This window comes from Xenopus laevis, chromosome 6S, assembly GCF_017654675.1.
Source record: "Xenopus laevis strain J_2021 chromosome 6S, Xenopus_laevis_v10.1, whole genome shotgun sequence".
Taxonomy (NCBI): Eukaryota; Metazoa; Chordata; class Amphibia; order Anura; family Pipidae; genus Xenopus; species Xenopus laevis.
Window position 1 is genome coordinate 15,126,679 of NC_054382.1, and position 576,716 is coordinate 15,703,394.

Consider the following 576,716-nt stretch of genomic DNA (forward strand, 5'->3'; position numbering starts at 1 on the left):
GCCCTTTAAATACTCAAATTCAACAATTCGCTACCTAAAACCTGCCGAATTGCTGTTTTAATCAATGGAAGATGTCCTGGGATCAATTTGGAGTTGTTTGCACTCTTCCTGACATTCGATTGTTTTTCGGAGAAAAAACTCCAATCAAGTTTTTAAAACGCCAATCGAATTTGATTGCAATTTGATTCAAGTTTTCGGGTCGATCCTATTCACCCGAGTTTTACAAATTAGATTTTTTCTTTTATAGATTTTAATTGATCGAATTCAGAGTTCATGGGAGCTTATGGGAGTTTTCCTTCCTGACATTCGAGTTTTTTCAGAGAAAAAAACTCCAATCGAGTATTTGAAAACTCCAATCGAATTTGATTGCAATTTAATTCGAGTTTTCGGGTCGATCCTATTGACCCGAGTTTTACAAATTCGATTTTTTAATACATTTCGATTGGTCGAATTTCGAGTTCATGGGAGATTATGGGAACTCGAAATTCGACCTTTGATAAATCTGCCCCTAAGTGTGATCTGCTGACAAATAATGAAAGCAAATGGAATTCTAAGCCATATGCCAAGATACCTTCCAAAATTTTTTCCATGGGTTTGAAAGGTATTTGTAAATGTCATTGCCATAAAGCGTATGTGTTTTGTAGTTGCACCTTTCTGTCTTCTGATTCTGGCTCTTATGCATATGGAAATTAGGGGCGGGAGGGAAATCACGTGACATTTTGTCACAAAACAGGGAAATAAAAAATGTTTTCCCTTCCCATCCCTAATTTGCATATGCAAATTCGGATTCGGTTCGGTATTCGGCCGAATCTTTCACGAAGGATTCGGGGGTTCGGCCGAATCCAAAATAGTGGATTCGGTGCATCCCTACAATGAATACAAAAAAGGTATAAATACACAGAGATGAAGTGCCACTTGGTGTTTCCATCTGTCAGAGGGAATATTCACCAAAGAAATCTTTGCCTTGAGCTCAGTATCACCCTTGTTGGAGCCCAACTCCATCACTTAATGATACACTGAGCCGAGGATCCCTGGATATTGTACTTACAGTCCATGGAAATACCTTCATGAATGTGTCCAAGCACTGGATGTAACGTGTTATTAGTTATTTCTCCCTAAATTTGTATTATTGTTTATATAAAGACCTAACCCAGCTGTGCCACCCATACACCCTCTGTGCATAAACCATGTAGAGTAATTACAGAATAACAGCCATTCAGCACAGTGTGTGAGTAAAGCCTTTTTATACAAATATATGACTTCATGTTGTTTTTGGTGTTACCTTTTATAAGATCCAAATCCTTGAATTCTGGGAGGAGGAAACTTGACTCAACTTATCTGCTAATCAATTAAATCTAGTCTAGGTGGCCATACAAGCCCCGATATAATCTTACAAAACTACATTTCATACGATATTCGGTGCATGTATGAGCAGAAGACTTGGATATCGGTCAGCTCATCCATCAGCCCAGGCTGAAATTTTGGTTGGATACCTTTGAAGGCACCCGAACATCGGCCATTGTTAGTGCTGAATCGTCAGATACAGGTAGAATTCTATTGTTTATACCTGTATAGCTGATGATTCAGCTCTACACACGTGTGTATTGATATGAACGATCTTTCTTGGAGAGATCTTTTCCAGGAAAGATCGTAATTGTAACGTCTATGGCCTCCTTTATTTGCATTGATTGTGGCTGTAAAAAATTGGGTGGGTCCCCAAAGGGACCCCTTCACGCCCTCGAACTGCTGTGCTCTTAAAGGGCATGTAAAGGCAAAAAAATAAAATCCCATTTTTACTTTCTTTAATGAAAAAGAAACCTATCTCCAATATACTTTAATAAAAAAAATGTGTACCTTTTTATAAGAAACCTGACTGTATGCAGTGAAATTCTCCCTTTATTTACTGCTGTGGATAGGAATTGTCAGACGGTCCCTAACTGCTCTGCAGGGAAACAATTATACTTATGAACAGCAGGGGGAGCCCCCGCCTTACTTCCCAGCCATGCAGAACTCAAGCAGCTTTGTTTGTTTCCCTGTTTTGATAATTTATGACGATCCGTATGACTGAGCATGTGCACAGTCTTGGTCTTGCAAAGATGTTTAACAAAGTTACAAGATGGTGCCCCCCTGTGGCCAACTTTGAAAGCATAAATCATTTGTTTGATTAGGCTTGTGGTGCAGTAAGTTCATGTTTATGTCTAGTATACAAAATACAGCATATCTAGCCTTATTCTATTTTATTTTACTTTCCCTTTAAATAGGAGCGTGCCTATCCATGTGGCACACAACAGCTTATGGAGATAACTGAAAGTATCTGTGAGCGTTTAGGGTATATTTCCATAGAGCCGAGAAAGAACTTGCGTCATCTCTTTGTGTTTTCTTTCCCTCCAACCTCCTGGCGCCCTGTAATTATTGCTGCTCTAGTGAGATTTTACTACACACTTTACTGCAGCTTTGTGCTGCCAACATCAAAACCACTTGGCTCAAGAACATGTTCCAACGTACAACCTGAATATCTGCCTCCAGCTTCATCATTCTGCCTCTGATGCTGGGGGGGCCTCATCCGCAGCGGGGTGCACAGAGATAATAAAAGAGTTCATAAATGATATGATTATAAGGCACTTTGTGTTGTGATTTTACCCTGAGCATTTAAATGCTGTGTCATAAACCAATTCCGCAGAACATATGTTGGTTTTTAGTACAGACCTTATTTTAAAGGGACAGGACTATATCAACATGGGTAAATGGTAGGGATGCACCAAATCCTGGATTAGGTTCGGGATTCGGCCAGGATTTGGCCATTTTCAGCAGGATTCGGATTTTGTTGAATCCTTGTGCCTGGCCGAACCGAATCCGAATCCTAATTTGCATATGTAAATTGGGGGTGGGTAAGGAAATCACATGGCTTTTCGTCACAAAAGAAGATTTTTTTTCCACTTTTTTCTTTCCTGCGCCTATTTTGCATATGTATTTGGCCGACAATTTCACCAAGGATTCAGGGATTCGACCGAATCCCAAATAGTGGATTCGGTGCATCTCTAGTAAATAGGTATGTTTCTTTATTTAATTAAAATTGGTTTGGTTTCACACTACCTCCGCTGTAATATGATGCTTTAGTTTAAATAGAGATATTGAGCTCCGTATAAACAACCCTCTCATATCACTGCCCTTGCTGTGACTGTTTTGGTATACAGATAAGCAGACGTGCATTAGGGTAACGGCACAAGGAGAGGTTCATCAGCAACTTGAAATGGTCCCTTGGGCGAATAAACACCCAGAAATAAATGTTCAGTGAAGAGAACTGCCCCAGCCACTGGAGTAATGTCAATTCAGGGTGTGGGAAAAGCTGATGAGGGTCTGTGTTGGGTCACAGTTCTGACGGTCAATTCTGTACAGTTGGAGAGATAGGAAAACTGTTCTGATATTGCTCAGCTCAAGAAAGAGATCCTCAGAAACCTCAGATGGTCCTTCCTGGGCAGAGCAACATCAGAACAGTTTTCTGTTTTCCTTCTGAGCGTATCTCTCCTCAACTGTACAGTCATTGGAACTGACCAGCAGGTGGCACTGTTGTTACAAAATTCATTATATTAGCAGTTAATAAACAGCCTAATAGCTCTTAAACAGAAAAAAACAATGTCAATGTAAGTGCAAAACCTTTAAGAAAAGCACCATGAGCGATTTTTTTTTTTAAAGTTTATATATCCCCTTATAAGCAGTACGCTCTTCATATTCATGTTGCTATTTTGTCTCCAAGTTCCAGATTAGAGAGAGGGAAGCCACTACTTAGATGTGTAAGAGTATTTATAGCTCATAATATTGATAGCTGTCCCAGAGGGAACTGAAATGCCAAGGCTGCAGGAGGCTATAAACAGTAATTACATTTAAATATTGATCGGAGGAGTTAGCTGCATTTGTTAATGGACAGTATACATAGAACAGACTGTAGGTGCTAAACAACACCAGTGTTTGCCATAGTAACGATTCAGCAATTAGTTTTGGTCAGTCTACTGCTATTTAGATATGCATTTTGCCTACAGGATACATTGTGAGGGCTGCATCAACTGACCAATTCAGTCTGTACAGGATTTTCAAACCTCTGCAATAAAAATCTGCCCTATTTTAGTCAAGAGTCTTGATTGCTCCCTCCACAAACTGATAAGCAGCTTATATCTCCCCTTTGTTCAGTGCAGCAGTAGCTCATTATATCTCCGATAAGGGTGGTGGCACATGGGATATTAGTAGCTCAGCGACAAATCTTCTCTACTGCGGGCGACTAATCTCCCCAAATGCCTTCCCGTTGGCAAGAATACGAATCACCGGCGGGATGGCATACGAATTGCTTCGGATTTCTGAAGTCCCCCAAAGTTGCTTCACAAGGAAACTTCGGGCAACTTTGGAAATCCAAAGTGTTTTGTATGCCATCCTGCCGGTGATTCGTATTCTTGCAGATGGGAAGGCATTTGGGTTTGGGAAAAACTTTGTATCGAATTCGCTATTCCTTCGATTCGTAAGATTCGAATTTGGCCGAATTCGGACATATTCGATCAAAAAAAAACAAACTTTGACTTAATTTCGGTTGGTCTTTTTGAATTCGAATTTCCAAGTTTTTTCAATTCGAAATTTGACCCTTGATTAATATGCCCCTAGAACTTGCAGCCAAAAACAGTTGTTCTATACTCACTGGGCTGATTTAAGGTCACCATATAAGTTATGTTTTTACTCTCCTTAATGACCAATTTTAGTGTGATCTGGAAGATTAGAAAATTTTCATCAGTCACAGTGAAATGTATCTTTATAGTTGATGGACATTTCGTACATTTATACAATTGTTTGAAGATAAGCTTGGTCTTACGCTAACAAAAAGATCTTTCAAAAATCTTAACATCGAAGTCCAACTATAAGTAAATGGATCTCTTGGTGAGTTTGAACCATGACATTTATGAGCTGCACACTTGCCCAGTGGTTGCCCTGCTCAGTTTAACAAAATGTAGGGTCATTAACTCAATCACCTGTATCTATGAACTTAGCAAACGCTCATGACTCTAGCGTTTAAAACACATATAAAACCATGGAGCCATAGAGTCAAGGCTAACTCTCTCGCCCATACCTGATTATGATTCAAATAGTCTACATTTCTTGGGGCATAATCCATGCTTACAACTATAGGAAGTAAAAATGAGTCATGGTTTTATTTTTTTTTTAACTTTTTGTTCAAGACTGTAGAATTAATCAGTTATATTAGGCTATTGATTATCTGTTCCTTCAATAACATTTTTGAGCATTAATCTAAACTATTTGCCATGGTATAGTGCAGGGGTCCCCAACCTCAGGGTCGGACTGCTGTCCAGGGGCCAGCGGGAATGCGCTCTCTGCGCCATGCTCTTGGTGTGCATGCAAAGACGGTGCCGCTCAGCACGCATACGCAGACTGCACTGTGCGGTGTCGAAAAATACTTTTTTTGGTAAACTCCGAATGTCAGGAGAGGGGGGTCTGGCCCGGCGGGGGCCCATGAGGGTCAGGGTTTTTTCCCAGTGTTACGCCGGGCCAATCCGACCCTGCCCAACCATTTTTTTACCCATGAGTCACATTCAAATGTAAAAAGAGTCAGGGAGCAATCAAGCATGAAAAAGTCTCTTGTGGTGCCAAATAAGGACTCTGATTGGCTATTTGGTGGCCCCTATGTGGACTGGCAGCCTACAGGAGGCTCTACTTGGCACTATACTTTTATGCAATTAAAACTTGCCTCCAAGCCTGGAAGTCAAAAATAAGCACCTGCTTTGAGGCCACTGGGAGCAACATCCACGGGGTTGGAGAGCGACATGTTGCTTGTGAGCTACTGGTTGGGGATCACTGGTACAGTGGGTCCTCTAGACTATTTCTCCGCTGCATATGTACATTTATATCTAATAGTAGCAGCTGCCATTTCCATTTTGGCTTTGACAGGGGCAATTTCCAAAGATTTGCAAAAATCATCCAAAGTACATCCCATTAATGGCGCTGTTGTACTGTAACTAAAGAGAAATGTTACACAACAATCTAGCAGCAACACCCCTAGAAATATGTGCTTTGTGCACTATTTAGTCACTATTTAAGTGCAGAACCCACTTAATAATGGCATTTTCCATTTTTGTTGATCTTTCAACAACCACAGCACATTTCCAGGCATAATCTTGTTTAATTCCTAAACATTGTGCAATTAACTAAATCAGGTCAAAGGAATAAAATCAAAAAAAACAACACATTCCACTCTCGGGCCGACAGTAAAATTCAAAATCTACTTTATTCCACAATGATATTATAAACGGACTGAGGGGAAAACACAATATGTAATGTGTCTGTCGGCAGCTAGAAGTGACAGTTTTCCATTAACACCTCCTTTATTGAGGGATGGAGCAACCCCAGGGTGAAAGAAGTGTGCAAAACAACTGTAACTTAGTGAGAGAAAAACGATATAATGGATGGCAGCGCTGAAGAAGATGGCAACAGTGACTAGACTTATATTTCCTGGTGGGTGATACTTCTGACTACAAACAGATGCTCTGGGAGACAAGAATCGTCAACAAAACGGATCAGGGCTTTGAGCTAAACTAGAAACACTAAGGTGGTTATTTATCAAAATCCAAATTTTTTTGATTTAGTCCGACCAAACTAAAATCCACGGTTTACCCCCACGAAAAAAACCCCCCGCAACTTTTTCGAATCGTCACACGGAAAAAATCTGATTTTTTTTTTTTTTTTTGGATCTGACGCCCAAAAAGTCCTATTTTTTGTGAAATTGGAGGAAAAGCCAAAAATGTTTAGATAATCATACGAAACCCTGCACAGAACTATAATATCTTCATATTGCAAATAGGACCTCTGCCATTGACTTCTACACGACCTTGAAAGGTTGAAGATGGAGTATTTTCGGATTCTGACTTTGATTTTGATTTTTTTGATTTTTCTTTTTTTTCACAAAAAAAAATCTGATTTTATTGTAAAAAAAACCTACATTTTTTGAGTTTTAAGCATTCAAACTTAATAAATAACCCTCTAAGAGTAAGGTGGGCAATATACTTCACTGCAAAACACATTGGAAAGAGGAAATTGTCAGCACCCACAATCCGTTGACTATAGGGATATTGCCCCCAGTGGGAGCAAACCCTAGTGCTCTTTCTTATTAGGCCTATAAGCCTATATAACAGCTATATAATTTAGCATTTACTACACTGAGGGGCAGATTTATCAAAGGTCGAGGTGAATTTTTAAATTAAAAAAAATTTAATTTCTAGCTATTTTTGTGTACCTCGACTAGGGAATAGTCCAAATTCGATTACAATTTTGAAAAAAATGTGAAAATTCGAATATCAAAAGTTATCATATAATGTCTCTTTAAAAATTCGACTTCGACCATTCGCAATCTAAAACCTCGGCATGTTTTAGATGGCACATTTTTAAAGAGACAGTACATGATAAATTTCAAAATTTTTAAATTCAAATCGAATTTGGACTATTCCCTAGTCGAAGTACACAAAAAATAGCTCTTTTTTTCATTCGAAAATTCACCTCGACCTTTGATAAATCTGCCCCTTGATGTCTGCTGCAGGCTTTCTCCTGAACACTACTTCTTATAAATAGAGGAAGCAGCACTGATCTTAACTGAGAAATGGGCACTAGGAAGTTCACTGAGTTGGACATGCACTTCGGGAAATATATTGCCTCTGCCATCCCAGCACTGGATTTTTCTGAGCACTTTTTCTTTACAGAAATCTGTTTTTCCATCTGTGCAACTGATCCTATTGCTTTTCTCTTTAGCAGAGGAAATCCGGCTGCTGACCACAGATCAGACCACTGACCAGATTATATGCAGCAATGCTTGCAATTAAAAGGCATAGGAAAAAGGTTAAAGGGACACCACCACCTTGGTGCCCTAGGGTTTATCAGTATATAAATATAAAATCCTTAATATTGATTAAAAAAAAAGCAAATTCTCTTTTATCTGTTTTCTCCTGCAAAAGCTTTCTTCCGGCATGGGTGGCAGAACCTGGGGAGGGGGTTCATAATCCCCCCAAATGTTCTGCCCCATGTGACATCAGTTTTAGATCTACAAAGGCTATGGATGCAATGTACTTAAAGGAACCGTTCAGTGTAAAAATAAAAACTGGGTGCAATAAAAAAATGTTTCTAATATAGTTAGTTAGCCAAAAATGTAATGTTTAAAGGCTGGAGTTAGTGGATGTCTAACAGAACAGAACACTACTTCCTGCTGTTCAGCTCTCTAACTCTGAGTTAGTCAGCGACTTGAAGGGGGGCCACATGGGACATAACTGTTCAGTGAGTTTGCAATTGATCCTCAGCATTCAGCTCAGATTCAAAAGTAAACTGTTATGATCCATGTGCCCCCTCAAGTCTCTGATTGGTTACTGCCTGGTGGAAACCAAGAGAGCTGAAAAGCAGGAAGTAGTTGTCTGCCTATTAAGTTAGACATCCAGTCACTCCAGCCTTTTTACATTACATTTTTGGCTAACTAACTGTATTAGAAACATTTTTTATTTTGTACAGCCTGTCTATTTACTCAGTTTTTATTTTTACACTGAACAATTTCTTTAAAGTTGTTTATCCAAACACAACCATACGAACGTGAAAAGGGCCATTTTTAATGAAATCTGGAGCCTTTTTGCCAATTGTTTTCTCTGCGTGCTCAAGCTGGCATAATATAGAATGTATTAATATTTACGGATGCACCGAATCCACTATTTTGGATTCCAAACCAACAAATCCTTTGCGAAAGATTCGGCCGAATACCTAACCAAATCTGAATCCTAATTTGCATATGCAAATTAGGTGTGGGAAGGGGAAAACATTATATACTTCCTTGTTTTGTGACAAAAAGTCACTCTATTTCCCTCATATGCAAATTAGGAATTGGATTCAGTTCAGTCGGGCAGAAGGATTCGGCCAAATCTGAATCCTGCTGAAAGAGCCCGAATCCTGGCCAAATCCTGGATTCGGTGCATCGCTATTAATATTAAATAATACTAAGAATAAGGGCCAATTCACCAAGCTCGAGTGAAGGATTCGAAGTAAAAAAACGTCGAATTACAAAGTGTTTTTTGGGCTACTTCGACCATCGAATGGGTTACTTCGACCTTCGACTTCGAATTGAAGGAGTCGAACTAAAAATCGTTCGACTATTCGATAGTCGAAGTACTGTCTCTTTAAGAAAAAACTTCGACCCCCTAGTTCGCCACCTAAAAGCTACCGAACCCAATGTTAGCCTATGGGGAAGGTCCCCAATAAGCTTGCCTAATTTTTTTTTGGTCGAAGGATAATCCTTCGATCGTTGGATTAAAATCCTTCGAATCGTTCGATTCAAAGGATTTAATCGATCGAACGATTTTTGCGCAAAATCCTTCGACTTCGATATTCGAAGTGTTTTTTGGGCTACTTCGACCATCGAATGGGCTACTTCGATCGAACGATTTTTGCGCAAAATCCTTCGACTTCGATATTCAAAGTGTTTTTTGGGCTACTTCGACCATCGAATGGGCTACTTTGACCTTCGACTTCGAATCGAAGGAGTCGAACTAAAAATCGTTCGACTATTCGATAGTCGAAGTACTGTCTCTTTAAGAAAAACTTCGACCCCCTAGTTCGCCACCTAAAAGCTACCGAACCCAATGTTAGCCTATGGGGACTGTCCCCAATAGGCTTGCCTAAGTTTTTTTTGGTCGAAGGATAATCCTTCGATCGTTGGATTAAAATACTTTGAATCGTTCGATTCAAAGGATTTAATCGATCAAACGATTTTTGCGCAAAATCCTTCGACTTCGATATTCGAAGTCGAAGGATTTTAATTCCCAGTTGAATATCGAGGGTTAATCGACCCTTGATGAATTCGCCCCTAAATGTATATATAATGATTAAAATTAAATTAAATATGGATGCAAAGGAGCTTTGTGTATCATCACAAGGGTTTAAGCATTCACTGCATTGGATTTTCACACTCAGGATTGTTTGCAGTGCAGCTATACATTAGCTAAAAGATCCCCTAGATTCTTAACTGTCATCATCTAGAAAATGCTGTTTATTCATACCAAGATAGGAGATTGTTAACATGGAAAATGGGCTTCACGTGCACTGTAAAGAGCCTATATTTCCACTGTGAGCTGTTTTATAGGAATTTACTGCTTTTATCTGTTGGAGGAAAAGCCAGACGGGGCCCTGGGGATCACTCTGCAGAGGAAATAAAGGATAAGTCATTGGGAATATGACTGAATTTGCCATTCACGGCAATGACAGATGAAAAAAATAGGGGCTTCTGCTTCAAAGAGATTTTCCTTTCTATACTGGATACATGTCATTAAAAGAATAAATGTATATTAGGTCTTTCATCTTCTTTTAAGGAATGTTTACATTCTAATAATGACAAATGGCTGCAGCCTATTCATTCTTATTGAAGCATGACCTTCGCAGTATTTGAACTAGGTTGCCTCAGCAAATGTGCTGATGGTGTATCATTGTATGTTTGTATATTTGCAATATTTGACATCACATATGTCCAACTGGAAGCCCTCGGGCAGATATGTTCCTCCCAGACAGTTATTATTATCCCTGGTATGCTCAAGATCACCCTTGCCCTCTTTCTATGATGTCATAGCCCACAGCATAGACAATCGTGGAGAATACTGATCTACATTATCCCAGTGGGAGCATTCAGACAGCTTTGCTGTGCCAATATAATACCTCTTGAAGTTGTGTAATCTCATTTGACATGGTGTGCTAGGTGCATTTAAGCCTGCTTACACTTGCACTTCATGCACAATGTGAGGCCGCAAGGGACAAAATCAGGCACTTTGGTGCTGTGTCTAAATATTGTACTGTCCTGCATTACCCAATCCACTAACAAGGCAGTTTTCTACATAGGGGTGCAACAAATTCATGGGAGGAGGGAGTCATTCTTCCACTGAATAGAGCATTGGTAAGGCCCCATCTAGAATATGCTGTACAGTTTAGGTCTCCATCGCTCAAACAGGACATTATTGTATTAGAGAGGGTACAGAGTAGGGCAACTAAGCTGAGAAAAGGTATGGAAAATCTTAGCTATGAGGAAAGACTGGCCAAGTTAGAGATGTACACACTGGAGAAGAGGCGCTTAAAGGAGAATGAAAGCTACCGAAGCAGTTCATTGCCAATAGATTAGCCACAAAAGTGCAAACTATAACACTATATTTATTCTGCAGAATGCTTTACCATACTTAAGTAAACAGCTCTATGAGCTCTCTCTGTTTGTTTGGGATAGCAGCTGCCATATTAGCTTGGTGTGACATCACTTGCTTGCCGAGTCTCTCCCTGTTCACTCATGGCTATGGGCTCAGATTACAGCAGGGAGGGGGAGAGAGAGAAAGAGGAGCACACTGAGCATGCTCAAGCCCCAGCCCTGGAGCTTTATGCTGAAAACAGGAAGTCTGATACAGAAGCCCATGAGTACACAATAGAAGGAAAGAAATGTGGTGTTTGTTCTGATAGAGGACTCAGAGCAGCATTACTTTCTGATAAAGCTTACATGGTTTTAGTCTTTCCTTCTCCTTTAAAGGGGTGGTTCACCTTCAAACAACGAGTTGTTTTCAGATAGATCACCAGAAATAACGACTTTTTCCAATGACTTTCTATTTTCTATGTGTGACCGTTTTTCTAATATTGAAGTGTAAATTGTCAGTTTTCACCTTCTGAAGCAGTTCCCCCCCCCAACCCTGTAAACTGTTATAAATGGATACATTTAATTGATACATTTCTTACCTTTGTCCCTGCTGAGCGAGATTCCCTGAGTTTCATTACAGGCAGCTGTTAGAATTGATACAACAGTTGCTAATACTCCAGAGATGCTGCTGAGAAATGGATCAACTCAATGTTGAAAAATTGTAACAGTTTAGAGTCTGCACCTGAATTACTGAGCTGCCAGACTGAAACACCAGAAACAGCAACATTCAACTTTAAACTTAGATTTTGGAAAAACAATAAAAAAAAATAAATAATGGAAAGTAATTGAAAAAAAGTATTCATTTCTTTGGAACAATCTAAAAACAACTCAATTGAAAAAAGTGTTTGGAAGGTGAACGACCTCTTTAAGTGGTGATAAGAGGATATATAAGAGGATCATATAATAATCTCTCTAATGCTTTATTTACTAGTAGGTCCGGCTGACGCAAAGTCACCCATTCCAATTAGAAGAAAGGAGGTTCTGGCTAAATATTCGGAAGGGTTTTTTTTTTACAGTGAGGAAGATGTGGAATTGTCTCCCTGAATCAGTGGTACAGGCTGATACATTAGATAGGTATAAGAAGGGGTTGGATGGTGTTTAGCAAGTGAGGGAATACAGGGTTATGGAAGATAGCTCATAGTACAAGTTGATCCAGGGACTGGTCAGATTGCCGTCAGGAGTCAGGAAGGAATTTTCCCCCCTCTGAGGCAAATTGGAGAGGCTTCAGATGAGGTGTTTTTTTTTTGCCTTCCTCTGGATCAAGTAGCAGTTAGGCAGGTTAAAATAAAGTTAAAAGGTTGAACTTGATGGACGTGTGTATTTTTTCTACCTAATTTTCTATGTTACTATGAGAACAGCTTCCCAGGCGGAATGATTAAAACACACCTCACTGAGCTGTATGTGGTGCAAAGGCCAGGTAATCCCAAATATGCAGTGCTTTACTCGCTGTTCATCGATGACCCCCTGTGTGTGTGCGCACCATTTCTATAAATCATTACTAAGGGCTCTTACTCACTGGCGTTCTGACCTGCGCTCCCCTGCGTTCCGTTTTTTGGCGTTCAGCCGCAGGGGAGCGCAGGAATAGACGCATGTCATTATTTCAAATGGGGCTGTACTCACTCAGGCGCGTGTAGGCGCCGAACGCAGGAAAAATGCAGCATGTTGCGTCTCAACCTGCGTTCGGCGCCTACACGCGCCTGAGTGAGTACAGCCCCATTTGAAATAATGACATGCGTCTATTCCTGCGCTCCCCTGCGGCTGAACGCCAAAAAACGGAACGCAAGGGAGCGCAGGTCAGAACGCCAGTGAGTAAGAGCCCTAAGTCATGTACCAAACTGTGGACACATATTAACCCCTGGCTGTTACTCAGGTATCTATTCCAGGGAAGGGATTATGCAAATGTTTGCTGACACCTGCCCTGCTGGTTTAAGATCCAAAGGATTAATGAGAATCTTTTCAATACTCTCTTCTAAATCCCAGGCATCTGAAGGGAGAATGTTATCTGCAATGTATAGCACCCACTGGATGCCGAGCTGCAGTGGCACGGAGACAGGGTTACAGACAGCAGATGTGGTGCCAAATGGTTAGAATTTCAGGAGCAGCTGAATGACGACACTCAGCATTTCTACAGTGTTAAAAAAACTGGTGTGAGGCTTAATGCGCCACCTGCTTTATCTCACCCTCATATCAGTGTGTTCGTATAGGAACAGTAACACCAACAAATGGAAATTTTTTAATGGAATGACAATACAATGTAGTGTTGCCTTGGCCTGGTACAACTGGTGTGTTTGCTTCAGAAACTCTACTATAGTTTATATAAACAAGCTGCTGTGTAGCCATGGGGGCAACCATTCAAGCACAGGATACACAGTAGATAACAGATAAGTACTACTATAGTTTATATAAACAAGCTGCTGTGTAGCCATGGGGGTAGCCATTCAAGCATAGGATACACAGTAGATAACAGATAAGTACTACTATAGTTTATATAAACAAGCTGCTGTGTAGCCATGGTTGCAGCCATTCAAGCACAGGATACTCCACAGATAACAGATACGTACTACTATAGTTTATATAAACATGCTGCTGTGTAGCCATAGGGGCAGCCATTCAAGCACAGGTTACACAGTAGATAACAGATAAGTACTACTATAGTTTATATAAAAATGCTGCTGTGTAGCCATGGGGACAGCCATTCAAGCACAGGATACACAGTAGATACCAGATAAGTACTACTATAGTTTATATAAACAAGCTGCTGTGTAGCCATGGAGGCAGTCATTCAAGCACAGGATACACAGTAGATAACAGATAAGTACTACTATAGTTTATATAAACAAGCTGCTGTGTAGCCATGGAGGCAGCCATTTAAGCACAGGATACACAGTAGATAATAGATAAGCTCTGTAAAATCCCATTGTATACTACAGAGCGTATCTGTTATCTGCTGTGTATCCTGTGTCTTTTCTCCTTTTCCATCTCTGCAGCTGGATTTAATTTTTTATTATTTATGGTTTTTGAGTTATTTAGCTTTTTTAGTCAGCAACTCTACAGTAAGGGCCTGGATTGCCGTAGTAACCAAGTATTGATTTGAATAAGAGACTGAAATATGAATAGGAGAGGCCTGAATAGAAAGGTGAGTAATAAAAAGTAGGAATAACAATAAATGTGTAGCTTTACAGAGCATATGTTTTTTTATATGGGGTCAGTGACCCCCCATTTGAATGCTGGAAAGAATCAGAAGAAGATAGCAAATAATTCAAAAACTATGAAAAATAAATAATGAAGACCAATATATAATTGGCCATTCTATAACATACTAAAAGTTAACTTAAAATTAATAAAATTTACCTTTGGAAAAAAGTTAATGTAAAGGTGAAGCACCCCTTTAATGTCCATGTTTCTGGTATTTCAATCTGGTAGCTCAGTGATCCAGGAGCATCTGAATTGTTACAATTTGTTCCATTTAGTTGATACATTTCTCAGCAATATCTGTGGAATATTAGCAACTATTGTATCAATTCCAACAGCTGCCTTTAAAGAGGAACTCCACAAAAAAATAACTTAAGCTTTTTGAAAAGTAAACATAATTTCAAGCAACTTTGCAATATACATTAATTAAAAAATATGACTTTTCGTGATTTTTAATGGTTTCTGACAGTTCCCTAAGCTTTGCCCCCTGCTTTTCTGCTGATCTGTCTGACTTGTTACAACATCAGTGTTTTTAGTCCCTCCTTCCCTGCCAGGATTGCAAATGATGCAGAAAGAGAAGAACTGTTAAACAGCTTGATTTCAGCATAGAAAATGGCAGTTATTCGTACTTTTTTGTGTTATGTGGGCAGTGTCGGACTGGGATGGCAGGGGCCAACCAGAAAGCCTTAGACCTTGGGCCCACCAGAAAACCTTAGACAGTGGACCTTTCCAAACTATTATTTCTCCTCTACCAACGCAACCACTTTATTCACCTAGTCTTTTATATATACTTACAATACTCTCCCATTATTAAGCATATGTCCCAAGAAAGAAATAGGGAATGACCATGACCAAATGTTTAGAAACAAGAGGGCCCACTAACACCTGGGCCCACCAGGAGTTTCCCTGGTTTCCGGGTTGGGCCAGTCCAACACTGTATGTGGGCCTCTTTATCAAATTTTGGTTTTGAAGCCAGAGTTCCCCTGCTCAGCAGGAACAAACATAACAAATGTATCGTTTAAATTGATCAATTTAGAACAGTTACAGCGTTGGCGAGTCAGGGTCCAAATTACCCTAGCAACCGTGCATTGATTTGAATAAGAGACTGCAGTATGAATCGAAGAGGATCTGAAAAAGAAGAGGAGTAATAACAAGTAGCAATAACAATACATTTGTAGCCTTACAGAGCATGTGTCTTTTAGATGAGTCAGTGACTCCCATTTGAAATCAGGAAAGAGTCAGAAGAAGGCAAATAATAACAACAACAAAAAAATCAATGAAGGCCAATTAAAAAGTTGCTTAAATGAAAACCAAACCCTTTTTATTAAAATCCCCTACCCACATAGACCCCCCCTCCCTGCTCCCCCCAAGCCTAGGTGTTACCCTGGGTAAATGCCCCCAACTCTTTACGTACCCTTGTTGCAGATTAAGGACATCAGAGCCATGGGAGCCATCTTCTTCTCTTCAGTAATCTTCCAGTCTTCTTCCGGCGATTCGGTAATTTACATGGCTTTCGGCAGTTGTTTTTGCGCAGTTGTTTGAGACAGGAAGATTGCGGCAACTGCGCATGTGCCGACACATCGATCTCTTCCCGAAGATTACCCATTTTCATAATAATGTACTTTTCTAGTAGTATGTTCCAAGTAACTTTCCAGCATACTTTCTTTATATATGTCAAAGGCTTCAAAGTTTTTTGTAGGTGTAACTGCTGCTGAAAGCTGTGTCTGTTTGCATCTGGCTGCTGCCACTTTGTAGCAATTGTCTGCTGATTAAAGGAAAACTATACCCCCCAAATAATGTAGGTCTCTATAAAGAGATATTGCATACAACAGGTCATATGTAAAACACTGCTTCATATAAATAACCCATTTTCATAATATACTTTTCTAGTAGTATGTGCCATTGGGTAATCATAAATAGAAAATTGCCATTTTAAAAAATAAGGGCCTGCCCCTGGGATCGTACAATTCACGGTGCACACAAACAAATCAAATAAACAGAACTCTGTCTGTTAATTGGCTCATGTGACCTAACGCATGGTTTATTTGATTTGTTTGTGAGCACAGTGAATCGTACGATCCCAGGGGCCGGCCCTTATTTTTTAAAATGCCAATTTTCTATTTATGATTACCCAATGGCACATACTACTAGAGAAGTATATTGTTATAAAAATGGGTTATTTATATGAAGCAGTGTTTTACATGAGCTGTTTTATGCAATATCTCTTTATAGAGACCTACATTGTTTGAGGGCTATAGTTTTCCTTTAATCAGCAGACAATTGCTACAAAGTGGCAGCAGCCAGATGCAAACAGACACAGCTTTCAGCAGCAGTTACACCCACAAAGAACTTTGAAGCCTTTGACATATATAAAGAAAGTATGCTGGAAAGTTACTTGGAATTTAATTTTCTTTCATAATGCAAAAATCTTTTGGGTAGAGTTCCCCTTTAGTCTAAATGCACATATTTCAGCTTTACATTACATTATTCACATGGGCAGAATAAATAACTTCACATCATATTAAATACAGCCATTAGTAATATTAGCGCGCGGACTCGTGAGGTAACATCTGTACCACACAATAACTATTCCCCCGCCCGCACTGATCCTTTCAACAGCTAAAACCATTCCCGCATAGAACTGACCAATCGCAAAGAGATTTTGGATGTTGTGTCCAGGCACAACACTTAGTTCGTAAACGTGATAGGCTTAGCCGGCTGTCTGTTAATAATCAGAGCTTCCGGATTGGTGAAAGCGCGTTTACCCTCACTTGGGAGTTTGGGTGTGTTGGCGGCGGTCAGACAAGCTTGCCGGAGGATTGTGGGAGGAGCCGCGCGTTCACATGCAGGGGAGAGGGAGGAGGCGGTAGCAGCAGCAGGCCCTGCATACACCGGAGGGCACGGAGTGGAATACCGGAACCCTGGATTAACTGTGTCAGGACTGGGTCGCCCCCGGGGTGGGATTTTGGCGCAGGATGAAGGTGACGGTGAGCTTCGGGAGGACGCGGGTCGTGGTTCCCTGCGGGGACGGCAACCTTAAAGTTTCCAGCCTCATCCAGCAAGCGGTGACCAGGTACAAGAAGGCCATCGCTAAGGTACGTGAAGCCGGGAACTGTGGGAAATCCATAAGGATCCCCTAACTCTGCACTGAGGGGCGCTCGGGCTGCACTTCACTAGTATCTCTCTGTGTTACCGCCTTTACTCAAGAACTGCTGGACTGCCTCAACTTCTACACTGCCCCCCAGGACACATAATGGGGTGTTCCTTCTATTGGAGTAACCCATTATTCGTCCTTGAATGGGGGGTGTACAACTTCTGGCACCCGACCAGTTGTTGAAGTAGAAATTCCACAGCTGACTTTAAACACGAGCAAGGTTGGACTGGTGGCTACTTATTGTTCCATGTGTGTATATATGGGCTTTGCTCTGTGACTCCTTGCCCCCCCTGTCTGAGCTGCATGGTTTCTCCCATGTGGGTAGATTTCAGGGGTGATGCTTGAGCTCTGCAATTTCTAAATAAACACCTAGTCTAGTGTAGTATTCCTCTGTGAGTGTGTGATCTCTGCCACCCTTTTGGCAAAGGCTCAGTAAGGAGGTGTAGCTTTCCCTGACTTGCCAATCATTCAGAGGAACTCATTCTTTATTCCCAATGGGAATTCATTTGTGGGACTAGTTACTCAGCTTAGTGGGTGCACTTAATGAAAAATGTCAACTTTAGCATTTTGGGTGATCAAATGTAAACTTAAGTCCTATAGAGAGAGAATGGCTGATTGTTACTTTGCCGCTGCCATTTTCTGCTAAGAAATGTGATTAAAGGGATAATTATAATGCACATGTGCTGTGGCTCTCTTTGATACTCTGTTGCTTCTGTAAGATTTGTCCAAATGTTTCCTGAACAAGGAATGTCCATCCTTCCACCTTTCAGCTGTTGTAGAACAATTGTCGCAAGTACAGAACCTTTGCTAGAGGAGATAGAAACATTGTGTCGTTTGATTGAACGTAGTAAACTCCTTTTTAAAGGGCCTGTATTATTTCTGTAGCAGAGTTCCCTCTATTTGGGGGCAGTTTGATCTGCTGTGGGATCTTTTAAAAGTTGGTGGCACATGCAAAGCCTTGTAAGTGTTTTGTGTAGGTGTTATTAGGGGGGGTCTGTGCACTTTAATAGATGTTGAACGCCAACTTCCAGCCCCCCTCTGATCCCTTTGCCCTACCTCTGTTGCGGTTATTGCTGTAACATAAATCACAAAACTGTTTCTAAAATCCTAATGTACCATAACCTTTAGTTTGTAAATGCTTAAGGTGGCCATAGACGCAAAGATCCGCTCGTTTGGTGACTTTGCCAAACGAACGGATCTTTCCCCGATATGCCATTAACGAGCATGGCTATATCGGGGGTAATTTGATAGTTCGGCCGAATGATCCGATTACGATGTGCAATGGGCTCCTTAAGGTGTGTGTCGACATCTTTTGTCCGAAAAGGTGGCCATAGACACACAGATCCTATTGTACGAATCGAGGATTTGTACGATTTTCGGATCGTGTGTGGGGAGTGCCGACCGCTTTCGTCCGGCGGAGATCGGTCGTTTGGTCGATCGGTCAGGTTTGATTTTGACTCGACCGATCCCGCCGGAGCCCATTGCACATTGTAATCGAATCGTTCGGCCGAACAATCAAATTACCCCCGAAATAGCCATGCTCGTTAATGGCATATCGGGGAAAGATCCGCTCGTTTAGCGATGTCACCAAACAAGCGGATCTTTGCGTCTATGGCCACCATTAAGCTGGCCATAGACGCAAAGATCCGATCGTACGAATCAACGTACGATCGGACTTTCCCATCTCCCGACCCTCCACTAACCATTCAGATCAAAGTGTTACTATTCCAATCAAATAAAATAGTAAAAGAACACATCAGCCAATGTTCTGCCCCTGACAGCAATTGTACGATATTTATGTCCGACAAAGCTAGTGACAGTCTCCCACTGAAAATCGTACAATCGGCAATACACGCAGAGATATTATCAGCAGCCGACAGAAACTTTCTAACCTGTCCGATCGACCAAACGACCGATCTCTGCCGGACGAAAAATGTCAGACTCTCCACACATGGTCCGGAAATCGTACAAATCCACGATTCATACAATCGGATCTTTGCGTCTATGGCCAGCTTTAGGGTCTGGCCACACAAGCAGATTCTGGGAGATTAGTAGATTCAAAGAACGGAGCACCGAGAAGGCCAGTTAAAAATCTTTAAAAAGATTTATCAAAAATTCATTTAAAATCTCCATAATTACAGCAGCAAAACACACACTTAGGCTGCCTGCTTGACGCGTTTCGTGGCTCCATGCCACTTCATCAGCGACAGATCTCCTCTTCTTCGGGGCGTCAATCTCCCCGAACTGCCTTCCCCACTGCCCTACGCCGGCTAAAATGAAAATCGCCTGGTGGAAGGCACATGCGGTGCTTCTTTTTCCGAAGTCGCCCGAAGTTTCCTTGTGAGGCAACTTCAGGAAAACTAAGCGCTGAGTGTACCTTCCCCCAGGCAATGGTCATTTTAGCCGGCGGAGGGCAGGGGGAAGGCAGTTCGGGGAGATCGTCGCCCCGAAGAAGAGATTTGTCGCTGGGGCGACTAATCTCCCCAAATCTGCTCGTGTGGCTTGACCCTAATTTGTGGGGCGCTCTAATCCCATTGTACTCTGTAAACTCTTGTTTGTTATCGACCATTTTATTCCCTGTTTGTTATAACTAAGGCAAAGCACTGTGTATCTTGGCGCTATATAAATAAATGATGATGATGGTTATGAATCTGCTGGTGGATACCAAATGCACCTTGTTTGTCAATGGACCAAACACATGTGACAGAACAGACTCTAAAGCTGGCCATAGACGAAAAGATCCAAATTGTACCAATCCTCGATTCGTACTATTTTTGGACCGTCTGTGCAGTGTCCCGACATCTATCGTGCCACGCTGATCGGTCGTTCAGTCAATCGGACAGGATAAAAGATTTCTGTCGGCTGCTGATAATTTCTCTGCATGTTTTGCCCATCTGAAGATCTTCAGTGTCGGACATAACTTTTGTACGATTTCTGTAGGGGCAGAACATCGGCTGATCTGTTCTTTTCTACTTTATTTGATCTGAAAGGTTAGTGGCAGGTCGGGAGATGGGGAAGTCCGATAGGTCCGATTGTCGAGGAATCGAACAATCTGATCTTTGCATCTATGGCCACTTAGTGCAGGAGTACCCACACTTACTAATGCAAGGTCTCCTTTTAGATGGGGTATTTACTAAACTCCGAATCCCAAAAACTCTAAAAAAAAAAAAAAAAAAAAAAATAGCTGTGTTGTTTTTTTTTTGTTTTTTTTTTAGTATAAAATCCAAATTTTTTGTGACAAAAAAAATTTTTTTTTGGAATTTATTAAACCCAGAGGATGGAAAAGTCCAAATGTGAAAACCCAGCATCTCAGACTTGTTGAGGTTGCATATAAGTCAATGGGAGAAGTCCCAATGATCTTTTGATGTGTGCTGGGTTTCGTGCAAGACCCCGAAGTTTTCGGGAAAAATCCTGATTTTTTTTTTTTCCTGCAAACAAAATTTTAATAAATAAGCCAAAAAAACCTGTGCGTATATGGTTAGTTTTTTTTTTCCAGAAAATATTGAGGTAATTTCAAACTTTGATAAATAACCCCCTTAGTGATGATGTCCCATTATGATCTGCCTCCATAAAAGCATTGTTGGCATTCTGTTTCATGGAAAATATTACTGAAATTCTCATTTATGAGAAAATTTACATTGTTCTATTTAACAAATAACTATTTCTTATGTAACCATAACATAAGTATTTGAATGAAAAGCATGAACAGGAGGGTGATTTAGACAAGCTGTTTGTTGAGATCTACTGATCACCAGCTAAAGGTCTATTGGTAAATCCCTATCTACCTTTTGGGCACTTTTATTTATTAAAGTTCGAATGCCAAAACCTCGACAAATTTGAGTTTTTCAACACTAAAATCCGAATTTTTATATGATTTATTATACCCCGAGGATGGAAAAAGTCAGAACCCAAAAATCCGGCATCTCCGACCTGCAGAGGTTGTATATAAGTCAACGGGAGTTGTCCCGAAGATATCCAGATCTTTGATAGTTTTCTGGCAAAAATCTGATTCGGACTTTGATAAAAATGTGCCCTCTGCATTGGTTTGATGATCTGATGATGACAATGATTGTTTTGTGCATTTTATCAGCTGGTGACTTGCTGGCAAAAACCTGATGAGACTGAGCAGAGACTTAGCACTGAGTGTATTTGTGTATGTGTCTTTATTATAATTCTGGTCAGATATTTTTCATGGGTGAGGCCTGGGTGCTGGCTGTGGGCATGGTGAAAGAAGGCAAAGAAGCTCTGATCTGCTGAATGAGGTTGCAGGAAATGTAGGAGAATGAGCCCACTGGTATGAGCTTCACACCTATCTGCATATTCCACTGTATACTGGTCACGGGACTGGGTGAATTCATGTCTTGTTTATGTTTGGCCGAGCTGGAATGTAGCTGGTCAGGAAGAAGTCATTTAGGCTCATGTTGTCTGTTCACCCTGAAACTTCTGTTATGGAGGAAACATAAAGTGCAGCGATTGTGGTGCAGCGTGATTGCTTCCATACTTATATAACAAGCTGGAACAAACTGAAACCAGGATTCTGTCTGGGGATCTGGATGAAGCCGGTGATTTCTGGCAATATTCAGCCAACTGAACCTGAACCAAATATTTACTGTAGTTTTTCTATACAGGAAGCCGGGGTTATTAGTTATAGTTATTTCACTCGCAATCTCTGAGGTCTGATTTGGTTCAGGATTTGGCAGGAATTTTGATTAAACTCAACTTTTCTCGACGCGTTGTGTGTGTGTGTGTATATATCATTTTTGCCCTGAAACCTCTTAAAGGGGTTGATCACCTTTAAATTAACGTTTAGTATAGGAATGCACCGAATCCAGGATTCGGTTCGGGATTCGTCCGAATCCTTGTGCCTGGCCAAACCGAATCCTAATTTGCATATGTAAATTAGGGGCGGGTAGGGAAATCACAGGACTTTATCGCAAAAGAAACATTTTTTCCACTTATCTTTCCTGCCCATAATTTGCATATGCAAATTAGGATTCAATTCGGTGTTTTCGGCCCAATCTTTCACCGGGGATTCAGCCGAATCCCAAATAGTAGATTCAGTGCATCCCTAGTTTAGTATGATGTAGAGAGAGATATTCCGAGACAATTTGCAACTGGTTTTCATTTTTTATTACTTGTGTTTTTTTGTTATTTAGCTTTTTATTCAGCAGCTCTCCAGTTTGCAATTTCAGTAATCTGGTTACTAGGGTGCAAAGTAATGTAGTTATTTAAATTATAGACTGGAGTATGAATAGGAGAGAACCTGGATAGAAAGATTAGTAATCAAAAGTAGCAATTACAATCAATTTGTAGCTTTACAGAGCACTTGTTTGTTTTTTTTATGAGGGTCAGTGCCCCCCCGTTTGAAAGCTGGAAAGAGTCAGCAGAAGAAGGCAAATAATTAAGAAATCTATAAGAAAAAATAAACAAAGACCAATTGCAAAATTGCTTAACATTTGGAATATATAAAAAATATATATATATATATATATATATATATATATATATCTATCATACTAAAAGTTAACTTAAAGGTAAACCGACCCTTTAATTCTACATTTTAGGGCTAGTCCACACGGGGAGATAGCGACGCGTTTGCGGTCGCGGCGACAAAGCGCCGCGACAGTCGCCGCGACCGGCGCAGGCGACAGTTTTGTATGGGCGCCTATGTAAAAACGCCTGTGCTAACCACACGAGGCGATGCGCTTTTCAACAGTCGCCTGAAAAAGCCTGGCGAGGCATTTTCAGGCGACTGTTGAAAAGCGCATCGCCTCGTGTGGTTAGCACAGGCGTTTTTACATAGGCGCCCATACAAAACTGTCGCCTGCGCCGGTCGCGGCGCTTTGTCGCCGCGACCGCAAACGTGTCGCTATCTCCCCGTGTGGAATAGCCCTTATTGTTAAATACAGTTTCTGTTTGTAAACAGTTGAATGTAGTAGTACAGGATAAATTACAATTGGTACAGGCAGGGTTTTGATTACAGCTAGGGATCCATACACTTATTCTCACCCTTGATCTCTTCCTGCATAATCATTGGGACTACTTTTGTATAATCTTATGCTACCCCAGGAACATCATAGAGAAAACACTTGCATTTGGGTTGACTGTTTAAAAACAGTTTCCCAAATGATTCCTGTTTCTGTGGCCCTACTGCTATGCACTTATGGGCAGTGTGCACATAACCGTTCATTCCTCAATGTAGAATTAAATGTTCGATTGGGCTCACGCAGGAATTTGTCTTTGTGTGTAGATTCTATTCCCTAAATTATGTCAAGTGCATAACAAGTATCCACGTGCTTTGGCATTTGTGCCGGCCAGAATGACTGATTTCTGATATTTGTTTGCTTATGCCGCTAATTATCAACAAGCTGAGAATAACCCTCTGTATAAAAATTCAATTAAATTTTTGTGTGTGCAAGTGTTTGACTGTGGATGATTTTCTACCATTGGCTTAAAGGAGTGGTTCACCTTTAAGTTAACTTTTAGAATGGCTAATTATAAGCAACTTTTCAATTGGCCTTCATTTTTTCTTTTTGATTTGATTTTTGGTTTTTGCATTATTTGCCTTCTTCGGACTCTTTCCAGCTTTTAAATGGGATCACTGACCCCCATCTAAAAACAAATGCTCTGTAAAGGTGGCCATACACGGATAGATCCGCTCGTTTGGCGATGCTCCTCTTTCTATTCAGGCCTCTCCTATTCATCTTCCAGATTCTTATTCAAATGAATGAATGGTTACTAGGGTAATTTGGACCCTAGCAACCATATTGCTGAAACGGCAAACTGGAGAGCTGCTGAATATAAATCTAAATAACCCAAACATCACAAAGAATAAAAAAGAAAAACCAACTGCAAATTGTCTGAGAATATCACTCTCTACATCATACTAAAAGGGAATTCAAAGGTGAACAAACCATTTAATTTTGTGCGATATTAAATTATTTACCATCAATTGTTACACTGAATGGTGAGGCAAGCTTGAAGCTTTATTAGGGCTGAGCCACATGGCGGTATTCCAGGTAGTTTGTTTCCCCGCACAATTAATAGCTACATAGGAATTGCTCCATACTGTTTTCAGTGGTCACCTGGAACTTTGGGTGGACTTTTGGGTCGCTTGGAAATGGGGACAACTCTGAAATCAAGAGGGTGATTGTGACTTGTGCCTGCACTTTAGGCTGGAACTACTTTCTGGCAGGCTGTTATTTCTCCTACTTAATGTAACTGAATCAGTCTCAGTGAGACTTAGCTTTTACTATTGAGTGTTGTTTTTAGATCTACCAGGAAGCTGTTATCAAGGTGGCCATAGACACACAGATCCTATCCTACGAATCGAGGATTCATCCGATTTTCGGATCGTGTGTGGGGAGTGCCGACAGCTTTAGTCCAGCAGAGATCGGTCGTTTGGTCGATCGGTCAGGTTTGATTTTGACCCGACCAATCCCGCCGGAGCCCATGGCACATCGTAATCTGATAGTTCGGCTTTACGGCCGAACAATCAGATTACCCCCTATATAGCCATGCTCGTTAATGGCATATCGGGGAAAGATGCGCTCGTTTGGCGATGTCGCGGATCTTTGCGTCTATGGCCCGCTTTAGGGAGCTGCTATCTGGTTACCTTCCCATTGTTCTGTTGTTTGGCTGCTGGGAGGGGGGAGTGATTGAAGTTTATCACAATTCACACGACTGGGGGCAGCTGGGAAATTGACAATATGTCTAGCCCCATGTCAGATTTCAAAATTGAATATAAAAAAAATCTGTATGCTCTTTTGAGAAATGGATTTTAGTGCAGAATTCTGCTGGAGCAGCACTATTAACTGATGCATTTGGAAAAAAAACATGTTTTCCCATGACAGTATCACTTTAAGGGTAAAGACACATGGAACTACTTGTAGGAGCTACTTGTCATGGCTACAAAACACCAGAAAAACCCTGCCGTAGACAATGCTGAGAATTTTCTTTGATAAAACACACACAGAGACATTATCAGGACATTATCAGCATTGTCTGTTTTTGTTCTGCTACCAGTAGCTCCGTTTGTCTCCACCCTAAACACGTGAGCACTATATATAAATAAAGGCTAATGATAATGTAAATGGCTATTCCATGAGTCCCTTGTATGTCTCCCAACTCAAGCTTCGGCTCTACCATTAATGATTCAGGTGAAGTGTCCCACAGGAGCAACTATTGATGGGTAATCATCATTGGAGCAGACGAGAGGCTTAATTAACTTTAAGAGAGAGCATCGGTTTTCATTTTGCCCTGTCCTGCAGAAAAGCGTTGTGTTCAGCTGAAGTGAACGGTTTGGATGGCTGATACGCCCCATGGATGCCGAATGGGAGGACACGTAATAAATCACTAAACTGGCTTATCTTGCCATGTAAACAGGCTTATGCAGAACGATTGAACATTAATTCTAGTTAAAAATATAAACTTCTGTTCGTTGCTTTTCATGAGATTGAGTTGTGGGCATTATGTCTTACTATTGATCTAACGGTATATAATACACAAAAGCCATGAATATCCTGTAAATTATATCTTTATAAACGGTGAGTTCTGATGTCATCAGTTATAAACGGTGAGTTCTGATGTCATTTCTGTCACATGACTCACTGAAATTTGTGTATTATAATAAATAAAGTACCCCCAGTTGTAAAATATGAGGATATTAGAAGTTACCTCGGAGTTCCATGACCCGTATAAAAACACTCGGCCTTCGGCCTCGTGTTTTTATATGGTCATGAAACTCCTCGGTAACTTATAATATCCTTATATTTTACAAGAGGGGGTACTTTATTCACTATATTATATTGTGTAGCCGTATTGTTTACCGTGTCAATGAGCTGATTGCTGTGATTTATATCTCAGAGCAGTTCCTGGTTGAACTTTGCACAGAAATCATGGACAGGACCATAGGGCTTCCCCGCTTCCAAAAATAGCACCTTCCACTTCATATGCAGATACTGGAACATATTTATGACTTAAGGCAGATTGCTCTGTTCATACTCGCATAGGGCTTATCTTGGCTGGGATTTTATTTTCCTTCTAGTCTCATAGCACTGCTGTAAGTTAGATAAATCCTTACTTTGTGGGCCAGTAACTGTGTCTGCACAAAACATCATCATTTAGCAAGTTTAGACTTTGGTTCTGTGTTTATTTAGAAATCCATAGAATTAAAGTGTAATTGTGCAGTATAGCGTGGCCATACACAGGCAGATAAAGCTGCCGATATCGGTCGTTTGGACAAATTTGACATCTTATCTGCCCGTGTATGGGTGCTTCCGACGGGTCTTCCCAATCGATATCTGGCCACGATATCGATCGGGAAGGTTTGATTTTTAACCGACCGACCCGTCGGAGCCCCTTGGAGTATTGTCATCTAATTACCCCCGATATAGCCATGCTGTTAGTGGCATATCCGGGAAAGATCGATATCTTTTGGCGATGTCGCCAAACGAGCGGATTTTTGAGTCTATGGCCAGCTTAAGTACTATAGAAAAGTTAGAATTCTGAGGTTGCCTATGTGCATCGCATATGTGGCCCATGCACAGCCATTGCACTGCATTCCTCTGTCTCTTCTAGGACTAACTATAGTCTCTCTCTCTCTCTCTCTCTCTCTCTCTCTCTCTCTCTCTCTCTCTCTCTCTCTCTCTCTCTCTCTCTCTCTCTCTCTCTCTCTCTCTCTCTCTCTCTCTCTCTCTCTCTCTCTCTCTCTCTCTCTCTCTCTCTCTCTCTCTCTCTCTCTCTCTCTCTCTCTCTCTCTCTCTCTGCTGCAGGCCAAGTTGTTTAATAATGGTCATATAATACAGTCATATGAAAAAGTTTGGTAACCCCTCTTCATTCTTTGCAGTTTTATTTATCATTGGCTGAGCAACTTCCTTTTAATACATAACATGCCTTATGCAAACTGTAGTATTTCAGCAGTGACATAAAGTTTATTGGATTAACAGAAATTATGCAATATGCATCATAACAAAATTAGACAGGTGCGTCTGTTTGTGGCATACAGATGTTCTTTGTGCAAACTGTGCTTAAATGTAGAACAATGTACAGATACACCATCTGCAGAAAGATTTCTTGCAGGTCTTTGTATAGGTGATCTTTGGGTTGTCTGTAACCATTCTCACAATCCTCCACATATGCCGCTCCTCTATTTTTTTTGGCCTGCCAGACCTGGGTTTTACAGCAACTGTGCCCGTGGCCTTCCATTTCCTGATTACATTCCATACAGTTGAAACTGACCGTTTAAACCTCTGAGAGAGATTTTTGTAGCCTTTCCCTAAACCATGATATTGAACAATTTTTGTTTTCAGATCTTTTGGGGTTAGTCCACATGAGGAGATTCTGGGAGGTTTAGTTGCCTGGCCTCTTCTTCTGGGCAACCATCTCCCCGAACTACCTTCACGTGTCTTCCCATCCGCTATAATGAAAAGTCTATGCTAATGCACACGTGGCTCTGCATTTTCCGAAGTCGCCCAAGGTCGCCTCACGAGGAAACCCTTGTTTGCTGGGTCTCAAGCTAGGGAACTGTTTACGTGCACATTTGTGATTTTCTTCCAGTTGTAACAATTTACTTAATCATTTTGCTGCATTTGTTGCGATACTCTCTCATTGGCTGCTTGTGAGGAATTGTATAATAAGTATATTATGTAGCCTTCAACTGACTGCCTGGTATTGGGTAATACATAAATGACCTTTCCATTTCCAGAACAATTGTATTATGGGGAATATTGTACAGAGTATGGTTCTTGGCCTTGTAATATTCCTGGTTGCTGCTTCTACTTCTCTTTGGTTTCCACCCAGCCTGTTACATTATACAGATACTGACACAGTTTCAAAGTAGAAACATCTTAAAAAGCAGAATGTAAATATTGATGGAGACTTTACTAACTAAAGGGAATACAATTCCCAGATTGCATTGACTATAAATTCATATAATTGGCTAATTCATTAGTACAGGTTCATGCCCTGTGCTAGTAGCATTTTCTCTGCTTTCAAAAGCAGCTTGAGCCACTAGGTGTATTTTTTGTTTCTTATTCTTAAAAGCAGGTTTAACCAGATTGGTAAAAATTTTTTTTTTTTTTTTTTTTTTTTTTGTTCTAGAGGAGCATTTTATCCTCTTTTATCTCTGGGGAAAACCCCTACATATTTTCCTACAGTAAAGAAATTAAAGCCAGAATGATCTTTTCAAAATTGATACAAAAATTGGCACACTTAAAACAATCTAGGCTGTAAGTTATTCAGCACTGTAACTTTTTTTAAAGCCTTACTCCCAATTTTAATAAAACTCTGTTTGTCCTGACCCCTTCATTGCCTCCAGGTCACATGCTCGCTTTTAAACCGCAATGTGTTATTACGTTTCTTTCTCGCATACACCATTTAAAGCTGCTATAGGTTACAATAATTGGAAAATAGTGGTCTTGCTGTTGTACAAAATTTAAGTGTTAGTATGATGTAGTGAGTGATATTCTGAGTCAATTCGCAATTGGTTTTCATTTTTTATTTGTGGTTTTTGAGTTATTTAGTTTTTAATTCAGCAGCGCTAGCAATCTGGTTGCTAGGGGCCAAATTATCCTAGCAACCTTAGTGATTTACATAAGAGGCTGGAATATGAATAAGAGAGGCCTGAATAGAAAGATGAGTAATAAAAAGTAGCAATAACAATACATTTGTAGCATTAGGATTAGGTGATGCTGGTATATTCGGGTAGATTTAGTCACCTGGCCTCTAATCGACTCTTCTTTAGGACGACTAATCTCCCCGAACTGCTTCCGCCTGCTAGAATGAGAAAACGCTTGCCCCATGGCACTCGCGGCGCTTCGTTTTCCGAAGTTGCCTGAAGTTTCCTTGTTTCAGTCTGGCAGCTCAGTGATCCAGGAGCATCTGAACTGTTACAATTTACTGATACATTTCTCAGCAGTATCTGTGGAATATTAGCAACTATTGTATCAATTCTAACAGCTGCCAGTAATAAGAAATGTATCAACTAAATGAATCCATTTACAGTTAGTCGGCGACCCCCCCCCCCCCCGAGCTGCTTTAGAAGGTGAAAAATTAAACTTCAATATTAGAAAAACGATCACAAATAGAAAATAGAAAGTACTTGGGAAAAAGTCTTTATTTCAGGTGAACAAACTGAAACCAACTGAACTGAAAAAAAAAAGCAATGGAAGGTGAACAACCCCTTTAATTGAATATAGTCTTAAAATAAACCCTTCTTTTAAAAGCTGATGATAGACTGTGGGGTATTAGGAATCTTTATTGTTCCCATGATAAAAGACGCATACTCCTTACTCCAAATGCTTTTCATGTGGATCCATATCCCTGGCTCTATATATGGTATCAGAAGGCCCTGCAATTCACTGGTGAGCCCTGTAAGGGGTTATTATCATGACAATTGGAATATAAGCAGCAACGCTGGGTTTTCTAACCAGGAATCCTTCTGCTTTGCATACAAATGAGAGAGGGATGCCTCTTTTTTGTAAATGCTTTTTCATGGGATAATAGATGAGTACCAGTAGGTACAAAGACGTACAAAATTACTGGTCCCAGCGCGTCCCAGTAGGTAGTCTTCCATTACAAATCAGGGGGTTTACTGAAAAGTCTAGGTCACCATCCAAACATAGTGCCTCACTAGCACTCCCAAACAGCTTACGGGTTCCAGGAAAAATGCTCTGCTTGCGGACCTGCGAAAATTGCTCAGCATTATGTAGCTTGCAGGTCTGGTTTAACTTGTGTTGTGCAAACGTGCCCAGCATATGCAAATAAGGACTTTGAATGAGGATTTGTCTTCCGTATTCCTGTGCTGCGTGTTTTCTTTGGGAGTTTTTTTTTACCGTACCCAACATATATCACCGTTTTTTTTCCTTAATAAAGAATTAAATTCGTTTTTATTTTGTGTTAGATTGTAAGCTTTGCAGGAGCAAGGAACGATGTAAGTTTTGTAATATTTATTTGTAAAGCCATGTCATATGTCTATATGCCACAAAATAGTAATTTTCTTATTTTATTACATCTTTCCTAATGTCACGTAAATCATAGCTTTATGTAAAATTGTTTAACCTCAATATTTCTGTATGATGTTACAGGGATTTTGTGGCACTGATGGAAGCTGCAGGTTGTTAACTTAGCACTTATATAAGTAATTGTTCCATATTATATTAATTATGAGCACAAGAAATTGCTTGACATGAGTAAATCCATAGATAATTAAATATTTGTTAAATAGTGAGGTCTTGGCCATACACAATAAGATTTGCTTGTTTTCAGTGAGGTCACCAAAAGTGCCCCCCCCCCTGATATTCCCACCAAAGGCCCTAGGGCAGGTTTCGTTAAAATTGTAGTTCAGCACTGGTTTAAATGGACACATCCACATACCATGCTCCCTCTACTATTCATCCACATCACTTGTATTGATATATACTGATCCATATATAAAACACAAAAAAAATCAATGTATACTGGCCCTTTAATGGAGAAGGAAAGCTACCAAAGCATTTTATTGCCAATAGATTAGCCACAACAGTGCAAGCTATTCTTAACACATATTTATTCTGCAGAATGCTTTACCATACCTGAATAAACAGCTCTAGCAGCTCGCTCGGTTTGTTTAGGATAGCAGCTGCCGTATTAGCTTGGTGTGACATCACTTCCTGCCTGAGTCTCTCCCTGCTCACTCATAGCTCTGGGCTCAGATTACAGCAGGGAGGGGAGGAGGGCGGGGAGAGGAGCAAACTGAGCATGCTCAAGCCCTAGCCCTGGAGGTTTATGCTGAAAACAGGAAGTCTGATACAGAAGCCCATGAGTACACAATAAAAAGGAAAGAAATGCTGTGTTTCTTTTGACAGAGGACTCGGAGCAGCATTACTTTGAGGGTTTACTGGTGTATTTCTATAGACCTTTGTGATAAAAAAATATATATATAAATATATATACTGAATAAACACTACTGTATGGGCTTTCTTTTAAAGCAGCGTGACCTGGATGTTCAGGACAAGCAATAAATACTCTTCAAGCCATGCACCATATGACAACAGTTTAGAAAATGAAAATGTTTTAACATTTATTAAAAGCCAACCTAAGCATTTAGGTCCAACAATGATAACATTTCTAAGTAATTCCTATTATTATTTTTTTACTGGAAATCCATTTGGGAGCTGTGATGATGCACGGGGTGGGATAGGAAGGATGCTTTATCTGGCAGCCACTTAAATTAAATGTCTATTTATTGTTCCGCTGAATTTTCTTGGATAATTGCTGTATTTCAGAGTTTGCCATATAACAGTTCCTTTTAATATTTCTTAATGGAAGAGCACAGTTCTAACACTGGATGTTAAATGCTTTAATTGTTTGTGATGTTCAGAATGAAGAAGCCTGAGAAATGATGCAAACAGTTTTTATAACTGCCACCTAATTAGTTTGTTCAGTGCAGTTGTTTATAGGCTTCCATTGTCGTGTTGTGGTTTCTTTACTCCTGCCTTTCTGCTGCGCAAAAACCCATGATTGTCGCCATAGGTAGGAAATGATATTGGGGCTGCTGTAATGTGAGGGGCTTGTCAGCGTATCTACTGTGAGTGACCTTTGTGATTGTACAGCTATGGGACCTGTTATCCAGAATGCTTGGGACCTGGGGTTTTTCGGATAACAGATCGTTCCGGGAATTTGAATCCACATACCTTAAAGGGGAAGGAAACCTCGTCGGCGCTAACCCCCCTCCCCCCCTCCCGTGTGTTGCCCCCCCTCCCTCCTCCGCCCATTCCTACCCCTCCCGCGGGGCAAATGCCCCTAACTTGTTACATACCCTTCTGCGCAGGTCCAGTCCAGGGAGTTCACAGCCGACATCTTCTTCCACGCAATCTTCTTCCTCCTTTGACCGGCGTTTTGGCGCATGCGCAGTAGGAGCATTTCGCTGGTACGGATCTTCTGCGCATGCGCCAAAAGTCATGCGCAGTAGATCGTACCGGCGAAATGATCCTACTGCGCATGCGCCGGTCAAAGGAGGAAGAAGATCGCATTTGCCCCGCGGGAGGGGTAGGCCAGGAGGGAGGGGGGGCAATACACGGGAGGGGGGGTGGGGGGTTAGCGCCGAGTAGGTTTCCTTCCCCTTTAAGTCTACTAAAAAACATTAAGGGGCCCATTCACTAAGCTCGAGTGAAGGAATAGAGGAAAATAAAATCGATTTTCGAATGTTTTTTTTTGGCTACTTCGACCATCGAATTGGCTACTTCGACCTTCGAATCGAACGATTCAAACTAAAAATCGTTCGACTATTCGACCATTCGATAATCGAAGTACTGTCTCTTTAAAAATTTCTTTGACCCCCCTAGTTCGCCACCTAAAACCTACCAAGGCCAATGTTAGCCTATGGGGAAGGTCCCCATAGGCTTCCTAACAATTTTCTGATCGAAAGATATTCCTTCGATCGATGGATTAAAATCGCTTGATTCGAAGGATTTAATCGTTCGATCGAAGGATCATTCCTTCGATCGTTCGATCAAACGAATTGCGCAAAATCCTTCGACTTCGATAATCGAAGTCGAAGGATTTTAATTCGGCAGTCGAATATCGAGGGTTAATTAACCCTCGATATTTGGCCCTAAGTAAATGTGCCCCTAAGTAAACCCAATAGGCTGGTTTTGCCTCCAATAAGGATTAATTATATCTTAGTTTAGATATAGTGCAAGCTGCTGTTTAAAAGGAAAATTTTGGATAAAATGGAGTTTATGGGAGATGACCTCTCCATAATTTGGAGCTTTCTGGATAACGGGTAGTAAGTAACTGACACTTTTCTAAAATTGCTACTGTGTAAACCCCCAAAACCCAATTTCTTGTGGGGAAAGCGCTTCTGTACAAATTGTCCTAACTGCAGCCTAAAATTCCTTGCCCACCTTATAGGGATTGCTTAGGAATTCTGGATGCTTAGTGCTCCTGTATAGAGAAGCGGTTGCCTCTAAAATAAAGGAGGCCATACACAGGCTGATAAAAGCTGCCAACAGACCTGTGAAGAAAGGTCCTATGGGTAACAACAGCATTTTTAGAAAAGTGTCTGTATGCCTTTAATTGAATTCACATCTCTGTAATATCAGGGAGACACTAGCCAAGTAATCGTTGAGATAACTGCCCTGTTGTATCAATGGATCCTTATCTGTCTTGCTATCTGCCAGCATCACAGAACAGTAGTCTGTTTGCTTTCCCAACTCTGGGATTTCATGCTCATACTTTACTGTGTGTACTGTACTATACTGTTCTCTGTGCAATTTGCTTTCACAACTGATCTACCTGTATTTTACCTCCTAAAGCTGTCCATACATGGCTTATTACCGCCCATTCCTTATTTTTAGTTACATTCCTGCTGTGATTAAAACATATACATCGCTTCACGATGCTCAGATAACAAAATATCCTGAATGCCAGAACACTACCCTTAAACTCTGCCGAAAAGTCTCTAAAGATGCTTTGTAGTAGGGCACCATATTGCTTCATTCACCCTAGCAGTCGCTGAAATTGCACTTCATCTTAAAGGAATTGTTCAGGTTAAAAATAAAAACTGGGTAAATAGATAGGCTGTGCAAAATAAAAAATGTTTCTAATATAGTTAGTTAGCCAAAAATGTAATGTATAAAGGCTGGAGTGACTGGATGTCTAACATAATAGCCAGAACACTACTTCCTGCTTTGCAGCTCTCTTGGTTTTTACTGATTGGTTACTGCCTGGCAACCAATCGGTGACTTGAGGGGGGGGGGCACACATGACTCATAACTGTTGCTTTTGAATCTGAGCTGAATGCTGAGGATCAATTACAAACTCACTGAACAGTTATGTCCCATGTGGCCCCCCCCCTTCAAGTCATTGACTAAAGGTGGCCATACACGGATAGATCCGCTCGTTTGGCGATGTCGCCAAACGAGCGGATCTCCCTCCGATATGCCCACCTTGAGGTGGGCAATATCGGGCTGATCCGATCGTGGGCCCTAGGGCCCAACGATCGGATCCTAGCGTTCGCCAAACGGGCGGTCGGATCGCGGGACCACATCAACGAACAGATGCGGCCGCGATCCGACGGGATTTTTAACCCCATCCGATCGAGATCTGGCCGACTTTCGGCCAGATCTCGATCAGGGAAGCCCGTCGGGGGCCCCCATACACGGGCCAATAAGCTGCCGACTTGGTCTGTCGGCAGCTTTTATCGGCCCGTGTATGGCCACCTTAACTCAGAGTTAGAGCTGAAAAGCAGGAAGTAGTGTTCCTTTCTGTTCTGTTATTACACATCTGCTCACTCCAGCCTTTATACTTTACATTCTTGGATAACTAACTATATTAGAAACATTTTTTCACGGCCTATCTGTTAACCCAGTTTTTATTTTTACCCTGAACTGTTCCTTTAAACCTGAAAATAATGAGCTTCTTGATCCTTTCTGGGAGTAGACTTGACCATCACTCATTGTTGGGGCTTTTCCGACTGTGCAGCAGTTCCATTGGATTATGTTAGTCTGTTTGGTTAGAAAACCTAGTCTTCTAGTACCTCTCATTGGCATCTTAAGGGCATTGATGAGCTACAACCACCAAAGTTCCCATGTTTGCCTGGTCAGGTACCATGTTGTACTCACTTGGGTACTTTTATACATAGTAATATAGTAAGTTCGGTTGAAAAAAACACGTTCAACCTTTTCAATTTTTTCTAACCTGCCTAAAGTGGGTCCACAGTCGCAAGATTTTCTGCTGGGTCCCTGGCATCCCTGTCTGACACTGAATCTTTTTATTCTATATAACCTGCCTAACTGCCAGTTGATCCAGAGGAAGGCAATAAAAACCCCATTTGAAGCCTCTCCAATTTGCATCAGAGGGGGAAAGAAATTCCTTCTTGTACTATGACCTATCTCCCATATCCCTGTATTCCCTCACTTGCTAAACACCATCCAACCCCTTCTTAAAGCTATCTAATGTATCAGCCTGTACCACTGATTCAGGGAGACAATTCCACATCTTCTCTCACTGTAAAAAAACCCCTTCTGAATATTTAGACAGAACCTCTTTTCATCTAAACGGAACCTTTGTATGTTTTCATGGAATATTTATCTAGAATACTGAATGATGGAACTTGTGCTAATTGGCTCATTTTGTCTTACGCTTGTATAAGAATTTTGGAAACAAGCATATGAAAGACAATGATCATTAGTCCATCAATATAGTGGTTCCCATAAGCCAAACTGTCTGGCTGTTGGACTATAAAGCTCCATTAATATTTCTGACACTTCTTTTGTAAAACGTGAGCGGTTGGAAGACTTCCTGTGGAAACAAGGTGGATGAAAGGAGCCGTGTCTATTTCCCAACAAATAAACATATTGTTACAATTAATCTAACCAGCAGGCCTTGTATCATCTGGAGTTGATCATCCTTTCATCTCTTAAAAAGGGAAATACAAATATCTGTGTAGGCACAATTGTGTGTTACAGTAGTTCATTCTAATAAAACCCTGTATTAAGCTCTAGTATCACAATAAACTGGAAGTTGTGTACAGGTGTGGGTCCTGCTATCCAGAATGCTCGGGACAGGGGGATTTCCCGTAATTTGGATCCACTAGAGAATCGCGCAAACGTTAAATAAATCCAATAGACTGATTTTCTTTCCATAAGGATTAATTATATCTTAGTTGGGATCAAGTACAATGTACTGTTTATTATTACAGAGAAAAAGGAAAACATTTTTTAAAAGTCTATGGGAGATGGCCTTTTCATAATTCAGGGCTTTCTGGAAAACTGGTCCCATACTTATATTTATATTTTAAAACAATCTCCTTGTCCTGTGCCTGCCTGGCAAGAGCAAAGTAGTTTTGTATCAGATACATTTTTGTTGTATAATTGTGCAGACATCCATGTATTATGTCTCGGCTGCTTTTTATCAGAAATCCAGTACAGGTATGGGATCCTTTATCTGGAATCCATTATGCGGAAACGAGCCATCCAGAAAATGTCAAATTATAGAAAGTCTGTTGCCCATAAGACTCCATTTTATCCAAATAATCCAAAGTTTTAAAAATGATTTCGCTTTTCTCTGTAATAATAAAACTGTACCTTGTACTTGATTCAAACTAAGATATAATAAATCCTTATTGGAGGCAAAACCAGCCTATTGGGTTTATTTAATGGTTACATGATTTTCTAGTAGACTTAAGGTATGAAGATCCAAATTATGGAAAGATTCATTATTCGGAACACCCCAGGTTCTGAGCATTCTGTATAACCGGTCCCATACCATAAATTCTGTGCAAAAATGTGACCTACAGCCCTTTACACTTGAGCCCCAATGACTATATAGTAACTTTTTTTTTATTTTTTATATAAGATATATAAGTGCTTTTGTAGGAGATTGTTTACTAGGTTAGACTAGCAGTATTTAAATGCATACAAAATATGAAAGGTTTATGTTCATGTTTTGTGTTACTGTCCCTTTAATACTATTTCAGAAAGAAGGAGGTTGCACCTGTTGGGGCACAATGAGCAGCACAATGAGCAGCTGCCTGTGGTGTTACTGGGTGTATAGTGAGTGGAAAATACACATTATGTCCTGTCAGCATATTCCTTTGTTCTTATTTCATTGCCTTAATAACTACAACCTTGTTGTTCTTCCCCCGCTTTGTTTGTGAGCCTCTGTAATCCTGTACTAATATCAAATGCATACGGGATCATGTACCTCCAAAATGTGCAATACAAGGATACTTGTTATGTATCTAAAGCTGCCCATAGATATAAAGATTTTTAAAAGATCCGATCGTCATCTTGAGACCAATCGTATGAATTGTCCATCAACTAAAAAGACCATTTCAGGCGATATTGCCAGGAAAACAAAGGGGAGCTGCCTGCCTGTCCCTGCAGACATAGATAGATTGCACTGGGGCCGATAAAGATTTTTTTACCTGGCCGATCAATTTTCTGACAGATGTCGGCCGAAAAAGCTGCTGTGTAGCCATGGGGGCAGCCATTCAAGCACAGGATACACAGTAGATAACAGATAAGTACTACTATAGTTTATATAAACAAGCTGCTGTGTAGCCATGGGGGCAGCCATTCAAGCACAGGATACACAGTAGATAACAGATAAGTACTACTATAGTTTATATAAACAAGCTGCTGTGTAGCCATGGGGGCAGCTATTCAAGCACAGGATACACAGTAGATAACAGATAAGTACTACTATAGTTTATATAAACAAGCTGCTGTGTAGCCATGGGGGCAGCTATTCAAGCACAGGATACACAGTAGATAACAGATAAGTACTACTATAGTTTATATAAACAAGCTGCTGTGTAGCCATGGGGGCAGCCATTCAAGCACAGGATACACAGTAGATAACAGATAAGTACTACTATAGTTTATATAAACAAGCTGCTGTGTAGCCATGGGGGCAGCCATTCAAGCACAGGATACACAGTAGATAACAGATAAGTACTACTATAGTTTAGATAAACATGCTGCTGTGTAGCCATGGGGGCAGCCATTCAAGCACAGGCAGTCATGCAGTCAGCTCTGAGCCTTTGCTTTATTGGATGCCAATTAGAGCTATTTAGAGGAATGTTAGTGTATATGTGAGTGTGAGAGAAAAAAAGCTTCTGATTGTGAAAGGCCTGAATGAAATCCTCTGCCGAGTGTACATAAAAGTACTGCTACTCATCCATGAAGCACCGCTCCCTCTGTACATATACCAAAAACATAAAATAATTTTTCTATTTTTTAGGATCTGTTTTTTGGATCGGTTATCCAGGATCCTGTTATCCATAAAGTTCTGAATTACGGGAAGTCCATATCCCATAGGCTGAATTCTAATGAAATAATTACATTTTAAATAAAATGATTTTTTCCCCCTCTGTAATAATGAAGCTGTACTTTGTACCCTGTGTTTGATTCCAGCTTAGAAGGCAGAGCAATCCTATTGGGTTTATTTTAAAGTGGACCTGTCACCCAGACACAAAAATCTGTATAATAAAAATCCTTTTCAAATTAAACATGAAATCCAATTTATATTTTTTATTAAAGCATTCATAGCTGTTGTAAACTCATTTAAAAATCTCAGCTGTCAATCAAATATTGTCTGCCCCTCCTCTATGCCATGGGCATAGAGGAGGGGCAGACGATTGCTTTCACTTTCCATTCAGCACTTCCTACATGTCACTGCTCTCCCCACATTCCCCCCAATCTCTTCACCATTTAATTGTGTAACCAGGACATGGGGATGGACATCAGGTCCCCCATTCTGGTGCACAAACAAAATTCTGAGATGATACAAGGCTTGTCTTAATAACAGTGTCCACAAAATGGCTGCTGCCTGTTTGCAATCATTTTGAATTCCCAGACTGAAGGAAACAAGATTCATATACTTTATATAGTGTAATTTAAGTTCATTTTGCTTGACTAATGTGATAAAATAGGATTTTTAATAATTCTTTTGGGTGACGGGTCCCCTTTAATGTTTTGTTTCAGTAGACCTGTATTAAAGAGATCCAAAATACGGAAAGACCCCTTATCTGGAAAACCCCATGTCGCAAGCATTCTGGATAACCAGTCCCATACCTGTACTGTCGATTTATAATATGTGGCCAATTCCACAAGAATTAGTGTTTTTAATTCTAGCTGGTCGAGTCTTGTTTTTTTCCTACTCCCAGGTGTCCCCTCATTGTGTGTCTTTATTCTGAACTAGGGGTGCACTGAATCCATTATTTTGGATTTGGCCAAACCACCGAATCCTTCGCGAAAGATTCGGTCGAATGCCGAACTGAAAAGGCTGAATTCTGGATTCGGTGCATCCCTATTCTGAAAAGTATATACAAAGGGAAATTAATTTCTTTACTGCAAACCAGATATGCAATATTTTGTATATTTATCCACATTTTTTTTTTTTTGGTGAAAAAGTTAAAAGAAGTCTCAATGTGTTACTCATGCCGGGGTGACTTCTAGGTTAGCACCACATCACCCCTATATCCCCTGAAGCTGTTTGTACAGCAGGGACAACTGTGTTGCCACAATATGATCAGTGGTTTGACTCTGTAAATAAAGCCGGATTTGTTCCCAATAGCATTAGGCCAACCCTGAAGCTGGTATTTGGTTTCTTTTTTACACATATATTTACTGAAGGATATAAATTGCATGCATACTTTTGTACACATTCAGTTCTTCCCATCCGACGTCATGCAGCAGTCAATTGCAGCCTAAGTGCAATTTAATTTTCAGCCAAACATGCATTCCTCTCTTTCTCCTCATAGGCTACAGTCATTTGTGTTCATTTGTGTGGCCTATTTAATGCCTCAATAAGCAATAACCATGTTTAGCTCTTAAAGAGAAATAGATAATTTGTGCAGTGAACTAGTGCCGGATTATTCCCTTCCTAATTGGCGTCACTGTGGCTTTTAGAATTGAGATTTTGTCTCTTAAAATAGGGGTCCCCTTACCCCTTTGTGTTACTTGGCTCGTATACACAAATACAAGGATAATGTTTTAAATATCTCAAGTTTGCCAGTCAGCAGGTAGCATTCATATACATATATGGGATCAGTTATCTGGAAACCCGTTCTGCAGAAAGCTCCCAATTACAAAAAGGCCATCTCCCATAGACTCCATTTTATCCAGATAATCCTAAGTATTATAAGTGATTTCCTTTTTCCTTGTAATAACAAAACAGTAGCTTGTACTTGATCCAAACTGAGATATAATGAATCCTTATCGGAGGCAAACCCAGCCTATTGGATTTACTTAGTGTTTACACGATTAAGGTATGAAGATCCAAATTACAGAAAGATCCATTATCCGGAAAACCCCAGGTCCTGAGCATTCTGGATAACCAGTCCCATACCTGTATTTTCAACATTTGAACACACATCTGATTGGTTGTTATGGGTTACTAGAAGGGGGGGAACACTTTAGACTTTATTCTATTCACCTATATTATTATTATTACTATTCTTATAATATTATTTGTCTTTTCCACCCATGTGAACTATTAGTTTACTGAGCAATGCATAGCTATTCACATATGAACGTCCTTGCCTATATTTTAGAGGGTTTTTTTAAAAATATTTTTTGTTCAAAACCCTCTGGGAACTTTATTTTAATCAGGCACTCTGGCTTTTAGGTGAGCCCTACATTTTGCTTTCATGATGGGAGTTTTAATGGGGGCATACTGCTACCCATTTTCAGTTTATGTGATGTTCATAGTTTTTAACATGCACCCCCTGCTTTTTTGTCCTGGTGAGGGCTGGACTGAATTGCTCCCCTTATGCTTCTCTGTTCAATTCTTTTTTTCTCAGTGTAACTGGAGTGATAGAACTGAGCAGAGAAGGCACAGGAGAAGCTTCCTTCCCTTTGCAGCAGAGGCACAGAAGTGCTCAGAGCATTTTAAGCAATTTTACATTTAGTGAATATTAGGGATGCACTGAATCCAGGTCCGGACTGGGAATTAAAATAGGCCCTGGCATTTCAGCTACACAGAGGCCCAATCAGCCCACATAGAGGCCCAAACACCCCCCCACCAGCCCACTAAATACTGACTTTCTATGGGACCTTATAGCAGCCCCTCTGGCATTTGCCAGAACCCACAGATTGCCAGTCCGGGCCTGACTGAATCTACTATCTGGGATTCGGCCGAATCCCCAAATCCTTGGTGAAAGATTAGGCCGAATATCGAACTGAATCAGAATCCTAATTTGCATTTGCGAGTTAGGGGCAGAAAAGGAAAAAGTGGAAAAAATTCTTCTTTTGTGACGAAAAGTTCTGTGATTTCCCTACCCACCCCTGATTTATGTAAATTTGGATTTGGTTCGGCCAGGCACAAGCATTTGCCCAAATCGTTTCGGTCCCACCTGGGGACCTTTTTCAAGGATCCTTGAAAAAGGTCCCCAGGTGGGACCGAAACGTCGGATTATGATGTAATAATAAAGCTAATTTTTTTTCACATCAATATAGTGAGTGCTGATCCTTCTTATTCTATTTATCCTGAATTTGATCATGCACCATGAACCAGTTTAATGATCAGAGCGCTGGTACTGCGGGACTATATATATATATATATATATATATATATATATATATATATATATATATATATATATATATATATATATATATATATATATATATATATATATATATGTCCCCTTTAATGTGTACATTTGTTTATATGTGGTATAAACTTGACTTTTCGATGAATGTTATGTGACCTGGCTTTCCTGTTCTCCCAGTTTATTTGCACATTTGCCTTGACAAACATTTGTCATACACCAACACTGACATTGATAAAAAGTCCATTGACTTAACAGGGTCCTTTTGCCTCGTAAATCAGGTGTGTAAGCTGTGACTCTTGAACTAAACCTCATACCACACTCAAGCAGTGGAACCCCAATTCTAAGCTGTGTGTGTATATATTGCCGCAAATTATTTATAAATTACTGCAGAATAATCTAAGGGGCTGAGTTACTAAACTGCGACTTCTTTAGGGTCAGGCTATTTGATGCCAAAAATCCGAAAAAGTCATGCGGGAAAAAACCCCGCAACTTTTCTAGTATTTATTATGCAACAAAAACTGCGTCAATTCCGACTGCAAATACTCCAGCTAAAACCTGTGCGAATCATGTAGAAATTAATGGCAGATGTCTCTTCTACAACTGGAAGATCTTTTTTTGCTTCGTGGTTTGAGGTTTTTGGCTGTTTTTGACTCTGGCTTTTGTGCAACAATATGAAAAAGTCGTAGTTATTGTCTGACAACTCAGAAAAGTTGTGTTATTTGCTTCTTTTTCTGCTCATCTCTTTCAATAAATGACTGACCGTCGAGGAAATTCGTTTGTTCGTAGTTTTTTTTATTTATTAAACAAATAAATAAAATTGATGCACTTTGCCCATAACAGCAAAAACGGTGTGCCGTAATGAATATAATGAAAGTAGTGATAAAGGTAAGGAGATATACAGGTATGGGACCTGTTATCCAGAATGCTCGAGACCTGGGGTTTTCCGGATAACCGATCTTTCCGTAATTTGGGTCTTCAAGCTTTAAGTCTACTAGAAAATCATATAAACATTAAATAAGCCCAATAGGCTGGTTTTGCTTCCAATAAGGATTAATTATATCTTAGTTGAGATCCCTTAAGCCTATGAGTAAGTGCCCCAACAGGCACGAAACGCGTCAGGCCTTCACCTGTATGTCCCAATAAATGGATTGAATTTTTAAGTATACTTCGGTCACTATTTTTGGAGAAATATCTGACAACTTTTGATTTCGATTATTTAATAAAGTCCGAATGCCAAAAACATGAAAAATTTGATTTCTTTTTTACTATGACATCCAAATTTTTAGTGAAAAAAAACAAATTCTTCGGGATTTATTATACCCCGAGGATGGAAAAAGTCAGAATCTGAAAATCCGGCATCTCAGACCTGCCGAGGTTGTATAAAAGTCAATGGGAGGTGTCCTGAAGATATTCTGATCTGTGCTGGGTTTTGTGCAATAATCCAAAGATTTCATGGTTTTCAGGCGTAAAATCCAAAAAATTTGTACAATCTGAATTTTTTTAAAGATTTTTTTTCCCACACAGGAAATTTTCGGCAATATATATTGTTAAATAAGGGAAATAACCAGATTTGGTCGGAGTATATTTCAGAAATAAATGAGATTTTCGGATTTTGATAAATAACCCCCCTATGTGTGGAGCTGCGATGCAGAGCATGACCCTATAGTCAGGACACCTCTAATTTGCTCATCATGCTGAATTGTGCAGAGCTCTAAGCAGCTTGTACATATGGCGGTAGTTAGAGCTGCCCAAAAGAAGCTGACACAGTCTCCTGCTAAGCAAAACCACACAATATGGCTAGCCCATCCATTGTGATATTAGCCACGCTCAGCTTGGCACACCGTTTCATTCCAGTCCTTTTTCTGCCCGAGAGAAGCCTATCCTGATTGATTTAGGCAAAGGGATTTAAGGGAAAGACGCTAGAATGCAACATTATGGTTTTAATTAGTATTTCAGATGATTGTGGTACGTTTTTTTTTCAGTACAGGTATGGGACCTGTTATACAGACTTTGGGTTTTCTGGATAACAGATCTGTCTGTAATTTGGATCTTCACACCTTAAGTCTACTGTAAAATCATGTAGATTAAACTAAATAAACCCAATAGACTGGATTTGCTTCCAAAAACAATTAATTATATAGTTGGGATCAAGTACAAGGTACTGTTTTATTATTATTATTATTATTATTATTATTATAGAGGAAAAAAGGAAAATGTAGTTTTAAAAATTTTAATTACTAGCCTAAAATAGAGCCTATGGCCTTCCCACTTTCTGGATAACGTGTTTCCGGATAATACCTGCAAAATGCGGAACCAGAGGTGCATCAACATAAGCTACTTTACGAACTTTGCCAATTCTGGTTGCCTGATCTGCATCAGTTATGGATATAATCTCAATGTCCGGAGTTATAGTAACAAGGCAGTGGGTTGAATGTCAGGCTGCAGTATAAACAGGGGAGGGTCAGAGTAGAATGATAAGTGATAATAAATTGGACAGGTACAGTATATATTAACTGGAAGTCCATTATCCTTAAAGGGATGCTTTTATGGGAAACCATTTTTTTTAAACGCATCAGTTATTAGTGCTGATCCAGAAGATCTCAAGAGAGCAAACAGATTTCTTTATTATATTTAATTTTGAAATCTGACATGGGGCTAGACATATTGTCAGTTTCCCAGGAGCTTGCAGTCATGAGACTTGTGCTCTGATAAGCTTCAGTCACTCTTCACTGCTTCACTGCAAGTTTGAGTGATATTAACCCCCCCAGCAGCTCACCAAGAGAACAATAGGAAGGGAACCAGGTAACGACTTCCTGATAGTTATAAGAACAGCACTCTGTAGTAAAATCTAGGTCGCACTGTGACACCTGAAGTGCTGGCTCTTTCTGAAAGCACGTGACCAGGCAAAATGACCTGAAATGCCGTCTACACACCAATACCGATGACAATAAAAGAAAGACCATAACAAAGACCCTTTCTTGTACCGTTAGATGTTTGGTTGCCCCTAACCAACTTTTTTTTTAGAACAGGTAAACTTTTAATAGGATAAAAAAAAAACCTTTCTGTGTGGTTTTTCTCCTATAGCATATTTGAAATAAATGTGGTTTTGAGCATTTGGAATGATGCCAGCATAGCACGTAAGCTCACCGAATGTTTTAAAGGGAAACTACCTCTGGGAAAGAAGGTTTTCTGAGAATATACTTTTCATCAACCATTATATACCAGCTCTGTGACACCATGGCACGATACGATTTTTTTCCCTAAACGCAGCAGTTAGTAGTGCTGAAGACCTAGACATATTGATGGGACTAGACATATTGTCAGTTTCCCAGCTGCCCCCAGTCATGTGACTTGTGCTCTGATAAACTTCAGTCACTCTTTACTGCTGTGCTGCAAGTTGGAGTGATATTACCCTTCTCCCTTCCCTCCCAGCAACCTAACAGCAGTACAATTGGAAAGTAACCAGATAGCAGCTCCCTAACACAAGATAACAGCTCCCTGGTAGATCTAAGAACAGCACTCAATAGTAAAATCCAGGTCCCACTGCGACACATTGTTACATTGAGTAGGAGAAACAACAGCCTGCCAGAAAGAAGTTTCATTCTAAAGTGCTGGCTCTTCCTGAAAGCACATGACCAGGCAAAATGACCCGAGATGGAGCCCACACACCAATATTACAACTAAAGAAAAGTACACTTGCTGGTTCAGGAATGAAACGTTATATTGTAGAGTGAATTATTTTCAGTGTAAACAGTGTAATTTAGAAATACAAACTACACCATGAAAATCATGACCGAATCCCAGAATCCCTTTAAAGGAATAGTTTCACCCTTCAGGTTTCATATTGCTATTCATAGCAAATCCCCTCCCCCTTACAACACAGGGGTCCACAGGCTTGCACAGCTTTGTGCTCATAGTGCATTGTGCAGAGTTGAACCCCTGGCTAGTGTTGCAGTTTCAGTGCAGTTATGGAGGCATGAGAGTGTCTGAAAGCAATTCATGGACACATTATGGGGTAATTGTATTCTCAGCAGGCGGTATATACCGTAGTCTGCAGTTTTAAAGAAACTGTAAGCTACTAGACCTGCAGTATTGTTATCCCATTGAAGGCATCTTTTCTTAGGACATTGGCCTTACCACTCAGTCCTAATAATGAACATTCAGCATTCATGAATGGGAGAACTGAACCGTAAAAATTAATATGGCTAAAAATGCCAAATTTATTGAACTTATTGCACCAGCTTAAAGTTTCAGCTTGTCAATAGCAGCAATGATCCAGGACTTCAAACTTGTCACAGGGGGTCACCATCTTGCAAAGTGTCTGTGACACTCACATGCTCAGTGGGCTCTGATTGGCTGTTGAGAAGCTAAGCTTAGGGCTCGTCACTAATTATCCAGCAGAAAATGAGCTTCCCCTGTAATATAAGCTGATGCTACAGGGCTGATTATTAAATTCTGATGCTAATTGCACTGGTTTCTGTGCTGTCATGTAGTAATTATCTGTATTAATTACTAATCAGCCTTATATTGTGACATTTCTATTCTATGTGTACTGTATATTGTGAGTGGATCCCTAAGCTCAGTAAGTGACAGCAGCACAGAGCATGTGCAGTGAATCCGCAGAAAAGAAGATGGGGAGCTACTGGGGCATCTTTGGAGACACAGATCTTTACTGCTAAAAGGCTGTGGTTGCCTTGGGCTGATACAGAAGCCCAAAACATAATGTACACAATTTCTAGTCTACTGCTTTAGTTATTGTTTAGTTCTCCTTTAAACACCCTATTATATGCCAGATCTGCTCATTTGGCAAGGTTGCCAAACATGCAGATCTGGGCATGATTTGGCTACCCACACACTGGACCAAATCGGACCAGTATTTGCATCATACAGAGGGGCTTACGGGCCCTTTTGATGAGAACCACAATGCAGTCCTCACATGGACATGTAAGCCCCTCTGCACGATGCAAATCAAACCTGCCCAGTCTGGACAAATATACAGGCCGGCCGGTTTTGTAGTCTGAAAGGACCAAGTTTCTGCTTTATGAGCTTGTGTATGGGCACCTTTACACCCTCAAAGTAATGCTGCTCTGAGTCCTCTGTCAAAATAAACACAGCATTTCTTTCCTTCCTTTGTGAACACATGGGCTTCTGTATCAGACTTCCTTCTTTCAGTTTAAGCCTCCAGGGCTGGGGCTTGAGCATGCTCAGTTTGCTCCTCTCTCCCCACTCCATTTTACCTTCTCCCCTCCCTGCTGTAATCTGAGCCCAGAGCTATGAGTCAGCAGGGAGAGACTCGCTCAGGAAGTGATCACACCAAGCTAATATGGCAGCTGCTATCCTAAACAAACAAAGAGCTTCTACAGCTGTTTACTCAGGTATGGTAAAGCATTCTGCAGAAGAAATATAGTTATAACTTGCACTATTGTGGCTAATCTATTGGCAATAAACTGCTTCGGTAGCTTTCCTTCTCCTTTAAGAGGAGCCTGGCTGCCAAACAAGATAGTTGCACATCTGTATTTGGTAAATTTACAATATGAATTGTAAGCAGCCCATTGCTTGTCTGATATTTTTGCTGTGGTTGGACAAAGTCATCATAGCAGTTTAACGTGGCCATAGACGTTACAATTACGATCTTTCCTGGAAAAGATGTTTCCACACGTGTAGAGCTGAATCGTCAGATATACAGATAGAAACAATAGAATTCCACCTGTATCTGACATCAGCTGATGTTTGGGTGCCTTCATTGTGGGACAGTCAAAATTTTCCAGCCCGATCGATGAGACTACTGATATCCAAGTCTTCTGCTGATATCGGTTGACCTGTCTCCCGACATACACGCACCAAATATTGTATGAACATTTGTTTCGTACAATATTATTGTTGCGTCTGTGGCAAGCTTAAGGGTATGCTTGTCGTTTTCTGACTCTGGTAGGTGCCACTAAAAAGCATATGGAATGATCTTTATTGCTTGGTGTCCTGGGCAACTTTTATTGAATGGTTAAAAGCCTGATTAGTTGCTGTATTGATTAGTGCAAAATCCATATTTCTCTGTATAAAGAATAACATCACGCACAACCCTGGTTGAGTGTGACAAACAGAACAGATGCAATATAATGGAGCTGATAAGAGATAATCCAGAGGATAAAGCAGTGTAATTATTCCCAGACAGCGGCACTAAACTGAACACAACACGTGCGGCTTCTCACACTTCTCAGGTGAGGCCTCTCCTGGGTTTGTTATGGGTCCGGACGCAGAGAAATGAACCTTCAATGTTTTATTTTGCTGTGCAGAAGAAAACATCGGGCAGTGGCTTATTATGCCACGTTTAGGGTTGCCACCTTTTTAGAAAAATTTTACCGGCCAATGCTGGGGGTGCGAACTAGGGGCGGACTGTGGTGCAAAAGGGGCGGAGCCACAGGGGGTCATGCCCACAAAAGGGAGGGGCCAAGTCACGCAAGGGCAAGATGACAAAGGAAAGATAGGTTTCCACCGGAGAGCAACGGCTTTTGTTAAGGGTATTTGAAATTACTGGCAGCTACATTGCCGGTAAATTTGTAATACTGATCCCAGCCCTGGCAGGCAGGCCCGGACTGGCAATCGGTGGGTTCTGGCAAATGCCAGAGGGGCTGCTATAAGATGCCATAGAAAGTCAGTATTTAGTTGGCTGGTGGGGGCTGTTTGCGCCTCTATGTGGGCTGATTGGGCCTCTGTGTACTTGAAATGCCAGGGCCCATTTTAATTCTCAGTCCAGACCTGCTGGCAGGTGTTTTACCCGCTAGGGTGGCAACCCTAGCCATGTTTCATCATTAACCTGCAGGAGGTACTGTAACCTATACACAGGGTTCAATGTTTTCTTTACACTTTCCATATGTGTAATTTACGGATGATTTATGGAATTCCCACCCTCTCCTATTCCCTTTTCCCAAAATTGTAGCGTAGCATACCTCCCAACTGTCCCGTTTTTAGAGGGACAGTCCCTCTTTTGACAGCTCAACCTGCAGTCCCTCGTTTGTACTGGAAAGTCCAGATTTTTCTCTTCACTGAACTGGCAGAAAAAGAAACAATGTTTAAGCAAATGAGTAATTGTAACAATATAAGATAATGGGAAGTTAGACTCACAACTTAAAGGGCAATTCACCTTCATTAGTAAAACTGTAATTGGAAAGAAACACAGAAATATGTTCAAACTTTCATAACCTGCCAAAGTTTGTAAAATGAACATGTAATTAGGGGGTGTGGCCACAAAAATGGTCGTACTGCGCACAGCAACTTTTTTGTCCCTCTTTTTATTTCCAAAATGTTGGGAGGTATGGAGTAGGGATTTGTCTGTCTTCATTAACCATGCAGCTTTATAAAACACCAATAGATCGCATTGTATAACGCATCTGATATAGCGACTGTACAAACCAAACATTCAGATTTTTTCCTTTTTTCTGTCTATTTTGCGATGACTGGATTTTGTCCAGCATTAGTATTTACAGTTGTGCCTGTAGTCTGTTTTATTCCCTTCTAAGATACAACAAGCATTTCAGCATTGTGTGTGATGATTTGCCCATCAGATATCTCTAGTTTAGGAGATTATTAGGAGCTCTGGGAGATAGCTAGGCTCTATGAATTAATAACCTTTTAGGGCTAGTCCACACGAGGAAATTCAGGGAGATTTTGTCGCCTGGCGACTAATCGCCTCGTCTTTTGAGCGACTATCTCCCCGAACTGCCTCGGCGTTTCCCCCCCATAGGTTACAATGCAAAGTCGCCTGCGCTAATGCACACGCGGCGATGCGTTTTCAATAGTCGCCCAAAGTTCGGCGCCAAAATCTCCCCGAATCTCCTCGTGTGGCCTTACCCTTAAAGTACCAGTAACACCAAAAACTGAAAGTGTATCAAAGTAATTCAAATATAATGTAGTGTTGCCCTGCACTAGTTTTTTTTTTCAGAAACATGAATATATTTATATATGAACATAGTACTACTATAGTTTATATAAACAAGTTGCTGTGTAGCCATGGGGGCAGCCATTCAAGCACAGGATACACAGTAGATAACAGATAAGTACTACTATAGTTTATATAAACAGGCTGCTGTGTAGCCATGGGGGCAGCCATTCAAGCACAGGATACACAGTAGATAACAGATAAGTACTACTATAGTTTATATAAAAAGGCTGCTGTGTAGCCATGGGGGCAGCCATTCAAGCACAGGATACACAGTAGATAACAGATAAGTACAACTATAGTTTATATAAGCAAGCTGCTCTGTAGCCATGGGGGCAGCCATTCAAGCACAGGATACACAGTAGATAACAGATAAATACTACTATAGTTAATATAAACAAGTTGCTGTGTAGCCATGGGTGCAGCTATTTAAGCACAAGATACACAGTAGATAACAAATAAACCTTGTAGTATACAATGATGATGCCACTGATATTTAGTTAAACACTGATAACAGTAGGGCAGGTTTAAAAATCTTATTGGACAAGGAGCACAAAGGTGCAAAGAGTTTCTTTTGGCCAGTTGTATCTGCCCATTTTGGCACAATACATGGGTGGCCACATCAGACCCAGATCTGCTTATTTGGCAAATGAGCAGATCTGGCTGTGTGTGGCCCACTACCCCATAATTAGCAGCTGTATCTATTAATGAAGTCAAGTGAACATGCAGAATGTGCTTGTACATTACAACTGCTCTCTGATGAGGAGCCAAAGGCTGACTTTACAGCTTATATTGCAAGATTCCTTCCAGTGAAGCTTATTGCTCTCTCTAATTGACAGTGGGCCAGGTTGCTAATGTGAATATTAAAATGGGTCATACTTAAAAATGAAGAGACCCCCTCCCCACCCACACACATCCCACTAAAATATTCATTAGCTACACTTTGCAAAGTCTTCTCCAGCAGAGTGGGCATGGCTGATGGAAAGCTGATATAAAGCCAAATGCTCTTTCCGCTTACATTTTCTTCCAAAACTCTGCAGATGGGATGAATAGCGCTCTGTGCCAGTATAGTCGGCATATTAGTGCTTTCATTTGACAGCCTGCTGTTTACTTATTATTCAAAGGTGAAATTTATTCTGACAGACCACGATTCCATGACATATAGAAAGTAGCTTGCTTTTCAGTATTTGAAAGCAATTTAGAGGGCATGCAGCTGGCAAAGACTTTTATTATGCCACATATTGATTAGAAAGTCCATTCACTTTTAGAATAACCCCACTCAGCAGAACGGCATCAGTAAGACCAGTGTAAACTAGAATTTAACAGTCATAGTAGCAGCCTCTGTCTGTTTAAGGACAAGGGCTGGCGGTCACTCAACTTGTGCCTAGCCTTAAATCATATGTAATACTTAGAATTCCAAGTAGTGTAGTTCAAGTTATATACCCTCTTGGCTTGGCCATGTCACAGCAGGAGATTCTTTGGTAAACGGTACAAAATGCAGTGTAGGCAATACTCCATGCTGGGGTAGAGAATGACATGTTTAATTGTGGAATCTACCAACGGAAGGCTGGACATCAGAGAACTTGTATATGAATATAAAGCAGTTGATTTCTCTTTGGCCATAGACGCACAGATAATATCATACGAAACAAATTTTTCTTACGATGTTCGGTCCATGTATGATGAGAAAAGAGCCAAACAATTTTGGCAGAAGACTTGGATATCAGTCAGCTCGTCGATCGGGCTGGCAAGAAAATGTTGATTAGGTGCCTTTGAAGGACTGTCGAAGGAGGACTTTATCAACCAGCTGATGTGTGTCTTGTCTAACATGGCTTTCAAAAAAACTTTACTGCTCAACTGCTGCAGTCTATATAGGCCTGTCAAAAAGGGCCAAGTGCTGGAATATAGCCCCCGACTCCAAAGGGCACTCAATTCAAAAATTCAAAGATATATTTCCAGTCAATTCTCAAAGTTAAAAAATCACTTTTTATTCATCATAAATATTAAAAAAGTAGGCATACAGACCAACCGATACTCCGCCCTACGCGTTTCGCACCCACAGGCACTTATTCATAGGCCTATGAATAAGTGCCTGTGGGTATGCCTGTATGCCTACTTTTTTAATATTTATGATGAATAAAAAGTGATTTTTTAACTTTGAGAATTGACTGGTAACATGGCTTTCAAACCTGCACAGTTGTTCAGCAATGCACTTCTGTCGGCCCCATACAAGGCCATATAAACGGCTGACTCGGCAGCTTCTGGAGGCCATACATGGGCAGATTTGCGTCCTTTAGACTGATTCGGCAGCTTATTTCCCAGTGTATGGGGCCCTCTGATGGACCTCCCCAACTGATATCTGTCTAAAAATTGATCGGGCAGACAATTAAATCTTCTCAATCAAGGGCCGCATCCAGTGTTGGACTGGGATGCCAGGGGCCCACCAGAAAACCCTAGACCGGGGTCCACCAGAAAACTTTAGACCATGGGCCTACTTTCCAAACTATTATTCCTCTCGTCATTTAACCTCTTTATTCTCCTAGTTTTTTATATCTCCTTACTATACTCTAGTCTTTCAACATTAAGCCTATTTTTAAGAAACAGGGAATGACCATGAAATAGACTAAATGGTTAGAAGCAAGGGCCCACTGACACCTGGGCCCACCGGGAGTTTTCCTGGTATCACGGTTGTCCAGTCCGACACTGGCTGCATCGGTTAGTTGATTTGGTTCTCATCCCGGCAGCTGGTGTTCCAGTCATGGAAATCTGATTGTTTTGCCCTAGGGCCAAATGCTCAGATTAACCCGATTTCACCCTCCTTTGGTGGCCATATCAGGGGAAAGAGCCACTGCTTTGGTGCCATTGCCATATACCATATATATGTATATACCATTGCCATATACCATCTTGGTATATGGCTAGTTTTGACAGAGGGAAATTGCCTCTTGTTCATTAAGAGGGGGTTAAAAAAAAAACAAAAAACTTCCTACCTCCTAGCATTTCTTATGTGTGTGTGTGTATGTATATATATATATATATATATATATATATATATATATATATATATATATAAACTTCCTACCTCCTAGCATTTCTTATGTGTGTGTGTGTGTGTATATATATATATATATATATATATATATATATATATATATATATATATATATATATATATATATATATATATATATATATATATATATTTCTGAACAATATTGACCCACACACCCTAAATTGTTCGGAATATCTGGTAAGAGTGCATACACTGGATATATATAGATATATATATATATATATATATATATATATATATATATATATATATATATATATATATATATATATATATATATATATATATATATATATATATATATATATATATATATATTCTGAACAATATTGACCCACACACCCTAAATTGTTCGGAATATCTGGTAAGAGTGCATACACTGGATATATATAGATATATATAGATATATAGATATATAGATATATATATATATATATATATATAAATTCTGTTGGTGTCCGCACTGAATTCTTTGAGACAGAGGTGCACAATCAATATGCTTGATACAGAATGATGAAGGATCAGCTCACTCCTTGTGAATGAAGTGTTTTTATTCATAACACAGCATTGTATCCAACGTTTAAGTCCCTCCTGGATAAATCCCAGGAGGGACCGCAACGTTGGATACAGTGCTGTGTTACGAATAAAAACACTTCATTCACAAGAATATATATATATATATATATATATATATATATATATATATATATATATATATATATATATATATATATATATATATATATATATATATATATATATATATATATATAACAAGGGAAAGTTGTGCTCACCACTAATTTTTAAAACCATTAGGCGAGGGTGCAATGAGACTGTGACCACAAAATACATATAGTCAAATACAAGATTCCTCTGCACTCAACCCATTATCAATATATTTAAGACAGAGACATTTTGTGCATACTGTATACACAACCCCATGGGACTTAACCCCCTGCCCAAATGGTTCAAACGCAGGGGGTTAAGTCCCATGGGGTTGTGTATACAGATTTACTTGGTTGTGGACATATCAGCACACTTCACTCACTTTATTCTATTGTTGTAATTTTGTGCATACTGCTACTGAAAAATGCCTTACCCTTTAAATAAAACAGGGATTGTTTGTCCATATATTGCAATATATTTAAGCTGGCCAACTACGTCAAAGTCATCCCATTTGTCTAAATCTATATCTATATCATCTATATCTATATATATTGAAATTTTATTGATTACCCCAAAGACAGGCCTCGGTTTGTCACATAATCATAAAGGAGAACTAAACAATAACAATTTAAGAAAACTAAGAACAATTTAAGAAAATGAATAATCCGCACTGCTAAAAAATACTCAATATATTTCTGATTCCATAGCAGCCAAATATCAGTTTCTGTTATTGCCTCCCATGTATAGCCTTCCGCAAGGAAAACCAATCCTGCATTGTTTCTTGTGAATTTGTCTCTTGGGGATATGTCCTTGTTGGAAAGAATTGTCGCTGTGTCGTACTCCAGTAAGCTTGCTCTCACTGCCGATCTAATGTACAACAGAAGTGAAAGTGCCAGCAGCACATGTTTCTTTATGGGAAAGGGAAAATTCAAGCCCGTCTGCAATCAAGCCATAAGCGTCAGCTGTATTTCTTCCTTAAAGTTCAAGGGTATGCCTTTGGGCAGTGTTCTTCAACACAATTTTGGCTCTTGCTTCCAAATACTGCAGCTCTCCGTGAACTTCTGCTCTGATCTCTGTTAGTATGAAACGTAGCACAGTCCTTCTAATTGTATTCTCTTGAAAAGTCATTCCAAGCACTGCATATCTATTTGCTCTAAAGTTAACTGATTACTGGAGTTGTTTTTCCAATCCAGGGTGGAAAAGCCTGTTGTTTCTTATGTTGATTATTATAAAAAGTTATTGTAATATAATCCAGTTAGTATTTTGTTTCATTATGACTAAAATGGCAATAGACATTACAATTACAAAAGATCATTTGTTTTCTATACTAACTGTTAGTGCTGAATCATCAGAAACAGGTAGAATTCTATTGTTTATACCTGTATAACTGAGGATTCAGCCCAGTTGGCGATCAATGGCTCCTAATCAAAATTTTCCAGCCAGCCCAATTGATGAACCAAGCGATCTCAAAGCCTTCTGCCAATATCGGTCGGCTTGTCTCCCGTTAATAATCGTTTTGTATGATATTCAGTGCATCTATGATCACCCTTATCCGGGGACTTATCTGGGGACTTTTCCAGGGACTTGACTTCTCTGGGCATTTTCCCAGGGAAAATCTCATATATCCATCTTTTTCAAATACGGGAAGATTGGTATTTTTTCTTAAAGTTTTGCCATGGATTTTAACTAGGGGTGCACCAAATCCAGGATTCGGCCTTTTTCAGCAGGATTCGGATTCGAACCCTTCTGGCGGGCCTACCGAATCCTAATTTGCATGTGCAAATTAGTGGTCGGGAGGGAAATCACATGACTTTTTGTCACAAAACAAGTAAGTAAAAAATGTTTTCCCCTTCCCACCCCTAATTTGCATATGTTAATGCAAAATAGGGTTTGGATTCAGTTTGGAATTCGGCCGAATCTTTCACGAAGGATTCCGGGGGTTCGGAGAAATCATTCGTGAAAGATTCCAAAATTCGGTGCATCCCTAATTTTAACGCTAATTGCTAATAGTATAAGCTGCATTTTGTGTGATGTCCTTATCTGTACCCCATTCCAGTGCACTGATTAATGCCTCTGATTTTCGTTAAGGGTCATATGGTCAGTATTAATTGTGTGTTGGTGGCAATAAACTGCAAAGGAATCTGGAGTACAATGTTTTTTTTATTAGGATAATGGTACACATGGCATTTTCTCTGTTGGCATATAAATGACCTGTGTGCTATTAGCTTTAACCTCAGGGGACCCATATCAATGCACTTTATTGGTTGCTGCATAAGAACATTTCACTTAAGGTAGTCAAGGAGATTATAAATGGGATGGAGACCCAGCTTAAGGGTTTGAGCAAATAACTAAACACATGGAATCATTGTAGTTTCTTTTCAATGACTTCTAAAAAATCTTGTAGTTTCAACAAACCGGTAAGCTAAATTGTGGTATAACGCATTAAAGCACTGCAAACATTTTGCTGTAGCCTGGCCTGACCCAGATATGGTTGCCACCTCACCTGTATGACGTATTCTTGGCGCCATTGTTATTAATCGGGAGAAAAGGTCCCAGCAGACCCTTTCCCATGACTGTACTTCTACTGCTTATTTTTTTTTTTCTTTAACAAAAAGCAAAATAACTCAAGAACCACAATAATAAAACATGAAGACCCATTGCAATTGCAAACTGTCTCAGAATATCACTCTGTACATAATACTAAGGGCAGGGGCACACGGGCAGATTCGGGGAGATTGTCGCCTGGCGACTAATTGCCTCTTCTGCGGGGCGACCATCTCCCCGAACTGCCTTCAGCCTGCTATAATGAGAAAACGCCAATGCACTCGCATCGCTTCGGTTTCCAAAGTCACCCGAAGTTTCCTCGTGAGGCGACTTTGGAAATCGAAGCACTGTGAGTGCGTTGGTGCTGCCGTTTTCTCATTATAGCAGGCGGAAGGCAGTTCGGGGAGATTGTCGCCCCGCAGAAGAGGCGATTAGTCGCCAGGCGACTAAATCTCCCCTAACTGCCCGCGTGCCGCTGCCCTAAGGGCAGTGGCAGACGTGGCTACTGGGGAAGATTTGTTTGCCCATGAAAAATCGACTCTTTTTCGGGCGACTAATCTCCCCTTAAATGCCTTCCTCGGATCACTTTGGCTTTCCGAAGTCGCCTGAAGTTCCTTGGGAGGCAACTTCAGAAAACGAAGCGTTCCGAGTGCCATCCCGCCGGTGATTCACATTCTAGCCAGCGGGAAGGCATTTAGGGGAAATTAGTTGCCCGAAGAAGAGGTGATTTGTCACTGGGCGACTAATCCCCCCCCCCAGTAGCCTCATGTGCCACTGCCCTAAAAGTTAATTTAAGGGCATATTTGGGGGAGAGTAAGTCGCCTGGAGGCTAATCACCTTGTCTTTGCGGCGAATATCTCCCCGAACGCATTCCCTCTATCTTGATCCGGCTATAATGAAAAGTCGCCTGCGGCATGGCACACGCGGCACTTTTTTCTGAAGTTGCCTCATGAGGAAACTTTGGGCGACTTCGGAATATGAAACTCCGCGTGTGCCATGCTGCAGGCGACCTTTTATTATAGCCGGCACAAGACAGAGGGAAGGTGTTCGAGGAGATTAGTCGCCGTAAAGACGAGCCGATTAGTCGCCAGGCGACTACATCTCCCCGAATTGCCAGTGGTGTCCTTACCCTAAAGATGAACAACTCCTTTATTTTAATTGCAGTTGAAAGCAGCATTTATCTTTTTTTCAGTTTTTTTTTTTGGTATCTGTTTGTTTTCTGAATATTTTTTCTTTTTTGTGCATTTGCTACGAGGGTCTGCCATGTTTCATGATAAGCAGTGGACTTTCATCTGTCCAGTTACTAAAGTGCAAACACTGCTAACCAGACTCTAGATAAGAGAAACTATACTTTTATTTATATGGTGGGAAAGAGAACGTGGGCTGTAACCGGGATGATATTAGGGAAAATTCCCTCCACACAAAACAAATGACAGGTGAAGGTCAAGCTTGACTAAAATGTTAGTCATGTGTTAGTGCATAGACCTAAGTAAGGTTAATGGCAGGGTTAATGGGGTTTCATGGTCTGCTCAGTACAGATTGGGGTGAGCATTTAGGTGGCTTGTACTGTGAGCTACTCAAACATCGCTTCAGCAAGCCTGCAGCCAAAATAAATGTTACACACATAAAGAGTAGTAGCGATTGTTTCTACATCAGATGATATGGCCATTTACATACCAATGTCATCATGTATGATTGGATAGTTTCTTGGACAAGCATAAAATCCAAGGCTATTGTGATACTAAAATCTACAAGTGGAGGCACATTTATCAACTGTCAAATTTTGAAATAATTTCGAAATATATAGATACGCGAAATTCAATTGTGGGGATAAAAAAAATTGAATATCTAAAACGCAAACGAATATTACTGACCCGAAAACTCCAATCGAATTCGACTAAACTCAAATCGAGTTTTAACATGTTAAAATTGCTCCCTTGACCTCTCCCATTGATTTACACATGAACTCGGCAGGTTTTAGGTGGCAAATAGTCAAATTCAAATATTTAAAGGGCCCGGGTTTGATAAATCTCAACATTTTAATTAAAATTCGAATTGAGGATTATTCACAATTCTAATTAGAGAGTTTTGACCATAAAAATATTTTGAATATGCAAATTTGAATTTTCAATTCTGCCCCTAAGTGTATGAGTAAATATAGTTTATGTGAGTGTATGGAGGGGTTAGTATGTTTGTATGAATGCTGGGTTTCATTTAGAGGGTTTGAACTTAATGGACTTTGGTCTTGTTCTTCTGTGTCCCAACACCCTCTTTGGATCTGTACTCGTGCAACAGAGCCCTACAAATAACTATGCAGGCAATCTTTCCATTCTCATATTTCTCTTTGGGCCCTTGCTATAAAATCATATTTATTTACTCTGCGTGTTTGAGGATTTTGAATCGGTTCACTGGCTGCTCTGGAATGTAGGCTGGAATAGAAACCATAAAATGAATGTTGTGTGTAGCTGTAGTCCTTTCTGTTTCTGGAACTCTGCTTTATGTTATGGATATGTGCCGATTAGCCTAGGTACGGTGTACTAGCTTGTGTTGATCTCTTGTATTCATTCATGTCCATTGCCCCTCTATGGTATTTGACCTTTTACAAAGACTGTAACAGAACTGAGGGATATTTTTTCTCAGTTCTCATCAGATGCCAAACTGGATACGGCAGTGAAGGTGTTGGAAAAGGCATGACCTTATACTGTATGAAATGTACATTTCTGGTCTGTAGTAGGAGGTCAATTCTGTCCTCGGGCTGCTGGTAGGGGGCTTGATGGGATATTTCTGTAGGGGGGGGGGCCCTGAGACCTCCCAGCTAAATTCAACACTTGGCTTAATTCACTCTGCCCTGTTGCCAGCAGTAGAGATCTGGAATTAATTCATTTTAGGTCAATGCTTTCCAAGTGTTAGTGGACTGATTATTTACTAACACACATGTTTGGATGACATAATTTTATTAGTATCTGACACCCAAAGAGGGCAGTGCAGCTTTTGAGCAGGCGAAAGGCCATAAGGGTCCTTACACAGTGGCGTTTTGAGCTGTGATCCCTCACGTTCCGGTTTCATGCGTTCAGCCGCAAGGAAGCGCAGGATTAAACGCATGCCATTACTGTCAAGGGGGCTGTACTCACACAGATGCATGTAAGCGCCGAACGCAAGTTGAGACGCAGCATGTTGCATTTTACCTGCGTTTGGCGTTTACATGCGCCTGTGTGAGTACAGTCCCATTGACAGTAATGCCATGTGTTTAATCCTGCGCTTCCCTGTGGCTAATTGCATGAAACCGGAACGCAGGGGAGCGCAGCTCAAAACGCCTGCATATAAGGGCCCTAAAAAATGTTTTGGAGGCCACATTCAATCCAAAGGCCTCCAGTTGGAAAGCCCTGACCTAGGGGATAAAATGTCACTGGGAAATATCTTCAGTCGTGTTTTAATAGAACACTTGTTTGGTGACAGCCATCAAAATCTCATGGGGGCAAAATTCAGCCTGAACCCCAGGGGGACACAATGTGGCTGCCATGCTGTAACCACATGTGGATACTATGGGCCAGTTCATATTCATACCAGGACTGGGGACGAGACTTGTGGAGGAATGTAATAACGGGAATAACTATTTGCAATGCGAAAATGTATGCCTTTGCGCCAACAAATCTTCCTGCAAATTTTATAATTTGCGCCAGTGTGCAGCGCATTTAATAAAAGTTCTTTCTGGAAAAAGTTATGTTGAAGTACTGAAATAAGTGAAACGTGTGCCTTATTGTCCAGTAGACAGACTGTAAAGCCCAGTGGCAAATCTTCGTACAGGTATCGGATCCATTATCCAAAAACCCATTATCTAGAAAGCTTTGAATTATGGGAAGGTCATATCCCGTAGACTCCATTTTATCAAAAAAATCCAGATTTTTTAAAAATGATTTCCCTTTTCTCCGTAATAGTAAAACAGTAGCTTGTATGAAGATCCAAATTATGGAAAGATCCGTTACCTGGAAAGCCCCAGGGCTCAAACACTCTGGATAACTGGTCCCATACCTATATACCAACCTACTTTGGAACCCCTATACATAAGGAGTTGAATGTGCATTGCAATGTAAAAAAGGATGTACCCATTCTTGGTTTTGGTAATGTATACGGACCCTCAATATAGGACAGTTTGTTCTGATATGTGTGCGGCTTCCAAGTATTCTTTGTGCAGACACTTACCCCCATATGTAATAAAAGGCACTAAGTTTGCCGTGGGGCAGTAACCCATAACAACCAATAAGATGTTTGCTATTAAACAGGTGACCGGTAAATTCTACCTGCTGGTTGTTATGGGTTACTGCTCCTGGGCAAACTTAGTAGCTTCAATTACATAACCCTCTAACCCCCAAATGTAATATTAAGCGTTATCGCAGCACGCATTCGCACTTTTGCAGGTATATTTGCGCTATGCGGAATGCAATATTTTTCGCACAGATATATTACATAAGCACAAAACAGTAGCAAATGCAAAAATCGCAATGAAAGATGTTTTCACTGGAAAAAAACTAATAACCATATATATGCTGACATATACCTTTACCACATATAACTTGACCACATTTTTAAATTACATGAAGAATAGCGAAAAAACGTACGCAATGCGAACGGTGGAATTGCTCCACGAATATCTTTCTGCAAAAGTTGTACATACACCTTCTTCTCACAACACTGACCACAAAGTCACGTGAACACAATTACATTGCGATTAGATTGCGAATAACATTTGCACTGAACAGCGGCTACAGACACGACTCTTTAAAAAACCAAGCGCAATATAAGCAATTTGCAATAAGAAGTTTTATTACATTGATAGCGCAACAGCGCAATAAAATTTTTTTTGCAAAGTGGAGGGAAACGGCAGAAACAGTCGCAAATGTAGCAGAACAGTCGCAACGTGAATTATAACTTACCCACTCTCGCGTGCAAACTACTCGCAATTCGCTTTGCGAACAGTTTATGCGATTGCACGTGATATTACATTCCCCCTGTAAATCTCTAATGCAGATGTACTGACGAGGGATGTAGGTGCACTTACAGACATTTCCAGTTTCGATTAAGGAAACCACTCAAGCTTGTAATGCATTGTCTGCTGTAATTATTCTTTAATAGATGATGCGTGTAGGGATACAGTTTAAATCTGAATAAAATCCCTCCTTCATTAGAACAGCGCAATTAGCGCGCCATGTTAATGAAAGGCTTTGTGCTGGTTTTGTGGTCGGACATTTAATGACAAATACAAGAGAAATATTGGAGCAAGGCTATAATACGTGCTGAAACTAGCAATACTAATAAAGCATTTTCTTGTATTAAATATACACCCAAGAAATGTTGCACTTAACTTTTGTAAATAACCTGTTTTTCCTGCTACTCTTGATTCTGAAGGGCTAACCCTCAGTTCTTATTTATGTTTAATACAGGATTAAGTGAGAAATTTAGCCACAAAGAACGTTTCATTAATGAATTTTGGGGCATATGCTATCTTTATAGTAAGGACTGTGCACAGGTCCACTTCAAAATACTACATTTAAATTAGAAACATGCAAATCTTCTTACTTAAAACATTTATTAGTGCAGTTTAACCACAGAAAAAATTCATATAAATACATTCAAAAACACACCACAGTGCAGTGTCTCCTCCCCCCGGTCTGCCTACCTTGTGTTAGCTACTCCCTCCTGACGCGTTTCGTGCTATTGGGCACTTCATCAGAGCTGGTGGGTAATTGAGGCTACCTGGAGGCCCAGTAGGATCTGTTAGTGCATTTTGTGCTACTTTTGTGAGTCTCTACACCCTCTTGACCTCCTCCATTCCATAAATAGTGTATTTTTGTATTTTAATGATGCTTCCATGTTTGAGAGCAGCTGGCATGTAGTTGGTTGGGTTGAGGCTAAAGGTTTGATGTGTTGGCTCTGGAAGTGAGTCTAAACAGATTGGGTTGCTGTTCTGGTTTGGGTCCAGTCTGTTGGACCTACCCAGGTCTCTATCAGGGGAGAAGATCCTAGAGTTTGGTTACACTTAGATCTACTAAAGAAACCAATGTGAATTAAGGCACCTCTAGTAATGTGCTCACTTCCTCGGAGATACAGAGTGATACTATGGGATGGCAGAGATTCTGTTTGTTATAATCTGTGACTCAGCAACCCGTTATCCAGAAAACTCAGAATTACAGAAAGGCCGTCTCCCGTAGACTCCATTTCGATCAAAGTAATCCAATTTTTTAAGAACGATTCTTCTCTGTAATAATAAAACAACACCTTGTACTTGATCCCAACCAAGATATAATTAATCCTGATTGGAAGCAAAACCAGCCTATTGGGTTTATTTAATGTTTACATTAATTTATAGTAGACTTAAGGTATGAAGATCCAAATTACAGAAAGATCCATTATCCAGCAAGCCCCGTGTCCTAAGCATTCTGGATAACAAGTCTCGTACCTGTATTATTATTATGAGTAGCATTTTTGGTTGTTGAATTGCCCCTGTTTGGCATAACAGTTAAATTCTTAGTATATGCAATAGGAATTGGCACCCTGAATTACATGTGTGATAGTTCCCAAAGAGTTCTCAGAAATTAAGAGCAAAGATACTCTGAATCATTTAGAATAAGAACAGAATCTGATAACACATTACCGTGGAATGGAAGGTTTCTAATTAGTAGAGACTAGGGTTGGGATAGACGACCTTTTTCTGTCCAGCAGATACATACATGTTTCATGATGGTTCCTGAAGATATTCAGGCAGTAGGTAATTGAAATAAATGTTCATCCTTCTAAAATGAAAGCCTTGCTTCTTCGTGTGGTCTCTCTCTCAGCCTAATTATACATGCTAACTTCGTTCCAACCAGGCATTTGTTCTAGTCTAAACACAGCCTTGAGGCACAGTTGGCATCCCCTTAATCAGTTAATTAGATGTCTTAAAGCCCCGCTTTAAAAGTCAATTTTCTCATCTTTATAGGTGCCACATACGACTTATTCTACGTCTACTCTCATCGCTTTAGGGCAGAGACACACACAGGGAGATTGTCGCCCGGCGACTAATCGCCTCTTCTTCGGGCGACTAATCTCCCCTAAAACGCATTCCCGCCGGCTAGAATCTATATCACCGACGGGATGGCACTCCGAGCGCTATGTATTCCGTAGTTGCTTCACGAGGAAACTTTGGGCGACTTTGGAAAACGAAGTGCTCTGAGTGCCATCCCGCCGGTGATTTACATTCTAGCCGGCGGGAAGGCTTTTCGGGGAGATTAGTCACCCGAAGAAGGCCGATTAATCGGCGGGCGACTAAATCTCCCTGAATCTTCCCGTGTGTCTCTGCCCTTAATAAACAAACCCCCATGACTGGCTTTGGAGTAAATGTAAACATAGTTTAATGAGCCTGTTATGATCCAAGGTGTAAGGTCGGATTTCCATAAATTGAAAGTAGTGTGTCTTTGAATAACTCTTCTCTACTCTGGTGGGTCTGTCTTTTTGAAACAATGTAGCCCCAGCCATTTAATAGAAGCAGGCAGAAATGACTTCTGTTACTTTGTTTCAAGGGACGCAGCCATCAAACAAAAATGGAAACACAGATGTTGCTTTCAATTACAATGATATTTACATTTAGCTTTAATACCACTGAACATTTTAACAAATGTTTATTGGAAAGTTGCTAAAATGACCCCTTCTTCCATTAGGCTAAACGTTATTTTTAGGTTTACATCTCCTTTAAGGCTGTACTGTATATACATAGTCACTGATACCAGTTAGTATTTAATTATTATAGGATAAAATTGGTATTAATGGAATACAGCAAATGGAATTTGTGGGCTTGAGAGATACGCAGGATAGAAATTGAAATATGAACAAGTGATGAGGTTCTCCTAAAAGCACATCCCTACAGATAAAGCGTGGGATTAATAAGTAGCTTCATTCTGATATAGCTGGAAAGAAATCACTCGGTGAGTCACCCTAACAAACTGAACCCACTATTGCTACAGCCAGAAACTGAAAATGACCCACGGCAGCCAAATGATTAAGCAAGGCTGAAGGTTAGGTAAATGTTTAGACAATTACTTGTGTGGGAGGTTCAAGCAATTAGTGTTTAGTGTAATTATGTTTTAAGGGATTGTTCACTTAACCCGTTTATAGACTGGCCTACTACTAGGAACTTTTAAATTGGTCTTCAAGTACAGGTATGGGACCCGTTATCCAGAAAGCTCCAAATTATAGAGAGGCTGTCTCCCATAGACTCTATTATAATGAAATAATACACATTTTTAAAAATGATTCCCTTTTTCTCTGTGATAATAAAACAGTAGCTTGAACTTGATCCCAACTAAGATAAAATTAATCCTTATTGGAGGCAAAACCAGCCTATTGGGGTGATTTAATATTTACATGATTTTCTAGTAGACTTAAAGTATGACGATCCAAATTACAGTAAGATCCAGAAAACCCCAGATTCCAAGTATTCTGGATAAAGTGTTTGAATTTGACTTTCTTTTCGGCTCGTTACCAATTGGGGGCACTGCCCCTGGCAAAAAAAACAAAAAAAAAACCCCATAAAAACTAAACTGGACTGTAGCACCGAAAAATCTGCTGCAATTTTAATTTGGAGAACTGCCGAACAAAAAAATCTTATTAAAAGACTACAAAAAAAAATTCTAAAGGTGAACAAATCCCTTTAAAAGTGATATTTTTCCCGCTGAAGGCATGGTATAAATTGATATTGAAATTCATATGGCATCAAAGCAGCCAGACTTTGCCAGATTAGTATTAGTAGAATGCTCGGGACCTTTGGTTTTCTGGATAACAGATTTTTCTGTCATTTGGGTCTTCATACTAGAAAATCGTGTAAACATTAAATAAACCCAACAGGCCCGTTTTGCTTCCAATAAGGATTAATTATATCTTAGTTGGGACTATGTATAAGGTAATGTTTTATTTTTACAGAGAAAAAGGAAATCATTTTTAAAAGTTTGGATTATTTACATAAAATGGAGTCTATGGGAGACAGCCTTTCAATAATTCAGAGCTGTCTGGGTAACAGGTTTCTGTATAACAAATCCCATACCTGTAGCTGTTATTAGTGATACCTTAATTTTAAGAGCACTGGCACTCAGGCCATTGCAAGTGGGAACACAGCAAAATGATTGGAATTGCCCCTCCATAGAGTTTTATAGTATCACCTGGACCTTGTCTGTAGAGTGGCAGGTCAGGTGATTATCATTGAGATTACACCAGCAGGGAGCAGGGAATGAATGCAGGTGTTCCATTGCTCTCAAGCATTTTACCCTTTCTCATGATAGTTTCAACTGAAGTCTTGGCTGGAGAAGAGCGGATTGCTGCTACATTATGTCAGTTGTGAATATATAAAGTCATCATCATTTTAATCTATCTGTCATCTGTCATCTATCTAGCTAGCCCTATCTTATCGAATCTTAAATAGTTTCCCTTTAAGGGCAGAGACATACTTATCTCCCTTAACTGCCTTCCCGCTGACTAGAATGTAAATCGCATGCGGGATGGCACTCGGAGCGCTTCGTTTTCTAAAGTCGCCCGAAGTTTCCTTGTGAGGCAACTTCGGGAAAATAAAGCGATCCAAGTGCCATCCCGCCTGTGATTTATATACGAGCTGGCTGGAAGGCAGGGGAAGGCAGTTCGGGGAGATTAGTCGCCCCGAAAAAGATGAGATTTATTGCCGGGCGACTAATCTCCCTGAATCTGAGTGTGTGTCTCTGCCCTTAAGAAGAAGAAAAGCTACAGAGGCAGTTTATTGCCAATAGGTTAGCCGCAATGGTTCAAGCTAGAACACTATTTATTCTGTAGAATGTGTTACCATACCTGAATAAATAGCTCCAGGTTTTATCAGGTTGATAGCAGCTGACATATTAGCTTGGTGTGACATCACTTTCTGACTGAGTCTCTCCCTGCTCTCATAGCTCTGGCTCAGATTACAGCAGGGGGTGGAGGGGGTAAAAGGCAGGGGGAGGGGGAGAGAGGAGCAAACTGAGCATGCTCAAGCCCTAGCCCTGGAGGTTTATGCTGAAAACAGGAAGTCTGATACAGAAGCCCATGAGTACACAATAGAAGCTGTGTTTCTTTTTACAGAGGAAACATTACTTTGAGGATTTACTGGTGTATTTATATAGATCTGTCTCATAAAAGTTGACTTAATTTTAACCTTTAAGGCATGTCACATAAACAAAGTCCCAACTGACCGATCTGTACATAACTTGCCTTCAGGCCTGGGTGTTTTTCATGGGAAAAAGCATTATCCGTCCAATCCATGCAAGTGCCACGGAGATAACGCTTTACAAAATGGGATTGTGAAGGGACGTGCCGGTTATCCTTCAGGAATGACATGACACACGGGCAGATTAAGGGATTAGTTATTATTGCAGTTGAGCATGATGCCTGCGAGAAGGGTGAATTTACCCGGCTTGTCAGTGCCGCGGAGCATTGATTTACACTTCAATCGTGATGGGAACTCCTTTCAGCAAATGCTTTTGTACAATTGATTGGAGCAGAACATTTAACAGTAGAAGCCTGGCTTTAAAACTGCTTTGTACCTCCAGGCTTCCTAATTTGTTCTTGGGAAATATTTATTTACTGCTTTCCTTACTATACAGACAATATAGCTGCATTTTCTGTCTCTTTCTAAGAACCCCCCTGTGTAATCCATATATATTATACTGCTGCCAAATAGGTATTATTCTCATTTCCTTAGTAATTGGGCTCTTGTCTTGTTGCTGACTGGGGAAATCTGGCTCGAGGCCCTCCAGCTGTGAGCCAGTGGGCTTCATATTCAGCTGCCATTAAGTTTCTGTTTATAGTCCGTGAATGATACTGTGACCTCATGATCTCTCTCTTTTTTATTGTGTATAATGGGCAGTTTATACAGTTACTGCTGTACAGTCTCTTCAAGGGCTTGTTCCTTCTGTAACATACAAAAATGTCATGTAAAAGCGAACTTCCCCCTTAACATACACTTTTCTGTTATGACCAAAGCCTTTAAGCATTCTGCAAAGCTTTTTCAGGTGACATTTATATGCTTCTGTGCAATACCATAATGCCAGCACAATATTGCTCCGGCAGGACAGTATATATTGCAAAGTTGCTTGAAATTGTTTACTTTTCAGAAAGCTTAAGTTATGTTTTTGTGGAGTTCCCCTTTAATATAAATCATTGTAAAGTGACAAGTAACTTGCTAGTGCTGTGTGAATTAATGATGATGATACGGTCTGCCTTTTGCATATATCTGCAGTCCTGACTGCTCCCTCCAAATTTCAAATCCCCCTTGACGGCTCCTGGTTACATAGTAAAACTAAGTTAGCTTGAAAAAAGACACACATCTATCAAGTTCAAGCTTAAGTCTATATATAACCTGCCTAACTGCTGATTCAGGAGTGCCCGTACGTTGCTAATGTGAGGTCTACTTTTAGTGATGTTGTCCAATTATGATCTACATCCATAAAAGCATTAGTGTTCTCTTGCATGGAAAATAATACATAAATATGATATTGATTTATAAGATAATTTATATTATATTTAAAGGAGAAGGAAAGCTACCACAGCAGCTTATTGACAATAAATTAGCCACAATAGTGCAAGCTATAACATTGTATTTATTCTGCAGAATTCTTTACCATACTTGAGAGAGCTCTAGAAGCTCTCTCTGTTTAGCATAGCAGCTGCCATATTAGCTGGGTGTGGCATCACTTCCTGCCTGAGTCTCTCCCTGCTCACTCATAACGCTGGGCTCAGATTACAGCAGGGAGTGGAGGAGGGAGGTGGAAAAGGGAGTGACAGAGGGAGAGTAGAAAACTGAGCATGCTCAAGCCCAAGCCCTGGAGGTTTATGCTGAAAACAGGAAGTCTGATACAGAAGCCCATGAGTACACAATAGAAGGAAAGAAATTAGGGGTTTTTTTGACAGAGGACTCAGAGCAGCATTACTTTGAGGGTTTACTGGTATATTTATATAGACCTTTCTGATGAAGCTTACTTAATTTTAGGCTTTCCTTTAAAGGAACAGTAACATCAAAAAATAAGTGTTTTAAAGTAATGAAAATATAATGTAGTGTTGCCCTGCACTGGTAAAACTTCTGTGTTTGCTTAAGAAACACTATTATTGTTTACATAAATAAGCTGCTGTGTAGCAATGGGGGCAGCCATTCAAAGGAGAAAAGACTCAGATTACACAGTAGGTAGCAGATAAGCTCTGTCTGTCTAATGGTGTTATCTATTATCCATTAGTTAACCTGTGCCATATAGCCGTTTTTCAATTTCCGCCATTGCTACACAGCAGCTTGCTTATATGAACTATAGTAGTGTTTCTGAAGCAAACAGAACAGTTTTACCAGTGCAGGGCAACACTACATGATATTTTCATTACTTAAAAACACTTTCATTTTTTGGTGTTACTGTTCCTTTAACAAACACCTATTTGTAAACTTAACATAATAAATATCTGACTAAATATCATGAAACAGGAGGTAGAGTCCTGCGCGGGTCCATTTTTTGGGACCCGAACCCGACCCGTACCCGCAACCTGCAATCCGCAACCCGCACCCGCAACCCGCATTCTTACCCGCTTGGACCCGCAACCCGACCCGACCCGAAAGTACCTTCTCTGCAACCCGGACCCGCGACCCGCTGACCATCAAGAATCAGGAAGTGCTGTCATTATAAACCGGAAGTGACATCATCGGAAGTAGATATGATCAGGAAAAAGGGAGTAAAACCGGAAGTGCTGTCATTGTGTACCGGAAATGACATCATCGGAAGTGGACGTGACCAGAAAAAAGGAGCAAATATTGATATTGAGAAGACCCGCAGCCCGACCCGCAACCCCGCAGAACCGCCGACCCGCGGGTATACCCGCACCTTGAACTTCAATGAAAAACCCGCATGGTACTGCAGGTTTTTGCAGGTAACCCGCGGGTACCCGCGGGTACCCGACCCGCTGCAGGACTCTAACAGGAGGGTGATTTTGACATGATGTTTGTTGACAGTGTCTTGAGATCTACTGATCACCAGCTAAAGGTTTACTGGTAGATCCCCATCTACCTTTTGGGCACCCATGTGCTAGTTGATCTAGAGAAAGGCAAAAAAAAAAACCTCATCTGAAGCCTCTCCAAATTGCCTCAGAGGTGGAAAAAAATATTTCTTGACTCAAGATGGCAATAGGACTAGTCCCTGGATCAACTTGTACTATGAGCTATCTTCCATAACTCTGTATTCCCTCACTTGCAAAACACCATCCAACCCCTTCTTAAAGCCATTGTTGCCCATAGTTTACTTTGTTATGCAGACAGGCTTTCCCATTTGGGATCTGACAGGGGATTCTTATGTTAGTGTACTAAACTCTGCAGGAATGGAGCAGTACCCCAAGCCCAGTACCACACAGAGCCTGGCAGCTTATTTTGGCTCATTATGCACGTGTGTCTGTGTGATGAAGTTGCTTTGGATGATCCTAACAAGCACTCCCTATGTGCATGGGTGTCGCCCAACTTTTCCCCCCAATGGGAGTGTGGCCTCTAGATGCTTGCACCACTGGTGGGGTAAGCAATTTCATGTGACAGGTGCCCTTTAAACAGAGCCCCCAGTCTCTATGTTAGAGTCCTGCAGCGGGTCAGGTACTCACGGGTTACCCACAAAAACCTGCGGGTTGCGGATAGAAGTTCCGGGTGCAAGTATAGACACGGGTCGGCGGGGTTAGCGGGTAGCTGGTCAGGCCGCGGTCTTCCGATGATGGTCACTTCTGGTTTACAATGACCGCACTTCCTGTTTTACTCCGTTTTTTCTGATCACGCCTACTTCCAATGATGTCACTTCCAGTTTACAATGACAGCACTTCCTGATTCTTGATGGTCAGCGGGTCGCGGGTCTGGGTTGCGGAAAAGGTACTTACGGGTCGGTTAGCAGGTCCAAGCGGGTAGCAATGTGGGTTGCGGGTACGGGTCGGCTATGGGTTCCAAAAAATGGACCAGCGCTGGACTCTACTCTATGTTGTCCTGTCAATGACCTGACAAATAACAGGTTGAAAATACTAAAAATATAAAAAATACAAATAATAATAAAAAAAAAAAAATACAAAGGCTAACTGAAGAAAGCTGTTACTGTGTTATGACACTACCCTTGTACTTTCCAGCTTGGCACTCTGTAGAATAAAGACTTTGATGCTTGTGAATGAAAGATGAATTGAAGTTATGATGCATCAGAGTGGGAATCCCGATTTCTGCATGGTGCCTCGGAACTCTAGCCATTCCACATGCATGTGATGCAACACAGTCTGTTTTCTATCTTTATGAATAGAAGTGTGTTTGGTTTTTGGCAGGGATTCCTACAATGGAAAGCTATTTCACTTTTCTGCCAAGGCACGCTCCCCCAGGGGCTAGAAAATAGGAAGTCAACAGTGTTTCCAAAAAATCAAAAGGTCACATCTCTCCAGTCTTAGCAACAAAGAATTATGCCCCTGGGGTTGGGTGGGGTCTGACCCTGTGGGACTAATGCAGAAGATTTACCCTCAGCCCACAGGCTTCTATTTGGACAGTACTGATGTCCATTTTGTGGCCTGTATCTGTTTAAGTGAATTGTTCAGTATAAAAATAAAAACGGTGTAAATAGGCAGACTGTGCAAAATAAAAAATGTTCGTAATATAGTTAGTTAGCCTAAAATGTAATGTATAAAGGCTGGAGTGACTGAATGTCTAACATAATATCTAGAACACTACTTCCTGCTTTTCAGCTCCCTTGGTTTCCTCTGATTGGTTACTAGGCAGTAACCAATCAGTGACTTTAGGGGGGCCACATGTGTCATACCTGTTGCTTTTGAATCTGAGCTGAATGCTGAGGATCAATTGCAAACTCACTGAACAGTTATGTCCCATGTGGCCTCCCTTCAAGTCGCTGACTAACTCAGAGTTAGAGAGCTGAAAAACAGGAAGTAGTGTTCTGTTATGTTAGACATTCGGTCACTCCAGCCTTTATACATTATATTTTTGGCTAACTAACTATATTAGAAACATTTTTTATTTTGCCCAGCTTATCTATTTACCCAGTTTTTATTTTTACACTGAACTGTTCCTTTAAGAGTTCTCAGTGTCCCATGCTAGAACGTAATACTCGCCTATCCAGGGTATAATAGATTTCACCTTTTATCTTCTGCTCCTGGTTCCAGCACACACTGATGAAGATTCCACTTTTTATCAAATACTAGGAAGATGGGGTTTCCAGGAGTTTCAAGCCTTGTAGTATGTGCCACCACCTTAAAGGAGTAGGATAATATTTTACATTATGTTTTGGGTTTCTTTAAGGTAACTGTAGCTCTTTAGCAGTGAAGATCTTATTTTCGACTGATTTACAACACATGTTCCAGGCTGCTTTGTTATAAGCCTCAAACTCCGAGCTCACTGACCATGTGCAGTCTCACTGACACTCTTAAAGGGATACTGTCATGGGAAAACATGTTTTTTTCCCAAAACGCATCAGTTAATAGTGCTACTACAGCAGACTTCGGCACTGAAATCCAATTCTCAAAAGAGCAAACAGATTTTTTTTTATATTCAATTTTGAAATCTGACATGGGGCTAGACATATTGTCAATTTCCCAGCTGCCCCTGGTCACTTGACTTGTGCCTGCACTTTAGGATGGAACTACTTCCTGGCAGGCTGTTATTTCTCCTACTTAATGCAACTGAATCAGTTTCCGTGGGACTTGGATTTTACTATTGAGTGTTGTTCTTAGATCTACCAGGCAGTGGTTATCTTGTGTTAGGGAGCTGCTATCTGTTTACCTTTCCATTGTTCTTTTGTTAGGCAGCTTGGGGGGGGGGAAGGGTGGTGATATCACTCCAACTTTCATTACAGCAGTAAAGAGTGACTGAAGTTTATCAGAGCACAAGTCACATGACTGGGGGCAGCAGGGAAACTGACAATATGTCTAGCCCCCATGTCAGATTTCAAAATTGAATATAAACAAATCGGTTTGCTCTTTTGAAAAATGGATTTCAGCCCAGAATTCTGCTGTAGCAGCACTATTAACTGAAAAAACATGTTTTCCCATGACAGTATCCCTTTAAAATCCAGCCCTCAGGCTGGTACAGTATTTAACCTGTGTCCTCACACTCTGTGCTTATAACTCAGAAGGAACGATTAGGCTGCATTTTTTCAGGGCTGCTGGTTGGGTTTCTCTGATTTTTTTTTTTTTTTTTGAGTCCTTTGGAATTCCTTATTTTGTTAACTTCAGCCTTGCTCCCTAGAAGTTTGCTTTCTTTGGGTTTCTTTCCCTCTTCTCTGGATTGTTATGGTTAATTGTGGGTCCTTCTTGTCTGATCTTGTTAATTCACACATTTCTATAGCACAAGAAGGAAACTTCTGGCTCTGGGACAGTAAATTATTACTGTATTATTATAGTAATGTTCAACAGGGTTCAACAATGTGCAATAAAACTTCGGTTCCTGAGCAAATTGTTTTTCCAGGTGTTCTGTGCCTCTCTGTGTATTCTCTCCAGCTTGGCATCTGTATTTGATGGCCTCTAATAAACAGGCACTACATGGCCCTTCACTTTTCATTTGCTCTAATGAACAAACTTACTTTGGGAAAAGTTAATGAAAGTGTAAGCCAATACCTGGCATTTGGACAGAAATAATATTAGTTTTCCCTGGCCAAATGTTATTCTTTTCAATTAAACCTGATGAATGCGCTCATTTAAAGGCACAGTAACATAAAAAATGAAAGTGTTTTTAATATGGATGCACCGAATCCACTTTTTTGGATTCGGCCAAACACCCGAATCCTTTGCGAAAGATCCGAATACCGAACCGAATCCGAACCCTAATTTGCATATGCAAATTAGGGGCGGGAAGGGGAAAACATTTTTTTTTACTTCCTTGTTTTCTGACAAAAAGTCACGCAATTTCCCTCCCGACCCTAATTTGCATATGCAAATTAGGATTCGGTTGATAAAGGCCGAATCCCGAACTTAATCCTGGATTCGGATAGAAGGATTCGGCCGAACCCGAATCCTGCCGAATCCTGCTGATAAAGGCCGCATCCCTAGTTTTTAAGTAAAGAATAAATTATATACTGTTGCCCTGCACTGGTAAAACCGGGGTATTTGAGATGCACCTACACTCCAATATTACAACTAAAGGTGGCCATACACGGGCCGATATCGGTCGTTTGGACCGATTTGACAGCTTATCTTCCCGTGTATGGGGGGCTTCCGACGGGTCTTCCCGATCGATATCTGGCCACGATATCGATCGGGAAGGTTGGATTTTTACCCGACCGACCCGTCGGAGCCGCTTAGCGCATCGTAATTCGATCATTCGCCCATACGGCCGAACGTTCGAATTACCCCCGATATAGCCATGCAGTTTAGTGGCATATCGGGGAAAGATCCGCTCGTTTGGCGATGTCGACCAAACGAGCGGATCTTGGAGTCTATGGCCACCTTAAAAAAATACACTTGCTGGTTCAGGAATTACATTTTATATTATAGGGTGAATTATTTGCAGTGTAATTTAGAAATATAAACTACACCATAAAAATCATGACAGAATCCCTTTAAACATTGACTTTGGGAGTCTGTCAACTTGTGGTTAATCTCCCTGATGTCTCAGGCCAGTAAATCGGGATTGTTTTATTGGGAATGGATTCTAAATGCTAAGGCAGCCTCTTGGATAGCTGGAAGATGTTTATTTAGTGCCACAGATCCAGTAACGTACCAACTCTGTCACCAATCTATCACCAGGTATATCTCAATTACAACTGTAACAAGAACACACAGCTTGTGGGATTATATAAGCATTAATGTGAACACCCAGTATAATGTGGTGATTGGCTCAGAGAACCTCTAACCCTTTGCTGTGTTCCTTTCTCAGGATCCTGGATATTGGATACAAGTTCATCGTTTGGAACATGGTGACGGGGGCATTTTGGATCTTGACGATATTCTATGCGATGTGGCTGATGACAAAGATAGGGTAAGTGGCGTTTATTCCCTTGCCATGCAGTTTGTGTCTGTAGTGGATACATACAATTGATCGTTTTCTGGGAAAATCTTTAATTTAAATGAACTGGAGAGAGTGTGTGACATGCAACTAAACAGTTTAGAGGGATAGAAGAGGGTAGACTGTCAAGGTTGGGGTTGTTCTCTCTGGATAATAAGAGGGGACATGATTATACTTTACAAGTAAATAACAGGGGACATTTTTATCCGTAAAGTAGTTCACCGTACCTGAAGCCACCCCTTCAGACTAGAGAAAAAGAACTTCAACGAAGGTGGTTCCTCACAGTGAGGATAGTGAGGTTGGGGAATGCACTGCCGGGTGATGTTGAGATGTTCGGTTCAATTAATGCCTTTAAAGGAGAACTAAACCCCCCACTTATAAAAACCCCTACCTAGAACCCTACACAGTTCCCCCTCCCTGCAAAGGTGTTAACACCAATAAGTGCCCCTAATCCTTTACTCGCCTATAGGTGCAGAGTAAGCACATCGGAGCTCATGGGCGACATTTTCCGGTTCTTCTGTATTCTTCGGTTCCTCTTCCTTCCCTTCGGCAATTTCCGAAGAGCCGGGAAATGTCGCCCATGAGCTCCGCGGTGTTTACTCTTTACTTATAGGCGAGTAAAGGATTAGGGCAATTATTGGTGTTAACACCTATGCAGGGAGGGGGAATTATGTAGGGTTCTATGTAGGGGTTTTATTAGTGGGGGTTGAGTTCTCCTTTAATAGAGGCTTGGATGATTTCTTAGACAAGCATAATATCCAAGGCTATTGTGATGCTAAAATCTACAATTAGTAAAGATATTGTTATGTGCAGTTAATGTGAGTGTAATGGAGGGGTCGGTGTAAGTGTGTGCATATATGGATGCTGGTTTTCATTTGCTCTTTTGATATACAGATTCCAGTGCAGAATTCTGCAGGAGAATCACTATTAACTGATGCATTTTGAAAATATTTTTTTTCCCCCATGACAGTATCCCTTTCCTTGCGAGGAAACTTTTTGTGACCTCCTAAAAAACAAAGTGACGTGTGTGTGTTTTCCCACCAGCGAGTTACATATTCACCAGTGGGAAAGTGGTTCAGGATTAGTCAACTGCGGTTGTGCAGATTTATTGTGGGCAATTAAATCTCCCCATTGGCCATTACCCTAACATTTTGTCCTGCTGCAAACAGCTCAACCATGCAGTTTATCAGTTGCTGCTGTTGCTAATTAGAGAAGGTAAAATCTGTCGGTGGAAAATACACGTAAAAGGCTGAGTCAAATAGTGTCCGTTCCCCTTTAAGAGGCAGAAGTTCATGTAGTAGCATTAGAAATCCTGATGTTCTGACAGGTCATGTGATTCAGCGGTTGGTTTATGGGCTGGAATGTGCAGTTGTTGTTGGAGTAGGTGTTGGCACAAGTCGGATTTCAGGCATGGGAACCGCTGCTGATGGATGAATCATTCACCTGACCCAGTTTGTTCTCCTGTTCTCCTTTTTTTTTTTTTTTACTTATTTGAAACAAGGTTGAACAAGTCCAAACGCTAAATAATAAATATTTAGTTTTTTTGAGTCAGAATTCCAAGGAGCTGCGTGCTCCTGTATATGCTGAACGACCTGCGCTGGAATGTCTGTATGGGCTCTGTCGCATGCTAAATAACAGCCGTATCATAACAACATGCGATATAAGCTGCTCAGCTACACGAGGAAATGGTTATTTAAACTCCACCAGGGACTTGAGATTGTAGCTCAATCAGGTACAGATACAATGACTTTATTGACGTGCTGAGAGTCACATGGCACATCACCTGGGTTCTGGGGTGCTCACCCACTGCATACCTCCCAACTGTCCCGATTTTGTCGGGACAGTCCTGATTTTGACAGATCAGCCCACAGTCCCGCATTTGTACTGAAAAGTCCCGACTTTCTCTGCACTGAACAGCCACAAAAAGATACAACGTTTCTAACTTAATGGACTTTTGGCAGATAGCCCAGAATATGTGGCAGGTGCACTTAGATAATTTTGTAACAATTTAAGATAAGCAAAGAATCAACTGTAACGATTTAAGATAAGCAGGTGTCTTGGGGAAACTATGATTTACAGCTTAAGGGTGGTGGCAGAGGAGGCTACTGGGGGAGATTAGTCGCCTCTTCTTCGGGTGACTAAGATCCCCTAAATGCCTTCCCGCTGGTGATTTCGCTGGTCGGCTGAAGTTTCCTCGTGAGACAATTTGGAACGCTTCGTTTTCCTGAAGTCGCCTGAAATTGTCTCATGAGGAAACTTTGGAAAATGAAGCGTTCTGAGTGCCATCCTGCCGGCGATTTACATTCTAGCTGGCAGGAAGGCATTTAGGGGAGAGATTAGACGCCCCAAGGGCAATTCACCTTCATTAGCAAAACTGTAATAACGCAAAAAACACAGAAATGTGATCAAACTCTCATAACCTGTCAAATTTTGTAAAATGAACATGATAATTAGGGGGGGTTGGCCACAAAACGCACAGTTTCCCAGCTGCCCCCAATCATGTGCTCTGATGAAATTCAGTCACTCTTTGCTGCTGTACTGCAAGTTGGAGTAATATCAACCCCTCCCTTCCCCCCAGCAGCCTAACAACAGAACAATGGGAATGTAACCAGGTAGCAGCTCCCTAACAAGATAACAGCTGCCTGGTAGATCTAAGAACAACACACACAATAGTAAAATCCAGGTCCCACTGAGACACATTCAGTTACATTGAGTAGGAGAAACAACAGCCTGCCAGAAAGCAGTTCCATCCTAAAGTGCTGGCTCTTTCTGAAAGCACATGACCAGACAAAATGACCTGAGATGCACCTACACACCAATATTATAACTAAAAAAATACACTTGCTGGTTCAGGAATTAAATTTTATGTTGTAGAGTGAATTATTTGCAGTTTAAACGGGGTAATTCAGAAATAAAAAAGACATCATAAAAATCATGACAGAATCCCTTTAAGGATTAAAATGTTATTGATTAGGACTTGGATAGTAGCCTAACACATTTTATGCCTTATGGAGCTGCTGTGCAGCCTATGAATAAATGCTTTATTGACTCAAAAATGTTCCCTATTTTTTTACAAACAAAGCTTACACATACCGTTTATATTGATTGTACTTTTTATAGTGACTAGAATGTGGCATCCGATTAAATAAGGGAACATACAAAAACAGGACAAGCAGCATTTACCTTTGTCTGAGCACCCATATTTGATTTTGGCTGTACCCCAAAAGCCCTCTTAAAGGAAAACTATACCCCCTAAATGAATACTTAAAGGGATACTGTCATGGGAAAAAAAAATTTTTGAAAACGAATCAGTTAATAGTGCTGCTTCAGCTGAATTCCTCAGTGAAATCCATTTCTCAAAAGAGCAAACAGATTTTTTTATATTCAATTTTGAAATCTGACATGGGGCTAGACATTTTGTCAATTTCCCAGCTGCCCCTGGTCAAGTGACTTTTGAAAAGAATGTTTTCCCCACGACAGTATCCCTTTAAGCGACAGTTTACCTCATATTAAGTGGCATATTAAAGAATCTTACCAAACTGGAATATATATCTTAGTAAATATTGCCCTTTTACATCTCTTGCCTTGAGCCACCATTTCGTGATGGTCTGTGTGCTGCCTCAGAGATCATCTGACCAGAAATACTGCAGTTCTAACTGTAACAGGAAGAAGTGAGGAAGCAAAAGACACAACTCTGTTAATTGGCTCATGTGACCTAACATGTATGGTTTGTTGGTATGGTTGTGTGCACAATGAATCGTACGATCCCAGGGGACGGCCCTTATTTTTAAAAAACATTTTCTATTTATGATTACCCAATGGCACATACTACTAAAAAAGTATATTATTATGAAAATGGTTTATTTACATGAAGCAGGATTTTACATATGAGCTGTTTTATTCAATTTCTTTTTATAGAGACCTACATTGTTTGAGGGGTATAGTTTTCCTTTAGCATGTTTGTCATATTCTGTGGCCATTTACGCAAATAAAGTTCTGTCTTGCATAAAAAAGGGCATTAACTCAAGGGATGAAAACATAATTATGCCTCTTTATAGGTCCCTGGTGAGGCCTCATCTGGAGTAAGAGGGATATAAATGAGCTGGAGAGAGTGCAGAGACTAAGTGCAACTAAACTGGTTAGAGGGAGGGAAGAGTTAAATTATGAGGGGAGACTGTCAAGGTTGGGGTTGTTTTCTCTGGGGAAAAAAGGCGCTTGTGAGGGGACATGATTACACTTTACAAGTACATTAGAGGACATTATAGACAAATAGCAGGGGACCTTTTTACCCATAAAGTGGATCACCGTACCAGAGGCCTCCCCTTCAGACTAGAAGAAAAGAACTTTCATTTGAAGCAACGTGGAGGGTTCTTCACAGTCAGGACAGTGAGGTTGTGGAATGCACTGCCGGGTGATGTTGTGATGCTGATTCAGTTAATGACTATAAGAGGGACTTGGATGATTTTTTGGACGGACATAATATCAAAGGCTATTGTGATACTAAACTCTATAGTTCGTATAGATATGGGTTTATGTGAGAGTATGGAGGCTGGGTTTTTATTTTGAGGGGTTGAGCTTGATGGATTTTGTCTTTTTTTCAACCCGATTTAACTATGTAACTATGTCAGTGTGTCCTGGCACTAACCTCTGTACATGCCCTAAGGACAGTGAACACATGGAGATTCGGGGAGATTTGGTCACCCGTCGACAAATCGCCTTTTCTGGCACTCAGAATGCTTCATTTTCCGCCCTTATGAGGAAACTTCGTGCGAATTCGGAAAATGAAGTGCTCCAAGTGCCATCCCAACGGCAATTTCGATTCTAGCTGGTGAGAAGGCAGTTCGGGTAGAGTAGTCGCCCGATGAAGAGGCGATTTGCCGCCGGGCGATTAAACTCCTCGAATCTCCACGTGTGTCTCTTCCCTAAAACTGCTGCCTGTGAAACTCCAGACCGATGTGCCGCAGTTAAAGTGCTTTCCCCAATCCTTATGAACACATAGCGTGGGGGGCTTCCCAGGCAGCTGCTCTGGTTCTAACTAAAACACAGCAATAGGTTTAGAGCAGAAGGAGGTTTTGTTTCCTCAATTCCTTCTGAAATAATTTCCCGCACGTCCCCATAGCTTTGGCCGGCTGCTGGCACAAAACCCCATTCTATTTAAGTGCTCGCAGCTTCTTTTCAGAGAAGAAACCTTGTCAAGTAAAGTGAAGCGCTATTGTTGTGACTCAAGCACGTCTTTGGCCAATTTCCTATGCACAAAGGAGATTGAGTAATGCAATTAAGTTCCCCGACAGACTCGAAACGAGCAGAGAGCAGATCTTGCTTCATGTGGCATCCGGCAAGACCTGTAAGTCTGGATTGGTGAGGCAGCTCACGGCACGTCGCTGGGAACGCCAGGAACCTTTCCACTGAGTATTCATACACACTTGTGCAGACACTGGAATTGTGCCCTTTTGTGCCTACACAATATCCAGTGCCGCACAATAATGCACCAATTGTTGCCTAGGAATTCTGGGATCATGGCTTGTGCACAGGCAGCACAACTGGCGTCAAGGGAAATTAATCATCGCTTTCCTACAGGCCAAATACACTCAGGGTGAATGGAAATGCTTCATTCGTAGTACAGAATAAGCGAATATAACTGTATCATACACAGTCATACACATACAGGTCTGAGATCATCCCTTTAACTATAAATGGGGCCCAGAAAAGTCATCCCCATAGTTTTCTTATATCAACAAGCAGTTTCTCATATTTAATTAATTTCCCTTTTTTTTTTTTTCACCCTAGTCGTCTTCATCTTGATGGTAGGAACAGCCAAAAAAATTCAGCAGGGACTGCATTCCGCTTTGGCCAATTGCTTAAAGTGGACCTGTCACCCAGACACACAAATCTGTATAGTAAAAGTCCTTTCCAAATTAAACATGAAATACAAATTCTTTTTTTTTTTATTAAAGCATTCATAGCTGTTGTAAACTCGTTTAAAAATCTCAGCTGTCAATCAAAAATTGTCTGCCCCTCCTCTATGCCTTTAGACAATTACTTTCACTTTCCATTCAGCACTTCCTAGATGTCACTGCTCTCCCCACATTCCCTCTCTCTCTTTACCATTTAATTGTGTAGCCAGGGCATGGGGATGGACATCAGGTCCCCCATTCTGGTGCACAAACAAGATTCTGAGATGATACAAGACTTGTCTTAATAACAGTGTCCACAAAATGGCTCCTGCCTGCTTGTTATAATTATGAATTCCCAGACTGAAGGAAACAAGATTCAAATAATTTATACAGCGTAATTAAAGTTAATTTTGCTTGACTAATGTGATAAAATAGGATTTGGAATCATTTTTTAGATATTATTATTTTAATACTTGACAAATGAAACCTTTTAAAAATTCCAGTGTGCGCTGCTAACTTCCAATGGATATTTGAATAATTGATACAGCAGCAGCACCTGGTACCATATACACTTCCTGAGGACAGCTTATAATCTTTTTTTCACTATGGAAGTCCTGTGAGTGTGCCGAAACGTTGAAATAAAATTTTCCATTTTTTTCATCTCTAGGCCTTGGAGTGCGGTTTTATTTTATATATATATATATATATATATATATATATATATATATATATAATCACCAAAAGTTTTTATTATACTTGAATAATAATTTTGTATACTAATGTTATCTTGGAAAATATATGTATTTATGACTTTTTTTTATATTTTTGCATTTGTGAGTGCTATCATTGACAGCACACAGTTTATCTCTCTTGAGACACAGGTCTAACATTGTTTTTTAAGGTGTGCAGCCTACATATGTGTGTGTGTGTGTATATGTATATATGTATGTATATGTATATGTATATATATATATATATATATATATATATGTGTGTGTGTGTGTATATATATATATATGTGTGTGTGTATATATATATATATATATATATATATATATATATATATATATATATATATATATATATATATATATATATATATATATATGTATGTGTATATATATATATATATAATATATATATATATATATATATATATATATATGTATGTGTATATATATATATATATATATATATACACACACACACAATACGGAGGGGCCCAAAACCCGCAGCCCAATACGGAGGGGCCCACCCGCAGCCCAAAACCCGCAGCCCAATACGGAGGGGCCCACCCGCAGTGCCCCAAACTGTATTTTTCTGGATGTTGTTAGTTATATGGGTTAGTTATAGGTTGTTAGTCAATCAAGTAGTGCAGCACGTGAATAATGGAAGATCAGATCCTGTTGTATAAGGGAATTACATGGATACGGCAGGTTACACAAGGTTATCCTTGCACACACAGACTGATCCATAATTCAGTAACAGAGCCACATTCACTATTCCATTGCAGGATCTCATTACAGGGAAAACCTACTCCCGCTGATCAAAATATTGATGTTTGCCTTATTTATTCCCAGAGTCGCATTTCAGCAGCCCCGGCCTCAGCTTTATGCATTCATGTACCTGCAAGGAAATACGACGCCACCCCCCCTCCCCGAACCAAATCTGCAGAACGTAGTCAAAAAGGACCCAAGCACTTTCTCTATATTTGGACTGTGAATTTTGTATTATTCACAAGGGCCATCATTACAGACTGTAAAAAAAACCTGGCAAGATGTCTGAACATTGCATTGTAAACTTTCATGGTGGTCCCTCCCTGTGTGGCTTATTTCATTTATTAACAAGGCAATTTATTAGATTTGAGCCTGTCCTGTTCTTTGGTCAGTTCATGGCAATCTATAGAATAAGCTTATGGTCTATGCAGCCGGCCTATTGAGCCAGCATTCATTCCATGTCATTCACAGCTGAGTGCAGCATATCCATATTCTACAGCAGTCTATTTATAGTGCGTGTGTGTTTCAAAAATGCAGGGTTACTGTGGCCTTACATCTTCTAGAAGGGAATTTAATACAGTTCTATCACTCTGCTGCTTGGCAGGTGGCCTTTTAAAGGAACAGTGTAAAAATAAAAACTAGGTAAATAGATAGGTTGTGCAAAATAAAAAATGTTTCTAATAAAGTCAGTTAGCCAAAAATTTAATGTATAAAGGCTGGAGAGACTGGATGTCTAACAGAACAGAACAGAACACTACTTCCTGCTTTGCAGCGCTCTAACTCTGAGTTAATCAGCGACTTGAAGGGGGGGGGCACATGGGACTTAACTGTTCAGTGAGTTTGCAATTGATCCTCAGCATGCAGCTCAGATTCAAAAGCAACAGTTATGACTCATGTGCCCCCCCCCAAGTCTCTGATTGGTTACTGCCCGGTAACCAATCAGTAGAAGCCAAGAAAGCTGAAAAGCAGGAAGTAGTGTTCTGTTATGTTACACATCTGGTCCCTCCAGCCTTTATACATTACATATTTGGCTAACTAACTATATTAGAACCATTTTTATTTTGCACAGCCTATCTATTTACCCAGTTTTTATTTTTACACTGAACAATTACTTTCTTTCGGCTCTCATGCAGGGAAATTCTGTTCCTTTTAAGGTCTGAGTTGGTACATTCTCTCCAGGATTTACTTTCTTCTTAGTTTCATAGGACTTTCTATGCCCCAAATCAGGCTGATCCCTTTGCCAATCATGCAGAATCCGCCTCAGAAGAGGACTACGTGCTGCACAACTTCATTGTCTAACCTAACCAATGGATATTTGCCCTATTTTGCCAGGCCCAGACTGGCAATCTGTGGGTTTTGGCAAATGCCAGAGGGGCTGCTATACATTGCCATAGAGACACTATTTTTTGGGCTGGTGGGGGGCTGTTTGAGCCTCTGTGTACCTGAAACACCAGGGCCTATTTTGATTCCCAGTCCAACCCTGCCAACGAATCGGCATTTAGATAGATGAACCTGACTGGGAGCTACAGGAGGAGCTGTGATTGGCTGCTGTATCATATGAACCACATTTTCCAAAAAGGAATGGTCGCCTATAGTGATGCAAGCAACATCCCCAATCTAATGCAGCCCATCTATTGTTTTGTTTTAGTGTAAAATTATGGATTTTGGGACTTTACGTCTATCTGGTTTCCATAGCGGTTGGTGCTTTGAATGTCTGTATAGCAAAGGTTGCCAAACCAGCAAGTATTTGCCACCCATGTGCAGGGCCAAATCGGACCAATCCAATGGTTGGCTTCCAGGCCCCATGCCTATGCAGATCCTTCAGGAAACGACTTCAACAACTCTCCAATGTGATTCTCATCATAAACCTGCCAGATATATGGACCCAAATTGCATATTGGCTTGACAGGAATGATAAAGCTGCATTTTGCCCTGGACTGATTAAGAAGGAACCCTTGGGAAAAAGATTTCCTACCGAGTGGGATGCTTGGATTGTTAGTGCAACTGATGGAGGACTGTGTGTTAGAATTTCCTGTTTTTTTTAATTAAATTTTTTGCTGTTCTCATATCTGGGACCCTAGCATAGACCCCAGCCTTTCTGTCTCAGGCAGTGTCTCTGTAGATTGCCCCAGGATATAATGTGTTATTTCACCCTAACCTCAGGCTGCCAGATCTTGGCATAGAGTATGAGACTTGTGCTCTTCTCTGCCCACCAAATGCTTTCCCTTCCAAACCCAGTCGGCTGCTTATCCAACTCAGCAAGGAAGTGGCTCTTACAGAATGTGCTTTGTCTGCTCAACACAGACTGGGAATGAAGGGGACATAAAGAATGTAGAGAATGGAAATCACCCAGCTCAAGGTCTGGGGAGGAAAATAAAAATCAAGAAAAAGTCTCTTCTAGCTGGGAAAGCGTAAGTGCAATGTTCAGTTTCAGGTCCCATGTTGTAAAGAAATCATTAAATATGCAAGTGAATGGGGCCATCTTATTTAGAGGATTCCCCTAGCTCAGTGATCCCCAACCAGTAGCTCGTAAGCAACATGTTGCTCCCCAACCCCTTGGATGTCGCTCTCAGTGTCCTCAAAGCAGGGGCTTATTTTTGAATTCCATGCTTCCAGGCGAGTTTTCATTGCATAAAAACGAAATGCCAAGTAGGGATGAACCGAATCCAGGATTCGGTTCAGGAATTCGGCCACAGTTCACTCTTTTTCAGCAGGATTCGGCAGAATCCTTCTGCCTAGCTGAATCCGAATCCTTATTTGCATATGCAAATTAGGGACGGGAAGGAAATTCGCACCCCTAATTTACATATGCAAATTAGGATTCATATTCTGTTCAGTATTCAGTAGAATCTTTCGCAAAGGATTCTGGGGTTCGACCGAATCCAAAATAGTGGATTCAGTGCATCCCTAGTGCCAAGTAAAGCCTCTTGTAGGCTACCAGTCCACATAGGTGCTACCAAATAGCCAACCACAGCCCTTATTTGGCACCCTAAGGGACTTTTTCATGCTTGTGTTGCTCCCCAAATCTTTTTACATTTGAATGTGGCTCACGGGTAAAAAAGGTTGGGGACCCCTGCCCTAGCTGCTAGCAACCTAGTTCAATAGTATCTAGAGCAGTGATCCCCAATCAGTGGCTTGTGATCAACATATTGTCACCAACCCCTTGGATGTTGCTCCCAGTGGCCTCAAAGCAGGTGATTATTTTTGAATTCCAGGCTTGGAGGCAAGTTTTAGTTGCATAAAAAACAGGTTTATGGCAGCAGTAGGCTGATAATCACAATCTTTATTTGGTATCCTCCCCAAGAACTTTTTTCATGATTGTGTTGCTCCCTAACTTTACATTTGAATGTGCCTCATGGGTAAAAAAAAAAAAAAAAAAAAAGTGGGACCCCTGCCTAAATAAGTGCATGAATAGACTTCTGTGTTTGCTTTCTGACTAACTGCTGCTGTAACTCACTACAAAGGTGTGCTTAGGAATTACATTTCTCCCCAGCTGTCATAAAACTGTAGGAATTAGACCCATCAATTTGTTCTTTGTGGCTCTACCAGCAGCTGTTGCCATTGTCAGATTGGGACCATGTAGGCCCGGCAGTGACACATGTAATTCAGATATTATTGAGATCACGGCTGTGCCTTTAAAAGAACAGTTCGGTGTAAAAATAAAAACTGGGTAAATAAATAGGCTGTGCAAAATAAAAAAATGTTACAAATGTAGTTAGCCAATGTATAAAGGCTGGAGTGACTGGATGTCTAACATAATAGCCAGAACACTACTTCCTGCTTTTCAGCTCTCTTGCTTTTGCACTGATTGGTTACCAGGCAATAACCAATGAGAGGCTTAAGGAGGGTGGCTGTTGCTTTTGAATCTGAGCTGAATGCTGCGGATCAATTACAAACTCCCTGAACAGTTATGTCCCATGTGGCCCCCCTTAAAGTCACTGACTAACTCAGAGTTAGAGAGCTGAAAAGTAGGAAGTAGTGTTCTGGCTATTTGGTTAGACATCCAGTTAGAGATGGGCGAATACGTTCGGCAGGCACAACTTCACGTAAAAAAAAAACTCAACAAAAATTTTTTTGCATCAATCGTGGGCATATAATTGTTGCACATCTAAATTATTCGGACACCCATTGGCTTTAATACATTTTGACAAAATAGTCGCGCATGCAAAAATTTCCGCTCGCGTTGACGCCCATTGACTTCAATGTGTTTCCTGGAATTTTTCGCCCTTTCGTGAATCTTTCGGTAAATGCACGAATTTTCCGGCAAACGAATCAGCACAGATTCACCCATCACTACATCCAGTCACTCCAGCCTTTGTACATTACATTTTTGGCTAACTAACTATATTAGAAACATTGTTTATTTTGCACAGCCTATCTATTTACCCAGTTTATATTTTTACACTGAACTGTTCCTTTAAACTTAAAGGGAACTTTGCAGGTCCTCTTAAAAAAAAAAAAATATCCAGAAAATAAAATGGGAGAATGCAGGATATATTTGTGGGACTTGCAAAAAAAAAAAAGATGTTGTAATATTGTAACTAAAAATTGGCGCTTTTATTGTGCACCATTGGTTTATCCCAAAAATTAATTGCTGCCATATTTAGAGCTAAATCCCACCCCTCTCATAGGAAGCACTGTGCTCTCACACAAACCAAGGTCTCGTCTGCATGCTAGGTTACAACAGCCAATGATTGGAGAGAGCTGTAACTTACTCCCACAATTCCTCCTGGCAGAACCTGACGTTCTTTTGTTGGGTATAGCCCCATGCTCTGATAATGGCTATTGAGCACCTATTACCCTCATCAGTGGCAGATAGGATTGTTAGACTCTAATTACTGCAGTTTTAATTGTTGTAATTCGGTTCTGACGGATGGCTGCTTAAACACATCTCACTGTGCTGCATGGCTCTGTCTTTGCTAAGCTTTGGAATAGGGATATTGCTGCATTGAGTTACTTCTTGTTATAAGACCATTACCCCAAATTTTATAAATCCCCACAGTACCCCATGGTATGGCACACTGCAATATTTGCAATATCCACAAGAGTGTGAGCCAGATGTGCAGCATGGGTTTCTTTTACACGGACATTAACTCCATGACCCTTCTGCTGTTGGCTTCTATAAATTCCAGCAGGCTCAGTTATCTGTTGCCAAATGCTTTTACTGCAGTTTGGAACAGCATATGATTCCTAACGTGTGTCCTTACACTTTCCTCTTCAATACCAGTTTATAATGCGCCTCTAGTAACAATATTGAGCCTTGCATGCCCTCTAGTGGGCTCTTGTTGTATTGCTATGCACCACCGAGGACGGTCTGAAACGTTGCCAAATGTTTGGGGTCATGTCCTAATAAAGGCATTTTAAGAAAAGAAACTACTGTCTCGTGCTGTCAATAATTGATGTGGATTGATATGCACCACAGTCACATTTTATTCTCCTAAACCTTCACTGATACACAGATTGCAGCTTCCAAAACCTACTGCCTCCTATAGTCTTAACATTTTTCTAAATGCTAGAAATGAATACCTGAGGCTGATGAAATCCTCTGATGTACAGACGGATGATTACGCATATGCTTATTTATCAAAATGTGAAGTTACGTCAAGACAGACCCTTCACCAGCGAAAATTCGTTGGTATGGGCATTTTCTAAGCAAACTTTCACTAGCGCTACTTTCTGCCTAGCGACACTTCGTTAACACACTCACAATTTAAGTAGGGCGGGTACATATAGGTCGTATATATGTCTTTATTAAAGATGTTGGTGCAAATGCTTGAAGTGGCCACTTATTATTACACATGTCCAAGGAAGCAAAAGAGATCCTCTAATGTCCTAGACGTAAGCCCACCCTAAAACAAATGTGACATGCCCCTCAAATGATTAAAAAATGAATAAACACACACATTTTTAACAGTAATAACTTTTAAACACATTAAAATATGAAAAAGGTATTTTTTTTTTTTTTATAACTTTTTGGCATACAGGATATGATGTCACTGACATAAGATTGAGGAGGATGTAGCTTCATCGGATCAGTTCGCCAGGTCTAAGGTGGAGAAGAAAACTAGCGAAAAGGTTAACCTAGTGGAAAATTCGCACTTGATTAATTTGTGGAGTAACAATCATTTGCCCGAGCGAAAATTCGCCTGGTGAAAGAGCGTGAAACTTCTTTCACTAGTGAATGGTCCTCTATGCCTTTTAGTAAATTGGCAATGTCCCTTCGAATTGCTGTTTTGGCGAATTTTCGCTGGCGTCAGCCTTCAGTAAATTTGCCCCATTCTATTAATCCTTATGGGCTATAGGCAGTGGGAGACTTATTTCCCTACGGTTTCATGTAGAGACTAAAGGTGACCATACACAGGCCGATAAAAGCTGCCGACAGACCGAGTCGGCAACTTATTGGCCCGTGTATGGGGCCACCTGACGGGCTTCCCGATCGAGATCTGGCCGATTTTCGACATCGACAAATGAGTGGATCTCTCTGTCTCATACACAGAGAGATCCGCTCGTTTAGCGATGTCGCCAAACAAGTGGATCTCTCCCCGATATGCCCACCTTGAGGTGGGCAATATCGGGCTGATCCGATCGTGGGCCCTAGTGCCCAACGATCTGATCCTAACAAATTGTAACGGGCGGTCGGATCGGGGGATTCAACGGGATTTTTAGTCCCATCCGATTGATCTCGATCGGGGAAGCCCGTCGGAGGGCCCCATACACGGGCCAATAAGTTGCCGACTCGGTCTGTCTTCAGCTTTTATCGGCCCGTGTATGGCCACCTTTAGCTGTGTATAGACGGTGCAGCGTTTGTCTTCCTTACTGAATTATTCGTTTCTTTTTCTTTGATTTTTCCCAGCCGTCTTTACTTATACACGCGTTGCTAACTCTGTTCATGTCGGCAACCTGCTGAACCCAATACAATATGTAATACTGTGCCAAGTGAATTGTCCCACACACTTGTGATATTTCAGGATTGAGACTGTATCAACCCTGTATTACTGTCAGCCAAATTTCACACCCACCTTCCTGCATTTATGTGCTGTTATGGGGTGCCACAGTCTAATTATCATAATGGGGATCCATTAGTTTCTATTTGAATACCAGCCAAGAGCAGATATCTGTGGCTCCTAAGCTTCCCCATCAGTCTCCTGGCAGTATAATTATTATAGGAATATAAACGAGCCCGTGTTTCATCTTTCTGCCCTTTCTTCCCCTTTTCATTTTATTGTAGAGAAATAATCCTTCAATCTAAACAAATAAATATAAATAGCAAGTTCTCACTGGGCAGGAGTGAATGCAACCTTTCATTTGGTAATTGTGAATATAAAACTAAAATAAGATGTTGGGTTTCTGTGCATATGCAGCGGGTCTGTTTGGCATCCCAAAGTGGCAGCTTTCCCTTCTCTTTGTGTGGCAAAGGTGCAACGTTTGGGCAGAGCCCTGGATACCTGCTGATTCTGGTATCAGTTTAAAGGAATACTGTCATGGGAATTTTTTTTTTTTTTTCCAAAACGCATCAGTTAATAGTGCTGCTCCAGGAGAATTGCACTGAAAATCAGTTTCTCAAAAGAGCAAATAGATTGTTTTATATTTAATTTTGAAATCTGACATATTGTCAGTTTCCCAGCTGCCCCCAGTCATGTGACTTGTGCTCTGATAAACTTCAGTCACTCTTTACTACTGTACTGTAAGTTAGTGATATTGCCCCCTCCCTTCCCCCCCCAGCAGCCTAACAGAACAATGGGAAGGTAACCAGATAACAGATCCCTAACACAAGATAACAGCTGCCTGGTAGATCTAAGAACAGCACTCAATAGTAAAATCCAGGTCCCACTGAGACACATTCAGTTACATTGAGTAGGAGAAACCACAGCCTGCCAGAAAGCAGTTCCATCCATTATAAAGTGCTGGCTCTTTCTGAAAGCACATGACCAGGCAAAATGACCTGAGATGCACATACACCTCAATATTACAACTAAATACACTTGCTGGTTCAGAAATTAAATTTTATATTGTAGAGGGAATTATTTATAATATAATTCATAGTTGGCCGGCCATCCATGCACAGAACATTTTAATTTGTATAGGAAACATAATAACCAGCTACAGAACAATTCAGATCTTTATATAGGACCATAGTAGAACACATGACCCACACATCTCATCTTCAGAGTGAGCCCCCCCCAGGGGTTCGGAAGCCACTGAGTTTGGGTGAAGGCACGGGCTGTTCCAAATATCTTCTATATCATCTGTGCCTTTGTTTAGAGCTGGCCATACATTAAAAGGAACAGGAACACCAATAAATGAACTGCTGAAACTGTCATGTTGCCAAACAAGTGGCACTTTCTCCAAGTTTCCCTGCAATAGCTCTGAGGTCACAACAATGGTAAGCGTCAGCCACTGGGGCAAGGATTGCATCCACTCAATGAACCTGCCTCATCAATATCTCGCTGATTTTCCTCCATATGTTGGTTGGACTGCATTTTTACCATGTCTGTGCTGTTGTTTTCTGTTCCTTACATTGAGATTGTACATGCGTCTATTACGAACAGCTGCTTGGTACAAAGGGATATTTAGTAATTAAGGAAATGAGCACTTTAATGTTCCTATGAGAGCTCTTTAGCAATGTCACTTTAAATAAATGTCCTCTTGAATCCCTGCCTCCCAGAAAATGGCAAGGGGGATATTTCTTCTTTAACTGTAAATTGAGTGTATTTGAAATATTAAAGGATAATTAAACCCCCCTACTATAAGCCCCCCTAAGCTTCCAGGCATTGCCCCCTCCCTTCACCTTCCCAGCGATGTGCTTTTAAAAATTCTGACCATTAAAGGAACAGTAACACCAAAATTGAGTGTTTTAAAGTATTGAAAATATCCTGTACTGTTGCTCTGCACTGGTAAAACTGATGTGTTTGCTTCAGAAACACTACTATAGTTCATATAAACAAGCTGCTGTGTAGCCATGGGGGCAGCCATTCAAGCACATGATACACAGTAGATAACAGATAAGTACTACTATAGTTTATATAAACAAGCTGCTGTGTAGCCATGGGAGCAGCCTTTCAAGCACAGGATACACAGTAGATAACAGATAAGTACTACTATAGTTTATATAAACAAGCTGCTGTGTAGCCATGGGGGCAGCCATTCAAGCACAGGATACACAGTAGATAACAGATAAGAACTACTATAGTTTATATAAACAAGCTGCTGTGTAGTCATGGGGGCAGCCATTCAAGCACAGGATACACAGTAGATAACAGGTAAGTACTACTATAGTTTATATAAACAAGCTGCTGTGTAGCCATGGGGGCAGCCATTCTGTTATCTACTGTGTATCCTGTGCTTGAATGGCTGCCCCCGTGGCTACACAGCAGCTTGTTTATATAAACTATAGTAGTACTTATCTGTTATCTACTGTGTATCCTGTGCTTGAATGGCTGCCCATTGCTACATCGCAGCTTATTTATATAAATAATAGTAGTACTTATCTGTTATCTACTGTGTATCCTGTGCTTGAATGGCTGCCCCCGTGGCTACACAGCAGCTTGTTTATATAAACTATAGTAGTACTTATCTGTTATCTACTGTGTATCCTGTGCTTGAATGGCTGCCCCCATGACTACACAGCAGCTTGTTTATATAAACTATAGTAGTTCTTATCTGTTATCTACTGTGTATCCTGTGCTTGAATGGCTGCCCCCATGACTACACAGCAGCTTGTTTATATAAACTATAGTAGTTCTTATCTGTTATCTACTGTGTAGCCTGTGCTTGAATGGCTGCCCCCATGGCTACACAGCAGCTTGTTTATATGAACTATAGTAGTGTTTCTGAAGCAAACACATCAGTTTTACCAGTGTAGGGCAACACTGTATATATTTGTACTACTTTAAAATAGGGATGCACCGAATCCAGGATTCGGTTTGGGATTCAGCCTTTTTCAGCAGCATTGGGGTTCAGCAGAATCCTTCCGCCCGGCCGAACCAAATCAGAATCCGAATTTGCATATGCAAATTAGGTGCTGGAATTGAAATTGCATGCCTTTTTGTAAGAAAACAAGGAAGCACAAAATGTTTTCCCTTTTCCACCCCTAATTTGCATATGCATATTCAATTTTGGATTTGGTTCGGTATTCAGCCAAATCTTTTGCGAAGGATGCACTGAATCCAAAATAGTGGATTAGGTGCATCCCTACTTTAAAGCACTTTAATTTTTTGATGTTACTGTTCCTTTAAATGCCGAGAAGCACAGCGGAGCTCCCGGTTACCATCTTGCGGATCTTCATTTAGTCTTTGGGTCTCTAAGCTGTCGCAAATCGGCGTTGGAACCCGAAGAGTACACGAAGATCCGAAAGATGGCGACTGGGAGATCCGCTGCGCTTCTCTAAATGTTACAGGTGAGAATTTTTTAAAGGGGCTTTTTTTTTTTTTTTTTTTTACACTAAAGCGCATTGTGGGGAGGGAGTGGGGGCAATGCCTGGAAGCTTGGTGGGGGGGGGGTTAGTTCTCCCATAATGGCCCCATGTGACATCCCTGATGAGATTGTGCTAAGGCTGCCTGTGATTGGCTTCTCATTAAAGTATCTCCTCGTCTCGTTGCATTTGTGTTTCGAGAGCTTGGCAATACAAGCAATAAAGACTGGGTGCCAAGGATTCCCCGTAGCTACTGGAACTGGTTCTCTCACAACATGGACATCAATTACAGACACGTATCATTCAGGATCCTGTTTAAAATCTTCACATCCGTTATTATCATTATGAATAAATAAAAGTTGTCCGCATTGGCACAGTGTACATAAGCTACTGACGCGTTTCGTGCCTCATTTCCAGGCACTTCCTGGAAGGAAGGATGTGAAATTGTGACGATTTTAAACAGGATCCTAAATGATACGTGTCCGTCATTGATGTCCATGTTGTGAGAGAGTTTAAGGAATCCATAGCCAGGATGTGGGATTAGCGGTCACATGAACAGTCTGGACGAATGGGGGAACTCCACACTCTCAATAGGGAAGTTTGGAGATACTGGAACTGGTTCAATTGTATCTAGAGCAGTGGTCCCCCACCAGTGGCTCACAAGCAACATCTTACTCACCAACCCTATGGCCTCAAAGCAGGTGCTTATTTTTGAATTTCTGGCTTGGAGGCAAGTTTTGGTTATTTAAGAACCATGTGTACAGCCAAACAGTCTCCTGTAGACTGCCAGTCCACACAGAGGCTACCAAACAGCCAATCACAGCCCTTAGTTGGCATCCCCTGGGACTTTCTTCATGCTTGTTTTGCTACCCAACTTTTATTATATTTCACCGTGGCATATGGGTAAAAAAAGGTTGGGGACTTCTGATGTAGAGCCTTCACCATTGGTTGCTATTGCCTCTGGGGCTGCAGACTGGCAGTTAGACATGGCACTTTGTATGTTATGTCTCATAGAAACCATTTAGCCTTAAGGAAGCATCATGGTCATTCCCACACCAGCATACGATTGTGCAAATGACAAGATATGAGCACAATATACAATGCCTTTAGCCCTACATTTACAGTGTATTTTCCCTTTAATTAATCTGTCCGTCATGCTCGTTTTTGGAAGGGACATATTAATAGGAAGCGTGTTTTCTCTACAGTAACTTATGCCATGCTTTATTGCTTCCGACTCTGCTGAAACTTTCTGTTCGTAGCTGGAGGGTCAACAGGAATTATTAAAACCTATCCATATACTGCAAACAATACTGACAGCTCGGCTGCTTACTCTTCGCTCTCAAGTGCAGTTTTAAATGATTAATCTCCGCCTGTCTCTTGCCTGCGTGTTTCTACGAAGCCTGCGTGTGGAGCTCTTGCAATTTTCATGCAGCATCTGTTATGCAAATGGAATGCGCTAACGAGGGCTAATACCACCTAGGAAAGATTACGTCGGGGAGTTACCTGGGTCGCCTTCCTAGCTCGTCCTACACATTTGCTCTTCCCTTGTATTCGGCTCAATTCTCTGGTTGTGCATAATTAATAGAGGGAACGAGAATATTCAGCCAGGAATAGGTCATCATTACCAGATGCATAGCTCTTATTATTAGGAAACTTTTGGAAGCGCCTTTTAGTCGCAGCTTGAAAACATGACACTCCCTGCGGAACGAGGTACAACTGCTTCCTTGAGTGGAACGAGTAACCCCATGGAGGTTCATTGTTTTGCCAGAACATGGGCAGGATCATGCACAGAAAAACCTGACTTATTCAGTCTAATGAGGTGCATCGAGGACTATAGTCCTTCCATTACTTTGTTGAGTTACAGTAGATCACGTACAGATATATATATATATATATAATTCTAATTACCAGTAGGTCTTTCCAGCTGACACAAGGTCACTCATTCCGATTAGAAGAAATTAGGTTCCGCCTAAATATTTGGAAGGGGTTTGTTACAGTGAGAGCTGTGAAGATGTGGAATTGTCTCCCTGAATCAGGGGTACAGGCTGATACATAAGATAGCTTTAAGAAGGGGTTGGATGGTGTTTAGCAAGTGAGGGAATACAGGGATATGGGAGATAGCTCATAGTACAAGTTGATCCAGGGACTGGTCCCATTGCCATTTTGGAGTCAGGAAGGCATTCCCCCCCCCCCTGAAGCAAATTGGAGAGGCTTCCAATGGGGTTTTTCGCCTTCCTCTGGATCAACTGGCAGTTAGGCAGGTTATATATAGACTTAAAAGTTTGAACTTGATGGACGTATGTCTTTTTTTCAACCTAACTTACTATGTAACTATGTTACAACCAGACAAGACAACCGCTTATGTTTTAGGCTACAATTACTTGGGGATGCGCGAGTCTTTTGTTGAGGGATACTTTTATCTAATAGTTGAATTTCGCTAGTTCTTTGCCTTTCATCCTCTGACTTCATTTGTTTAGCATTCATGTTGGTTGTGCTGACTCCTTGCATTGTAATCTTCCCAATGTAAAAGGTTCAGCGCTAGAGAGTTCAAATTAGGAAAGAGAATACCGTATGATGGCATCTTTAAAAGACCTGAGGAGCTGGTAAAGGCTGTTGGTATGGGCCGGAAGGGCATTTCATGGGTGCATTTTGTAGCAAATATTCTGCTGAAGGACAGTTCAGATCTAGGGCATGATGGGACCTTGTGGCATTTGAACAAAGGCATTAGTTGGGCAAATCTCCCAAAATTTGAAAAATGAAAGAGGGACCAAAACAACTGTCGAGTGGTAAATATTTTATACCACGCCTGTTTTATGGCCACACCACCTAATTACCATTTCCATTTTCCAAAAGTTGTTGGGTTATGAAAGTTTGAACATATTTCTGGAAGTTTCAGGGCAATGTTTTTTTGTGTTATAACAGTGTTTCTAACGAAGATTAAATTGTCCTTTACGCTGCTAGTCTCCGTTCTCCCAAGTGACTTGCTTATCTTAAATAGTTACAATTGTATCTTCGCTGATCTTAACTTCTTACAAATGTATCTAAGTTCAGGTGCTGAGTGTTCTGGGCTCACTGCCAAAAAGCCACTTGTTTTAATTAAAAGGGGAACTATTGCAAAAACGACAATTGAATATTCTCTTCATCACACTGAAAGAAGAGACTTTCTAAATACAATCAGTTAAAAAAATTCTGCATTGTTTCTGAAATAATCAAGTTTATCTTCACTATTCCTCTCTCAGCATCTGTTTTTCCTCATTCTGTCTTCAGTCAGGAGTTGGGAGAATGATCCAATATATCTTATAGGGGGGTTCCTTTTGCCTAGAAGATATATTTTAATCAATTTTCATTTACTTCAGTATGAGGAAGTTTATATTAAATTTTCATTTTCGCAATAGTTACCCTTAAGGGTCAGGGCACACAGGCAGATTCAGGGAGATTAGTCGGCGACAAAACTCCTCTTCTTCGGGCGACTAATCTCCCTGAACTGCCTTCCCGCTGGCTAAAATGTAAATCGCCGGTGGGATGGCAGCGATTCGTATTCCGAAGTTGCCTCATGAGGAAACTTCGGGCGACTTCGGAAAACGTAGCGCCGCCTGTGAATTGCCGCCTGTGATTTTCATTTTTGCCGGCGGAGGGCAGGGGGAACGCAGTTTGGGGAGATTGTCACCCGGGACAGGTCGGTGGTGCGTCTAATCTCCCCGAATCTGCTCGTGTGGATTGACCCTTAAAGGCACAGCAGTGGGAGTGGTCTAGGGCTCAAAGGCTGAACATACGGGCAACGAGCAGATCACAGTACGTCATCCCAATTAGTGATGTGCCGCCGGAACCTGCGAGACCCGCGGGTTTGGGCCAACATCGCACTCCTCTTCATGCCACCTTCATATGTCGGCTTCCGGCTTTATAGCCGTGTGCCTGTTCGCCCCACCCCTTTTGTGACATCATCGGCGGGGCGAGTCGTTGCGGGTCTATAAAAGGAAGTTGGATGTGGCGGTCGCGGGCTGAGGGAGGGCAGGTTAGGGCCGGGTGCGGGTTGGGAAAGTCCCGACCTGCACATCACTAATCCCTTTCTGTAGTGTGTCGGCCCATTCCCTGATCATTCATCTGTGCCAAACAACTCCCTTTGACCCGTGCAGTCATTTCAGGGGCACCCGTTCGATGCATCGCTTCTCATTATGACGGCACCCTAAATTGGACCAGTTTTCAGGTGATGAATGGTCTGTCGGGAAGGCAGACAATATTGTCGCTGAAGAAGTGATTATAGATTCAGAAGTTGTTAGACCATTTAGGGAGTTTAATTAAAAGCTGGCACGCTTACAGAAAATAACATTTAACGTGAATAGGAAGGAGTACGTGCAAATCATAGAAAGTGGCCTGTAATTGTTCCATCTCTAGGAGATATAATAAAGCCGAGAAGCTTACCTACTCACTGCCAGCCCAGCAACTGCCAGCCCAGCAACTGCCAGCCACACACATCCTAGTCACACCTATATATCTGTATCTAGATGTACATATTATAACATTCTGTGCCTTACAGTATCACTGCTTGGCATTGTACAAAGTGCCAATATCTGGACTGACAGTTTTGCTCTCAAGCCAAAGAATCCAAGCCAAAATAATCCTTTCTAACTACATCACAAGAACAAATCAATACAAGGTTTATTTAAATTTACTCTGGTCCACTACTGGCCTAATAGGTTTCTCTACTTAAACACATAAACAGTCACAATGACCAGAAAGTGTATTAAAGGGGAACTAAAGCTTTGGAAAGAATAAGGCTAGATCAGAGCCCTGATCTAAAATAACAGTGTAGACAATTATATGGAGGCATAGGTAAATATTCCAATTGTCTAAGAAGAAAAGCTGACCGCTTTGCTCTCCAAATAGTGCCAGACTCCTATCATGGATTAAAGGAACAGTAACACCAATAAATGAAAGCGTTTTAGTGTGTTTGCTTCAGAAACTTAACTATAGTTTATATAAACAAGCTGCTGTGTAGCCATGGGGACAGACATTCTGAATGTATCTGTTATCTACTGAGTATCCTGTATCTGTTATCTACTGAGTAATCCTGCTTAAATGGCTGCCCCCATGGCTACACAGCAGCTTGTTTATATAAACTATAGTAGTACTAATCTGTTATCTACTGTGTATCCTGTGCTTGAATGGCTGCCCCCATGGCTACACAGCAGCTTGTTTATATAAACTATAGTAGTACTAATCTGTTATCTACTGTGTATCCTGTGCTTGAATGGCTGCCCCCATGGCTACACAGCAGCTTGTTTATATAAACTATAGTAGTACTTATCTGTTATCTACTGTGTATCCTGTGATTGTTAACAAAGCACCTTTTAAGAGAGTAAAAAGGTAGTACTGCCAGTTCATCAGTATTTACAGTGCCCATACAAAAGCAGGTACCGTCCATTGAGTATGTGGCGTATTGGTTTTGGCACAGGACCAAAATAAAATACTCTGGGTCAATGACAACTATTTAATTATTTTGACCTAGAACCATGCAGACTGCCCTCAACAGGTTTCCATCACCATGTACAATGAGTAGGTTTTGCCATAGGTTTTTGACCCATACAATAACTGGCTGGTCTGGGATCTTACTAGACCTGATCAGAACCCACTGATACATACCTGCCTAGTCAGTGAAGTAATATGGTGGTCAATATAGACCAAAATGGCCTGATGCTGTACTCGCCTATATAATTTCGCAGCTAACTCCATAAATGTATATGTCTGTACTCACACTGCTCATTCAGCTGCTCAGCAAACACTATCTGCTCCAGTTTGTGTCCAGTTATTGTATAATTGCCTTGGATCATTGTGATTTCCGCCCAACAACATCAAGTCAATGCCCCCCACGGGTTCCTCGCTGTGATAGCTCAGGAGTATTGCTCTAAAATAAAAATAACTCCATATCCATCCCTCAGCAATCTTATATGTCTGCCTTATAATTATAATGTCTTATGTGCTTCTGGATCTGCAAAATTCTGAGAAAAACCAATATATTTGCTCTTCTTGTGCCGCTGCACGTTCCCCATTGCCCGGTGATTACCTGGAAATACACGGTGGGGGGGAATGGTCTATCATTTTAGCCGTGACATTAGATTAATCCTCTAACAACTCTACAGGTTGTGGTATTAAAAGGAAATTGCTGCAATTTTTGAGCAAGGAGCGGTGGCCCATCGTTATTAACGGAGAACTCTCCATTTAGGTCTGTACAAGGATCAAGGGTGTCCTCCTAGCTTGCAGTCTATATGATGTGGTTACTATGGGAACCTTATCCTATACCTGCAGCCCTTGGCATGTTAAAAATCACCTAAAGCAGGGATGTACAATATGCAACCATCTGGTTTTTTTTACTGAGCTGCAGGGGATGCGAACCTTGTTTTCCTCCTTCTTCTCATTTTAGCTGTTCTTTCATGCTTTTCTGTCTGTATTGTATCTATATTTGTAACTCATGCATGGAGTCCTTCCAGCCAACGTATGGTTGATAAGCTTTGAATTGCACAACAGTGTTTATATCTATCTATCTATCTATCTATCTATCTATCTATCTATCTATCTATCTATCTATCTATCTATCTATCTATCTATCTACATAGTATTCTCTCCCTAGACTCTAGGGTCTGGCACAGAATGCTGGGACTTGCAGTTCTTCTCTAGGACAGTGGCTTTGGCCTCATTGTAGGCAATTACAACTCCCTGTTGCACAGAAGACATTGCTTTCTTACACCTCAGTCTAATACTTGCACTTGACACTTTCTTTAAAGGGATACTGTCATGGGAAAACATGTTTTTTTGAAAACACATCAGTTAATAGTGCTGCTCCAGCAGAATTCTGCACTGAAATCCATTTCTCAAAAGCGCAAACAGATTTTTTTATATTCAATTTTGAAATCTGATATGGGGCTAGACATATTGTCAATTTCCCAGCTGCCTCCAGTCATGTGACTTGTGCTCTGATAAACTTCAATCATTCTTTACTGCTGTACTGCAAGTTGGAGTGATATTGCCACCCCCCCCCAGCAGCAGGGAAGGTAACGAGATAACAGCTCCCTAACACAAGATAACAGCTGCCTGGTAGATCTAAGGACAGCACTAAATGGTAAAAGCCAAGTCCCACTGAGACACATTCAGTTACATTAAGTAGGAGAAATAACAGCCTGCCAGAAAGTAATTCCATCCTAAAGTGCAGACACAAGTCACATGACTGGGACAGCTGGGAAACTGACAAAATGTCTAGCCCCATGTCAGATTTCAAAATTGAATATAAAAAAATCTGTTTGCTCTTTTGAGAAATGGATTTCAGTGCAGAATTCTGCTGGAGCAGCACTATTAACTGATGCGTTTTGGAAAAAAACATGTTTTTCCATGACAGTATCCCTTTAATGGGACTTTAATTGGCTGCTATGGGTTATTCGTCCTGAGCAAACTTAGTACCTTTTATTACATATGGGGGATATAGAATTTAAAAGGTGAGAATTCCTTTTTCTCATGGGCACCCCAATTTCTATATACATGATTCTTTGGTTCAGTGGTGCTGCCATATGAAATGTATATGTAAAAGTAAAATCTCTTGGTGAGAAAAAAAAAAAATATAATATATATAATAAGTAGCCATCATGTATTGCATATCCTGTAAATCAGGGCTGCCACTGTCAACAAACAGCTTGTCTATATCATCCTCCTGTTTCATGCTTTTCATTCATATATTGATGTTAATATTACATAAGAAATAGTTGTTTATTAAATACAGGTATGGAACCTGTTATCCAGAATGCTTGGGACTTAATAAGTCCTAAGACCTTATAATTAGTATACCTTATGTAGGTCTGTTACATTATTAAGAAAATATATTGTGGGCGACACTTAAACTATACTATAACAATTATTGAACCTCTACTACTATACTACTACAATACTCTGTCTCTTGTTGTCTTTGAACCGGGAACCAAACTAATTTGATATTTCAACTCTAAACCTATTTGTGGTTGTTTATTTCCAATTGATAGACTCATGATCTCCACTAGAGGTCGCTGCTGCTCTGCAGATCCGTCACAGGGTTTTGCTCTCTGTTATGTAAATCTACATCTATTCTGTTCCGAATAAAGTAACAGCTCATCACCATCATCATCACCGTCACGGAATGCTGTAAGATTTACTTTAAACGCAAATTTGTGTAAATCCTCTTACGTTTGCTATTCTGTCACATTGCTGGGTCTATAGGAAAAATAAATGTCTCATATCCCCCTCCCGATTATTATTATTATTTATTTTTTTTAAAACTTTGATTTATCAATTAAAAGCAAATTTTTTGCCTTGATGGAAGATGTTGTAAATAAGGCTGATGGAAAATGTAAAAAATGCAAAGTAACAGATGTTTCTTTTCTGCAATTTAATTAATTTGCATCCCGTAGCGGAATCTCAAATAACACTGATTGGCTTCCGCGCGCGGATTCTCAAATATGCATCAATCTTTGGTTTAAACCTAACGGAGGTTTCCTTTTATGTCTACGGCTGCCTGTGTCTAGTCTGCAACATAGTCGTATTTTTTAATCCACTTAAAGTTGTATTTTTAGAGCGGAAGGATTTTTTTGTGCATCGGATTACTTTTGATCCATGATAGTATTATTGTGCTGACAATAAGTCGGGAGCTTGGGGAAATATAAAGATGTTGGCATGTCTTGGCAGCTCCAGCCCCTACTAAGGCCATGTCATATAGAGCTGTAGGCTCCTCTGCTTCCAGCTTGTCTATTTTTTGCCGGCTCAAAGAAGCAGATACCCCATCACAATTGATTTGAATTGGATCTGCCTACATGCTCTCACCCACAGCTGATCGGAAGCTGAAGATCAGCCCAAATACACAAAAGAAGGCATCTTGGGGCCAACCTCTGCTGCATCTGACTACATAGAAGCAGCTCAGAGGAGTAGAGGAGCTTTACACTCGGTATGCCCATGGTCTAAAGGTGCCCATACACGGGCAGATTTAAGATGCCGATTCAGGTCCTTTAGATTCAGCATCTTATCTGTCCATTGTTATGGCTACTTTTTATTACAACTCTTTCTATTCAGTCCATCTCGGGGTCACCGACTCTGTAACTGTCCTAAATTGAAACATTTAGAGGCCCATTTATCGAATTACGAATTCATGTGAATTTTTTTTATCCAATTTGGAATTCATGTGAATTTTTTTTATCCAATTTGGAATTCATGTGAATTTTTTTATTGAATTTTGAATATACTCCCAATTCGACTGGGAGGATATTTAAGAAACAATGTGAATGCTTAATGGTTCCAATACGAAAATTTTAATCATATTCCATTTGTATGAATCAAGTTTTTCTCCCCCTAAAAAACCTTGAATGTCAGGAAGGCTATTCAATTCTCCAAATGGCTTAACGGACCTCTGCCATTGACTTGTACATGAACTCGGCAGGTTTTAGGTGGCGAATATTCAAATTTAGACGGTTTCCATGAGTGAGGTGTGATAAATCTCATATTCAAATAGGGGGATTAAAATTCAGATGTGTGAATTTTGAAACTCAAAAATTCGAATTCAAATTTCCTTTTCGACCCTTGATAAATCTGCCCCCCCAGTCAATACATGTTTTTCTTGGCACTAATGAGCAGAATCCCTGAGTGTCATTAAAGGCAGCTGTTAGAATTGATACAATAGTTGCTGATATTCCACAGATACTGCTGAGAAATGTATCAACTAAACGTATCAACTAAACGTATCAACTAAACGTATCAACTAAACGTATCAACTAAACGTATCAACTAAACGTATCAACTAAACGTATCAACTAAACGTATCAACTAAACGTATCAACTAAACGTATCAACTAAACGTATCAACTAAACGTATCAACTAAACGTATCAACTAAACGTATCAACTAAACGTATCAACTAAACGTATCAACTAAACGTATCAACTAAACGTATCAACTAAACGTATCAACTAAACGTATCAACTAAACGTATCAACTAAACGTATCAACTAAACGTATCAACTAAACGTATCAACTAAACGTATCAACTAAACGTATCAACTAAACGTATCAACTAAACGTATCAACTAAACGTATCAACTAAACGTATCAACTAAACGTATCAACTAAACGTATCAACTAAACGGACCAAATTGAAACTGTTCAGAATCTGCTCCTGGATCAATGAGCTGCCAGACTCAAACATCAAACTTAACAATTTGGGAAAACAGTAATATAAAAAAAAAAAAAAGGAAAGCAATAGAAAAAAAGTCTTCCTTCTTGGTAAACAACATCTAAAACCAACTGAACTGAGAAACGTGTTTGTAAGCTGACCCACTCCTTTAATTGTTCCCCCCTCCACCCCAGCTGGTTATATTCTCGGTGGCCTGACACTTTGTTGCTTCCAGGACCCATTTTTTTTCGGTGTTTTTCTGCAGATTATTAATAAACATTTTGCTCACAGTCGGAATCCGTGAATGGATAAGGTGCTAAAATGCCCTTGGTTATTGGGTTTTCTAGCTTTGGAATTTAAAAGGATCATTAATGTGTCGTCCAAGGTTTTTTAATTTCACATTCAATAAAATCTTTTACAATTGAAATTACTTTTTTATGGCTTCAGGGCAATTATCTCCTAAGTTTCTCTCCTTGTGTCTCGTGTCTATTTTGCTGTCGCCTCCACTCATCTCTCACCCTCTCCAAGTTTTTAACGAGTTTTTATTGCTCTTTTATTAGCCCGTGGTAATTCAGAGCTATCGGAAAGATTAAGACCTGATTCCCGACCTTCATTTATTTTCCGCAGCCGTCTATAGACGAGTAAAATAATTGTTTGAATTTGGGTAAACCCTGCACCAAGATCAATATTCTCCCTCCTCCCGCATCTCCAGACTCATTCCTATGAGATTAATTAGGCGCATTGTCATTTGTGCTTCATTCCACTTCAACTTGTGGACTTGCTTTTGCCAATGCTTTTCCCATTTAGAAAACCGATCAGAGCTGAATATTTTATGCCTGATTTCTATGACAATGATAGATAGCCTTATAGTGTACATTTACCCCGTATCACTTGAATAGAAATGCCCGCTAAAGAAAATATTCCCCCCAAATTACTATCAGCTGTTAATTGTCTTTTAAAAATACAGTTTTAGGGTCAGTAACCCCCCCAAAAAATATCAGAGTTCCTATAGACTCCATTTTATCCAGATAATTAAAGTTTGGAAAAAGTATTTCCTTCTTTTCTGTAATAATAAATAAGTACCGTGTACTTAATCAAAATAAAACAAAATTCATTGTCTGTTGGGATTATTTAATGCCAGCACTTCACAATGGAACTGCTTTCAGATAAACTAATGTTTCTCATACTGTAACTGAAGCAGTTGCAGTGGGACTTAGATTTTTAGTATTGAGTGCTGTTCTCATATCTGACAGGCAGTGATTATCTTGATACCTTCCCATTGTTCTGCCGATAGGCTGCTGGAGGGGGGTGATACCTCTCCAATTTGTAAGTATAAAGAGGATTTTTTTTTTTTTGCATAATGAAAGATGATGCTGTTCTCCTTACCTTTCCAGTAGGCATTGATTACCACATTTCAGTGTTTTTAAAATGGTTTGAGCTGTTGAAAGTTCCAGCTGTCTGTTTATAGTCTCTGCACTACTGGTTCTGACTCCTGAAATGATGCAGTAGAAGCCGGCTGATTAACAGGCCTGGATGGAGCCTGGAACCAGACAACAGAAAGGGATAAACAAGCGGTGCGTTCGGTAGCAATTACACTTACAAATAAACAAAGCAGCAATTAGTGAGTAAGTGGCCTGTTCTGCTTTGGGCCTGATCACGGAATACACGGCGTGATGGTAACTTTCACTAATTAGGATTCATTTAAAGTCGAGCTACACAAATGGCCGCCCAAAGTGGGCTGTAACTTAATCAGACGTAATCATTATAGCATTGTGCTTCTCATAGGCACTTGGCGAGGATGGAGCTCTTTAAAGCCTGTTATTGCCATTCGGAATCAGGATATTGCTCCTAAGTACTCACTCGCCCTCTATCAGATCTGTTATTTCTTGTGATCTACTCGTGTTTAATGAAATGAGGGAGAGAGAGCGCGAGAGAGAGAAAATGAATCCTTAGCCTTATTGGGGGCAAAATAAGTTTTTAGCATACTTAAGGGTGTTCTTTATGTAATTTGGATCTCCATACCTTATCTGGAAAACCCCAGGTCCAGAGCATTCTGGATAACGGGTCCCATATCTGTACAAGTAAACCTTATTTTACCTTCAAAGGAGAACTAAACTCCCCTCCTAAAGAGAGTCCCCATCGTATAGCCCATTCACCCCCCCCAGGTTCCTCCCTGCATAGTCCACTATTTAAAAAATTGTTGCAGAAAGTTCCACCGACTTTCTCATGCAGAGTAGTACAGCGGAGCTCATGGGCATCTTCTTTTGGTATCTTTGGATCCTTTTCTTCCCTTTGGCTATTTACGGAGCGTTCCGGCGTATGGAAACGACGGTCCTTTAGTGAACGTATCTGAAGATGGCTCCCGCGAGCTCCGCTGAGTTACTTTGCATGGGACGGTCTGTGCGACTTTTTGCCTAGATCACTGAGCTGCCAGACTGAGACAGGAACAATAAACTGCAATTTTGGGAAAACACTGGACACTAAAAAATAAAACATGGAAAGCAATCTATAAGTGTCTATTTCTGGGGAACAATCTTAAAACAACTGAAGTGAACGAAGCGTTTGGAAAGTGAACAACCCCTTTAAAGGAGAGCTAAACCCTAAAAATGAATAGGGCTTAAAATACCATATTTTATATAGTGAACTTATTGCACGAGGCTAAAGTTTCAGCTTGTCAATAGCAGCAATGATCCAGGACTTCAAACTTGTCACAGGGGGTCACCATCTTGGAAAGTGTCTGTGACACTCACATGCTCAGTGGGCTCTGATTGGCTGTTGAGAAGCTAAGCTTAGGGCTCGTCACTAATTATCCAGCAGAAAATGAGCTTCCCCTGTAATAAAAGCTGATGCTACAGGTTTGCTGATTATTAAATTCTGATGCTAATTGCACTGGTTTCTGTGCTGCCATGTAGTAATTATCTGCATTAATTACTAATCAGCCTGATATTGTGACAATTCTATTCTATGTGTACTGTATATTGTGAGTGGGTCCCTAAGCTCAGTAAGTGACAGCAGCACAGAGCATGTGCAGTGAATCAGCAGAAAAGAAGATGGGGAGCTACTGGGGCATCTTTGGAGACACAGATCTTTACTGCTAAAGGGCTGTGGTTGCCTTGGGCTGGTACAGAAGCACAAAACATAATGTACAACATTTCTAGCTACTTCTTTAGTTACACTTTAGTTCTCCGTTAAATGTTTTGTAGTTTTGTATGAGACACAGATATTAGCTTTATTCTCTCTTGGCCGCGATGGAGAGCTTTGCTTTTATTTCTCATACCCAACACACACCATTTAGTATAACCTGTTTTCTGAACACTCTTCCAGTCTCCGAAGCCAATAAATCCTGGGGAAGCTTATGGCCATTAAACAACATTAACTCTATTCCCACTGCTAAATTACATTTTACAATCTGTGTCAATGTATTTTGAATGGAAACGGGAGATGATTAATGTTTTATCAGATACGGCGCAAGCAGAGAAGTCTCGGCCTCGCCAGCTGAAACACAATCCTGGCGCTTTGTAGCTAATCAAAGAAAATGAATCCAGAAAACATGGGAATAACCTAGCACCACTTTTGACTTTTTTTTTAGTTGCAAAGTGCCAGATGCATCACATGCAACAGAGAACTGCAGCGCAGGCTTGTGATTGGGCAGTGGGGTATAAGCTAATATTCTGCTACAGGCAAGCATCTCCCATTGACTTAAACAGCAATTCAGCAGGTTTTAGATGGCGGATAGTCGAACTCGAGTTCTTAAAGGGATACTGTCATGGGAAAACGTTTTTTTTTTTTTTTCAAAACACATCAGTTAATAGTGTGTCTCCAGCAGAATTCTGCACTGAAATCCATTTTTCAAAAGAGCAAACAGATATTTTTATATTTAATTTTGAAATCTGACATGAGGCTAGACATATTGTCAGTTTCCCAGCTGCCCCAGTCATGTGACTTGTGCTCTGATAAACTTCAATCACTTTTTACTTCTACTGCAAGTTGGAGTGATAAGACCCCCTACCTCCCCCACAGCAGCTTAATGTTTCTTATTGTGAAAAGCTCTATCCCCGCAGGTTATGTATCTGTTTAGCTAGATTAGCTAGTTTTGTTTAATCTTTTATCCTGCCATTTCCCAGAGCCAGATAATATTCCTATGCCCTGATCTCATACACATGTGCAGGTGATATCCTGTATAGATAGATCTTTGTTCTGCTGTTTGCTATGATTCCCCGCAACTCCCAGCTGCACATAGTAAAGTATAAACAAGCTGCCGCTGACAACCTATTAGAGCGCTCACATTTTTTCCGCCTAGAGCACCGAGGCCTTAATTGAAGCAGCTTTTTAAAACCTGATCCCAAAAGTGCCAGTGCAAGCGAGTAAGCCCCTTTGAGCCAACGAGATGAATTTTAAGATGAGCTGCCGCCTCTTAATAATCATAAACTGTGCTTCCCGCTGAAATACGGTAATGCTGCGCAACAGAAGGGCCTTTGGAAGCGGCACAAACGCAACAAAGTAGCTGATGTAGTGAAACTGCTGAGCCAGGATAAATGTGAGACCTCTCCAGGCAGCATTGCTGTAAATGTATATGAGCCCCATTGTTATATGTGAATTGTAAGACGATTACAGAAAGGAGTAATGGCCTAAAACATTGCACCTTTTCTGATCAAAGCCATGAGAAGCTAATAAAGGCTTTTAAAATATAAATTCCTTAATGGTGCTGTCTTCTACATTTTTTCTAGTTATACAGGAGCCACGGGAAGCCACCAGGAAAAATGAAACTGTAGATTTCCATAATGGGACGTGTTATCCAGAATGCTCGGTATCTGGGGCTTTCTGGATAACTGATCTTTCCATAATTTGGATCTTCATACCTTAAGTCTACTAGAAAATCATGTAAACATTAAATAAACCCAATAGGCTGGTTCTGCTTCCAATAAGGATTAATTATATCTCAAGTACAAGATACTGTTTTATTATTACAGAGAAAAAGGAAATCCTGTACTATTACATTTTAGGTATCAGTTTGGGGGAGGGAGGGAGAGGGGAAGGAGGGGAGGGACGGACGAGGGAGTACCAGTCTCTTACTGGATCCCATCCAAGACTAGAAGGGACATTTATCAAAGGTCGAATTTTGAATTCATGTGGGTTTTTAAAAACTCCCCTAAACTCCCATAAATTCTAAATTTCATCAAAATGTATTCATAAAATCGAATTTTTTGATTCGAGTTTTTTCTCCGTCGGGAAGGCTGCAAACAACTCCAAATTGATCCCTGGACCTCTCCCATTGACTTAAACAGCAATTCGGCAGGTTTTAGTTGGCGGATAGTCGAATTTGAGTTGAATAAATCTCAAAAATCGAATTAGAAAAACTCAAATCAAAATTTCTATAACTCCCTAGTCGAAGTTTCGACCATAAAAAAAAATTGAAAATTCGAATTTTCAATAATAATTCTGCCCCTATGTATTGAATGCACAGAGCTGGAATCTGGCAGTTTTAGGAGAATGTTGCAGTTTTTGAAAGTTTCAACACATTTCTGGGGTTTTTATGTGTTATTAAAGTTTTGCTAATGAAGGCGAATTGCCAGCTGCAGTTCACAGTTTCCCCAAGAGACCTGCTCATCTTAAATAGTTACAATTGCTTCTTTGCTTATCTTAAATTTACAAATGTATCGAAGTGCAGCTGCCACATATTCTGGGCTCTCTGCCAAAAGCCAATCCAGTTTTGGAAACATTTAGAATCTCTTTTATTGTTACAGAGAAAAGGGAGAATAATATTTAAAAAAATTGGATTATTTGATTATAATGGAGTCTATGGCAGACGGCCTTTCTGTAGTTCAGAGCTTATTGGATAACGGGTTTCTGGATAACTGATCCCATACCTGTTTATGAAATACAGTATTACTAAACCGTATTGTATCCATAAACATACCTCCCAACTGTCCCTTTTTCGGAGGGACAGTCCCTCTTTTGACAGCTCAACCCGCAGTCCCTCATTTGTACTGGAAAAGTCCCTCTTTTCTCCGCACTGAACAGCCAGAAAAAGAAACAAAGTTTCTCACTTAATTGGCTTTTAGCAGAGAGCCCAGAACAGTTAACAGGTGCAAATAAGATACTTTGTAACAATTTTGAGACACAAAAACACAGTTTAGATAAGGAGAAATGTTTTCAAACTTTTATAACCTGCCAAATTTTGTAAAACGAACATGGTAATTAGGGGGTGTGGTCAAAAATTGCTCCGCTACGTGCGGAAAATTTTTTTTTGTCCCTCTTTTTACTTCCAAAATGTTGGGAGGTATGCATACAGAATATTGGAATATGCTGTTGAACTCCAGATTTTAGCCTGTCACCGGTATAGCCGTATTCTTTTTTCCTAGCCATGGGAAAAGTATAAATTGCTGGAAAATTACAGATAATATTTAACTGTCTTTGTGAAGTTCATTTCCTGCCAGGCAATAAAAGCCTCACTTATGTACATGCAGAAATATCCTGCTCTTATAATAAGATTTCAGCAAAAAATCTGATCATTATGGTCTTTGTTTAGGAGAGGGAATGCGCCCGTCCTGTTGTCCCGGATGCAATCATTCTGTCTGTTTCAGGATGCGACTTTAGTTTGCGTTCGTGAAGAATAACTTTAATTAGATCAAAGCCGGCAACTGGAAAGGCATTCGTTCGGCTCTATATCAACGTGCGCTTTATTATTTGCCATCACAAATGTTTTTACCATTGTCTTTATTGTTATTAGCATGTATTAACTGCACTTAATAAAGTATTTTACATAACCCATGCTAAATACTTCATCTCATTATCTCTATGTGCGTCGTTCCTAGTCATGCATATTTTAATTCTGCGATGCGAGAAGATTTTATGGAGAGCCGCTATTTACATTTTAATTTCCAGCTTACAGTCTTTGTTCCTCTTCTTTCGTCGTATATGCCATTTGCAAGTGCTTTATGGAGACGTTGCTGTTCTTTCAGAGGCACTTTAATGAGGCAGGAAATAAGCAAATAATGGTTTGTTAAAGAAAACTGATTGTGATGAAGAATATATCTTGGCAGCCAGTCTAAGGCAGGGATTCTTTTCCTTTCATCGAGGCCTGCCCTGCAAAGCGACTTTTACTTTCAATAAAAAACGTATCCGTCCCATTGAAAAATGTAATGAATAGCTGTGATCTCCAGATAGGGTTCAAAAAGCCTTGCAAGTATATAGCATTGGAACTGTATTTGGCATACTGTGTATTGTATCTGAGGAACTCTGTGCTACACTTTAGGGTCTGGCCACACGAGCAGATTTGGGGAGTTTTAGTCGCCTGGCAACTAATCGCCTCTTCTTCTGGTTGACAATCTCCCCGAACTGCCTTCCGCCGGATAAAATGAAAAATCGCCTGCAGCAATGCACTTGCAGCACTTCGATTTCCGAAGCCGTCTGAAGTTTCCGTGGAGGGCAGGGGGAAGGCAGTTGGGTGAGATTGAGGAAGAGGAGATTTGTCAATGGGGCGACTAATCTCCTAAATCTGCTTGTGTGGCCAGACCCTAAAGCTCCCCATAGACGCGATGATTCTTCTTGCCGAACGACCAATTTTAGGGAAGTCCAACCAATCCTTCGAAATTATCGTGCGGTTAGTGGGATTCGAACGATCGCACATCTTACGATTTTTTGGCCGACATCTGTCAGGAAATTGATCGGACAGGTCAAAAAATCTTTGTCGGTCCAGTGCAATCTATCTATGTTTCCAGGGCCAAGCAGGCAGCTCCCCTTTGTTTTCCTGCCAAATTGGTCTTTTTAGTTGATGGTAAATTCGTACGATCGTTCCGAGAAAATCGTGGTCTCACGGTGAGGATCTGATCTTTTAAAAATCTCAACATCTATGGCCAGCTAGAGTCTGTCTCATCAGATATACTCACCCAATGGCAAAGTGATCAGTTAATGGCAACTTTGGAAAAACGGGCGTATGCCTAGACATTAATTGGTGCTCGTTCATTCGAGAACCTTCTGTATGGTAGCTTTATCTTCTTAAAGGGTTAATGTCTCTAAAGCAACCTGTGCATTGTCTTCAATTGCCAGATACTTCTCAAGTGTGTAAAAGACTCCTAGTTCACTCATTCAGGTCATCATAACCGGTCCTATACCTGCACAAAAAATTGTCAATGTGCTTACAATGATCAGAAAATCAGTTTAAGGGATGTGACCAAGGTTTGTTTATGTAGAAAGCCTGTGTGTGTGCGAGAGGCATCTTCGTGCAATATCATATTTCCTCTGTTAATTGCAAGCAGATTTTTGCAGTATTTAAACCCAGTTCTTAAAGTGCTAATTGGTGCCAGAGACTGATCAGCGCAGAGGAGCTGTAAAGCTTATGAACCCCAAGCACATTTCCAATAAATGTTTATATTCTGCACGTTGCCTAGATTGATGGCAATAAAGATGCTTAACAAGAGGGCACGGTTTTATTCCCACTTTTGCTAGCGAGCAGAGCCATTTTGAAAAATTGCATGTTTTTGTAATTGAAATAATTGGGCTAATGCATTTAAGTCGAGACAACTCTCTTTTAATTGGGAGCTTCGTTGACTTAACACAGTGCATCATCTTTATACAACACACAGCAGATAGACCACTTACACCGCATTGTTTGTGATCTCCTGAAAATTTTAGGTTGGGAATAGTTTTGTATGGGTAATTAAGTGGCCACTACTTAGTCAGGGCACACAGTCAGATACGGGGAGATTAGTTGCCTGGCAATAAAACTCCTCTTCTTCGGGCGACTAATCTCCCTGAACTGCTGCCCCTGCCGGCGGGATGGCCCTTGGAGCGATTTGTTTTCCAAAGTCGCCTGAAGTTTCCTTGTGAGGCAACTTTGGGCGACTTCGGAAAATGAATCGGTCCGAGTGCCATTTTAGCCGGCGGGAAGGTAGCGGAGGCAGTTAGGGGAGATTAGTCGCCCCGAAGAAGAGGAGTTTTATTGCCGGGCAACTAATCTCCCCGAATCTACCTGTGTGCCCTGATCCTTAAGGCCAAAGGGTAGATGGGGATCTACCAGGAGACCTTTAGATGGTGATCAGTAAATCTCAAGACACTCGACAAACATCTTGACTAAATTACTCTTCTGTTTTATTCTTTTCATTCAGATATTTATTCTGTTAAGGTTACATAAGAAATAGTTGTTTTTTAAATATAGTAATGTAAATTCTCTTATAGAATCAATAAAATGTAAGTAATATTTTCCATGGAACAGAATGCCAACTTTTATGGATGTAGCTCATAATGGGACAACATTACTAAATGTAGACCTCGTATTGGTAAAGTATGGGCACTCCTGTGTTAAGGTTAAAATTTTGTATATTTTTTAATGTACTGTTGTGACCAATTTTTTTTATTTGGTCTTCATTTTTTTTACAGTTTTAGAATATAAGGGGGAAATTTACTAAAGAGCGAATTTTAACCTTGGAATGCTCTGCCACACTTTGCAGATAAAGTTTTGCCAGCGAAAATTCATCAGCGCGACCATTTATACGCAAAGTTTCATAGCATTAATTTATTCGAGTGAAACTTTAAAACACTTACGCTTTCAATTTGAATAGGACGGCTACATATAGGTCATATATATGTATTAGGAAGCAAAATAAAAACAAAAGAGATCTCTAATGCCCTAGACATGAGCCCAACGTAAAACAAATGGTTACAAAATTTTTTTTAAGAAAATATATTTAACAGGTACAACTTTTAAACATAATCCCACTTTAAAATATTAAACCCCAGCGTTTTATCTTTTTTTTATGACGGGATATAATGTCACTGACATAAGATAGATGAGGATGTAACTTCATCTTATCAGTTCTCCAGGTATAACCTTGCGAAGCAGACTGGCGAAAACGGTAACGTAGTTGAAAAATTCGAACTTTGATGAATTGTTTGCCTGGCGAAAGAGCGCGAAACCTCGTCAGCGATGAGCTGACTATATTTATTCTGCAGAATGCTTTACCATACCTGAGTTAACAGCTCTAGAAGCTCTCGCTCTGTTTGTTTAGGATAGCAGCTGCCATATTAGCTTGGTATGACATCACTTCTTACCTCAATCATAGATCTGGGCTCAGATTACACCAGGGAGGGGAGGGGGGAAAGGTAGGGGTAGAGAGAGAGAGAGAGGAGCAAACTGAGCATGCTCAAGCCCTAGCCCTGGAGGTTTATGCTGAAAACAGGAAGTCTGATACAGAAGCCCATGAGTACACAATAGAAGGAAAGAAATGTTGTTTCTTTTGGCAAAGGGCTCAGAGCAAAATTACTTTGAGGTTTTACTGGTGTATTTATAGAACTTTTTGATAAAGCTTACTTAATTTTAGGCTTTCCTTCTCCTTTAATAAAAAAAAATTATTTGGGTTTCATGTTTAATTTTAAAAGGACTTATATTATACAGCTTTTTTACGTCTGGATAAGTCCCCTTTAAGAAGCATTATTTGAGGCTGCCTGTGCACTACTGCCTCTCGTCCTCTGCATGTTGTTCCATCCTCGTTTCAGCTAGTTCTTTCCATTTATATCTATGTACATATTGTTATAGCAGGGACACAATTTACTGCTGTGAGCAGAACATGTAATTAATTTGCGGTGGCTGTGAGTGCAACTTGCTCATACTGAAAACACGGCCCGCTTGTCGCCATGTACGTCCGCATGTGATACGAATTCCAATGAGTGCAATCCCTATTCATAAACCAAATGAGAAAGCCGAGAACAGCTGTTCAGTTGGGAGACCAAATTACCGGCAAAGGACACTAAGGTAAATGCAGCAGCCAAGCCGGCACCGCAAACCCAACAAATGAGTAATAATGAGAGGCAGCAGCTCTGGAGAGAGACAGCTAATACATCTCCATCTACTCACACTCCAGGGATGCGACTTTACTTGCTGCTGCACTTTTTACAGAAAGATTCCTTGTAGGTCCAGGGATATGTTTCCTCTCTAACTATATGAATGCTGGTAGGTGTCAGATTTATTATTATTAGGGAAGGTCTATTTATAGTCAATAATACATGCAGATATGGATTCTTAACTGGAAACCATTTATCTCTAGGTCTGTGATGAATAATTGTAGCACATGTTGCCATATTTGTTGCTCTGATGAGTAAAAACTATTCCAAAAACACATGCCAGTAAACACATTTTCTCAATGAATGTCAGTAAGTTGATTTAATACATTTAGAATTATGCATCTCTCAGATCTCCCATTATTTAGTATTGCCTAAAGGTGGTCATACATTGCCAGATTTAATCTGCCAATTCTGGCTTCTTAGACCAGTTCGGTAGTTTATCTCCCTGTCTATGGAGACCTCTGACTGGCCCACCTACCATTGGCCAGATGTTTATTGGGCAGGTTTGATTTTCCTGAAGGATCAGAAACCGCATCAGCTGGTTGATGGGGGGGTCATCTCTCTGACAGTGCAGAGCGTCGGACTGGGCCAGCGGGACACCGGGAAAAAACCCAGTGGGCCCCAGCCCTCGTGGACCCTGCTGGCCCAGACCCGGTAGACATAGGCAGCGCTCCTGTTTCCTCTCCCCTCCCCCGATCGCGTAAACATGAAGCAGGTACACGTCGGCAGGTACACGTAACTAGGGCAGAGTAGGCTGCTAGTGCTCCATGTAATTATGTTGCACACATGATGGTTCCGGGTCACAAAGCGTGGAAGGAAGTTCATATTGGTGCTGTTCTGCAGGATTGTAAGTGCCAGGCAGTCCTTCCCTCCCCCCCCCCGATCGCCAATACACACAAAGCAGGTACGCACTGGCGCGGGCAGAGGGACAGTGGGAGCCTGGTGACTGAGGTAGCGGGGGCCCTGCCACTGGGGGTCCTTCTACTGGCGGGGCCCTGACGTGTCAGTCCCGGTGGCCGATGATCCCCCCCCCCAGTCCGACCCTGACAGTACATATACCCTAGGGCCTACAATCGATTTATAGACTTCATTCCTTCACCTTAGTTACAATTCATACAATACATATAAACTATATATTGACCTTAGACATCCAAAGTTTGTGATACTATTAACTCTTAAAGGTATGCAAGTCTAAAGTTCAAGGAAAGGTATACAACTATTTGTATGCCCATAAATAGCCTCCTTGTGGTGTAGAGAAATGCAAATTGTTAAAATGTCATAATACCCATCTATTGAAGTAACCCTTATCCTTGTCAGTCGTGAGTGCCATTTTGGAATTATTCGTTGTTACCTCTCACTGCCTCACCTTATCCTATCCCTGCACAGAGTTCTTTGATATTTAAATAGGAAAACATGCAGACCAGTTTCAAAGCTGCTTCAGATTTGTGCAACGGTTTGTCAACTTACCCTTTGTTTTTCAAGTGTACACGGTTCAGGGCCTGGCATAGAATATAACACAGCCGTAACTATTCAGACATTATTTGGTCCTGCTGAAGGTAAAAAATAAAATAAATCACCTCTCCTTTGGATGGCACTTGATTTTTGTTTTTGTCCGTTCCACCCCCCCCCCCCCATTGTTCTTATCCCTGTATATAGACTTATACCCCGTGCGGCATGCTTTTAGGGTCAGGGAACACGTTCAGATTTGGGGAGATTAGTCGCCCAGTGACAAATCTCCTCTTCTTTGGGTGACTAATCTCCCCAAACTGCCTCCCCGCTGGGTAGATAGCCGGCGGGATGGTGCTCGGACCGTTTCATTTTCCGAAGTTGCCCAAAGTTTCCTCGTGAGGCGACTTCGGAAAACGAAGCACTCAGAGTGCCATCCCGCCAGCAATTTAGATTCTAGCCGACGGGAAGGCTTTTCTGGGAGATTAGTCACCCCGAAGAAGAGGAGATTTGTCGCCGGGCGACTAAATCTTAGCGTGTGCCCTGACCCTAAAGATGAAATGTTTTGGTTTATCTGTGTCCCGGCAATTCTGTATTTACTCCCATGTAGAGTATAAAATAGATTTGTGTTTGTGCCTATTATCTTTTTTGTTTGTTCATCTTTGATTCTATGAATAGAGTCTATTGCAGCCCATTGATGTGCCACTTATTCCGCCAGTGTCTGCCCCCACGTTTCTGCTTTACCCACTTTTGAGTGACTTATCTATCTACTAACTGGTCATGTTTTATGCCAAGTGTTGAAACGTTCGGCTTAATTCAAGATTTAACCTTTCAATTTTTCCTCCATATTTTCATTCTCACTTCCTGAGATTAGTCATAACTGCAAAGCCATTAAACCCTATTCTGGGAATTGTGTATTATATACAAACCTTAAGGCTCTTTTCCTCTTAATTAATAGTTGCCATTTTCTCTGATGACCCCCTGATCCGCTAGCTTAATTAATATGGTTACAAAGTACTTATCCGAAATGCAATCGTTTAGTTGCTTCTTTTTAACGATCTTGACAAGAGGAACGTTTGCCAAAATATATTAACAGCGCCAATTTTTTTGGCTGTTGTTAAACATGAAAGCTTTTTCTGGCATATGCATTGATTTTAAGAAGAATGGATGTAGGTGCTATTGGAATGCCAGCTAACATCTAACCCTAGATTAGGCTCTACAGAATTTGTTGTTAGATTTTTAAACCTTTAGGGCTTATGTAGGACTCACCCGGGCTTGAATTTTACCATAAATGATCAGACCAAGTTGAATCTCATCTTGTCAGGTAAGTTTCCTACCCTCTTCATTGGTTTTATATGTTTGACTGTAAGATTCTCCCCTTAGGTTCCTAGCGTGTTGGGATGTTTATAAAGGGAATAATGTACATACCATTGTACTCCCTATTGAAGAATATAATGACATTTAGTTCTATGACCACAGCTCCTCTTCTAATGCTGTTCTAATTGGTTTGGCCAACAGCCTTACCAAAAGAAAAGCCTCTATACTGTTTATAGCTCTTTGTGTGGTATCTGTTTACTTGTAATAATGGTGTGTATGCAGCCATCTCTGGTTAATTTGCCTGGTCATGTGCACTTCATGATGGAACTGCTTTCAGGCAGGCTATTGTTTCTCCTAATCAGTGTAACTGGAGGAGTCGCAGTGGGACTTAGATCTAAGATCTGCACTCAATAGTAAAAATCTACCAGGTCTTGTGTCGGTAGGGTTGCCACCTAGCTGGTATGTTACTGGCCTTGCCGGTAAAAATGATGGTTGATCCCGGTGTTATTAATAGGGAAAAAAAGATAAATATATAGGAAGACCGATATTTTTTTCCAGAAAAGGTGGCAACCCTATGTGTCGGGGAGCTATTACCTGGTTACCTTCCCATTGTTCTGTTGTTAGGCTGCTGGGGAGGAAGGTAGGGGGTGATATCACTCCAAATTGCAGTACAGCAGTAAAGAGGAACTGGAGTTTATCGGAGCACAATTCACATGACTTGGGGGCACCTGGGAAACTGACAATATGTCTAGCCCCATGTCAGATTTCAGAATTAAATATAAAAAAAATCTGTTTGCTCTTTTGAAAAACTGATTTCAGTGCAGAATTCTGCTTGAGCAGCACTATTAACTGATGTGTTTTGAAAAAAACATGTTTTTCCATGACAGTATCCCTTTAAATTAGGGTGGTGGCAGACAGGGAGATTAGTCGCCCAGCAACAAATCTTCTCTACTGCGGCGTCTAACTTTCCAAAATGCCTTCCCACTGGCAAGAATGCGAATTGCTGGCGGGATGGCATACAAATTTCTTTGTTTTCTGAAGTTTATTAGAAGTTGCCTCATGAGGAAACTTCAGGTGACTTTGGAAATCCGAAGTGATACGTATGCCATCCCATCGGCGATTCACATTCTTGCCACGTGAAGGTATTTCGGGAGATTAGTCGCCCGAAGTAGAGAAGATCTGGGTGACTAATCTTCTCGTCTGCCACCACCTTAAAGGAGACAAACTGTGACAATATGACAAGGTAGGAAAAAGTCAAAAGAGTGCTGAAGGGAAGATTGTTAGGTTTTCAAGAGTTGGGGCAGCAGATGGAACATATCTTATCAGCTATCCCTGATTTCAGAGGTTTTTGATCCTTCATCTTAGGTAATATTTGTTGGCAAGCCACATGTACAGACTTTTTTCACTAGTGGTGTGTTTTATTGGGCCAAGCTCTGTTGTGTTGTAATAAAGATGTGCTTGTGCCTTTTACAAACATAAAATTTGCTCGAACCCATTCAAAACTGTATTGACTCTATTGAAACACTTTCAAATTTAGTTCATTATATCCCTCAGCACAATCCGTTTTTGAACTACAAAGCTTTTACTTGCCGGATCTTATGTTTATCCTTGAAAAAGCATGAGAACATCACAAAATAGCATAGAGATGAAAAACATCAATTATTATCATTAAAAGTCCTCGTCTTGGAAATAAAGTGAAACGCCAAACAAAATATTTGCTGTACTTTTTAATGGATTACTTTGCACCCATCTCTTATCTATTCATCACTGTACCATGTGGTTCCTCTTGGCAAAATGTATCTGATTTTGGGTTGTAGAATCCAGGCTATTTTTAACTTCAAATGGGGGGCCTTTACATTGAAACATTTTATCCAGAAGAATTTCAGAGAGCAATTTTTAAAAGAGTATCGGCGAGTATTTCCATTATCTTGTGAGCTGGAATTTATTTAATCATCCTTGTCAGTTGATGGAGTGAGCAATATTAAACAGATAGTCATTTGTGTAGAAAAGATAAGTTTGTTGAATGTCAAGGACAAGTGGAGTCTATTCCTTTGTTCTAGTGAAGGTCTGAAATGATGAGTGGAACGTTGGGGAATCGACCAATGTTTGAAGTTTTTCATGTCTGTCTTTGGATGGATTTCTTTCTAAATCACATTCCCCTTTGCTTTGGTATGCAAATAAGGGAGCATATCCGCACACTCTGAAATGATAGCGAGCACTTGGAAAATTCTTCTGCTTGAACATCGATGGTGCCAGTCAGGACTATAGCAATGTGGAGCAAATCCATGCTTTCTTCCTAAAGGTGGCCATACACGGGCCAATAAAAGCCGCCGACAGACCGTGTCGGCAGCTTATTGGCCCATATATGGCCAGATCTCGATCGGATGGGATGAAAAATCCCGTCGGATCGCGGCCGCATCTATTCGTTGATGCGGTCCGGCGATCCGACCGCCCATTACTATTCGTTAGGATCCGATTGTTGGGCCCTAGGGCCCACGATCGGATCAGCCCGATATTGCCCACCTCAAGGTGGGCATATCGGGGAGAGATCCGCTCGTTTGGCGACATCGCCAAACGAGCGGATCTCTCCGTGTATAGCCACCTTAAGGGTGGTGGCAGACGGGGAGATTAGTCGCCCAGCGACAAATTTTCTTTACTTGAGGCAACTAATCTCCCTGAAATGCCTTCCCGTCTGCAAGAATACGAAGGTAGGATGGCATAAGAAACGCTTCAGAATTTCAAAGTCGGCAGAAGTTTCCTCACGAGTCAATTTGCCAGGCTATTCATTTCGATTAGTCACTTGAAGTAGAGAAGGTTTGTCGCTGGGCGACTAATCTCCACCTAATCTCCCCGTCTGCCACCACCCTAATGGGCTGAGGTGGTGTGTTTTATCTCATTTACTTTTATAATACCATTTTTTGTGGTTGAGGCTTAATGCTAATAAAAGCTGCTGACTAGGAGTAGGCTGCATATTGGCCCATGTATGGACCCAACAGGTCTAGATCAATCTCTGAATGAAGATCTGCTAGATGTCAATCAGTCAGATTTGGAAATTCTGTTGCACAAGGAGCATATCAACACATTGGTGTCTCTATACGTTTTATCTGTTTGAGGGATCGGCACAATTTGCCTCAGCATGTAGGTTGCCAGATCCACCCCAAATACCTCACCAAACCAGATGATCTGCCTGCCTGCTTTAAGCTGGCCATAGACGCAAAGATCCAAACGTTTGAATCCTCGAACGATCGGACTTCCTCATCTCCAGACCTGCCACTAACCTTTCAGGTCAAATAAAGTAGTAAAAGAACAGATCAGCCAATGTTCTGCCACTACAGCAATGGTACGAAATTTATGTCCGAGAAAAGCTGGTGACAGTCTCCCTCTGATATCGTCCGATCGGCAATACATGCAGAGATATTATCGGCAGCCAACAGAAATCTTTTAACCTGTCCGATTGACGATCGATCTCCATGGGATTGAAAATGGAAATGCACGGTCCAAAAATCGCACAAATTGAGAATTTGTACGATCGGATCTTTTAGTCTATGGCCAGCTTTAAGCTGACTGTAAGGGGCCCATTCATTAAGTTCGAGTGAAGGAATAGGAGAAAAAAAACTTCGAATTTCGAAGTGTGTTTTTGGCTACTTCGACCATCGAATGGGCTACTTCGACCTTCGACTACGACTTCGAATCGAATGATTCGAACTAAAAATCGATCGACTATTCGACCATTCAATAGTCGAAGTACTGTCTCTTTAAGAAAAAACTTCGACCCCCTAGTTCGCCACCTAAAAGCTACCGAGCTCAATGTTAGCCTATGGGGAAGGTCCCCATAGGCTTGCCTACCTTTTTTTGGTCGAAGGATAATCCTTCGATCGTTGGATTAAAATCCGTTGAATCGTTCGATTCGAAGGATTTAATCGTTCGATCGAACGATTATTCCTTTGATCGTACGATCGAAGTATTTGCGCAAAATCCTTCGACTTCGATATTCGAAAGTCGAAGGATTTTCATTCCCCAGTCGAATATCGAGGGTTAATTAACTCTCGATATTCAACCCTTGATGAATTTGCCCCTAAGTAAACAGTGTCTGTGGGCTTGGTCACTATTGTTTATTGGCTTGTGTGTTGATCCAAGTTGATGGCCTCCATGGCTGATTTCAGATGGTGTATGTCAGATTTTGGCGGAATGGTTATGGACTGCATTGTTCTGTATGTGGCTCTGACCATGTAATTGTATGATATGCTTTTTGATGACCAAATTTAATGCTTCAAGTGTGAGGATTCTACTTTTTTGATGGAATAAGCAGGTGGGGAGACAAGACCTTCAACATCTGGTTCCTCTACTGTCCCAGAAAGAGGACCTGGTGATATGATGGCTCATCTAGTTCAAGGAAACATTATTATCAAAAGTAAATTCTGCCCCATGCCCCTGTTGGCTTTACTGTATTTATAGTTTATGTTCATTTATGATCACATCAAAAATCTATAAATATTCCGAATGACGGCAATAGAAGGGGTGTGGGATATGATATTGCTTTCACACCGTGAATTGTCTGTTCCTGTCTGATGGGTGACAGAAAAACAAACCAGTCTCAAAGCAACGTCTGTATTGCTATGAGCTGATGATTTTGCTGCATCAGCGTACAGCCATTGCCTCATGATGTTAATTACCGCCGTAGATCTTCCTCGCAACAGAAGGGGCCAAATGGGAGGCTTTTGAAACCTCCCCAGCTCCCTTAAGTTTTGCAAAATGTTTTTAATGATCTTTTTTTGGAAGGCTGTAAACAGTGAGCCCGTCGATTTGCATTTGCCATCAACTGAACAAAGAGCTGTTTTGTGCCATCTGGTGGACTCGAATTTAACACGATATAGACTTAGTGCTACAGATGGTTTAACTTCCCTGCCAGTCTCAAAATAACGTCTCTTTTTAAGACAATTCTGGATTTTCCTCAGAAACATGTTTTTGTCTAAATCACTCCATAGTTAACACTTTAAGAGCCTTCATTGATCCTTTTGTATCAGAAAGGCTAAGGAAAAGATTTAGGTAACTTTATTGTAGCAGGCTCTCAAGCAATTCTAACTGTATTCATAGAAAAATTTATCATTAAAAATTAACAGATCATTACAATGTGTTTACAGGCACATATACACCTTAGTTCTGTACAGTGCATTGGACGCTTGCCCATAGATCACAGATTCTATTATTGGTCACCTTTATTTAAAGGAGAACTAAAGCTTAACTAAAGCAGTAGACTAGAAATGTTGTACATTATGTTTTGTGCTTCTGTACCAGCCCAAGGCAACCACAGCCCTTTAGCAGTAAAGATCGGTGTCTCCAAAGATGCCCCAGTAGCTCCCCATCTTCTTTTCTGCTGATTCACTGCACATGCTCTGTGCTGCTGTCACTTACTGAGCTTAGGGACCCACTCACAATATACAGTACACATAGAATAGAAATGTCACAATATAAGGCTGATTAGTAATTAATACAGATAATTACTACATGGCAGCACAGAAACCAGTGCAATTAGCATCAGAATTTAATAATCAGCAAACCTGTAGCATCAGCTTATATTACAGATCAACCTGATTTTCTGCTGGATAATTAGCGACGACCCCTAAGCTTAGCTTCTCAACAGCTGCTCAGAGCCCACTGAGCATGTGAGTGTCACAGACACTTTCCAAGATGGTGACCCCCTGTGACAAGTTTGAAGTCCTGGATCATTGCTGCTATTGACAAGCTGAAACTTTAGCCTCGTGCAATAAGTTCAGTATATAAAATGTCATTTTTAATCATATTCATTTTTAGTTCTCCTTTAAACATAAGTGATCCTGTTTTGTAAGTATTCCCCTAATATATAGGCTGGGAGCACAGAGCACCATTACTATGTTATGCCGGTATTGGACCTGTTATCCAGAATGCTCGTGACCTGGGGTTTTTCTGATAACGGGTCTTTCTGTACTATGGATTATTGTAATTTGGATTATTTGATTATAATACACAAAAGCCATGAATATCCTGTAAATTATATCCTTATAAACGGTGAGTAGTGATGTCATCAGTTATAAACAGTGAGTAGTGATGTCATTTCTGTCACATGACTCACTAAAATTTGTGTATTATAATAAATAAAGTACCCCCAGTTGTAAAATATGAGGATATTAGAAGTTACCTCGAAGTTCCATGACCTGTATAAAAACACTCGGCCTTCGGCCTCGTGTTTTTATATGGTCATGAAACTCCTCGGTAACTAATAATATCCTTATATTTTACAAGAGGGGGTACTTTATTCACTATATAATGGAGTCTATGAGAGATGGCCTTTCTGTAATTCAGAGTTTTCTGGATAATGGGTTTCCGGATAACGGATCCCATATCTGTTAATAGAGGTGTGTGGTCCCTATACGACCACATACATGACCACTGTGGTACAGGTATGGGGTCGGTTATCTGGAAACTCATTATCCAGAAAACTCTGAATTACGAAAAGGCCGTCTCCCATAGACTCCATTATAATCAAATAATCCAAATTTTTACAAATAATTTCCTTTTTCTGTTTAATAATAGAACCGTAGCTTGGACTTGATCCCAACTAAGATATAATTAATCCTTATTGGAAGCAGAACCAGTCTATTGGGTTTATTTAGGGGCATATTTATCAAAGGTTGAATTTGAAAAACGTCGAAATTCGAATTAAAAAAGACCAATTGAAATGAAGACAAAGTTTTTTCTTTTGGCCGAATAGGTCCGTTTTCGATCGAATAGGTCTGTATTTGGTCAAATTCGGATTGTACCAATCGTTTCCCAAAAAAACTTTGATTTTACAAATTCCACCAATTGACTCCACATAGGTTCTAGGAGGTCCCTCGTAGACTAAAACAACATTTTGGCAGGTTTTAATTGGTGAATGGAATTGTTAAAGAGACAGTATATGATAAATTTCGATATTCAAATTTTCTAAATTTTTTTCAAATTCGTATTGAATTTGGGCTATTCCCTAGTCGAAGTACCCAAAAAATAGCTCGAAATTCGAATTTTTGAATTTCGAAAATTCACCTCGATCTTTAATAAATACGTTTACATGATTTTCTAGTAGACTTACGGTATCAACAGAAAGATCCATTATCCAGAAACCCCCAGGTCCCGAGCATTCTGGATAACAGGTCCCATACCTGTACCACAAGCAGGGCAAGAAAAAGGCAGATCCCACCAGTATGGCTAAGGGCTATTCCACACGGGGAGATAGCGACGCGTTTGCGGTCGCGGCGACAAAGCGCCTGCGACAGTCGCCGCGACCGGCGCAGGCGACAGTTTTGTATGGGCGCCTATGTAAAAACGCCTGTGCTAACTACACGAGGCGATGCGCTTATCAACAGTCGCCTGAAAATGCCTCGCCAGGCTTTTTCAGGCGACTGTTGAAAAGCGCATCGCCTCGTGTGGTTAGCACAGGCGTTTTTACATAGGCGCCCATACAAATCTGTCGCCTGCGGCGACTGTCGCGGCGCTTTGTCGCCGCGACTGCAAACGCGTCGCTATCTCCCCGTGTGGACTAGCCCTAAGAGCTAATTATAATTTTAGACTGTAATCCATGTTTTTTTTTTTCTCTCTCTCTATAAGGACTAATTTAAGCAAAGATACATTTATTTGTATTTTTGTGTTTCTTTTTATGTGGCTAGTACATTTTCATTGCAACTCTAGTGTTTTTTTTTGTGTGTAAATGTGCTTTAGTTTTGGCCATAAACTATAAAACATGTCTCCCTGGCAATCTATTTCAAACAGCACAGATGAAAAGCATGTGACAACATTCTGTAAAGTCTGGCTGTGTATTTATGTTGTTCTGCTCTGCATTATGCCCCATAGAGGCTACAAAACAAGAACAGATATACTGTTTTTCTTCGTGGCACCAGCAAGAAAATTGGGCACAGCAGATATTTGCAGAAAATGGAACAAGAGTTTTATCATTGCAAGATTATTCTTTTGTTTGCTGCTACTTTTTTTTATGTGAGTTAGATATTCGTTTCCTGTAAAACATTATTCAGTAGGGTTAATAAATGCTCCTCTTTTCCAAGGCTGTATAGCTGGTATCACAATACCAATATTTCCCTAATCTGCCTTTATGGTTTTTGGAAAGTGGGCAGAATCCGGACTTGGATGGAACAAACAGATGAGAAACCCCTTGCAGGTTGTAATCCAACTTGGGACCCTGATCCTGCAAGGCTGACCACTGAGCCACTATATTGTCTCCATAGCAAAATATAATGTACTTTACTTTTAAAGTACATTGTCTGAATAAAGTAGCAGTTGTTGCATGTGGGCTTGCTGTGAGCACGGTTATGTTAAAAGGAGCTTCTCTTTACTGTTTAATTGTGCATCGAGGGCATGGGGTTGGACATCGGGTCCCCCATTTTGGTGCACAAACAAGATTCTGAGATGATGCAAGGCTTGCCTTAAAGGGATCCTGTCATCGGAAAACATGTTTTTTTTCAAAACGCATCAGTTAATAGTGCTACTCCAGCAGAATTTTGCTCTGAAATCCATTTCTCAAAAGAGCAAACAGATTTTTTTTATATTAAATTTTGAAATCTGACATGGGGCTAGACATTTTGTCAATTTCCCAGCTGCCCCTGGTCATGTGACTTGTGCCTGCACTTTAGGAGAGAAATGCTTTCTGGCAGGCTACTGTTTTTCCTTCTCAATGTAACTGAATGTGTCTCAGTGGGACATGGGTTTTTACTATTGAGTGTTGTTCTTAGATCTACCAGGCAGCTGTTATCTTGTGTTAGGGAGCTGTTATCTGGTTACCTTCCCATTGTTCTTTTGGTTGGCTGCTGGGGGGGGAAAGGGAGGGGGTGATATCACTCCAACTTGCAGTACATCAGTAAAGAGTGATTGAAGTTTATCAGAGCACAAGTCACATGACTTGGGGCAGCTGGGAAATTGACAATATGTCTAACCCCATGTCAGATTTCAAAATTGAATATAAAAAAATCTGTTTGCTCTTTTGAGAAATGGATTCTAGCTCAAAATTCTGCTGGAGCAGCACTATTAACCGATTCATTTTGAAAAAAAATGTTTTTTCCCATGACAGTATCCCTTTAATAACAGTGTCCACAAAATGGCTCCTGCCTGCTTGCTATAATTATGAATTCCCAGATTGAAGGAAACAAGATTCAAATAATTTATATAGTGTAATTAAAGTTCATTTTGCTTGACTAATGTGATAAAATAGGATTTTGAATAATATTTTTTGGCTGACAGGTCCCCTTTAATCGGACATAATTCTGCAGCAAGACATTTGTATTCACTAAGTCCAGATTGTCCTTTCGGTTCTTTATGCACAGATTGTTGTAGATGAAGGCTTGTGAAATTGTTCTATTTCGAGCATGTCCTGGAATGTTGTACTTACACAGTTTATAATGTATATGACAAGTTTTGACTTTGTGGCCTGGTCTTTGTCTGTCTGTTATACTGCTCTTACAAGAAAATAAATGATCATATTAAAGCAATTTTAACCAGTTTTGCAGTCCAGCTGCTTCTTCTCATTCCGAGACATTGACACAGCAATTATTTCTCTGCAGCAAACTGCGATGCTACTAGGGAACTCGGCTTGAGTTGAAAAATGGTTATTATGGAAGCAAGCTTTAGAATGACTGTGTTTGACTTCACGTCCTTTACTGTTTTTTGTATGGACGTTTATTACAGAAGAGCAATTGCTTATTTCTAGTGTAAAGTCTTCCGTACTGTGGCCAAAGCAGCAAGTCCAGTTGAAGGACGGTTTATTGTATGTTCTTCATGGCAATGACAACTTCTGTCCTTAATTGTAACGACAAAACACTAGGAACATGGTTTCTCTCACATCAGTTTAGCCAGAATCTTGGTGTTTATGGAAAAACAACTGAAAACATGGTTAAAGTCAGACATTGCATGTGTGGCCCCATCTGAAGAATATGAGGAGGCCATCATTTAAGGCTCGTGTGCAACCATTAACTGCTTATTTAATTGGGCAAAAGTAGTTAGTGTCCTACTAATTCCAAGTCTAGTAGGGATAGTATCACATGGAGCAACCTAGTATAATGTTGATATGAGAAAACTGGTCAACAAAGCCCATTACGCTGTCCCAAAACCTTTATCTTTATGTAGACAATACATTTCCTTTGTCAATTAATAATTTACTTAACTCCTATATCTCTGTGCTGTTTGCAGGTTGAATGTGTTTTTCAAATACAGCCTGCCAGTGCTACCACTGCTATCACTGCATGAGCATCCTATCCCTTCTGTCTCCCACTACATGACTTCAGCATCCTATCACTTCTGTCTCCCACTACATGACTTCAGCATCCTATCACTTCTGTCTCCCACTACATGACTTCAACATCCTATCACTACTGTCTCCCAGTTCATGACTTTAGCATCCTATCACTGCTGTCTCCCAGTACATGACTTCAGCATCCTATCACTGCTGTCTCCCAGTTCATGACTTTAGCATCCTATCACTGCTGTCTCCCAGTTCATGACTTTAGCATCCTATCACTGCTGTCTCCCAGTACATGACTTCAGCATCCTATCACTGCTGTCTCCCAGTTCATGACTTTAGCATCCTATCACTGCTGTCTCCCAGTTCATGACTTTAGCATCCTATCACTGCTGTCTCCCAGTTCATGACTTTAGCATCCTATCACTGCTGTCTCCCAGTACATGACTTCAGCATCCTATCACTACTGTTTCCCACTACATGACTTCAGCATCCTATCACTACTGTCTCCCACTACGACTTTAGCATCCTATCACTACTGTCTCCCACTACATGACTTCAGCATCCTATCACTGCTGTCTCCCAGTACATGACTTTAGCATCCTATCACTACTGTCTCCCACTACATGACTTTAGCATCCTATCACTACTGTCTCCACTACATGACTTCAGCATCCTATCACTACTGTCTCCCACTACATGACTTTAGCATCCTATCACTGCTGTCTCCCAGTACATGACTTTAGCATCCTATCACTGCTGTCTCCCACTACATGACTTCAGCATCCTATCACTGCTGTCTCCCACTACATGACTTCAGCATGCTATCACTACCGTCTCCCACTACATGACTTCAGCAGCTTATCATTACGGTCAGTAGTCTTGTATAGAGCTCTGTAAAATTTGAAAAGCTCTATCAAATGTGAAATTTTCTTTGTTGCAGCAACTCTTTACAGATCTCTTCCCAGATTGCATATTCTATTTCTGAAATCTGACCATTTTATTTCAAAATGAGCTTGAGATGTTTTATTTGGACATTTAAGTACTAAAGGCGGAAATCAACGTTTGGAATAAAAACATATGGATGTTGATAATTCTGTATTGTTAAACAGTCTTGTTTTTATTTCTTTCAACAGCTTGTGGCGATCTATGATGAGCAGGATCCCCATCATGGGGGAGATGGCACCAGCGCTAGTTCTACTGGCACTCAGAGCCCAGAAATATTTGGGAGTGAGCTTGGAACCAATAGCATGTCTGCCTTCCAGCCTTACCAAGCAGCAAGTGAGATTGAAGTCACCCCTTCTGTCCTGCGAGCAAGTAAGCTTTGTAGATTGTGTATAGTGTTCAGCTGATAGGGGGACAATATCTACAACATCTACGGGGTTTGTTTGCATTTGAGCCGTGTGGAGTTGAAGAAAATGTTCTCTTGTTGTTTGCGCATGTCTGATGCTTCTTGGATTGTCTTTCCGAACACCATTAGTATGATGAATGATCTGTTAGAAGTCTTTTGTGTGTACCTATTTTATTATTTAGGGATGCACCGAATCCAGGATTCGGCCTTTTTCAGCAGGATTCGGATTTGGGCAAAACCTTCTGCCCGGCCGAACCGAATCCTAAATTGCATGTGCAAATTAGGGGCTGGGAGGGAAATTACGTGACTTTTTGTCAATAAACAAGGAAGTAAAAAATGTTTTCCCTTTCTCACCCTAATTTAGATATGCAAATTAGGATTCGGTTCGGTATTCGGCCAAATCTTTTGTTAAGGATTCGGGGGTTCGGCCGAATCCAAAATAGTGGATTAGGTGCATCCCTATCACCTGGAAGAGCCCTATGGAAACCCATAAAATCTGTTTATAAACAGAAAAAGCTAATGACTTCAGTGACCAGTTTAATTTGCATTAAATGTTCTGCAAATAAAGACCAAATCCTCTTTCAGCTGTGTATGGCAGCTGTGTGTTTTCCAGTCCCTTGGCATTTCTATGTAAAACACCTTTAGATTGTTGCCAAATTTACATTGCTAAATATAAACATATTGTCCCCAGATATATATCCTTAAAGGTAACTGAATCCATCACAAATGCTGGGTAATACCAACACATAGAGATCAATTCTGACGCATCACAGGCCGTACCCGTGTTCATGTCCGTATGTACGCATAACTGTTAATGGAAGCAGAGATGCATCTGCTCCCTTGCCATTTGAAATAGCCATTTTTAAATTTGCAAGTCTTTCAGTTTCTTGTGTCCCTGAAGTATATCTGTTTGTAACTAGATGTTGATGTATATTTCTGGGTAGGTTGTGCACAGCTGATGATTTTTCAAGCAAACTAATATTCATTCCCCGCTGAAATGGGAACCAGAGACGCAGGTGAAAATTGTCCAATCTAATGAGCAATTTGGCAGTTCACATGGGATGTTGGGCAGAGACCAATCAACACTGGCTCTACTGACTGGTACACCAAGTGCTCTTTGTGCCTCTAATGAATTGAAATCATGTAAAGTGCCTACAAACAGAATCCCACTCAAGTCATGCGCATGTTTTTTTCTGTTTTCCATAGTGGAGCTTTAAAAAGTCTATGCACCTTTTTGGACTATGCATTACATTTAAGCCTATTTTGATAAAATCTATTTGGAAATGTACAGATATGAGGAGGCTTTACAGACAACAGGCAGTAAATGAATGTGGCCCCAGCTTCTTGTGATATAATTTAGGCTAAACATTGCTGCATGCAGCAGGATCTTTGAGAATGCCACTTTTATGTATCTAACGGCTACGGGGTGGTTTTTGAGCTCATTCTGCCACAGGCAGTGTGTACAAGCCATATTTTAGTATTGTGTCTGGGATAGATCACTTTTTAAAGACTATGGGGCAAATTCACTAAACGCCGAAGCGCCTAACGCTAGCGTGAATTCCCCAGCGTTGGGCATTTTCGTTAATTCGCTAGTGTTACTGCGCACCCTTACACCTGGCGAATTTGCGCAACAGACGTAACTACGCAAATTCACTAACGTGCGAATGATTCTGACCGCTACCTTTTACGCCAGACTTCCTTCGCCACCTCAGACCAGGCGAAGTGCAATAGGGATTGCTTCAAAAAAAGTAAAAAAATCTTCTAAGTCCCAAAAAACGCTTGCATTTTTTATGGGTGATAGGCTGAAAAAGAGCGAAAAAATTTTTGGGGCTCCCCTCCTTCCCCCCTACATTTCCTAACTCATGGCAACTTAACTATACAGTGGGCACATGTGTAGGGCAAAATAAAAATTATATTTGCTGCTTTGAAGGTTTCCCAGGCTTGTGTAGTGCTGCTACATATACCTCCATTGTAACTTGAATTTGGCGCCGTATGCAAATGAACCATCGTTGGCGTAACTTCGCTTTGCTTGGCGAATTAACGCTAGCGCAACTTCGCAACCTTACTCTACCCATGAATTTGCAAAAAATACGCCTGGCAAAGTGCGGCAAAGCGCGGCGAAGTGGACGCTGGCGCAATAACGAATCTTAGTGAATGTCCCACTATGACGGTTAGAGAATAAAATTATTTATGCAGATTCCCCCTGAAGCCCCTTGACTTGGATTGATTCTGTTCTCAAGCGAGCTTGGTCATATCACCTTGACCTTTAGGAAGAACCACCCTATTGGTTATTTGAGCAGTTCATTGTTTTTCTGTGCTGTGAAGAGGTATCTCTATGCTTTCACAATGGTAACACCCTTTATGCCTATAAATTCTTGTGTTGTATGTTCCCAAGTTTATAAAAACACTGATTTACATGTTCAGGGTTCTGACTCTTCGTGAGTTCAGAATCCACAGAGCTTGTGTCAAATAAACAGTATCTTTTCACCACAAGTGGCCTCCTGTTCTTGAAGTTCCACAACAAAGGAGAGGATCAGACTCGTCCAGATATTCATGTTTTCACCTGTTTTCCAGCACTATCAGGAACAAGAGAGTTAGAAGAAAACATTGTAAATGGTGTTACCCACATTAAGGGTCAGGCAACACGAGCAGATTCGGGAAGATTAGTTGCCCCAACTACAAATCTACTCTTCTTAGTGGCGACAATCTCCCCGAACTGCCTTCCCCCCGCCCTCCACCGGCTAAAATGAAAATCGCGTGCGGCAATGCACACGTGGCGCTTCGTTTTCCGAAGTCGCTCGAGGTTTCCTCGTGAGATTGTTTCCCTGAAGAAGAGGAGATTTGTCGCTGGGGCGACTAATCTCCCCGAATCTGCCCCTGTGGCCAGACCCTTATGTGATTGGACAAGGTTGCACAAGGTTGTTTAGATTGTTAAAAGCAAAATGTGTGTGTTTTTCTGTAGAATTGTATCACACGTTAGACCTTAAGGGCTGTGACACTCCATGAGATACTTGAAAGCTAAGGAAGCCATTACAACTTGAAGGATCTGTGCTAGATGAAGATTCAATTGCCTTCGTTATTTACAGAATATCAGACTTGGGCTGGGCAGGTGGGCTTCACAGGAAGGGGAATAGTTTCCAGTTGCAGAAGGAGATGGTATGCGGTTGGACAGGTCCTGGAGAGCCCCAATGTTCCATTGTTTATCTTTTTTTTTTCTGTGCTACAATTCATTGGCAGTTTGACTGTTGGTTCTTTTTCCTTTTTGTCCCCTATTTTTTTCTCTTCTACATCTGTTGCCTGATTACTGTAGGTTTTTTTTCATATAGGCCAGTCTGGAGTAGCCCATCTTGGAGGTCAATTGCAGCAAGACTAGGGATGGCAAGAACATTTTATAGACCGTCTTAGATATTCTTGAAACTATGGCTAAATGGCTGTCCTGGCCAAATATTGGGCCTCAAATAGGAGCTTTTCTTAAATAAGCCTCACAACCACAAATTAGAATGTAAATGTTTCTTTTAGGCTCACAGCTTCCATCTCTCCCTATTACTGCTCAGTAGTAGGAGTTCCTGGCAAAGACTTACAAGGAGAACAACACTAAAGGCTCATGCTCACCCATTACTTTAATCAGAACCTATATTAAGACAAGTCGTTCATTTTTCTGTTTTGTTTCTTCTGCTTGTGCCTCCTTACCAGTGTTTCAGTTTGTGACCAATAACACACAATGTGAAACAATTCAGATGCTTATAAGATTTTTATAAATCGTAAGAAATACAGTTTTTATGTTTATATAGCTTTACCTTAACCAGTTTCTTGGCCCTTCCTTGTGGACCCACGTAATGCTTCACAACAAGCTTTACAGCGAAGTGATATTCTAGGGCACTGAGGAATGGCTTTTAACTTGCTCTCTTGCGGCACCTGCTAAATATAATATTTACTTGGATGTGAGGAGCTCGGTCTTGTGATAAATTGACTGTCTGCTGTGTGCTCTGAGCATTTTTTTAAGGAATTCATCTTTTTATTGTGATCGATTTCTTTCGGGGGGTTGTTGAAAGGCCAGTATATTACATTTATGGAATTACTGAAAGACCTTAAAATGTTCTTTGCCATTGTGCAGTTGTTTGGAGGACTGTTTATTACTTTTATTGAGTTGTCTACATAACGGGGTTGCTAGGAAAGGAAGTAGATCTGAGCTGCACATTGGCAGAGCTGCCAAACCCCCAAATTTTCAAGAGTTACCAGATTTTGGGCTCCATCCCCCAGTATCCTGTCACTTTTAAGCATTCCCCATAGATCCGTTGCTTGTATACAACAAACATGCGCTTTTTACAATATCGGAGTACGGTAATATAAATATGAGATATATTGATGATTGCTGCTGAACAATTTACACTTTGAGCCGATATAGGTTTCCATGAAGCTTTCCATTTGACAGCATATATTCCATTTATGTTACAGCCCCCCTTTAGCATGCCATTCCTCCAAGCTCTCCCTCTTTTAATATGCAGGATTTCTGGCACCAAATGCCTTGGTATCAAGTCTCATCCACTGGTGTCAGCGGCAACCAGTTGATGAAAATCTTGTTAACCGCTGTGATCTCCAGAAGGGTTTTCGTTCCTCCTACCCTTGCCAGGAATAGCTCTTTGTGCTTCCTTTCCCAATCTGGGTGCTCGTCCATCTCAAATCCATTGTCAGTATCACCAGGCGATGGGTAACACCAGCCAATGGGTATCTGTTAGTGTAGTGTTCAACTCTTTGTTTTAAAGACCAAAACCATGTTTATATAGAACTGGGATGATGATTAAACCGTGAATTTTGGTTACCAATTCTACAGCACCTTGTAGCCCTCGCAAGAGCAGAGGTCCCCAACCTTTCTTACCAGTGAGCCACATTCAAATGTAAAGAGAGTTGGGAAGCAACGTAAACATGCAAAAGTCCCTGGGGGTGCCGGGCCTGTGAATGGCTACTTTGTAGCTGGCAGCCTACAGGAGACTCTATTTGGCAGTACACCTGTTTTTTATCCAACCAAAACTTGCCTCCAAGCCTGGAATTCAAAAATATACACCTGTGTTGAGGCCACCAAGAGTAACACCCAAGAGATTGATGAGCAACATGTTGCTGGCAAGCCACTAATTGGGGATCACTGCTCGTTAGAATGACTGGTGAACTTTTCTTTTAAATTGAAAGTAACCTCATCATATATTGGCTATTTACAACTCTTTTCTTGCAGTCCCTCTACAATCACTTCTCTTGAGTCCTGTGTTTCAAACACTTCTTAAAATAAGAAGGCAAGGGTTAATGGGTAAATCTTGGAGATCTTCCTCATCAGGCATATTATACACTACTTTACAGTCATTTATAGCAAACGAGGGTCTGCAATAATTTAATAAACATGGGTTAGAGAAAAAAATGAGATAAGAGGTCCCTCCGCATAAGAGCTTACAATATAAAGGAAACATCTCTCAATAAAATAAAAACTCCAGCTGTTGTTTAGCAAATAGGGAAGGTGCCTAAATGTAGCATATACTCATATGTGGTATATGTGGTTAAGGGCACAATAAGGGCAATGACCAATATGGAAATTCCAGTTGTTTTGTCTCTGGGAGACGAAAATGCTTTGGATAGTAATTGTCTGAAATTGTGGGTGAAACTGTGCATGTTGGGTTACTAGCTTGGAGTGCCACGGTTCTGAGGAAAAATTAACCTGACTCCAAGTTGCTTCTGCCAAATCAAATCAATATGGATGCCAGAGTAGCAACGTTTTTGGAATGCCATCATCCTTTAGGCTAAAGGTGACCCAAGGATAGGGCACAGGAGATATAGCTGTAGCTTCTCTTCGCCGCTGCTTACCCATCTGGAACGTCCATGGGATATCTGAATAATTTTTGCCATCTGTTGAGAAGGTACCATGTATGAGCAGACAACCTGGCAACTTGGTTGGAAGTGGCCGAATCGGCAACCTTACAGCTTACATCTGCCAGTGTATGGCCAGCTTAACTTGAACTTGTTTAAAAGACAAATAATATAGACATGCAACAAACATGGAACGGGCAAAGTACCAAATCCATAAAGAATTTGCACACAAAATCCGTTGTCTAGACCTTGAGTCCCCAACATTTTTTACCCATGAGCAACATTAATATGTAAAAAGTTGAGGAGCAACGCAAGCATGAAAAATTTTCTTGGGAGTGCCAAATAAGGTCTTTGATTGGCCATTTGGTAGCCTTTTTGTATACTGGCAGCCGGAGTCTCTGTTTGGAAGTACACCTGGTTTTTAAGCAACCAAAACTTGCCTGGAATTCAAAAATAAGCACCTCTTTTAAGGCCACTGGGAGCAACATCCAAGGGTTCGGATGAGTAGCATGTTGCTCGCGGGCCACTGTTTGGGGATCACTGGTTTAGACCTTAAAGGTCACATGAGTTTGGATTTGATTTGTCCAGGCCATATGGGTAAATTTCATCTAGAACTTTCTGGTGTTTGTTTTCATGTGATGATCATGCTTTGAGCAGATGTTAGTCTGCATGTGTTTTCATTGCCACTAAAAGTAGAATGGACGAAACTACTTTCATGCAATAGCCCTAAGGTCACCTCATCAAGAATGTCACCTAGTCACCAAAGCTCATCATTATTTTATGTGACTCTAAATGAAATACAGAAAATTTATAACTAAGGCTTCCAGCATCTTTCCATTTGGTAACATTTGACCATGTTCATTAGGCACGTTCTAAAGGAACCGAACGATCACCTTGATTAGACTCCACACTTGCATCAGTTGTGTCAGAGAAGAGACATTGATTGAATACCTGCCGGAGGGATCCGTGCCTCCTGGTCCCTTCCATCTGTCTTCCCAGAAATACCATTGGATATCTTCATCAAACAGAAACTTTGCATGGCGACAATTGACAGTGTCTTAGTATGCACTACTGTAACATTTAATTTAAAATGACTATAAATGATATTAAAAAAAAAAAAAAAACCTGAAGTTGAGTATCATAGGCCAGTGGAATAAACTCAAGCAAGTGTTTTTTAATCTGCTGTCATTCTGCTCTGTGCCTTTTGGCTGATTGCTCTGGATAACATGCCCTTAGGCTGCCCCCGGGCTCTTTCTAATAGGATTTTTGCAAAACACCTCAATGCAGTCTGTTCGATCCCCATTGTTCCATTTTACATTAGCAGCTGCTAAGGCTTTTAGACATCTCCTAGTTTTTAAGTTTCCAATTAACAGTTTGGTGTCATTTCTTAGTCGTCATCTCTTGTACTGGTGGCACGCCCTAGAGGCGCCCAAAGAAGTGGATCACAGGGGCCAGCCTTAATGGCAGTTGGCGTATGACTGGAGCTGAGCGCTAAGGGATGCGCCTGCAGCACAGGAACAGGGTCACTATTTTTTCTCTTGGTTTTACTATGCCCGCTTACACCCACATAGGTACATATTGAACAAAACATTTATTCTAGCAATAGAAAAGGCAAGTCAAATTATTTTTTCAGTTTAATCCAGGAGTGCCAATACTTTACTAATACAAGGCCTAGTTTTAGGGGCAGATTTATCAAGGGTGTAATTGAAAATTCTTATTTCGAGATTTATCATACTCCGGTCCTTTAAGAATTCGAATTAGACTATTCACCACCTAAAACCTGCCGAATTGCTTTTTAAGTCAATGGGAGTGGTCGAAGGATCAATTTGGAGATGTTTGCAGCCTCCCTTCAGAGAAAAAACTTGAATCGCGTTTGATCGAATTCAATTCAAATTGTCTGGTCGTTTCAATTCGTCCGAGTTTGAAGAATTCAATTTTAATGACAATTCTGATTGGTTGAATTTCGAATTTATGGGAGTTTTAAAAAAAAAAAAACTCACATGAATTCGAAATTCGACCTTTGATAAATGTGCCTCGCCGTGATGTTGTTCCATTATGATCTACATCACGGGTGTCCAACCCGCGGCCCATGGGCAGCATGTGGCCCAGTATGGATATGAATGCGGCCCAGCTTTTGAACACCCGCAGTCCAGGAAAGGTCATGTCGCAATGTCACGTACAGAGAGCGTATGTAGATGGTCGCTAATTTTGCGCATGTGTGGTTTCAATTTTAAATGGGGTGCACGGTGTGTGGCTTTCTAGAGCAGGAACTGTGGTTAATAAGGGAGCGTTCGGTTACTTACTTAATTCTTCAGCGGCATCCCCCGCTATGCTTTACAACTGGATTAATAATGGTAACCATATTCAATATTCTATTTTTTCTAGCTCTCGCTATTCGTACCCGTCTTCTATGCGGCTTCCTAGAGTAGAAAAATAGAAAAATCAACCTAGCTGCAATCCGACATTCAGCTTAAAGGAGAAACAAACCCTTAATAAAAAAAACCCTACCCCCCTACCCTACATAGACCCCCCTCCCCCCCAGCCTAGCTGTCCCTCCACCTGGGCAAATGCACCTAAAGGTGGCCATAGACGCACAGATAATATCGTACAAAATGAATTTTTGTCCGATATTCGGTGCATGTATGGTGTAAAAAGAGCAGACCAATATCGGCAGAAGACTTGGATATCGGTCGGCTCGTCGATCGGGCTGGACGGAAAATTTTGATCGGGTGCCTTTGAAGGCACCCAAACTTCGGCCATTGTTAGTGCTGAATCGTCAAATACAGGTAGAATTCTATTGTTTCTACCTGTATATCTGACTATTCAGCTCTACAGATGTGTTTTGAAACGTACGATCTTTCTTGGAAAGCTCTTTTCCAAGAAAGATCGTAAGTGTTACGGCCACCTTTACTCTTTACTTACTCCTCCTTGCAGATTCTGACCAGTGGAGTTCACGGGCCCCATCTTCAGCCACTTTAGTAATCTTCTGAATGAGGCCGGCGCTTCTGCAATTTTAGTAAGTTTCGACGCATGCGCAGTTGTGGCGAAACAAAGAATTGCTCCAAATTTGCATGCGCTGATATGTTACTAAAGAGAAGAAGATGGCACCCCTGAACTCCACTGGACTGAATCTGCACGGAGGGGTAAGTAAAGAGTTAGGGGCATTTGCCCAGGGGCAGCTAGGCTGGGAGGGAGGGGGTTCTATGTAGGGTAGGTGGTAGGGCTTTTTTTTTATTAAGGGTTTGTTTATCCTATAAGGAAAAATTTTAGCAAGTCTCTTTACTGGACTTTTATAGGTCCTATCATACCAGAGACACATATTTTCATGTCATCACTTTTTGGCAACACCTACATTTGTGAGCAACCTTTTTAAAGCGTAAAATTAGAACCAAATTATCTGATGAGCAACTACTGTGAATTGCAACTACTTCCATTCAACTAGATATTGATACATTAGATTCTAAATGTCAGAAATCCCACTAGGTTTATGCTGCCCTCTTTTCTTTTACTTTTACAATTAAAAAAAAAAAAAAGCGTGGCCCCAGAATATTTTTCTTCTTCCAATATGGCCCAGGAAAAGCCAAAAGGTTGGACACCCCTGATCTACATCCATAAAAGCATTGTTAGCATTATCTTCCATGGAGAATATTACTTAAATACTGATTATATCAATAGTTATTAAATATTGTTATGTTTAACAAGCAACTATTTCTTATGTAACTTTAATGTTATAAATATCGGAATTAAAATCATGAAACAGGAGGGTAATTTAGACAAGCTGTTTGTTGACAGTGTCTTGAGATCTACTGATCACCAACTAAAGGTCTACTGGAAGATCCCTATGTAACTTTATGCACCGCTGGTTTAATCCATCACTGGACCATGAGTAGTTTTTTGTCTCTTGAATTGGAATGTTAAAAGATTGAGATGCTTTCTGTGTACCTTTAAAAGCACCAATATAATAAAAGCATCCTTAATATATGATAAATGACTTCAATTTCCTGGTCTCCACTGCACTCACCAATTTGGTTTGACTGCCGTTTCTTTTTCCGTATCACTGCGCTTCCTTCACAGACCATATTATGACCTATAGTCTTAGTAGAACAAAGTAATTTGTAGAATAACTGTTTTGGCTGGCCCAGTTCCCACTCGCATAATTACTATACTGTGGGTGTCATTTTTCTATCTTATCTTTGTACAAACCAGGAAAATGTGGCATTTATCAGCTGCATTTGCCTAGGAAACGGCATATAATTACCGGCATTATTTTGGTAAGCAGAATGAAATGTTCAAGGAATAAAATTCCTTTCCAGGAAATGAGACTTTTAGTTGTGTGGAGCCGCAGCATGGAGATAACCTTGTCAGATCTTATTGGAAATAATGCAGGCTCATATTGGTCTATGAAAACCGGCCTCTGTGTCGGAATGATAACCTTTCCCCACTGGAAGAGAAAATCTTTAAAAAGTGAATACAAATCTATATTAGTTGCTTGTGTTCCTTCTGCACAGCTTTGTTTTGCAAAGGTCAAATCCATTGTTGTGTAAATTAGGGAGCAGTGCAGGTCTGTCCATAGGTGTTGACTTGTTTCAGTTGCTGTCCTTGAGTTAGGGATGCACTCAATCCATCATTTCAGGATTTCCCATAGTTACATTCAAGGGCAAATGGCGGCCTATCATCTTTTGAAAAGAATAGGTCTTATACATCACACTAACAGTTATCATTGTGTTTTGCTAGTTGCCATATATAAAGGTTGTAGGAGAATTCAGATCTGGCAAAACGGGCTGAGATTTTGAGGAGTCCCAGAATGGGTTTGAAATTTTATGAACACCTACCATAAGTGCAACGAAAGCTCAAATCATACGGGTTGATTTTATTATCTCAGTTACACTTATGGAATGGGGCTGATTTTCACAACTAGCAGCTGTATGCAAATCAAAGGGGAATTATCAGGAAAATGAAAATTCATTATAAGCTTCATCATACCGAAATAAGAATTTTTGTAAATACAATCTATTAAATATTCTGCATCTTTTCTGAAATAATCAAGTTTATCTTCACTATGCCTCTCTCAGCATCTGTTTCTCTTTATTCTGTCTTCTTTCAGTAGTTGGGTGTCAGATTGACAGTTGGATCCAATATATCTTATAGGGGGCTCCCTTTCCTAGCAGATGGATTCGAGCTCACTCAAATAACTGATTCCAGTTCTGATTTGAATGACAGTTAGATCCAATATATCTTTTAGGGGTCTTCATTTGCCTAGAAGATGTATTAGAGCTCACTCTATTAAACTCACCAGACATCCTGTCTCTCTACATGCAGGATTTGTGCAAAAGGCAGTTATTTTGTTAGATTTTGTTTGTACTGGAATCAGTTATTTGAATGAGCTCTACTTCATCTGTTAGGAAAGGAAGCCCCCCCCCCTATAAGATATATTGGATCTAACTGTCAATGAATATCTGACACCCAACTGCTGCATGAAGACAGAATGAAGAGAAACAGATGATGAGAGGGAAACACTGAAGAGTTACTAGATTATTTCAGAAACAATACAGAATTTTTAATTGATTGCATCTAGAAAGTTTCTTATTTCAGTATGATGACGCTCATATTAAATTTTCCTTTTCACAATAGTTCCCCTTTAAAAGCCACTTGCATACTCAAGTTGATATACATAAAATGGGGCATATCTATCAGCATTTTTATTTGAAACCTTTTGTCATAAATCCATTATGGTTTTAGTGTTTCTGGAATTTCAAACTGCCATAGATGATCAGTGACATTTGTCCGGGGCAAATTTATTATGCTGTGTAAATAACGGCAGGATAATACACCGCACATCACTACGCTTCCCCATGTAAAAAAAATGTGTAAAAAACAGTGTAAAATTTGTGTTTTTTCTTATGTGACTTCTGCCGGAAGCAATATGAAATAATGGAGTTTAATTTGGTGTAAAATTACACTCACCGTCAGCATTTATTTACAGATTTTTACACTCGTTTTTCATCGAATTGCATAATGAACTTGCCCCTAAGAGTTTAGATAAGAACTATTGCGGTAGAAAACAGAGGACGGCTCAGAATGCTACTTCATTGGCACAGCTGGCCCATAGCTCAGATACAGAAATTGGGCAAACATGGGGCATTGTATCCTTGTCCTCTTCTCCAGAAGGAATTTAGTAAATCTCCCCTCTGAATCTGTGAGCGCCTGTAGATTTATGGAAAATGGTAAAACACTGTATATCCGTGTACAAGCAGAAGGTGATCAGACTGACAAATATTCCCTTATTGTGTACTCTTGGAACCCCATCAACATCTTGAATGAAGGAAATCTTTTTTTGAAGGACACCGCAACGTGTTATAATTTGGACACAATAATTTGCATATACACTTGAGAGTTTGCATTCTCATGCTGCAATCAATGGAGTGTGTCTTCACCCGAGCAGCCACAACAGTTCCGGGTGGAGACAGGAGAGGAGGATAATGCCTATGAGAGGCTTTTTGACCCACGTAGTTCAGCAGGCTGATTACAGCCCCCGTTATGGCATTAGCCTAAAGGTGGCCATAGACGCACAGATAAAATTTTACGAAACAAATTTTCGTATGATATTATATCCCGTGTATGGTGGGAAAAGAGCCGACCATATCGGCAGAAGACTTGGATGTTGGTCAGCTCGTCGATCGGACTGGATGGAAAATATTGATTGGGCACCTTTGAAGGCACCTGAACATCGCCCTTTGTTAGTGATGAATCATCAGATACAGGTAGAACTATAGTTTCTACCTGTATATCTGACGATTCAGCTCTACACGTGTGTATTATAACAATCTTTCTTGAAAAAGATCTTTCCAAGAAAGATTGTAATTGTTACGTCTATGGGCCTCCTTAAGGCGAGATACGCAAACTTCGTTATATAGAGATATGATTTATCCCTTGTGGAAGTGGATTTAATTATACATTGAAATTGTCAGCTATGATAAGGAACACATCTGTAAAAGATGTGGCGCCTAAAGGTTTAACAGCCCCCCCCCCTTCCTCAAATTTCATTCCACCGACTGAATCTTACAATGTTAGCTTAATATAATTTTCTTCATTGAATACTCCACTCCTTGCACTGAGCTAATGTTGCTCTGTAAAAGCAAAGACTAAAAGGCCAAATTAAATTAAGAAGCATCAGTAAAATGGGAAGCTCCCTTATACCCACAAATACTGCCCTAGTTCTGGTTAGGGACCTTGCCAGTCTAGACGATGGTGTAGTCATCTTGTTCCTCAGAAATATCTCTGTGTAATATTACCTGGGCAGCTGTCTTCTGTCATTGGGATTCTACTAAAAAGGAGGGTTTTTTTAATTTTTTTAATGTTTTTTTAAGGAGAAGCATAGAGTACCTAGGAAGGATTTTTTTCACTCCAGCGCTTTGAAGCTAGAGGGCCTGGTAGGGGGGTCCTGACTGATGCCCTCTAGCTGACACACTTAATGATGTTAAAATGAGCCATCTAATTTAAAAAACAAAAAAATGGTTCATTGTGCACTAGGTATCCCACATTTTTTTACAGGGAAACCACCCCCTTGTATCTATATTTTTGTACTTCAAAATATAGTGTGCCTAAAGGTGGTCATAGATGCACTAATTATATCGTACAAATGGAATTTTCATAAGATTTTCGGTGTGTGTATGGTGGGAGACGAGCCGACCGATATCGGCAGAAGACTTGGCTATTGGTCGGCTCGTCGATCAGGCCAGCCGGAAAATTTGGATTGGGTTCTTTTGAAGGCATTCAAAAATTGCCCATTGTTAGTACTGAATCATCAGATACCGGTAGAATTTCTACTTGAATATCTGACTGTGTATTGAAACAAACAATCTTTCCTGGAAAGATCGTTTCCAGGAAAGATCATAATTGTAACATCTATTGCCACCTTTAGCCTTTCAGAAGAGTTCCCCTGGGTTAGCCTCAATTCTGATGGAAATAGTGTCCACATGCAAAGAAACGAGGACCCATATGGTCAAGCCATTTGCTCTTTTTGATGCGTTTTCTGAAGATAAGTATGATGCACACAAACGGAAAGACACTGTTAATTTAGCCTCCAGTTAAGTTATACTTACCCATTAGTTCAAAAAATATGGTCAAATTGCCCCGTGTGTTATTAACTTAAAGGGATACTGTCATTTTTCCCAAATTAATCAGTTTATAGTGCAAGTCACATGACCAGGGGCAGCTGGGAAACCGACAAAATGTCTAGCCCCATGTCAGATTTCAAAATTGAATATAAAAAAATCTGTTTGCTCTTTTGAGAAATGGATTAGAGTGCAACATTTTGCTGGAGTAGCACTGTTAAATGATGCGTTTTGAAAAAAACATCTTCCGATGACAGGATCCCTTTAAAGCAATATGTGGACATCCCTCAAGGGTGATGTTTAGCTAATTCGCTGGCTAAACCAGTTGCAATGTGAATTGCCAAATTTTCCTATGAGCATGCTGCGTATAGGGAAGTGATGATCTCCAGATTGGAGCATCTACATCGGTAAGTTTTCAGCAAGTAAACAAAAACACTCACAACTTTCACTAATTAACATTGCTATTTGGATTATTCCAAACCTTTCTAACATTCAGAGTCAAATCAATATTTACAGAGCATTAGTGCCTCGGAGAATCTGAAACCTCGTGATTAGAGTTCATCACCGTTTTATCCGCTCTTCAAAGAAAGCACAGACATCAAACGTAATTAGCCTTCATTCAGGAATCAGTGACATTGCCTTATTCCCACGCGCGCGCCTTCTTGGGCTTTAATAATTAAAGATCCTTTCTTTGATATCTTTCTTAATTTCTTTTGCACCGTTTTCCTCTTGGAATCTCTGAAATGTGAGACACAGGGAATAGTGATAAAAATGTCTTCGTACAACACAGCCAGACATTTAAGCGGTCTGCTGCATTAATTAGTGTTTGGAAGATTAACTTGTCATGAGCTGAAATGGATCTGGGGAAAAAAAATATACAATGTAAATTGCTTTATTGGTGGATCTTTTGCTCGGTTCTATTTCAAACAAAATTCAGCTTTAACAATGGCCAATGTTAAGGTGCCTTCAAAGTTGCCCGATCAAAATTTTCTGGCCAGCCTGATCAACAAGCCGTTATCCAAGTCTTCGGTCGGCTCGTCTCCCACCATACACTAAATATTAGTTTCGTACAGTATTATCAATGCGTCTATGGCCACCTTAAAGGGATACTATCATGGGAAGAAATTTTTTTTCAAAATTAATCAGTTAATAGTGTTGCTCCAGTAGAATTCTGCACTGAAATCCATTTTGTCAATTTCCCAGCTGCCCCTGGTCATGTGACTTATGCCTGCACTTTAGGAGAGAAATGCTTTCTGGCAGGCTGCTGTTTTTCCTTCTCAATGTAACTGAATGTGTCTCAGTGGGACATGGCTTTTTACTATTGAGTGTTGTTCTTAGATCTACCAGGCAGCTGTTATCTTGTGTTAGGGAGCTGTTATCTGGTTACCTTCCCATTGTTCTTTTGTTTGGCTGCTGGGGGGGAAAAGGGAGGGGGTGATATCACTCCAACTTGCAGTACAGCAGTAAAGAGTGATTAAAGTTTATCAGAGCACAAGTCACATGACTTGGGGCAGCTGGGAAATTGACAATATGTCTAGCCCCATGTCAGATTTCAAAATTGAATATAAAAAAAAATCTATTTGCTCTTTTGAGAAATGGATTTTAGTGCAGAATTCTGCTGGAGCAGCACTATTAACTGATTAATTTTGAATTTTTTTTCCCATGACAGTATCCCTTTAAGTGTGAGTTGGATGTTTATAACTCACGGACTCCCTGTACACAGTACTGCTCTTCTCAAGATGCATGCATAGTACACATAGAAATATGAAATGGAGTTTTGGTCTAGCTTTCCTTTAGACTTGATGGAAAAGATGGACAACTATGAGACATGAAGGGCAGTACAGGATGTGAGAACTGTGGAATAAGTACTTCTTTTAATGGAGCTGAAGATTGCCGAAAAAAAGGGACGTTTATAAGAAAGGAGGACAGAATGCTTGATTGAGTGTAGGCCTCATAGACAAGGTGTGTAGCATTTAGGCTTTGAGTTCAAGCCTGATTGAGGAACATGTGGTTAGGGCTTATTGGTTATATATCACTGAGTTCATAACAAGGTTATAGATATTTGAAAACATTGCAACGTCAGCCATTCAGCAGTATATCTGAGACCAGGGGTGTAACTACAGAGAAAGCAGACCCTGCAGGGGGGGGGCAGGGGATATAGGGGGCCCAATGAATCCCAAATTATGAGCAATTTCAACATTTCATGCTTGATCTCACCCTTTTAATTCTTCAAATTGGGTTTTGTAATCTCACCTTCGTTAGACTTCAGACTGATACAACTCTGCTTGGTAGGGTAGGGCAACCACTGGAAACCTAACTAAAGCTCCCCATAGACGCGACGATTCTTCTTGTTGAACGACCGATTTTAGGGAAGTCCGACCAATCCTTTGAAATTATCATGCGGTTAGTGGGATTCGAACGATCGTACATCTTACGATTTTTCGGCCGACATCTGTCAGGAAATTGATCGGCCAGGTCAAAAAATCTTTGTCGGTCCAGTGCAATCTATCTGTTTGCAGGGCCAAGCAGGCAGCTCCCCTTTGTTTTCCTGGCAAATTGGTCTTTTTAGTTGATGGTCAATTCGTACGATCGTTCTGAGAAGATCGTGGTCTCGCGATCAGGATCTGATCTTTTAAAAATCTCAACATCTATGGCCAGCTTTAGAATTACTTTACCCAGAATAAATATCACTGATCAAATGCTGTCAGTTTCATTCTGTGTATAAATTAAGATGTAATGAGTGAAAATATCCATTTCAACCCCAAAGACATTGATAGGTTTATAACCAACATAAATGGCATGTTTTGATGGCTTTGCTTGTTTTCTTTTGTTTAAAAGGACAAGTAAACTAGGCTTACTTTTGTTATGTCCATCTGAATCAGATGGAATTAATGGTTCCTGCCCTACATAAGAAATCATGGATATCTCATTGTTATTTTTGGTAAGAAAAAAACCCAACAAATTGGTTTGAAGCATCCCATAACGACACAGTGATATTGGCATGTTGTGTCTTAATGACATTCTGTTAAAGATTGTGAAGACTGAATCATGTCATGCAATGTGCTAGGCTCCACTCTTGTATAAGTTGCAGTTGTCCAGAGAAACGATGTTGTATGAACCCAGTAAGTTTATAGCTTCCTGTTTTTTAAGGGCGTAAACTGGTGTTTTGTGGTCAGGTAAGACCATGGTGATGTAGAGTAGAACCCAGCGCATAATAATCATTTTCTGGTCATTTCACATCTGCAGAACTTAATCTTCTTCAATAATTTGCTGCAAGTGTGCAAGCCTGCATTGTTTGTTTGTTTTTTGACACAAAATAGACATTGGCTTCTTGAATGTGGCATTTATTCAATCATTCTTCTTAGACTGTAGAAAACTTTAAAACCCCAGAATGAGAAAAATACAATGGCTACTTTATGAAGGAACAGGCTGCTTTTCTTTCAGGGCATTAAACTGGTTTTGCTGGATTGTCATATGTAATAGATTATATCTGATTATCTCCTGTGACATTCTCATAAATACTATATTTGCTGTCTTTGTGGATTTTTCCATCTGTGTAGAAGCGCAGCATATAACATTGCAGATGCGGAAATTAGCAAGCTGTAAACTGTCGTGCCCATAAGTTTTTCTCTGCCTAAGGTCAGTTGATGCAAAGAAATACTAAACTGCCAAGATTACATATTTCTATTAAGATGGACCTTATTAGGACACCCTACATCTGTGTTCACCAGGAGCCTAATAAATGGATGTTCTACTGAAATCATCTTCTGCTTGAAAGACTATAAAAATACTTATTTTTCTTGAGGAATGAGCAGGATTTTGGTTAAGGCCAATTGCACACATGAAGTTTATCACCCTAAAATACTGATGAGTATCAAGTAGTTTTTGTCTGCATATGCAATAAGCGGATTCTCTTAGATTTACCAGCTATTTCTCCAGCTTTGTTTAGTGGACCATCCTTGGTTCAGTGAGGTTACAAAAATGTCAGAAATACCATTAATCTGGGAATGGTAATAGTTCTTCATAACGAACCACTTCCTACCACCCACTGCGATCATTCAAGTGAAAAATAGATTCAAAAGATGTTGGAGCTAAGGGAATACCTGGAAGGTACTAAATACCATCACACCCTTTACACATTGTGATGATGTATTTTTTCCGGACACTAATCTGGTCCTGAGTGCAGTTGCCATGTTTTACACACAATGTATTTTTCCCATGATTCCAGTGTATCTGTGGTAACCAGGGGTACTTGCTAAATCCATCTGGTTTCATTTCTAGTGTAAGTGCAACAGTGATGCTTCACCTGTGATGTTTGCTTTATTGGTGGTTTGCTTTATCAGTGGCGTTTGCGTCATTGGTAGCGTTTTACTTTATCGGTGGCGTTTGCTTCATTAGGGTGTTTTACTTCATTAGTGCTGTTTTACTTCATCGGTGGCTTTTTTTTCGTCTGTGGTGTTTTACGTCATCTGTGGTGCTTTGCTTCATCTGTGGCGTTTTGATTCATCTGTGGCGTTTTGATTCATCTGTGGCGTTTTGCTTCATCGGTGGCGTTTTGCTTCATCGGTGGCGTTTTGCTTCATCGGTGGCGTTTTGCTTCATCGTTGGCGCCTGCTTCATCGTTGGCGCCTGCTTCATCGTTGGCGCCTGCTTCATCGTTGGCGCCTGCTTCAGCGGTTGAGTTTTGCTTCATCGGTGGCGTTTTGCTTCATCGGTGGCGTCTTGCTTCATCGGTGGCGTCTTGCTTCATCGGTGGCGTCTTGCTTCATCGGTGGCGTCTTGCTTCATCGTGGCGTTTTGGATATTAACACAAGAACCTTTTAATTCAGTGGAACTGACTGAAACCAGTTTAGTGGACCCAACTGCACTTTAGTTGTAAATTACCCATATAGTTCTTTCATTACCCCTCCCATAATGATGTTTTATTTGACTGCCAACTCCTATATCGCCTGCTGAATGACTGGATCTCAACTGTGAGGAAACTGGAGGTGCCAATTGGTTGGGCACCATAACCATTTGCTCAGGCTAGTGCAACGCTTCTATAAAATAAACTAAGTGGACCAGGTTACAAAATTAAAGTTCATTGAACACCGAGGTGTACTGAACCTATGCCCACCATACTTTCCATTACATTGCCCCAGGCTGCTGTGTTTTTGTGTTTTTATTTTTTTTAGAAGTGGTTCATTGGCACAGGGGAAAAGGTTAGTGTTTTTTTTTATGAAGGTAACTGCCTAACTCAGGGGTCCCCAACCTTTTTCACCTGTGAGCAACATTCAGATGTAAAAAGCGTTGGGGAGCAAAACAAGCATGAAACATTTTCTTGAGTGGTGTGACATAAGGGTTCTATTTGGCTACTGGTAGCCCCTATGTGAACTGGCAGCCTACAAGAGACTCTGTTTTGCAGTACATATGGTTTTTATACAACCAAAACTTGCCTCCAAGCCTGGAATTCAAAAATAAGCTCCTGCTTTGTGACCACTGGGAGCAACATCCAAGGGATTGAAGAGCAACATGTTGCTCATGAGCTACTGGTTGGGGATCACTGGCTTAACTAATCCTCTCCAGGGGTTTTACCGGGTTAAATGAAATGCTTTGTACATGAATTACTAGCTGCAACCTGTCATTTTCTGGGAATTAGCTGTGTATGTGATTGGTCTATCTCAGCTCTCCTTTGCCTTTATTTACCTTGCCATAGAGACCTAAGTGCAGAGGAATAATTTGTGCTTCCGAGAGGGAAGCTCTTCTGCTTTTGAACCTGTGATGGCTTTTTTAGTCCTAATACAGTTCTGAGCTCCTGTAGACTATTAGCGATCAATTTTTCTAAGGCGCTGGATATTTCGTCTTGGTGGTTGACAGTTCGATCCTTGAAGAAGTAATAATCTCTTCTGGACCCTCCGTTTTATCCTCAGACTACAGAGGCTGCACCTGTCAGCTTGAAAAATGAATTATGGCCTAAATATTACTTTTCTGTTTACTGTACCTGAGCAAACTCTTGGCCAAGGAAATAATACAGTAGATCAGTCTGAAAATGGGTTATGGACAGCTGTGATATGTCTGTATGGCCTCCCCAATAATCCTGAGCTTTCCGTGTGAGTTATTGCTTAAGCTCATTATTTCATCTTTCCCCTGTTATTATGGTCAGTTCGAATACCGAGTGCATGGGACAAGGTGCACCTGGTTATATTCATTAAAAGGAAAAAATCTGTGTTTTTGTTTCCCTAATGGTTTTTTTGTTGCTTTTAACCACAATATTATTCCTGGAATTCTTGTAAAACAATGCACTTAATAAGATCCATATATGGGTTACTGATGCTTATATTCTACCTGCACTCTAATTATATGGTCAAACCGGAGCAGGGGCTTTTCTACTGGGCTTCAGGTGGTGCAGAATTGTTGAGCAATAAAGTTAAAGGGGATATAAACCCCGAAAGTTTCCTTAATGATAGCAAATGTAATTCTAGTCTAAAAACTTTCCAATATACACTCATCGAAAAATTTCTGTTGTTTTAAAGTTATTTGTACAGTTGAAAGTCTGATTTTTTTCACCCGGAAATCCGGACAGGACATCGAAGTGACTGATATTGCGATCAGCCAATCGATGATCGCCACATCACCAGTCCCGCCCCTAATGTCAACCGCCCCACATCACTGGCCTACCCCTAATGTTTTAAGCCCTTCCCCCTATGTCACTGTCCCGCCCCTGCCTGTTTTCAAAGAAAAAAAAAAAAAAGATGGCAACCCTACTCCAAAAATTGGAATTCAAAAACAAACACCTGATTTGAGGCCACTGGAAGCGTCATCCAAGGGGTTGGTGAGCAACATGCTGCTTAAAAGCCACTAGATGGTGATCACTGTTCTTGATCAAGGGTCCCCAACCTTTTTTACCCATGAGCCACACTGAAATGTAAAAGGTTGTAAAAGAGTTGGAGAGCAATACAAGCATGGAAAAAGTTCTTGATGGTCCAAATAAGGACTTTGATTGAGTATTTAATAGCCCCTATATGGACTGGCAGCCTACAGGAGACTTTGTTTGGCAGTACACCTGATGTTACCAAATATAACCAAAACTTGCCTCTAAGCCAGGAATAAAAATAATCACCTGCTTTGAGACCACTGGAAGCAACATCCAAGGGATTGGTGAGCAACATGTTGCTTAAAAGCCACTGTTTGGGGACCACTGCTCTAGATGGTGCTAGAGTGCAATTGTTTCAGTACATTACTTCTGAAGGACTAAGGCCATTGCACTCTAGCACCATCTCTAGGCAGGATTTAGTAGTAAAAAATTACACGGTGAGACAAAATATGAAATCTCGATGGCTTTGTCAGTTTAATTTATCAATCTTAAATGTATTCCCCCCCCCTTCTAATTTTTTTTCTATTTTCTTTTCAATGACAGATATGCCACTTCATGTACGGCGAAGTAGTGATCCGGCCCTTGTTGGCATTACCACATCTGTCAGTGATTCCAACTTCACAGCGGAGGATCCTTCCCGTAAAAACCCTTCGCGCTGGTCCACCACAGCAGGTTTCACTAAGAAGAACTCTTCAGCGGCCAAGGGTGCAAATGATACAAAGGTATTCTTCTATATTTATAGAACGGAACCCGCAGTTTATAGTATTTATACAGCCTTGTTGTGTGCCAATTGTAGTTGGAGGTGTCATCATATCTTACGTTTCTGAAGATTCTCATTCATCCAGGTCATGTTATATCTGTAGAAATAAGTCAAATCAACTGGACTTGCTGAGTTTTCTTTTCTTTCTTGAAGACATTTCACCAGTCATCCAACTGGCTTTCTCAATTCATTGAATTGAGAAAGCCAGTTGGATGACTGGTGAAATGTTTTCAAGAAAAAAAAAAAACACAGCAAGTCCAGTTGATTTGATTTATTTCTGCAGATATGTCTTATCTTATGTAATGTTGTCAGCTTTAGCCTTGCAGGGTGTCCTTACATCAAGAGGCACATTTATCAAAGGTCGAATTTCGAGTTCATGGGCGTTTTTAAAAAGTGCCATAAACTCCCATGAACTCGAAATTCGACCAATCTAAATTTGTTGGAAAAAAATCTAATTTTATAGGATCAACCTGAAAATTCAAATCAAATTCAAATCGAATTCGATTTGAGTTTTAATAACTTGATTCAAGTTTCTTCTCCAAAAACACTCGAATATCAGGAAGGCTGCAAACAACTCCAAATTGATTCCAGGACTTCTTCCATTGACTAAAACAGCAATTCAGCAGGTTTTAGGGGGACGAATAGTCGAATTTGAGTTCTTAAAGGGTCAGAGTATGATAAATCTGGAAAATCGAATTTGAATTTTTTAAAAAAAACTGGAGTCAAATGGCAACCATCCAGCAATTCTCTTTACTCCGCATAACACAGGTGGACTAATTAAAGCCAAACTCTAATTGGTTGGTTAATTTCTGCACCAAGCAAGGCCCTGCATGATAAGATCCCTACACATGGTTGACCAAATCGTATCGCTCTCATTGATGATCCCCTGGCTGATGTAGTCTTTTCCTGATGGGGTCTGTTGAATATATTCCCAATCCCTGGCCATTTATTGGGTGGTTTGCAACCACACACAGACTCGGCTGCCACCTAGTAAATTAAAGGGATCCTGTCATCAGAATACATGTTTTTTTCAAAATGCATCAGTTAATAGTGTTACTCCAGCAGAATTCTGCACTGAAATCCATTTCTCAAAAGAGCTAACAGATTTTTTTATATTCAATTTTGAACTCTGACATGGGGCTAGACATTTTGTCAATTTGCCAGCTGCCCCTGGTCATGTGACTGGGAAATTGACAATATGTCTAGCCCCATGTCAGATTTCAAAATTGAATATAAAAAAATCTGTTTGCTCTTTTGAGAAATGGATTTCAGTGCAGAATTCTGCTGGAGCAGCACTATTAACTGATTCATTTTGAAAATGTTTTTTTTCCCATGACAGTATCCCTTTAACCCCAGAATATTCTATTGCCCAATGTAGGAAAATAGCCTTCCTTATAAATACAATATTTTCCTTTAAATTTCTGCTCTGTGCTCACCCCCAAATTATGACTTCTCATCAAGTAAAGCATTTATATCCAATGATGATGCATCATTATACTATACATTCTACTCCATTCTATTGGTTGTGTGTTGCTCCCATTTGTCTGTCTGTAAAGCTGGGGCACTTTGGTTGCTTCAAGACATTTCATTAAGTCATTTATTTAGCTAAGCGCTGACATTGCCCTTTAAAGAAGAAAAGATTATCGAGCACTGGAAATAATAGCCTCAGTCTGACATTAAGAAGGCTTTATCTTTAATGGTTTTCACCTTTCTTTCCCCCAAATCCTCCAAAATCATTTTAATTTTGTTAATGCTTGAAGTTTTGCTGTCCACCAAGTGTCTCTTAAATTGTGATCTCTCCGGGGCGGTTCAGTTGTATGTTTTATCTGTGCGTTCCCGTTAAGGTTGCTAAGTTTCCTTGAGGTGAAAATCTCCTCGCTCTTCCACTTAGCGCAGCCCCCTAGTAAGTGACAGATCTGCTGCAGTATCACATCCGCTCTGTTCCGCTCCTTTGTAGTGAACTGGTAGCTGTGACTGCCTATAAATTCAAGCAATAAGCACAGAGCCGAATCCAGACAGGCCTCGCAGTGGGACGCTGAGTTCCTGAAAGAAAGCCATTTTCATTCTCCGGCTCTACATGAAGCCTATTTGCTGTGAAAGTTTTTCGCCCTTCGCTCCACTCTCTGCTTGAGTTTACAATCATTTCATATTTCTTTTTCCCTTGAATATCTTTTCCGCATAGAGAATAAAGTACAGGGATTGTGGCGTTTAAAGGGGAAGATTTCTGAGCCAAAAAATGTAGCCTTTCCAGTGTTAAAAATAAAATTATTTTTTCATCTGCTGTTTCTTCTGATGTTCAGACAAAAAAGCAGTGCAGGCGGGGAAACAAATATACATTTTCAGCTTTGTCTGATTTATTATTACCATATATTGCTGGCTGTGTTTTGGGACCAATGTCACCTTGAAAATCCGTTACATTGTCTGCTGCATACTATTGTTTGAAATGATTGATTTTACACTTATAAAGCACATTCTACAGTAGGGATGCACTGAATCCACTATTTTGGATTCGGCAAACCTCCGAATCCTTCCCAAAAGATTTGGCCGAATACCGAACAGAATCTGAATCCTAATTTGTATATGCAAATTAGGGGTGGGAAGGGGAAAAACATTTTTACTTCCTTGTTTTGTGACAGTCATGTGATTTCCCTCCCCGCCCCTAGTTTGCATATGCAAATTAGGATTCGGATTCGGTTCGGCTGGGCCGAATCCGAATCCTGCTGAAAAAGGCTGAATCCTGGATTTGGTGCATCCCTATTCTACAGTACTTTACATAGAAAGTTGTATTCATCAAACATACAAATTACATACAATTAATGATCAGTACAAGAGATTAAGATGCTCCTGCTTAATAGAGCTTACAGTATTCACAACATTTCTCATATTGTCAGGACGATAGGGCATGAATCCGCCAATAGATGTAGCTAAAAAAAGGAGAGTTTTGCAGATTTCATTGTTTACTTCTCATGTATATTTCTTCCTATAGTTCGCATCATGCTAAGGTGGGTTCTCCTGAATATCTCTGCTACTTTTGGGGGGCCTTTTACCAGTAACATAACTAGAGGGGGACAGGCCCTGGCTCGGGACATGCAGCCGGCCCCCTCCCCCCTCCGTACACCATTTTCTGTCGCCGGAGTCAGTGGCGCTCGAGCTGCCGGGGGGACTTGAGGGGATGCGGGCCCTGGCCCAATCACACCCCCTGCTCCCCCGGTAGTTACACCACTGCCTTTTACATAGTTACATAGTAAGTTAGGTTAAAAAAAGACACACATTTATCAAGTTCAACCTTTTAAGTCTATATATAACCTGCCTAACTGGTAGTTGATCCAGATGAAGGAAAAAAACCATCTGAAGCCTCTCCAATTTGCCTCAGAGGGGGAAAATTTCCTTCCTGACTCCAAAATGGCAATGGGACCAGTCCCTGGATCAACTTGTACTATGAGCTATCTCCCATAACCCTGTATTCCCTCACTTGCTAAACACCATCCAACCCCTTCTTAAAGCTATCTAATGTATCAGCCTGTACCACTGATTCAGGGAGACAATTCCACATCTTCACAGCTCTCACTGTAACAAACCCCTTCCGAATATTTAGGCGGAACCTCCTTTTCTTCTAATCGGAATGGATGACCTTTTGTCAGCTGGAAAGACCTACTGGTAAATAAAGCATTAGAGACATTATAATATGATCCCCTTATATATTTATACATAGTTATCATATCAGAAGGAAAGGCTTGGTGCAGTTGGGGGTGCCAAATGTTAGGCACCCCCAAGTGATTGTATTGACTTATCTGAAACCCCGGGCTGGTGCTCCTATTAGCAGAAAACTGCACCGGCTTGATTCAGACCTAATTTTCCATTTCCGAAGATTTGTTGTATTGAGTGTCATCGCACAGTCTTTCTGATGTGTGCTTGCCCAACCGATTATTGCGTAGTTGTCTTCTGGGTTTGGTTTGTGTTGGTTGAGATTGCCTCTTTTTGGTCTACATTTTAGTGTTCTGCAAATATTCTTTATGGGAAAAGCATATAGCTCCCTCAATGCATGTCTATCTGAGGAGTGCAGAGGACAATCAGCTAGCAAAGCCTTTTAGATTATTTGCTTATTTGTATTAGCCATACAGTCCCCTAGACCAGTCCCAATAAAAAGTGCTTATTGTGTCATATTCTGTCCACAACCCTTGTATAGAGATGTCTTTGTATTTTTCTCTAACAGAGACAGCCGAACATGATGACCTATTCATATTTATACTTCTATAAAATTCTGTTATCACATTGTTAGACCAAATTACTGCCACTTGAGTTGCCACCGAGGATCTACTCAGGGCCCTCCAGCTCTCATCACCGAGCAGAAATGCCTGTAGGCTGAGTACTCCATATGCAGAGGAGAACCTTCTGGATATTACCTTTAAGGGGCCGTCACCCAGAGTATACACTTATGTGTCTATCAGAACTTTTAATTTTTTTTTCAATAGGTAGTTTTTTTTGCATTAGTCTGTATGTTTTAAAAACCAGAACATAGAGTATAGCTTCCCCTCAATAATATATTTTTCTTTTTCTTAAAACAGAAAGATGAGAACTACAGAAGTCTCCCCAGGGATACCAGTAACTGGTCTAAACAGTTTCAGAGAGATAATGCCCGCTCTTCACTGAGTGCCAGTCACCCTCTGGTGGACAAGTGGCTAGAGAGGCAGGAGCAGGTAACAGACCACGTTTCTTTGCTAATTCTGGCTTATTGTAGGACTAAAATATTGGTATATTTAAGAAGTTATGGAATTAGGCAAGAGACTATGTAGACTTGTTCACCCTAGTATAATTAAAGGAGAACTAAAGCTTAACTAAAGAAGTAGCTAGAAATGTTGTATATTATGTTTTGTGCTTCTGTACCAGCCCAAGACAACCACAGCCCTTTAGCAGTGTCTCCAAAGATGCCCCAGTAGCTTCCCATCTTCTTTTCTGCTGATTCACTGCACATGCTCTGTGCTGCTGTCACTTACTGAGCTTAGGGACCCACTCATAATATACAGTACACATAGAATAGAAATGTCACAATATAAGGCTGATTAATAATTAATACAGATAATTACTACATGGCAGCACAGAAACCAGTGCAATTAGCATCAGAATTTAATAATCAGCAAACCTGTAGCATCAGCTTATATTACAGCCAGGGAAGCTCATTTTCTGCTGGATAATTAGTGACGAGCCCTAAGCTTAGCTTCAACAGCTGCTCAGAGCCCACTGAGCATGTCAGTGTCACAGACACTTTCCAAGATGGTGACCCCCTGTGACAAGTTTGAAGTCCTGGATCATTGCTGCTATTGACAAGCTGAAACTTTAGCCTCGTGCAATAAGTTCAGTGTATAGAATATGGCATTTCTAGCCATTTAAATTTTTAGGGTTTGGTTCTCCTTTAAAATGGAAGTAAACTCTGCCAATCTGCATCATATATATCCCCATAGCTACGTTAAAAGCTAATTATTATACAGATAAGATTTCCCTAAACTAGAGGACTTACCAATGTCATCTGCTTAACGTTTGCTGTCCCACATTGACAGGAGTTGGCACAGTCCGAAGATGTCACATTCTATAATCTGTTCATCCAGAAAGCCTACTTTATTTGGTTCCTAAAATCCAGATTATGGGATCATGATACTGTTAAAGGAAAACATGTAATATCTCTTTATTATAAACCTTGCAATAGAGCAGGTGTCTCCTCCAGGACTAAGTTTAGACTACTCTCCTCTGCATTAATGCTAGGCTTATTCTTTCGGAATTATGTACAAATAACGTGTCTTGTTAGAGGTGGTGTACTATTTAAAGTTGGAGTATTTTACTGGTATTTTATTTTTGTATTTACTCCAAGGTTCTGCAAAATACAGGGACGGGTAGGAATTTGGCCTGAGGCAAATAAGGCTTCAGAAGGGGGTCTTTGCCTTCCTCTGGATCAGGTTTCGTTTCGTCAGGTTTTTTATTACTATTTGTATTACTATTTTACTGTATAAACTGCTACAATACAAAAATCATAGTTAAAGGGATACTGTCATGGGAAAATTTTTTTTTTTTCAAAATGAATCAGTTAATAGTGCTGCTCCAGCAGAATTCTGCACTGAATCCATTTCTCAAAAGAGCAAACAGATTTTTTTATATTCAATTTTGAAATCTGACATCGGGCTAGAAATATTGTCAATTTCCCAGCTGCCCCAAGTCATGTGACTTGTGCTCTGATAAACTTCAATCACTCTTTACTGCTGTACTGCAGGTTGGAGTGATATCACCCCCTCCCTTTTCCCCCCAGCAGCCAAACAAAAAGAACAATGGGAAGGTAACCAGATAACAGCTCCCGTACACAAGATAACAGCTGCCTGGTAGATCTAAGAACAACACTCAATAGTAAAAACCCATGTCCCACTGAGACACATTCAGTTATATTGAGAAGGAAAAACAGCAGCCTGCCAGAAAGCATTTCTCTCCTAAAGTGCAGGCACAAGTCACATGACTGGGGGCAGCTGGGAAATTGACTATGTCTAGCCCCATGTCAGATTTCAAAATTGAATATAAAAAAATCTGTTTGCTCTTTTGAGAAATGGATTTCAGTCCAGAAGTCTGCTGGAGCAGCACTATTAACTGATTCATTTTGAATTTTTTTTTCCCATGACAATATCTCTTTAAATGTTACCAAGGCATATGGATATGGTTAGAAAATAACCATGTGTAAGGCAGGATAGGCTATTTTGTCAGTGGTAGTGATGTACTGGTTGGCACCCATGGGTCCTGGGTATCCGCCTGACATACCACCACCAGATGACGGTGTTAGAATTCTGTTGGCATTTCTAGACCAGTGTGATACTTGTTTGGACTTTAAAAAGAAAAAAATATATCTAATTTAAGTGGATATCCACCCCAAAACAAGTTATTCAGCACTCATTTATTTTTTTCAGTGATTGTAAAGGTATTTCTAAATATAACTTCAATTTTTAATTTTGTTCATGAAGGGAAAGATTGTAGCAGTTGTAGAGGTAGAATCAAAAAATTATTATTCTGTTTTTATAATCTGATTCAAAAATCACTTGCCAATATTACCAACACTTTAAGCTTAGCCATCAAAATGTTCAAACCTGCCTGCTTGGCTAACTGACTAATGGTATAACTATATTTTAGGGATGCACCGAATCCACTATTTTGCTGAACTGAATGCGAATCCTAATTTGCACACATAGGGGTGGGAAGGGAAATTTTTTTTTTACTTTTTTGTTTTGTGACAAAAAGTCATGCAATTTCCCTGCTCAGCTCTAATTTGCATATGCAAATTCGGATTCGGCCAGGCAGAAGTATTTGGCAAATCCTGCTGAAAATGGCTGAATCCTGGCCGAATCCCGAACCGAATCCTGGTTTTGGTGCATCCCTACTTTATTTATCGGAATATTTATCGGACTGCTCAAAACCCATTTGCAGTTGGTGCCAGGTTCAGTCAGGTACTTTTTTAGTGGGTCACTTTCAGGAGGTGTCCAGACCTTTGCTTTTGGTCTTCCCGGTCCTTCATGTCAACATATCTGTTATTCTTCTGGCAGTTTGCCATCATTCTTTTTATACTTGTGCCTGCCTTGCCTGATAGAGCCCTGCACATGTCCATTCGGGCACTAGTGAGCCTGACCTAAGGTTGCCATCTGTCCGGTTTTGACACTTTTTTTTTTGTGTATGGCTGTCCAGGTCAAAACTGCCTATGATTGGCCGATCACCACATCATAGCTCTGCCCCTGACATCATGACTGGCCCCCATTGTATTGAGTTTCCGCCCCCCTGCACACAGTTCCACTGGGCAGAAGGTGGCAACCCTAGCCTGACCTGGTCCCCTACACGGACCTGCAACCCAATCTGCCCCCCCCATAATAAGTTTACCTACCACTCAGCTTGGGGCTGCGGGTTAATCAGGAACTTGCTACCCGAAACATGACTGCTTTGTGGGTATACCACAGGTACTTGTGCTGCTGAAGGTCCCTACCAGCAGCTCTCCAGTAATGTCAGAGATGGGGCAGGTTGAGAGTGGTTAAAAGAGACATATAGGATAAATGAAATATTATGAGTAATATGGTGGTGCTTTTACATGGTGCTAAAAATGAATATTGTCTTTAAAAATAGCCCCTTTATTGGAGCTCCCTATAGATGTTCACAGGCCCCTGTCCCTGTTTCAAATGAGGGGTGTGTGTGTCCTAACGGTCACTGCCAGAAGCACAGCAGGAGGGGGACAGCCAATCACAGCCCTGAAGTCACACAAGCACAGACAGGCTTCAGTTCCCTATCAGGTCCTGCTAGCTGCTGATTGGTTCCTGTCCTACAGTGCAGTGAGCTGAGAGCCGCCGGAACAGAAAGTGGAAGAGAAGGGAGGGATTATTAAAAGTTTTAAAGAAATATTCAATAAATCAGCCTGAAACTCTACTTTTTTTAAGCACAATTCTTCTATATCTAAATTAATATAACGCACTGGTACATTCTTATTTTTTACACAAAATGTCTCTTTTAAATAAGAAGCAATTACTTTCTTGGTCGGGCCAGGTATGTGTTGAAGTAGGGCGGTTATGGTCAGGTTGTTGTCAGCCTTGTACCTCTTAATGTAAGTTTACAAAAAATAAATTAAAAACTTATGTCTTTTCATCATTTCATGTGTATTAGCCGTTTAAAAAAGATTTGTATTAAAATAGACCAACCTTCCACAGGGATCCTTCATATAAAATTACCTATTTCCTATGGGCTCCTTTTCCCTGAATATCGCAGAATGGAAGTTGGCATTCTGGTAATTTGTTATAGAGTCCTGCATGGAACCAATTTGTTAAACCCGACCCACGAGTACCTTATCCGCAACCCGATCCGCGACCCGCTGACCATCAAGAAACAGGAAGTGCTGTCATTGTAAACCGGAAGTGACATCATTAGAAGTAGGCGTGATCAGAAAAAAAGGAGTAAAACAGGAAGTGCTGTCATTGTAAGCCGGAAGTGACATCATTAGAAGTAGGCGTGATCAGAAAAAAAGGAGTAAAGGTGGCCATAGACGTAACAATTACGATCTTTCTTGGAAAAGATCTTTCCAAGAAAGATCGTTCATTTCAATACACACGTGTAGAGCTGAATCGTCAGATATACAGGTAGATATACGGGAAGAAACAATAGAATTCTACCTGTATCTGACGATTCAGCACTAACAATGGCCGATGTTTGGTTCCTTCAAAGGCACCCAATCAAAATTTTCTGTCCAGCCCGATCGACGAGCCGACCAATATCCAAGTCTTCTGCCGATATCGGTCGGCTCTTTTTCCACCATACACGCAACGAATATCGGACTAAAACATACCTCCCAACATTTTGGAAGTAAAAAGAGGGACAAAAAATTTTTTTCCGCACGTAGCGCAGCAATTTTTTGACCATACCTCTTTCTGTGGCCACACCCCCTAATTACCATGTTTGTTTTACAAAATTTGGCAGGTTATGAAAGTTTGAAAATATTTCTCCTTATCTTAACTGTGTTTTTGTGTCTCAAAATTGTTACAAAGTATCTTATTTGCACCTGTTAGCTGTTCTGGGCTCTCTGCTAAAAGCCAATTAAGTGAGAAACTTTTTCTTTTTCTGGCTGTTCAGTGCAGAGAAAAGAGGGACTTTCCAGTACAAATGAGGGACTGCGGGTTGAGCTGTCAAAAGAGGGACTGTCCCTCCGAAAAAGGGACAGTTGGGAGGTATGCTAAAATTAGTTTCGTACGATATTATCTGTGCGTCTATGGTCACATTAAAACTCGCTATTGAAAAGTCCCAACCCGCAAACCCGGAGAACGCTGACCCGCGTCTATACTCCTGAAACTTCATCCTGCAACCCACAGGGTACCGCACGTTTTTCCGTGTAACCCGCAGGTATCTGACCCGCTGCAGGACTCTAATTTGTGATGCCTTATTTTCCTTGTCCTGACCACACAAAAGCCATCATTGAACGGACAGCCAGACTAGAAAACAAGCCTTCCGCATACAATCATTTTATATTCCAGCTCCTTTATTTTATTTCTACCCAGACTTATGCAAAAATTGGATTTTCTGAAATCAAATTGCTAAAAATCATAACAGCACCGAACCAAATTAAAACAATACAGACCTATGTAAGTTAATCTCTCGAAGTTATTAAACAGAGAAAACGAAATCCAGATTGCATTCGCTCGGCCCTGGTTTCGCCCCCACGCACACTACATGCAGATCTCCATAACCACGTTGATCAGAAAATGAAAAGCATTTATTCAATTTGGGGATTCTAATGTAACTTGATTTCCAGTACTAAGGTCGGAGCAAGCCTGGAATCTTGTTTCATTCATTCGGTTAAACATTTATCAAGCTGCACTGTCAGAAGATTCCACCCTTCCCGACCATTTGTTTTCTATTAATGCCAAGTTACCTACAAGTTGAACAGAAACTCCTTCTCCTTGCAGAAAAAAAATGAGGGGTTTCCTTTTCAGTAGAAGTGGTTTTACTGCTCCTGCATTTAAGATGTTCTAGAGGGGATAGATTTAATGGCAAACTGAATAAGTCAATTTTAAATGCTTTGTACTCTGCTTATAAATGCATTGTTCTTCATGTCCCATTATTCTATAGTAATGTTCCGATGCATTGCCACTTATATCAGATATGAGCAATGTCTTTGTGCCAACAACCGGATACATTAAAAATCAACTCCATAAAATGATATTTAATGTCAGTGTCAGTAGTACTTAAATGGGTATTACTTTCTAGTCCATTTTACATAATGGTTAATATATATTTATGTATATTTTATCATCCATTTATTTCCCCTTGATGTTGGAGATTATTATTAAGAACATGATTTTTCTACAGTTTATTAACTTTACATATTAAGAACCATCTTTTTTTGTTCTACTGAGGCTTTCGCCTTGAAAGGCGACATAAAACATGATAAAACCGCCTTAGATGATGTAGGCATAATCAATAATATATGGTGCTGGTTTTACTTTCGGCTAAAAATTATCTTTAAAAATGTCCCCTTTATTGGAGCCATACCTCCCAACATTTTGGTAACGAAAAGGATAAAAAAGTTGTTGATGACAAAAAAAACAACTTTTTTTGACCTCGCCCATTTTTGTGGCCACACCCCCTAATTACCATGTTCATTTTACAAAATTTGGCAGGTTATGAAAGTTTGAACATATTTCTGTGTTTTTTTTCAGTTACAGTTTTGCTAATGAAGGTGTATTGCCCTTTAAGCTGAGAGTCTAACTTCTCCCAAGGGACCTGTTATCTTATATTGTTACAATTATTTGCTTATCTCAAAATTGTTACAAAAGTATCTTAAATGCTGCTGTGGCTGCTCTGGGCTTTGTTTGTTTTTTTCTGGCTGTTCAATGCAGAGAAAAACTGGACTTTCCAGTACAAACGAGGGGCTGCAGGTTGAGCTGTCAAAAGAGGGACTGTCCCTCTAAAAACGGGACAGTAAGGAGGTACGTGGAGCTCCCAGTAGACCTGGGGTGGGCCTGTCCCTGCCAGAAGTAAAGTAGTAGGCGGACAGCTAAGACATTCACACCAGCAAAGACAGAGTCCAGTTCCTTATTAGGTCCACCTAACTGCTGATTGGTTCCTGTTGGTATCATGGCCACAGGACAAAATCACCAGGAGGCAATTTACCTCCCAGTGGGGGTCATATATCAACACTAGGCAAATTTAACCCATGGCAACCAATAAAATTGCCGCATTCATTGCCTATCTGCAGCTGGCTTTAAAAAGCTAATCACTGATTGGTTCTATAGGTAACTGCCCATGAGAATACAATATTATAAAATTGACTTTTTCAGCTGCCCCCATTGAGAAGCATGCACAAATGTGATGTACAACAAAGCCTTGCAGCTCAGACGTATAATTTAGATCAGTGCTATCCAATTTATATGGTACAGAGGGCCGAAACTTTTCTAATCTACATGATGGAGGGCCGATAACGGAAGCCAGTTTTAGCCACTCCCTGTTTTTAGACCACACTCACTTTAAACCACACCCATGTTACTGCAAGACCATGTCCACATTAATAGCACACCGAAAAACCAGATGGTTGGTGCTCACTGTAGGGATCAGGGCCGGAACTAGGAGTAGGCAGAGCAGGCGGCTGTCTAGGACGCCATCATTGAGGGGTGCACTTTTAATGGGGGTTTATAATTTTTTCATTTTTTCAAGCGTTTATTTAAGAATTTGTTTCAGTAATCATGGTCACTCAGTCGGCTGGAATCCCCCCTCCTTCACCTTCTCCCTCTTGCCGGCAAGTAATAGTCCCTTCTGTGCAGCGCGACGTGTGAATATGCGTCAATGACGTCACTGATGTGGTTGGATGACAGAGAGAGGCAGAGAGCTGGGGGGCTGCTTGGTGTGTCTCACACTCGCTGCTCTCAGCCTTGCACAGTTGCACTGAACAGAAGACTTTCTTTCTATTACTGTAAAGTGTGAAGCTTCCTGCTGGCACAGCCAGGTACAGATTTGGGGGCCATATGTTTGCTTTTGCTGCTGGGCGCTGGCACAGGTACGTAAATACTTGGGGACAATATAATGTGATCAGATTTATTTTTGGCTGCTGCTGACACAGGTAAAAATTTGGGGCAATATGATGGCTGCTGGAGGGCTGTATGATAATTGGCTGCTGAGCTTGCTGGTACAGGGGGCAGTAATATAAATGAAAAAGTGTTTTACATTTTCTTGCTCTCTTTATTTAAAAACCATCATGGTAAGGAGGTAAATGGTAATGCAGGACAGGGGGGCTCTTGTCTAGGGTGCCAAACTACTGATTGGCACCCAGGGCAGTCCTGTCTCTATCATTCCATATTTTTGTCTTCCAGGACTTATGTTCCCCGTAATCATTACTAACCGATAGACTGGCCCAAAATCACAATCTGGGCCGACAATATTTAAATCATATTGCATCTGCTTTGATCTGAACGAACATGAAATTCAGGGATTTCTATAATTTCCTTTTGCCAGCTTTAACCATCTGCCTCTCTTGCTTTTCTATTTGTATAACGTGCTGTTATTTTTGCTGCTCTTCCTTTGTGGCCTCACTTTAAAGGACAAGTAACACCACTCATGCTGTGTGTGTATAGAAAGCCATGAATAACTCCTGACCTCTTTATCTTATGTACCAAATCTATTGTATTCTATGCAGGTGGGTTCCCTACAACCCAATTGGAAACCATAGCTACACAGCAGCTTAATTATATACACTATATTAGAATTTCTGAAGCAAACTCTGTTTCATCAGAGCAAAGTGATATTAACCTATATTTAAATGCATACAACTACCCCTCTTTTTTTTGCTGTAACTGGTCCTTAATTCTTTCTTCCCTAATGGATTACTAGAGGCCTCTTTGCACCCCTATACTTTATCCTACCCAAATCATTCTGTGTGTGTGTGGACGAATCAAATCCATAGGAATTATAAATATATCACTGACTTATTATACTGGGCAGCAAAATTAACTAAGTGTGAATTGTGGTCCAGGTGCAGCAGCCTAGAGTCCTGCAGTGGGTTGAGTACCCAAGGGTTACTCACAAAAAAAGAGTGTACCCAAGGGTTGCAGGTAGGATTTTCGGGTGTTGCTATAGATGCGTGTCGTGTATATTTCTCATCATATGTTTTATTTAGGGACAGTGTCAGACTGGGACACCAGGGGCCCACCCACAAACCTTAGACCAGGGGCCCACCATAAAACCTTAGACCAGGGGCCACTCTCAGTACTATTATTCTTCATCTCCACAATCAACCTCTATTCTCCTAAATCTGTTTTCTTACTATAATCTGTTATTCCATCTATTTAGCCTATTTTTTCTCATAGAAATAGGGAATGGCCATGAAATAAACCAAATGTTTAGAAGCATGAGGGCCACTGACACCTGGGCCCACCGGGAGTTTTCCTGGTATCCCAGCTGGCCAGTCCGACACTGTTTAGGGATGCACCAAATCCACTTCGTTAAAGATTTGGCAGATTACTGAACCGATTTCTAATTTGCATATGCAAATTAGGGGTAAGAAAGCGAAAAAAAATACTTCCTTGTTTTGAGACAAAAAGTCACACGATTTCCCTCCCCACCCCATAATTTGCATATGCAAATAAGGATTTGGGACGGCCTGGCAGAAAGATTTTGGCCAAATCCTAGATTCGGTGCATCCCTAGTTTTATTTTATATCTATATTTTAATACTTTAAACAATTTAAATCTTTTTTTCTGCACCATCGTTGCTGTCACTTATAGTTTGCAGCAGCAAAACTTCCTGTTTAATGCGGATAAGGCAGTTGTGGGTTGGTTTGTGGGTTCAAGTGGATGAAAATGTAGGTTGTAAGTCCAGGTTTCTAAAATTGGTTCTGTGCAAGACTCTACAGGGGCCCCAAGCCACCAAAAAAACCCCAAACACCTTTATGGATACAACATCCCTACTGCCTTACGTGTTTCTTAGGCTATTGCCTGCTCTTGGAGCACAAAACGCGTATGCCATTATGGGGGAATGTAATGAAAGTTGCAAAGAGAAAAGCAATTTGCACCGATAAGAATAAAAATCCACATCTCGCAATGTAATATTGTTCCTTAAAGGGTAAGTAAACCTTTAAAATAAGTGAATGTAAAACTGATGAGGGGGCTTTTCTAAGCACTTTTGTCATTTACATTCATTATTTATTCTTTTTAAATTCCAAAATATTAATGGATAAATATACTGTTAATATGAATGAATTTTGTTACAACAGCGCCCCTGCTGGTCATTTTACCATTTTACATTCACTTATTTAAAAGGTTCACTTATCCTTTAAACTGTTATTGCATTGCGAATTTTAATTGCGCACTCTGCAGAAGTGCTTGAAGGTGTTGGAGCAAACATAACGACTTTTTTAGTAAGAAGATTTATTACATTTACTGCGCATTTGTGCAAACTATAAAATTCACAAACGGTCTTCCAATGTCGGAAGTGGTCGCTAAACAGTTTCCGGGTTTGCAAAAGCGATATTAAATTCGCGCAAAGGCATATCTTTTCGCATTGCAAATAGTTTTTCCGTATTGCAAATAGTTTTTCCGTTACTGACTTTTATTACAATCCCCGGTAAGGATCTTGTATTAATAAAGGTTTTTGTTTTTTATACTTTTCTTTTTTTTGGTGTGTGACATGTGGTTCTTTGAGTGTCTTCCAGTTTTTGTTTTTGTGGACCATCTAACTTCTACTTTGAGCGTGTAGGATATAATATAACTGTGGTATGACAGTCATGAACTCTCCAGGAGTTTGGTATGGAGTTGCTGAAAGACTATATTAGCAGCACACGAGTCCTTAAGCTTAGTCTCCTGATACGGCATTTGTGCTACTGCCAAGACTAAATCCAGTATAGATCGTATCAAGCTAAGTACTTAGGGCTGGGGTAACTTCATTTATTTAATAAGACAACGCATTTGCTATTTTCAATTATTCTGCATTATGTTGACTTTATGCGGTTTAATATTACAGTCTGATAAGATTAAAAATGGTTTTCCCTACACACCGAGCTTTTAATACTCCAGAGGGAACGCACTCCTTGAGAAACTTCTCTTGTAATCCATTGCAGACATCATTCAGTAACTCTCCCACAAAATATTGCCTAATGTTCTGGCGCAAAACTGTTTTTGACATAAAAAGCGAATACATTTTTGTCTCTTTTCCAACTGAATCATTTCTTCCTTTCAGCCGGGCATCAGCTCCGTTTAATGTCTACAAAATAAATCTCTGTGTATGTTAGGGATCATCCATTCCTCCGTCCTTTGCAGATTTCCGTAGGGAAACCTGGTGGTTGATTTTCCTGATTCCTATGTACAGTGGTGTAACTAAAGAGGGGTCTGCTTCCTATATAGCCTACAAGAACCCCAACCCCTTCCCCAACCCTCTCTCACTTGCGGCGGGGAAGCAGGGTGTGTCGGCACAGGCCTTATAGTGGGCGGAGTCTGGGAGGGGAGTGGGCGGAGGCAGGGAGTGGGCGGAGGCAGGGAGTGGGCGGGAGAATGGGGATCAAACTGCGCTGGGTCCCTCTGAAGATTTTTTTTTGCAGGGGGCCCAGTGCACTCTAGTTACACCACTGCCTATTTAGTATCAGGCCCCACATGCATTGGTGGCATTTCAGTGATTCCAGTGCAAGTGATCACATCATATTTAGTGGTTGAACAAGGAGATATGTTTTTCTCGTGAAATAGAATCTGGCGCAATGTTTCAAGAAGGTGCTGATGTATGAGTATGATCCAATCTGTAGAACAAGGTATCCTATCCCCTTTCATTTTAATGTAGTTATATAGAAATTGATATCCACAGGCCCCTATACCTGCTTGTTTGCCGATAGCCACCTATAACGAAGAAGTAAGGAGCCAGTGAAAGTGCAGGAGAGGGAAAACTACCATACAACAGACACCCCAGGGTCTGCATGGGACCAGTCTGATATAACTTTACATTACAACATTCCTTTACATATAATTCCAATTGTCTTTCATACAAGTTGCATTTTATTGCAGGGAATGAATGAAAACAACATGAAACTTAGGTAGCATGCAGGTTTTAGTTGGGCAACTTAGATATCAGCCCATATGATAATTGTGTATGTGGCTATAATTAAAGAGACCAATTTCCTGTTTCTTTAGGGTATTAATCATATAATTCTATACTATAATTTGGGTGGGGAAGAAGTGACTGCTTGTCAAGCTCAGTCCTTCTGTCTGATCTCATGATCAGTGACCCACATTCGTACAACTACTTGGGTGGTGGGTAGAGGGGTAGGTGACAAGGGAGGTGGTGTAGCAGAGTGATAGGTGATTGGCACAGTATGAAAGGAACTGTTGTGCTACATAGAGACATGGGTATCTACGATTAGTATTAGGTGGCTAGAGGTATTTGGTGAAGGATGACTGGTTTATGTTGGCATTGGAAGTGGTTTTGGTAAGTATTAAAAAAGTGACACATACTCAGAAGGATAGCAGTTTTCTAGGGTGGGACACAGCGATATTGGAAGGTTGGTGGCTATGATGGTAGGAAGAGGCTTGGGTGGATAAGAGATAGCCCTGCATGATTGACTGGAACTTCCATTTAATTTAATATGGTCCATAGACTGCCCAATAGCTTCATTTAAATGATATCCTAAATTAGCATGCAGCTGTTAATAAATAGTTGGAGAGCACTGAGCTAGGTGAAGGACCAGTTGGCTATGGTGTGAAAGGGATGGCTAGCCGTGGGGTTAGGTAGCTCAGTAGGTGGGAGGTGCTGTTAAGTGATGTTGTTAACGTATAAGCAGCTTATCCTGTATCAATGGAAATGTAATTCCTTTACAGAACTTTCCAGATATGAATCGCATAACCCTAAACTTGTCCCTTGATGAGAGCGGAGTAATGTGTGAGCCATAGTCTGTTCCATGTTCCAGTCACTAGAACCCTCCTATAAATACAATATCTCTCCTGCTCTCCATAGGTAACAAACACGTTACACATACAGTGACTCCCTATTAGCAATATAAATGTCTTCCTCCTATCCCTCTCTTGCTTTCATTAAACCCGGACAGCAGGGCACCAGCAATATCCTCACATCCTGCTGCAACTTAAATTAATTCTTCTAAACTTTCCTGCTCATAAAGGAACGTTTGTGGGCAGAATATTAACGAGTTTCCGATGAAGTGCCGGTAAATGTTATTGTTTCCTTATCCAGTTAAGTGCACACAGTTCTCGCCGGCTTCCATTGCTTTGTGCAGCGCAGACTCACTGCATCTGTCACTTATTGTCAGACAGTAGCTTGGGCGAGTAGGGCGATGCCCCCCTTATTAATCCTTCACCTTCTAAATAATTCATGTTCATCTCTGCCAGCTGGGCAACACTCTATACAACATTAAGACTTTTGCTGAATGGCTAATCAGCCAATTAATTACCCATCCTCCAATGATGCACAAGCCTTATTTCTGTCAAAAAAATATGTACCTTCCACTTTGACATCTTACCACCTTTCAAATAGGGGTCATTGACCCCAGTAGTTAAAATACTATTGCTCTGAGTTTACATTTATTATTATTATTGTTACTTTTTATTCTATTGTTACTTTTTATTCCTAATCTTTCTTTTCAGGCCCCCCTCTTATTCATATTCCAGTCTCTCATTCAAACCAACGCCTAGTTGGTAAGTTAAAAAAGACCCTACTACAGAAAATACATCAATGGAGAACACTCTAATAAAAAAACATTGTATGTTTGAGCTACCTATATGGGGGGGGGGCTTATCCTATCTATCTTTATCTCTGTATCTCTCTCTCTCTCTCTCTCTCTCTCTCTCTCTCTCTCTCTCACTCTCACTCTCACTCTCACACTCTCACTCTCACTCTCACTCTCACTCTCACTCTCACTCTCACACTCTCACTCTCACTCTCACTCTCACTCTCACTCTCACACTCTCACTCTCTCACTCTCTCACTCTCTCACTCTCACTCTCTCTCACTCTCACTCTCTCTCACTCTCACTCTCACTCACTCTCTCTCTCTCACTCTCTCTCACTCTCTCTCACTCTCTCTCACTCTCTCTCACTCTCTCTCACTCTCTCTCACTCTCTCTCACTCTCTCTCACTCTCTCACTCTCTCTCACTCTCTCTCTCTCTCTCTCTCTCTCTCTCTCACTCTCTCACTCTCTCTCACTCTCTCTCTCTCACTCTCTCTCTCACTCTCTCTCTCACTCTCTCTCTCACTCTCTCTCTCTCACTCTCTCTCTCTCACTCTCTCTCTCTCACTCTCTCTCTCTCACTCTCTCTCACTCTCTCTCACTCTCTCTCTCTCTCTCTCACTCTCTCTCTCTCTCTCTCACTCTCTCTCACTCTCTCTCTCTCTCTCTCTCTCTCTCTCTCTCTCTCACACACTATCTCTCTCTCTCTCTCACACTCTTCTATCTATCTATCTATTATCTATCATCTCTCTCTCTCTCTCTCTCTCTCTCTCTCTCTCTCTCTCTCTCTCTCTCTCTCTCTCTCTCTCTCTCTCTCTCTCTCTCACTATCTCTATCACTCTCTCTATTTCTTTCTATCTATATCTCTTGATCTATCTCTATCATCTAGCTCTATATCTGTCATCTATCTATTCATCTATTATGAGCTAATAAACTCTCCCTCGGCAAGCTTGGCCTTCTCTTATAAAATACGGGGGCTTCATGCCAACTCAGGGCCTATTGCTCAGGCTTAGGTTGGGTGTCAGCAGTGCAGCGTGGGTAAGGAAAAGACTTCTGCTCTGTTTCATACTATATTAAAGGAAATAGCATAAGACAGGTGTGTGTTGCGCTTGGCTGGCCTGTGTATATACATTACACTGCATGGCAATATTGCTGCATCCAAACTTCCTTATTGAAACAACTATTCTGTGGATAAAGTTAGAGGAAATGAGTTATCAGATATAATTGACTGGGAATGCAGATGTATCTGGAGATTCAATGGGGACTTTGCATCTGTGTTTTCCGATCAGCCTATAAGCCGCCAGTAGTGCAATGGGGAACCACAATAGAGCTGCTGTATTTGTTGCACCATGAAGCGGCTCAGCCCCAGCTATTACATACCACTCACAGACTCTATGCATAGTACCCATAAATTAATACGGTCAAAAGACAACATTGTATATTTTGTTCTTTAAATGTGCCCGCCTTCAGCACAACTGTGAGATAAGCTGCATGCCCATTTTTTGCCAGCAAACCGCAGCAGGTGCCAGTCACAATGGCTGCCCATATGGAGGGGCCTTTCCACTTGCAGCTGCGTACCAGAAGATGACCTGTGAAGCACAATGCGACTGATTGTTGTGTGTCTGTATTTTACTGCTGCCAATATACATTCTGCCAGTGTCCTTTGTGAGAGACAAAACCGGCTCCCTATTAGCACTTTCTACATTCCAGCAATGGCCAACGACTCTGCCATTATAGTCAACTGTGGCAGCCAAAGCCTTCTCACAGCTTGGTCCCATATGTGCACATCCAGCCCCACTTCTCCTAATCATCCCTTTGCTTCCAGTGCCAACATTTCTCATCTGTTCCCTACTCTTCTCTGTTAACTCTATGCACCCCTTCCTTGTTCTACCCCAAGCAGTCAAGGCAGTTATGTCTGCAAGCCATCGATTGGGTGCATGGTGGGGTTATTATTGCTGCAGTGTTCAGTGTAAAAATAATAATAACTTGGTAAATAGATACGCTGTGCAAAATAAAAAAATGTTTCTAATATAGTTAGTTAGCCAAAAATGTAATGTATAAAGGCTGGAGTGACTGGATGTCGAACAGAACAGAACACTACTTCCTGTTTTGCAGCGCTCTGGCTTTTTTCTGATTGGTTACCAGCCAGTAACCAATCAGGGACTTGTTACCAACGGGCCATAACTGATGCTTTTGAATCTGAGCTGAATGCTGAGGATCAATTGCAAACTTACTGAACAGTTATTATGTCCCCCCTTCAAGTCACTGACTAACTCAGAGTTAGGGCAGAGACTCACGCCAGGATTCAGGGAGATTTAGTCGCACATCGACAAACGAACTGCCTTCCCGCTGGCTAGAATCTAAATTGCCGGTGGGATGGCACTCAGAGTACTTCATTTTCCGAAGTCACCCAAAGTTTCCTTGTTGTGCGACTTCGGAAAACAAATAGCTTCAAGTGCCATTCCGCCGGCGATTTAGATTCTAGCCGGCAGGAAGGCTTTTCCAGGAGATTAGTCGCCCGAAGAAGAAGCGATTTGTTGCCAGGCGACTAAGTCTCCCTGAAGCTTTGCGAGTGTCTCTGCCCTTAGAGAGCTGAAAAGCAGGAAGTAGTGTTCTGGCTATTATGTTACACATCCTGTCACTCCAGCCTTTATACATTTCATTTTTGCCTAACTAACTATATTTTTTATTTTGCAAAGCCTATCTATTTACCCAGTTTTTATTTTTACACTGACCTGTTCCTTTAAACTGGTTGTATTGTAAGTTCAGTTTCATAACTGGAAAATATGCTTTGCTGCAAGGCTGATTGCCACCATAAATTCTAATAAAAACAAGGGAACCTAATTTTCTTTTTGCAGGAATCTGTCCGTAATTATTCAAATGCTCCCTTGCAACTTTTTTTCTTTAAATGAATATGCTTTAACGGGATGACCTGGTCAGCTAATTTATACCCTCTGACTTCAAATGTAATTGTAACTGTGTATTTGAAGTGACACTGACACAGTTCCTGTGTGGGCCCATTATTTTTGAAACCCATTCCCACGATTTCTACCCACTGCTTATGTGATTACTGTGCAGCATTGTTCCCCCTGCTTCATCTGACATCACACTTTTTGCTTTTATGACCATATTAATACTAATCCAGGCAGAGTTGGACTGGTTGGTGCTGCGAATCTGTCCCGCTTTGCCGAAAAATTGGCATAACTGTGGAAAAATTTGCAGAAGACAATGGACGTTTTTATGTGCAACTCTTTATTTTACAAGCACAACAATTTTTCCTACTCAAAATGCATTAAATTCAATGGGTGTTTTTTGTTATAGGGTCTTTTTTGTCCTAATGCATAAAAGTCAATGGGAGGTTTTTCTTATGGCGACTTTTTGGTCAAAATACATTAAAGTCAATGGGTGTTTTAAACTTATGCAGAGTTTTGGTCTAAATGCATGAAAGTCAATCTGTGTCGTTTGTCATCAAATTTTCCCATGGCAAATTTTCACGGAAAAATTTACACATGGCAAAATTTGGAATTTCACCGTGAATACGTTTGCTCATCAGTAGTACCGGGCCCACCGGGGCTGCCGACCCAGGGGCCCCCGCTGTGCCCATTCACCCCCCTCTACAGGGGCCGCCACCACACGCCCTCCTCCCCCGTGGCCTGTGGATCACTGCCGGAAATCTGTCTGACCTGGGTGGGCCGTTACCCAAACGGTTTTTTCCCGGTGTGCCGCCAGCCCAGTCCCACCCTGAGTCCAGGCACTATTATGGGGCTCTGCACCTCTGATGCTAATTCTAGGCATTCATTCTCTGGATTCCACTTCACTCCATAACCTCCTTGCTGCCATAACCTATAGCCTTTTGTTTTTTTTGTCAGATTATTAATAGTACTTGGAAAAAACTTGATCACAGCCACAAGTCCTTATCTCTTGGCAATAATAAAGTACTTACCACAAGCCCATTAATTATAACGGCCCTGAAGCTGAAGTTTTCTGTGCACTTTTTTTTCCCATCAATACTTAATTAATTGCCCCCTACGGTTGGTTTAAAAAGGAAACCGCAACACAGTTAACAGAGAGGAAGGGCCCCGCAGGCTTCTCCCAAGTTAATCTACGAATTCATCTTTAAATTTTGTGGAATCTATAAATATCCTGAATGAATTTTCTAGATAAACACTTATTTAGATGTTTGTGTGTATCGCTAATAGCCCAGTGGATTTTTGGAAGAGCAGTTGCTGCAGGCTGCTTTCTAAAGGTTTCTGCCTAAGGCAATGGGACACTTAGTCATATTCTATATAGACTAAGTGTCCCAGGGACATGAAACGCGTCAGGCGAGAGATGCTTGTATAATAAAGGTTTTTAATTTTTATTTACTTTTTGTTCTGATCTATATGTGGCATACAAGAGTGCCTTGCACCAACATTTGTTTGTGTACATACAGATTATCCACTCCCTTGAGCTGAGGGCCTGGGGCAGGAGCACCTGGGCCACTGATCTACTTTAGTGAGTCATTCTATAAAGACTGGTCATATTTTGTGCTTAAATGGGATTATTATTCGCATGTGTCTATTTCTTCTGTCCAAGGCTAAGCTTGCCATACAGCCAAAACCAGCTGATCCTTCCCAATTTTGCAATCCAGATAGTGGCCAAAGACAGCTATCCAGATCATTGAAAGATGCTCTGAAACAATTGGGTAACCCCTGTTATCATTCAGTCTAAATGATTGCAGTTTTTCTTTAAATATCTCAAATATATGTTATTGCACTACTTCCTGGTCCAGGTATGGGGCCTGTTATCCAGAATGCTCGTTATCTGGGGCTTTCCAGGTAACTGATCTTTCCATAATTTGAATCTTCATACCTTAAGTGTACTAGAATATTATGTAACCCCATATTGGCCACCTCCTCTGACATAGGATATACACCATCCACAGGTCTTGAATCCCCTTTGCGAAATGAAGGGTTACTGGGAATTTACTATCTTCCGGTTGACTCCAACACCCCTCCTGGGTTTGAGTACTCCCAAGCCTTTTTCCTTGTAATCCATCTCCAGGCATCTCTTATTGGGGTCTCTTTATCCCCGAGCCCACACAGGCCATGTGGTTTCTCTCCATAGCCTGGGGCCTGCCAGCACCCCAGATGGAATAATCACTCCTTTCTCCTTGAAAGTGAAACATTAAACACATGGCAGTTTAGTAGTGATGTGGGCATCGGGTTTCACCCGACCCGCACCAGACCTGGACCTGGCATTCCTCCACCCCTAAATGCCCATGCCTGACTTCCAGTTTTCTTTTATAGACCTGTGCCAACCCGCCGATGACACCACAAAAGGGGTGGGGTGAGCAGGTGCGCGACTATAAAACCGGAAGCCGGCAGTGTAAGGTGGTGCGCAGGGAGAGCATGAGGAACAGCTTGACGCAGACCCAGACCCTGCACATCACTACTGATCAGCTATATGAAGAAGTTACTCAACAGTGACATCTTCTGGGCAAACCAGGAATCTGCCAGAGCACACTGCATTAGGAACAATTATCCAATTTAGGCCCTGCACTTAGCTGGCCAGGCAGGGGATTTCCAACCATGCGGTACTTTTAGGACCATAGGGGAACTTAACCTTATGGGTCCCTACAATTATGTAAACAAATGTATAAATAAACCCAATAGGCTTGTTTTGCCTCCTATAAGGATTAATTGTATCTACGTTGTGATCAAGTACAAGCTACTGTTTTATTTTTACAGAGAAAAAGGAAATCATTTGTAAAAATTAGGATTATTTGGATAAAATGGAGCCTATGGGAGATGGCCTTCTGTAATTCAGAGCTTTATTGATAACGGGTGTTCATTTAATGAATAACATACCTGTACTCTCAAACTTTTACCCAGTCTCACTGCCTTCAGACTGCTCTTACTGTAACTACCTGCTTTGCCCCCTTTTTTGTGTATATCGATCTTTCTACCTTTTGTTAATTTTACTGGATAATTTCTAACCTCCTGATACAGAAATGTCAACCTCATTGCTCTCCAGCTGTTGTGAACTACAAGTCACTGCATTCCTCAGCAGCTGGAAACCCGGGCTGGGCATTTTAGTTCCCAGCAGCTGCAAATCCACGATGTCCGACACCCTTGACCTAAGGCATGACGTCAAATTTACTGGATTTATTGCAAGATGCTGAAGGAAGGCTACTATTTGCCTATTTAATGTCTTTGTTTTTCCGCTTTGGCTGTGCCATCTATATTTATCCATGCACTGTCTGCTCTGCGTAAGGTTAGATGTGTTTGGAAAGTTACGTTTGACCTTGAAAAACTATTAAGGCAATTTTACAACTACAATGAGAGCGAAAGCCACAACAATACGTATATTCACCTTAATGGGTTTAAAGCATGCAATTACGGTCATCCCCAGCAGCACTAGAAGGACGATTTACTGATCCAAAAATGACCTATTTAGGGGGCTTGTTTACATTCAGACTGCTGTTTTGTAGGTTGAAGATGCTGGTTAACCTTTAAAATGCATTACGTGGCTGGCGCTTAAGAGAGATGGATGTGATAGAAGTACATATTAGAGGCTCTCGGAGCAGGGGATCATCAATCTTCGAGTTGCCTGGATTCATGCAGAGTAAATCCTGGAGTAAATCCTCCCATAGAAGCCGAGCACATCCAGACACGCTTGTTTTTCAGGCTCTCGGAGGAAATGTCAGCGCAACATTACTGGCTGCCTCTGATAGATTGTAATAATAATAATTTTGTAATAATTTAATATTTTGTTTCTATGTGTCAGATTTGCAAGCCTTTTTAACCAGTCATTGATACAAAGCTGAAAGGAGCTTAAATCTGTTTAGCATCCATGCTGTTACTTACATTCTGTTTCGACATAGGGCTAACGAAAACCATACATTCTTAATTATTTTTATGCTTCTAAAACAAAAATAAAAGTAGCTTTATTTCATAACTTCTAGCTGTAGAAAGTTTAAAGGTGTGGTTAACCCTTAAATTAACTTTATGTTCTAAAATCGCCAATTCTAAGTCTTGGTCTTCATTATTTATTCTTTATAGATTTTTAATTATTTGCCTTCTTCTTGTGACTCTTTCCAGCTTTCAAATGGGAGGGGGGGTCGCTGACCCCATCTAAAAACAAATGCTCTGTAAGGCTACACATCTATTGTTATTGCTACTTTGTATTACTCATCTTTCTATTTAACCTTCTCCTATTCCTGTTCCAGTCTCTCATTGAAATCAATGCATGGTTGCCAAGGCAATTTGGACCCTAGCAACCAGATTGCTGAAATTGCAAACTGGAGAGCCGCTGAATAAAAGCTAAATAAGTCAAACACCACAAATAATAAAAAATAAAAACCAATTGCAATTTTTCTCAGAATATCCCTCTCTACAACCCCTTTAAATGGACCATCTCGGAGAATAGCGGGTCAAAGGTAAATAAGGTTTGTGCATTGCCTTATAGAATCACTTATGACTAGGGTCACACAGGGAACCCTATACAGTGTTATTAGAATGATGGAGCTACACATCAGCCCATAGGACCGTACTTCACCGTCGGACAGTAGGGTTGTTAAAGGGGTGGTTCACCTATAAGTGAACTTTTAGTATGTTATAGAATGGTCAATGCTAAGAATCTTTTCAGTTGGTCTTCATTATTTATTTTTATTTATAGTTTTTAATTTATTTTCCTTCTTCTTCTGACTCTTTCCAGTTTTCAAATGGGAGTCCTTGGCTCCCTGGGACCCTTTGTACTAAAAACGAACTCAAGTCTAGCGACTAGGGATGCACCAAATCCAGGATTCGGTTCGGGATTCGGCCTTTTTCAGCAGGATTCGGATCTGGTTGAATCCTTCTGCCTAACCGAACCTGAATCCTAATTTGCATAAGCAAATAAGGGCTGGGGAAGGAAATCGCTTGACTTTTTTTCACAAAACAAGGAAGGATTAGGTTCTGTATTCGGCCGAAGGATTCCAGGGTTCGGCCGAATGTAAAATAGTGGATTCAGTGCATCCCTACTAGCGACCCACTTTGCTTTTGGCTTCTTATCGTTGGGTGGCAGTCAGAGACTCCTTGGGGACATTTAGCCCAACATATTAGTCAGTGCACGAGTGGAGTTTACAATCTTAAGTCCCTGTCATATTCATACACAATGGGCAGTCCACCAGAAACCAGCTAACCTGCCTAAACACACAAACTTCTGGCAGATACGAGACAAATTGAGGCTTTTGTTTAAACACCATTTTGTGAACTGTAAATATTCATGTTATCATGTTTGAGGTTGGTTTCCTTTGGTTGCCCCCAGAGTCCCTACATTGTAGTAGGTTAATTGGCGTCTTATGAAACTGAAGTGTGTTTGTATGGGTCAGGGAAACGAGATGCTTTAGCACAGCAGGCGCTGATGTAAGCCATTAAACATTAAATAAATACATGCTGAGAGGTTAAAAAGTAAATGTGGTTCACTAATCGGGGTTACTCTGATCTACTCCGATTTTAAGTGTATACAATGTCAAATACCTTACTCTCTTACTTGCCCCCGAACAGGCAACTGGAAATTTATATAATAATTGTTTTTTTTTTTTATCTTTTATCTGTTGAGTAAAGCTGGCCATAGATGCAAAGATCCGATTGTTTGAATCCTCTAACGATCAGACTTCCCCCATCTCCCGACCTGCCATTAATCATTCCGATCACATAAAGTAGAAAAAGAACAGATCAAAGTTATGTCCGACAAAGCTGGTGACAATCTCCCACTGAAAATCGTACGATTGGCAATACATGCAGAGATATCGGCAGCGGACAGAAATCTTTTAACCTGTCCGATCTCCGTTGGACGAAAAATGTCGGGACTCTCCACAAACGGTCCGAAAATTGTACGAATCGAGGATTCTTACGATCGGATCTTTGCGTCTATGACCAGCTTAACAAAGTCCCCCCTGGTTTGTTTTGCTAACTGGAACTTGTTTGGATATGACGTATTCATGATGTACCCTAGAATTCCTGCGAAATGGAACTGTTTTTTTTTACTTTTGCCTTGATTCCATTCACAGCTCTATTGCCCCATGTCACACCTGCTTCACCATTTAACTGGTTGACAATTTGCTAAATAAAACAGGTACATAATGAACAATTTCCTTTATTTTTTTCTTAGGATGAAGAAGAAGCAGAGGAGAATAGCCGAGTGGAACCTGTCGGCCATGCTGATACCAGCTTAGAAAGAACTTCAAGTTTCTCTTTAGAGTAAGTCCTTGTGTTCACTCGTTACCCATCTGTAACAAATCTCTAAATGTGTCATTTCATGTAACGGCTTCATCTTCTTCCTGTTATTTATAATATTCGCATACTCTAAGCGGAGACAATATGATAGGTCGCAGTATAAGGCAGTAACACACGCTAAGATTCGGGTAGATTAGTCGCCCAGCGACAAATCTCCTCTTCGGGGGACTAATCTCCCCATCTACCTTCCCGCCGGTTAGAATGTAAATCGCCAGCGGGATGGCACAGGGGTGCTTTGTTTTCCGAAGTCTCCCGAAGTTGCCTCACGAGGAATCTTCGGGCGACTTCGGAAAATGAAGCACTCCGAGTGCCATCCCGAGGGGGATTTACATTCTAGCCGGCGGTAAGGCAGTTCGATGAAATTAGTCACCCGAAGAAGAGATTTCCCGCTCGGCAACTAATCTCCCCGAATCTTAGCGTGTGTCACTGCCCTTAGCCATGTTTGTTGAGATAAGCAAAGCAGCTGGTCGTGCATTGGCTTACACCATTCATATACACTGGGGCTCATTTATCAATATTGGGCAAATTTGCCCATGGGCTGTTACCTATAGCAACCAATCAGTGATTAGCTTTTTTTTTTTTTTTTTGTATATTCTTTATATATTTTTTATTTAAAGAAGTAGGCATTTTACAATAGAGGAAAATTCAAATAGCAAGAAAATGAATCCTGTACAAACATTATACAAAATGAGTACATCCACAATAAGTTTTTCTCAGAAACACATTATCACAGTATCAAAGGTTGGCAAACCAAGAGGCGTGTCAGATGCTTGATAGGTTTCCCAAAAATAGTACTAGTTCGCCCATACCTTATATATTTGAGGCGTACTTTAACAATATTATACGATTAAACAGGTACACTCGAAAGGATTCAACAATATTCAGAAATTATAAAATAGAGAAAAGATAGTAAAACCAAAAATATAAAAGAGAGGACAGAGGAAAGTGAAAGAGTGCTCAGCCGTTCTGCAGCAGATTTTTCTTAAAACATCCATTTTTTGATATTGCCTATATACCACCCAAGTTATTGGAACTGTGTATGCGCTCCTAGTCCAGGGTTATTCCCTCCTTGGGTACAAATTCCATGAACATTACCCAAGCTGACCAAATCTTCACAAACCCCTCTCGTTTCCCAGAAGTATATCTTAAAAGTTCCTCCATTCACATAGTGGAGTGATTAGCTTTTTAAAGCCAGTTGCAAGAAGAACAATGAATGCAGCAATCTGATTGGTTGTTATAGGTAACAGCCCATGGGCAAATTTGCCCAATGTTGATAAATGAGCCCCATTGTGTATTATAGCCAAGCTAAGAAACCTTGTTTACTCATTGCCGAAGCATTGAATAGCTAGGGTATTCTTATCACCAGCCTTTATTTATAAAATGCAATCCTATAACACATCTCTAGCTATCCTTATCCTAGAGGAATATACAAGTTCTTAATAATGGCACATGAACCACTTGTCATGCTGATCAGAAAGTAGATAATTGGGACAATAGTAACAATAGAAGGAAACCCCCACAAACGCAGTACAGGTATGGGACCTGTTATCCAGAATGCTCGGGACCTGGGGATTCCTGATAACGGATCTTTCTGTAATTTGGATTATCATACCTTAAGTCTACTATAAAACTATGTAAACATTAAATAAACCCAATAGGCCGAATAACGGATTGCATACCTGTACTGTATTACATACAATGTCTACACTGAATGTGTCCTTGGTTTGAATCAAACTTGAGACCCCAGAGCAGCGGGGCAGCAATGTTGACCATAATTACACCACGGGTTATAGATCCTTTTCAGTTCCTGGATCATTTTCCTTTCTTATCTGTAGCAAAAATGTTTCCCAAAGTAATGTAAAGTAAAATAATGTGTATTCAGATATTCAGACATATTGAAGGTGCTGTTGTCGAGTCGGCTTGTCCATGTCGCTAAGAAATGTATCTGACAGCACCACTCAAAGATAGGACGTTTCAAGCCAAACAATGGCCCTCTATTTGTTTAGCTTGAAACGTTGTATTTGTCCAGATTATGAAGCCAAAAAGTAACAAATAAAGGCTTTTTAATTATATCTTTGAGTGGTGCTGTCAGCTACATTTCTTGGATATTTAAAGTCGGTTGGAGTGGACACCGATTGACGTGCACCTGATTAATTTACAAAGGTTTGAACAATTTGGTGAGTGCTGGCTAATTGTTTTTCAATTTGTTTTCATTTGTTTTAACCTATCACTCTTCTTCCCATGCAATCAGGCTCATTTTAAGGTAGGTTTATTGTATTTCATCAGCTTGCGTGCCATATTCATTTCCATTGTGTTCTTCCAGTCAGGGAAGTCCATGCAAAGGGGATCCTTTGTGACATATCACTTCCCTTTGGTGTTTGAGTTAATGACCGTTCAGGCTCATGGCTCCTCATTCATCTCTTCTAGTGACATGGTGAAGCTTGTTGAAGTCTCGAACGATGGGGGACCTTTAGGGATCCATGTAGTGCCTTACAGTGCCCGTGGTGGAAGGTATGTCACGTATCCTAGTGTTGTTATTATAGTCTAAATATTGTACTAATTGATTTCACTGTCTTATCATGTCTATCCACCCCTCTTTTCACTTTTTATCAACCGCCCCACCCCTCACACCCACCCAAAGTAAAGAGCGTGTTGACCCTTTGGCTTATGGATGATGTGTGTCTGTGAATCCTAAGATTAAAAAGTTCCAGGGCCCTGAACATGAAATTCTTTCTTTTATTGCAGATTGTGTTGCCCCTCGCACTGATGCATTTTCTTTACAGCTAACACACAGCTCTTAACACTGCACTCACTGGCATTCCACTCCCATAACCAACTCTATTGCTGACTTTCTCTCAAGTTCTTGCTTAATCCCTCCAGGTTCTGCTTACTCACTCATATTCCATCTCCATAAACTACTTATTTGTTAGCATTCTCTCAAGCTCTGTGCTGAACCACTCTCAGTCTATCTCCAGAGCCTAATCACTTGCTGGCTCTGTCTCAAGTTCCTGCTTATGAAAGCTGCCGACAGACAGGGTTGGACTGGGTCAACAGGACACCAGCAAGAAATCTGTCTTGCCCTGCCGGCCCAGACCCGATCCCCACTGGTCCTTCCCCAGGCCGAAGATCTTCTTCCCCTATTGCGCTGAAGGAAGGTTTAGTTTATGTGTGCTCAGGGGAGGGAGGGTGGTGGTGGCCCCTGGGGCAGTAGCCCCGTGGGCCCTGCACCCACCAGTCCAACCCTGCCGACAGACAAAGTTGTCCGCTTATTGGACAGTGTATGGGGCCCTCAGATGGGCTTCCACAATCAATATCTGGCTGAAGATCCTAGGGCCCACGATTGGATCAGCCTGATATCACCATCACAAGGTGGACAGATTGGTGCAAGATCTGCTTGTTTTGCAACCTCTCCCAATGAGCAGATCTTCATATGTACCTCCAGATTTTGTTCATTTGTTCTCAATCCAGCTTGCATCCATTTGCTTTGCTCCCATTTCTCAATATCCCTCCTTCCTCAACCCTCATTTCTCCCTTTTGTGGTTTTTGTCTTCCTATTATCCCTCCTTTTTTTTGCCTTAATTCTTTCTCTGTCATAATGTATAAGTTATGTACACATTAATAATGTTTTATTGAACAACATTAGTGTTTAATAATTACCTGCAGAACTTTCTGATATCAGCAGAAATAATGTCTGGTCGGACTCCAAGGGACTTAGTCTTAAATCACTGTGTGGGAAATCCGACTGGAATGCTGGATAATTCCGGCACCATTTTTTTTTTACTTCCCATCCTTTAATTTGTGTTTAAAAATAATTTATTGTCCTTCTCTGTATATTATAATCTAGATTGTCAACAGATAGATCATAACTAAAGTAGTTGTGTGTCTCACTCAAAGGGGAATTATCAGCAACAATCTGGATTACATCTTCATGTTAAATTGCTTTTTCCCCCCCCTTTGCTGCCATTTATATTGAGGGGGAAGATAAATGCACATATTAAGTTAAATTACAATCAGAAATTGCATTTTAAAGACATAACATTCCAGTGGACCTTTCTATCAGCAGTTCTAGTTAAGGTTGATTAAAGGCAAATGACATTCATATTAAATACTGTTATCGCGTTCTTTTAAAACTTGATGAATAGCTCTTGTGCCGTCAGAGTCCTTGGGTGACTAATAAATCAGTGGCTCTCTGGATGCAGCTCCTCTGGCTTTCTAGTAACCTCAATCAGCCTCCTTCCTCCAGAACCAGCCCCTGTTTATAATGGCACACTTAAAGAAACACAGATGCTGAAAGGCAAATTGCTCTTGTAATGGAACAACCCATGTTAGCGATGATAAACACAAGGGAAAAAATGAATTTTCACATCAAGTTTCGCTTCAGCTGCCTTCAAAATATTGTTGATTCTTAGTCCTTTTCCCAGCATTCCTCATAAATTTTAAACAAGAGTGCTGAAGGCATCCATTGATAAGGAACATGAAGAGCGAAGGGAAAGCTTGTCATATCCTCCTAAAATGCTAATAGGTTGCTAGAGAGAATAATTGCAAATGCAATAAGTGGCTTAGGCATGTTGTAGTCAAGGTTATCATTAACCGAATTTTTAGGCCTTTCTTGGCTAATCTAGCAGCTCAAGGGAGTTATTGGGTAGTAGATGATCAACAGCATGCCTAGGATTAAATAAAGGCAATTACAGGAGTTTTTATGCACCTTGATTGTTATTGTTGTTCCCATGAACAGTAACGAATGATCAGTGAGACTCCCCCAAATCCTACTGAAATGTTTTGAGCTCATGGACAACACAGTGCAATAATCCCATTCCTACTCGGTCACTCCAAACTTGGCCACTCCACTCTAAACTTGGCCATTTGTTTGGTAACCCCCACTCATTTTAATGGTGAGCTATGATGAATATACTGGTTTCATGGTCTGGAGGAAGCCATTTTCCATTCCGCTGATAACGGAAAGGAAGTTGATTAATGGAAATAAGCCTTGCTGGTATCTCAAATATAAATTTTACTCAGATATGGAATGCTAGTCAAAATTAAATCATCGCCTCCCATGATCTGACCAGCCAAACTAGTGGCTTTGCTTGCAGTTTGGTTGTGCGTTCTTCAGCTGAGCAGAATGTAAGCGAGATCAATAAACCAAGGGCCTGTTCTGTCAGATTCAGCATCATCCTTTTGGGTTCAACACGCAATTACCCAGTGTGGCCAAAAATGAGGCACCAAATATGTTTGGTAAAGCTATGGTAATCTTTAGCTAATTAAGGAAACCCTGATTCACTAGGAATTGCCAGTATATTATGCACCCCTAAATGAATTAAATCACTAAAGTTTTTTTTCTCCTATTGCTTCTCTATAGAAAAACGAATGCACCTACCCAGGGAAATTCCTACTTTGCATTCATTTTAGCTCAACCATCGATCCCCTACACTTAGCTAAACCTACACACTTGCATTAAAAGCAGTTATGAAAATGTTACTATAAGGGTCCATCGCTAGTCTAGCTACGCGTTGGGAAATTATGCTAGAATGGCAGCACAGTTGTTGGAGTATAGAAGGAGTATTATTTTCTGGGGTTGCCTAACAAATTAGGCTTTCCTTGTCCTTTAATCAGTGCATGGGGATGAGTCAGGGTTGTTAAGACACTTCCGCAGTGGACCACCTATCAAGCACAATACAGTACTTTTTTAAATTAGTGTCTGAATGATTCCGATATCCATCATGGAAACCATTGTTTGACCCTTGGTGGCAGCCAGTTTCTGTCCATGTATTAGTCTTTAAACTGCTATAAATGAATACTGAAGCAACAATGACCCAGCATTTTCTGCAATTCATTTATTGTTATGTACTCCTGCCTCTGGTAATTCATTACTGCTTCTATAACATATTTTAGGCACACAACTCTGTCCCTGTAAGCAAAAGGTGTGCTCATGAATACGTTTAAAGAAGGAAAGCTACCGAAGCAGTTTATTGCCAATAGATTAGCCACAATAGTGCAAGCTAAAAGACTATATTTGTTCTGCAGAATGCTTTACCATTCCAGAGTTAAAGGACCAGTAACATCAAAAAAATTTTTTAAAAAATTCGTTAGTACACAATGAAAAAAAACACCAACACAAATTATACTTTAAAAAAGCAAAGTCTTTATTAAGAAATAACTTACAGAAACGCTGCTTCCTGTCTTGTACAGAAACGGCGAAAGGGCGACCATCCATTGAGCGGCACTTGATTTCTCCTCCCTGGCTCTCTGCTGCTGGATCTTTTAGCTGCCACGTTCTGTGCTTTCTGTAGTACAGCAGCGCTTCCAGCATGAACTTTCTGCAGATCTGCGGTGCCTTGCTCATCGGTTCCAGCCGCGGTGCAATTACCAAAATCACAGTGGCGCCTTCTGCATTCGCTAATTATCCCAGATCTATGGGTACAGGATGGGAAGGTCCGGACATTAAAAGCCGGCTCTGGATGCTGCTGCTGCCCTTCGCCTCTTGAGCCGGTTGATCTCTTACTGCTGCCCCTGCGCACCGGCACCGTATCTTCCTGGCCCAGTCTCCCCTCTTGCTGGCTGCCCGGGAACAACTGCCGGCGAATTGCTCTGTTTGAATTCCATTTCCGACGCATTCCATTTCCCTGCGCACCGGCACCGTGTCTTCCACCGTGTGTATAATATCTGTGCACAACTCAATGCGCTCCTTTTGCACCCATATTTTTTCACTTTCTACAAAATTCTGCACTTTACAAACACCTTTCTAGAACAAGGGGAAATTCCTGCAAAGTGAATGATGTGACATGTGTTCAGTTTCCATGTGACCACATAATAAAAGGGCAAGTAGGTCCCAAGCTGCTGATCCCCAGCCTACATATACAGTAGACTCAAGACTGCAGCTTAAAATATTTTCTACGTACATCTTTGTACTGAGAGAAGATGAAACCTTTGCTAGTGATTAAAAAACGTGTCCATGGGACATCTCTGTGTATTGTCTTGTTTCCTAGATGTGTGTTTGTCAGATCTGATAGGTGAAGCCCTATTTAAATGATACTTGCTGTCAATTTTCCCTTATATTGGAAGTTGAGACAATCTTTGTTTCCTTCCCTCACTGTTGCCCGCCGCTTCTGTGGATTGATTTCTTTTATGCTTTTTCCATTAACTTTTGATTGATTTTTTGCTTTCTTTCGGATTTCCAATGGATGATAAAAGAAAGCTCAACTGACGGCGACGTTACAATACTTTCGAGAACTTACAAGTGGACATCAATCCTTCCGTGCAGTTTAAGAAAGAAATCATTGCCGGCGGGAACAGATCCTGCAGCCAATGATTTCCACATTTGTCTTTAATAACATTAACGTCTTGCTGTGGTGTGGGGAGCTCTAGCCGAGAAACGGCCCATGTGGGTTTTGTTCATCACATCTGGGACACAAGCATAGGAAGTGTTAATGCCTTTTCCGTGTGAAAGATTGGAACGTTCGTGGGTTTCCATGTCTTTTGTTTGATTCTGCCCATGTTGCTCCTTTTATAGAGTTCTAATGACATAAATTAATAGGATTTTGCACAAAACAATATAAACTGGAGCTTTAAAATGTTGCAGATTTGCATTAAAGGAGAAGGAAAAGTTAAAACTAAAAAAGGTCTGTAAATACACGAGTAAACCCTCAAAGTAATGTTTTCTGTTGATGGAAACATCAGATTTTTCCCCTTCTATTGTGTATACATGGGCTTCTGTATCAGACTTCCTGTTTTCAGCTTAAACCTCCAGGGCTTGGGCTTGAGCATGCTCAGTTTGCTGCTCTCACCCTCCCTGCTGTAATCTGAGTTTAGAGCTATGAGCGAGCAAAGAGAGACCCAGGCAGGAATTAATGTCACAGCAAGCTAATATGGCAGCTGCTATCCTAAAGAAACAGAGACCGTGTCTAAAGCTGTTTACTCAGGTATGGAAAAGCATTCTAAAGAATAAAAATGGCTTTCTAGCTTGCAATATTACGGCTAATTTATTGGCAATAAAAAGCCTTGTTAGCTTTCCTTCTCCTTTAAGGTGGGCTTCGAGAATATACTCCATTTTTTGTGTTAATGAGGAGGATTTTTTTAAATATACAGCACACGAAAGGCCTACATTCTGGACAGAGTCAATCTAGCTTGCTTCAGTAGCGTAGACCTTGTTGGGGAGGAGAATGGGACTAAAGCATTCCAGTTTGCATAATAAATAATTAAAATATATATTTTTTATATGAAATGCGTCGGGACACTTTTTTTTTTTTAGCTTTGCGGAATAAAATCAAGTTTTATCCCAATCGGCTGGCTGCAGGAATGCGTTCTTTTTCTTTGTTTGCCTACATATCATGGGTTTGGAGCGCTGTTCCCGAGCCATCCGAGATAACATTTGTTTCACTTGGATTCTAAACAAGTATATAAGCCCGAAGGTAAAAGTGCAGGGCTTTCACACCCAGGTCATTTTCTCTATCGGCTGAGCCACATTTTAAAGTTATTACTGTCTGAAGCGCAGACCTCGGAGTATTCACACACCCGGGCTAAAGATTGGTCACTGTCAGCATTTGATTTACTTATTGGATTCCATTTTTTTATGAGCTCCCCAATACACCCCACAGCAAATTCAATTAATGGCTCCAAAATATAAAGTTGACCATATGTTACAGGGATCATCATCATCATTCATCTTCATCTAGCAGTAGGTGTACAGTTTTTTGGAAATTCTAAGCCCCCTACAAATTCTATGGTATCCTACTCTCATGATTTAACCTAATGTTTTTACCCAAGCTTTAATTGTGTTATTACGGCGAAAGCATCTCTTCATTGCCACCATCTCTGCCGTCTAGAAGGAAGACTCTGGGACTGTGCCAAAAAAAATATTGTAAACACCTGCCTGCATTGGGTAATGGAGTCTCCCATGCAAGTTAGTTTCCAAACTAAAACATTCTTCTGCAAGATTAGGCTCCCCGAGCAGTGGGACTGATCCAGTTCAAGGGTCCGTTTGACTCTGTGGGTAGTTCCAGGGAATCAATGACTGTCCTATAAAACAAACCAGCAAATTAGGGAGTTACATCAGGCCTATCTGGTCCTCATCCAAGGGGGATATTCTATGCGATTTGTGCAGTTCCCGTACATGGGTAATAAGTAGTGATGGGCAAATCTGTCCCGTTTCGCTTCACCGAAAAATTCGCAAAACTCCCAAAAATTTGCGGAAAAAAACACATTGAAGTCACTGGGCGTCAAAATTATTTTGACGTGCAACTTTTTGTCCAAATGCATTAAAGTCAATGGCGTCAAAACTATTTTTATGCGTGCAACAATTTTTCCATGTGCAGCTTTTTTGTATACCTCCCAACTGTCCTGTTTTTAGAGGGACAGTCCCTCTTTTGACCGCTCAACCCGCAGTCCTTCGTTTGTACTGGAAAGTCCCCCTTTTCTCTGCACCGAACAGCAAGAAAAAGAAACAATGTTTCTAACTTTATTGGCTTTTGGCAGAGAGCTCACAGCTGCACTTGGAAACTTTTGTAACAATTTCAGATAAGAAAATAAGTAATTGCTACAATATAAGATAACGAGTCCCTTGGGAAATGTTAGACTCACAGCATAAAGGGCAATTCACCTTCATTAGCAAAACTGTAAAAAACACAGAAATGTGTTCAAACCTTCATAACCTTTTTATTTATTTATTTATTTATTTATTTTGGCTGAGCTACGCGGGCCAACTTTTTTCTCCCTCTTTTTACTTTCAAAATATTGGGAGGTATGTTTTTTGTCCAAATGCATTAAAGTCAATGGGCGTCAAAATTATTTTGACGTGCAGCAACTTTTACACAAGCAACTTTTTTGTTGCAGCTATTTTTTTAGCGAAACTGCTATAAAAATTCACCCATCACTAGCAATAAGAGGTCAAACCAGTCTGGAGGAGCTTAAGTGGAAGCTCTGTGTAATGGCCAGTTTAACCCTTTCAGAAGCTGCAATCACCCTTTATTGACCAGCCTGGCATGAAAGAATATGACAGCAGTCTTTGTGGCCATAAATATTTAAGGAAAAAACTATTGGCATGGAGAAAAAAAGATGCGTCGTAGATAAGTGGCTGCTGCCTGGCATTGTGGGAAGTGTTTAATGGCCACTTCTGTACATATTGCAGCAATTTTATTTTCCCTATTGTTTCCTCTGCGATAATTCTCCCAACTGCATCACGTTGCTTTAATTAGCCGCGTTTCTCCAAATATTATGTCTGCTGCTCCCACAGCCAGAAAATATGAATGTGAAAGGTTTTGTTTTGCTGAGCAGATCGCTCTCATGCCATATACGCCGCTCGGAAATTTTATCTTTCAAATTAAGCCCTTATTTATGTTCTGCTTCTTTTGCCTGCAGCTGGGATTAATATAACTGGGATTTTCTTTTTCTGCCGGGATTTACTTGGGAAAAATTATCTTTAAAAAATAAAGAATTGCGGTAAACGCTACTGTTATATGAAACCACAAGTGGCGGCTGTTGTCATTGGAATATCTTGGTTTTTTTTTAATAATTCAGGATTCATTCTAAGGGTAAGGAGACACCTGGAGATTCAGGGAGATTTAGTCGCCCGGCGACTAATCGCCTCTTCTTTGGGGCAACTAATCTCCCCGAACTGCTTCCCTGTGGCTACCGTCGGCTTCAATGAAAAAAACGCCTGCGCCAATGCACTCGCGGTGCTTCGATTTCCAAATTTCCTCCTTGATTAAACTTCGGCGACTACGGAAATTGAAGCTCCGCGAGTGCATTGACTCCGGTGTTTTTTCATTGAAACAGACGGAAGCCACGGGAAAGCAGTTCGGGGAGATTAGTTGCCCCAAAGAAGAGGCGATTAGTCGCATGGGGACTAAATCTCCCCGAATCTCCAGGTGCGCCCTTACCCTTAGGATTGGATATAATACTCCTGCTATCCTAGTATTAGGGATGCACAGAATCCAGGATTCGGGCAGGATTCGGCCTTTTTCAGCAGGATTCGGATCCTTCTGCCCGGCCGAACGGTATCCAAATCCTAATTTGCGTATGCAAATTAGGGGTGGGGAGGGAAATCGCATGATTTTTTGTCACATAACAAGGAAGTAAAAAATGTTTCCTCCTTCCCACCCCTAATTTGCATGTGCATGGCCAGGCACAAAGATTCTGCCGAAACCTGCTGAAAAAGACCGAATCCCGAACCAAATCCTGGATTTGGTACATCCCTAGCGGATACACCAGACACTGGCAGAGACCGTTTTAGCACATGCCCAGTCCTAAACCAACTGATCCCCATTGTATCTGTCGGTTATGATTGACAGGCTTCCATACTTGTTTTATACGATATTATCAGTTTGTGTATGGCCAGTTTTACAGGGCCACACTGCCCACCAGGCATTAATGGGAGATGCCACTCTCCATGCATAATAAAAGAAAACGTTGTTGTAATCGATAAAATTTACACATTTTCAGTGGCTTTAATCAGTTGCCAGCGAAAACAATATTCGTTTGTCCGTTTCAGCAATGCTGGTTCAGGCCCTTGAAAATGAATAACAGCTGCCAGCAAGAACTCCCATTATGCCATCCACAGTCCTCACAACTTCAGCAGGCTTCTGCTACTTTGTTTGAAGAGTCAGAACCACCAGTGCAGGAAATGTTACTAAATTGACAGATAATAAATTCAATAGCCATTAACATTACTGTTTTTCGTGCAAAAACATTAAATTTGCAGCAACAAGGCCCATAACAGCTTGAACTCTTAGGGGTTTATTTATCAAAATCCAAAAATATCTCATTATTTTCTGAAATTTACTCCAACCAAATCCGCACAGGTTATTTCCCCTTATTTATCGATACATTTTCCAAAAAAATTCCTGTGTGGGAAAAAAACTTGAAAAACTCTGTACGCCTGAAAACTGCAGTTTTTTCAGATTTTTTCTGATCTTTGGATTCTTGCATGAAACCCAACGCAGATCAGGATATCTTCGGGCCTTCTCACATTGACTTTTATCTAGCCTTGGCAGATCTGAGATGCCAGATTTTCGGATTCTGACGTTTTCCATCTTCTGGGTATAATAAATCCCGAAGAATTCCAGTTTTTTTTCCACGAACAATTCAAATTTTCAGATTCTAATGTTTGCCATCTTCTGGGTATAATAAATCCAGAAAAATTTGAGTCTTTTTTTCCACTAAAAATCCAGATTTTCACCAAAAATCCTAATTTTCGGATTATGATGTTCTCCATCATCTGGGTATAATAAATCCAGAAAAATTCCAGGTTTTTTTCCCACTAAAAATTCTGATTTCCACTAAAAATTCTGATTTCCACTAAAAATTCAGATTTTTGGATTCTGACGTTTTCCATCTTCTGGGTATAATAAATCCTGAAAAATGTGAGGTTTTTTTTCCCACTAAAAATTCTCGAATTGTTTGAGTTTTTGGCTTTCGGACTGTAATAAATAACCCCCTTACAGTAATCGCCCAGCATATAGCCAGTTAAAGGACTGGAACTTCTTCATGGAACACAATGCTTCCTAGCAGATTAATTGCACCCAGTTTTGTAAACAACCCCCCCCCCAAATATTCTGTTGTTACTGGTTATATTAAAAAAAAAAATGAAATCTTCTCTGCTGTTAATATTGCAGAACACTGGGATTGTTAGTAAAGCGATTGGAGAAAGGCGGCAAAGCAGAACGAGAGAACCTTTTCCACGAGAATGACTGTATCGTCAGAATTAACAATGGCGACCTGCGCAACAGAAGGTTTGAACAGTAAGTATTTGCTGCAGTTTAAGAGAAATAGTATCTGTCGCTCTGTGATTATAAGGCCATGTGTTACTACTGATTACCCCTCTGTGCTTTCTGTTAAAGTTTTGTGGGGTTGCATTAAAGGGGTTGTTCACCTTTAAATTAAATTTTAGTATGATGTAGAGAGTGATATTCTCAGACAGTTTGCAATTGTTTTTTATTATTTGTTGTTTTTGAGTTATTTGGCTTTTTATTCAGCAGTTCTGCCGTTTGCAATTTCAGCAATTTGGTTGCTATGGTCCAAATTACCCTAGCAACCATGTATTAATATGAATAAGAGACTGCAATCAAATACAGTGAAACCTCAATTTTAAGTTCCCGGATTTTAAGTTTTTCCGCATTTCAATTTGTGCATTTCCCTGGTTTTAAATAATGTTTTCTCAGATTTTGCATCAAAAATTTTTTATTTTTCCTCTATGAATTATTTTTTGTGAAATGAAGAGGTTTAAAATACTAACCAGATGTCTTTGTTGCCATGGTTCTGCCTGTAACTGTCAATTCCAATCAGTCTGCCCCTTATACAGTCCTGCACCAATCACAGTTTGATGATGGCAACAAAGCTGAGTGAATCCATATCGGTGGCAAAACATGGGACAATCTTATTTTTTTCCCCAAAATGCATCAGTTAATATTGCTGCTCCAGGAGAATTCTGCACTGAAATCTATTTCTAAAAAGAGCAAAAAGATTTTTTTTATTTAATTTTGAAATCTGACATGGGGCTAGACATATTGTTAATTGTCAGTTTCCTAGCTGCCCCCAGACATGTGACTTGTGCTCTGATAAACTTCAGTCATTCTTTACTGCTGTATATCACCCTCCTCCCTTTCCCCCTCAGCCGCCTAACAACAGAACAATGGGAAGGTAACCAGATAGCAGCTCCCTAACACAAGATAACAGCTGCCTGGTAGATCTAAGAACAACACTCAATAGTAAAATCCAGGTCCCACTGAGACACATTCAGTTACATTGAGTTGGAGAAACAACAGCCTGCCAGAAAGCAGTTCCATCCTAAAGTGCTGGCTCTTTTTGAAATCACATGACCAGGCAAAATGACTTGAGATGCACCTACACACCAATATTACAACTAAAGTAAATACACTTGTTGGTTCAGGAATGAAACTTTATATGGTAGATTGAATTATTTGAGGGGAATAAAATGTAATTTAGAGATAAATAGTACATCCTAAAAATCATGTCAGAATTCCTTTAAATGATTTCTAGCATACTTTAGCTACGGGGATCTAAATTATGGAAAGATCACTTAGTCTAGAAAACCCCAAGCTTTCCAGATAATAGATCCTATAGCTGCGCCATTTGAAAATGCCCAGTGCCTACATTGTGACACACATGACATAGAAGTATATGGGTAATGTAAAAACAGGTGCAGAGTTTGCTCCTTTCGTGGTAACCCATAGCAACCAAACAACAGGACCAATTATAGGCCTGCTGTTTTAAACATAGCCGCTGATTGGTTGCTATGGGTTACAATGTGCATTTTATGGCATTGCTTCCCCCACGGCTAATCCAAATTCATTACCAGGTTTAACACAATAAATCAGTATGATCCATAACCCCCGAGATCAAGCACCTGTGACCGCAGATGGACACTTGTCTAGACAACAGTGCTTCTTGTTTACAGATTTCCATGATCCTTTTGGGAGCTAGCAATTCAGCTAAGTCTGTTCAGGGCAGATAAAGAAAATGGTTCTGTTTTTATTGCAAATTCATTGCTACAATCCACTAACAGCAGGGGTAAGATTTGAGGCTGTTTTTACAGCCCAGCATGATAATCTAATACATTCTCCCGACTTGTGCTTTTATACCGTCTATAGTGTGGCTGGATTTTATATCCATTTTCACTCCTTTGCCTCAACCAGATATTCCCTGTGCACAGGCAGAAATATACACTACTAGGAGGTCAGACTGAGCACCTCATCAACAAACCAATATGGTCCTCGATCCAACATGATTTAAAAACCTGATTGTCATGTGCCTAATATCGATTGGGGTAAGCTGGACGGAGGGCCCCCTACACTCTCCAATCAGCTGAGGGCTTAGTCTGTCACCAGCTTATATCGGCTTGTGTATGGTCACCTTATCTTGTGTAAAGTTTGACACAATTCATCAATTTATCACAGTGTCGGACTGGGCCGACGGGAAGCTGAGAAAAAAACCCGGTGGGCCCCGGTCCTCATGGGCCCCCGCCGGCCCAGCCTTCCTCCCTCGATGTCCTGGCCCTCAAATAAAAATGAATCGTTGTGCGGGTATCGCATGCTTGTTGGCGTTCACGCATGTGCACCGGTGTTTGCGCACATACGCCGGCGTGCGGGCAGACGTTCGCACATGAGCACGGGGGGGGGCCCTGAGTATAGTGGCCCCCCATGTCCAGTCCGACCCTGTTTTATCAGTTCCAAGACTCCGGTTTTTCACGACCAGGACCAATGATAAATGCTCAGATTTGGAGACCCGTGCTTACAGCTGAGCTGTCCAACCAAAGAACTGTTGGTTGTAGAAGTAGACCAATGATTATCACTCTCTAGTTGTTTTTTAATTGTTGTTAATGGGTTTGAAGCCATTGCTACCTGATAGGATCGTGGAAATGCTCTATGAGCTTATGGAATCCTCACGTGGTGGCTTGTAGCTTGAGAACAAACCATGGCACAATGGTTGGGTTGTGATTACTTTCTGTCTATAGTTGGCTTTCCATTTTGTGTGTCAGCCCTATGTTCACTGTATGCCGTACACCAACCATGCAAAGGAATCCCTTTGTGTACAGAAATAATATTTTCTAGACTAACCCAGAAAAGCTAGACTATGGCGGGCTCTGGAACACTGCAACTTAAGATAAATATTTATTAGAACCTACAAATCATATCCCCACCTGCTTAACATCCAGGAGATTTGAACAGATGCTAACACCGAGCTTGCTACACCGACGATCCCTGAAGTCCTCTTATTGCTCCTTCTTTTGTAGTGAAATAAAGTATGCAAATAAAACAACTGTCAGGCTGGCTTTATGCACTCGGGATAACGTTTATTAAATGCTCCTCTAATGTAAAACCACTCACAGAACGTGTGGCTTCCCCTGCGATGAATGAATAACACATGTTAATATGCAGGGGACGAGGCCCGGGGGAAACCCTGGCAAACGTGTTAGGTCTTAGACACCTTACAGTCTCACGCCCCGGGGGGAAACATATTGGTTAAATGTGGCCATAGCGTTTTATAGTCCAGCATAATAGGGTTTCCTAGCGCACTACAGAGCTCTTAAACTCTTGAGTTTTCTCAAGCGAGTTATTAAGCACAATAAACAACCCTATCATAGGTTGAAGGACTCCACTTCATTTATGGCTTGTATGAAATGTGAATTCCTACCTTCATACAACCCCAAAGACTGTTAGCTGACCTTTAAGATGGAAACAAATGGGAATAACATTTGCTAGCTTTGAATAGGATTCATCTGTTTTTCTTTAGCTTACCTCTACACCTTCCTTTTGTCTTTTTTCCCTTTTGACTTTGCAGGGCCCCCCAACTTTTTTTTACCCATGAGCCACATTCAGATGTAAAGGGAGTTGGGGAGCAACACAAGCATGAAAAATGTTGATGATGTGTTGCCAAATAAGTGCTGTGATTGGCTATTGGTAGCTCTTATGTGAACTGGCAGCCTACAGGAGGATCTGTTTGGCAGTTCATCTGGTTTTTATGCAACCACAACTTGCCTCCAAGCTTGGAATTCAAAAATAAGCACCTGCTTTGAGACCACTCTGAGCAACATCCAAGGGGTCGGAGAGCAACATGTTGCTCATGAGGAACTGGTTGGGGATCACTGCTCTAAAGGAAATAATAAAAGCTTAGTTTGTATTTACCCCCCCCTCTTCTTTGAAGGTGGTACTGGCTCAGCTGGCAGACACTTGCCTAAACTGTCATTGGTAGTTTTGTCACAGCCTTTACCTTCACCGTCCATATCCCTCCTGTTGTGTTATGATCACTGTTGATGAAGCAGTGTGGCTTGGGGTGATATAGAAATAGTATCATAAAGTCACTGGGAAATAACATATGTTTTTAGGTTTCCATTGTTAATGTTAGTAGGAGCAGCCATCGTTTGCACATTGAAGACCACTAGCAATCACAGGTAGAACACATCTGGGCAGCTTAGAGTAAGGGAGTATGAAGGCCGTTTGATGTCCGTTAGTCATTAATGAAGTCACATTTAGGATCTGTGCTATAGGCTGTATAAATATGACCACTGTATAGTCTCTTGTTCTATTTGGCCAACACGCAAGTTGGTTATTGAGTGAAGTGTACTGCTTGCACTTATCTCTTGGCACTGTAGATCGTTACAGATACTTGCACATGTTTCTACGATCTGTTATGTCCAGTGATTTCTAGTTTAATGCATATTTGCCAATAATTTTTCCCGTTTGTTATCTTAGAGCACAGAATATGTTCCGCCAAGCCATGAGATCACCCGTGATCTGGTTCCACGTGGTCCCAGCAGCAAACAAAGAACCCTATGAACAGTTATCTCAAAGTGAAAACAACAGCTACTACTCCAGTCAGCACTTGCACGACTCCCAGTACATGGACTCCAGGAATTTCCCTAGCACTGGCCCTGATCACACTGCACAGAGGTTGCCCAGGCAGAGCAGCCAGGCCGATCCATTGGACTCTTACTCACATCTACCTCAAAGTATCAATTCAGCAGGAAAACCACCCACCGGCCTGACTCCATCTCCACAGCGTGCAGTCAACTCCCCCACCAACAGCGGTTACGCTACCAAAAAGGCAAAGAAGTTTTACATTCAGTTGAAAAAAGGTGAGTGGGGGAATCAGAAGGCTTTTATGTTTGAACATTTATTCTGGTAATAAACTTTAAATGCCTTTTTTTGGGCAGCTAAGTTGGCATGAGGGGCTTAAAGGTAATATATACCATCTTTTTATAGAGGTGCATGAACACCATTTAAAGCAATTTTTTTTACGCAGCCAACAGATTGAAAGAAATCCATATTCATCTATCCCGGACTCATATGAACCCTTTCCCAACCCCCTTAAGCTCACAGTGTCAATCAACTCCACCCCCTTCCCTCCCACCTTTTCCAATGTGAATTGGTGGCTTTTCCTCCCACCTTGTTCCAATGGGAATTGGTGGCTTCTGGGACTGGAAGTTCCTCTGTCTTTCAGATAGTCTGCGCATCGCCCCCTATGGAAAGCTGAGGGTCCTTGAATCCATCACTCGTCCATCCATCATTTATCTTCTGCTCCTGCTACGCCAGAAGAATTGCATATCAATAGATACAAACGAGTTGATACTGTCTTAAATCAACTTAGTCTTTCCTTCTCCTATAACATAACCTGTGTGTACTGTAAGGAAGTGGGAAGGGTTTTGGCACTCTAGCTGATACCCCATTTATCATCTGATCAAAGACTATGAGGATGGCCCCTCTGGATTGGCTTGGAGCTGTAGTGGAGGAGGGGGCTCAGCCTGTCAGCAAGCTAGGGTGAGATTTGGCAAGACTACCCCTAATAGCCCAGCTGGAAGATCAGGTATCTTTAAATTTGGGGTGAAAACACATTATCATTGATATTGTTGAAACTATGTCTGAATAACAGACACCTATACTTCCATGAATGATTCCTTGAGCAAGTAAGTGTCCTTGAGTGCAGGTAAAGAGTCGTAGTTCTCTGGGAATGTATATTTTAGCAAGGAAGAGGAGGTGTTTTTAGCACGACATGTTTTTATGATCCCTAACCGTGTCTATTACATCTGCGTTAGACATACAGTAATTGAATGTTTCCAAGTAGATTAGCAATGTAATGGAAGCTGCTCTTGTAGATAATTGTCTCTCATTTTAATTACAGGAATAATTATCTATGTCATTGAGAGATCTACAGCAGGATACATGTTTGTGCGTGATGCATAGATAAATTTCGCTTTGCCTTTTCTTGACTCGTACTATCAAACACAACAACCTTTAATGGCTACGGCACAGTTTGCCGTGATATAACTGCATTTCCATGTTGAGTAGTAAATGGGCTATTGATTTAAGTTCAGTACATCTCTTGAGTATTTTAAATATATAAAATATGTACAGGCTGTGGTTTATATTCGACTTGCCTTGTTTTGGCTGTGGTTAAAGGGATCCTGTCATCGGAAAACATGTTTTTTTTTTTTCAAAACGCATCAGTTAATAGTGCTACTCCAGCAGAATTCTGCACTGAAATCCATTTCTCAAAAGAGCAAACTGATTTTTTTATATTCAATTTTGAAATCTGACATGGGGCTAGACATTTTGTTAATTTCCCAGCTGCCCCATGTCATGTGACTTGTGCCTGCACTTTAGGAGAGAAATGCTTTCTGGCAGGCTGCTATTTTTCCTTCTCAATGTAACTGAATGTGTCTCAGTGAGACATGGGTTTTTACTATTGAGTGTTGTTCTTAGATCTACCAGGCAGCTGTTATCTTGTGTTAGTGAGCTGCTATCTGGTTACCTTCCCATTGTTCTTTTGTTTGGCTGCTGGGGGGAAAGGGAGGGGGTGATATCACTCCAACTTGCAGTACAGCAGTAAAGAGTGATTGAAGTTGATCAGAGCACAAGTCACATGACTGGGGGCAGTTGGGAAATTGACAATATGTCTAGCCCCATGTCAGATTTCAAAATTGAATATAAAAAAATCAGTTTGCTCTTTTGAGAAATGGACTTCAGTGCAGAATTCTGCTGGAGCAGTAGTAATCAGCTTCTCTTATATGAAATATTGTTTCTGTCCTGCTTTGTTACTGCTAAATATTATAATTAACGGATAGCACACCCAGTTAGAAAAAATTAATTTATTACAAAAAAATATAACAAAAATTGCAAAATAATATTTGGTGAGCCCAACGCGTTTCGACCTTAAGGGTCTTCCTCAGGGGAACAAATAATCAAAAAATTCAAAAAGGCATTTTTGATTTTTTTTGATTATTTGTGCCCCTGAGGAAGACCCTTAAGGTCGAAACGCGTTGGGCTCACCAAATATTATTTAGCAATTTTTTTTTTTTTTTTGTGATAAATTAAATTTTTTCTAACTGGGTGTGCTATCCGTTACTTATAATATTTAGCAGTTAGCTTTTGAGACCCTGATGGGGAGTCTCCTATGGATAAGAACCCAGCAGTTTGATTTTGAGGGTGTGCGCCTTCTCTTTTAATTCAGCTTTGTTACTGAGCAGTGGAACACTAAAAGTGGCCATAGACACACAGATAATATTGTACGAAACAAATTTTCTTACGATATTCGGTGCGGATATGGCGGGAATAGAGTCGACCGATATTGGCAGAAGACTTGGATATCTGTTGGCTCGTCGATTGGGCTGGATGGAAAATTTTGGTCGGGCACCCAAACATCGGCCATTGTTAGTGCTGAATCGTCAGATAAAGGTAGAATTCTATTGTTTCTATCTGTATATCTGACAATTCTGCTCTACACTGAAACAAACAATCTTTCTTGGAAAGAAAGATAGAATTGTTACGTCTATGGACACCTTTTAGTGGCCCCTAAAACTGCCCCATGATGCTGCTGATCAGTCAGTGCTATACAGTGCTTATACCTCCTGGGCGGATCTTCCGCTGCAAATTCTTGCCGTAGTTTTGTGATAAAAGAATTCGCTCATCGCTAGTTTCAACACAAAGCAGAGTGGTGATCTTTATGTAGTACAAACAGATGTCTGCAACGGCATCCATCGCTTTCCTCCTGCCCCATGTTCTTCATTTTCTTTGTTTTTATTCATCTTAACCTTAGAGTGCAAGCGAGCACCCTCACATTCTGACACCTCTATCAAAAGTCCTTAAAATTTCACTTCCGACCTCTATCAAAAGTCCTTGAAATTTCACTTCCGAGCTCTGCTTTCTCTCAAGCCTTTCACTCCTTACTGATTATGTGGCAATTGCTTTCAATCTAAATGTGACATGTTAGAGCGGAATGATGTGGTGGGCCCCAGCCCACGGCTACACATGCTGTTTTCATTGGCTTAGCAAGCTGACTGCGACTTGCATCTGGGAGGCTTACAGGTAAAGCTGCAATCAGTTGTGAGTGGTTGCCCACACCAAGCCACCACTTATGTCCGAACATGTACCCACTCACTTTGATTTTGTTTGTCTCTTTCACTGCATCCGATAAATACCCAGGCTCTATAGGGAAAGACATTGAGGCTTTCTCACTTTACACTTGGGAACTGCTGGGAATTCAGACCATTAAAAATGTGTTCTTTAAAATAAAAAAAGCATATATATGATGTGCCCTCCTGGTGTTTTTATATAAACACTCCCAGCATCCCTCAGTGAATTGTGGGACTTGGTATTCTGCATGTTGACCATACCCGATACTTTGCCCTTAAAGGGGTTGTTCACCTTCAAACAACGAGTTGTTTTCCACTAGATCACCAGAAATAACGACTTTTTCCAATTACTTTCTATTTTCTATGTGTCATCATTTTTCGAATATTAAAGTGTAAAGTGTCTTTTTTTTTCTCTTAATGCAGCTCTGGGAGGGGGGTCGCCGACCCTGTAAACTGTACTAAATTGATACATTTAGTTGATACATTTCTTATCTTTGTCCCTTCTGAGCAGAATTCCTGGGTTTCATTACAGGCAGCTGTTACAATTGATACAATAGTTGCTGATACTCCAGAGATGCTGCTGAGAAATCTATCAACTAATTGTTACAAAACTGTAACAGTTCAGAATCTGCACCTGAATTACTGAGCTACCAGACAGGGACATTACATTTTAAACTTAGAATTTGGAAAAAACAGTAAAAAATAAACAATGGAAAGTAATTGAAAAAAGTCTTTATTTCTCGGGAACAATCTGAAAACAACTAAAGTGAAAAAAGTGTTTGGAAGGTGAACAACCCTTTTAAAGTGAAAGGTCTACAGTAACAAGTTTCCTATACTGTGGTCTTAATTCAGGTATGCAAACCTGTTATCCAGAATGGTTGGGACCTGGGGCTGTCTGTAATTTCTTCATACCCTTAGTCTACTAGAAAATGACATTAAATAAACCCAATAGGCTGGCGTTACCTCCAATAAGGATTAATTATATCTTAGTTGGGATCAAGTACAAGCTACTGTTTTATTATTACACAGAAAAAGAAAATTATTTTTAGAAAATGTGATTGATTAAAATGGCATCTATGGAAGATGCAAGAAAAGGGGGGGGGGTGCACACGTAAGGAAAATTTCAAAATATTTAAAGCCCTAAGTAATTCAAGTAAATATGCAAGTGAATGTAATTTTAAAAACAGGGTTTTTTTGTTACAAAGTTATGATTATAAAATTGACCATACCATGTCAACATTATGATCATAACTTTGTAACAAAAAACCCTGTCTTTACTTCTTAAATACATGCACTTGCATATTCATAATTTAGACAGAGGATTATTGTACTTAAATAGGTTTTTAATGGCCTTAGGAATGCACCCACAACCCCCCTTTTATGTATGGGAGATGGCCTTCCCATAATTTGGAGCTTTCTGGATAATGAAGGCTAGGTTTTATTAGTGTTTGACCGTGGCCCATGGACAGTAGGGATGCACCAAATCCAGGATTCGGCTCGGGATTTGGCCTTTTTCTGCAGGATTCAGATTCGGCCGAATCCTTCTATTCAGCCGAACCGAATCTGAATCCTAACTTGAATATTCAAATAAGGGGCGGGGAGGGAAATTGCATGACTTTATGTCACAAAACAAGGAAGTAAAAATGTTTTGCCCTTCCCACCCATAATTTGCATATGCAAATTCATATTTGATTCGTTATCTGGCCGAATCTTTCGCGAAAGGATTCGGTGGTTCAGCCGAATCCAAAATAGTGGATTCGGTGCATTCCTAATGGACTGAGCTCTTTTAAAGAGGTGCTTCACCTTTAAGGTAACTTTTATTATGTTATAGAACTTCTAATTCTAAGCAACTTTTCAACTGGTTTTCATTATTTATTTTTTATAGATTTATAGTTATTTTCCTTTTTCTTCTGGCTCTTTGCAGCTTTCAAATGGGCGTAAGGCTACAAATGTATTGTTATTGGTACTTTTTATTACTCATCTTTCTATTCAGGCCCTCTCCTATTCATATACCAGTGTCTTATTTAAATCACTGCATGGCTGCTAGGGTCATTTGGACCCTAGTTACCAGATTGGTTAAGATGCAAATTGAAGAGCTGCTAAATAACTCAAAAACCACAAATAATAAAAAATGAAAACCAATGGCAGCTGTCTACATCATACTAAGTTAATTTAAAGGTGAACAACCCCTTTAAGTGCAATGGGGTGGAGAGAGTAAGGGCCCCTTACTACTTCTCCTCCTCCTCCCTCTTCCTTCTCTCCCTCATCCTTCGCCTTCCCCCAGTGGTGTAACTAGATGTTACTGGGCCCAACAGCAGATTAATTTTAGGGGCCCCCAACATATTCAGAGATTGTCCTGTTTTACAAATATTTGTTAAAATTGCTCATTATTTGGGCCTCATGGGGCCCCCTATATGTCCTGCGCCCCCCTGCAACCGCAGGGTCTGCTTCCTCTGTAGTTACGCCCCTGCCTTCCCCTCCTCCTCCCCCCCCCCCAAGGGGGGCTAGGTTATAGTTTACTGAGCGTGGCCCATGGGCAATGAACTCTTTTAAATGCAGAGGTCACAAGTTAAAAGAAAATGCTCTACAATATAGTCGGCCTCATTTAGGGTAAGGCCACACGAGGAGATTAGTCGCCTAGCGACTAATCGCCTCGTCTTTTGCGCGACTATCTCCCCGAACTGCGTTGCAGCCTATGGGGAAAAACGCTGAAGCAGTTCGGAGAGATAGTCTCGCAAAAGACGAGGCGATAAGTCACCAGGCGACAAAATCTCCCCAAATCTCCTCCTGTGGACTAGCCCTTATTAACACTGAGCAAATATGTACATGGGAACCAATCAAACATTTCCTTTCATTTTTTAACCAGCAGCCGGCTGAAAAAAGCCAACTGATTGGTTGCTTTAGGTTACTGCACACGCAAAAAATTTCCCATTGTCTATAAAGTCTCAGCATGTGTTTCTAGAGTGTGGGGTATGTTATTCATAGGAAATATGTATTTTGTTGGTACATAGGGTTGCCACTTGCCTGGTATTTTACCTGCCTGGCCGGTAAAAATGATGGTTGATCCCAATGTTATTAATAGGAAAAAAAGATAAATCTATAGGAAGGCTGTTTTTTTTTCCAGAACAGGTGGCAACCCTATTGGTACAGGCCTGGGTGTGTAAGTAGCGCAGGGAATCCTGGAGTGTTCCAGCCACAGCAAGGAGCCTGCACACTGTAAGAGTGAATATAGGAGGCCATGGCCTTTTCCATTTCCTTAATTCTCACCTGCTGAAGTGTAAGCTCACACTCCGAAAAGCTTTGGAATCTGACTTGGCCCCTGCGGAAATCATTCTACGTTGTGGTTTAGCATCTCCTTAATGCTGCGCGATCACGGCAATATTCCCCTATCGGAGCACAGGCCAACCATCGTTCTCATGTAATTATAAAAATGCTCCCCAATTGCCTTGTTTTAATTCCAAGGTAATTAGTTCTTACTTAAAACCTATTTGTAAGGTCAATAACAGATTCTCAGCTGGGGAACGGACCTGCAAAAATAAAGGAATTTGTCTGTAAAACCACGAGAAACTCGTATTCTTTCCCAGCTTTCTAACAATGTGCCTTTATGTTATGCTTTACACTCATTCCCTTATTGTTCTACCCGAATGTAACAATTCTTGTACCTCCCTTACAGATTGTGTGGGCAAACGATAGGATGGTTCGGGAATAGTTTTTTGTGATTTTGTTTCCTAGGCCTTCACACATTTCCGTTTAAAGTGGACCTGTCACCCAGACATAAAAACCTGTATAATAAAAGTCCTTTTCAAATTAAACATGAAATCCAAATTCTTATTTTTATTAAAGCATTCATAGCTGTTGTAAACGCAATTAAAAATCTCAGCTGTCAATCAAATATTGCCTGCCCCTCCACAATGCCTTAGGCATAGAGGCGTGGCAGACAATTACTTTCACTTTCCATTCAGCACTGCCTAGATGTCACTGCTCTCCCCACATTCCCCCGTTCTCTTCACCGTTTAATTGTGTAGCCAGGACATGGGGATGGACATCAGGTCCCCCATTCTGGTGCACAAACAAGATTCTGAGATGATACAAGGCTTGTCTTAATAACAGTGCCCACAAAATGGCTCCTGCCTGCTTGTTATAATTATGAATTCCCACACCAAAGGAAACACAATTCAAATAATTTATATAGTGCAATAAAAGTTAATTTTGCTTGACTAATGTGATAAAATAGCATTTGGAATAATTTTTACGGGTGATGGGTCCCCTTTAAAGGAGAAGGAAAGGTTAAAAGTAAGCAAGGCTTTATCAGAAAACACCTACATATACCAGTAAACCCTCAAAGTAATGCTGCTGTCACTATTTCTTTCCTTCTATTGTGTACTCATGGGCTTCTGTATCAGACTTCCTGTTTTCATCTTAAACCTCCAGGGCTTGGGCTTGAGCATGCTCAGTTTGCTCCTCTCTCCCCTCCCTTCTCTGCTGTAATCTGAGCCCAGAGCTATAAGTGAGCAGGGAGAGACTCAGACAGGAAGTGAAGTCACACCAAGCTAATACTGCAGCTGCTATTCTAAACAAACAGAGCTTCTAGAGCTTTTTACTCAGGTATGGTAAAACATTCTACAGAATAAATGTAGCATTATTGCCAATAAAATGCCTCCGTAGCTTCCCTTCTCCTTTAAGGGAAGATAATGGAGCATATTAACACATCGGTGGGTTATATTTCCCCTTTACCAGTATTGCAGCTGCTTTTGGTTCTGCTTTAGATATGAAGCTGCGTGCCCTCCAGCCATTTGCAGTAATATGTCCCATTTCCTAGGTTGGTCTCTGAATAAATGACTGGAGCAGGAGGCAAGTTGTTCATGTTCTGCATTGTGTTCCAAGGTAGAAAACTCAGTGTGCAAACTCAGCAAGCCTGTATGACGAGGCCGGATCCAGGTTATTTAAATAAACACATATTATTCTCCTCCTTGCAGCAATAATAAGTGAATATTATTTAAAGCCATGTTTCCATCTCCACAGCAGGGACCGGTGAGGCTGGATGCCTCCTCTCAGCCCCTCTGTGAGCTCCCCGCTGAGATGTGTGCAACAACAAAACATCAGGCGCCCATTTTCCTTGACGCCTTTTCCTTTCAGTAAACACCAATTTGTTGTCTGTGCTCTCTGCCGGCTTGAAAATCAACTATTTGTTTGGTATTGATCTGCAGCTGCTGAGTAATCTCCGTGTTCTTCTTCATTCATTTCTTTATTAGAACATTAAAATGCATAGAAACAGGTTGCCTCCCAAACCCTTGGCTGCCGATGGGACACTGCTAAACATATTTGTTAGTCATAATTTATCACCTTCGTAGGGAATATCTTTGTGTAATATTACTGTTTGGTGTGTAACCTCTAATGTTTCCTATCTTGTGCAGGAGTGGAAGGACTGGGCTTTAGCATAACGTCCCGTGATGTTCCCCTTGGTGGGTCGGCACCAATTTATGTCAAGAACATTCTTCCTCGAGGCGCAGCTATTCAGGATGGCAGAATGAAAGCAGGAGACAGACTTCTAGAGGTATGGGCTGTCTTTAGAATGCTTTTCCATACCTGAGTAAATGGCTCTAGACACTGTCTCTATTTGATTAGTATAGCAGCTGCCATATTAGCTTGCTGTGACATCACTTCCTGCTTGAGTCTCGCCCTGCTCGCTCATTGCTCTGGGCTCAGATTACAGCAGGGAGAGGAGGAGGAGGGGGATAGGAGCAAACTGAGCATGCTCTAATACAGATGTGTACACAATAGAAGGGAAATGTGGTGTTTATTTTGACAGAGGACTCTGAGCAGCATTACTTTGAGGGTTACTAGTGTATTTATATAAAGCTTACTTATTTTTAACCTTAAAGTAAGTGGATGTGTTGATTTCTCTTTGGTCCTTCCCAAAGAAAATAAATTGATTGTTAATAATAAAAATAAAAAGTCCACGTATAATGTGCTCTTTTTAACTGAGCCTAAGAGCTCCTCTGCTCTATCTTATTACATTTCCATATGTGGTGTCGGTTCATGCCATTTAAAGGAGAAGGAAAGCTACGGAGACATTTTTTTGCCAATAGATAAGCTGCACTACTGCTAGCTAGAATGCTATATTTATTCTGTAGAATGTTTTACCATACCGTAGTAAAAAGCTCTAGAAGCTCTCTGTTTGTTTAGGATAGCAGCTGCCATGTTAGCTTGGTGTGACATCACTTCCTGCCTGAGTTTCTCCCTGCTCAGATTACAGCAGGGAGTGGAGGAGGGAGGGGAGAGGAGCAAACTGAGCATGCTCAAGCCCTGGCCCTGGAGGTTTAAGCTGAAAACAGGAAGTCTGATACAGAAGCCCATGAGTACACAATAGAAGGAAAGAAATGCAGTGTTTCTTTTGACAGGGGACTCAGAGCAGCATTACTTTGAGGGTTTAATGGTATATTTAGGGGGACCTTTCTGATTAGGCTTACTTAGTTTTAAACTTTCCTTCTCCTTTAATTCTGGCCTCTGTTTTCTTTACAAAAGGTAAATGGTGTTGATTTAACCGGGAGAACCCAAGAGGAGGTAGTATCGTTATTACGAAGCACCAAGATGGACGGAGCAGTAAATCTTTTGGTCCTTCGTCAAGAAGATTCATTCCACCCACGTGAGCTGGTAAGTAAAATGAGAAGCACATATAGCCGTGTTCACAGCCCTGGTTATTCGTTTGCTTTTGGTTCTTCTTCATCAGGTACCCACCTTAAAACTGATTTTTTAAAATTAAAAAATTTTCAGATTTTTTCAAATTTATCGGTAAAAGCAATTGCATTGAAAGCAGTATCTGGCGGTTTTCGGAACTGCTGGTTCTGACTTCTGAAACAATTATGATGCAGAAGCCACCTGAATACGTTTATAACCAGTGACCTGAATGAATGTATCTTTGTTTGTACCTTTTGCTTCACTGCGAGGTCATCACCTCTAACAACAAAAAAGAAAAAGTGGTCTGAGCTAGAACAGACTTTATCGATCTGCTTTTAAGAGTGACCTGAGTGTTAGGATTTATTGAAAATCGACTTATCACTTGCAGATCGTATCATTCTATTAATAAATTAGGAACACGCCGGTGCAGTGTGTCGGCTGCCGAGAACTAGACTGGGAAAAGAGAGATAACAAATTAGCCGGAATGGAGCACGAAATGCATAGTTGGTGCCTGTGTGAGAGGTTGAATTAACTGATATCATCAGTCCCAGGCAGGTCTCCAGCTTTGTTTTGTTTTCTTGGGGACTCGGTCAATATGGGGATGACATTACTCTAACCAGTCGATGCTCTTCAGTGTTACTGAAAAAATGGTCAGTGCAGCTTTTAGCTTTAGTAGCGTCTCACTCAGTGAACATTGTAGCTGAATCATACAAATAAGGAACAGAATGGTGAAATATTCACAGTGTATGTGGATATGTTGGATTTCATGCACATTATACATACTAGGTTTCTTTCATGATACAAATCGCATGTTTTGGGTAACTGCTCATTGTAAGGCTAGTGCCACAAATCAAGGATCCGCTGCTCCTCTTTGGCCGCGCTGCCTGCACCCGGAATCATTACCTCCGTTAAGTTGAGCAGACTCAGTGGATTTTGCTGGCAAGGTTTTGCATTTGGCATTGAAATCTGCTACGGCTACTTGCACCCGAGTGGAGGTAATGATTCCGGCTGCAGACAGCGAGACAGAAGAGGAGCAACAGAATCTCCATGTTATGTGGCCCTCACCTTTGAACAGTGATCCCCAGCTAGTGGCTTGTTGACTACAAGTTGCTCACCATCCCCTTGGATGTTTCTCCCAGAAACCTCAAAGCAGGTGCTTATGTTTGAATTCCAGGTTTGGAGGCAAGTTTTGGTTTCATAAAAACAGAGGCTCCTGTAGGCTACCAGTCCACATAGGGGCGACCAATAGCCAATCACACTACTTATTTTGCACCACTCGGGAACATTTTCATGCTTGTGTTAATCCCCAACTCTTTTAACATATGAATTTTGCTCACAGGTAAAAAAAGGTTAGGGACCCCTGCCTTAGAATAAGGAGTAAATCACAGATACAGGCTCCCTAGGGGACAGAAGTGGATTAGGGGAGAGAGTCTGACTTGCATTTAATCTAATGTCTTCTTTTCATGCCTTTTACAAGTAAGCTTTGTTGGGCAGGGCTACATTGTGCATGAATAACTTAACAAAACTTATAGACCAGTAGCAAGTTATCAATTAAAATGAGCCAAAAAGTCCTCAAACTAAACAGTACGTTGCCCTGATTGAAGTGCATTGGCCAATTCCCCCCTCTCCTATTCCTCACTACTCATACCATTGTATCAATAGTCATCTCTCTCACAATAAAGACTCCAGTTCCCACAATGCCTTGCATGTTTATTGATTAATAAGTCTGGGGACATAGAAGGGCAAAAGTGTGCAAGGCATTGTGGGAAATGGGCTCTCGGTTTGTGGAGAGCTGACTACTGCTACATTGTCTCTGTTGAAGAGCCATTGGTTGGGCCACACAGATATTAGTTCTTTCATCTTGCCATACTGTTATTGTCTTGCTCTGCGGTTCCTACTGACAAATTTGGCTCTGCAGGGCCCCAGAATGTCCATGGGGTATTCCTGATTTGTACCCACCAAAGATTTCTCCACCTATATTTGAAGTTTGCAGTAATTGTAGGGTTCACTTGTTCCTTACAGCTATAGAGGGCTGAGACCTTGGTGCAGTGCTTGGAGGGATCAGGATCAATTCTTTCTCAGCTCAATGCACTGAACATGCTACATACATGTGATTCTTTTTGCACACAGACACTTATAGCACCCATGGCCAGACTGGCAACCATGGGAATTATGCCTAGCAATCCCAAAATGTGTATTATGCTTGGGAAACCTTGGGGATGTTTGTGGAACTTTGTACAAGGGTTGCAATTACTGTAACAAGATCGTTTGGGAAAGCTTGCTCCACCATGGCACAAAGCATTCTGTATAGCAAATGTAAACACAAGCAATATTTTGTATTTACATCAAGTTCTCCAGTCTTGCTATAATAATAATTAACAGAATATAAAAATAGTTAATCTTTGAGAGTAAAGATTGGAAAATTCTTTCTCCCTTTCCCTGTGCAGGAATGATCTAGAAAAGATTAAGAGCTAAGTTTTGTGTGATTAAAAAAATGAAGTCCCACGCTAGTTTAGTAGAATTACATCATAATACCTTTTGGTTTTGATTTGTATCTGTTTTCCAATAACTCTTCACTTAAACTTGTTTTTATCTTTCACTTTAGAGTCCGGAACCAAGCCAAGTACCAAATGCCAGAGAATCGGTGAGAATCTTTTACTTTGCACTGTTATGAAAGAAATTTCATTAAGAAGGTTCCAAACTTTCAGTTAACTCTCCAGCGAATGTTTTCTTAAATGCAGTTTTACAGCCATCAGTACGTTGAACCTATTGCACCGTTTGAAGCTATAGATTTTTGAGGGTATCTAATAAGAGATGCGTTAGTGGGATAGTTTAGTTAAAGGGCCAGACATGTAATCACAGGGTCTAGAATCTGGAACTTGAGATAGCCCTTGTATATAGTCTGTGGACACAAGAAGAATTGAAAAATGGACATTACAAGAAAGTAGTAGTGTTGTGCCGGGCTGACCGAAACCTGTTGTGAAATTGGCCAACCGTTGTGGGTTGTTCACTCTTCCATTACTCCAGAAGATTCCTTGTCTTGGAACCAGAAATGCTCACAGAAGTAGCATGCAGAGGAAGAAGAAGCAGGTATGGGTTGGGCACAGGTCCTACAATGGTTTTCCTGACCCAGACATCATAAGAAAGCAAAAAATAGGGTTGAGAGATGGTATTGGCTATCGATTATGGCATTAAACCCGTGTCCGTATATCTAGGCTGTTGTAGCATGGGACATATTCGGAACTGGTGTTCTGAAATTCAGTAGAGTAGGCTGACATTCAGGCCTCAACTGGCAATCTGTAAATTCTGGCGAATAACAGAGGGGCTGCTGTAAGATGCCATAGACAGTCACTATTTATTGGGCTGGTTTGGCTTAAAATGTGGCCAACCATTCCAGGTTAGGGTTGGCTGTGGGTCACTCTGGGGAAGTATAATCCTCCTCTGCTCTGGAAAATTCCCTGTTTTGGAACCAGAGGCTTGGCCAGAGGTAGTGTAAAGATGTGGGAAGGGGTTTGGTGCGGGTCCTACAATGGTAACATTTTGCAGGTTAAAGGGGAACTATCGCGAAAATTAAAATTTAATATAAGCTGCATCATACCAATTAAGAAGTTTTTTGATCTAATTAAAAATGATGTAGCGTTTCTGAAATAATCAAGTTTATCTTCACTATTCCTCTCTCAGCATCTGTTTCTCTTCATTCTGTCTTCATTAGATCCAATATATCTTATAGGGAGGCTCCTTTTGCCTAGAAGATGTATTAGAGCTCACTCTATTAAACTCACCAGACATGTATGTCTCTCTACATGCAGAATTTGTGCAAAAGGCAGTTATTTTGGTAGATTTTGTTTGTACTAGAATCCGTTATTTGCGTGAGCTCTTATTCATCTGCTAGGAAAGGAGCCACCCTATAAGATATTTTGGATCTTACCAGTGGCGTAACTACCGGGGGAGCAGCGATTGGGCCAGGGCCCGCACCTCCTCAGGGGCCCCCGGCAGCTCGTGCCACTGACTCTGGAACTCCGGCGGCAGAAAATGGCGTAAGGATCCGCCCGCCTCTAGTTATGTTACTGGATCTAACTGTCAATGAATATCTGACACCCAAGTGCTGCATGAATACAGAATGATATTGCTTTCCTGGCTATTGCGTAGTCACTTGTATCTTTTGTGTAGGCTAAAAAAAATGATCCAAACATGATCCAAACTCAGACATTAAAAGACCAACAGAGAGGCAGATTTACTAAATGGCGAAGTGACTAACGCTAGCGAAAATTCGCCAGCGTGACATCATTTTGTTACTTCGCCGATTTACTAACGGTCGCAGGCATAATTTCGCTAGCGAAGGATATAAGACTCCGGCGAAGTTGCTCTCTGGCGAACGGACGTTACTATGCAAATTCACTAATATACGGATTTTACTGAACGCTGCCTCTTGCGCCAGACTTAGTTTCACCACCTCAGACCAGGCAAAGTACAATAGAGTAGATAGAAAAATTTTCAACTATTTTTTTAGGAAGTCCTAAGTCCCAAAAAACGCTAGCATCTTTTCCTTTTTCAGGGTGATAGGCTGAAAAATAACGTTAAATTTGTTTGGGGTAACCCGCTTTTCTCCTACATTTCCTAACATATGGCACATATACTATACACTGGGCTCATGTGTAGGGCAATATTATAACTTTATTTTCTTATATTAAGGTTTCCCGGACTTGTGTAGTGTAATGTATTTGCTGCAACATATACGTCCATTCAACTTTAACTTCCCGCCGTATGCAACGCTAGTCCAACTTCGCTTCACTTGCTGCAGTAACGCTAGTGCTACTTTGCCAGCGTTTGGCGCCCTGGACGCAACTTTGTATTTTAGCGAATTAGCGTTGTCCTGGCGAATCTACGCCTGGCAATGTGGTGCGATGTGAGCGAAGCTGTCGCTAGCGAATTTTCTAAGGTTAGAACATTTTCCCCAGAGTTTCTTAAATCTGATCACCCTGCAGTGATTAAATATTCTATTTAAATACTTGGGATCATCTGCTGCAAAGCCTAACCCCGTGTTTAAGTTGGTTCAGATGCTGAAAATCTCTGGATGGGAAATTGTTTCAGAAAAGACGGAACGAATAGATAAGACTAAACAATTGTGCGCTTGTAAAAATGTTCCAATATTGGCTGGAGACTCCACTTGAGCTCTTTTAATTCTCTAATACTGTCCTATAAAAACATAGAGCTGGAATTGACGCCGACTCCACATGTTTAGCTGTTGTTTGAAGCAATTTCCAATGTTGACAGTGGTCTGTACCCCGGCGGGTCGGAACAGTAGGATTCTGATCACGAGCAAGAGATATATTAAAGCAGACACCTAGTGACATTCTAAAGACGGCTAAATAATAAAACATGTGGAAGGAGTTATTTTATGCTTTCGTAGCACTTTGATTCCATACGAGATGAAAATCATATGCTGTAAATATCATTTTGATATTGTAAAGATAGAAAACATTGGCAAGTTAACGTTTCCCGTGTCGGCTGTAGAGCAAAATTAAATATTGAAGCTTGTTTGAAGTTGAAATGTGTTTCCAACGGGATAAAAGCGTTGTTTGTGCAACATTAAAGTCAAACTGTCCCTCGGCAGACTTTTATATTCCACCAGTTTAATGTAGTGTTATGGGAAAATAGAAATCGCCCCTAGGAATGTTTCGGAAGTGTCTGTGTTCCTGGCGGAAGTCTGTTCCTTAGTAGAAACCGATATATCTATATATCTATATATATATATAGATATAGATATAGATATAGATATATATATATATATATAGATAGATAGATATATAGAGATATATATATATATATATATATATAGATATAGATATATATAGATATATATAGATATAGATATATACTTCTAGCACTTGGACTGAGCAGTGTAATTTTCTTGGTACATTTGTATATTATCAGCTTCCCAACTGTTGTAATTGGGCAAATGCATAAGTAATGCAGCTCAGCATCGTCAGTATTATTTTAGAACTTGCCATAGACATTAGGCAATATCACCGTGTAACAATTGTTTAAAGCTAGTAGTTCTACACACAGTTGGACTGCAAAATAATTAAAGGAGAACTAAACCTTAAATAAAGAAGTAGTAGAAATGTTGTACATTATGTTTTGTGCTTCTGTATCAGCCCAAGGCAACCACAGCCCTTTAGCAGTAAAGATCGGTGTCTCCAAAGATGCCCCAGTAGCTCCCCATTTTCTTTTCTGTTGATTCACTGCACATGCTCTGTGCTGCTGTCACTTAGAAAACAGATGAGAAAACCATCACTAGCAGCATAAAAAACTCTGTAAACTCCATGGCATTCTGAAGTTATATTGAGACAATATAAGAATACACATGTGCTACAGGTGTGGGACCTGGTATACAGAATTCTTTGGGCCTGGTGTTTTCCAGATTTTTCTGTAATTTGGATCTTCCTTAAATCTACTAGAAAATAATGTAAACATTAAATAAATCTGATAGGCTTCTTTTGCTTCCAATAAGGATTAATTATATATTAGTTGGGATCAAGTACAGGTATGGGATCTGTTATACAGAATGCTCAGGACCTGGGGATTTCCATATAACAGATGTTTCTGTAATTTGAATCTTCATACCTCAAGTCTACTAGAAAATCATATAAACATTAAATAAACCCAGTTGGCCGGTTTTTCCTCCAATAAGGATTAATTATATCTGAGTTTGGATCAAGTACAAGCTACTGTTTTATTATTACAGAGAAAAAGGAAATAATTTTTTAAAATGTTAATATGGAGTCTATGGGAGATGGCCATTCTGTAATTCGGAGCTTTCTAAATATTGGGTTTCCGGATAACGGATTCCATACCTGTACAGTAAAAAAGGATATACATTTTTAAAATTTGGGTAGAATTGACTCTATGGGAGACGGCCTTTCTGTAATTCAGAGAGCTTTCTGTGTAAGTGGTTTCCGGATAATCGATTCTACACCTATATATTTTTCACTTCTCCTTCTTTAGTCCAGGAAGCCTTTTAATTCTGGACTCCCCTGTATATTTCGGTTTGAATATAGAATTTGGGTCAGTTTGGGTGCTGGCATTGCATAACTGGGTGCAGGTAAAGAATATAGTAAGTAGATATAAAAGACTAGGAGAATAAAGAGGTTGAGTGAGGAGAGGAGGAATAATAGTTTGGAAAGTGGACCCACCGTCTAAGGTTCTGTTTAAAACAAGAGTTCTGATTAAAATAAAGGCAAATTATTCTTTCCCAAATGAGCTTGAAAATAAAATGATGTTTGGCAACTGCTATTTAACAGCTGCTTCCAAACTGAGAAGAAACAATCCCCACCAGATGCGACATATTAACTTAGATAATAGCAATAATGAATTTCTATGTGTACGTGCAAATCGCTTTCAGACTTAGAAGGCATATGGCTGGAATTAAAATTCTTCTTCAAAAGACTTGGCAGTAGATAAGATTTAATGCAGTAAACAACAACAGACACACACATATTATGCCATTGGGTTGTTGGAAGTCATGGAAATGGTGTGGTTTGTGCTACTGCCACAAAAAAATTATCTATGGTACCACTCAACATAAATATTAAATAATGAAAAATAATATAGTGAAAAGAAGGGAAAACACTCACAGTTCACCTCAGTCCCAAGGTGCAAAAACCATAAACATTGTATCCAAAAGGTGTGAGGGTCTCCAAAAATAAAGAATAGGCTGAGCCTATGAGTAAGTGCCCCTATAGGCACGACACGCGTTAGGTCTTCATGTCCTAATAAATTTTTTACTTTTTATATTTGTTTCTTTATTTTTGGAGACCCTCACACCTTTTGGATACAATGTTTATTGTTGGAAGTCATGTCACATTAACATGTTGAGCTATCGGTTCAGGATTTAATAATGAAGCCTTAAACCTCAAGTAAATCATTAAAAAAAAAAAAACGAAATTGCAAAAAAAAGATTGGGTGGGTATTGTTGGTAAGTGAATGTGTCTGGTGCAGGACAGAAACACATTTGGAAAAACTGGTAGAGGAATATTTGGATTTTTTCTCTGTTATGCGATGTTTTCAATTGAGAAATGATTGTTTTTTTCCTATGATCATAAATGATTTGCTTGTGACAGTGTTATTTGCCGCAGCTCAGTTCCTAATATTAAAGAGAGAACATGCCGTCCCATGTAAAGGTGGCCATACACGGGCAGATAAAGCTGCTGCTATCAGTCCTTTAGACCAATTGGGCAATTTATCTGCCCTTGTATACAGGCTTCCGACGGGTCTTCCCGATCGATATCTGGCCACGATATCGATCGGGAAGGTTTAATTTTTCCACCGACCGACCCGTCGAAGCCCATTGCTCCTCACTATAAACCGATCGTTCAGCCCTACGGCCGAATATTCGGATATAGCCCTGTGGGCATATCGGGGAAAGAGTCGCTCGGATCTCTTCATGTATGGCCAGCTTTAGGCTTTTCTTCCATTTCTTCCCTATTCAATAGACTATTCAATAGTATAGGGCTGAATTTCTTTGGAAGACCTGTGTTTCTTTTCAGAGGTGCAGTATATAAATGACAAAGAGGTGCAGTATATAAATGACAACTGGGTTGGCCATTGCTTATCAACACTGTCTGGAGGACTGGCTCAATGTCTTTACTTCTGGATAGAAATAATATTTTATGTGACCAACAGGAAAAATAAGTGCCTCCTGGGCAATCCCAGTAAAATTTGGAAAGACGCTTTGTATGTAAAGGTGGCCACACACACACACACACAAACACACACACACACAGATATTCGGAGTGTTTATGGCAGAAGAAAGGTCACCTTAAGTGGTCCAAACATGCGCAGGGTTTACTGCTGAATCGTTAGATACAGGTAGAATTCTATTGTTTCTACCTGTATATCTGATGATCGCCGAAAAAATGAAGCCCATGGACTTGTATGGCGTTGTGCGTCAAAATAAAAAGACGTGCGTCAAAAAAATTTCTTTTTTGGCGAAACAAATTGGGTCAGATTCGCCCATCCCTAATCACACACACAGTATGGCAATAGCCAGAAATCATGGTTGCACAGGTTATCTTATGAATACAAAATTCCTTCTCTGTATATTTGTTTTCCCACTTAGATCATAGCAGCCATAATGTTGGTTTGGTGGAGAAAGTCTTTGGCTAATGCCAGTGCTGTGGCTAATTATAGCCATTATATATCTAAAGCCAAATACTTAGGGGCAGATTTATCAAGGGTCAAATAGTAAATTTGAATTTTCGAGTTTTAAAACCCATACATTAGAATTTTAATCCTCCTATTCAAATCTGAGACACCTCGCCCATGGAAACAGTCTTAATTCGAATATTCGCCACCTAAAACCTGCCGAGTTCATGTATAAGTCAATGGCAGAGATCCATTAAGCCATTTGGAGATTTAAATAGCCTTCCTGATGTTCGTTTTTTTTTTTTTCGGGAGAAAAATTAGATTCGTACGAATCGAATACGATTCTAATTTTTGGGTCAGAAACATTCAAACGAATATTAGCCATTTGATTTTATCTTAAAGGGGTTGTTCACCTTCAAACAACTAGTTGTTTTCTGATAGATTATCAGAAATAACGACTTTTTCCAATTACTTTCTATTTTCTATGTGTCACCATTTTTCTAATATTAAAGTGTAAAGTGTCTTTTTTTCACAGCAAAAGGTGAATTTTCGAATGAAAAAATTCAAATTTCAAGCTATTTTTTTGATTATTTTGACTAGGGAATAGTCCAAATTTGATTTGAATTTGAAAAAAAATTAGTTTCTTTAAAAATTTGACATCGACCATTTGTCATCAAAACCTGCCGAATTGCTGTTTTATATGTAACCAGGGTGTCTGGGAGACCAAATAGGAATCGCTTCTTGGTGACATGGGGACTCCTGCTAGCGGAGTGATAAATCAACATTACAATTTGCAATACCCTTACTGATCTGTGCCACATCCCTAGCTACCACAGGGAAAGTATAAATAAATATCTATATATGTTACACTTGTACTGTTGTAAAGGTAAGGACATTAAGCATGTTACCCATTTTTGTGTCTAGACCCATAGAATATAGATGATCTTCTATTTATGGTCAGCAGAACATATTGAAAGGTACCCTCTGGTGGTGAGACTGTGTAGGAAAAATTAAAATTTAATTCAGCATCCTAATTAAGCACATGCTTTTTTTTTTTTTTTTGCTCAAAGAAAACAAATCAGTACAAGCCATATATGATTTCATAAATCCTTTCTTGGTCAGGACAGTGCCCCTTTAAATACAAAAGATGCTCCAAAATCTATTTTGGATTCGGCCGAATCCGTCGCAAAAGATTCGGCCGAATACCGCACCGAATCCGAACCCTAATTTGCATATGCTAATTAGGGGTAGGAAGCGGAAAACAGTTTTTACTTCCTTGTTTTGTGACAAAAAGTCATGCGATTTCCCCCGCTAACCTTATTTGCATATGCTGGGCAGAAGGATTCGGCCGAATCCTGCTGAAAAAGGCCGAATCCCGAATTGAATCCTGGATTCGGTGCATCCCTTTTAAATACACATCTGCAGATCTAGAAGTCTCCCCTGGCCGAATTACTTGTACCATTTGTGTGTGTGTGTGTGTGTGTGTGTGTGTGTGTGTGTGTGTGTGTGTGTGTGTGTGTGTGTGTGTGTGTGTGTGTGTGTGTGTGTGTGTGTGTGTGTGTGTGTGTGTGTGTGTGTGTGTGTGTGTGTGTGTGTGTGTGTGTGTGTGTGTGTGTGTGTGTGTGTTTTTATGGGATTCGTTATCGGGAAACCTGTTATCTAGAAAGCTCCGAATTATGGAAAGGCCATCGCCCATAGACTCTATTTAATCCAATAATCCAAATTTTTAAAAATTATTTCCTTTTTCTCTGATATAATAAAACAGTAGCTTGTACTTGATCCAAACTAAAATATAATTAATTAATCCTTATTGGAAGCAAAACCAGCCTATTGGGTTTATTTCATATTTACACGATTTTCTAGTAGACGTAAAGTATGGAAATCCATATTACGGAAAAGATCTGTTATCCGGAAAACCACAGTTCCAGAGCATTCTGGATAACAGGTACCATACCAAATATATATTTATAGTTGAGATGTATCGTATAGCACAGCCTCGGATGTCCTAGCGCATTGATAAAAATGTTTTTACTTTAAATTTGGGGTGTTGGTAGGTTTGTTTGTAACTGGCAAATGAGAGATACAATTTGCATTGATAGAATAACTGTGCCATCATTACTAGCCCTACAGAATCCATTTAGAAGCACATTTGATATCTTTTGGATGTAGCACAAGGCTCATAAATAGCTAATTCCAGAAGATTTCAGTCTGTTGATCTCTGTTGGAATCTGTGGTTTCAGTCACTGGTTCACTCAATGTGGTTACGTGACCTCGCTGGACAAAACCATGGACCTGCTTTGGGCCACCACTGCACTTTTTTGGGGGGGGGCAGGAGTTTTGTGGCTGCTGATTGCATTGTCTGACTAACCACAAAGTTTTCTTTTAGTAGAAGATTGCTATAATGAAATGGAAGGAAATCCCAGTTCCTTGACTTGTCACAGACCATTAGATTTCAATTAGAATAACAATATCCGTCTCAGTGTGTCTATTGATCGATTGAGCTGTTGATCTAACGATAAAAAATAAATAAACAGCCAAGTGAATACCTAGTAGGGAAAAATTAGATTGAGAGTCGCTGCGATTTCTGGCACCTCTCCTTTAGTTATAGCTAGAAATTCCTGATATAATTCATTGAGACGGCTAATGCGGAAAGCTTAACCTCACCGTCCCCTTTCAATGTTTTATTCCAGAAACATTAAGTGGAGATGTGTTAAACAGTTGCATTATGTGATATAATAAAAGCTCTGCTCGCCTTCCAAAGACGATAATCATCAATGAACTTATCCAAGTTAAAATATCTTTTAACTTCAGTGCAGTCGGGTCAATTTGGAAGGGCAACACTGTAAGACAGGTTTCCGGGAAACTGGTTAGTGAGTGGGTGTCTATACTAATGCAAATGGAAGAAGGCGATAAAAGATCACAGTCTCCATGGCAGGTAGGGCATGAGGACACGGGGCATTTGGCTTTTGCGTCTTAGTAATATCCTTTAACAGAAACTAAATATGAAATCACCTCCATGGGAATCCATTGTCTTCAGATAAAGAAAGAAAGCGAGAGCTCTGGAATATTAGAATCTTTTCTGCAGAATCCATGGAGTTTTGTTGTTGGTAGTTTGACGGCAAGTCAGATTTTGCGTATATGTTTATTCTTTCTTCATGCTGAATAGGGATGGGCGAATTTGACCCGTTTCGCCAAAAATTCGCTGGCGCCCATTAAAGTCAATGGGCATCAAAAAAATTGGCGAACTTTTTTTGACGCGCGTCTTTTTATTTTGCCGTACAAGTCTATGGCCGTCATTTTTTCGGCGAAACAAGGTGAAAAAATTCGGCCATCCTTAAATTGCTGAAGTATCTGGGCTTCCAGGAAGATTTTCTAATACAGGTTTGCGATTTGTTATCTGGAAATCCATATCTAGAAAACTCCGCATTACAGGAAGGCCATCTCCCATAGACTCATTTTTATCCAAATAATCCAAATTTTAAAACGTTATTTCCTTTTTCTCTGTTAAAATAAAACAGTGATACTTAATCCCAACTTAAATATAATTAATCCTTGGTGCTGGCTAAGCAATCCTATTGGGTTTATTTAATGTTTTTTAATAGACTTGAGGGATAAAGATCCAAATTACCGAAAGGTTGGTTATCTGGAATAATCACATATCTGTTCACATTGACACTGTCTCTGGGTGATTGCTGGCCATTGGAATTTTTTTTTTTTTGAGAGTGTATTTGTAGAAACTTAAAGGGATATTGTCATGGGAAAACTTGTTTTTTTCAAAACGCACCAGTTAATAGTGCTTCTCCAGCAGAATTATGCACTGAAATCCATTTTTCAAAAGAGCAAACAGATTTTTTTTAATTTAATTTTGAAATCTGAAATGGGGCTAGACATTTTGTCAGTTTCCCAGGTGCCCCCAGTCATGTGACTTGTGCTCTGATAAACTTCAGTCACTCTTTTGGGCTTTAGCACACAGGCAGATTCGGGGAGATTTAGTCGCCTGGCAATGCACTCACGGCGATTTGATTTCCTGCTGGTTCAGGAATGAAATTTTACACGATAGAGTGAATTATTTGCAGTGTAAACAGTGTAATTTAGAAATAAAAGCTACACCATAAAAATTGTAACAGAATCCCTTTAAGAAAAGAGCTTCCATTTGTAGGCAGTAGGTGTCCCCACCAAGAAAACCACTTTGCTAGAATTGACCCTTCTGACTCACTATACTGTCCCTGTGATACTGAGTTCTGCTCTGACAATTCACATCCAATAACACTGTTTGTACACACTGTAACACTGGTTAAGTAATTGAGTATAGGAGTGCTCCAAGAGGAGGGAGTATACTTAGCATCTCTGCCATTAAACAATATGTAATATGTATATGTAATGTTTTTATTTCCCCATTTTTCCAATAGAAAACGGAGGAAGAAGAACTTGTATTGACTCCAGATGGAACACGGGAGTTTCTTACTTTTGAAATCCCTTTGAATGATTCTGGCTCTGCTGGACTCGGTGTGAGTGTCAAAGGAAACAGGTCAAAGGAGAACCACGCTGACTTGGGCATCTTCGTTAAATCCATCATTAATGGAGGGGCAGCATCCAAGGTTGGTATGAAATTAAAACAATTTATACACAAAAATCATCAGAGAGACCTGCCTTCGACACATTGCTGAGCCCAACGATCGGATCACAACTAGGGCAATGCAGGCAGTCAGTGCGAAGACCAAATCAACAAATCAATGTGGTCCTCAGTCTGACAGAATTTTTTTAACCTGCCCTGATTAGTCAGGGCTGGAAATAAGGGTAGGCAGAAGAGGGCTCAACAAAGGGGAGCACTGGGCAGGTACTTTTTGTAAAGGTGTTCTGCTTACCCCTAGTCTGGGTTCGCTTTCTCCCTTCTTCTCCACTCACCCTACTTCTCCACACAATCACCCCCCGCGAGTGATGTCATTGTGCATGTGAGTCCATGCGAATGCACTCGCACAAGGGTAGTTGGGAGAGTTGGCTGGCTGGGCTGTGTCGGATTTGCTTACCCTACTTTGCATGGCCATCTCAACCGATGTTGCAGAACCACAACATCCAGATACATCTTGACCTTTGAATCTGTGTTAGAGGGTACTTGGAGTTCTAGTCCAGCAACATCTGGGGAGGACCCAACGTTCTAGTCCAGCAACCAGACCCGGCCCAGGCCTTGGGCGGCAAAATATTAGGGGCGACATGTCATCAAGCTGGTTTTTGGGAGCACAGCTCCCCAGCACTCCGGTGCTGTATGCGCGCTCGCAGGGAGGGCAGTGTGCGGGTGGTCGCTAGGGCTGTGCGGCCTCGGGCAGGCGCCCACTAAATCCAGAGCTGCCAGCAACATCTTAGGAGGTCCCAACGTTCTAGTCCAGCAACATCTGGGGAGGACCCAACGTTCTAGTCCAGCAACATCTGGGGAGGACCCAACGTTCTAGTCCAGCAACATCTGAAAGAACGAAAGTTTAGGAAATGGATACTAGAGAGTTCAAACCATAAACTTCTAAAAGGAATGTAGTTGTCTTCTGAGGTTCTTACTCTTACTCTTAATAGAAAGTGAGTGAGTTTTATTGTGGTGAGTTCTAATTTCACACTTTGCTAAATCTGCCCCTAAATGTTGCAAGCATTGTGCCTGATATGCAGTGCTGCGAAAATATGTTGGCGCTATATAAATACATGTTAATATTAATAATAATACTTGGCTGAGACACAAATAACATACATGGCCACTAGGGGTGCTGTTGCTATTGCAGTCTATGGAGACATTGAGAAGTGCAGCTCTCCTCTTATCCACATAAATGTCAGGGAGGGAGAGAGAGAGAAAATAGAAATAGGATATATTTTCCCTGGTTAGAGCCATTATACTGCACCTAAGCTGTGTGTGAAAAAGAAAATTTTATCGATATTAAGTGCCCTTGCTCTGTGGTGTGCAAAAGTAATTTCTCTTTTAATGTAAACAAATTGCCTTTTTTTATTTTTTTATTTACACGTGCTAAATGAAGGATGGAAGGCTTCACATTAATGATCAGCTTGTAGCGGTCAATGGAGAGTCTCTGTTGGGCAAAACAAATCAGGATGCCATGGAGACTCTTAGAAAATCGATGTCCACGGAAGGTAACAAGAGAGGGATGATCCAGCTAATTGTAGCACGGAGAGTCAAGCTCAGTGAGGTAAGATCCCTTATTCCCACTGCTGTTCCTTTTTATATCCCTATGTGAATGGGATCAAATCCTTCATTTTATTTGATGGCATTCTGCTCTAGAGTCTTCCCCAGGTCTGATGATGCCTGTGGGTGAGACAATGGAGCCAGCACTTTCAGGCTTGCATGAGATTTCATTGTTCTACAATTCCCCGGTAGTTTATAGTGGACTTTATTTTACAGCCGCGTTCCTGCAGGCGCTCCTGGAATCTTCCATCTTTACTTTCCAGCTTGACTTGTATAAATGGCAGCCTTCCCATGAAATATGTATATTGATTTCTGCAATCCATGCACTGCTTTTGTATTATTTACTGTATTACATCTAATCAATTGCCTGTCTCACCGCCTGTTTTATTTGCGCGGGTTTACTGGCAGCTCTGCAGCAATCAGCTCCGCTACATTTTTAATTGGGTAATTTGCCATTGTTTTACACCGTGCAAAAAAGCCAGTTTTTTTTTACAAATGACATGTATTATAAAACCAATTTGCACAGAGTTAGACACAGGGAGTCTCTTTCTTTGCCTTCTCTTAGGTTTCCCATTCTTTGGTAATTGTGACTTACATGTCCTGTCTCTCACCACTACTATGAAATACAGTAAGAAATAATAACCATACTGCTCTGTTGTATGACTTTAATGTGGCCATACAGGGGCTGAAATTTGTTTGTGTATGGGATTTAAAGGGTTAATTTAGTATGAGGTACAGAGTGATATTCCGAGACAATTTGCAATTGGTTTTCTTGTATTATTATTTGTGGTTTTTGAGTTAATTCGCTTTTTTATTCAGCAGCTCTCCAGTTTGCAATTTCATCAGTCTGGTTGCTAGGGTCCAAATTACCATAGCAACCATGCATTGATTTGCATAAGAGACATATATAATTAGGGAAGGGGGTGAATAAAAATGAGTAATAAAAAGTAAAATAACAATACATTTGTAGCTTTACAGAGCATCTGTTGGATGGATTTAAAGATGAAAAAGTCAGGGAGATAACTCTAAACAACCTTGAACCTATTGAACAACCTTCAAACAACGAGTTGTTTTCAGATAGATCCCCAGAAATAACGACTTTTTCCAATAACTTTCTACCTTCTACGTGTGTCCGTTTCCATTTTTGAAGTGTAAAGTGTCATTTTTCACCTTCTGAAGCAGCTCTGGAAGGGGGAGGGTCGCCGACCCTGTAAACTGTTCTAAATGGATACATTTAGTTGATACTTTTCTTATCCTTTGTCCCTGCTGAGCGGAATCTACTGTTAGAATTGATACAGTAGTTGCTAATACTCCAGAGATGCTGCTGAGAAATGGATCAACTCAATGTTGCAAAATTGTTACAGTTCAGAATCTGCACCTGAATTACTGAGCTGCCAGACTCAAACACTAGAGACACGAACATCAACGTTAAACTTAGATTTTAGAAAAACAGTAAAAAATTAATAATGGAAAGTAAGTTAATAAAGTCTGGGGAACAATCTGAAAACAACTGAATTGAAAAAAAAGTGTTTGGAAGGTGAACAACCTCTTTAAAGAAAAATGAAGGCCAATTGAAAATTAGGGATGCACCGAATCCACCATTGTGGATTCGGCCGAACCCCCGAATCCTTCATGAAAGATTCGTCCGAATACTGAACTGAATCTGAATCCTAATTTGCATATGCAAATTAGGAGCGGGAAGAGGAAAGCCTTTATTACTTCCTTGTTTTGTGACAAAAAGTCACACAATTTCCCTCCCCGCCCCTAATTTGAATATGCAAATTAGGATTTGATTCGGCCGGGCAGAAGGATCCTTCTGCCCGGCCGAATCCTGCTGAAAAAGACCAAATCCTGGCCCAATCCCGAACCTAATCCTGGAATCCTTGCATCCCTAATTAAAAGTTGCTTAGAATTAGCCATTCTGTTACATACTAAAAGTTAACTTAAAGGTTAACCCCCCCCCTTTAATGATGGACCTTCATGTCCGATATTTGGCCAAAAATCGATCAGATGTGATTTTCCTGTACAACAAGAACCCCTCCATATAATCCAATCGTTGGCCAGCCCAATTTTTACCCAGATTGACTCAAATCTTGCAGTGTATGGAAAGATTGCTTTAGATATCTTCATGCTTGAACCCACACTGGGTATTTATTTTGAGTAACACCATGCAAACTACCATGGAGATTCATGTTCTGTTGTAGGCTTCTTTTGACCTTGTTTTTGTTGATGTGAATGTCCACCACCAAGTTTTTTCCCCATAATGAAACACATTTGAATGCGTTCCTTCTGCACTACTGACTCTGAATCCTGAAACAATGTATCAGAAGCCAGCTCTCCTGCAGCCAAGACTCCTTTGTTCCAACAGTCAGAGCCAGCAGTGCAGAGAATTTTAAAAACCATAAGACATGCTCCTGTTATACAGAGATTCCTGTATACAAGGAGAAGCGCTGGTTGGGAGTTTGTTGTTGCAGAAGTATCCCTGATATTAAAGGGATCCTGTCATCTGAAAACATGTTTTTTTTCAAAACACATCAGTTAATAGTGCTACTCCAGCAGAATTCTGCACTGAAATCCATTTCTCAAAAGAGCAAACAGATTTTTTTTTTTATATTCAATTTTGTAATTTGACATGGGGCTAGATATTTTGTCAATTTCCCAGCTGCCCCCAGTCATGTGACTTGTGCCTGCACTTTAGGAGAGAAATGCTTTCTGGCAGGCTGCTGTTTTTCCTTCTCAATGTAACTGAATGTGTCTCAGTGGGACATGGGTTTTTACTATTGAGTGTTGTTCTTAGATCTACCAGGCAGCTGTTATCTTGTGTTAGGGAGCTGCTATCTGGTTACCTTCCCATTGTTCTGTTGTTTGGCTGCTGGGGAAGGGAGGGAGGGAGGGGGGTGATATCACTCCAACTTGCAGTAAACAGTGATTGAAGTTTATCAGAGCACAAGTCACATGACTTGGGGCAGCTGGGAAATTGACAATATGTCCTGCCCCATGTCAGATTTCAAAATTGAATATAAAAAAATCTGTTTGCTCCTTTGAGAAATGGATTTCAGTGCAGAATTCTGCTCGAGCAGCACTATTAACTGATGCATTTAAATGACAGTATCCCTTTAATGTTGCACAAGCTGATAATTTAAGTCCTCAGCGTGCCAACAAGCTTGATTCAATACAACTGTCATACTGGCCCTGAGAAAAAATAGCGAGCACGTTGGTTCGATTCCCCTTAATGGACCTACAGAAGATTGATGTATTGATTGAATGCAGTGTTTTCTAAAACTCATCACTTGCCTGTGATTCCTTTTGTTGTTGCATATAGCCGCCATTGATTGTCTGCACGCAACATTGCCCTGGCACATTTCTGTTCTGTACATTCTTGCAATGCAACAAATCTTTTTATAATGGCTTCCAGCTCGCTGAGACCTCCTTATAGAAACAAGAGCCTGGCACTTGGTGGTTTTTAGGCATCTGCTCTCCAGGTGTTTGTCTTTCCCTTTACATGCACACACATCCACACTGTTATCCACTTGCTTTTCCATTTTGGAGCAAACCATATTTCTTTACTGCTTGGATAATCCTAATCGTGCTGATGAGACTCTCTGACAGGGTAATGTATAAAAGTCACAGAGGTCTAGTAACCTATAGCAACCAGTCGCATTGATTATTAAAGTAAATGCTTTCTGCTGATTGGCTCTAGACCTCGGTCCTGTTATCTGGAAGCCCATTATCTTGAAAGTTCTGAATTACAGAAGGTCCGTCTTCTCCAAATAATACAAATTTTAAAAAATAATTTCCTTTTTCTCTGTAATAATAAAATAGTACCTTTTACTTAATCCCAACTAAGATATAATTAATCCTTATTGGAAGCAAAACCAGCCTATTGGGTTTATTTAATGTTTTTCTAGTAGACTTAACAAGGTAGTTCACCTTCAAACTAGTTGGTTTCAGATAGATCACCAGAAATAACGACTTTTTCCAATGACTTTCTATTTTCTTTGTGTCACGGTTTTTCTAATATTGAAGTATAATTTTTTCACTTTCTAAAGCAGCTCTGGGAGGGGGGTCGCCGACCCTGTAAACTGTTCTAACCTGATACATTTAGTTGATACATTTCTTATTTGTCCCTGCTGAGCAGAATCTCTGGGTTTCATTACAGGCAGCTGTTAGAATTGATACAATAGTTGCTGATACTCCAGAGATGCTGCTGAGAAATGGATCAACTAAATGTTGCAAAATGGTAACCACTCAGAATCTGCACCTGAATTACTGAGCTGCCAGAAACACCAGAGACAGGAACATTCAAATTTAAACTTAGATTTTGGAATAACAGTAAAAAATAAATAATGGAAAGTAATAGAAAAAAGTCTTTAATTCTCGGGAACAATCTGAAAACAACTGAACTGAAAAAAGTGTTTGGAAGGTGAACAGCCCCTTTAAAAGTTATGAGATCCAAATTACAGAAAAATCCCTTATCCAGAAAGCCCCAGGTCCCGAGCATTCTGAATAATAGGTTTCATACCTGTAGATGTGAGGATAGGTACAAGGTAATCTGAATGGGGCTAAAAAAGGGTAAATTTAGCACAACTGAGCAGACAATGGGAAGTGTTTAGTAGTTCAGCTTAAACTTTTAGTAGGGTGTAGATATTGACATTGTAAGCCTATTTGTAATTGTTCTTTATTCTTTTTCTTGTGTTTTTTAAATTATTTAATTTCCCATAGGGAGGAAGCTCACCGATACATTGGGCAATGCCTTTAAATAATTTATTCAGCAGATTGTGGCACATTCTGCTGAATAAATTATTCAAGGTATTGCTGAATATATTGGTGAGATTCCTCCCTATGGGAAATCGAATATGGTGACTGGTTTGGAAGTAGCCTGAGGAGTTGAATGCATCTGAATAAAGTTAGTGGTGTGCCTAAGAATTGTTTATTGATACACATTTTAATTTATTTAGCCTTTCAATCAGCAACACTCTCTCGTTTGGAATTTAAAGGGGACCTGCTACCTTTATAAATAATTCCAAATCCTATGTAATCATATAAATAAACTTCACTTGCACCATATAAAGTATTTTAATCTGAATTCTTTTAGTCTTGGAAATCACTATAATATCACACAGGCAGGCGCCATTTTGTGGACACTGTTATTAAAGTGGAACTGTCACCCAGAAACACAAAAATCTGTATAATAAAAGTCCTTTTCAAATTAAACATGAAATCCAATTTCTATTTTTTATCAAAGCATTCATAGCTGTTGTAAACTCATTTAAAAATCTCAGCTGTCAATCAAATATTGTCTGCACCTCCTCTATGCCTTAGGCATAGAGGAGGGGCAGACAATTACTTTCACTTTCCTTTCAGCACTTCCTAGATGTCACTGCTCTCCCCACATTCCCCCGTTCTCTTCACCATTTAATTGTGTAACCAGGGCATGGGGATGGACATCAGGTCCCCCATACTGGTGCACAAACAAGATTCTGAGATGATACAAGGCTTTCCTTAATAACAGTGTCCACAAAATGGCTGCTGCCTGCTTGCTATAATTATGAATTCCCAGACTGAAGGAAACAAGATTCAAATAATTTATACAGTGTAATTAAAGTTCATTTTGCTTGACTAATGTGATAAAATAGGATTTTGAATAATTTTTTTTTGGGTGACGGGTCCCCTTTAAGGCACACTTTGCATCATGGCAAAATCTTGTTTTTGCACCAGAATGGGGCACCTGATGCCCATGCCCATGCCCTGGTTACACAATGAGATGGTGAGGAGGAAGGGGGAACGTGAGCAGGGCAGTAACATCTAGAAAGCGCAGAACAAAAAGTGAAAGTAATTGACTGCCCCGCCTCTATGCCTAAGGCATAAAGGAGGGGCAAGCATTATATGATTGACAGCTGAGACTTTTGAGTTTATAATAGGTATGGATGTTTTAATAAAAAAAACAGAATTTGGGTTTCATGTTTAATTTGCAAAGGACTTTTATTATACAGCTTTTTGTGTCTGGGTGACCGGTACACCGCACCCTAGCAACAATCGGTTTGCTAGGGTGCGGTGTAGCTTAGCAGCCAGGCAGTGGTTTAAATGAAAGGCTGAATTATGAATGAGAGGGCCTCAATTGAAAGATAAGTAATGAAAAGTTGCAATAAACACATAAAATTTTAGCTTGATGTTACTTTTTTGTACTACTGGGGTCAGTGACCCCTGTCTGACAGCTGGAAAAAAAGTAGAAGAAGATGATGACTCAAAACCTATGAAGAATAAAGACCAATTTAAAACTTAAAAATTGGATATTCTATAATGTATTATAGGTATGGGATCCGTTATCCGGAAACCATTTATCCAAAAAGTTCCGAATTACGGAAAGGCCATCTCCCATAGACTATTTTATTCAAATAATGAAAATTCGTAAACATTATTTTCTTTTTCTCTGTAATAATAAAACAGTAGCTTGTACATGATCCATACTAATCCTTATTGGAAGCAAAACGAGCCTATCATTTAAATGATTTTCTAGTAGACCTAGGGTATGAAGATCCAAATTACGGAAAGATCCGTTATCCGGAAAGATCCCAAGAATTCTGGATAACAGACTATACATGTAACTTGAAGGTGAGCAACCTCTGTAAGCCCATTATACAACTATAGATATGTTTTTATGAATATATTATGAAATAGAAGGTTTGTCAATGCTCAGGAACTCGCCCCTCTGCGGGTGCCGATTGCAGCAAAGCTGTGAGAGAGACAAGTGTTGATGTAGTTTGTTGGCTCATTATATGTGCCCTTTGCCGTGCCCCAGAGAGAGAGCTGCATCTGGTTCCAGCCTAATCACAATATTCACTCGGTGGCTTTTGCATATGTGAGCCTCAGCTTGTTGATCTGCTCACATTTGGGAAGCTTGCTAACACTTTGATTCAATTAATTAGAGGAAGTTATTTGTAATAGATTTGACCTTCTAAACCACAGATCACTATTATTATTATCCTTGCAGTGTTTGTACGTTGCCATCGCCTCCCTTCCCCCCCCATCTAGCCCTATTGCACTCCATCTGCTGCTCTTCTGTCATCACAATCTTTTCAGAAGAACTTTGTTACATTGCAATGAAACTATACCTCACTCACCAGTCTTATATTAGTCTTATAAGTAGCACTTTGTGATTTGTGTTGCAGGTATTCGACTTGTCATCTGGCATCCCACTATCTGGGCATATCAGGGGGACGCAACTGAAATTTAGTATAATCTCCCCCAGGGATGGGCTGTACTTCCCTACAATGAATGCACTTCAATTACTGGCTTAAAGGTATACTGTCAAGGGAAAAACATTTTTCAAAATGAATCAGTTAATAGTGCTGCTCCAGCAGAATTCTGCACTGAAATCCATTTTTCAAAAGAGCAAACAGATTTTTTTTATATTCAATTTTGAAATCTGACATGGGGCTAGACATATTGTCAAGTTCCCAGCTGCCCCAAGTCATGTGACTTGTGCTCTGATAAACTTCAATCACTCTTTACTGCTGTACTGCAAGTTGGAGTGATATCACCCCCTCCCTTTTCCCCCCCAGCAGCCAAATAAAAGAACAATGGGAAGGTAACCAGATAACAGCTCCCTAACACAAGATAACAGCTGCCTGGTAGATCTAAGAACAACACTCAATAGTAAAAACCCATGTCCCACTGAGACACGTTCAGTTACATTGAGAAGGAAAAACAGCAGCCTGCCAGAAAGCATTTCTCTCCTAAAGTGCAGGCACAAGTCACATGACCAGGGGCAGCTGGGAAATTGACAAAATGTCTAGCCCCATGTCAGATTTCAAAATTGAATATAAAAAAATCTGTTTGCTCTTTTGAGAAATGGATTTCAGTGCAGAATTCTGCTGGAGCAGCCCTATTAACTGATGTGTTTTGAAAAAAACATGTTTTCCGAAGACAGGATCCCTTTAAGGTGGCCATACTCTTGCTAGTAAGATATCAGCCAAGGCCAGAATTACACATTTATCGGGAAACATATTTGCTTTTAAAGGTGTACTTCTCAGTGGTTCTACCCGTGACTCAACTCACATCCATCCCAGACTCCCCTCCAGCTTATCTTCTGTTTCACCATGCCTACCAAATCCCCAATAAATCCCTTGACAAATCACCCTCTTTACATCATACACAGCTGAAGTTGGACAAACTGGCCACTGGGCATGTATGGAAGTAAATTTCATCTGGCCATGGACAATGTTGGTGAGGGCATGGTGGGTCGGTAGTTGGGTGAAGAGCCACAGTTTTCATTGTCGGGGGAATACTTGATTAAAGAGCTGGTAAAGTTGTGAGAACCATCAAAAATAGAGACAGTGGTAGAAGTAGTTTAAAATTAAAAATTATTTATTAGGACATAAACAGCCCAACGCATTTGTGCCTAATGGGGTACTTCCTTATAGTCTTGGTTGTTGATTATGTGCATAGCCCTTGTACCAGATCAGTCTGTTTGTGGGATTCTTCACAGACAATAGAAGATCAGCCAGAGTTAGGGTTGCCTTTTAAAATAATAAAAATTCCAGACAAATGGTAAGGGTTGGTGTTGGTGAAGTGAGTTTTGGTAGGCATGGTGAAAGGGGAGGCTGGGATGGATTGAGGCTGAGCCATGGGCAGAACTACTGGGAAGTACACCATTACTAGTAAATACGTTTCCTGATAAATTTGTAGTTCTGGCCTTGGCTGATATGTTACTAGCTGGACTGGTGATTATAAAGGCTAGGTGGCAACCCTAGCAAGAGTATGGCCACCAAGCCAGTAATTGAAGTGTCTATTGTGGGCCAGTTAGAATCCACTTATCCCAAACCCAACAGAAACCTCCACTGAGTGAGAGAACTGTAAATAAAATACATAGGAAGCCCTTCCAACCTTCATTAAAGTAGAAGGAGGGTATAATGGAATCACCCGAATCCCTTTGTTAGATATGGCCTGCAGACCAAACACTTAGGGACAGATTTATTAAGGGTCAAATTGAAAATTAAAATTTTTATGGTCAAAACTGTCAAATTCGACTAAGGAGTTATCCAAACTTGATTAGAGTTTTAAAAAAAAAATTGAGATTATCATACTCTGGCCCTTTAAGAATTCAAATTTGACCATTCACCATCTAAAACCTGCCGAGTTATTGTTGAGCCCATGAGTGTGCGAAATGCGTAGGGTAGATGGAGAAGCAGATATATTTTTAACTTTTCTACAAATAAAATAATTTTTTAACTGAATCCCTTGGCCCTGTGGATCCGTGTGAGTGCCGGTCAGCTCTGCTTCCATATCCGTTTCTGTTTAAGTCAATGGGAGAGATCAATTTGAAGATGTTCCTAGCCTTCCTGACATTGGAGTTTTTTTTCGGAGAAGAAACTCGATTCGAGTTTTCGGGTCGTTAATATTCGTTTGAGTTTTTGACATTCAATTTATTTTTTAAATAACTCCCCCAATCGAATTTGAGTATATTCGAATTTAATGGAGTTAAAAAAAATTCCCGTATTTTGAAATTCGACCTTTGATAAATGCGCCTCTTACTGTGGAGATCTTACTACTGGCCTATAAAAGAGTTATAAAACCTTTAACCTCAGATACATTTTCTTCTACAACCACCACCAATTCCTACATATTTCCTACTATTTTGGTTCTTGTTGTATTCAACTCTCTTCTGATTTTATCATTTTTTTTTAAAAAAAAAAAATGTTAATTGAAATTTGTCATTGTGAAAAAGCAGTCATTGTAAACCCAGTTTTCATGGTATGGGTTCAAGATTTTTTTGTCCACGTCCATTTTTGTGGCCTCACCCTCTAATTACCATGTCCATTTTACAAAATTGGGCAGATTATGAAAGTTTGAACACATTTCTCTGGTTTTTTATGTGTTATTACAGTTTTCTAATGAAGGTGAATTGCACTTTAAGCACTTTAAGTTATTATCTTATCTAAAACTGTTACAAAAGTATTTTAAATATCTATTCTCGGCTCTCCAATTAAGTTAGAAACTTTGTATCTTTTTTTCTGGCTGTTCAGTGCAGCAGATCAAAGAGAAGCTCAGGATGGTTCACTACATCCTGAACTACATCCTGCGGGTTGAGCTGTCAAAAGCGGGACTGTCCCGCTCTAAACGGGACAGTTGGGAGCTATGGAAACCCGTTATCCTGAAAGTTCCAAAATACGGTTAATGCTATCTCCCATAGACTCCATTTAAATCAAATAATTCAAAACTGTAAAACTCTAAACAGGCATGGGATCAGTTATTCGGAAACCCGTTACCCAGAAAGGTTGTTTCCCATAGACCCAATTTTATCCAAATAATCCAAAAAATGATTTCCTTTTTCTCTGTAATAATAAAACAGTCATCGCATACCTTCCATTTAATTGCAGATTGACAAAACAAACAGGAAAAATTCTCTTACTTTAAGTGGCATCTTTACCTCCCAAAATTTTTCATTTCTTTTATTCTCTTGAAAAATGTCACCCCCCCCCCCATTTCCTCTTTCAGCGGTGATTAATTCATGTTTTAGTGAAGCTGTCGGTCCTAATCTGCATTTTATGTAAAAACGTATAAAAGCAATCCTTATTTTGCAATTTAAACCTTATTGAGTCTAATTCACTGGCACTGCAAGTTTATTGTTCTCCTGCAGCTTGACGTGCTTCCAATTGTAATTGTGTTGACCCTTTATTGCAGTAAATCTCCCCAGCGCTTATCAAACAGGGGGAGATAAGACTCCGATTCAGAGCTTCATTAAATATCTCATTTGTTTGAGGAAGAAGCGAGGGATGGACCGGGAATTGTTTAAACAGGAGTTGTGGCCCCGGAATGCCTCGCGGACTCCTGTTTTTATTTCTGGCATGCAACCGGCCCCAGAGTGTGACATTATGCGAGCGCCATTGTGTATCCCCTTGTTAACATTGTCATTGTCCCGGATACAATTAGTGTTAATAGAAATCTTTTTATTGCATGTCATGGTTATTATTATTTAGCACTTCACTGTAGGTAATTAGTGCTGTATTCGACAAGCGCCTGCATCAGAAAAGTGTTGATGCAAATATGGTTGCAGGTCAGGTTGTGGGGTTCACTCCTTTAACCCCCTCCCTGTCAACTTTTTATGATGTCACTTCCGCTTCGCAGAAACAGCACTTCTGGTTTAATGGTGATCAGCAGGTTGGGTTGCAGGTCAGAGCAGGTAAACTGTAGGGGTGCCAACTTTTTTTTGGCAGCTATCACACCAGCAAGGGTGGGTCCTTTATATAATGGGTGGGGTTGTGACCCAAATTATGGCATCAGCCAAGTCACAGGGGGCTCAGTGTGTAGGCAGGTGTCTGTGGGATAATGGGGATGAGAGCAGGCAGCCTGTTTTGAGGACAGGTTCAAGATGGACAAAATAAGAGCATGATAATGACTTAAAGGAATTAAAGGACCATTAACACCAAAAATATATATATATTTTAAATGAATTGCGACCTCAGACCTGCCGAGGTTGCATATATACGTCAATGGGAAAAGTCCCGAAGATATCTTGATCTGTGCTGGGTTTTGTGCAATAATCCATAGATTTAGTGGTTTTCGGCCATAAATCTGAACAAGTCCGTTTTCGTGCGGAAAATCCAAAATCTTTCGTAATTGCCAAATTTTTCTGTTTTTTTCCAGCACAGGAAGTTTTTTGTGAATATGTATTGATAAATAAGGGGGAAAAAAACCTGTGCGGCTTTGGTCGGCGTAGTTTTCAAATTAGATAATTGGGGAGGCCCATCTTCCCTTTAATGTCAGCCCCATAGAATATATTCTGTCTAATTGGCAGGTTTTTGGCACTGATTTTTATAATTCTATAAACTGTGTTTAATTTCGGTGACATAAGGAATATTGGGCACTATGGGGCAAATTCACTAAGATGCGAAGTTGCGCCAGGCGCAACTTCGCCGCACTTCGCCAGGCGTAGTTTCGCCAGCGCTTCGCAAATTCACTAAAATCCGAAGTTGCGCACAGGGGTAGCGTAAGGTTGCGGAGTTGCGCTAGCGTTGTTTCACTATATAAAGCGAAGTTGCGCTAGCGAAGGCTAATTTGCATGCGGCGCGAAATTCAAATTTCAATGGAGGAACACGTATCTGCACTACAAATGCCTAGAAAACCTTCAAATCTGGAAATAAAAATTTTATTTTGCCCTACACATGTGCCCACTGTCTAGGTAAGTTGCCATGAGTCAGGAAATGTAGGGGGGAGGAAGGGGAGCCCCAAAAAATTTTCGATCTTTTTCAGCCTATCAGCCATCATGTAGAAAACACGCCAGCGTTTTTTGGGACTTAGAAAAAATTTTGACTTTTTTTTAAACCATCCCTATCTACTCTATTGCGCTTCGCCAGGTCTGAGGTGGCGAAGGAAGTCTAGCGTAAAAGGTAGTGTTCAGTACATTGTGCAAGTTAGTGAATTTGCGTAGTTTCGTCGATAGCGAAGATTCTCCTGGCGTAAGGTTGCGAAGTAACACTAGTGAAACTACGCCAGCGTTCGTTAGTGAATTTGCGCAGTAGCGAAAATGCCAAACGCTAGCGAATTAACGCTAGCGTTTGGCGCTTCACGCCTTAGTGAATTTCCCCTATGTGTTTACTTAATACACAGGTAAGGCATGTCACCGTGTGTGTATAAAGGGTAACTTAAATGAAATACAGCCGCTATATAATACATTTATAGGTCTAGCTATGAAATAGGCTTGTGTTCAGTAGTTTTACAGGTTCTGTATCTAGCAGTAACACACAGAAGTAGCCCGTTGATTATTGCTGATCAGAATGCCAGTGCCATTCACCCTTTATAACCAGCGTGACAGGCAATGAAAGATTTTTTAAGATTCTGTGAGTCTGGTTTTATTATAGTTATATGTCAGGAGCTGCTGATGGGTTTGTACAAAGCCAAGTCCCTCTTTCTATTCACAGCATCACATAACCTGACAGACATTCCATTGGTTCTCTAAAATTGACCCCTTTTATTTTTTCATGTATTGATTTTATTTTGTATCCTGTGTAGGCTAAGCTGATCAGTTTACCTTCATATTAATGCCATACCTGAGTGTGACTCTTGGGGGCGCACCTCTTCTGCTTGATTTCATTTGCAGCCATCCTGGATTATCTCTTTAATGGTTGAGAATAAAAAGACATATCCGTGGAGCTCAACATTTTGGTCTAAATTCTTTCATTTTCTAGATTTCATATTTGCTGTGTTTTTCACGGCTAATACCGGTATGGGATCCGTTATCCGGAAACCCGTAATCCAGAAAGCATTATGGAATGGCTGTCTCCCATAGACTCCATTTTATCCAAATAATCCAAATTTTGAAAAATAATTTCCTTTTTCTCTATAATAATTAGGTATGCCCCGAATCCACTATTTTGGATTCGGCCGAACCCCCCCCCGAATCATTTGCAAAAGTTTCAGCCGAATACCAAACTGAATCCTAATTTCCATATGCAAATTAGGAGTGGGAAGGTGAAAACATTTTTACTTCCTTGTTTTGTGACCAAAAAGTCACGTGATTTCCCTCCCGCCCCTAATTTGGATTCGGTTCAGCTGGTCAGAAGGATTCTCCCGGATACAAATCCTGCTGGAAAAAAAAAGGCTGAATCCTGACTCTATCCCGAACCGAATTCTGGATTTGGTGCATCCCTAATAATAATTAAACAGTACATTGTACTTGATCCCAACTAAGATATAATTAATCCTTATTGGAAGCAAAACCAGCCTATTGGGTTTATTTAATGTTTATATGATTTTCTAGTAGATTTTAAGTAAGAAGATGCAAATTATGGAAAGATCAGTTATCCGGAAAATCCCAGGTCCCGAGCATTTTGGATAATTGGTCCCATACCTCTACCATGAAGCTTCAACCCAAGAACCACTTGCTGTCCATTTTTTTTTAACTAACAAGCATCCCTTGACCCTTCCCTGTCCAGTTCTTTCGTTCATTGTGTCAGGAGTGAGAAACCTGAGCAGGAAAGGGTTAGAAGACACGTCCTGCTTCAGTAAATTTACATTTTTGGCATTCTGCCAGGCAAACAGCAGGTGGTGCTCACGTGAGCAAGTGTAAAACTGCTGCAATCTAGAAATCTAAAAAAAAATCTCCAAAAAATTCAAAGTGCTGAAAACAGCCCTTTAATATTTTTTTACCATGTACATGACTTTGTAACCGATGTATTCCTTGCTTAACTAGTCTAAATAATTGTTTTATGGAGGTGCTTAGTATTGTTTTGGTAATATTGACCCATTATGAGGGTTTCTATGAGGGTTTCTACAAGGCACGGTTACCTCTTATTTGTCACTTATAGACCTTTTAGAAAAATATCAGCCCTCCCCACCCCTTATATCACTCTGGACAATTGCACTTCCCGTGTATTTATAGCTGGGGATCGTAGGCAGGGCCGTATTTATATATAGGCCCCAGAGGGCCTGCACTTCCTCTATATTTATAGCTGGGGATCGTAGGCAGGGCCGTATTCATATATAGGCCTCTGAGGGCCTGTGCCTAGGGCGGCACGATTTTGGGGGCGGCCCTCGTGGTGCCTATTTTTTTTTTTTTTTGGTTTTGTTTTTTTAAAAAACCCTCCCCACCCTCCGCTACGGGTTTCTATAGGGAATCCGGTGAGGGGGTCAGAGGAAGACTGCGGAAGTGATGTCACACGCACGGTGCGCTGATGTCACTTATGCTGAACACGGGGCGTGACGGCGTGCCTGGCACAACGTCAGCACGCCGGCTCATGGCATCAGCGCGCACAACGTAGGGGCGTCTTTAAGTCCGATGCCTAGGGCGGCTTCGGACCTAAATGCAGTCCTGACCGTAGGGTGCAATGAACACTGATCATACATGAATAGGGAACCATGTAAGGAGAAGGATTTTGGGAGCAAGCTGAATCATAGGCAGCCGTTAGCCTGCAAGTTGGCAACAAACTGTATAATTAAAGAAAGACATAGTTAATGTATAATTAGTTTGGCCACTAGGTGAAAGTGCCTCCTAAGTTGATCTGTGAAAGTTGTTGGTAGTGAAGAGTGAATAAAGCATACAGGAACAGGAAATATGGTCGCCATTCTGGCAGTGATAGAGGAAGGGACAGCAGTCTTTGTTAGAGAGAGGTGAGGAGAAAAGGTTGTGCCGCTGTCTACATGTTATGACTGAGTCACAGCAATGAACTTAAACTGTTCAAGAGAAAATAAACCAGCATATTCCTACTGGCATCATTGCTCTGTGGATTTGTGTATATATATTGGTTTAATATCGCTGGCAATAACGTCGGTTCTGGAGACAGGAATCCTATATTGCTGTCTGTTCTATCCGTCATGTTGAAGTGCAGTGTGTTGTCACATGCGAGACACAGTTATAGCTACACTAATTAAGCTGTTAAATGCAACGGAATCGTATGTGGCTGCAAATAAGATAAGACAGCGCCTAGGAAGATATTACTGTGAATAGAGCCAGTGGCATAACTAGATGTATGTATAATTTATCTGCTAGGAAAGGGAGCCCCCCTATAAGATATATTAGATCTGACTGTCAATGAATATCTGGCACCCAACTGCTGCATGAAGACAGAATGAAGAGAAACAGATGCTGAGAGAGGGATAGTGAAGATAAACTTGATTATTTCAGAAACAATGCAGAATATTTAATTGATTGTATTTATAAAGTTTCTTATTTCCGTATGCTGAAGCTTGTATTAAATTTTCATTTTCACGATAATTCCCCTTTAAGTCACTGAATAGAGCCTCCGTCCATTGTATTTTTGTATGTAGGAATATCCATGCCTTCCTACTATGAATATGAACTTTATTGCTATCTATCTAAGCTTAAGTGGGTTGGAATAGGACAGGAGCACCACAGGAGGCACAGAAAGTTGCCCATTAAGCAGAGCTGTCACGACAAATTATTTAGGTCCAGGTTGAAAAGTTCTAGCTCATTTGGTACCCAGCCGGGGTGCAGGCCTCAGGCACGTTGTTAAGCTGCCCCCATGCTGCTAAGTAGCCCGTCAGCAACCATCCCCTCTCCTTTCTCAAATTCTACAGCTGGAGTCACCTGGGACCCCTTCAGGCCCTGAATTGCCCGTCGAGACAATGCTGGACGACAGGGAACGCAGAATTTCCCACTCTCTCTACAGCAGCATCGAGGGGTTTGACGAATCGCCCACAAGAAACGCCGCTCTGAATAGGATAATGGGTGAGTGGAGTCGCCGCTACTAATCATGTCTTGTTTTTGTCCTTCTCCCTGTTCATTGAAGAGTGATTAATGCATTATTTACAACAGCGACAGGCGGCATACAATATCCGAACGAGAAAACCTTTAATGCACTAAGCAGAGCATACATTTTAGCAGATAATAGATTTTTAATTTGATTGACTAAGTGCATTTTCCCAGCGGAACAGGTGAAGTGAGGCCCAGTGTATAATGGCGGGGGCCTTTGATGGGAAGGAGTCGCTCACAAACTCCACCGATGCCCATAATGGAGGGGATGTGCATTAGATATGGTCTGCTGGCTGGAGAAAAGGCCCCCACAATGGGCAACAATTAAACAGTAGCATTGTGCCTGAACATAAAACACATGTGTTTGTGTCATTTATGCTCCTTTCTTTCAAGCCACTTTCTAGATCTCTCTCTGTTTAACCCTCTGTTTCTTCTCGGCAGCAAAGGTTGGACCGGGGTTAGTGAAAACCCTTAATTTTATTTCATTGCGCTGGGCCTAAGGACGATAATCCAAATAAGGCACAACAAACCGTTGGCTGTTTTTATAGTTCCCACAAATACTATACTGGCCGCCCTTGACCAGTATTTATATTCAGAAATCACCAAAGTGATATTAATACTGATAATTACCAAAGTGCTCAGAATAGCCCTCTGTGTGAGGGGCATGATTTTTCTATTTAAACTAATTAAACTCTATTTAAACACCTTTAAAGGAGAAGGAAAGGTTAAAACTAAGTAAGCTTTATCAGAAAGGTCTATATAAATATACCAGTAAACCCTCAAAGTAATGCTGCTCTGAGTCCTCTGTCAAAAGAAACACTGCATTTCTTTCCTTCTATTGTGTACTCATGGGCTTCTGTATCAGACTTCCTTCTCTCAGCTTGAACCTCCAGGGCTAGGGCTTGAGCATGCTCAGTTTGTTTCTCCCCCCTCCTTTCCCCCCTCCCTCCTCCCATCCCTGCTGTAATCTGAGCTCAGACCTATGAGCAAGCAGGGAGCGACTCAAGGCAGGAAGTGATGTCACAGCAAGCAAATATGGCAGCTGCTATCCTACACAAACAGAGACACTGTCTAGTCTGTTTACTCAGGTATGGAAAAGTGTACAGTTGTGGCTAATCTATTGGCAATAAACTGTCTTGGTAACTTTCATTAGTTAGTTCCCACGAGGAGATTCGGGGAGATTTTGTCACCTGGCGACTAATCGCCTCGTCTTCTGAGCGACAATCTCCCTGAACTGCCTCAGCGTGTTTTCCCATAGGCTATAATGAAAAGTCTATTTCAATTATAATGAAAAGTCGCCTGCGCTAAAGCACACGCGGTCATCCATTTTCCATAGTTGCCTGAAGCTTGAAAGCAAGTTTTAATTGCATAAAACCAGGGCCAAGGAGAGCCTCCTATAGGCTGCCAGTCCACATAGGGGCTACCAAATAGCCATAGACCTTATTTGGGACCCTAAGGGACTTTTTCATGCTTGTGTTGCTCCCCAACACTTGAATGTGGCTCATTGGTAAAAAAGGTTGGGGACCCCTGCCTTAAAGGAAAAGTTCAGTATAAAAATAAAAACTGGGTAAATAGATAGACTGTGCAAAATTAAAATAATGTTTCTGATATAGTTAGTTTAGCCAAAAATGTAATGTATAAAGGCTGCAAAGCAGTTAGTAGTGTTCTGGCTATTATGTTACACATGTAGTCACTCCAGTCTTTAAACATTACATTTTTGGCTAACTAGCTAGATTAGAAACTTTTTGCACAGCCCATCTATTTACCCAGGTTTTATTTTTACACTGAACAGTTCCTTTAATTCTCTTGAATGGTATAAAAAAAAAAAAGGCAAAGTAATGTAAGATGTGCATATGTGCGGCGGCAGAATAGGTCATTAGGGTGCTATCCATGGCTTGGTTGACTTTCTATTTTTCAGTGCATTAGCTCCCAAACCGTATAGGTAATTTTCTGCATCCTTTGTTTGCATTCAGCACCACGCCGACTGCATTGTCCCCTGTGGCCTATGAGGTTATTAGCACTTGCTCTGCAGCAAATCCAGCTTTCCCTTAACTCCGCCAGTCGATAAAGACTTTCCTTGCCACAGGAGGAGCTGGATTTACTGAGTGGCTTATCATGGGATTAGTTTGTGAGGATTTTCAAATTTAAAACACAATGAGCGGTTTGATTAAAATTGCTCCTGACATTAAAAACATTTTTTTTTTTTACTTTTTGCAGAGGTAATTTTCCCCCCTTTTACCAAAGCCAGGTTTAATCAGAGCTGCTAAGTTCCAGTCTTTTAAATGATCTCATTAAAATTGTAATTACAGAAATGAATTTAGTTTTAGCTCTATAAATTGCCTTTCCTGTTGCACACACACACCATACATGAAACCTTATTTTATTCTGGATAATTGTATGCATGTTTAGAAATGTTTTTTTTTTTCTCCAGTGCAAATGAATCCCGATCTTTATGCCCAAGGGGACTTAAGGTTAAGGGAAGGTGACCCCTGCTCCCCATGTGGATAGTTAGGACCTTTTGTGGGGAGCAAACCAATCTAGTAGCCTGGAAGGAAGTGGACATTGTTCTTTTTATACCCATTATATCCTTTATATAGCAGCACTTACATATTCAGCAGCACAGATTATACATAATTCACATCAGGTCCTGCTCCAGTAGAGCTCACAGTCTTAAGTTTCTAACATATCCAAAAATTTATCCATTTTGCTGTCTATTAAAGGGGAACTGTCGCGAAAATTAAAATGTATATGTATATCACCGAGCCTTAAATTGACTGTTCACGGTAAATATAATCAACTACTTAAAACTTTGCTGGTATCTTATTGGCTCAGACCTTGGCCTGCACAACTGACATTGGCTGAAAATCATGTCTTTTGGGCAAGTAGTGCCTCAGCCCATTGATGCGCTCCTCCCTTCATAGGTCAGTATTATAGTTGGGTCGTTGGCTGGGGCCAAATAATCCACCAAATTTTTTTGTGAGTGTGGTAGGAAACCTATTTAGACACAGAAGAACATACTCCTTTGCCCCTTGAACCCAGACATATCCAAAAATGTATCCATTTTGCTGTCCTTTCTATTAAAGGGGAACTATCGCGAAAATTAAAACGCTTCAACATACCAAAATAAGAAACTTCCTAAATACAATCAATTAAATATTCTGTCCTGTTTCTGAAATAACCAAGTTCATTCAGCAGTTGGGTGTCAGACATTCACTGACTGTTAGATCCAATATATCTTATTAGGGGGGCTCCTTTTGCCTAGAAGATGTATTAGAGCTCACTCTATTAAAATCACCAGACACCATGTCTCTCTATATGCAGAATTTGTGCAAAAGGCAGTTATTTTTTAGATCTTTCTTTACTGGAATCCTTTATTTAATGCTCTAATTCATATGCTAGAAAAGGGAGCCGCCCCCCCTTATAAGATATGTTGGATCCAACTGCCACCCAACTGCCACATGAAGAGAGAATGAAGAGAAACAGATGCTGAGAGAGGGTTAGTGATTGAGGATACATTTTCAGAAACAATGCAGAATATAGAAAGTTTCTTATTTCAGTATATTGAAGCTTATATTAAATTTTCATTTTCACAATAGCTCCCCTTTAACATCACCTCTTTGATTAGTCTGTTTGGCATCCTGTGATACTTGTTTATGGCTATTTGATCATCTCTGATTTTTATAACTCCCTGGCCCAATACGCTCGACTCCTCAAGTCACCTCTCCTAATATTGTATAAAGCTAAATCACACTGTTGGACACACATAAAGCAGCAGGACTTCAGCAGCAAAATGCTCAAGCTAGCCAACATCCACCTGGAACCATTCCATGTGCATCAGACAAGGGGCTTTTTATTACGTAGTATTGGGAGTGGAGACAGGCCAAGAGGGGATGTTTTTTCCGCCTCTGTTAGGGCAGAGACAAACGCTCAGATTCGGGGAGATTTAGTTGCCTGGCAATTTATCGCCTTTTCTTCGAGTCGACTTTTCTCCCCGAACTGCCTCCTGCCGGCTAGAATCTAAATTAACAGCAGGATGGCACACGGATCGCTTCATTTTCTGAAGTCGTCCAATGTTCCTCAAGGCAACTTCGGGCCTCTGATTGCCATCCTGCCGGCGATTTAGATTCTAGCTGGTGGTGGGAGGCAGTCGGTGAGATAGTCGCCCCCGAAGAAAAGCCAATTTGTCGCTGAGCGACTAATCTCCCCGAATCTGAGCGCGTGTCTCTGCCCTTAGCTGCCGGATGCTGTAATGGCCCTTGTAATAATACAACAGTAGCTTGTACTTGATCCAAACTAAGATATAATTAATCCTTATTGGAAGCAGAACAAGCCTATTGGGTTTATTTAATGTTTACATGATTTTCTAGTATGAAGATCCAAATTATGTTTCTTTATTTATTTTATTTGACCAGCAGTTAACTACTTTTTTGCAGGGTTCTCTTCCTCTCTGCGGGGTGGGCTGTATGATCACTTAGCCTCTCTTTGGCTATAAAATGTGAATTCCTTCAATGTGCACTGTGATTCTATTTATCCTCATTTGTTTTTTTGGTATACAAATCCTGTGAGAGATATAGATATATATATATAGAGAGAGAGAGATATAGAGAGAGAGAGATATATAGAGAGAGAGATATAGAGAGAGAGATATAGAGAGAGATATATATAGAGAGAGAGATATCGATATATATCGATATATATCGAGATATCGATATATCGATATATATCTATATCTATAATAAAATCGTATCCCTATATATATCCATAATGTACTCATTCCGGTCTGCTCTGTGCAAACATCAACATCTGTATTCCAGAGCTGCACTGTGTGTTTCTCTAGGCCCCAAGCCAAGTTTTAATTTTATGATAACCCATGGGGCCACTGATCTCTTTTGTTTCTCAATATCTGTATCAATTAATAATAGTTTATTGCGGTTAAACCTGTTTTATATAACCTTAGCATTACTGCAGGCACTTTACTCTGTCCTACTCCCCCTCCTGCCTGGTTTATTAATAAAAGCCCATAGCAGTTCAGCGTATTGCCGCGCTGGTTTGCAAGACGTTTTAAAATGCGACACAGCAATCAAAATAAATGAGACAAGTGTTAGTTTCATTTTCAAAGTAGAGCGATTTCATGGGGCTGAATGGGCGACGTGGGAATTCACCGAGATGATATTGTCTGGGTGGAAAGAGCAGAGATATCAGGGACAAACTACTGCTTTGCTTTGTTTCTGGGTAATAGAATAACAAAGCACCCAAATCCAAACCCAGTTCTTCTGGTGGTTATTTATATAATCAGAGTTTTACAATAGGGCCCCCAGCATCACGGGAAGATTCAATTAGAAAAGTGACTGTATCTTCAGTACGGGTATGGGACCTGTTATCCAGACTGCTCGGGACCTGGAGTTTTTGTTATTTGGATCTTCATACCTTCAGTCTACTAGAAAATCATGTAAACATTAAATAAACCCAATAGGCTGGTTTTGCTTCCAATAAGAATTAATTATATCTTAGTTGGGATCAAGTACAAGCTACTGTTTTATTATTACAGAGAAAAAGGAAATCCATTTAAAAAAATCAGGATTATTTGATTATAATGGATAATTGATTATTTTAGACGCCTTATCCAGAATTCAGAGCTTTCTGGTTAATGGGTTTCCGGATAATGGATCCCATACCTGTATGTTCTTTTTATTTATTGCCTTCTCCATGGGAGCATGCTCGTTTTTTTTTTTTCACCTTGCAAATAATTTGGGCTTAGAACATTAACATAAGCAGGGTTTGTCTTCTGTGTATTTTCTCATAAATAGAAATAATCTATGAAAACCGGCTCTTTATGTGTATTGAGCTGTTTATAGGAGAAGCTGCTTGGCTAGGCTTGCACTCCAATAACTATGGCATTGTTTCATGGCGCTGTTTTGTTGAGCAACATGTAGGCTTTCTAGGCTGAGACCAGCAATTAGGCAGTCTCCGCTCATGTGTATGAATAGAAATGTGAGGGGATACAGGGTTTATTTTCTTTTAGACCTGACCCCACTGACTGTTCATGTAAAATAGTAGCTTTTCAATTGGACTTCATTATCTATTTTGTATGGGTTTTCCTGGCCTTTTCCATCTGGCAGCTAAATATCTTCTTTTGTTCTGAGGGTCACTGACCCTAGCAACCAAAGACAGATTGCCCGTGATGCTTTATTATTACATTATTTTTATTGCTTATTTTTTTTTTTTTTTTTTAAGGTAAATACCAGCTCTCCCCAACAGTGAATATGCCTCAGGATGACACCGTGATAATCGAAGATGACCGAACTCCTGTGCTGCCTTCCCAGCTTTCTGACCACTCATCTTCCAGCTCCCACGATGATGTCGGTTGTGTTGACTCCACTAGTGCGTGGTCTAAAACAGTGGCTAGTGAGTCAACAGAAAGGTAAGCCTGACTATGGGTGCAGTGCACTGCAAGGTTCGGGTTCTTTTTATGGTAAATATTAGGTATGCACTGAATCCAGGATTTGGTTAGGGATTCGGGCAAATTCAGCTTTTTTTTCAGCAGGATTCAGATTCGGGCGAATCCTTCTGCCCAGCCAAACCAAATCCTAATTTGCATATGCAAATTAGGGATGGAGAGGGAAATCGCGTGACTTTTTGTCACAAAACAAGGAAGTAAAAAAATGTTTTCCTCTTCTCACCCCTAATTTGCATATGCAAATTAGGATTCAGTTCGGTATTCGCCCGAATCTTTCTCGAATATATACTCTGTGTAGAAAATTCCCACTCACTGGTTTTATACTCTTCAAAGCAATGAGTGAGAGGCTATTGGCTCAGCTGAAATGTTGGGTTCTTGTTTGGACATTCCTGCCTGTCACCTTGATTTCAGATGGAATAGTCAAAGTTTGGTTTTTAAAAGAGAAACAAACCCTTAATAAAAAAAAAAAACCCTACCCCCTTACCCTACATAGACCCCCCTCCCTGCAGCCTAAGTGTTGCCCTGGGCAAATGCCCCTAACGTTTTACTTACCCCTCGGTGCAGATTCAGGGCATCGGAGTTCACAGGCGACAGCTTCTCTTCGGTAATCTTCTAAATGAAACTGGCGATGTAGTGCATGCACAACTTGCTCGCGACAACTGCGCAGGCGCCGAAACTCACGAAAATTGCAGAAGCGCCGGTCTCATTCTGAAGATTACCGAAGTGGCTGAAGAATGGTGCCCGTGAACTCCACTTGCCAAAATCTGCACGAGGGGTAAGTAAAGAGTTAGGGGTATTTGCCCATGGGGGGCAGCTAGGCTGGGGGTAGGGTTGTTTTTTTTTTTATTAAGGTTTTATTTCTCCTTTAAAGTCTATGAAGATTCTCATTTATCCAGGTCATGATATACAATATCTAGTAGAATTAAGTCAATGGCAATTGGACATTTAAGGGGTAATGTAATAAAAGGCCCTAAGTTTGCCCAGGAGCACTAACCCATAGCAACCAATCAGCAGGTAGCATTTGCCGGTCACCTGTTTAAAAGCAAACATCTTATCAGTTGCTATGGGTTACTGCGCCTGGGCAAACTTAGTGCCTTTTATTACATATGGGAGTTAAGAGTTTTTCTTGAAAACGTCTCAAAGCTCATCCGTGTTCAGTTGAACTGAAGAAGACACTGGGATGAGGGGTGAAATGTTTTCAGGGAAAACTCTAAATCTCCCGTTGCCTTGGACTTAAATTCTACTTGATACTGTATTTGTTTGTTTAAGCATTTTTTTTAATGTAAAGGGTATCTATTAACAAGGTTAAAGGCAAATGGCAGCACTGCAGGTGTTTTTATGTAATTGCTTATAAATTCTATGCTAGGTTAAAGGGAATGAGTTGAAGGTGGTATTGCTTTGCACCAAAAATCCAGCAGGCAAAACACCTGAAATATGGCCGTGCACCATAGTCTGGTAACCTACTATTTGATCTGCTGGGCCTCATTCTGCGACTTTGGTCCAGGCTTTCTCCATTTAAAGGCATACACTTCCAATTAAGCAACAGACTGATTTGCTCATTCCCTGGCCAGATTTAGGGTAGACCTACACGGACGTTTTTGGCGCAATCCGGCACGCTGCGAAAAAACAAATGCGACAAATCGCATGCGACTTAAATAAGGTAAGAGATAGAAATGTCAGATAAAGTCGCAGCATTGATCTGATGCATCACGAATGTCGGATCCAGACACTACAGGCTGCGTCTGCATCCAATAGTTGTGTCGCGTCAGATCAACGCTGACTGAGGGTTGAGGGAGTTAATAGTTCAGCTGAATGAGTATTACCTGACATTCCTAGGTTAGAAATTGTGTGTTCGTATAGCTAACAAGTCTTTGGAGGACGTTGGGAGTTGTGGTTCAACTCCCACTGTCAGATTGCAGTGTAATTTCCCCCCCCCCCAAAAAAAAAACTTGCTGCCCAATTTAAGGGCACTCAGTGGCTCTCAAGCATGCAAGGCCCAGTGGGGATTGTGTGCTCGCAGTCATGGGGCTCTTAAAGTAGAAGTAAAGCTTAACTACAGAAGTAGCTAGAAACATTGTAGATTAACTTTTGGGCTAATGTATCAGCCCAAGGCAACCACAACCCTTTAGCAGTAAAGATCTGTGTCTCCAAAGATGCCCCAGTAGCTCCCCATCTTCTTTTCTGCTGATTCACTGCACATGCTCTGTGCTGCTGTCACTTACTGAGCTTAGGGACCCACTCACAATATACAGTACACATAGAATAGAAATGTCACAATATAAGGCTGATTAGTAATTAATACACATAATTACTACATGGCAGCACAGAAACCAGTGCAATTAGCATCAGAATTTAATAATCAGCAAACCTGTAGCATCAGCTTATATTACAGGGAAGCTCATTTTCTGCTGGATAATTAGTGACGAGCCCTAAGCTTAGCTTCTCAACAGCCAATCGGAGCCCACTGAGCATGTGAGTGTCACAGACACTTTCCAAGATGGTGACCCCTGTGACAAGTTTGAAGTCCTGGATCATTGCTGCTATTGACAAGCTGAAACTTTAAACCGGTACAATACGTTCAGTATAAAAGATGGCATTTTTAGTCACATACATTTTTTACGGTTTGTTCTCCTTTAAAAGATGCTAAATCTCCAAGGTATCTCCGATATGAATATGATCATTATTACACAGTCTGAAACTTGCAGCTCTTTCTGCATAATTAGCAAAGGGTGCATTCATTTGCATGCCTAGTAATTATAATTATGTACATCAATAAGCAAAATAGATCTCTCTGTGAAGGCACCTCCCTACGACTAGAGTCATAATTATCCAGCACAGTGTGAATTATCATTTAAGGCTTCCATTTCCCAAGGATGGGATTTACATTCCGCAAGATATTCCAAGCCGGCTTCCATGGTGCTCCTCTTGGCTGCTTTGAGCCGCCTATGTCAAGCCAGGCCTTATTTAGATTATTTTCCTTCACCTGTTCTATGTAACATCGCTTCCCGTTTGTCTGACATCAACATCGAAGCATTCGGAGACAAAATGCCTGTCCGGATTCATCATCCCATGTTGCAGCTGAATGTGAACTTTCCCCATTAAAGAAATTAAAGGTTATCTGAAATAACCTGGTGCTGTAAGGCAGCTGCCTGTGCACTTGTATGGATAGAACCCCATACATTTGTATGGATAGAACCCCGTACATTTGTATGGATAGAACCCTGTGCATTTGTATGGATAGAACCCCGTACATTTGTATGGATAGAACCCTGTGCATTTGTATGGATAGAACCCCGTACATTTGTATGGATAGAACCCTATGCATTTGTATGGATAGAACCCCGTGCATTTGTATGGATAGAACCCTGTGCATTTGTATTGATAGAACCCCGTACATTTGTATGGATAGAACCCCGTGCATTTGTATGGATAGAACCCTGTGCATTTGTATGGATAGAACCCTGTGCATTTGTATGGATAGAACCCTGTGCATTTGTATGGATAGAACCCTGTGCATTTGTATGGATAGAACCCTGTGCATTTGTATGGATAGAACCCTGTGCATTTGTATGGATAGAACCCTGTGCATTTGTATGGATAGAACCCTGTGCATTTGTATGGATAGAACCCTGTGCATTTGTATGGATAGAACTCTGTGCATTTGTATGGATAGAACCCTGTGCATTTGTATGGATAGAACCCTGTGCATTTGTATGGATAGAACTCTGTACATTTGTATGGATAGAACCCTGTGCATTTGTATGGATAGAACCCTGTGCATTTGTATTGATAGAACCCTGTGCATTTGTATGGATAGAACCCTGTGTATTTGTATGGATAGAACCCTGTGTCTGTTGCCAGGCGCACAATGAAAGGGAGTCTGTACATGTATATTACATTGTATTCTTCTCCTCTTGCGTGATCTGCCACTTTAAGTTGTTTACGCCTTTAAAGGAGAACTTGCCCATTGTGAGAGGCACTTTTTGTGACATTTCTCTTCAAAGGAGTCACTTTCTATGAAATCTGCCTCTAAATGGTCTTTTGCTAAAGTCCCAATGAACCGATGGATTGATGAAAGCAGTGGGAGCCATATTTGTTTTACTTTGCACAAAACCCTTGACACACACATTCAGCCTCCATTATTGGATCTCCTGGTCTTATGCAAAATCTTATTTGAAATAGAAGGGTTTTTTTTTTTTTGTTAAAGAAGCTTAAATCATCTTGGCATCCCCAGAAAAGCACTTTGTTCCTTGGTTGGTTGGTTGGTCATTGCTCCTACATCTAAACAAACCTTGCAGTCCAACACGTATTCAATTCATACACGTTTCATACCCTTTTGCCCCATTGTTTAATGTTTATTTAATCTCTCAGGCGTTAAAAATGTTATGATGTGACAAACCCAGACCCCATTTTTTATTTTTTCCCCACACTACTTGCAGTAATTTACATTGTGCACATATCACAAGGAGATTCCACACATACGGTTGTCGGGTGTCTCTCTATAAGTTTATCATCATCCTTTATTTAGTTCTAATGTCAGAAATAACAATAGGGCTTTTACAATAATTTAGAAAACAATTGTTGCAAAATAAAAATAGGATTGTAGAGCATTGCTTATTAGGGCCGGCAATCTAAAGTAGTGGCTATTAAATGTTTTTCACTTTTAAGGGTTAGTCCACACAAGGAGATTCGGGGAGATTTAGTCGCCTGGCAACTAATCGCCTCTTTTGGGCAACAATCTCCCCGAACTGCATTCGCATGCCTTCCCATCCACTATAATGAAAGTCGCCTGCGCTAAAGCACACGTGACGCTTCGTTTTCCGAAGTTGCCTCACGAGGAAACTTCGGACGACTTTGGAAAACGAATCGCCGCGTGTCCTTTATCTCCCATGCGCTTTATCTCTTAAATCTCCTCGATTTTCCTTGTGTGGACTAACCCTAAGGCCTCACCTATAGGTCCAACGTTGGTCCAGGGCATTGCTCGGAGATTCAAACTTTCGCCTGGGCTCTCCTTCGCTCATGAAATAGCAACAGATATAGTATAGGAAATTATTGATCAGTTATTTAATTATAACTTTAAGAATATCAGTGATTGCAGAAACATATTGATATTCCCCATTTTACCCTAATTAACCTTCAATCTGGGCTTTGAGGCATATCTAGGGCAGCACATGTCCATTCTCCCCAGTAAACGACATTCGAGGGAATGTAATAAAAGACTGTAACAGACTATTCGCAATGCGCAACTTTATTATAGCTTTTGCGAATCGGAAACGGTTTGGCGACCACTTCCGACAGTGGGAGAACGTTTGCGAATTTTATAGTTTGCGCCAATGCGCAGTAAATGTAATAAAACTTCTTACTGAAAAAGTCGTTATGTTTGCACCAAAAGATTACGGCACCTTCAAGCACTTCTGACGAGTGCGCAATTAAAATTTGCAATGCAATAACCGTTTTAGGAACAATATTACATTGGGAGATGTGGCTTTTTATTCTTGGTGCCACTTTTATAACATGCCCCCAATTGAGTCTTAAGCGCCCAGAGGAGCAGCCTGCAGTTTTCAAACCACTGACCTAAAGGGGTGCGGGAACAACTGACCTATAAGGTTGTTGAAAGCTTCAGATTCAGTTTGTATTAAAATATTTCCGTGCTTCCTTTAAGAACAATTCGATGAAGGAAATTTTGAGAACCGCATTGAAGTCAATGGGCGTTTTTTCTAATGGCGACTTTTTTGTCCTAATGCATTAAAGTCAATGGGTGTTTTCTCTTATGAAGACTTTTTTTTGTCCAAATACAGTACATTAAAATCGATGGGCGTTTTTTATGTTTTCTCTTTTTTCAGGTTTAGTAACAAAAATAAGCAGGTCAATAAGGATCGCTAGGTTTAGCTATTTTTCTGACCAGCTGAGCTTACAATTGAACTTGGCAAGTAAATGCATATGAACTACACTGTTGTGTTTAATTTCCTGTTGCTAATGGATAAAGGAGAAGCAGTAAAACAAAGATGAATGTTCTTTGTTAGCTCTTCACTCAGAGGCAGAGAAGTAAAGCTTTTAGATGGAACAAAAAGAGGTTAAGCAAACAGGGACAGCAGCTGGTCTGAATCATAGTGGAAAATATATGATGTCCGGCTAATCCCGTATGAAAATATTATGATAACACAGTGCTGCAATAAAACAGGATTATTAATAGGAATGTTAATGATTACCCGGGTCATTGGGTAACTTGTCCCTTCCCAAATCAGCCTCTATGGAACGAGCGCAGGCAGAAATGCCAATGAATATTTTAATAATTAGAAGTCAGAGGGATAAATGGTTTGGTGGGAAAACCTAAATTCGGCAGCACAAGGTGACTTTCTCAACACACCATCTTGTAGATTGTGACTGATTTCATATTCCTGAGAGATTGGCTGCGCTGGAGCTTATTATGTATCAGAACAGTCAACGGCAGTGGTCTTTGGTCGTTAGTTCCTCGTACCAGTCTCCTAAAAGCAGAAATGTCAGGATGAAGTCTAGATATTCTTCTGTTAAAGATAGGGAAATAAATGTATTTGGAATCTTGCCTGATGATGAGCAATAGGCCTTCTGCTAGGGACTGTACAGAATAAAGTAGCACAAAGTGATCTGTTCTTTAGTACATGGTTTAGGATTGTTTTTTGTTGAGAACCATGTGAAAATAAAAAACTGTTTATATTAGCCTTGATGATTTATATCCCTTCATAGTTCAATGGGTTCCTCCACATGCCAATGCTTGTAAATAGTTTTGTTCCTACCTGAAGGGAGATCGATACTGCCCAATTTTTCAATGTATTCATTGTTGCTCTTTATCAGATTGACTGACAATCCTAAATGGTGACTTTTTTCCCCTTTAGAGAGCCTGGAGCAGTGACTAGGTGGGCTCTCCCTAAAGTTAACTAGAGGGAGATTTGGGGAGAATGCCTATTGGTGTTCTACAAAAATTTAGCAAGAAGATCAAAATGGTTACCCAAGGTGGTGTTGGAACTATGACTGATACAGAAGTGTTTTGCATATTTTTGAGCCAAGTGGGGTCCTCACCAAAGGTTTGACCTCCAGAAAGGGCAACTCAAACCAAAAAATTCTTTAGAGTCACTACTATTGTAGGAGGTTACTGTAAATCAAGTTTTTAGAGAAGGTACTCTATTATGTATATGCTTTTTCTCAGAGATTTTTCTGGCTATATTTGATTATGTTAGGCTTAGGATAGAGAAGGCAAATATTGGAAAATAATTGTTTCGGGCCATATCCAGACCCTTATTAAAGACTCTTAAATAAGACTATTATTTTTATAGTAATTGATGTAATTCTAAGATTATATTGGTAGTCTGATGGCTAATATTTCCATTGTAGGTTCTGGACTAGTTATCTAGTAAAATTATGAACTCATTATCTGTAATTATGTCTGCATGATGTTCTGCCATATCTCTACTGATCTGCGTGTATTTCTGCTTCCCCCTCAGCACTCTCAGTCCAGATGTTGATCCATCACTTGCCTTCCAGAGGGAAGGGTTTGCCCGCCAAAGCATGTCCGAAAAACGCACAAAGCAGTTTGGAGATGCCAGTCAACTGGATTTTGTCAAGACCAGGAAATCAAAAAGCATGGATCTAGGTACAAAAGCCTAAATGTTTATTCAGTGAAATTATATAACTTAAATGATTGCAGATTCACAAAATTAGTTAAAGGTTTACACACACCAGTAAACCCTCAAAGTAATGCTGCTCTGAGTCCTCTGTCAATAGAGACACAGCATTTCTCTCCTTCTATTGTGTACTCATGGGCTTCTGTATCAGACTTCCTGTTTTCAGCATAAACCTCCAGGGCTAGGGCTTGAGCATGCTCAGTTTGCTCCTCCCTCCTCCCCTCCCTGCTGTAATCTGAGCCCAGAGCTATGAGTGAGCAGGGAGGGACTCAGACAGGAAGTGATGTCACACCAAGCTGTTATCCTAAACAAACAGAGTTTCTAGAGCTGTTTACTCAAGTATGGTAAATCATTCTGCAGAATAAATATAGTGTTATAGCTTGCACTATTACGCCTGATCTATTGGCAATAAACTGGTTCAGTAGCTTTCCTTCTCCTTTTAAGAATCAACAAAATATCCCCTTGACTTAAGTTAACAAAATATGATAACGATATACAGGTATGGAACGTATTATCCAGACTTGACTACCTGGGGTTTTTCTGGATAAAGGGGTCTTTCTCTCTTTCAGGTCTCCATATCTAAAGTCTACTTAAAAATAATTGAAACATTAAATAAACCCAGTGGGATTGTTTGGCCTCTATAAAGATAAATTATATCTTGGCTAGCATCAAGGTCAAGCTCCTGTTTTATTGTTACAGAGAAAAAGGACATTTTAAATAAATTCTAAAAAAAATAATAATCTTTTATGGATGACAGATCCCATACCTGTACTAAACCTTAGCTTTTATATTGAAGGTGTATCATGCCTATTTAATGCTATTCAGTATAATGCATCCGCTTCATGTCAGTTAAAGATAAAACGGGAAGCAGAATGTTTTCAAATCATGGTAATGGGCCCATGGTACGTGGCTACTCTCATAACCTGTTTTCACGTTGAAGGCGCAGGTGCTGCTCACATCTGTGTATAAGGCTACGTGCCGCCATTCCAACATCAGATTAAGAATGTAAATGCAGCATCTTGCCGTACTCCACTCCTCTTATTAAATGTGTTTACAAGGTGCTGCCTCTGCTGGGATTGATAGCAACGTCTGCTTTACCGTTACATGCCGCATAAATAAAGGAAAAAGTAATAGTACGATAGGGATTTATTTTTCATGAGATAAAGGAGCTTAGAAGCTGCTGGTTCTCACTCCACAGTTGTGTAAATATCATATATTTATCTGTTTGGCATTAGTAGCCAGGCTGAGAAATTCAGGCGAATTAGCAGAGTCTGGGATGTCTGCTGTTTGTCCTGATAAGCAGATCCCCTGCCTTATACAGAGGTCATTGTTTCCTAACGCCTAGCTGATGAACTGAGCTGCTCTCCCTGCATGAATGTTTATTATGGATATACAGGAGCTGCTGTTATGAGAACTACTACTTGCATACGTCCTAATGGGTAATGGCAGCTGATGGTCAGACACAAAGCCACATTCCACAGTGTATAAATATTGGCATTTATTGGTTAGACACCTATTGAATTTGATCCCATATTTCAAATCTAAGGAGTAGCCACTCATTCCACTAAGAGCCCCATTCTGGTCATGGGCATTACCTCTTTGACATACAAGGTGGTATTCATAGTTATTTAACACTCAGCCTTCTTATACCTCAGACTTTACTCAACACAACTCACCCAGCAGGTAAAAATATCCACCAGTACCTGCTATAAGGGTAAGGCCAGACGAGGAGATTCGGGGAGATTTTGTCGCCTGGCGACTTATGGCCACGTCTTTTGCGCGACTATCTCCCCGAACTGCCTCAGTGTCTTTTCCCTATAGGCTACAGTGCAAAATCGCCTGCGCTAATGCACACGCGGTGATGCGTTTTCAATAGTCGCCCAAAGTTGCCTCAGTGCCTCAGGCAACTTTGGGCGACTATTGAAAACGCATCGCCGCGTGTGCATTAGCGTAGGCGACTTTTCATAAGTCGCCAGGCGACAAAATCTCCCCGAATCTCCTCGTCTGGCCTAACCCTAAGGGCAGAGACACACGCTCAGATTCGGGGAGATTAGTTGCCGGCAACAAATCTCCTCTTCTTCGGGGAGACTAATCTTCCCGAAATGCCGGCTGGCTAGAATGTAAATCGCCGGCGGGATGGCACTCGGAGCACTTTGTTTTCCGAAGTTGCCTCACAAGAAAACTTCGGATGACTTCGGAAAATTAAGCACTCAGAGTTCCATCCCGCCGGAGAGTTATATTCTAGCCGGCGGAAAGGCAGGGGAAGGCAGTTTGGGGAGATTTGTCGCCCCGAAGAAGAGGAGATTTTTCGCCAGGTGACTAATCTCCCCGAATCTTTGCCCTAAAAGGGTTTAAGGAGGCCCCATTAAGTGCAAGTGAGAGATTGCCCATTGAACCTTCCAAATAGCCTTGAGAAAGCTCCTGAAACTCCCTGCCTCTTGTCATAGGAATCGTTGGTGCCAAAACAAATTGTTTCTATTGTAATCTGAGCTGTTATTTCTTTAATTGAATCTCGGTGCCAGACGGCTTGCACAATATGTAATGTGACTTCTGCAAGGCAGGGGGAAGATTGATTATTATTCCTCTGACATAATAAGATTTCAAGAGCTCACAATAAGGATTTATGGCTGATAAAATAGAGATAATCAGTGCTGCTCGTTTAGTGCTTGAGTTCATTAAAAGCAGTAGGGTTTCTTATTTAGCTCTCTGATAGCCCCCAATAAGAAAACACTGTCAGTGGGCTTAATTAGATCTCCACCATAGGGGTGGCAGCCTTCAGATGTTGTACTTCATTTCCCACAACCCCCTGTTTTCTTCCTCTGACATTGTTAGACCTCACATTTATTTCATTATAGTCAAAAACAGGCACCTACAAAGTCTCTAGGACAGTGATCCCCAACCAGTGGCTCATAAGCAAAATGTTGCTCACCAACCCTACCAATAGCCAATCACAATAGATATCAGGAACCTTTTGCATGTATGTGTTGCTCTCCAGCTGTTTTTATATTTGAATATGGATCAGATAAAAAAATGTTGCGGAACCTCGCTCTAGGACAGTGATCCCCAACCAGTAGCTCAGGAGTAACATGTTGCTCTCCAACCCCTTGGATGTTGCTCCCAGTGGCCTAAAAGCAGGTGCTTATTTTTGAATTCCAGGCTTGGAGGCAAGTTTTGGTTTCATAAAAACCAGATGTAATGCCAAACAGAGCCTCGATGTAGGTTGAGAATCCACGTAGGGGCTACCAAATGGCCAATGACAGTACTCATTGACACCCCAAGAAGATTTGTCATGCTAGTGTTGCTCCTCAACTCATTTTACTTCTGAAGGTTGCTCCCGGGTTCAAAAGGTTGGGGATCCATGAGTCTAGGACAGGGGTCCCCAACCTTTTTTACCTGTGAGCCACATTCAAATGTAAAAAGGATTGGGGAGCAACACAAGCATGAAAAGGTCCCTTGGGGTGCCAAATAAGGGCTATAATTGGCCATTTGGTAACCCCTATGTGGACTGGCAGCCTACAGGAGACTCTACTTGACACTATACTTAGTTTTTATGCAATTAAAATGTTCTTCCAAGCCTGGAATTCAAAAATAAACACCTGCTTTGAGGACACTGAGAGCAACATTCAAGGGATTGGAGAGCAACATGTTGCTCACGAGCTACTGGTTGGGGATCACTGGTCTAGGACAACCAGTTTAATAGACCCAAAGTAATTAAATAGATGTGTTTTTTGCGATCTCCATCACCAATATGGAAATGTGAGTATTTGGGAGAGGCTATAATAAAAGGAACTGTTGCGAAGTCTGTGAGCTTTCTCCCAAATATAGAAATTCAGTGAAGCTATTTCTCCAAAAATCAGTTTTAATGTGAATGCATTTTCAAGTTTTTATATGCCCCAGACTTTATTAGAGTATTACAGGGATGGGTTCCATCACAATTCCTCTTAGCACAGATCCTCAAGTCAATATGGTAAATTGACCTCCCAATAGGTTTTGGCAAATATGCTTCCTATTCAAACGTGTGTACTATTTACGAACACCTGAGGAAGGATTCCTCTTTTTCTCCATTCTCTGGATCAGCAGCTGCCGCAGGGTGACTATTTTCAGTTCTGTGACCCAAAAACACTAGGCAAAGGCCAAAACTCTGCCATATTGGTGTCTAGCTGTGCAGGGACAAAGCCATATGTCTAATAGTATTTGCACTTTTCTGATAATGCCCGAATGCAACATCGTAATCCTTCCTAGAGTCAGATGTGATGCCACATTCCAGGCTTGGGAATCAGTGTGCTGTGTGTTAATAACAATACATATAACATTTCTAGTGAAAGCATATTGCATTGCTAATGGTACAGCTATTGTAATACACAGAAGCTTGATCTCATCAGTACGACAGATGACAGAATGTGACCTTTAATGTAATTTCTTGTTCTTTATATGTATTTCATGTGAAGCAATTAGCTTCTGGCATGAGCACATTACAGGGATAATTAACAGTTTTAATTCCGTTCAAAGGGGAGCCACTTCTAGCATGAAATCACATGAGCAACTGCACGGTTCAAGTTGAATTCCCGGCGTTTGATTTAACGAGTCTCCAGGGAAAGGGGTTTGCATGGAATGTATAACCTTGCATCTTAATGTGCCAAGAATGTGTTTGTTGCATGAGGAATGCGCCTACTAACATGGCTAACCTGTGTTACATTTACCTTTTTAACAGTAGCCGACGAGACTAAGATCAGTGCAATGGCTGGCCAAAACTCAGGTAAGAGATGATGTTGCCATAGAAACGGGGGACAAAACCAGATTTAAGACAGGAATGCTTCTTATTGTGCATGTCAACATGACCTTTGCAGTGCATGACTTTCTCTATAGCTCACTTATTTCTTTTTCTTTATATTTGGCTTTTTTTTTTTAATGTCCCCAAATTGTCCTTTAGGGGATGACATGGTACAGCTATGGAAGATATATTCTGTCTCTGAAATGCAGTGGAGTGACTGCAGAATTTATATTCAAAAATATGCTCATTTGCCCATTGGTTTAACTGTATCTTGAAAAAACTCCGACGTAATGATTGGAGAGAGATCTAAAATTGCAAGTGATCTTCATGAAAGATATTTCATAAATTGATGGTGGAGGCAAACACCACAAGTCCGGACTGCCTGCTATTATTGGCTTCTAGTTATAGCAGCCCTCGTACAGGTTTCCAGGTGATAATCTCAGGTTTTGGGGCTGTTTACAGTGCCTTTTATTGCTATCAGTGGGAAACCACCCACAGCATTTTGAAATAGTGTTGATGAAAACACTGACTTTTGACAACCTTGCAGTCCTCTATTGAGTTACACCAAAAGGATAAACCATGGACACATTTAGGCCAAGGTGGTCATCTAAATATTACTGCATTTTGGCCATTCTAGTGGTGCTTCGATTACAGTGGTTTATCAGATGGTTCCTAAACTGTAGGGCTAGCTCCCCAGAGCAATTAGTTGGGACATAGCCTATATGGTAACCTTATGGTAATTTTAATGGAGAATGCCTAATTATCCTTCTAGATACTTAAGGGAGCCCCATTAAGGATCACTTATGAGATTTGTGGTGAACACTTATTTGCTCATTTGCAACTATGACTGCAGTACTGATACATCTGCGTTTTCATATGTCAGCTAACATGGGTCCAGATTATATGTCGGACCACAAATGATAAAGTCTAAACACCCATAAAAAAAAAAGTGGCCATACCATATAGTCAACTCACTATGGAGGTGAGGGACCTGTTAAGTTTCAGGTGCACACAATGGGATCATTGATTTGCCCAAGTTTTGGACAGTTAATTTGGCACCAAAGAATAAAGTTAAAGTCTCTTAAAGGAGAAGGAAAGTCTTCGTGCACCTGGTGGTGCCAAATGTTAGGCACCCCCAAGTGATTTGTATTTACTTACCTGAAACCCCGGGCTGGTGCTCCTATCAGCAGAAAACTGCACCGGCCCGGGGTTATTCCAGCGAGCTCCATGGATCGATCCTCTTCTGGCTTCTTCTTTCTTCAAATTTTCCGGGGCAGACGCAAGCGCAGTTGAACAAATAGCCGACTTGATGATATACAATATACAAAAAGTTGAAGCAGCAACACCGTGCTTCATAAAGAAAAGTATGGTTACTTTGTCCATTCAAAAACAGACAACTTCCTGACCAATGCCTTTTGCGTTTCAGGCATTACCGCCTATAATCTCAGGCATCTATGCTTATGATTAAGTGAAGTATCGCCCCATATGTGTAAGTTGTTGGTCTGGAGGTTGTCTGCTTTTAAATGGACTAAATACACATATTTTATATATTATATTATATTTTTGTATATTGTGGACTTTGAGGCCTGGGACACCATTAAGTGGTACTGATCCTTCAGCAACACAGGAGTATAGGAGCGGCTGTATAGTATTACTTGGATAGTATTATATAGTCTTGGAGCCAAGATTACAGATTGAAATTACCTCTTAGAACACAGTCTGGGCAAAATATATAATTTGAGAATATGTGGAATTTATCCATCACCGTGCATCTAAAATCCTCACTACACAACAATACTAAAAATTATTGATATACATATTACTCCTTCATGTTTGCATTGAAGCAAAGAGTAGAATCCTCCCTATAGCGGAATTGTAAGTCTGTAGATAATTTTGTGATGACAGTGTGACCGTAAAAGAGTTTGAGCTTTAAATCCTTTCAATCTAGAAATGTCAGTGCTGACAGCCTGGCCTAGAGGATTCCCTGAGGGCAATTTTCAGGCCAGTCGGTTATATTTACCCTTGCCTAACAAAGCTAAATGAAACAAAGGGAGAGTCACTCCAGTTCCATCTTAATTACAGCCGGCTTTATCTCCAAATCTCTTCAGAACAAAACTTGCAGATCCTTGAACGTGGGCCTCAGCCATCTCCTTGGCTGGAACAATTATGGTGGGGCCATTATTCTGGGAAATATGTCATTAAGCAGAATCCATTTTTCAAGCAGTCCCTTTATAAAGAGTGGAGCTTACAACGTCTTATTTTACATTTTTTCCTTCTGCAATTATATAATTGCTTTTTGCAATTATAAGTTTTTATGATGTATTAATTCCGGTTGACTCTTGACCTTTGGAATGCCATTTTATTTAGGCCCAATACACTGGTATGTGGGGACATGCCTCAGTTTAATGAGTGTGGTATAAGATCTGTCTTGTTTGGATGAGCGGGAATATCCCTACTTGAATACCATAAAGTTTTTACTAGTTACTAGTGATTACTAGTTACTTTTGTTGTTTACTCTGAGCTGATGGCTCCTCAATACTGTCAATATAGCTTATTGATGTGCAGGATAAACATTTTTACATTTATACAGTTCATTGAAATGAATATTAATGGTGAAAACTCAAAACATTCAACTTGAAAGAGCTGGGTTTTTGAAGGCCTGTGCTGAATGAATATCCAAAATGATGTGCTCAGTACAAGCAGACACCTGGAATGAAAGAGAGAGGGAAACTCTGTCCAAGTAATAGAGTGACAGATGCAGCATTAAATAGCTCTGAATAGACAGGAGCGGTCTAAGTTTGGGATGATTGACAGGAATATGTATAATAACACCAATATTAGTAGACAAAGACATTCTCTGTAATATTATCCCAATGGCTTCCTTTCTTCTAGTTTTGAATATGATTATGTAAAATAACATGCAATATGGCTTGGTGTCTTCAAAGCCAGGGGCACCCAGACTACAGTTGAGGACTCTACATCTAGTGATCGGATCTCAACAAGATCAACCACTGATCGAGCATGGCAATGGTTATGTTCCAATTTTCTTTTACATTTATTGCTATATTTAAACACTTATTTCTTGATACCTGCATTAAAAGAAGCAAACAGGTAGGTAGTCTGATGGAGTTCTTGGTAGGTGGTGCTCTGCTTAAAATCTGCTGATCTACAGATCAAGGTCTGCTGATCTACAGCTCAAGATCTGCTGATCTACAGCTCAAGATCTGCTGATCTACAGCTCATGATCTGCTGATTGACAGCTCAAGATCTGCTGATAGACAGCTCAAGATCTGCTGATAGACAGCTCAAGATCTGCTGATCTACAGCTCAAGGTCTACTGATCTACAGCTCAAGGACTACTGATCTACAGCTCAAGGTCTACTGATCTACAGCTCAAGATCTACTGATCTACAGCTCAAGATCTATTGATCTACAGCTCAAGAGCGACTGGTAGAATCTATAGGGAAATCATAGAAGAAATGTGGCAGCCCTGTTCCAGAAAGCTTATAGCAGCCATTTTTGGGACCAATGGGAGTTCCAATGTGCATATACCATAATCCTTATATACTCATACTTTTTGGTTCTTTTTCGGCTCTTTGCCCATCGCTCCATGCTTCTTTGCTGTCCACCCAAAATGCAGCTTAGCTGTTGGGATGATACCCCAGTTCAGCCCATCTCAAAAACATGCACTGGGTCAGATTGGGGTGATCAATTCCTAACCTGCCCAATAGATACAAGTTTGGGACCTGTTATTCAGAAAGCTTAGGACCTGGGGTTTTCTGCATAACAGATCTTTCCATAATTTGGATCTCCATACCTTAAGTCTGCTAGAAAATCATGTAAACATTAAATAAACCAAATAAGCTGGTTTTGTTTCCAATCAGTATTAACTATATCTTAGTTTGGATCAAGTACAAGGTACGGTTTTATTATTACAGACAAAAAGGAATCTAGTTTTGCAAATGGCTGGAGCTCAATACAATTCAATTGATAAGAGATATAGTATATATATAGTATAAGTAAACAGCACTTCATCATCAGACACAATAATAGGCCTTTAATTATATTTCTCTCTCTCTCTCCCCGGTTTATTTTGGCTGTCTGATCTGAGTCTCGTTTCTCATCGAGTGCAAAGGTTAGAGCAATGTTCAGTGGGAAGCGTGCACGGCTCATTTCTCCTGCTGAAAACTCAGGCGCTGGAGAATTACAGCACCTACAAAGAGTGAATTCAAGCGCTTCATTAGCACCTTCACTACAGAACATAATGATATCTACATACATAAAACATTACCCAGCTCTCTGGCAAGGCTCAGCGCTCTTTTTCTTTTTATCAGAACACTTCTTTCCTATGTCATCCTTTTCACAAGCATTCTCTTAAGGGCACAGGCCTTCAGAAATAACTAGGGATGCACCGAATCCACTATTTTGGATTCAGCCGAACTACTATGCGGAAGATTCGGCTGAATACCGAATCCAAATCTTAATTTGAATATGCAAATTAGGAGTGGGAAGGGGGAAACAGTTTTTACTTAGTTGTTTTGTGACAAAAAAGTCACAGAGATTTGCCTCCTCGCCCTAATTTGCTAAGGCAAATTCCGATTTGGATTCGGTTCAGCCGGGCAGAAGGATTCGGCCGAATCCTGGCCGAATCCCAAACTGAATCCTGGATTCGGTGCATCCCTAGAAATAACCAGTACTATAAGTACGGTATATATAATGGGTGGTATAGTAGCACTTACGCTCTTTTATGTATGCATGTGCCTAGCTCTGTTGAGTATAGGGCAGAGTATGTAATAATAATCTGAAAATCTGTTCTTGTATTTCTGTCAGACAATCCCGACTGATGACTTTGTGCCATGGTTATAATTGTTCTGCTGATCAGCCAGATTCAAAAATATCATTGGCCAATGCTGTGGCCAGCACCTGATATGACGGGAGAAGGGTGGCCATACCTCCCAACATTTTGGAATTTAGAAGGATTGATAAATTTAAATTTGTCAGGTTATGAAAGTTTGATCACATTTCTGTGGTTTTTATGTGTTATTACAGTTTTGGCTAATGAAGGTGAATTGCCCTTTAAGCTGTAAATCACAGTTTCCCCTAGAGACCTGCTTATCTTAAATAGCTAAAATTGTTTCTTTGCTTCTCTTAAATTGTTACAAAAGTATCCAAGTGCACCTGCCACATATTCTGGGCTCTTTGCCAAAAGCCAATTAAGTTTTAAAAACTTTGTATCTTTTTCTGGCCATTCAGTGCACGGGATCGAAGAAGTAACAATCCGGGACTGTGGGTTGAGCTGTCAAAATCGGGAGTGTCCCACGAAAAACGGGACAGTTGGGAGGTATGGGTGGCCATACCCTGTTTTTCCACTCCTGCACCAGCAGGCTGAATTCTATTGACCAGTGCATGAGTCACCTTTAGATCCCTTCATTATTAGCCAGTGGCAACTCCAGTTAAAGTGACTTTGAAGTAGCCCACAGCGATTCCAGCTGCATTGTTCTCAGTATTTTACTGCAACAAACACCTTAAGTGGCATAGCACTGGCTGCCTTGTTATATTGTGTGCAAAGAGAATTTTTCCTCTGCATGTAGGCTTTGGATATATGAATGGTGCTGCCATATTGCTTGCCGAGGCTAGGCTGAAACTAGACAATAGCAGTTCCTACTGGAGGAATATTTTAGTAAGTGTCTTGTTGCCTTGTTCTTATGATGGAAGACTCAGTCGGGAGGCATTATATTGAAATATGAAAGCAGCCAGTTTCATCGTTAGCTGATGTAACGATCTATAATATATTGGTACTCTATTTATTGGATGGCTGTGTGTCTTTGTTCAAGCTCCACTAACTACTCTGCTGCTGCTTCATAATAATGAGCTGCAATTTTGTGAGACGGAGGAACATTTAGTATTCTTGGCCCGTTTGTTTTCCCAGACTTTCCTGCCTCTCCAGTTACAAGATCCCTGCTGATATCGAGCTGTTACTGTTTTTCCCGATTTCATCTCTTGCAATGGCACTAACCTAATTCTCAATGTACTCGCACATGTCCTACGCACGTTATGAATGCAATGTGCAAGTCATCATGGAAGTGCATGTGACACAGGTGTATCTGTGGGTGTTATTGTAGCCTCAGCCCATAGAGATCTTTCCTTTGTACATGATACCTGCTTCTCATTGCCTGACATTCTGTTCCCCTCCATTACTTAAACAATCGAGGGAGAGAGAACTAATTGATGTGCCACTGCCTGCGGTGCTGCTTGTATTGGGCCAGGAGAAGAGAGAACCAGGGGCAAAGTAATGTGTCTGTATAGCATTTAAAGGGACACCATCATAAAACATATTATTTTTACCATATATATATATCTTTATTTGTATTCATTTGCTGTTAAGAAGTGCAGCATAGATTATGGTACAGGTATGGGACCTGTTATCTAAATTCTTCTGAACCTGGGGTTTTCAGGATAACAGATCTTTCTGTAATTTGGATCTTCATACCTTCAGTCCTATAGAAAATTATATAGATATTAAATAAACCCAATAGGCTGGCTCACGCGTGGGGTGGTGGTGGTGGGGGACCCAGTGGCCTAGGGGAGCCCAACCCAGAAATCTGGGCATGTGTAGGGCACATCTTGGCATAACTGACAAGTAGTATATAATACAATGGTTTTAGTCCTTACATATAAAGAAAAGCATGAGCCCAATGCCATTTGTGGCTCTCTATTCAGAATTCTATAATCAGAATACGTAGAGGGTTCTTCACAGTCAGGACAGTGAGGTTGTGGAATGCACTGCCGGGTGATGTTGTGATGCTGATTCAGTTAATGACTATAAGAATGGCTTGGATGATTTTTTGGACAGACATAATATCCAAGGCTATTGTGATACTAAACTCTATAGTTAGTATAGGTATGGGTATATAGAATTTTAATTAAAAGTAGGGAGGGGTGTGTGTATGGATGATGGGTTTTCATTTGGAGGGGTTGAACTTGATGGACTTTGTCTTTTTTCAACCCAATTTAACTATGTAACTATGTAACTATGAATATAAAAAAAACAAAATTTGGTTGCCAAGAAATAATTTATTTTTTAATTGCTACATGGACCGATAAAAACTGTGATAAAAAAAAAAAAAAAAAATATATATATATATATATATATACACACACACACACACACACGAACACACATGTTTTAATTCTCTTTATGGCATTATTGGTAATTTAAAAAGTAATTTAAATTTAAAAAGACTAGGTAGGTGATAAATTTGAGTTTTCTTTTGTCTGTGTTCCACTTTAAGTTAGTATTCATGGCTCTTCTTCATTTATAAAAACACTTGTTCTTTGGCCTGTTTGCAGCAAAACCAGTGTTAACCCCTATAATAAAGCCAACTGCCACCACGTGAAGGAGGAAGGTATTAGCTGCACACATGGAGGCCTGTTTATCAAAATTCGAATTTGTGAAATTTTTTCATCCTCGCCTAAGCGCACATTTTAAAAAAAGCTTAAATGTTTATTTATTAAAAGATTAGACTATAAAAAGCACAAACCAATAAAAACAAAGAACAAATAAGAATACAAAAACCTCAAAATCCTCATTTCCTCTGAATTATTGGTGTGTTTACAAGTGAATAAAACTTTGAAAAACCTCTTAAAGGTTGAAGTAACTAAATATTTTACAGCTCCCACTGACATCTCTACTAAGACATTAGAGTTTTTCTTGTTTTTCCCGCTTAACAAAATATAGAAAATGTGGTGTTTTAAAACTATTCTTCACCTTCAAGATTTTTAGTGCTAAAAGTCATGAACAGGAATAAACTGGCCCCATGGAGTAAGAGTTGCATTATAAGAGCTAGAAGGCCGGCTTGCTGATTTCTGGAGCTGCATATAAAGTGGCCGATTCGTTCTTCTCCAAATCCGCTGCCCGAGGCTAATAGATTCTTCTCTGGGCATCCAGCTTTGTGTGATGTGTGTGACATCTCATATGAAAGCAATTTAAGTGCTGTCTGTGAACAGCTCCTTGAACTAGATCTTAACAAGCCAATACTAATTAATAAGCAGTAAATGAAATCCGAGATGTGCCAGGACAGAAGCATGCTCTGGAAATCAATATCCTTACTCCCAAACTGTTCTGCAGTCCCTGGCTAAGCAACGTGAAGCCAAGTAGCCATGGGCAAATTCATTTACAGATAATCAATGAATGTAGGCTTCCCCCGTCTTGATTAAACTGGTGTCCTCCTATATCACATTATTATTTAGAGTTCTGCTGCCATTTACTGAAATAAGGTAATGTTCTAGTATAAGGATTTGCCATCTACCTTGAAAAGCCTTACCCTGAACTGTCAAAGTCTGTATTCTAAATGGAAAAAATACCCCACTCAGGCAATTAATACTATCTGAATAAAAATAAATATTTAATTTTTGCATGAAGCTGCATGATTTCATATGGTAGTTTGCCTTTGACTTGGGTGAACCATTTCCTAGGCTAACAAACCCATTCCTCACGTTCCATTGTAAAATGATAGATTCAGGCACTTTAAGACCCTGGAGTTTACAATCTAAGGTCCCGATTACATACTATGAATAAATAATTTCCATGAATACCAGCAAATTAAATTACAAAGTGAACAGCATCACAAACCTTTGAGAAGGTATCTAACCAACCTTCCAGTGGGTTTTTGGGCAGACATGCACTTTAATTACTATCTTGAATGAAAAGATTTGACCAATCAGATCTGATGCAGCTCCATCATCTCTCAACGGGAAGAAGTAGAGAATGTCGAAAGATTTGTAGATCCTACTTGGTGCATCTTGTTGCTATCTCTCTGTTCCAGGGCTGGACCCTTCTCAGTCTCTTTAGATGTGTGTTTCTCTAACTATCCTGCTTAAGACCCAAGAAGATATCTTAAGGTGCCTTACGCTATTAGATCTGCTTGTTTGGCAAGGTCGCCAAACGAGTGGATCTTAACCCGATATGCCCACTAACGGCTGGGTGATATTGGGTGAATCCGAACATTCAGCCATGGGGCAAATTGGCGCCGACTGATCGCAGGACCCTATCATCTAGGCGATGCAATCCTGGATCGCAGAAAAAAAAAAATCAAACTTGATCGTTCGATATCTGGCCGATTTTTGGCCTGATATCAATCGCGTGGACCCATCGGGAGCCCCCACATGGGCAGATAAGCTACCGAATCAGTCTAAAGAACCGAAATCGGCAGATTTAATCTGCCCTTGTATGGCCACCTTTACTCCCGGTATTTCTCAAAAAATACACTAAAGAGCTTGTGCTCCTTGTCTTCTACACACAAATAGCTCTTGACTTGAAGATTACTCTACACTAGAATCTGGATCCACAAAATGTAATTGTTCATCTGAAACTGTGCTTTTCTTTGGGGACATAACTTTTATTGTAGTCAGACACTTGTATTCCTACGTCATTTCCACAATATCATACTTTTTACAGTAGGTGATCGTCGTCTATAGTGTGTGATAGCAACTGCATAGACAAAACTACCTTATTCTAAATTTACTTTACTTAGTCTTTGTGTCTAATGTCTGTATATAATTGTGTATAATACACAAAAGCCATGAATATCCTGTAAATTATATCCTTATAAACGGTGAGTTCTGATGTCATCAGTTATAAACGGTGAGTTCTGATGTCATTTCTGTCACATGACTCACTGAAATTTGTGTATTATAATAAATAAAGTACCCCCAGTTGTAAAATATGAGGATATTAGAAGTTACCTCGGAGTTCCATGACCCGTATAAAAACACTCGGCCTTCGGCCTCGTGTTTTTATATGGTCATGAAACTCCTCGGTATCTTATAATATCCTTATATTTTACAAGAGAGGGTACTTTATTCACTATATAATGTCTCCCTTCATTATTATACAAAGTGCCAAGCTTTTTTCCTTATGTATTTGAGTTGGTTAATGATATTCGTATCATTAGCAGATCTAGTTGACTGTACTACTTCAATATAGGAATAATTCCTCTTATCCCCTTTTGCCTTGAAGCCCTTTAAAGTCAACTTGCTGTAACCCAAACTTTAGAAAGGGCTGCAGTCACTTTAATTTGCAGTTTCTTATCCCAGAGAAGCATTACTGAGATATTTCTCTGTTTCGATACTTCCCAGGCTTACCGCACTAATGTCGTGGGCCTTTCTAGTTGAAAGGAAAGGGCACTGTTAATCTTTGCAAGTAAGAGGATTTAACTTCATAAACGCCATAGCGAACAGATCTGTACAAAATTTCCTCAACAAAGTGCTATGAGAGAGGCTGCATAATGGGAGTGCATCCCCACAGAATTTCACTGAGGACATGAATAATCAAGCGCGCAGTACGTCGTACGAATCCCAATTAACTTTTCATTTTGACTTCTAAGGTTCCCCAAGCAGAGACGTCGGGCCATCATTAGGCCTTAAGAAATCCAGCTCATTAGAAAGTCTGCAAACTGCCGTGGCTGAGGTGACTTTGAACGGTGACATTCCTTTCCATCGCCCGCGCCCGCGGATTATCCGAGGGCGAGGCTGCAACGAGAGCTTCAGAGCCGCTATTGACAAGTCTTATGACAAGCCATCAGCTGATGATGATGATGAAGGCATGGAGACATGTAAGTTGGTTTGAACATGAAGGCAAATATATGAGATGTTCTTGTTTTTTTTTTGTTTTTTTTTTTACATATTTTTGTTATAATAGATAATTTCTGTTATAAGTATTTGCAGTTTTGACTTTTTTGTAAAATGAAAGTAGAGGCAGATACCAGGAGATAACGGGTACCAGGTAGAACATTGGTATAGGGTTTAAAATGATGTCTTCATAAATAGTAACTGAACCCCAGGTATGTCTTCAAGCAAGTAGAGGAACAGACCACGCCAGTAATGTTGGTTTGGTGATCTCAGCCTTTCTAATTAATTAAAGGTGATTTGGGTCATAAAAGGGCTGAGGACTTCAGGATGAGCTGGTTAAGGTTAGGCACAACTTGAGTTTGCACAAGCATAGTACGTGGACCTGTAGAGTAAATATAGATTACTGTTCTGTAGGGTTCCCAGCTGCACTCACTGTGATTCCACTGCCTGAGGCCCTTAGCCATGCATAAAATATAACATCATCTGTATCATGGCGTATAGAAAGACCTTGCCGTTAAGTAAGACTTTTAACTTTTTTTTTTTCCTATTATATTTATAAGCATTTGAAAATGAACAGTAACAAATGATAACAGTGAATAATAATTGCACAACAAGTAAGTTAGCATACATAAGATGGATAAAAAGAAATAGATTACAATGCAAAGTAAAATGGAATATAGAAAACATTGCAAATTTCAGAACTAATTGCAAATGGACAATTTTTCAAACTGAATAACACTTTCCTCTCTATCATAAAAAGAAATGAATAATGAAAACATAAGTAACCTATGGAACATCAAGGGGAGTGAATAGAAGGCTCTCCAGGAGTCTACATGAATTTATCAAACATCAGTTTGTCATTAGAATTTAAAGTATCTAAATAAGGGGACCAATTGTTCAAAAATGTCTTTCTAATTGCAAAATTTCCATATCTAAAACTGACAGCATCTTGTAGAAAGAGAGATTTTAGATATGATAAAATGCCTTTTAAATCAGGAGGTTTCTCTTGAATCCAGTACAAAGACTTTTAACCTCTAGAAATTAAACACCACTTTTAGACTTTCTCTGAATTAACAGCACTTGTTATCAAATCTTCCCAGGGTTGTTGTATTTTTTTTTATCCATGTTTTCTTAATATAAAATAAGCCATCTGTGTGTGTCTTTGGTAGGACTTGGGAGTGTGATCTTTTACATTTTTGTAACTAGGAAAAATGCATTAATATACTGTATGTGACAGTTACAAATAAAATGCAGGGAATGAGTCATTAGAAACCCTTATTTATGGAAATTGCAATTAAATATACATATGTATTAAACTCATGTTACTTTAAGAGTGATCCAATCTATGGAAATGTGGCACTCTATAGGTATATAGCTCTGCTGCATGCGGTATAGTCATGTAGATGATTTGTGCCTAGTTATAGTGCCAGGATAGCAGTTTGGTTGGGTCCCCATTCATGACCTCTTTAACCAGAATTATTTAATCCTTCTGCTCAAGATATTTGGTTTATTGGTGTTGCAAGTCTCTGAATATAGTCAATGGGTGCAAGAATAAGCCCTTGCAGGGTGTTACCCAGGCATTTAGTTGGGGGCATGCCTAGTGGTTAATGATGCTGATATGATGGGGTGTATTTTTTCAGCATTTAGCATGGACTTCACATACAATACAGAGTCATTTAATACAAGTCAGCTTTCCCCCCCTCTCCACCCACAAAGCATCTGTTCATATTATTAAATTACTTCTGCTGAGGTCATTCCACAATGGGAAGTTTCTTCATGAATGGCCGCAAATTAGATTACATTGTGCCTAGCCATAAATTTCAAACAGGAAATAAGCTAAATGTCAATCCGTATGGGCCAATCACAGAGCCTGGGCTTGGGAGCACGTAAAGTGATCCTAATTACTCCAGTCTATAGAGTAGCACTGATTCTGGCTCTACTGGGAGACAATCAAAAAGAGCCTGCTCACTGGTGGCAATGGCATTACTAGCAGCAACCAATTATCCGTTTTGCTGTCTACTCCAAGATTCCAAGCTTTTAGGATTGCAATCAGTTACTTTAAACTGTTCCTTGGCTGGGGAGAAATGCTGCTGGATCCACCAGGGCTGCCTTTCCAGCAGGATGGAAGGTGGCATAGTGCAATCATTATGGTTGATCTAAAGCAGTCACAATTAGTCAAAAATTTTGATTTTCTCTGAGGGCCCCCCTGGCTAGATGATAAATAGCTTACTCGTATATTATTTGGTGGAGTATCATAAAAACGTAACTTAGGATCATAATAGAAGCCCCATCTTGGATGGCAAAGTAGTTTGACCACCACTATAGGTAGTGGTCATCTAAATGTCAAGGATTTTAATAGAGTTGTCTTCTGAAATGATGATCTGCCTGAAAAATGTTGTTCCTGGGATGCTACTGGCACAGGGGAAGTTGCCCTCAGCATTTTACCTGCAGCAAGCCAAACATCCTGGGTGCCATCACCCTTTGAGAATATAAGAGAAGGCACCTTGGGTATGGTATAGCATAACTTCTTCTTGACAATTCTATCAGACTTTGAGGTTGCTGCTGCTCTCTAACGCTTCAAGGAAAGGAGCATCCAGAAACAGAACAGATGTCTCCCTCCTGAGTGCCCAGCTCTTTCCTAATTTTGGCTCCTTAGAAGAGTGAGGTTGAGAATCACACACAGTTAAAGTGAGATAGGCCTATCAACATAGGCAAAGACTGAATTTCCATTGGAAGGATTCTGCTTCCACACCATTGAATACCAGCCACATTGATATGCTGTATTTGCATGTCCATTAACTCTATACGATAACTTTACTCCACGTATTTCGCACTATGGCAAATGGCCAATATATTTATATCCTTCAGCCGCAGAGGTGGCTGCTCCCAGTTGGGCTGCATCTAGTATAATGAATATATTAATAGAAACTGAAATATATTACTGCTATTACTTTCTGGGGGTGATTTGTTCTAAAATTACATTTTAAACAAACGTGTTATTTTATATAAATGCTCAAGTATATATTATATCTGTATAACTGCAACTCACACCTGCTTTAACAGGTACTAACAAATCAGAGCTGGAGCCAATCAACAGTTCTTCTGAGTGGGGTAGGTAGGAGAAAGTCACAAGGGTCTTGCACAGAAATTGGTGTTGGTAGGTGGGGTCCAAAATTAGTGAAGGGTGCACTCTTTTTGGAAGTGGTACTATAATAACTTGTTTAAAATGTATCTACTGTGGGCGTGGCTCATTGATTATTCCCTGATTTCTTTTAGTGGAGGAAGACACAGAAGAAAGTTCAAAATCAGGGCGAGAATCTGTGTCTACCGCCAGTGATCAGCACTCGCACTCGCTGGAGAGGCAAGTCAACGGCTCCAGCCAAGAGAAGAGCGACAGGAAGAAGGACAAAAGTGGAAAGGAAAAGAAAAAAGATCGGGACAAAGATAAAAATAAAACAAAAAAAGGAGGGATGCTGAAAGGCTTGGGAGACATGTTCAAGTAGGTGTATTCTTCTTTATTCATCCATTAATACATTTATCTCCTGTGCTTCAAAATACTTGGTGATTTCCTTGGTGCGATTCCTAGAGAAGTCACTTGAAGTGCGATATTGTGTCCTTTATATATTAAGTCACACCTTGTCGGCTGCAGCAGTCACACACTTCTCTGGACGGGGTCCAAGGTGACTCTCAGGTTCACTCGAACGAGACCACAGATTTTCTTTAATGAAAAATGGTGCATTTTTACTTTGGGCACCGTAACGGTCTAGTCTGCTCTGGAGGCAGTTTATTGGATGGTTTAAGGCCCTAGGAGATGGGACTGTTTGTTGCCCCGGCTTAATTTCCTCAAGTGTACGCAACAAAACATACACAGTTAAATTCCTAATGTGATTAAAGGGATACTGTCATGGGAAAATATATTTTTTTCAGTTAATAGTGCTGCTCCAGCAGAATTCTGCACTGAAATCCATTTCTCAAAAGAGCAAAATTTTTTTATATTCAATTTTGAAATCTGACATGGGGCTAGACATATTGTCCATTTCCCAGCTGCCCCCAGTCTGTGACTTGTGCTCTGATAAACTTCAGTCACTCTTTACTCCCTTAGATATAATAACTTTGTAACTTTGGAATTTTTGTTGGTGGAGGAGATTAAGTACTGGTGACATAACTCATCTCATCTTCCATTACAACCAATACCCCCTCTGATATGTGATTGTCACTTGAGCCATAATGGATACTCATTTTTCACTAGTTAATCGCACCAAGGTGGTCCCCGACATAGCTCTTTTTTTCTCATCAATTAGAAATGGCTTGCCCCGGTTTTTATTTATTGCGTGGGTTGCACATGGTTTTCATCTGCGTTGTCTAAAGATATGGTATTTCTTATCTGAACCGATTATCGAGCAAGCTCCAATTGATGGCTATTCGGTTTTCAGAGTTTCCTATTTTGAAAACAACCTGTAATAATAATTAATCGTACTTCTTGGTATTTAGGCATGTTCAAAGGAACAGTAACGCTAAAAAACCAAAGTGTATTAAAGTAATGAAAGTATAACATACTGCTGTGCTGCACTGGTAAAACTGGTGTATTCACAAACTCTACAGTAGTTTATATAACAAGCTGCTGTGTAGCCATGGGTCCATTCTGGATAATAAATCCTATACCTGCGCACTGAAATTTACCCTCTCTCCCGTGTTTCTATTTCTTGTGATTATTACTCTGTTATTATGTTTAATAACTGAAACAAAAGGCAGATATTCTATAATAATACAATGTGTGAATTACAAAGAAGCTATACCTGGCAGGCTTTCTGTGGTCTCACCATTATTATTTTATTTATAGTCCTTCTCTCACAATATTTATTGCACAATATCCATGCATGACAAGCAGACAAGTTACAATGGAGCCTCATCAGTCCCTATTAGCCAACTACAAATGACTGACGGGAAGAAACCTCTTAAGTACATGGCAGGAAATTTTCTAGACAAAATCCTTGTTCGTTCCCTCCCATGTGAATTGCGATGCATTATTTAACCTTAACTAAGATACATAGCTTTGCCTTCAGGAATGTTTGCATGTGTGCATGCCGTTTTCTTTCCTTTCTGTCATTGTTATTTTATACTTCCAGTGTGAACCAATGAACTGTTTTACTAAACTGCCAGCGAGGAAGACTGTTTGTAATGTCACTATAACTTCATGTTTAGGCCTTTTGATTAACTGAGCATATTGCATCATTTATTAATGGTTATGTTGGATAGTAGCCCACTAACCCAGTTACATTGTCACGCTGGTTCCATTGCTGGGGTCCCAAAGTCAATTCCAGCCAGGAGCATAGGTATGTTCTCCACCTGTACTGGGGTCCCAGGTTCAATTCTAGCCAAGGGCATAGGTATTTTCTCTACCAGTACTGAGGTCCCAGGTTCAATTCTAGCCAAGGGCATAGGTATGTTTTCCGCCTGTACTGCGGTCAAAGATTCAATTCTGGCCATGGGCATAGGTATATTCTCCACTTGTACTGGGGCCCCAGGTTAAATTTTAGCCAAGGGCATAGGTATGTTCTCCACCTGTATTGGGGTTCCAGGTTCAATTCTAGCCAAGAACATAGGTATGTTCTCCACCTGTACTGCGGTTAAAGATTCAATTCTGGCCATGGGCATAGGTATATTCTCCACTTGTACTGGGGCCCCAGGTTAAATTTTAGCCAAGGGTATAGGTATGTTCTCCACCAGTATTAGGGTCCGAGGTTCAATTCTAGCCAAGGGCAAAGTTATGTTCTCCACCTGTACTGCGTTCAAAGGTTCAATTCTAGCCAAGGGCATAGGTATGTTCTCCACCAGTATTGGGGTCTCGGGTTAAATTCCAGCCAAGGGCATAGGTATGTTCTCCACCAGTATTGGGGTCCCAGGTTCAATTCTAGCCAAGGGCATAGGTATGTTCTCTACCAGTACTGGGGTCCCAGGTTCAATTCTAGCCAAGGTCATATTTATGTTCTCCACCTGTACTTGGGGTCCCAGGTTCAATTCCAGCCAGGTGCATAGGTACTGTATGTTCAACATCTGTACTGGTGTCCTAGGTTCTATTCTAGCCAAGGGCATAGGTTTGTTCTCTATATGTACTGGGCTTCCAGGTTCAATTCCACCCAGCTTCATAAGTATGTTCTCAACCTGTACTAGAGTCCTAGGTTCAATTCCAACCAGGGGCTTAGGTATATTCTTTATATGTTCTGGGGTCCCAGGTTTAATTCTAGCCATGGATATATGTGTGTTCTCCATCTCTTCTAAGCATAATTAACCATTGCATTGGAAAGGAAATGCTCATGGGGCAATATAAGCAGCTGGATTTTCAATTGACGGTCTGATTTCTCAACCTACTTTTTTAATTTAGGGCTTGTAAAGAGTAGCACTCTGCCATATTGAGGCGGCAAGGAGGTGAGAAGCCTTAGCACTCTGCCATATTGAGCTGGTAGGGAGGTGAGAATCTGTATGTAGTCCTGGTGGTGATATTTGCAGCTGCTGAAGTCGCTTATTCTACCAGCACAGATGGATTTCAATGAAGTTTTCTGTTCAAGCCTTGAGTTAGGATTAGCATCTGAACATATTACAGCTGAAACTTCTAATTGTTAGTGGGGCCTGCCTGCTTGATTTGTTGTGTGTGCTTGGGCTTCCGCTGAAGGGGGTTGTTAGCATATCATTTCTTACAGAGTGCTGCAGAACAATGCAAATGACATGCTATTTGCTAGCAGGTCGCACAATAATGTTCACAGATTCTAATTTATGCCGTCCTGACATTCACATTCAACAAAATGCACTGGTAAACATAGAGCAATTCCACTTGCAACGGAAAAAAACAATGGGCTCTTGGAATTATCATAACTACATACTATGAAGCCAGTGATCCTCCGTGTTACAGCCGTAAGAATCAGTTTGCTAAATTAAACCTTTCAAGGGCATCTATTTTCACCCATAATCTTGAGCAGTGAAACAGTTGTAACTGTCTTTCTATAGAGCGTTGTTAAGGTCAGAATAGTAGGAGATGCCATTCTCCCTACTGTCTTGTGTATATCTCATGGCAGGCATAGAGAGCTACTGAGAAGAGAAGGCAACCTTTGGCGCGCTGGAACTGCAACTTTTTGGTCACCTTTTCCATGAATAAATAAGTAAAGTGTCTAATAGATTTAAGTCTGGGCAATCCAGTTGATGACCATGGGGCTCTCTAGGATAGAATTGTAATATGTGGGTATATCAGATATTTAACTTAAAGGGATCCTGTCATCGGAAAACATGTTTTTTTCAAAACGCACCAGTTAATAGTGCTACTCCAGCAGAATTCTGCACTGAAATCCATTTCTCAAAAGAGCAAACAGATTTTTTTATATTCAATTTTGAAATCTGACATGTGTCTAGACATTTTGTCAATTTCCCAGCTGCCCCCAGTCATGTGACTTGTGCCTACACTTTAGGAGAGAAATGCTTTCTGGCAGGCTGCTGTTTTTCCTTCTCAATGTAACTGAATGTGTCTCAGTGGGACATGGATTTTACTATTGAGTGCTGTTCTTAGATCTACCAGGCAGCTGTTATCTTGTGTTAGGGAGCTATCTGGTTACCTTCCCATTGTTCTTTTGTTTGGCTGCTGGGGGGGGGAAGAGAGGTGGTGATATCACTCCAACTTGAGGTACAGCAGTAAAGAACGATTGAAGTTTATCAGAGTACAAGTCACATGACTTGGGGCAGCTGGGAAATTGACAAAATATCTAGCCCCATGTCAGATTTCAAAATTGAATATAAAAAAAATCTGTTTGCTCTTTTGAGAAATGGATTTCAGTGCAGAATTCTGCTGGAGCAGCACAATTAACTGATTAATTTTGAAAAAAATTTTTCTTCCCATGACAGTATCCCTTTAAAAGTAACGTCTAACGTCACTGAACGTGTCTGAGCTCTGAGGACATTGAGGCTGGCTTTGGACCTCAAGTTATTCTTTCTGTGCCCTCATTGTGGGTATTAATCTGAAAGAAAAGTTGGTCAACATTCTTCTGAAAATGGCCATACATATTGTCTGCCGACTTAACGATGTAAGCAGGTTAATTGTCGGTGGGTTAGCCAAAACGACATCCTTTTGGGTCAATGTCTGGTCAGGGCTTTGGCAGATATCGGTGTGACTGGTTAAAATGTCCCAACATGCGAGGACCATATCTTTCCATGGAGGTATGCCACCAAATAAAGCTTGGATGGTCTTCTGTAGAGGCTTTTCAAGACCTGTAAAGTTTCAGTGAATAAAAATAAAAGGTCTCCGCGTCATGAAAACATGGACAGTTCATGTACATTTGAATATTTTTACAGTCATGTAGCCCGGTACTTCATAACCTGCTCCCCAAAATATCCAAACCCCATCATTCCAGGTTGAATAATAATATTGCAGCACATTGCACCATCACTTGGAGTAACTTACCATACCACACCACATTTTTGGCTTCATTAGCTTTATACCCAGTAATCTTTAAAAAAAGCTTTAAATATGGAGTTAGTGGAGCTGAGCCCAGTTTGTACGGCATCCGAGATCCCCAAACATCTGCTTCTCCTGTAAATTGTCTGTGGTTATTGCTTCTTAGCTTGATGAATGAGCAATAGCAGCTTACTTGTACTGTACATAATGTGAAATATGATTGGTACCAGTATAAGTGCTCGATTAAATTGTATGCCATTATCGTACATTATTATAGATAACATTGTATTATTCATACTGCTTTAATCCTTTCCTCCCCTTTCAGATTGCTCATTTTTCCTTGCTGTAAGCGCAACATCTTAGTGGCTACTATGAAATACTCGTCATTTATATTAAGACTGATTTAATCACTTCTTCTGCCGTGCCACCGATTTCTTGTAGGTCAGAATATGTTATAGGGCCTTGGTGAGTCCTGAGCAAAGATTAAATTGGTGGACCCCCCTTTACCATGCAAAGCCAACTCATCTCCCCGCTTTATCTCCTGTCTTTCTAGTAAGTTAAAACCAGTGATAACAGCAAAACTTTGAGCATCCACCTAACCCTGCCATCACCTCCCTTCCACAAATTGCATTATAACCGGCCCAGTTGCTGATGGGAAACTGAGGAGGGGCAGAGTTGAGAAGGGTGTGGCTCAAAGGGAGAAACTCATCAGAAGGTCACGAGGCAGGATGGATTGGGGTGAGAAATTAGGGAACGTTAATACAGCCACGAGAATACGTGGGCCCTTAGCAAACGTATCTTTTGCCAATTTGTTAAGGCGACCCTTATGAGAGAACCCAAATAATGATTTAAAACCAGTCGTGCATCTTTATATTACTATTATATTACTATTTTATCACTATTTTATTTTCTACCATAGAAAGAAACTTCACATAGGGTCTCAACCCACATGTCCGACTGTCACCTTCCAATTAACTGACAGACAGGCTACACAAGCACAATTAGACACTTCTCCACCAGTTAAGTGATTATGTTCCACAGGTGTTACGTCTCTCCACTTTATACCTATTTATTTGATAAGAAAGTATCTGGGTTAATTGCACATTGTCCAATAAAGAATGGCATGGCTTTTAGTATTTCTAGGTTTCATTTATATAATTTCGGTGATCAGGGTTTTTTTAATCTATATATATATATATATATATATATATATATATATATATATATATATATATATATATATATAGATCAGGGTTTTTTTTTAATCTATATATATATATATATATATATATATATATATATATATATATATATATATATATATATATATATATATATATATATATATATATATATATATATATATATAGATTAAAAAAAACCCTGATCACCGAAATTATATAAATGAAACCTAGAAATACTAAAAGCCATGCCATTCTTTATTGGACAATGTGCAATTAACCCAGATACTTTCTTATCAAATAAATAGGTATAAAGTGGAGAGACGTAAAAGTTGTTATACTCTGAAAATGAGAGTGCGGATCCTCTATCACCTATATATATATATATATATATATATATATATATATATATATATATATATATATATATATATATATATATATATATATATATATAGGTGATAGAGGATCCGCACTCTCATTTTCAGAGTATAACAACTTTTATTTATCACATTACAATCCGACGTTTCGGTCCCTCCTGGGAACCTTTCTCAAGGATATGGAGGGACCGAAACGTCGGATTGTAATGTGATAAATAAAAGTTGTTATACTTTGAAAATGAGAGTACGGATCCTCTATCACCTATATCACAAACATTGATCAAGCACCTCCAATCAACTACTGTCAGAGGTGCGGGCACTCCAGGAAAAAATTATATATATATATAATGTGTAGCACTGACATGTTTCCGCAAAACGTATACATCATTCACATGAGTCCCTGCCCCAGTGGAGCTCACAGTCTAATGTCCCTATCCCATTGGCACAGACCACTTTTATCCATATCCAATTAAACTGCCTTTACTATGAATATGTCTGATCTGGTCAGAAAGGAGATGATTCTGAAACATACAGAGCAAATAGCCGAGCTTCAGAGTTTAGTAAAAGCATAACAGATGTTATCTATTGCGCACAATCATATTGTGTGAGCTGCCATTTTGCTTTCTTGGCTGGAATACACAGCCATTAGCATTTCTCTGCTGATCACCAGTAGATGGCACTCTAGTATAAAGTTAATGACACCACAGCATGAAGCAAGCTATCATCACCCAGTGTCATGGATTTCCAACATACATCGTATTGCATGTATTTAGTAAACATTTAAGGGCAAGTAAATGGGAATGAAATGCTGCTAATAAATAGACGTTCCCTGTAAGGAACCTCCCGGGTACAATATCAATTTCCTTGTTTTTTCCCCAAGCCCTGCAGCAAACTGTGTGTTTAAGACACATAAAGGAAGATAATGCTGCAAGTAGAAATATTGGCACAACCTCTTGTTCTTTCATTCATTTAAGTGGGAATGTTTATGCAAAAGTTGCATTAATAAATGAAGAAGCCTCACTATGACATTTACAAACCTGTACTCTGTATTATACAGTGATATTTGAGAATAACCTTTCCATCAGGTCAGGGGTAAACGACTCGGTGGGAAAGCTGTTATTCTTTACTGCGTTGATGTTCAGAGCTGCTGCAGGTGCCATTATATCTATCAGTGTATCCCAATGTAATATGTAAGTATTGCCAAGTAACTTTTCTTACAGGAACACTTAGAATTGTCTCAGTACAGAGTATGGCCTGCTGATAGCACTCTCACTGTTGCTTGCCATACCCTATTAAATCCGCTCGTTTGGCGAGCTTTCCAAACGACCCGATATGCCACACTAACGGCAGGGCGATATCTGGTTAATTCGATCGTTCGACCCTGGGGCTGAACAATCGGATTACAATGATGCGAATGGGCACCGGCCAATCGCAGGACCGAATCAACTTGTCGATGCTGTCCTGGATCAAAGAAAAAATCAAACTTGTCCGATGGACATCTGCCCAATTTTTTTTGTCCTGATATAAATCGGGGGGACCCGTCGGAAGCCCCCACACAAGGGCAGATAAGATGCCGAATCAGTTTAAAAGACCAATATCGGCAGCTTTAATCTGCCCATTTATGGCCATCATAATACTAAGAATTGAGGACTATTGATGTGCTGCTCGATTTATATTGATCAATATTCAGTATAACCCACAGTAATGCCACCCAACTTGGCCACGTGTTGATCTATATACCCATGCCCACCCGGCCCCTGGAGGTGTCATGGCAAGGGCAAGTATACAAACAAGTGCTGTCCCATCACTTGTAGGGATTGTCAGAGAGGTTGTGGGAGCAGCCAGGTAGCAGCAAACTCAATATGCAATTGGTCTGGCCAACCTGTTTTGGGCCAACACACAAATCACTACTGAGGACCCAATGTCAATGACTTGTATTAGTTGGGATCGTTGGGCCACCATACATAATCATACAACTTAAAAAAAACACAGACTAGCGTCTGAACATTTTTCAATCCGAGCCGGACCCAGCCTTCCATAAAAGTTGATATGCCCACACTTTGTCTGATGTGATCAGAGAGGCAGGGTGAGTATAATAAACAACTGCCATTCTATCATTAGAGGGCTCGGGACCCTGCAGAGAAGTCAGGGAGCAGCTGGATTGGCAGAAAATATGATCCTCAACCCACCTCTAGGGCTAGTTGGTTGTCCTGAACCCGCTAGGCAGGTTCCGGGGGGGACCAGCATTTATGTGTAACTATAATTCTAAGCCTTCCATTCTCAGGTTAAGAACATCTAATCCAACAGGTCCTTCTAATGTACTGCACAGGATTGTGGATTCCCCTTATCTCCAGCTGCCCCCTATACTTGTATGAACCTATGATATTGTGCTATTTCCCTATGTAAATGTGCCAGTTCTAGCATCACGTTTCCCTTGCCGGCAGATATTCAGTGTCAGTTTCCTCTCCAGCGTTTCACCCATCATTTTGACTTTTATTTTCATTTATGATCCTTTGGGGAGCGCCGCCACATTATTTCTATTATTATTTCTATTCTCAAACCAACACAGCTACAATTTAATATTATTCCAAACAAGCGGGGATTACACTTTTTATTACCCTTTGTTATGACTGAGACGTGTCTCCGCACATTATTTCTCTTTGCTTACGGCTTCCTTTGTGTGCAACATGACTGATCTCTTCAATACCTATGAAACTTATATAATGTAAAATGTGCAAGACCTAAAAATTGACCTTGTCATAATACATATATTTTTAATCTTTATATTTTGTATTTATAATGGGGATTTCCAAGGTGCTTCCCACCAACCCAGCTGAATCACAATTCTCAGAATCCCATCAACATCCCAAAAACTGTTGTTGTTTTTTTTTTACATAAAATAAATGTAATAGTAAGAAATTTTCCTATACACATTCTTTAAAAATTAACATTCACATTTCCCCTACTCCCCCCATCGTATCCGTAGTCTGCTCTCTCTTGCAGCCAAGACTCTCTTTCCCACAGTGCCTTGCATGTTCTGTGATTAACACACCTGCAAAGAATTGTGCAAGGCATTGTGGGAATTGTAGTCTTGGCTGGAGGAGAGTTGGTTTCTGATACATAGTCTGTAGTCAAACCAAGAAGACAATAGCGAAGGACAGACAAGCTGCTTTCGGTTGCATTTTCATTTATAAATAACTTTAAAATCATTTGCAGTTTGTTAATGAATGTTTATTAGAAAGTTACTGAGAATTCTTTAACTCCAGCTCCGGTAGTGGCCCTGCTCTCCCTTCTCGGTGCCTCAATAAAGATATTTGAGGTACAGAAATGTACAAGCCAGATATCTGTAACCACATGTGAAGCGTTTCATTTCCATGCTTAATGCAATACAAGTTGTTCTGCTAAATACCTAGCAGGAAAGTGATGTGCAGCCATGGCGGTGGGAAGAACACGATGCGGCGGAGTTTGATGGCTGGAGCTGAAGAAAGCCTTGCCAAGATCCTCAAGTAGTTACACTGATATAATCTCAGTTGCGGGCAGTCAATCACATGATTTGTCTCTCCAGATGGGATACAGTCTGAAGCGGAGTTTCCAGGAAACAAGACACAGCTGCTGGCAAATTTGCCAAAAAATCTCAACCTCCCTCGGTTTGGATCAGGGGGATACAGAGTGTGCCAAACGCCTGCTCTAATGGGAGGCTGCCACCACACAATCTCAGGGAAATAGAGAAAGAAAGGAGCCTAATTTAGCAAGGAATTCTCTGTCTAGAGGCAAATACATGGATTTCTCATCCACGTACATGTAATATAGAAGCTGCTTGGGACAAGGGACGAGAATCACAGTCGGTCACATCTAAAAGGAGTTCCTGAGATTCTGAGATGGTGAAATATTAACCTTCAGGATTCAACATTATAATGTGCCACAGTTGTAAAGGAAACCTATATTCCCTAGCAAACGAAAAACTAATGTAGGGTCTGTTTTGCTTGTCCCTGAATGGTGAGACAAAACTTCCAAACCCTTGGAAGGCCGAAAGACAAATATTCCCAGACTGTTGGCTGGACTCATAAGGTGGCTATACATGTGCATATTTGCTTGTTTGGAGGGGTCGCCAAAGGAGTGGATCTTGCACAGGTATGCCCACCTTGAGTGGTTGATTAAATACAGGGGTATGCAGGCAGTCGGTGCAAGGACCACATCAACAAACTGTTGCAGCCCTTAATCCGACAGGATTTTTTTTAACCTGCCCTTAGGGTAAGGCCAGACGAGGAGATTCAGGGAGATTTTGTCACCTGGCGACTTATCGCCACGTCTTTTGCGCGTCTATCTCCCCGAACTGCCTCATCGTCTTTTCCCCATAGGCTACAGCGCAAAATCGCCTGCGCTAATGCACACGCGGCGATGCGTTTTCAATAGTCACCCAAAATTGGGGAGGCCAGGCACAGGCAGCCATTCAAGCACAGGATACACAGTAGATAACAGATAAGTACTACTATAGTTATATAATCAAGTTGCTGTGTAGCCATGGGGGCAGCCATTCAAGCACAGGATACACAGTAGATAACAGATAAGTACTACTATAGTTATATAATCAAGCTGCTGTGTAGCCATGGGGGCAGCCATTCAAGCACAGGATACACAGTAGATAACAGATAAGTACTACTATAGTTATATAATCAAGTTGCTGTGTAGCCATGGGGGCAGCCATTCAAGCACAGGATACACAGTAGATAACAGATAAGTACTACTATAGTTATATAATCAAGCTGCTGTGTAGCCATGGGGGCAGCCATTCAAGCACAGGATACACAGTAGATAACAGATAAGTACTACTATAGTTTATATAAACAAGCTGCTGTGTAGCCATGGGGGCAGCCTTTCAAGCACAGGATACACAGCAGATAACAGATAAGTTCTGAAGAATCCCATTGTATACAACAAAGCTTATCTGTTATCTACTGTGTATCCTGTGCTTGAAAGGCTGCTCCCATGGCTACACAGCAGCTTGTTTATATAAACTATAGTAGTACTTATCTGTTATCTACTGTGTATCCTGTGCTTGAATGGCTGCCCCCATGGCTACACAGCAGCTTGTTTATATAAACTATAGTAGTACTTACCTGTTATCTACTGTGTATCCTGTGCTTGAATGGCTGCCCCCATGGCTACACAGCAGCTATAGTAGTGTTTCTGATGCAAATTGTTGTACTAGTACAGGGAAACAATACATTATATTGTCATTCCTTTAAAACACTTGAATTTTTTGTTGTTACTGTAAAGGTGGCCATAGATGCAAAGATCCGCTCGTTTGGCCACATCGCCAAACTAATGGATCTTTCCCCGATATGCCATTAACAAACATGGCTATATCGGGGGTAATCTGATTGTTCGGCCGTATGGCCGAATGATCAGATTACGATGTGCCATGGGCTCCGGCGGGATCGGTCGGGTCAAAATCAAACCTGACCGATCGACCAAACGACCGATCTCCGCCGGACGAAAGATGTCGGCACTCTCCACACACGATCCGAAAATCGTATGAATCCTCGATTCGTACGATAGGATCTGTGTGTCTGGCCACCTTTACTCTCTCAGGTATACTTACATTAAGTCACAGTTGGCTTTACCACCCTAACCCCCCCCCATCCAGCCCTTGAGGCTATAAACCTCGATATTTCATGTTGCTATGTTGTCATTCAAATCGTCTGCTTATAAAGGGCATTGTGGAATGAGCGGAAGGTATTCGGAACTGTTCCATTTCTTGACAAATAAAGAGCTTATAATTACTGTGCAAATAGAAGATAATACCATGAAGATTTCTGAAGTTGTCATTCTGAGAGAAAACCGTTCAATTACACAATTTTGTAGTCAAGATGATTAAATTTGTCACCATATTTGTTTTAGATTTACATATTTTTCATTTACAATGGAAGCCACTTTTTTGTTTTGTTGAACCGTCAAGCTGACCTGTTACCAAAGACAAGTTCATAGTTGCTAATAACATGTTCTCTAAGTCTTTTGCTTTTCCTTGTCAGTGAGTTTAAATAGAGAACCTTTGACATTCGCGGCGCGGCTTCTGAATACAAAGCAAGGAAGAGACTGTACCGAGCATGACAGCCGAGCCTTCCAATGCCCATGCCTGTCTTCCCTTAACATTCTCCTTCCAAAATGCTCTGATTTGGGATGGAATGCAAGTGTCAAAGCCGACACCTATTTTCTAATCGCTGCAAAGCTAATCTTTTCTCCGCGAGATATTGCTGACAGTTCTGAGTCATTTCCATTCCAGCTTATGTAGAAAATGTGAAATCATTTCTTCTTCTGTAATTGAGTGAAAATTAAAGGGTAGAGTCTATTCAGCTTCAAACAATGTGTGGCTAAAACATGAAATACTGGGTAAGCACTCATGACTATATTTTCTTCCCTGGAGCGCAGACTGATAAGAATTCAATTGAATATGCTTTGCAAAAAAAGAAATACCAATTACTTGGACTTTATGGGGCCAATTCATTAACTTCGAATTTCGAAGTGTTTTTTTTGGGTTCTTCGACCATCGAATGGGCTACTTCGACCTTCGACTTCGAATCAAAGGATTCGAACTAAAAATTGTTTGACTATTTGACCATTCGATAGTCGAAGTACTGTCTCTTTAAGAAAAAACTTTGACCCCCTAGTTCGCCACCTAAAAGCTACCGAACCCAATGTTAGCCTATGGGGAAGGTCCCCATAGGTTTGGCTAAGTTTTTTTGGTCAAAGAATAATCCTTCGATCGTTGGATTGCAGTATTTGTGCTAAATCCTTTCAATTCGATCGAACGATTATTCCTTCGATCGTTCGATCGCAGTATTTGCGCAAAATCCTTTCAATTCGATTTTCGAAGTCGAAGGATTTTCATTCCCAGTCGAATATCGAGGGTTAATTAACCCTCGATATTCGACCCTTGATGAATTTGCCCCTAAGTGTCCTAGGAGATCTTTGACGCACTTGCCTTCTGGAAGTGAAATACCAAAGGATTATCAGCTCAAAGGAGTTCAGGATCCACCCAGTATTGGGAACAAAGAGTAGTATCACTTTATACTACACTTTAACATGTCATCTTCTTCCAATTGTCCCACCGTGCACCAACTGCCTATTATGAGTTATCTATTAAATTTTCCTATTTACTTAATAAACACGGCAGTCATTGGCTTGATACTTCTGTGTATGAGCGGTTGAGATTGTGTATCATGGGAGTAAGGGCAGTTTTATGTTTTACTAAGATATTAACCAGTCTTGAGTCATTTTGACTCCACCATCTAATTATCTGATTGACATGATACATGTTCCTTCACACAAACTGTTGGCAGTTTGGCAAGAGACAATTTGAGCTATACCACACTGTTCAAAATGGCAATGTTGATTTCTGATGGCTCCCCGTCCTCTCTACGGACGTGTCATGACCCTCTTTTGTGAGCCACTGCATGAGTACAGTACTGTATGTCACATGCAAAGGTTTGGCATTACAAACACATCCATTAGCATTGGTACCTTCTGAGATTGTCCACATTGATGAGTGGAGTTGTCTGTCACAAAAAGAATGCAAATCATTATAATGGCACTGATGGAGTGGCATGAATTTATTACTTGTTGGCACTTGTATTTTATAATATTTTATGATGGACTTGGTGTACCCACCCATAGATCTTAGCCTTCTTAGATGTTTCAGGTGAGCAGACTGCCAAATGTCTTGTTTTTAACTTCAGTTTGGATCATGACCAGGTTTTAGCTGGTAATAGACCTGGATTATTTTAATACTATCCATGGTATATGGTCACTGTACCATTAGCCATCTGTAACAGTCCTATGCTGCTTTAGATACAGTCCCCCACCTTCTAGGTTCTACCAGCCAAGCCCTACTTCTCCTGTATTTTAAGGACCTATTGTATTTTCTGGTTTTGGCCCCAGATTGCAGGCTGTCATAGTATAAAGAAACTGCCTATTGGAGGAGAGAGCTTAGTGGCCTGCTCATTTTGTTTTACTAGAAGGACCATAAGGAAGATTTAGGCTGTTTGTTGCCATCTAAAAGAGACCTTCTCCTTCTAGTCTGCTTTAATTCTATGCCAGCGTTGAGAAAGGAACATGTTCCACATGCCAGGGCTAATGTAAGAAGTTGCAGGTGGCCTTAAAAATGACCATTTAATGCTCAAATATTTGTGTTTTGTCTTTTTTTTTTTTTTTTTCCAATTTGTGGAAACAGTTTTATGTTTAATCAGAAATAAATTACAAAATGCTGACACGTTTGTCTGGATAATGAGATCTGTTGGGAGCTAATGATCTACAGGCACCAGCATTAACACTGTAAGTGCTGTACGTTGCTTTTCCTGGGCTTATGGGGCCTAAACGTTTCATGTTTTTTCTTTGGGCTAAGAATATTAAGTTCTATTTGTTTCCTGAAGCCTCATTCCAGATTAGCATATTTATCTTCTAGGTATTAATTAATAAAGTGCCTGCTCAGCTTCTGTTGTATCTCAGCTCATCAGCTTCCTGTAGGCCACTGTGAAAGCCCCACAAGGTTTCTCCATGCCGTATATTATTGTGGCTAGATGTGGAGGCCTGTTCCACCCTCGAGAGAACTGATCTTGCGGTTTCTTGTGCTTTGTAGGCAATATCTCTTCCTCCTCCTTACAGCTTGTTTGGCCACGTGTAGTGCAATAACATAAAGGCATACTGAAATAAAAATGGGCTGCTCGTGCCTAAAGTCAGACTTTGATGTAATGTCAAAGTGTAAAATGTTTGCTTGATGGGGGGATGCTATTTCTTGGTGCTCATGTGCCTGTCTTCACTTCCTCTCTTTGGAAGCAAAACAATCCTTTCAAGCATTACAACAGGTATTCTGGACATAGACATAAGGTGGCCATAGACGTAACAAGTACAATCTTTCTTGGAAACGATGTTTCCAAGAAAGAATGTTCGTTTCAATACACACATGTAGAGCTGAATCATCAGATGTACAGATAGAAACAATAGAATTACACCGATGTTTGGGTGCCTTCGAAAGCACCCAATCAAAATTTTCTGACGAGCCGACTGATATCCAAGTCTTCTGCCAATATCAGTCGGCTCATCTCCCACCATTCATGCACCGAATATCTTACAAAAATTTGTTTCATACGATATTATCTGTGCATCTATGTCCACCTTAAGAGCTGTGGACTTAAAAGCCCCACTCACTTAAAGAATCCTTTGTAACCAATTGAACATTTGTGAGTCAGATGACAAGTTGCTATGCAGCTTGCCTTCTTTAATGTGTATGACTATATTCAACAGACCCTTTACTCCGCATTAGTGACCTCCGACAGCTAACAGTTGAACATCTTAATGTTGTTGAAAAAGAATTAAACGCCTTCTAATAATGGTGATTGGTCACCAGTGCTGATGAACCAAAGCGTTTGTGCAGCCTGCCTCCTCCTATATAATAATGTATAATAATAGTGGCCATACCCGTTATAATTGCGATCTCTCCCACGACAATCTTTTCTAATACGGTAACAAAAAGAGCTGAATCGTCCAATGTGCATGAAGAAACAAAAGAATTGTGCCTCCTCTCTGACAATTCAGAAACCCATTATCCAGAAGCTCCAAATTACGGAAAGGCCATCTCCCATGGACTCCATTTTATCCAAATAATCCAAATTTTTTAAAATGATTACCTTTTTCTCTGTAAAAATAAAACAGTAACTTGTACTTGATCCAACTAAGATATGATTAATCCTTATTGGAAGAAGAACCAGCCTATTGGGTTTATTTAATACTTTAATACAGGATTTTCTACAAGACTTAAAGGGATCCTGTTATCGGAAAACATGTTTTTTTCAAAACGAATAAGTTAATAGTGCTACTCCAGCAGAATTCTGCACTGAAATCCATTTCTCAAAAGAGAAAACAGATTTTTTTATATTCAATTTTGAAATCTGACATGGGGCTAGACATTTTGTCAATTTCCCAGCTGCCCCAAGTCATGTGACTTGTGCCTGCACTTTAGGTGAGAAATGCTTTCTGGCAGGCTGCTGTTTTTCCTTCTCAATGTAACTAAATGTGTCTCAGTGAGACATGGGTTTTTACTATTGAGTGTCCTTCTTGGATCTACCAGGCAGCTGTTATCTTGTGTTAGGGAGCTGCTATCTGGTTACCTTCCCATTGTTCTTTTGTTTGGCTGCTGGGGGGAAAAAGGGAGGGGTTGATATCACTCCAACTTGCAGTACAGCAGTAAAGAGTGATTGAAGTTTATCAGATCACAAGTCACATGACTTGGGGCAGCTGGGAAATTGACAATATGTCTAGTCCCATGTCAGATTTCAAAATTGAATTAAAAAAAAAATCTGTTTGCTCTTTTGAGAAATGGATTTCAGTGCAGAATTCTGCTGGAGCAGCACTATTAATTGATTCATTTTGAAAAAAGTTTTTTCCCATGACAGTATCCCTTTAAGGTATATACGTACGGAAAGATCTGTTATCCGGGAAAACCCCAGGTCCCGAGCACTGTGCATAACGGGTCCCACACCTGCTACTGTAGTTAAAGGCACAGTGTCATCTTCTTTAGTATAATAAAAGCTCAAGCTCATCACAGAGAGCACATTGTTATTCATTTAATTTCATTTGAATGATCCAGAACTGATTTGTTTTTCTGATAAGCTGCCGGAGGTGAATATGTATCGGCTCATCTCGTGCTTAAAAACCCCCCTCTGTATACTGAGTCCGACCTCTGTTGCTGGGTTTAAAAAAAAGAATTTTATAATAATGCACAGACTGACCCAACTCATCATTTGGTCTCCTCCCGGCACAATCAGTTGGTTCTTACTGAAGCTAACATGCATACAAGTGCACATTTTGGGGCACATTCACTTAGTTCGAGTGAAGGAATAAAATAAAAGAAAACGTTGAATTCTGAATGTTTTTTTTGGTTACTTCGACCATCGAAATTGGCTACTTCGACCTTCGACTACTACTTCGAATCGAAAGATTCGAACTAAAAATCGTTCGAATATTCAACCATTCGATAGTCGAATTACTGTCTCTTTAAAAAAAACTTCGACCCCCTACTTCGCCACCTAAAACCTACCGAGGTGCAATGTTAGCCTATGGAGAAGGTCCCCATAGGCTTTCTAACAATTTTTTAGTCTAATAAAAATCTTTCGATCGATGGATTAAAATCCGAACGATTTTTCGTTTGATCGAACTATTTGCGGTAAATCCTTCGACTTCGATATTCAAAGCCGAAGGATTTACATTCGGCAGTCGAATATCGAGGGTTAATTAACCCTCGATATTCGACCATATGTAAATCTGCCCCATAGACTCTCTTAACCAATGCAATTTGCATCATTGTGTTGTAGAACTAACCCTTCTGCAATTGCAACAGCAATCTAATCGCAAGAAATTAAGTGGCTATAGGATTAGATAAATACATTGTTCTGTTGGATGGAAGCTATAAATTGGGAATTGGAATATTTTGTATAACCATATTTACCGATATAGATTATATATTCAGAAACAGGATCCACGAATTATGGAAAGCCCATCTCCCACAGACTCCATTATAATCAAATAATGTTAATTTTTTAAAAACCTTTTCCTTTTAATAATATAACCTACCTTGTGCTTTATCCTAGCTGAGCTATAATTAAAGAGTGGTTCACCTTAAGTATGATACAGAATGGCTAATTCTAAACAACTTATCAATTGGTCTTCATTATTTATTTTTTATAATTGTTTTTAATTATTTGCCTTCTTCTTCTTACGTTTTCCAGCTTTCAAATGGGGGTCACTGACCCCTTCTAAAAAACAAATGCTCTGTAAGGCTACACATTTATTGTTATTGCTTCTTTTTATTACTCATCTTTCTATTTAGGCCTCATATTCCAGTCTCTTATTCAAATCAGTGCATAGTTGCTAGGGTCATTTTGGACCCTAGCAACCAGATTGCTGAAACTGCCAATTGGAGAGCTGCTGAATAAAAATCTAAATAAGTCAAAAACCACAGATAATAAAAAATGAAAACCAAATGCAAATTGTCTCAGAATATCACCCTATATACATCATACTAACAGTTAAATTAAAGGTGAGCAACCCTTTAATCCTTATTGGAGGCTAAACAATCCTAATGTTTCATTGATTTTCTAGTAGAATAAAGGTATGGAGATTAGTGATGGGCAAATAAATTCGCCAGACATGAATTCACAGCAAATTTCCGCGCTTCACCGCATGCAAATTAATTCGCGAAACTGTGTTGACAATTTGCCGATGAAAAATCCACTGCGTCAAAAAATATTTGGCGCGTGTCAAAATTGCAGTGTGTATAAAAATTGCCTAAATTATTCGGAAGCTCATTGACTTTAATGCATTTGGACTTAATAGTCATGTGAATAAAAATTGATGCGTCAACATTTTTTGACGCCCATTGACTTCAATGCGTTTCATGAATTTCGCTGCAAATTTGCTGCACAGATTCGCCCATTACTGATGGAGATACAAATTACGTAAAGACGAGTTATCTGGAAAAGCTTAGGTCCAAAGCATTCTGGATAACGTCCAATATCTGTATAAATGCATTTGCCTAAAGTAGAAGGAAACCTAGTCGGCGCAAAAACCCTCCCGTGTGTTGCCCATCCTCCCTCCTCCCCCCTGGCCTACCCTTCCCGCTGGGCAAATGCCCCTAACTTGTTACTTACCCTTCTGCGCAGGTCCAGTCCACGGAGTTCACAGACACCATCTTCTTCCACGCGATCTTCTTCCTGCTTTGAACAACGTTTTGGCGCATGCGCAGTAGAAGCATTTCGCCGGTACGGATCTACTGCGCATGCGCCAAAAGTCACAACGTTTTCCGATTTTCCGACTTCGTGACTTTTGCCGCTTGCGCAGTAGATCGTACCGGCGAAATGCTCCTACTGCGCATGCGCCAGTCAAAGCAGGAAGAAGATCACTTGGAAGAAGATGGCGTCGGTGAACTCCGTAGACTGGACCTGCGCAGAAGGGTAAGTAACAAGTTAGGGGCATTTGCCCAGCGGGACGGGTGGGCAACACACGGGAGGTGGGGAGGTTTTTGCGCCTAGGTTTCCTTCTCCTTTAAGACAAAACCCTTAAAAGAAATAATCTATATATATTATTCTTCCCCTGCTTTTTGGGATGGTATGTAGAATTCCATGTGCATGGATAATAAGACATATATAACGTCCAGGCACATTTATCAATGGTCAAATTCATGTGAATTTTTAAAAACTTCCATAAATATGACCAATTGAAATTTATTACACAATCGTACTTTTTATACTCAGATGGATGTAATCGACCTGAAAACTCAAACCGAATTCGAATTGAATTCGATTCAAATTTTAAAAACTTGAATGTCAGGAAGGCTGCAAACATCTCCAAACTGATCCCTGGACCTCTCCCATTGACTTAAACCGCAATTCGGCAGGTTTTAGGTGCAATTCGGCAGGTTTTAGGTGGCGAATAATCAGATTTGAGTTCTTAAAGGCCCAACGTATGATAAATCTCGGAAATCGGATTCAAATTTAAAAAAAACAAACACTTGGATTGAATTTGAAAAACTCCCTAGTCGAATTTGACAGTTTTGACCATAAAAAAAAACTAGAAAATGCGAATTTTCAATTTCGACCCTTGATAAATCTGCCCCTAAATCTGTGGAAGACTTTGCAAGGTGATCGTGCTGAAAATGAACAATGGATGACAATGCACTGCTTTTCGATAAAAGTCCAACATGGGGGACTAATGGCACCCACTGTCCGAAGTAAATGTGCCCATGTAATGTATTGTAAGGCACTTTCCATGTTTACCTTCTATCTGCATGATAATGAATCCATCACTGTTAATCACATCACCAATACATCCCCAGTCATTTCCCATGTTGTCTGCCTTTCTGTTGTTAGGCAGAGGGGAGTTCTATTCAACCACATCCTCCCAGTGCATTAGGCACAGTTGATGTCATGTCTAACTGCTGAAGGAGAGAAGGCACTTAATGTGCCATGTTTTCTGCTCCCCCCGCCTCTTACATACACATACTGTCCTTTAAATAAAGTGCTATGCATTTCTTCAATTATTCATAATTACGCTGGCCTTGTACTGGTTGTAGTCGGCTTCACCCAGAGAATTAGGTGCAGTGCATAATAAATGTGTAAATGGACTCTCCGTACCCATCTAATGACCAGATGCCATCTTGTTGGTGGAAAATGAATTTAAGATCTCTCAGGCAGGAATTTTTTTAGTGACAGGTTATTGGAACTTATGGCCAGTATTTATGGCTTTATTGTAATTAAATTTAGCACCATGTGAGATAAACCTGGTGTTAAGGGATTTTCCATTGGAAACGCCACTGATTCACATGATTTTGTCATGTTAAACAATTCCTATGTGAATGGGCTTATTGGCTGTGATTCTCTCATATATATTATTATTTATTATTACATTACACAAATAATGAAGTTGGCCATTTTTAGACACTTGAAGCAAAACTTGTCCAGATTCACCAGTTCTTCCCACTATATAAAATGAGTTTTTTTTACATTGAACCTCAACCCCTATGCTAAAAACTTGCAACTTAAAGCCATGCAGGGTTAGCTGGGATTCAAATGCACCCCCTGCTCCCTTCGTAGTTATGTGCACCCCGTTTTTATTTCTGTGCTCCCTAAATAGGGTCAGTTAGGGTTGTAGTTGAAGAATAGGAGTAGGTAGTTGTCCTTTAGACACCACTAAACAACACCTAGCATGACATTGACAGCAGAAGACTACTAGAGGAACCAGTTGATTTCAGGTCAAGTCAAGTGGATTTAATTGTCATTTCAGCCATATACAGTAAATAAAGTACATAGTAGAAAGGAAATGACGTTCCTCCAGAACCCCCCCGGTGCTACATCTCGATGATTGCATATTGCATATCCTTGCAATGCAACTTCAAGCCATTGCTGGGGTTCATATGCCCCTTCTGCTCCCTCGGTCGTTATGCACGGCCCATTTTTATGACATCAAACCTATGCTGCCTAATTAGTGTCAGTTGGGGTTATTCTTGTAGAGTAGGAGTTTCTTAGTCTCTAGTGGTCCTTTAGACATTTCTGAATGACAACTCCTAGCATGCCGTTGACAGCAGAAGACTATTAGAGGGGCCATCAGGGAGTTGCTGTTGATGAACATCTGGAGGATTGCAGTCTTTGTAGCGTGAGACTCTGCTTTTTGTTTTCAGACCTACTGATAGCCAGGTCCTCTATCTATGCTGCACTTTCCTATTAACACAGTAGAAAATGTTTAATCCACAGTAAATTAGTAGATGTCAGACCAAATTATAGGTTTCCAGATTGCGCCCTTGCTTGTCCTACATTACAATATTTTCTTGGTTTTCTTGCAATCAAGCCATCAAACTGCGTTAATTGCCATCAACAACTTAATTGTCCTTTATTCTATTCAAATCATACCTTCCACATCAAGAGAAATTAGCAGGGCTTCAAGCAATTAACAGAGAGATGGTTTTGGCTGCAAAAAGAGAATTCCACATCAAAATGAACTCGGTGTTCCTGTGGCTTTGTGTATTAGTTGTATATGTAGACATAAGCAGGCAAGAATGATATCCATTACCCGCAGGTATTATTCTCCAGAGATCATTATTTGGATGGGCAGGACACACATATTTAAGTCAAGAGCACAAGAAGACTTGGCTATTAATCCATTTGAAATGAAAAAATATTTACGTGTATCTTAAAATTACAAAGCGGTTTTTTATTGAGAGCAATGTCTTTGGGTCATATTAAGTGACTGTTGGCCAAAATGGCCAAATAATATTTATGAAATATATTCCTATGCAGTGACGTAGGTAAGAGGGATAGCAATTTATGATTTTGGAACTGATATTATGGTGAATTGGTATTTTAAGATTAAGGGGGTTATTTACTAAATTCCAAATGGCAAAAAAAAAAAAATTTGTCGAACAAAATCTCAAATTTTTCCAGATTTATTATATTCTGAGGATGGAAAAAGTCAGAATCTGAAAATCCAGCATCTCAGACCTACTGAGGTTGTATAAAAGTCAATTGAGAGGTCCCTATCCTATTTGGAAGTTTCTGCAGTCTACACTGGAATTAGCTAGAAAATCCGACTATTTCTGATTTTTCTGGCAAAAATCCTAAAAAATCTGGCTTTTCGGGGAAAAAAACTGAAAAAATCGAGCAATTCGGCAAAATACCTCAGGAAAAAACGTAGAATTCTGATTTCTGCTCGATTTTTTTCATGTTTGTCCCCCATCTGATTCAATTGTGCTTTTTTAATAACAAATAAGGTCCAATCGTGGACCTTAAATATTTATTTAAATAGTCCGAAAAATTCCGATTTTGATAAATAAGGCCCTATATTGAAAGTGAATATTCTAGTCTGCATGTCTTTACACTCTCTCTCTACTGATCTTAGGCAACATTTTCACTTCCAAAATAGAACATTGCTAAAAAAAAAAGAAGCTATATACACCTAGAGAAAAAGGTTTATGTATTGTCCCTCCCCTCCCCGGAAAGAGTTACAAAGAAATGATCTGCTGATTCCGTTGTACCATTTTCCTTAATGATCTTAGGGAGAAAAATTGTAGCACAGTGAGAATTTTTTTTGCAAGAGATACCCATGATAGCTAATAAATTAAGCTTATTTCTTCTCTTTTCTCCCATTCATACTCAATTTAACACTATGGAACTTTTTATGTCTTAATCAGTTTTTGTTTTTCTTCATTAATCAACTAATGGATGTTTCTTCAATAGCTTGCCGTCCTAATGAAATCCGTAGGTAATTTGGCAGGCTACAGTGATCTCATCAGTAACGCAGCAAGTTTAGGCCATTTAACAGATTAAATTGAGATTTTATTTGCTTTTTTGTTGTGTTTTAAATTCAGCACACTGATGTATAGACGGCACTTTCGCCCAGTAGAATCTATGCTGCCGTCTAATGTTCTTTCAGCATGGTCTTGGTCAGCCTTGGTAGGGTCTTCATTTCACTGGCTAGTTCAGAATGACTCTGCCAATCTGGCATTAACATTGTTTTCTTTATGGGCCCAAAGCAACCCATCATTCCAAACCAGAGACCCATTCCCACTGGCCATGCTGGGAAAGCCTTTTGACCAATGCAAGTGATCATTAGTCGTGCAGGCTACCATGGTCATCCATCATTGGTGATCTGGTCAATGGAACCAATTATGCTCTCTATGGCTAACATATGAATATTAGGACCTCCAAAAGAATTATAGGTACAAGTTTATTGCATACCCAGAAGATATGAAAAAAACAACAACATGACCAGTTATGTGTGTGTATGTGTTTACAGATGGTGCTTGATATTTTTTAAGGATTCACTCCTGTAGAGGCTATTTCTAATCTTGCAGTACTAACCCCAAGAAGCTATAACTTACCAGTGCACGTTACCAAATCTCTAACACAACTTTTTGGATTTTTTTTAAATTCCTTTTTTAATGGCCTGTCTCCTTTCACCTAAAATGGAAATATAATAAGGCGCATGAGTTTCGTCCACTCAACAATATTAATAGCATGCAAACTATAACTAGCGATGGGTAACATTAAGCATGACATTCATAAGTATAAATTACTGGCCGAACATTGCACAAACAGGAGAATTAATGAGCCAACTTTAAAATTGTTGGTAAGAAACCAAAGGAGGCGTACCCCCAAAGACCCCCTTTGTCACCCTATCGTTTTACAGACGGGTTTTAGAACTCCCCTTGTTCTTAACAGGTTTGGCAAACATCGAAAAGATGACAAGATTGATCACGGGGGATCATGGAAAATGAAAGTTCAAGAAGCCCACCCTTCAGAAGATGAAAGAATGCGCATGAGGCAAGAACAGGAGAGGTAGACTTCGTTGCTTCATTAGCTTATTACCTTCCCAGCCAGCATTCGCTTGAAACCTTTTGACATAACCTTTTATATATATATATATATATCATATCAATGTTTCAACAGGAGGAGAAAACATAACTGTTAAAATGAACATGGTTTTTCCCCTGTGTTTAGATTGAATTGAAATCGGGTGTAGTTTTGGGGATTTGCTGATATTTTCACAATGAAATAAGTTTATCAGATGTTTTGTGGTTCTCAAACAGATTTTTGTGGTTCTTATACAGATTTTTGTATTTTTTATAAAATGTTTTTTTTGTTAGTAATTTTAATGCCTGCACCCTTAGTAAGGGAAAGCTGATTTGCTCATCTTTATTATACATCTTTTGTGGTTTTGTAATCTTCTGTTCTCCTCCGACTCCCATTTGGAACTCAGAATTCATCTTTGTTGCTAAGGTCACTGCCCCTGGCACTAGAAAGGGATGTGAAATGCAGTTAAAGAACTCCATTGAGCATAAGCGCAGTCACCTGACCCCCTGTAATATTCCAGTGAGTGTTTTTGCCGTTGACAAATACAAACTGCTTATTTCTCGTTTCCTATCATTCTCATCTAACAAATAGTGTGATTAGCTCACTGTGATTGACATTACAGCAGTGACTCCAGTAGTGGGAAGGTTGGAAATCAAGCCTGGCTCATTGACTGTGTTCCAGTTAAACCCATAGATATTATTTATGTTGAGGTCAGGGCTTTGCTCAGGCCATCAAGTTCTTCTGTTGGATCTCCGCAAACCAATTCTGTATGTATCTCAGTTTGTGCAAGGGAGCCTTGTCATTCGGTATTAGAAAAGGGTATTCTCCAAGCCGTTTGCTACACAGTTGGAAGCATGGAATTGTTAAGAAGATCATTGTACACTGTAATATTTAGGTTTGCTCTCTCTGGAACCAGAATCTGTGTAGACCAAACCACAAATACAGCCCCTGAATAATATTGCTCTTTCACTAAAACTTAACGTTGACATGCCAAATTCAGTCAGGTAATGTTCTCTGGGAATCTGCCAAGCCCAGACTTATCCATCCAGATGGGGAAACCCAGGGACCTCAACTCCTCTCCAGCTGGCACTTTCCTTTGCACATGATGATGATTATAGACCAGAGTGTGTCTGCTTGCCCATAGAAACTTATTGTGATAACTTCCAATAAATAGTTGATGTGCTGAAGTTGCTTCCAGCGACTGAGCAATGAGTTTTTTTTTTAATGGATTATGTATTTTAGAATAATTTTTTAGATACTTTGGCTATGACTGAATTCTTGATTTGGAACAGGGATTTTGAGGACGCTTATAGTGTTTTTTATTAAGTGATTTTGGTGGAGTTTTGGCTGTTTTGTCGGTTGATGGGCCCAAACATTGTTGGCTAAAAATTTGTATAGTGTTTTTTTCTTTTCCTTGGGGATTTGGGTGAGGGCCTCTCTCGGTGGATAACATGGTTCCCTCAATATCCAAGTTCATTTAGAATAGTCGATTTAATGCATATTTCCATTCTGCATGAAGCTTTATTTCTTTAATGATGTAATACTTCTGGGAAATGGGTTGGCAATAATGAATTTACTGTTTGCAAGCTGCATCAAACAAAAATCCTGTGGGGGCCAAAGTACAAGCAAATGGTCCATTAAAAAAATCAATTATAACCACCATTTTATAGAACAGAATACTATTCTCCGACATCATCTTTCTAATAATAATCAACATTTGCTTACAACCATCTTTTGCTGGTATTTGCTCATATTGACTGCAGATGGGCCAAGCAAATTAATAACTAAGCCGTACAACCACTGAATAATAGGATTCTCATATATTTGTTTTTTCTTTATTATTCAACCAGTTGCTTTTCATAGAGTAGAAAACTGTAAACCCATAATAATCCCTGATTCTTAAAGGAATTATGTCCCTTTATGATTTAATGGGGTTGTTTTTATTTCTAAATTACGCTGCGTACAATGCAAATAATCTGTTCTACTATTAAAATTGTTTTCTTGAACCAATAAATGTATTATTTTTTTAGTTGAAATATTGGTGTGTAGACAGCCAGTTCAGGTCATTGTGCCTGATCCTGTGCTTTCAGGAAGAGCCAACACTTCACATTGTAGCTGCTTTAAAAAAAACTATTGTTTCTTCTACTCAATGTACTTGGAGGCGTCATCGTTGGACTTGGGTATTTCACTATTGAGCTCTATTGATATCACTCCAACTTACAGGGCAGTAGTAAATAAAGACTAAAGTTTATCAGAGCTCAAGTCACATTGCTTATGGCACCTGGGAAACTAAAAACATGTCTGGCCTCACTTCAAATGTCAGAATTATATATAAAAAAGTCTGTTTGCTATTTTGAATCGATTTCAATGCAGGATTCTTCTGAAGGAGCCCTATAACTGATATGTTTTGTATAGCTTTTCTTTTTTGCGTTTGAAGGATGAGTTGTCTTTGCTCCTCATCAGAACCTCCAGCTTTGCAACACGGTTGTAACCAATGAATAGGAAAGTAAAAAGCTTCTCATGTAATATTCACTACCTTTAACTGTTCTTGTAGTAAAGTTATTGATAACTAAAACTCTGACTATAGCATATAACCTTTGCATTGTGATTCGCTATGACGTGTCTCAATACTAGGCAATGTCGGCTAAGTCACTTGAGCATTCCATACGGTATTCAGGGATCTGCTCTGAATTCTTATTAGATTTTTAATTGAAGTTAAATCTGTCCCATCTAGTATCAGCATCAACAATGGTATACAAGAATGTCAAACAAGGTAGTTGGATTACCAACAATTATGGGGTATAAAAATGGATCTTGCTTTACATGAGGGTGAAGAATACAGCGAATGTCTGCAACCTGCTGTACCATATAAAGCAGATATTTACAGATCTTGTAAAACGATTCCTCCCAAGTCCGAAAGCTTTGGTGGGATGAAGGTTACAAATCTATACTTTAATATAGAATAATAACTGATGGGTGTGCCACACATTGATTAGAAATCTGTTCAGGCTTCTGGTACTAAAATGGATTGGCCAAGCAATCTGAATTTCTTGTAACAAATCCATTTGTGTACTACAGTAATTAAAGAGATGTACTGCCATTTATTCCCACCAAGCTCAGTAATACAACACCCTTGGGGAGAGGCACATTTGGCCATATGTCACATCACTCTGGCAGCATCTTATCTTTTTTCTTTCCCTCTATCTTGGGTGCTGGGAGCCATTTTCGCCGCTGAGTGTCTAATGAATAGGAATGTAACAACAGGAAAGGGGAAAATGAACTCCAGTCTTTCATGAGCACGAAGCGTCATCCATTTTAATTAGAAGAAAGGCTAGCGAGCACTGTGACAAGTGTCTAGAATTAAAACCATTAATTTGTGTCAAGCTGAAAAGAGACTACTAATGTGGATTTAGTGACAACAGGAAAGAAATTAACCTTATTATCGGATCTGAATCTGAATTTTTATTTATTTTTCCAGTTCACGTTGGGGTTGTTCATTTATTTTGTTGCAGAAAGATAATGAATTTTCCTGAATGCAGAGCACAATGTCTTAAGGCATAATTCGTCCTCCTGTATATCTATTTCTATTTTTTTTTTTTTTTTTTTGAACAATTTCTCTGACTTGTTGGAAATGGATCATTTGCTGTGTTGCTTTCCAGAGCCACACTAAAATGAAAAAATGGAATGGTAACCTCACCGATGAACAATTTCAAGTTATAAAAGGCTACAATGAGAGTGAGAACACGTGTTAAGTTTGGATCAACCTGGGCTACTTGTTCTGTATATGTGCCTCCCCCCAAAATAAAAAGAAATTGATGCCTTTGACTTGTCTCTGAAAAAGTTTTGCTCTCCTGTTTCTGATGCAACTACACCTAAACCTGAGTGGAGTCAAGTCAGATGCAGATGGAGTTGCAACCACAGTAACCACTAGTCTGCCCCAATTTGGAAGTCTATTTGAGCCTGATAGGACTCTTGGTTGGATTTGTACTCAATATGAGGGCTATAAACTCTTGGACATACTTCTATGGGGTTATGAAATCAAGATTCATTACATTTTCACTGCAATGGCACCATGTGCTTTTTATGGAGATGTGTCAGTGCTTTAGTGTCCCAAATTATTTCTATTTACAGTGAACACGGCAGTAATCCCCTGCCAGGTGATGGGAGCAATGGTAAGCAGCTGATCAGTGCACTTGGATAAACCTATATTAAATGGAAACTTTGTGCACACCACTAAACATGTTTAAATTATAAGGGATGAGGTAAAAACATATTTTTAGAGTGCCCATGTTCTTGAAATATCTTAATCTTTAGCTTCATTTTAAAACGTTCTTGAATTTCCTTCTCATATAGCCTAGAACAGATATTTTCTGATAGAGAGCCCTCTACAATGCCAAACATGTATCCCCTTTATTCATAACAAAGTTGCAGGAATTCAGAAACTTTCTTCAGTACTTACAGTCATTACTGTAAGAGAGTTTCAGGGGTATCCAGTACTGATAAAAGCATTTACTTTGAGTCTTGATGGTATAACAGTGAGGCCTTCAAAAAGAATTCGTTCAGACAAGAAATATTTGAAATGCACTTCCAATATGAGCCTATTTATGTTGGCATTTTGCTTTAATCTTTGATTCCATTTAGAGTAGCCATTGATTCTTTCCTAGTTTATGATGCCAAGCAACATTTAAGGCAAGCATAGACGTTAGATTGAGCCATCTGTAGTGGCTGGATTTTATAACTTTGTTTCATTGATGTATTGAAGAAACGACCCTTCATTTATGATGATAAACATTGTGCCTTTAGGAAGACCTTAAAGAAGTCAATATAAAAACAAGAGACTTGGTGACCTTCAGGTCATATTTAGAGAATAAAGTGGTGTCCTCTTTCTTCTCCAGCCATCTGGAACCCTTAAACCATCAGCTGTAGGAAAGTTTAACCACAGGATGCTTTGCCAGTACATTGTTTTTTTACGTGAGACCATACTTTTTTGTTTCATACTGGAAAGGAAGCAAACTAATATTTTATTTCCTTGACCTAAATATTTTCCTTGATGTTTTGTTTCTAGTTCTTTGAAATCAGTAGGTATCATGATTCCTTTTATTGGCCTATAACTGTTTTACAGGGCAAAAGCTTCTCTAGTCCTATACAATTCAGTTCATTAAAGTGGCTTGCCTTCAAAGTAGAAAAACCTGCCTTTTACATTATCCCTTGTCTTCTTACCACCTGTGACTACATAGTCTAGAGCAGTGGTTGTCAGACTTTTTTGGCTCATGTCCACCTTGGACTTTGAACCTTTGGTAAGGTCCCCTAGGAGAGCCAACCACACTGATTGGAAAGGATGTTGAGTTAACAAATGTACATGTCTATTATTGCCCACCTAGAAAGTCTTGTAGCACAAAATCCAGCAATAATTTAGCCTGGTGTTCATTGTAGCCAACACCAAAATACTTGAGCCGCTACCAATGCACAAATTCAGGGAGTTCACTGAGACTGCCCTGAATTTCTATGTTGGAAGCCCCCTAGATATCAATTAATTGTGCTTGTTGAGCAGATGCTAGACTGACAATAGGCAAAACAAGTGTGGCTAAAATATTTTTGATTCAAAAGTAATTCCTTTGAAAAAAGGATAAGGCGTTCCAACATTTTTCATGATGAATTGGCCAATAGATGTCATTATAGTGCCCAGGTTCCAGATGGATAATTAGATGACTGGGGAGTTTCTAGCAAAAAGTTTGCAAGCAAGGCAGCCATTAAGGGAATCTAAGGGGCAGATTTATCAAGGGTTGAATTGAAAATTAGAATTTTGAATTAGACTTTTAGAGATTTTTATGGCCAAAACTGTCAAATTCGAGTAGGGAATTGTTCAAATTCTATTTGTTCGAATATTATTTAAAAAATTTAAATTCGATTTTTGAGATTTATCATACTCTGGTCCTTTAAGAACTTAAATTCGACTATTCGCCACTTAAAACCTGCTGAATTGCTGTTTTAGTCAATGGGAGACGTCCTGGGATCAATTTGGAGTTGTTTGCAGCCTTCCTGACATTCAAGGTTTTTTTCACTCAAATTTTTAAACCTCAAATTGAATTCGATTCGAGTTTTCAGGTCGATCCAAATTACCAAAGTTTACCAAATTAGATTTTTTTTTTTAATAAATTTCGTTTGGTCAAATTTCGAGTTCATCAGAGTATAGGGGAGTTTTTATAAACTCACATGAATTCGAAATTCGACCTTTGATAAATGTGCATCTGAAAGTGTGGGCCAAACGGAGATTAAAGGTGGACATACACAAGGAGATCCGCTTGTTTGGCGACATCTCTCCCAATATGTCCACTTTGAGATGGGCGATATCGGGTTGATCCGATCATAGGCCCTAGGGCCCAACAATTGGATCAGAATGGAGGCCATACGGGCGGTCGGATCGTGGGACCACATCAACGAAAAGATGCAGCTTTTTTACCCTGCCCGATTGGCATCTGGCCAACTTCCGGCCAGGTATCGATCAGGGACACCCATGGGATGACCCCACAAGCCGGCCAATAAGCTGCCGTCTCGGTCTGTTGGCAGATTTTATTGGCCCATGTATGGCATGTCCACGTTCCCAAGGAGTTGCCACAATGAACTAAACCAGAGTCTCTAGCATGAGATCCCCCAGGCTGATTACCAAACCTCTAGGACAACTCCTACATAACACTCCCTGTGTAGAATAGGCTATGCCTTTATACATCACTGAACCGTTATAGAGAATTAAAGTGAAAAGTAAAGTTTACTTAGAAATCCTAGATAATAACATTCCTCCTGTGATTATATGTTGCTCTGTGTTGGCTGTACTTACTTTTTTGTGGCTCTAACAATGAAATCAGCTGAGGCCCTTGCTATTGTTGACATTCATGAAAAGTCCTGTGTTCTTGCCTACAGTCCCAGTCAACTGCAGTGTGAAACCTGTCACCATATCTCCCTCTGATCCCATGCAGAGAATGAGCCCACATCTTGATGGGCTGTCTTGACAGTACATAAAATTGTCAAAGTTTTCTTGTGGAGCATTTCGGCAGCATTCAGTAATGGCCCATCAGTCTGGCACCAGTCTATACTGTGTAATCACTATCCGTCAGGCTTGACATTCTGCACTTTCCTTTGAAGGCAGTCGTGTGCATTTGTTATCTGCATCATGTAATAAGCAGGCTTTCTGGAACACAGGCGTAGCTAGTGAAAAGCACCTGCTTGTGTTTTTTCAACTCCAGGTACATGAGGGAAAACACAAAGGCTCGTAAAAATGACCTGGAGCTTTAGTTCTGCTCTGTGAAGCTGTCTTCAGGGTAATAAATGGCTTCCTTACACAAAAAAGTAAATCTTCCCTGATACTTTTATGATTCCTTAGAGCCATCCCTACTGAATCTTTAAACATGTTGTTTTCTTTATTGAAATTTCACTTCCAGTATTATAATTTAGGGTTTCTCCTAAGCACAATTTATATACCGGACTATTGGCTGCACTTATCCAACATAGGCCATCAGAGGACTTAAAGGCTGTATTGAAATTAGTTTGAAGGTCAAAGATTAATGTTCCCTGTAGGCACATGCTTCCTTATTATCTATTGCACAGTGTTTTCCAGGGATACGGCCTCAGTGCTCCTGACAATGGACTTTGACTCAAAATCCAGTCTTCAATTCTTTTGAATTGTGTCCTTTGGGTATGGCACTAAATAGTCCTGTACCTTGGACACCAAAACTTGACTTTGGAACTCTTCATGGTCCTTACGTTGCCTTATGAAATGTTTACTGTGTTGCATAAAGATTAAAATATAGGTGGAAGGCGTTTGTTGATTAGGTCCTAAATATTCATGGGGGCCGTCTTGCCCTTCAGACTATCAGTAGGTGTCAATGTCTAAAAGAAAATCCCTTTTACACAGAAATTGACCTTAGAAATACTTCCCTATAATATTTATTGTCTTCCTTTAGCAATAACCGCATGCATCTAAACTTTGTTTCATTTACAGAATACAAGCAAAGACAAGAGAGCTCAGAGAAAGGCAAGCTAGAGAAAAGGACTATGCGGAGATCCAAGATTACGCTAAAACGCATGGAAGCCTCGACGAGTCTCCCTATGCCGGGGCCGGACTGTATGACACTTGTTCTAATAGTGGCACATTACATTTGAACAACAGGCCCCAAAGTCCAAGGGATGGAAAGCAAACCGAAGCACTCTATGCTCAAGTAAAGAAACCGAGAAGCTCAAAGCCTTCACCTGTAGACAGGTAGGCACCAGACATGAATCAATACTTGCTCTTGAACTGTACCCTGGTAATGCACATTATTTCAGCTGGTGGTTGTGAATCACTGGCCCTTGACAGCACAATTTAGATTGCCCTTAACTATTAAGAACATATAAATCTTTTGTAATGCACTGATGCTTTTTTAATGATCCTAAAATTATTGATGTCTCTTCTTGAAATAAATTCTTATATGGGAGAAACCTTTTAGTTTGAGTCGCTAGATTTAGTGGCATAAGGGTCTTTAGCATCTCGTATATGCATTGGATGCTGAATCCTTCAACAGGAGACACTTTGTCAATTTCTCCAATTAAGAAGACTTTGAATGACAGCTGAAATGAGGTAATATAGCTTTAAATGGATGCAAACGCAGAAAGATTGTTTGACTTGTTTGGATTTTCCAGTTGCTGCCATTTTCTTCAGATATCTTCCACAAAAGGGATTAATACCTAGTGCAAGAGTAAAGCTTTTATAGGCAAACACTAGCTAAAGCATTACATACAATCTTGTTTAAAGGAGAACTAGAAAGTAGGGTAGACATTAAAAACATTATGTTTGGGGTTCTGTACCAGCCCATGGCCAACACAGTCCTTTAGCAGGTATCTGTGCCTCCAAAGATGCCCCCATAGCTCCCCATTTTACTTTATGCTAATTCCCACACATGCTCTGGACTACTATCACTTAAATATTTTCTGCTTGATGATTTAAAACGACCCCTAAGCTTAGCTTCTCAACAGCTGCTCAGAGCCCACTGAGCATGTGCGTGCCATTGACACTCCTAATAAAGTCCAAGATAGGGAGTTACTGTGAGCAACTTTGAAGATCTTGTACCATTACGGTTATCAATGCTGGTGTAGTAACTTCAATATATAAAATATAGTATTTTTAACCATATTTATTTTTAGAGTTTAGTTCTCCTTTAATTTCGGTAGGGATGCACCAGATCCAGGATTCAGCATTTTTCAGCAGGATTCAGATTCGGCTGAATTCTTCTGCCTGGCCAAACCGAATCGGAATCCTAATTTACATATGCAAATTAGGGTGCAGCGTGAAATTGCGTTTATTTTTGTCACAAAACAAGGAAGTAAAAAATGTTTTCCCCTTCCCACCCCTAATTTGCATATGCAAATTAAGATTAGGATTTGGTTCAGTATTCGGCGAATCTTTCTCGAAGGATTCAGGGGTTCGGCCGAATCCAAAATAGTGGACATTCCAAATAGATTTGGTGCATCCCTAAATTCTGATAATCTAGTAAATGTGATATGGCTATTCAGGTAATATTTATGTACAAAAAATCTTTTTTGCAATCTATAAGTCATTTTAGATCTCTCCCAGCCCAATGGCACACCTTGGGCACGTTAATAATCCGTCAAACCAGTTTAAAGGTGAAACCCTTGGCTTTTTGTCAACGAATCTGCAACAACAATTTCTGGTTGTCCTAATTAGGAATAGTGTCTCCATCCATCAAGTTTCTGTCTTGTCTTTGCCTCTAGACGTCAACCATTTATTTTGTAATTGTTTGGGGTTATCTGATCTTGCTCTGATACAAACTGCGGAGCTCATATGCTTGTAGCTATATTTAGTTGGACACATCACTAAGCATTACATTAACTCCTAGGTGAGACCTAAGGCCTGTCTTTCAAAGGTTGCATTATAGAGCTGAAAGAGCCAGATATCATCCCTAGGGGGCCATGCTATCATGCATTGCTGCTTTTTATAGTGGGAGTGCCAATACTTTACTAATACGAGGTCTACTTTTAGGGGCCGATTCACTATGGGTCGAAATATCGAGGGTTAATTAACCCTCGATATCCGACTAGGAATTAAAATCCTTTGACTTCGAATATCGAAGTCGAAGGATTTAGCGCAGATAGTCTCGATCGAAGGATAATTCCTTCGATCGAACGATAAAATCCTTCGAATCGATTCGAAGGATTTTAATCTAACGATCGAAGGAATTATCCTTCGACCAAAAAAAGTTAGCCAAGCCTATGGGGACCTTCCCCATAGGCTAACATTGACTTCGGTAGCTTTTAGATGGCGAACTAGGGGGTCGAAGTTTTTTTAAAGAGACAGTACTTCGACTATCGAATGGTCGAATAGTCGAACGTTTTTATTACGAATCCTTTGATTCGAAATCGTAGTCGAAGGTCGAAGTAGCCCATTCGATGGTCGAAGTAGCCCAAAAAAAACTTCGAAATCCGAAGTTTTTTAACTTCGAATTCTTCACTCGAAGTTAGTGAATCGGCCCCTTTTAGTGATGATGTCCCAATATGATCTACATCCATAAAGCATTGTTAGCATTCTGTTCCATGGAAAATATGACTTAAATATTGATTTATGGGAAAATTTACATTGTTATATTTAACAAACAACTATTTCTTATGTAACCTTAACATAATAAATATATGAAAGAAAAACATGAAACAGGAGGGCGATTTACAAAGTTTTTTTTGTTGACATTGTCTTTAGATCTACTGATCTCCAGCTAAACATCTATTGGTTGATCCCCATCTACCTTTTGGGCACCCCTGTTTTAGAGGTTTCGAACTATATTTGCAATTAATTTAGCGTCTCTAGAATACAAAAATACATTTGCTTTTGCCTTAATACCATATGTAAAATGATGTAAAGAAGTGTCCTTTTTGAAAAAAAATATTTTTCTTTATGGCCTGTGGTTTTTTTATTTCTATACGGAGGATGCACACGTGACCGTCTTGCTTTATACAGTTCCCCATTCTGACGAATGACATGGGCTTAGAAATCCAACAAAGGCAAAGCTTTCCTCCTTGACCCTCTGTAGACTATTTCAGTGGCTGCTGTAATTTCCCTATTTTGGTTTTAAGGCATTTGGCATAACAGCCTCACCTGGCAGAGATTTTTGCTGTTACTTTTATGAGCGCGCTGCAGTACCATCAACCAACGTTTCATCAACACTCAAACAGCTAAATGATTCTGCTGGCAAATCCCTTTCATGGTGCCGATTGTTCCAAAGCAAGTCATAAATGCAATTGTCTTCGTCACATCAGGTGCTTCCAGAATGATCTTCTCTGAGCTGTGCCCAGGCGTGCGTTCACTGCCCCTGAAGGTGTTATTTGCTTATGTTTATTACACGCAGGCAAAGCACATCTAGCGTTGCTGATCTTTTCAAGAAAAAGAAAAACACAAGCTACTGGGCTATACACTAATGATACAGTGCAGTCCTTTCCAATGGCTGCAGCCCGGGCTTCTTAACGGGAGATGCGACGTTACTTCGGAGACAGACGTGCGATTTCTGCTGCTCTTCAATCACTTGGCATCTAGAGTGCTTTGTCCTCAAAAGTATAATTGAACTAAAAATGGGCTTTAAACTGCAGTAAATCTAAATAGTCGGCAAATAGTAGGCTAACCAGCCCTAGCTTGCTGAGGATGCTTTAATGGACACATAAATACCATAATCATATGTTTTTTGTGCACATTTGGCCACTATTGGGAAAATGCCCATTTTAAACAGAAGACCTTACTGAACTGTAGTTTTCCATATTGCAAGTGCTATTCACTCAGGTCAAAGGGAAATTGTCTGAGAGAAGAAAAGAAGAATAAGTTGCCTGTTATGGCCAGTGCTTTTTCTTTTTTATTGATCACTCCCTTCACTCATACACCCCCCAACCAAAAAATAAAAACCTCTCTCTGATTTATCATGTAAAAAAGTATAAATCGGGCAAAATGGACAAATCGTGGATGGTTTCAAGTCAATGAACCTTCCTAACAGGGGATCGCCCAATATCCATATCCTTATTGCAAGAAGGGATCAACAATAGCATTTAATGATCTAATAGTTTTAGAGCAGGGACAGCAAACATCTGATTGGTTACTATATAGTAGAACTTTTGCTTCTTCGACTGGAACTCCTTTATTTCTTTCAATCGTTTTTGCTCTCCAGCACTTTTAAAATCCCAACATTGGTTGTTGGGTTGTTGTGTTGATGCACATTTGCTAAACAGGGCAAGTAACCCCTATTGTTGTTCTGCAACGCCCATTTAACAAACAAATTTAGCTTAGGCCATTTATAGTTAAAAAGAAAACACATAATAGTGCCAATATTTTGGTGTTTCTCAAGAGAAAATACCAGTGTCCTTGCCCTACTATCATGATAGAGATCACAGCAGATGATTACAGAATATAGATATAAACCTGGCCATACATATATCAATAATTTCATTGTATGAATATTGGTATAGAATGGGGGATGTTCCACATAAGATTTTTTCCCTTTGGCCCATGGGCCTATCAAGGTGTCCATGAATGCAATCTACTCCACAGCACCTCCATATGACTGTCTTGCAATTTGCATTTCTCCAGCTTTACAGTGTCCTCCGTCATGTTTGCGATACTTTCCCTTGTGTCAGTGTTTGACTATTCACGTGAACCTCAGAAGCGCTAGAAATGGTCTGGAAATAGACGGTTTCTGAATACAATAAGGATGCCCTTATCCTATATTGGGGTCCCTGTGGTCATTTGTAGTTGAGCATGCAAACTACACATCCTAATTATGACAATCAATAGTTTGCAACTACAGGTATGAGGCCTGTTCTCCAGAATGCTCGGGTCCTGAGTTTTTCCTAATAAGGGATCTTTCCATAATTTTTCCCTAATTTATATCTTCATACCTATAGGGGCACATTTACCTAGGGTCGAATATCGAGGGTTAATTAACCCTCGATATTCGACTGTCGAAGTAAAATCCTTCGACTTCGAATATCGAAGTCGAAGGATTAAGCGCTATTCCTACGATCGAACGATCGATGGAATAATCGTTAGATCGAATGATTAAATCCTTAAATCGAGCGATTCGAAGGATTTTAATCCATCGATCGAAGGATATTCCTTCGATCAGAAAATTGTTAGGAAGCTATGGGGACCTTCCCCATAGGCTAACATTGGCCTCGGTAGGTTTTAGGTGGCGAACTAGGGGGTCGAAGAATTTTTTAAAGAGACAGTACTTCGACTATCGAATAGTCGAACGATTTTTAGTTCGATTCGAAGGTCGTAGTCGAAGGTCGAAGTAGCCCATTCGATGGGCAAAGTAGCCAAAAAAAACAATTCGAAATTTGAACTATTTTTCCTCTATTCCTTCACTCGAACTAAGTAAATGGGCCCCTAAGTCTACTTAAAAATAATTTTAACATTAGTTAACCCCAGTAGGATTGTTTTGCCTCCAATAAGAGCTGATTATATCTAAGGTGGGATCAAGTACAAGGTACTGTCTTACTACAGAGAAAAAGGGAATCATTTTTAAAATTTCAATTTATTAAAGTGAAGTCTATGGGAGATGGCCTTCCTGGGAGTTTTCTGGATATAGGTTTCCAGACAATGGATCCCATACATGTATAACATGAACTAATGGAAGAACAATCTCAGATTCCTCTAATGCCGTTGTAGACCCTAGAAGATTATACACCAAGGCAAATTGTGGTGGTTTCTGGTTTCCCATTAACCCAGAATACTTTACTCTTTTATTTTGTTGGTTATCACATATGCACAGGCTGGAATATGAGTTTCATTGAAGTAGTTAACAAAAAAGGCAGATCATTGTAGAGTTCCGGGGTGCTGCGGCTGTACAAGATCACTGTAGCATAAAAGAATCCTTGTAAGAAACGCTTATGTTGCTGCGATTAGAATTATCTGTTGTTCTTGCTTATTACAAGACATTCCAACACTAATTTGCTCACAAGAGACCCTGCCGCGTTATTTATGTATTTCCAGAAAGCGTTGTGAGCATATGTACGTGTGTGTAATTATTAAGCGGGCTCTAGCAAATGCTGAAGAATGCTTCACAGCCTTGCAAATGAAGGAGCATGTTCATAAGGGATACTGGAAATTAAAGGCAACTCATTTAACTGACTGGACGTAAATTTTAGCATGCAAACTTTTCCTTTCCAAAGAGCATGGTAATTTTAGTGCTGAGACACAAAGCCATCACTTTATGGTTCTATAATATCTTTTTCCTTTGCGGTTCCCTGCTGATCCTGACTACTGTACATGGGATAGAAATATGAGCAATTTATTTTACATGAAGGCCAAGTTGAGACAAAGCCTAACATATTTTGTGCTTATAATTTTCACTTACATATGGGCTTAAGGTATTCCTTAAAGGAAAACTATACCCCCAAAATGAACACTTAAGCAACAGTTTATATTAAGTGACATATTAAAGAATCTTACCAAACTGGAATATATAATTAAGGAAATATTGCCCTTTTACATCTCTTGCCTTGAACCACCATTTTTTGATGGTCTGTGTGCTGCCTCAGAGATCACCTGACCAGAAATACTGCAGCTCTAACTGTAACAGGAAGAAGTGTGGAAGCAAAAGGCAGAACTCTGTCTGTTAATTGGCTCATGTGACCTAACAAGTATGGTTTGCTTGGTATGTTAGTTTGCACCATGAATCATATGATCCCAGGGGACGGCCCTTATTTTTTAAAAAGCAGTTTTCTATTTAGGATTACCCAATGGCACATACTACTAAAAAAGTATATTATTATGAACATGCTTTATTTATATGAAGCAGGGTTTTACACATGAACTGTTTATATCTTTTTATAGAGACCTACATTGTTAGAGGGGTATAGTTTTCCTTTAAGCATAGAGCACCACTCAACCAGCCCCTTGCTTTGTTTGATGATAAACCATTACAGAATGGGAAGATAAATACCAGTGAACAAACTATTTAAGGAGGGCTTCTGTTGCAGAAATAAGAGGCTAATAATATATGGGTGGTCATAACTTCCCAGGAATTTTGAAAACATCTTTTCTTTCCTTTATTTGCAACAGAAATATGTTCAAAGGATGGTTTGGAATATCTGACCCAAATCCTGACATTTCAAGTACAAGTCAGATGCCGTGTGGGTGGAGAGGGGTTTGTACTGTTCCAAAATGTTGCAAGACTTGAAATTGATGGACAAAGTTTAAAAAACTGTGTTGAGGCCGGCGCCATTTAATTTATGACAATTAAGATAAACCGTGATGCATTGGCTGCTGGAAATAGAATAGCAAGGCCACTTGTTAGTGATGATGTGCTGCTGGAGGAAATGCACGACTATTGAATACTTCCTGTGTCACCCAATCCTCTAAATATAAACTTGTCTTTTCTAATTGGACAACTGACAGCAGTATAACAATCTTGTTACAGCCTAATTTTATTTATATATATATATATATATATATATTATTTATTTATTTTTTGTATAAGGAACAGTTTTAAGGGGACATGTATCAGAATCTTAATCAGTCCCATTTAAATTTAGCAATGTTAAAACTGATCCATGTTTTCTCTCGTTCTGTACTTTCTCCTTTGTTTTGGGTGGGTTATCATTCCTGATAAATAGGGTTCTGGATTGTATCGGAATTTTAGCCGAGGGATAGATGTTCTTGGATATTATGGGTAGGGTAAGACTGGGCCAGGGGGACACCTGGTAAAAAACACCGAACCCAGACCCGCACCTGTCTATTATGTGTTCGTTATAGAAAGACCACTATAGTTAGGCTGCTTTGTAGCCATGGGAGTAGCCATTGAAGCTGAAAAAGGGAAAAAAGGGACAGGATACACAGCAGATAAACTCTGTAATAGAATACAATGGGATTATACACAATATATCTGTTATGTAACCTGTGCCTCAAATGGCTGCCCCCTTGGCTACACAGCAGCTTGTTTATATAAATTATAGTAGTCTTTCTAAAGCAAACACATCAGTTTTACCAGTGCAGGGCAACAGTACATTATATTGTAATTACTTTACAACACTTACATGTTTTACTGTTACTGTTCCTTTAATAAAAGTACTGTATCCACTTTTGTAGCTTTAATTGTGACTTTATTAATATGTGAATTTCAGTTAATAACTGCTTAGTAATAATATGCCAGTTTGACTGGTAGTGGAGGAAGTATTTATGCCATTGGCACTGTTAAAATATTCAGCATTGCTACTTTGTCATATTCTGAAAAGCACTAGGACACCGTTAGAAAATCCAGTTGCATGAGGACTGCATCAGCAATTTGATGCAGTTGTCTCTTGATTGGTCTCCACAGGCCCATTTGATGATCTGATTATTGGCCTGGGGCCACACAATTCCTTAAGCACAATTTGTCCCAGCAGGTATGTGGCAACGACCCACTTGTTTTTTGGAAATCTCATCAAATGAGCAGATCTTCTCAATGCAGGAGCAGGATAAAGAGGCATTAAATGTTATGGTTAAAATGGAGATTAAGGTAAAAAGAGAACTGAGGAGGTGAAACTCAAGCATTAATAGACTATGAAGATTTTCATTCATCCAGGTCATGGTATATCTAGTATAGGTCAATCTAAAACCAATGTGGTATACAGAGTCCAGTGTAGTGAGGAGTGCACAGATCTATACATTGGGGAGACAAAACAACTACTCTCCAAGCGAATGGCTCCGCACAGGAGGGAGAACTTTACAGGGCAAAACTCAGCTGTCTTTCAACACTTAAAAGACATGGGACACTCCTTTGAAGATAGCAAGGTCCAAATCTTGGATAAAGAAGACCGCTGGTTTGAACGAGGCGTGAAAGAGGCGATTCATGTCAAGGTGGAGAAACCATCCCTGAACAGAGGGAGCCTTCAACACCACCTGTCTGCTACATACAATGCTGTTCTAACATCTGTATCCCGGCGGATTCAGAACACTTCACACATCCATTCATGCAACTCTCACAAGTAACACCTGTATCTAGGAGTTGCATGACACATTGGATAATCCTACACAGAATCAACACCTCTGTGAATTTCTTCAGATGTCACCTCTTTGAAGAGTTACAATGTGCCATTGTAAATGGATTAGTGGAAGAGTTTATATGTCGAGAACTTCCCACACCAGTCAGTTGAACTGAAGAAGCTGCTCGGATGAGTAGTGAAACGTCTTCATTGATTACTCAGCAAGCCAGTTGTTTTTAGATCAAGCATTAATAGGTTCAACCAGTGCTCTGCTTGATGCGGGTTTTGCAGTTTGGCGTAATGCTACTGATTTTGCAGTATCAAGTGGTGGAAGGAATGGGGCACCCATGGGATGTTTGCAAATAATCAATCCTTTATTTTGGTGAGGTCCACAGCTTTTAGCAAGGAGTTCTTGATCTTCATAATTGACATTGGGCTTGTCCTGTCCAACTCCAGATAATCACATTCCCAATTCTAGACCCATTTCGTCATATCTTCTCATGATAAAAACCAAGCAGCAATTATGTCGTGCCTGAGGCTTACATATTCAGGGTACTTTTGTTGACATCAGTAGGTACGTCGCCAACAATCTTGGACCTGGCTGTATCTAATAGTGACTGCTTAAAGTAGAGCTCAGTATTTCTCTGCAGAGAGAATACTTTAGGAGTTAAGAAACCTATCATCTTACATGAAGCACTTGGTATGTTTAGGAATGAAAAGCAGGAATTAATTTACAACAAATGCTAAGTTCCCCTCAAGGAAGCACACAAATGGCGTTGAGCAATGTGTGCAATTGAAAACTCATTTGGTGGCATGTCTCAATCAAGGTGAAAGCTCATATTTAAACTGAAACAAATGCCTTTTCCATCATGTCCAAAGCAGGCTAGAAAACTGCCCCAAGCAACTTGTCCGTGTAGGAGAGATGAAGATAAAGTACAGCTGCTCAGCCACTAATGTCTTTCCTTAATTGTTTTTTACTGGCAGAACCAATCAGACGACCTTGTTCAAATGAGTCACTTCACTCATCAGCTGCTTAACTCATAGTTGTTTTCCTATTGGTCGTAATAAAATACAGACATAGGCCCCGAGCTATGCAATGCTAGTGTAACTCATTCCAGTATGTTTATACAAATTCATTTCACCAAACAAGTGAATACTCACTCACTTAGGTAGTTTACAAAACGTAGGTGATCTTGGTGACGTTATAGCAGCGAGTTAGGAGTCAGTTTTGTGCACAAGACTTTCATTATCGGCATATGTATAAAAAACGCTTCCTCCTCAACTTAGCTTGGCATTATATTTAGTAACTTGCAATAGACATGACTAGTTTGTCTCTGCACAAAGCAACCAAAGCTGGTGCTATCCAACATTTTCCATATGGTGGTCCAATTATTCCCTATACTATGTGTTTAGGGCCCAAGCTATAATGAAATGTTGTACCACAATATGAGCCCTTGATCAGTCTGAGAGCCATAAAAATCTTACATATGAGCTGTGGACCTGCCATTGGGACATCCCCTATCCTAGACCATTGTACTGTACTGGTCTGCATATGTGAACACATGTTTTACCTTGGTAATTAGCCTGACTTAAATTGATGGTGGGGTGTCGGTCAAAACACACGCTGCTACGTGTAATCAAGATGCAATGTTAGGCTTTGGGATTTTTTGGTGACTAATATGGCATTGGTTTGGTTCTTCTTCATTAACATGTATGGGAAATATTTTAAAAGCTTTCCTCCACCCTTCTTACAATGGCCTTGCACTATAAAGTAGTTTATGAATGGAGTGATGGAGAAGGAGTTCAGCTAAAGTTTAGTCAGCACTCATACCTCCAAAATTCTTTTCATCTGGTGCAAGTCTCACAGTTTCCACCACCAACTGGTTTTCAAATCCTTTGTATCACAGACAGCACCATCAATGAATATATTTTCTTAAAATGCCTTTATTTGAGACATAGGCTCTTGACCCAGATAAAACACAATCTTTCAGACCTGCATAGGTCTTTTTTCAAGCCTTGTGATACAAAGTGATGGAGAAGGAGCCATCACATTGGATCAATCATTCTGGCTGATTCCCAGGTGTAATAAATGTACCTTATCACACAGTCACTGACGTCCATAGGATTCAGCAGCTTTAGTGACATTAAGGCAGTTAGACTGGAACTTAATAGGCAAGTTTCACTCCGAGCTGCTCGGTTCCAAGGTACTGCAAGGAGTAGCAAGCCTTGAAGGTTACAACCTTAATTAATTTCTCATTGAAAAGATATGCTTCTGTAACTGTTAGAACGTTTTAATTACATAAAGACTAGCAAATATCAAGTCCAATGTTAGTCTTCTGGCACACTGTGTGTTTATTAATCTCTATTTAAATTGTTTTCCCACTTTATCACTGGTGTCCCCCCCCCCCCAGTAAACCCATCATCTAAGGCAGCTATCCCCAACCTTTTTTTACCCATGAGCCACATTCAAATGTAAAAAAGAGTTGAAGAGCAACACAAGCATAAAAAAAGTTCCTGGAGGTGCCAATTATGGACTGTGATTGACCATTGGTAGCCCCTTTGTAGACTGGCAGCCTATAGGAGTTTCTGTTTGGCAGAACATCTTGTTTTTATGCCTCCAAAACTTGCCTCCAAGCCAGGAAATCAAAAATAAGCCCCTGCTTTAAGGTTAGTGGGAGCAAGGGAAGGATCAATATGTAAGGAAAAATCAGACTGACATTTTCCCTTTATTAATACCGTATATACTCGAGTATAAGCCGAGGTACCTAATTTACCTACGAAAACTGGGAAAACGTATTGACTCGAGTATAAGCCTAGACACAACGACAGCCCTGTCTCCCAGCAGCGCACATTCCACCAAAGCGACCCCACCAGCGATCAACCGGACTTCTTTGCAAAGTTGATGGTGACAGAGAATTGCCAAACGGATTACTGTGTGCATTGTCCCACTGTCCCACTACCATGTGCAGAGGGTGCTGTTTGATATTGCCATCACTGTTAATCTTTCGTATAACCAACAGAGGGCGCTGTGTGATATTGCCATCACTATTAATCCTTCATATAACCAACAGAGGGTGCTGTGTGATATTGCCATCACTATTAATCCTTCATATAACCAACAGAGGGCGCTGTGTGATATTGCAGTCACTGTTATTCTTTCATATAACCAACAGAGGGCACACTGTTATTCTTTCATATAACCAACAGAGGGCTCTCTGTGATATTGCAGTCTCTCCCCAAGCGAACTGTTGGTATAGGAATGATTAAAAGTGACTGCAATCTTAGCTACTGCCCACTGACCCGAGTATAAGCCGAGGTAGACTTTTTCAGCACATTTTGGATGCTGAAAAACTCGGCTTATACTCGAGTATATACGGTACTCATCTTGTCCTGCAGTCTCTGGTCAATACTTGTTATCATGGCTGAAGACTCTGGGCAATAAGCCTTGGGAAATAATTGGTGATGTTGTAGGAAAACTTGCATCCATTGGCTGCACAATCATGTATCACAGTGCTGTTGGCAAAGGTATGTTTTATGTCCACTGCTGGTCCTAGCAGAACTGGGCTATCCATATTCTTTATTCTGTAATGATTGGTGAGTGTCACTAGATGGAAATTGTTTAAGCCACCAAATGGGCCCCTGGGATCATATTAAAGCAAAATAATATTTTAAACTGATGTATCTGTTTAAACCTATTTTTGTGGCTTGTCCCATAGGGACATAGGTTTACAATTTGTATTATTTTATTGTGCCTGCTGCCTGCCATGCCCCAAAGCCAGAGTTGAGTGTAAGTCATATGATTGCCTTTCTATTAAAGCTCAAATGTTATGTACATTGGCTTGTCAATTTTGATCATATCAGATTCAAAAGCCTAACATATATGTGCCATTGGATTGTATAACCTTTAGACCGGCACATATAGAAATATGACCTTAAAGTCTTAATTGCGGAGATCTCTAGATGCCTGCTAAGAAGCAACCAAACGTGCTGGAGCTGATTTAATTAGCCACAGATCTGTGGGTATGATTTAAAGGTTGCGGAAATCAAAAAAAAATGCTAATTTATATTTCATCAATAATCACTCGCTTTAATATTTCATTACAGCCTGCTAATTCTTCAGACCACCTTATGGGCCCTGATTTATTATGGCAGCAGACATGATTTCATATTTCTCCTGTTCGTCACTGAGCACTCTGTAGAGGAAAGACAATGCTGAAATGATTTCTAAGGGTTGTCAAGTCATAAGAGTTTTTTCTTTTGCTATAGGTAGCGAAATGAAAGCAGTCCATTTTATGTACAAGCTTTTGTCTACATTTTCCTGTGCTATCTCATGGCCCTCAAAGGAAACATCTTAATGAAAATATACCTAGTCATCAAGGTGTATCAAAGAATGACGAAGGACTGAACTGAAGCACAGGGGGGTCATGCTTTAAAGTAGTTTTAAACAATTCAAATCTAAGTATATTTGCCTTCTCTAGTTGTTATTTCATACGATTTGTGTTTTATTCACAATCCAAAGTTTAAAGGTGACTTTTACATAGGAATACTTATTTAATACTATTGTAGACAAGATGTTTATCTGGTTTGAACACTCATAATTCATAATTTCATAATTCTGTACTCACCTTATGTGATTTTCCCAGTCAGTCTGATTATCATCTGGTCAACACCCTACTTGATCTCCATCTTGCAGACGAATTTGCTTGCTGTATTTGCCTGGGTATGGCTAGCTTTATTCTAATTCTAGGCTTAAACTATTAGATCAGCTCGTTTGGATCTTCTTTTGGAAACACATCAAAGGAGGAACTTATCAAAGTTCCAGTGTGGTCCTTGCCAGATTGGATGACTTGAAGTCAAGAACCTCAGTACCACTGACTGCTGCAACCACTCATAATATCTGAGATAAAACACTCCCACCCTGCTGTGCTATGCCAACAACGTCAACCTGCAGGACACTTTGACCTGGGGTGGTGGAGACCACCTTGATTTCTCTCTCTATCCTGGTGGGCCAGTCCGATCTGTTTCCATCTTTCCTGAACTGAAGTTTAGGAGCTTTTTGCCCATTCCTGCAACTCCGATATATCCAACAATAAACCCTCACTGACTTTGTTTTTCAGATAATACTAGATTGTAGCTGAAAAACAGGGTGCACGGCTGTTCTTGTTATATAACATAAGTCAGTCTGTATATGGCTCTGTCTACATTATTCAGATTCTTCCTGTGTGTTGCTGAGGATCACACAAAATGTTTGTCTTGCATTTTGGAATCCCAAGTAGCATCAAGAAATCAGGTCACTCAGGGTCAGACTTCATGTGTCCGGCCCTGGTCGCCCTCACCCACGATCTGCCTCCCCCATGCATGCAGGGGTCAGGACACGTAGGCTGGCATCCTCCACCATCTCCCTGCACTTGATTAGTTGAGAGGGGTCAGGAAGAGCAGAGATCAGCACGTCTAGACCCCAAAGTGCCCGACGGCTGGGTAGCATGCCGCCCATCTATTTGTGCTGCTCTAAGCCCTGGGCCTTTTTGACCTTGCCACAAATCCAGGCCTGAGGCTACTGGCACCAGCTGCTTCCTACCATGCACATTGAGTTTCAGAGACCCGTTCTTGATATTAGCCATAAAACTAGTTTGGAAGTTCTGCCCAGTTGTATTTTTTTTTTCTAAACCAAGTATTATTGCCTATGGCATCATCACTTTTAGGTGGGATACTAGGCCCCATTCATCTTAAATGGCTTGTGTCAGCAAATGCACTTTACATGCATAATTACTTATTCGATATGGTGCACTTATAGGTCTGGCCGCCTGCATTAGTGTAGTGTGGGGTTCAAATGGTTAAAGATGAATGTTTCTATACAGAACTGATAATGCTCAGACAATCCATTATTAATCAGCCTATCTGGCAGCGGACACTAATCATTTCTGTAACGGCAGCCCAGGATTATTTTCGTTGAAATGGAATTTTTGCATGTATTCCCACGTGAAAAGTCTACTTGGATTACGGCCCTTGAAATTGAAATCTGAGCACACGGGTACAACTTGACAGAAAAACACTGGCTGCGCTCAGTCCGGGCACATTGCTGACTTTAAATACGGCAATTAAAGAACTCCACCCCTAGATACATTTAGGGTAAGGGCACACGCGAAGATTCAGGGAGATTTCGTCGCCCGGCGATAAATCGCCTCTTCTTCGGGGCGACTATTCCCCCCTAACTGCCTCCTGCCGGCTCGAATGTAAATCACCAGTGGGATGGCACTCGGATTGCTACGTTTTCCGAAGTTGCCTTACGAGGAAACTTCGGGCAACCTCGGAAAAGGATTCCAGAATCACAAATTTGGCCAGACTCTCAACAAGTTTCAGTCAAAATAATGGTGCTGAGCAGAATGGAACACTTACAGTAAAAGAGGCAAACGGATTTGTAAATGTTTTTATACAGAACTTGAAATTGGTTGGTTATGGAGTGGGAAAAGCCTTTCACTGAGGACTCATGACTCTTTAATATGAGAGTAGTAAAGATAATATGTATCTCCTGTGAGAGCAACAATACTTGGTACAGGTGTAGGACCTGTTATCCAGAATGCTCGGAACCTGGGGTTTTTCGGATAATGGATCTTTCTGTAATATGGATCTTTATGCCTCAAGTTTACTAGAAATCATGTAAACATTAAATAACCCCTATAGGCTGGGGTTGCTTCCAATAAGGATTAATTATATCTTAGTTTGGATCAAGTATAAGCGACTGTTTTATTATTACAGAGAAAAAGGTAATTATTTTGAAAAAGTTGGATTATTTGTATAAAATGGAGTCTATTCCGTAATTCGGAGCTTTCTGGATAACAGGTTTCTGGATTCTGGATCCCATACCTGTATCCTCACTGTCACGTTCCACGGGTGTATAATTGTATTGATGTCGGCAGCAGAACTTTTTTTTTCTCATTTAAAGCAGAACTAAAGCTTAACTAAAGAAATAGCTAGAAATGTTGTAAATTATGTATTTGGCTTCTGTACCAGCCCAAGGCAACCACAGTCCTTTAGCAGTAAAGATCTGTGTCTCCAAAGATGCCCCAGTAGCTCCCCATCTTCTTTTCTGCTGATTCACTGCACATGCTCTGTGCTGCTGTCACTTACTGAGCTTAGGGACCCACTCACAATATACAGTACACATAGAATAGAAATGTCACAATATAAGGCTGATTAGTAATTAATACAGATAATTACTACATGGCAGCACAGACACCAGTGCAATTAGCATCAGAATTTAATAATCAGCCCTGTAGCATCCGCTTATATTACAGGGGAAGCTCATTTTCTGAATTAGTGACGAGCCCTAAGCTTAGCTTCTCAACAGCTGCTCAGAGCCCACTGAGCATGTGAGTGTCACAGACACTTTCCAAGATGGTGACCCCCTGGGACAAGTTTGAAGTCCTGGATCATTGCTGCTATTGACAAGCTGAAACTTTAGCCTCGTGCAATAAGTTCAGTATATAAAATATAGCATTTTAAACCATATTAATTTTTAGGGTTTAGTTCTCCTTTAAAATAAACCTTTATTGGACATGTGGCTTAAACCATGAAAACATGGTCTTATTACTTGGCTCATATAGGTATTTCTATTTCTACTGTTACTTTCCAAGAGAGACAAAGAGTGAGGAGCCAACTAATAGGACTTCTAGTCAGACGTCTCTCTGTCTCGCTCATTTACTGCTGTAGGACGGGAGAGGGAAAGCAACTGCTATATCAGTAGGTGTGATCGCTCTTTAACAAATTGCCATATCTGTCTTGCAATAAACCGCCCACTCATTCTGCCACTGTATTGTGCTCTTCTCACTGTTAACACACAAAGGAAATGTGAAACCAGCGCAGCGTTTGTATTTTTTTCTCTTGTTCTTCCCGTCTGTCTGTAAGAAGCAGATTATGCTGAATGGCACTGGATGGCGTTCGTTCCTCTTCTGTATAGATGGAAGCAGTAACTTTTCACCTGCTATTTTATTCTCTTGTATAAAATGCACTATTCATATTTATAGGCAAACCAACTTTAGTGGCAAAGTTCAGTCCTTGGAAATATCACACATCATCCCATATGCACTACACCAAGTTTAACAGAGTAGTTAGTTACCCTTTAAGCACATGCTGACAACTATTAATATTCTAATTAGCTTTCATTTACATAGTGAAGACATTTATACCAGCCAATTGATGAGCACTGCTTTTAAATGGACTCCCATGCTTTCCAGTTGTTATTATTATTAAACAGCTACTGCCATCATCATCCTGCTGAGTTGTAGTTCAGCAACGTGCATTGATATATAGTGTATAGTTTTATCACTGACATAGTTTGTCTTGCATAGTGAGTTGGAAATTAAACTTGTGCATTAATAAACACCAGTGTGCATGGCTATATCTGTGGATTTTAATGGGGATCCTTCACTTAGCAGAGATTGTGCAGAATATCTCCCCCTAATATTCATTGATAGTTGATGAATCATTAAATGACGCTTTCCAGGAATCTGGTGTTACAGCGGTTTTTGGCCAACTGGCTAGTGGCCAGACTTTAAGGGGGTTATTTAATATGCTCCGAATATCCGAAATTCGAATAATTTGTAGTTTTCGGACTAAAAAAAAAAAAACTGATTTTTTCTGAATTTATTAAAGGAGAAGGAAAGCTACAGAGGCATTTTATTGCCAATAGATTAGCTGCAATAGTGCAAGCTAGAATGCTATATTTATTCTGTAGAATGCTTTACTATACCTGAGTAAAAAGCTCTAGAAACTCTCTGTTTGTTTAGGATAGGAGTTGCAGTATTAACGTGGTGTGACATCACTTCCTGCCTGAGTCTCTCCCTGCTCTGGGCTCAGATTACAGCAGAGAAGGGAGGGGGCGGGGAAGAGGAGCAAACTGAGCATGCTCTTGCCCAGGGCAATGAGGTTTAAGCTGAAGGCAGGAAGTCTGATACAGAAGCCCATGAGTACACAATAGAAGGAAAGAAATGCAGTGTTTCTTTTGACAGGGGACTCAGAGCAGCACTACTTTGAGGGTTTACTGGTATATTTAGATTGACCTTTCTGATAAGGCTTACTTAGTTTTAACCTTTCCTTCTCCTTTAAAGCCTGATGGTCTTAAAAGTCAGACTCCGAAAATCCGGCATCTCAAAGCAATCGTGGTCCTGTACTGATATCCAATAATTTTGGTGATTTTGGACCAAAAAGTCTGAAAACGATGAAAAATTCGTACTTTTTGGGCAAATCGCTGAAGTTATCTGATTTTTGCCGGACCCAATTTTATTATTTAATGATAAGGTTAATTCAGGCAGTCGGGGGTTGATCAGAAGTAAAAAACTTTCAGCAAGAAGTAAAAAACACAGAGAAAGGGTGCCCTTCCCTGGGGATACTCACTGTAACCTGCAAAGAGGCATCAAATAAAGCACCGTGACCGCACCCATTCCTCATATGTGAATAAAGCAGAGGACTAGTTTTTACTTGTATACTTGAATATGAAAGGGTGCGATAAGAAAATATAATACATTCGAAATAACAATATTAATGGAGCTTCAGGATTAATCTGCATTTTGATTGTCTTAGGGCAGGGGTCCCCAGCCTTTTTTTACTCGTAAGCCACATTTAAATGTGGAAAAAGTTGTAGAGCAATAAAATCATACAAAAAGTTCCTATTGTGCAAAATATGAGATTTCATTTTCAATTGGTGTCCTATATGTGGACATGCAGCCTACCGGAGACTCTTTTTTAGCTGTACACTTGGTTTTTATGCAACTAAAGCTTTTCTTCAAGCCAGTAAATAAAAAATAAGCACCTGCTTTGAGGCCACTGGGAGCAACATCCAAAGAGTTGGAGAGGAACATGTTGCACACGAGCAACCACAAAACCCTTTTATAAAAAGTTAGAATTTGGATGGTTATAGTTGTATGTCCATTGGAAAGATCCTGCATAAATAACTGTTGCAGGACATTTTATAGTTATTGCAGAAATATTTTAGGATTCTCCGTGGGCAGGCTGCACAGAGCATCTAATGGTGACAGAGAGACTATACTTGTATCGTTTCCCATATCCCTCTCAGTCTGGTTCTTCTGATGAGCACAGCATTTCAAATAACAAAAAATCCTCTATGGAAATGTATTTACGGCCCTGTTCTTTCTCATATTTACACTGAAAGTGTCTAAAATGAAAAATTTCCCTTTCACATTATTCCCTGTGAGTGAGAGAACAACTGTTTAAAGCTTGTTGACCGATTACTTTGAAAGCACTCTCACTCCAGTGCACTAATTCAGCCTGAAGCTCTGTAGCATATAGAGTTTACAGTTAACCAGCATTTAGTAGGGGGAAATAAGGCCTCTTTAAATGGGATCTCATCATTCACAAGACCATGGCCTTCCAGACTCCTGGGGCAAATGTATCTCTAGCACAGTGGCCTCCTGCTTGATCTATGTGTCATGTGATTTAGTGACATTAATTCATGCTTGAACGTTATTATTTTAAAGATGACATACTTTTGTATGTAATGCACTTTTAAGTTCATGTCTGACCTTTGAAGAAATGGTTAGGAGTAGGACACTTTTGTTGTAGACCAGGGTTATCAATGAGGTCTACGTTTAGTGAAATTATAGTTCCCATGTCTTCCACCCCAGCTGTTAAACTGCCACAGAATAAGTAATCCTATTTTATTACATTGTGAGAGAACAGGTTGTGTTGTATATACTGTACATAAACAACACCCACTTCTGAAGCCACTGCTTTAAAACCTGAAGAATTAAAATTAGCCTGTAATATAATCTATTGGTAAACCATTGTGATATAGGGTTGCCACCCGGCCAGTAAAACACCTGCCAAGGCCGATATTCCATATTTACCGGCAATGTAGTTGCCAGTAATTTGTAATACCCTTAAAAAAAGCCTTTGGCCCACCCCCAATTGGCTCAGAACTTACCTTTTGCATCAAGGTGCGTGCCCCGCCCCCTTTTTGCATCATGGTCTGCCCCCTTTTGTTCCCGCCCCCACCACCGGCCGGTAACATTTTTAAGAAAAGGTGTTAACCCTACTGTGATAACCGGCTCACAATCTTCTGGTAGAATTTGATCTGGAAATCTCCATAAAACAAATACAAATGATCACTTTTAAAACTATTTAGCTGCCACAAAATTGAGTGGGGTCACTATGATACATGTCTATAAAGAGAGCCCTTTATCCAGAATGGAATAGTTATTGCGTCCTACTAATAAAGTCCAATTAAATGTCTATGAAGATTTTCATTCATCCAGGTTATGATATGCAGGATCTAGCATAATTAACTCTAAAGCAAAATGGCTTTTTCTTGATAACGTTTCACCACTCATTTGAGTGGCTTCTTCAGTTCAGCTGAGAGGTAGCGTTTGCCTTCACTATCAGGCCTTATTTGGGAATCACTGAGTTTAAAATCCACGTGAATGTGCTCCTCTGCCCAAAAAAGCTTCATTTTGATTTAAACCAATTTTAGCCCCAAGGCTAGAAAAGAGGAAAGGCGGTTAGTATCTCATATGTGCCATTATATCCGCATTTGAAACATCCAATGGTGCTGTAAGATTACGTTTCTGCTTTTGTCTAAGACATTTAGCTCAGTGTGAGAAGCAACATTAATGCTCAAAGGAAAGTACATTTCAAGACTGAAAAGCGGAATGTGATCAAAACTGAAAGAAATGGGAAAACGAAGCGCTCTATGCAAGCTGGCTCCATGGCACCCATCATGTGCAGCAACACACCCTTTCCCTCGAGCCTGGTGCTTGTGAATGGGGCGAGTAATGCCAACCGCCCATTGTTTACTTTCTGTCAGCAACTCAATTATCATTTCCCAGCACAAACATTTCAATAAAGTGTGAGACGGAATTAAATCTGAAAACTGAAAAGGCTGCTGCTATATTTAGCTGTCTGTCACAGCGTGCTCTGTATTAAAATGCAATGAAGTTCTGGTGCCACCGGAGAAATAAGTGGGCACGTTGATTCTGTTGCTAGGGAACCCGTCATGCATTTTAGTGGCAGCTGCAGATATTGGAGCCGGGTCGCAGGCAGTGCAAATTGGAATTTTAGGGAAAATAATGCAAATCGTAGTCTGGGCTGTGCATTAACATTTTTTGAAGTTTCCGGAGAATTGGGAAGATCACCTCAAGAATTGTAAATACTGTCTCTTGCATGTATAATAATCATGTACTCTCGGTGACTGGTGTGAACTGTGCTTCGGCCACTTTCTGCTTGAATTTACATATAACTGGATTTGCATACACTGACTGAGCTCTCTTGGCATTGCCAAGCTCTCTCCTTTCACTAGCTGAGCTCTCTGCACATTGCTATGCTCTGCTTAAAGGGATACTGTCATGGGAAAAAACATTTTTTTCAAAATGAATCAGTTAATAGTGCTGCTCCAGCAGAATTCTGCACTGAAATCCATTTCTCGAGAGCAAACAGATTTTTTTATATTCAATTTTGAAATCTGACATGGGGCTAGACATATTGTCAATTTCCCAGCTGCCCCAAGTCATGTGACTTGTGCTCTGATAAACTTTGATCACTCTTTACTGCTGTACTGCAAGTTGGAGTGATATCACCCTCCCCCCCAGCAGCCAAACAAAAGAACAAGGTACCAGATAGAGAACAACACTCAATTGTAAAAACCCATGTCCCACTGAGACACATTCGTTACACTGAGAAGGAAAAACAACAGCCTGCCAGAAAGCATTTCTCTCCTAAAGTGCAGGCACAAGTCACATGACCAGGGGCAGCTGGGAAATTGACAAACAATTCATAAGACGGCTGGACATTACTGTTTTTTTCTGTGTTGTGCAGAAGACCACTGTTGTCTCACTCTGGTAGAGAAAATTCCTCTTGACAACTCGTTGCGCCAACAAGTTTGCATGGCAGATATTGTACCAGACATACTCTATTAATATGAAGGTCTTAGAGCTACGCTCACTGCACCGTAAATTCAACTTTATTTTTTTTTAACCTGCTATAGTTGACCTCATTCATGTACATACATGCTAAATATGACTACTCTATGATCAGGCCAACTGAAAAATTGCTAAGACGAGACCATACATCCACTTTATCTCCAGATTAGGTCTCCTAGGTCTCCTATAGCAAAAGCTCTTGTTGAATGTTCATCAAACCTGAGTCCTTACTGTTATTTTTACATTTCTAAATAGATGTTCTTAATTATGTAGAGTCGGTTACCAAGATTGCTACTTCTAGTTTCTTTTGGTGGATTTATCATCTCATAAATTGATTTATTGCAGCCTCAAGAGTTGGGAGAATCCAGCTCTAAATCTCTGTACATTTTCCCATTACATTATGCAGCCTCATGATGAAGTGGTTCCCTCCAGCTTGAGCCAAAGCAGTCAAGTACCACAGCCTGCATTATAAGCATCCATCTTTGTGTCGGAGTTACTAGGAACTGCTTAGAGAAGCTGATATATTGAAATAGTTTTGGCAGTTGTTTCAAGCATAATTTTTATTAATGTGTTGCTCAAAGCCAAAAAAGTGGGTATTTTGCTTCTAGTTTGTCTGCTCCAATACAACGTGTTTATTACTAAAGTGGAGCTGAGGCGCTGGGTGGTAAAGTTGTGACTGACACCAGTAGTCTGTCAACAATCCAGAGAAAGACTTGGAAAGGTCTTAACCTGTGATCGGAATGGGTACAATACTGACTACTTTACCATAAGACATTGTTGGTGTTCCGCTGGGCCCCACTGTGCCTCCAAGGCCCCAAGCAGCATCAAGGTCTGCTGCCTCTCTACACCCCATGTATTTTCATGTTCAAAATTGTAATATTATGGAGAGCAGTTTCTTGACAATGGAAACAGGATGATCACAGCATCAGATACCAGCTACCATGTCTTCAGTGTCAATGAACCAATACTGATAAGAATATGTCTAAATGGGGGGGTCCCCAACCATTTTTACCCATGAGCCACATTCAAATGGGAAAATAGTTGTATGTAAGTATGGGGGTACTGTATATGGGCTGTGATTGGCTAATTGGTAGCCCCTATATGGACTGGCAGTCTACAGGGGGCTTTGTTTGGCAGTACACCTGGTTTTTATGTAACCAAAATGTGCCTCAAAAGCTTGCCTCCAAGCCAGGAATGCAAAAATATGCACCTGCTTTCAAGCCACTGGGAGCAACTGGACACGTTGTTTGAGAGCCACTGGTTGAGGATCACTGGTCTAAATGTACATACATGCTTGCTCCATTCCTATGCTATAGTAAGCACATCCCACTAAATTGGCACTGTCATATTACACCAAGCTGTAAAACCACTGGCCTTAGGCACTCATGCATCCCGATTCCCAACATGGCTGATTATGTCAACTTCTAATTCCAATCATGCCATATAGAATTATTGTAAAGCCCAGCATGATGTGCACCTGCCGCCCTCTGGTGGTTTAACCATTCCTTCCTCATTTAATCAACTTTAAAGGACAAGGAAAGAGTTGACCTCCATGGAAAGGCATAGCTTTGGTGTTGCCATCAGTGGTATTCAATCTCTCTGTTTCAATCCTCCTAACAATTCAGGTGCCGCATTGTTGGAAAAAGCATTGGCTTAAGTAAAAAATACACTCCCGTCATTCATCTCTCCTGCTCCAAGCCCGCGGAGCATGCGCATAACATAGAATTAGTAGGCAGCGCATGCACATAAATAAAACTTGTGAGCGTGCCTCATTATGCGAAAGAATGAGCACTCCCAAGCACTGATCCAACAAAGCCAAGGACTTTGGAGCATGTACCATGGAAAGGAAAATGGCCACGCGAAGGTCCATCTACAGATAATAATTTCATGGGGTACAACAGAATGAAAACAGAGGGATTTCTAAAAACAACTATAGCGATCAGATAGAAAAATGGGAGCTGCATGCCACAGTGGAGACTTGGGGAAATAGCTTTCCTTGTCCTTTAATTTTGTGTCCTGAAAAGTCAAAATATTAGACCTAGATAACACATACTAACAATGCTATTGATCTATGCTATTTATTAATCTTTTCTTATTGGCTTCCTTCATTGGAAGCTGAAAAGGAATATTATATAACATTCTTCTAAGAGCACAGAGTTGTATATTTATCCTCGTAATTAACATTCTGGGCATACTTGCAGACTAATGTTCTTTTTGGGAGGCAGCATTACATTAGACTTTAATGCGCTGCTGAAATTGTGCGAATGGATATCTCCGGCTCCGTGATATTGTGCGAGTGTATTAGGCAGCTCTGTCTAATAATCCTGCCCAGAATGAGGAGCTGGAGAAGAAATCCCATCTTGGAAGGTGCAGCATAAATATTCATTTTCAGGTTGCGAGGCAAGTGAGCTTGTTATTTAAAGATATATCTTTCTGCTTTGCTCATTCATATTTAAAGACCTAGTGCTGCCTTTTATCAGCAGGGCTTAATTTGACAGTCATATAGTGATGATATTACAGGAGTATTCATAATATCATAGTGGCCTCATCCTTCCCAAACTCAAGGTATTAGTGTAGAATTAATTAACCCTTTCTAAAGACCGCATATGGCTGGAACCATATTATAAGCTAAGGCGTGCCAGGATAATGTTGCACCTCAAAGGGGGCTTGAAATAAAAAACCGTTGCCTTACAGAAGATGCTATGAAAATGCTTATGCTATTCTTATACTCTGTAATTAAATGGGCACTTTCATCACATAATAAACTTCCTTTTATTAAAATGTTTTTATTACATAAGCTTTAACAATATTCAGTTATTTTTGTTAGATTTGAGGTTAAGATTTAATGCATAGATTATTTTTAAAATATATTGTATCTGCTTATGTTACCTTAACTAAAGCTGGGCAATCACGGCACAATATACTCCTTGGTGAGGTCACCCAACGAGAGGATCACTGACTTTGAGTCAACAATCCCAACCTAATTGTGGTCTATGCAGACCTGTTGTAATAAGACTGCATCAACATGCTATTGCTTCCCTTGCCTCATGGGATATGGCAGATATTCATTGGGCAGTCCCATAAATGAACCAATAAGTCCATGAGCCTGCTCATCTCTTTTACTCTCACTAGTAAACCAACCACAGGACTTCCAAGGAACATGCGGTCAATGTTTAGGAGTCTATGATAAAAGCCCAGTCGTAACAAAAAGACAGGATCCTGTTAACCAGAATATTGAAAGAGTCAAGTGAGCACCAGGAAATAGATTCCCCCATGTAAGTGCAAAGTGGCAATGACTGTAAGTAGGCAGTAAAGTGTTCTGTTCCAGTACTACTCTGCTTTACATAATATTTCAAAAGGTTTTGGCGAATATTCAACATTTTATTCTGAAAATAGTATCCCTTTAAAGGCAGTAGAAACAAACCTTTAAGTGCCTCTACTGAGAGTTCCTATCAAGCTATATCTGCTTGGAATTAGTTCTCTATACTAAGTACCGTATATACGCCGACCCGAGTATTAGCCGAGATACCTAATTTTACCTACGAAAACTGGGAAAACTTATTGACTTGAGTATAAGCCTAGACACAACTACAGCCCTGTCTCCCAGCAGCGCACGTTCCGCCAAAGCGACCCCCCCCCAGCGATCAACCGGACTTCTTTGCAAAGTTGATGGTGACAGATTACTGTGTGCATTGTCCCACTGTCCCATTACCATGTGCAGAGGGTGCTGTGTGATATTGCCATCACTGTTAATCTTTCGTATAACCAACAGAGGGAGCTGTGTGATATTGCCATCACTGTTAATCTTTCGTATAACCAACAGAGGGTGCTGTGTGATATTGCCATCACTGTTAATCTTTCGTATAACCAACAGAGGGCGCTGTGTGATATTGCCATCACTGTTATTCTTTAATATAACCAACAGAGGGTGCTGTGTGATATTGCAGTCACTGTTATTCTTTCATATAACCAACAGAGGGCGCTGTGTAATATTGCAGTCTCTCCCCAAGTGAACTGTTGGTATAGGAATGATTAAAAGTGACTGCAATCTCAGCTACTGCCCGCTGACTCCAGTATAAGCGAGGTAGACTTTTCAGCAGATTTTGGATGCTGAAAAACTCGGCTTATACTCCGTACTGCTGATGAGTTATGAGTGTTATGCAAAAGGTTAGTGCTCATTGGAGTATCTGTAAATATCAGTCAAAGAACTGTACAGCCCCCTTGATTTACAGTCTCTCTAGTACATTATCACAGTGACATATACTGTATATATATATATATATATATATTTATATATATATATATATATATATAAATATACAGTATATATATATATTATAGGGCCCTGTATGTCTTGTGCACTTTAATTGGATCCACAGTCTGATCCCTTTAGGCCAACATTCAAAATGGCAAGTTTCTATAGCGTCCATTACTCAACATATGTTTCTGAAATTAACCGAACCATTAGCCACCCAAGCCTTACCTCTTCAGCGAACACAAGCTTTCGTATGCTCCGTAAACAATGCGACTGCGTGTGTGTTGGACGCCTGAGCTCAAGGTTGGAAAAACAGCGGACCAGTGTCTTGAGATGACAGTAAATTGCAGCAACTGTCACTCTGCACATAAACAGGCTTTAATCTGTGCAAATGAGGGGTAGTTTGCATACCATGTAATTGCGCTGCATATTAGTCTCAGGGCTAGGAATAAGGAAATTGACTTTTTGATGAACGTCAACAATCCGCATTAATCTGTTCATGTTTGTCTGAGCTGCAGACTGAGAACATGAATATGAACCTATAAGGGTTAGTTCACACGAGGAGATTTTGTCGCAGATAATCTCCCTGAACTGCCTCAGTGTGTCTTCCCAAAGGCTATAATGAAAAGTCGTGTGTGCTTAGCGCAGCCTATGGGAAGACACGCTCGTGTCTCCTCGTATGAACTAACCCTAAATCTGGGAGAAATTATGATTTTCTGTCTGGTTCTTTGTTGGTGGGTTTTTGTCTCAACTAAGCTGCTGCTGTCTCTCTTATTGCTTTAAATTGGAAGTGTAAGCAAATGTACGGATATGTGTGGATAAGGGTGGCTGACTCAATGCATTTCCTTATATTGAACATTGCTTTCAAGATAAATTGTGTGTGATAGCCAATGGATTTGGGTAGACTATGGGGAGGTGCAGTGGAAGTTGATTATAACTGCAGAACACAGATCTGTGTGTGGATACAACTGACACCATTTGGGACCACTGGGATTAAAAATTGGAAAGATTGAAGTACATCCAGGGGCACATTTACTAAGGGTCGAACATTGAAGGTTAATTAACCCTCGATATTCGACCATCGAAGCAAAATCCTTCGAATATTGAAGTCGAAGGATTTATCGCATTTAGTTCGATTGAAGGAAAAATCGTCCAATCGAACAATTAAATCCTTCCAATCGAACGATTCAGAGGATTTTAATCCATCGATCTAACGATTTTCCTTCGATCAAAAAAAGCTTAGAAAGCCTCTGGGGAAAGCATTGGTGCTTGGTAGGTTTAAGGTGGCGAAGTAGGTAGTCAAAGCTTTTTTTAAAGAGACAGTACTTCGACTATTGAATAGTCGAGCGATTTTTAGTTCTAATCGTTCGATTTGAAGTCATGGTCGAAGTAGCCAAAAAAACCTTCGAAATTCGAAGTATTTTTCATTCTAATCCTTCACTCGAGCTAAGTAAATGTGCCCCCTAGCGTCCCTACTTCCTTACATTTTACTAATATATAGTCATGGTGTTCATCCATCTCTCCAAACAGGATTAACAAATGCAGTTTCATTTGAAAGTCATCCCTTGTAGTTGCCCTTAAGTAAGAGGGGGCAGATCTCTTTGTTTGGGCCTTTTAATAATGTCTTGTGTAATCAGTCGTACGTAATCTAATTCTGTCTGCTGTGTGAGCCTCAAACCCGGGAGCTGCAGAATATGGCTCGATCAAGCAGATTGTGCGTTCATTTATAAGCCAAAACATTACATTAACATTAATAAGATCATGTTTGGATTAATATAGCCAGCTAATTTGTGAAGATGATTTTTCCTTTTTTTTTTTTTTTTTCTTGCTGCTTCTAGAATTTGAGGATAATAGTGTTTTCAGTGCTAAATATTTTATAATGTTCTTATTAACGCCGGCAAAATGCAAGATTTAATTAGCAAAGTAATGATGCGAATATTTCCTTCTGTATCTGCGCCGTACCTGTTTCCAGTAAAGGATGAGACTAATATGGTCATCTGTTTGTTTATTAATACAAAGAAACAAGCGTTTATAATAAGCTTTAAAGGAGATCTAAACCCTAAAAATGAATGTCTAAAAATGCCATATTTTATATACTGAACTTATTGCACGAGGCTAAAGTTTCAGCTTGTCAATAGCAGCAATGATCCAGGACTTCAAACTTGTCACAGGGGGTCACCATCTTGGAAAGTGTCTGTGACACTCACATGCTCAGTGGGCTCTGATTGGCTGTTGAGAAGCTAAGCTTAGGGCTCGTCACTAATTATCCAGCAGAAAATGAGCTTCCCTGGCTGTAATATAAACTGATGCTACAGGTTTGCTGATTATTAAATTCTGATGCTAATTGCACTGGTTTCTGTGCTGCCATGTAGTAATTATGTGTATTAATTACTAATCAGCCTTATATTGTAACATTTCTATTCTATGTGTACTGTATTTTGTGAGTGGGTCCCTAAGCTCAGTAAGTGACAGCAGCACAGAGCATGTGCAGTGAATCAGCAGAAAAGAAGATGGGGAGCTACTGGGGCATCTTTGGAGACACAGATCTTTACTGCTAAAGGGCTGTGGTTGCCTAGGGCTGGTACAGAAGCCCAAAACATAATATACAACAGTTCTAGCTGCTTCTTTATTTAGGCTTTAGTTCTCCTTTAATTAATTTAATTGCTCATTGGAACGGTGTAGCATCTCCCATTGCCATTTGTTTCATGGTGTTTTGTGAAGCCCATGGAAGTGCTGCAAGTATTATAAGAACTGCTTCTTATGACAGATATATAACCGGTACAATCACTTGCTGATCAAATTTCAGTGTGATGTTTGGTTTCCTTCCTACCTACATGCAGAGCCAAAAAAAAGCCCTAGGAAGCGAAAACTATTTTGGGAGCAACGATGTTCTGTTGAGTTGCAAAAGCTCAGTTTGCCTTGGGCAGATGATCAAATAGAAACTTGCTCAGCCCGATCGGCTACTAAGTGTTTCAAAAAGATTCCGTCAGGTTAATCAGAATTGTTATTTCCATTTGGATTGTTGACTCCTATTTGCTTGCGTTGCTTGTAGCCCAATTATTCCGAGAGCCATCCGTTTAAATGTCAGCACATGGCCAATAGAACCCCCCCTCAAAGTTAGTGAAGCCATTTCCCCTACAATAATCTTAATTAAAGACGATATTTTGTCAGTTTATACATTGTTTAGCTTGTCTCGTTGTCAAATAGAGGGCAAACGCTTGCTCCATTTTTGTGTTATTAAAATGTGGTCTTAGGCGAGTGATATTTCTCTTGTGGTATTTCTCCGTGTCATATAGCTGTCAACATGGTGAATCACACAAATACCACCAGACTCTGACATTTCATTTCTAATAGGTGTTTTGATAAATTGACCAAATGCTTTTTGCTGTCTTATTTCCATTTGCACTTAGTCCAGAATTGGCTATAAATGTTGAGCGGCTCTCGGATTTAAAGAAGCTGCAGAGTTTCCACTGGAAGAACGTCTGGAACACATTTTTATTTCACAAAGAACATTTATCTTTTAACAACATAATGATATATACAGTGCAGTGCCATAAATAGGCAGAGGCCAGGTTGTTGAGTGTGCTTTTTGTTCGTTTATAATCCCCTACAAATAGAGGCCCATTTATCAAAGATCGAATTTCAAATTCATGTGAATTTTTTTAAATTCGACTGGGAGGTTATTTAAAGGAAAACTATAGCCCCCAAACAATGTAGGTCTCTATAGAAAGATATTGCATAAAACGGCTCATATGTAAAATCCTGCTTCACGTAAATAAACCATTTTCATAATAATATACTTTTTTAGTAGTATGTGCAGTTGGGTAATCATAAATAGAAAATTGCCATTTTAAAAAATAAGGGCCGCCCCCTGGGATCGTAGGATTCACTGTACTCACAAACATACCAACAAACCATACATGTTAGGTCACATGAGCCAATTAACAGACAGAGTTCTGCCTTTTGCTTCCTCACTTCTTCCTGTTACAGTTGGAGCTGCAGTATTTCTGGTCAGGTGATCTCTGAGGCAGCACACTGACCATCACAAAATGGTGGCTCAATGCAAAAGATGTAAAAGGGCAATATTTACTTAAATATATATTCCAGTTTGGTAAGATTCTTTAATATACCACTTAATATGATATGAACTATCTGTTGCTTAAGTGTTCATTTTGGGGGTATGGTTTTCCTTTAAGAAAAAGTTTGAATGTCTAATATTCGATCTATTGTTGGTTTCTGACGCGAAAATTCAAAATTCATATTCATTTTGTACGAATCCAGATTTTCTCCCGAATGTCATTAAGGCTATTAACATCTCCAAATGGCTCAACTGACCTTTGCCATTGACTTGTAAATGAACTCGCCAGGTTTTAGGCGGTGAATATTCAAATTAGGACTGATTCCATGGTCGAGGTGTGATAAATCTCATATTCTAATTTATATTCGAACAGGGGATTAAAATTCAAATGTGTGAATTATGTCACTGGAAATTTCTAATTTACTCTTTGACCCTTGATAAATCTGCCCCATAAAGTTCTCCTTGTTTAGCCAAAGATCTGCAAGCCTACAAAGACCTGCAAGCGGCAACACAACAGTGTGGTCGCTGTTCACTTCTGATCAGGGCTATGGCTGGGAGGTGTGCAGAGTCCTTTTCCTTACTGCCTCCAACAGACCTTTTAGTGTTGGGTCCTCTGAGGTTCCTTTAAATTTGCTCATCTAAATGCCACCATTGGCCCACATGACCCACCATAAACCCATATATATTGCACTGGTAGTATTGTGCAGCTGTGGTTACAATCCGAACCCTCTCCTTTTCATTGGTTAACCATTGTCTGATTCCTTGGGCCTCTCAAAATTGTAGCAGAGGAAGAAACGTTAGATGTGTTTTGATAATTTCTCATATTTCAGTATCGCAGATGTTTGGCTGTGTGACATGGGAGAGAGGACAATTGTACATCTATCTGGATATATCTTTATTTCAAGAATGTCCCACCTGGGCCCCCAACTGTTATTGAACTGAAACTTTCCATAACATTATTGGGAGATGACGGAAATCATAGTTAAACAAGAGCTGAATGGCATCGGGGTCAATGTCCCCAAAGGATAAGGAAAAGGAAGTTGGGCTTCACTGGAGACATCTGACTAATGTTACACTCTTATACATTTGGGAAAGGACCGTTATTTTCATGATAATATCATTTTTATCAGATATCCTACCCTTGGGCATGAGATTTTTGCCTTGGCTTCTTTTGGAATTTATATGCAGATCAGCACTATTAACTGATGCGTTTTGAACAAAAAAAAAAAAAAAATGTTTTCCCATGACAGTATCCCTTTAACTAAACCTACTAGAACAGGGTTTGTTATATACCATATTAGGTTTCTGACAAATGTACTTACAACAGACCTGCACTCAGGTTGGCTTGGGTTATTAAGTTTAACCAGTGCAGCATTTACAATTCCAGGCCAAGTTCTGTAAGTGGAAACAAGGTTCATTTTCCTTCTGAAATGCATCATATTAAGCATGTAAACCTGTTCTAAATAGGAAGTAAATCCATGCAAATCCCATCTGACGTTCCGCGGAGCAAGAAAAATGAAGTGCACGCTTCCAACAGGTGCTGAGACGCCAGGCTAGTATTGTCCGAATTCCCACAGTGAAGTCAGACAGCTGCTAAGACAGCAGCCACAGAAAGGAAGTTTTGGATTGTGTGTGAGGCCATCCATCTATCAGGCGGCTAATTATTAATCTTAATTTAGCCCAAATTTTCTCTTGGGCATAGCCCCCTAGTGGGTTTCTTTTCTTCCTCTTGGTTTGTATATTTCCATAGGCTCTAATTCACTAATTTAAGTGTTTTTTGTTTTTGTTTTTTTGTATCATGCCTGCGATTAATTTTCTGTTAATACAGCGATCAAGGTATTTGATCGCTTCCCGCCAGCTAGAATGTAAATCGCCAGTGGGATGGCACTCAACGCGATTCGTTTTCCGAAGCCATCCGAAGTTTTCTTGTGAGACAACTTCTGGCGACTTCGGAAAACAAAGCACTCTGAGTGCCATCTCACTGGCGATTTACATTCTAGTCGGCGGGAGGAAGTTTGGGGAAATTAGTCGCTCCGAAGAAGAGGAGATTTGTCGCCGGGCGACTAATCTCCCTGAATCTGCCTGTGTGCCCTGACCCTTAAGAGGTTAACTGTGGAAACAGAGAAATATGGCTGCTCATTTATCTTCTTTAATTGTTTACCTGTAATTATGGTTAGTGGCTGGTGTGATTATTCATGGCAATCCTCACATATCTGCCACATTGTCTAAGGGCAGGACTCCACGGACGATTCCACTGCGATCCGACGCGATGCGCAAAAACGCAGGCGTCACATCGGATGCAACGGGAATAAGGTAATTCTATTGTCGGATCGTGTCGCAGCATTGATGCGACACGGCACGACTGTCGGATGCAGATGGTACACACTGCGTGTGCATCCTACAGTCGTGCCGCATCAACCTGCGTTTTTGCGGCGGAATCGTACGTGGAGTTCTGCCCTTAAATGTGGTGATTTAGGCTGCCAAACCTGGTGCTTTGCCAGTAATTGCTCAGTGTTGATTTTTGGCAGGGTTTTCTAGCAGATTTCAAAGCCACTTCAAGCCTTTTGGGCAACAATGTGGTTCTCTGATCCCTGTATGAAGTATCTTCTAATAATGAACTCTGTAGCCATGTAAAGAAGAATAAACAAGCCACAAAGGCTCTCCCATTGGTTGCCAAGAGTTTGCTTTATCACTTTAGCACTGAATAAAGCCAAAGTCAGGGAATGACCATGTTAGAAATCTTTTCAGGACAATATTGTAAGGTGTGAAGCCTAATCTATCTATGCGAGAGAACAATAATGGGCTCTTGTTTATCCAGAAAGTGAAAAGTTCATTGGAGTCCCCCCACCTCCACCATGTTGATTTTACTTATCTGAAATATGCAATGTAGGTGAATTACTAGCAATGCAGAAGAAATCCTAATTTATTGTGGTTTCACCTGAAAGGGAGAATCGTTCAGAAGTGATATTTAGAATGGATGTCAAGATGAATTACCAGATTTCTCAAGTGAAATGATGGAGCTGTGATTTCTATAGAATTCATGAGAAAGTAAAAGCCATTTGTTATAAAGTAGCTAGGAAAGATAATACCTTGAAAGGCCGAATTAATCCAACTGAGGGACTTCCAGCCTTGCCAAGTAGATCTCCAGGTATTAATTCTAACAATTTCTGTTTGCAAAAAGAGGCCACTTTCCCTGACCAGGTGGATCTGAAATGGTTATAGGCAATAATGTGGCCCCTGGTGTCAGTATATGAGATAATTAGATGATAGTCACCATGCATATTTCAATTGTGTGTTATCCTGCTATTCTCTGTTTAATACAGTCCCATAAACTGAGCAGGCTTTCTTTTTTTTTTTTAATTAACAATTTTTGAGGTTAACAGCATCTCCTATATACAAATAGGAGAACTTAAAAAAGAGAGAAAGAGAAAAGGAGAGGAGGGGGGAGGGGAGTGTTGGAGAGCTGGCAATTTAACTTTAGTACTTGTACATAGTGAGCAGTAATCAACCCATAATTTCAATATATATATATATATATATATATATATAGACGTGTACATATATGCATACACATATATATGGACGTATACATGCCTACAACCCGTCGATTTTTTTTGCAGAAATCCGAAATCCGAATTTTAAAGACTTGCAAATAGATATATATGTATATGTATACCCATGTCTTAATCAGCATTCATTGTCTCTTATTGTCCAAGATTGAGCTGGAAGTATGTACGCTCATATAGCTGAATACACTCAACTTCAGCCTTTATTTCAGCATATGTGGGGAGAGAGGCCTTTTTCCAGTTCCTTGCTATTTAGGACCTACTGGCTAGTAACAATTGAGTTAGAATTCTCCTAGTTTGTTTGTCTCTCCGATCTGGGTCATATCCTAACAGTGCTAGTGCTGGGTTGAGCTTGATGTGAGGGTCCGCAAATTCTTTTATAAGTAAGTTCACTGCCTTCCAGTACTGTGTTGCAGTTGGGCATGACCACCATATGTGTAGCATGGAGCCTGTTTCTTCCTGACACCTCCAGCATAGTTCGGACGTGTTTGGAAAGGCTTTGTGAATTTTATCCGGGGTCATGTACCACATGTACATTATTTTTATGGTCAGCTCATGGTGGTTTAGTGCTTGTGAGTGTTTGGCTGTGTTTAGGAACAGTTGGTTCCATAGATCTGCAGGTAATGGTAATTGTAAGTCCTTTTCCCAGTGTACTAATGCCAGTGGCATTTTCTCCGCATTGTTCTGTAGTAGTAGGTTATAGATAGTTCTGGTTCCTTTCTTTTTAAAGTGAGCAGGCTTTCATTAATCGGGCATTCGTTTTTTATACAAGTGCCACTTTGAGGACAAACATTTGGCTGGAGGCCCCTTAGCTCATAGCAATGGTTCTAAGTAGCGATGTTTCATTTTCTTGCTGGTTATACTGTCCTTCGGGTTGGGGGGCATGATGATGCCGCAGGGTGGTGAAATGGGTGGGCTGGATGGGGTTAATGGGTGGATTGGGCTTGAAAATGAAATGCTCAGGGTAGAGGAAGGCCTATTTGTTATAAGTAGTGATGGGCGAATAAATTTGGCAGGTGCAAATTCGCTGGGAACTTCCGCATTTCACCAGCTGGCAAATAAAGTCACGAAACTGCCGCAAAATTTGCTGGCGGTCAAAGAATTTTGGACGTGCGTCGGAAAAGTCGCTCGCATCAAAACCGTCACGCGTCAACATTATTTGGATGCCCATTAACCCAGTGTCAAAACTGGCGAAGGCAGCAAAAGTCACGTTTTGGCGAACCTTAATTAGCCCCTAATGAATTGGCCTTAACAGATTGGAGAAAATGTAGCTTCTGATCTCCAGAGGGGCACGGCTTCATATAAACAATGAATAATCCCTGTGAACTGCTTCTTAAAGGGGACCCGTCACTTGAGAAAATTGTTCAAAATCAGATTTTATCACTTTTGTCAAGCAAAATAAACTTTAATAACACTATATAAATTATTTGAATTTTGTTTTTGTTCTGGAAATTAATAATTATATCAAGCAGGCAACAGCCATTTTGTGGACACTGTTATTAAGGCAAGCCTTGTGTCATCTCAGAATCTTGTTTGTGCTCCAGAATGGGGGACCTGATGTCCATCCCCATGTAATGATTACACAATTAAATGGTAAAGAGAGAGGGGGGATGTGGGGAGAGCAGTGACATTTAGGAAGTGCTGAATGGAAAGTGAAAGTAATTGTCTGCCCCACCTCTATACCTAAGGCATAGAGGAGGGGCAGGCAATATTTGATTGACAGCTGAGATTTTTAAATGAGTTTACAGCAGCTATGAATGTTTTAATAAAAAAAATAATTTGGATTTCATGTTTAATTTGAAAAGGAGCTTTTTATGTCTGGGTCCACTTTAATATTTCATTGCATAAAAGAACTACCCAGTCGGGCGGGGGCAAACTTGGCCCCTGCTCCCCCAATTGGTGCTCATAGCTTCATCTTATATCTTGAACGACGAGCCCAAACTCAAGGAGGAAAAAAAAAACCAATGTTAATGATTTCAATATATTTCAGAGGTTCTTCCAGCATTTTTGTAACCTTGCACAGAAGAATTCAGCAATGCCAGTGAATCATAAATATGTTTTGTTTCATTTGCAAGTCATTTGTCTGAGCCCAGGCGGTGGAACGATTTTCTGAGGAGGTCAGTCAGCCAGTGAATCCTTACACTGACAGTAGGCGCCGTGCCCTGTGTGCGTGCGTCTACCCTTGACGGCAAATATCAGCCGCGGCAGAACCTGTTTTTATTCTTAATATCCTTTTTTTTTTTCCAGTTTCTATAATGAATTCTTTGGTGGAAAAATTAACATCAACACTTTTAACGGAGGTTTTACTTTGCATATGCAAGAGCTCATTTATTCTGCTCTCGAAAGAAATATTCCAAATCAGGGACTTTGTTTTTGGGATGTAAATAGGCTGATTTTCTTAAATCAATCAACATAATGAGACCTCTCACAGTCATCAAGCATCTAGCCAGTAGGCTTAGCAATGGCATTTGAACCTTTTAAGTGTGTAATCCTGACACGGTAATAGTGACAAGAATAAATGAGTTTTAAATTTGCCTTTATTCTGCAGAGCAAACGCTTGCATCTCCATACCGAAACCATTTCCACTCAGAGCTTTCTTAGCTCAGTTCAACAACACTCATTTGTTATATGATTACACAAAAACACGGTGGCCTCCTCTCACATCTCAATGACATCCCTAAAATATATATATGTATATGCAGCTTTGCAGAGCCTATTAGTCATGTAATAGATACATACTTTAGGCCTATGCAGGAGTTATTGTTTTTATTTTTTGACCAATCACGCAGCATTTAAGCTCCCAAAAGATCTACTGTCAAAATGAGTAAATTCGGTCCTAAAGTAAAAATAAACTTGGAGAGCAGCGAACGCATTGATAGATTAGTTTAAATCATTTACTGTTAGAGTAGCCCATTATGTGCTAGGAGTTGGGTTGAGGTGGGGCTTGTAGGTTTACATCACTGCTATTCAACATTTCTAACATATCTGCTAAGCTACATAATCAAGGGGCAGATCAGATTTAAATCATAATGTGCATAGACATCTGTGGAGCCCGTGAATACTGTGCTGCCCATAAAAAATTGCCTTGGAGGCCTATATCCTAATCCAAGACTAATTTGTTAGGCTAGCATGCCTCTCAAATGAACCTCTCTTAGGTGGACAGTCCTGAGTTGTGGATTAAAAAAAAAATCTACTTGCTTTTTTGGCAGTTGACTGGTTTATGAAGTGGACTTTGACATGATTTAGACCAGGAACAGGGTCTAAAATGCTTTGATTTTAGTTTGGGAATATCGAAGAAGAATTGAAGAATGATTTACTTCTTGACCGAGGGATAGCTTTCAGATGTTGACATTCATGACGATCCCTTTAGCTTCTCTTTCAAATTAACCTCTTTTAAATGGACAGTCCTGAGTTGTGGATTAAAAAATACTGCTTTCATTTTGGCAATTGGCTGTTTTTTGATGTGGAATTTACCATGATTTAGACCAGGGACAGGGCCTTAAATGCTCTGATTTTATTTTGGGAATATTGAAGAATGATCTAGTGTAAGAGCCTGTAAACTGGTTCATCCCTTGGCTCTCAACTTATTCTACTGCTTCCAATGTTAATGGTTTAATACATCTGGTTTATTAAGCATGTTTTTGATCTTTAGACACACCAAAGTTGTACTTCTTGATGGAGGGAGCCATATTGGCACCAGTGACCAGTAGCCTTATGTGCAAATAGCTTTCAGATGTTGACAGTCATGACAATTCCTTTAGCTTCTTTTTTCAAATGAACCTCTTTTAGATGGGCAATCCTGAGTCGTGGATTAAAAAATACTGCTTTCTTTTTGTCAATTTTCCGGTTTTTGATGTGGAATTTACCATGATTTAGACCAGGGACAGGGCCTAAAATGCTCTGAGTTTAGTTTGGTAATATTGAAGAGTGATCTAGTCTAAGAGCCTGTAGACTGGTTCATCCCTTGGCTCTCAACTTGTTCTACAGCTTCCAATGTTAATGGTTTATTAGATCTGGTTTATTGAGCATGATTTTCATCTTTAGATGCACCAAAGTTGTTCTTTTTGACAGAGGGAGCCATATTGGCACCAGTGACCTGATGTGCAAATAGCTTTCAGATGTTGACATTCATTTAGCGTTCTCTTTGATACTTTAAGCTTTTAGGAAAAAGGAACATTAATGCTCACTATTTCTTGATAAAGTTTCTTGGTTGTGTCCTGCCAGTGACAAATATCTTCCACATGAAAGGGGTTATCTTACACTCCTATTTATTTTTCTGAAAGCTGCGAGGCATGACAGATGTAAACGTACTCTTAAGTATATACAATTTGTCCTTGACTTTATAGGCATCTTGGATGATGGAATGGTCGAAGCCCAAATGCAATAACTCACACTCCCTGTCCTGTAAAGATTGATATTATTTTGAAAATACACAAACGATTCCTCAAAGCTAAAAAAAAAACTTCTTCTTGCACATCATAGAGACTCCTCTGACCTCTGCTCCTTGAGGCATGGAGAAGCGTTGCGCCACAGAACTCTAACAACCTAAGTTCCACATTGTTAAATATGTGTTAGTTATCTGCCAGCCTTGTCTCAAATGGAGATCAGGTCATTGTTGCAGATTTATAAAGTGTGTACCTGTAAATGGGTGACATTGAAAATATAATGCAGCAGCCCTTGCTGGTTATATTTTGGCCCAGTTCATTTTACTACGCGCCTTTGCAGCTGTGTAGACCAGGATTAAAGGAGGAGGTAAGGTCACTGTGGGTGATAAGTAGTTAGGCTTCCCTTGGCTGGTGCTTCAATACCGGTTCTAGTAGAAGACAGCAGTGAGGCTATACCTATTGCATTTTTTAAAGAAGAGGAGCATCAACCAGGTGTAACAGGTAATCTGCTAGAATGACTGGAGGATGTCTAACATGATGTCATGATGTTCTCCTTTTAGGTGGTCATCCACCAATACTTGACAGTATCTGCCTGCAATAACCATCCATCCATAGCACAAAGATATTGGCTGTTAAGTGCTGCTGCCAAACCCTATGAGGCAGGTTTTCTTAAAGGGATACTGTCATGGGGAAAAAAAAAAAAATTTCAAAATGAATCAGTTAATAGTGCTACTCCAGCAGAATTCTGCACTGAAATCCATTTCTCAAAAGACCAAACAGATATTTTTATATTCAATTTTAAAATCTGACATGGGGCTAGACATTTTGTCAATTTCCCAGCTGCCCCCAGTCATGAGTTGTGCCTGCACTTTAGGAGAGAAATGCTTTCTGGCAGGCTGCTGTTTTTCCTTCTCAATGTAACAATGTGTCTCAGTGGGACATGGGTTTTTACCATTGAGTGTTGTTCTTAGATCTACCAGGCAGCTGTTATCTTGTGTTAGGGAGCTGTTATCTGGTTACCTTCCCATTGTTCTTTTGTTTGGCTGCTGGGGGGAGGGGTGATATCACTCCAACTTGCAGTACAGCAGTAAAGAGTGACTGAAGTTTATTAGAGCACAAGTCACATGACTTGGGGCAGCTGGGAAATTGACAATATGTCTTGCCCCATGGCAGATTCCAAAATTGAATATTAAAAAAAATCTGTTTGCTCATTTGAGAAATGGATTTCAGTACAGAATTCTGCTGGAGCAGCACTATTAACTGATTTATTTTGAAAAAAAAATTTTTCCCATGACAGTAACCCTTTAAGGCTAAACTGGCATGCAGACATTTAAATCACATTTTTCTACGTTATTATTTCAGGACACCAACACAAAAGGCGTTCAATTTAGTTTTTTTTTGTAAAGCAGCAGATTTACTGCCAAAGGCACCCAGTTGAGACACCACCAGAATCAGAAATGTAGGTGTTTGCGTGAACGACTTCTTTGACAACAATCACTTTTGTGTGTGAGATAAGTGAGACATCACAAGGGCTGCTGAAGGAATGTGTATCTGATCTAAAAGAGTTTTGCCTCTGTGTATAACTAATTCCCTTTGCAATCCTGTGTCCTGCCAATTAGCCATGCAGCTTTTCTATGTTCTTCGATGATACTTCCTTAAGTTTCTATTGTGCTGATGAAACATTCCGAGGCCCACCGCTTATAAGCATGTCCATAAACCCCACGCTTTTTTTAAACCATGCAAAATAGACCTACAAGCTAAATTGCTAACTGCTTGCTCTGGGATGAGATAGGCAGAATGAGATTAAGCTGCTTACTGCTGACAAGTCTATTGATCTGGGGAGAGAGCAGTTTTCCTGTCTGCTTGCAGTCGAATTTCTGTGTATAATAAGACTGTGCCCTTGTTTATGTGGAACTGGGGATTCCGAGCATCAATTACTTTAGGAAAGCAGTGTCAAGGGAAGATAAGGTTAAGCTTCTCCTGGAAACCAAACACAATATTCGCAGCACAAAAACCATGACATACTTCTCGACAGAACTCAATATCCATGTCTGTGTAATTGCTCTTCTGCCATATTCTTTAGCATTTAGGCTATACAGATGTCCGATCGAACAAGATGTAGGAGATATTTAGGTGGACTTTAATCTCTTGTGACCTTGTGTCCCTCGCCAGAGCTCAGTGGTTATCTCCCCTGGCTCCAGTACATTTCATGGCTTTGCACTTCTGTTACTCTATCAGTTCACTGGTGAGTTCAATAATTTGTTTGTGTGTCCTGTAAACAGTGCGTCGCCGAGATTAGGAGCTTGTTTCTCCCTGCTGTTTCCTGAAAATAACTTCTGAAATTGGTTCGGAATTTGCAGACCTTGTTAAAAAGTCCACACTTTGGCGGTGGAGATTATTTTATTTAACTTGTCATATCCAAGCCCTGCGTTTGTGCTTTTTTTTTTTTTTGTTTATTCAGTAAAAGAGGAATATTATTGAATGCAGCAAAAGGTGGGTGTGTAATGAGCCTCCAGCCAGAAATAAGACAGAAATCTGTTTGACTGTCTGATGGTCCTCTTGTTGGTCAATATTATTTCCTAAGCCAGGGATCCCCAACCTTTTTTACCCGTGAGCCACATTCAAATGTAAAAAACAGTTGGAGAGCAACACAAGCATGAAAATAGTTCCAAGGAGTGCCAATTTTGGGTCATAATTGGCTATTTGGTAGCCCCTATGTAGACTGGCAGCCCACAGGAGACTCTATTTAGTAGTACACATGTTTTTATGCAACCAAAACATGTCTCTAAGCCTGGAATTCAAAAATTGCTTTGAGGCCACTGGGAGCAACATCTAAGGGGTTAGAGAGCAATATGTTGCTCTTGAGCTACTATCGCTGCCCTAAGGGATCGGTCACACTGTAGTCATTCTTTCTGCTGGTTTAGATGGTCAATACTTTTATACTACTCATGATACTTGTGTTGGAGGAAAAGCCTGTGTAGCTCTTTTGCTGTGGAGTTGCTACGAACTGATCCCAGAACATTGATTTCTCTATAACACATTCATACATCTGGGAAAGGTGGGCCATAGCTTTATAATTACACCCAAACAGCAGTTATTGAGAGTGTGTGTGTGGCCCAGGAGCATCATGTCACTTTCAGTTAACATCCACTATGGGGAGAGTGTTGGGTGCAATTCTAAACATTCTATAGAAATTAAAAGCTGCTAAACGTTTCCACATTTCTGTGACATTAAGTGTATTAACCGCAGCCTGATTTACAGCGCTCCTTCCCCAAAGCAGTCAGTTATAAGAGCAGTATGGGAATATTTATGTAAAGTGCATGTTCTCACTCACTTAAGCTGCCTCATACACTAACTAGGGATGCACCAAATCCTGGATTCTGGATATTCAGCAGGATTCGGCAAATTCAATATGAAACCGTAAAACTACGCCACTATCGATTATTTGATTAAGGGGATTGAAATGTTTTTTCAGAGCGCATCAGCATATGCAAATTAGGGTTTGGATTTGGACCAGTCCTTCCTGAAAGATTAAAGGTGGCCATAAATGTAACAATTACGATCTTTCTTGGAAAAGATCTTTCCAAGAAAGATCGTTGGTTTCAATACACACGTGTAGAGCTGAATCGTCAGATATACAGGTATATATACGGGAAGAAACAATAGAATTCTACCTGTATCTGATGATTCAGCACTAACAATGGCCGATGGCCCTTCAAAGGCACCCGATGAAAATTTTCCGTCCAGCCGATCAACGAGCCGATATCCAAGTCTTCTGCCGATATCGGTCGGCTCTTTTTCCACCATACACGCAACGAATATCGGACGAAAATTTGTTTCGTACGATATTATCTGTGCGTCTATGGCCACCTTAAGAGTTCAACCAAATCCAGAAAATATGGTTCAACGCATTAACATCTGTCTTTAATAACGGTAGGGGAGTTAAGGCAAACAATACACGGGACACCCTATTTAGAATGTGTCAAGGTAGTAACATTTTTGGAAGTTTTTAGATTTTTCTAATTTTGTGTTTTTATAAAACTTCATCTTTTTTTACATCTGTGATTTTCCACACCTTCCTGTGTTTTGAAAGAATCTTGAACCTCAACTTCAACCAAAATATCGTTGCACTTAATTCTCTTGCTCAGATCTGGGAAAATCCTACTGCTTAGTGAAGGGAGAAAAGCAACTGCTTTTGGGCACAGCGGAAAAGCAATTATTGATATTTTATTACCCTTCCTTAGTTTTGCCAGTCTGAGTCTAGTTGCATTTTTACTACTTTCTATTTCAATACTACATCAATAATGATATTGAGAGCGCCCCAACTTGGCCAGGGTTTTTGGAAGAATGTTTGGTTCCGATTTTTATGCATAAGTCCAACGGAATGAGCTCATCCCTGGTGAAGGTAGTAAATGTTACTATAGGTATGGGACCTGTTATTCAGAATGCTTGGGACCTGGAGTTTTCCAGATAACGGATCTTTCCGTAATTCGGATCTTCATACCTTAAGTCTACTAGAGAATCATTTAAACGTTAAATAAACCCAATAGGCTGGTTTTGCTTCCAATAAGGACTAATTATATCTTCGTTTGGATCAAGTATTTTTATTACAGAGAAAAAGGAAATCCTTTTTAAAAATGTGGATTATTTGGATAAAATGTAGTCTACGGGAGATGGCCTTTCTGTAATTTGGAGCATTCTAGTTTCCGGATAATTGATCCCATACCTGTACTTAAACACTTTCTATTATGCTACTGGCCTAAACCTCCCAGCAAGCTTGCTCTCCCATTTACTTTGGGTACATATGGACAACTGGAAATCTCAGATACTGATCACATCCTTATCTGGATTCCTCCCAATGAATGTTAAAGGAGCTACGGAGGCATTTTATTGCCAATAGATTAGCTGCAATAGTGCAAGCTAGAATGCTATATTTATTCTGTAGAATGTTTTACTATACCTGAGTAAAAAGCTCTAGAAACTCTCTGTTTGTTTAGAATAGGAACTGCAGTATTAACATGGTGTTACATCACTTCCTGTCTGAGTCTAGCCCTGCTCTGGGCTCAGATTACAGTAGAGAAGGGAGGGGGTGGGGAAGAGGAGCAAACTGAGCATGCTCTTGCCCAGGGCAATGAGGTTTAAGCTAAAAACAGGAAGTCTGATACAGAAGCCCATGAGTACACAATAGAAGGAAAGAAATGCTGTGTTTCTTTTGACAGGGGACTCAGAGCAGCACTACTTTGGGGGTTTACTGGTATATTTAGATGGACCTTTCTGATAAGGATTACTTAGTTTTAACCTTTCCTTCTCCTTTAAGGGAAAATGAGTCCCTAATTGTAGCGCGACACAACGCTGGTCATCGGCGGAAACATATTTTCTCTCTCTATTACCGAGTGTGTTGCCATCACAGTATGCGCTGACCTGTAACACGTCCTCATACAGCAGGTATATAACCATTTCTAGAACGTCAACTTTCTCCATGCGCAATTGAAAAAGCTATTAACTACTTACTGCAGGGCACTCGTCTCACTTCTGCAGACAGCTTGTCTACATTAAATGAGTCTGCTCCATCTCCTCGTAACTCAGGCTTCTGTCTGCTGCGTACCTACGGACTGTGGGGAAATTGGAAGGCATGTTGTGTACAGCAAAAAAGTAGATTTATACAGTTCAGGGCCGGTTGACATTTAAAGCAATAAAATATCACCTGCTAATTTCACATTGTGGCCGTCTGGAACAATAAATTTATTTCCTGGAGCTAAAGTGTTAATAGAATTTTTCTGTCCATAAAGGCAAAGTGCTTTGCAGACATCCCTAAATGTGAAGCTACTTTAGTAATACATATTTAATATGTTTTCCAAACTAAGCTTTCACTTTTAGCCTTGTGTGAGCTTGCAATCGTCCAAGGCCGGCTGGAGCAACATTCACCATAGCCACGGCCATGACAATAGGAAACTGACGGCAATTAGACATTTCTATATATATGTTTGTAAGCAAGGTTACCTTTAAAAGTTGTACGAATTCTAAAATGATGACAGTTGCTACCACCATTGCCCGCAGTCCCCCGGTTGTGTTAGAATTCCCTTAAGGGCAGAGACACACACTCAGATTCGGGGAGATTAGTCGCCCAGCGACAAATGTCCTCTTCTTTGGGGTGACTAATCTCCCCGAATTGCCTCCCGCCAGCTACAATGTAAATCGCCGGCGGGATGGCAATTGGTGCGCAGGGGCGATCCTGGTAATTTTGCCGCCTGAGGCCACCTTCCTTTTGCTGCCCCCACCCCTCTCCACGGCACTCACCTTTTCAGTGCTCGAGTGGGTCGGGGGTGGTCCATGTTGCACCGGAGGGATTGGGGGTGGTCTACGTCGCTAGTGCAGAGAACGCGATTGTGCTCTCTGCACTAGAAGAGCCGAATTTCTGGGTTGAAAAGTGGAAATTTGGCTCTTCGTTACCAGGAGAGCAATTTTTGCTTCCCCTGGCAAACGGGGGCGCTGCCGCCTGAGGCGAGTGCCTCAACTCGCCTCATTGGTGGAGCGCCCCTGTTGGAGTGCTTCGTTTTCCGTAGTCGCCCGAAGTTGCCTCACAAGGAAAGTTTGGGCAACTTAGAAAACAACGTTGCCATCCTGCTGGCGATTTATATTCTAGCCGGTGGGAGGAAGTTCGGGGAGATTAGTCGTCCCGAAGAAGAGGCAACTTATCACAGGGTGAAGAAGCGAGCACTGGTGTTGTCTATGCTCTTATCTCCTGTTGTGGTTGTCAGTTTGGCTGCTTTATTGTGCTTGAGCACAAATACCAAAGCATCCTTCAGTGGATTTGTTGGCTGGTATTCAGAGAGCACAAGGCATGCAGGCAATCACAATCTTCTTTCAGCTTTAATTCCCATTCATTTTAAGTGGGATTCAGCTCCGCCAGGGATCGAGCTCCACTATTCAGGCACTAATAACCTGACAGGCTATGAGATATCCATGTATAATCACTGCTGAGTTCATCTGCAGCTCAGACAAGTAAAGCCACCCGATTAACTCAAAACAACAACAAGTTGCTGTACATTCTGTTCTGCTTTAGCTTCCGTGGATTAGGAACACTAGGTAAGGAAATTTCATTCTTCTCTCTTATTTTCAACGACTATCACATTTAAATTTTTGTTGCAGAATTTTCCGTATTTGAATTCTGCTTTAAGCACATAGTTGCCAGCTATCCTCACGCTCTCCGTGATATGACCCATTACCCCAGCAAGAACTGCTCCTGGAAATTATATTTAAATGAATATTTCATTTTAGTATTACAGATATAGGGCCTGTTATCCAGAATGCTCAGGACATGGGGTTTTATGTATAATAAGGTAAAATTGGTAATTGTTTAAAGGAACAGTAATGTCAAAAAATAAAATTGTTTTAAAGTAATGAAAATATAATGCAGTGATGCCCTGCACTGGTAAAACTGGTGTGTTTGCTTCAGAAACACTACTATAGTTTATATAAATAAGCTGCTGTGTAGCAATGGGGGCAGCCATTCAAAGGGGAAAAGGCTCAGGTTACACATCAGATAGCAAATAAGCTCTGTCTGTCTAAGGTATTATCTGTTATCCATTAGTTAACCTGTGCCATATAGCTGTTTTTCAATTTCCGCCATTGCTCCACAGCAGCTTGTTTATATGAACTATAGTAGTGTTTCTGAAGCAAACAGATCCGTTTTACCAGTGCAGGGCAACACTACATGATATTTTCATTACTTTAAAGCACTTTCATTTTTTTTTTGGTGTTACTGTTCCTTTAAGTACAAATGTGTAATTAATAATTAATACAGGTATCACAGTCCCAGCAAAATATTTTCCCTTTTTAATCATTTCATCAGCAGTTCAAGTTCTTTTTTTTTTCCCCCCTTCATGTTTTTGTCACAGAGCTCATTTCCATAATCATTTACTCTGCAATCCCGAAGCTCTGGTGGCCCCCCAACTGCTGACTTTAGAGCTGCGAGAAGGGCGGCAGCTGCTGTGCCCATGTTAAATCTGCTGCTTTGTTAAAAAACGTCACCTATTGAAATGGATTTTAGTCGCATGCTTTTGTTTTACCTGCGGTGGTGCCACCGAGAGCTAAATCGACAGCGAGTGGGGGCACCTTCTAAGCATATTATCCCATTTCTCTCTGAGCGTCACAATACAGATCGGTCACTCATGCATGCAAATAAAGACATCGAGACGCGGAATCAATTGCTCTTGTCAACAGAGGAAGAGGCTGAATATGGAGGATTATTAAATGTCTTCATTATGTGCCATTCCACTGTGTTCTAAATGTGTCTCTCTTCCTTTCTGTATATTTCTTCTTGATTTATACCCTTTCGAGGGTAGGTGGTAAAACAGTTCAGGTTTCCAGCTGTTCACTAATGAGAATCCCACTGACAGACACTGCTCGGGCTCCTCTAACTATTATTTTCTTGTTCATTTGGGGAGACTTGTTGGCAGAATTCTCACTAACACACTCGGAGTATAAAAGGCAGCGAGATATTTATGTGTACGAACGGCAATATATCAAGCAAGGGCGCTAATGGAGTACCAATGGTGAAAGCAAAGGTTCTCTTATTTCTGTCTGGTAATTGTATTTTTATTGTGAAAAGATCTGCCTAACTTGTTATAGGGTAACTGAGACACGGCTGTCCTGCCATTGAGGAACTAAAACCCTATCAGTTTAAAGGAATAATGTCACCCATTTGAAAAAAACATTTGTGTCTCGTCCTCAAGATCCATTTTTATGGGGTGTTTCTACATTTTTTTTCAGTTTGGCTTAGGGATGTACCGAATCCAGGATTCAGTTTGGGATTTTGCCTTTTTCAGCAGGATTCGTATTCGGCCGAATCCTTCTGCCCGGCCGAACCGAATCCTAATTTGCATATGCAAATTAGGGGTGAGGAGGGAAATCGCATGACTTTTTGTCACAAAAACAAGGAAGTAAAAAATGGTTTCCCCTTCCCACCTCTAATTTGCATATGCAAATTAGGTTTCGGTATTCAGCCGAATCTCTCGCAAAGGATTCGGGGGTTTGGCCGAATCCAAAATAGTGGATTCAGTGCATCCCTAGCTTGTCGGCTGCTTCAACTTTTAGCTCCAGGTTACTTTGATGTAATGGAAGTTAGGTTGCTGCCTGTGTTCCCCTACACAACTGGGTAGTAACCAAACCTCCTGAGCATCTTAAGCGAGTAGGGCTTTCAATTTTGTACATTTAAAAGAAATGTGACATCCTTAAGACAAAGTTCTAGGAGTTCTGGGGATAATTTACAATTATTTTTTAAATGTTCCTTTAAAGCTTAGCGAGCATATCCATATGGCCTCTTCTTCATCCAGAGTTGCATTAACAGGTTATCACCACCAATTCCTGAGCTCTTTCTTTTCTGAAGAAAGAGTATCAAAGCACCACCAATGGACAAAGAGAACATTTCCTGGGACTTTAATATGAGACTCAACCTACCCTGTTTTTAATTCACATAAGAATCACTCTGTTTGGGGGGGGGGGAGAGGAAAAGAGTTAAAAGAATATATTATATATTTCTAAAATTTTCAAATTGATAAAGAAGAAGAACCTCATCTGAGGACAAAATGAATTACATACAGACACCAGGGGCCCACCATAAAACCTTAGACCAGGGGTCACTCTCAGTACTATTATTCTTCATCTCCACAATCAACCTCTATTCTCCTAGTCTAGTTTTCTTTACATACTATAATCTTTTATTCCATCTATTTAGACTCTTTGTTCTCATAGAAATAGGGAATGGCCATGAAATAGGCCAAAAGTTTAGCAGCATGAGGGCCCACTGACACCTGGGCCCACCAGGGGTTTTCCTGGTATCCCGGTGGGCCAGTCCGACACTGCCAGTCTCCATCGTTCCACCATGCCTAAGGCTGTCTGGGTGGTTGCATGTTGGACATCCCTGATTTTTTTTTTTTATTGATCCATCCATCCATCTATCCATCCATATCCCTGGCTTACACCATCTTGGAATATGTGCTGTATATGATATATGATGCAGATGGGCATCACCTGAGAAGGCCTTGGTGTGTCCAGCAATCCACTCTTTGTATTGATATAAACAATATGTGCATTAACAGGCTTGGCAGTCATTCTCAGTAACTTCGCTTTATATGGCTGAAACACGGCTGACATTTCATTAAAGCCTCTCCGAGGAAGCAGAGTAAAGGCATGACTGGGCTGCAGGAGGTTAGTTTGACCCCTCAGGCCGGTGGGATATTAGTGATTTGAGCCACTGCTGGAGGTCACTTGTCTATCTAAAAGAACCAGAGCTGGGAAGCGTGCAGCTGTTGCAGAACCTCTTGGGAAGAACCAGTCAGTTGCTGTTACGCTTCATGAAACCGAGATACAACTTCCAGAATGCAAATCGATGGTTCACATCTCTGTTTTGTACAATGTTATCCAATGTTCTCTAGTCCCACTACTGCTTTTTATTTTTTGCTTCTTAAATGCTAAATATGCGGAACCCCATCCAAAACATATGCGTCTCCCTTGGGTGGCCAGACTGACAAACCTCGTCTTTGCAGATATGTGCAAGTAATTTTCATAGCTATATGTCCACCAGAACAGTACTCTCAGTTGGTCTTGATTATACATTATTTAACTTTGCCTCCCTACAGCTTTATGTGGAGACCCATCAGCCCCAGTGATTTATACAGCACCTTAGCTTTTCACTCCGTACCTACATACTTTGATTGATCTCTGGGAATGTTGAAGTAATTGATGATATTGCTGTGGTTGAGTATGTTACTGCAAATAATTATTAATCAATATGTACTCAGCTCTTTCTTTGGAAGATAATTTTAATGCATGATTTATTCGGAACATTTCATTTGAGCTGCTTTTACAAGCAAAAAGAAAATCAATTTGTTATTGGGCTTAAAGCACTTTAATTATCTAAAGAGCTGACTCTCTTCTGGCTTTAGTAACTTGTAACTTATTGTCCACTACCTGCTACATCCGTGTATATTTTGTGTGTGACAGGACATTTTTCATCGCTGCATTAGGGGAGGGGAGGAAAAAAAAACATCCAATAGTTTATTGACTTCTTTTCAATGTATAAAGTCATTCGACGGTAAATTGTGAATTATTATTTCATCAGTTAGTAAAAATGTACAGTTTAGACATGATTTGAGACGCAATATTATTTATAATGTATTTTTTCCTATGGACTTCAATTCGTAATATCCAAATGGTTAAATACTAAGAATCTGGTCATCCACTTGGGTTACAAAATGGCCCATCCTTTAAAAATCCTTAAAATGTTTGAAACTGTAGACTGCAGCCATTTGAGCAATAGAATGCTCTTCCATGGTGTTGAGCGAGACTAGAACATGTTTCCTAGTAGGAGGTGCCTCCACATCATTAAGCTGATCCTCCAAACACATTAGATCAGTACAGCTACAAATATGGCTGCAAGTTCAGGGTTATACTTATGTGCCCGCTGCCATTTTTGTTGCCTCAAATTAGGCAGGCTAGGAAAATGTCAGTAGAATCACACATCTAGTGACCATAAGTTGAATCATGTTTTACTGATGTATCTAAAAAATGTTTTATCAAGGGAAGGCATGATGCCAGCCCACTCCAAATATGTAACTAGAAATAGCATTCGCTGTTCATGATCTTCATCTGCCTTGCCGAGCCTACAGTTCTTCTTAAAAGACCTAGGGTGGCTTTCACTAGCCTCGCCAGCTGTCAGCTAAGCATAATGGTGGTTTATTTCCGAAATCTAAGTTTATATGCCCCCATGGAGCCTATGGTTTGATTGCCATCAGAAGTAACAGGATCTGTTTTCCTGTTCCTGATTTCTGAGTAGGAGGTTGATTAGTGTATTGACATGTCATAACTCCCTCTGACTTTATTGGAAGTTTAATGCAACATCTCTGCAGCTTGTATCACCGGACGCTGCACAGCGTAATAAAGTGAACAATAAAAGTCTATATAAAGGCACAAAGTAATGCAGGCTATAGATTGTCCTTTTTCCAGTGGAAAGCTGCTACCTGGTGAGAAAATCAGCTATTTCATTCTTTAATCTTAAAAAACAAACATTTATTAAAGCCCGAATACTAAAAACGTGAAAAATTTTCGTTTTTTTTTTTTTTTAACTATAAAATCAGAATTGTAGTGGAAAAAACTATTCTTTCAGTATTTTTTTTAAAACCTGAGGCTGCAATAAGTCTGAATCTTAAAATCCGGCATCTCAGACCTGCCTAAGGTCTATATAAGTCAGTGGGAGAGGTCCCTATCCTATTTGCAGGGGCGATCCGGGCCCCTCCGCCGCCTGAGGCAGCAGCAGTTGCTGCTGCCCCCCCTCCCCCGGAAATTCACTCTTAAAGTACCAGGAGCAGCATTTTTGCTGCCCCTGGTACCTAGTGGGGCGCTGCCGCCTGAGGCGACAGCCTCAACTCGCCTCATTGGTGAAGCACCCCTGCCTATTTGGAAGTATCTGTGGTCTGCGCTGGAATTAGCCTGAAAATCCAACTATTTCAGACTTTTTGAACAAAAAAATTGAGCGATTTTAATAATAAACAAGGTCCAATTGTGGATTCTAGTTGGGCTGACTTTTTTTTATTAAAATACTCGGATTTTTGATAAATAAGGCCCTTGATTGGTGTGACTTTGTTTGCTTGTTTTCTGTGTGTACAGAAAAAGTATGACCGAATGGGACAACACCTAATTAAACAGCCTCTCATCCAACGGGAGACCCACAATTACTTTCTTAAAAAAAAACAAAACAATCATTGTCTGCCCATTAATAGCCAATCACAAATGCAGGAAGTCTAATTTCATGTAAGTTCATAAAGGACTAATTGCTGTACAGGTAAAGAGGTTCAAGCTATAAGGGCAAACATGAGTCTGTTCCCCTATGACTAAAGCCCAAGGTTGTGCCTAATATTGGAAGAGACTTTGCTTAAAAGACCAGACCAGTAACACAAAACGGGAAAGTGATTAATTCGCTTTGCAGTGTTTGTTGCCAGATATGCTGGCCCAGGCCCAGTAAAGAAAAGATTCCCTGGTACAAAGATGTAATTGTGTTCTCTATCCTTTTCCTTCCAACCTCTCGTTCTTTCTCATTTCCAGCACAGTGTAAATTTGCTCAGCTTGGATGGTCAGTATTAAAATTGGCCAACAGGTATTCGATACACTTCAGCAATGAGCTTGTATAATCATCATAATGGATGTTGTCTGTCTTGATATGCTATAAAGAATGGGAAAATATCTCCTCTTACTCATAGTACTAATGATCCTCAACCAAGAATCAAAGCAGAAGGCAACAAATCATAAATGGTTTTCTCTGCCTTGAAAGAAACACTTTATCCCAAGGCATTTACTTATCTCATGTCTCCCGGCAGTAATGTTCTTTGGTAGTGGGTGGAAATGGTAGGATCTTTTGTTGGTGTTTACCTATTCCAAGATGGAATACACTCTATTAATATATGCAGTAGTATGAATTATACTGTGAAAGGGCTTTCTCAGATCAGAAGAACCCTGACTGGCCTGTTCTGCATGGTCGCTGGAAAAATTAGAGTCTGGTGATTCCAGTAAAGGCCTCGCTATGCTCTAAGGGGCAAATTCACTAAGATTCGTAGTTGCGCCAGGCGTAACTTCGCCACACTTCGCCAGGCGTAGTTTCGCCAGCGCTTCGCAAATTCACTAAAATCCGAAGTTGTGCTCAGGGGTAGCGTAAGGTTGCGAAGTTGCGCTAGCGTTGCTTCGCTAAGTAAAGCGAAGTTACGCTAGCGAAGGCTAATTTGCATACGGCGCCAAATTCAAATTTCAAAGGAGGAATACGTATCAGCACTACAAATGGCTAGAAAAGCTTCAAAACATCAAATAAAAATTTTATTTTGCCCTACACATGTACCCACTGTCTAGGTAAGTTGCCATGAGTCAGGAAATGTAGGGGGGAAGGAGGGGAGCCCCAAAAATGTTTTCGATCTTTTTCAGCCTATCACCCATAATGTAGAAAACACGCCAGCGTTTTTTGGGACTTAGAAAAAATTTTGACTTTTTTTGAAGCAATCCCTATCTACTCTATTGCGCTTCGCCTGGTCTGAGGTAGCGAAGGAAGTCTAGCGTAAAAGTTAGCATTCGGTACACTGCGCGCGTTAGTGAATTTGCGTAGTTACGTCGCTAGCGAAACTTCGCCAGGCGTAAGGGTGCGAAGTAACACTAGCGAAACTACGCCAGCGTTCGTTAGTAAATTTGTGCAGTAACGAAAATGCCAAACGCTAGCGAAGTAACGCTAGCGTTCGGCGCTTAGTGAATTTGCCCCTAAGTGTCTTCTGAAAGGCTCCTGTAATAGAAGGATGTTGGTACTTTCAGAGTCTTTAAGATTAGAACAAAGAAAACAGACTGAAGTTAAGTTTCAACTGCTCTGCCATATATCCTGTGAACTGGAGTGGCTGATGGAGGAGGGTCCTGCTCTCTATTTGCTGTGTGAGATCAAATAGACCAAGTCCTGGCATGCGTCCCAGTAAGACAACGCTCTTCCTCCTAAACTCTTGGATGCTGCCTTCCAAGCCTGAGAGTTGAGGACTGGAAGATCAAAAACATCTGCCTCTATCATTGATTGTGAGGCCAGAAGTTTCATGTCCTCTAAATCCTTTCTTTGTAAGTTTCCTTGAACCTTTGAAAGAACATCTTTATTATGCACTGGGACTTCCTTGCTATAAATCACCTTTCATTTTATCATTATATGAGTTTAGGAATATGCCGTTGCCTTCTTTGATGTGGCCGTCCTGTAGTCTGTGCCCTTGAGTTTAAAGATTAATGAAAATTCCCAATGAGACCCTAAGCACAACAACCACCACCAGTTCCTCCCTTTGTAACTGAATTATCAAATAATACATTTTCTGAAACACTTTTTATTATGTTTACTGCCTTTGGAGTTACATCCATTTAATGTACGGAATAACTCGATTCCTATGATTGTGGCTTGATACTACATTTCCAAGCGATCAGTCTTCCCTGCGTTTGTCCACGGGTGCAGGCAATTGCAATATGAAGGAATGGAAGACAATTCCAAACATTCTGTTGCCTGCCGAACAAGCTAGAAACCCTCACAATTGCCCTGTATGCCGTTGCCCTTAATGGTTTAAATTAAGGAATTCCCTTCCTCTCATTTGAGCTGAAAGCTGCTCTGGTGTAACATCTCCAACATTACTCAACAGATACAATTGCTTTAGTCTTACTAACTACAGACTGTACTGTATCTTGTCCTGGAAGAATGAAAACCTTCATGAATAGAACAATTGCAACAGGAGTTATACACCTAAGAAAAATGCTTAAAAAAATTCACAAAAATGGTCAATTGAAATGTTTAAAATCGACCTGACCCTGGGAATATCTGTAAAAGTCGAAACTGGATAGATAATGTAATGCAAAAATGCTGGTTTCCTCCTGTATCGAGTATTTGTATGTCACTTGTGTGGTTGATCTATACACCCTTCTGTCATACAGCTCTTCAGAATATGTTATAATAATTGTTGTTTAGAATCGGCCACTAATATGTATATCCGTTAACTAAAATGAATGGATTTGATTCCAGTTTTCCATAGGATCGCTCTGCAATGCAGCTGTTGCTTCCTTTAAGTTTTGACCTGTTAGTGGCACTGGAGGACCACTCAGCGTCCGTTCCGACTGCAAACACTCGCTCTTTTAAAGAACCCATGGCGTGCTCGTTCCTCAGCCAACTCACTGTGTGGAAGGGCTTATTTGCGATTGGTTTATAGGTTCCTTTAGCTGTTACCTGTCCTTTGGTACCTACTGTTTAAAAATAGCAAGTTCATTTCAGCATGCTTTCCCTAAAATGTGTTTCCGCATGAAAGTAATATTCCTTAAAACATTCCAAGATCTTTGTGAGGGACATAGAAGTTCTGCATAAATCCTAAACTTGATCCTTGTGATTTGGCTACGCCTTTGTCTGTTCCCAGAACCCCAGGAGAACAAGTAGGGGCCTTATTACAGGCTTTATTACTGCCTATATCCTACCCAAACAGGTGCTGGATTCTGCCTGTCATGCACAGAAAAGATGTCCGGAGATTACACTCTAAATATGTGTATGGCTGTGTTTGATCAAAATAAAAAAAAAAAAACACCAAAAAAAAAAAAATTCAGTCCGTTCTATAATTTATAATTTCCAGCCAGTTGAGGTGAGCCTGGATCTGTACATTGTCAATCTGACAGTCTGCATACATACCATTGCTTATTCATGCAGGATCCGTTTAATGAGTCTCATGCCCATTAACCCCTTTGTGGCTGCACTGCGGAGCTGTCTCAGTTTCTTGTCTGACTTTCATGTGTTAAAAAGAAGATTCGGTTTGATTCTAGTGCTGGTTGTCTGATCTGTTTATTAATGAATTCTCTCCATATATAAAATATATCTTATAGAACGGAATCGGTTTTCCAATATGATCTGAACAAAGTTCTGTGTATGGAATGTATGTCTCTGCCCTGCTCATGATCTTACTCCTTTCCCTGTGAGTAATACAATTTTTATAAGTAAATACAGACGTCCCAGGACACACTATTGCAGTAGAAACCATTATAGTAAACCCTCCAATTCCCTGCAGTGGCTTCTGGGAGTTGTAGTTCACATCCACAGTGACCTTTACATCCTAATTTGATCCAGGGTGGTTTAGTTGTTCAGGAACATTTACCGACGCATTAACTATATACCCTAAAGTTTTCCCACAGAAGGTATTGTGCTTGACAGAGAGGTAATAATAAGCAATGGCATTAAGCCGACCAGTGAAATGTTCTCCCCCAAATACACGGCAGTTAAAAGTGAATTCAGTAATACTGCCAGTTAATAAAGTCTTCTACATCCCAGGGATTATCGGGATCCCCACGGGAACGTTGGGAGGCTAAATTTATGCCTTAAAGAAAATATTATCGAAGTAAATAGATTAATAATCCCACTGTGCATCTATTGCCCCCTGCTTCAACTCCCCTCTGCTTTAATGACAATTTCCCTTTAGTCTTTGTGTAGTAAATAAATCCTCCTTGTGCACCCGGTGCCCCAGCAAAAGGTCAGCCAAGAAAACAGGCGAACGACCATTGATTTTAGTTCAAGGTGGTCTCTGGCATAAAGAGAAATAATAAAACTCTGCTTAGACTCTAAATATATCCTGATCCCCACTACATATACTCAGCATGGCTTCCACTACTAATGGAACAGGATTAAACAGACAATGGGGAGCTGAGGCCACTGCATTTGGGATACGCAAACCTTGTTCCTCAGCATAGAGCTAAGCTCTGGAGATCCAGTTTCTAGAATTCAATTTACAGGGTAATACAAGAAGAAAAATGCACCAGTTATTTTTTTTTTTTTTTTTTTTAAACTGATCATAAAGACTGGCTGGTAGGCAGTGACTAGTTCATACCCCAAGGACCTCAGCATTGAAACCTGCAGTTTTGCCAGGACTGGTGCAATGCCCATGTATGTGTCTAACAGGGCAAGCACATACTGGTAATGTTGTCAGAAGGGAGGGTGGCTTTTCACACCAAAAGGTAAGTATGAGGGCAAACATAAAGCTGTGTAAGTCTATAGCAACATGAACTAGTGATGTGTGGACAACCCAAAACCTGTAGCCTAAATGTATTTTTGCCAGCATCCTCTTTGTGGGTTGCATACAAATTCAGGCATTACTTCTACAATTTGCTCACCTCTACCATGACCTTACTATGGCCCACTTCCTCCTCTGTGTCCCGTACGGCTCCCTAAATTCAGAACAAGTGCAAGGCTCCCTTGTCATGGCTCAATCTTCTGCCTGTAGCAGCTGCCTTTGGCCTCGGGAGGAGCCCTCCGCTACTCAGATCCTGACAGGTCTTAACTTGAGAGGAGCAAAGCAATTGTTCTGATCAAGCAAAGGGGCACGTTTGTTTCCAAGCTTTTGGACAGAAGGCAACAGTTCAAGGAGTAGACAAAAACCTTGGTCAGACAGGCCGGGGTCAGTACAGGCAGCGTTCAAAGAGTAGTCAGGCAGACAAGGGTCCATATCGGCAGAGTTCAGAATAGTCAGACAGGCAAGGATCAAAATCGGAATTAAAAAAAACAGAAATCGCACCCAGATACTAACAAGTTAGACCTAACAATGGGCAATGAGTTTGGGCACAGAACCCCTTTAAATATTTGAGTTACGCTCCAAATGAACGTGTTGATGTGCCGTATAACCCGGACGTGCGTGCCGCAAGAAATGGCACCAGAGCAAGCATGCGGCGGGACCACCAGGGTAAGTTGTTACATTCTGACAGTCTGTATTTATGAAACAAGTGCAGGTCTGTAAATACCACCAGTTCATCAGGTTTGGGTTGGGTTGAGAGCGAGTGAAACAGGTTCAGGTCCACTTTTTGTCATTTCCTTTCAAGTTCTTCAGTTTCAGTCCACACTCTATAAACATACATGTTGTGGGCTGGTTATCCACTTAACCAAATGCACTAGATGCATTAAAACAAGTCAACAGAACCAATTTGATAAGCTGGGGACCAAAAAAAATGACTACACCCAAGAGCCCACTATTTGGATGAGGTCTTCAAATCACTGTAGATACTGTAGCTCTACAGAGGAAACACTTCCAAGTGACCAAGGAGGTTTAAGGAAAGTCTCCCGCAAACAGCAAATGACCATGAAACATACTTCCCGTTCTATGACATGTGCAGTCACCTGACGCGTTTCATGCCTCGTCCTGGCACTTCATCAGACGTGAGGTCAGTAGTTACTCTATCCCTTATATAGTAACATCAATTAAAAATATTCTTCTAAAAGATCATTTCATTTCAAAGTCATGTCATTTCAAGCAAGTACTGCAATAACTATCAACACCATTAGAGAAAAGGCGGAGTTTCATATCAGTGTTTATATACATATTTATAAAAAACAAGAAACTTCCCAATCACTGTTTAACCCATGCGGGTAACGTGTTTTCAAGGTAAATATCTAATACATTTCCCTTTGATCAATTGGAATGCGGGATACGTACACGTAAGTTCTCTTGAATATGTGCCAAACATTTCCAATTGCCATTGCTGAAAAAGACACAAATAAGGAGCACACTGATGACTAATTTGGAGTAAAGAAGCCAAAACCTAAACCAAAATGCTTGCAGAACAAGCTGTTTATATTCAATGATATGACCTGCTCTGTTAGATTTCCCATTAGCTCAGTTTAGCAGAGGGAACTGGTGTGATGTATTTTATAGAGAGAATCTATTTTGTCAGAACATTACTTGCAGATGGTTTTTATACCCCATAAACTAACACTGATAATGTCAAGTTCTGCAAGTCGTCAACATGTTCTTAAAGGGCATGTAAAGGCAAAAAAAATAAAATCCCATTTTTACTTTCTCTAATGAAAAAGAAACCTATCTCCAATATACTTTTAATTAAAAAATGTGTACAATTTTTATAAGAAACCTGACTGTATGCAGTGAAATTCTCCCTTCATTTACTGCTGTGGATAGGAATTGTCAGACAGTCCCTAACTGCTCTGCAGGGAAACAATCATACTTATGAACAGCAGGGGGAGCCCCCGCCTTACTTCCCAGCCATGCAGAACTCAAGCAGCTTTGTTTGTTTTCCTGTAGAGCAGTCGGTGACTGTGTAGAGATTTGTATTGGCTTTTATTTTTGCCTTTACATCCCCTTTACTGTTTCCAACTCCAGCTGCAGGGACAAAGATCATGGAGCCAGATTTAAACAGATAAAACTGGGATTCTATTTGGAGGATTATTTTGCTGCAGCCACTGCTTCTGCAGAGCTGTATTAAACAATACAAAAACTATAAAATTCACAGATCACATGACAACACAGGACCCAGTGCAGTCTGTATATTCCGATTATTAATGAGTCTTGCTGTATCGGCTTCTGGCAGATATTATTTGACTTGTGCTGTTTTGATAAATTACCAGGAATCCCTAAGCAGCCCAGACCACACTGAGCATGTGCACAGTCTTGGTCTTGCAAAGATGTTTAACAAAGTTACAAGATGGTGACCCCCCCCTGTGGCCAACTTTGAAACCATAAATCATTTGTTTGATTAGGCTTGTGGTGCAGTACGTTCATGTTTATGTTCAGTATACAAAATACAGCATTTCCCCTTAAATATTTTATAAAACTTTTATCATTAGATATGTTCCCCCCCCCCCTATTCTGGCCATTCAGTAAGCCTGTACATGTTGCTCGTGATATTTCATTAAAGCTGAATGACCCCAATTCATATAGTTGTTTTTTCTTTCATGCCGCTTTAGTAGCCAGTTTGCTCTCTGTCACTTGTGCAGCTTATTCCTCTTTCTCCCTACACCTTACTCTAGCCTGGAGCCATCTATCTCCTCCAGTCTGTTGTGTATTGTTCCTACTGATTTCATCTGATTCCACAACTGATTTATCATTATTGTAAGCGACTAGAAACATACCCTTGGGGCTGCATCTGTCTTGTCCATCTGCAGCTGTGCAGCGTTATGATAGACAATAGAGAACCCTTGTCTGGAAGTCGTATTCAAACATTCCCCATTCTTAATGGCTGAAATAGAAGGGACAGGCAATTTCTCAACTGTCCTTACACAACAGATTGTAAAGCATTTAACACACATTATTTTAAAAAGTTTGCTCAAAACTGAATTATTGGTCCTGCATCCTACAAGAAATTTAGAGATATTATTTAAAGGTTCAGCTACAAGGTTGAGTATATTTAATAGGGATGCACCGAATCCACTTTTTTGGATTAGGCCGAACCCCCAAATCCTTCACGAAAGATTCGGCCAAATACCGAACCGAATCCGAACCCTAGTTTGCATATGCAAATTAGGGGTGGGAAAGGGAAAACATTTTTTACTTCCTTGTTTTCTGACAAAAAGTCATGCAATTTCCATCCTTTCGGATTCGGTTCGGCCAGGCAGAAGGATTCGGCCGAATCCTGCTGAAAAAGGCTGAATCCTGGCCGAATCCCGAACCGAATCCTGGATTTGGTGCATCCCTAATATTTAATATGCACAGTGTTCTCATTTTATTGGTCCTTTGCACACACTAAAAACCAGGGCCGGACGAGTCCCACCAAAAAGTTTTTATAGCTCCCAGCATGCCCAAGATCTTCACAGACCTCTTTGTATGACTACATTATAAAGTAATAAACTTGTGAAATAGTGGATATTTATCCCACAGAATGAAGTAAAATTGAACATAGCATTCAAAGAATTCACATTTTTGTACATACAGAGTATAGGAAGACAACATAGTTAAGATAATTTCTTAGTCCGCACAGATGTATCAGTTTGATCCCATCAGCTACACCGGGGACCACTAGAATATGGAGCTTTTTATGGACACTAAAGCTGGCCATAGATGTTGAGATTTTTAAAAGATCCGATCCTCACCGTGAGACCACGATTTTCTCGGAACGATCGTACGAATTTACCATCAACTAAAAAGACCAATTTGCCAGGAAAACAAAGGGGAGCTGCCTGCTTGGCCCTGCAAACATAGATAGATTGCACTGGGACCGACAAAGATTTTTTGACTTGGCTGATCAATTTCCTGACAGATGTCGGCCGAAAAATCGTAAGATGTTCGATCGTTCGAATTCCACTAACCGCACAATAATTTTGAAGGATTGATCGGACTTCCCTAAAATCGGTCGTTCGGCAAGAAGGATCGTCGCATCTACGGGGAGCTTTAGAGGCACATTTATGAAGGGTTGAATTTCAAATTCTTCCGTTTTTTTTAACATGAATTTGATTTTACACATAATTTGATTGAGGGGTTATTTATTAATAAAAACATGTTAAAACTTGAACGAATTCTACCAACCCAAAAACTAGTATTGAATTCGACCAAACTCAAATCAAGTTCTTTCTCCGAAAAAAAAAAACCTTGAATGTCAGGAAGGCTGCAAACATCTTCAAATTGGTCCCTGGGCCTCTCCTATTGATCTAAACATGAATTTGGCAGGTGTTAGATGGCGAATAGTCGAATTTGAATTCCTAAAGGGCCAGACTTTGATAAATATCGAGTTTGAAAAAAAAAAAAAAAAATTCAAAAATTCGAATTCGAATGTTCAATTCAAACCTTGATAAATCTGACCCTTCAATTTTAAGCACAATTCTCCAGAGCTGTAAAAATGTGTACATTTCAAGCTTTAAAAGCAAAACTTTTATTCTCAGGGAGGCCAATTTATTAATTTTTGAAAGTTCTCATTTTTGAAACTGAATCATGACAAAGGAACTAAGTTGTTTTTTTCTTTTGGTTCATAGCATATTTCCAAGGTGGAAACCACCTCTCAGTGGGGGTCATTTATCAACACTGGGCAAATTTGCACATGGGCAGTTACCCATGGCAACCAATCAAATTGCTGCATTCATTGTTCTACTTGCAGCTGGCTTCAGAAAGCTAATCACTGATTGGTTGCTATAGGTAACTGCCCATGGGCAAATTTGGCCAGTGATAAATGAGCCCCATTGAGTCTTGAGTCACCAGGTTTAAGTTGATGAATCTTGTCATTCAAATTTTTGAAATCTTTTCAATTGCTCACTCTCAAAAAATTGAGGTTGGAAAATACCAGGTTTCATCTTCTTTGCCATGATGTTCTTGAATCATGGAGAAACCCCTATCTTAGATTTAAATAAATGATCCTGTAGTTGTGTTGTATATGTTGTCTTTGTGTACAGAATGAGTAGTTAATGAAGATAACTGGAGGAGGATATATTTCTCCTGCCTCCGTAAGAGCGTCTGGCTGTTTTTCAGCATCTCAGAACTTGAGGATAATTAGCTAAGTGGTAGCCAGTGCCTCGCTCCACTTTCTCACTTTCAGGAATTCCCTTGGTATTTGCTGAGAAGCATTCCTTTCCCTGTCCATGTGCTTCTGACAAGCTAATAAGGAAGAGTGATGAGTGCAATAAAACTGGGTCTTGGTTGCATTCCTCAGATTTCGCTGGCTGTAAAACAATGTTCCCTCTACTGAATGACCACTGAGGGAATCGGTAAAGTGAAACGCGGCCTGAAGAGTTTAAAGAGTCTGTAACAGGGGCCAGTGACCTCAATTGTCTCTTCCAAACATCTGCAGAGGTGACATAAAAGGAGGCACCCTGTTAGCACCCATTAAGACAATCCGTTTAAACCAGATATTTCTGTGTGTTTTTAATTTGCCGTGATTTATTGCGCAGAGGTGGGTGTGATAAAGACGACAAATCACTGTGGCAGAATGTGGAAATGAATTTTATCAAGTGAATAAAACGAGGCCCTTTGGGATTTGCATAAGTCTTATTATAATTCCTTCCATATTTAACACTCAGTGCAGGGCTTGTGGGAATTGGAAGAAAATGACATTTGCCAAGTGGCCGGGTTACAGTGTCTGAATTGATATCTTACCTATTCATCTTATCTTGTTTTCTGCACACAGACAGGTTTTATTGATAAGGAGGGGGGAATCAGAAGAGTTATTACTTCTTTGTAAAGAGCGTTGTTCTTCTACATCTGGGATTCTTAGAGTCCTGCAGTGGGTCAGGTACCCAAAAAAAAAGCAGGTACCCTGCGGAACGAGGGTAAGCTTTTCAGGTGCGTGTACAGATGCGGGTCTGCAGGGTCACGGGTCGCTTTACGGGTCTGCTGCAGCTAGGGTTGCCACCCGGCCGGTATTTTACCGGCCTAGCTGGTAAAATACCTGCCGGGGCCGGTATTACAAATTTACCGGCAATGTAACTGCCGGTAAATTTGTAATACGATCAAAAGGAGCACTCGGCCTGCCCCCAATCGCCCCAAATCCCCTGCAACTTACCTTTTCTTTTGCCTCTTCTAGCATCCGGGGCTTGACCGCGCCCCTTATGACGTCATATCCCGCCCCTTTTGACGTCACGTCCCACCCCTTTGAGGCCCCGCCCCCCAGCAGCCGGTAAATTTTTTTTATAAAAGGTGGCAACCCTAGCTGCAGCTCTCTCCCTGCAGCTTTCCCTCCACTCGTCACCCCCTCCCATTTGACTTCAGGCACAGCTCTCTTACATCGCGCTTCTGGCCCTCTCCCTCTCGGACACGTTTGATGATGTCACTTCTGGTTTGCAGCAACACCAATTCCAGTTTGATGGTGGTCGTTCAGTTGCGGGTCAGGGCCAGGTTGTGGTACAAAGTGGGTAAATGTGCGGTTCGGGTTGCGAGTTCAGGTCGGGTCCGGTTTTTAGAAATTTGTTCCGCTCAGGACTGTATAGATTCTTATAATGTGGTTCAGGGTCCAATCACAGCTCCCTGTCTTGTTTAAAGGACCAGTAACATCAATTTTTTTTAAAACGTTAGTATAGAACAAAAAAAAAAATTAACCTTTTAAATCGCTAAGTCTTTATTAAGAAATAACTTATTGAAACTCTGCTTGTGCTCCCCTTCAGAAAAGGTGATCCATCTTCCGGCACATGATTTCTCCTCCCTGCTTTCCTCATAGGAGATAGCCAGGGAAGAGAAATCGAGCACCGCATGATGGATTGTCGCCTTGTCGCCTTTTCCGAAGAGGAGTTTCAATAAGTTATTTCTTAATAAAGACTTAGGGGCACATTTACTTAGCTCGAGTGAAGGATTAGAATGAAAAATACTTCGAAATTTCGACTACGACTTTGAATCGAACGATTCGAACTAAAAATCGTTTGACTATTCGACCATTCGATAGTCAAAGTACCGTTTCTTTAAAAAAAACTTCGACCACCTACTTCGCCACCTAAAACCTACCGAGCACCAATGTTACCCTATGGGGAAGGTCCCCATAGGCTTTCCTAGCAATTTCTGATCGAAGAAAAATCATTTGTTCGATCGATTAAAATCGTTAGAAGGATTTTTCGTTCGATCAACGAATTGCGGTAAATCCTTCCACTTCGATATTCGAAGTCGAAGGATTTAACTTCGATGGTCGAATATCGAGGGTTAATTAACCCTTGATATTCGACCCATACTAAATGTGCCCCTCTGTGATTTAAAAGTTTAATTTGTCTGTGTTTTTTTCCGATCTATATTAATGATTTAAAAAAAAAAAAAATTTGTTACTGATCCTTTAAGGTGGGATCCCATGATCCCCTTTAATAATGAAATAATAACCCCTTTATGATGAAATTTCTTTCTACAATATCAAAATGTACTTAATTATTACTGTGATAAATATGATTGGGTCACATTGCTGATTCATGGACTGATTTAAGAAATAAACAAGCGCTCATTGACCATTACTAACGATGAACTATGGGAAATGTGGTTTAACAGTAACAGTGTGATGTACAATTGACAGTTTGTAGTTAAACTGTAGTTTGTAGTTAAAGTAGTTAAACGCGGCTCAATATCATGTCTATATTTACTGTAAGTTTAAAGGGGACGTGAACCCCAAAATAAAACTTTGCCCAAGGGAATAAATTGTAATTTCAAGCAACTTTCTTATATACATTTATTATCCATAGTATTCGGTTTTATAGATATTTGTTATTTTAACAGCTATTATATGCAGTGTCTGTGAGTCCATTTCTATTGAGTTTCCTGAAACAATGGAACAGAATCCAGCTGTGTGAAGCATCATGCGACATTGTTGCAAGGAACCTGTAACATTAAAATTTCAGTTGCAAATAACTTTAAAACGATTGAAAAATGACAAAGAATGTATATTGGAAAGTTGCTTAGAATCACACGTTCTTTCATTGACCAAGGCTTTCGTTTTTGGTTAGTAGCCTCCTTTAACAGGAAAGACGGTCAGTTAAGTTCATTGATTCTGCAGAAAATGTACTGATTTGGAACAGCACCATAAAGCCTCACTTCCAATATTCTATCTTCAATTGTCTCCTATTGTACTCCTTAGTATCTGATTATTCTAGCGTGCAGCTGTGGGTCCTGTGTCTGTTTAGTTTCTTATTGAAAACTCTGTGTAAAATATTTAAATAGTCTATTTGAAGATCGTTTTACAGGAAGCCGTTTCTACATTCAATTATTCTACAGAATTTAGCACAATACTAAATGTTGGCCATGTTCAAGAAGTTACATTCAAGCATCCATCTTCAATTTAAAACTCTTACAGGGGAATGTAATAAAAGTCGCAAAGAGCAAAACAATTCGCACCAATAAGACTAAAAATCCACATCTCGCAATGTAATATTGTTCCTTAAACTGTTATTGCATTGCGAATTTTAATTGCGCATTGCGACTTTTAATTGCGCACTCATAAGAAGTGCTTGAAGGTGTCGTAATCTTTTGGAGCAAACATAACGACTTTTTCAGTAAGAAGTTTTATTACATTGACTGCGCATTGCCGCAAACTATAAAATTCGCAAGTCGGAAGTGGTCGCTAAACAGTTTCCGGGCTCGCAAAAGCTATATTAAATTCGCACAAAGCAAAATTTGTTCGCGCAAAGGCATAACTTTTCGCATTGCGAATAGTTTTTCCGTTAGCGATTTTTATTACATTCCCCCGTTATTGGCGTGTCGTGTTTTCTGATCATTTCAGATTTTCTTCCTGTTATACCTATGATTTTATTACCCAATATTTTATGGGAAAGGGTCGCTGAGTCACTTCATTGACATCACCTTCTCGCTGGAACTGAATATAATTTGATCAAAAATGTCAAATAATATGTCAAATAAGGAACACTAAGAAAAAGATGGACGTCACTGTAAAAGCAAAGGCTACATGTTGTAGCATTATGGAAACTAGTAAATTGTGGATTAACTTGATATACAGTAAGCGGAATTAATGAACTTGGCCCAGGGTGATTGTTGGGGGTTATTTATTCTTGAAAAATTAGATTTTTTTTTTTTTAACTATAAAGTCCGAATTTTTAGTGGGGAAAAAAACTTGAATTTCTCTTAATTTTTTTAAACCCTAAAAGTCCGAATACAAAAGTACTCCAACTCAGACTTGCCGAGTTCATGTAGAAGTCAATGGGAGAAGTCCCGAATATATTCTGATCTGCGCTGGGTTTTGTGCAATAATCTGAAACAAAAACCAAAAAAAAACTTTTTTTTTTAAACTATAAAATCTGCATTTTTAGTGGGAAAAAAACCCTCTAATTTTTCGGAATTTATTAAACCCCGAGGGTGTTAAAAGTCAGAATAAAAAAAAGTACTCCTGAGTTCATGTAGAAGTCAATGGGAGAAGTCCCAAATATATGCTGATCTGTGCTGGGTTTTGTGCAATAATCCGAAGATTTTGTGGTTTTTGTGCAAAAATCCCGCAAAAAAAGAGTTTTCTGGCAATTAAACTGAAAAAATTGTATGATTCAAATTTTTCATGTTTTTTTTCTATTTTTTTCCCGCACAGGAAATTTTTGGGAAAAATGTATTGATAAATAAGGGGGGCAAAAACATGCAGATTTGGTTGGAGTAGCACTTTGCATAAGATATTTTCGGATTTTGATAAATAACCCCCTAAATCTGCACAAGATCACAAAGATAGAGGTAGGCCGACTGGAATTGTTATCAAAGAGAACAAGGGGCAGATTTATCAAGGGTTGAATTTCTAGTTTTTTTAAACTCCCATCAACTCGAAATTCAAATTAAAAAAGACCAATTGAAATTTATTTAAAAAAAGTTTTTAACTTTGGGTGAATAGGCTGTATTTGAATCATTCCAAACAAAGTTTTACTGCACTCGATCAAATGTGAATTTAAGTATTTGCCACAAAAAACTTAGATTTTTCAAGTCCACCAAATGACTCCAAATAGGTTCTAGGTGGTCCCCCATAGGCTAAAACTTTGGCAGGTTTTAAAGAGACAGTACATGATAAATCTTGATATTCAAATAGTCTAATTTATTTCAAAATCGACCTCATTTTGGACATTCAATAGTTGAAGTACACTAAAAATAGCTCAAAAATCGAATTTCTAAATTCGAATTTTCACTTCGACCCTTGATTAATCTGCCCCCAAGTGTCAGGATTGCAACTGTTGACTGACTACCAAAACCTGTCTCTTGTGTTTCTGAGGATACTATTGTTTTATCCCTTTGGTTTGTGCTGTTCTTTCGCTAAACACTGGTTGGTTGTATCCTGATCCTGACACAGCCAATCACAACCGATCCTATTGCAATAATGTTCAGAACATCTGGGAATGGTTCCCTTTATTGCTGATTGACTGTGGCTATAAACCTTGACTGCTACCTTATCTAATTTACACCATCTCCTTTTAGCCATACATCTGGCACTTTTAGCCTTCTATACTCTGTGTATCTCGCCAGCTAGTTTAATTACTTGATTACATCTCGTTATATAGAGCTGCAAATTAGGGGATGCAGGAGGATGTGAAACAGGCCCAAGACTGTTCAATTGGAGGTTAAAGGGTCTTAGACAAATTGCATTGTTACTAAAAGAAGAAAAATGGTTACTGTCTGGTCTTGACAGCGCCTGGAAATGCAGCGATTTCGTTTATTGCTCTTGTTCTGCCCAGTTGTAGCCATAAAGTAAACACTAATATTTTGTTTTAGCTGCTTAGATACATCATTTTTGTACTTTTATTAATCATTGTGCCATAATAAGGTCAGTTATTTGTCATTGTTAAGTACTTTAATACTCCTGTGCTGTTTCTTCAGCTTTTATGCGGTTCATTTCAGACAATTAAAATGCGTCTCTACCCGACTGGCAGTTCTGCTCGGCTCATAACTGTCACCTCTTACTCCGGTTTGATCTTGTCTTGTATAAATATAGCACCAGCTTTGTTTGGATCATATGTAGATCTGGGTTGGTCGTCCTGTAGTGAAAGCCATGCATTTCGCAGGTGGAGAATAAATTCGGCGTGAAAATTCGCCGGTAAAAAAGCATCTGCGTCAAAGAAATTTGGGTGCGCGTCAGAATAGTCACGCGTAAACATTGTCGCGTCGTCAAAATTATTCGGACGCCCGTTGACTTTAAAGCATTTGCCAGAAATAGACAATTGTCGCAGACGTTGAAATTGACGCGCATCAAAATTCTTTGACGCTCATTGACTTCAATGCTTTTCGCAAATTTCTCAACGTTTCACGAATTTCGTGGGAAATATGCATTTTTTTCGGTGAAACGGAATGGGACAAATTCGGCCACTAGTTAAAGCTAATTTAAAGTGGACCTGTCACCCAGACACACAAAGCTGTATAATAAAAGTCCTTTTCAAATTAAACATGAAAACCAATTTCTATTTTTTATTAAAGCATTCATAGCTGCTATAAACTCATTTAAACATCTCAGCTGTCAATCAAATATTGTCTGCCCCTCCTCTATGCCCAGGGCATAGAGGCGGGGCAGACAATTACTTTCACTTTCCATTCAGCACTTCCTAGAAATCGCTGCTCTCCCCACATTCCGCCGTTCTCTTTACTGTTTAATTGTGTAACCAGGACATGGGGATGGACATCAGGTCCCCCATTCTGGTGCACAAATAAGATACTGAGATGATACAAGACTTGTCTTAATAACAGTGTTCACAAAATGGCTCCTGCCTAATTGCTATAATTATGAGTTCTCAGACTGAAGGAAACAAGATCCAAATAATTTATATAGTTTAATTAAAGTTAATTTTGCTTGACTAATGTGATAAAATAGGATTATGAATATTTTTTTTTGGGTGACGGGTCCCCTTTAAATTAGATGTAGAGAATGAACCTTGCTGTTAGGGTATATAAGGAAAATGCGTTTAAGGAAAGCAGTTCATGATTGTTAATGGGCTGCGCACAAAGACGCTCAGACTTGGATGTTCCTACTGATCAGGGATCAAAGACCCCTGATGAAAATGATCAGATATTTTGGGGTCCTTGACATAAGTAAGGCTCCATAGTATTGGAGCTGTTTAATTGGACCAACTTGAGTTGGAGAGAGATTTTGGGGTCATCATTTTTTTTTAAATAAAACCAAAGGTTAAAGCTCATTAGATGTAGATAATTAGTCGACTCGTGATTATAGGTAAGGAAAAAACTTTTAAGGAAATCAGTTAATGATTGTCAATGGGCTCTTCAAAGAGAGAGAGATTGTACTATGGTAGTGATACGTTAAAGGAGTTGAACTTGGAGAGGTATCTCGCTTAATTGCAGGCAGTTGCCATGACTTCTCCTGCATTGTAATTAGCCTTTTCTGCTGGAAACATTGATTCCCAGGCTGTGAATGATGCTATTTGCACCATTGATACCATGTTTACTGGAAGCACATTAAAAATTAACTACTCCGGCTGCCTTTTTAGGTTCCATTGTTATTATCTGGATACTCGAATCGAGAGTCACCGACCTGCACTCTAGCCGTTCTACCTGCCATTGTCTACCTGCGATAGATTTGTGTGTCATAATCAAAATGTCCTTAATCTCACTAACTCTAGAATTTAAATCCTAGAATTTGCTGCTGGTGGAAATAGTATTTGCTAATCTCCTGGGTCCTGTTCAGTTTGTTTTCTAGAACCAATTCTAATGCATAGTACTGTAAGTATTTGTTGGTTTTCCTTGGCAAGCATCACTAATCTTAAGGGGGTATGAGTGTCCCTGGGTGAGGCTCATTTTAACAGGTTTAGAATTATACAGAAATATTCTTTGTTTTAACTGACCACTTAAAATAGACAGGACTCGTTTAATTGCTTTTTATATTATACCTAAAAGCTGTATTCATAAATTCCACCTGTCTTTGAGAGATGTGGAGCATAAACAGATGGACATTGCCAACACTGACTCGGTATGTATGGGAGAGAACATTCTCTCTAATGTAAGTTAGCAGTTCAACTCTGAAGGGTCATTCGTTTCTTTAAACCTATTCATTTTCCTAAGAACTCTAAATGATATGGTCTCTGTGTGGGTGTTCCTATGATATCCTAATCAACCAAATTTAAGGTAAACCAAAAATATCAGGTTTATCAGGTTATCAGGTTATCAGGTTAGTTTGTTACTCCATTACTCCATGATGAGCAGGTTTACCCAAAAGTCATTGGGTAGGCTGGATGGGGGTGCAAGTATCCTTCGCTATGAATTGTGGGGGGGGGGGCAGCTTATAAAAATCTGAGATAGTTGCCCCCGGCACTGCTTTCTGTAGTATCACTGTTAGATATTAATCTAGAAATATGGCTGCATGGGCGTTCTGGCGCAGATAGGCAAATAGGGTTTATTTATCTTTTTCCTCCAGCTCATCGCTGTGTGCCACCGTTTATTGTAGACATTAGGCTTTCTATTTCATGTCTCTGCTTCTCGGGAACACCTTTAAATTGCTCAGGGATTGTTCTCTAGCAGGACCCTCACATTTTGTTGGACTAATCCTTGGTGGTAAAATGAATCCAAAAATAGAAAACCAGAAAGGAGGAACCGGCATACAGGAAGAATTGCAATAGGGATTGACCCTTTACATGTTTATTAACGTCACAGTGAGAGTGATGCACAACGTTTCGGGGGCTAGCCCCTTCGTCAGGTGATCACCTGACGAAGGGGCTAGCCCCCGAAACGTTGTGCATCACTGTGACGTTAATAAACACGTAAAGGGTCAATCCCTATTGCAATTGTTCTTGTGTGCCGGTTCCTCCTTTCTGGTTTTCTACAGTGAATTTCCGTCTCCCTAGAGGACTGTGTGCCAGGCTATTATTCATCGGAAGGCCAGCGAGTGCACTCACACCGTTACTAAAAATAAATCCAAAAGCCAGGTATCCATTGTATTATGAGTGACAGTCCTATAAGGGCTTGTGTGGAGCTGTGAGCGTAGCCTTGCGTGTGACTGTGGGCACAGGTGGGTGATGAGTTAGTAAGAAGCAACGTGCCCCTTCAGCTCCGTGACTCATGATGTTTTGATTCCAGGAATTTACCAGAGGTCAGCGCTAAAGCCTTTCTGATGTTTCCCTCTGTGGTGCCGAGCTATTGTCTGCACTCTTCCACACCATTGCCTCTTTGCTTTGAGACTGTTATTTTCATCCCGATTCACTGAGCCAGGGCCTGAAACAGCCAAGGGTTTAACCCACATGTGCCACCACCTCCTAGTTGCATGGATAAAATAAATTCTGTCCAGCTTGAAACCTCCCAGCTGTGGCACTTCAACTCCCAGAATCCTTCCTTCGTTTAAGATGATGTTAAAGATAAAGATGATGCAACTGTCCATGAACAGGCAATGACCTCTCAAGATATCTTTTATTTTACCTGATTCCAGAAGTCCTCAGCCATCCATGCTTCTTTCCAGCTGCTCAGTGTCTGTGGTCCCTTTCAACTGCTGGGTCATTAACCGGTATCACCATCTTCTGCATATCATCATCATCATCATTTATTTATATAGCACAGTCAAGATACGCAGTGCTTTATGCCTCTTCTGTGTTCTTTTGCATTTCTTTGCACACACTAGGTGGATCTTGGCTTGCATTTCTCTGCTCCGCTGTAATGATTGTTTTTCCTGCACCCAGAAGCATTGTCTCCAGACGTGGTGGATATTGGCTGTGAAATGCAGACTCTCTTTTTTTTTTTTTTTTGCCAAAATCCACCATGTCTACCTGCACCATAGTGGAGACGGTGCTTCTGGATGCAAGCAAAACAGCAGCCGGAGAGCGGATTTTTGTCCTTTGTTTCTTCTCAAGCAGAGATCCGCATTTGTGTGGCCCTAGCCTTAAAGGCTATCAAGTAATGAAGGGATTTGTAAGGGTATAATTGGGCTTATCATCTGTATAATACATGCTGTATATTATATGATAGGGAGGTTGGCACTTTTTTTCTTATTTTTAGCCAAGTGACTAAAAACCAGGCCAGTTTAGTTTTCTCCGCTATTAATGAGATGACTGCGGTGGGAAGTGGTTTTGGTTCCTAACATACTAAATCACATTTAAAACCAGCAATCACTCGTTTTCTATAGTAATTTGCCTTTTTATTTCTTCTATTATGGTTTTGTTAATTGTCTTTAGAAGGGAAATCAATCATTAATGAGCTGGTATTCTATCTATTAGGAATGTTTGAAGTAGCTGAATGTCCTGTGCATGTGTTATCAAGCACATTAAAGCTTCTGTTACTGGAGTATTGGATGGAGCCTGAGTTCTCAAATATAATTATTGGGATATATGGAGTTAGAGCACTTTCAGCTAAAGTGAATTTGCAGTCAGTACCATCACAAACCATCAGGGCTGCTCCATTTTAATCCCAACCACATGCCTTATCTGCCGAATGGCTCCTACTTCCATGTAAAGGTGGCCATACACAGGCAGATAAAGCTGCCGATATTGGTCGTTTGGACCGATTTGACAGCTTATCTGCCCATGTATGGGGGCTTCCGACGGGTCTTCCCGAACGATATCTGGCCACAATATCAATCGGGAAGGTTTGATTTTTAACCGACCGACCCGTCGGAGCCCCTTGGCGCATACGGCCGAACGTTCGAATTACCCCCGATATAGCCATGCTGTTAGTGGCATATCGGGGAAAGATCCGCTCGTTTGGTGATGTCGCCAAACGAGCGGATCTTTGAGTCTATGGCCACCTTAAGACATATTGATCTTTGGTCCATAATTTGGGCCTGTCCTATAAAAAGAATGTCAGTTTGGTAGTCGGCAGACCGAGTTGGCAGCTTATTGGCCCGTGTATGGGGGCCCCTGACGGGCTTCCCCGATCGAGATCTGGCCGAAAGTCGGCCAGATCTCGATCAGATGGGACTAAAAATCCCCTCAGATCGCGGCCGCATCTGTTCGTTGATGTGGTCCCGCAATCCGACCACCCATTCCCGCTTGTTAGGGCCCACGATCGGATCAGCCCGATATTGCCCACCTCAAGGTGGGCATATCGGAGAGAGATCCGCTCGTTTGGCGATGTCTCCGTGTATGGCCACCTTAACAGTTATCTTTATGATTGATACTGGAGATGTCCTTTGATGTTCTAATGATTTAATAGTCGCCGAAGTCCTTTGGACATTCCTAATCTCACTTTGCTTCCATTGCATAAGCGCATGACATCACAGCAAGCCATAACATAATGATCTGATTCTGGTCATTCCCCGATCGAGATCTCGCTCCGAGTTGCTTTTATTGAAGCCAGTTCTTATATGCGGCAAACCGTTTAAACACGTTGCAAGCTGGAAATCTATTGACAGACTTAAACTTCTTAGACCATTCATAGTGCAGTAAAGGCTTGTTTGTTCCGTGCTGTGCTGAAATTAATCACCGCTTGTCACAGTTATGGCAAACTTAAAATGGACTTTTTCTGCTGAAACGATGGCCCAGAGCAGCACTTCAGTAGCAGAAAAGCCCAGGGTTATGCCATCATAAAGCCAAGTATCCTTGTTAGGAAGCAGAAGCATGCGATTTGGGTTTATTTTAAAGCTAATCATTGCAGAAGGTTGACCTTTTAAGAAAAGAAAAGTGGATAAGACTTGCAGGGGTTGAGGTTGTCAGCAGTAGTCTTTGAGACCTTTAGCGTTTTAACTATAATATTTATTAAACCCAAGATGTCTTCCTAACAAACAGTGCTAAAAGGGCTTGCCTTTTCCCCATAAGGATAACAATGGTATTTATTCATTGTTTGCTTTCGCACATTGAAAAAATATGTTTATGCTTATTAGAAGTGCCGTTAAAATAGAAAACATAAGCTCGGAAAAATTCAGTCTACAGGAGGCCAGAAGAGAGTTCCCAATGCTATAACTTTAATGATTTTTATTTCAGACCTTCCCAAAAGTCCTCCGTTCTTCGGCCTGCCATATTCTCAGACGGTGGCACTTTCACCTACCGTTTGTATTTAGGGGTGTCCAGTCTGCAATCTACATTTTCATCTTGTTTGGTTGTTATGTGAACTCCCAGTCTGTTCAGAGAGAGAGTCTGGTACACTGATATTTTGAATATTTTTTTGTACATAGATTGTCAACATTTAAATTTGACCAAGAAATGCTTATTTAATGCAGGTATGGGACCTGTTATCCAGAATGCTCTGGACCTGGGGTTTTCCGCATAATGGATCTTTCAGTAATTTAGGTCTATTATTTACCTTGTCTACTAGAAAATCATTAAAAACCTTAAACCCAATAGACTTTTTCTTCCAATAAGGATTCATTAGTTGGGATCAAGTACAAGCTACTGTTTCGTTATTAAAGAGCAGAAGGGAATCATTTTAAAAAATTTGGATAAAATGGAGACTTCCTTTTTATAATTTGGAGCTTTGTGGCTAACGGGTTTTCAGATTACGGATACCATACCTGTATCATTAATCCATTGTATTTCAACTACTTTGACTTCTTTGGACTAGGGATGCAGCGAATCCACTATTTTGGATTCGGCCGAACCCCAGAATCCTTCGGCCGAATAACAAACCGAATCGGAGTCCTAATTTGCATATGAAAATTAGGGGTGGGAAGGGGAAAACATTTTTTTACTTCCTTGTTTTATGACAAAAAGTCACGCGATTTCCCTCCTCAACCCTTATTTGCATATGCAAATTAGGATTTGGTTCGGCCGGGCAGAAGGATTCGGCTGAATCTGAAATCTGAATCCTGCTGATAAAGGCCAAATCCTGAACCGAATCCTGGATTCGGTGCATCCCTACTTTGGACTCGGAGAGAGAAGGATTTAGGAAGCAGCAATTCATCTTTTTCACATTGACTTTGAGGATCACTTTTAATCCTGAACTTTGTTATTCCTTAACTTTGTTATTCCTTTACCATTATTAACACGGAGGGCTAATTATTCCATGGGCTTTCAGTCGAGCAGCTCTAAAATAGGGGAAAGTTATTTTCACAGGCAACACAAACAAGTGTCTGGCATTAGTTTGTAAGAAAGTATTTTACAGGGCTGTCTAGATGTCATTGACCAATTAAGTCATCTCGTAGCTTTGCCATCTGGTTAAACAAAGTGTCTGGCAAACACAAGCACATATTGCGTCCCCATGAGCAACAACGAGACGTGTTCTATTACCCTTACCTTTCTTTGTCTTGGCACTCAGGGTCTCGGCACACACTAACTTTTGTCTGTAGGTTGAAGTCTTCATATTGGATTCTAAAAAAGATTAGCCCGTGAAGTCAAGAGTCAGACTGGCCATCTAGTAGGAAACACACAAAGGCAGTTGATAGTTCCTTTCTTTGTATTATCATAATTGTGATGTGGCTTAAAAGAAGCAGACTGCTAAAAATATCAGAATGTAATTGGGTTCAATATATAATCCCTTAACCAACCAAAAGTACCCAATCTGTCAAAATGCCATCTTTAGCTTTGCCTTCTGCTCCTTGTTGCCGACTTTTTGAAATCCTGCGATTTCTCTTGCAGCGAAGAGCAGCATCTTTTGTCTATCCTTTCATTGCATCTGAATAATTATTCCTTTCAATTGGCCAATTCATCACCCAGTTGTCTCCACAAAGAAAACCGTTTTCATTCTCGCTTCTAAATGTTCTCTGTTCTTTTATGCTCATTCCAAGTTCCCTTTCAGAATTAATATCGGATTTAAAATTCTGATCTACAGGAATATTGTTTCCTCCTGTAGGAGCAGTTTTACCAGAACTGTGACCTGCGGTGTCTCTCTCGGGCATAGACCAAACTTAAGGGAAGTTAAATGACCCAGGAGTACTATATAACATATCTGTTGCTCCCTTGCTGCACTGGAGGAAAATATTTTATTATTTTTTAATCAGTTACCTTTCTAACCTTTTATTAAATGGACACTATTAGCAAAATTAAAGTGGAAAAGTTTTGTAAACAAGGAAGTGATGGTCTTGCATGGGGACAAGTAATTAACCGATTGCCGTCTTTTACTGCTGATATTTTAGCTGTTCGTATAACACAGCAGGCTGACCACAGTGGTTACATATTCTGAAACCCATTATTTACATCAGTTTATGATTCTAAACCTTAAAAATTATCAAAAATGAATGAATCTTTACTCTTAGATGTGGACACGTACACTGACGTCACGATCTCAATCACAGAATACTTTAAACTAAACGGCCCATCAGAGACATCCGAGGCAATTCGATGGGATGCACATAAAGCAGTGATCCGGGGTATACTGATCAAACACGCAGCTTGGTTGAAAAAGGTTAGGGAGGAGACAGCTCAACGGCTTTCGCTCAAACTACATGACCTAGCTGTTTCACACAAACGTAACCCGGGCAGGGATAGTCTCAGGAAATTACAGGATACGAGGGCACAGTTGGTCCAAGTACTCTCAGATAAAGCGGCATTTGTTATGCAGAAAACTAAACATTTATACTATGAATTCGCGAATAAGCCACATACCATGCTTGCCCGTAAACTTAAAGCTTTGCGGACCTCACAAGCCATCCATGCTATTCGGCTATCGGACGGGACAATAACCAGGGATACACAACAAATTCTTAAGACTTTCCACTCTTTTTATTCTAAATTATACTCGGCAGACAAAGCCCCTGACGCGCCACTAGCACGTCGCTCTGATTTTCTGTCCGATTGGACTCCTCCTCCCTTGTCTGAAGAAGCCCGGGAATTGCTAGCTGCACCTATAGATACTGAGGAGATAAAAGCAGTGATTAGAGATGCTAAACCGAATAAAGCTCCCGGCCCTGATGGCTTTACTGCCAAATATTATAAAAAATTCTCTGACCACCTAATCCCACATTTGAAGGACTTGTTCCATGCACTTCTGGAAGGCTCACCTTTGACACATCACATGCAGGCGGCGAACATTATCATGATTTTAAAACCGGGAAAAGATCCCCAAAACTGTGATAGCTATAGACCCATCTCCCTAATCAACACCGATGTCAAAATTTTTGCAAAAATATTGGCTAATAGACTCTCTACAACACTCCCACAGCTTATCCACCAAGACCAAGTAGGATTCGTGCCGGGTCGCCAAGCAGCGGATAGCATACGGAAAGCAATAAATCTAATTAGCCTGGCTTCCATAGCGCAACCCTCTTCCCTTCTCCTGTCCCTAGATGCACAAAAAGCGTTCGACAGGTTGGACTGGAGGTACATGTTTGAGGTTCTGGAGAAGCTACAAATCCCACAGCCTTTCCTTTCTGGCTTTCAACAATTGTATGTAGCTCCCTCAGCTAGAGTGGTGAACATGGGCCTCCAGTCGGACCGTATTGAGATTAGGGGTGGGACTCGACAGGGATGCCCTTTATCACCTTTAGTGTTTGCTTTATCCCTGGAACCCCTGGCCCATGCCATTCGGAATAATCTCAACATCAAGGGCCTTCAAGTAGGCGACAAAACGCATAAAATAAATCTGTTTGCAGACGATATTCTTCTTACACTCTCCTCCCCTCAAACCACGCTGCCTAATCTGATCCACACGCTGGATCAGTTCCAACGTATTTCTGGATACAAAATTAACCCCGCGAAATCTCACGCACTTCCATTAAAAATCTTACAATCAGAACTGAAACTATTGCAGCTCAATTTTGATTACAAATGGGAGACTGAATCCATAGCATATTTGGGGATCCACTTGACCTCGTCATACGATACTTTATACAAGGCCAATTATCCCAAACTGCTGGACAAACTTAAAAGAGATTTACTCACCTGGCATACCTATCACCTGTCTTGGTTTGGTAGAATCGCAGCGGTCAAAATTACACTACTACCGAGATTATTGTACTTGTTCAGGACACTGCCAATAAGCTTCCCGGAAAAGACGGCTCTGGCCCTACAAAAGGCAATATCAGATTTGTCTGGGGAGGTAAAAAACCTAGAATCAGAGCGGCGATCATGACCAAACCTAAGTCTGTGGGAGGTTTGGGGGTCCCTAACATATATAGATACTATGTAGCTTGTAGAATGGAGGCTATGATACACATACACGCCCAAACCAGCGAGCCCTGGAAAGAGATTGAAAATCACTTTTTACGCCCTCTTCAGTTGGCTCATTTATTCTGGATACCAAGAGCCTCCAGAATTCACTCATTGACTATTTTACCCACATCACAACAGGCTTTAGACCTATGGGATGCTATACGCATAAAAATGGGCTTGACTACTTCTAATTCCAGGTTTATAACCATATTTTGCAATACGGACTTCACGCCAGGTTGCACCCCGACTGACTTCACCCCCCTGATAGCGGCAAATCTGCTTACCCTCAACACCTTTCTTGTGGGCCGACCGGTGCTCTCGTTTCAACAATGCACAGAGACATATGACATTCCGCACTCGCAATTCTTCAGATATTTGCAGATCCGTCATTACGTGGACACCGCACTGAAGTCTAACATGACCGATACGCTGACGTATTTTGAAATCATCTGTCACAACCGATCATACCCGCAACACTTGATCTCCAGACTATATTGTACTATAGCATCTGACACCACGACCTTTCATCAACCATACATGACAAAATGGGAGGATGATTTAGGCTTTCCAATTTCTGACAAGACCTGGTCATACATATGGGACACGGCCAAGCAGACATCCATTTGCGCAGTCTCTGCCGAACGAGCATATAAGATTATATTTCGGTGGTATTACACCCCAACGTGCATAAGTAAGCTTAGTGGCAATCCCGACCATGCACACTGTTTCAGGGGATGTGGGGAGCAAGGCTCTTTCTTACACACTTGGTGGACATGTGCTGTAGCCCAGGAATTTTGGAGGATGGTAGCCACTCTGCTCTCCGAGATCCTCCACCTCTCTATACCAGCCTCCCCACACACGTTTCTCTTAGGTATGAAGATCCAAGCCATACATTCCAAAAGTTCACATAGGCTGGTTACACATGTTCTAATGGCAGCAAGATCTTTACTAGCAGCACATTGGAAACAGACACGAATCCCAGGATTACAGGCACTCATTACCAAAGTAAATTGGATCAGAGCGATGGAATCCATACGTGCTAGACTTTTGGACAGGTGTTATGAGGAGGAGCTGGAGTGGCATCCTTGGACCCAGTACCTGGAACTGCTTAACACGGGGACAGCTGCTGTGATGTGAGATAGTCCCCATGGGCTGCGCAGGGTATGCTGCCTCACATTTGATGTACGTACATAGATGAACGCATTATCGCTATTTTCGCCTTCTTTTCCATTTTCCTGTCCCCTTCTTCTCTTTTTTCCCTTTCTTCCCCCCCTTGTTATTTAATGATACAGTCGCTTTAGCACTTCTACTGGGATAGCCTCTTCATGGAGACTAAATGTCATATTATGCTGGCTCATTGTTGTTGTTACATATGCTGATGTCTCCTTGATGGACTTTTTTTTTTGCATTCTATACTGTATTGTAGTAAATCAATAAAATTTAAATTTCAAAAAATTATCAAAAATGTTTGAGAAAAACTATGAAGTTAAGTAGCAATCGCACCGGAGGCCGGATATGTGAGCAGAGAAAAAGGTTCAAGACATGTACAATGGAAGTCTTGTGCCACATAGAATATACAAAGAGAGACCATAACATTTTATACAATATAGGAAGGCATGCATTAGGAAAATAATAGTACTTTTAGAATTTTACAAAAATTTGCAAGAATTTTTCAGCTTTTACGTTTCCCAAGGGACCGCGTCAAAACAGCATAAATTCAGGGAAACCTTTAAATCCGGGAAAGAAAAAACGGCAGCTTGCCTGAATGGGCCTAAACAAAATGGCGTCAATTCTGTGAAGACATAAATCTGGTAAAATCTGGGGTTCTACTATATATCTAGTAACAACAGGGTCGGAATTGGCCGGTGGATACCGGGAAAAAACCTAGTGGGCCCCCGGCTCCAGCAGGCCCCACTGGCCCAGATCCGCACCCTGGTTTTCTTCCTCGCGTTAAAAAAAAGCAGTATGCGTGCTGCTGCTCGCTGTCGTTGCATGCGCGGACGTGCTTGCGCACATGCACGTCAGGTGGGTTGTCGGACAGGAGCTGCTGAGGCAACATCCCCCAGGGTCCAGAAGGGGGGTCCGACGCTGAGTAACAATACTGCCCAGCATAGAACACAGTAGAACCCAGATTTTGTGTTTCCCAGGAAACTGTATCAAAACAGCATAAATTCCGGGAAAGAAAAAAATGCTGCTTGCCTAATTCGACCGCAACAAAATGGCGTCAATTCCGTGAACACTTAAAATCTGGTAAAATCTGTGGTTCTAATATATATCTAGTAACAATACTGCCCAGCATTAATTATAATACAGTAGAATCCAGATTTTATATTTCCCAGGAAACTTTGTGAAAACTGCATGATTCGGGGAAATCTTTAAATCTGGGAAAGCGAAAATACAGCTTGTCGAAAGGGGCCACAACAAGACGGTGAAACGTGAAATTCTGCTGTATAGACATTTTAAAAAAAATGAAAATTTTGGGATTTTTGCTAAACCTTTTACTATCTAACCAATTCCTTCACAATCAGAATAGCAGTAGAGTTAAGTTTAGTACATTCTAAATGCTTGTATATTTATTTTTATTTGTAAAACCAAAATAACTGGTGCCAGGTATATGCAGATAAGAGTTTTCTAAAGACTAAGCTGAGGTTTACTGCTGCCTGCGCTAGACAAATAGGTCATATCTATTAGCCGCCGAGGCACCAACTTCCTAAGAGATACTCTTTCTTCTTCTACAATCTGTTCTTCCTCCCCGCTAATTCCATAAACTCAACCTTTGCCAGTTACATCAAAGTTGCAGAACAATGAAATGAAGCTACTGCCCAGCCGCCTTGGGAATTCAGCTTCTTTCAGTCAACTCTGTTGAGTAGGAGATGTAGAGCAAGAACATATGATGACAGTTCTGCGATCTCGCTCTGTCAAGTGCTGGGATGGAATAGAGCTCCTCTCCTCGCAACCACCACATTAAAGCAACTGTGATGTTCAGTTAAAACGCCAAGATTTCCTTCAGTTTGAAAGGCGGACTGTCTTGATCATATCAGCCTGCCAGTGGAACTGTTCAACATTTAATTGCCCAGAAGTCTGTGCCTTCATGGCTAGAAATACTAGAACAAGAGATGAAATTATTATGTGTTCATCTACATTATAAGCGGATTAGCTGATCGATGAATACAGTAAATAGATAAATACTTAATGATAATGAGCTTGCAGGCAGTGATGGGCGAATCTCTCCTGTTTCGCTTTGCTGAAAAACAGCGTAAAATTTGCGAAAAATCATGAAATTGGGTAGTTCACGAAAAATGGGAAATGTGAAATTCGAATGGTTTCACGAATAATTCTTGAAATTCTGTTTTCACAAAAAATTCTTGAAATTCTAATGTTTTCACGAAAAAATAGAGCAATTCGAAAGTTTTCATGAAAAAAGTTGAGCAATTCGAAGCTTTTCAGGAAAAAATAGAGCATTGCGAACATTTTCACGGAAAAATCGTGCAAATCGGAAATTGATTCGCCGGCGAATTTTCGCTGGAGAATTTATTCGCCAGTGGCAAAACATGGGAATTCGCCGTGAATTCGTGCCAGGTGAATTTATTCGCCCATCACTACTTCCAGGTGTTAACGAGCAAGATATTCGATTCTGAGTTACATAGCCCCTTACTAAAGAGATGTAACTCCCAAGTAGCTTTTTGTGGTAGAAACGTAGCCCTATGCAAACTTACATTGCTAAGTCGCTTGTATAAGTTGGGTTGAAAAATACAGTTCAACCTTGCTATATGAACCAAAGTTAACATATATCATATATACACACACACTCATACTGACCTGTCTATACAACACATACATAAACCAATATCTATACAAAGGGGCAGATTTATTTAGGGTCAAATTAAAAATTCGAATTTTCACATTTTTTTATGGTCAAAAGTGAAAAATCCAAACTCGATTTGAATTTTAATTAAAATTCGAATTTCGATATATATCAAACCTTGCCCCTCTAAAAATTCAAATTCGACTATTCGTCACCTAAAACCTGCCGAGTTCATGTATAAGTCAATGGGAGAGGTCCAGTGACTAATTTGAAGATGTTACTAGCCTTCCTGACGTTGAAGTTTTTTTCATAGAAAAAACTTGATTCAAAATAGTCGAATTCGATTCGAGTTTTCGGGTTGTTAATATTAGTTCGAGTTTAGGTATTCAATTTTTTATCAAATAACCCCCAATTGAATATTGAGTATACTCAAATGTATTAGAGTTAAAACAAAATTCACATTAGTTTGAATTTCGATCTTTGATAAATGTGCCACTAATTGTAGGTTATGGTATCACAATAGCCTTCGATATTATTCTTGTTCAAGAAACTCTGCCTCAATTGAACTATAAAGGAGCTGCCTTTTAGCAGTTGCAGAATGGAACTTCTCACCAGCTCCCTCTTCATTAGAAATGCTGTATCTGTAATTCTGAAACATCTTTACCTTATATTTGTTACAATTATATATAAAAAGATCATGCTAGTTGTGGTACACCCCCTCACTTTCTCCTCGGGTGGTCTGTGGGATCTTAATCTCTCCAGATGTTGCGTTATTTGTACTGTAGAATTGGTTATTTTGCACATAACCAGATAAGGTGAGAACAAATGATCGCAGAGCATGTTCTTTTTTTACCCAAAACTTGCTGTTGACGTTGGCTGGTTTAACGCTTTACATCGTTCGGTTTATTCCTTAGATAAGATTCTAACATGCATATAATAATACTAGCCAGAGAAATGCACTGATTAGATTAGCAAGTACCTTTCCCCAAACTCTTAGCATATGCTGCACAGTAAGCCGATGGTGTTTGCAATCAGTGCTTGATGTACAATTTCTCCATACTTACGCAAAGTTCTCGCCATTAGCGATAAAATTGGGAGCAAGCTAACCACATGCCGTCCTACTTTCCCACATCTGTAAGTATTTATTCAATACGATCATCATAATTTTGCTTGTCACATATATTTTGGGTGACACTAGGTCCATGGCAAAATTTCTCCTGGTTTCTGTTAGCAGCCAACGAGGGGCACAAATCAATTTATTACCTGTTAACAATGAGTGGCGGGTATAGGGTTTCTTTCTGCTCTTCAAATCAGGCCAGCACTAAAATAGCAGGGCCTAAATTGCAACACCGCTCCTTACTAATCCTGGTCAGTAGTCACACTTCCAATCAGCCTAAACAAAAACACAGTTAACCCATCTGACGCATTTCGCACCTCTTGAAACGTAATCATTGATGCAAAATGCGTTTGGTTTGGGTTTGTTTCATTTTATTTTAAACTTGATTTAAAGGGGATCCGTCGCCCAAAAAAATTATTCAAAATCCTATTTTATCACATTAGTCAAGCAAAATGAACTTTATTTACACTGTATAAATTATTTGAATCTTGTTTCCTTCAGTCTGAGAATTCATAATTATAACAACCAGGCAGGAGCCATTTTGTGGACACTGTTAAGACAAGTCTTGTATCATCTCAGAATCTTGTTTGTGCACCAGAATGGGGGACCTGATGTCCATCCCCATGTCCTGGTTACACAATTAAATGGTGAAGAGATTGGGGGGAATGTGGGGAGAGCAGTGACATCTAGGAAGTGCTGAATGGAAAGTGAAAGTAATTGTCTGCCATGCTTCCATACCTAAAGGCATAGAGGAGTGGCAGACAATATTTGATTGACAGCTGAGATTTTTAAATGACTTTACAATAACTATGAATGCTTTAATAAAAAAAAAATCAGCATTTCATGTTTAGTTTGAAAAGGACTTTTTTTTTATGTCTGGGTGACAGGTCCACTTTAATAAGTAAGGCTTTGCATTTCTGGTGCTCTTTCCTATATATGTGCTGCAAAATATGTTGGTGCTATATAAATACATGTAAATAATATCTATGTGTATGTATGAATATATATATATATATATATATATATATATATATATATATTACTATATTACTATATTACTATATTACTATATTACTATATTACTATATTACTATATTACTATATTACTATATTACTATATTACTATATTACTATATTATTATTAACATGTATTTATATAGCACCAACATATGCTATATAAAGGGTCCTGGGTGCTCAAAAAGTCCATTGAGTGAAGACAGAGTTTAAGCTACAGAGGGTGTAAGGCTTAAGCACATGGACCAGAGAGAATTTTTAGTGAGGCAGGATGCTTAATTAAGGGGCAGATTTACTAAGCTCGAGTGAAGAATTCGAATGAAAAAAAATTAGAATTTCGAAGTATTTTTTTGGTTACTTCAACCATCGAATAGGTCAAATTCGATCAAATCGAATGTTTCGAACGATTCGAAGGAAAAATCATTCGACCATTTGATAATCGAAGTACTGTCTCTTTAAAAAAAACTTTGACTTCATACTTCGCCACTTTAAACCTACCAAGGTGCAATGTTAGCCTATGGGAACCTTCCCCAGCACTTTTCTAAGTTTATTTTTTGATCGAATAAAAATCGTTCGATCGATTAAAATCTTTTGCGCACAGGCTCTGTGGAATAAGTCATTGCAGAACTATTATAGGAGCGTCACCTGCTTCCCACTACACTACTACAGTAAATTTAGCTATGTAAAAAAAAAAAAATCCAAAACATCCAATCAACAGTCAATGGCTAAATCAAGAAGGATGTTGCCATCAACTCAAGCGTCTGCAACCTAGTATATTGTGTTTAAATAGCACACAATGATGCCTTGGGACTTGATAATACAGAAAAGGGGTCTGTTATCCAGAAAGCTCAGAAATACCGAAAATCTGTCCCACGTAGACTCCATTTTATCCAAATGGTTCAAAGTTTTAAAAATGATTTCCTTTTTCTCTGTAATAATAAAACAGTAGCTTGTACTTGATCCCAACTAAGATGTAATTAATCCCTATTGGAAGCAAAACCAGTCTATTGGGTTTATTTAATGTTTACATGATTTTCTAGTAGACTTAAGGTATGAAGATCCGAATTATGAAAATATCTGTTGTCCGGAAAAACCCAGGTTCTGAATATTCTGGATAACAGGTCCCATACCTGTGTATGAAAAGACATAAAATATTAATATCCCAAAACAACAAAGCAGCCCTCTTTGTCTGAGACAAAGGCATCATGTCTCCTGTATTCTTCTAACTCTCTAGTCAGGACCTTCGTCCTTTTTTTCCAGCCGGGAGTTGATCTCGTTGTGACAGTTCCACTTATACTTTAATGGATGAAATATCTCTAAAAGGTGTCGTTATATTAACATTTGTTTTAAATTTGTGTTGAGCTGGAAGATTTAATTTTCAGTGGAGAATTGTATATAAGGGAAATGATTTGTTACACTATTAAATTATGGATGAAGTATTGAAGATTTGCCAGAAACGCTGATGTATTGGTTCATTTTCGTGCATTTATAAATGTATTTTCATGAAAGGCATTCTTATTGCCAAGCAGGGTTACGTAACTGAGCATCTAAATCAAATATTTCACTTCCATGGGATTTAAATATATGTCTACCTGGGAAAAGCTTTACTGGTCAAACGTGTATCAATCATTCATGGTGACAGAGCTATGGGGGAACAAGCCTGTCAAATCTACTCTATGCATGATGGGTTTTAGTTAGGGCATACCTCCCAACTGTCCCGTTTTTAGAGGGACAGTCCCTCTTTTGACAGCTCAACCAGTAGTCCCTCGTTTGTACTGGAAAGTCCTGTTTTTCTCTTCACTGAACCGCCAGAAAAAGAAACAACGTTTCTAACGTTGTCTGACTCAGTGCACAGATTTGGAACAAGAGATCCAAAATGCTTACCTCTGTGGTGGTTGTGAGCAAATTGCCACTTTGGAGGCTCAAGTTAGAGCACTAGAGCAACAAATTGCAACACTGCGGTCGATTGACAATCTTGAAAGGAGTCTTTTGCTCACTGAGCAGGACCTAGCGGGGTCAGATAGTTTGGGGGGAACAGAACAGCAGCAGAATGTTGAGGCAGCTAGCTGGGTGACAGTTAGAAAATCTAAGGTGGGCAAAAGGAAAATGGAGGCTGATCCGGAGATTATACATTGCAACAAATTTGCCAGATTGTGTGAAGATGATGGGAGTATGAACTCTGGATTGGTAATTCTAGATGGGGCTGATCTCTCTAACAGCCGGGAGACCAGTTTCTCTAGTAGTGGTGGGGGGGAGAGTAGAGTCAGGCCTAAGCAGATTGTGGTTGTAGGGGACTCAATTATTAGGAAAGTGGATAGGGTAATTTGTCGTCCGGATCGCTACAACCGAACAGTTTGCTGTCTACCTGGTGCCAGGGTTCGACATGTGGTTGATCGGATAGACAAATTATTGGGTGGGGCTGGGCACGACCCAGCTGTCTTAGTGCATATCGGTACTAATGACAAAATAAATGGTAGATGGAAGACCTTAAAGAATGATTTCAGGGATCTAGGCTCTAAGATCAGGGAAAGGTCTTCCAATGTAATCTTTTCTGAAATTTTGCCTGTGCCACGTGCAAGTTTAGGAAAACAGCGGGAGTTTAGGGAGCTTAATGCGTGGCTCAAGTCTTGGTGCAGGAAGGAAGGGTTTGGGTTCCTAGAGCACTGGGCTGACTTTTCATTGGGGTACAACCTATACAGCCGTGACGGTTTGCACCTCAATGGAAGGGGGTCCGCGGTGCTAGGGGAAAGAATGGCTAAGAGGTTGGAGGAGTGTTTAAACTAGGCAAGGGGGGGGTGGGTGAGATAAAGGATTATGGGGAAGCTAGTGTAGACGGGGCAGTGGGGTTAGTAAGGGGTCATGGGGGAGGAGTGAGGGGGCATACAGTTTACCAGCTAAGGAGGTCCCTCTGTTACAAGGAAAACAGAATAATACTAACTTAACGTATAATTCTTCACTACGTAATGCACATTTCAAAAGTAAAAGTAGTAACCTCCGCTGTATGCTGGCAAATGCACGGAGTTTGTCAGGTAAAATGGGAGACCTAGAATTAATTGCATGCTCTAAAAATTATGATATAATTGGTATCACTGAGACCTGGTGGGATGAAACGTGACTGGATTGTGAATTTAAATGGTTACACCCTTTTTAGGAGGGACAGAGGGATTAAAAAGGGTGGAGGAGTGGGTTTGTATGTAAAGCCTGAATTAAAGCCATGCGCTAAAGAAATAAAAATAGCTGCCACTGGTGAGGGTGTAGAATCACTCTGGGTAGAGATTTCGACTGGGCAAAAGGTAACAAAAAGAATTATCATTGGTGTATGCTATAAACCACCTCGTATAAGTGTCGAGTATGAAGCCCAGCTACTCTTGCAGATACAAGCGGCTTCACAGCTGGGTCAAGTTGTTACTATGGGTGACTTCAATTATCCAGACATTGACTGGGGTAATGGGGTTGCTTAGACAGAAAAAGCTAGTAGGTTTGTAAATATGCTGAATGACAACTTTTTATTCCAGCTCGTTCAAGAACCTACTAGGAATAACTCTCTTTTGGACCTTGTAATAACTAACAATACTGAACTCATCTCTAACATTTGTGTGGATGAGCATTTAGGGAATAGTGATCATAACATGGTCTCCTTTGAGATTCTGTTGCAGAAGCAATTCTATAAGGGAGTAACTTAAACACTAAATTTCAGATGTGCAAACTTTGACAGTATAAGGGCATCTCTGCAACATATTAAGTGGGAAATGCTTTTCACAGGGTTAAACACAGAACAAAAATGGGAAGTCTTTAAAATGCTGCTTAATAAATATACTTGTCAGTATATTCCACTTGTAAGCAAGGAACGTCGTTGCAAAGCAAAACCTTTTTGGTTCAATAGAAGCGTTGGTGTTGAGGTGGGTAAGAAAAGACGTGCTTTTAAGGCTTTCAAGTTAGCTGGTACAGCCGAAACATTTATAAGGTACAAGGAGGCCAATAAATCATGCAAAGAAGCTATAAGGCAAGCTAAAATTGCTATAGAAAAGGATATTGCAGCAAGCAGTAAAAAAAATCCAAAATTATTTTTTAAATATGTCAATAGTAAAAAAATGAAGCAGGAAGGGGTGGGACCCTTACTATCAGAGGGGGGTCAGCTGGTTGATGAAAACAAAATAAAAGCACAGATTCTGAACTCATATTTTTCATCTGTCTACACAAATGAAGAACCAGTAAGTGAAGGTTTCCTTCTTAACACTCCCAATTCTATTAATACAACTAATGATGCATGGTTCACACATGAAGAAATTCAAAAGAGACTTGAACATGTTAAGATTAACAAAGGTCCTGGGCCAGATGGTATTCATCCCAGGGTAATTAGCGAGCTTAGCTCTGTGATTTCTGTGATTGCCAAACCTCTTTACTTAATTTTTCAGGATTCATTGAGATCTGGCATAGTGCCGAGAGACTGGCGAATTGCTAATGTGGTGCCTCTATTCAAAAAAGGATCCCGTTCTCAGCCTCAAAACTATAGGCCAGTTAGTCTGACGTCAGTATTAGGAAAGCTTTTCGAAGGGTTAATAAAGGATAAGATACTGGACTTCATAGCAAATCATAATACTATGAGTTTGTGCCAGCATGGTTTTATGCGTAATAGATCTTGCCAGACTAACTTAATTTCCTTTTACGAGAATGTAAGTAGAGACCTCGATTCTGGGATGGCAGTGGATGTGATTTACTTAGACTTTGCTAAAGCATTTGATACAGTGCCACACAAAAGGTTACTGGTTAAATTAAGGAATGTTGGCCTGGAACATAGTATTTGTACCTGGATAGAGAACTGGCTAAAAGATAGACTACAAAGAGTGGTGGTAAATGGAACATTTTCTAATTGGACCAGTGTTGTTAGTGGAGTACCGCAGAGCTCTGTACTAGGTCCCTTGCTTTTCAACTTGTTTATTAATGACCTGGAGGTGGCCATTGAAAGTACTGTTTCTATTTTTGCAGATGATACTAAATTGTGCAGAACTATAGGTTCCATGCAGGATGCTGCCACTTTGCAAAGTGATCTGTCTAAACTGCAAAAACTGGGCAGCAAACTGGAAAATGAGGTTCAATGTTGATAAATGCAGGTTATGCACTTTGGCAAAAATAATATAAATGCAAGTTATACACTAAATGGCAATGTGTTGGGAGTTTCCTTAAATGAAAAGGATCTAGGGGTCTTTGTAGATAACACGTTGTCTAATTCTGGGCAGTGTCATTCTGCGACTACTAAAGCAAATAAAGTTCTGTCTTGTATAAAAAAGGGCATTAACTCAAGGGATGAAAACATAATTATGCCTCTTTATAGGTCGCTGGTAAGGCCTCATCTGGAGTATGGGGGCAGTTTTGGACTCCAGTCCTTAAGAGGGATATAAATGAGCTGGAGAGAGTGCAGAGACTAAGTGCAACTAAATTGGTTAAAGGGACGGAAGACTTAAATTATGAGGGTAGACTGTCAAGGTTGGGGTTGTTTTCTCTGGAAAAAAGGCGCTTGTGAGGGGACATGATTACACTTTACAAGTACATTAGAGGACATTATAGACAAATGGCAGGGGACCTTTTTACCCATAAAGTGGATCACCGTACCAGAGGCCTCCCCTTTAGACTAGAAGAAAAGAACTTTCATTTGAAGCAACGTAGGGGGTTCTTCACAGTCAGGACAGTGAGGTTGTGGAATGCACTGCCGGGTGATGATGTGATGCTGATTCAGTTAATGACTATAAGAATGGCTTGGATGATTTTTTGGACAGACATAATATCAAAGGCTATTGTGATACTAAACTCTATAGTTAGTATGGGTATATAGAATTTTAATTAAAAGTAGGGAGGGGTGTGTGTATGGATGCTGGGTTTTCATTTGGAGGGGTTGAACTTGATGGACTTTGTCTTTTTTCAACCCAATTTAACTATGTAACTTAATTGGCTTTTGGCAGAGAGCCCAAAACAGCCACAGCAGAAGATGAGATACTTTTGGAACAATTTCCTGATAAGCAAATAAGTAATTTATAAGATAACAATATAAGATAACAGGTCCCTTGGGAAAAGTTAGACTCACAGCTTAAAGGGCAATTCACCTTGATTAACAAAACTGTAATAACTGAAAAAACCACAGAAATATGTTCAAACTTTCATAATAATACAAAAAATACAATTATGGCCACAAAAATGGGCATAATGAAAAAAACATTTTGTCCCTCTTTTTATTTCCAAAAGGTTGGGAGGTATGGTTAGGGATGCACTGAATCCAGGATTCGGTTTGAGATTCGGCCTTTTTCAGCAGGATTCGGATTCGGTCGAATCCTTCTGCCTGACCAAACCGAATCTGAAACCTAATTTGCATATTCAAATTAGGGCCAGGGAGGGAAATCGTGGACGTAAACAATGTTTTTCCCCTTCCCACCCTTAATTTGCATACGCAAATACACAAATTAGGATTCAGTTCCGGTATTCGCCTGAATCTTTTGCGAAGGATTCGGGGATTCAGCCGGATCCAAAAATTGCATCCCTAGTTTTAGAGGCATGTGAGTGAATTTATGTTTTAACCAACTTTGTTTATAGGGAATAACGACATGGAGATGGTCATTCAGTTAAACCGACTTGGCCATACACGCAACAATTACGATATTTCCAGCAACCATTAGTCGCAAGAAAGATTGTTCACTTTCATTACAAACATTATCCCCCATATGTAATAAAAGGCACTGTTTGCCCAGAGGCAGTGACCCATAGCAACCAATAAGATGTCTGCTTTTAAACAGGGGACCAGTAAATGCTACCTGCTGATTGGATGCTATGGGTTACTGCTCCCGGGCAAAATGAGTGCCTTTTATTACAAACGGCGGTAAGAGCTTAATCGTTAGGTAACAATAGATTCTACCGCTATCTGATGATATAACAGTAAACCCTGGCCGATGTTTGGCCACCTTCAAAGGTGCCAGATCTGTCTTGGGCGATAGACAAGCCGGCTGATATCCAAGTCTTTTGCCAATATTAGTTGGCTCGTCTCCCGCCATACACACACTGCATATCATACGATACTTAGTTTTGTACCATAATATTTATGCATGTATGGTCAACTTAACAGGCCACTGGGACAGCATTAACTATATAAGGAAAGGCCTGATATTTATCTGAAAATCTCATTTGGCAAGAACCACATAAAAGGGTTGGTTCCCCTTTAAGTTATCTTTTAGTATCTAATAGAATGGCCAACTTTTCAATGGGTCTTCATTATTTATGAAGAAGAGTCGATTAATCGCCAGGCGACTAAATCTCCCCGAATCTGCCCGTGTACTAAAGCCCTAAAACATAATGTACAACATTTCTGCCCTACTTCTTTATCTTAAGCTTTATTTCTACTGTAATGGTTTCCTATCTCAGTACGACATGGTTTGACAGTTCAGTATCCAGCGACAGGATTAGCTGCAAAATCCCCGGCTCTTGAAGAGCTGACCCAGTTGCTTCAAAGTATAAGCTTGGTTGCCTCTGGCAGTTCAGTTTGAGCGTCCCCCCAAGGAGGCTTTGTTTACGGAAATCCCAGTGCCGCTCTATTCACAACACTGCTCTGAATATCAACCAGTTGGTCTTATTGTTCTTCATCCAGGAGTTATAAATCCAAGTAAGAATTGTTCTATATTTAAAATTCAGAAACCCCCGTTGTCCAAAACTTTCTTCATGATGGCAATGCCATTATCCATGGAGAATAAACAGTTCTTCTTACATAGTAACATAGTAACATAGTAAGTAAGGTTGAAAAAAGACACATGTCCATCGAGTTCAACCTTTTTTTTTTTTTTTATTAATTTATTAACTACCTATCTGCCAGTTGATCCAGAGGAAGGCAAAAAACCCCATCTGAAGCCTCTCCAATTTGCCTCAGAGGGGGAAAAATTCCTTCCTGACTCCAAAATAGCAATGGGACTAGTCCCTGGATCAACTTGTACTATGAGCTATTTCCCATAACCCTGTATTCCCTCACTTGCTAAAAAGTAAAAAAGTTCAGACTTTTTTGCTGTGATAACAGAATTCCTTACTCAACGTTAACTAAGCGAACGTTAATCCATTATATGGCAAAACGGCTGTTGGTTTGTTTAATGTTCAGATTAGGGATGCACAGAATCCACTATTTTGGATTCGGTTGAACCCCCGAATCCTTCGTGAAAGATTCGGCCGAATACCGAGCCGAATCCAAACCCTAATTTGCATATGCAAATTAGGGTTCAAAAGGGGAAAACATTTTTACTTCCTTGTTTTGTGCCAAAAAGTCACGCAATTTCCCTCCTTGCTCCTAATTTGCATAAACAAATTAGGATTTGGATTCGATTCGGCCGAATCCTGCTGAAAAAGGCCGAATCCTGAACCGAATCCTGGATTCTGTGCATCCCTAGTTCAGATTGTTTCGCTACTGGAAACCCTCAACCAGAAAACCCCTGGTTCTTCAAGTGTTCCGGATAATAGATCTCATATCTTTATTAAATAATATTTTTTTAAGGTTGTCTAATTAGTTGGGCTTTTGGAAGAAGCCTCTATACAGGTATGAGACCTGTTATCCAGAATGCTCGGGACCTGGGGTTTTCCGGATAATGGATCTTGCCGTAATTTGGGTCTTCATGCCTTAAGTCTACTAGAAATTCATTTAAACATGAAATAAACCCAATAGGCTGGTTTTGCTTCCAATAAGGATTAATTATATCTTAGTTGGGATCAAGTACAAGCGACTGTTTTATTATTACAGAGAAAAAGGAAATCATTTTTTAAAATTTGGATTATTTGGACAAAATGGGGTCTATGGGAGACAGCCATTCCGTAATTCGGAGCTTTCTGGATAAGGGATCCTATACCTGTACTTGATTTAGTTGATGCTGGGCATAGTTTAAGGTGTCTTGGGTTTCAGAATGAGATAGAAGCTCTTTGTTATCACTAGCAAAGGTCAATTGGCCACCATGTAGCCTTCTGTTTCCAGCAAGAGATCGACCTGTATATATATATATATGTATTTACAGTATGTATATATAACAAGCTGCTTTATATTCCTTCTCTCTAAGCTGGTAGTTATTCACTGTAAAGTGTCAGCTTGCTGCTACATGGCAAAGCTTTCAGTTGAAGAATACTGGAGGGATACAGCCTAGTGTTTCTAGTTACATTTGTAAATCTTGTCTACATTGATCACCTTCCTAAATCCTTCTCAGTACATGCATTGATCTGTGCGGCTGATTGAAGAGAGACTAATTGAAACATGGCCAGCCTCTTGTGTTTTACAGCCACGTGCTGCCATTAACAGAGGCCAACCCTTTGACCCGCACTCTTCCCCGGAGGGCAATGCAGAGCCTGATACTGGAACGAGCTACTTGATAATAATGGTCACAACACTGGAATCATTTTTTTCCTTCCCTTTAAGTAAGCTTTGGGGGATCAAGTGAAGAGAAAACATGACCTGGAAGCTAAATTCATCAAATACATCTTCTGTCACTGCCGGCAAACATCCTAAAACATGCTCCGTAAATATTTAATGAAGGGGAGCTTCTTCATTAGTGGAGGATGTTAATAATTTACCAAATGATGTACTGCTTGGTGAGGTTTTGACATTGGTGTTTACTAATGCATTGCTATTTTTGTACAAAAGCCTTGGAAATGAATCCCTTCTGCTGCCTCTGTTTGTTTCCCAGTTGTGTCTCATTTGCTAAATGAATGCACGTGTGGCCCCGGCTCCTTTATGTCCCAGTCTTTCTTTTATGGACCAGTGCATGCAAACATCTGGCTTCCTGCAGCTGCATGCATTATATAACTACTGTTGTGGATTTAAGCTGCACATTCCAAACCAAGTCATACCCCTAATTGGCATTAATTTTTCAGGACAGTAAGAATAAGAGACCCAGAATGCGATGGGGGTACATCAGGGACTGGGATGTAACTACAGAGGAAACTAGGGATGCACCGAATCCAGGATTTGCTTCGGGATTTGGCCAGGATTCGGTTCGGCCAGGATTCTGCCTTTTTCAGCAGGATTCGATTTTGACGAATCCTTCTGCCCGGCCGAACCGAATCTGAATCCTAATTTGCATATTCAAATTAGTATTTAGATTTGGTTCAGCTGGGCAGAAGCCGGAGAGGGAAGTCGCGTGACTTTTTGTCACAAAACAAGGAAGTAAAAAATGTTTTCCCCTTCTCATCCCTAATTTGCATTGCATATGCAAATTAGGATTCAATTCTGTATTTGGGTGAATCTTTCGCAAAGGATTCGGGGGTTGGGCCGAATCCAATATATTTGGAAACAGACCCTGAGGCTGCAGAGGGGCCCAGGAAGTTTAGGGGGCCTCATGAGGTCCTAATTTATGACAGTTGCAATAATTATTGGTAAAACAGCACAACCCCTGCAAATGTTGGGGGCCCTAAAATTAATGGGGCCCATTAACATCTAGTTATGCCACTGACCAGACATATACCCTAAAATGTTATGTTTTAATGATGGATTGTTGCAAGATGTAAAGTTGCCTCTAGAGGTTTTTTTTTGTGGTTTTGGTCAACAGTTTTTGATAATTATGCCCTGCCAAAGGTCATTGAGCCAAAGAGTCTCATGATTGTTGGTAATGTGCTCCCGTCATTTTATGAAATTGATAACAAAGTAGGAATGCCCTGTTTAAAACCGAGACCATTCATAGTTAGTCTGTGATAGCCTAACTTGTCCTGGATGATCTTTCCATGAGCAAGTGGCTTTATACAGTTCTAGTCCTCCAGCCAAGAATAGCGTTGATCCAAACCCCCCTGTATGCCTGGCCAAATGATATAAAAAGAGTTGGCTGCACATGCAGAATTGACAGCTGGGCCTTGGTACATTTTTCAAAGTAGGGATCCGCCTATCACTCTTTAAGGTACGAGGATTGAAATCCTGGAAAGATCTGTTATCCAGAAAACGCCGGGTCTCGAGCATTCTGGATAACTGGTACCTGTACAGGTATGGGACCTGTTATTCAGAATTCTTTGGACCTGGAGTTTTCCTGATAAGGCATCTTTGCATAATTTGGATCTTCATACCTTGCCCCTAATTGCAAATAGTTAGTGATGGGTTACGCTTCGCCCAAAAATTTGTGAAACTCGAAAACACAAACCCACGTCAATTTTGACACCGGCGTTAAAGTCAATGGCTATCTGAATAGTGTTGATGTGCAGCGGTTTCGATGCAAACTACTTTTCCGTCACTTGGCTAAAATTTTTGGACAACACGAAGCGGAAACGTAGAAATTCGCCACGAATTCGCGCCTGCCGCACTTATTTGCCCATCTCTACAAATAATGCATCATATTAACCCCCTGAAAGTTGTACTTTTTCCGTATTTAATGGAAATAATTCATCTGAATGACATTGTTTGTACTTCAAGCTCCCTCCTTTACATTTCTGGCAACAGAATGTGAAAATCCTTTTACCTTTTAATACATTTGGAATTTGTATTTAAAAAATGAGCTGTGTTGGTTATGGGGAGATCCCACTGTAAAAAGTGCATCACCCAAATTACCAGTTTTATCCCTCAGATTAGCAGGCCATGACGGAGAGCATTAGAAGACAAAAGAAGTCCATAATAGCCCGTGTTTATGCAGAATTCTATCGCCTTTTTGACGTTAACACAATCGGCTCTTTCACGATGTCTCAATGGCTTCCCCTATTCTGAAAGTCCCATTTAGTTCACCGGGCGACCTTTTTAGCTCACCCTTTGAAATACCCCCTGCGGCTGCTCAGGCCTCTGCCTTGGGTGTCTGCACTTAAATATGTTCTTGTTTCCTCTCCCGCTGTAATTGCTTTGAACACCAAAAATGATTACAGAAGATTATACCTTTTTTGGAGGCAATCACAGCATCCACAATAGGGAATAAAAAAAAAACCCCACAGTGTGACTTGCTTTAGCAATTACATATCTTGTTACAACTAATTTCACATGCTGAAATTGCCATTCTCTCCACCCCACCCACCATCATTTATAGTAATCCGAATCCCTAGCGTGAGCAATAAAGTGCATCTTTTCTTAACATTTTATTCCTGGGGTAAAGAAGTCACGGCTAGCTTTGTTTTGATAGCTTAGGCAAATTCTCCCGAAAATGTTCTTCCATCCAGGCCCCCTGCGTGGAGAACTCACTCCAGAGACAAAAGAAATGGCTCTTATCTCAGCGCTGCTTTCGCTCTGGGAGCCGTTACTGCATGGAAGATAGCAAATCCATGAGCGATTTTAGGGTTAGCATTACTGTACTTCCATGATTGCTTATGAGGCCTGTATCCCTTAAAAATACTTAAAAAGCACTTGCACGTAGTGATGGGCGATTTTGTTTGAAAATGCAAATTTTGTCGCCCGAATTAAAGTCAAAATGCATGTCAAAATAATTTTGACATGCAACTGTTTTTATGCGCGCAACTATTCTGACGCGCGTCCAAATTTTTTTTTGATGCGGCAAATTTTCTACGTAGTTTCAAGAATTTATTCACCGGTGGCGAAACACGGAAATTTGCCGCGAATTCATGCCTGGCGAATTTATTTGTCCATCACTACTTGCAAGGCTTAAAGAAGAAGGAAAGATACCAAGGCAGTTTATTGCCAATATATGAGCCACAACAGTACACGCCAGAACACCATTTTTATTCTTTAGAATTCCTTTCCATACCTGAGTAAACATCTCTAGTCAGTCTCTGTTTGTTTAGGATAGCAGCTGCCATATTAGCTTGTTGTGACATCACTTCCTGACTGAGGCTCTCCCTGCTCACTCATAGCTCAGTTTACAGTAGGGAGGGAGAGAGGAGCAAACTGAGCATGCTCAAGCCCAAGCCCTGGAGGTTTAAGCTAAAAACAGGAAGTCTGATACAGAAGCCCATGAGTACACAATAGAAGGAAAGAAATGCAGTGTTTCTTTTGACAGGGGACTCAGAGCAGCATTACTTTGAGGGTTTACTGGTGTATTTATATAGACCTTTCTAATAAAACGTACTTAGTTTTAACCTTTCCTTCTCCTTTAAAATTGAAGCTTGATAGGAAATTGTATTAAAAGATATATATATTATATTTACACCCCACATTGCCATAGTGTGCGCCGCTATTAATCCTCATTCAAGTGTATAGTGTACATATAAATTCTCCAACATTATGAATTCCCCATTCAGCAGAGTTATAAAACATCTTTATGTTTTCCGCATTGAACAATTTGCTGTGGCTTTTATGGTGATTAAAATAAAAATGACGATGCTCGAAAGAACCTGCGCTGATAAAAGAAAGCGCTCTTAATTACTAAGATATCGATAATCACTTCAATTCATATCCCCCTTCTTGATAATGACGCTGGCCATATTTAATTGCATTCTGTTCATTTAAAAGGATTTTTTTTTTGGGTGTGTTTGGTTACGTTCAATAAATTGCTGGTGTTTGTACATTAAGGGTAAGGTCACACCTGAAGATTGGGGGAGATTTAGTCGCCCGTCGACTAATTGCCTCTTCTTTGGGGCGACTAATCTCCCCAAACTTTTCCTCACGAGTAAACTTCGGGCAACTTTGGAAATGGCGTTTTTTCATTGAAGCAGATGGAAGACACGGGGAAGCATTTTGGGGAGATTAGTCGCCCCAAAGAAGAGGTGATTAGTCGCCTGGCCATTAAATCTCCCCGAATCTCCAGGTGTGCCCTTACCCTTAGGGCAGAGACACACGCTGCAATTTGGGGAGATTAGTTGTCCAGTGACAAATCTAATCTTCTTTGGGGCGACTAATCTCCCCTAACTGCCTCCCCTGCCTTCCTGCTGGCTAGAATGGAAATGGCGGGATGGCACTCAGAGGGTTTCATTTTCTGAAGTTGCCCAAGTTTCCTCGTAAGGCGACTTCGGAAAACTAAAGTGCTCTGAGTGCCATCCCACCGGCGATTTCCATTCATGCGGCGGGGAGGCAGTTCGGGGAGATTAGTCACCCCAAAGAAGAGGAGATTTGTCACTGGGCTACTAATCTCCCCAAATTGCAGCGTGTCTCTGCCCTTAAAAGGAAATGTAAAGGAAAGGCAGGTAAATTAATGAATGTGCACTTGATTGGAATATTTGTATAACATAATTCTAGTGCTCTGTGTAGAGTACATTTGTTACTAAGTCAGCTGTATCCCAGAAAGGAGCAGTCAGACATTCATTAATCTAGTAGTAGTATTTACCTTGACTTACCTCGATTTACAGTACCTCTATATATTCCCTTGGTCCTCAAAGCCTTTAAGAGGTCTCTCCCCATCCAATCTTCATTGTCAATGTGTCTGCACACATGAATACATGACACTCGAAGCAGGAAAAGAAAGACTGAATAAAATGTGGAGCACTCAGATACTTCAATTAAGACCTGGCAAGTTGGGGGGAGGGGGAGTCATCTTGTTAAAATAAATGGTATATGAACTCCATCTGTCTACATCTGCTTTGCCTAATGCAGCCGTGGTTGTGTTGCATCTGGTGGAAACGTGGAGCATATATTGGATATGTTCGTATCTAAATAGATTATAAACATCGTACTTTCCATAGCCTCCATTGTTACTTGCTACTTTACTTGTCATTAGTTTTAGGTACCTTTTGATATTCTAATGCAGTGATATCTCACCAACCCCTTGGATGTTGCTCCTAATGGTCTCAAAGCAGCTTCTTATTTTTGAATTCCTGGCTTGGAGGCAAGTTTTGGTTGTATAGAAACCAGGTGTACTACCAAATAGATCCTCCTGTAGGCTGATAGTCCATATAGGGGCTACTTATAGCCAATCACAGCACTTATTTGGCACCCTCGGGAACTTTTTTTATGCTTGTGTTGCTCCTCAACTTTTTTAGATTTGAATGTGGCTTGTGGGTAATAAAAAAAAAAAAGATTGGGTTCTAAAGGATTCCAAAAACTGTCTGTTCATCATGCTAGGATTCTGAAAGCAATACTAATAAAAATTGTATATGGACAATAAATTAATTCTATGGTGTCCAGTAGGGCTAATGTATAGAAGCGCAAGGGCTCACAAATATATGTACAAGTCCTATTCACGTAGGCACCAGCACTTATACAAGCTTCTTGCAGCTTTCGCTGTGCACCATTATGCTGGTTCCAGTCCTGTTTTTTCAAGGGTTCGAATTACAGGGTGCAAGGGAGCCTTGGAATTAGCACCTGCCTTAAAGGAACAGTTCAGTATAAAGATGAAACTGCGTAAACAGGCTGTGCAAAATGAAAAATGTTTTCAACATATTTTTCCAAAAATGTAATATAAAAAGGCTGGAGTGACTGGATGTCTAAAATAATAGCCAGAACGCTACTTACTACTTTTCAGCTCTCTAACCTGTTCCTAGTCAGTGACCACTTGGGACATAACTGTGCAGTTATTATGCTTTCGATCCTTTGCACGCAGGTCACATTCAAAAGCAAACTCACTGAACAGTTATGTCCCATGTGCCCCCTCCCCTTAAAGTCGCTGACTAACTCAGAGTTAGAGAGCTGCAAAGTGTTCTGTTATGTTAGCCATCCATTCACTCCATTCTTTATACATTACATTTTTGGCTAACAAACTAAATTAGTAATTTTTTTTATTTTGCACGGTCTGTCTATTTATCCAGTTTAATTTTTACACTGCACTGTTCCTTTAAGGAGGTGTTTCCTCCAGGTCTTTACCTGCCTACAGATTTGTTTGAAACCAAGGCCAAAACCAGACTTGTTACAGTCTAAATGAATCTTCCCCATCTTTTCAGAAACAATTGTTCTACTTTATCTCTGGTCACTCAGTTAAAGGGGAACTGTTGCTATCTTTAAAATATATGCTCCGTGGCTGAAATTAAATAAGTCACAAATCGTTCTTATTTTTACAGTTATTTATTAAATACATGCTGTGAGTCTCTGACAGATCCACCTGCTCTAATTGGCTGATTCCAGCTAAGTCAGCGACTTGCAATGCGTGACTGACCCACAGCATGGTTGAGTTGTTTGTAGCGGTTGAGGAAGCACATTAACCATCTATCTCTTAACTGCAAGTACAGGGACACTTCCCCTTTAGATAGATAGATAGAAGATTGCTTCTGAACCCTTAAAAACTGCTCTTATTTTTTTACAGCAACCGATCAACCCCTAGCAACCACGACCGGATACAGCGCCTTCGGCAGGAATTTCAGCAGGCCAGGCAGGAAGACGACGTGGATGAACGCAGGCGAACGTATAGCTTCGAACAACCATGGGTAAGTGCTTACTGCATCCATTAACTAATGCTAAAAAGGGGGAATATTATCCATTAAACCCTCTCCAGAGGGTCATTTCAGTCCTCGAGGTGCTGTCCAAGCAAATACTATCGACCTTTCACCCTGCGGCCTTTCTATGATCACAGCCTGGTGTCCATTAAGGATAATTTAATTTCATATTTGTCGTATCAATCAATCTGTCTGTCGCTTTAAGGGCTTTCCTATTTCTTTGCCAAAATGTCTGTATATTTGTGTTTAGACTGCAGACATTGAAGATTCTCCACTTATTGTATAAAAGCTCCAAAAGAGCGGTATATATTTTTATATTTAGTCAATTCTGGATTTGTTCTGTTCATTTTTGTTGGGCTTGATATGGACGAGGGAACAAATGTATCTATTTAATAATTAAAGTCGGGGGTCAGGCACAGACAGTGCACTCAGTAATTAAAGTGTCCCTGGTGGAATAAAGAAAAGATAAAGTCCCAATATAAGTATTTGTATACGTCTCCTCTATCGCTGAGCACCAGGAGGATAATTTTCCCTCGGGTGGTGTGGAGTGTGCGGCTTCTCCAAAACTGCTTGGATCCAGCTACTGAGGGTCATGGGCAGTAATATGCCGGGAGCAGACAACATAATGCGGAACACTGTTGCCCATATTAGGGAGAAAGCATTGGGAATAGAGGAGAGTAGATAAGTGCAGTAAAGAAATCTAGCGTCGGCACATTCCCTGTATAACTACATGTAACCTATTATACATTCATATGTGCATTTCTCTGACATTTTGTGGTGTGCTAATACCTCAATGGGACCATAAAGGCACACTATTTATAAAGCGGGTGTCCTCTTATCATTCATAGCTACACATAAAGTCCATTCCATATCTCTTTAGGGCTTAAAATATTGGATGTGACATTTGTTGCTTTTGCAGACCCTTCTACATTCAGTACCAGAACACTCTGCTTAGTTTGGCGCAGGCCCAATGATCAAACCTAAAAAAGGCTTACTGTAAAATAGATGATTTGGAGGGATATGAGTCCACATATGACCTAAGCATGGATAGGGGATGTCTAGCGGGGCCATGACCACAACAGGACTTGTTTCACCTTCACTTCCCTTATACATGCACAAGGACCTTGTTTCATCTTGTTATAACATTAGCAAGAGGGTTTTTAGGGCAGAAACACATGTTCAGATGAAATATTTACTGGTAAAAAAAGTAAATAGTAATCAAGATGAGGACTTGGAAGGGTAATAAGGGCAGAGGCACATGCTCAGATTTGGGGAGATTAGTCGCCCGATGACAAATTTCCTCTTCTTGGGGGGCGACTAATCTCCCCAAAATGCCTCCTGCCGGCTAGAATGTAAATCCCCGGCGGGATGGCACTTGGTGTGCTTCATTTTCACAAGTCGCCCGAAGTTGCTTCATAAGGAAACTTCGGGCGACTTTGGAAAACAAATAGCTCCAAGTGCCATCCTGCTAGCGATTTACATTCTAGCCGACGGGAAGGCAGTTTGGGGAGAATAGTCGCCAAGAAAAAGAGATTTGTTGCGGGGCAACTAATCTCCCCGAATCTGAGCGTGTCTCTGCCCTTATTACTCTTGCAAGTCCTCATCTTGATTACTATTTTCTTCTTTACCAGGCCAACAAAACCATCTCTGAATGGTGGAGGTTTGAATCTTCCTATAGCCTGCATTCCCTGTCCGGATAGTAGCTGAAGGCAGTCTTAATATGTCAAAAGCTCAAAAATTAACACAATGCATTAGAGCAGTGGTCCCCATACTGTTAAGCTGGAGCGGGCATGCCTGGGGCTTAGCCTGAAGGCCAGTTAGGGTAAGATCTTGGGATAATGATTAGTTCTACATAAGCTTTATACCCCAGTTAGAAAGTTTATTATGAGTATGAGATTTGGGGCGGACACTTTTTTTTTGTTTATATTATTGGAACTATGGTTGAATGGCAGTGTTTTGCTATATCTATAACATTATGTGCTAAGGTAGTCCCTGAACATTGGTTGGTCCAAACCAAAAAAGTCTGCCTTAGAGAGAGCAAAACATGAGCGGCAAAATGGCTCTTTATCAAGTCCACCTCTCAATCCCTTGTGTAGAAGGGATCTTAGTCTTTAGTCTAATGTTGTTACACCTTCTTATTTACCCTTCTCTTCTGCTTCCTCTAACCTGGAATTGTAAAACATGTTGCCTGCTAGATAATAATGTTAATTCATCTGCACGTTGAAGTTTTCGGGAATTGTACTATTTGCCATCCAGATTTAAGCTTTTTAGTTCTTAAAACTATCAACCCTAGTAACTTTTAGGTATTTTTAAATGTCAGTATCAAGGATCGTAAAACAAAAAATATATTTAAAAAAAAAGCTAATACTAAAAGTACATTTAAAGGTATTTTCACCCCCATCGCCATTTTCTATCCTGTTGCATTTGGCAGGCAATCGTTGGAGGCAGCAGACAGTTGATCAGACATTTATTTCTGCTGTGCCTATAATGCATTCTATGCGAGACATAATGCCCTTCGGAGAATTGCTTTTCAATTTGTGTTTGTACACTACACAGGGGGTACACAAAAGTCTCATACATTCTGTCTAAATTAATCCATCTGCTCCCAATCGCTTTCTTTTAATACAAAAAAAAATTGCTGCATGTTCCCCTTAGCAACCTTAAAAATATAAGATGAAAACATATTCAAGGGCATCTCTTGAGCTATTGAATTACAGGGTTGTAATTTTGATTCACAATGGCTACAATTCAATTTCTTGTACTGAACATGGCATATAATTGTAGATTTCCAATTAGTACTAGTCCTCCCTTTTTTTTTTTTTAAATCCTTCACTGATATTGCAGTGTATGATTGTGTACGGTTCTTAAGATTCATATAACCTCTATTTATCAGGAAAATGTCTTTCTGTATTTAAGTTTCTAAGCAAGATGTGTCTTCAGTCAACTGAGAACCTGTTTTTATTTTCACATTATGTTTCTCGTTAATAATTCAGGACAGAGTGGTCATTGAACTCTTCTCTTACAGTGAAAGTAGACTTGAAAAGAGGACAAATCGTGTATTGCTAATAAACAAAATCCATGGATTATCTGTAAAAATGTATAAGGAATAAATATAAGGAGGTTAGATGTCAATAAAGAGTATCTTATAATCATATGAAGGCATTAGGAGCTTTTATACAGCTCTCAAAGCTCCAGTAGACAGAGGGGGTACATTGTTCCCAATATAAAGGGTGCTTTGTGATGCCAGTTGTGTCACTTGACTTATAGATTCAGAAGAAATTCTGTATTCCCTACTGTAAAATACAAGAGTATTAGAAGTACCCTCGGATTTGTAAGGCCTCCAGGCTGTATATGATTGTAGGACCCCTTTTGTGCAACTTCTTCTCTGTTATTGCATTGTCTAATCCAGGGATCCCCAACCTTTTTACCCGTGAGCCACATTCAAATATAAACAGAGTTGGGGAGCAACACAAGCATGAAACATGTTCCCGGAAGTGCCTAATAGGGCAGTGATTGGCCATTTGGTAGCCCTTATGTGGACTGGCAACCTAGAGGAGGTTCTGTTTGGCAGTACAACTGGTTTTTATACACCAAGACTTGCCTTCAAACCAGGAATTGCAAAATAAGCACCTGCTTTGAGGCCAGTGGGAGCAACAGTCAAGGGGTTGGGGAGCAACATGTTCCTCACGAGTCAACTGCTTTATTGGAAATGTTTAATTTGTTGGAAAATGTCGATATTCCTATTAAGGAAATTAACCTAGTGCCTCATGGTTGAACTCAATCATCCCCAAAGATAGCCATTTGGGTTTGTGTTTCACCAGTTGTTGCCTTCACCGTTGATTTGCCCATTGGGTCCAGTGTTTGTCACTGTCAATGAAAATCAAGTTTAGGAATAGATGTTCCTTGTTTTCCCTCAGTCAGTGACTATACCCCCCTTTTTTAGGCTCTCTGTTAAGGTAAAAATACTCACAACAGCAGCATTTGTTTAGTGAAAGAACACCTTGATGCGTATAGAGATGCTGTGTGGCTTGGTTCAACTTTGGATAAAAACTTGCAGAGCAGAGCTTTCTTTCCATACTTTCCTCTATTGACTTGACGGCTCAATTTTTTATAATTATACCCTCGACTGCGAGGCAGTGTTTGCACAGCTGGAAACATGTTATTTTCCTTTCTCCTTTTTTTATTATTTTACTTTATTTCACTGATTTATTTTGAAAGGGCATCGGATGGCCTTTCAAATGCCATGGTATTTCAGAATTTTGGGCTGCTAACAATCTGCACATTTTATTTCCAACAAAAATATTATATTGTGTCAAATCTGCAAATGCATCTCCTTAACTGTGGTAAGTCATTTGATCCACAATTATGGAACGACTGGATGCACCAGAATTGCATCAGCTTAGGGAATACTTTTCATGAGAATGAGCTGTATCTTGCCTAGATTGGCCAGATTCAGGTTTGACCAGGTTCAAGAGCCGGATTTACACAGCGGCCTAGGCCCTCTGTCGTTCGTTGCCCCATCCCATCCCTTTTATTAGCTCAAATTTTCTTCGGAACTAGAGCAATGGAGATTGGAACACGGGAGATTTTAAAAAATGATTGTATCTCCTGCGCATCCCCAGTGTTTCTGAACCAATGTGGTTGTGGTTGGGCAACATGCTGCCCCCAAAATCCTGCCGCCCTAGGCCTTGTTGGCCTCTCCATAAATCCGAGCTTGCCAGGTTCGCTATACAAAAGAAGACATATTTGATGACTCATTGTTTCTTTGATCGTTTTGGACTGCTTTATTTCAGATGATGGAAATGCCCACATTGGTTGATAGTGTTGCCTTAATCAGCGTAAATAACATTTTCATAAGGACTAGACAACTCCTGCTTCCATTCCAATGGAGGTCCTAGCCACATTAATTCTAAGAGAATGCTGAAAAGAATAAAACCAGCCAACACTGGCAACAGCAACGCTCCTCATGGTACCCATTTGGCTTTGGAAAGAAGATAACATGGATCTCTTGGTCATATGCAGAGCATACAGAGGTTTCTCATTACTGGCAGGGATCAAATTCAACAGCCCAGCTGGGAAGTCATGTAGTTTTATCTGCACCCCCATAGTACTGCCCCCCTAGACAGCTGCATCTAAAAGCTTCCTTCAAAGAAAGTAGCTCATACATTTCTATTTAAAGAAGGTTCTAAAGAACAAAGTGTAAGGGTATAACTTAAAGGTTCTGAAATGTTTATTTGTGATGCATTTTCCATGGATTTCTAGGAAGCATCACCCTTCGCATTAATCAATGGATTGCAATGTTCTGTTAAAACTCTTGGAAAAATGCCACAACAGGGGCCAGCAGTATGCCATACTCCAAAGCTGATTGTACAACACAAAAAGAAGTACCTGCATACTTTATTTTATGTATTAAAAAATAGAATATAAATCTTGCATTTGAATAGGGTGCAATATGCCTTTCAAATGAACAGACTGAACCACATAACTGTGTCCCTGCAGTGAAATTAAAGGCTGTTGATCAAATGCATCTTTATGAGCCAATCTAAATAATGGAGTGAAAGAAAGCCTTGCCCTGCCAAAGTCGCCATGTTGTGGTAATCAAACAGCTTGACAACCCTCATCAAATACACTGGAAGAGTGTCCTGAACATTTACTACATGAACTACTGCCTAATAAACGTGCGTCTCCAGTTGGATGTATTTTTTTGTTATTTAGGGCCTTTTATTTGACTTTTATTGTGTTCCTTTCTCCAGCCAAACACAACTACCTATAATCAGAGTGGAAGGCATTCGGTTTCTGTTGAAGTTCAGATGCAACGGCAGCGACAAGAGGAACGAGAGAGTTTCCAGCAAGCACAACGCCAGTACAGCTCACTGCCCAGGTAATATAACCACGGTACTGCAAGAGTAGAAGGATATTGATAAAGGAGAATACAGAAGGCCCTCCCCTGATTTGTGCATTTGGGACATAAGGCACCCATAGGCCACCTCTTGTAAAACGAGTTTATAAAAATAACTACCGTAACGTAGAAGTCAGAAATCAAGTTCATTGACTAGGGCTTGTGCTGAACATACTTTTTGCTTGTTGAATCAAAGGGATACTGTCATGGGAAAAAAAAAATTCAAAATGCATCAGTTAATAGTGCTGCTCCAGCAGAATTCTGCACTGAAATCCATTTCTCAAAAGAGCAAACAGATTTTTTTATATTCAATTTTGAAATCTGACCTGGGGCTAAACATATTGTCAATTTCCCAGCTGCCCCAAGTCATGTGACTTGTGCTCTGATAAACTTCAGTAACTCTTTACTGTACTGCAAGTTGGAGTGATATCACCCCCTCCCTTCCCCCCCCCCCCAGCAGCCAAACAAAAGAACAATGGCAAGGTAACCAGATAACAGCTCCCTAACACAAGATAACAGCTGCCTGGTAGATCTAAGAACAACACTCCATAGTAAAAACCCATGTCCCACTGAGACGCATTCAGTTACATTGAGAAGGAAAAACAGCAGCCTGCCAGAAAGCATTTCTCTCCTAAAGTGCAGACACAAGTCACATGACAAGGGGCAGCTGGGAAATTGACAATATGTCTAGCCCCATGTCACATTTCAAAATTGAATATAAAAAAATCTGTTTGCTCTTTTGAGAAATGGATTTCAGCGCAGAATTCTGCTGGAGTAGCACTATTAACTGATGCGTTTTGAAAAAAAAAAAATTTCCCATGACAGTATCCCTTTAATGACAAATATTTATGGTTGTTTATTGATCTAAACAGGGAAATTGATGGTATTCCATGTTTGGTTCTTGAAAAGTATGCAATTAGATTATCACAAACCCATTTGTTTTAATTGTTGTTGTGTGTGTTTTGTTAACAGAAGTTTATTATGCAGGGGGGATTATCTGGGCACTGGCAATCTAACTATCCACCTCGCAAGGACCAAACATGGAGTAGCTTCAGTTTACCAGTTTAGTGCAAGAAATAACATGAACCATAATTTTTTTAAATTAAAACAATAGGTAAAAAGTATGTTCAGAACAAGTCCTATTCATTACACTCATGCTGAACAAGGGTGGAGTAGGAACCAATATGCTTAATGATATATAGTGGCCACAATTCCTGCTTTGTACATATATACTGTACATTTAGCGGTCAGGCACAATAGGATTAAAAAAAATAACCAAAACCTGTGTATAATTAGTAACAATCTGTGCTAATTCCATATAAAATAATCTATGATTTGTGCGGGTTTCCAGACCAGACATGTACCAGTCTCGGCATAACCCGCCAACCTTTTTTTAATTTAAAATCATAGCTTTAATTAAATGTCGCAATTAATGTAGCTGTTCTGGCGTCGCCGTGATCCGTACACTTTCTCTTCCGTTTTCAGACTTCACAATGCCTGTCTGATAAATTGATATGATTTAATTGAAACATTATCACATCTGTCTAAAAAGGAAAATCCTAGGGGGGAAAAACAGTCTGAAATGTTCCATTTAAAGCCAAGTTGCAATTAAGAATCTAATAATTGCGCATTTTGCAAAGTCCTGGAAGCCGTTATTCCATTTTTTAATGCCGGCATGAAAACGTGTTGATATAATTGGATGAGACAGTTTGTTGATTAGATTGCAGTTAGTAATATATTGATAAAAGAGAAGAACCCCCTTGTTTAATTAAAGAAGCAGTCATGTGACGGGAACACAAATACATTATAAAGGGATATCAATGGAAATGCAATCAGAGCTGAGGCTGGTTCTCCTTTCCTGCGTCTGTGTGATCTTCATCATGCCTCTTTTATTATTTTTCTCATTTCCTAAATTAACTGGATTTGCCAGAGATTTTAATCCCAGAAATGGAATCTTAATGTAGGAATTACATTTTAACCCCTAGCATGTTGTATAGGTGTTCTTCATGAAAATATCGCCATCATTTCATGGCACAGTACAGAGAATGTTTGTCTAATATTTTGCTGTGAAGTGCAAAAGAAGACCTGGGCTTTGCACTCTGAGCCCCCTTAAATGGAACCACTCCCTAATAAAGAATCAGTATAGAAATGTTGTACCTTGTGCTTTCATCTTACTATACCAGTCCAACGTTACAATACAGTGAGGATCTGTAACTCCACAAAACAACCCCCAGTATTTGCTAGGACACAACACATGCCAAGCCTGATGTCCATCATCTAAAGGTGACCTACCCAGGATCAAAAAAGCTGCTCATCCTTCAGCAATTTATTGGCCACTGATGGACCTCTCTAACCCATCAGGCTCAAAATATATGCCAGGATCTGGATCTCCTAGTTTGGCAACCTCACTAAATGAGTGGATCTGCCATACATTTAGAAAGATACACCCTCTGTAAAATGCCTCATGCAGCAGGTCTAAAAATAATGCAACAACCAATATGTAAGTTTAAGTTAAAGGAACAGTAACACCAAAAAATTAAAATGTTTTAAATCAATGACTATATAATACAGCGTTGCCCTGCGCTGGTAAAACTGGTGTGTTTGCTTTAGAAACACAACTATATTTTACATAAACAATCTGCTGTGTAGCCATGGGGGCAGCCATTCAAGCACAGGATACAGAGTAGATAACAGATAAGTACTACTATAGTTTATATAAACAAGCTGCTGTGTAGCCATGGGGGCAGCCATTCAAGCACAGGATACAGAGTAGATAACAGATAAGTACTACTATAGTTTATATAAACAAGCTGCTGTGTAGCCATGGGGGCAGCCATTCAAGCACAGGATATGGAGTAGATAATAGATAAGTACTACTATAGTTTATATAAACAAGCTGCTGTGTAGCCATGGGGGCAGCCATTCAAGCACAGGATACACAGTAGATAACAGATAAGTACTACTATAATTTATATAAACAAGCTGCTGTGTAGCCATGGGGGCAGCCATTCAAGCACAGGATACAGAGTAGATAACAGATAAGTACTACTATAGTTTATATAAACAAGCTACTGTGTAGCCATGGGGGCAGCCATTCAAGCACAGGATACACAGTAGATAACAGATAAGTACTACTATAGTTTATATAAACATGCTGCTGTGTAGCCATGGGGGCAGCCATTCAAGCACAGGATATGGAGTAGATAATAGATAAGTACTACTATAGTTTATATAAACAAGCTGCTGTGTAGCCATGGGGGCAGCCATTCAAGCACAGGATACACAGTAGATAACAGATAAGTACTACTATAGTTTATATAAACAAGCTGCCATGTAAATATGAGGGCAGCCATTCAAGCACAGGATACACAGTAGATAACAGAGTTCTGAAGAATCCCATTGTATACTGCAGAGCTTATCTGTTATCTGCTGGTTATCCTGTGCCTTGTACTATTGTAGTCCTACTGAAGCAAACACATGAGTTTTACCAGTGGAGAGCAATACTACATTATATGTCCATTACTTTAAATCACTTTAATTTTTTGGTGTTACTGTTCCTTTAAGGTCTCCAAATGAGCAGATCTCTTCCAGATATGCCTATCTTGAGGTGTGCAATGTTGGGCAAGGGATCACAACGATGCTAATGCAGCCAGTCAGACCGAGGGCCACATCAACAAACCAATGGGGCCCTTGATCTAACTGGAATTTTAAGCCTGCTCGATTAACATGCTCGATTAACATCAGGCTAATTTTCAGCCAGATATTGATCACTGAAGACTGTCGGGGGACCCCATACATTGAGCTACCGACTCATTTCCTGGCCGGTGTATGGCCATCTATACACTGTAATGATACGATCATGAAATGGCACCACCTCAACTGGTTCACTTGGGTTTGACTTGGGTTTAACTCGAGGTTTAACAATTACTTCCAACCTGGATAAAAGTTTTTTTCAAGTCCTTAATCCACTTATTATTTCTATTGCTATTTTAATTCTAACACAGTGCTCATAAATGTTTTGGATTTAGCAATGTGTGCCAGAGCTCATAGAACAGAACAATGTTTGACTGCTCCAAGCACTTGACGAATTGATCAGCTTTGATAAAAGTGTCCCTTTTCCTGGCTGCCGGCAAACAGGAAAGTCTTAATAATTATGATATAAATCTTATTATTTATCTGCCCTTTTGACCTTCATTTCAGAGGAGCAATAATATAGGACAACCTTTATGCATTTCCATTTCATTTTGTCCTCAAAGCCAATATTGTGTAAGGCTATGGTATATAACACAGAAATCTCATTTAGTGTTTTATATGATGATATCTCCTCATTCCCTCTCCATTTATTTTATTCCGCTGAACATTATGGTATTTGGCACCTTATGGTATTAGTGGTTTTTTTTGCTCCTTTCTTGGAATTACCCTAACTGATAATAATCCCATTAGAAGACACAATTCACGTGAATGATCCCTTTTATTTAAGCTTTATTAAGCCCTTTGGTTCCTAGAGCAGATCTTTCTGACAGCAAATGAATTCCAATAACTTATCAGTCTGAATACCTTTGTAAAATGAGGGCTACCTTCATACCAAATTTAGGAGTCACCCCCTCATGCTGTAATATAGAACCATTAAGCTGAGATGAAAGCCCCATTGATCCCCCCTGTTTATACACAGCAGCCCAATGATTCCATGAAACTCGTAGCAATCCTAAAACCGCAGTTGTTCCAGAGCCTGACCTTCCTAGAATTAAATGTTCTGTTTTTATTATTATATCTCAAGGCAAAAACACAAGTGAACTTTGATGACCCTAGTTCTGTTGCTCCCCTGTGCCTTATACTGAACATAAAGCTAATGTAGCTCAGCCACTAACAGGAGATACACACAACTGAGACAAAGAAGTGGAGATACCATTCCTATTTGGAAGGTTGGCTGCTAGGGAACTTCTCTTTTTTTTGGTCACTAGGCACCACTGTTTCTTCCATGTGTCCTTCTATAGCCGTATTTGAAGTGGAAAAGCTGTAGCCAAACTATAGACTTTGAAGCCATATAGGGCTATATAGACCTGTTATCCAGAATGCTCAGGACCCAGGGCTTTCCAGATAATGGATCTTTCTGTAATTTGGAACTTCATACCTTAAGTCTACTAGAAAATCATGTAAACATTAAATAAACCCAATAGGCTGGTTTTGCTTCCAATAAGGATGAATTATATCTTAGTTGGGATCAAGTACAAGCTACTGTTTTATTACATAAAAAAAGGAAATCATTTTTAAAAATTCGGATTATTTGGATAAAATGGAGTCTATGGAAGATAGGCTTTCCATAAGTCGGATCTTTCTTATTTTTCCCCGCCTGTATGCCTCAGGCATACAGGCGGGGCAGTCAATTACTTTCACTTTCCATTCAGCACTTCCTAGACATCATGACACTCCTCACCTTCCCCCACCCTCTTCACGCTGTAGGACACTGTGCATGGCCATTAGGTCCCCCATTCTGGCACATATACAAGGTTTTAGGGTGATACACAACTTGCCTTAATAACAATGTCCACAACATGGCTCCTGCCTGCTAGCTGTGATTGTGTAATTCCAAGACTTAAGGAAACACAATCTAAATAATATATATAGTGTAAGTATATTTAATTTTGCTTACTTAACATGATAGAAAAGGATTTGGAATAATTGCTTAGGACGACAGGTCCCTTTTAAAGTGGACCCGTCACCAAAAAAAATTATTCAAAATCTTATTTTATCACATTAATCAAGCAAAATGAACTTTAATTACACTAAATAAATTATTTGAACCATGTTTCCATCAGTCTGGGAATTAATAATTATAACAAGCAGGCAGGAGCCATTTTGTGGACACTGTTATTAAGACAAGTCTTGCATCATCTCAGAATCTTGTTTGTGCACCAGAATGGGAGACCTGATGTCCATCCCCATGTCCTGGTTACACAATTAAATGGTGAAGAGAACAGGGGAATGTGGGGAGAGCAGTGACATGTAGGAAGTGCTGAATGGAAAGTGAAAGTAATTGTCTGCCCCGCCTCTATGCCTAGGCATAGAGGAGGGGCAGACAATATTTGATTGACAGCTGAGATTTTTAAATGAGTTTACAACAGCTATGAATGCTTTAATTAAAAATAGAAATTGGATTTCATGTTTAATTTGAAAAGGACTTTTATTATACAGATTTTTGTGTCTGGGTGACGGGTCCACTTTAATACACATACAAAGAAATAATGCAGTAATGTTTAATTTTAAAAATTGACTACATTTGAGGCTGAGATCATAAACATGAATATATAAATATATGTGAGCTAAATGGTGCCACTTCAAGTTAGTACAATGTTGATTAAAGTGATTATTAATCTTCATCTTCTATCTTCATATCCAGGCAAAGCAGAAAAAATCCTAGTTCAGTCTCCCAAGATTCATGGGAACAGGCGTATCCTCCTGGAGAAGGATTCCAAAGTGCAAAGGAGAACCCTCGATATTCCAGTTACCAAGGATCAAGAAACGGTTACATGGGTGGGCATGGTTTTAATGCCAGGGTAATGATGGAAACTCAAGAACTTCTCCGTCAAGAGCAGAGACGAAAAGAACAACAGCTCAAAAAAAAGGGTTCTTCTGACATATCTAATAATTTTGACTCTTTTAAAAAGATGTCTGACCCCAATTATGCCCAATCCAAAGGGCCCTTCAGACAGGATGTTCCACCATCTCCTTCTCAGGTAGCGAGGATGAACAGATTACCGCCACAGGATCAAGGAAGGCCATTTTATTCCTGAAAAACAATTGTGGACTAATGCAATAATAAAATATAAAAAAAAAAATTATTTTCATGTGAGACTTTGCATTCATTTTAGACTGAACTGTGCAATGGTGCATATCTAGAATCAGTGCCTTTAGCAATATAGGCAACATTGGAATTCTCTGCCTTTGTCCTCTTGGGCCGAAGTGTTCTTTTTATGGAAGGATTTTTCACAATAAGACAATCATAGACCGAAAGAAATTCACCCCAACGACGACGCCATAAAGCCAGTCTCATCTGATTTCCAGCAATCATATCACTTCCCAAAACCTTCTCCTCTTCTGCCTTTTACTGCCCGGTCTCGTGGAATAGCAATGAACTCTACTCTTCTACGCATCCTCCTTTTTATACTTATATTGAATGGTTGGCTTGAGTATTTTATTTAGCAGCCCATAATTGGAGATATAATCGCTACAAATAATACTGACTTTTTTTTTCGTCTAAGCATTTATATATATTATTTCTCTTATGCTTTTTTTTTTTTTTTTTACTTTACCGAAAAAACAAGAAAATGTCACTGTGTTTTATGGTTGCCTTTCATCTCAGAAAAATATTTAAAAAAAAAATAATGAATTATACTTATGATACTGGGGCGAGTGAGAAGGATGTTTGTTTTTTTTCCAATTTTTTTCTCCTATAGTGTAATTTAAAAAAAACCATTTCCACTAATATTTCCCAGATTTTGTTAAGTATTTTTTTTTTTTTTTTGTCATGGGGTATTGAGATTGAGTTTGAACAAGGACAAAGGGAAATAATAATAGACTTTGCATCATTGTACAAAGAGCCACATTGTAGAATTTCTGAAAATTGTTTTTTTACTCTGGGTCATACCTTGCCCTTCGGAAATTTCACAGCTTTTATATTTGAATGCAGTTTGTACAAATGTAAGGTAAATGATGGGAAGCTGTTACAGTGTTATGTTTCATGCCAGATTTGCAAAATGGATGGGAACCTGTTTGTATGATGGGTTTATCATTTTATCCCATGGCAACATTTGAGACTATAGCTTTTTATGTATGCAACATTCCTTCCCTTTATTTCTGCATTTGTAAATATCCGTAGAATGTAATACATTGCTCCAAAAAAGGAATAAGTCAACATTTTGGTCCTCCAGGGACCAAAACATTGACATAATAAATGGGGGTGGGTGGGAGTAGTATTATTAAGACCCATGAGTGCATTCTCTATGAAGATCTCATGCCCATGGGAGCACCATGGCGGTGATGAAAAGAAGTACATATTTATAGTACACTAAAGATAAGACTCCATTGTCTGTTGTAAGATGAAGCTGCAATATGGTGGCCCTACTGATTTATAAATGCAGATGTATAGAGGAGGAATGCTCCTTATAAACAGTTACATGAACTTTTAGACTTTACAGTCTATTTCAAAGTTAAAGGGGAAGGAAACCTAGTCGGCGCAAACCCCCCACCCCCCCCTCCCGTTTGTTGCCCACCCTCCCTCCTCCCCCCTGGCCTACCCGTCCCACTGGGCAAATGCCCCTAACTTGTTACTTACCCTTCTGCGCAGGTCCAGTCCAGGGAGTTCATAGACGACATCTTCCTGCTGTGAACGGCGCATGCGCAGTAGGATCATTTCGCCGGTACGGATCTACTGCGCATGCCCGTGACTTTTGGCGCATGCGCAGTAGATCCGTACCGGCGAAATGATCCTACTGCGCATGCGCCGTTCACAGCAGGAAGAAGATTGCGTGGAAGAAGATGTCGTCTGTGATCTTCCTGGACTGGACCTGCACAGAAGGGTAAGTAACAAGCTAGGGGCATTTGCCGAGCGGGACGGGTAGGCCAGGGGGGAGGAGGGAGAATGGGCAACAAACGGGAGGGGGAGTGGGGGGTTTGCGCCGACTAGGTTTCCTTCCCCTTTAATGAAGCATAAACCCTACAAGTAATGTGGTGTATCTACCATTCAGGCGTAAGGCAATAGATCAGGTTTGGCCAGAAGGCAACTTTCTCACATGAGCGCTGTATTTAAGATGCACGAGCATCGCTGGAAGATCAAAGAACTTATACTTAGGTGCAGTAGGATGTATGAGGGTTGCCTACGATTGTGTTAAGTCAGTTGCTGTTATTCACTTCTTACTATTGCACTTTAAATGCTTTACTACCAGATTCATTGCAGAGGGTCAAGTCAGCCTTTTTCCGGGTGGCACAGTCCTAGGGAGCCCATTTATAATGGATGAGTTCTGTTAGTCTATTTACACCCACAATGTTCTAGACCTTGTCAAAAAGGTGCCGCGTTTCAGGTGGATCATGAGCGTACCGTTTGTAACAGGGAATGCACATTATGGGGTGGCTGAAAAATGTGCCTGGGAATGTTAGAAAGAATGGCATCTTAAGGCTGCCAAGTTACAATCCCCATTTACCAAAACACTAATCTAATATGGTTAATCTTGGTTGGTGAGCTAAGCCCACCATCTGCTGCTTATACAAGTGAACTAAACCTGTTTCTTGTTGGTTTTTTACTTATTCAATCGGTGCAGAAGACCGTGACTCCCTCCTTACCTGCATCCAACCTCATCATGAATAACCTCAAAAGCATTGCCTATAGTAGAATGTAGAGCAGTGCTTGGCAGCCGCCATTTTGAAATTCATTGCTTAACCTGCCAGCCTGAACTGTGCTGTTTGCCAACTGAGAACATATGCCCTAGGCAGGACCGCCATCAGAAATCGCAGGGCCCCATACGACAAAATTTCCTGGGCCCCCTGGGCTGCGCCCACCGCAAGCCCCACCTACAGGTCCGCCCTCCCCACCACACAGTAAAAAAACAAAAAAATATTGGTGGCTAGGGTTCCCACATGTTAATAAAAAATAAAAAGATATTGGTGGTCAGGGCCCCCCATAAAAAAACATTTGTGGCCAGGGCCCCCCACCCATTAAAAAATATTGGTGGCTAGGACCCCACATGAGGGGAAAAAAATGGTGGCCAAAATTGGTGGCCAGGCCCCACATTATAAGAAAATTGGTGGCCAGGGCCCGTTAAACATCCATGCCTTCCCGAAATCAGCAGCTCTCAGAAAGATGGGGGGCCCGGCTAATCAAGTAAGTGTGGTGTGGCCGGGGCCCCCTTACCCTCGGGCCCCCTACAACTCTCCCCCCTGTCCCCCCCCTGATGGCTGCCCTGGCCATAGGTCAGGGCCACAGAACAGCTACTAGTGTGCTTACATCTGCCAACTGATCAGTGCAGTTAAAACTTGGAAAGGAATTGGTGTAGCCAAGCATGGCAAACAGTTACTTTTGTGGGTGGTGAGTGGACAAGGACATAATTAAGGTGGTGGCTGGAGGGTCTTCTGCATTGATCCAATAAGTAAGACACAAAGGGAGGGGGTTTAGTAAGCATTTAAAAGGACATTTAAAAATGATTTATATAATGATATTCTAATGCAATTTGCAATTGGTCTTCATTTATGTATTTTTCTAATGAATTCCCCATGTAACTTGCCATTTCCCGCCTATCTGGCTACAGGAACTGTGAAAAATCCAAAAATATATTCCAAATCATTCTCTCAAAGTTAAAAAATCTCTCTTTATTCAGCATAAATATTAAAAAGTAGGCATACAGACCAATTGATGCTCCGCCTGTTGTTCTGTATGCCTACTTTTTAATATTTATGCTGAATAAAGAGTGATTTTTTAACTTTGAGTGAATGATTTGGAATATATTTTTGGATTTTTGACTTGGGTGCCCTTTGGAGTTGGGGGCTATATTCCAGTATCTTTTGGCCCTTTCTTGACAGGCCTTTATAGATTGCAGCAGCTGATTAATAATTTTTACAGGAACTGTGAGGCTGGATATTTTTGCTATTATGTTTCTATTACATACCTTTATATTCAACCATATGTCATTAAAGCCATTCCCTGGCTCTATGGTTGGTTGATGGCCTATGACCAGTTCACGTGTGAGGCCCGTGAATTGAAATTGGTCAAATACTGCAAACATGAGCCAGTGCGCTCCTCTTGCGTCCACATTTCCTCCGATCCCATCACTGTGTGCGCCATTCTGAACAACTATTAATGGAAAAAGCAAGTTCTTTGCCTATTTGGATGAGAATGGCCATATCAGTTGGCCACATCAGCCTCTGTTTGGGCAAATTGGAAAACTGGAAAACTATAAGCACAAAAAAAAAGTTTATTTTAAAAACGAATGAAGACCAGTTATGAGTTGTCTTAAATACAACTGTCTAGATCATCCTCCAACTTGAGTATAAAGGCCGACTTTCTTTCGTTATTGTTAAACACTAATCAATTATTGAAATTTACAGAAATGTCAATAAATCTTCCTTACACTTACCAACATATATAAGTACAGCTGGACTGCAGAACCCATCTCCTTTTTTTTTTTTTTTAAATCTCTCTCTTGAGCAGCAGAAAACTTGCCCACTTGGTTGTTTCCCACTTGGTATAGCCCATTTGTGTTGTTTGCTTGTTCTTTCTATGATATAAGTGGGTGCCAAAGCCCAGACTTGTTGATGGAACTTGTACACCTTTCCTAGACCATTTAGCATATTCTTCCCATGTAGAAGCCATTGACTAATCCAAGTAACATGCACATTGTACCCCCCTTTTGAAACAGGAATCAACACTGTGATTTTTCTTCGCTAACCACTGTTCTAAACATTTGGGTATATGTTGGGCTTTGTGTTTGGATTGAGCTAAATGGAACAAACTGGTGAACGATAGCTGCAGTACAGTATCTCCTGTAGGAAAGTCCATTTTCAATCCTTTACGTCAAGTCTTTTCATGCCTGTACAGAACTCAATGTATTTGAAATACACATTTAAGTGGGAACAGCCTTCCTTTCCATTGGATACTTTAAGGGGCAGATTTATTAAGGGTCGTATTCCAAATTCGAATTTGAATTTTTGATTTTTTTCTTACGGTCAAAAAAAACCTCGATTCGAGTTTTTAAAAAAATTTGATTATAGAGATTTATCATACTCTGGCCCTTTAAGAATTAGAATTTGACTAGTCGCCACCTAAAACCTGCTGAATTAGTGTTTAAGTCGGTGGGAGAGGTCCAGGGATCAATTTGGAGATGTTTTCAGCCTTCCTGACATTGGAGTTTTTTTCGGTAAAAAAAACTCGAATCGAGTTTGATCAAATTAGATTCAAATTTGAGCTTTTGGGTTGTTTAAATTCGTCATAGTTTAAAAATTTGATTTTCAATTTTCCCAAGTCGAATTTCAAATTCATTTGAATTTAAGGGAGTTTTAAAAAACGTTGAAATTCGACCCTTGATGAATTTGCCTCCCCATGTTCTCCGTTCTGTCTTTTACAGTAGCCTTTCATCAAAGGGCCAGTAGCAGCTTCACCCAGCTTCCTGCTTGCAGAGCAGACAGTAAATCATGTTCAGATGTCTTAGTTACAATATACAGCTATGATCATTGTAAATAAATTTGGCTTTTTCTGGAAATCGGCCCTGCCTGTGATCAATATGGATATACATACCTATACCTGTGTCCTTAGTTCTTCAAAGAAACAGTGGGAGCAGGTCAAGGTATCGAACGATTTTTCTTCGACCTAAAAATTGTTAGAAAGCCTATAGGGACCTTGCCCATAGGCTAACATGGCACCTCGGTAGGTTTTAGGTGGCGAAGTAGGGGGTCGAAGATTTTTTAAAGAGACTGTACTTCGACTATCGAATGGTCGAACAGTAGAACGATTTTTAGTTCGAATCGTTCGATTCGAAGGTCGAAGTTTTTTTTTCCTTCTATTCCTTCACTCGAGCTAAGTAAATGGGCCCCTTAGTGTTTGGAGCTCATTAATGTGTCTTATACTAGTGTAATGGATTCTGGGGAAATGGTGAAAACCAAAACTATGATCAATATGTTCCTGTAAATTTAAAAAGTAAGATTTTTTTTAAGGCAGAAGCTCTTTTCAAAACAAAGCCTATTTATCCAAGTCTTTTTGAGCATAGTTGTATATTAGTCACTGAGGTTTATGTGGGTCTGAAAGTGAGACAATGGTCCTTAACTACAGTTTCCTTTAAAGATGGGCCTTAAAAAGCCAAACATGGTTGGATGTTTTGAGGGTTTCCCATGATCTAGCACAGGGCTGTCCAACTGGAGGCCCAAGGGCCTCATGTTGCCTCCAGGTGATTTTTATGCCCCTGGCTGCTCAGAGCTCCATGTAGGGAAGAGCAAGCTAGATCAAGAAGAAACCCCCTAAAGGTTCATGCTAACTCCAAGCATTATGTGTGAATAAAAGCACTTTTATAGTTTTCTACTGAGTCCAGTTTCCTTTTGTTCTAGATGAGTTCTGTAAATGTGCATCAGGGCGAGACATGGAAGAAGGGTTCTGGACTGCTTGGTTTTCTGACTCTGGGATCCCAGTAGAATGTTTGCTCAAGAACTCCATTAACTTCTTTGGATGGCATCTTTATTTTATTGTATCGTCTCCCCTAGACATGTAGTATAGTGAAGAATTGGCAAGGCCTTCAACTATCAAAAACTCTCCTTGGAAGATGATACTGGGGCATCAATTTTGAAATCATTGATCTAGGAGGTGTTCACGTAGGTTTGCATGCAAGGCTCTAACTGCCATGAGTTCATTCTCTAGCTCTGATCATTAAAGTGCCTATGAATTCTACTTACAGTGAAACTTGAGTATAAAGCTAAGCATATCATGTCGTGAAAAAAAGCTACAATATGGTTTACCGGCACATTTTTACTTTTCACATAAAGGTTTTTATTACAAGTGAAACTGTTAAGCACATGTATCTATGTCTTTAAAGATGTCTCTTTTTGTTATTAATGTTCTACAGTGTTTAAAGATACGACTAATGTGAGCACAGGAAATGGGACGACATTAGCTTTGTTTTTTTTTTTTACTGAAACAAAGAAAAAAGTGTTTCCGCCTTATACATGTATATAAATCATCAGAATAAATTCTCTGCTGTAATCTCCGTCACTTCATGTGTTTTTGTTAAGATCATGGACAGTCTCATTCAGAGATCATAATCGATACACTTAAAAACAAGGTTCTCCTGCTTTAACATGAAGCAGAGGCCACTGTTAGCTTGGGGCTGCATTTGCAAAAGAATTGGGAGGGGAATGGGTCCCTGGAAGCTGTAATATTTATGTCTTTGAGCTTCTACTGTATGATAATAAAGTCAATTTTGATGATTGACTTATACACCTACTCAACTTGCTTCATTAGCCAAGAGCAACTTTCATCTTGTCCAATAATTCTACTGATTCTGATAGAGTGTTAGAGGGATAGTACTAGTAGGTGTAATGGTAGAGTAATAGACAACTAACAGACCCAACAGTCATGAAATGGATGCTGTTGATTCTGTGTAATTGAATGGACAGAAGAATAGCCAAAATGACAAAGATTTAGCAAATGATCAGATCCTGGAAGATCAAAGAAAGTCTTACGTTAACTGTGAAGTATTGTTGCAATTAGAACATGTCAATGGGAAGCCAAGCTATCAGCAAGAAGACCCTGCAAACCCCCATTTTTTAAACAAAGATGTGCCGAAAAGCTTACAATATGCCAAAGAACACACACTGACTGGCCTTAAGAGAAATGGCACAATAGTTTGTGGACTGATGAAAGCAAGATTGTTCTCTTTGGGTCTAGGAGACCACAGAGTTTTTCAGGTGGCCCACAAACACTTAATTATCATGATATGGGGATGTTTTTCATACTATGGTGTTGGGCCTATTTATCGCATACCAGGAATCATTGATCAGTTTCAATACATCAAAATACTTGGCGGTCATGTTGCCTTATGCCATAGAGGAAATGCCCTTGAAATGGGAGTTTCAATAAGACAATGACCCCAAACACACCAGTAAATGAGCAACATCTTGGTTCCAGACCAATAAGACTGATGTTATGGAGTGACCAGCCCAATCCCCGGACCTTAAGCCAATAGAAAAGTTTTGGGGTGATATCAAAAATGCTGTTTCTGAGGCAAAAGCAAGAAATGCATTAGAATTGTGGAATGTAACAGGTGCCAGAAGTTGGTGGACTCCATGTAACACAGATGTGCAGCAGTTCTCAGAAACATTGATTATACTTTAGATTAAACTAAATATTAGTTCAGTCATTCAAAGGAAAGAAAAATCTAGAAACACGTTTCTGTTTATACAGTGAAAGTTTGAGTTTGTAAAGAAGAATTCAGACACTGCTAATTATTAGAACAGCCTAATAATCCCTTTTCTCCACCGTCTGTAAATGAATAACACAAATGTGATGAATTTTTCTTCATGTTTTGATTTGGAATAGAATTTCCAATGCTTTTGCGTGTATGGAAACTATTTTAAACACACTTATATTGCTAATATTCTGAGCACAAATGTATATAAAAGCACTGGTGTCGAGGAGAATGCATAGGATACGTGTTCACCCCATTTCCTAATATAACAGACATTCAATCATGAATCATCATCTATCATATATATCTAGGAGATCACATAGGCATTCTATCCATTGGAATGCCCACCATGATTGCACAGTGATACTTAGCTGTGCAGCCAATTTCCAAGAGCCTCTCTGACTTGACAAGTGATGGTCAATCCTTGCCTCGCCCATCTTATGAAAGCTCTGCTAGTGGGGGAGACGCTCATCTATCAAGATCACGTTCAATGGTTTACTTGCCTGTTTGGCCTCGGCCACAAAGTAGCCAATAGCATCTTCGTTGTTGCCTAAAAGTTTGACAACCTGATTCTCTCCCTCTGTGGCTTAATATGAACTGTGCCCATATTAGTTTATTCTATTTATCATTTACTGTGCATTTAAATAATTGTTTTGCTGCTCTGTTGTTTTTGTGAGCTTGATAAGTGGAGCTTGTCCTGAGTTTCTCCAGCCGTCTGTCCCTTTCACCAGTCTCTGAGCAAATTCACTGGTGTTGAATGGCCAGACTGTAACTGAGTATCTGGTGTTTTTTGGATATAAAACGTCATGTTTCAGCTTTATGTCAGAGAGTTGTTTTAATTGTCTAGTGTCAGATCATGAATGTTAGTAGAAGAACGACTCGAGTGGAGGAGGGATAGTCATTTCTAATCTTCTGGTTTTAAACAAGTCCCTGCTCATGAACAATGACAATTATAGAGGGAATAACATAGCCCCTCTTTTAAAATCTAAAGATACAACCTTTTAAGACAAATCCATTGTCTCAAAATATTTTTGTTCAAGGGAAAACTATAGCAAGAAGATTTGGGCTTCATTCAGTAAAGAAAGACACAGCAAGCAGCTTAGAAAACCTTTGCGATGCTTGGACAATGGAATACCGGTAACAGCATGACAGACTATATCAATAGCTCATAGGCCTTGTGAATACAAAGCTCCAATATCTGTTTCACATGGATTGGCTAGAGGCCACAACAAACTAAGAGCAAGATTTTCAGTTTACTACAAGGAACTATTAAAACACTGAGGGGTAACAAAATGTACAACAGAATCTTTCTGGTGTCTCAGGAGTCACTGCCCAAGGAGTTCCTTTTGGCATATGGGCACAAGGCTGGAGGAGAGGATTGATTAAATGAAGACTCCAAGAAATGGAGTAAATCACCGGCTGCTGTCTGAAGGACCATGGGTTCATTAAACCTTTGCTTTTTCTTCATTTTACTTACTTTCAAAGAACCATCTGGCAGTGCCCTGATAAATCAGTTCCATCACTTGGTGGGAGAAAAGACTACCCATACATGTCCATACCAACCACTGAACCTCCTATAGTGCCCTACCTGGAGTTCTCTTGTTGGCCGCAGCTTCCACACCCCACATTACCACCAGACTGAGGGGCCAACCCAGGGCACTGCGTTAATGTGTTGCAAGATGTATAAACACGAGAAAACCTTTTTGTATAATTGTATTTTGCATACAGTGGGAAAGACAAAATGAGCCTCAATGTTATCACTCCAGCAGTGGAAATGAGATTTTAATGAAGCACCATATAAAATAAATTACAATGGAAAATGAAGCCTAAATATACATTTGTTCTCTTCTGACACATCAGTGAGACTCGGCAGTTAAGGAGCTATTTAGGCCAAATACACTTTGACTTACAGAACCAGTGAAACGACTGCACATTCTTTTTCCTTAAAGCTCATCTATGGTATATACTTCACATTCAACCACTTCTGGATAAAGGACTCTTACTGATGTAATTCAGCCATATATTTCTTTCATTGTTATGGGCTGATTTATAAACTTACAGTAGGTGCTAATCTGCACCAGTGCAACCAGTGATGACTTTAGCTTTCATTTTCTGAACATCATTTCTGAGCCACTCCATATATATGGAAATTAGTAGATAAAACCCTTTTTTGATGAACACCACAACTGATCAAGGCTGGGTAATAACCTCCCCGCATGAGTAGGCTCCAATCCAACCTGGAACCTGAGCAGACAAACCTTTCCTGATATTTACAGATTTTTTTCTTTTCTTTCTTGGTCAGTGCCAAAAAAGCTGTTGTCCACTCATCAGCTGATTTTGTTGCCATTTTGCAAACGCACAAGTAAGCTGAAGTAATATTACTCTGCTCATGTTCCTAATGAGATCAGGTAACCTCATCACAACGTGCTTGTCGCAGAATACATTTTTATTGGACAAGTTTTAGTATGTGTTCATTAATTAGTCACTGACCGAATTGCTTAGTGACTTTAGAGTCTTCAAAAGCCCACATTGACCGTGATTACAACTGGTCTTTTTTATTTAGATTTTTGAACTATTTACCTTCTAAGGAAAAGCTGTGCTGCTTATGATATAAAGTAGGGATGCACTGAATACACTTTTTTGGATTTGGCCGAACTCCCGAATCCTTCATATAAGATTTGCCTGAATACCGAACCGAATCTGAATCCTAATTTGCATATGCAAATTAGGGCTGGGAAGGGGAAAACATTTTTTTACTTCCTTGTTTTGTGACAAAAAGTCACGTAAATTTCCTCCCGTCCCTAATTTGCAAATGCAAATTAGGATTCGATACAGCCAGGCATAAGGATTCGCCTGAATCTGAATCCTTCAGAAGAAGCCTGAATCCTGCCTGAATCCCGAGCCGAATCCTGGATTTAGTGCATCCCTAATATAAAGGAATACTGTTATCATGTAATTAACCCCCTAATACTATTATGGAGATGTGTATATTTCTTTTAATACTGGTCTGTTATCCTCTAAGTTGGCCAAGGGTGGGCAGAGCTCATGTTTATGGGCACTATGTAAACGACACTGGGCTATGTGTTTGCTGATGGGTCTCACCGTGAAAATTACTCTTTTCCAGGAGTCGACACAGGGCAGGTTTTAGGTCAGGTCAGAAAGGCACTTGGGCAACTTGGGAAGGACAAAGCTAAAAGGAAATATTACAGTAAATAAGTGTTCCAGTATATAAATTCGAGAAATGAAAACAAACTCTTATCTACCCAGCATTCCCTCATCTCTCTTTCACTTCTGTGCCAACTTGACCCTATCAATCTTGTGCTGTTATGCTCAGCTGATGCTCATGTTCTACATCCCTGACAATGGAGTCAGTTGACCTCGAGTCAATGACTTTCTTGATGACTCAGAAGCAGTCACTTGTTGGACTTGCTCTTTATTTGTGTTACAAATATGTTACTATATTTCCAACTTTATTTAATATCCATAACAGCAGCCCTAAGCTATATAAATAGAAATAGCCTTCCCCACATACAAATCTGTTTCAGTTTCACCCGATCATCACAAACCAAGAAAGACTGCCCCTTTAATGGGAACATGCCGAGATGTACTGTACTGCCTTCTGTGACACGTTCTTATGTTTCTTGATGTTCATCTGGATCAACATGACCATAAATATTACTCTGACTGAAGACTGGACACGTTATGTGATTAAGAGCCAATCTGATGGACCTATTGCTTCATCCCTAACTAGAACATTATTTCCCAAGGAATATGATGAGTTTTGATAAGAAACATCTGCTTTGCTTCCTCCGTGGGGCAGATATAAATGTTTATGAAATTACAGGATCCATTACCCATAATGAACATTGATATAAACATATCATAGCAAAGAGTAATCTGATAATCACACAGACAGATGTATCCTCTATTAGCACATCTCATCTGCCATGTTGGAAATTGATCGGCTTATACTTGCACAGTGGGACGAGCCACTTGGGAATGTCTCTATAATCTCACGTACTGGGAGAAGTTATAAGCTAGTTGTTGGTTACATACATAGCATTATTCACAATCAATTACTGAACTGCACTTTAGTGAAGGGTAAAACAGCCGTATTATTCAGATGACTGATGGAGTTCTTTGTGCTCCAGTCCAAGAGCACATTTGAGTAGAAGGAGCCATCGCCCATGGGGAAAGTGCATTGTGGGCACAAAATATGGCACTTTGTACCTTGTTGTATCACAGTAAATGAGTCCTGTATTTGGCTGACTAAGCAGGGTGGGAACAGCTGGTGGGGGTGGGGTGGCTCGATATCAAATCTATCTTCTTGTAGGATGATTGACTTTCTTCTTCTTTGAGTATCTATTCATACAGTATACAATGGGATGTTCAATATGTGACAGTGCTAAGCAAAGAGCCAGTCCAAGGCAATACTTTTGCCTACCCCTAATTTTAGTTCTATGTTACATTGAACCCATATCTGAAGCAGACCCTTTCTCTCCATTGCTGGCTGATAAAAGAAGCTGAATTTGCCCCTTTAAGCTGAATTGGTAGCTGACTGTCCTGTATATGCAGCCCTCCTCAATCAATATCTAGGTAAAGGTAACGGTGGCCATAGACACACCAATAATATTGTACGAAACAATATTGGCAGAAGACTTGGATATCTTCTATTGTTTCTACCTGTATATCGGACAAGTGAACTCTAACAGCTGGTATTGAAAATGAACAATCTTTCCCAGGCCGGGAGTTTGGGGCTTCGTCTCCCCTAATCCACTGGGTCATGGTACCCGGCACCCGCGCTTGCACAGCCCCTGCGCGCGAGCATGTGAATGCGTCAGACTCAGAGCACTGGGGATGATGCATACAGGAGTACAAGTCCCTAGTGCTCCTAGGATTGCGGCTGGGCAGCATGCCACCCTAAATATCTTGATTTGTGGCCTCGCCACAAATCCGGGCCTGATCTGTCCTACCGAAAGATCGTCTATTGCCACCTTAAGTCTCCATACATCTACAGTATTATCTAATCATTCGCCAGGGGACCAAATGATCAGATCAGCCCAATTTGGCCCCGTGCAAGGATGACCACATCAAGTAATATTCTGCTCCTTTGGGGACCTTGCTAAACTGTATGTGTGTGGCCAGTTTTATAGCTTAACCACAAGTCTGCTGGCTGGCCATTCCTCCACGTGTATGGAGAAGAGTATCTACAGATCGACCAACAACAAATACTCAACATACATTTTAGTTTTTGTAAACATCAAGTTGCTTGGGAACGTTCCTAATCCTTGACCAGCGACGCACCACCCTCCCTCCCTCCCTCTCTCTCTCTCCCCCTCTCTCTCTATCTCTGTATAATTATCAGGCAAAAACAAAAAATGCTCAAATAATGACCTGCTTAACTGCCAAGATTCTAGTTTGTATCATTTCTTTCCGAAGTTGATGCAAGGAAAGAATTCAGCTATATCTTAAACAATAGAAAATGTACATCCTAATGTGTCCTTGCCCTTGTGGATGATTTTTTATTGGGGGAATTTGCATTCTGTCTTGCCGGCTCAATCTGTGTGTTCATTATCTTCATGTTTTCATACCACGCACAGCAAGGAGCAGGGCAACTCAGTACAAGGTTTCTATGAAAAGTGTCGCATTTACTTTAAGGTATAGAAATGTGACAGTTTCCTCCTGGAGGGCAATGCTGATTGAGTACCCCAGACTTGCCCCATGAAACTCGATGTGACACAGCTCTGTAGTTTGAAGACATATCCTGATGAGTCTGGCCCTCTTGGCCTGAAGCAGTTTGGGTGCTCATCATTAGATACACATCACTTATTTTATACACTTAGCTTGGTTGGAAGAACACGCCGTCCAGTTCAGCCCTTAAAATAGCTCACTGCTGATAACTGAGAAGTTAACAGGGGAAAAATGTAATTCTAAAATTCTTATCTCATTGATTCTCGACTCTGATGATGTGCTGGGCATAAAGGAGTCTGGGAAAAGTTATTTAGAGTAATTTTGTGACTACTTACATCCCTTTGCAAGATGGCTCTCTGTATCAGGGAGAGTTGGTACCTAACTTGGTCATTAATACAAATTAAAACCATCTTTATTTTCTTAATTCTAATCATGCCTTGGGTTTGTCTATCAACATGGACAGTCACTTTGTTTCCAGTATTAAAATTACTCTAGTTCAGCAAAAGCTAACTGTTACTATGGGTTACTAGATGCAGGCATATTTAATAAAAAAAAGCAAGAAATTATAAAAAGTTGCAATGGATTCACGGTATCACAAAATCATACTAAAACGCAGTTTTATGGTGAACCAACCCTATTGATGAACCCTACTGTTCTCTTGTTCTCATCTGCTGGGTTGGGCTTGATGCAAACCATTCCAATCTCTCACATTTTCTCATGCCATTATCTGCACTAGTAACAAGGCTCATGCTCTGAGCTAATGTAATGAGTAACGTTGATATTTCGGGTCTTACATGATTGATGCTGCTTTGTACCAAGCAGGAATGCTGAACCTCGTCATATCAACTGGTGATTATCTCCTGTGCTACCGCAATATGGTAACCAAGCCTGGGATTTTAAGCAAATCTTTGAAAATGTGTAATCCTGTTTATGCAGAGGAGATCATTAAAGGGCATTGTTATTTGTAGCACACTGGTTGCTGTTTAACCCCCATCCTGATGAGTGTGTAATGCAATTAGCGAAGCAGAACAGTAGCTCACCCTCAAAACTGCCTTTAGAGATTATGCAGGGTATTCAGGACTGCCCTGGAACCTTCACATAGTAGAAGCAATTCCTAGGAAGAGTGGGGAATACAAGTTATTGTAGATCAAATAGTTTTGACCAACACTTCAGAATCTGAAGGCTTTTGGAAGTGTCTGGTAGTTGTAGGTCAACAACAGCAGAAGGCCCATGGGTTTAATGAAACTCCAGTGGGGGCTCCCCTACAGGTTGACTTTTGTCCAGCAAGACTTCCTTGTAGGATCATGGTCACCCTGTATAGAAAGTTATATTTGAAGCAAAGAACATCTGTCTTACCAGTACTTCACCATCCATGTTGTCATATTTGGTGGGAGAAGGTGAATCCACATTTAGGAAGAAACTTTCTAGATAAAGGAGGTTCCTACAGGCCCAGATATGGAAGGTGTTTTTTCCCCCCAATAGTATAAAATAGAGAGGGCAACCCCTGTAAGGTGTCTTTATTGCCACTTATGTGGCAGGTAAGTCTGGTGCTTCAAGCCTAAAGTAGGAGAACTTATTATGGAAAGAATCAGAAAGCCTAGACTGAGAAATGCTTTAGACTGGCTCTATAGGTGAAAGCATGTGAGACATCTTTGACTATGATGAATAGGGAGTGTGAAGTCAATTTACAAGAGAGCTGAGAGAACGAAGAGGCAGAACTTGCTGCTAAGTGCTCTTTATTGCACACAACATGTTTCGGGCCAAGAGCCCTTTATCAAGTGTACAAATCATTATGTGTACAGACTTTTTAAAGTGTAAAACAGGAAGTGAGGTCATAAAACATCGTATGTCAATCAACCGTGATACGGTGCTGATGTCCTCTTAATAAATGCTCATAAAATCAATAGTCTTTTTGCATCATTCATTTCCTACACCTGGAGCAGGGGTGCCCTGCTGAGATTGAGAGCACAGCTGCCAAATCCCCAGTCATTCCAATACAGTGAATAGGGAGTGTGGTTAGTACCCCAGTGGGTCCCTTGCCAGTGAGGGACATGAGCAAAGAAGCTTATGGTAGAGTAAATCACTTTTAATTTCTTCAGTATTTGGCTAGTAAGTGGTACTCCCGGGTATTGTTTTTTTATTAGTATGAATGGCTTAGCGTGAAACGTGTCAGGGTTGATGTCTTCCTGTAGCTGTTCCTGTTCCAGCCATGTGACCAGTAATTGCTCTTGTTGATTTTTGTCAATGAACCATTAACTTCTATTGCCATAGAGAAGCACTTTATATGTAAGAAGATTTGCCAGCCTTGTGTAATGACACACCCCTATACCCTCATTGTCCATTTACAGAAGAACAGTGACCACCTTCCGTCTTATTGTATGTCCTTCAAACTGCCCAGTTTATCTGCTCTCAGGCACACCTATGGTTAATTGTTTTGAGTTATTTCTAAGAACACTTCTATGTCTGCTAAACCTTTTCTTCTTCATGTAGAACACTCGTTGATGTGTTACATATTAGCAACGGGTTCATGTACACTCTATAAAAGGCTCAGTGAAGACTGAAGGAATCCTGGGAGGCTTCGTTAGGTCCCAATGACACACAGGGAAGATTGCCCAGCATTATGCAAAAGAAAAAGTCAGTGCTGCTAGCAATTGGCAGCAACAAGCAAACAGAGAATGTGAAAAACAAATATGACCTCGTGGGACTGGGGCAGGACTTAATGCTTAACAAATAGCTGCTTGGCCGTCACAGCACTGCCAACTGCTTTGCCAAGATCAAAAGTGCGAGAATTTGTCAAGGGAGCGATGGGAACCAAACAACAACAGCTCCATTTCTTTATTTCCAGGCTGTGAGTAATGTTTTAGCCTGGTCTGCTCTAAAGATGCCTAATTCCCTCATTATGTTACCCTGACAGTGACACCCTGTGTTGGGCACTTACCGTTTGAATGCTGGGACTTCTTCATCAGTTACCCAATAACATGCTGCATGTTTGTGCGTAGTGTTACATCCCCTTGAATTTTTGTTAAATTCTGTATTTGATGTTTTATTTGTAATGAATTGTTTTGTAATAATTCTTTTCTTCTTACTAGGTAAGTTGACAAAAGCTATGATGAACTTTTGCTTGTTATTTTTGCTCTTATTGTCTATGCAAAATCCCAATAAATATAATTGGAAAAGAAAAGTGTTACATCCCCAGCAGTGGATCGTGCTGTATAAACAAGCAGTACAACAATATTAAAGACTGGGAAACCTATTTGGCAGAATTCAAATGAATTTTCAATTTTTTACTAATTCGAATAAACATGACATTTTACAAAACTCTAATTATTTAAAAATCAGAATATAAAAAACTCAACCTAAAAAAAAGCCTTGAATGCATCAAATTCATTTGTTACTCGTCATTTTCAAAGGGTCAACATACTCTCCCAAAAACACTCAAATTAAAAAAAGAATCACAAAAATTTTGCCTAGGGACAATTTCCACTGACTTCGGAGCTCGGAAACTCTTAGACACTGAAATTTCGCATTCAAGTTCTTTTTTGTAAGTGTAATAAATACTGAGCGTTTTCAAACAGTAATTTGAATTCATGAGTTTTAGTGCTTGAAAATTAAAATCATGTTAAAAATTTGACTTATGGTCTGAGCTCATTAGGGCTATACAGTTGTCATGTTTCACGTTCCAGTGGGTTCCGTCGCTTGGTGCTGCAAATAGTAATTAGTCTCATTCATCCTTGTGGGTTTACGCCTCTGGGAATGAATACAGACCTATTTTTAATTTGTTCTGCATTTGTCTCCATCCCTGCTGGTACTGACCTCCTGAGATATATGAACACAATTACTAAAAGACACGCTGGAACGCAGTGTTGGACTGGGACACCAGGGCCCCACCCAAAAACCTTAGACCAGGGGCCCACCATAAAACCTTACACCAGGGGCCCACTCTCATTACTAAAATTCTTCATCTCCTCAATCAACCTCTATTCTCCCAGTTTGTTTTCTTTACATACTATAATCTATTATTCCATCTATTTAGCCTCTTTGTTCTCATAGAATAGGGAATGACCAGGAAATAGGCCAAAAGTTTAGCAGCATGAGGGCCCACTGACACCTGGGCCCACCGGGAGTTTTCCTGGTATCCCAGTGGGCCAGTCCGACACTGCTGGAACGCACTGCACAGCAACTAGATGAGAAATAGCTGGGGGTGATTTGCTGGGGACTTTGACCATTGCTCCTAAGAACAGCACCCCAAACCCATATATTTAAAGACCCTGCAGATCAGCAGATGTATCTGCTGCTTTTAGGGTCATAATGTACCCCCCACATAGGTGCCAAGATGCCTTATCTGGCTGAGCAAAGAGCAGTGGAGTCCCTCTATGCCTTAGTATAACCCCCAACTTCTAAGACTAAATGCCAACTGTGACTGTAGGCTTTATATGGAAAATGTAAGGCAAAAGGCCAGGAGATGCTCCATTAGCTCATCAGTCTGCCAGTTGACTATACAGCTATAGAAACTGCATCCAGAATGCTCGGGACTTGGGGTTTTCTGGACAAGGACGGGGGGTATCTGTAATTTGGATCTCCATACTTTGTCACCTAAGAAAAAAATCAATTGAAAGTGAGCCCAATGGGATTGTTTTGCCTCCAATTAGGCCCTAAATGAAACAGTTACAAAATATTACGATATTAGTGGTGACACAATGGGTGCAGTCATTATGCCTATTCATTAAAGGTACTTGCATCCAAAGGTGCACCTTGTACTTCCCTATGCTATAGTTGTTCTGGGCTTTAGTAGCTTTTTTTCTGCCCTTTTGTTCCAAATCACACACTAGTGCATGCATGGACGCAGGGGAACCCTGGAGTAACCACCATCCTCAAACTGTCGGTATTTCCAGGGTTTCTATTGTGGGATGTGTCAGCCGGCACAGCAGAGTTCCATCTAAAAACCACAAACAGAACCATTCTGACATTGAGGGTTGCAACTGCCATCATCCTGAGAACTTTTAGTGCAGTTTGTCAAAATGCACGTGTCCGAATGATGCATCAGGCGTAATTATATCAGACATCTCTCCATTTCACTGAATTTATGGGAAAAAAAACCTGCATTTTGGTTTCAAACATGTCGAATGGCATCCAAAATTGCACTTGATATCATAGCCCTATGAGTTAAGTGAGCTGTGTTTGCTCTACTTACCATATTACTAAACAGACTCAATACATAAAACAGCAAAATGTTTCCAGGGTCCCATAGGGGGTCAACTCACTTGATTTACAAGCCAAGGAGGCAACGGCACAGAATGGAGTACTGGGAATTAAATGCTTCTGGGGAATGCTTAAAATTATATGGATACATGTTGGCTGAACCTACCCAAACCACTCGGATATAATGTATTTCTCCCATGTAGAAGTGCAGCAGGTCATACCTATAATTAAATCATACATTTCCTGTGTATGAATCATGATAATATACAGTATAGTGATAATAATTGCTTTACTGACGTGTCTCTGCCATACAGAGGGCATCAAACTCAATCCCTTATCCATGGGACTAACTCTCTCCAAATCCAATCACATACCCCACACAAGCCAAGTTCTGAGTGAGCCGTAAAGTCCAGGGTGAGGCACATTGTACAACATGAATGTACTAGAGAAACATGTCTTTAATTAGGAGAACAAATGATCTGCCTTGGTTTCCACCTTGCCTATTTCCTATGCAGCAATGATAAAGTGCTTATATATTCATGGGGTTTATGTTGTGTGATGCTATTTTTCTTTCATGTGAATAGCTCATCATTTATATGCTTAATGTCCTTCTATAACCTTTCCCTTTAAGTGAATACTGTACCCATTTTTCAACACAGAGAAGTTCTAAAATATATAATCATTATAGAAAGAACTTTTCCACATTGACTCTTGCTCCCCAATAATCAACCATCTGCCCTACAAACAATTCCCTAGGGCTCCAAGCCAAACCCTAATATTTTCAAAGTGCTTTAACAGAATGAAATCTTTTTGGAGTTTTTTTTTAAAACTTTAAAAACATTTCTATACTATACAACATTTTTTATACAGATTTTCAATGATGGGATATATACTGTAAATCCTTTGCTTCTTAGCTTTCTCCTTAAGCGAGCAATATATATATCACTATCCTACAGCCTTTCCTTGGGGCTCCAATTTCACCATCGCTGACTTTCACTGCTACCCAGATGTTGTTGGTGTAGGCAGATTGACTGTGATCCAATGAAACCACAAGTCTGTTTAAAAAAAAACCCTACAAGGTAGCTGCTGATGTACTGATGGATGGTCAGACAGAAAAGTCAAAATGGGCCCTAACCAATTCTGACCAGAGTACCAGAGGATTGTATGCAGGGCCGGATTTACATTGCAGGTGCCCCTGCGCCTGCTGTTGTCCCTGTCTCCTCCCTTTTATTCAATCAAATTTTCATCATCAGGGCCAGAGCAATGGGGATTGGCGTACAGAAAATTTTAAAAACTATCATATCTCATGCTCCACCTCAATGTGGGTGTGGTTGGGCAGCACAGGGTCGGACTGGGCCGGGGAAAAAACCCGGTGGACCCCTGGCTCTTGTGGACCCCGCTGGCCCAGATCCGCTTCTTAATGCCACAACCTCCCTTTGTTGAACGGTCGTGGCAAAAAAATTGCAGGCATACTTGGCACAGCACGAATGCGCACAAATGCAATGCGAACAAGCCATGTGCAGTGTGCATTCGCACAAATGCGATGCGCTGGCGTAGCAGGGGGGCTGGAGGGGGCCCTGGGGCAGTAGCTCCAGGCCCTGGGCCCCCCAGTCTGACCCTGGGGCAGCATGCCGCTCCCTAAAATCCTAAAATCCTGCTGCCCTAGGCCCGGGCCTTGGTTGCCTCTCCACAGATCCAGACCTGATTTCACAGTGGGTTCCAGTCAAGGACATTTCCCATCAGTCCATCCTTATTTGTACAGTAGGCCTATATGAAATCTATAGCATTTGGCATCTGGTCTTGTTCAGAAAACAACAGAGCAGGCTGGAAAATTTTGTCATCCAAGGACTACATTGGGCTTTGACTGTGGTTCATGGATAATGGGTTTACATGGGTTTAATGCATGGGGAACTAACATGAAAATTAGGGAAATTGCAGGCATCCGTCTTTATTGACCGGATTTCTGCTGCTTTGTTGTTTGTGCAAAACTAACATCTAAGGAAGGTGATTCTTTTTGTTCCTTTGATCCCTTTTGGCAAGTACTAAATATATATCAGTGTTGAGACTTCCACAGCAAGATTCCATGAATAAATGATAAAACTATAACTAAGAACTGAAGAAAACCCCAAACTTTAAGAAGAGTTTATCTGAAGGCTCCCTCATCAAACAGACAGTGGATTCACTTGGAAGGCAAATGCACCTGCACTCCCTACTAAAATAGATTTGCTTGGTTTTGTTTTAAAACATGACCTAAAATAAAATAATAGAAAGACACAATAAAGCCAACCATGTCTTTAGCTGTGTAATTGCTTGTAGCCACCCTTGTGTGAAAGCCCCCATTAGATTACAGGTTTGTTGTATGTAAATTGGAGACTAAAGGCATGGAAGCACCTTTCAGCTCCGCAATGCTGGAAATTAGTTTTTTTAATAGGAAATTAGATTTGTAATATTTTAGTCAACAACAAAAAATCCGTATGAAGATGAAAAAATGACTCAAGCAATCAGACTTCTAAATCCAAGAATGAGCAATTGCACACGTCCTTGCTCGGCTACTCCCGAGAGAATAAGACAAATCATTTTGAGATTGGAGATGAAAACAAGATTTGATGGCGTCTACTGAGTTATGATGAGGACAAATACAGTGGCCCATATGAAATAACCCAAACAGTCTCTTTCTTCTACCAATAGAAGCATATTATACTTGATAATTATAGGGGACATATGATTTAGAAACACTAATATGGGATCTGTTATCGAGAAACCCATTATCCAGAATGCTCAGAATTACAGAAAGGCTGTGTAAGCCACCCGTCTAATCTTCCCTGCAGACGCACTGACTGGCAGGTTCGGGTGGAGGCGTCTACGGCACATTCTCTTCTAGCACTCAAGCTCCCATCGGTGACGCGCTCAGAGCGTTTGGGTTCTTCGCATGCGCATCTGGTTTTGGCACAAACGAAAACATGCTCTGTGCGTTTACATTTGGCACATGCGCACCTGACACTTCTCCCCAATTACAATTAATGATAAATGGAGGGCACACCAAAAACATTCAATTCAAATTAGTGAGAGGTGCAGAAACAAATGTTACCCCTACCTCAGGTAACCCATATCACTGATTCATCTGCATGTTTGCACACTCAAAACAAAAACAATTTGGGGTGGTTTAAATTCAATTTTTTCTCTTTGTTCAAAAAAACATTTTACACAGACAACGCCTTACAAAACATGGCATAATTTTGACAATGTTAAAAAGTAGCATAGAATATCAACCACCCATTAGTTATATGTAGCAAGCAAGAAATCAGCAAGGGAGCGGTTACACCTACCAGAAAAATGAGAATGGCCCCAAGGACTTTGTCAAGGGGATTCCCCAATTAAACTGGCGCCTGTATCCAATTGATTGTTCTATTGTTCAGCTATTGGTCCCCTTCACTGTCCATGTCTTTTCTTTTCAAATTCTTTTTATTGAATTTTACAATATGACCATTTTACAGCAGGTAAATAAATATGCAGTTTCATATTTCAAATGAATATCATACAGAGGGGTCCGTTTACTAAAGTGCGTAAAAAATATTCGCACAATATATAGACAGAATTTTCGCCAAATATGTTATCGCCAGTTTACTAACCTGCGGTAAATATAAATTTGCGAATTTTCTTGCGCAAGAATAATTGTTCGCCAGTTATCGCATTCGCTGAAAATAACGCTACGTACACATTAACGCCTGGTTTACTAAACTGCGAAATGTGCTAAAGACAAAATTAACGCCAGAATATTCGCAAACTTTTATCGCCACCTATGTAGTGGCGTAAAAGTATTTTTTTAGCCAGAAAATTCTCAAGGGGCAGGAAATATCCCATAATACTGTTTTTTTTTACCCATCATTCTTTGCTGACAGGAGACAGATCTGTAGCTATTGCTGACAGGATGTTTTGGCTTCTGCTTCTATCTGGTGCAACAGCAGCAGTTTCAGCTCAGAGTCGTATTATTGGCAGCGGCATCACAGTCCAAGGATTCGTCAGCCTCTACACTTTATTGGTTTCATTGTGATTGGCTACATTAAACTGTGCATTTCTATGAAGCAAAGAGTTGATTGGTATCATTTCTTGTTCATATGATTCTATTGGCAGAAGGGTTTATATGATGCAGACTTGTTTGATTGGTGTTACTCTGGTGATGTTGTTGGACGGTATAATCATCAGTCAATAAAGTTTATCAGTTTTGAAGATGCATTTCTGGCCATAAATGTCACAGTAAAAATTGCCATAATAACTGCCCTAAAACAAGACTATTTTATAGCATAAATATTCGCAAAAACTTAATTTTTCGCCAGAAAATTCGCAACTTGCTAAAATTACCGATAACGTAAGCTGGTTCCTTAACGTAGTTACCGCAAGTGATCGCAATGACTTCTGAGCGCTTCGCTGTTTAGTAAACTTAGTCGCTGCGAATATTCTGGCGTAAAAATATTCTCAGCGATAACATGCGGAAACTTAAAGTCAGATTTACCGCACTTTAGTAAACGGACCCCAGAGTTTTACATGAACAGTAAAAATATATTAACTATTTTGACCTGTTTCTCATTTATTTAATATTCACTATTGCTCAAAAACACAAGAATTTTAAAATTCAGAAAGAGAGAATTAGTAAACACAATTTAAAAATGACATGAATGGGATGACAACCCAGTTTAATTCCTGAATTTTTAATCAGCCTTCCCCATGAGTTTATGTATAAATTCCTTTTTTGTTGTCATCTAAAGTTTCTACATAAATTGACCACCCCCTGTTTATTTTTTCCCTAAAAGAAAAATCTTCCATTCTGAATATAAGAACGTCTTGAATATATAAACTATGCAAATATGAGAGTACATCTTTCAGAGTGGGGGTTTTCTCTGTTATCCAGGATAAAAATATAGATTACACTGTCCATCTCTGTTTCCCCTTGGATGTTGGTGGTATGAAAAGATGGCGCCTGTGTGGGGAATGGAGGAGACAACAGGAACATATAGAGACACAAGTAAAGTGGAGAGTGAATGTTGTTAAGAGAAGGCATCTGTAACTTCTTCTTTGCTTAGTGATGTTTTATTATATATTGAGAGTGGGGGAGTAGATTCTCTCTTAGGAGTTGGAGCGAAGTGTATAGGGTGGATAGGGTGAATGTATCAAAAGACAAATTAGGGTGGATAGGGTGAATGTATAAAAGGAAAAAATAGAGTTAAAAGGGTGAATGTATAAAAAGAAAAATTAGGGTGGATAGGGTGAATGTATAAAAATAAAAATTAGGGTGGATAGGGTGAATGTATAAAAATAAAAACTAGGGTGGATAGGGTGAATGTATAAAATAAAAATTAGGGTGGATAGGGTGAATGTATAAATATTAGGGTGGATAGGGTGAAGGCATGAAGGAAAAATTGACAGGTTTTTGACAGGTTTTGAAAGTGGTATTAATGTGATTAGAGAAGGAAAGTGCAAAAGACCCCCAAGTTGACTCAACAGGATTAATAAGCAGGTCAGCAATATTAATTATAAAATATTAGAGCAGAATTTGGGTAGAAACACGATCAGTTGAGTTTTTGTTATGCTCAGGTTTAGATGACATTGATTCATGCAGGGGAGAATAGCTAAGAGGCAGCTATAGATCTGTGTCTGCATTTCATGGGGTTAGTGAAGGGACATCTAAACATATCTGGGTATAATGTGTACATACGATATTCAAAGCCTACTGAGTGGATGAGGTCTCCCATGAAGAGACTTTATAGTTGCACTTTTAAGCTATGGTCGTCGTTGCTCCTGTAATATATTTGTAGTTGTGTGCTATCACTAGACCTTCTACTTGGAGCTTCTACTCTAGGAGACATGAAATGTTTATAATTCAACTGTTTTGCTTCTGTTTGTTCCTAGTTCCACTATCCCTGTCAGTTTGTGGGCATTATCTCTTCAGCTGTGGCTTGGGCACACAGTGATACACATTTAAGCTCTTTATGATGCACAAGGAGGACTATGACTGTACATTGTATAGAACGACTTATGGTTGCCTCCAACACTGGGTTTTTCTATTATATTATTTGATTTTCTCACAGTCTGGAATTACAATTAGCTAATAATTACATATCTGTTTTCTTGTTTGGGCACTCAGTCCTCCTGCCTGCAGTATTTTTATGCAATGTGTCCTTCCAGTCAATTATTAACAGCGGGGCATTGCTCCCTAAAGCCCACTCAAGTACTCAAGTGCCATATATATCTGAATTAATAGTGACCTACATACAAGCAGGTCAAGGCTTCAGTGTTTATGTTACAGTTCTCTAGACAAGTCATTTATTTCTGCTCATAGTGAAGCCAAAGCACATCTTTAGGATCATTTATGATTGAAACTGCATGTGCGGTCATTCTAAAACGGAAGCAAATGTTGCTCGTATTGTTGCAGTTAATGAATGGTCCAACCATGTTTTATGCACTTCTGCAAAGTTGCGATAAGCCTCATTGCGTCCTTCTGATATATTGGGTGTAAGTTTGCCTATTCACACTGAGGAACCTTGGAGCTACTGAGGAACCTTGGAGCTACCGTTACCCTGGATATGCTGATAGTTCCAGGGCCCCCCACAGTGGGTTGCGTCAATAAGCTTGAGCCCAGGGAAATGGTCAATAATGCCATTCTTCTGAAGTGACAAAATTCCCAACTTGCACCTGATACATGACCCCTTGCAACCGCAAGTACATTCCTGTAGATGCATTGGGGGTAACTGGGTGCACAGGAAGAAAAGCTGCATTGTTGAACACTTTTCATGGTAAGTCAATGCCCCATATTGTGTCTTCTTGTGTTTATGATCATTTGACAACAGAAAAGAACTGGAAGCAGTTAATTCCATCTGGAACCAATTTGGAAATATTCTTTTATGTCCCAGAGTGATGAGCGGCAGGAGGTCATAAAGATTCTCACCAATTTTGATACAGATGATCTTACAAATAAGAACTCTAGTTCCATGTGAAAAACATAATTATCAGTAAAAGGACTTTTTCTAAGACTGTGCCAGGAGTTCTGTTATTAATTGCATTATTTTGTTAATGCTGAGTTACTATATATAAATACCATTACTGTTTGTTCTTTTATGCCCTCTGCTAATCTCCGGAAACGTCTCTCTCACATATTGAGACGTCTTAATCCCTGCTTGAAATCTCAGCACCAGATGGAGCTCAAATATAATGTGACATGAATACCCCTCAGGGGTAACGTCTAGGGGAGTGAGTCAATATTTAGCTTTAAAGGTGATGTGTGTCATGATGTTAATTAAGAGGAACTATGAGCGTTGTGATTTGTCTACTCATCTGGGCCAAACATCTTGGATCTAAGTAGACGTATTTCTTTGGTCACACCTTGGCTTTATAATGATTGAATCTGAATCTGACTCAGTAGTCAGGCAGCACAGAAGTGCAGGTAAAAACGTGTTCATACAAGTGTATCGCTCAGTGGGACTCGTAACCAAGTGTAATAACTAAAAATGTTTTCTGAACAAATGAGGGTTAAAATATATACAGATTTACCCACCTGTTCCTGTAGAATTATCAATCCCAGACATATTATTTGCCTATTTCATAATGTAACAATAGCCATCTTTTCAGAAATGCATAATTTTGCTGAATATAAATACATGTAGTACCTATAAATTATACCATGTTGTGAAATTGCTTTAGAATAGTGTAGAAGCACTTTATTTTCCTTCATACTTATTGCATTGATTTTCAACTGCAAATAGGTTATTGCAAGATGCCTAAAATATTTACTTTCCTTAACCTGTGCCTGTTCTGTCCTCATTGGCCAGTTCCTGTTCCCTGTTGTTTAAAAAAGTGGAAGGAATTTGCTAAGTCTCTTTCTGGATTCCTTCATAGTGGGAGGTGGATGTGCCAGAGGTCTGCAGGTAGGCCTCAGTACAGGAGACCAAGACCTCCCCTAAGGTAACCAACTGGAGGACATGTAGCCATTGAGTGAGGAGCCGGTAGTGATAGACTGGCATCATGTCATCATAGTACACCCCAGGGGTGTAAGAAAATCCTGTGTTGCACCAAGTGAGGGGTTAGTATTCAACAGGTGACCACCAACTTAATGTCCAGAACCACAGCTGGGCTATATTTATACATGAAAGTCCATGGCTGGAGACAGGGGCGTAACTACAGAGGAAGCAGACCCTGCAGCTGCAGGGGGGCCCAAGAGGCATAGGGGGCCCCATAAGGCTCTAATTAATTAGGAATTTTAACATATATTGTTAATACAGGGCAACCACTGGATATTTTGGGAGCCCTAAAATTATTTTGCTGTGGGGCCCAGTAACATCTAGTTACGCCACTGGCTGGAGAGGAGCTATGAAAGTTTGTTGGCCATTTCTAAGGTGAGCCAAGATTCCCATCCTAGTCCATCACCAACCTAGCTCGCGTGTAATTTATATTGCCTTTCATTGTACTATTAAATCTATTACCACTGGCACCCATTTTTTTCATTCTTTAAACTGTCACTGCATCCTCATTTCCAAGTTGGCTAACTTGGATCTGATGCAAATTGGGTGAATCTTGGCCATGCCTTCCCCAACCCTGTCCCTCCCTTGGGTCACACTGGTTCCGCCCTGTCCAACCCCCCAGGGCCATATTCCCTACTCCACCACTTTGGACATGATGGATATTGGAGGACTTCAGGTAACAATTATATGCGGTAGATGAACCTGTTGACCTGTGTAATGCTCTACTGTTTCAGCTGTGATGTCATTAGTCTGTGATGTCACTGTATCTTCATCTGCCCATAAACATGTCTTTCATCTGTTCTGTGAATTTATATACTACACCTCCTTGCCTCAACTTTCTTTTTGCTTAGTTGATTTTATGCTCCCTGTATAATGTATGAAGTAGGAGGCATTAGCAGAATGTGTACTACTCAGCTGTAACAAAAGGGTCAAGGGAATGATCGTTGTATCTACTAATATTGTAGCTGCTTCCAAGAAACTCCTCTACTTCTGTAACTTCCCATAAAGAGCTCTGTAGTAATATTTTGTTTGGCACAATTGAAAAATGCCTAGAAATGTCCAAACTCAGCATTGCACATTCACTGTTCATTGTCTAAATAATTGCCCTTTTTACTTTGTTTTTGCCTTTTATTTTATGTTTTGGTTTCAAATTAAAAAATGAAAGGTAGGTTTTACTTTAGTGTCTCCCTGTGCTCTCAGCCCAATTTCATTAATTATCCAGAGCAGCGAGAGCTTAACTATACAGATTTCCTTTTCAGTAATGCATCACTTGATATCAACATGAAAGCAGAAAATTGCAATTCCTCAGAAAAAAAAAACTCATCATCAAGGGAAAAGTAGTTTTTGCTTTTTAAATGTAATTTAGCCTGACTTTAACAAAAAAACGAAGAAAAGGAACAGGCACAATAGCTCGGGCATGTGGTATTTCTAAAATGTTACACGGACGCACCAGTCTTCTGAATATATTATTCTTTTGTATTTTATAACAGAAATATCAGTTAGCATGATATTCCCGTTGCATGACTATCCAGGTCATGGTATATCTAATATAAGTAATTCTAAAACAACTGGACTTGCTGAGTTGGATTAGTGGAAGAGTTTATATACCGAGGACTTCCCAAATCGGATGAGTAGTGAAACGTCCCGTTGCATGGTTTTCCCTTGTTCATATAAAGGAATGACTCTTCTTGCAGATAAAGCCTAAGCTATAGCATCAATTATTTTCTTTCTTAGCCAAAATCTTTTTTAGTTTTTCTGGAAGCCAATATGTCACTTTATGGTCTGGGTGGTGTTGCTATATTATAGAGTTCTATCATGAGCTGGAACATCAATTGCTGTATAGTCTAAATTCAATATTTATTTTTATTCATATTCAATAACGACTATATAACTGTGTATTACTCAAGTACTGCTCCAACAATGTATTCCTTTAATTATTTTGCAGGAAGTGTCCAAAAGTCATATGTTTTTTAGCTTTCCCAACCCACCCATTTACAGAAGAAGGCAAGATATGATCATTGGGGGGTGCCAAATGTTTCCTGGCAGTACTTACTTCTTCTTGATGAAACCAGGATCCCTGTAGCTGAGGTTTAAGATAAACCAACATTATTGCATGATGCTCTTACAGTAATTCCTCAGGCCAGTGCAGTTTTTAACAAATGGGAGCCCTGGCCTGGGGTTACAGGAAAGCAATTATTTTTATTTATAAATTATAATCACTGTACAACATTTTGTCACCCCAGGGATTATACCGTCCCTTCTTTCTCTTTTAGTGGTAGTCTCATGCCATTAAAGTGACCATGAAGACTGTAAACATTCTATTGCTTATTTATACATTTTACAAAGGGACTAAATTTTACCTACAACTTACATGCTGCTTTCAAAGTAAAACTCCCACACTTGGCTGCCCTTTTATTAGACACCAGTGGGATCACCTGACTATAGCTGGGAAGGGTGGGAGCTACAACATGGAGCTGGTCACTGCTCCTGTATAAACTATAACAAACAAGGGAAAGTTGTGCTCACCACTATTTTTTAAAACCATTAGGCGGGGGTGCATCCCACTGGTGTCTAATAAAAGGGCAGCCAAGTATGGAGGTTTACTTTGAAAGCAGCTAGTAAGTTGCAGGTAAAACTTAGTCCCTTTGTAAAATGTATAATGAAGCAATAGAATTCTTAATGAATCAGATAAAATTGAGCATAGGACTGGCCAGATATGGGATGACTTTGACGTAGTTGGCCAGCTTAAATATATTGCAATATATGGACAAACAATCCCTGTTTTGTTTAAAGGGTAAGGCATTTTTCAGTAGCAGTATGCACAAAATGTCGCTGTCTTAAATATATTGATAATGGGTTGAGTGCAGGGGACTCTTGTATTTGTCTATATCCTATGTAGAACCTACTGGATTTCTCTTTTAATAGAGCACCAGCCTAATGTACCCAAGGAAAGGAGAAATAAGGGATGAGGCAGTCTGAGGAAGCTTTGCTATATTAGCACTTGGCTTGTCTTGCCGGAGAGAAAAATCGCATTATTTTGCTTAATGCAAAAGGGCAAACTTTCATTACATGAATATAAAGTAATGTTTCTGGGAAAGACAACTTTTTAAGCCTGACATTTGACTTATGAGTGGTGTCTTCACAGCGCGGGGGGAGAATAATACGCCATCAATATTTTTTTTACTTTCAAAGTTTTTCCTTTTGAGTTGAGTAGATGCCAGAGTACGGCTGCCAAAGCAGGAATTGCATTAACATTTCGAGGCCGGTAGCTATTGCTTTACTTGAGTGAAAACACTCTAAATGGGCTTTAATTGAAGCGCATGATAAAAACCTGCCTGCGCTTATCTCCGCTCCTGCACAGTCATAATGTAAGAATGTCAACTGGTTTGTTTCCATCGGGGGGATGTCTGAACTGCACAAATCTCACATTCGCTTCACTTTTTGCCTTTTATTTTCTGTTTTCTATTCTTTGTTGCAGATGTTGCATTTGCAGATTTTGCTTCGGGTGCAATTGGCACAGAGTAAAAACAAAATGGAAATGTCTAACATTCACCCCGTTAACCCTGCTAGAAGGGTTTGGTTCCTGGGGCTCTATAGCTTCATCATGTAAACCTCCCCTTTTGTTTTTCTCTAATGATAATATTAAGCAGTCACTGTATAATGATTATCCCTTTCTTCTTTAATTGTGTCAACTGCTGACTCCTTACCGAAACTGCCATTGTTTCAAAGTGGCTGACCACAATCTTCCTTATTATTTCCTATAGCCCCCAGTTTTCTTATAAACCCCCTATTACAATAAACCTGCAGGAGATGTAGCCTGGCACCCAGATAACATGCTCTGATGGTTTGGGGAGTGTGTACAGACAAATGTGGAATTGTTTAGGCATATGCATTAGCAAGAACAAGCTCTTTAGACTGGTTATAGCCTCTACATAGGCTTTTAAACAATGCCCTGTGTTAATATCATTATCCCGTTACTTAGCATCATTTAACAGGATACATTTAGGGTTATATGAGGTGAATAGCAGAACTTGTATAATCTGCAAATTTACCTTCCGATGTATTGCCATGTTTTTAGCAAAGCAAATCATTTGTCTCCTTCACTTCCCATGTTGTTAGTGCCCCAAGTACAGCACATCAATCATTAAGCTCACAATGCAAAAAGTGATATTCAGTATGTTCTTTATTTTAAGAGCATTTCTATGCATGTTTCCTATGTGGTCCTTTTTTGTTACCTCTCTTTCCATTCTGCTCTTCTTCTAACTTTAAAGGACAAGGAAATTTAAACTTCCTTCTCCTCTTTCTCTTTTAGTGGTAGTCTCATGCCATTAAAGTGACCCTGAAGCCTGTAAACATTTAGCGCTATCTCTTAACTCTTAAAAGCTGCCTGTTGCACAAAATTTTTTTGTGGTTTCAATGAACTTAACTAAAGAAATAGGCTACAAATGTTTTGGGCTTCTGTACCAGCCCAAGGCAACCACAACCCTTTAGCATTAAAGATCTGTGTCTCCAAAGATGCCCCAGTAGCTCCCCATCTTCTTTTCTGCTGATTCACTGCACATGCTCTGTGCTGCTGTCACTTACTGAGCTTAGGGACCCACTCACAATATACAGTACGCATAGAATAGAAATGTCACAATATAAGGCTGATTAGTAATTAATACAGATAATTACTACATGGCAGCACAGAAACCAGTGCAATTAGCATCAGAATTTAATAATCAGCCCTGTAGCATCAGTTTATATTACAGACCAACCTCATTTTCTGCTGGATAATTAGTGACGAGCCCTAAGCTTAGCTTCTCAACAGCCAATCAGAGCCCACTGAGCATGTGAGTGTCACAGACACTTTCCAAGATGGTGACCCCCTGTGACAAGTTTGAAGTCCTGGATCATTGCTGCTATTGACAAGCTGAAACTTTAGCCTCGTGCAATAAGTTCACTATATAAAATATGCTATTTTTAGGGTTTAGTTCTCCTTTAGCTGTTTATTCTCACCCTCCTTTATTCCTACTTCCCCACCTCTCTTGGGATAGCTCTATTCTCCTATTTCTGTCCATCCCCCAGGATCACCTTGCTATTTTGCTCTACAACCTTTGCCACCAGTCCCTGCCCTCTTATGGACTCATCTCTCTTTATTCCTTTAACTGAGCTGCAAATCATTAAATGCATAAAGTACAATATTTACTTATTGCCTCATCACAGTCAATGCCACTTCCACCATTTCTTATATTTTGCAATACTGAATGCCTTCCCTCTGCCAAGTGTCTTGCCATCTTGATGAGTCAGAAACAGTTCAGTGTAGCCGCTGCTCAAAGCAAAAGTGCTAAGTGCTCAACATTAGAAGTGTTAAGGAATGACGCACGTAGCAAGACTGAGAAGAGTGAGAAAAGCTTTTGTTATGGGAAGTACCAGTTAGACTTGAGATTGGAGAGAATTTGGGGCACTATTGCAAATATGAATCTTCTCTAGGTGCTCCAGTTTCCTCCAACAGTCTAAAAACATAATAATAGGTTAAATGGCATCTCATGAAATTGTCTATAGTATGTATGGGCCTGTGGTAGGCAAAAGGGAACACCATATAAAACAATAATAACATCTAAATAAGGACATAATAAGGAAGAATGCAAGTGCCAGTCCTAACACAAAATTACCCTCAAAATGTGATCACTTTTGCTGGCCACATGCTGGTTATTTCTCCTTTAATAAGGTGCAAGGTGCAAAGGGCACGGATACATGGGAGACCTGGAATGTAACCTTTATTGGGCAGAGGCTTCCATTACGTGTTGAATCTACATACATACAACTGACTTGAACCCAGTATGCTAATTCTATCTAGAGTGGAACATGCATCCGGGCACAGACATTTAGACAGTTGGACACTAATACTGAAAACTCCATAAACACGTCATTTAATCCAGAAAAACTAATTTGCCTTAACTGTGAGCTCTGCAGACTAACCATACTCAGAACTACATTACATGAGAGGAAACACCGACTCTAGTATAATTATATTGTTTGTTATTGATACAATTGCTATTTGTTCAGAAGTGCATTGGCTGCTATTTTGTGCAGTTGTTTTGGTTGATACTAATTTTGCATCGCTTACGGGTAGTATGTATGATAGCATGTTTGCCCTCGATTGACCGGACCATGTACAAAATATGAAAATCTGGAAAACTTCCTTTGACTTATTTCCACACTCACGGATATGTTGCTTTGGATAAAGGCCATATTTAAGCAGATACTAATGACCCATCCATCCTGAAAACAAGGTCACAGTAGTAGGACATGTGAGCCTTTCTAAGAATTGACCTTCTGCAAAAAGAGGTGTAGGGTCCAGTGTCGGACTGGCCCACCGGGATACCAGTAAAACTCCCGGTGGGCCCAGGTGTCAGTGGGCCTCTTGCCTTTAAACATTTGGTCTATTTCATGGTCATTCCCTATTTATTTATAGGAAAAAAGAGGCTTAATAATGGAAGAATAGTGTATAGTATGTAGAGATAAAAGACTTGGAGAATAAAGAGGTTGAGTGAAGAGGAATAATAGTTTGGAAAGTGGGCCCACGGTCTAAGGTTTTCTGGTGAGCCCCGGGCATCCCAGTCCGACACTGCTGGGGTCTGTGTCACAGGCGTATTTCACCCAAGCACATAGGCAATAATGATAGGCAGCAAACTATGTTAATGGAATAGTAATACAGGTATAGGATCCCTTATCCGGAAACCCGATATTCAGAAAGCTCAGAATTACGTTATGGCTGTCTCCCATAGACTCCATTTTATCCAAATAATCCAAATTTTTAAAAATGATTTCCTTTTTCTCTGTAATAATAAAACAGTACCTTGTACTTGATCCCAAACTAAGATATAATTAATCTTTATTGGAAGCAAAACCAGCCTATTGGGTTTGTTTGATGTTTATATGAATTTCTAGTAGACTTAAAGCACGAAGACCAAAATTACAGAAAAATCCATTATCCGGAAAACCCCAGGTCCCGAGCATTCTGGGTAACAGGTCCCATACCTGCAATATTAATATTTCCAGTGTAACCCTATTTAGAAGCTGCACCTCTCCATAGTACAGGGAGCACTCCCTTTGTCTAAAACAACAGTTAATTGTGTATTTGCTGGAACTGCACCAGTGTCTCAGATGTTAGTTCAGGATTATACAGAATACAATCACTTTTTGTAAAAGGATTAATTCTTTTGATGGTACTGGGCACAGACAGGAGATTAGTAACAACTAGCAGTAGTAGTACCATTGGATGAAACTGTGGAACACTAACCCCTTCTCCACTCCTTCTTGCCCTCAGCCTGACTCTCACTCATAGGGGCAAATTCACTAAGGGACAAATTTTTGCAAAATTCACTACCACTATGCTAATTCACTAAGCGTTAATTCGTTAGCTAGAGCATTTCATAGCAAATCCCTATCGTTCATGTCTGTTTAGCGAAAATTCATTAGTACGCTTACGCTTAGGTCAATTTGAATAGGGCGGGTACATATAGGTCATATATACGTCTTTATTAGTGATGTTGGTACAAATTCTTAAAGTGGCCACTTATTATTACAAATGTCCAAAGAAGCAAAATATAGATTTAAGAGATCCTCTAATGCCCAAGACATGAGCCCACCCTAAAACAAATGTGACATGCCCCTCAAATGGTTGGGAAAAAATGTTAACACAAAAATCTTTAATAGTCAGGACTTTTGAAGATAATCCTGCTTTAAAATATGAAAAAATGCCAGCGTTTTTTAGAACTTTTATGACTTTCCGACATACAGGATATGATGTCACTGAGATAAGATTGAGGAAGATGTAGCTTCATTGAATCAGTTTACCAGGTATAAGGTGGTGAAGAAAACTCCGGTGAAAGAGGTAACGTTCTGTAAAATTCGCAAAAATTCTCCTGGCGATAGGATGCAAAACTGCGCTAGTGACGGTCTTTTTTGCTAGCTAATTGTCCTCTACGCCTGTTAGTAAATTGGCCATGTCCCTGCGGATGAGATTTCTGGCGAATTTTCGGTATCGATGGCCATTTCACCCAATTGTAAATATGCCCCTTAGAGTGAACCATCACACTAACTATTTTTACTGAGACAGAGACTCTCTAGCACCACCTGTTCTGCAAGTGGGGGGGTCAAAGAGCCAGAACAACATGGTGACTCCTATTTTAAAGACTAGTGGGTAGGCTCATCGGAGGACATTTCTTAGAGGGGGGTAATATACAGAGATGACACTTAATGAAAAACAGTTTGGCAATGTAAACAAACGTACATTCTAAAAACATTGACAGAACATATTTCTGTTTGTTGCAAGGTCAGATTCTCCCCAATAGTCCTGTTTATGCTTGGGAAGAAGCCCATCAACCTCACTAAAACTGACCTGGTCTAACAACGCTGGATCTGAAGAACTCAGGCTCTGCCTTTGCACAGAGACATAGCTGCTAGGTATTTGTACACTCTCACTTTCATATTCAATCAATTCTGAGACAGACGTTCTGGCACTAAGTGCCTTTGAAGGGGTGAATGCAATTCTATTTATTGCATTGCCAGTTAATCATTTAAGCAGCACAAAAACAAAATCTTTCTGAAACTCAAAAAGCCAGACAGGAAAATTGGGAGCGTGAATTCACCCATGTCTTCTGCTGGGTGGATCCGTCTTTCTTTTAAGGTTTTTATTTCATATTCTCTGCTTTGATGCTCTTTGCTAGAGTTACAAAGTCAGTGGAGACGTCATTTCTAGATTTCCTTACTAAGACAAATTCCAGTGTTTATTTCATGTTTGGGTGTTCTTGGGCTAAAGGGATTTCTTCTCATATGTTTATACACCAGTGTGGCATCATGTCTCACATGCGAGGCCAACAGTGACTAAGACCCTTGGGTCCAGCACCAGAATAAATATACTTAATCCTTTTTTTAAAATATGAGAGTCACATGATACTTTTGTATCCATATCTGTTTTGTTGGTGGGCAAGCAAGTCAATTGGAATTTCGAGTGTTCACTTTATCCTGTGGTGAAGCCTGGGGAATGTTCCTAAATGGAACAGGGCACATTGGTCAATGAATAGCTCCATGAAAATGAGAACTATGTAAACCTTATACCATGTCTGTCCCTAATCACCTATCTCAGTCCAGTTCAACACTTTCAGGAGATTCTGGAGCCATGCCTGAGATAACATAGTCAACCAAAACCAACTGATGGAATTCATTATAAAATAAATATTTCATATCTCATTAAAACGTAACAAATTCTTGTAGAATGGTTGTAAAGACGCCCAAAGGTTTGGCCAAATCATGATGTCCAATCACCCTTTAATGCTGCTGCTTCTTTTGTCTGAAAGACAAAAATGGACTATATATAAAAATGTGTAACTTTATTTACAAAAGTCCAATGTTTCAGTTCCATCAGTTGAGTTAGTTTTTTTGCATTTTGAGATGCTCTATGGACTGATACATATATATGTACGTATGTATATAGTATATACAATAAATTATCATTTATTTTTATAGAGCCGACAAGGTACGCAGTTTTTTACCTTTAGGTGGCCATACACGGGCCATACACGGGCCATACACGGGCCATACACGGGCCATACACGGGCCATACACGGGCCGATCGAGATCTGGTCGGCCACATCTCGATCGGATGGGACTAAAAATCCTTTTTTCCTCCTCCCCTCCCTGCTGTAATCTGAGCCCAGATCTATGAGTGAGAAGAGAGAGATTCAGACAGGAAGTGATGTCACACCATGCTAATATGGCAGCTTCTAGAGCTGATTACTCAGGTATGGTAAAGCATTCTGCAGAATAAATATAGTTATAGCTTGCACTATTGTGGCTAATCTATTGACAATAAACTGCTTCGGTAGCTTTCCTTCTCTTTTAAAGGGAATGTCCATACAGAGAATGATTTTCTTTTATTGAACAATAAAAAAAAAATTTAAGTACATTTTCCAAAATACATGATGTAATAGAATCTACAAGTTAATAGTTGATTGTATCGCAGTGCCTATGATGTTTTTTTCTTGACACTTCATGGTAGGACTGGAACAACCAGTATTGAGACCATAAGAATTAAGAAACCACAAGACTTGATAATTGATAATATCAATTCAGGGGCAAGTGGCATGTCCTTCCTGGCCTACTGATGTATGGCACAATTCCTATATATATATATATATATAAATATATGTAAAATTATGTTTCTCCAAGTCCTTCCGGGACAGGCAAATCTTTAACATCACAATAAGTGCACAAAGAGTGTGTCGGTTTTTCTTCTAGTCTGTCAGTTTTTTGTCTGGAAATGTCAAGTCATCCATAGAAAGAAAAATATATAAATATTCAAAGCTCTTGCAACACCTGTTGTTCCTCTGTGACGACAAGGTGTACTTGACATACTGGGGCAAATTCGCTAAGAGTCGTAGTTGCGCCAGGCGCAACTTCGCCGCACTTCGCCACACTTCGCCAGGCGTAGTTTCGCCAGCGCTCCGCAAATTCACTAAAAACCGAAGTTCCGCATAGGGGTAGCGTAAGGTTGGGAAGTTGCGCTAGCGTTGATTCGCTAAGCAAAGCGAAGTTACGCTAGCGATGGTTAATTTGCATACGGCGCCAAATTCAAATTTCAATGGAGGAATATGTAGCATCACTACACAAGCCTGGGAAACCTTCAAAACATGCCCTACACATGTGCCCAATGTATAGTTAAGTTGCCATGAGTTAGGAAATGTAGGGGGGAAGGAGGGGAGCCCCCCAAAAAATTTCAATCTTTATCACCCATAATATAGAAAAAACACCAGCATTTTTTGGGACTTAGAAAAAATTTGACCTTTTTTTTAAGCAATCCCTATCTACTCTATTGCGCTTCGCCTGGTCTGAGGTGGCGAAGGAAGTCTAGCGTAAAAGGTAGCATTCAGTACACTGTGCGCGTTAGTGAATTTGCGCAGTTACGTCCGTAGCGAAAATTCGCCAGGCGTAAGGGTGCGAAGTAACACTAGCGAATTTACGCCAGCGTTCGTTAGTGAATTTGCGAAGTAACGAAAATGCCCAGCGAATTGACGCTAGCGTTAGGCGCTTCGGCGCTTAGTGAATTTGGGTCACGGACTCTTCAGAAAATAAAGCCTACAGTCTGTTGAATCTAGTTGAGTTCTGATGGAATCTACTAAAAATACACATTGAAAAATACACAGCCTTATAGTATGCTGATGTAAAAAAGCACCTCCAGATAGACACTCTTTTTTCCCATACCCAAGTGTTAGGAGTTGCTGGGTTGACTGGTTTATAAGGAGGCAACCACTGAATAGCCATTTACAATGGACTAAGGTCAGAAACAAGAATTAATAAAAAAATACACACATGTGGAGCATGCAGTAAACAAGTCCAAGTCAAATATCAGGTCAAGAGTCAAATCTGGGGAGTCAGAATATGGGGAGCAAAGACAGGGCAGGAACAGAAGTGGATCAGGAACTGGAGCAAGAACATGAAACAGGAGACTTTTAACAACTCTGCTGAATCAGGTTTGGACGGGATTCAAAAGAGGTCCTGACATTTGAAGTAGAAAGTGACCCAAACAACCCCCAAAGGCCCAATAATTAGTGAAGGTCTATGGCATCTTACAGCAGCCCTTCTACCATTTGACAGAATCCATAGATTGCCAGTGCAGGCCTGGGTTGAATGATCCAGCACATCTCCCTGGCAGGGGAAGGCTTAAATAACTCTTTAATTAGATGAATGCCTGCAGCAAGAGAAACATTCATTAACATAACCTACAAGGCTCCAACTATACTGCATCTTGTAGCTCAATCTGGAGGAGTTGAAGACAGTATATATACCAGGTCCCTGGTTCTAAACTGGAGAGTTCACGACACCAACTGAGATCTACGGTATATGCTTTTATTACTGACTCCTCTGCAATACTGGTGTATTTATATATACAAAACCAACAGTTCAGGTCCCTACTGTCCACTACTATTTAATAGACAGTACTTGAAATCTGTAAACCTTCAGCAGTTCAGCCAATGACGATGTGCCTAGTGCACACACAAACATAATCCACACCATTATTGGAGCACTTATTTGGTTTGCTGCATTTCTAATTACCCTCTGCTAGCTCCAGTGTTGGACTGGAATGCCAGGGGCCCACCAGAAAACTTTAGGCTGAGGGCCCACTTTCCAAACTATTATACCTCCTCTTCACACTCAACCTCTATATTCTCCTAGTCTCTTTTCTCTACATACTATACTCTATTCTTCCATTATTAAATCTCGTTGTTACCATAAAGAAATAGGGAATGGCCAAGAAATAAGCCAAATTGTTAGAAACAAGAGGCCCACTGACACCTGGGCCCACCGAGAGTTTTCCTGGTATCCCAGTGGGCCAGTCTGTCACTGGCTAGCTCTTCCCATGCACTTTCATCTCTACTAGTGATGGGCGAATTTGCGCCGTTTTGCTTCGCCGAAAAATTTGCGAATTTCCCGCAAAATTCTTGAAACGGTGAAAAATTCACGAAACGGCGCCGGAGGCGAATCTTTTTGCCGGCGCCAAATCGCAACTTCGCCACAAATTCGTGCCTGGCGAATAAATTCGCCCATCACTAATCTCTACATCAGAAAACCTATATATTATAAGAAATAATGTCATTCCAATTGATAATTAAAGGCACCTTGGAGTTCTCTGGTTGATATGAAAGCACTTGGCCTGCAGCCTTGTCCTTCATATGGGGATAAAACTCTTCAGTTCCTTCAAACATCTTAATATGTAACATTAGGTGATACATCCTCCTTATACTGTATATGTGAAGATTTCTATACTAAAGCACTAAAATCTATATTGTGAAAGAGATATAAGAGGTCCCTTTGAGTAGGAATACAATGTCAGCAGGCTTCCCTATACGACAATAATGTTTATATATCTGACAAAATGCACAGCAGTTTGACAGTGTTCATGCTTCAAAGTAATAGAGAAAGCATGAAATAAATTAATGCTATCTCATAGCACGAAGCTATTGGATGTCCAGGGGCGATAATCATTTGGAACTTGCTCGGTAAAAAAATCCAGCTTAATAATGTTAGTCAGGTAGCATTTTCTACCTTATCAGCAACTGCAGATGTAAACAGAAGCTGATAGATACTTCACCGCAGGCTGAGATGAAAGTGGAATTAAAAACTATTTCCTGAAAATACAGGGTCTGGAAATACTCTATGCAATAGTAATGATGATTGCATGGAAAAAAAACCTGCAATCACTAAAGATTCACAGTTCACACACGACCTTCAGAATGATTTGCTTACAAATACAGGCCAAAAGCCACAAACCCCAGTATAAGAGATAATGGGGAAAATATAATTTTTTTTCTCTTCTGAAAAATATAATGGGTGTTCAGTACAAGCTTCCTTTTTACAACCCTCCTTTGGTCATTGCTAATGATGGGCGAATAAATTCTGCAGGCGCAAATTCGCCGGTGAATAAATTTGCGACACCTCGGCAAAACTTCTCCGGCAAAAAATCCGCCACGGCAAAAAAAATTTGGTTGCGCGGCAGAATAGTCGCGCACATCAAAATTGTCGTGCATCAAAATTATTCGGATGCCCATTGACTTTAATGCATCTGGACAAAATAGGCATAGAAAAATTGTCGCGGGCGTTGAAATTGACGCATGTCAAAATAATTTTGATGCCCATTGACTTCAATGTGTTTTGTGAGTTTTTCGCCATTTTGTGGGAAATTCATGAATTTTTCGGCGAATGAAACGGGACAAATTTGCCAATCACTAGTCATGGCCCCATTTCTTAATAAGAATGTTACAGATATTGAAGGACAATATTAATTTTACCTTTTTCACAAAGATTTCCCCTTAAGGAAGAGGGGAGAATTTGTGGCTGTATTCTGAAGCCTCAGGTCTCATTAAGGTGTAAATCAGGACCCTGAATATGAGGTTTAGCCAGTGCTGGTTCCTAAATTAAGGCACTTCAAAAAAGTCATTTATGAAAGCAGCTACAAGTGTAGTCATTCTAAATTGGACAGAAATGTTGCGATTATTGAAGTTATTCATTAAAAGTCCTTGCACTGCACTTTGGGTCATAAATGACCTATTAGGAGTAATAAATGACCTATTTAGTAAGCAAGCCTATAGCCCTACAATGGAGTGTGGTTAGCACCTTGTTGATATCCACCAACTTAGTGATCCATTGTTTTTAGGCAGTGATCCCTAACCAGTGGCATGTGAGCAACCTGCTGCTCACCAACCTCTTGGATGTTGCTCTCAGTGGCCTCAAAGCAGGTGCTTATTTTTGAAATCCAGGCTTGGAGGCACATTTTTGTTGCATAAAAACATGTGTACTGCCTCCTGTAGGCTGCCAATCCACATAGGGGCTTCCCAATAGCCAACCACAACCCTTATTTGACACAGCCAGGGACCTTTTTCATGTTTGCGTTGTTCTCCAACTCTTTTTATATCAGAATGTTGTTCACAAAACAAAAAGGTTGGGGATCCATGGTTTAAGGTATATGTGGATCAAGGCACAGACTCAGGGGATCATTTTTCCATAGAAAAAAATCAAGGTACGAGAGGACACCCTTTAGACTAGAGGAAAATAACTTTTGTTTGAAGCACCATAGGTGGTTCATTACAGTGAGGACAGGGAGGTTGTGGAATGCACTGCCTGGTGATGTTTTGATGTTGATTCAGTTAATGCTTTTCAGAGGGGCTTGGATGATTTCTTGGACAAGCACAATATCTAAGGCTATTGTGATTTTAATATCTACAGTTACATGGATATTAATATATATAGTAATATTTGGGAATGTATATAGGTCTGTATGAGTGTGTGTGTATATATATATATATATATATATATATATATATATATATATATATATATATATATGAAATATATATATTTGAAATATATATATATATATATATATATATATATATATATGAAATATATATATTTGAAATATATATATATATATATATATATATATATATATATATATATATATATATGTGCACTGGGGGTTCATTTGGAGGGGTTGAATTAATGGACTGTGGTCTATTTTCAACTCAAAATAATTATGTAACTATGTAACATCGCTCAATCTCTAGTTCCTAAATCTGTGAACAGAAAAATTAATCTGACACCACTGAATGGGTCTCATACCAATAAATTATTGGAAAAGCGAGTTCCTATTGCAGAATCAGATCTATAAAAATTTCCTTCTGGTTGGGTTGAGGTCAGTAGAACATCAATAACTTCCAGTGCATTTTGGTGACATGACTTTACTGAACAACAAGAAACACACACTGCAGCACTCCGAATCCTGTGACAGTGGTTTATTGTGCCAACAAACTAGGCAACGTTTCGGGCTAACGCCCTTTCTCAAGCCCTTTACTGAACAATTATCATGTTTCATGCTTTTCAAGGTACGTATTGAATTGTAAAGACTTTTTACTTGTCATGCATTGAAATATATTATTGAATTTTGCTTGTAATGAATGGAAAGTGCTAAACTCTTATCATGTAGCATGAAAATGAAAGGATGAAAGATTACTTGTATATATACATATATATATTATATATTCTTTGTCTCCATGATGGAATGTATACATAGCTGATTCTGAAAACTCAGAGAAACCAGACATTGGGAGGGTCTTGGGTGTTAAAATTATGGGTTCTTCTTTTATGTGCTGTTTAGTTCTGAAGACTAGTGATGAGCAAATCTGTCCCTAAAAAATTAGTGAATCTGTGAAAAAAATCAGGAAATGGTGAAAAATTTGCAAACACATTGAAGTCAATGGGCGTCAATTTTTTTTTCTGTTCGCGTCAATTTTTTCTCACTCCAAATGCATTAAAGTCAATGGGTGTTTTTCTTGTGGCAACTTTTTTGTCTCATCTACTTTTTTGTCCAAATGCATGAAAGTCAATAAGCATTTTATCTTACGGCGACTTTTTTGTCTCTGGAAAATATATCGAGGCAGATTTTTGCCGCACAATATCGCCGCAAATCCATGCCTGCCGAAAAGAATAGCTTATCACTACTGAAGACATATCGTATGCTTTAAATTTTCAGCATTCAATTGCTCTACGACAAGGGTTGAATCTCAGGATTGTATGTGTTCTTGATGTCCCTATGTATAGGGTTAGGTATAGGTAGTCTGTGTATGCCATGGAAAAGCTGGAGCTGCACCCCATCTGGAAACCCTCATCTATAGACAGAACCAGTGAGAAAAAGCATAAAGTGTAGAGAAAGTTGTATACACTAGGAACAGAGGGTAAACTTGGGATTTTCCTCTCATCTCAATATCCCCTATGCCTGGCAGGGGACAATTTTAAGTCACAAATCTTTGGCGCTGTAACTCTCGATTGCTACAGTTAATTCAATGCCTCAGTCAGGGGTGCTCCACCGATGAGGCGAGTTGAGACACTCGCCTCAGGCGGCAAAAATGCCGCTCCTGGTAACTAAGAGCCAAATTCCATTTTTCAACAATTCCGTTTTGTGTACAAAACACAAAAAAGGACCACAAGTGGTGATTTTTAAAGTCTAATTCCTCAATGTTTTCTTTTTTGTGTGCATATTCTCCATATTTCCTATTTTTCCTGGCAAATATGACATTTTCCCATTGACTTTATTTTTTTTAAAAGATATCTTTCCTACAAAATTCAAGTGTGTTTGCTGTTAAAATGCTGAGAAACAAAACCTAGAATGGGAAGCCACATTCTTTTTTCCTGTAACATAAACAGGAACAAATATTTGACTAGACCAAAGAAAATTCATAATCAAGCTCACAGCTCATGCTAATGAGAAATACATAATTATACGTGCTTCTAGATACTTCAGCTACAACATTTTAGAAACAGAAAACAATTTAAATTCCTAACATTTTCTAACATTTGTCGGCATTTTCTTCCATAAGAAAAAGTCCTCTGGATGCGTCTTTTCTTTTCCTACAAATTGCAGGTTCCAGGTTTTCTGCAGGTGTGGTGACATTGCCTGTACCCTTTAATAGTAGCAATATTTATGTGTGTACATATATTGGTTATCATATTCTTGAAGACCAAGTGGTATGTCTCTAGCAAGGCAAGTAGTGTGGTGGGAGGTAGAAGCCATGTCAAAGTGCAGAATGAGGCAAAATATTAAATTGGCACTAAGCTCTATGCCTCTTGTTTTGGTCAGTATTAGTATATAATCTGCATGTTTCATGTATACACCCTTCTATTGTACAGGGCCAGTCCAAGCCTACCAGATGCCCTAGGCAACCCGGCCGGCCAACCTTCCTGTGCGTGCCTGAACGTGAGCACATGCCTGACCATGACTGCATGCATGCGCAGTAATAGAGAGGTGGGTGAAAGAAGGGAGAATGAAACAGGGGTGGGTGAAGGAAGGGAGGATAAAAGAGGGGAGGGTGAAGGAGAGGGGGGAGGGAGGGGAGAGCTAGAGAGGGCAGTGAACACAGACTAGGGTACCTGCCAAGCACCCCCTTATTGTTGCGCCCTAGGCAGGTGCCTCTTCTGCCTAGATCCACAGTAGTTCTGGGCCTGCTATCATGGCTCATTGAAAGGCAAGGGATTTTTGTTTTCACGGGAGACAGGAGATTTTCCAGGTTGCTTTAGTTATAGAGAGGTTCTCAAGTACTACGGTTAACACATCTACTGCCATGGGAGATTGGGCTCTACAATTTGCTTCCCTGAGAAGTCATTCTTTGCCATTCTTTGCCTCTATAAAAAAAGGTTGTAGCCTGATCCTCCTTTCCTAGCATGTTCCTCTAAAAGAAAAAGCCCTTCCTGTTGCTAATATTATAGGTCTATCCCCTTTAATTATATTAAACTCTCTCCAACCCTTTGAAAGTAGACGCGACTCCTGTCTAAGTAACCAAGGACAACAGTTTTTGTCTTAGCCTGTGTCCTGAATTGGGAGATTCTATCTGGGCTTGACTTTTAGACCTTTAGGGGTATATTTATCAAAGAGTGAAGTTAATAGTGAAGTTCCGTCACTAGAGTGAAATTCCACCACTTCCCATTCATTTCTATGGTGTTTTTAAAGGCGTATTTATCAAAGGGTGAAATTTCACTTTCACCCATTGATAAATATGCCTTTCAAAATCCCATAGAAATGAATGGAGAGCAGCGGAATTTCACTCTAGTGGCGGAACTTCACTCTTTGATAAATTTACCCCTATATCTATGTGTTGGGCCCTCAATGCTCAACTGACTGTGCTGCTCTACCTTCCAGCCAGGCTAAATTATTTTTCAAGGTTTGTGGATATACCATAGTATTATAAATCTACTCCATCTACTCCATAGTGACTGGCTCAGATTTTACACAAAAATCGTGTCTTATGCAGTTGTGATAATCTACCTGGTTGGAAGCCTGGAAAGCAACACTATTGGCTGTGCACTAGAAGCCGCTCAACCAACATCCAACTAGTTTATACTTATTTTTACAATATCCATTTTTGAAAAACAGTACAGTCCTTTGTTTAGACCTTGATGAACACACCAAAACCCCTATTAGAGGCTGCAGAACTGTAATTGTGTATTTGAATTGAATTTGGCATTCCATAGTCACCTTAAAAAGTGTAGGGAAGAAGAGTTGATTTCATAACAGCACCCAAGCTGCCCTTTGTAGACAGAATTCTGAGATTTTAGGTCAGTAACAACCATTGAATGTCATCGCACTACACTGAACAAATGACAATAAAGGTTCCCGCGTGAGACATACAATACTGTACAGCAACTGGCCTACTTATTCAGTGATGTAGATAACAGGTTATTGGCAGGCGTTTTACTGAAGGTGATAAAGTAGAAAGAAATCTGCCATCTCAGAAATAATCAATATCAAGCCTGTACCACCCGCTGACAATTAATCTTCCATTTCAGGGAGAAATCGATGCTCCTTAATATGAAAGCATTACATATTGCAATATAAAATGAAAAAGAAAAAGAAATACCATTGTGTGCCACCATTCTACAGTTTGTAGAAGGAGATCATCAGAAATTAAATCAGAATGACAGAAAATCACATTACAGTACAGGAGGTAGCGGAGTTGATTTGGATTTGCCCCAAATCAACTGATGAACCACCGATGAACCACAAAGGAATTTTAATTCCTCATTTATTTATGTATTTTTTATTTTTCAAGAAGAGGGATTTAGACAATTTATTATGAAAAAAAATGCACTTCTGTCTCTCTTCAATTAGCAAATTCACAGCCCTACAGTCTGAGATCCCCTGAAATTATTATTATGTTATTTGAGGTTATAAAAGACACAAATCCATCAAGCTCAACTGTCTTTCCGTTAACTCAGAAAGCCGTTATCCAGAAAGCTCCGAGCTACGGAAAGATCATCTTCGATAGATTCCATTTTAATCAAATAATCCAAATTTTTTTAATGATTTCTATTTTCTCTCTAATAATAAAACAGCACCTTGAACTTAATCCCAACTAAACTATAATTGAGGGAATGTAATATGTTTCGTTAGCCCAAAAAACCATTATGAAGGTTAGCCACCAAGATTTTCATTGTTTGTGTTTTTTTTGACTGATTTCAGACCTCAATTTCTTCCCCGCAAAGTTGGCGAACAAATGGCTTGAGCCATGCTTAAAAAGCTCTATGAAGCATTAGAGCACCCCTCCTTCTCCAGAATGTCACCAGTATATGTCACCAATACTGTATATGTCCCATTCAGTATCCAAACTGGTTAATAGTCAGCAGCTTTGGCATCTTCTCATTAGACTTTGGTTCCCGGTTGTTATATTAACTGGAAACAACTTGGCTTAAATATAAATGATCCCATCTTTGCTTCTTTATGTCCAGCCCAAGACTAACCCACTCAAGGGGTATGTTCATAATAAACCATTTTGGCAGCTTAGCTTACTACTGTTTGTATCACTTTTAGGGGCAGATTTACAAATGGTCGAATATCGAGGATTAATTAACCCTCGATATTCAACTGCCGAATGCAAATCCTTCAACTTCGAATATCGAAGTCGAAGGATTTACCGCAAATAGTTTGATGGAACGGAAAATCGTTCGACCGAATGATTAAATCTTTCGAATCGTTCGATTCAAAGGATTTAAATCCATCGATCAAACGATTTTTCTTCGACCAAAAAAACATTAGAAAGCCGATGGGGACCTTCCCTAACATTGCACTTCAGTAGGTTTTAGGTGATGAAGTAGGGGGTCGAGGTTTTTTTAAAGAGACAGTACTTTGACTATCAAATGGTCGAATAGTCGAACGATTTTTAGTTCGATTCGAAGTCGAAGTCGTAGTTGAAGGTCGAAGTAGCCAAAAAAAACATTCGAAACTCGAAGTTTTTTTTATTCTATTCCTTCATTCGAGTAATGTGCCCCTTATTGTTTGTAAAATACAGTGAGTTCTGAGCCCCCCAGAACCAGAACCAGTGGTAGAATTGCAGGGAAACGGCTTTATAGAATATTTCTCTTTATATCTCAAACCTCAAATATTAACCAGAAATGAATTAAAATCTATTATTTATCTCCTAAAGTCTACAAACAACATTTCAAATGCCATGTGGCCCTTATAGACAACACGTTCTATCACCCTAGAACAATCTAATTATACCAAATGTAATAATAGCTAATAGCGGCTAATGAGATGTATAAACACAAAGTGAGATGTTTAGCAAAGCCTGCTAATAAATATGCAAATATATCCAAATGCCTGCGGTTAATTTGTAAAAAGCCACGGACAAATTGCAAGTGCTGTGAAGTATTGGTTCAAAGATAAGCTGCTCCTGGAAGAACCTTGATCTTCATTTGAGCAAACAAAATACTATTTATTTTTCTTGGAATTAAGGGGGAGCTGCAGTAAAGCCTACATTTGCCCCTGATTTGTTGTAGCAATAATTTTATAAAGTTCCTGTTTTTCTGAATTTTAGTAATGGACCAATTATGTATTTTCTAAGAAGTGCTCATAACAAAGGTCTAAGCACTGAAACTAAAACTTGTTTCAAATTGCAATGAATTGTCTACTGTTCCTTTGCACATGGCACACAATATTCAAACAATCAGTTAAACGAAGGTATTATTTTTAGTGTTTTTAGGAATAATTGTCTTACGAGATGTAGAATTCTTACAATGTTGCCTAAACCTGATAGTAGATCCACTACAGACCATAATACATTGTATATTGACAAATTAGCTTTTTATTGAGTGCCCCTTAAAACCAATGCACCCCCACTGTGAAACATAATTATATTAGAAATATAACATAACTCCAAGGTTGATTGGAAAATTCTTTAAGTTCATAGTTGGTGGTACAGCATCAATTTTAGTACTCAAGTATGTTGATTGCTGTAGAAACAGTGAGGGTCATTTATCAACACTGAGAAAATTTGCCCATGGGCAGTAACCTATGGCAACCAATCAAATCGCTGCATTCATTGTTCTTCTTCCATTTGGCTTTAAAAAGCTAATCCCTGATTGGTTGATATAGGTAACTGCCCATGGGCAAATTTGCCCAGTGTTGATAAATGAGCCCCTAGTAGTGTGTTGAAGCAAGGGATAACTGATGGAACTAGACTGTTGGACAGGTAGATGAACTGCTGAAGACACTGAAGGAGATTTCTGGGGAGATAGGCTGATTTGGTGTCATTAAGATAAATATATCCATAGGGAGATCATTGGGGCCACTTGCCATTTATGCTTAAATGTCTTCCCTGCCCGAACTCTCATGAATACACGAGACAGGACAGGGTGTAAAGTATGGGAAAATATGGCAGTTTTCTCCCATTTTTTTGGAATTTGCACCCTACCCTGTAGTAGCAAATCATCACTGTGCCGGGCCCCCACAAAAATCTCCAGAGTGGGCCCATAGCTCTTCTGCATTTCCCTGACACTTACATCTACCCTACTCCTCCCACCGCTGCTGTCCAATCAGGCAGACAGCAAACTTTAAATCTGATGTAGCAGGGGAACTACCATACTTAGAAAATGACCCTTTATATGTTGTATATGTACACCACACCAATGGAGACAAGGTTTCTTTCAATCTCATATTGTCAAAATTTGTTTTATTAATGTTTTTTTTTTGCATCTCCCAAAGCTGCATTATAATCACTTCTCCCCACTGGCTGCATTCTGGATGACATTATTTTCATTGCTCAGCAGGAATATGTTATGGTGGGGATTGTCGTCCTGCTGGTTCTTCAACTCTCTGCCATTTCCATTGCTCCGTGTTTGGCTTTTGCTCAAATAACAAGGAAAGAGTAATAATACAGAGTAACATGTTAATTAAGCTGTGGTAAATTGTGTGCTTCTTTCTTAACATGACAATTTTTTGTTTACAATTGAAAGTTTTTTTTCCACATAATATTTTTTGGAATTTGAAAATTTTTTTGCATATACAGATCTGCATTCGGCCAGTTCTTCTGTGGACAATTCACACCAAATCCAGCAATTATGTATTCGGTACAGCCCTGTGGTGGGAGCAACTTTCCCTTTGTGGGTATTTAAAAGTACTAGCAAAGAAGCTGCTCGGATGAGTAGTGAAACGTCTTCAATGATTACTCAGCAAGTCCAGTTGTTTTAGACTTACCTATACTAGATATACTAGCAAAAAAAAAAAGTAGAAAGTATGAGCAAGGGAAAGGGTCCAGAATCAGGATCAGAACCAGATGAGGGTCAGGGTGCCTACCCGGCAATCAGGAACAAGGACAGGGTGCTCAGAAATCAAGAACATGGCCTGGGTGGTACAGAGACCTATGAACTGGCAAGGAGGGGATCCAGGTCAGGGTTTAAATAAGGACTCTCTGCTGGGAGTTCATTAGGTATCGGCTGCAACTGCCAGTTAATGCAAAGCAACTGAGTATGATAAGAAGCACTAGGGATAGACAAAGGAACCTCAGAACAGGGTAATCCTATACCTCTAACCTGCCTGAATAGAGAAGAGGTAAGGAAACAGGCTGCAATATATGAAATTCCTCGTTCAACCCTATGGAGGAATGATACCATGCAAAAATGTTTTACTGAGAAAGTTATTTTTGCACCAACACGGCTACGTTGAAGTACAGTAGGTAGGAAATGTACCAGAAATTATGGGTAGTGGTCCTGCAGTATGAATGAAAACAGCTTCATTTATTAAAGTGATTCTTGTTGTCAAATCCCTTTTAAGAAACAAATCATCATGGTTTTTATCATGAAGCATCCCCCCCAGAATTCCAGCTTACATCAAGTTAGGTACAATGTCCCAGTATGGATGCAAGTCACAATGGACACATTAATAAGAGCATTAGCAAATGATCCGCTACCGTCAACGGTGGCCATTCATGCAGATCACTAGAGGAACCCTGGAACTAACTATTTCCGAGCAGAAATTCCAGGGTTTCCTTGTGTCTCTTCTCATCAGACAAGGCTGGACACAATGTCACTGCTGCAAGTTGTTAGTAACATTTGTGTGCCCCTCCGGTCTGTTCTCAGGAATGATGAGCAAATCCATGATACTTCCCAGTTTTTCTGATTTCTATGTTCTTGAAGAAACGGAAAAGTGATATACAAACCTATTTGGGAGCTGGGGACACTGGTTGTTCAACTCTATTAAAACCCATTGAGAAATGGTCCATAAACTGGAAGTACTTGCATATTTTAAAATGATCTTTGTTGGGTAAAGTTGCCCAACAACATATTTTTTGCAGGTAAAATATACATTGTACCCATGAGCAATAAAGATGCCTTTCTTGTGGGTTTATTCTAACAATAAAAGTGAAACATGTTCGGTGATTATCTGCTGTCTGCACATCCATCTAAGCGTTTCTTTTCCATCAGCTCTTCCGCTGAGATTTATGAATTTGCCTAATTCGAATGTTTGCCTAATTTATTTAGGATCAGACTCTGGGAACTCTTGGGTCATTTGTTCTGAATGTTATGGATTTTAATATTGATGCTGAATAAATTCATCATGGCCTAAAACTAATCCCAAAGTTAACAGTTCTGTTGAAATAAATGGTTACATATTGTTTGAGTAATTTACACTATGGGAATGTCAGAATGTCTTTTACTTAGGGCGGATGGAGGAATATTTAATAACTGATATTTTAATTAGAGTTATTTATTTTTTGATTAAGTAGGTGCGCCGTGGCTGCTTATGGCATGAGGATAATTTGCATTGACTTACAGTACTTACCAGTAAAGTCCAAATAGAAAAGAACTCCATCTCAAATCTGCCATGGTCATGTAGAATTTAAACTTTACAATTGTAAGATATAATGATTTGTGCGGGGGTTCGTACAATAATTTGAAGAATCCTATGTTTTCAGGGTGATGATCCAAAAAAATAGTATGATTCTGATTTTTTCATAATTTTGTCAAGTTTTTTCTAGCAGCAGGTTTTTTTAAAGGTAATTTATTGATAAATAAGGTAAAAATATACACAGCTTTAGAAGCTCTCCCTGTTTGTAAGGATAGCAGCTGCCATATTAGCTTGGTGTGACTTCACTTCCTGCCTGAGTCTTTCCCTGCTCACTCATAGCTCTGGGCTCAGATTACAGCAGCGAGGGGAGGAGCGAAGAGAGAGAAGGGAGGGAAAGAGGGAGAGAGGATCAAACTGAGCATGCTCAAGCCTGTGCCCTGAAGGTTTAAGCTGAGAGAAGGAAGTCTGATACAGCAGCCCATACAGAAAAGGAAATAATTGGGGTGTTTCTTTTGACAGAGGACTCAGAGCAGCATTACTTTGAGGGTTTACTGGTGTATTTATATAGACCTTTCTGATAAAGCTTACTTAGTTTTAACCTTTCCTTCTCCTTTAAAGTTCCAGAATCCTTCACTTCTCAATGAAACAAGCTGATGGAGGAGTTGCATGACACAAAGAACCCAAGGGGGTGGGAGATTGGTCTCTGTGAGTCGGAACACATGGTTCATCAGAGTAGCAGCTTTCCTTTCAGCGTATAGAATCAGACATGTCCTCTTAAATAAAAAGAATACATATGTAAGATATCAACTGTGCACCCTTTCTATGTAAGCAACTGAAGGTTCTCATGTCAAAAAGTGGGGTATATTTTCCCTTTAACCACATAAATAGCATTATAAAATCACATACAAACTATCAAAAGGCCCTACTTTACCATGCCAGCTCTTTCCTGCAATATTTATGCATTTATTATTATGATCATGGCTTAATTATGCGGCTGCAGGTTACAGCATGCTACCAGCCTACAGAGATATGTCATCAGAAATGGAAATGAAAGTGCAGGGGGCTCTGCCTGCGAGTGCATGAAATCTAAAGGCAGTATTATTGCATTGTAATGAGACGGGGACAGGAACCTTTAATAAGTCATGTTCACCATTTACTACCTGTAAGGGATAGCAATTTTACAATATCTTGGAAAGCAACGGATCATTCCATTAACCATTAAATAATTAATAAAGTTTGACAAACATGCTATAAAAAGAACAAATGAGATTGCAGACCCTACAGTGTGTTTAAACCAAAATGTCTCAGCATTAATAGCAATGGTGTGTCTGTACAGGTATGGGATCCGTTATCCGGAAACCCGTTATCCAGAAAGTTCCGAATTACGGAAAGGCCGTCTCCCATAGACTCCATTATAATCAAATAATACAAATTTTAAAAAATGATTTCCTTTTTCTCTGTAATAATAAAACAGTAGCTTGTACTTTATCCAAGCTAAGATATAATTAATCCTTATTGGAAGCAAAACCAGCCTATTGGGTGTATTTAATGTTTACATGATTTTCTAGTAGACTTAAGGTGGGAAGATCCAAATTACAGAAAGATCCGTTATCAGGAAAGCCCCAGGTCCTGAGCATTCTGGATAATAGGTCCCATACCTGTACCAGTTATGTGTCTATCACAGCACATGGTGCAAGGACATTCTTCCACTCAAAACTAACAGACACGTGTGGACCATAAAGCTTTTGCCCCAGGGCCTGATGATGGAAGCTGTGATGGAAGAACATGGAAGAGCTATTGTGGTTCTTACCACCTTTTTAGAAGCCGAGAGAAATGTCCTGTTCTGCAGAAAATTAAAAAGGACACAACAAGGACTCTGCTTTTTCCCAGTCAAAAGAAAATGGAGATAAATAAATATATAATAGACATTTTTGTGTATGAGTCAGTGTCAGACTGAACAGCTGACATTGCAAGTACGTATAGGCAGTGCCAATTGTTATAGATGATATATAGACCAGGGACTCAGGATGTGACTGAAGAAAACATACAGTATCCTAGGCTGAGAACCATTAGGATCTGGACCAACTGTGAGATCCTCTACAAATAACAAGTGGACTTTGTTTTTTGTAGAGGATCTCATAGTTGGTCCAGATCCTCATAGTTCTCAGCCTAGGATAAATAAACTATGCAGAAGTTGAACCTACTGTAGCTAAGCAGGTTCAACTTCTGCATAGTTCATTTATTTAGGGATAAGGACCCATATGTTTCAGAACATGTAGTGCTGTGCATTTCTAAATCAACTACACAGAAGTTGCCTGTCTTGGTCTCCAGTGGTCTTGTTCATATTCACGTTATTTGCTATGTGGGCCTGGCCAACCCAAACCATTGTTTTATTGTGCACCTAAAAGACCTTTACATTCAGTGGCATCCATAGCTACACTACTTATGATCTGAGATCCTCTGTAACCCAATATGCTATTAATATGTGATTGCCAGGAACGTGGATTAGCCCTTGCTAGAAAATATTCTGCCTCAAGTCAAAGCTCTGGTATTGGTTTACCTATTGAGCTGAATATTATTTTAGAGAGGGCCCCATTTTAAAGCTGAGACTGATATCAATTCAAGTTAGTAAAGGATATGTTACAATTGTGGATGGCAAGTTTGACCATATGGAAAAAACCCTACCCCCAGTGTAGGGTTTCTATCTATTTATTCAGAAGCAATCACTTAAAATACTCAGCAACCAAGACTGATTGCTAATTAGCCACAGACTGCATTATTTTGTATACTAAATGAAACAACAGAGACAGAACATGCATGTAATTGGCCAGCGGGATGGGGATTGTAGCTTTAAAATCCAACAGATACAGAGAGGAAGGCAAGTGTGTAGGCTGGAGGGGGTGCAGATTTGAGCTCCCCCCCAAAAAAAAATTGAAGGCAAGAATTCTTAATTTAAGGTTAAGAGCCCCGTCCAGATTATGTTCCTGAAATTCTGATTTCAATCCCTAGTAATTTAAATCAGGCACATTGCTGTTTCTCAACTAATCGTTAGGTCATGAAGCTGATTCACCGGCTTAATATGTGTCCCCTGAGACTAAAGCTTATGTTATAAGTGATGTAACTTGTAGACACAGCTACTAAAAAAGAGACTTTTTATATTTTTTTTACAAAGTGTAGCCAGGCAATGTATCGTTTCTATTAATGCAGTAAGATATTTAGTGGAGCAACGTTGCAGAAGAAAAGAGATAACAGCTGGTAACAAAAGCAAATGAATCAAAAGGAGAGAATTGAAAAACATTGAATCTCATGAAAATGGCAACAATCCTGCATTATATAAAGATAACTCAGCTGTAAAAGAAAATTATATGTGAGCAGATCACCTCTATAGAAAAGGATGTTTATGAAAAACAAGTGCTAGAGGGTTGTATTTATATCCAAGCAGCATTCACATATTCCTAGGCAAAGAGGAGATCTTGGTACCTAACTTTAATTGAAAAATATACCCTGCTTATAAAAAACAGTATATTAATTTTTCTATAAATGTTCAGCAAAAGGTATTGTCATCGAGTATTCTGCACAAGAAGCCTTACTTAAGTACATATTAATATTTATTGTTACATATGCCAAGAAGGAGCCATGTTTACGCTGACAAGATCCAAAGACCCATAAAAGAATGACCTCTGCTGCCCTAATCTTCATGATAAATGGTGGAATTCTTGCTCTTCAAACTCTTCACGGTAAAAGCAAACATAACAACATCAATGAGTTGACAAGCCTAAGGAGAAGTGTAAGAATGAGGCATTTAAGTGTGTAAGTGCTTGACATGGCAGTTACAACGTAAGTCAATAAAGGTAACAAATTATGCTTTGATGATTGCTTTAAATCTTCCTAAAAGCTTCTCATGACCTTTGCCAAAGTATTTTGTTTTGGATTAGCCAGAAGATTCAAAGAATGACATACTTTATGATTCATTCAAGCTCAAGGGTAAGGGCACACGTTAAGATTTGGGGAGATTTAGTCACCCTGCAACAAATCGCTTCTTTTTCTTGGGGTGACTAATCTCCTTGAAAAGCCTTCCTGCTGGCGATTTACATTCATGGCACTTGGAGTGCTTCGTTTTCCAAAGTCGCCCGAAGTTGCCAACTCCTAGCATTGTGTAGTGGCCCCTTTAAACACCTTACCCTCAGGTGGGTCCTGGGTGTCTCCTGGTGCACAGATAAATTATGCTGAAAGTAATAGCACTTCAGGTTAATTGCTTTAAACAGATAACTTCTTTAATGGACAACTGCAGTTGATATGGCGCACAGTAGTCAGGCAGTATAGCTCCCATGTAGGGGATAGTGCAAGCTGTCTTGGCAATTTCCCCTAGCACTAGGGATCCTATGGATATATTGCTGCTTGGCACTTTCCCTGCTCCTGAGCTCATCCACTCGTGTCCCTATCTGCCAGTTGATCACCGCAAGGGTGCTAACCCCAACTACTCTCCTTCTTGGAGAGGGGGAATTTTTAAACCTACCCAATTGATATCTACCAAATATTGTATATCCCCAGAGAGGAGTTGTAAAGGTTGAACTGTCAGTTGGCGGTACCCAACCTTATTTACCCTTGAGCCACATTTAAATGTAAAAGGATTTGGGCAGCAACACAATTATAAAAAAACTTCCTGTCAATGCCAAATAAAGGCTGTGATTGGCCATTTTGTAGCACCTATGTGGAATGACCACTTACAGGAGACTCGGTTTGGTAGTTGACCTGGTTTATATGCAACTAAAACTTGCCTCTAAGTCAGAAATCCAAAAATAAGCAACTGGTTTCAGGCCACTGGGAGCAACAATCAAGGGGTTGGTCAGCAACATGTTGCTCACAAGCTACTGGTTGAGGTTCACTGACTTAGAGGCTCATTACCCCAGTGTAAAATATAAGGACCCCTTACACCCCCAAACACTATGGTCCAAATTACCACTAACTTCTCAATTCCATCCCCTCTGTTTGCTGATATCTCTTTATTACTATTTGTACCATTCTTCACCAAACAGCTTTTAATGACACTATTTTTATGCTCCAGAGAAAAGTTTGATTTCTTTAAAAGGAGGTCACATAATAGGTTTCCAAATGAACGTGGGCCTGGCCCCTCAGATTGAAATATTATAGCTGACAAAATGTGGGCAAATATTGCCTGGCAACTTTGGCTGTGTATTGGCTTGTGTATAGAGCTAAAATGATAGTTTTCTTAACTGATATGTGCTCAGATCTGTCTGGCTGGAAAATGCCTTGGTCAAATACCACATTGTCCCCTGGGTTATATTTCTCTACTCATGGGTCTGCATGGGGCTTTCATATGATCCACTGGGCCAAAGATCCGTGTCCCCCCCGGATGGGCCTAATCAGTCCATATGAGTGGTTCTTAATGCGTTTGGCCATCTTAAGGCATATTTTTATGGACTATATTATTTCTCCCAAGACCTCCCACAAAATCCTTGAAGTGGAAAAAATAAATACTCCACAAAGTTATTTTAGTCAATTATATCAGATAATATTCTGATGTTAATATTCTTCAGCATTCTTCTCATTTTAATTTCTATAACTCCATGAGCTTTTTCTTTTCTTTTTTTTTTTTACAAAGAGAAAATCTTGTGGGGTATTTGATATTTTCCCATTTGCCCACTTTTTAGAAGAAGGGATTCGATACATTCGGTCTCTGTTTTCAAGTCACAATTTTTTATTTTTTTTGCATTGAAAGCAATTTCCTGGCACTGGGAAATAGCACTTAATCCATAATAGTCTCTCATCACAATTTGGAAACAAAATTCGGTTTGAGTAGAAAAAGGCACACTTACTGGGATATTTCCTGTTAAAGAATTGAGTCCAAAGATACTAACAGTTATTCTGTCACACTCTATTAGCTTGAAATAGACATGCCAGTCCAGTGCAGAAATATGATTTCCTTGGTATTAAATGCTCCTGTAAACTGAGTATGTTTTTAATGGAAATATGTCTATTTTGTGAATAAGAATATTTTTTTCTGCAATATATGAATTTATCTGCTAGGGGATCCAAAAAAAAGATGGCGGCACTTTATGGACTATGGGACTGATTTATTAAAGGACATTTATTTTAACTATGATTAACGCTCAGTAAACCGCAGTAACCCTGGCCCTCATGCTATAGTATCAATTTAAGGGAATAGGAACAGAAGTCAATATAAACCCTAGCAGAAGAATGATCCCATTAAGGACATGTTTTCAAAAATCTATCCAGCCATTCGACAGGGCAAATATTTCACTTCATACAAATGTGATCTTACTCAAAATAATGTTGGTTTAAGGCCGGAAAAACATCTCTGAACTTCTAACAGCCTGTAATGTAGATTAAAGAGTGTTATAGGAAATCCATAAAATGTTTCAAGACAACCAGTCTCATTATTAATATTGGAAATGCCGTTACTATAATCATTCCGCGCGAGGCTACAGTGTCAGGTACTTAATGCTGGTTGACACATTAAAGACAGTCTGTGACCTGCCTCACTTGTACTTCATTAAATAGACTTCTCTGCGTTTGCAAGATGGACAAAGACAAGGGTAGTGCTCTGCTATTTACTGTATGTAAGCAGATTCAGAGTGAGATATAAAATCCATAGAAAACCAAAAATTCCTGTAAAAATGTAATTGCACTTTGTATAATGCCATTTGTAAAAACTCTTGTAATCAGATATATTTTCTATTGGTTTTATATAACAATGCACCGAATCGAGGAATCTGGCCTTTTTCAGTAGGATTCGGATTTGTATTCGAATCCACTATTTTGTATTTGACTGAACCCCCAAATCGTTTGCAAAAGATTAGGCCGAATACCGAACCAAATCCAAATCCAAATTTGCATATGCAAATTAGGGGTGGGAAGGGGAAAACATTTTTTCTTCCTCGTTTTGTGACAAAAAGTCATGCAATTTCGCTCCCCACCCCTAATTTGCATAGGCAAATTAGGATTCCGATTCGATTTGTCTGAATCTGAATCCTGCAGAAAAAGGCCTAATCCTGAACCCCTCTATTCACTGCATCCCTAACATATATATATATATATATATATATATATATATATATATATATATACATATATATATATATATATATATATATATATATATATATATATATATATATATATACACAGGTATGGGATACATTATTCGGAAACCCAATATTCAGAAAGCTCCGAATAGACTCCATTTTATCTAAATAATCCAGAATTTTAAAAACGATATCCATAGACACTGGGGGAGGGTTTTTTTTTTGGGAAACCCTTCAAGTCATGTTGCCTCTAGACATCTTCAGGGGATGTCATGTCAGCCATGGTCGAACAATCAATGGCCCCCACCTTTTATAGTTTTGTAATTAATAGTAGTGATGGGTGAATTAACGCGTTTCGCTGCCGGCGAATACATTACTGTGAAAATTCAGTGACAATTTCAATACCGGCCACAATTAAACAGACACTCATTGACTAATGTGCGTCAAATGTTGACGCCCCCAAATTGACGCCAGTGTCAAAATTGGCGTTTTGCGAATATTTCGCCCATTTCACGAATTTCACAGGAAATTTGCAAATTTCAAGGCGAATCGAAACGAGACAAATTCGCCCAACACTAATAAATGGAAATATATTTGCTCCAACACCCATAATGCAAATTCTCAAATCGCAGTATCGTCTGTATTTCTGAATATTCAGTTTTAGGTAATTTTATAACTGTGGCGGTTACGAATTTCCTCTAAAAAACATCTGTCCTTAATTCATGGACTGTTTAGTGTTAATTGCAGCCAACATCTTGTTCTTTCTTTTTGTTACTAAATCAATCAATTATCCTTCATTTTCTTCTGTATACAACATATTATATTCACCTTTGTTGACGTGATATTGACTTCTGGTTTGTGAAAGGAGGCTGATGTTTCTGAATACGTACTCAGCCAGGCAAGGGCTGATTTATTTAGTAATTGATTACATACAGTACATCACTCACTTATTTGATTTATGATTCTGTCTCTTCTTCGCTCCCTGTTTCTGTTTGTTTATGACGCCACCTTTTCCAGTATTACCTCTAATTTATCTATTGTCTGAAAACAGTTGGGACCTGCGGAAGATTTTGCTGACATGATCATCACATGCCAAATTTGCTTTTCATTTCTACAATTATCATCAGGAAAATTACGGGAAAACAAAGCTTTTCTCGTGGCATTTATAACAGAGTTAAGGCTCTAGTATATATTTAGTTTAGTAATTACCTGGGAAATTCTATTTCTTTTTACTGGTTCTAAGCATCAATTTTATATGTGCTGTTGTGTATATTAATTAATGTCTTGTAAATGTCTTAATTGCCATGAAACCATTTTGCACAAGGGAGTATGTTATGTGGACATAAACATAAACTTTAATGTGAATTTCCCAAGAAATGGTTCCTCCCTTATTTGGCATCTTAGTCCTTAGCTGCTGCCAAATGGAAGACTTGTAGTTGCATAATAAAATAATAGCATTTCGGGATTATTTAGTAACCTGCTGGCACTTGGTGTACATGGCTTTTGTAACTTAATGGGATCTGGGATTTCTTACCAAACTGTTCTTTCAGTTTCACAATTTAGCAAAATATTTGATTTACAGTATAAACAGAATGAGACAGCTCTTTCTGTCCTCAAACAATATGTTTTAATGAATATTAAAATTTTATGGGTTTACAGTATTTCTAAGAGCCATTGCCATTAAATTCCCACCAAGTTTTTTGCTAATTATTATTCTTTACTTACAATCATAGGAAAAAGTTTGGGAACCCCTCTTAATTTCTTTGGAGTTTTGTTGATCATTGGCTGAGCTTTCAAAGTAGCAACTTCCTTTTAATATATAACATGCCGTATGGAAACAGTAGTATTTCAGCAGTGACATAAAGTTTATTGGATTAACAGAAAATATGCGTCATAACAAAATTAGACAGGTGCATAAATTTGGGCACCCCAACAGAGATATTACATAAATACTTTTCTCCTTTTGCAAATGTAACGGCCTATAGCCTTTGATGAGTGTCTGGATTCTGGATGGTGGTATTTTTGAACATTCGTCCATACAAAATCTCTCCAGTTCAGTTAAATTTGATGCCTGCCGAGCATGGACAGTCTGCTTCAAATCATCCCATAGATTTTCCATGATATTCAAGTCAGGGGACTGTGATGGCCATTCCAGAATATTGTACGTCTCCCTCTACATAAATGCCTCTGTAGATTTCCAAGTGTGTTTAGGGTCATTGTCTGGTTGGAATATCCAACCCCTGTGTAACTTCAATTTTGTGACTGATGCTTGATCATTATCCTGAAGAATTTATTGATATTGGGTTGAATTCATCCGACCCTTGACTTTAACAAGGGCTCCAGTCCCTGAACTAGCCCCACAGCCCCCCAGCATGATGGAACTTCCAGCAAATTAGCAAAGTAGATAGCAAAGGTTTTTCTTGGAATTCAGTGTTCTTCTTCCACTATGCAAATCGCTTATTCTTATGGCCAAATCATTTTTGTCTCATCAGTCCAAAGCACTTTGTTCCAAAATGACTGTGGCTTGTCTAAATGAGCTTTTGCATATAACAAGTAACTCTGTTTGTGGCGAGAGTGTAGAAAGGGCTTCTTTTATATCACCCTGCCATACAGATGTTCTTTATTGCGCTGAATTGTAGAACAATGTACAGATACACCATCTGCAGCAAGATGTTCTTGCAGGTCTTTGTATAGGTGATCTTTGGGTTGTCTGTAACCATTCTCACATTTCTCCGTATATACCGCTCCTGTATCTTCGCCTGCCAGACCTGGGTTTTCCAGCAACTGTGCCTGTGGCCTTCCATTTCCTGATTACATTCCTTACAGTTGAAACTGACAGTTTAAACCCCTGAGAGGTTTTGTAGCCTTCCCCTAAACCATGATACTGAACAATCTTTGTTTTCAGATCTTTTGAGAGTTGCTTTGAGGATCCCATGCTGTCACTCTTCAGAGGAGAGTCAAACGGAAGCACAACTTGCAATTGGCCACCTTAAATGTGTTGCCAGTAATCAGTATTGAGCAGTAACATGCATTCAAATTAGAAAAATTACAAATTGTTGCACAGACAGTTTTTCACATTTGATTTAATTTCATACAACTGAATACTGCTTCAGTAAAAATCTTTATTCAGAAAACAATCCAGTACTCGGATGTTCCTGGGAAATGAAAGACATACCACTGTTATCTTTTTTGTTGAAAGTGGAGTAAATTATTATTCAGGCTGAGAGGGGTTTCCAAACTTTCTCAAATGACTGTATATATAGCGCCAACATATTCTGTAGTGCTTTACAGAGATTATACGTAATTCTCATTAATCCCTGCCGCAGTGGAGTTTACAAACAAATATACCTTATGTTCAATGAAAATATGCTATTTGAATTGGCCCTCATTGGCTCGCATAAGGAATCTCCTGAAAAGGCCAGAAGGGGGATTTTTATGCAGCAGCGACACATGGGAACATTTCATTCAAGAATCATGTGAAAATCACATACTGGTGTGATCTCCAGAAATTGCTCCCTGTGACATGTACTTAGTAATTTATGGTTCATTTGCTTTTCCTTAGAGACTAACATATGAGAGTGGGGTTTTCTTGGTCTACAGATGTTTCCTCCTCTGCTTTTTACTATTAATACAGAATTGGTACAGCTGTCCAGGTTCCTCTGGAGTGGAGTTCAGACTGAAGGCCAGTTGGGTGAGATTTGGGGAGAATGCATATCTGCTCCCTAAGATATACCTGAAAGCCCAGCCTGAAGGCGGATTAGTGCAAAACATGGGGTAAAAAAATATTGGATTTCATAGATATTCTTGGAACTATGATTGTATCACTGATACATCCATGTTTTCCTATATACGAATGGGACCTGTCATCCAGAATGCTCAGGACCTGGAATATTCTGGATAATGGCTCTTTCCATAATTTGGATCCTTATACCTTAAGTCTACTAGAAAATCAACCCAACCCAACCCAATAGGCTGGTTTTGCGTCCAATAAGGATTAAGGATAATGAAATCTCTGAATGATGGAAAGGCTCCTAGGCTCCTTTTATCCAAATAATTAAAATTTTTTAAAACAGTATCTTGTACTTGATCCAAACTAAAATAGATTTTTTCATTCAGATTTTTTATTAAATGAAGGGCATTCATGGTTGGGGGTTTGGCTGAATTTTTTTTTAAAAATAAAAATGAGAAAAAAAACTAGTTTTAATAAATATCCCCCCATTAAAGTATGAAGATCAAGTACGGAAAGATCCGTTATCTAGAAAAACCCAGGTCCAGAGCATTCTGGATAACAGGTCCCATTTACTATTTTATAATTATAGGAAATACTTTTTGAAAATTGTTTTAAATTTGAGAATTTAAAAAACAATGTATTACATTTTTTTCTGGATAATTGGTTTCTGGATAATGGATTCCATACCTTTATCTGTTATATTTTTATGAACCAAACATGGATCAGCATCTGAATAATCCAACAATTACTACAATAAAGTACTAACTGAGATTTGGTTGGTGTGGTTTAAAACCCTGTTTAAACTAAAGTTAAATAGCGGCTAACTCAATTCCTGTTGCCATGGGATCTTTGCAGTTTATGTTTCCTAGTTAACAGGATGAGGGTAGTTACAGTGATGGCTGCTCATGTCTTTTTGCATCTGCAGTTGTCAGGGAGTTGGCTTAATTGGCATGGCCTCTGCGCAAACTAATAGACCAATGATTTTTGTTCACTTTGAAGAACAACAGCAGGTCTCTCCTGTCAAAAGAATCACTGGTTCTGTTGGAGGCCGGTTATTGATTATCTATCTTCATAGCAATTTCATACTGTGATCTAATTTCATACTAAGTCAAGTCTTTTTTCCCCTCTCCTTTGTTTTAAAGGGTCAAATAATTAATGCTAATTGGATGCCTCTGTAAACTAATTAGTTCAAGAATTATCTGATAACTAATGGAAAACAAGTCAATGCATATGTCCAGCTTTCAGTATTTTCATTAATCTTTCTGTATTTCATTGTTTTTCTTTTTTCTAACCATCGATACAGAATATTCTCAGCTTCCCTTCTGGTATTCACCTAGTCACCTTCCTATAGAGCTTACTTTCAACAACATCAACTTGTCTGCATTGTAATAAAGAATATTCCATGGACCTCCTCTGATATCCAGCCAGACGCCTCCGTATATTTCTTACCGTCAACAACACCAACTTGTCTGCATGGCAAAAATACAATATTCTAAGGACCTCTTTGGAATTCAGCCTCTATATTTTCCTTTCCATGTCTTCATCAGTAGCAAGTTTGCATTTTTTTTCCCTTAAATCGTTCTGTTTATTCAGTTTCCCAAGAATTTGCAGCCATTTAGGGAGGCGCAGTCTATGGGGCAGCTTAACTAAAGGACGAAGTGGCCGTCGCTAGCAAAAATTCGGCAGAAATTTAATCCCCAGGGACATCGCCAATTCACTAACAGGCGCAGATGGCAATTCGATAGCGAATTGCGTTTATTCACTCTCTATTACCAGGTGACTTTTCGCTCAGCGAATGGTTGTTTCTCTGCAAATTCACTAAAGTGCAGATTTTACTGAACGTTGCCTCTTTCGCCAGAGTTGACTTCGCCACCTCAGACCAGGCAAATTGCTAAATTGAAGCAAGATCTTCTTCAATCTTATGTCACTTACATAAGATTATGTCTTATGTCACTTACATCATATCCTGTCTGCCGAAACTGTATTATTGATTGCCTGCAAAAGTCCTAACTTAAACTTTTTTGGGTTAACATTTTTCCCCAGACATTTGAGGGCCATGGAACATTTTTTTTTACACTGGGCTCACGTCTAGGGCATTAGATGATCTCTTTTGTCTTTATTAAAGTTCCTTGGACATTTGTAATAAAAAGTGGCCACTTCAAGCATTTGCACCAACATCTCTTATAAAGACGTACATACGACTTTAATGTACCCGCCCAATTCAAATTGACCTAAGTGTAAGATCACTAGTGACTTTTCCCCAAAATCTGCCACCCTTGGCACAGACCCTCAGGTTGCGTTTGGGTCAGGGGCATAACTACAGAAGAAGCAGACCCTGCGGCTGCAGGGGGCCCATGAGGTTTGGGGGTCCCATGAGGCCCCAATTCATATTCAATTTTAATAAATATTGCTAAAACCGGTCAACCTGTAGACATTTTGGGGGCCTGAAAAATAGTTTGCTGTGGGGCCCAATAATATCTTGTTATGCCACTGGTTTGGGCTATCTACGGTTTCTCTCATCTGGATACCCTGTAAATTATTTTCTTATAATCAGTGCTTGGTGATGTCATCATTTGTAATCAGTGCTTAGTGATGCAATTTCCGTCACATGACTACATGTGTATTATAATAAATGATGTACCCCCTGTTGTAAATGATAAGGATATTAGTAGTCATCTTACAGTTGCATGACCTGTTTAAAGGCATACACATCCTTCAGTCTTGTACCTTTATATAAAATGTTATATATATTTATATAAAATATAAAGGGGACCCTCTCCACAGAGGGAGCTATATGTATCTTGATCGACTAAGTATGAAAAACCTATTTTTGGGAATATGGCACAGGCAACCGTCCACCATTTGTGCAGAACATTGAGCTCATATTTACATCATATTTGAAAATAGTCAGGCTGTGATTATTGGAGCATTTAAAGGAAAGATTCATATAAATATTATGCATCGGTGTGTGTATCTAGCGGCTGCCAGAATTGCATTAGACTATGTAAATCTCCTAGGCTTCAGCTGATATTTATATCTACAGATAAGAAACTCAAATAATCAACATTATGCTTTGGCTGCCCGAGCAAATTACTGTAGGTGCAGCTTTAATCTTCTTCATACATAACCCACAGCATTCTGCACATAGTAGAAAGAAGAGCTTGACGAGAAGAAATTACTTATTTATTGGGCAAAGTAATCTGTTCAGGTGATGGCACAAGGCTGATGTTATAAGTTGTATCAAGAATGCGACATCTGCTCTTTCCTGCGTAAGATAAAGAAATTGCTCTATGTGCAAAAACAGACTTAACGATTTCTGATTTCTTTCCTGAGTGAACCCCATTGTGTTTGGCTGCATGCAAATATAAAAACGGTAAGGTGGGCATATGCACAGGAGAAACAGGACAAGGGCTAAAACTTTTTGGGTCTAAAACAGACAGGATATAAATATCCAAGATATAATATATGAAATGTGTACAGATGTTTACAGAACTGCAACAGGGGGATTTACAAGAACCAATAACTGGCAAAGACAGAGAATAACCCAGTTTAAAATGGGAAAGCTTATAGTAAGAGTTTAGACAGATACTTTAAATGAAGTAATGGAGGTGAAAAGAAGAGAAGCAGCATTGCACTGACTGGAATAGGGAGGGGGCTTCAATTCATAGTAATTAAGGGAGGGCTTATAAACTTGCACCTGAAGTCAGATGATCCATAGGGAGGGCATAAATGACCTATAATAAAGTATCCATATGAGAAACCCATGCAGCAGGTTAGGCCTATTGACTACCCATGCATCCATCTGACATCCCGAAACATGTAGTGCGTCAATATAAACTGCATTTATCACACTATTGAAGACTCTCCAGAGTTCCTTATGTTATATGATACTGCTGTAGAGATGGCTACTCCAAGTGGCAAATTCACTAAGCGCCGAACGCTAGCGTTACTTTCGTTACTGCGCAAATTCACTAACGAACGCTGGCGTAGTTTCGCTAGTGTTACTTCGCACCCTTACGCCTGGCGAAGTTTCGCTAGCGACATAACTACGCAAATTCACTAACGCGCGCAGTGTACTGAACGCTACCTTTTACGCTAGACTTCCTTCGCCACCTCAGACCAGGCGAAGCGCAATAGAGTAGATAGGGATTGCTGCAAAAAAAGTCAAAATTTTTTCTAAGTCCCAAAAAACGCTGGCGTGTTTTCTACATTATGGGTGATAGGCTGAAAAAGATCGAAAAAAATTTTGGGGCTCCCCTCCTTCCCCCCTACATTTCCTGACTCATGGCAACTTACCTAGACAGTGGGCACATGTGTAGGGCAAAATAAAAATTTTATTTGATGTTTTGAAGCTTTTCTAGCCATTTGTAGTGCTGATACGTATTCCTCCATTGAAATTTGAATTTGGCGCCGTATGCAAATTAGCCTTCTCTATCGTAACTTCGCTTTACTTAGCGAAGCAACACTAGCGCAACTTCGCAACCTTACGCTACCCCTGAACGCAACTTCGGATTTTAGTGAATTTGCGAAGCGCTGGCGAAACTACGCCTGGCGAAGTGTGGCGAAGTGCGGCGAAGTTACGCCTGGCGCAACTACGAATCTTAGTGAATTTGCCCCTAAGTGTCTGTTGAAGAGTCTGACTATTCAAGTCAATTGACGGATTAGGCTGGGGTTCCCAAAGTTTCCTGGAGAGCAATTTAGAATTCAGACCAAAGCTTGCATCCAATGCCCTTTAGGTTGAGTCCCCTCCCCCACGACAGTGCTCTGAGGCCCCATAGGGAGCCCTCTGGTCTACACTTATACCAGTAAGGCTCTTCCCCACCCAAAAAAAATAATTATTGGTGCCCATCATGCAATATTGTAAATACAGGGTTGATTTTTGGGAAGTCCAAAGAGGGTGATGAGATGAGAGAAGACATGTCTGTCATGTTTTAAATTTTTGTCCTATTTTTATTATCTGTCACCTTCATTGGTTCATTCTGTCCCTTTGTGAACATACTTTTCATTTGCAACTATTAAAAAGGTCCATTAATAACCAGGCAGACAAGGTGCAAAAAATATAAACAGGAGCAAAGGCAGACACAGTAGCACTTGCATAATGGAGTGCAAGTGTTCCACTCATTTATATATTCAGCACTGGCAGCTACAACACTACGTACTATATATGGGTGGGTCATTAAGATGTACATGGCAGATGGAAAGCAACAGGTTTCCCTTTTTAATCCAAATGAAGGTAAAGAGTGCAGCTTTCACCTACCATGGGTATAAGAACTATTGCTGTGTGTGGTCCCTAATGGGCAACTGAGTAGTGCTCCAAAACTTGAACTAGAACCACAGAAAAAGAGTCCTTAAAGCATTTCATAAACTCAATTTAGAAAATGATTTTTTTTTTGTTTTCCCAGCAGCTGTTAGGCTGTCAGTAAATCAGAGCTTGTACTGAGAGAAACAAGGATATCCATGTGGTCTCTGGACTGATTTTGTGCTGTTGTCACTTAAAACTGCCGACTAAAGGATTATTGTGCATGGGAAAAAGATGTTCCATACTAGCTCAACAGACTGCGTGCCTGTTATTATTTGATAATAAGCATAACTTATGATGTGCAGTGTATTTCTTTTGGAAACGTAGCCATGCACAAGAGTGCAGATTTTGGCTCTTAAGAACATTTTTAAGTGAAATAATTGTTTGATTAAGAACGACCTTCCTGCTTTGGAAGTGGCTGCCAAGAACATTTGTTCCTTTTCTGTGCAAGCAACAGAACACAAAGATCTGTAATATTTTTTTTTGTTTAGCAGATTAAGGCAAGGGATGCTGGAATATGATAAAATGCAGAGTTTATCAAACAAATTGCAGCACTGATTACAGGGACATTTAAAGGTCAATGGTCTCTGGTTGAAAATTGTCTGCGGACCCCTCCTTACTTCACCCAAACCCTTCTCCATCTGACCCTAAGGGCAAGGTCATACATGGCAGTTTTACGTTGCATCTTTAAAAAAGTACAGCCGAGCATAAATGTGCACAAAATGAAGCCCAATTGAAAATAATGGAATACGCACTATAGCAATTCCCACGGGGCACTTTACAAGCCAACATCCGCCAGTATTTAGGTTTTTTTTTTTGCAGAAACACCAATATGCCAAGGAAATGCCATATTATTGAACTCTATGGGATCTGCAGGTTTGGAAATACACTTTGCTGTAATACGCTGCGTATTTTCAACATGGCGGCCAAACTCTTGCGGGATGATATTTGCGACATTGTTTGCTGATGACGTAATTATGTTGCGTGTTGACGAGCAGTACGGCTACATTCTGCATGTAAATTGTTTTCCACTTGGCTTTTTTTTTTTTACAAAAGTTTACTAAAATGTATTCTGAGTGGAATTGTGGGGAATGAGAAAAAACAGAAATGCATGTTGGGAAAAGAAAACTACAGGCTGAAAAACACATATTATCATGCGTGTGTGGTTTCATTGGCGTATTTACTTTATTGTCTGTGTGCTTTGTTGTACGGGGCCCCATGATTTCTAACGGCGGCCCTGCCTGCATATCTTGAAGACCTCTCGTTTGTCTAAGTCGGTATTTCAAAACCTTCCTACATCACTGGTCTAATTTAGATAAGAAACACAACCCTGGGGACTTTCAAGTGTCCCAACCTTTTATAGTCATGAGCCAAATTGAAATGTAAAGACAGTTAGGGAGCAACAAACATACAAAAATTTTATGGGGGTGCCAAATAAAGGCTGTGTTTAGCTATTAGTAGCTCCTATGTGGACTGGCAGCCTAAGGGAGATTCTGTTTGGCAGTACCATTGTTTTTATGCAACTAAGCAAGCACCTGCTCTGAGGCCACTGAGAGCAACATCCAATGGGTTGGTAAGCAACATGTTGTTCATGAGCTATTGCTTGGTGAAAACTGCTCTAGGGCATTGTAATGGTTGTGTTTTGGGCTTCTAGGCAACTCGGTAGCACCTACACTGAAAATACTTTTTGGTATTCAGCTGATTCTCAGCACTGGCCTGTTAAGAATATATATATATACATATAACGTCTGTGGGGAGCCGGCACTTCTCGTGTAGCTGGTGTACTGTGCCTGGGTGCTATCTGCATCAAGAATAGGTATCCATAAGGGTAAGGCCAGACGAGGAGATTCGAGGAGATTTTGTTGCCTGGCGACTTATTGCCACGTCTTTTGCGCCATTAGCGCAGGCGATTTTGCGCTGTAGCCTATGGGGAAAAAACGCTGAGGCAGTTTGGGGAGATAGTCACGCAAAAGACGCGGCGATAAGTCACCAGGCGACAAAATCTCCCCGAATCTCCTCGTCTGGCCTTACCCTAAAGAAAGCGAGCACTCTCAGGTCTTATGAAAAAATAAAGAAAAAATGTATTATACATTTTTTCTTTATTTTTTCATAAGACCTGAGAGTGTTTGCCTTCTTTATGGATATATATATATATATATATATATATATATATATATATATATATATATATATATATATATATATATATATATATATACCTTCTTATCTTCATATTAATGTAATCTTATATGGTACTTATGGAGGAGAGTTCACTAGGAACGACTGTTTCTGATACCTTTAAATAATAGGGACAGCTGTTCAATGTATTGTCATCTGCTCATGGACTTATCGAATCACTTTTTACTAAACCCACATATCATCCATTAAGAATTTTTCCAAAAGGTAAAAAGAATGAAAATGGGGCCAATAAAAACAATGAAGAAGACAAAATAATCTGTAATATGAAGGGGCCCATTCAAAATGTAGAAGGAATATTTGCTGCATAAAAGGGGATGGTATTAAGAACCTGGTGGTTGTTAAGGATATAGTTATGGTATGGAGAGGACCTTGCACATTTTGTATTATAGTCCATGGACCTCTAGCTACACCCATGTGTTTATGTTCTAAATGTAAATTGCTAGAAAAAATATCATTGAATTTAGTGGTATTGCAGGAAATTTAGGTTAATCTGTTCTAGGATGAGCTGTTATGACAGAATGCAAAGAGAATCCCTTTAAGTCCTGAACATTTCACAAAAGGTGTCTGTGATGCGCGGCTTTCAGATCCAGCCATATCTGTAGAATTGCAGCCTTGGAAAAAGACAAACTGCTCCTATTAATTTGTTTTAAGACATCATTTTGTAAACCTTGTCTATCAGATAAATAAGCTCACATCTGCTGGTTCTGTTCTTACTAAGATAAGTCCTGATTCCTGCATAAGCGCTTGCATTCCCTTGTATGATGCAAATCTTTTATACATTGTGCCAATGCCACTATACTACAAGGCAACATTCTGTAGGAAAGTCCAATATCTCAGGTCAGTTTAATCAGCCAGCAGAACCTCTTGGTTTCTTTTCTTATGACAATCACCCTGGTGTAGATTGAACAGGCTTCCAAATAAAGTAGTTCCAGATACATAAACTTAACCAGGATCTTCAACACTTTTCCACAGAGCAACATAAAAGCATTCATTCCCCATGCTTGTTATCTGTTATTCCAACATGATGCATGTACCATGAGCCTTAAGGTGGCCATACACTTACAATTGGAAAGATCATTTTCTCTACTAACGTTAAGAGCTGAATTATCAGATATGCATGTAGAAATATAAGAATTCTACCTCTATCTGACAATTCAGCATTTTTGTTTTGCCAATGTTGTAAAAATTTCTATCCTGTCTGATCAGCCAGATGACTGCTACCCAAAGCTTTTGCCAATATCGGTTGCCTCGTCTCCTACCATACACCGAATATCATATGAAAATTAGTTTTGTACAATAATACCGGTGCATGTATGGCCACCTTTAGGCTAATGTCGCCTGGTATTTTCACTACCAGATGGAAAATAGCAGTAGAAAAAGATCCAATACAATAGAAATCCACCCTAATTTTAGGCTGAAAACAATTGTGTGTATTTTCAGGCCAGAATCTGCCTCAGTGCAAAAGTTTGTGAACAGCACACATAAAAAGGTAGGGCTAAATGATGCAAGTGGTGGTTTGGATGGAGCTGTGGTGGAAAGGGTTGAGCTTATGGAAGGTTATGGTGATGGCAGATTTTGATGGTGTTAGGATAGATTTGGTGGTCAAGGGTTGGATTTGGGTGGTGGTTGAACACATTTGCCATGGATAACTAAATGTTTTAAGACAGAGTACAGTGGGGGTTTCTTCATCAGTCATGCCATCTATCATTAATTTAAATGGCAACTGCCTGTCAATTCTCATAAAATTGGATTTTGGCCCCCAAATCACTCAACTGTGTATTTTTGTGGCAAAATCCAACTTTCCACCTTATTGGCACTTCTGAAAACACCCTGCTCTACCATTAGCTGTAAGACATTTCTAAGTGTTGTTCTTTGTGTGGTGAGATGTGTCCTAGGTTGTTTTATAAAGAGAACTGGTCGAATATGTTTTCTGGTCCCCTGAAAAAGGCTCCTTTACATCAGGGAAAAATCTTAGAAATGGTGCTAAACAAAAGCAGCTCAACTTCTGGGAAAAGAGATGACTAGTCCCCTTCACATTACATACCCTGGAGAATAATATGCATACAGCCCCCAACTGTGCTAAACATAAAAGAACACATCCTTTGCTAATAGTGGAATCATTTCAGCCCAAGTAAAATATGTTCCTTTTCTTTGATAGTTTAGTGTAACTACATGATGGATTCTGGGAACTGTATATCTGATGCTCTACAGCAGTGATCCCCAACCAGTAGCTCGTGAGCAACATGTTGCTCTCCAACCCCTTGGATGTTGCTCCCAGTAACCCCAAAGCAGGTGCTTATTTTTGAATTCCAGGCTTGGAGGCAAGTTTTGGTTGAATAATAACCAGATGTACTGCCCAACAAAGTCTCAATGTAGGTTGACAATCCACATAGGGGCTACCAAATGGCCAATCACAGCACTTATTTGGCACCCCAAGAACATTTTTCATGCTTGTGTTGCTCCCCAACTCCTTTAACATCTTGATGTTGCTCACAGGTACAAAAGGTTGGGGATCCCTGCTCTACAGCCATGACTGTTATAGGAACAGAGATTATTCTCCAAACATAATTGTATTAGCCTAATGCATGCAGATGGCAATGTCTTGTGAAAGGTACAGCTGTCATTCTATTCTCCGGGGGGAGGGGGGGATGAAACGCTTTCCACTTATATTCAGCAACAAGGTCTCACCAAAGGCAAGGTGAATTTTTCTGCTTAAAGTTATCACATTTGCATACAATTAGGTCTTTTCTCCTCCTTTTCTTATTTTTTTTTAAAAAAAACTTCAAATGCTTATGGATTTAAATGTAAATTCCCACTTTCCAGAGTGCTCTGTCCATTAAAACTAGAACTGGTCGGATCTGAGAGTTCCTGCGCTTGCTGAACGGCACAAGGCACCAAAAAGAATTATTCATCTAGTTTACCTTCGTTATTTACCTCGTGTAATGGATGTGCCTTTGTGACGGTTGATAAAGGAGAGAAGATAATTGCATTAATGCTAGCAGTCGGATGCCAACGGATACAGCGCTGGAAGATATTAGATTTTCAGATGTGCGTTGAATACTTTAATTATTAGAATGCATTAACTTTCTAAAACTTTTGTGTACCAGCTACCAGAAAATGTCATCTGGAAGACAAATCATTGCAGGACTCTTTGGTAGCTGACTGATCTGGCGTTGAAGAAAATGAGATTAGGTTCTTATTGTAAACATATTTGCATAAATAGAATCAGGTCTGTATTCCTAGTGATATAGTGAGGTCTTGGGTAGGCCATAGATGCAGAGATGATATTTTAGAACCATGGAAAATCAACCATTCAGTAAAATGGACCATTACCATGAAGACTCAAAAATGTGGGCCTTGGTCAGCAGACCACAGGCAGAAGGTTGGTCAACAGACTGGCCACACGGGTAAATACAGTAGTAGCGATCAGTTGAGAAAATTATTTTATGCCACTATCATTATTATAAGGCTGACTACAACAACAGATACACAATATGGCTAAACATATGTGGACACCTACCTGTTCAACAGCATCTTCCAAAGCATGGACAGGTATTTATATGAAAATGGCATTTTCTGCTAAAACAGCCTTTACCCTTTACTTCTAGGGTGGCCTTATATCTGCCATTGACTGCTACATGAATGCGGCAGGTCTGAGTACTTTTTTATTCAGACTTTTAATACCATCAGGGTTGAATAAATCTCAAAAAAATTTGAGGTTTTTTTTTTCCTACGAAAAAAGTCCCACCAGAAAAAAAACACTTTAATAAATAACCCCTCAAGAGTTGTACAGGTGTGTTGGTATGGTCTGTAAAAATACTGGCCTTTCTGCAAGTATTGTCTTTCTGCCCTGTCAATATAATATTGGCACCAAGAATCATTCTTACTGGCCAGATGTCAACCCTATTGTTGGTGGTTGCCATATTTGAGCCTGATTGTTGGAGCATATGCAGTGGCCCATAACTGTGGCTTGGATTCCAGTGTGCATATATATGAGCCATGTCTTCTCTGAATTTGCCATGTCCTGCTCTTCTCCACCACTATCTTACATGGACACTAACGAGTGACAGACAACATAACCTTAACAACTCGCATGAAAGTTGTTAATTCTTCACCATTTTGTAATAGTTTGTGTTGTCAGTAACTTGTTGCATTACCTCCCGGTGCCCCATGTATTACAGCTTATTAATAGGATAGGATAATGTAATAATAGTGAACTAGTAATCTATGAAGACCAATGTTTGCTGTCAAAGAATGTCCAGTAAATGGTAGCTCCTGATTGGTTGATATGGGTTTTTAGACCTGGTCTATAATTGGTGAATTTTATTATATAACCCCAAAAGACTCCACTCAATAAATTATCATTAGAGAAGACAATAGCTAAAAAACAAGAAGTAAGTGCCTCTTTTGAAATGTTGTACTTTAATCTGCTCTATTTTGTTTTTCTTTGTCCATATACAGTTATAAGGGATGCCCCTACTGACTTGCAATGAATTGGATTGAGTGCTTTGGATTCCTTTCTGCTTGGCTGCAGTTAATCGTAACACCAGGGAAGAGAAAGTATCTCTTACAGTACATTAAACAAAAGGGCCGTGGTGTATGGGATTAGCTTTTATTTGTGGTTTGCTTATAAATTCCATTCCTTTAGTCAGCAAAATGGACCAAAAGTTTGCAAATATAAATGATGTCCTTCAACCTTGAGGAACACCAAGAGCTCTGAAAAGCAGTGGAAGAGAAGAATGCAGTGTAATTTTGCTTTTATATAAACTGCTTGAGTTGCATGCTTGTAGGAGAAGCCCTGCTCCAGACAGAAATAAAAAGGAAAGTATGTCATATTCTATACAGGAGTTATCTACTTATCGGGTTATTTATTGAAGCCCGAATGCCAAAAACTTTTACTATAAAATGTGAATTTTTAGTGGAAAAAAACTCAAATTTTTCGTGCTTTATTATAACCCTAGTCTGAATCTGAAAATACTCCATCTCCAAGCTGTAGAAGTCAATGGCAAAGGTCCCATTTCAAATTTGATATCTTGGTCTGCTCTGAGTTTCATCCAAAAAATGTGGGTGTTTCAAGTGATTTCACGAAAAATGTGAGCATTTTGGGCATAAAATTTCAAAAATACACAAATTTTTCAAGTTTCTTTCCCAAACTGATTTTATAGAGTTTTAATGTTAAATAAGGTCAAATCGTGGATTCTAGTTGGGAAAAAAACGGATTTTGATAAATAACCCCCTTAGTGTTACCCCTCGGGGCTTGTATGCATGGTCCTCTGCATCAGCGACTAACGTGTTGTATTAAGGTATCATAACTGTCAGGAATGCTTGGGTGACCAGAACTTAATATAGATACCTGTCTGACAGCTAGGGTTGCCATCTTTTCATAAAATTTCTACTGGCCGGTGGTGGGGGGCCAGTTACAAAACGGACGGGCCATGATGTAAAAGGGGCGGGCTGTGTCATAAAAGGGGGTGGGGCCACATCACACAATGGCCAGAAGGCAGAGCAAAGTTATATTTACAGTGGAATGGGGTGAGCCAAGGGCTTTTGTTAAGGATATTACAAATTTATCAGCAACTACATTGCCAGTAAATTTGTAATACTGGCCCAGGCCTTGGAAGGTGCTTTACCGGCTAGGCGGATAACATACCGACTGGGTGGCAACCCTACTGACAGCCTATTAATGTTATTGGAACGTTGCACATGCCAACGAGCTTCTGTCTATACAGACCCCCATCAATACAAAAATCATGTAAACATTAAATAAACCCTGTAGGTTGTTTTTCTTTCCTAATACAGATTAATTATATCTTAGTTGGGATCAAGTACAAGTTTTATTTTTGCAGAGAAAAAGGAAATACTTTTTAAACATTTGGATTATTTGTATAAAATTGAGTATATGGGAGACGGCCTTTCTGTAATTCTGAGCTTTCTGGATAACGGGTCTGCAGATAATGGAACCCATACCCAGGGCCAGGCCAAGGTATTTTGGCACCCTAGGCAAGGGCTTCAATCAGTGCCCCCACCCGGTCCTGCATTACCATTTCCCACATTACCATTTATATTGCCCCCTGTACCACCAGCAGCCATCATGTTGCCCCATGTACCTGTACCAGCCCCTATCATATTGCCCCCATTTGTACCTCTTCCAACGGCAGTCAATCCCTCAGATTGCCCCCAAAACCCCAATCTGTACCTATGCCAAAGGCAGCTAAAAAAGTCCATCATATTGCCCCTAATTTGTACCTGTGCCACCAGGAGCCAAAAATCCATTATATTGCCCCAAACATCTGTGTACTTGTGCCAGCAGCCACCATATTGCCCCATATACCTGAGCCAGCAGCAAAACCAATCCCTCATTTTGCCCCCAATCTGTAACTGTGCTGGCAGCAGCCAAAAAATCTACAAAATTTCCCCAAAATATGTATTTTTGCCAGCAAGAGCCAAGAGGGAGGTGGGGAGTGCTTCTGCCTGCAGTACGAATCACGGGCAAGAGGTGGTTGTAACAGGTGATTTATAAAATTGAAAAACTATTAAAGGCAAAGCAAACTAGGGTTTAAAAATAAAAAAATCCCCTTAAAAGTATGGGGGACCATCCACACCCATCCATTTAAATTATGGTCTTATGTCTTTAAAAATATACCTTCTTTTAGATTTATTTATTTTACATAGCCCTATAGTGCTCCCACAAACCCACTTTTTATTTATTTTTTTTAAATAAAAATAAAGTGTATCTTACTATAAGGTTATCTATTGCTCTTCATGTTAAAGGAAGAATAAAACATAACCAACTAAATAAATAATTTAGCGTCCCATTAATAAACCAAGCTTTACATATTAATCTATTAATAAGGCAAAGTAACCACAGGGAACTAATCATATCAATCTTTACTGCATTTTAGTAAATACTAGATCCTGTGTAATGTGTAAGAAATGTATTAATCTTACAATTTATTTGGTGAATTGGCCATAAAGCCTTTACTTAAGGGAGGGAAGAAATCCATTAAGTTGATAGCCCCTGGAAAGAAACCGGTCGAAGAGAAAAAAATAAATAAATGCATTTAATGCAGCAGGTTATTTTTATTACCCTAATTTGAATTCCTCACTTGACCTCTGAGGGCTGTGATTAAACCTCCTGGACAATAGAAGTGAACCTCTGATTCGGCCAAATAACCTGTTTTCGTTATTCAAGTAGATATCAACACAAGCTAATAATGTTAAAAACAAACAGATACATCCAGAATTGTATTACTGTCTGACAATGCAAAAATTTTTTTTGATTACCTGACTTTGATATATTCATGGGGGCTCATTTAAAAACACTGGGCAAATTTGCATTTGGGCAGTAACCCATAGCAACCAATCAGTGACTGGCTTTTTCAGCCAGCTGCAGGTTGAACAATGAAAGCAAACATTTGATTGGTTGCCATGGGTTACTGCCCAGGTGCAAATTTGCCCAGTGCTTATAAATGAGTTTTATTTGAGCCTGCATATTAGATAATAGATATTTCTCAGCTACTCCCAAAGTACTGTAAATGAATCTACAGGTGTATTAAATACAAGCAATAATCTAATTCCTTCTACAAAAGTAAATGTTCCAAATGGGACTTTACTCGACACTGTACACTATGTATGAATGCATGTAGGACATTTTCATTTCTCGTTTTACTTTAAAGGGATCCTGTCATTTTGAAACGCATCAGTTAATAATGCTACTCCAGCAGAATTCTGCAGTGAAATCCATTTCTCAAAAGAGCAAACAGATTTTTTTATATCCAATTTTGAAATCTGACATGGGGCTAGACATATTGTCAGTTTCCCAGCTGCCCCTGGTCATGTGACTTGTGCCTGCACTTTAGGAGAGAAATGCTTTCTGGCAGGCTGCTGTTTTTCCTTCTCAATGTAACTGAATGTGTTTCAGTGGGACATGGGTTTTTATTATTGAGTGTTGTTCTTAGATCTACCAGGCAGCTGTTATCTTGTGTTAGGGAGCTGTTATCTGGTTACCTTCCCATTGTTCTTTTGTTTGGCTGCTGGGGGGAAAGGGAGGGGGTGATATCACTCCAACTTGCAGTACAGCAGTAAAGAGTGATTGAAGTTTATCAGAGCACAAGTCACATGACTTGGGGCAGCTGGGAAATTGACAATATGTCTAGCCCCATGTCGGATTTCAAAATTGAATATAAAAAATCTGTTTGCTCTTTTGAGAAATGGATTTCAGTGCAGAATTCTGCTGGAGCAGCACTATTAACTGATTAATTTTGAAAAAAAATGTTTTTCTCATGACAGTATCCCTTTAAAATTTACACTGTTTCTTTTTAATTGTGTTTGCACTTAATTGGCTGGTGTTCAAGTTGATCGTGCTCAGTTCTTAAGACACAAGTGCGTTGCGGCTATTGAGACATGGTGCTGACTGGTGAGGAGGTGGCAGTAGCTCCAGGGATCCTCTACGTCAATAGGTGCAATTGCACTAGATTTAGAATGGGAAGCAGGAAAGGCTGGGTGGTGTTGAGCACAACTATATGGAGGTGCAAAAAGTGCATTTTGAGGCAAGTATTTTTAATGAATAGGGTTTAATGTGCAAATGGCAGCAGGGAAATGTGTGCTCATGGACATAAATTACCCCAATATGGTCTAAATAAGTTTTATTGCTCACCTCTAGATCTCCTTATTGTGCTGGTGTAATGATCACAACTAGTTGCTCCCCTTGTTTTTCTTGACATAGTGGACTCCATAAGTTCCCTGTGGCCAACAGTTTCTGACCTCGAAAGGTATATAGGTATATAGTGCTTGGGGAGAAAGGGCAGCAGAACAGGCTTTGTTTCTCCTCTAAGAAGTCTCTAGAAGAGTCTAGTCTTCCCCATTCACAGTATGGTCAATACAAATTAATGGAATACTTAATGGGAAAGGGAGATATGGAAAGGTATTCAATGGTCACACAGCAAAGAGATGCCCTTGCAATTTTGCAGTTATGTATTTATTGGGCAATGCTTAGTGCTCATTGATGGGTCGGGGTATGAGGGGACTCCCTGGGGACCCTGTGAGTGTATGTGCAGTATAGTCATATCAATAAATAAATACATACATTATACTGAAAATGAAATATTCTTTTGTTAAAAATCAGTCTTATTTCTTTGTATTAATATTTCTTATGCCAGATCTTTGCAAGAGATGCCCCCCCCCCTCCACTGAATCTCAATGGATCCATGCACAGGCCAGACACACAGTTTATTTCTAATCTACTTGTTTCCTGTTTCATTTTTTCCTGAATTACTAGGGATTCCGCTGGGAATAAGTCTACTGCAATAAGGGGTTTATTTGCTAACACTGTGCCTGTTCCGCTAGTGACCTGTTTTTAATTTGGCGCAGGTTCAATGAATCTCTATTGATTTTCTCTGTGTCTCATCCCAGTGATAATGATGTGGGCATCCACTGTACTAGTCAGGTTGACTCCAGGCCAATACATTGTCTATAAACTATTAGACACTATAAGGAAGAGAGTATTTCATATTTGTAGTCTGCCAGCAAACACAAGCCACTATGGATTAAATGCATTCCGGAAAGGGAATATATGCGACTCCCATAAAATTGTAGAGAACTGAAACATTTTCAGACTAAAGCAGGAGAACTCCCTAATAAATTTCTCGATAGAGGTTATAATCCCAAATCACTACGAGAACCAGTCACACATGTATCCATTATAAAGATGGCACAAAATTGATTAAAGATGATAGTAAAAAATAGGAAGTTCACACATTCGGGGAATAGACATTCATTACTTGATTCAATGCCTCCAAACAGGGAGTAAAAATGGACTCATTATTGGAACATCCTCAAGAGAAATCCTATTGTTCCAAAGTTAAAGCCTCACGGTATCATTAATAATATATGTTATACACTTGAACTGACTTCATGATGAACTGAAGATGTCATCATTAGGGGTGGCTATGGGAGATAAAAATCGAGATTTTTAGAAAGGATGAAACATTATTTTCCAGCCGGAAAACATTTGATTCCAGTACCATCATCTTCTTGAAATTTGATTCAGGTTCTTATTTGTACTTACTGTATGACTTCAAATTGATAAGGCCAATATCATACAGACTAGACTTGTGTGATAAAGGAATTGCTGTGGAGTTAAATGAAATGTAGAAAATAGCACCCCACTAACTTGATCACATGTGTTATCGGGGGGCACTCACTCCCCTGTGATACCTGACTTGGTGACTATGGGCAGTAGAGTGGTAGTGAAGAATAAAGAATATATATATATATATATATATATATATATATATATATATATATATATATATATATATATATATATATATATATATATATATATATATATATACAAGAACCACAAATATTATTCAGAGTTGTGTGGGGGGGCTTATTTTTTAAGCTCTGAATTTTTTTAGTTGGACGACAGGGGAATATACAGTTTTTTTCGGGATTTATTAAAGTCCGATGCTGTTAAAGGGCATGTAAAGCCAAAAAAATAAAATCCCTTTAATAAAAAGAAACCTATCTCCAATATACTTTAATCAAAAAATGTTGACCGTTTTTATAAGAAACCTGACTGTATGCAGTGAAATTCTCCCTTCATTTACTGCTGTGGATAGGAATTGTTAGACGATCCCTAACTGCTCTGCAGGGAAACAATCATACTTATGAACAGCAGGGGGAGTCTCCGCCTTACTTCCTAGCCATGCAGAACTCAATCAGCTTTGTTTGTTTCCCTGTTTTGATAATTTATGACTGTCCCTAAGCATCCCACACCACACTGAGCATGTGCACAGTCTTGGTCTTGCAAAGATGTTTAACAAAGTTACAAGATGGTGACCCCCTTTGGCCAACTTTGAAAGCATAAATCATTTGTTTGATTAGGCTTGTGGTGCAGTAAGTTCATGTTTATGTTTAGTATACAAAATACAGCCTTGTTCTATTTTAGACTTTACTTTCCCTTTAAAAGTCTGAACAATAAAGTACTCCAACCCGGAGCTGCCAGACCTGCTCTGGGTTTCGTTCAATAAAATGTTGTGGTTTTCGGGCGTCAAATCCGAAAAAAATTGCAGTTTTTGGCAACCAGTTTGTATGATTAGGATTTTTTCACGCGTTTTTTATTGCACGAGAAGTATTACTAAAAATGTATTGATAAATAGGGGGGAAAAGTCTGTGCGGATTTGGTCGGAGTAGTGTTTAGAAAATTGTGAGAGCTTTTTGGATTTTGATAAATAACCTCTATGGTCTTGTGTCCATAGACAGACTTGTGCTCAATTTATCAGACCAGACTAGACAGGGACACAGTGGTGCTTGATACAAATACATGGAATACAAGGATCATGCTGGGGCACAAATACCTTTAATGAACAGCATGAGTACGCTACCTTTAACAAATAGCATCAATCTATTTTAATGTGACCCACTTGTGGCTGCATTCATTAAAGACTCCTATCATGTACCCAGGGCTGCCCTGAGATAGAAGTTATGAATATGGGGCCCCCATGAACACAGGAATGCAGTAACAAAATGTTTGGCCACTGCCAGGTCCCTTGTGTGTGCTACACAAATGCTCAACTGCACACACTTGTGCTGCGGAGAGGGGTCCTGGGACAGGGCAATCGAAATGCCGCGCGTGCATTGGCGTAGTCTAATTTTCATTTTAGCAGGTGGAAAAAAGGGGGAAAGCAGTTTGGGAAGATTGCCGCCAGGCCCGGACTGACAATCTGTGTGTTCGGGCAATTGCCCGACGGGCCGTTCAACACACAATTAAAATGGGCCGCTCTCTTCAGTAAAGCACAAGTTCAGGTCCGAGTTCCTCTCTCGCGCGCCCTGTTGCCATGGAGATGATCGGATCAACATGGCTTCTAAACATGTGCAGCAGGGAGGAACAGAATGGGGCAGCAGCAGCCGGGCTTGTGAGACACGGGGAGCGCAAAGTGAGCTGCTGAATGATAACCTCTATACATACAGCCTGCGTTAAAGCCGGAACTGCCTGCTCATTGCCTTTCCCGCTCCCCCCTCCTAATGAATTTCCTGCACTACACAGCAAGGGGGGCGGGGTCACAGTGGGCCACGGCAACAAGCAGGTCGGGGGGAGAAGAAATACCGAGCAGTGACAGCTGTGCTGCCAGGTGAGGAGTTGGGACAAGAACTCAGGGTTTGCAGACAGAAGAGTTACTGCCTAGCCCCCCCTCTCCCTTTATTCACTCACTGAAAAGCTGCTCCTGATGTGTAGGTATTAAAGACTTAAATATCCAACAAAATCTAATCCTACTGTAATGTAAAATCTGAGCCTGCTATATGATTTCTTGTTTTCATGCATCTAACTCATGTATTTTATATACTCTGATGAAAGCACAGTATGCATCATTCTCCTCCAACAGTTGTATTATGTCCCATTGCAAATCTTTTTAATGTTGTCTACAAATCAGAGCTAAAATCAGTTACAGTGTTTTTAGGGCAAGGCCAGACATGGTGTTTTTGCAGCGTTTTCTAGTTGCGTTTTTAAAAAAGAACAGCCAGGCGTAAATACGCATAAACTGCACTACCACTTAAACTAAGGGAAAACGCACTATGGCAATTCACACAGGGCACTTGCAAGCTGAAATCCACCACAGGACGCCAGTATTGGCATTTTTTAGCAGAAACGCCAATACGTCAAGAAACTACCAAATCAATAGACTCTATGGGATCTGCACGTTTGAAACCACACTGTACGTAAATATGCAGCGTATTTTAAATATGGCGTCCAAATTCAATTAGAACAATGAGAACAATGAGAAGTGCATGTTGGGAAAAGAATCCTACATGCTGAAAAACGCATGTTGACGGTCACGTGTGGTTTCAGTGGCGTATTTACGCCTGGCTGTTCTTTTTTAAAAATGCAACGCAAAAACGCCACGTCTGGCCTTGCCCTTAGACATGTGCTACTACATATTACTTGGAGGATGCAAGCAATTGTCCAACAAAAACTTCTTTTTAGTCCCCTATCGGCTAATGTCACATGGGGCTGAAAATCAGTCTGTGGGCTGCTTCAATTTTTTTGCCCTGGCTGCTTTTTACTCCCAGTCCGTCCCTGATTGCCGCCCCGCAGTAGAGGCGATTAGTCGCCAGGTGACTACATCTCCCCAAATCTGCCCATGTGCCCCTGCCCTAAAGAGTGACTGAAGTTTATCAGAGCACAAGTCACATGACTGGGGGCACCTGGGAAACTGACAATATGTCTAGCCCCATGTCAGATTTCAAAATTAAATATAAAAAAGTTTGTTTGCCCTTTTGAAAAATGTATTTCAGTGCAGAATTCTGCTGGAACAGCACTAACGGATATGTTTTAAAAAAAAACATGTTTTCCCATGACAGTATCCCTTTAACAAATGTTATTATAACATTGTTGTTACATTACAAAAGCCCCTCTTGCTTCATAGCAGTTATATGGGTAGATAATCTCTGTTGAATTCAGTGGCTAAGGTGACAAACATGCAGCTATAATTAAAATCAATGTTTAGCTTGGAATACATGGTGCATTTTCTGACAGAGCACCAGGGAAGGTTCGGGGGTTTATCTGAATCTTTTATTGTCCTCATCATTAAAACAAGAGGGAATATAAAGCAGCTCATGCATACTTGTCATGTGTCTGATGGTCACCATCACATTGAACTTGGCTGTGACTGGCAGAAGATACAAACATCTTCCTCGCTCTCCATGGCAATTATCATTTTCATCACAAAGGTTAAAAAGACTGAGAGCATCCTGACATGTGGGAACTAGATCTAAATCACATCACACAGGCCTTGCATCTCCTCCGGAATGGATTTCTGTCATAAACATTTTTTTCTGCATCACAACATCTGTCAACCGGAGAACAAATAATTAAATAAATATTATTAAATATTCTGTCGCAAAGGGAAAACAGAGTCAAATGTTTTTTTTTTGGTTTTTATTATCATTCTGTGTAATGCAGGTTTACATAGATTCCATAGAACAATGCCTTCCAGGCACTTTGCTGGTTAGACCTTCTATTCTAAAATGAGAGCAAGGAGGCCAATATTTTGGGTATGCTGAATAATGACAATTGGTATTGTTCTAATAAAAGGAAATTATACTAAACACTAACTACATTTGCCTGGTTATTTCAATAGCCTCAACAGCTGTGGGTAACCTGAACAGATTTGTATGTACTGTATGTATGTATAACGTTATTTGTTAATATGTATATATATATACAGGCACAAATTGTCAGTAGGCACAAGACTAGGCCAATGTTCTAGTGCTCCAAAAGGTAGGCTCTTAGTTTTTTCTTGAAGAGATTGAGAGAGGATTCCTTACAGAGGAATTCAGGGATGGAATTCCAGAGGTAAGGAGCAGCAAGAAAGAAGGGTTTCAGACAAGAGGTGGCAGTGGATGTGGATGGTCTGAAGAGAAGGTGGCTCTGAGAAGAGAGGAGAAGATGACCAGGAACGTATAGTGACACAAGAGAAGAAATGTAGTGAGGAGCAGAGGAGTGAAGGGCTCATTAATTATCGCTAGACTAGACTCTCTACACTCCTGGGTCCCATTCCCCTTCTGTAGTTATGCCCCAGATGTGGGGGAACCCTAGCCACCACCAATTTTTTTTTTAAAACTTCTGTGAGGGGCACTGGACACAAATTTTGAGGGCCCTAGCCACCAATAGTTTTTTATGGGGTTCTGACCACCAATAATACATTTATGGGGGCCCATGTTTTAATTAACATGTTGGGGCTCTGGATATCAATTTTGTTTTGTTTTCACTGTGGTGTGGGAGGACCTGTGGATGGTGTGGGCCGTACCCAGAATATTTTGTAGTACGGGGCCCATGATTTCTGATGGCAGCCCTGTCCCTACAATTACAGTACAAATTTGGGCTCAGAATGACATGCAAGTTAGGGGCAGGTAGGGGGGGCTGCCCCTTTAAAATTGAACAAGGCCTAATGCAAGCCACTCAGAATTCTAAGAGCAGTCTGCAGTAGTGATGGGCGAATTTGCGTCATTTCGCTTCACCGGAAAATTTGCGAATTTTGTGAGAAAAATGTGCGAAACGGCTGCGTTTTTGATGCCGGTGGCCGTTTTTGACGAGCGAATTTTCACGGGCGTTTCACGAATTTATTCGCTGGCGGCGAATCGCGCAAATTCACCGCAAATAAATTCGCCCATCACTAGTCTGCAGGTTTCTGTGCTCCAAAACAGAGCTCAGCGACCTGTGACTACACTGGAGCACATACATGTGATCGGCAAAAAATGGCAGATTGAGGACATTTTTTTTGCACTTTGCAAGTTGAGTTTCTTTTTGCAAATGAGCCCTATATAAACACAACAACCAACACACATATATTGTGGCTATTTTCATATACAGTATAAAAGCAGTGTATATTTTATACAGATCATTTAAAGTTAAATGTAAACGTTAATTAACCAAAAACTAGCAAATATAACTTTACTTATTATGAACTTTCCAATCCCACATCGCTGTCCTTATGTTCAGAGATGGCAATGTGCCAGAGTCTCCTTTCTAAAAAACAATAACAATGATTAATCTTGATGCTTCTACCCAGTGTTGGCTAGCTTGGCCATGGAGATAAATAGATAGCATTGTTCTAATTGCAGACTGAAGGGTATGGAGATTGGATGCTGTATTTTTATCATATGATCCTGATTGGTCTCAAACCAGACGCCCAAACAAAACACATTTTGCCCAAAGCCTTCACAATGACTCTAATCAGCAATCTGGGCCCTTTTCAGAAGCCTCTAATTATATGATGACTGTGAAAGTTTACTGATTACTGTGTGACTCCGCTGACATGCATATGCAGTCCAAGAAATTAATATTATGATTAAGGTAGAACTAACTCCTTGATGCTATGCATTATGTAAAATGAGACATGGTGAGTGGTGAATAATTGACTGAAGGCTGGGATAATGAAGTAAAAAGTAGCCAGATGCAGAAATGTGAAAAAAAAAGTCAGACTGTAAACTAATGGAGAGTTCAATTACCTTTTTAAATTAGGACTGAAGAAGCAAACACATTAATCCTGCTGAGGATTCTGTCTGAGCACATTTGTTGTTTTGGGAGCGAAAAATTTAAAGTTGGAATTCTGCTCTGGACATAGATGAAAAAGATGGACCCCTGGCAAGTGAAGGCAGCAGAGGGTGTCCATCTAAGTAGGGCTGATGGAATATATAAATCAGATCCCACCATCTGCCTTCTATTTGCTGTTGAAATACAAATCACAGTAGCATCCCCAAGAGCCTTTGGCAGGTTGGACATCTCTCATGTAAACATTGGGACACCAAGTCTGGGCTCTCCTAGATCTCGCAATCCCTTTCCTTCTCCCAGCTTCCCCTGACACTGATAAGGTTAAAGGAGAATTCAACCCGTAACATAAAAAGCTCCTACCCTGCATAGACCTCCCTCCTCCCCTCCAGCCTAGTTGCCCCCCCCGGGGCAAATGCCCCTAACTTTTAACTTACCCCTCGGTGCAGATTCTGTCCTTGGGAGACAAGTGGGGGCTGTGGTCTGTGGCAAGGAGTTAGCTGGGGATGTGGGTAGCAATGACTCTCCACTTTAGAGGTATCTAATATTGAACATCTACTCCTCTCCTCCTTCCTCCATTTGTGTGTTTTTTTTTTACCAACTTTACCTCTGATCTCCTGTTCTCCCCATGTAACTTCGTAAGTTAGGTTGAAAAAAGACACACGTCCATTAAGTTCAAACTTTTATGTCTATATATATATATATATATATATATAACCTGCCTAACTGCTAGTTTAATCAAAAGGAAGGCAAAAAACCCATCTGAAGCCTCCCCAATTTGCCTCAGAGGGGGGAAAATTCCAAAAATCGGAATGGGTGACCTCGCGTCAGCTGGAAAGACCTACTGGTAAATAAAGCATTAGAGAGAATATTATATGATCCCTGTTTATATTATTCATTGCTATTGTATCGCCCCTTAAGCGCCTCTTCTCCAGTGTGAACATCCCCAACTTGCCCATAGTCTTTCCTCATCTTTTCCATACCTTTTCTCAGTTTAGTTGTCCTTCTCTGTACCCTCTCTAATACAATAATGTCCTGTTTGAGTGATGGAGACCAAAATTGTACCGCATATTCTAGATGGGGCCTTACCAGTGCTCTATACAGTGCAAGAATGACCCCTCCTCCCGTGACTCTATGCCCCTTTTAATACAGCTCAAGACCTTATTTGCCCTTGATGCTGCCGACTGGCATTGCTTGCCAGTTTATCATCAACAAGGACAAGGTCTATGTTTTTTTTGTCAGTTCGTATTATATACAAGGTTAAAAAGGCTTTAATGCAATTATAACAATAACAAAAGTGTGTTATCCTTTGAAGGCAACATATTCACTACAGGCTAACTGTTTAGCACTTCTCAAAATTGCCCATATGTTGCTTGCGTGGGTAATGGCAGACAATGGCCAAACCTAGTTGGAAGAATGCTGTTAGGATCAATCATTATCATGACTAATTGATGCCAGCCCAATAGACACGATGAAGTGCTTGGGAGTTCTGTGAACATTTTATGAACCTCTATGAATCTCTTGGCAGCAAAATATAATTTATAATTTACAATTATTCCTCCATTTAATGTATTTAAATTTCATAGTGCTCATTTAGAAATGGGAAGGAGATAGACCTGCATAATGACAGCCGGCTGTTATCCTGAAGGAACAGCTGGTACAATATTGGGATTCTTATTGAATGATACAGGCTTGATTTCAAAGGAAGATGGATATCGTAATTGAAGATGCCTTGGACAGACCTAATATTTTGTCAGCTATTTAAGAGAAAGAATAAAGGGTACATCTGCCATTATCTCTCAAAAGTGAGAAGATTTTTTTGTGCCGTTATGGCTTGTGCTTGCTTGTGGGAAAATAGATGCTAGCTTCAATATTATAAGTCTAAGGTTATTGTGGGCAGTTTTTCTGATAATATCATCTATTTTCGCTTCCATGGAGGCCTAAGTGGCAGTTAAAACTGTAATTTCTGTAAACATAACCTGTGGGATGTAGTTGGTAAGAGAAGGGCTGGTACAGCACATGGAGATCTTTTTGTTTAGGCATTTTCTGTGCTACAGATTCCCTGAGAAGAACTGCATCAGATTATTCATGTGACTTTCTGGCTTGTAGACCCATAGCCTACACAGTAGAGAGAGTCTGCAGTCCTGACGCTAGTGGGAGGTTGGTATGTGAGGCCACCCCTTTAGACTAGAGGAAAAAAACTTTGATTTGAAGCAACGTAGGTGGTTCTTCACAGTGAGGACAGTGAGGTTGTGGAATGCACTGCCAGATGTTGTTGTGATGGCTGATTGTGTTGATGCCTTTAAGAGTGGCTTGGATGATTTCTTGGACAGAAATAATATCCAAGGCTATAATGATACCAAAATCTACAATTAATATAGATATTGATACAGTTTATATAGTTTCAGTGTGTATATATGTCCACAGGGTTTCATTTGAGGGGGTTGAACTTGATGACTTTTGCATTTTTTCAACCAAAAACATACCTACAGTATGTAACTATGTAAATGGGTGCAGTTTGTTTATTGAGAAGATATGGAGGGAATGATATATTAATTATTTATGCAATGTCCTCCTGCTTTGTCTCCTTTGAAGGAGTTCTCTTTATAATATAGCTGCTACCTGCTTATTGATTGGAAGAACTGGAGCAAACTCTTCACTTATTGTTGTATTTCCCTCTTAGTCACTTAGGCACTGTCCCTCACAATATGATATTTGAAAGCCAAGATCCCATCACGGACAAACCAAGATCCTGTCAAGGACGAATGTCAGGTGAGGCCTGAGAGGACTCTTAGGGGCCCATTCACCAAGCTCGAGTGAAGGATTCGAAGTAAAAAAACTTCACATTTCAAGTAGTTTTTTGTGCTCCTCGACTATCGAATTGGTGTAAATTCGCCTGAGTAGAATGATTCGAATAGATCAAGCGCAAAAACGCTGCGACTATTCGCCATTCGATAGTCGAAGTACTGGATCGAGCGCAAAAACGCTGCGACTATTCGCCCATTCGATAGTCGAAGTACTGTCTCTTTTAAAAATACTTCGACTGCCTACTTCGCAACCTAAAACCTACCAAATTGCTTTAAAAGCCTATGGGAAAGTCCCATAGGCTTGTTTTCCAAGTTTTTGATAGAATAAAAAGGCATTCGATCGAATGAAAATCCTTCGAGCGAATATTCGATTGAGCGCTTAATCGCCTGGCGAATATTTGCCAATTCGACTATTCGCCAGCGCGTACATTCGCCCGAATTGCCTATTCGATTCTATTCCCCAGTCGAATTTCCAGGAATTTAACCCCTCAAAATTCGACCCTTGATGAATTTGCCCCTTGGAATGTACTACATAAAAGAATGAGCCCAATTCATTTGGGAAATGGTACTTAAACTTGTATTGTACTGTATTGGTCTTCCTACTAGATCTCTAGATCATATGGGTACCTAATGTTGATAAACCCTGCACTAGAGTAGAGAGACACTGGCTTTAACTTAAGGTGGTCATAGATGTTAAGATTTCTCAGCCAATTTTCATGCAATCTGACAAATGCATCAAATTATCATGAGGTCAGTGGACACCCAATGATCGTGCATCCAATGATTTTCTTACAACATTGAAAGCTTTTACATTTGTATATAAAAAGACCATATATGTCCATATGCAGCATTTTAAAGCTATCAAGGCTGAAGTTAGTGGGGATGGTGTTATTTTTGGAAGTCTGGAAGTCTTCCACACCCTCCATCTAAGCTGGGTTATCTGGGACATATACTATATAACAGCTGTTACACAATATGAGACAATATTTTAAGTGCTTGATATTTGCATTTATGCATTCTCCCAAAAAGAGACAGTTTGATACTGGGGACCCTGGGACAAATTCCCTTTCTATAGTATCATAAATTCAGCCCTGGCTGTTCTCGTTGCATTGATGTTCATTTGTTAACAAACAATAAGACCCATTTGGGGAAGTTGACCAAAGCAGTAGACATATGCTGATTGGCCTCTATAATTCCTGTGGATACTTTGGCCAGTAATAACATATCTCATTACACTTCCAACTGGAAATCCAGCATGTTAGTATATGTTGACCATCCCACTCCCTGACCACGTGGAATATGGCACACCTCTCATCTGACTCAAATTTGTGATTGGAATTCTGCAACTACTTTATTTGGGAAAATTACTGCAAAAAAAATAAAATCACAATCTAGACTTTTGAAAAACAGCGCCAACTCCCCCACAAATTGCAAGAAGATGACCTAGGAGCAGATTTATCAAAGTTTGAAGTGAAGGTTCGAAGTTAAAAACTTCAAATTTCGAAGTAATTTTTGGGTACTTCGACCATCGAATAGTCCAACTTCGATTTGAAGTTGAAAAAAACGTTGACTTTGACCATTGCCACCTAATAGCTGCCGAAGTGCTGTTTTAGCCTATGGGGGACCTCCTAGAACCTGTATGGAGCAAATTGGGGGAGTTTGAGAGATCGAAGTTCAAAAAACTTCGAATCGAAGTAGATCGAAGGCACTATTACTTCGATCATACGATTCGAAGTAGGCCGAATACAGACCACTTTGACCAGCAAAAAACTTCTACCGCAATTCGGTTGGTCACTCTTTTTGAATTCGAGTTTCGAAGTTTTTTCAATTCGAAACGCGACCCTTGATAAATATGCCCCCTAGTGTTTTAAGCTATGACTTTTTCAATTTTATCAAATTGCAATAGGAAATAAAAAACTTGCCTCCTAAAATATAACTAATGTGCATTAGAAGTCAAATGCAATGGAATGAAACCACAGAAGTCAAAGGGGTGAAAGTTTTCTTTCCCTGGTGACTGCAATGTTTTTGTAATCATTTTCTTCTTGATTGAGAGTAATAAACACATGTGTAAGTTTTGTTTTTTATAAATATAGAAATCACAGCAAAAAAGTTAAGGTGGGAAAAGACAGAATTACATTTTATGACAACTATGCGCCTTTTTTTTTACTCGATTTTTACATTGGAACTATATAAGGATTTTTTGTAGAAATAGGAATAATAAAGATACATAGATATTTACAGTAGACATTTTTTGGCTGTGTATAAATGCGGTTGATATTCACAGAATAAGGTGGCAGAGAAAAATCTCTCTCTCTCTAGATTAATGCCAACGAAACAAAGTCTAACAACTCACATTGGCTGCTTGGGATAATTTAGCTCTTACTTAACTCAGGAGACTCGCTCAGACTGGACCTGAAAAAGAAGCAGACTTATTGATTAGCAATCATAATTGATTTTGTTATGCCGTGCGCGGCCCATAATGTGCTGGGTAGGGAAACGCAGAGAAGCAGAGTGAGCAGCATTTGTAATATGTAAAGTGATTAGGAACTGGCCTTTATGTGGCTTTTCCCTTTCTTCAGGAGAAATTGCCAGCTATAAATAATGCACTGTAAACAGATACAAGCTAATACACAGTGTGACCGTACTGTTACTTCAGGGCTATCAATCACACTCAGTCCTGCAGCTCCTCTTTTTTTTTCCTATAGAATATGAGTTTTTTCCCCTATTTTTAATTTTCTAAGGGGCCGATTCACTAAATTCGAGTGAAGGATTCGAAGTAAGAAAACTTTGAATTTCGAAGTATTTTTTGGGCTACTTCGACCATCGAATGGGCTACTTCGACCTTCGACTACCACTTCGACTTCGAATCGAAGGATTTAAACTAAAAATCGTTCGACTATTCGACCATTCGATAGTCGAATTACTGTCTCTTTAAAAAAAACTTTGACCCCCTACTTCGGCAGCTAGAAACTACGGAAGTCAATGTTAGCCTATGGGGAAGGTCCCCATAGGCTTTCCTAAGTTTTTTTGATCGAAGGATATTCCTTCGATCGTTGGATTAAAATCCTTCGAATCGTTCGATTCGAAGGATTTAATCGTTCGATCGAAGGAATAATCCTTCGATCGTACGATCGCAGTATTTGCGCTTGTCACAAAACCGACTCACTCAACCACACTTAACTCTTGGGTTTGGCTACAAGGGGTTACAATCAGTCTCTCAATCACCTTACACACAGGTTAGACTAACATCAGACACCCCAAAAACACACCAACACCCACAAAGTTCATTTGCTGCCACCATCTATCATTAACAGGCGATAGAAACCTAATGTGACTATTCCCCTGCCCTCTATAACAGGTAATAACTCACACTACACAATACATCAAACACTCTCTCCTATGGTAGTTACTCAGGGTAAGATCCTACAAGTCTAACAAGCACTCCAGCAGCCAAAGGGTTAATCTACATTCAAACACACTTTCCCGCTAGCCGTACTAGTTATCCAACATACAAAATAGGCAACTTTCCCTTTCCACACATACGAAGAGTTCATACACGTAGGCACAAGCATTCATATGGGCAATGAGTTCGTTTAGAGCACAAGGACTAACGTATTAAATGATATTTAATATTTAAAAGAAACAGTGCATATGTATATATATAAAAATGATATTACAAAGATGACACACAGTTGCAAATACAGTAAATAAAATAAAAGGGAGTAAAAACACAAAGAAAACCCTTACTTTACCAAGTTTTGAAGTTGTCAGTGTATTTCCTCTGAGGCACGAGTTGGAAGCTGGACATACAATCCACTGAAAAAATGGAGCCTCCTTGTATGACAATGTGATATTGGGAATGTCACCTTTTTATTTCCTGCTGGGACACTCCCCTCATTACCTTATGCATGAGGTAGGAGTGCCCAGGAACATGTCATTTACGACCCCCTGCAGGGGTTTGCTACTCTCAGGCAATATTCCCCCAATATCCCTTAATAAAATATGGGTACTTGCCAGTACCCAATACTATAATAAAAACATGGGCAGGCTGTGATCCATATGTGGGCAAGAAGAACAATACCAAACACTAATAGGTTCCCACTTTCCAGTACCCCAGGAACCAGCCCTCCTAACAGGTGGGTATAGGCTAGCCCTGTTTGGTATTGTTAGGAAGCATGTGACCTCCTCATAACCAATATGTAAGTTATGAGGTTGTGAATCCTATGACACAGGAGATATGGATACTTTCCTATAATCCATAATTTCTACTAGCTATCCCCCCCTGCTGCTCTAGGTCCACAGCTCTGTTCTTTGATCAGCCGATCAAAGAACAGACTGGCCCAGCTTCCTTGCCCAAATGGTGTGGCTCCAGACCGTCTCAGATGACAGATATGGATGTCACCTTTCCACAGCCCCCTGGTGAGATATAAAATTAAGGGTCTCTGTGTGAGCCTGAGACTGAGTAATTAAAGTATTAACTTTTAAAATGCCAGTGCAAGGTGGCCCTGGCATGACACCTCCCCCCTCAGGAATGGGTACAGAGGATGGCCTATCGCCTTCCCCTGTGCCCACTAGCTCAGCACAGTCTCCCTGTCTGGAAAGACCATCTGCATTCCCATGCTCACTGCCCTTTTTGTGCTGTATAGTGAAGTCATATTGCTGAAGGATTAAACTCCATCTGAGGAGTTTCCCATTATCCCCAGCTACTTTGTTTAACCAGCTTAGTGGATTGTGGTCTGTGATAACCGTGAAATTGCGCCCATAGAGATAGTGTTGTAATTTCTGCAAGGCCCAAACTACAGCTAAACATTCCTTCTCTACAGTGGCATAGGCCACTTCCCTGGGTAACAGTTTCCTGCTCAGGTATATAACAGGATGTTCTTCCCCTTTACTGTTAACCTGGCTTAGGACAGCTCCCAGGCCATAGTTAGAAGCATCAGTCTGTACCACAAATCTGCGGGTAAAGTCAGGAGCTTGTAGAACAGGGGCACTGGCCAGGCTAGTCTTTAGAGTCTTAAAAGCCTGGTCACAATCGGCTGTCCATTCCACTAGACGGGGTAGCTTTCTTTTTGGTCAGGTCTGTTAGGGGTTTGGCCAAGGTGCTGTAATTTGGGACAAATTTCCTATAGTACCCCGCAGTGCCCAGAAAGGACATTACTTGCTTCTTTGTCTTAGGGGTGGGCCAATTTGTAATTGCCTCTACTTTCCCTGGCTCAGGACGAAGTGTACCGCTCCCCACTCTGTGTCCCAAGTACTGCACTTCAGTCATCCCTATTTGGCATTTCTCAGGCTTAATAGTTAAGCCTGCCCCCTGGATCCTGTCTAGCACTTGGGACAGGTGAGCCAGATGCTCCTCCCAAGAGTTGCTAAAGATGGCGATATCATCTAGGTATGCCACCCGCAAAGCCTTCTAGTCCACCCAGTAGTTGATTTACCAATCTTTGAAACGTGGCGGGGGCGTTTTTCATGCCAAAGGGCATTGTTTGGAACTCATACAACCCAAAAGGAGTTATAAATGCTGACCTTTCCTGTGCCTCTGGAGACATTGGGATTTGCCAGTATCCCCTACTTAAGTCCATTATTGTAATGTACTGGGCGCCAGCCAACTGATCCAACAATTCATCTATCCTGGGCATAGGATACGCGTCAAAGGTGGTGACTAAATTTAGTTTCCTGTAGTCCACACAAAACCTAGTAGTACCATCCTTCTTTGGAACTAGAACTACAGGGGAAGCCCATGGGCTGTGGGATGGCACAATTACACCAAGCCCTATCATCTCCTCTATTTCCCGCTGCAGGTTCGCCTTTACTTCCAGGGATACCCGGTAGGCCATCTGCCTGATAGGGCGATTATCCCTGGTGTCTACATGGTGTATGGCTAGTGAGGTTCTGCCAGGCTTTCCGGAGAACGTACTAACATAAGAGTTAAGTAACCCCATCACCTGAGTTCTTTGGTTAACGGTGAGCATGCTGCTGACCTGTGACCCTCCTATGCCCTCTGTTCCCTGGGCGATCGCAACTAAATCTAGTAAAGGATCAGAACCTGATTCCTCAGCCATACCACAAACCGGCATTACAGAGACCTCCCGCTCATAATGGGCCTTGATCATGTTTACATGATAGACCTTTTTTCTTTTCCCATCTTCATCTAGGGCAATTACGTAATTCACATCATTAGCCCGTTCTAGAATAGTGTATGGGCCTTCCCAGGCAGCCTGTAGCTTATTTCTGACGCATTGGCACCAGGACCCACACCTTCTGTCCTGCTTCATAAACCCTTTCTCTGGCATGGCGATCATACCATTGTTTCTGGTAGGCCTGTGCCTGGGTTACATTGTTATGTGCCAATCCCGTCAATGCCTCCATCTTTTCCCGGAATCTTATTACATATTCAACTACTGACACCTCAGGAGTATCTAGCTTGCCTTCCCATGCCTCCCTTACCAGATCTAAGGGGCCACGTACCCTCCGCCCATATAACAGTTCAAATGGGGAAAAGCCAGTGGATGCCTGTGGTACCTCTCTGTAGGCAAATAGGAGGTGTGGGAGGTAACGCTCCCAGTCCTTCCCTTGGGATTCTACAAAAGTCTTTAGCATATGCTTTAGGGTGCCATTAAAACGTTCACACAGGCCGTTAGTCTGGGGGTGGTATGGGCTGGCAATTAGGTGGTTCACCTGTATTTTCTTACACAGGCACTGCATCAGGTTAGACATGAATTGAGTCCCCTGATCAGTGAGCATTTCTTTGGGAAACCCCACTCTTGAAAATATGCTTAAGAGGGCATCAGCAACCTTGTCTGCCCGGATGGAGGATAGGGCTACTGCTTCTGGGTACCGGGTAGCATAGTCTACCACAGTGAGAATAAACCGTTTCCCTGAACTGCTGGGTATAGCTAAGGGCCCTATGAGATCCACAGCTACCCTTTGGAAGGGTTCATCAATAACTGGTAACGGAACTAATGGGGCCCTTCCCATATCTCCATTTTTCCCCACTCGCTGACAAGTGTGGCACGAACGACAGTAATTGGCAATGTCTGTACCCATGTTAGGCCAATAGAAATTATGTACTAAACGGGCCTTGGTTTTCTGTACCCCTAAATGCCCAGCTAGGGGGATTTCATGAGCTATTCTTAGAAGCTGTTCCCTAAATTGCAAAGGCACCACTAGTTGCCTGTCACTTACCCACTTCTCTTGTGTAGTTGTAGGCATGGATTCCCTGTACAACCTATTTTCATGCCAGTATATTCTTTCTTTATCAGTCTCAGCAGGGGGTTGGGCTGCAAGGCCTCTCATCTTTTCGAGGCTGGCATCGGTCAGGAGGGCTGCCTCAAATTCCCGACCGCTTGCCTCAAACCTGGGATCTGGTGTGAGTGTGAGCAGGGCCCCAGAAGCTGGAACCCCCCTGTCCTCTGGGTCAGGACACAGCAACGCTACAGGCAGGGGACTTCCTTCAGAGGGGCCCTCCTCCCCACTCAGTGACAGACCCTCCAGCCCTGTACCCCCAGTCTGATACTGGCTTGCCCTTACAGACTGCTGCCGGGTTACTGCTGCAACACAAGGGAGGTTCCCCCCTCCCACATCACAGTGGCTTGCTACTGGGAATCCCCCTACACTCCCTGTGAAATTGTTCTCCCCCCGAGATAGAGATGGGACATACACTTCCCCTCCCCCCAGGTCTATGCATGGGGATTCAGCTGGCTCTAATACAGAATTGCATGCAAACACATCCTGATTTCCCTCCCAGCCCCCATCACAATCAACATCATTATCAGATACCTGTAGATGAGCAGGATTCACGTAGGGCTCTGCTGGCTCCAGAGGGTCCCCTGCGGGCACATACTGTGACACCAACCTGCCCAAGTCAGTACCCAGTAACACATTAGTAGGGATGGTTTCCGACACCCCTACCTCCCGCAACCCCCTCCCTGCTCCCCAATCCAGGTAAACCCGTGCCATGGGCACTGCAGGATAGACTCCCCCAAATCCTGTGACAGCCATGGTCTTCCCGGGAATAATATCCTCACAGTTTACTAGCTCTGGGCGCACTAAAGTCACCTCTGCTCCTGTGTCTCTGAGTCCCACAGTTACCTGAGTGCCCACGGTAACCGGCTGCAGATTGTCCTTGTGGCTCCCCTCTGTCCCAGCAACAAACAAAACAGAAGGAGATGGGCCAGGGGGTTTTCCAGGTGGTGTAGGTTTCCTTTTGTCAGGGCAGACATGACTAAGGTGGCCCACCTTATTACATATAAAACAGCGGCGTGCATCCACCTGTCCCGGCCTTACCCCTGGGCTACTTGCAGGAGCAGCTGCAGATCCCCCCGGTTTGTAAGAAGGGAAGGAGGGGCTTCCTCCTGGCTTTCCTCCTTTCCAGCTATGGGACCCTGGGTTTGGAATAGGCTTCCTGGATACTGGCATCCGGTTTGCAGTATATGCATCTGCAATTTGTGCTGCCTGATCAGCAGTTTTGGGCTCACGGTCAAGGACAAACTGCTGGACTTCCACTGGACAGATACACAGGAACTGGTCCAGTATCATCAGGTCCTCCAATTCTGTAAATGTTGAGACACTGCGACCCTGCACCCACTGATGGAAGGTGATTCTCAGCCTCCCAACCACATCAGTGTAGCTGTCGTGCGCCCCACGCTGTAGACTCCTGAATTTCTTGCGGTGTACCTCTGGGGTGAGGTTAAAGTGCCTAATTAAAGCTTTTTTATTTCATCATAGTCCCCATCATATTCTAGTGGAAGGTCCGCAAAAACTTCCAGAGCTTTGCCCTTAAGCCCTGGGGTCAGGAAACTTGCCCACTGCTCACGGGGTAAATGAAATTGCCTGCAGGTTTTTTCAAACCCCCTCAGAAAAGTGTCCAGATCCCCATCCTTCTCCATCACGGGAAAATTCTCCAGACGGGGTTTGAAGACATTGGCCTCCCGGGAGTCACTGCTGTGAGGTGGGGCAGTACCTTTTTGGAGCCGTGCCATCTCCAGCTGGAATTGTCGTTCTGCTTGGCGCTCAGCTGCCTCCCTCTCTGCTGCTGCTGCTGCTGCTGCTGCTGCTGCTGCTTCCCTCTCGGCTTGGCGCTCAGCTGCCTCCCTCTCTGCTGCTGCTGCTGCTGCTGCTGCTGCTGCTGCTGCTTCCCTCTCGGCTTGGCGCTCAGCTGCCTCCCTCTCTGCTGAGGCCTGGCGTTCTGCTGCTGCAGCCTCGGCCTGCTGGTATTGCAGTATAAGTTGTAGCCGTAAGTTAGGGTCCGATGAGCCCAGCTGCTGCAAAACCAGTTGCAGAGAAGATCCTGTACCACTCTGCGAACTGTTGCTGCCACTCTCATCAGAGTGGTACTGGCCAATAGCAATGTCCATGGTTTGGCCCACCTGCCCAGTGCTGGACTCTTGGTCACTTTCAACCAGGGATGCAATAAGCCATTCCTTGGTCTGATTTGCTACTGCAATCCCTCTCTCCTCACAGAGTCTGGACAGCTGTTCCTTGCTCTGCCTCTTGTAGGATGCCATCTCAGAGGACAATTGCCAAATAAAAGATAGGAAAGAAAAAAGAAGGGAAGGGCACTACTGTTTGCAAGTATGTCTTTTCTAGACTATGCACTGCGTTTGTCCTTGAAGACTGTATATTCCTCGCAAGGATGTACAGTCCTTTAGTGCAAGGGTTAAACACTTAATCCAAGCACTAATGCTCTAATAAAAAATTAAATTATGCCACCGCTGCCAACCAATTGTCACAAAACCGACTCACTCAACCACACTTAACTCTTGGGTTTGGCTACAAGGGGTTACAATCAGTCTCTCAATCACCTTACACACAGGTTAGACTAACATCAGACACCCCAAAAACACACCAACACCCACAAAGTTCATTTGCTGCCACCATCTATCATTAACAGGCGATAGAAACCTAATGTGACTATTCCCCTGCCCTCTATAACAGGTAATAACTCACACTACACAATACATCAAACACTCTCTCCTATGGTAGTTACTCAGGGTAAGATCCTACAAGTCTAACAAGCACTCCAGCAGCCAAAGGGTTAATCTACATTCAAACACACTTTCCCGCTAGCCGTACTAGTTATCCAACATACAAAATAGGCAACTTTCCCTTTCCACACATACGAAGAGTTCATACACGTAGGCACAAGCATTCATATGGGCAATGAGTTCGTTTAGAGCACAAGGACTAACGTATTAAATGATATTTAATATTTAAAAGAAACAGTGCATATGTATATATATAAAAATGATATTACAAAGATGACACACAGTTGCAAATACAGTAAATAAAATAAAAGGGAGTAAAAACACAAAGAAAACCCTTACTTACCAAGTTTTGAAGTTGTCAGTGTATTTCCTCTGAGGCACGAGTTGGAAGCTGGACATACAATCCACTGAAAAAATGGAGCCTCCTTGTATGACAATGTGATATTGGGAATGTCACCTTTTTATTTCCTGCTGGGACACTCCCCTCATTACCTTATGCATGAGGTAGGAGTGCCCAGGAACATGTCATTTACGACCCCCTGCAGGGGGTTTGCTACTCTCAGGCAATATTCCCCAATATCCCTTAATAAAATATGGGTACTTGCCAGTACCCAATACTATAATAAAAACATGGGCAGGCTGTGATCCATATGTGGGCAAGAAGAACAATACCAAACACTAATAGGTTCCCACTTTCCAGTACCCCAGGAACCAGCCCTCCTAACAGGTGGGTATAGGCTAGCCCTGTTTGGTATTGTTAGGAAGCATGTGACCTCCTCATAACCAATATGTAAGTTATGAGGTTGTGAATCCTATGACACAGGAGATATGGATACTTTCCTATAATCCATAATTTCTACTAGCTATCCCCCCCTGCTGCTCTAGGTCCACAGCTCTGTTCTTTGATCAGCCGATCAAAGAACAGACTGGCCCAGCTTCCTTGCCCAAATGGTGTGGCTCCAGACCGTCTCAGATGACAGATATGGATGTCACCTTTCCACAGCCCCCTGGTGAGATATAAAATTAAGGGTCTCTGTGTGAGCCTGAGACTGAGTAATTAAAGTATTAACTTTTAAAATGCCAGTGCAAGGTGGCCCTGGCATGACAGCGCTAAATCCTTCGACTATGATATTCGAAGTCGAAGGATTTCAATTCCTAGTGGAATATCGAGGGTTAATTAACACTCGATATTCGACCCTTAATGAATCAGCCCCCAAGTTACAGCAGCTGTTTGCTTTAGCTAATATGGCATTTCATATCATATATCGCTGTACAATTTAATCTGATTGTGCTATATTTGTGTCATTTTCTGTCATTTAGATAATCCCTTTGCATTGATTCTGTACACAATGCACAATGCAGTTCTCTCTGCATATATACAGTTTATAAAACAATATATTATTATAATACAAAACATTTATGTACAAATCTTAACATTGATTAACAAGCTGAGCTGCTGAGAGACCCCAAAAGGTCTTGTAATTATCTGTTCCATAAAACTGGGAAGGATAACGTGTATATAAACTGTTTGCCAAGACACGTGTCTGTAAGGTTCATTGGCACAGAAATTGACAGGTGAGGATAAAATAACCATTTCCCTTTATTTGGTCTTCTGGTTGCCCCAGTTGAGTGGTTCTTACCGAGATGATTAATGACCAAAGCACCGTACTTTGATGGTCTGTTGAAAAGGCCTTAAGGTTGTCCCTGGTCAATTAGACCAAACATGCGTTAGTTGGTTACACTTGCTGACTGGTTGGATCACAGCCCAACAGTGAATGTATGAGTGGTCAAACATGGTATGGTCACCTCTTCGAAGAGCTGCATCTCCTCGTTACTTGCTTTTGACAATGCATCATGAATTGGCTGGCAGATAGAATTTTAAAACCTGCCATATCCAGACCTGGCCAATATCCATAGTCCGCTTATATCAGTCAGTATTGGCGAGTCACCATACACACACAGATACAATTTTATCTGTGTGTGTGTGTATAGCCTTCTTTATTCAGGTTGGTGAGATGATGCTGATGCACCTCAATTATCAACTAGTACTGAGATCAGGGCTTAGACATGGTCATTGGAAGATATTCCCAAATGTTCTTGAGCCGCTGCAATGGTACTCTGGCCTTGTGTTTAGGATCTATATCCTGATGAATACACTTTCAGCCAAGCCTCCGTTTTGTTGTAGGCTAGAACATGCAACCACCACATCAGTATGCTGGAGACTAATTCTGCCCTGTAGGAAAGGGTTAGAATCATGAAAATGTACAGCAATAAAAATGCAAGTAGACTGAAGAATGGAAAATAGAAAATAAAATAGAAAATAGTGCTGTTTCTAGCACTCTTTGAGACAACTTAAGAGCATTGTTAATGTACTAAAAGAGATAAGGGGTCATTTAATTTCTTAACACAAGTGCAAAGTGCAATCTTGGGCACAATTCACCATGTTTTTTTAAACCAGAATGGAGCACTTTATTCAACAACTCCATAGCATTGCAGCCTTGGGGGATGTGTGCACAAACAACACAACTGAGCATGATGCTTTTCTACTTGTGTAAATCTACTTGCAGTTGTAACCTTGGAATTATCATCAGCCTGAAAGAGGCAGAAGCTCCAAGTTTCTCCTGTGTCCAGGGCCACTCCTGCCATGAGGAAAGGTAAGAACCTTGCTTCAGGTGTCATCGAGTGGTCAGTTACAATGGGCGGCAAAAAGCAACCTCTTGTAACTTTAAGAGCAGCTCCCTACTGCAGAGAGCCCTCTAACAGGACCCATACCCATGGGCGTCCACAGAGGGGGGCAAGAGGGGGCAGTGCCCCCCCCTGGCATACCCCCCAACCGTCCCGTTTTCGGCTGTCTGTCCCGCTGTCCCGGATAGTGGACTCAAATGTCCCGCATCCCTGTGTCTCTCTCGCTCTTCCTGTGTTTTTCGCCGAAGTCTCGCGAGAAGAGACTTCGGTGACGTCATAAATCTCATGAGACGCGGAGAAGAGAGGGCAGTGAGCTGAGGAGGGAGCGCAGCCAGTGGTTTGGAATTGGGCGGGAGTATTTGTAGGTTTTTTTCCTGCAGCACAGCGCGTGGGGGATTGCTCTGCACGAGGAGCACATATCATTTTACAGCCTGCATGCGCTCTTGTGCACTGGAAATCTTTAGTGCCCGATCCTTCCCCAACGCTGCTGGTTCAGAAATGAGTCACATTCTCAACACAGTCGCATCACATGCCTTCTTCTTTGACTCTCGCCCCCCAGAAGGGTATGTCAAAATGCAGATTTAGTGGTCTGTTTGTTCAGTGTCTGGGGAGTTGAAGCAGGAGAGAGCTGAAGTTGTGTGTGGGGAAGGGGGGGGGCGTGGAGGAGCACAGAAAGAAGTATTTAATCTCACTTCACTAGACTGTATTTAGGTGGTTAAATTGAGGAAAAAGGTAGCTTTTTTTATGAAACATTCTTTAATCATAATTTTTCTACAGTTATCATTAGCCATGATTTGCCTGCCTAGCATGTAGCTGCAGTGCTACCAGGGCTGCATTAAATGTGTGTTTCACCTATAAGTTAACTTTAAGTATTTTACAGAATGGCTAATTCTAAGCAACTTTTCAATTGGTCTTCATTATTTATATTCTATGTTTTTTTTAATTAAATACCTGCTTTTTCTGACTCTTTCCAGCTTTCAAATGGGGGTCAGGTCACTGACCCTATCTAAAAACAAATGTTCTGTAAAGCTACACATTTATTGTTATTGCTACTTTTTATTACTCATCTTTCTATTCAGGCCTCTCCTACTCATATTCCAGTCTCTTAGTCAAATCAGTGCATGGTTGCTAGGGGAATTTGGATCCTAGCAACCAGACTGATGAAATTGCAAACTGCAGAGCTGCTGAATAAAAAGCTAAATAACTCAAAACAAACAAATAAAATAATTAAAACTAATTGCAAATTGTTTGAGAATATCCCTCTCTACATCATACGAACAGTGAATTTGAAGGTGAACATCCCTCTTTAATATATAGGCACCTAAAGGCATGTGCCTAGGTCTGTGGCTTTAGGGAAGTGGCTCTTGTTTGCCTATATAACTGTTTCTTTGACAGCTTAACTCTTGAATCTGATATTCTGACCACTGACAGTGCTGTTATATTGTTTTTTCATTGAGTTTCACAGAGACACTGAGACTTGAAGGCTGAGTAACGTAATTGGAGGGGTAGATCTAAGCAAGGTATGCAGGCAGGCAGTGGCGTAACTAGATATTACTGGGCCCCATAGCAAATTATTTTTCAGGCCCTGAAAACGTTTAGAATTTGTGTTTTACCAAGTATTATTATAATTGTATATGAATTAGGGCCTCATGGGGCCCTATAAATCCTGGGCCCCCTGCAGCTGCAGGGTCTGCTTCCTCTATAGTTACGGCCCTGCAGGCAGGATAAAGGAGTGAATAGAGTCTTATCTAAAGGGTAACAAACATACCAAGCTGCATTTTTGTGAATGTTTTTGTTAAATGGGCGTGACTTATGGGGGAGTGGCCATAAAGTGGGCGTGGCCAAAAAAATTTGCGCGCGGCAGAACCTTCTGTCCCTCTTTTTTAATCACAAATGTTGGGAGGTATGCCCCTGGGACTGTGCACATAAGTTTCCACCTGTTCGTGCATTGGCCCCAGCTTACTGTGGTTTCTGTCGCGATCCCTCGAAGATTTTTCTTCTGTGCAGCAGAGTTTTCTTTTAGCTCCTTCCCTAGCTGCTCGCTCCCCCCTCCCTTGTCACGGTGCTGCTGGATCGTATTACTTCAGCTGTGACAGAGAGAGAGAGCAGCCAGGGAGCGTCTGATTGGCCAGTAGCACAGATTGCAGCGCGGGAGAAACGAAGGAAGGAAAGCCCTATCTATTGCAGTCTGCAGCCTTGTACTTGTGAGTTCTGGGGGTATTTATACAATTACTTGCCCCTGTGCCATCTGTTTGTGTGTTCTGCTGGTATTTATGTATGTACTTGCCCCTGTACCATCTGTTTGTGAGTTCTGGGGGTATTTATACATGTACTTGCCCCTGTACCATCTGTTTGTGAGTTCTGGGGGTATTTATACATGTACTTGCCCCTGTGCCATCTGTTTGTGAGTTCTGGGGGTATTCATACATGTACTTGCCCCTGTGCCATCTGTTTGTGAGTTCTGGGGGTATTTATACATGTACTTGCCCCTGTGCCATCTGTTTGTGAGTTCTGGAGGTATTTATACATGTACTTGCCCCTGTGCCATCTGTTTGTGAGTTCTGGGGGTATTTATACATGTACTTGCCACTGTACCATCTGTTTGTGAGTTCTGGGGGTATTTATACATGTACTTGCCCCTGTACCATCTGTTTGTGAGTTCTGGGGGTATTTATACATGTACTTGCCCCTGTGCCATCTGTTTGTGAGTTCTGGGGGTATTCATACATGTACTTGCCCCTGTGCCATCTGTTTGTGAGTTCTGGGGGTATTTATACATGTACTTGCCCCTGTGCCATCTGTTTGTGAGTTCTGGAGGTATTTATACATGTACTTGCCCCTGTGCCATCTGTTTGTGAGTTCTGGGGGTATTTATACATGTACTTGCCCCTGTGTCATCTGTTTGTGAGTTCTGGGGGTATTTATGCATGTACTTGCCACTGTACCATCTGTTTGTGAGTTCTGGGGGTATTTACACATGAACTTGCCACTTTGCCATCTTTGTGTGAACTAGGGTTGCCACTTGTCAGACAACCGGTATTTTGAAGGGTTGCCCGGGTCAAAACTTCCTGGATGGTTTTTCAAATTAGGGAAACTGTGCAGGATTCCCTTGATTGACCCGGCGATCGGCTGATCGCCGTGGCATAGCTCCACCCCCTGATGGCAGTGACACACCCACCTATCTCACAGGCCCGCCCACAGATGCCTCCTTGCCCCACCCTGGAAAATTTTCTGCGGACACCCATGCCCATACCTATACATTTAATGAATGCCACCAATACATGCAATGTCTGTGGCCATGTTTACACGTCAGCAACTGCAGTGGCTCACAAGCCCAATAAAGTTGGCACCAGGTCTAGTAATCCACAGCTACAAAACATGTTACTAGTTAATACAGTTAGTGCAAAAAATATAAACTGAGGATATTAAATTGACTATAAATATATAATATGAAAAACATTTACATTATGGTAATACACAGTTAGAAATATATATACAGGTATGGGACCTGTTATTCGGGACCTGGAGCTTTCTGGATAACAGATCTTTCTGTAATTTGGATCCTCGTACCTAAAGTCTACTAGAAAATCATGTAAACATTAAATAAACCCAATAGGCTGGTTTTGCTTCCAATAAGGATTAATTATATTATATCCTAGTACAAGCTACTGTTTTATTATTACAGAGAAAAAGGAAATCATTTAAAAACATTTGGATTATTTGGGTAAAAGTGAGTCTATATGAGACAGCCTTTCCGTAAAGTGGAGCATTCTGGATAACAGATTTCCGGATAATGGATCATTACAATTGTTTTATATTCCTGTAATAAACATTTTTTCTCCATTTAAAAGAGAAGGGAAAGTCTTCTTCCACTTGGGGTGCCAAATGTTAGGCGCCCCCAAGCGATTGTATTGACTTACCTGAAACCCTGGGCTGACACTCCAATCGGCAGAAAATTGCACTGGCCTGGGTTTTATTCCAGCGAGCACCACAGAGCGATTTCAGGTAAGTAAATACAATCACCCCCAAGTGGAATTAGACTTTCCTTCTTTAAAGTCCCTGTGTGCAACAGCATTTTTATAATCTTATATATATATATATATATATATATATATATATATATATATATATATATATACTGTATATATACATATATTTCTATGGATATCTATATATATATTTATATACACAGTATATATTTTTTATATACAAATATATATTTTTATTTTTTGAACTACAGGAATAGAATAAAGTAATTCTTCTGAGCATTAAGGAAAAATTGAATAAAAAACCTTCAGCCAAATGTGTTCATCACTACAATTAGCACATAGTAATATGCATGAGCCAGGATGATTTCATGCATCAATGTATTCCGTGCAATTTAATCAGTTTTTGTAATTTACTTAATTTTACGCATCAAATTGATTGCATCAAAAAAAGACACGTTTTCCTTAAAACTATTTGAACAAAGCACCAAGGAAAATAGAAGAGACAGGATATTTATTAGAGAGAATTCTGAGCGACGCTGACGAGGACAATTTGTTCATGAACTCCTAGCGGGAGCCAAGATCTGTCATATGGAGGGTGGGGGGGAATAAGAAAACTATTGTCGTGACTGTTTTCAAGTTTAGAGGAATCTTCAAATATTCGGCAATGAAAATAAGTTACTATGGGAACTGCTGAAGGACGCATGATAAGGAGCTATCGGGATTGGCAGTATTCACACAGTTAATTTTTTATACGCCAAGGCTATATTTTACTATTAGGCGCATATTTCTAATATTTTGACACCTGACAATAATACCAGGGAATTTATCAGGATGATATGTGTTACATGATTTTTATTTACCGCTGACATTTCCACCAGGCCAGCTATTGATCTTGGTATTAAAACTGGTTTGAGATAGGATAAATGAAAGCCTGTTGGTCATGAGCCTGCTGTAAAAGACCTTTCTTAATCCTAGACATTTGTAGGCAGATGTTCATGTTCAAATAATTTCCTCTTTAGATGTTATATAGGGGCATATTTATCAAGGATTGAAGTTCGAAGTAAAAAAACTTTGAAACTCGATCATCGAATTTGAGTACTTCGATAGTCAAAGTATTATTTCCAGCGAAAACGGCCAAATTCGATCGAAGTACGATCGAAGTAAAATCACACGATCGAACGATTTAAGCCTTCAAATCTAACGATTCGAAGGATTTTTTAAAAAAAAAACCCTTCGACTACTCAAAACTTGCCCAAAAGCCTCAGGTTCTAGGAGGTCCCCATTAGGGATGTAGCGAACGTCGGAAAAAAAGTTCGCGAACATATTCGCGAACTTGCGCAAAAATGCGAGCGGTTCGCGAACGGTTCGCGAACCCCATAGACTTCAATGGGAAGGCGAACTTTAACATCTAGAAAAGACATTTCTGGCCAGAAAAATGATTTTAAAGTTGTTTAAAGGGTGCAACGACCTGGACAGTGGCATGCCAGAGGGGGATCAAGGGCAAAAATGTATCTGAAAAATCTGCCTGTGTGTGCTTGGAAGAGATAGTGTAGGGGGAGAGCTGTTAGTGATTTCAGGGACAGATGATAGTAAGTTTGCTGGCTAGTAATCTGCTTGATACTGCTCTGTATTGGAGGGACAGAAGTCTGCAGGGATTTGAGGGACATTTTAGCTTAGGTAGCTTTGCTGGCTAGTAATCTACTGTTCTCTTTAAACAACTGCCATACGTTGACCTTGTAGGCATTGTTTGCCCAGTTTTTTTGGACGCAGCCACTGAAGCACAGTTGCCAGAAAAAATATGCCATATAAATGCTGAAAATAGTCATTTTTCGCCATACGTTGACCTTGTAGACATTGTTTGCCCAGTTTTTTTGGACGCAGCCACTGAAGCACAGTTGCCAGAAAAATTATGCCATATAAATGCTGAAAATATAAATTTTTTTGGTTGCAGCCACTGAAGCACAGAGGCCAGAAAAATTATGCCATATAAATGCAGAAAATATGCATTTTTTTGGTCGCAGCCACTGAAGCACAGTTGACAGAAAAATTATGCCATATAAATGCTGAAAATATAAACTTTTTTGGTTGCAGCCACTGAAGCACAGAGGCCAGAAAAATTATGCCATATAAATGCAGAAAACATGCATTTTTTTGGTCGCAGCCACTGAAGCACAGTTGACAGAAAAATTATGCCATATAAATGCTGAAAATATAAATTTTTTTGGTTGCAGCCACTGAAGCACAGAGGCCAGAAAAATTATGCCATATAAATGCAGAAAATATGCATTTTTTTGGTCGCAGCCACTGAAGCACAGTTGCCAGAAAAAATATGCCATATAAATGCTGAAAATAGTCATTTTTTGCCATATACGTTGAGTCAACGTATGGCAAAAAATGACTATTTTCAGCATTTATATGGCATATTTTTTCTGGCCTCTGTGCTTCAGTGGCTGCGGCCAAAAAAACTGGGCAAACAATGCCTACAAGGTCAACGTCGTTGACCTTGTAGGCATTGTTTGCCCAGTTTTTTTGGCCGCAGCCACTGAAGCACAGAGGCCAGAAAAAATATGCCATATAAATGCTGAAAATAGTCATTTTTTTGGTCGCAGCCACTGAAGCACAGTTGCCAGAAAAATTATGCCATATAAATGCTGAAAATATAAATTTTTTTGGTTGCAGCCACTGAAGCACAGAGGCCAGAAAAATTATGCCATATAAATGCAGAAAATATGCATTTTTTGTGTTGCAGCCACTGAAGCACAGAGGCCAGAAAAATTATGCCATATAAATGCAGAAAATATGCATTTTTTTGGATGCAGCCACTGAAGCACAGTTGCCAGAAAAAATATGCCATATAAATGCTGAAAATAGTCATTTTTTGCCATACGTTGACCTTGTAGACATTGTTTGCCCAGTTTTTTTGGTTGCAGCCACTGAAGCACAGAGGCCAGAAAAAATTAAACCAGTAGGGTTTGCACCCTAGTTTGTAACGGTGGCGGAGGGAGGAGGAGGACGCTAAAGGACAGCTGTGTGTGGAGTCATGAGGCTTGAAGAGAAGGACAGCTGCATAGAAGTCAGAACAAGTCTTCCGGCGTGCAGTAACCCTCCGAGATCCACCCCTCATTCATTTTAATAAAGGTCAGGTAATCGACACTTTTGTGACCTAGGCGAGTTCTCTTCTCAGTTACAATCCCTCCTGCTGCACTGAAGGTCCTTTCTGAGAGCACACTTGAGGCTGGGCAAGACAAGAGGTTCATGGCAAATTGTGACAGCTCTGGCCACAGATCAAGCCTGCGCACCCAGTAGTCCAGGGGTTCATCGCTCCTCAGAGTGTCGATATCTGCAGTTAATGCCAGGTAGTCCGCTACCTGCCGGTCGAGGCGTTCTTTGAGGGTGGATCCAGAAGGGTTGTGGCGCTGCCTTGGACAGAAAAACATTTGCATGTCTGACGTTACAGACTGGCCAAAGGGCTTTGTCCTTGCAGGTGTGCTCGTGGCAGGATTACTGGCACCTCTGCCCCTGGAATGTTGATGAGTTCCTGAAGTGACATCACCCTTAAAAGCATTGTACAACATGTTTTGCAGGCTGGTTTGTAAATGCCGCATCTTTTCGGACTTGTGGTATGTTGGTAACATTTCTGACACTTTATGCTTGTACCGAGGGTCTAGTAGCGTTGCGACCCAGTACAGGTCCTTCTCCTTAAGCCTCTTGATACGGGGGTCCTTCAACAGGCATGACAGCATGAAAGACCCCATTCTCACAAGGTTGGATGCAGAGCTATCCATCTCCGCTTCCTCATTATCAAGGACTGCATCATCCACGGTCTCTCCCCCCAGCCACGTACAAGACCAGGGGTCCCCAAAAGGTCACCACTAGCCCCCTGGGAAGCCTGCTCCTGTTGGTCCTCCTCCTCCACAAAGCCACCTTCCTCCTCTGACTCCACTTCTGGCACCTCTCCCTGCGTTGCAGCAGGTGCCTGGGTTCGTTCTGGTGATTCCGACCAGAAATCGTGCGCTTCCAGCTCCTCGTCACGCTGGTCTACAGCCTCATCTGTCACTCGTCGCACGGCACGCTCCAGGAAGAAAGCGAAGGGTATTAGGTCGCTGATGGTGCCTTCGGTGCGACTGACCATATTTGTCACCTCTTCAAAAGGTCGCATGAGCCTGCAGGCATCGCGCATAAGCACCCAGTAACGGGGGAAAAAAATCCCCAGCTGTGCAGATCCAGTCCTACCACCCAGTTCAAAAAGGTACTCGTTGACGGCCCTTTGTTGTTGCAGCAGACGTTCCAACATAAGGAGCGTTGAATTCCAGCGAGTCTGGCTGTCAGAAATCAAACGCCTGACTGGCATGTTGTAGCGCTGCTGAATGTCAGCAAGGCGTGCCATGGCTGTGTAGGAACGTCTGAAATGGGCCGACACCTTTCTGGACTGGGTGAGAACGTCCTGGAATCCTGGGTACTTGGAGACAAAACGTTGGACTATTAAATTTAACACATGTGCCATGCAGGGCACATGTGTTAAATTGCCTAGTCTCAACGCTGCCAACAGATTGCTTCCATTGTCACACACCACTTTTCCGATCTGCAGTTGGTGTGGGGTCAGCCACCGATCGGCCTGTGACTGCAGAGATGACAGGAGTACAGATCCGGTATGGTTTTTGCTTTCCAGGCACGTCATCCCCAAGACAGCGTGACAACGGCGTACCTGGCACGTCGAATAGCCTAGGGGAGCTGGGGGTGCACAGGTGTGGAGGAGGAGAAGGAGGACCCAGCAGCAGAGTAAGAAGAAGAAGAAGACGAGGTAGAGAGCGATGGAGGAGTAGAGGTGGTGGCAGAACCGCGTGCAATCCGTGGCGGTGACACCAACTCCACTGTTGTTGTTGAGCTACCCATTCCCTGCTTCCCAGCCATTACCAAGTTCACCCAGTGGGCAGTGTAGGTGACATACCTGCCCTGACCATGCTTGGAGGACCATGCGTCAGTAGTCATATGGACCTTTGGCCCAACACTAAGTGACAGAGATGCGGTAACTTGGCTCTGCACATGTTGGTACAGGTGTGGTATTCCCTTTTTAGAAAAAAAATTGCGGCTGGGTACCTTCCACTGCGGTGTCCCAATTGCTACAAATTTGCGGAAGGCCTCAGAGTCCACCAGCTGGTATGGTAAAAGCTGGCGGGCTAAGAGTGCAGACAAGCCAGCTGTCAGACGCCGGGCAAGGGGGTGACAGTCAGACATTGGCTTCTTACGCTCAAACATGGCCTTCACAGAAACTTGGCTGGTGGCAGATGACTGGGAATGGGAACAGGTGGTCAAGGTGGAAGGCGGAGTGGAGGGTGGTTCAGACGGGTCAAGGAGAGCAGAGGTAGAGCAGTAAGATGCTGGACCAGAAGGAGTGTGGCTTTTAGTTTGCCTGTTGCCTTTGAGGTGTTGCTCCCAAAGTGCTTTGTGCTTGCCGCTCATGTGCCTTCGCATAGAAGTTGTACCTATGTGGCTGTTGGGCTTACCAAGGCTCAGTTTCTGACTGCACTCATTGCAAATTACAATGCTTTTGTCAGAGGCACACACATTAAAAAAATCCCACACTGCTGACTTTTTGGAAGTGTGCGATCTGGCGGTAACAGTAGAAGTTGGCGGAGTTGGCGGTATTGGCGGCAATGGCGGGTGCGTTGGCCGGCTGAACACAGGTGCCGATACATGTTGTTGCCCTGCTGATCCCTGCGGGCTGTCCTCCCTGCTTCTTCTAAGTCTTATTCTCCTACTGCCTCTCTGACTCTCCGTCTCTCCATCTGAACTACCCTCCTCTTGCTCTCTTCTACTAGGCACCCACAAAACATCAATCTCCTCATCATCATTCTCCTCAGATGCATCAATTTCTTCTGACACATCACAGAAGGAAGCAGCAGCGGGGACCTCCTCCTCATCACTCATTATGTCCATCTCTATCGTGTTCTCTGCCAGAATTAAATCTGGTGTAAGGTCCTCATCTCCTTCATCTTCTTCTGGCAATAATGGTTGCGCATTACTCAGTTCAAGAAACTCATTGGAAAATAACTCCTCTGACCCCAGTGAAGAAGGGGCACCGGTGGTGGAGGAAGTGTTACGTGGGGTGGCCATAGCAGTGGAGGATGAGGAGGATGTTGTGGTAAAGTTAGAAACGGTAGAGGATGGGGTGTGCTGTGTAAGCCAGTCAACTACCTCTTCAGCATTTTGGGAGTTCAGGGTCATTGGCTTTTTAAAAACTGGGCAATTTGCTAGGGCCACAGGATTGCATAGCAGCACGGCCCCTAGCACGGCCTCTGCGTGGCGGGCCTGCCTTTGCCTGGCATTATTTTTAAAAAAACAACAACAACAACAAAAACTCAGTTGGTTTTTCTGGAAACGATAATACACACAGCTAGATGGCGGGTTGAAGAAAACACTGTGCAAATAATGCCTACAAAGTCAACGTATACACTACTACAGCGGTGGATACGGATTACGTAAAATATATGAATGCTGCTTGAAAAAAAGTAACTCAAGTGGTTTTTCTAGAGACGATAATATTATCAATATTTAGACAAAATGTGAACAAGGTCACACAGCTCGATGGCGGGTTGAAGAAAACAGTGTGCAAATAATGCCTACAAGGTCAACGTATACACTACTACAGCGGTGGATACGGATTACGTAAAATATATGAATGCTGCTTGAAAAAAAGTAACTCAAGTGGTTTTTCTAGAGACGATAATATTATCAATATTTAGACAAAATGTGAACAAGCTCACACAGCTCGATGGCGGGTTGAAGAAAACAGTGTGCAAATAATGCCTACAAGGTCAACGTATACACTACTACAGCGGTGGATACGGATTACGTAAAATATATGAATGCTGCTTGAAAAAAAGTAACTCAAGTGGTTTTTCTAGAGACGATAATATTATCAATATTTAGACAAAATGTGAACAAGCTCACACAGCTCGATGGCGGGTTGAAGAAAACACTGTGCAAATAATGCCTACAAGGCCAACGTATACACTACTACAGCGGTGGATACGGATTACGTAAAATATATGAATGCTGCTTGAAAAAAGTGACTCCGGTGTTTTTTCTGGAGACGGTAATATTATGGATATTTAGACAGAATGGGAACAAGGTCACACAGCTCGATGGCGGGTTGAAGAAAACAGTGTGCAAATAATGCCTACAAGGCCAACGTATACACTACTACAGCGGTGGATACGGATTACGTAAAATATATGAATGCTGCTTGAAAAAAGTGACTCCGGTGTTTTTTCTGGAGACGGTAATATTATGGATATTTAGACAGAATGGGAACAAGGTCACACAGCTCGATGGCGGGTTGAAGAAAACAGTGTGCAAATAATGCCTACAAGGCCAACGTATACACTACTACAGCGGTGGATACGGATTACGTAAAATATATGAATGCTGCTTGAAAAAAGTGACTCCGGTGTTTTTTCTGGAGACGGTAATATTATGGATATTTAGACAGAATGGGAACAAGGTCACACAGCTCGATGGCGGGTTGAAGAAAACAGTGTGCAAATAATGCCTACAAGGCCAACGTATACACTACTACAGCGGTGGATACGGATTACGTAAAATATATTATGGCTGCTTGAAAAAAGTGACTCCGGTGTTTTTTCTGGAGACGGTAATATTATGGATATTTAGACAGAATGTGAACAAGGTCACACAGCTCGATGGCGGGTTGAAGAAAACAGTGTGCAAATAATGCCTACAGGGCAAATAATGCCTAAAAGGTCAACTTATACACTACTACAGCGGTAGTAAAATAAAAAAAAGTAAAATAAAAAAAAATGAATATTAAAAAAAAAAATTAAAGTTGGTGCTGCTGAACTACTAGGAGCAGCAGATTAGCACACCAGTCCCACTCCCCAACACTGCTAGACTAATAGCACTGGGCTCTTATAGTAGTAGTAGTAGTAGTAGTAGTAAAACAACAAAAAAATAAATAAAAGCAGTCCTTACAAGGACTACTGTTATTGCAGCAGTCAGCAGATGAGATCAGAAGCAGGACAGCTGCCCACTGCAGCTACATACAGAGCACTGCAGTAGAAGGTAGATTACTAGCCAGCAAAGCTACCTAAGCTTAAATGTCCCTCAAACCCCTGCAGACTTCTGTCCCTCCAATAACAGAGCAGTATCAAAACGATTACTAGCCAGCAAACTTTCAACTGTCCCTGAAATCACTAACAGGCAGCAGCTCTCTCCCTACACTATCTCTTCAGCACACACAGGCAGAGTGAAAAAACGCTGCAGGGCTTCGGTTTTTATAGGGAAGGGGAGTGGTCCAGGGGAGAGCTTCCTGATTGGCTGCCATGTACCTGCTGGTCTGGGGTGAGAGGGCAAAAAAAAGCGCCAACAATGGCGAACCCAAAATGGCGAACGTCGCGCGACGTTCGCGAACTTCCGGCGAGCGCGAACACCCGATGTTCGCGCGAACAAGTTCGCCGGCGAACAGTTCGCGACATCTCTAGTCCCCATAGGCTAAACAGCAATTTGGCAGGTTTTAGGTGGCGAAGTGTCGAAGAGACAGTACTTCGATTTTCAGGTGGTCGAATTTTCGAAGGTTTTTCAGTTCGAATCAAAGTCGAATTTGGCCTATTCGATGGTTGAAGTACCCAAAAATTACTTTGAAATTCAACGTTTTTTCAAAAAAATTCACTTCGGCCTTTGATAAATGTGCCCCTATGGGGCATATTTATCAAGGGTTGAGTTTCCAATTGAAAAAAACTTTGAAACTCAATTTCAAACCAACCGAATTGAGGTTGAAGTTTTTTGTGGGTCAAAGTGGTCCGTATTCAGCCTACTTCGAATCATACGATCGAAGGAATAGCGCCTTCAATCTACTTCGATTCGAAGTTTTTTGAACTTCGACCTTCGATCTACCAAACTCCCCCAATTGCCTCCATACAGGTTCTATTAAGTCCCCCATAGGCTAAAACAGCATTTCGGCAGCTTTTAGTTGGCGAATGGTCGAAGTAGAAGTTTTAAAGAGACAGTACATAAATTTCGATATTCGAATTTCGACATTTTTTTTCAACTTCGGATCGAAGTTGGACTATTCGATGGTCGAAGTTCCCAAAAATTACTTCGAAATTAGAAGTTTTTTACTTCGAAAATTCACTTTGACCTTTGATAAATCTGCCCCTATGTGTTGGTGTCTTATCTTTGAAATCATTTTTGGAACCCTTCTTTTACCAATTATAGTATTTCCTACCGTTGGGTGCCATCAAGCAATGGGCGACTGTGGAGGCAACTTGACATTGGTTGGTTCAGGCTTCTAACGTCACTAGTGATGAGCAAATAAAAGGCGTGAAGTTTTGATTCCGCGATACATTTGTGAAACAATTGTGAAATGGCGAAAAGTTCGCAAAATACTTTTTTTTGACAAGCGTCAGATTTCTTTTGACGTGCATCATTTTTATTATGTGCGTGTCATTTTTTTTGATGAGCGTCTTTTTTTTTTACGCCGCAGTTTTGCACAACTTTTCTCCCATGGCCACATTCTTTGCTCATCCCTAAACGTCACTACAAGTAATAGTGTGAAGATCTCAAGTGTAGTGAATATGTCACTTTTGGGTTAAGGCTTTGTAGCATTAGGTACCCTACATCTTCAACAGTTCTACGTTCAAAAAGGGTTTTTTTCTTTGATCTCAAATAAGTAGGACTCTCTCTGTCGGACCCCTATGAAAGGAAGCTTTGACTCTAACCCACTTCCCATTTGCCTATTTACCTGCCATTCACTTGACCTATACTTTACCATATGACCTTTTGAAGGTTTGCAGGACTGTTCTTGAGCAGGAGACAAACACTTTTAAAATCATTTTTTTCCCACTTCTTTCATCCCCAATTTTCTTTTCATGATGTCATCACTTTTCTCTTCCCTTGTTCTTGACTGCTATACTTTTTTTTATTCTTTCCTTTTATCATTTTTTGTTTTCTTTTTTTCTTCTTAAAATATGGCTTCCGTTTCATCTCAAATACAGGAATCAGCAATGTCTATTGTAGAAGCATGAATGGTGAAATTGCTGTACCCTTTGGCCATTTTCCTAAAACTGTTGGGAACAGTCAAATAATAGCATGTAGCGCCATGATTCTCTCTCTAAACCAGTTCATCACAGAACATTTCTGTGACTGCTGTTTTCTGACGTAGAAGTTCCAATGCTATTGCCCCTTACTCCAGTGCTTTCCTATCTCACTCTCAGACTTTTAGTGCAAAAAATGCAATTTTGTCCAATTCCTGGTAGAAGAAATGGAACATCAACTTTTTTTTTCACCTTGCCTCATAGCCATAACATTCCAAATCTTCTTATATGGATGATGGGACAGACAATCTCTGCGAAACTCCTTTGGTGGCCGTAGTACAGGTATGGGATCTGTTATCTGGAAACCCGTTATCCAGAAAGCTCAGAATCACGGAAAGGCCACCTCCCATAGATTCCATCAACCCAAATTTTAAAAAATGATTTTCTCTGTAATAATAAAACAAAACCTTGAGGTGGGCAATATCGGGCTGATCCGATCATGGGCCCTAGGGCTCAACGATCGGATCCTAGCGATGGGTAACGGACGGTCGGATCGCGGGACCGCATCAACGAACAGATGCAGCCGTGATCCGACGGGATTTTTAGTCCCGTCCGATCGACATCTGCCCGACTTTCGGCCAGATACCGATCGGGGAAGCCTGTCGGAGGGCCCCATACATGGGCCAATAAGCTGCCGACTCGGTCTGTCTTCAGCTTTTATCAGCACGTGAATGACCACCTTAAGATATAATTAATCCTTATTGGAAGCAAAACCAGCCTATTGGGTTTATGTAATGTTTACATGATTTTCTAGTAGACTTAAGGTATGAAGATCCAAATTGCGGAAAGAAATGGTATCTGGAAAACCCCAGATCCCAGCATTCTGTATAACAGGTCCCATACCTGTAATATATATGTGAAATATACACTAATTGGTGTTTATTATCTGGAAATATTGTCTCTGGAGTCTTTTTAGCACATAGCCTTTTATTTTAGATAAATTGGGAATTTTTTAAAAATAAATAAATTTATATTTGTATTCTTAGAAAAATACTAATTTTTTCTGTTCCTCTTAGATCCCAACATTGTTGCAAGGTGTAAAACGGCTTGAATGGGCAAAATGGGAAAGCATGACTGTTCACTGTAAAATTCTAATTTTAGAATGTATTTTCTTGGTGTTGTTTTTTTCCCCCATGCAACTGTGATAGCCATCGTGTCATTGGCGTTCCATTTCATTGAAGAATAACTGATTGTACAATAAGACATAAGTCCCTAAGGATTTATATTATGTAGCAAACATCCTGCTGTTGGGAATGGCTGTAATAACAGGAAACATTTTCCAGCAACTGAGAATATTCTTCACAAGTTGTATCATATTGTTTCTTAAAAAGCCTTGGGCTCTCAATAAAACATTTTCTAGTCCAGATTTGGTTTGTGCAGCATTCCCATATAAGGAATATGATGTAGATATGATTCAATAAACAAATGAGAAATGAAGGTGAATATAATTTTAGTTATATCACTATATATTATGTCATTTTAATTACTTCCAATACATTGTGTTCTTTATCATTCTTGCCTTGATGACTGACTTAAACAGGCCTGATATACTTTATCTGACTTTTATATTCTGTCCTTTATATCATGAGTAACACAAGGTATAATAAGTTCATTTATGAACTCTCCATACATATCTGTGTGTCTGCAACACATACAGGAAACCCCTTATTTTATGTCCCCTGATAAATTTTTGCACATTTGGGGGCACATTTACAAAGCTCGAGTGAAGGATTCGAATTAAAAAAACTTCGAAGTTCGAAGAGTTTTTTGGGCTACTTCGACCATCGAATGGGCTACTTCGACCTTCGACTACGACTTCGACTATGAATCGAACTAAAAATCGTTCGACTATTCGACCATTCGATAATCGAAGTACTGTCTCTTTAAGAAAAACTTCGACCCCCTAGTTCGGCATCTAAAAGCTACCGAAGTCAATGTTAGCCTATGGGGAAGGTCCCCATAGGCTTGCCTGTGCTTTTTTGATTGAAGGATATTCCTTCGATCGTTGTATTAAAATCCTTCGAATCGTTCGATTCGAAGGATTTAATCGTTCGATCGAACGAATAATCCTTCGATCGTTCGATCGTAGGATTAGCGCTAAATCGTTCGACTTCGATATTCGAAGTCGAACGATTTTAGTTCCTAGTCGAATATCGAGGGTTAATTAACCCTCGATATTCGACCCTTAGTAAATCTGCCCCTAAGGCGCAGATTTATCAAGGGTCGAATTTTGAATTACAAAAAACTTCGAAATTCAACCATCAAACTGAAAAACTTCAAATTCGAATATCGAATTCGAAGTTTTTTCACCAAATTTGGCAATCCTACGATCGAATTAAAATCGTTCCATTGAACGACTAAATCGTTTCATTGATTAGAATCTAACGATTTTAGCGTACGATCGAAGGGTTTTTATTCGATGTGTAAAGAAAAAAGTTTGTAGACGGTCCCCATAGGATAACATAGCAATTCGGCAGGTTTAATTTGGCGAAGTATTGAAGTCGAAGTTTTTTTAAAGAGACAGTACTTCGATTATCGAATGGTCGAATATTCCCGCAATAAGGGCTGTGATTGGCTATTTGGTAGCCCCTATGTGGACTGGCAGCCTAAAGGAGGCTCTTTTTGGCAGTACATCTGGTTTTATACAACAAAAATTTGCCTCCAAACCTGGAATTTAAAAATCAGCCCCTGCTACTGGGAGCAACATCCGAGGGGTTGGTGAGCAACATGATGCCCTGGAGCCACTGGTTGGGAACCACTGTTCTAATGCATTTCAATAGGAGCATTTCCTGGAATTTAAATGAATTATTATAGAGAAATATGAAATACTTTTAAAAATGGTGGATTATATGAATAAAATGGAGTTTATAGGAGAGAGCCTTTCCGTAATTCTGAGCTTTTTGGATAACAGTTTTCTGGATAACAGATCCCATACCTGTATAAAAAGCACAAACAAAAAAAAAAGGCTGAAGTATGAACTAAAAAAATAAGAAAACCTTTTGAAATTTGAGTTTTTCAGTCAATTATTAAAAAAAAATCAAAATACCTCTAAAAGTCTGAGTTTACTAAACATAGGTGAGCTCAATGACTTCTATAGGACCTTGACAGCCATTTTTAATATCACAAAATTAATGACTTCTCAATGACTTCTTTAGGACCTTGACAGCCTTTTTTAATATCACAAAAGTTTGTATTGGTTCGAGGTTTTTACACTTTGAGGCCTATTTACTAATTTTCGATGTTGAGAAATAAAAATAGAAGCGCCAAAAATTGCGCTAAAATATGTTACTTTTTTTCTCGAATGCTAGCTTATTAAAGAAAAAAACATGACAGAATATTCCCTCTCACATTTTTTTCTCATCAGAATCACATAGTTCCATTAATTTTCAATGAGGCTAAAAACCTTGAATGTTTTAATGAATCAGGAAAATAAATATACAATTAAAGATACTATTAGAGACAATGCCCACTGACTCCTATTGAACCTCAACAGCTTTTATTTGCCGTGTTTTTTCAGATGACTTTCATATTATCCTTTAATAAATGGTGACTATTTGAGGTTCGAACGAATATTCTCGAGTGGACTCGTACTCATGTGCATGGCATGTGTTTTTATAGAAAAATAATTATTTGTGGTTTTTTAAAACTTTCAAACCAATAAAAAGAGAATGTTGATAAATGTGTTTATATCTGTCTATTAAAACCAAACTGTCCCAACAAAACAGCAGTTTTACACACTTTTTCACACTTTTATGCAGCTTTTGTAAAATTTTGTAACTTTCCTTACCCTTAATTTTTATTTCACTGCCACCCTAACTTCTCTTTGACTAACAGGGGTCTTCTCATCTTTTTCTAAAACTGCTGCTTCTCTCATTCCAAGATCTTTCTTCTGAGATTGAATCCAGACAGTCCTCTATCACTAGTGATGGGCGAATTCCTGCGATTCGCGAAACTGCCGCAAAAATTTGCCGGCGTCAAAAAAAAATGACGCCGGCATCAAAAACAAGACGCTGGTGCCGTTTTGCGAATTTCTCAGCGAAGCCCCAAATTCACTCCTCACTATCTATCACCAGTGATATTTTTGCTGGTCATTTTCTAAACCAAACCTCCACCTTGAAATTGTAAATAGTCCCCATTGCTCCAAAAAGTAGGAGAACTAGAGAACTTACAGTATATATTCAATCTTGTGACCTACTATCTGAAGGGTGTTAAGTACTATTGCCTCTTTATGCTGTCTTGCTTTTAAGCAATCTTTTTTCCAACCCGTTAGGTACCTGTCAAAATGTGCCATTTACTTTGCCCTTGAACTCATTGTGCTGTAGGCTTCATTTTTTACACCTTTTCACCATCCAAAAGGAACAATTGTTTCAAGGGATAATTGATTGTTTCAGAAAAAGGGCTTATTGATTTCTTCTTTGTAAATAACCTTCTACAGTCCCATTTAATCTTTCAATGCATTTTCCATGTCCATAGGTTTCTTCTGGAAAAGATCTCTAGTGATAGGGACACTTTCTCAATCCTCAATCCAGTAGAGCTTCTGAACATTTTAATCCTTTCCTGCAAAGTTTCTGATACTATTTTCATTTTCCCCCATGTGCTGATTGACTTATAATGATATTCCTCATGCCAATGGCAGATATTAGGTCTAGAAATCAAGAAATATGAAGTCCATGCTCTTTGACTTGTCTGTTATTTTTTAGAGGTGAGTGTATTATGAGGACTTCAAGTAACAGTGACATGACTGAGATCATTGTTTTCTCACACAAAATTTGTAGCTAAAATACCTTTTAATTCCACCGCTTGTATTGTTGTTGTTTCTGCTCTAACTGGATTCCTGTGCACTACTACAGTATGGGAATTATCCGAAATTATCTCAATATTGGATGCTACAAACGCCGATCTAAGCCGCTCTGGTTTTTAACGCTTATTTATCCGAAAATTTTCCCTAAAATTTGCTTTACGGTAAATACTGAGGTTTCATCCGATTTTCAAAATTTTTTCGGAGTTTTCACTCCGATTTTTGCCCGAAACCTCCGAAAACTTCGGGGTTTGGCACGAGACCCAGCGCAAATCAATAAAATCATTGGGACTTCTCCCATTGCCTTTTCTGCAACCTCGACAGGTCTGAGATGCCGTGATTTCAGATTCTGAGTTTTCCAGCCTCGGGGTTTAATAAATTCTGAAAAATTAGTGAATTTTTAAAAGCCCGATTTTATAAAATAAATCACAAATTTTTTGTGATTTTTGCATTCGGGGCTTAGTAAATAACCCCCTAAGTCTCTCCTGACCTTGACTGCCTGATACATAATTGTATTTTGGTAATTTAAAGGCTGATAAATTTAAAGGCTACAGGTTTTCTAGTTCAGAATTAAAGAATGGATTGCACAAAGCAGGATTTCTTTGAATGACAGAATTAATTGGTCTGCAGATTTAGGCACAGATTTGTTGGTTTTCAATCTTGGGATCCGTAATTCGCTAAATTGCATCATGTCAGTTTGTTCAGTCGCCGAATTTACAATCTGAGTCAGTACTGATGCTTTATTAGAGGGCGATGTTGTAGGAAATGAATATGAAAGCAGTAACTCTAGTTCTAGCTGACCTTTAAGATCATTAGCATCTGAACTCGATCTTATGTTCCTAGAGCAGCTGACCCTATAGCCTATAAATATACATTCTATGTCTCTGCAGCTGGTGGGGAACTACTGTCCAACTCTTGGAAATAAGCAACAAATGGAGATATAGAATGTAAATTTTGAATTGCAGTAACAGTTCTTCATTACTGCTCTTGTCCCTGCTGTTATTGTAGCTCTATGTACATCTGTGCATACTTTGTTGGAATTGTTGATATCACAACCTGAACCATATCTGCATAGTGAAATAATGTAATGTTGCCATATCCGAAGGCTGTGCTTGCGAGTCTGGTGGATTTATGGCTACCTGCTGCAGTGTGGGATTCACAGCGCATTAGTCAGGCAGATGTTTTCTGAAACATGAATTAACGCGGGATGTGTAGTGGGCACATTAAACTCTCTCCAGGTGGTAGATTATGCTCATTATTTGCTGTCGGAAAAGTCTTCCAATGTTGATTGACCTTTGCTAACCTCGGAATCTTTGGGAAAAGCCAATTCTTCTCGATATCACTTTGTAGCACAGTGCTAAGGATACATGTTTCCAGTCTGACAAATAATAATATATCAATTGCCTGAAACGAAATACATCAAAATATTTCTCCAAAGGTCATACGAAAGTAATGTGGGTATATGTCAGTACTCATGTGTTTGGTTCCTTTCTGTCTGTTACTCTGTTTGACTTGTGTCTGAATTTTGCTCTTTGCACATAGACTGCAATAGCAAAGACACCCTTATTTTTGTAAATTAGTCCTTTAGGGGCATATTTATCTAGGGTTGAATTTCGAATTGAAAAAACTTCGAAATTCGAATTTAAAAAGACCAACGAAATGAAGTCAAAGTTTTTGGTCAAATTGGTCTGTTTTCGATCAAATAGGACCTTATTTGGCTGAATTAGACTCGTACGAATCGAAGGAATAGCGCATTCTGTCGAATTCGATTCAAAGTTTTCCCCAAAAAACGTTGATTTTTCAAAGTACACCAATCAATTGACTCCAATTAGGTTCTAGGAGGTCCCCCATAAGCTAAAACAGCAATTCAGCGAATGGTCAAAGTCGAATTTTTAAAGAGACTGTACGGGGCAGGTTTATCAAAGGTCGAAATTTTAATTTTGAGCTATTTTTTGTGTACTTCGACTTGGGAATAGTCGAAATTCGATTTGAATTAGAAAAAAATTAAAACATTCGAATATCGAAATTGATCATGTACTGTCTCTTTAAAAATTTGACTTTGACTATTCAGCATCTAAACCTGCAGAATTAAAGTTTTAGCCTATGGGGGACCTCCTAGAACCTATTTGGAGTCAATTGGTGGACTTTGAAAATTCGAAGTTTTTTTGGGAAAAACTTTGAATCGAATATGACCGAATGCGCTATTCCTTCGATTTGTATGATTCAAATTCGGCCGAATACGTACCTATTCAGCATCTAAAACCTGCAGAATTACCGTTTTAGCCTATGGGGGACCTCCTAGAACCCCTTTGGAGTCAATTGGTGGACTTTGAAAATTCTAAGTTTTTTTGGGAACAACTTTAAATTGAATTCGATCAAATGCGCTATTCCTTCGATCTGTACGATTCGATTTCAGATGAATACGGACCTATTCGTTCAAAAACAGACCTATTCGACCAAAAAAAAAAACTTTGACTTCATTCCGGTTGGTATTTTTGAATTTGAATTTCAATGTTTTTTCAATTCGAAATTCGACCCTTGATAAATATGCCCCTATATGATAAATTTCAATATTCAAATTTTTGAATTTTTTTCAAATTCAAATTGAATTTGGGCCATTCCCTAATAGAGTACACACAAAATAGTTCGTAAAAATTCACCTCGACCTTTGATAAATCTGCCCCTTAGAGGCATATTTATCAAGGGTCGAATTTCGAATTGAAAAAACTTTGAAATTCGAATTCAAAAAGACCAATCAAAATTAAGTCAAAGTTGTTTTTGGTCATATAGGTCAGTTTACGGAATTTTCAAATTTGAATCGTACGAATCAATGGTATAGCGCATTCGATCGAATTAGATTCGAAGCTTTTCCCAAAAAAAAACTTCAGAGTCCACCAATTGACTCCAAATACATTCTAGGTGGTCCCCCTTAGGCCAAAATAGCAATTCAACAGGTTTTAGATGGCGAATGGTCGAAGTCGAAGACAGTACATGATAAATTTAGATATTCAAATTTTCAAATTTTTTTTCAAATTCGAATCTAATTTGGACTACTCCCTAATCGAAGTACATGAAAAATAGCTCAAAATTTATTGTATGGGTACAGCTCTTGCCCATCACACAAACTGTTTTCCAAAAATATAACCCACCAGTAGGCGTGCTCTCTTGTGATTATACAACATCACAATCAAAAGTATTTAATGTCAAATGTGAAATTGACCACCAGTACTTTCAATAGTCAGAAAGCTGTTCTGCACAGTATTATTGAGCTCCACAGTTTGAAATCCACTTGGTTGCCAGAGTAATAGACAGTTCTTCCTACAAACACCTGCAGCAGCATCTAGAATAACTGAGCAGTCACAGAGCTTACATAGTTTTCATTTTGTGTTTCAATTTGCCAGCAACAAAGGACACTTACTCATGATAAGCTGGAAGAACGATATATCAGCGAGTTCATGCATCACATAGAGCAGTCAGCCATTGTGAAGTGCTAGACGGACAGTACAATTACCATTGCATGCCCAAATAACTGACAGAAGTCAACAACCATCAAGTGCAAGAGTAAAGGTGGCCATAGATGCAAAGATCCGCTCGTTTGGCGATGTTGCCAAACGAGCAGGTCTTTCCCCGATATGCCATTAACAGGCATGGCTATATCGGGGGTAATCTGATTGTTCAGAATGATCAGATTACGATATGCTATGAGCTCCGGCGGGATCGGTTGGGTCAAAATCAAACCTGATCGACCAAACGACCGATCTCCGCCGGACGAAAGATGTCAGCACACGCCACACACGATCCGAAAATCGTACGAATCCTCGATTCGTACGATCGGATCTGTGCGTCTATGGCCACCTTAAAGAGGTCAGTTGTATTTGCAGCAGGGGCAAAGAGGTAAGCAATCAAAACTTGGCTGTAAAGCTAGCAAGTAACATCGTCATCTCCTTGACGTAAATCCTGGCCCAACTGATTGTTCCAAAAGTAGTTGGTTGATTGTGCCTGGAACTAGTTCTCTTCTGGAATAATATGTCACAACTTGTACAGCCAGTAACCAAAACCTGCTCTATCTCTGTCTCTGGCTCTAGACCTGCTCAGCCATAGTTTTTATTTTTTTAAGTTTGATTCACCATCAAACCACCAATCAGATCTGCTAAACAATGGTATTTCATGCATAGGCAGTAATTCACAAATACACAGGATTGTCAAATAGCACTGGAACAAACATATCTATATCTATATCTATATCTATATCTATATCTATATCTATATCTATATCTATATATATATATATATATATATATATATATATATATACATATATATACATATACAGTATATATATATATATAATATTCTAAATATATGATAGAATATAAAATGAAAAGAGGGAGTGGAGGGAAATGGGGCAAAGATCAGAACATATCAGAGCACATGTACTCATCCCTATTAGGCATTGTGGGATGTGGCTGTTGCAAATTTGTCTATCCAAGGGCCCAAGATTTTTCCAAATTTGTCTGGGAAGCCTCTGCTCACGTAGGTTAAGGGCTTCATTCAGCTCAACCATAGTTTACCATTCTACCCCCCCCAATTATGGAACTCTGTATTCCATAGCTAGAATACTCATCCCATGAAAATGAAGAACACCAGAAACACCTAGCAAAAATAACGTGGATTATAATGGACTATCGTTTCACTCTAGCTCATCCTTCACAAAAACAGATCATATGTTCAAATCATGGACTGAATGGAACCACATACACAACATTTCTTCAATCATATAGCTGGAGGTCAGAATCAGGAGGTCAAAAAACCAAACCCAACCCCTTACCTTCCACCTACCCCCACGTTACTATCAAACCCAACCCCTGACACCATTACATATTCTTATTTCTTACAAAGGCAGCGCTTTCACTTTCCTCTTTTAAATTTTTGCTCCTCTATCTTTCTCTCCTCTATGAGTATTGAGGAACAGTATGCAAAACGTTATGTAATACAATATTTTTTATTTATTCAACAATATTGTAAATCTGTGATACTTCAATAAAAATAAACAATAAAAAGTTCAGTCCTAGAGCTTCTGAAGAAAAAGTTAATACGGGTATGGAACCTGTTATCCAGAATGCTTGTGGGCCTGGTGTTTTCCAGTCATGGGATCTTTCCATTATTTGTATCTCCAGGGTTGGACTGGGATGCCAGGGGCCCATCAGAAAACACTATACTCTATTCTTCCATTATTAAACCTCTTTGTTCCCATAAAGGAAATGACCATGAAATAGGCCAAATGGTTAGAAGCAAGAGGCCCACTGACACCTGGACCCACCGGGAGTTTTCCTTATATCCCGGTGGGCCAGTCCGACACTGTGTATCTTCATACCTTAAGTCTGCTAGAAAATCATTTTAACACCAGATAGAACCAATTGGATTATTTTGCCTCCAATGAGGATTAATTAATATTAATTAATTATATCTAAATTGGGATCAAGTACAGATTACTGTTTTATTATTACAGAGTAAAAGGGAATCATTTTTAAAATTTTTAATTATTTGATTAAAACGGAGTCTATGGGAGATGGACTTCCCATAATTTGGAGCTTTCTGGATAATGGGTTACCGGATAATGGATCCTATACCTGTAGATTATATCTTATATGCAAAAGGGGCATTTTCAACTGACACCGTAATGATCATGCCACAAACAAGTACAGTTATGGCGAGGCCTTGTGTTAGGGGAAAGATTAATACTAGATGGTTAGAAATTACAGGCCACTGGGTCTCTGGCAGGTACTACCACACTTATCAAAGCATATGAATCCCTTAGCTTACAAAAATAAAAACAAAACAAGTCCATGAAAAAGATCTTTAGCAAGGCGGCACGAAAAACCCATTAATTCTCATGCCACGCAAATTAATAAAATTGCTTATATTAAAATATTGCCGTGATTAAAGAGAGATTAGTCAGATTGTCATTGACTTGCTCACTTATCATCGCTAACCAGGCTTATGATGTTATCTGAAATGTATTGAAAATGTTGCAGACAGTGAAAATTAATTCTCACCGCTGTCACATTCTTCAGCAAAGCGTAAAACCAAGATGGAGATCTATGTAAAAAATGCAAAAAATTCACATAGTAATGAGCTTAAATAACCTGATTACTATATCACTCTAATCACAACGGGATCACCTCGAATCCCAGAGGTCAACGCTACGTGGGTATTAAGAGCAGATTAAAGGAGTAGAAATTGGCAGTTATTTAAGGGAAAAAAAAAGCAGCTCATCAATTCATCAAAGGGGTCCTGGGAAATGGTTAGCATGGCTGTATTTAGATTTTATATGGATTTACCCTTTTTGTTCATGCAAATAAAAAAGGTGAAAAGTTGAAAGATTTCTTTTGTAAAGATTTTTTTTCCTGATCTGACATTTTTCCCACTTTTCATGGTCATTATCCACAGTTTTTGTCATTCTGTCTATGGTTTAAAATCAAGACAACAGAACAGATACAATAATAAGAAAGATCCATGTCCAATTTATAGAAATGAAAGATCAAAAGACATTGGGAATTGATGCCAAAATGTATCTAAGGAGATAAGAAGAGTAAAGGTGGCCAACTGGCCATAAAATGGTCAACCTCAAATATATCTCAAAAACCTCAACAAAAGTACCTGGAGGAAGCCCAAGCAAACATGGATAGAACAAACTCCAGTGCTTCAGCTGAAATAGAACTAAGAAAAAAATATATAGGATCTGTTATCTGGAAATCCATTGTTCAGAAAGTTCTGAATTACAGGAAGGCCATCTCCCATAGACACAGATTCATGTCATTAAAGTCATTCATATTTTTAAAAATTATATCCTTTTTTCACTGTAATAATAAAACAATTAAAGTATGTTAGTTTAGTAGGTAGCACCTCCCATTGATAACTATTTGAAACAAGAATGGTGGTGTGCAAGGTCATTAATAGTTAAATATAGAGAAAAAAGAAAAAGTATGACCCATAAATTTGCACCTTCCCACACTGGTTAACTGGATTCCCAAAGCAACAAAATGATAAAATATAACTTTTATTAATTACATCCTAAAATTATAATGAGACAAAATAAAGGTAAGGTGTATGTTAAAATCAAGGTTAGGTAAGGAAGCTGAAGTAGACTCAAGGTCATCAGCTAATAGACGGTATTTACTTGTCAGAACGGTGCGGTTTTACTTGCAAATGAACGGTAAGTTACCCACGACTTCACTCACAGTCTTGGGGTACTGGTGGCCCACCATGTATATATGGATCGGGTGGAAATAGGGTTAAGTGGTACTATATATATGACCCAGAACTGGTCCGTGAATGAGCCCCAATTCCACAGACCACACTGTATTCAGGCAGTTTGTAGTCCCTTATCCTTTAGCAACCTTAAAAAGGTGATGTGTTTCTAAGCTAGGAGAGACCGAATCCGCCAAATTGCGAGATCCGTCTACTCAGTTAGCTGGGCAGAAAATACTAGGTGTGCGGACCGTCCAGTACATGCAGAGAGACAAACGCCCGCTTACTCCATTACAACATAGCCGTCAGCGCTGGCAAGGAGAGGAGGCTTCTCTAATCAGATTTGACTGTCGGCTTCAACCCGCACCACCCTTCCATTGATGAGACCAAACCGCCAGCTAGAAGGTGACAAAGCCACGGAGCACCGCGGCTTGTATCAGTATACCGGTATTACCCAAACCACCCTTCCGCCCTTCCACCCTTCCGTTTTTTTAACCCGCAGTAACTCAAGACACCGTCCCTGCCTAACAGTTTTAAAATTCTAAGAGCGCCTTAATAATAAAACAATACCTTGTACTTGATCCCCAACTAAGATATAATTAATCCTTTCTACAGGCAAAACAAACTTGTTTGGTTTTAACAATTTATGTTTTTTTTTAGTAGATTTAAGGTATGGAGATAAAATTACAGAAAGATCCCTTACCCAGAAAACTCCAGGTCCCGAGCATTCTGGATAAGAGGTCCCATACCTGTGACTTCATGGTGTTACTGTTCATTTCATAAAATGCACTTATATGTACTAATTGGAATGAAGCACAGCTAGGCATCTAGGAACCAGAACCTAATAAGTGTCTGTTATATGAAGGCAACAAAACAGACCTACAGTCCTCATTTATGAAAAGAAACATTGTGAAAATGGAGCAAATAAGTAACCTGCTTATGCTATGATTAAAGCCTTAGCTAGGTCTATTGTCCTATAATGGAATGCTGGGGAATGTTTAAGATTTTCCAGCCATTAATCAGAAGATCTGAACAATTTGTCATAAATGTCCTGCAAATGAAATGTAATTTCTTGTTTTAAAAATCAGATTTTCTCCTAATTCATTAACTCTAATCTATTCTTTAAACAGCAAGATCTGACTCTATAGAAAAACTAATTTGCAAGCAGAAAAGTTCTGTGTTACACAAAATGTAATTTGCGAGCATACGCCCAGTCAATCAAGAGCGCTGGGCTTCAAAGCAGAACGCTTTTCCATGTTATTTGTCAAAGAACGTTTCAAATTCAAAGTGAAAGATCGTGCAATACCTCATCAGCAATTATGTTTGGACGCATTTGTTTAAATAGAGTGTAGCGTAAGTTAGGGTGAAAAACAGCAAGGAGATCTCTTAAGTAAAGTGATACTAATGGGATGCTATAATTGTAAGGGATTTTGTTGTGCTCCAGTCCAGGTTGGCTGACCAAAATGACTCTCCCTGCTCAGCAATGATAGTTTAACACTGGGCTGGGGTGACTTAGAGGGTGATCTTTATCCAGGCAGTCCAACTTTACATGTGATAATGACATGTTCCTATATACAACAGAAGGAGGATACCCTTAATTGTTTACTTAAATATTTACCCTTAGATAATAGCTGAGGTCTGATTTGAAAAATCAGTGATATCATATATGTTAATTTCAAAGAGAAAGAGAAAAGCACCCCGCTATTATCATATAGAATAGATGAACATAACTTATACTCCATTAGTTAGTAGATAAAATGTAGCAATTCTTATACTAGCCACCATTAAGAATTTCTTTTCTTTCTTAGAAATAAGATTGTCTCTAAAGCCTCATTAAGTAAGTTATCATAGATGGTCTTATAGTATTCAGTCGGGTCCCCCAACTTACAGTAGAAAGTTATTTCTCCACTTCTTCTAAATATAGGGTATTTGGCCATATTACAATATTCCCCCTTTATAAGAGGGTTTGATGTGTACATCCTGACAACCCTGCATTTCTTGAATTGCTGCCCATTCCTTTCTTGAAATATTAATTTCATATATACAAGAGTGTAATGTCAGGAGATCCCCAACTAGATTTACAAAAATTCTCACATTTGGGCAAGTATTAAACGCTGGCATGAAATTGGATTTGGCTTTGAGTTTGTTCTTCCACTCATCGATTTTATGATTTGGATTCGTAACAAAATCCCTTTAAGGAAGGGTTAGATTTAACACTATGGCTATTTTGAAGCCTTCTTTAGTGGTTTCTCCCGTTCTTCTCTCACTTCTCCTTTGTGGGGTCCATTCTGATACCACTGTGTTCCAAACAAAAGTTCATGTCTTAGTGATTTTTCATAATTTTTCCTTTAAATAATAGCTGTCACTTGGGCCCATAAAAATCTGGTAAAACTCTTAAATTGCTTTAAAAAAAACCCATAGGATCTTTCATGGTACATTAGCAATGTCTACTTTAAAGGGAACATTTTCTTTTTCCTTAAACCAAGCTCTTCAAAATAATTAAGGCAAGGAAGATTGTTACAAATTCTAACCACAATTTGAATAGGGGCCTTTTTTGTTAAATCTTGCCTTCACATAGAAAACCAGTCAGCCCATGTGAACATCTGTATTTTCACACAGAAATGTCATTCTTTGAGAATGAATAGAAAGAAATATTAAGACAATAGATGCATTTAGTCGTGTGTATATTTTATTATTTTAATGACTAACAATGCCCACTGTGCTTTAGAAAATGCAGGAAACGCTTATACAATAAGTTTAACAAACATAAAACCACAGGGTAGGGAAAGGGAATTCCGCTCCTGTTGTCTCTGATTGAGTGAATGCGAGTACATTAAAGAAGGCCGACTTTGGGGCAGTGTGGTTTACAAAGGGACAACTGCTGCTCTCAGTACGACGACGAGGAATTAAGAGTCATATTGTCATCGCTCATAACGGCCGGATGACGGCTTTTACAAGAGAGAGGGCTAGAAAGTGGTGAGACAAAAATGGCAGGCTTATTCACCAACAGGAGCCTGAAAAAATAAATAAATAAAAGGTGTGTCATTGGCAGGTGGCAGATAAAACAAAACAGACAAAAGATGATTGCATCTATTGCATGTCTGTCTATTGTAATTACTGTTATAATTTCCTAGGAATTCATGTAATAGTAGCCCACCAAGGGCGTAACTACAGAGGAAGCAGACTTTGCAGCAACTGGGGGCCCACGAGTGTAGTAAGAACCTAATTATAGAATAATTTTAATATATCTTGGTAGTATAGGCCAACTTGTCAATATTTTGGGCCCTAAATTGAATTTTCTGTGGGGCCCAGTAACATCTAGTTACCCACTGTAGCCCACCACAATCCAATTTCAACAGTTATGTTGAGGCATAGAATCTTTGGGCAGATTGTTTGCCTGCCTAGTCTGATCTATTGTAGGGGCCCAATATCCTGGCTGATCTTAGAGAGAGAGCTGAACTTATAGTACTTAAAAGTCACATGAAAGTACATATATATATAGTAGTAAGTCAAATCAAGTGGACTTGCTGTATTTTTTTAAGACGTTTCAATAGTCGCTGAATTGAGAAAGTCGGATGACTAGCGAAAGTCCAGTTGACTTGACCAGAGACAGAACTAGGGGTAAGCAGAGTAGGCACATGCCTAGGACACAAAGCTGAGGGGGCGCCAGGCACATTCTTCCTCTGCCTGCTAGTCTACCTCTAGTCCAGTCCCCTCTCTGCTCTTTGCCCGACCGTCTACTTTTTATTTTTTGCCAAATGCACGTCGATCAGTGCATGCGCGAGAGCACCTGTTCCACATGCTCATGAGCATCTAATAGACGCTTGCAGGCATGAGCGTGCCCAGTCGGCGCCACGACCGGTCAGGTTGCCTAGGGCGCCTGGCCGGCTTGGCCTGGATCTGGATTTGACTTACTACTGACCTGGATGAATGAGAACCTTCACAAACTTCACGTGAAAGTATCTTCCTATGAAATCCTTTTTCATTCCCCATTCATGTAATGATATTCTTAGACAAGCGGACTTTATGCAAAGTATGATCTCAAGGCAACTAAGATGTACAAGTCTGGAAAAAGTAGATATGCTGGCATCAATAAAAATAAAGGATTATAAAGTACTCATGCAGAGTAACTCTGATCTCCAGCATAGAGAAGAAACAAAAACACATAAATAAAAAGCAAACAGAACATCTCTATAGTAACTGTACACAAATACTGGATAAAAGTGAGCTATGTTGAACTCCAGCAATGGAAGAAAACAAGCATGCCAGAGTAATTTAATATTTTATCTACTGCAGTAAAATAAATTTTAGTGATTTGGGATTTATATTTTGAAGTTTGATGGTGGTTGCAGTGGGAACTGGGTATGAGCAATGGGCGTGTTGAGAGGCAGTTCAGAGGTGGAGCTTGCAACAGGTGGGTGTGAAAAAGCTAACTTCACTTCCAGCCCAAAGTAGTATAACAATAAAAACTGAACAATTCAGGGTTACAACCAACAATCTACTAAAGGTCATGAAGGAATTTTTCTTTACAGTGCAAATTCGGATTCTAGCTGGGGGTTTTCACCTTTGTTTGGATGGTTATCATCTATGCTGGTCACTTTGGAGCAAATAGGCTCCTCTTAGGACAAACATTTACCGTGCAGGCCTAGCTAGTAGCTTTGTGTACTAGTAAGTGCCACTTCTATTTGACTCTCTGTCTGGGACACATAAGGGTGGCTAGAGCCTTACCACAAGGGGCCAGAGGGAACATGAAAGTCCATTATTTGTAGATAATGCCCCATACCCTGCCCCAGTGATTTGATGATGGGTAGTAAGTATTCACTAAACTTTAGCAAGGTGCCAGGGAGTGCTAAGCTTTTAGTATTGGTCACTGAGTTTCTTATGCTGGACCCATGATCATACATTGAGGGGAGGCAAAAAAAGGCTGACAACTAGCACAAATTGGTGGTTATGCCTCCTTAGGAGAATTAGGCATAAGGGGTAAGGTGCACTGTACACTGCTCCAATGTTTCTTCTACCTGAGGTAATTGCAGGGTTCCATTTGTTTGTTGCATTGTTGACTATGTCTTAATGTTAACCAGGCTAGAATAAAAAGAGGTGGGGTGCTCTAAATTATGGAAAAATTACTTTTACTGATCCCTAGGACCCATGCTATCTGGGTATAAATCCAATATCTATACACAGAAAAAGGTGACTGTTATACTTCTCCTGAGAGATCCTCTTCTGTCAATATCATGTGCCATGAACCCAAGAGCATCTCTCAACTGAAAATACATTGAAGTACTTAAACACTGACCTCAGCTTTAGAATGGTTTAACACTGGTATATGGAAATAGAAAGTGATTAGTTGAATATAGATCTTTCAACAAGCTGATAATGAAATCTTTGTACAGATCTCTTTCACAGTATGTGGCACATCAGGTAAAATCAGCTTTGCCTCAATAGTCATTTATTTGCCTAGGAACCATACAACACAGTCGTGATTTGCCTTTTCCACTTGTTGAATCAAAGAACAAATATAACAGAAGATGTTTTCATTGTTTTATTTTGCTGGAGGAAAGCACTCGTAGAGCGTGCCAGAAAATAATAACATAAACACCATGACACAAAATACATTTGTTAATAAACGGCAGTGAGAAGGGAGTTGGAGGGATGAAATGGCAACTAATTGTTCATAGACTGACCAAAGTCATCTGAGGGTGGGGCACCTGTGACCCTACAACTTACCTCCTAACACTAAGGGGGTTATTTACTAAACTCTGAATGCAAATATCACAAATTTTTCAGAATTTATTAAACCCTGTGGATGGAAAAGTCCAAATCAGAAAATCCGTCATCTCAGACCTGTCGAGGTTGCATATAAGTCAATGGGAGAAGTCCCAATGATTTTTTGATGTGCGCTGGGTTTTGTGCAATACCCTGAAGTTTTTGGGCAAAAAACACAAGAATTTTGAGTTTTCGGGTGAAAAATCTGAAAAAAACGTGAAAATCAAATTTTTTCCCGCAAAGCAAATTTTCGGGAATATGTAATAATTAATAAGGGGCACATTTACAAAGCTCGAGTGAAGGATTCGAATTAAAAAAACTTCGAATTTCGAAGTGTTTTTTGGGCTACTTCGACCATCGAATGGGCTACTTCGACCTTCGACTACTACTTCGAATTCGAACCGAACGATTCGAACTAAAAATCGTTCGACTATTCGACCATTCGATAGTCGAAGTACTGTCTCTTTAAGAAAAACTTCGACCCCCTACTTCGGCAGCTAAAAGCTACCGAAGTCAATGTTAGCCTATGGGGAAGGTCCCCATAGGCTTGCCTGAGATTTTTTGATCGAAGGATATTCCTTCGATCGTTGGATTAAAATCCTTCGAATCGTTCGATTCGAAGGATTTAATCATTCGATCGAAGGAATAATCCTTCGATCGTTCGATCGTAGGATTTGCGATAAATCCTTCGACTTCGATATTCGAAGTCGAACGATTTTAGTTCCTAGTCGAATATCGAGGGTTAATTAACCCTCGATATTCGACCCTTCATACATCTGCCCCTTAGAGTTGAAAACCTGAGCAGATTTGATTGGAGTTTGCAGCAGAAAATGTTGAGATAAAATCGGATTTGATAAATAACCCACTAGACCTTGGCAGTACCTTGGACATTCACACAAGACCTTTTCTCACTAAAGTTCTGTTTCAGGCCAGGAGGCTCCTTTTTTCTACATTGGAAATACCTCATTGGAAAGAGTGTATAAATAGGTCTGTATAAGTATGTGTATATATGTGTCCTAGGGTTCGTTTGGAGGGGTTGAACTTGATGGATTTCATGTTTAAATGGATTTATTCAACCCAAATTATGAAAAGTGAATATCAGTGTTCCTATACCTAGGAAGCCATTCAAAAGTTAGCTTTCATTGGTTTAGTGCAGTTGATTGATATAAGCAGATACTTGATTAGTTGGCATAGCTTATTGGTCTAGGACAGGTTTTACCCATGTTGCAAAAATTCTGCTGCAATATATCTATGGTTGCCACCTTTGCATGTCGGGAAAGCTGGACACAGGGTGGGAGGTGATGTTCTTACCTCCCGGCGCGTCTCTTCCTGGTTGATGTAGAGCGTCCGGTGCTGACGTTACCAATCTTCGTAGTGACGCCGGTGTCTCTTCGGCCAGCGTCATGCCGCTTGCGTCATAACGCCAAGCGTCATGATGTCATCATTTGGCGCAAAATTTGAATTTTGGCACCAAAATTCCCTTTAAAAAGCCAATTCACCATTTTGACATTGCCCAAGCTGGCTTCTGTTTACAGACCCTGCTGAAGCATGATTTTCTATTTAATTACTCTGGTTTTTGACTCCTGCCTGTTTTTGACCTTGATTCCTGCCGCCTGCCTTGACCCTTTTGCCTGATTGACCACGTTTTTTGCCTAATCCTTGCTAGTACCTCATTTTGGACTTGTTGCTACCTAAACACGCTTATTCCACCTTGGTTCCACAGCAAAAGCCCAGGGCCCCAAAAGGGCGTCAGTAAACACCGGACACCCTTGTGCATCTGAGTCTACACGCTGCCTCCGAAAGATTCCTAATTGACGAGTAAGTTACACATGTACTTACAAGTTCAACAGTGTGCAGCGATATTAGTACAGGAAGCAGTCATAATACAGGTGTGGAATCCATTATCCAGAAAACCACTATCCAGAGAGCTCCGAATTATTGGAAGGCCATAGACTCCATTGTATCCAAGTTATCTATTTCCTTTTTACTGTAATGATAAAAATGCCTTGTACATAATCCAAACTAAGATATTATTAATCCTTATTGGAAGCAAAACCAGCCTATTGGGTTTATTTAATGTTTACATGATTTTCTTGTAGGAAGATTAAAATTATTTAAATAGCCCCAGAGCCCAAGCACTCTGGATAACAGGATATGTATATGTGTATATATACTGTATATAGTGAATAAAGTACCCCCTCTTGTAAATTATAAGGATATTATACGTTTATAAAGGCCATCGAACTCCGAGGTAACTTCTAATATAATAATAATAATTTATAATAATTTATTATAATACAGAAGGTTTAGTGTGTCATGTGACAAAAATGACATCACTACTTACCATTTATAACTGATGACATCACTATTCTCTGTCTATAATAATTTACAAGATATTCATGGCTTTTGTGTAATATATATATATATATATATATATATATATATATATATATATATATATATATATATATATATATATATATATATATATATATATATATATATATAAATATGCTCTTTTACCATTTGAGCTGAAAACAAATGGCTGAAGCTCAAATTTCTATTCCTCCGTCAGTAGCAAATGTAAATAACAAATAGTTGTTATTTTCTGATTTTGTTTGAATGCCACATGCGGGGAGAACAATTGCAATAGGGAAGAAAGAGGAATGGACGTGTGCCAGTTAATCAGAGATTTGCCAGATGGTTACACAATAGCATCACACATGTTTACTGGTCCCACTTTTGCTTACTGAGAGAGATATATTTTAATTGGCCTCTTATGGGTAAAAAGCAACATTTTTTTATAAATGCTGCTGGGACGACAGATTAATTGTATGGCAAAATATGTCGACCGCATTCACAGCAGATTATCGAGACGCAAATGCAAAAATGTGTTTTTCAAACAGTTCTAAACAAATGACACGATTCCCGCAGTTCAGAGAATGAATCAGACGTGACTCCCGCCAATTACCAACAATCATTTACAAATCGACAATGTTCCGAGAGAATTCACGATATGAGGGATTCGCTAACGGGGAAGGCGATGGCTGAAATACACATACCTGATCATCTCCTTTATTGAGTAGAAAATATTTAAGACTAGATGATAAATGACAAACAGCGCATGGTAATAGAGCGAGACTGTTGCTGCATTATATGCACATCCCTATTATTTCCATAAATACCATAAATCAGGCTATAAGAAATAGGCTACACAAACAGACATGACACTTCTATTTATGAAAAATAATTGTAAGATCGTCCTTTTGGGACACAAGCTTTGCTCACTATCTCCTCTACTCCCAGGAAATATTTTACTTGTTGGTCATAGTCAGGTCTATCTTTGTGTTTGTTTTATTTATATATTTATTTATCCACAGTGGTGTAACTATAGAGGAAGCAGACCCTGCGGTTGTGGGGGGTGGGGATTGCAGGGTCTGATTCCTCTAAAGTTATGTAAAACCCCCTCACCTGACACTTTCTTCCCATGGGCTAGAGAAGGATGATGCAGGCAGCCTAGAGGCAGCACGGGGTGGGTAGGGGGCAGGATGTGGGTGGGGACAGGGCAGGGAGTGGGCAGGATGTGGGTGGGGACAGGGCAGGGAGTGGGCAGGATGTGGGTGGGCACAAGGTGGAGAGTGGGCTTGCAGTGCACTGGTTGTCCTGCCAAAAAAATCTTCAGAGGGGCCCAGCACACTGCAAGACCCAACCACCTGCCTGCACACTCTTGCTACACCACTGTTAATCTCATACAAGTTCATACAAATGTTCTTTTTGGGGGCACATAACTTCATTGCTTTTCATTTAGGGCACTTGTGTGTATTGGCGCTATTCATTAAAGGTCTATGTCAATACATATGGTACTTCTTGGTTTCAGGGGATCCTCTCCAGTTTCTTCACACCAAGGGGCCGATTCATCAAGCTCGAGTGAAGGATTCGAAGTAAAAAAACTTTGAATTTCGAAGTGTTTTTTGGGCTACTTCGACCATCGAATGGGCTACTTCGACCTTCGACTATGACTTCGAATCGAAGGATTCGAACTAAAAATCGTTCGACTATTCGACCATTCGATAGTCGAAGTACTGTCTCTTTAAAAAAAACTTCGACCCCCTAGTTCGGCAGATAAAAGCTACCGAACTCAATGTTAGCCTATGGGGAAGGTCCCCATAGGCTTGCCTAAATTTTTTTGATCGAAGGATATTCCTTAGATCGTTGGATTAAAATCCTTCATATCGTTCGATTCGAAGGATTTAATCGTTCGATCGAAGGAATAATCCTTTGATCGTTCGATCGAAGGAATAATCCTTCGATCGTTCGATCGTAGCATTTGCGCTAAATCCTTCGACTTCGATATTCGAAGTCGAAGGATTTCAATTCCTAGTCGAATATCGAGGGTTAATTAACCCTCGATATTCGACCCTTGATGAATCGGCCCCCAAATATAGTTCTCTCCTGCCCTGAAGCTTTCATTTGTACTTCTGGCACGACACAGTAATTCCAGGGTTCCCACTGTGGGCTGCGTCAATAGGAACAGAGATTCGATATGAACAGCAGCACCACAATGTCTTGTTATAATAAAAATGCCTTTATTGCACACTTATAGGGCATTACCGCAACGTTTCAGGCCTCACTTGGACTTTTTTCAAGCTTAGCTCTTTTTCAAGTGAGGCCTGAAACATTGCCCTATAAGTCTGCAATAAAGGCATTTTTATTATAACAAGACATTGTGGTGCTGTTCATATCGAATCTCTGTTGTATTTGCTGGTGGGAAGTGGCCACTGGAGAACCTGCACCCATACAAAGTAAGAAGATTTAACAAAGTTGTGCTGACTAATTTGCCTAATGCATCAATAAGAAAAGCAGACTTGAGCCTGTAGAACATCATATAAATGCTGGAGAAAATGCAGGCCTAGCTCAATTTAGACCACAACTTGAGTCCAATTTGTCAAAACACAATCAGGGCAATGGCTGTGCACAGCTACAGCTAAGATGGAATTATGGGAAAACAACAATGCAGTGTTGGTTAAAATGTAAAGAATTGTCTCTGAAATTGCACTTTGCACACAGCACTTACAGTCATTAACTGCCCTTTTTGTTTTCACTGATGTAGTTATTGGCCCACCTTAAAGGGATACTGTCATGGGAAATAAAAAATGTTTTTCTTCATAACGCATCAGTTAATAGGGCTGCTCCAGCAGACTTTTGCACTGAAATCCATTTCTGAAAAGAGCACACAAATTGTTTTATATTTAATTTTGAAATCTGACATGGGGCTAGACATATTGTCAGTTTCCAAGCTGCCACCAGTCATGTGACTTGTGGCTAAACGTCAATCACTCTTTATTGCTGTACTGCAAGTTGGAGAGATACTACCCCCCTTCAGCAGCCTAACAACAGAACAATGGGAAGGTAACCAGATAGCAACTCCCTAACACAAGATAACAGCTGCCTGATAGATCAAAGAACAGCACTCAATCGTAAAATCCAGGTCCCACACAGGAGACACATTCAGTTACATTGAGTAGGAGAAACAACAGCCTGCCAGAAAGCAGTTCGATCCTAAAGTGCTGGCTCTTTCTGAAAGCACATGACCAGCCAAGATGACCTGAGATGGTGCCTACACACTAACATTACAAATTTTAAAAAAATACACTTGGTGGTTCAGGAATGACATTTTATATTGTAGAGTGAATTATTTTCAGTGTAAACAGTGTAATTTAGAAATAAAAACGACATCATAAAAAGCATGACAGAATCCCTTTAAAGTTCTCAAGTGCTCCTCACTTGAACCTGAACTCTGCTCAGCAGAACAGTGAACAGGGGCATCTTGTCTAAACCTTCCTATGTATTGGTGTTGAGAAGGCACATACAGTAACTAGCCCCATATCATTTGACCCAAAGTGCCCATGCAGCCACCTTGGTTATTTATGTCTCTACCTCCTGCAGGTGAAATGACTCAATAATTCAGTATTTTTAAGTAACGAGTCTTAGGTATAATTGTCCAGTGACCCATAGCAATCAATGAGTTTACATTTCTAGTGCAGTTAGAACAATGCACACAAGCATTTAATTGTTTTTTTATTGCCTAAACTTTCCTGATATAACAATATAATTCCCAGAGTGTTTATAAAGTTCAACTAAATGTTTGGACTCCAACCCCAATCAATAGAGGGAACTTTATACATTTTATTAATTTATTTTAATCAACATATTGCACTGATAAGGTTATCTGCAATGACTTGGTTTTCCAATCCTATTCAACAGAAACAGAGTTCACTATGGTGCACAGCAATCATGAACTAACCTCCCCTTGCCCCTTTAGCTCAGTTCACAATTATATAGTGAATAAAGTACCCCCTTTTGTAAAATATAAGGATATTATAAGTCACGAGGAGTTCCATCACCATTTTATACACGTCATGGAACTCTGAGGGTACTTCTAATATCCTCATGTTTTCCAACAAGGAGTATTTTATTTATTATAATACACAAGTTTTAGTGAGTCATGTGACACAAATGACATCACTACTCACCATTTATAACTGATGACATCACTAGTCACCATTTATAAGGATATCATGTACAAGATATTCATGACTTTTTTTTTTTTTTTGCAATTAAACTTTTATTAATTTTTCAAATAAGTAGAGAAAAGAAAAAAAAAGGGGGGTACAGAAAAGAAAAAAGGGGGGGGAAGTACATACAATTCAGAATTACAATCTGCAATGCAAAATGTAGGTCAAAATATTTTCATACATGAAGGCAGCAAAAGGGTGGACAAGGTTAGGGGTAAGACAAGATATTCATGACTTTTGTGTATTATAAAAGGACTTCTTCATACGGCAAAGACTTTAGCAGAGTTTGAAACAAAACATGAAATGCCACGGGGAATAGTTCAGTGTAATTCGTACCAAGCGCTGTCAATAAAAGTGAGAAGATTTTAGGAGCTTAAGCAGAGGATTTGTGAATCACAGGCTTCTATAAGACAGCTTGATTTTAGGTGCTCAGTTATCATCCAGGTATTGCAAAATGCAATTATTCTGTAATTCAGCCGGGAACAATCTGTGTCGATCAGCGCCTGTTTATTACGTGTCAGGATAGATAAATGCACATTACCACAATTGTATAAAAATAAAGAGAAAAACATTTTCTATTTTAGGACACATTCACTGGAGCGCGACACGTGGTCCAGTTTTTCATTCTCTGCTGGTTTCTGAACACTGGAATTCTGAATGCAACAGCTGGACAACCCAGGTTGGACGTATCTAACTGACAGCAAAATGAAGCAGCGGCTACAGATGACATGGGTCATTTATTATACCCTGGGCACAAGTGTTAAGAGGCACACAAGTATGCCCTTTAGGGTGGTGAGATTAATCAACCATCGTCCTAGGGCGACTAATCTTCCTGAATAGCTTTCCCGCCGGCTAGAATGTAAATCGCCAGCGTGATGGCACTCAGAGCTCTTAGTTTTCAGAAGTCGCCCGTAATTTTCTTGTGAGGCAACTTCGGGCGACTTCAGAAAATGAATTTACATTCTAGCTGGCGGGAAGGCTTTTCGGGAAGATTAGTCGCTGGAAGAAGAGGAGATTTGTTGCTGGGGACTAATCTCCCCGGAATCTTAGCATGTGCCACCACCCTTAATATTCATACAAAAAGCATCTGTGTATGAGGTCTGCCTGCACCCTTCACCTGATGCTGAATACACACCTCAGTTATTATGTGCACGTCAGCCGGCCTTATACCACGTGCACTATGTGTTACCCAGGGTGGTGTGTAGCTTGACATACAGCTAAACTCCTTCCTTCATTAATCTGCTGAGACAGATTGTCGAGCTTCAGTTTTATTAACCAAGGGGAAGGTATGAAACTGGGGAGACATTAAACACTGTGTAAAATAGGTTTAACAAAAACCCGTACAAAGACAAAGGGATGAGAGGCCATACCTCCCAACATTTGGAAAATGTAAAGAGGGACAAGCCTCACGCCATACACATATCACTTCCTTTATACCAAAAATGAGAGCTCTACTCTCCCATAAGGCATCATGGTGCAGGCCCGGACTGGTAACCTGTCCGTTCGGGCAAATGCCCGAGGGGCCGCATCTATATTGTGTTCATGTGGGCCGCTCCTGATCATAAGAAACTCATGCCACTGGGGGCCCCGCACCCGACTGCAGCGCTGCCCTGCAATAATAATCCTCCACCTACTTGCTCGAAGCAGTGTCCCCCTCTTTAATTTTTCACATGGAACAGTCCATTCTCATATATACGTGCTTGTGCTGCGCACACGTGCGCAGGATTTGACCCGTGATGATGCGACGCAGGCCCCATGCGTTACCAGTACCAGCCTCCCCCAGGCGCGCTCAGTCAGGAAGGACCGGTCAAAGAAAGTGTACCGCACCATCAGGCACCAGCTGCTCGCCGGTCGAACTGCCACTGTCTCATACTAGCCTGGCTGGCTGCAGCATCCACCACCATGTCTTTGGATAGGCTATTCGGCATTCGGTCGACTCCTCTTTTTCTCCAGTCAGCACCTGCTGCACCCAAGCCTCCTTCCAGCTCTGGGCCTCCATAATATCTTCCAGTAGTAAGTTAGGGTCAAAGACTCAGTCAGAGACTCCTCTCCTTACCTCACCCCCTGTAACATGACTTTCTACTGCTGTAATATCCATGAATCATTCATAATTTATGGATAATATACAGCATAGCATGTTAATTGTCTGATGATATTTTCTGGTCTGGTACTTCCCTCACACCTCCACCTGTTATTGCACAATAATTAGTTACAGTTTTTATTTTATAAAATTTTTTGTTTTATGCCTTATTTTTTTATTCTGGCTATTTGTTGTCTTGCCTATGCCTTATATTGTTCTATTCTGCTCCTCTCCTATTCATATTCCAGACTCTTATTCAAAACAGTGTCTGGTTGCTAGGGTAATGTGGACCATAGCAACCAGATTGCTAAAACTGCAAATGGAGAACTGCTGAATAAAAAGTCCATTGAGTGTTTACATGTGGGCTGCTTTGATTTGTTTGCCCGGGCTGCTTTTTACTCCCAGTCCGGCCCTGTCATGGTGGATACATGCAAATCACCCCCTTATGTCCCTTTGGCCAACTATGCATCCAGGTTTATAGCACAGATACAGTCTAATAGTTCAGAGCCATATATCCAAACTTGCAACCTGTTTTAATCTTGTTAGATCTTATCAGTGCAAGATATTGGAAAATGGCTTCTGAGTGGTAGGACTTTTGGAGTAGCGAAGCAGAGAACCTAACCTGGTTAGAGTGAGATGGGCTAAAAGGAGCCAAAACGGGGGAAGTTCAGGGCCGGAACTAGGGGTAGGCAGAGTAGGCACGTGCCTAGGGCGCAAAGCTGAGGGGGCGCCAGGCACGTACCTGCTCTGTCGCCTACCCAGTGTCCGGTCCTGTGTTTCCCTGACTGGCGTAGGTAATTTCTATTTTAAATGTGTTTGCGCGCATGCGCGGCGGCGCGTAGTTTCGCGCATGCGTGCCAGCGCGTAGTTTCGCGCATGCGCGCTGGCGCACACTAAGCCGGCGCCGTGCCGGCCAGGTTGCCTAGGGTGCCTGGCCGGGTTGGCCCGGCTCTGGGGAAGTTGGGTCCATTCTGGAGAACTAAGATGCTTAGTGCTCCGGTACGAAAGGATGCGAATGTGCGCAATCCTGTGGGAAGGAGGGGGTGCCGGAGAAATCTGCTTCTGATCTCACCCTAACCAGGTTAGGTTATCTTCTTTGACATTTCAGTAAGAAACCCAGGACTGCAGGCTGAGCTCTCAAAATCGAGACTGTCCCATAAAAAATAGGGACAGTTGGGAGGTATAATCACAGTATCCAAAACATTGATTGTTCCACACGAGTCATTTTGTGAACTGAAATTAAGGGGTTTCTTCACATTGTTTCCACCAACCAGCTTTTAAACTGTACCTCTGTTGGTAGAGACAATTTGTGTATAATAGCTTTCCTTTAATAGGAGGTAATGTACCCAAATCATTAGAAACCCTAGTATAAAAACAAAACAAACTAATATTTGGCTGTGTATAGATAAATAAACATGAAGGCCCTCAGTTAATAACAAAGACATCATTTTGCATCAACCAGATCAGATGATCTGAGAAACTCAAAACAGATGCTTCTTTAGTCTTGTTAAATGGACCCCTTCTAGTATGGGACAATGCTGATGATTTAATAGAGAGGATGAGTTCGTCAGAGGTTAATGACTTGTGTAATGCAAGATCTTAAGTGAGGGGTCCTTGTTTGACTTCCAATGTCAGCTTCTTGTGCTTGTAAAGAGATGGACTGTGGAGAGGGATAGACATTGGTGCTCTCATTTTCCCTACTACAATTATTGTGGTTTATTATAATTTTAGTTATGCAATGCTGTTTCCTTAAAGGATAACTAAACCCTAAAAACTAATATAGCTCAAAATGCCATATTTTATATACTGAACTTATTGCACCAGCCTAAAGTTTCAGCTTCTCGATAGCAGCAATGATCCAGGACTTCAAACTTGTCACAGGGGGTCACCATCTTGGAAAGTGTCTGTGACACTCACATGCTCAGTGGGCTCTGAGCAGCTGTTGAGAAGCTAAGCTTAGGGCTCGTCACTAATTATCCAGCAGAAAATGAGCTTCCCTGGCTGTAATATAAGCTGATGCTACAGGTTTGCTGATTATTAAATTCTGATGCTAATTGCACTGGTTTCTGTGCTGCCATGTAGTAATTATATGTATTAATTACTAATCAGCCTTATATTGTGACATTTCTATTCTATGTGTACTGTATATTGTGAGTGGGTCCCTAAGCTCAGTAAGTGACAGCAGCACAGAGCATGTGCAGTGAATCAGCAGAAAAGAAGACGGGGAGCTACTGGGGCATCTTTGGAGACACAGATCTTTACTGCTAAAGGACTGTGGTTGCCTTGGGCTGGTACAGAAGCACAAAACATAATGTACAACATTTCTAGCCTACTTCTTTAGTTAGGTTTTAGTTCTCCTTTGAATTCTCTGTGGTATTATCTGCCCATTGTTCATAATGTGATGAGTAATGATGAGCAACATTTTTCGCACATCCGTGAGTTTCAGCTAACACTTTACTGAAAGAGGTACTATCGCGAAAATATAAATTTAATATGAGTTTCATCATACTGGAATATGAAACTTTCTATATATAATCAATTAAAAATTCAGTACCATTTCTAAAATAATCAAGGTTGTATTCCCTATCCCTGTCTCAGCATCTGTTTCTCTTCATTCTCTTTTCATGCAGCAGTTGGGTGTCAGATATTCAATGACAGTTAGATCCAATATATCTTATAGGGGGCCTCCCTTTCATAGCAGATGAATTAGAACTCACTCAAATAACTGATTCCAGTACAATCAAAATCTAACAAAATTACTGCCTTTTGCACAAATCCTGCATGTAGAGAGACATGATGTCTGGTGATTTTAATTGAGTGAGCTCTAATACATCTTCCAGTCAAAAAATTCACAAAACAGCTAAAAAATTTGCGTAATGGCAAAAAATGCACTAAACACATTAAAGTCTGTGGGTGACGCAACTTTTTTGTAGCAAACTATATTAGAGTCTATGGGCAACTTCTTTTTTCACGGTGACTTATTTTTTTTCTCATCCCAATTGCATTAAAGTCAATGGGCAGTTGTTTCACATTTTTCTCACTCCCTTTGCATTAAAGTGAATGTGCATTTTTTTTCTTGTTGGGGAATTTTTTTTTCACGATAAAAATCAGCTGACCGAAAAAATGCTAATCCATGCATGGCGAAAAAAATGAGCTCATCACTAAATTCGAGTGGATAATTGATCTAAAGTGAGTGATATGGAGCCACTACTCCTCATCAGCTTATTACCAGCTGTTTGGCATAAATGAAACAATACAATAGTAGCCATAACCGTGTTTGACTCATACAATATCTGCCCATTTAGCCTGTTGGAGTCCTATACAGGTCGATCCATGTGTGGGCACCATTAGTTTCAATATAAACTGCCTATTCCGTACTCACAATGGCGGAACTACTACCGGGGGCAATTGCACCCAGGGCCTGAACCCCTTTGGGGCCCATCAGTGATTCATGCAAATCTGCTGCAAAGATTGTTTCTGGAGGGGCCTGCACCGTCTAGTTACCTTACTGAGTAACTGATAGATTAGGGGGCCCATTCACTAAGTTCGAGTGAAGGGATAGAATAAAAAATACTTTGAATTTCTAAGTATTTATTTGGCTACTTCGACCATCGAATGGGCTACTTCAACCTTCAACTGTGACTACGACTTCGAATCGAACGATTCGAACTAAAAATCGTTCGACTATTCGACCATTCGATAGTCGAAGTACTGTCTCTTTAAGAAAAAACTTCGACCCCCTAGTTCGCCACCTAAAAGCTACTGAAGTCCATGTTAGCCTATGGGGAAGGTCCCCATAGGCTTTCCAAGCTTTTTCTGATTGAAGGATAATCCTTCGATCGATGGATTAAAATCCTTCGAATCATTCGTCGCACGATTATTCCTTTGATCGCTCGATCGAACGAATTGCGCAAAATCCTTCGACTTCGATATTCGAAGGATTTTAATTCGTCAGTCGAATATCGAGGGTTAATTAACCCTCGATATTCGACCCTTACTACATCTGCCCCTAAATGTGGTAAACTGTACTGCATTAATTAGTTTCAAAAAGTTGTTTTCTTTCTACAGTAGCGCCCCAAAGCCATCATGAAAGATGCTCATCCAGCAATTAAAAAAAACAAACAAATCAACCCACCAAATTACATCTGTAAGAAAATGCGGCACAGTCAGCTCCTGAAAAATTATACCCGTAATAGTTTGCATAAATGTAATTACACTTATTGGAATGTTTAAGGTTTTTTTTTTTTTCCATCTCTATTTCAGTACAGTTCCATCTCGCTGCATGTATTTGTAATTATCTCGACATTACCCAGCGGACTATTGAACGTGTGCAGCAAAGAAAAAGAACAGGAGTTTTACAGCTGTCCTTGAGTGATCTGCCTGTATTACACTCCAGGTTATTTTTCATTAGGTGATCACAGCCAAAGAAGCGAACAAGTGCGGGTTTCTCAGAGGGCCCTTCCCTAGTGAAGCACATGATCGCGGCGCACTAATGAAACAATCCTTCCCTTCTTTTCTCTCTAATTAGTCACTGGGGATTTAAATACTCTTTAATGGAAAAAAAAAGGGCAGTGGAAAGAAATATATGATCAAATACTGAAACAGAAAGGTATAGGCCTATGCTTCATGCGTGGTTATTTTGTGCTGAAAAAAACCCCCAACCTTCCATTAAATTCAGCGTAAAGCTGTGATCTTGGGAAAAAATGTAATCTGCCCCTGTTGGTATGCAGACAAATTTTCAAGATCAATTTGTGACTCCCTAAAGTATAAAAAAAAAGACCTTTATATATTGCCTATCCTATAATAAGGAGGCTCTAAGACCTTCATTGAACATTTATAGCCCCGGCCTATTTAGGAGCTCCATAAACGTCTTTGTATAACATCATCATCTATTTAATATAAACTGGTCCTCAGATATGTGATGTCAAATACGTATTCCACAGCTTGGAAACATTCAACAGCACTGCGGGCAGATATCAAAGCCCCTCGTTAAGGCATTCAAGATTATTTTCCATTTAAAGAGGTGACCTCCTCTCCTACCCAGCTTGACATCACATGACATTGTATTTATTTGGATGGAAAATGTTGGAAGGACCTATTTGAATGGCGTGGCATGGTGAAGCCTCTGAGGCAAGTGTCTACATAAAGTTTGATTCATCTATAAGTACTTTTATATACTATTAAAAATGCCCCTCCGAGATATGTATATGTAATGCCCTCTACTAGTGATGGGTGAATTTATTCGCTAGGCGCGAATTTGCGGTGAATTCCAGCGATTATATTATATTGCGAAGCCGCCGCAAAAATTTGCCAGCATCAAAAAAAATGGATGCGGGCGTCCAAACAACGTGAATTGTTCGCCGTTTTGTGGATTTCGTGGGAAATTTGCGAATTTTTCGGCAAAGCAAAACGCCCCAAATTCGCCCAGCACTACCCTCTACAGGATTTGTATAGAAGTATCATGTTTTCTTGCAAGCACTTCTCCTGTGAAAGCAACCCCAACTTTCAATGTCTGATCTCATAACTGAACATTTTCTTCCCTTGGTTTTTTTTTGCCAATATAGTAAATATTACAGGCTTAGCAACATATAGGGGCCGATTCACTAAGGGTCGAATTTCGAAGTAAAAAATACTTCGAAATTCGACCCTCGAATTGAAATCCTTCGACTTCGAATATCGAAGTCGAAGGATTTAGCGCTAAACGTTCGTTCGATCGATCAAAGGATTTTTCGTTCGATCGATTCGAAGGATTTTAATCCAACGATCGAAGGAAAATCCTTCGATCAAAAAAAGGTTAGCAAGCCTATGGGGACCTTCCCCATAGGCTAACATTGACTTCGGTAGGTTTTATCTGCCGAAGTAGGGGGTCGAAGTTTTTTTTAAAGGGAAAGTACTTCGACTATCGAATGGTCGAATAGTCGAACGATTTTTACTTCGAATCATTCGATTTAGTTCGAATTCGAACGAATTTAACCAATTCGATGGTCGAAGTACCCAAAAAATACTTCGAAATTCGAATTTTTTTCATTCGAATCCTTCACTCGAAGTTAGTGAATCTGCCCCATAATGGTTTCATTTGCTATTGCCGAGGAGGGGGGAAGGCACAAATTACAAAAAACAGGAGCAAATTCTTGCCTGCAATTCACCTACTGGCTGGACTTCCAAGGAATTGTACCTTCTGGTCTGAACAGCATGGGAGTTCTTGTCAGATGTCCTTTGATTAGCAGATCTTATCCTACAATATGGATCCTGTTCGCTTGTTCTCTAAATATAATGTAGATGATATTAAAATCTGCTCTGGAAGACATGACATAACTGTTAAAAGGGGGACCCTATATGTATCTACAAGTCTTTCCAGTCCAGTCCTTAAAAGGGGGAGGGGGAGCAATCCTATGTTCATTTTAGGGATGCACCGAATCCACTATTTGGGATTCGGCCGAATACCCGAATCCTTTGTGAAAGATTTGGCCAAATACCGAACCGAATCCTAATTTGCATATGCAAATTAGGGGCAGGAAAGGGAAAAAAAGGAAAAAATCCTTCTTTTGTGACAAAAAGTCATGTGATTTCCCTACCCGCCCTTAATTTACATATACAAATTAGGATTCAGATACGGTTCGGCCAGGCACAGGTATTCGGCCGAATCCTGCTGAAAATGGCCGAATCCTGGCCGAAAACCGAACAAAATCCTGGATTCTTTGCATCCCTAGTTCATTTTACATACAAAGTAAATGCTGCTCAAGTTTGTAACAGCAGGGCTCATTTACGACCAGTTGTGGTCACACAAAAATTTACACAATTGTTGCACCTTTTCCTGCAATTCATTAAAGATAATTGCACCTAAATTTGTGGGAGTTTGGTTAAAAGGGAAGTTCTGACAATGTAGGGAGGCTGGGGATGCTATGGTCTCAATGCCAAGCCCCATACAGGAGTTAAGTCAGCTGATATGTGTATAAGGGAACACAGCTGTTTATCTAACAAAGGAAGGAAGGACAACAATAACAAATATATTAGAAAGGAAATTAGAATTGTAACAAAGAAATGCAGGCCCAGGGGCCAGATTACGTCCCTAGGTATTAAAGTCTTTAATAAGTAAAGGAAGCAAAAAAAAAAAGGCAAATCAATAAGTGACAGGTCGTAACACTGCAGCCAAGCGTCATCATTCCTTGTGCGCTCCTGAGAACAAATGGTGATGGGAAATCTTTTGGAAGTAAATCAAATTGGTTCTTAATCTCTGAATCCCATAACATGTGAATAGAGTCTGGTTTTAGGCAGACCACAATCACTTGTTTTGTGACAACATTACAGCAGTAGAGAGAATCAATTTAAATTGGTCGGCTAAGAGAAAAGATGAATAAAATGTGTTTCCTGAGAATTGACAGCTCTGGCATCAAATGTTTGAGTTTTTTTTTTTTTTTAACCGCAAGGCACATTTTTGTGATGGAAGCGACACAGGGAAAATTATTAAAAAAATAAAGGCATAAGACTTTTATTCATGTCTTTCATATGAGCCCTGCCAAGATTCTGATGAGACCAGGGATGTGTGTGTTACTCTTAATTTGCATTTAAGGTAAGGATTTTCCACCTTCTCCTCGGCTTCCTATTCACATTTTGTTTGATACAGGTAGAGAAATTTGCACTTTTTTTAAGCCATTGAGATTTACAGGGGCAAATTTACTTATGGTCGAATATCGAGGGTTAATTAACCCTCGATATTCGACTGCCGAATGGAAAGCCTTCGAATATCGAAGTCGAAGGATTTACCGCAATTCGTTCAATCGAACGATCGAAGGAAAAATCGTTCGAACGATTAAATCCTTCGAAGGATTTTAATCCATAGATCGAACGATTTTTCAGATAGCAAAGCCTATGGGGACCTTCCCCATAGGCTAACATTGACCTCGGTAGGTTTAGGCGGCCAACTAGGGGGTCGAAGTTTTTTTTTAAAGAGACAGTACTTAGACTATCGAATGGTCGAATAGTCTAATGATTTTTAGTTCGAATCGTTCGAGTCGAAGTCAAAGTTGAAGGTCGAAGTAGCCCATTCGATGGTTGAAGAAGCCAAAAAAAACATTCAAAGTTTTTTTTATTCTATTCCTTCACTCGAGCTAAGTAAATGGGCCCCTAAGAGGCCTATTTATCAGCATTCTCATTTTGGTGGTTTTGAGGTTTTTGAAAACATGAATAAACAATTTTTTTCAAAAACCACAAATGCCATGACATTTATGAAAAGATCCCAATATAAAAAGCTTGAACAAAAAAAAGGCCAAAAGGTATATAATAACACAAAAACCTCAAAAAACCTTAGTTTCTTGGACAATTACTAGCAAAAAGAAAAGTGAAAACTAAAAATCTGTATTGATTAAAAATGGTCAAACAGGATTAGCACAGTTCCCATTGACTTTTACTTACCGAATTTGTGTATTAGAGTTTTTAAACTTAATAGATCTCAATTTTTAATTTAGAGTGGAAAAAAACACAAATATATAGAGATCTGTGAAAAAAAGACATTCATATGTTAGTAAATAGGCCCCCTACAGGTTTTTTTCTGATTTTTTTTGCTAGAAATTCTCTAAAAAAACCTCTTTTTTTGGGGGTTTTAGAGGCTTTTGTATTTTTATTTGGACCGTTAAGCTTTTTTTTATCCATTCATACTTTTTATATTCCGATCATTTAATAGATTACATGGCATTTGCATTTTTTTTTTGTTAAAATTAGTTTTTTCGTGGCTTCAAAAACCTCGAAAACCGCTTTTATAAAAATTTTTCTTTCTTGCGACCTTCCACTTCTCCCCACCTCTATGGGTCATTTTTAAGACAATTTAACCACTTTATAATGAGTCTTTAGACCCATTCAGATTTCTGTTTTGGCTTCTTGGAATTAAAAAAAAAACGATTCTTTTGGGAATCATTCAGTGTCTATCATCCATATTAGATATATGGAGACCATCTTACACTTGTCACTTGCAATCAGTCCTGTCAAAGGCCATAGACATAGCAGTGAAATATAAGTCAGCCCAGCAAGACAGAACCTGCAGGGACAGAGTTAGAAGGGAGTGTCCCCCTGTCAAGGCATATAAGTATAAATATACATATATATCCTATGGTAGAGGTTTTCTGCCTTTTTTGGTTACTTTGATTATCTTTTATACTTTGATTAGGGCCCCTGAGTAGCTCATAAGTCTTTGCCTAAAAATTCACCCATTAACTTTGAATATGGGCTTTTAGGAACAAATAAAAAAGGCCGAATTTTAGCCCAATTGTCCTTTAGACCACGTCCCACAAGTCACAGCTCTGGGCTCAACTATGTGGTCCAGTCCCACAGTTTCCTGGGACATTTTCTTGCAGGGCCTTTGCACCTTAAGACAATTGCATTAAAAGTAGTGATGGGCGAATTTATTCGCAAGGCGCGAATTTGCGCGATTCGCCGCCAGCGAATAAACTCACGAAACGCCTGCGAAAATTCACGGCAAAAATCCGCCGGCGTCAACATTTTTTTTCGAAAGAACGGGCGCCGGCGTCAAAAACGGGCGCCGGCGTAAAAAAAACGGGCGCCGGCGTCAAAAAGAGACGCCGGCGCAGTATGCTCAAATTTTTCACCGTTTCGCGAATTTCGAGAATATTTCGGCGAAACGTCACAAATTCGCCCATCACTAATTAAAAGACATACCGAGTCATTCTTACTGTGGTGTGCAAAGGCTTATTTGCCCAGAAACATGTTGTGTCTGTTCGTCTGAAATAAACCATTGCATGTCAGAACCATTCAGCATTGGGGTGCGCACATTTTGTCGCTGGCACGCTATAGTTGTTGACTCCCTGGCTCTCCAGCCACTCATCCACTGGTTCCAGTCCTGTTTCCATTCTCAGTGATTGTCTACCCTGTGGGAGGTGTAGGAGAGGATGTATCTCCACCAAATTCCTCCAAGATAAGCTACCTTACCCCAAGGTATGTGATATTATTGAAGACACAAGTGCCACTTTTTACGCCCAATAATTTCCCATAATTGTTCCCACTAGTGATGGGCGAAAAATTCGCGAAACGGCGTTTTTGCCGCAAATTTTCGCGGGCGTTTCGCGAATTTATTTGCTCGCGGCGAAACGCACGAATTGCCGCGAATTCGCGCCTGGCGAATAAATTCGCCCATCACTAGTTCCCACAATGGCATTGCAGTCACCAGGGGGGTGCTGCATCTGAAGCAATTGCGGCCACTGTACCAAAATTGTTTTGATTGACTTAATGGCAATTGGATGGAATTGTGGTGAATATTTTCTAAATCTGGATGGAGTAATTTCTATTGTTGACAGTGAGACTGATATGTCCTATTGTGTTGGCACAACTGCAGTTAGGTGATTGTCAGTGTGGAACTCAGGAGCTACTGCCTTGTTTGGAGGTAGTGTTCCCTTTCTTACACAGGCAAAACTGCACAAAATTTGGAAGAGGAGTCGGGAAGGCCAAGTGGTGCTGAGTGGAACTATATGGAAGTGCAAAAGCACATGTTGACACATGTACCTTTAATAATTGGGATATTTTGTGCAACTGACTGTGGCCAATCGCTCACATATGCCATGCACGTTGTTTATGGTTTTAGGAATGAAAATGATTGTAGAGTGAAAAATGGATTTATGGTTGTATGATCACTGAAATAATTGGTTTCTATTAAAAAAAACAGGAACAAAAATTGCCCAGGTACCCGAAATTCTAAACTAAAGGAGTTAGAGAAAGCGGACAAGCTTGTAGACAACTGTCACATTCTCCAATGTCTCTTAGAACTTACAGTAACACTTCTCACATTTTATTCCCAGTAATAAGGCTCATGTTGAACATAAGGCTTTTATCTAAGGTAAAACAGACAGCTCGTTTAAAGTGTTCTCCGAACAGCGACATGAAACATCGGCAGACGCAGAAGATAGATGGTTTTACTGAAGATAATATGCTTGAATATGCCGTTAACTCTGTTCATTGTTCTCACGGTTTTATTGATCAAACCCTCTGGTAAAAACTTCCAAATAAGCTCCAAATGTTTGTTAAAATCAGATAAAGAACTATTCTCTGGAGATGCGACAGATATTTATTGACCACGAGCTTTCATTATTATAACTGCAAAAAAAAAAGCAACGAAACTCCAATTTTTGTCTAGACGAAATCTTGAAGCCTGTTCAGAGAATTTAGATTTGACACGTTCCCTGTGTTCAAAAAACATAAAAGTGCATTAATGAACCTCCATTTGTGATCCCAAACCTTGTATTTTAAATAGCACTTTCCTGGCTTTTCTTTCATACGGTGGTCAGTGGGAAGTCGTGTCGCCACAGAGTTAATTTGTTAGTTCAGGAAACTAAACAAAGACCGTGTCAGAGTTAATAAAGGTATTTCTGACATGCTTGGAGAATAGGGAAGACATTTACAGCCAGCTGGATATCCCCTTAATTATTCCTGGTTGCCCTACAGCAGAATTTTGCCATTGTCTTGTGAGACTAAGATGCAGAATGCTTTTTATAAAAAACATAAAGAAGAAAATGAAAGCCACTAAAGTCGAGGGAGTTGTACAGCCATGAGTCTTTCTGTGTTCTGATTCTTGTCTGGGCACTGGGAGAAGGAAATGAAAGTCAGACAATAGGGACAATTAGCTAATGGGAACACTGTTAGTGCTCAACACCTGGCCACAATGAGAAAAGGAACAAAGTCATTATGTGAAATGAACAAAATACAAATATATTATTAAAATGATTCTACATTGCCACAATCCCTCCAGCAATCTACAGTCATTCTTTAAGTTACAGTTCTTGTATAGTTTTTAAGTCTATTTGTAGGCTATACTTCTTGTAGGCTTTAGTGCTTGCAGAGCTTTTGTAGTCTACAACTCTTGTATACTACTACAGAAAGCTACAGTTGTTGTATGCTTCTTGTAGGCTATAGTTTTTGTAAAGCTCTTGTAGGCTGCAGTTCTTGTGTCCTTCCTGTAGGCTATTGTTCTTTTACAGCTCTTTTAGGCTACAGTTCTTGTAAACTTCTTGTAGGCTATAGTTTTTATAAAGCTCTTGTAGGCTGGAGTTCTTGTGTCCTTCATGTAGGCGAGAGCTCTTGTAGGCTATAGTTCTTGTAGAGCTTTTGTAAGCTACAGTTGTTGTATACCTCTTGTAGGCTATGGTTTTTGTAGGTTGCAGTTCTTGTGTCCTTCATGTAGGCTAGAGCTCTTGTAGGCTATAGTTCTTGTAGAGCTTTTGTAAGCTACAGTTGTTGTATACTTCTTGTAGGCTATTGTTTTTGTAAAGCACTTGTAGGTTGCAGTTCTTGTGTCCTTCATGCTGGCTAGAGCTCTTGTAGGCTATAGTTCTCGAATAGCTCATGTAGGCTACAGTTGTTGTATACTTCCTGTTGGCCAGAGTTCTTGTAGGCTATAGTTTGTGTATAGTTCTTGTAGGCTATAGTTTGTGTATAGTTCTTGTAGGTTATGGTTCTTGTCTGCCACCATTCTTGTATACTTCCTGTAGGCTGGTGCTCTTGTAGGCTACAGTTTTTGAATAGTTCTTTTAGGTTATAGTTCTTGTATAATTCCTGTAGGCTAGAGCTCTTGTAGGCTACAGTTCTTGTATAATTCTTGTAGGCTATCGTTCTTATTGGCTACAGTTCTTGTATACTTCCTGTAGGCAAGAGCCACTGTAGGCTATAGTTCTTGTATACTTCCTGTACGCTAGCGCTACTGTAGGCTATAGTTCTTCTATAATCTTTGTAGCCTATGGTCAGGAGACACCAAGCAACAAGGTGGCTGCCTATGAAAAAATGGCAGGGGAAAATAGTCAGGACCACTGTATCAATAATAATAATAACAATAATAGTAATAACATTTTAATAATAGTTGCATTAATGTAAGAAGTTTTGGAGAGCTTCCACGCCCCCTTAGTATCAGATATCTGCCATGCAGCCCCTAATATCTAAGGAATGCATAGCTGACCCTGCATATTCATTACAGTTAACAAGTTCTTCATCAACAAACAGGAGCGAGTCATTTTTGGGTGTCAGTAGCACCCCCCCTTTGCATAATTTTGACAAGTCTCACCTCCCAGCAATTATAAACAGCAATAAACGAAGACTGCATTTTTGCAGCAACCACTTTCCTCTGTTAGAGGCATTAACAGACAAAGTTTATTAGAGATGACTTCATATAATATTCCAAGTGCTTATATTTAAACTTTCCTGCAGAGCATGTCAAAAAGAACCAATTCAAAATAATCAGTCACCTGAGCACTCTATTCCAGGATCTGAACTTTATAACATAAAAATATAATGGCAATTCACTTGAAAAAATAATGCTCTGCATCACACAGAGCCATTTTTTATAAATAGAAGATTGAGTGAAAAATTACATGTTGTCTTTTTTTAGAATGCTTCCTTGCAATTAAAGATTTTTTTTACATTTATTTTTACTGTAGGTGGGGGATACAAATAGTTATAAAAAGAAATGCTTGCACAAAAAGAAATACTGTAGATGGAGCTTAACAAACTGGTTAATACAGGTATTCACAAAAAATACATTGTAAAATATCTAATTAAATAAAAAAACAAACAAAAACAATGCAATCATTCAAGGTGAATATTCTATCACAGAGGAATTACGGAGGTTTTTTTTGGCTCGTGTAAGGTTTTATTAAAAGCTCAGAGTTACAATATAGATACAGAATATACAGTAGAAAAGAACCAGGAAGAAAACATTCCCAATTCATCAAACATCTGTGAATGATTTATAATGTTACCGAGGCTTTGAAATATCATTATGTCATTAGTGAAGAAATTAGGCATTAGAGTCAACATTCGTAAGGAGTAAATCTAGCCATTATTTCCCATTACCTATGAAGTTGCCTCTTTTAATGAGAGCCTGTTTCTCAGGGGGTTATTTATCAAAGTCCGATTTTTTTCTGGTTGGACTTTTAAAGGCAACAAACACAATTCTTTTGTAGAAAAAAAAACCTCGAATTTTTGTGTGAATGCAACTCTTAAATTTGGGGTTATTTTGGTCATTCAAATTCAAATGCATACATGGGGAGAATGGCCTAAGTTACACTCTTATATTTAGTTTGCCATTTACTCTGTTGTATTTTCAGTATACACCTTGGGGCCGATTTACTTACTTAGACTGAAGGATTCGAAGTAAAAAAACTTCGAATTTCGAAGTGTTTTTTGGGCTACTTCGACCATCGAACGGGCTACTACGACCTTCGAGTACGACTACGACTTTGAATCGAACTATTCAAACTAAAAATCGTTCGACCATTCGATAGTCGAAGTACTGTCTCTTTAAGAAAAAACTCCGACCCCCTAGTTCGCCATCTAAAAGCTACCGAACTCAATGTTAGCCTATGGGGAAGGTCCCCATAGGCTTTCCTAAGTTTTTTTGATCGAAGGATATTCCTTCGATCGTTGGATTAAAATCCTTCGAATCGTTCGATTCGAAGGACTTTATCGTTCGATCGCACTATTTGCGCTAAAATCCTTCGACTTCGATATTCGAAGTCGAAGGATTTTAATTCCCAGTGGAATATCGATGGTTAATTAACCCTCGATATTCGACCCTTTGTGAATCGGCCCCCTTGTGTCATTTTTGACATTTTGGGGGTTATTTATTAGTCCGAATAAGAAAAACTCAAGTTTTTTTTAACTAGAAAGCTTACATTTTTTGTGAAAAAATAAGATATAATTTTCCGAGATTTATTATACCCTAAGGCTGCTAAAAGTCAGAATCTGAAAATACTCCATCTCCAACCTGTCAAGGTCCTGTAAAAGTCAAAGGCAAAGGGCCCATTTCAAATTTGAAGATATCATGGTCTGTGCTGAGTTTCATCTAAAAATTTTAAGAATTTATGGGTTTTGAGCGATATCACAAACATTTTTGAGTGTTTCTAGCATAAAGCCTGTAAATTTCAGGGTTTTTTTTGCAAAAACTTGGGAGTTTGGTCTGACTTTTTATAAATAAAATAATGAGAAAATTAGGATTGTAGTAAATAACCCCCTTTGTTTTTACTTTTTCTCATCATTATAGGGGTTATTTATAAAAGTCCAATTTTTTATGATCGGATATTTAAAGGGGAAAATCACCATTTTTCGTGGGAAAAAAAAATAGAATTTATCGAGATTTATTAAACCCAGATTAAACGTCAGAATAAAAAAGGACTCCAACTAAGACCTGCTGAGTTCATGTAGAAGTCATTGGCAGATGTCCCGAAAATATCCTAATTTGCAATGTGTTTCCGAAAAAGTCTTGCTATTCGGGCATCAAATCCAAAAAAGTTGCAGTATTCGGACATCAAATCCAAAAAAGTAGCGGATTTTTATTTTTTTACAATCTTATCAAGACTTTTCCTGCACAATAATTTTTTGCTAAAATGTTATGATAAATAGGGGGGAAAGTCTGTGTGGAGTTCCAAAAATAATGAGATAAATTTTGATAAATAACCCCCTCAGTGTTACACACTTCTGTCACTGTTCTAAGCCAGCCTTGTTGGGGGTGTTGGGTTTTTCTAGTTGAGTGTTTAAAGCTTTGTCGCTTGGAATAGGGCTTTCATTACCAGAGGAATATAGAGGTTGGGGGTGAGGCTTTAATACCAAGGTCAAGTAAACACATGCTTGTGTTTGGCCAGATTTGGGTTTACCCGGCTTGGGATAAATGGACAATCGCTTTAGTCCATTTTTCTTTAAATCCCTGGGCAGTGTCATGTTTCATTTGTGGTGTAATGCCCCAAGAGGGACTTTATTTTTGTCTGGTATAGTGGGCTCTACGGATGTAGATGTATGGTCTGTTTATTGACCCAAAAACACATTGCACATTGTAGGGGTATATTGAGTATAGAATGAGTGGCCTGATGCATTCTCTGTTGACTAGCAGCAACATTGCCCTTATTAAATTCACCTTAAGGTTTGTTGTGGTTGTCTGTAGACAATATCTAAAGCTGGCCATACATAAGCAGATCTGGGTCAAATGGGACTTATGAAATCCTTGGTATGGGGCCAACAATCAGATCATTTAGAAGGGCCTACAGGCCCATGAGATGAGGACTACATCAACACTCTGATGTCCTTGTCGTATGGGAAAAATCAGACCTTCCCAATTGATATTGGGCTGATTTCAGCCAGATAACAGGCAGGCAGGTCTGCTTCATACATGGACCAATATGCTGATTGTTGAGTCAAGGTAACAAAATTCTGAATGAATTTACTGCAATTTGAAATCTATTACTTTAGACAAATTGGCAGGATAATCATTGGGGACTAGAAAAAAAGGCGAGAGTTATAAATGTGGTTTCAGAGACAACAACTGGAAAGGCTCATAGAATTTCAGCTCACCAAAACATTGATTTAATTCAGCATGTTTTTCAAAATGGGAAATCATTAATCAGACTGCGTGATCATTATGGGGTACTGTACATTTTAGGCACCTAATTACAAAAGAACTGGTAGAAGAAAAGAAGAAGGTCATCCAAATTAAGGAATATCACAAATCTTTAAGGTCAGATGCTATTGCAGATAATGTTTCTAAAACTGACCAAGGAAGAATTTGGGATTTTCTTACGTTACTTCTTTTTTTTTAAAACTTTAACTAACTGCTGAATTTTTCTGTTCTCTTTATGGAAATTCATCAAAGTTTGTTATATCTGGGTTGATTATAATTATTATATTATTATATGATATTATTATATGATGAGATCTCTTCTATATTAAATATGTCACTTGGGAAATAATCTTACACACATGCAATGCTCCCTCTTTTTACCCCCCTGTATAGCAACCTATACTTACTGCCCATTCAACTCTTTTTACAAAAAAACATCGCTATAAGTGATGGGTGCATTTTTTTTCACCAGGCATAGATTTGTGAAAAAATTCCGCATTTTGCCATCTGGGAATTTTTTCGTGAAACTGCGGCAAAAATTTGCAGCTAAAAAATTTGCTGCGACAAAAAAGTCAGCAAGACAAAAATGTCGCAGGGACAAAAGTGACACCATAAGAGAAAACACCCAATAGGGGGAATGTAATAAAACATTCGCACCAATAAAATTCGCACCAATGAGAATAAAAATCCACATCTCGCTATGTAATATTGTCCCTTAAACTGTTATTGCATTTCGAATTTTAATTGCACATTGCGAATTTTAATTGCGTATTGCGAATTTTAATTGCGTATTGCGAATTTTAATTGCGCACTCTTAAGAAGTGCTTGAAGGTGTCGTAATCTTTTGGAGCAAACATAACGACTTTTTCAGTTTTATTACATTTACTGAGCATTGCACAAACTATGAAATTTGCAAACGATCTTCCACTGTCAGAAGTGGTTGCTAAACAGTTTCCGAGTTCTCAAAAGCTATATTAAATTTGTGCAAAGCTTAATTTGTTAGCGCAAAGGCATAAATTTTCGCATTACGAATAGTTTTTCCATTACCGACTATTATATAATTGACCGATTGACTTTAATGCATTTGGACAAAAAGTTGCAGAGACAAATAAGTCGCCACGAGAAAAATGGGCATTGACTGTAATGCATTTGGCCAAAAGTCACAGAGACAAAGTCGCCACAAGAAAAACGCCCATTGACTTTAACGGTGGTGGCAGACGGGGAGATTAGTCGTCCAGTGACAAATCTTCGCTATTGCGGGGGGCGACTGATCTTCCCAAAATGGCTTCCTTGTGAGGCAACTTCGGACGACTTCAGAAATCCAAATTGATTCGTAAGCCATCACGCCGGCGATTCATATTCTTGCTGGCGGGACAGCAGTTGCCCGCAGTATAGATTATATAGGCTTGGCGATTAATCTCCCCATCTGGCACCACCCTGATGCATTTGGAGTAAGGAAACAAAAGTTGTGTGTTTAAAAAATTGTTGCATGTAAAAAACATTTTTTTCCTATAGTGATAAGCAAATTTTTTACCATTTTGCTAATTTTTTTCACAGTTTCGGAAACTTTTCGGCAAAGCGTAATGTGAAAAATTAGCAAAACGCACAACAATTTTTTTAGCTCCAAATGCATTCAATTTTTTTCTTAAGGCGACTTTTTTGTCCAAATGCATTAAAGTCTATGGGCGTATTTTTTTGTCGTGGAGTTTGTTTTTGTTTCATTACTTTTTTGTCGCAGCAAAGTTTTATTACATTTACTGAGCTTTGCGCAAACTATGAAATTTGCAAACGGTCTTCCACTGTCAGAAGTGTCTTGTCTCTTTTCTTATAATGAACTTTTTAGCTCCATTTCACCTCCCTTGTTCTTTAGATAAGATCATCAGATCACTAGAAATGTCAGGGACACTCAAGTGGCGGCTTGCACTGATCGAACATATTCATTTAAATGCAATCAATGCAGCCCATGGATTTTCTAGAAGTGTCCCCTTCTTTTTCCATTCTTATTAACAGAGCAATTGTAGGGGGTGGGGTGAAAGCACAGTTAATTTAGTAAAGTTAAATTCACCATTTATACTTTCCTGTACCCTCTTTTTATATGTATCCTGAAACACAGACAGCAATGAGGGTAATTGAGGGGCTTGTTTGTATCATATATATCATACATCATATATTAGAGTAACTGTAATGCAAAATCATAATCCATTACTAGTGATGGGCGAATTTGGGCCGTTTCGCTTTGCCGAAAAATTAGCGAATTTCCAGTGAAATTCACAAAATGGCAAAAAATTCACAAAACGGCGCCGGCGTCTTGTTTTTAACACCGGCATCCGTTTTTGATGCCGGGTCAGGTCTTTTGGACGCCAGCGCACATTCGCCAGCGTAAATTTTTTTTTTTTGACGCCGGCAAATTTTCACTGGCAAATTTTCGTGAATTTATTAGTCGGCGGCGAATCGCAGGAATTCGCCGCGAATTCGCGCCTGCGGAATAAATTCGCCCATCACTATCCATTACTAATTTATATATAAAAAGAATAAATAGAGTATCTTGGGTCACAAATCAGCATACTGCAACTGATAAATGTTGCACTCTATAATCCTCCCCCATATTTACATTATGGTGCTAATTGCTGCCTACAAAACTGACAGCATATGGAACAATAGAAGGTAAGTACTGTGCTAGGTCCCCAATGTGCACAAGTTTGTACTTGCCAAAATGCCATACATCAAGCACTTGTGCCCAGGGGCAGCAAAAAATGCAGCTTCTGGCAACTTAAAGAGCCAAATTCCTGTTTTTTAACCTGGAAATGTGGCTCTTCTAGCACAGGGAGCACAATTGGGCTTCTATGTGCATGGTGGAGGGAGGGAATTTTTCAAGATTTATTATACCCGAGGATGCAAAAAGTCAGAATCCAAAGATCTGCCATCTCAGACCTGCTGAGGTTGTATATAAGTCAATGTGAGAGGTCCCTATCCTGTTTGGACATTTCTGTGGTCTGTGCTGGAATTAGCCCGAAAATCTGACAATTTCTGCTTTTCGGGCAAAAATCAGAAAAAGTCTGTCTTTTTGGGGGAAAGGCTGAAAAAATTGTACGATTTGGGAAAACCTTCAAAAAAATCGTAGGACTCGGGGGTTTCCCTCGATTTTATCGCTTTTTCTCCAGATCCGATTAAATCATGCTTTTTTAATAATAAATACGATCAAATGCTTGAATCGAATTCAGATCGAGTTTTTTCAACAAAAAAAAAAAAGATTTTCAAAGTCTACCAAATGACTCCAATGACTGGCGAATTTTGAATTTTTTTAAACTTGAATCGAATTTGGACTATTCCTTAGTCGAATTACACTAAAATAAACTCGAAATTCGAATTTAAAAATTCAAATTTTCAACCCGACCCTTGATAAATTTGCCCCTTCAACAGTGTCTTTTTAGCTCCCTTTGAATCATTCTATGGGGCTTATTTATTACACGGGTAGGAAGTATCGAATGAATTCTGCGATTATTAGTGATGGGCGAATTTGCGCCTGAAATTCGCAAAATGGAGTCTAGTTTTTGACATTCTTTTTTTTGACGCCGGTGAATTTTTGCGGGCGTTTTGCGAATTTATTCGCTGGCGGCGAATCGCGCAAATCCGCCCATCACTAGCGATTATCACATAATCTGCACTGAAAGGAAAATTGATGGAACCAATCTGGGTAATGTTTGTTCACCATGTCCCTCATCTCTTGCAGGTTAAACGACTACATTTCCAGCTTTCCGAATGAAAACTTTTCTGTCGAGAAAAGTCCTTTTTTTCCCCAAAAATTGCAGGGTAAAGTGTGTTGTGGATGTAACAGACAGAAGCTGAATGAACTCCAGACATTGTTCAGACTCTAACAAATGGTGGCGCACACAGTCGAACGTCATTTTACTCACGGCAACCTTGAAAATACATTACCATGTGCCTCCATGTCAGATCTGTCCTCTATCACAATAGCGTGAGTGCCCTCGTCCTCTGTAGTATGCTTGACAGCTAATGCAGTTGCCTGAGTTTTCATTCCCGCATTAACAAAAGCTGCTTTTATGGAAGTTCTGTGTATGGGTACAGTCAAGTGGCATAATAATCGTGCGGTGTATGGCAATACAATGTACTTTCTTGTTTATAAAGTAAAGCAAGGTACAGCATGAACCAAAATGTTCTCTTCCCATAGGCTTTGGAACAATCAAAGTTAAAAGAAACCGGAGAATGTGTGCGTGGGTTCATCTGCCCAACGTCACCCCATCCAATGCAAAGCATATAATACAATATAATTGCATCTTTCTGGAATTAAGATCGCCATACCTTAAGGGGCAGATTTATCAAAGGTCGAGGTGAATTTTCGAATGAAAAAAATTCGAATTCCGAGCTATTTTTTGTGTACTTTGACTACGGAAAAGTCCAAATTTGATTTGAATTTGAAAAAAATTAAAAAATCTAAATTTATCATGTACTGTCCCTTTAAAAATTCGACTTCGGTCATTCGCCATCTGAAACTTGCCAAATTGCTGTTTTAGCCTATGGGGGACCTCCTAGAACCTATTTGGAGTCAATTGTGTGACTCCACACGAATGCGCTATTCCTTTGATTCGTAGGATTCGAATTCGACCGAATACGGACCTATTCGATCGAAAACTGACCTATTTGACAAAAAAAAAACTTGACTTAATTTCGGTTGGTCTTTTTGAATTCGAATTTCGGAGTTTTTTCAATTCAAAATTCAACCCTTGATAAATATGCACCTTTAAGTCTTGTAAAACATCATTTCAACATGTATTATTGTTTTGCCTTCTGTAAGGATTAATTAAACTAAGAGACACGTTCATCAAGGGTCGAATTGAAAATTCAAATTCGAAAAAATGTTAAGGTTCAAACTGTCAAATTCGACTAGAGACTTATTCAAATTCAATTTGAGTTTTTTTTTAAAAATTCGAGTTTGATTTTCGAGATTTATCATACTCTTTAAGAACTAGAATTCGACTATTCGCCACCTAAAACCTGCCGAATTAAATTTGAATCAAATTCGGTTCGAATTTGATTCCAGTTTTGGGTCAATTTAATTCAACCGAGTTTAAAACATTTGATTTTTTTAATAAATTTCCATTTGTCAGTTTTGAATTTATGGGAGTTTTTAAAAACTCACATGAATTCGAAAGTCGACCTTTGATAAATGTGCCTCTAAGTCAACTAGAAAATCATGTAAACAATAAATACATAAACCCAATAGGCTGGCTTTGCTTTCAGTAAGGCTTAATTATATCTTAGTTTGTATCAAGTACAAGCTACTGTTTTATTATTACAGAGAAAGAGGAAATCATTTTTAAAAAATTGGATTATTCGTATAAAATTGAGTCTATGGGAGATGGCGTTTCCAGAATTTGAATCTTTCTGACTAACAGGTTTCCAGGTAATGGATCCTATAGCTGTATAAATCCTTTTGACTGTAGTCGGCTTTTAGTAGTCTTAAGGGGTTATTTATCAAAATCCGAAAAATTCTCACTATTTTCTGAAAACTACTCTCATCAAATCCACACGACTGTTTCCGCCTATTTATTAATAAATCTTTCCGAAAATTTCTCATGCAGCAAAAAACTCAATAGAATCATAAAAAAAAAAAATCAGAATCCTATGAATTTTTCGGATTTGCTACTGAAAACTGTGACTTTTTTGTATTTGGTGCCGAAAACACGAAACCCAGCGCAGATCAGGATATCAATGGGATGTCTGCCATTGACTTCTACATGAACTTGGCAGGTACTTTTTGTTCAGTCTTTTAACACCATCGGAGTTTAATAAATCACGTTTTTTTCCCTCTTCAAACAATTTAGTTTTTCTCTTTAAAAGTCCGAAAAAAATTGCACTTTAATAAATAAACCCCCTTAAGGTTAGGTGCTTTTAGGTCCAAGCTTAAGAGGTAATAGATTCCCATATATACTGTAGCTATGTAGAGCAGGGCTGTCCAATCGGAGGCCCAGATGATGGATATAGTCTCCAAATGATTTTTATGGCATCTTGCCTATTCAACGCTTCCGTAGATTTCTCTGCATCATTTTAATTGAATCACCCCATGGACAATTAGGCAATTACTGGTAAAGAACAGTAATGGAAAGCATCAGATGAACAATACTTTCCTGTAGAAGGGTGTCTTATTCTCTGCTCCCAAAGTGTTGATTAGGTGTGGTTACTATCTCTGGCTATTAGTACATGATTACATACCATGATATTTTTGGAGCCATAGCAGGTGATTGATGAGAATACATTGATATACCTGTAACCTTGTTATGAGGTTAGGGAAGCCCTGGCCAAATGCTGGTTAACCACAAAAATGGCTTGAATCCAAAAAATCCTTAGAAACACTAGAATAGACTTAGGGGCACATTTACCTAGGGTTGAATATTAATTAACCCTCGATATTTGACTGCCGAATTGAAATCCTTCGACTTCGAATAT

General features: G+C 40.1%; 1 protein-coding gene across 9 annotated transcripts; it reads left to right on the top strand.

The window, feature by feature from the left end:
• The first annotated feature begins 17,189 nt into the window (after positions 1-17,189).
• pard3.S (par-3 family cell polarity regulator S homeolog) lies at positions 17,190-413,210 on the top strand. Of its 9 annotated transcripts, XM_018268698.2 has the most exons (26): positions 17,191-17,526; positions 73,732-73,833; positions 126,829-127,009; positions 148,404-148,582; positions 153,186-153,317; positions 175,959-176,047; positions 178,511-178,594; positions 188,692-188,817; positions 193,288-193,670; positions 202,358-202,497; positions 203,469-203,597; positions 206,227-206,265; positions 217,178-217,366; positions 218,780-218,947; positions 234,979-235,129; positions 241,388-241,574; positions 249,089-249,237; positions 253,980-254,024; positions 264,425-264,652; positions 267,732-267,779; positions 267,945-268,167; positions 292,429-292,545; positions 300,557-300,814; positions 399,461-399,581; positions 405,344-405,471; positions 411,887-413,210. In XM_018268698.2, exons 1-26 carry the CDS (start codon positions 17,407-17,409, stop codon positions 412,278-412,280), a joined length of 4,110 nt encoding a protein of 1,369 aa, XP_018124187.1. In that variant the 5' UTR covers positions 17,191-17,406; the 3' UTR covers positions 412,281-413,210.
• The last annotated feature ends 163,506 nt before the right edge of the window (positions 413,211-576,716 follow it).

What these genes read in the sequence shown, in the direction of transcription:
- pard3.S (XM_018268698.2), top strand. Translation starts at nt 17,407, where the DNA reads ATGAAGGTGACGGTGAGCTTCGGGAGGACGCGGGTCGTGGTTCCCTGC. An exon ending in ACAAGAAGGCCATCGCTAAG is followed by an intron (nt 17,527 to 73,731) that starts GTACGTGAAGCC and finishes TTCCTTTCTCAG; the next exon opens with GATCCTGGATATTGGATACA. An exon ending in CGCTCTGAATAGGATAATGG is followed by an intron (nt 235,130 to 241,387) that starts GTGAGTGGAGTC and finishes TTTTTTTTTAAG; the next exon opens with GTAAATACCAGCTCTCCCCA.